This window comes from Emys orbicularis, chromosome 13 (genome assembly GCF_028017835.1).
Source record: "Emys orbicularis isolate rEmyOrb1 chromosome 13, rEmyOrb1.hap1, whole genome shotgun sequence".
Taxonomy (NCBI): Eukaryota; Metazoa; Chordata; order Testudines; family Emydidae; genus Emys; species Emys orbicularis.
The window spans coordinates 27,817,359-28,369,767 of record NC_088695.1 but is presented as its reverse complement, the minus strand read 5'-3'; the positions used below and the strand labels follow the sequence as shown (position 1 = coordinate 28,369,767).

The 552,409-nt window shown below is 46.2% G+C and overlaps 4 protein-coding genes across 5 annotated transcripts; 1 reads left to right on the top strand and 3 right to left on the bottom strand.

Moving 5' to 3' along the window:
• Positions 1-23,604: 23,604 nt before the first annotated feature.
• Positions 23,605-53,715, bottom strand: CFAP52 (cilia and flagella associated protein 52). The gene is made up of 14 exons (XM_065415902.1): positions 53,643-53,715; positions 50,870-51,069; positions 49,524-49,660; positions 47,171-47,299; positions 43,601-43,700; positions 43,140-43,256; positions 33,425-33,525; positions 32,028-32,198; positions 28,785-28,933; positions 27,960-28,105; positions 25,732-25,883; positions 25,168-25,270; positions 24,760-24,871; positions 23,605-23,780 (listed from the first exon to the last, which is right to left on the bottom strand). The coding sequence occupies exons 1-14, from the start codon at positions 53,713-53,715 to the stop codon at positions 23,605-23,607; spliced, it is 1,866 nt and encodes a 621-aa protein (XP_065271974.1).
• Positions 53,716-60,904: 7,189 nt separating this feature from the next.
• Positions 60,905-84,917, bottom strand: LOC135888048 (TBC1 domain family member 24-like). The gene is made up of 7 exons (XM_065415861.1): positions 84,779-84,917; positions 79,426-80,461; positions 77,336-77,494; positions 66,415-66,478; positions 65,305-65,400; positions 62,926-63,208; positions 60,905-61,050 (listed from the first exon to the last, which is right to left on the bottom strand). The coding sequence occupies exons 1-7, from the start codon at positions 84,915-84,917 to the stop codon at positions 60,905-60,907; spliced, it is 1,923 nt and encodes a 640-aa protein (XP_065271933.1).
• Positions 84,918-111,565: 26,648 nt separating this feature from the next.
• On the top strand, positions 111,566-291,147 carry STX8 (syntaxin 8). Of its 2 annotated transcripts, none has more exons than XM_065415726.1 (8): positions 111,566-111,631; positions 117,920-118,019; positions 131,198-131,292; positions 134,578-134,688; positions 154,056-154,180; positions 156,617-156,709; positions 228,325-228,426; positions 290,091-291,147. In XM_065415726.1, the coding sequence occupies exons 1-8, from the start codon at positions 111,615-111,617 to the stop codon at positions 290,156-290,158; spliced, it is 711 nt and encodes a 236-aa protein (XP_065271798.1). In that variant the 5' UTR covers positions 111,566-111,614; the 3' UTR covers positions 290,159-291,147. The 2 variants fall into 2 exon arrangements, with proteins under 2 accessions (XP_065271798.1, XP_065271799.1); XM_065415727.1 differs by lacking the exon at positions 111,566-111,631 and adding an exon at positions 113,190-113,224.
• A 10,993-nt stretch (positions 291,148-302,140) lies between these two features.
• NTN1 (netrin 1) lies at positions 302,141-506,860 on the bottom strand. Its single transcript, XM_065415859.1, is given in 7 exon segments — positions 302,141-302,469; positions 328,788-328,862; positions 378,986-379,039; positions 382,695-382,844; positions 406,639-406,827; positions 505,649-506,764; positions 506,767-506,860. Coding segments are annotated over 7 exon segments (2,007 nt in total).
• Between the last annotated feature and the right edge of the window lie 45,549 nt (positions 506,861-552,409).

The following is a 552,409-nucleotide window of genomic DNA, read 5'->3' as shown; positions in this document are numbered from 1 at the left end:
GCACTGCCCAGCACCCTGAGCCCGAGGTAAACAGCTCGGAAGCTGTTGGAAGCGAGCCAAGCTGGCACTGGCAGAGGCAGCTGGTCTGTGACTGCGGAACTCCCCTCCACAAGAGATGAGGGCAAGCAGACAGCTCTAAAGATAGGACTCTAGGTCAATCTGTTCTCTGTGGGGTCTTACACCATGCTCCTCAGCTCACCTAGTATCTGAGCAGCTTCCAGTCCTACTAACAGCAGTCACATGTTTGTTTTCTCATCCTCTCCCTTGTTTTCATTAGCTCTGTCTGTTTACTCCCAGCAGTCAGAATCTCAGGCCTGTCTTAGCCTACTCCGCACTGGAAAAGTTGCACTAGTCTAGGCTATCGCTACACTTTGTGCTTCTTTCAGCAGTGTGGACTCGGGCAGCCCCCCCACCACGGGTTTCAGTAGCAATGTAGATGCTGGGGCATGGCTTATGTGAGTAGAGTTCAGACAGAGCTGAAGGGTATGGGTATGTACCCAAGTGCATACACTATACAGCTCTCTACTCACCTGAGCCTTGCCTCCCCCCGCAGGGAAAGACTTTGGCAGTGGGGAAAGGCTGAGCCTCCCCATGCCAGAGCCTGTCGCTGGCTGGCACATGTAGCTACACACTGCAGTGTGGATGCAGCCACCTGTTCACTGTGACATCTACCTACACACACCTTACACACCACCAAAAGTAGGTGTAGCGTAGACATAGCACTAGTTACACTGCTGCAGACCAGTTCAGCCCTCGCTTACATCAGCTTGCGTCAGTAAATGATCGTTTGATTTAAGCAGGGGTTACGCTGATTTAAGTATCATTAGGAGTTTAAGTCCATCTAGTTAAACCAGTGCAATTTTCCTAGTAGAGGTAAGGCCTGAAATCCAACAAATAATAATCTCCTGTATTTATGGAGTGGAATCGAAGGACCAAGGCACAGACCATAGATAGATTCCATCCCTCGGTCCCTGTGGAGCAGGGCCCCTGGCTTTTGCCATTTCTGTAAAGCTCTGCTGTAAACGTCTGTACATTCCCGCTGGAACGCATTTGCTTGCTGAGGGCTTTGGGCCAAATTCATCCTGGGTGTAGTTTCATTACCTGCAGTGGTGTTTGCAGCAAGGGCTAGTTTGGCCCTATTGCATTTAAAGGGGCTCTCTCAAGATAAAAATCATCTTTGTGAAAGAATAATCCTACCCATCTCACTGAGAACATGGAGAGGACTCAACCAAGGAGAATGCAGGTTATTTTGCCCATAGTGATGCTAAGGTGGATGGGACAATTTCTATTTTCTTTCTAGTCAGTTTTACTTTTCAGGACTCATTCACCAGAGCGGCTACATGCTGACTTCTACCTGCCTTGGGTACCAGCCTGGCCCCCTGTAGCATCTGCAAGACTAACGGTCTTTGATGTGTTCTGTGACAGTGTGAGGTTCTGCTCCCCTCTTCTCTTCTGCCAACACAGGCTGGTCAGAGACCTTTTGTTGTTAACCACCACACTGTAGCTTATTTACAATGCTCTTCCCCCCCACCTTCACTGTCCCATACACCACATGGTTTGCAGCATCCACAGCTCCTCTGCGAAGGAGTGGAAAGAGGAGAGATCTCTCCACCCAGAAAGCCTTCTTGGTTCTGACTCTGCTACCCTGCTTCTCCCACAACATGTCCTCTGCATCCAGGGGCTAGTTAGCTCTTTAGTGCTCCCCAGCCCATGCTAATCTGCTAATAAGGCACAATCAGGTCCAGGTGGGGGGAATTAATTGGTGTTTAAGTGAGCAGAGTGCAGAACCAGCTCTTGGTTCCTAGCACTCTGTCACAAATTCATCCACACAACACCTCTGTGCAGCAGAGCAGGACATGCAGCAGGGGACCTGAGGCCCAGAGAGACTCAGGCCCCACTTCTCAAAGGGATTTAGCTGCTGAACTCCTCCTGATTTCAATGAGGAGCTGGGCCCAAGTGACTTGCCGAAGGTCCCACAGGCTGAGCAAAGCCAGGAATTGAATCCCAGTGTCCCGAGACCCAGACTAGCCCCTAACCATGAAGCCATCAGGATGGAGGGGGGGGGGGGAATGAATTGAATTTCAGACAACAAAAAATAATGGTGGTTTTATTTGTATTTTTAAAATCATGACAATGTTTCTAGCCATGTGAGAGCCTGGGACCCACTTTCCTTTACACAAACCCCTAAAGCCTTGGTACTAGGTTACTATGACAGCTACAGCATCGCACAGCGGCGATTCACAACCACTGCTCCCAGCTAGCTGTGCCACTTCAGCCTCTAAGGCCAGCACTCACCTATGTAACAAGGGGGTGGGGGTGGGGAATGGAGTGAAATGTACTAGTCCATTTCCTGCAGGTGCCATCAGCGAGACATCAAAAAGAAAGTAAAACACTGGGGGATAAATCCACCTCTTTCCCCAGTGGGAACAGTATTACAGTGGCCCCAGCTGAGATCAGGCCCCCATTGTTGGCACTGTATAGACGCACCATAAGAGAGAGTTCCTGCTCCAGAGAGAGAAAATTACACAAGCTGTGGACCCAGCGCAACAAACCATGCTCCCTTGGAGTCCATAGGACTCCCACGTACAGTGGGCTCGCAGGTTGTGGTGTGTGCAGCTATGTAACTGATAGGAGATTTCGCTATGCTGCACTGTTAGACACAGAGGCATCTCCTCCACTTTGCGTTTCATTTCAGATGCAGAGTTTTCCAGAGGAGTCACACACACTGTGCTCTCTCTCTCTGTATTTGTTCTTCCTTTTCTTGTTGTTTTCCTTAACCTGAAATAAAAGTCATCCAGAGTGAAAGGAGGTTTCTAACCGTCAGAGGAGGGAGGTTCTGGAACAGCCTCCCAAGAGGAGGACTGGTGGCAAACAATCCAGCTGGTTCGAAGACGCAGCTTGATAAGTTTCTGAACAGAATTTTATGATGGTGTTGGCTGCAAAAGCAGGGAACTGGACTCCGTAACCCAGGAAGTCCCTTCCAGTCCTATGGCTCAGTGAAAGGACATGTTCTGCTCTTTGTGGGGGTGGGGGAACCATAATACAGGATAGGGCCCTTTCGAGTCATATTGTCCCATTGTTGTGCACACAGCTTTCTTTCAGGATTCCTGGTGCTCCAAGATGTATTGAAAATCAACATTAACAGTCCAGCCTTGTTAAAGGCCTCTCCTATGGGGATTTGAGGTGAGTAGGGCTCTGAAATGAGATTCCATAGCGGGGGAGCCTGGCACTCTGGGACACAGATAGTAGTTGATGAGTCTTCTACTACAGCCTTGGCTAATAGAGGCTCATGTTTAAGATCCAGAGGTTGCAGGTTCAATCCCCATTGCTCATACAAGGGGTTGCATCACACATGCATTAATGTGAAGTGCTCTGATACACTGGACTGATTCCACAGCCCAGGGTGCATAGCCCCTCCCCCAAGTCTCTGTAGCAGAACCATAGGGGTTCCTCTGCATCTAAGGGGCTTCATATCTGGAGATGACAGACCATGATTTCACACCTGGTGCTAGCCTCTCAGGGAGAGCTGCCCTACTCTCTGACAAGTCCCTGGGCTCTGCCTCCGCGCTAACTCCTTGCCCAGTTGCATATCCATTTTTATTAGCAGTGCAAAGCAAATAAAGACACACCCTGAAAAGTTTGCTTAAACAACAACAACAACAACAAAAAGAAGGCTGAGCCAAAGGGGTAGAAAGTTCACGGGTGCAGTAGAGTAGTGCTTCCTCCCTATTGTGGGAGACACGGGTGACTGAGTAACTTACAAAGGGTGCAAGGTCAGGACCCCCAGGGGGATTCATTACCGAGCTGTCAGCTACCAGCTGCCACTTAGCGGCCTGTCTGTTGGCTCTCGTGCAGGGACGAACCGGCTGACAGCTGATTGCAGAGAGGCACGTGTGAGCATGGATCTGGCTGCGAGTGAAATTCTGGCATGTCTTTGGCAGTGACATTATTCCCCCACTGGTTTATGTGACAGGCCAGTAACACAGTGATGTACAGCAGCCAGCAGCCCATGGTTAAGGGGCTCATGAGGGCTGGAGACATGGGAAGGTTCTTCCTCTCCAAGCAGACAGGACTAATGTATGTCACACTTAACAATGATCTATTGTGTGAGGAGCAAACGCTGCCTCCAGTCATGAAGCAGGCCTGTGGGCACATTGATGTGTTGCTGCAGGAGCCTCTTTTGTAGCTGCCCTCAGATTTTCCCACAGATTTTCTGTGTAAGCAGAGTCGTCCGCATGGCACAAGGGCGGCTGGGAATGGGCGAGATGGCAAAAACACACGGGCCACATCCCTGGGTACTGAATCCTCTCCCCCTGCAAAGGCGAGAGGTGTCTAAAGGCATGGCACAGGGAAGGTCACTCCGTCTGCGATCCATCCCATAATGCAAGAACAAGAGGGCACACAATGAAATTCAATGGCAACAACATCCAGCAGGGTGCAGGGCAATCTTTTTGATTTCATACCAGAAATAATTGACCAGCGGAACCCACTGCCACAGGATATCACTGAGGCAACTGGCTTAGCAGGATTTCAAAGAGGACCAGACATTTATGTGGATCAGAGCAGCGGCCATTGCACTAGTCCCCAGAGGCCTCAACCAGCCAAGGGGAGAGAGAAAACCACACCCCCACACCCTTTTTCCTCTCCGTTGTATACCCCATCTGGGCATAGGATAGGCAGGGAGTTCTTAACCTTTCCACAGCTGCTGCTTTCACCCTGTCATCACCCCCCCCCCCACACACACACACACACTTTTCTTCTTTTTTTTTTTTCCACATCACCCGAACAAGCCTGAATGAGAGGCTGTGTCTGAGGTGCTGAGCAGGGTAGGAAGCCAGTGACCCTGCCCAGCGTGTCCAGCAGCTGGTGAAACCAACCAGGCCCGCGTTCCAGAGGTGTCTGCTTCATTTCTGCAAGGATCCTGCATCGACTGATGGGTCTGTGTGAGGCGAGAGCTTTATACCTGGCGGGGTCCCCTTCTCTCTCCCAGCCCTGATCAGGTACTATGGCTCCCTTTCACCACCCCACCATGGTTCCCATCCTACCACTGCCCGATAGAATCACTTTTCCTGTATATTTCAGACCCCAGGGAGAGCACTCTCCCCTCCCCCGCAAAGTTATGCAACTTTCTCCTACATCTTCAGTCCCACCACGCCTGGGCCCTGAAAAGCATGGTAAGCTTTCACAGACTCCGAGCTGGGGCAGGCTGTGCAGGCCCATGCAGCCCTGCTCTCTGCCAGTGCAGGAGCACGCTGCTCAGTGAATTCTCAGCACCACTGTGCAGTTTAACATTAAACACCACAAGCTCTGGAGCTCCGGTCGCTTCCCTGGGGAGACTGTCCTGCAGCCCAGTGGAGCTCAGCGCTAGGCAGCTGCCCCCTCAGCATCAGCCTGTGCTCCCATTCCTGCCAGCATAGGCCCAGGTCCCATGCCCTGAATAACTCCTCTCCCTGCTTCCCCATCAGGCATCCCTCCTTCCTTTGTGTCTGAGGAGAGCTGGGCCAGATGCTCCCAAGAGGGGCAAAATCGTCCTAAAAATTCAAGTGATCCAGGGTAAGTTCTCAGCCCCAGTCCTGCTTCCCCCAGGCAGCAGGATCTGCCAGGGCTCCTTAACCCTGGGGAGAAGGAGAAGGGCAGGGCCACGTCCCATCCTCCAGACATATGAGGATTAAACGTGGCGGTGGCATTCATGGGCAGGAGTCGGGGTCAGCACACGCTCCTGCAGGAATTTGTCTCCTTCCTCCTGGTCCAGCAACCAGCGGGGTGCTCAGCATGGGAGAAACCCCTCCAATCCAGGCAGGCAGGGGAGGGGAACCTACTGAGATTGCCAGCTCTCTGGGGCAGGGGCTGGCATTGTGTGCTGTGTCTGCACAGCTCCTGGCACCATGGGGCCCTGGGCCGCTCCTGGGGCTGCCTCATGGCAAGAAAGAACACCGATCAGTGGGAAGATACAGCCGCGGGGGAAGGAGACGGCAAAGACCCTGCAGGGGACCTGTTCACACCATAGTCTGTTGGGTTCAGGGATGTCTCCACCTTTCTACACCTCTGAGCAACACAGCTCCACCGATCTACATTTTAAGTGTAGGCCAAGCATGAGGTGTAGCTTTACTGAATGGCGGAGGAATGCGCTGGATGCTGTGTGCCAGTGTGAAGGGCTGTAAAAGGGGACAAAGTGATTGTTACATTTCACAAGTGTGGTATTCTATCAGGGGAGCCGGCTCTGTTTGAGTCCAGGCACACAAACCGGGGGCAAGGAACAGGGCTCAAACACCCTCAGAGAGGCAGGGTCCCCCATCCTCCAGCTCACATGGGGGTAGGGAGAGGGGCACAGACATTCCCTGTGGTCAGGGCCGGCTCTGGCTTTTTGGCTGCCCCAAGCAAAAAAAACGGGGCGGCCAGAACGGCAAAGCAAAAAAAAAAAAAAAAAAAACCTGCGGCGCGGCCGGAGCGCGGATGCAGGGGGACCGGCTTGGGGGGGGGGAAAACGGGCGGGAGAGAGAGAGAGAAGGGGGCTGCCAGGGCTACAGCAGGGGCGCTGCTGCCTGCCGCGAGGGCTCCGCTCCAGGCGGGGAGGGAAGGAAGAGGACTGCCCTGCAGGGCGCTCTGGTTCTCCGCGCCGCCGCCCCCTACAGGGCGACCGGAGCGGAACAAAAATAAAAAACAAACAAACAAACAAAAACCAAAAAAAAAGCGGCCGTGAAGAATGGGCAGAATGCCACCTCGAACTATCTGCCGCCCCAAGCACCAGCTTGCTCAGCTGGTGCCTGGAGCCGGCCCTGCCTGTGGTGCAGGGACCCCAGCTCCCATGGGAGTAGGGAGAGGGGCTCAGACATTCCTGGGGGGCAGGGACCCCAGCTCCCATGGGGGTAGGGAGAGGGGCTCAGACATTCCCTGGGGAGTAGGGACCCCAGCTCCCAGGGGGGTAGGGAGAGGGGCTCAGACATTCCCTGGGGAGTAGGGACCCCAGCTCCCATGGGGGTAGGGAGAGGGGCTCAAGCCCCCCCAACTCCTGGCATACACAGAAGGGAAGAATGTGAGGCTGACATCCAGCCCTGCCCCATTCTCCTCCCCGCTCCTCTGCCAGTCATCCTCATGTCCCCTTCCCAGTGTCCCTCCACCTCTCACCCTCATCAGAGACCCACACCCTTCTCACCTCCTCTACCATTTATCCTCCTCCCCTCGATGCAGCCCCAAGCCCCTCTCACCCCTATTCCCTCCCTCTTCCACCCCCTAAAATGTCCCCTCCTGTCAGAAGTATGTGCACGTCTATTTTTTCTTTACGCATTTTTTACATTCCCCCACAACCCCTCCCCCATCCCCCACCAATTGTAGCAATATGCCTCTCAACTGTTCCCATGTTTTTGCCTCAGGTAGGACTTGAACTGACACCAGCTGGGTGGCTCGGGTACAAAAAGACCTTGGGCTATCCAGCTGTTACAAAAGTTTGGAGGCTACCCATCTTGTTAACTCCTCTGTCTCAGCATGCAGGGGAGGCTCACTGGAGAAGCAACATCTTTTCCAAATAATGTTTTAATCGGATTTCCCCCAAAGGGGCCATGCACTCCGTTGGGGTAGCCCTCAAGCACCGGAGATGCTGGTGCGACAATCTGAGCCCTGGTTTGATCTCTAGTTGTGAGCAAAAAAAAGGTTACTAGAATCTTGCAACTTTAGGAAATGCTGTTTTATTTGGGGAGCTGTATCTCAGGCACCCCTTAATTAAATGGCCCCCAAATTGGAACCCTAACAGTACTCCACAACCTCATGAAGCACATCAAATTTCAAGGCAATCCGGGGAACAGTGTAGATTTTAGAGCACTTAGAAGAGTCAGTCTTTAAACAGAAAGCTGTTCTTAGCCCTAGATATAGAAGAGCTGTCGCCCTGCAATAATATCTTCCAGTTTAAAGACAGGGCTGTGGCTGGAGCAGAGCAGCCTGGGCTCGGCAGGTGTCTTGTACCTGCACTGACCCTCTGTGGCGGGTACCAGAGTGGTTCTACAAGGCCCAATGGGGGTTGCTGAGAGCTGCGAAGGGAGGGGCAGCGTCGGGCAGGAGACTGAGGGAGAGGTGAGCTGAGCTGGGTGGTTAAAACTCAGGAATCGTATCTGAGACATCTGGGCTCTGTTCCTAGTTCTGTCTCACTTGTGTGGCGCCTGGGACAAGTGTCTCAGTTTCCCCATCTGTGAAATGGAGATAAGCCTTCAAGAGTGGGGTGGGGAGGCTTCACTCATTGATCTTTGCAAAGTGCTTTGAGCTCCTTGTGGGTGGAAGGTGCTAATCCAGGGCCATGATGGGCCTGAGCCTGGAAGTGCTCTGGGCACAGATTTTTCCACGGAGGTCAGCAGGACAAAAATAAACAAAGCCCTGTCCCCAAGCTGAGTTTCTCCAGCCTGAAAGGACAGAAGAACCAGAGACTCCAGGAGATCTTCTAAGGACTTTACCAGTTGATTTTACGTGGAAGGCACCCAGACACTATGGTGATGGGCCACAGAGAGGCCTGCACTCCAGAACAGGGCCCGACTAGATATTCTGGCCTGATCTTGGAGGCTGGGCCAGGATCCCTGAGTGCCAAGTAGTCAGACAGCAGCACACCCTACAGCTGTTTTAAAACTGCATGTGGCTCTCTCATCCTGGGAGATGCTTCCTGGGTCTTTTGTGGCCACGAGGGGGAAGCCCAGTGCCCTGGCATATAGGGTGGCACTACAGCATGTGAAGGGCACCAGTCCCACATAAGGACCCGGAGCAGTGAAAGAGAATCCTGCCAAAGCAGCCGCCAAAGTCATCTGATGTGGCTGCACTGCAAGAAAGCAGCTTTCGGGTAAATCCAGTGCCCTCCACTTGTCTCCAGCCAGTCCGCTGGGTCAGGTCACTCTCTGGGCCTTAGCTGTGCCGGGTGGCTTTGCAAAGAAGGCAGAGCACTTTATAAAAACCCAGATGTTCTCTCAGGCAAGATCAACCCAAACCCGGTAATGCAAAAGGGGCAGAGAGAGCGAGAACCGAACGGTACAGATGGAAGGAGCTCTCGGATCCCCCAGAGATGACTCTCCAAACCCTGAAATTCTCTCTCCCAGCAAACCCAGACAAGGAGACTGCCATCAGGTCCAAGTCCCGAGGCCACTCCCCAAATGGGGTCTGGCCAAAAAGCCGCTCCATGCAGGAACATGAAGGAAATATGCCGTCTGGCGCGTTTGAAATAGTACCAACGCAGTCCATAGTTTTCCCTAGCTGCCCAGCTGGGATGCTGCCACTCCAGCTCAGTGACAGGAGGGAGGAGTGGGGGAGGGATGTCATTCGAGGACCCTGTTATTTAAGTGGAGGGGATGCTTTCTACTCAGGTCATCCTCTCTGCTGCTCTCTTGCCCCCTTCTCTTTGGTCCCCACGAAATCCTCACCCAGCAGCCTGGTTCCTGAGGAGCTGTCCAAGTCTCCAGCACTGGGACCTCCACAGCTGCCACCTTGTGCCAGGCTGGGCCTTTTGATACTGACTTTTCCCCAGAGAGACTGACATGAAGGGGCATTTCCCCCCTCCCCAAAGAAATATCTTGTGTTTTGAGATCTATGGATGAAAAGTGCTAGATACGAGCTAGAGGAGAACTATTGATGGGTCCAGTCCTGCGTGCCAGTTAACTCCTGGAGTCAGCAGAGCCGAGGGTGTTCTGTACTACCCAGGCTCCAGCCCATCAGTCAGGAGGGAGGTTTATCTCTGTGATTCATCTCAATGTCGGAGGGGAGCAGCCACGGAGCCGTGCAGCCTCTGCTGTGCCCTGGCTAACGAAGACTCAGCTCTTCCTAAGAGTGGTGCATGTTGGGGCAGGTTTCAGTGGGACTGGGATGGCCCTGGTTAGGAAGGCTGGCAACCCTGAACTGCAAAGTCTGACCCCTGGAGAGCCCATAGAGATCACTCTGCACTGCATGTACTATCAGTAGAAAATAGATCATGGAGGGAGGGGACTGGGAGTCGGGAGACCTGGGTTGAAGTCCCAGCTCTGCCACAGACTTCTTATGTGACCTTGGGCAAGTCACTTAGTCTGTCTGGGCCTCCATTCCCCATCTATGAAATGGGGATAGTAACTCCTACCTCCCAGGAGTGTTGTGAGGAGAAGAATAGTAAATAGCAGGGTGGCGGCGTAACACAGACAGCAGCTGTAAGGGAGAGGCTGGTGGTCACTACACAGCAAATGTCAGGTGGGCCTGGAGCTGAGCCTTGGCCTCTGGGGGAGGCTGGATTCAGATCCCACCTCTGAGACTGTTGCAGTGTGGCCTGCTCTCAGGATCTGATCAGAAGCCTCACCACCTCTGATGCTTTGCTTAAAGCCACAGCTCCTGACCATGATGGTTACATGAGAATCTCAGCTTTCAGTAAGAAAAGAAAAAAATGGTTCTTTTAGCCCACAGGGTTGCCGCGAAAAGCTTGGAAGGTGACCTGACTGCACCTGAAAGGTTCAGAAATCAGAAAGAACCCCACATTTCAAAAAGCTCATGATTTGCAGGGCTGGAGTCATGATTTGGAATGTTTGAGCTGGCAATCCTGACTCATTGCAAATCTGCTCATGTCCCTGGGGCTGGAGAGCCCATCTATCAGTACCCACGCAGCCTAGAAGCTGACGGCTCTTTTCCTGTATAAATGAAACCCCCTTCAGTAAAAGTAAGTACATAAAATACCCATTTTATAAATTAAATTTCCAAAAGCCACTCCAGGACTTCACACCGAAGATACCCATGTCAAGCTAAGCCCCAAGAACCACACAGGACTTCCCACAGCATCTCATACTCTGTCCTAAAGGGTACACAATCTGGCCCGGTCTCATTACATCATAGGAATGATGGGACCTCAAAATCATGTAGAAAACCCTGAGACAAAAGTCTGACTAGGCCAAGTCCCCAAGAACTGGGTGAGGAACATTCACTGAATAGTTTAATTGAAAAATATCACAGCATTTCTCATATAGATTATTTAACAAAGGTAGGTTTTGCCTTAAAGTACTGTCCTCCATTCTTTTTACTTCACTAACCTAACATGGCTAGAAATGTCTTCAAGGACTTTTAGCTTACTTAAATGAAAACAATTTGATTTTTTCGGTTGACACAGCAGCCTCCCACAAGACCTAAAGTATCATATAGCAAAAGTGACAGAAACTGGAAAGTGAAAATGACTAGAAACAGAAACCAAACTTGATGAGCCTCAAATAGTGAAATTGACTAGAACTAGAAAGCAACTAGAATCAGAAAGCAAAACTGAGTAGAACCAGATAATGAAAGAATAGAACTAGAAAGCAAAACTGACTAGACCCAGAGAGTGAAACTTCTTAGAACCAGAAACCAAAATTGATTAGAATGAGAAAGCAAAACAGACTAGACCCCGATAGTGAAACTGACTAGAAGTAGTGTCTCTGCCTAGATGGAACAAAGAACAGAAAATAAACCAACAGCATCAAAAGTACATTTGCTTAACAATGTCAGATTTAACAATCTCCAGAATTATCAGCAACACAGGTCAGGCAATGGTTTGACATACTGTGACGGTCCACGCCCCCAAGGTTGCGAGTGGCGTGGACCATCCGCCACCGTCCGTCGAATAGCCCTTCAGTCCAGGGCGGTATGGCCTAACGGCCAGAGTCTATGACGTCCCCTTTTCCTCATGGAGACGCGGCCTGATGGCCGGAGTCTGTAACACAGCCCTCGGCTACAGGGCAGTACGGCCTAGCGGCCAGAAAGCAACCCTCGGGTGGAGGGTAGCATGGCCTAGCAGCCAGAAAGCAACCCTCGGGTGGAGGGTAGCGTGGCCTAGCAGCCAGAGTCTATGTCATTGGGGTGCAACAGCCCCAGTAGGGGGGCCCCAACCCAGGGCCCTAACAGTAGCGTAGTGCTTTTCCACCAGCTCAGCTGGGGGGTTCCGACCGAAACACGCTGAGTTTCCCCGGGGGGGAGTGGGGGGGGGGGGTGGAGGTACCACTCTGTCATCCTCCCGGGGTCCCTTCCTACCAGGGTCTCCGTTGGGGTCTCCCAGGAGTCGTCGGGTCCTTGGTACTCGGTGGATTCGGTCATCCCCTGGGTCTCCTCCAACCGCCGGGGTGCCGGCGGGCCGTGGACGGCGTCTCTTCCCGGTGCAGCCAACGGCTGTGGCTGGTCCGCCGCATAAGCTTCCCCGGCAGGTCCTTCTCCTACGGGCTCTAGCCCAGAATGAGCTGGTCTCCCTCCCTTTATACTCCTATAGCACTTGGAGCATGCCCAGTCCGCCCAGGGAGGCGGGACATCCGCTGCCAGTCCCTGGGGCTTAACTCCTTCCGGGTTAAGGCGGGGTAGTCTGGCCCCGCCACCCAGTCCCTGGGGCTTAACTCCTTCCGGGCTAAGGCGGGGTAGCCTGGCCCCGCCACACATACTGATAAGATTTTTACCTTTATCTAAGGTCAGATCCATTTTGAGTGTCGGTAAGGTGTGGGCTTCACTCCACAGCTGCACACCTTATGAGCTAAGGGTGATGTGCACAGTCCAGATAAATGGGATTGCTCCTCTATCCAGTAGGAATGGCCATGGTACAAATATTAGATTCATGCTCATATTTAATTCTTCCTTGTCTTATTCAAAATTTAACTTTAAATCCGCAGTTCCCACAAGATATTAAGTTAATTTATATTTTTTTAAAAATCAGAAAGGTAAATTACTCCTTCTTCTGGGTTCCCCGGTATGTCTAACCTTTGCTGTGACTGTCTTTTAAGTCCCAGTCCTGAAAACACTTACTAGTGGGCATAGGCCCAGATTCTCCAAGGAATTTAGGCACCTAACTCCCATTGGTTTCCATGGAAGTTAAGCACATAAATGCCTTGGAGGATCTGGGACACAGTGCTTAGAACCATGAGCAGCCCTATTAAAGACAAGGGGACGGCTCCTAAAGAGTAAGCACTATGCCCTGTAGAAAGAGTTTGAAAGATCCAGCCCTAGATGACAAGAGCTGTGTGGCAGAAACCATCTTTATTTTTGACCCTAGTATAAGATCAAACACACTGCTGCACTTAACAAATAAATGTTACATAATAATAAATGACTAGGCTATTGCATTTTGTCTGGTGAGGACAACTTGTCCTGTATTCACTGAGGGTCCAGGCCTTGGCTGGGAGCTGGCAATTTAGAGTCTGATCCTTTGGAAAGCTGAGTACCGTCAGTGCTCTCTGAATCCAGGATCAAGCCTTTAAAGTCTTAGGCAACCAAATGAATGTGGGCAGACCCTTTTGGAACCCCCTTAGCATCCACAGGATTCCACATGGGCACAATGGTTCACTTGCGTGAATCCAATAACAGGATCACAGCCTTACACCTTTATCATAGGTAATGTCATTGCTTATGACCAGAAACAATCATTTCTCATGGCAGGGTGACTGTCAGAAATTCTTACTATGACAATCTTCCTTTCAATAGGAACTTTATTTGTGATCTTTGCCCTTCCTAAAATAGCTGTGTACTCCGTGCCTTGTTATTTGGATTAAAACGAAGATTTATTACAGCTGCAGCACAAAGCCAGTGTTACAGTTCAGGTTGTGAAAACATTTCCCCTCTCAAAGGCTTAGGTCTTAGGCTGGAAGCAAATTTGTGGGAGAAAGTCTAAGGAAAATGGTTCAGACAATTTCAAGTACAAAGAGGGTGGAAAAATACATTTTTGTATTCTAACAAAATTCTTTGCTCCCATTGTATGAACAGTTGCCATGCTTCTGATACCAAGGTTGGGTGTTGGGTCTGGTGTAAAACCATAGATAGTTGATAGATAGATAGAGGTTTGGGGAGAGAGGGTGTGTGTGTATGGGGATAGACAGATAGATAGATAGATTTGCCTTTTAGCAGGGAAATATACTCTAGGCAATAGATCTGTTATAGGGTGGCCTAGTGAAAATCCATTTTGCTTTAGCCAGATCACAAAGGTTTAAAAAATACACTTCCCCCACACACACACTGGATGTTACTGTATGACAAGGAGCTTTTACTAAGCATCTCCTGTTCTACTGGCGCTGCCTTAGTATATGTGTGTAGCTGAGTGGAAATTCTCTACCAATATGCAATCTCCCAACTGTCTATTGGCACTGTTCATGTGTGGGTAAGAATGATGAGTAGGATTTCTCATTCAACATGCAGGAGAATGTGGAATATGATCAGCAAAGGTGTGTTTGGAATGAGGCTCAGCTCAGAAGGATTTAACCTCTGTGTATCTCTACTTACTTACCTAGCTTCAGGAGTGATGTGCAGATTAGCTAGCTAATCTTTGCACAATGCTTTGAAGGTGCAAGACACTAAGTATGTGGTAAGCATTACTGGTGTGTATGCAAGTGCAATTTAAGCCTCTATCCAACACACTTAAGTCAAAATATCCCTTTTAAATAAGACAAGGAAGAATTAAATATTAGTATGAATCTAATATCTGTATGATGGCTAGGAAATTTCTGGTACTGACCTGCTAAGAAATGAGGGCTAAGAATGTGATTGTATCATTACGGGGTGGGGGGTGGGGGGGAGAGAAAGGGATGGGGGAACTGCCAAAACAATTTTTTTTTAAAGCCCAATTTTTATTATTCAAGAGAGAAAGAGGGAGCTCTACCCTGCACCAGCCTCCTTCCTATTAAACTTCTTCATCCTAATGAAATTATAGATTGCCAGCTCAGTTATTTAGTGCCTGTATTAAAAATGTGTCCGTCCTGCCTTTCTCGGAATAAGTGTCTGTATGAATAGCATAGAGGCAGGTAAAGGCTGCTTGACTAGCGATCTCACATCATGCTGATGAACAGCAATGGATATGCTCCATTGGCTTTGAACAGGAAAGGTCAGCAGATAACTTACTGTTGCCCCTGAGCTGCAGTAACTTATGCACGTTGTTTGCAGCAATTTTGCTTTGTTTTTAATGAATATGTATGGCTCTTGGCTGCACTGCTTCACAGAGCCTGCATCTCCCAGCTTATTTTTGCCCATTATCCCCTCCGAAATAAGAGGCTGTGATCCATGATAGAGATGTTGAGGCAGCAGGGGGCAAAGCGCAGGGCAGGGGAAGCTCTGGTCCATTTACATCAGGAGTGAGAGGGGACGGAGGAATCTTTTAACACCCCCACTTTAAAGACATGATCAACAGTCTCACAAACATGGCATGCATCTGGCCAGGCCTGGTCCTTGTGGGCTTCTATCCATTGGAAAGACTGAAGTGGCAACCAATCTTATGCTTCAGGCATGTCATTCATCTGGATTTTCCACAGTAAAAAGGGGGTTTGCAATGCAAGTTACATTACATTCTATAACAGGAGTACTTGTGGCACCTTAGAGACTAACAAATTTATTAGAGCATAAGCTTTCGTGGGCTACAACCCACTTCTTCGGATGCATATAGACTGACTATATGCATCCGAAGAAGTGGGTTGTAGCCCACGAAAGCTTATGCTCTAATAAATTTGTTAGTCTCTAAGGTGCCACAAGTACTCCTGTTATTTTTGCGGATACAGACTAACACGGCTGCTACTCTGAAACATTACATTCTATGTCTGTTTATATAATCTAGGACCTAAACTTTTTCAGGTGGGCTAGGAATGCACTCGACTGCCCTCTAGTGGACACACTAAATAGGAACACAAGTCAATCATTCACCTGCTGCCATCCAGTATCAGCGGTAATTTGGTATGACGGAACAAACACATTCTATTACATTTCTGTCATTGGCTTGTGATACATAGGCTAGAGCATGCACCAAAGGCTTCGCTGGGCTGTGTAAGCCTAATTACTCATTCCGAGACGCAGAGAGTGCTTTTTAAATCAAGTTCACCGGAGTTGCCGCAGAGAGGAGAGTCGCTGGATTCAAGGAGGGGTTAGGTGCTGCTCTTGGTAGTGGGACTGGGATGTGTTGCCAGGCTGTTCATTTCCCCCCTTTAATAGCATGAACTTTTCCTATGAAAAAGCACCTACTTGGGAGCCATGAGCAACAAATGATTCAAAATAAAAAAGGGGCTCGGGGCTGTAAGTTTGATTCTGAGCCAGCCAGGCCTAGAGCGTGATCAGGGTGTAGATTGCTCTGTGCCCCTCCCTAGTGACTCCTTCTGGCTGACTCAAGGACTAGTATTTCTGGGAACCCTGTCCAGCCCTCCACTGCTGGAGACAGGATGCTGGGAGAGGAGGCTCATGGGGAAATGGGAAGGCTGCTCAAGGCCATAAGAGAGATTGAAGGAATTTTCTCTCTCCTGGGGCTGTCTTTAAACCATGTCTATCTAGAGCAGTTCTATAGCCACCATTATGGCATCACTCAGGACCTCACAAGCTTTAACATTCTCAACCCAGGCAATAGGGCAGTGCTTTTATCCCTATCTTACAGATGGGAAACTGAGGCACAGAGAGGCTAAGTGACTTGCCCATGGTCACAGAATGAGTTTGTGATGGAGCAAGGAATTGAATCCAGGCCTCCCAAATCCTAAACTAGTGCCCTAATCACTGGACAATCCTTCCTTTCTGGGGTCAGACTGAATGGGACTTTAGGCTGAGTTTGCTAGTAGTTTTCATTGGCTAATGCCCAGCACCAGGAAGCAGTCAGATGTTGAATATAGGGAGTCTCCAGGAATTAAAAGATTAACCTTCAATTAAAGATTATGTCATGTGATGAAACCTCCAGGAATACATCCAACAAAATTGGCAACCCTAGATTTAGGCTAGCATTTGAAGCCGATCCACTGCAGTGTCCCTAAAGGAATTCTGCTTTCACATTGTTAACTCTCAGTACGCTGTACTGAACACCAAGGAGAGCCAATCGTTATACTCCTCCAACTAGACAGTCAGAGCTGTTCGGCAGCTGTTCAAAATCAAACAGCGCTGCTGGCCCGATCTTCGTTCACACACATACTGCAGCCTGGGAATCTGGCTTGTGCATTAGAAACAGCTCTACTTTAATTTATTAGTTCACAGCAGTTTCTCTAATGCACCAGGTCTGGGAGTTTTTCATCAGTAAAATGACATTTTGAGCAATGCGTTGAGTGGAACATGGATATCTGGACTGTGCATGAAAAACACTCTTGCCAGAGGGGACAGGCTCATAGTCTAGGCATCAGGTTTGAAATACGCAGACTCCCTGGAGCCCGGCAGGGTTAACTCAACCCTTCATACTGCTGAAGGAGGCAAAGGAGTTCCATGCAACTTGCTGTACTGGAGTCAGGGCTGGATTAACCTTTTCTGGGCCTCCAAGGGGGCAATGGGCCATGGCGCAGGGGGGGCAGTCCCTGGAGCAAAGGGCCGGATGGGGCACTGTTTAGAAACTAGCCTGCCCCGCCCTGCACTGCCAGTGCGCATTCTTTCCCTCAGGGGTGGGCCCAGGCACCCCCCCACAATAGCCCCCCCCCATTGCCCAGCACCCCTCCACCCCCAGCCCTACCACAACTGCACAGCGCCCCACAGACCCCCACTGCTCAGTGCCCCAACACATAGACCTCCCACACTTCTCTATGTCCAGCACCCCAAAACACACAAACCTTCCCCACTCCCCATTGTCCCCTGCCCTCTCACTACCCCGCACCCCCCTCAGAGGCCCCCCAGAGACCTACTCCGCATGCCCTGCCCCCCAGCTGCACTCACCGGCTGCGCTGGGAGGTGACCGTTTCTGCCGGGCTGAGCCAGCAGCATGGCTGGGGCCGGTCGGGGAGTGGGGGAATCACTCTGGCCTCTCGGGAGCAGTGAGATCAGCCAGGTCAGAGCAGGAGCGGGTCCTGCCTGGGCCTGGCTCCCTCAGGACCTACTTGCCTGGTGGGGCCCAGCTGAGCCCCCTGTGCTGCCATCCTCGCCCCCCACTGGCTGAGATCAGCCCGGCTTCTGCACCGGGCCCAGGCAGCTTGGCCCTGGGAAAGCAGACGGGCCCCACAGGTGGCGGGCAGCAGAGGCTGCTTGGAGCTGGAGCTGGGCAGACTCCTGGGATGCGACCCCCAAGAGTCCACCCACCCCCATGGCCAGCAGCCCTGTTCAACCTGTATGGTGGAGCCCAGCTGCTGGGTGATGAGCCCCCTAGAGGTGAGCGGGACCTGCTGGCTGGGAGCCGCTCACACAGCAAGGCCTGGGCGCTGGACTGCCTTGGGCTGTAATGGGCCCCTTCCCAGTGTGGGCCTGGCCCCACTGTAAACTCGGTACTGACTGGAGTCTTTTGAATGAGAAGACTGCAAACAATCTAGGTCCTGTCTACTCTATGGAGACATTAAGTTATCTCCAGCTTCTCCAGGGGTGGTTCGAGATGCAGGGGCCAGGGACCCACTCAGCAATGTACAAACCGGACCCGCAGTTGCAGGCTCTTGCCTCTGCAATCTGCTCCTGTGGGAAATGCCTGTAAGGTGAGCCTGCCCCAGTTACAATGCATGGTAAGATGCATCTCATTGCCTAGGCTTTTCATTAATTGCAGGCTCTCGAATCCCTGTCCTTTAACCCTGGGGCTTCCAGTGTATTTGCTCTTAACTCTGCATCTTCTAACAATTGACAGGTAAAGCCTGTCATCACCTTTCTAGCAAGAGCCATTGAAGCCGCACCAGAGACCAGCCCCCCAGTCACCGCTGGGCAGGCCTGGGAATATCATGGCCTGAGGCATCAGAATAGGGTCCTCCCTTCCTCCCTCTGCTTATGCACAGCTGCCTGCCTCCAGGCCAAGCATGGCTGCGCTGCAGCAGAGGGTGAAGTGTATATTCTGCAAAAGCCCTTTGGGATCAATGGGGCGGCTGTTATTCAGCGCAGACAGGTGCCCCGGGTTGCTGAGGATACGCTGAGAGGAGGCAGCAGCCGGGAAGTACGTTAAACATCCATATTCAGAAGCATTCGTATTAGGGATAGGACAATTCAGTAACAATCACTTGCCTTCTAAAAGCTCTGCTCTAAGAATTTTTTCGGGGCCGGTCTCTGGCCTGCGTTACACAGGAGGTCAGACTACATGATCACAGTGGTTCCTTCTGGCCCTGGAATCTATGAATTCTCTGTAAAGCACGTCTCTGATCCAAGCTCCTTGAATGAACTATACTAGACTTTAAAAACAAGCTTCCCTTCAAAGCTCTCCCAGGCCTGTGCCCCCGCAAGTGAGTATTTATCCTAATTGACAGATGGGGAAACAGAGGCAGAGATTCAGGACAAGGTTCAGCTGGAGTAAATCAGTGACTTGCCCAGTATCACATTGTGTGTCACTGGCAGCGCTGGGAACCCAGGTCTATTGCCTTCTAGGCCAGCACCATAACCTCCAGGACAGTTATTTAACCACAGAGAGAGTCAGACATGACAGGGGACTGTCAGGATGCCACTCTTGGCTTTTCTAGCCATCATTAAAATAATTCACAATCGCCACCTTGGGCCTGAGGTCCCCTTACGCAGTGCAAAGGGGCTGAAACTCACACCCACTGTAAGGCCCCTTCACACTGCCAGCGCAGCGTAAGCGGGGCCTTAGTGTAACTGAGAATCAGGCTCACAGCCCTATGCTATTTCTGCACCACCCAAAACCTTGTTTCCTGCTGATGATAGCAAAAGCAATTACCTTGCTAACCAGAAAGCATGTGTTAACCTGGCAAATAGGAAGTGGTTGTAAGGGAGGGATGGAATATGCATGCAGTGGCAGTTCTGTTCACAGACACCTTTTTGCTTCTCTTGATGTGACTGGGGAAACATTAGCTCCCTTTATCTCAGTGAGTAGAGGGGCACAGAAATGCTACAGCACGTTATGGTAATAGCACATTCATAATGGCTGAATTACAATGGGATTCTTATGTAAGAGTGTTATAGATCTCCATTATTAACAGCAGTGTTCCTCATGACTAGGGCTACGGCTTCACTACAGGGGGGGGTCGATTTAAGATACGCAAATTCAGCTACGCGAATAGCGTAGCTGAATTCGACGTATCGCAGCCGACTTACCCCGCTGTGAGGACGGTGGCAAAATCGACCTCCGCGGCTTCCTGTCGACGGCTCTTACTCCCACCTTCGCTGGTGGAGTAAGAGCGTCGATTCGGGGATCGATTGTCGCGTCATAAATCGATCCCCGAGAGGTCGATTTCTACCCGCCGATTCAGGCGGGTAGTGTAGACCTAGCCTAACCCTAGCGTAATGAATACATTCAGATCATGAAGTACAATCTGCCTGCTGCCAGGCAAATACATAATGGGGGGATTTGTGACTGCAGAGAAGGTTTCCCAAACACAACCTGACTCCTGGTGGAAGAATTGCAATGGGTTTGCTCTGCATGTTGACTGCTCTGAGTTATTCATGTAGGTCAGATCAATTTGTAAAACTCAAGTGGCTCTCCTGGGACAGCTGGACATGATGGTGGGAGGCACGCTGCACTTAGAGCATCATGAGATGTGCTGGGAGGAGCAGAGCTGTGCTGGAGGAAGCAGGGCTGCTGAGTTGTACTGGAGCACAGCTTGAAAACTAGGTGAGTCTGCTAAGGCCTAGGGCCCCATTTTTTCCAAGAACTCAGAGTTCACATAGCTAGTACAATACCAGAGTCTAAATAACTGGACTGGAGCTAGCACCTAGGAACTACAGCATGGAGGGCAGAACCCTGAAGGCTCATCTACAGTCAGAGTCACAAAGGTGTGATGTTGCACCGATGTATTTAAACCAGTGCAGCTGTGTGTATGGCCCCTCTCCATTGGTTTAAAGACGGATTTTTTAACGGGGAAGCTAAGCACTTAGAGGAGAGGAAAGTGATCAGGAACAGTCAGCATGGATTCACCAAGGGCAAGTCATGCCTGACTAACCTAATTGCCCTCTATGAGGAGATAACTGGGTCTGTGGATGAGGGGAAAGCAGTGGATGTGTTATTCCTTGACTTTAGCAAAGCTTTTGATACAGTCTCCCACAGTATTCTTGCCAGCAAGTTAAAGAAGTATGGGCTGGATGAATGGACTATAAGGTGGATAGAAAGCTGGCTAGATCATCGGGCTCAACGGGTAGTGATCAACGGCTCCATGTCTAGTTGGCAGCCGGTTTCAAGCGGAGTGCCCCAAGGGTCGGTCCTGGGGCCGGTTTTGTTCAATATCTTCCTTAATGATCTGGAGGATGGCGTGGACTGCACTCTCAGCAAGTTTGCAGATGACACTAAACTGGGAGGAGTGGTAGATACGCTGGAGGGTAGGGATAGGATACAGAGGGACCTAGACAAATTAGAGGATTGGGCCAAAAGAAACCTGATGAGGTTCAACAAGGACAAGTGCAGGACCTAGGGGTTACAGTGGACGAGAAGCTGGATATGAGTCAAGAGTGTGCCCTTGTTGCCAAGAAGGCTAACGGCATTTTGGGCTGTATAAGTAGGGGCATTGCCAGCAGATCGAGGGATGTGACCATTCCCCTCTATTCGGCATTGGTGAGGCCTCATCTGGAGTACTGTGTCCAGTTTTGGGCCCCACACTACAAGAAGGATGTGGAAAAATTGGAAAGAGTCTAGCGGAGGGCAACAAAAATGATTAGGGGGCTGGAACACATGACTTATGAGGAGAGGCTGAGGGAACTGGGATTGTTTAGTCTGCAGAAGAGAAGAATGAGGGGGGATTTGATAGCTGCTTTCAACTACCTGAAAGGGGGCTCCAAAGAGGATCAATCTAGACTGTTCTCAGTGATACCTGATGACAGAACAAGGAGTAATGGTCTCAAGTTGCAGTGGGGGAGTTTTAGCTTGGATATTAGAAAAAACTTTTTCACTAGGAGGGTGGTGAAGCACTGGAATGGGTTACCTAGGGAGGTGGTGGAATCTCCTTCCTTAGAGGTTTTTAAGGTCAGGCTTGACAAAGCCCTGGCTGGGATGATTTAGTTGGGAATTGGTCCTGCTTTGAGCAGGGGGTTGGACTAGATGACCTCCTGAGGTCCCTTCCAACCCTGATATTCTATGATTCTATGAAGCCAATATCCACACAAAACACTGCTGCACCAGTTTAGTTAAACAGGTGCAGCATCACAATGCAGGTTAGGTGTAGACCGTGCACTGTGCTCCCAGCTTTCAGTTCAGGTAATCACTGGTTAAAGAGACTGGCACTGAGCAGCCTTGCTTTACTTGCATTCTGTAAATAGAAGGAAACAGAATCTAGCAGTTAGAGCACGCCTAGACCCAGACACCTACTTCCTTGGGGTCTAATCTGCACTTCTCCACTGACTCAGCGCATGACCCTAGCCAAGTCACTTCCCCATGCTATACCTCTGTCTCCCGCCTCTGTAAATGGGGCTACCTCATGGGGTGCTGACAGTCAGCTAGTGCTTGGGCAGTGCACGTGCCCTGAGAGCCTGAGGTGCAAGGTAATGTAGGAGTGCAATGCTACAGCTCCATACCCGAGGGCAAATGGACAGCTCCAGGGAGACAAGCCTTTCGCTCCTGGTTTGCTAGCTGAATTCCACCCCGCTGGCATTAGAGGCCTGGGAGCTTCTGATGGATAGTGGGTGGCTCTGGGAAATGAGGCAAATGGGTCTCCCCACAATGCCTATTGGACAGGTGTGCACATGACAAAACGCTCACCCCAAAAGGCCCTAAGCATTCTCCTTACTTACTGACAGACGAGGCCAAACATTTGATAGGCTGAACTGCCATCACCTCTCCAGAGCTGATCCCCATTCGCAGGGCAGCACAGGGAAGCCCTCACTGCTACTGCCCACGCCGTTAATGCCCTGGAGGGAAGGACAGGACCTTCAGGCTCCAGGCCTGCCAGCTCAGCAGTCCATTCACTGGGTTTTGTTTCCATTTGCATGGCAGCAGCACACGTTTCAATTCCTTCCTTTCCAGCTTTTGCCATTCCCGAGGTTTGATACTGTCCTACAAGCCAGGATGAACACTGCTGCCCAGCTGGTAAAACCTGCTAGCGTGGCTATCGCTGCAGAGCATCAAGCCTTAAGTCTGCAGAAATAGAAGAGGCAGGACTCAGCAGCTTAATCCCATCCCACAAGATTCCAGCAAGAGCAGAGAAGACATTTAAGCAGGTGAGTTTCTGTACCAAAAGGAGCTTGTGTTAGAGATTCAAAACCCCAGCATGTGCACGCACACCCACGCTGCCCAGAGACCCTCATCTAACTGTAGCACAAGTGACAACCATTCTAGAAGATATCTGAAAATCAGGCCCCTTTGAGGGGTGTCAAGCTGGGCCCCCGAATAATAAGGCACCCCGAATCCTCATGCACCTTTGAAAATCTTGCTTTAAAATCTTAAATTGAGGAGCTCTGTAAGTTACATTTTGGAGTTGAAGCGGAAAAGGCATTTGCTTAGAACCAGAGGAATTAAAAATGGACACAGAAGAATGCATTTACAGACAAGCGATTCACTGTGAAGGAGACAGACAGACCTAGAAAGGTATTTGGACAGAAGATAGCAACAGAACACAAGCACTAATAGAACTGCCTGGGCCTGACTTTGAGCAGGAAGGAGCCCCCCCCAACTTCAGTGGAGTCAATGGGAGCTGCAAGTGCTCAGCACCTGTGAAAGTCAGGCCCATCAGTCTTATCGGACACCAGAAACGATCTCTGAAGGGCCTGGTTATTTCATACTAGCTAATATAAAAACAACGTCTCCTCTATAGTAGGAATGTTTGCATCGTTTTAAGCGGTGTCAACTGTAAGATCAAAGCTTTCAGAACTGGCATATGCGCCTTGCAGCTTCTGTGCCAGGTATCAGGAGGAGTGTGGGTATTTCCATCGCAGGATAGCACCATCCGCACTCACGCTCACAATATATTTGTTCCCAGGACAGATCCTGAGTCGGGTGATGCTGCCACTGTGACCCATGCCGACGTGAGTCACCTCACCCTCGTTATAGTCCCATACCTTCACCAGGTGATCGTCACCGCCTGCGTGGGACACAAGGGAGGACAGATGGTTACATGGAGCCCTGGGGGCTTCTGAAAGAGCCACTTGCTTTTTGTTCATGGTGAAAAGGCAGAGGAATGTCCTGGCTTTGGGATGGGAAAAGGGTGCAATACAAGGTCCTGAGCATTGTGGTTGCAAAGGACTTTTTTCCCCACTAGAACCAGTGACTCTCTGTGTCTGGGATCAGCACAGTGCTTGGCATGGGCTCCTACGCTGACTGAACCTGATAAGCTATATTCAGAGATACAGCCACCCAGCAAAACTACAAATCTTTAGCGAGAATTTTCTCTCAATGCTGATTTAACAGGTTAACTTAAGGGAGTTGGTCCCAGTACATAAACTGCAACTTTCACCACATGCCTGTCCAATCACATGGCTCCACATACTACTCCAGTGTCAGGCTCAGAGGATGTGTGAGAATGGCTAGGGATGAATGCACCAGTGCTTAATTCAGGTAGCTGTAGAACCAGCGTGGGTCATCCTCCACTTTTAACCCTCCAAAGGTTCTCCCACATTACCAGAGAGATTTCCAGGTTTCTGGAGAATGGATGCTCCTACAAGCCATGAAAGACCAAGGATCAAACTCATCCCTAGTGCAACTCCACTGAATTCAATGGTGTTTCACCACGGCTGAAAATAACTCCATACTTTCTCCATGACAGACTAGTTTTTAAGGACCTGATCCTGGGAAGTGCTGAGTGCCCTCATCTCCGAATGATTTCAGTGGGAGCTGAAGGTGCTCAGCGTGTTGCAGGATCAAGCCCATAGTATTTCCCTTCAGTGATTCCTTTTCTTTTCCTCTTCACATATTAGCAGGATCTCATTTTGTTCTTTCTTGCCCACTTTCCTAACCCCTCTGAGGTCCTTTGCATTATTTTTTTGCCTCTCCTGGTGCTGACTTTTCCTCTGCTTCCCTGGGGGTTCTTTTCCATTGTTCCCCCCCCCCCCCATCCTACTTGCCTGTAACAAAGTAAGTCCCATCTGATGTAATATCCATCCCATTGATGGAGCCAGTCAGGGAGCCTTCCAAATTTCTGATTGCAGAACCATCAAATACTTCCCAGTATCCAATCTAGAAACAAGATCAGAAATGAGAGATCACTTGTACAGCACTGGTGTGAAGATTTCCTTTGCTTCTGGAGGATAGTGTTAACCTGGACAGTGATGAACCTAAATCGTACGTTACTGAAGTGCCCAATTCTCTCCCATATAACAACCGCCTTTCTATCATGGGAAAGCCCACACTGGCTTGATAAAGGCCTGGCATGATCGGATTGGAAGCTGAAATCCCTAACAGTGACAAGACTTGCTGTCCTGCCCCTTGAGGTTCTGAGCTACTTCAAGCTGACTTCCTAAAGTTGTGCTTACCTTTCTGTCTGTTCCACTGGTGATTATCTGGTACTCCTCTGGATGGTAACACACACACTGGAACAAGGTGTTGGCCAGGATCATCTGATTCCTCATAAAACGTCTGAAAAATACCCCCAAAACAGCCTGAGTCAGAGTTTATCAAAACTCATCTCTCTCTTCCTAAGACAGCTTTACCTACTGTGGGTGTGAGGCATCTTCCGCAGGTGACACTCCATCACATACTGGTCTGGGGATAGGGTTTCATGAGGTACAGATAATGTGGAACTCATTTGATCAGGGGAACACCCTCCTACAGGCTATCCATGCTGTCTGTTCTCCCAAGCTGCGCCTCCTTGGCTGCCTCACAAAAGGCTTTATAAAGCAGGGACTGGTATCATAGTAGCAAAATCTTTCATTTCTGGACACCATGCTCAGGGGAACCTTGGCTGCCCAGGGTACCCTGTGTGTGGGGTGGCTCTGCCGAGAGCTTTACAAACACACCCCATACCCCAAAACTGGCAAGGTCAGAGCCATGGCCTAGCTGAGAAGTGCTCTATTGCCGAGGAGGAATAATCTCCTTACACAATATCCCAGATGATGCACGTTCCATCGATGCTGGCTGTGACACACTCCCGGTTGTTCTTCTTAATCTTGATGCAAGACACAGCGGATATGTGCTCCTTCAGAACTTCCTCCAGTTTGCGAGTGTTCTGACCAATTTCCCACACCCTCACCTGCAAACCAGCCACAAACACCTTTGTAATGCATGCTCCTTACTGAGCTAACGTGGAACCAAAAGGGATTCCTGAGCTCAGGGTTTCTCCTGCAGCATTTGATGGCATCTCCAGCACATGGAGCTGAGTGAGATGCTGCATTTCTTGCACTGCTTCCATTTCTCTGGGGATGAGTGAGGGCAGAAATACAGATCCCTGAACTCAGGACCAACTCCTGCTCCCATTGAGGTCTATGGCTAAACTCTGGTCTACTTCATTTTCACAAGGATTTGGCCTTAACAGAATTAAAATGTAGATTTAAAGTCAAGTTCACCACTCATGGAGCCACAACAGAGATTAATTTAGCCTCAAATGTACAGATAAAAGGATGCAGGATCAGGCCCTGTCTTCAGTACAGATTTTCCTTCTAACACAGCTTTGGTCACTCTTGTTGCCAGTCTAGGTTGCAGAGCTATAGATTATAATTATAACCTTGATTTCCGCTGCTTTCAGAACACCAGGCAATATTCCTATTGTGAAAACATACCACTAAAAATAATCTCTTCTATTACAAGTCAGACTATACCTATTCTTTTGACTGCATTTCAATGGGAGAACTGTTCTTCTACCGCGAAACACAGCGACCTCAGCTGTTTGACTCCGCAACTTAGACTGGCAATAAGAGTCCCAAAATACTACCTCCCCCACCTTGTCTCCCTAATATCCTGGGATCAACACGGCTACAAAAACACTGCATCCAATAAGAGTCCCAGGAATTTAGGATGTTACCTACAGCTTGAGGAGCCACATAAACGGGACTTTTTGCCCTGGGCTTTGGAGTTGGGAGAAAGAAAAGGAGGAGGACGAAATGAACCTGCACTGCACAGATCAATCTGAACATGTTAAGTAGGTGAGGACTGGGACTGGATATGACAAAGTGGGGGGTTTTCTTATCTTTTCATGGTTTTCCAATGGTTTGCATGCAGAGGGAGTGGGACTCAGTGTCCCTGGGTGTTACTGGTTTAACGAGGTGAGGGGAGAGGGAGTTTGTTGTTACAGAGGACCGGAGCGGGAACTTGGGACTCCAGCCGATGACCTGGAGGAGGGACACCCCAGCGACTGGTGACCTGATGACCCGGAGGCCCAGCTCAGGAGTCGCAGCCGGTTCTGGCCAGTGGGAGGACAATGGGCTGCGAGGAGAGGACCCCATGACCTAACCAGCCAGTTCCAGCCAGAGGAGGGCGGAGAGGAGAGGAGGCCCAGATGACCCTGTTTACCTGGAAAGAAGACAATGGACAGAGGCAGGGCCTGGGGCCTGTGATAGCAGATGCCCAGCTGGGAAGCAGGGGGGCCCTGGGCTGGAGAAGGGGGGCAGGCAGAGCCCACCTGGATGCAGGGAGACTGGGATATGCAGTGCTGAGGGAGGCCAGGCCTCAGGGTCAGAGAGTTTCCTGTGTTCAACGCTCAATGAACCCTCCTGTTTTACACTGGCTGAGAGTCATTCCGGTCTAGAGAACAGGGTTGCATCATCCCCTTCGGGGGGTGGAGGCCCGGGGGTCCAGAGCGAGTGGACTCCCTGAGGGGGCCCACAGCAGAGACAGATGTGCTAAGGCTCAGAGAGGTGCGGTTCCAGGAGGTGGAGGGGCCAACCCCGAGAGAGAGTGGACCCCCGAGAAGGGCTGTCTCACTGAAAGGGGCACCCCCCACAGACCGCACAGGGCCACGATCTGTGAGTCCGTGACACTGGCAAAGCTGGGTTAGAAGGAAAATCTGTATTCAAGACAGGCTTGCAAACAATGACTGGTGCAGATGAACCAAATATAGATGACAGACAGACTGACAAATGGGATTAAGAGGCATGTTCAGCATTGGAAGGATTTACTACGGCTGGCATGCCAGGAGTAATCAGAAGGTACGGCTCCATGTCACACTATGAGCAAGTGGGAAGATTTACTTACAGCAGACACTAACATTTTGGAACTGAGTCTTGTGCTTAAGTGAGCCAAGCAAAGATGATGCTCAGGTTCTGCCTAGATGGTTACTAGTTAGAATGGCAACAGCACAAGTCAGCCCTGAGAGATTTTAGGCGCATATTACCTGCCCTTCACCTCCTCCACTGATGATCCTTTTACAATCACTTGTTGCAGCGATGGCTGTCACGCCCATGCTATGGGCGTGGTCAATCACATACATGAGTCGGCCGGTCTCTGGTGTGAAGGCACGGATTTTCCCATCATTCCAAGCTGATGCAATATGGAAACAGATCACCCAGAAGGTCACTTCCTTTATATTATTATTATTCTCCTCCCTATGCCCCTCCCCGATCTCCCCCTTCTTTTAAAAAAAAAAAAACTCCTTCACACTGATGTCCCTATTAGCTATCAGCATGTATGTAAAACCCACTGCTGAGTCTATGAACACAGAGCCATAGTCCCAGCCCGCAGGGGAAGACTTCACTCCCTCTAGGTTTCTACCTAGGGAAGAATGTTTTGGTGATGATGGAAGTGAGCACGGTCACTCTCAACAGGGGGACTGCTGTAGCTCCACTGCTACCATGCAGCAGAAGGCAATGGCTAGGGGATATATGTAAAGATGCACCACACCCCTGCCCCACCTCAGCCCCAACCCATGACAGTGTGATGGGAACAACGTGAACCTGGACGCCATAATGTGCCGGAGTTTACACCCTCATGTATGCTCCCCAAATCCTTCCCTCTTCACACACCATTTCCATGGTGCCTGGGGATTGGCAGCTGTGGAGCAGGGTTTACTGGGCTGATCATAAACAGAAACCTTTTGGTCACTGCAATTAGTTGAAACAATTCCAGGCTTTGGTCCTCCCCCATTCTATTAGAGCCTACTTCCTTAAAAGCGGGCAGCAATTTGAGACTGAATCTAAACACGGAGCTTGCCAATCATTACCTGAAATAATGCTCTTGCCGTCCCTCATGAAGTCTATAGCATGGCAGGTCATATTGGGGATCGTGATTCGTAAGAGCTCCTTGTTTTCTGGGGTGTGCCACACTCTGATGTCATTCTTGGAGCAGGTGGCAAACAAGTCAGAGGTTCCCCTAGGGAAGGCAGAGAAGCAGGCTACTGAAGGCCAGTGTTGGGGAACAGTTTCCTTCATTAAATCTCAACTCCCCCTCCATTGCTTCGCTATTTGACGTTACTAATGTTCAACTGTAGCCTTCCCAGTAGGGGACACCACAGTTAAGGCGGAAGGACCATTTTCATTTTTTACTCCTAACTTTCTGACAAGTTCACCTTTTGGGGTGAAACTTTCCAAGCCTGCTCTTACCTCAAAGATGATTTTATGGGAAGTTTAAAGTAAGCCCCACAGTTGAATTTCAAGGGTTTTTGCTTTAAAATAGAATGTATGACTTTTTTTGGCCCCCATATACTAAAAAAAAAGCTGGATGAAACTTCAGATGTTGTGCACAGCCAGCCCTACAAATAGAAAAAACAGTGGGGTTTGTACTGGCATCGTTTTTTGTTAAGTATTCCTTGCACAATACAATCATGTAGTGTCATAGCTACGTATGTTGAGTATCTACAGAATGGTCAAATTTTAGACCCATAGCTTGCATAAAACACACTTTTGCAGCTCTAAAATGCTGCAGCTGGAAGTTTTCCTTTTTCTCCTTCCCAAAAAACCTAAACAAACAAAGAGGAAATGGAAAATTAAACACATGGACCATTGGCAGACGTAAATTGTCACTGAAGTCAATGAAGCTATGACCAATAACACTAGATGAAGATCTGCCTTGTATTACCGCAACACAAATGTTAGATTGTGCATTTGAACACTAAATGTCTGGAAATGAAAAAGTTACATTTCTCTGTCAACAGCAACTTACATTTTGCATACAATACAGTTTCATTAGTTAGGGTGTTAAATGTATACCTCAATAGGCAGCGTGCAGAGAATATTGATACAAGAACTGACAGGTTCATTTCCTGGGTTGCATGTGTGTAAATTTGCAACCCTAAGCTTTACAATAAGTTTGGCTACATAGATACTATAAGAAACGTTAGAATACGAGTGCTTCCAAATTAAGAGGGCTGGATAAAAGAAAGGTTTGTTGATTCCCCAGGACTAACATCAGGTGTCAGTGACAGGCTCCTTGTTGTCAGGATGTATTTCTTACCCCCCCCCCCCCAATGGGCCAGGAACACTGTTGGGAGAATTAGACAAGGCTGCAAAAGTCTGCTGAAATGTATCTCACAATGAGGCACGAGCCTTCACATTTTTAGCTTCACAGAACAAAACCTGCTCAATTTATCTGGAAAGTGAAAATAACGTATAAAGATTTTAGTTGTGTTTAAGAATTTACATATTTTCCTTTCTACCTGATGAGCAGTCAGAAGCCTCATTATATTCCAAAAGAGGGAGAAGTTATATTTGAGAGTCTGCTGGATCTTAATGTTTATAGACGCTGTTGGGGTGGGGAAGGGAACTGCTCTCCATCTCAGTGAGGGCAAGTCACAAGAGTTCTTAGACCCGTGCTGGTGGCAGTCACCCTTGTTTGGGTAGAGAGGGATATCCAGATCACCAAAACAAAGGGGCACATTTCCTGGTGCGCTACGCAGCTGCGTGCTGCTCCAACCCCTGTTCCACCTCTTCCCCATGGCCCCCGCCTCTTCCCATCCCTGCTCTGCCTCAGCCCCGCCTCTTCCCGCTCCTGCTCCACCCCAGCCCAGCCCTTCCCTTGAGGATGGTAAGTGGAGCGACCTGGCCACAGCCCCACCCCACTCCCCTGAAGACTGCAGCGGGGTCGGGCCTGCATTCACCGGCGGTGGTAAGAGCGACCCGGTCCCAGCCCGCTCTGTTCCCCACTGCCCCCAAATCCCAAGGCTGGGAGCTAGGGGAGCAGAGCGGAGCAGGCTGGGGCAGGGTCACTCCTCTTCCTGCCGCCCCGTGAATGCGGGGTCGGGCCCACCCTGCAATCACAGGGTGGCAGGAAATGGAGCGACCCAGCCCCAACCCGCTCCGCTCTGCAGGTGAGTGCTGGGGGGCAGCTTCCCCCCTGTCCCCCAAGCCTGCTCCCCCCCCCCCCCGCGGAGGCCTGGGGCCAGCAAACCCCCCCCCCCCCCAAGGAGGCTGGGGGGGGGGGTGCATAGGGCACCAAAATGGCTAGAGACGGCCCTGGATGTGCAGGTCTGTACACTGGGGTAAAATGAGGGGTTGGAGGGCCTCTTGCATTTCTGTTTTATACGCTATACATTTTGCTGTAACTCAATAGGACTTGGCACTTCATGTCACAACAGTAGCATGCCAAAACTCAAAACCTCCCTCCGGATCAAATGCCACCCTCCATTTGCAGAGCGAGTGACTGAGCTATCACTTTTATGAAATGTCATGATCCTAATATTCACAGCAAAGAGGAATTTTCCTGTCTGTTCATGAGATGAATGTGAACAGAAGGCACATCTGTGAAGTTAGCACCATGCATCATGAGTCCTGAATTTAATATAACATGCCATATTGTTAAACACACAATTACAAGTGATGTTGATACACCCAAAGTCTGTTTTGACAGCAGTGCTAGTCAATATTAGATGACGTTCTAGGCATGAAGTGGATTATAGCCCACGAAAGCTTATGCCTAAATAAATGTGTTAGTCTCTAAGGTGCCACAAGAACTCCTTGTTGTTTTTACTGATACAGACTAACATGGCTACCCCTCTGAAACCTGTTCTAGGCACTGGATCAGAGAGCAGGAATGCAGCCATGTCTGCAAGTATAGACCCTATTCAACTCAGTAAATGCAAGAAACATTGAACGGCACATGAAATTTCAAGTTTCACATTAGTCAGGGCCTGAATAGACCAGGGATTTCAAAGCACTTTCCCCAAGAGTAGGGGTGTTAAGATCAGTGTTACACATTCCAATTTGCATAATTACAGTCTGCCTACTTAAAATTCTCCATGTAGATTCAGTTGGAGAACTTATTTTTCACTTCCTCAAGCTGAACTGCTGCTGACTACCACACCAGATGGGGCTGCATTTCAGTGGTGGTATATGTGGTATATGTAAATCAGTGAGACTTTGGAAACCTTCTGCATAGAAGGTGCTGTACAGATATCTTTGTCAAATCTACAGCTTGCTCCCCCACCCCATCTTTTTCAAGAACAAAAATGCTCCCTTCCAGTCATACTAACGATGGAAAAATGATGTCATGGATGGCTTCGTTATGACAGGTGGTAATGAGCTCCTCTTTAAAGTCATTGTAGTTAAGGCGATAAATCTGGGACTCTTCTGTTCCTACAAAGAACTGGTGACCTTGACCTCTGAGGGTGAGGGAAGTGACGCCACCTTGGACTTGAATTTTCCTGTTAAGACAAAGCAGAAATTTGCACTGATGTGGACCTTGATTTTTCTTGCCTCTCTCTCTCCTCCCCACCCTTGTTTTGTGTTTGGCCTCTGCTGCTTTACCTTCCTGCCACATTAGGTCATGATATCAAGAGGCAGAAACATTGTCAAGTCCAACATGCCATTCTCTGCCATGTTTGTTTGCACTTCATGCGATCCTTGGTGTCTTAGGGATTGTCTACATGGGAAAATAACTGTAATAGCTATGGCAGAATATTTTGCATTAGCTGTCTGTGTGGACCACCTTATTCTGCACTTAACATACACTTTGGAAGTGGATTGAGCTAACGCACACAAAAGCACTCAGTGTAGAATAAGAGCATCCACATGGGGAGTTAGTGCGGAATACCTATTCCACTTTACATTCACATACTAGTTTATTTCACAATAGCTTCCACATGTAGACAATCCCAAATCTGGCAGGGATTGAGAAAACATATATACACACACACACACTCTGTTAGACCAGGGGTCATGTGTAAACACGCCCTTGTTTACTTTCTTATTAGAAGTGCACTTAATTAGCATAACCCCAAGAGTATTCCAGGCAATTCTGAATTCAATGTTTGGGGAATAGTTTAAATCACATATGACTACGTTATCAAAAGTGCACACCTAGATTGCTTGTGGGAACCTGCCCATAGCTCTGTTTTCCATGCACACTGGAATGCTTTGCAAGTACTCAGGCACACAGTTTTGATACACTTGTCTACATAGCTAGTGGCAAAACCCCTGTAGTATCCAGTATCTGCTTACAACCCCTTTTTAAAAGATTTCAAGGGTGCAGACCCCCAGCTGGTGAAATCGACATAATTCGTTGACTTAATGGAGCTATGTCAATTTTGGATCAGTTTAGGATCTGAGACCAAGCCTTTAGAACTAACTGTGGTCATTTAAAATTAACAACGATCATTGGCACAAACTTTTGTAAATGAATCAATAAAAACATGCAGCATGTTTCAATCGGTCACTATTTCATTCTGCAAGATAAATGCTGTCCGTTTTGACAGTGTCTATTTGTGTTTGGAAAACTGATATATTGAGATTTCTCTCTTAATCATTAACTAAAAAACCATCAGCACTGGAAGTTAGTGTGTGCCATTGAAAGTGAACACTACTGCCCTGTTATGTTGCCACTCTGTGGAAACACCACTCACCCTCCTGCTGCTTTGATCTACAAACTCACTTGATTGGTTTGTAGTTTGATCCTTTACAGAGAGCTACAATCCCTCCTCCGGTGCTGACTACTAAATCTCCTGTCTTCAGCAAAAGCAAAGCTGTGACCCCCTATGAGAAAACAGGATTAACAAACTATTGTAGCGAAGCAGAGTCTCTTTACTGGTGCTGCCATGCAGAAGAGCGCAGACAGAGTCTTTGTCATGCTCCCTGTGGTGGTGCTTATGTTGTTCACGCGCTGCTTTATTAGTATTGCTCCACTGCTAAAAAGCAGTCCTTCCAAAATGAAAAGGGAGACAACGTTTATCAGCCACAGGTACATGAACAGCTAGCATACAAACTTTAAAGAAGAGCAAGAAAGTAATGACAGCATTAATCCTATACAAAGGGTCTAGGATTGAGCGTGCACACCCAGGGATAACCATTCTAGCACAGAATACATGCATCCTGCCACGGGTGATTCTTTCATTGGCGTTGAAGAAACACAGGGCTTGTCTACACCATGCAGCTTTTAGCAACAAGGCTGTGTCGACACAGTTTTGTCGCTAAAAGTCAGCGTGTGTGAACGCTCTTTGTTGGCACTTTTGCCGACAAAATACTTCCAGCCCCGAGAGCGGCATTAGCTTTGTTCACACTGCTACTTGCATTGGCAAAACTTTTGTCTTTCGCGGGGGTGGGGGTGGGGGAACAACTTTTTTAAGCCCGTGAAAGATAAAAGTTTTGTCGACAACTTTGCAGTGTAGACATACCCTCAGTGTAACTCAGCCTCGGGTTTTCTGCACAACCTCTCTGTCCCATACCCTACTTCTCACTGCTCCAGAGAACCACTCCCACCTCCCTGTATTGAGGGTGGGATTAACAAGCTCTTCCTATCACTGAGAGCCCTCTGGAAGCAGTCAGCATTTCAATAGAGGGGTCCGACACCTCCTAACACGGGGTAGGACAACAGAAGAACCTACTGCTCTGTCAGAGAAAGGAAGCATTGTCTACTGCAGGGGTCCCCAATGCGGTGCCCGTGGGCGCCATGGCGCCCGCCGGGGCATCAATGTGCGCCCGCATACTGTCCGGCGGATGAGCATCTGCCGAAATGCCACCGACAAGCAGCGTCATCCAGAGGCGTCGCCGCCGAAATGCCGCTGATTTGTCCGCCGGCCACGGTCCTCAGTGGCTCGTCATCCGGCGCCCGCCGGACGAAAAAGGTTGGGGACCACTGGTCTACTGGTCAAAGCACCAGACTGGGAGTCAAGAAATCAGTTCTGTATCCAGCTCTGGCACAGATTTTCCGTATGTCCATAGAGAAGGCAGACCAGCTCTCTGTGCCTCAGTTTTCCTGCTTGTCAAATGCGAGTAATCTGGGCTATGACGCTGAGTCTAAAGATCTCCAAGATCCTCTGAAATAAGGTGCCGTAGAGAGGCAAAATACTAGTACTGGTCCAAATCCTGATGTCCATCCTCAGACACATCCCCCACTGACTTTAGTGAGAGTTTTCACCTCACTAAAGAGGGAGTAAAAAACTGAGTGAAGATGTCAGGATCTGACTCATTATTAAATGAGGTCATTCTTTTGCTGTCAAAAATCTGGACTGTGAGCTAAATTCTATTGCTAAGCAAACAGTGTGCTCCCAGCACGTCAGCTCCATTGTGGGCTGGTGTCTCCCAGCTCCAACGGGACAGTGCCCATACTGCAGTATCTTCAGCTGTTACAATTCCTGGCATTCTCTGACTTACAGGATTCAGTTTAGTTCCCAGAGCCCTCTTTACCTCTCACTCGCTGCTTTTCCTTACGCATGTCTCCGACTGTTGCGTAGAGGGATGTAGTGCATGTGTCAGTTAGGAGCACTTCAACTCAGAGCTCCTATAAGTGGTATTACGGTGGCTGTGTTTTGTGCAACCACGTTTCTGGATGCTTACCGCAGAAACCAGTTAATGCCAATATCCTCCCGTCTCTCTCTGCCTTCTCTCCTTTACAGAGTTTCACTGAATCACTTAGCATAAAGCATGTATCTACCAGTCCTTATGATATTATCAATATTTACAATATTTGGTGTTTTTCCTCAAAGCCCCAGCTCCTGGAGTCATGGGATTATGTGAGAACCTCAACTTTCATTTTAAAAAATTGTACAATTCTAACACTAGCAGTTGTGGAAAAAAAGCATGAAAATGTGAACTCTCAAAGGTCAAAACCCAGAAGGCAAATAAAAAGAACCCAACATTTTTTGAAACTGTCTAATTTTTAAGTCAATTTCATGGTTTTTGAACACATGAGCTTGGCAATATTGTATAATGTATTGTGTCTGAGCCTACAATACTGGTATTCCCAGACCAGCTCCTCTATACACATTAATCAGGCCCAACCCCGGTTAGCTTCCAGGATCAGACACATTCAGGGCAGTATGGCCACAGACAGCAAGTTTACAGGTCCTTTGAGCTGAAACGATCAAGGTTCTATGAGGGTTATGAGGGGAGGCCAAGCCAGAGAGGAAAATAGAAAGGGTATTTGAACTGTTCAGGTCCAGGAGGGGATCTTTAAGAGCATCCAGACAGTATAGACTGAATGATAGTACAATTCATAGAGAAAGTAGGTTGAGTTTGGGAAGACTGCTTTGGTCCACTTGTCCAATTGAGTGGAATCAACTGTATTAATTTTAAAGTCTTGCTTATGTTTCATGGAATAATTTAAAAAAATATTCTCTATAGAGGTACTGCATATGTCAGATTAGCTGTATTACTCATCCGTTCAGAAAATAAACCTATCAAGCATATCTGCATGAAAAAGGGTCTTCGCTTCTATTTACATTTTTCTATTTTTATCCTCTTTGCATTTTTTCTCTTTTTATTTCCATCTGCTCCACTAACTTATCTGTCTCTTGACATCATGATTCTCTGACATCATGAGTAATTGTAGGAAATTATGTCATACACAAAGGCCGTTTTTACCAAGTACAGAAAAACAGTAGGAAGGAAGCCTGTTTTCATTTAACTAGCCTCAGGAAAATGATGAGAACAAAGAAAACAAACACAGAAAATATGATCTAGAAATAGAACTGTTCTAAACAGAATGTTTTTTCAAGTTTTCTATGAGGTGTCAGCAGCTCTTTATGAGTCCTACTATCAGATACCCATCAACTTTGCTTTTGATCTATTGCTTTGCAGTGTCTTTCTATAAAAGTCTTCCCATTTCAAACACCCAATGGGTTTAGGGTTATGGAAGGTGGTGGAATTACAAATCAAATAAACAACGATAGAATTTACATAATTACAGCTCTCAACTACCTGCTAATAAATTTGTGTTTTTATGGCACTCCCAATACTGCTTTAATTTTTCTAGGTATCCTGTTTAATTTCCCTAATTTGGGATTGAAACAGATATCACAAACTGTGAAAATCAAGGGCCTTCAACTGGTCAGAACACATATGGTTAGATGTGTCATCATCAGTCTGATTTCAACCCTGCTTTTGTAAACAAACTTCTTTTCTGTCAAGACTGTTCTTTCAACTACCCCAAGTAAACCGACAGTTTTATAATTTACACTTGTAATTCACAACACCAAGCAATTCACATTAAGGATGCAATTAATACTGTTTTATATCCTGCCTTTTGTAGATGAAACACAGTCTCCTAAGAAACCGCTGTCTTGAAGTTCAGTAATTACAGAGACAAATCTCAAACCAACTCAAGCATGCCTATTTCCCCATAAGGATACTTTCTCCCTTGTCCCATTCTCATCTCTTCCAGGCTTCTTTGCCGCACCGTGAACTCCTGCTCTTCATCTTCAAGTTGTTTAAAGATTTTTTACAATATAAACACTCCAGGAATTTTGAGAAAGGTATTTGCAAGTCACTCATCCCACTTTACACCTGAGCAACCAGCTTGCAATTCCTCGAGCAAATATGAATAAAAATTAATGTAGTGTTTACAGGTCCAGTATTTACTGTCTTTACAGAAAACCCTTTTTTTTAAAAATGCCATAAAGAAAAGCTTGGTTTCAAAAACAAGTTGCCAAGTGAAAGCAATGCACTTTACTATCATGGCTTATAAAACCCAAGCACTTAAATACCAAGAGATGAACAATGAAGGACCTGACTATCCTTACACTGCCTACTTAATAAGTAGTGCAGTTGTAGTCGTGTTGGTCCCAGGATATGAGAGAGACAAGGTGAGTGAGGTAATATCTTTTATTGGACCAACTTCTGTTGGTTAGAGGGACAAGCTTTCCAGACACACAGAGTTCTTCTTCAGGTCTGGGAAAGGTACTCCCAGCGACACAGAAAAATGCCAGGTGGAACAGATTGTTTGGCATAAGTACTTAGCACGCATTATAAGGGACCATTCAAGGTAGAGTAGCGAATTAATCGCCTTCACCAAACAAGGACACTCCACCAGAGAAATAGATCACATCATGGAATGGGCCACTCAAATACCCCAAGAGAACCTGCTTCAATACAGAAATAACACCCCCCTGACTGCAAATACCTAATTGTCACCTACCACCCCACACTGGAACCCATATGGGGTATCATCAAATAACTACAACTTATGCTCAAGGACTCCACTCTGAAATCTTTCCTGAACCCCACTTCTGGCCTTCAAACAATCCCCCAGCCTCTCCAAGCGCATCATCAGAAGCAAGCTCCCCACAGACCAGAACACACCAGCTCAAATCAAAGCAGCACCAGACCCTGCCAGAACAACAAAAGCAAAATCTGCAGACATATCTCCACTGCTACATTGATCAATACCCGCCCACACACACACAACACACTTTTCAAGATCCATGGATCCTACAAATGCCTACCACAACATATGATGTACCTCATCCAGTGCACTAAATGCACCACCAACTATGTGGGTGAAACCAGACAATCACTACGCTCTTGAATGAACTCACACAGGAAAATGATAAAAGTCAAAAACACCCATCACAGACTATAGTTTATATTCTCTCTCCATTGGAGCTCTTTTCTCTGACAGTTTCAAAGCCAGAGAAGCAAGTCTAAAATTAAAATAATAATTTCTTAAACATTTTACTGTTCCTGACCTTGAAATTTTACATGAGCCAGTGAAAAATCTACCTATGGTCCATACTGGGCAGATAGAGGGATATAAAGATAGAGGGATAGAGGGGTATAAAGATACAGATATAAAGATAGAGGGATATAAAGCAATATTTGTAACTTAGCTCATATTTAGAAAAGAAGGCATTTATGTATCATAATTGCAAAGAGTACTTAATTTATTCAAGAGAGAATCTAGCTGTCAGTGAGACTTAACCCTACAAAAGCCAAAGCATGAGGACTTCTCTCACTTTATTTTTTGAGGAGGGGGCTGTTATAAGGTGGTGTCAAGATCAGCTTTACCGGGGAACTCTAACTGCAACCTTTACTATGGAGAAGCAATTGCCTTTTCATTGCAGACCACATGCTTTTAGAGCCAGTCCCAGAACTCTGCTTCTGCAGCTCCAAAAATACAGGCCATTGCTACTTGAGCTAAATGGACTAAGTGTATTGTTCCAGAGAATTCAGGATCAGAACTTGAATCACCACAAGGCAATGCACTGCCTAGCCACCTGTCCGTAACTACTTTTATCATCCTACTAGACACAATACTAAACAACTTTGTCTTTCAGGTACCAAAACGGAGACCTAATAAACCTAAACTGCACATAAAGAATTCAACTGTTACCTCTTGGCACCCAAATTGCAGTCACAAAATATGCAGGTTCTGTGCATGTAACTTCCAATTCTGCACAAGCAAATGCAGAGTTTGCGCATGTAGCAGCTGTACACACCTATTCTGCAGAAGCAGCTCAGGCAGAGTTTGGAAAATTTTCCCCTAATGGCTTCCTCTGCCAGTTTTGCTGTTGGATTTTTGTTACAGTCCTTGCTGCTCACTCATTTTCTCTCTAACCACAAGGTTTGCTTCCCTCAGGGACAGCACGGCCTCAGCACCCAGAGCAGTAGTGCAGATAATACTTTCATCTGCATACCTTCTCTTGCTGCTTGCTGAATTTCAGGGATTCTGACACAACAGAGAAATACATTTACACTTCTGCAAGAGAGATTTAAGGAAGAGCTTGAATTCCTTCGATGTTACACTCTCCATTGGGCATACGCTGAGAAGCAATAAAAAGTCTTTTATAGATATGAATAAAGAGAATCCAAGAACAACTGTTCTAGCCAGAGTGTTCATGTTTAGCATAAATCTCCCATCCGGACTATTTTTTGCACAGGATTGACCTGTTCTGGGGATGAATCAGGGTGTGTAGTAAACCAGGCTGTTGTCTGAAGGACCCCTGCCTCATTTGTTGCAGAATCTGGAAGTCATGTAATGAATGAGGCAGGAAGATAAAGGATGGTTTCATGTTTAAGGCATTTGAATGCTGCCCTGGGGAACTGAATTCTGTTCCTGCGTTTGCCACGGAGTCCCTGTGTGATGCTAGGTAAGTCTTTGAAACCAAACTTTACAGAGGTAGTCACTGATTGTGTGTTCATCATTTTCTGGGTCCTGACTTGAAACCCTGGGGTCTGATTTGCAGAAGTGCTGAACACTTACAGCTGCAATTGAAGTGAGTGATTGCTTTAGCAGTAACTGATAGCAGTAGTAGGTTCTCATCCGCTATATGGACCAGCACTAGAGTGGGATGAGACATGCACTTTGCCAGTGGGTTTCATAGATATTATTTCTGTCACTGGCTCCAAGTCCCAGTCTCTCTCCAGCTCCTAGTCCAGAGGTGGGCAAACTTTTTGGCCTGAGGGCCACATCGGGGTTCTGAAACCGTATGGAGGGCCGGGTAAGGAAGGCTGTGCCTCCCCAAACAGCCTGGCCCCTGCCCCCTCCCACTTCCCGCCCCCTGACTGCCCCCCTCAGAACCCCTGACCCATCCAACCCTCCTGCTCCTTGTCCCCTGACCGCCGCCTCCTGGGACCCCACCCCCATCCAACCCCCCCTGCTCCCTGTCCCCTGATTGCCCCGACCCCTATCTACATCCCCACCCCGACAGGCCCCCCGGGACTCCCACGCCTATCCAACCCCCCCGTTCCCCATCCCCTGACCGCCCCCCCGAACCTCCGCCCCATTCAATCTCCCCCTGCTCCCTGTCCCCTGACTGCCCCCCCCCCCCGGGACCTCTGCCCCTTATCCAACCCCCCCGCTCCCCGCCCCCTTACCATGCCGCTCAGAGCAGTAGGACTGACAGCTGCGCTGCCCGGCTAGAGCCAGCCATGCCGCTGTGCTGCCCGGCAGCAGCTCGCAGTCCCACTGCCCAGAGCGCTGGCGGCACGGCGAGCTGAGGCTGCAGGGGAGGGGGGAAAGCAGGGGAGGGGCCGGGGGCTAGCCTCCCTAGCCAGGAGCTCAAGGGCAGGGCAGGACGGTCCTGTGGGCCAGATGTGGCCCAGGCAGCAGCACCTACAGGGCCTGCACAAGCTGCAGGCAGGGCTTTAAAAAGGGAGAAGAGCAGCTCAGAAGGAGGCAGGCAGTGGAGGGGAGCAGATGGTCGCCCTGAGCGTCGAAGTATTGCCCCAGAGGCACCTTGCCTGCGGCCGCACTACACAGGCCAGAGGAGAACCTACAAAAGAGCACAGTGACTGGGTGTGCAGGTCAGAGACTCAAGAGAAGGGCTTCACCCTGGGACAATCAGTGGGGGCTGGGGTAGGAAGTGGTCCAGGGAGTGCTGTGGACTGATACCCCAAGAGGTTGATTAGAGCCACCCACTGCTGGGCCCTGGACTGGAGCTCGGTGGAGTGGATGGATCTGGGCTCCCCTACCCCACCCAGCAAATAGCACAACACCAGGGGCCTTCACCTAAGATGAGAGGCCTATGGGAGCAGACCGTGATTATTCAAAGGCCCAGCCCCTACTTCCCCAGTGCAGGGGGGGGGGGGGGGCAGAAACCCCTGCCTGACCACTAGGCAGCACTGTGCATGGTGGCACACCGTTTATACTGCCCCAAGTACACTGACAGCACAGAAGAGCCAGGCTCCTGCTCTCAGGTCCAATGTCCAGCCCCACCCCAGCCTGCAGAAACAGGGAGCAGCCATTACATGAAAAGTCCCTGGGAGCCCCTGTTGTCCTGGGCTGGAGCATGCTCAGTTGCTCTGTAGGAATGGTGCATGTGCACTCCAGTCAGCACTGGGAGCTGTGAGAAGCTCAAACATGCTCAGTGAGGAAGGAATCTTCCAAGATTTTAGCTGTTAAGATCTAGCAAGTCTCTACTGAGCATGTGTGAAGTGTGATTTTTCAAAGGCTTATAAATTGGACGAATTTGGGCAGATTTTCATGGGAACAGCAAAAGGCAAATCCCTGATACAAAGGTCACACACCTACCAAATTTCAAGTACCTGCTCCATAGCATGGGGGCGCTAAAGCATTTGAAAAAAAGATCACTAGAATTTTTTAACCTGGGCAAAACAACATAGTTTCCCACAGCTTTGTTCCCGGAAACAGCTGAACCATTTTGGCTGAAATTTTCCAAAAAAAAATTCAATGTGAGGCAGATGAAATGCAGCATGGAAAATTTCAGCCCAAATGGTTAAAGCTTGGCAAATTATAAGTCACTGAAAACAAGGTCTTATGCTGGGAAATGTTGGGCAACCTCTATAGCAGGCAGCACTACTAGCCCTATTACATCATACCCGCCCCCAACAGGGTCCTGCCCCATCCTGGCAACGGAAGTGAGTGGAGAAGATTTAAGCCAGCCTCTGTTCCCATTTCACCATTTACTGATAGACATTTTCTACAGCACTCTTCTCTAGAATAGTTCCTCCCCATTATCCCTGGAGTCTCCTCCCACCACACAGTAATCCGGAGCTGATTTCTGAGGGCAGAGAAAGGTGGTCTTCTACCTCCACTTCCGGGAGGTTGCTAGAAACTGAGTGGATAAAAGAATGTGCTTGTTCTATCTGATGAGGACAAGGGATATAGTCTCTCCTTTTCCCTATTAGGCCAGGGGAGAGGTGTGGGGATGGGGACACCGTGCTTGTGGGAGAGTTATTTTCCTCTCTTTCCCCCAATTTTGCCAGTTAGCAGGACAGGCAGAGTGCTGCTGCTAACATCATATCAGGGGAAGTATGCTGAAGACCCACTCCCACCGAAAATTATTTGGCTGAATTCAGATGTCAAACATTGCCCAACATCCAACCTATTCAGCAATTGTTATGTAATCTGGTTATCCCTACTTCTTAGGTCCTATCCAATATTACTATAGTCCTTGGTTAAAGGAAGTACATGTGAGCTAAGCACAGAGGAGGAAATATCTGCCAAAACTGACTTCTCCTTTCTTTGTGAAATGGAACTCCTTTGGTGCTTGTAATCTGCAATGGCAAAATCAAGAGCATCTGACCTTACTCCGTCTTTATAATTCCTTCATTTTATATTGAAACTGATAAGAGAATCTGCATGATGGCACAAGAGCTATGGATAAAACCCAGCTTCTGGAATACACAGGGAGAGAGCAGATGCTGGGCCAGATGAAGCTGAACAAAGCTGAGCCAGTGAACTCAGTCTTTGGGCTCAGGGTCAACTACACCATTCAAAAGGAACTAATGGCACAGAACTGGGATTAGTTTCTGAATCGGCTTCAGGGAGGTTCTCTTAGAAGGAGGGGAAAGTGCCCCCATGTCAGTTACTAACAAAGAGAGGAGGAGAATGGGAGGCAGGAGAAAAGCTACATGAGAAGTTGGGGTTAGCAAAAGTTACTTAGAAACAACCCCAGAGGGATTCCACTCACCAGGCTGAACTTCTCCTTCACGGGTCCATAGTCACTCATTAGTTTGCTTTTCATATTCAGTTTCAGGATATCACCACTGGAAGTGCCAACATAGAAGTAACTATCATCTTCTGCCATCTGAGGGAAGGTTTAAATAAGGAGATCAAGATCAGGTCATCTATCTATCTAGACATTTATTCCATGCCCATGATTGTGGTGTATGAGTGGCTTTACTTCAGCATATTGTCCAGATTTTATTTGGGATGATGTGGGTAAAGTTTATGTTCAAACACTCACAAAATGTTCCAGAGCTCTGTTGAAAGTTAAGACATTTTCCTAACTAAATCTTGTTAACATTCATAAGCAGAAAAGGGATTCCCAAGAGAAAAATGCTACAGGACACAGCCTGCTACATTATTACAAATAGTCTTGATCACCCATAAGTCTGCTTAGATATATAGTTTCCACAGAAGAATACTTACCATAATACATGTGATTACTCTTTTCAGTGACCCTGTTTGGCATTCTGTTGGCCGGATTTTCCGATTTGGTAGATCTAGTTCCCATACTCGAATAGTCCCACTGTAGCACAAGAACACACATCATAATCAAATTTATATATGCAGGAGTCTCTGAGACCTTCTAATACAGCAGTGTTCAAAAAGGACATTTAGTATGTTCTGTCTGGGATCCCTCATCTTCTTAATATAGAAAGGAAAAAAGTACAATTTTAGAGAGGCAAAAAAGGAACCTGTCCTTTTTATAAGGTAGGTTCTTGGTAACTTCTACTGCACCACTTACACCCATGTTGACTTATCTGGTAGAAGTATAAACTATGCTCTTCGGGAACATGTAACGACCTAGACACCTGCCATTACTCAGAGAGACATGCACTGTGGGGCCCTGATGGCTCAGGTTATTTCTGAGAAGAACAGGAAAGGGACTATCCAGGGCATCCAAGACTATTTTCTAGTACTGTAACTTCACTAGCAACACAGGAGCCACCATATTATTTATTACCCATAAAAAACTACATTAAAAGAACATTCAAGTTGAAAACTCAAACACTCAAAAGTTAGGAAATGCCAGAATGAAAGATGCCCATGAACCTTAATTCAGTCCTTTTGTGCTGATGCATTATGATACGGTCTTTAATTACATGCAAACATACTACTTTTTGCACAGGACTCCTGCATCATTCCTTCTATGGGGAATCATCATTGAGCAAGTCTGTTTCTAGTGGGGTCCCACAGGAATTGGTTCCTGGCCCTACGCTATTTAACATTTTTATCAATGACCTGGAAAAAAACTTAAAATCACCACTGATAAAGTTTGCAGATGACACAAAAATTGGGGCAGTGGTAAATAAAGAAGAGGATAGGTCACTTACACTGAGCAATCTAGATTGCTTGGTAAGCTGGGCACAAACAACCAATGTGTGTTTTAATACGGTTACATGTAAATGTATATGTTACGCTGACAGACCCCAGTCGTCAGCAGGTGGGCTTGAACCTGGGACCTCTGAAGCTTAGTGCATGAGCCTCTACAGCATGAGCTAAAAGCCAACAGCCTGTTAGCTAAGGTCGTAGAGCAGACTCATTTTAACTCGCTAAGTGGCCTCAGTGCCACTAGATCAGTAGTTCTAACTTTTGTATTGGTGACCCCTTTCACATAGGAAGCCTCTGAGTGCGACCCCCCCTTATAAATTAAAAACACTTTTTTATATATTTAACACCACTATAAATGCTGGAGGCGAACGGGGGTTTGGGGTGGAGGCTGGCAGCTCGCGACCCCCCATGTAATAACCTCGCGACCCCCTAAGGGGTCCCGACCCCCAGTTTGAGAACCCCTGCACTAGATGGTACAGAACACCATACCCAGAAGGTGTGTGAGTTACACCTAGGAACAAAGAATGGAGGCCATACCTACAGGGAAGCAGGAACTCTGAAAAAGATTTGGGCAGGGTGGTGGATAATCAGATGAACAGGAGCTCGCGTGGCCAAAAGGGCTATTGTGATCCTGGGATGCATAAACAGGGGACTCTCAAGTAGAAGCAGAGAAGTTATTTTATCTCTGTGTTTGGCACTAGTGCAACCGCTGCTGGAATACTGTCTCCTGTTCTAGTGTCCACAAATCAAAAAGGTTGTTGATAAATTGGAGAGGGTTCAGAGAAGAGCCATGAGAATGATTAAAGGATTAGAAAACATGCTTTATAGTGATAGACTCCAGGAACTCAATCGATTTAGCTTAACAAAGAGAAGGTTAAGGGGCGATAGGATTACAGACTATAAGAATCTACATGGGGAACAAATATTTGACAATGGGCTTTCAAGCTAGTAGAGCACAATTCAATGGCTGGAAATTGAAGCTAGACAAATTCAGACAGGAAATAAAGTGTATATTTTTAATAGGGAAGGTAATTAATTATTGGAACAATTTACCAAGGGTTGTGGTGGATTCTCCATCACTGGCAATTTTAAAATCAAGACTGGATGTTTTTCTAAAAGATATTGCTCTAGGAATTGGGGTGGGGGGAGTTCTATGGCCTGCGTCATATAGTAAGTCAGACCAGATGATCGCAGTGGACCCTTCTGGCCTAGGAGTCTATGAACTATCTTATGATCAGATCATAGGACCACTACATAATTGAACAAAAAATGAGGATGTCAATCAGAACTGTTCTACCACCAAGGCACTGTAACAAGCAGAGAGCACAAGGGCCTACAGATATGTCACAGTGAGCAGTTTGCTTCTCTGTTTCGACCTCCTTGTGGAGAGTACAACCGGAGAGCTGGATGGGGCTGTAGAACCAGAGCTGGAAGTACTTACAATCAGGGCTGGCTCCAGACACCAGCCCAGCAAGCAGGTGCTTGGGGCGGCCCCTGGAAGGGGGCGGCACATCCGGCTCTTCGGTGGCAATTCGGCGGCGGGTCCCTCAGTCCGTGTCAGAGGGAAGGATCGGCCGCCGAATTGCCGCCGAAGAATGAAGCAGCGGCGTTAGAGTTCCCGATCGCGGCTTTTTTTTTTTTTTTTTGCTTTTGCTTGGGGCGGCAGAAACTATGGAGCCGGCCCTGCTTACAATGATAAAACAGCACAGTGCCACTGAAAAGGAATTGCAGCTTTTTCTCACCTCTTCCCTACCCCCCATCCGACCACTATCCTCGAGTCCCTTCATGTCACTCCACTCCTGTACTATCTCCCCCTCATCTCGCACGCTTTGTTCCCTGAGCATTTAGTGCTCACTACATTTTAAAAACCCAACTCTAATTTCTAATTGAAAAACCCATCAGAACCAACAAGATGTGTGGACAGACTGACGAGCAAGTCCGTCATCTCCTCAATCTGCCTTCGTTGGTTATCACTTGCAGTGCTAGGTCTAAATCTAAGCTGAGAGAGCTTCAAGCAGGGACCTTCTCTTTCCTATGTTCTGCCTAGCACACTTGGAGTGCCATTGCCATCATTTTCAGAAGCACCCACAATTCCCATTGATTTCAATGGCAGCTGCAGATCCCCAGCATCTTTAAAAAGCAAGCCATATACAAGTAATAATATATTTAAATGTGGAAATATGACTGTTTTGCATCAAAGAGCTCTCTTATACCGTACGGGGTGATACCCTCACTGGCTGTGATATGCAGTAAAGAAAAAAATCCAGCAATCTCTGAGCTGTCACTGCTCCTGCGTTAACATGCCATTGTTCAGAGCCATTTATCAACTGCTCTTCTCGGGTAAACATTAGGAAGCAAATATTTTACCTGCTGCATGGGGAGTGCTGAATACAAACCCCTGCCATCAGTAACAGAACTGATGCACGCAGTTCCCTGCGCACTGCTTTGAAAACACTCTTTGTGTGGAACAAGCAGAAATGCCTGTAAGGGACAAGCTGATGGATATTCATAGGCCCCTTGACAGTGATAGGAAAAAACGTTAACACTCCACATTGCTTAACTTTCCTTCCATCTAGGTAAACAGTCTTTGTAGAAGGAAATAGCTTTGTGGGTTTCCCCCCCCCCCAACAGTTCTCTACTATCGGCTACACAAGACCTCCTTACTTTCCAGCACTAATGAACGCCTCATCTCTGCAGTTGGAGAACGCCAGGACGGTAGCATTTCCAGCACTACGGGCTGAAGCAGGGCTGCCGCAGATGGCATCTCTCTTAGCTATGCTCCATACAACCACGCTGCAGGGAAAGAAGGGTTTAAAAAAATGTTTCAACTTGTTTAAATCATAAGAAAACGTCACCAATCAATAGAGTGAAGCTATCTTCCCAAACATGTTGCTAGATGAATCCAGGCTTGGGGCCACTTTGCAGAGAAAACGTTCACCCACACTTTTTGTACATAGATATATAGAATCGCAATTCATGTCTCTTGTTCATAAAGCAGCTTAGTGGGTTTGTGCACTAGCCTTTTAACCCCTGTTGGCCAAGATTTTAATCATGTCTTAGGTCATCAGTAGAAACTGATCTGATGGATCTCATCCTGTCCCCATTGTGACAGATAGGACAACTTCCTGCAATATCTTTTGGAGACCATATTGTATTAAGTGTATGAATGGGTTAAGTATCACCGTTGGCCAGGCACTGTATGAACGCCACAGAGGGAGGATTACCACAGTTCCTCCAGGAAGTGAAAACAGAAAACAGCAGGGGAAGATTAAGGCAAATCACTCAGGTTATAACACCTCCAGACAGGTACCACCTCCTGGGGATGCTCGCATATTCTGGTTCAAACTAGATTCTCCAGAGACCAACATACAAAGAAAGGACTTTTGAATAAACAGCCCAACCTTAAACTGACTCAAGATCAGCATTCTGGTTCTAAGACAAATGAACTTGTAATCATGGGGAAAACCCAGTCGTGGGTTTTGAAGGACTAAAACCTGCCAAAGCCTCTAGGTTGGGGTTGAGGTGACCGCTGATAAGCTTTTTAGCATGTGTGTAGTTTCTTTTATTGTTTTAATATGTTTTATCTGTAATGCTTTCACCTTAAGAATAAAGGTAACTGCTAAGAAGGAGCTGTGTTGTAACTTGTAACTGCTGGCCATACACTAGTCAGAGCCCTCAGAGAGCAGGCAAAATGCAGACGCTGGTCTTTTAGGCAGTCTGGCTTGTTGGCGATATGACAGTAAACATCATGGAGATGTGCAGTCTTAAAAACCCTGGTCAGAAGGGAGTGACACATGGGTCTCTGCCTAGGAGTGGTGATGGCTGAAAGCTGGAAACCTTTAAGAGGGTGTCCTCAAGGGACCACAGAGGGGGAAATACAGGTGCAGTTACCCTGAAACTGTGATGCCCACCATAAAGACACCATACCATTTCACATCTTTGGCTTTCGACTGGCCAGGAGTGGAGCAGCAGAGACGATGCAAGTCAGGAATCAGGTACAGTGTCAGAGCCACACAGAACTTGCCTGAAATAGGGCCCAACCACGCAAACACTCAGTAAGCACCAGGGCAGTAGTCCTGATTGAAGTCAACGGGGCTGCTCCTGGTAGTAAGCACTACACACAATAATAAGTGTTTGTAGGATTGGGCCCTACATCTTTCTCATCTGTGCTACAATAGTATTACTTCACTTTCATCTCTTCTCAATTGACTCACAGTTTAAAAATATTATATATTGCCCTGCGTGTATTCAAGTCTTCCTCTGTTATTTGTGTGCTCAGTTTACCATACAGTGTAAACAGCATATTTCAAATAAAAACTAGATGGGCTGTAACACGGCCCAGGGCAGAACTCAATCATGGGGATATCTGCAGAGAGATGCACAGTTTTAGACATACAACTCCCATGAGAAGACCTATGCTTTCAATCCATTGCATAGCTCCGCAGAGAACCTCATCATTAAAGGCATGAATGTTTTTCCCTGCATTTATGACTGGGTGTATAGGCCCCATCCAATGACTGACAAGGATAGAAGCCATGTGCAGAGAAACCCACAGCTGCCAGCCCCTCTCATTGCATGGGAATGTGACTGGCAAATAATTCTGTCATGAGGGACGAGAAGGTGAGTGTGCTCCTGACAGTCTCTTTTGGCCAAATTCAAAGATGAACCTACGCTGATGTAATTTATATCTTCTTCATGTCCATACGTTAAGCCAAACAGATTCCCTAAAACTCAAGCAGTAAGATTCAGAGCTGATGTGTCAGGGGCCTGCATCTAAATGAGTGTGAATTACACTGTATATGAGAGAAGGTGCATAGTATGCCAGCTTCGACTCCCCTCTGCACTGTGGGCTGTGCTGGGAATCAAACTCACAATAGCAGGAGAGGAAGCTGCCAGCAGCATTTTTGCCTTCATTTATTTGGTCCTCAGACACGGGAAGTTTCCTTTTAACCTGGCCCTCTGCTTATGTGACTTCTTTGATGGGGGAGGAGAGAGATTCAAAATTTAATCTTGTTACCTGCCATCATCCTGGCCTCCCAGTGACACCAAGTAAAGTTCATTTGGAGAGAACGCCAGTTTTTCAACTTTCCCCTTGTGAAGTGACAGCCGAGCAAGCAGCTCTCTCTTCTTGTAGTCCCACAAAATTATATCTGCCTGGGGTCCAAAGAACATTAGTTAGAATTTCCTCAGGTTCTTAGGTGCAAAAGGTGCTTCTAAGTTAGGCTTCTTTCCAGCCCAGGACTCCATTTGTATGAATACTCTTCAGATTAGCCACACTAAGGCCATGTCTACACTAGGAGTGCTTTACCAGTATAGGAACAGCGGCATATTATACCAGCAAAGCTGCCCTTTGTACCACGATAGTAAAGCCACCCCCCATGAGCAAAATAAACTATACTGGCAAAAGGGCAGCTTTGCTGGGATAGCTCCACCTATACTAGGTGCTTCTGTCAGCCCAGCTATATTGGGCGGCACTCATCTTTTCATATCCTTGATTGACATCATGATGCTGGTGAAAGTAACTGTGTAGATCTGGTCTAAGAGACATCCCAAAAGTAAAGAAGGACTTCCCAGTTTAAGACTGTGTTTCATTTTAGAGTCAGTGTAACATCAGGGCCAAGAGGACAACAAGGGACAATGTACAAGATTGAGCGGTCCAAACTGGACATTTTAAAATAGTGCAAGGTGCTACTGCCCCTTTCGTACAAGGATATTAGGGTGCCCTACAAAGAGTAATTAATTAATTCATTCATTCATTCATTCATTCCTGTGAAGAAGGCAAAAAAGGGCGAGATTTTCAAAGATCGTGGGTGTCTAAACATGCAGTTATACACCCAGTGGGATTCTCAAAAGCATCTAAGTGACTCTGGAGCCCAAGTCCCATTTTCAAAAGCGATTGATACATTTAGCAGCCTAATGGGACATGGGAACCTAAGTAACTTTTGAAAATGGGACTTAGGCATTTTGGAAAATTTTACCCTAAGTGACTTGCTTACGGTCACATAGCAATTCAGAGGGAGATCTAAGAGTACATGCCTCCCAGTCCCCTGAAATGCTTTTCCTCTTGTAGCAATTTTCCCCTCAAAACAAAAGCTTCAATTATTGTTTAAAAAACAAGAACTCCCACTGCCAAAAGCTCAGCTCTGAATCAGTTAGCCTATACTGATATAGTTAAAAATAACAGGGCCTGCTGCTATAGCCTTTACTCACAGGCTTTGTGCTACTAAGTCAACAGAACTACACGCAAGACTACAGACTACAAGATCTGTCCTCTGAGGAGGAAGATTTCAGTTTGATACTCACCCCGAAGTCATTATTCAATCCCCCAAAGGTTAAAATAATCATTTAAAAAATATTACTCACCTTGAAGCCCATGAAAGTGACCTGTCCAGAAGCAACATAACATCCACTCCGAGACACAGTAACACAGGAGACATTGTTAGTGTGGCCGTGCAGGAAAGCTTGTGTGTTATTGTTCAGGCCTTGAATAATTACAGTACATCCCAGAGGATAGATAAAGTGCTCCCGATCAGGGTGGCAGATCAGACCAAAAGGTATATGCCCTACAACAGAAAGGGAGTAAGAGAGAGAATTCAGAGATTTTAAGGCCAGAAGAGACCATTAGATCATCATATCACAGGCTCTTAAATTACACCCAATTACCCCTGTATTGAGCCCAATAACGTATGTCTGACTAAACACAACTTGCGTTTGGCCAAAGCCTAATTTTCAGAAGAGAGTTATTCTTTAACCTCTAAATCAGGGAAGCATGATCAACGGTCCCACTACTTTCTTATGTGTGGCATGGCTGCCAGAGCTCAGGTTTATAACCTATGAGCACAGTCTCATTCTCATCCCAGAGGGAGGAAGGCTGGCCCAGTGGTTAGGACACTAGGCTTGGACTTGGGAGACTTGGTTCCAATTCCCTGCTCTGTCAGATTTCCTTGTGACCTTGGGCAACTCACTTAGGCTGTCTGTGCCTCAGTTTCCCATCTGCAAAATGGAGATAATAGCACTGCTCTGCCTCACAGGGGAGTTAGTAGGCTAAATACATTAAAGATTGTGGGCTGGTCCACACTAACCCCCCACTTCGAACTAAGATATGCAACTTCAGCTACGTTATTCACGTAGCTGAAGTTGAACCATCTTAGTTTGAACTTACCGCGGGTCCACACGCGGCAGGCAGGCTCCCCGTCGACTCCGCGTACTCCTCTCACGGAGCAGGAGTACCGGCGTTGACGGCGAGCACGTCCGGGATCGATTTATCACGTCTAGACAAGACGCGATAAATCGATCCCAGAAGATCGATTGCTTACCGCCGGACCAGGAGGTAAGTATAGACGTACCCTGTGAGGTGCTCAGATGCTTTGATGAGGGGAGTCAGATAAGTAAAATCAATTGATCGATTCCATCGACCCCTTTGTTCCCTCTCTTCTTCATTTATTCCCTCTCCCACATTCAATTATCACCTCCCTTTTCCTACTCTCACTCCCTTTTAATATTTCCCCATGTTTCTCGCTCCATCACACAAATCCTCTCCTTTGCTCTTCCTTGAAATCCATGGAACCAAAAGTTCAAATCCAGTTCTTGGCCTTATCCATGTTCTTCGTGTGTCTAAGGTAGATACGTGCATTTTGGGGCCGGCAAAGGGATCCCTGAATAGCTATAGTTTGTAAAGGTCCATGAAAGGAGTTCTGGAAATGTAATGTCCCTTCACCAGTATCAAAATGCATCCACCTCTGGGGCACAGAGCTGGGCAGCCTAGAAGATAACAGGCACACTGTGCAACAATGTTGGGAGAGGAGGTTTTGGACAAGAAGCTAGGGCAAACCCCCTTCTCTTATGATAAATGCTTTGGGATTTTAACATCCATGCAGAGCACACACATGGAAGCTTAGTTTTAAAATTCTCATCGGGAGATACACAGTAAAGTGCATGAATTCTGTTGCATCCACCTCAGGCCCATGCAGAACACAGGCAAGGCCAAGAACTAGATTTGAACCTTTGGATCTCAGGATTTCAAAACTAAGGCCATCCCTCTGGAAACCAACATAAATTTCACTGGGATCACACCCTAGTCCAGATGTTATTGTTGATGTAGCATAGCAGGCAGGTGTGCCACTGTACTCAGGGCCGGCTCCAGGCACCAGCTTACCAAGCAGGTGCTTGGGGCGGCCACTTTGGAGAGGGGCGGCACGTCCAGCTGTTCGGCGGCAATTCGGCGGACGGTCCCTCACTCCTGCTCGGAGCGAAGGACCTCCCGCCGAATTGCCGCCGCAGATCGCGATCGCGGCTTTTTGTTTGTTTGTTTGTTTTTGGTTTTGTTTGGCTGCTTGGGGCGGCCAAAACCCTGGAGCCGGCCCTGACTGTACTGACAGGTGCAAGAGATGCACCCCTGCCTTGAGATTACAAAATCGAGACCCAAGACAAAGAGTGATGACAAAGAAAAAACAGGCCAATGTGGGTGACAGAATGAGAGGCTGGGGTGGGTGGGCTTGGTGAGGCCGGGTGGGAAGAGGGTGACTTCATTGCTCTGCAGGCAATTCTGCCAGACAGAGATGTTTTTAGTAAGTTAAAATGAGTGGCAGGGTCCAGAGAGAGGGCCTGGCAGGAGGGGAGCAACGGGGTGTGCATGGGACCCCAAGTTAGCCCTCAAACACACTGGACCCGCAGAGGCAGGTCACCACTCCCCAGGGATGGGGGAGGGGCCTTTTATCAGAGATTGAAATAGATCATGAGATGAGGTCAGGTCCCCCAACCCTGCCCACCACCAAACCCAGCCCTCCCCACTAGATTCCCCCCCCAAACCTCCATCAGGGCCCGCAACCCAGCCCCCAATACAGCCCTCCCCACTAGATCTCCCCAACCCAGCCCCCAATACAGCCCTCCCCACTAGATCTCCCCAACCCAGCCCCCAATACAGCCCTCCCCACTAGATCTCCCCAACCCAGCCCCCTCATACAGCCCTCCACACTAGATCTTCCCCAGCCCCACATCAGGGTCCCACACCCAGCCCCCAATGCAGCCCTCCCCACTAGATCCCTTCAAGCCCCCCAACCCAGCCCCCCACGGAGACGCCCTGGCACCAGGGTCACCCCGCAGCGGCCCGCGGCCGCGGCGCAGCCCGGCGCGATACCGTTGAAGCCGATGACCGCCTGCAGCTCCAGCTCGCACAGCGCGTCACTCTGGGGTCCCGGCTCCCCCGCCATGGCGCTGCCGCCCGCTCCCCTCAGCCAGCGGCTGTGTACACCCGGCGCTATGGAAACCGCGCCTGCGCACCAACCCCCACTCCCTCCCCCGTGCCGAAGGCTGCACATGCGCAGAGCCACAGTCTGGGCCCAGAGGAGAGGAGCAGGGAGGGGATGCAGGAGGGCAAAGGTCATGACCCGAAAGCACCCTGTACGGCTCAGGGCAGAGGTCATGACTCTACAGTGAACCTAATCCCCCATGGACACAACCTGGGCATCTAGGGTGCAGTCCCCAGAGACCAGCAGGCTCCCAGGGCTGCAACCCTGCCTGGAGGGACCAGGCTTCCCCTCCTGCACCCTGGGGTGACCCAGCACCCCCCGAAGATGTGCCCTCCTGGAGGGACCTGGCGTCCCCCAACCCTGCTCTAGGGTGCATCCTGCATGGAGGGACCAGGCATCCCCTCCTGCACTCCAGGGTGACCCAGCATCCCCACCCAAGGGTGTGCCCCCCTGGAGGGACCTGGTGTCCCCCAACCCCACTCCAGGGTGCACCCCATGTGGAGGGACCGGGAATCCCCATGCCAGGATGTGCCCTGCCTGCAGGGGTCCCGGCATCCCCCCCACCCCCTGGGATGCACCCTGCCTGGAGGTGACCCACACGAGGGTGCATCCTGTGTGCAGAATATGCTGGAAGATGCCAGTGATTGATTCCAATGGAACCAGGTCAGGATCAGTCTAAATAGCTAGTTGGCCTAAACACTACAGCACTGGGGAGCTAGACAATCAAATACCTGATTAGGCCTCATAGCAGAGGGCAGTAGGGGACACAGACCAATCAGAATGTTGCAAGTTAGCTCTAGTGCCAGAAGGGATTGAGGAAAAGTGCTCCTGGTTCCGTTGCCTGCTGCCAGTGTTGCTGTGACAGGAGCCAACTTGAGGCTCTGCTGCTCTCTTTGTCTGGTTTTTGGAGATACATGGCAATCAAGCTCTAAATGGAGAAATGTGTACATGCTGCTTATTTTTCTGTATTTTTAGATTTCTTCTGAAAGAGTAATGCTACAATCAAATATTTATATAGCTGCTGCTAACCAATTCACCCATAGTGTCACTCAGGAGTTCTGAAAGTTGCCAGCAGCTTTGCTGATCTGTGTGGTTTAGAGTCAAGAGTATATATTCCTTGGCACTTTTTTCCTCATTGTCAAGCAAAACTAATGTTTGTAAATGAAAATGTCCAGAATTATCCAGTTATGCCCTCATTTTATTTCCCATTTGATCTGGCTCCTATCCCTCTGATACAGTAAGCAGAGACCCTATGTTTAATAGGATTGGCCTACTTTTCAGCAAAGCCACCACTTTTTGCCTCTTCTAAGACAGGACAGCCCAACGTTCTACTTTTTAAGAGTGCTGGTTTACTTGCCCTACTTTCATATGGCAGGTCTACCTGGTACAATGAAAGGAAAGCTTTCTTATGAGGAATCTGTGCAACCCACCTGGGGAATTAGTTTTGTCTTCTAAATCCTTTTGATGTGTGTTTGTTTGTTATAAGGATGGTATCATTTATTTGTATTGTGGAAACACACTGAGGCCTCCACCAGGGATGGGATCCTATTGCTCTAGGCACTGTACAGACATAACAAAAAGACTGCCCCAGACCCAAAGAGCTTACAATCTAAGTAAAAGACAAGAGGCTACAGCTGGCTGTAACAAGCAGATGTCAGAAGCACAAAATAACAGTGAGAGAATTATGATCAGTGTGATAAACAGGGGTCACAGATATGTACCTGCCTCAGATATGGATGATAAGCATGTTCTGCTGTATGTGTGGAAGGGTACCATTTAAAAAGCAAATCAGTGTAGTGTAAATACCTTCGCACTAATGAATCTCATCAATACAGCATTATTGTTGAACTTTTACAGGCACAAAAGTCAGGAAATGCAAAGTTGTTGTTCCCACAGAGACAGTTACTTTCTCACCTGTGTATACAGCATTTTGCATTACGCTGTGTGCTGTCAGATTTATGACTTGACTTAAATGTATAAAGTGACTGAGTTGCAGTTGCTATGGGAATTCTCAATTTGTGTTTAAATTCCCAACCTGAACATCAATTAATGTCAAAGTTTGCCTGAATTTTCTTGTTTATTTTAGATTATAAAAATAAATTTAAAGTATAAAAAGAAAATGGAAAAGAGCCTTCTTGATCAAACTGCCTTTGCAATAAACAGGTGCAGAACTCCGATTCATCACATGTATATATCCGGGGTGCCGCTCATGCATATGTTTAAATGTTGGGGCATTGAAATGAACAAGGGAATATGTGCATATTTCCAGAGCTCTGCATCAGTATATATAATAATGGGACATTAAAATAAATTGATTAGGCTAAATTCATCCCTGATGTAAATCCATGGGATTCTTTGGAGTTACACTGTAGTGAATTTGGCCTATTATACATGTTTGAAATCCTGTTAGATAAAAATAGGTATCCTAAGATGTGTCCATCTTAACGTAGAAGGAACAACTCAGTTGAGTTCAGTCTCCAATGACCCTTTTAATTCTAGGCTTCTCTGTTAAGGCTGTCAGTAAGGGGATTACAGAATGACAGTTGTGCTGGTAGTATATTTGTGATGTGATTATCTGTCCCCTGGAGAATGAAATGAGATCCACCATCTCATTTCACATAGGTCACCAAGAAGCAGCAAAGTTCTGGCTCTGCTGACCTGAGCTGTAGTCAAGTAACAGCACAACAGAGATGAAGGATGATCCAATGGTTAGGGCACTAGCCTAGAACTTGGGAGTGTTGATTTAAATTCCCTGCTGTGCCACATACTTCCACTGTGACATTGGGCAAGTGCCTTAGCCTCTCTGTTCTTCATCTGTACAATGGGGATAATAGCACTGCCCTATCTCACAGAGTTGCAGTGTGGATAAATACATTAAAAGACTGTGACGTGCTCAGATACTATGGTAATGGGGAGCCATATAAGTACCTTAGGTAGATGAAAGATCTTTTATATCCCATTACCAAGCCGTTGAGCCACCCAGCCCTCACTGCTTTATGATTTTTTTCCTTTCATTGTTTTGAATTTTATACAGCAAGAGAATAAAAGTGCAAAGAAGAAAGTAAATAATAAACACATTTTAAAAGTGACAAAGACCACTCTGCAGATCATGGGGACTGAATGTAATAATCACCCTGATAATTTATTGTGATTTACAGCTGAAATCAGCAGATAGCTTGGGTATGCAGCACATACAGTATCACAAAGGTTGACAGGCTTTGCTGTTGCATCAAAGACGGATAATGCAGCCTCAAGTCTCAAGTGTTTTAGGTACTTTGGATGAGACCCAGTTCCCCTTTACAATCAAATACTCTAAATCTTGATCCAGGCAATACACAAAGGCATAGCAAAGATGGACTGCTAAGTAAGAAGAATTTTGAGCTTGGAAGGGGGTCAGGATTTCTATAGAGGCAGCAAACTCAGCCCCGGGAAAGAATGGAGTCTGATGGGAAACCTGATGGGAGACAGGCTGGTCCGGTATGGGGCCTTTGAAAGAGGGAAACACTAGGAAAATCATAGCAGAACTCAAATGTAAAAAAGAGTTTCTCAGCCAGAGGCAAGGCATGAAGTAACACCACTGAACTTTGTGCCTCGCTTTTATAACTGTCAGATCTCATGAGATGACAAAATAGGAAGCTTGTAGGAAAAAGGTGAGCCATAAGAACAGCCATATTGGGTCAGACCAAAGGTCCATCCAGCCCAGTATCCTGTCTACCGACAGTGACCAATGCCAGGTGCCCCAGAGGGAGTGAACCTAACAGGTAATGATCAAGTGATCTCTCTCCTGCCATCCATCTCCACCCTCTGGCAAACAGAGGCTAGGGACACCATTCCTTACCCATCCTGGCTAATAGCCATTTATGGACTTAACCTCCATGAATTTATCTAGTTCTCTTTTAAACCCTATTATAGTCCTAGCCTTCACAACCTACTCAGGTAAGGAGTTCCACAGGTTGACTGTGTGCTGTGTGATGAAGAACGTCCTTTTATTTGTTTTAAACCTGCTGCCCATTAATTTCATTTGGTGGCCCCTAGTTCTTATATTATGGGAATAAGTAAATAACTTTTCCTTATTCACTTTCTCCACACCACTCATGATTTTATATACCTCTATCATATCCCCCCTTAGTCTTCTCTTTTCCAAACTGAAAAGTCCTAGCCTCTCTAATCTCTCCTCATATGGGACCCGTTCCAAACCCCTAATCATTTTAGTTGCCCTTCTCTGAACCTTTTCTAATGCCAGTATATCTTTTTTGAGATGAGGAGACCACATCTGTATGCAGTATTCAAGATGTGGGCATACCATGGATTTATATAAGGGCAATAAGATATTCCCCGTCTTATTCTCTATCCCTTTTTGAATGATTCCTAACATTCTGTTTGCTTTTTTGACTGCCGCTGTACACTGCATGGACATCTTCAGAGAACTATCCACGATGATTCCAAGATCTCTTTCCTGATTAGTTGTAGCTAAATTAGCCCCCATCGTATTGGATGTATAGTTGGGGTTATTTTTTCCAATGTGCATTACTTTACATTTATCCACATTAAATTTCATTTGCCATTTTGTTGCCCAATCACTTAGTTTTGTGAGATCTTTTTGAAGCTCTTCACAGTCTGCTTTGGTCTTAACTATCTTGAGCAGTTTAGTATCATCTGCAAACTTTGCCACCTCACTGTTTACCCCTTTCTCCAGATCATTTATGAATAAGTTAAATAGGCTTGGTCCTAGAACTGACCCTTGGGGAACACCACTAGTTACCCCTCTCCATTCTGAGAATTTACCATTAATTCCTACCCTTTGTTCCCTGTCTTTTAACCAGTTCTCAATCCATGAAAGGATCTTCCCTCTTATCCCATGACAACTTAATTTATGTAAGAGCCTTTGGTGAGGGACCTTGTCAAAGGCTTTCTGGAAATCTAAGTACACTATGTCCACTGGATCCCCCTTTTCCACGTTTGTTGACCCCTTCAAAGAACTCTAATAGATTAGTAAGACATGATTTCCCTTTACAGAAACCATGTTGACTTTTGCCCAACAATTTATGTTCTTCTATGTGTCTGACAATTTTATTCTTTACTATTGTTTCAACTAATTTGCCCGGTACTGACGTTAGACTTACCGGTCTGTAATTGCTGGGATCATCTCTAGAGCCCTTTTTAAATATTGGCGTTACATGAGCTATCTTCCAGTCTTTGAAATATGCGATGGCATCCGCAAAAGGACCTGCTCAGAACATCTACACACATAACTTCGTCTGAAACACTGAAGCCCTGAGTCCATTCTGTTCCTCCAGTTTAAAATCTGTCACGTTCAGCGGAGTCATACTAGCATAAAATTGATGAGAAGGAGTGGAGATTCAAGCCCCATCATATCTTTTATCTTACAAGATGCATTCCGAAGAATAGAGGTAATTGCTAATTATTCACATGGCTGCATAGCTGACTAGTGTGTAAGTTAGCTATTATTCCCTCTTCTTGTCTCATAGCATTTCTGGGACTGCTTCCCTTGGAGGTATTGATTACTTCTGCTCTGAATAGCTGGAGAAAATGAACACAAGAAAAATCAGACTGTAAATGGAAAAATGTATTTGGGCTTTGAATACGTTTTCCTTCTGCAAGCTAAATGGTTTACATGTAGGTTCCAAAACCCATTAAGTGTATTTATCCTACCTGTCAGCATGTATATGTTAATATTTCATCTTTCCTAATGATGGGTCTACTATTATCGTGTTGATAACTATGAGATGTTAGATTAGACTGTTAGATGTGTTAACTATTTAGATTCTTGCAACTACCATCCTAAAGCCTTTTCTCTGAATACACATTTTCATGTGAATATAAACATCACAATGAGGGGGGTTTACAATAAGATATTATGCTGGTCAGCCTTTGATGGCAATAAATGACATAACTGTGGATTTGCATATTTTTAGATGAATTTAGTGTTGTGATTAACAGTCCTGAGAATTGAAGCCCTCTCTTTATCCACAAAACAGGTGCAGTGGCAGGGCGCTTTCTTGGACTGGCCCATTGACATGTTGCAACTCTGATCCTGAAAGCCATACCTCGTGGAGTGGGAAGGTAATTTTGTTCCTATGACAAACCTTTTACTGAAGTGTCGTGATATTATGGAAAACGTTGAGAGGTCTGAAGCCTGTAGAGATGGTAGGCAAAAATATTCCCTCTAGGGAACCTCCTGATCCCCACAGTTCTCCAACCTTTTCATACCAGAGGCCCACTGTGATCTGCTGTTGTCCTGCATTATCTGTCCATTCAAGAAGCAGATCACCTGCCTGCATTCATGTGTAGTGCAAATGCACAACTACGAAGTTATACTTATTCAGGAGTAGAGCCTAGTGGGTATTTGAGGACACCTGCAATTTATCCTGATGGGTTTCATTTTAAGAGATGGTACAGAAAATTAATGGGCACAGCTCTGATGGTAACTATCTGGCAACTTCCATTGCTAACAATGGTAGCTGTACATGAAAGATGCTTGTATAGTGTTATACGAGGACTAACAGGTGTCACTTCTAATAGTGATTGTTGATCCTCAAAGATGATATAGGTTCCGCTCATGGTTATAAGAACCATTTTGGGCTTGGAACCAGGATGGAGATCTTGTAAATTACAGGTCAATCTTCCCAGCAAGATTCATAGCTGGATATCATGAGATCTGTGGTATTTCTACTTCAAAGTGAAGCCAAGAACATAGAGAGATAAGAAAACTGGTAGAATCCAGCCTGCTCCCTCCCCAAAAATTAACTCAGCTTTTTCAAACTTCAGAAAGTTTGGGGTTTGGTTTGATTTGATTTGTGTGTGAAGGTTTTGGACTTTTGTTATTAATGATTATTAAACATTTATAGTATGGCAGTGCCCATAATATAACGCTGCCTTGTGGCACTTTGTTTTCCTCATCCATGGCCATCACAGTACATTATGACAGAGAGGAAAGATATGGAGAATGGCTAACAGCAGTGAGGTTCAGAGCCGCAAGAGAAATCCATGTGTGGACTCCCTCCATTAGAGTCAGGCATTTGTGTGTTATCTGATGGCAACTGGCTCATCACCAGCCATGGTATCCTGTGTAGTGGAGAGGAATCTCTCATTCCTTAATATGGTGCAGGGAGCGGCGATTTCACGGTGATTAGGCATTTCGAAAGCCCCAGGCTTCCAGGAGCTGCACCTGGAAGTTCTCTTGACAGAGAGGAGGGTTGTCAAATGTCTCGCAGTGCTCCGTTCTCCCATAGTAGAGGTCAGCATCAATGTACAGAGCTTGGCCTCCACCACCACCTGCAAAACAAGGTCAGACACTATTGGGGACCTGCTGTCACCAGGTTAATGGGCGAATGGAGAGATCGGCCTGTCTGATAAGAACCCTAACCATACCACTTATCAGTGACGATGCATAACTTTTGATGGTGGGGGGGGGCACAATTTAAAGGTTCTGGGGGGGCACGTGACCACCTCATGCATCGCTTCTGGGCTAAGGAGCAGCAGCAGAACCAGGAGCACCAGGACAGCGGCGAGCAAGGGCCTCAGGGAGGATCTCATGGCAGCTGGGCTCTGCAGGCAGGGGCCCTCTCCACGGGGCCGGCTGGTGCTGGACTCCTTTGGGGGAAAGGCAAAAGCACATCAGGGGTACAGCTGGGAGCTATGCCAGGGGAGCCCGGCTGTGCAGAGGTGGCCTGGCTCAGGGAGCAGGGCAGAGAGAACTGCTGAGCAGCCAGCCAGCACCCCCCGGCTCCGGGCGGCTCCCACCAGCTTCTGATCCGCCGGCTCCTGGCAGGAGGCAGGCAATGGTTTTCAAACTGGGGGGGCACCCCCCCCCCCAGTTTGAAAACCTCTGTGCTAAATGGAAGGCAGAAATCTGGGGGACACACGTGACTCTGCATGGCCTCTCCCCCCCCCTGCCCGCCCCAAAGTCACCTCTACCATTTAAGTCTCAGCTGCTACAGCTTTATTTCTCCTTGACCATTCTGTACAGCTGGAGATGGGAGAGACCTTGGTCTGATATGGTTAGGGTGACCAGACGTCCCAATTTTAGGGGCTTTGTCTTATATAGGCAACAATCCCCCCCCCCCCCCCCCAAAAAAAAAGTGTCCTGATTTTTCACACTTGCTATCTGGTCACCTTTTATATGGTCCACTGCCGTTTATGCTAAACTGGAACTCGTCTCTCTCTCATAAAGTAGCTTCTGTAAGAGTTACCTCATGGGGAAGCTGACAGTACAGGCAGTACATGGGATTGCCTGAGTAGCCCAGTCTAAATTATTAAACTGGGTGGAGACTGGGCAAAACATAATCTTGAATTCACAGACACCAAATTTGGCCTCAGTTTTACTCCTACATCTGATTGCAAGGGCAATGAAACATTAATGCTTCTTAAATTGGAGTGCATGCCGAATGCAGCATTACTTTTGGTGCCCAACATGCTGTAAGGTACAGGCTAGTGTGTCTGTGTACCACTGCCCCCTGGTGGCTGGCCTTCATAGCATAAATGTCTTACTGCTGCTAACAACTCATGGAGATTCTTCTGTAGCTGAAGTGATAGATGCCTGTCTTATGGAGACAGCAAGCCTCATGCATCCTTGGTGTAAGTTTGCTGAAGTCATGTGGAGTTGCATAAGGCACAAGACTCCTGGGTTTAATCCCCAATGCTCTAAGTGTATGATGTAGCTAATGGCGGTGTGGCGCAGTCAGGAATCGTTACAAAGTCACTGATGGAATTTTTACATTCACGTCTTCCTGCTGCTTTACATACAAAATACAAAGGGCTAAACTGCAGCTGGCACTTGTGCGGGGTGTTCCAGACCGTACGCTCACACACAAGTACCAGACACCACTGCAGTCCCTGTGCTTCCCCAAGTGCAGCCACTGCTCCATAGTAGCAGCCAGGAGGGTGCAAATCATGCAAAGAAGGAGGGATCTACTCTGCCCCATGCCACATCAGCCAGTAGTGCTAGCCAGCCATGGAGAGGAGATCAGGCTGCAGCATCCTAAGGGATGGTTAGCATGTACCTTCCCGCTGTGCTCTCAGGAGCAAAGTGGTGCAGCTCCATCCTGTCCCTTCTGAGGGCTGTGTGTAAATTACAGTCTGGCTCACAGTGCTTTGGGGAAGTGGTCTCTCTTGGGAGTGTATGCGGGTATGTAATGGTAGCATAGTTACCGATAATGATTCCTTCCCGAGTCCCGGACATGAACATGGAGGCTGTTTTCGAAGGCAGGAGGAAGTGTCTGATTGCCAGGTATGGGGAGAGGCGACCTTTAGCCCTCTGCAACACGGGCACAGTCAGATGGTTTGAACTGGCTAAGTGGCCACCGGGAGGAGATGTGCTGAGGACAGGGGAGGCGGGAGAAGGAAGGCGCTGGCGTGGGGAGCACGGCACTGCTTTGGTCAGCTCTGGTTTCTTGATGAACACCCACTCGTATCTCTCCATTTCAGGGCGTACCTTTAAAACAAAGGCAACACATGGGCAGCATAGCCTTCCAAATCCTTCTGTTATGGATGATGTCCTGTGGGGTGGTTTGGTTGGCTGCTCAGGTGGATATTAGAGGTAGGTCCATCAGCGGTGGCTGGTCATTAGGGCTTACTAGTGCTAAACTCCACCAATAATGTCACTACGGTGTAGGGTAGTTGTGGTACCACTGGGGGGATCTCCTGGTTGGGCTGGAAGGACTCCAGCTCTGGAGGGAAGTTGGGCAGCTAACAGTTCATGAATACTACATGGTTTTGTCTGATTGTTCTATGGGGTCTTACTGTCTGAATATGAGGTTAATTCAAGAGGAGGCTGACTGCACATAGGCAGGAAAGTGTACTATGACTTCAGATAGTCACTCATTTGCCAACACTTAAGGGATGATGCAAAAGCCATTCCCACTGGTGGTCTTCCTCCCATCCCCTGCTGAGCTCACCAGACCAGTTTGTCAAGGGGACGGGAGTCCGAGTCTGGGAAATTGAGATAAAGGACTTCTGGCTGGATTAAAAGACTCTCTCTAGGGAGGGGAGGCAGTTGCTGCTGAAAAGCTGTTCTCACACACAGAGACCCCCAGTGGAGAGTTGAAGAAGCAATGGCGGTGTTTGTTCTCTGGGGGCCCCTGGCCCCGGCAAAGCTCTGTTCTGGGACTGGGAGCAATTGGGGTGCCGGGAGAGGCCCAGGGAAGCAGTGGGTGACTCCCTCCAGAGCTGGTCCTGTCCCCCACCTTCCCCTGCCTGTGCTCAGATCCTGCTCCCAGCTGGGGGCTCTGCTGTCCTGGCAGTCCAGTTACTCAGCTGTGGCTCTGCCCTGAGCTCCCAGCAGCTGGCTCCCCTCCCTGCTCCCGGGCTGCAGCATCCCTGCGCAGACCCACATTTGAATCTGCTCCCTGATCCCCTCAGCCTGGCCAGGGGAGGGAAAAGGGCCAGAGACGCCAGCAAGGGCCTACTGCTTGGCTCACTGGGCATCAGCTGTTCCTTCTTGTTCCCTACTGGGGGCGCGACTGTAAAGACAGTCCTGCTACCTGGCTGCGGCTGGCTCTGGGCTCCTGGCAGCTCCGGCTCTTACACTCCCTGGCTGCCAGGTGGCCCCTTTCACTCCCAGCTATAGGGCGTCTTCCAGGGTGGGGGCTCAGAGGCAGATCAGCGTGGGAATACTGAGCCTTGGGTGGAGCTACAGCTGGGTAATGGGGCCGTCCTTACAGCAGAGCCCCCAGCGGGAGCAGGAAGGAGTAGTGGACACCTGGCAGGCCAAATGGAAAGCCCTCATGGGCCAGTCTGAGCTTCAGGGTCCCTCGCTGCCTCGGAGCCCTCTGTGGTTGCGTGGTTTGCAGTGGCCTAGCACCGCCACTGTGAAGAAGCTAGACTGTCCTCGGCTCCCATCACAGGGGGCTGGGCTCCGGGAAGATAGACATGCCTGCAGATCTTTTGTTCTCTGATGGTCTCTTTTCTCTCGTTTTGTTTTATTCCTACTGTTAAGATTAAATGACCTGTGTTTTAAGAAGGCTGCTCTGGTGTAAGCAGACTGTCTGGTAACTATATACCCCACAAAGCAAAGCTCCCAAAGGAGGCAGGCACTGAACCCAGGCAGACCTGCTGGGAAAGGCTGATAGCCCAGGGCTGGTCTGAGGCTGCGAGAATTCCGCCCCAGGAGAGGTAAAGGCACGAGGGCTGACACCTGTGGGGATGCAGAGAGACCAGAGAGGGGTCAGAGGTGCTGCTAACACTGTAACTATGACAGAGTACCACTGAGGGTCTCCTGGTTTGGCAGGAGCCTGCTGCAGCTCCAACAGGCTACACTGCACCTTACACTGCAGGGTTTATTGCACTGAGAAGCATGGACTAGAGGGATACTGGAATGGAGAAGAAACTGAGCTGGATGGATCTGACCTGACATAGGGATTTCTGTGTTCCGCTGCATTCTCTTCTATCAGGACTGAGGAGCACTGGCGAATTGTCTCTAGTACCTGCCTGCTGTGCTATCTGAATTCTACAAGGGGTAACAAAAACCTCAAGCAACCTTTAAAATATACAAACCATAAACAAGATACACCAGGAAACAGTCAGACTTACGCTGAAAACAAAGCATTCCCCTGTTCCAAAGAAGCTGGACGTTCCCCCACTCTTTTTCCTTTCATTCCAGTCAGAGGAAAGGAACGCACCACACACCTTGAAGGAGAGAGTAAGAAGAACAGTTTGGAGTTCATGACTCAGTCCAGCAGGAAAAGCATTACGAAGAGTGAATCCTGAAAACGACAGGCTGGCGAGCAGGGGTGGGGGTGGGGGCAAAAGTAGATTTACACACACATTCCTTTGAGTCCCTTGATGTGGGAATTTCGAGAGCAGCAGATCAGAGCTGAGGTCCCCTGTGTGGCTCTTAGGGCAGCATTTTCCCCCAAAGTGCAATTCTACACATAAAGGAAACTAAGGCTATGTCTACACTGTGCGCCTTACAACGGCACAGCAGTACCGCTGCAGCCATGTTGTTGTAAGGGGCAGTAACTTCGTTGATGGGAGTGCAGCTCCCACCCACAAAGTGCTGTCCACACTGGCGATTTTCGTTACTAAAATTTTTGTCATTCGGAGGGGGGGGTTACACCCATGAGCGACAAAAGTTTTAGCGACAAAAGTGCCAGTGTAGACAGAGCCTACGTAAAAATGGTCCCTTCTCACTCACCTGATCTGCCCCATATGTGGATCCAGGGCCACTGCTTTAGTTTTAGTGACTAATATAAATTTTAAATCTTATTAGCCCTGCAGGGCCAGCCCACCTATAGGAGAGGGGGATGGAATCTCTTCCTCCTTGTACACCTTCAGTGGGGTGGGTTACAAGTTCCAATCAGTACTGTCGGTGCAAACCCACAGAAGGCAATGGGACAACCCAGTTATTCCAGTATAACTATCCTGATTCCCGAATAAGTGTGAACACAAGAACAGCGATACTGGGTCAGACCAAAGGCCCACCTAGCCCAGTATCCTGTCTTCCGACAGTGGCCAATCCCAGGTGCACCAGAGGGAATGAACAGAACAGGTAATCAAGTGATCCATCCCTGGTCGCCCATTCCTAGCCTCTGTTTACCAAAGCAGGTGCAGCATATGGCTACCCTCCTATGCATTTCTCCCCAGACCAGTCAGAAGCTGGGACACACTCACAGCGCTCTTCAGTGTTTGGGAAATACTTACTTCCCCCTGGGTCGTTTTTATGAGCAGTACTGTTGGTTCGTAACCTTCACAGCATGAGTAAAACCTGCAAGTGACAACAAAGAAAGTGTATCAGTTTGAGTTTGAAACTGATGAGAGAGAGACATGCTTTGGCAGCTTACTCTAGGGTTACTGGGTAGAGAGCCTAGCAGGTTGGCACATTCCTCGTCACTGGCCTTTGCAAAGCGGGATATAAATATAATACACCCAGCACATGGTTGTGGCCTAACATTTCCTCCTAAGTGCTTCTTTGCCTGACTCCTTCAGGTATTAGAACATGATTGTGACAGGGTCGCTCCTGGCCTCGCAAAAAACACTGCTGGATCCCAGATCAGATGCAAAAGACAAAAGGATTTTACCTGGCTGTCGCTCCCTTCAGGCAGGGCCTCACCTGCAGCTGTCTTACCCAGCAACAACAGACTAGTCACTGGTAGTGAACCGAAGACAACACCATTGCATCAGGCCTACCTGCCCTCCAGGAGGCAGCAGTCTCTAGTCAATTCCTGGCTCCCAGCTCAGCTTCTCTCACAGGGTACATCTGCATTTGAGCTGGGAAGTGACACCCTGGGTAGGTATGTGGGCGGCTAGCCCAAGCTGCCACCCATACTGCTGTGGACACACTGCTATTCTTAGGTGTGGGTACATCTGTGGGAGCTGGGAATCACACTCACAGAGGGAGAGCTGGAGATCTGCTCTCCCACCCAGACAGCCCCCAAATGGGCTCTCCTCTTTTAGCCCCTCCCTTGCCACTGTAGTGGGACAGGGCTTCTTGACTGCACAGCAGCTCGTTAACCCTTTCCAGGCCAGCGTGGGGTTTGTACACCTCATCACAACGTGCTTTCCCATTGGTGGGCAATTTGCAGAATCACTGCTGTTGGCGGTTCATGCAATTGCTCAAACAGGTTAACATTCATAAACTGGTTAATGGAACAGACAAGCAAGGCAGAGGTTGAGGCAGCATCCCGTGCAGAGATTCAGGGTCAGGCTGAACGACACCATAGCTAGTTCTGCACATTGCAGGCCTCAGACAAGCCAATCTAATCCCCACGGCCTGTTGTGTCCCTTCCCTATGATTGCTTATTTTTATCTCCATTTTACCACATTTCCTACCAACCTGTCTCTTGACTTTTCTAATGCTGCTCTCATCTGTTTCCTTGTTTTGGCTATTTTATCCATGATCCATTTGTGCCTTTTTAAATCATTGCAAAGAACCTTGGCTCCTGAATATAATGAAATAAAGACCCATGCGAGGTCTCTTCTGGCCTCCAGATTTGAGTCTGTGAAATTCCCTGTGGTTCCAAGTTTAAAGGGAAGAACAAGGACCCAGTTGTGATGGGAGCTGGTTGAGATCCACCTTGTGTCTTTGAAAAAGAGCAGTCAAAATGCAGCAATTTCCCGGACAGCAGCTGCTCAGAAGGGGTATGACACTAGAGATGGCATCACTAGGAGCAGACAGTCCCACCTGTATCACTGAGGCTCAGGTTGGGAAGGTGAGACACAAAGAGCCAGATCCACAAAGATATTTAGGCACCGAATTCCCCTTGATTTCAGTGGGAGTTAGGCGCCTAAATACTTTCAAGGATCTGGGCCAGAGAGCTCACAGGTACAGGTTAACACGGTTACCATAGCTGTGTAACTGGTGTCACCAGGTGCACCACGGTGGAGTAGAGGGTGAGTGAGTGAGAGAGCTACAGCAGAATGGAGACGGTTAGCAAAGGCTCTGACATCTCCTGGGTCACTTCATTCTGCCGTGGTGCCACACCATAGAGAGAAGATGCCTCATTCCTGTGCCAGTAATGCCATCTGTATCTCTGCATGGTGATATAATTCAGGTGATTACATCTCCTGCTGTAGGACATCAGCTGGTCCCGAGAAGGGTTCAGGGGGAATTTCCCCCTCCTGCACTATCAGCCAGGTGCGTCATAGGGTTTTTCACCTTCTTCTCAAGTATCAGCTATTGGCCATTGCTGGAGGCAGGGTGTTGGATGAGATGGACCTGAGGTGATACAGGAAGTCATCTGTCCCCAGATGTCTAACTGCAGAGATTCCTGATCATTGGCACAGGATTAAACTGATCCCTGGGGTTAGGGGTCAGAAGGAATTTCCTGCTAGGGCAGATTGGCAGGACCATGGGGTTGGGGGATTTCACCTTCTTCTAGAGCACTGAGCCAGAGTCCCTTGTTAGCTCCTAGCCACAGGGGTGTTAGGTATCAGTGGCCCTCTGCCATTCTGCATTTGTTGCTCCATCACATGTATGGGCAGGACTTCCTAGAGAGCCACCATCGCCGTCACATTCACAGGGGCTCACAGAGATGGGGCTACCGACCCTGCAGGGGAGTTAAACAGTCCCTTGTCATTCCACTGTCTGGCCCCTTGATGTGGCAGCAAATTGGATGTGATGTGAAAGTGCTCTGGGTCCCAGCAGTTTGCTTGCTTTCCCAGCAGCGTCGATTATGGTGGCTGTCAGCCCGCAGTTTCCCTGCCATTTGGTTTCCCTCCCCCAGTAACCGGATTTCCCTTCCGAGCCATGTCTGATGCCCTCTCCTCCCCACCTCCGGCTGCCTGTCCTGCTTACGCTGTGGGAAAATAGGAGAGCATTTTATCCTGCACAGCTGCCTGGAGGTGAAGGCTCCTTCCTCTGCAGTGGGGTAGTCAGCAAGAGGGAGCTCGGTCTGTATGTAGAATTGCACCTTTCACCTCAAAGCATTTTACACCCATTCATTGTCACCCCCATTTCTCAGCTGTGGAAACAGCCACAGACTGATTAAGGTCACAAATGGATAGTATCAGAGCCAGGAACAGAGTCCTGGCTTTGGAAGCCCTCACCACAGCATGTAGCTGGCGGAGCAAGGGTTTCAGTTCAGGAGAGGAGAACAAGAGAGCCTCTTTGCCAGCTGGCCTGGAAGGAGAGAGAGACAGAGAGAAGTAAAGCAGCCAAAGGAGGAAGGGAGAGAGCAGCAAGGAAGGAGGGGGTTGCAGAGTACTGACGCGAGCCTCTAGATCAGGAGCCATTTTCATGCACTGCAAGATAAGGTAGCAAGGATCTCTGGTCCTGGAATTGCTGGGCCCAGCACACGTGATGGCACTTTAGATCCGTAAGAGTTACTGATGACCAGGGTTGCATTGATGGATACAGACTTTGAATTGAGGTGTTCTAGCTCCTTCTGTATAGTGTGATTCCAGATGAGTTGCCCCTCCCCCTTTCTCCAAGGCCACGCCCCCATTCTTAGACGGTCCTTCCTTACATTTTTCCCATCACTTCCTCTCTGTGGCTTGCAGCTTGTGTAATTCCCTGTCTGGCTTTTACAGGGGTTTCCATTGCCATCCTGGAGGTGGTGGTGGTATATTGTGGGGGATCAGGCACCCTTGCTTTACACTACTAGCGTTTACAACCCAAGGGCTTTACTCATCCTCAACAGAACCCATGTGATTTAGCTTGTAGGGAAGCACTTGGCCCAGGATCTCTTTGGTTAGGGGTTCAGAGAACCTGTTTCAAACACAGCAAGCCACAGCAACCTGTAAAAGATTGAGGAGAACAATAGCTGCTCTATTGTTATGTTAAACAGCCTGCCTGTGCAAACTCATAAAGGGGGAATGGCAGAAGCAGTTCATCATTTAGCTCCAGCAACTTGTGTGTTGGTGTAGTAACTGAGGAAGTAGCCATATTATGGATATGCTAAAGCCATAAGTTTTGCTCAGCGAAGCAGGTAATTGTTCAGCTAAATCCAGACATAAAATCTCGCCAAGCATCCTTACCTCGATTCCCAGGCTTAGAATGAAAAGACTGAACTGGGTGGTGTGGTTGCAGTGCAAGCTTTGTTTTAACCTGGATGTTTTTCTTAAATGTTATGAGTCTGAGATTCTGTAGTGCTTGTGCCCCTTGAGCGCCCGTTGGGCCAGATTCTGCCCTGTGTTTTCCTCAGGTCTGGAGGCTTTAGGCCACCTAGGGACTGTCGGGATTCCAGCACGTCCCCAGTGTAAGTCAGAGTGGCTGCACTGCAGCACAGGATCTCCATAGCATGAAGCACTACATGAGAGGATCCACAGGTCTGTCTGGAACCTCAGGCCTGCTGGTTCCTGCCATGTCCATGCTGCCACCCAACAGCTCTGGCAAAGTGGGGACTGGCAGCCTGGGAGCCCTACGGGTTCAAGCACCACTGGATGTCCTGTCCAAGCAGGTCCTGACTGATGGAGTTGAACACATTCCCTGATTGGCCCAGGTGCACTATTTAAGGCCTAGGGAAAACACCTGGAGGCTACCTGTCTGTGGTGGATCCATGGCTTGCTGCTGAAAACAGATTCTGTTATGCAATCCAGATACCTTGCCTGGTTCCTGCCCCTGCCCCGATACCTGGCCTCACTCCTGTTCCCCTGCTTCACTCTTGATGCCTCGCCCTGCCTCGATTCCACTAATGCTACTTCATCTGACTCGCTTGGCCTTGACCTGATGCAGCTTGTGGACCTCAACTCTGACCCGATCCTAGAGCATGACACTGGTACGGATTGCTGCTTCTGGCCTTGACCCTCTAGACTGATCTTGGACCATGTTATCAAGTCCCCTCCAACCCAGGCTCTGGCCTTGACCTGCGCCCCCATAGCTGGGGTCCTGACACTACATATACTTCCCTTCCATGCCCCCAGCATGCCCTCCCTGCTGGGATTAGCGAGGGTGGGTGGCAGAGGACCAATTATGTTGGCCCTACAGTGCTCCTGCATCCACTGAAGTCTTCCCCAGCCCCTTGCATGTTATTTGCAGCCTGGGAACAGGCACCGGAGTGGGAGCCAGAACCAACCCATTGCCATCATTCAAGGGCTCATTTAGGAGCACAGTATCAGCTCCATGTCTGTATGCTGACACAGAGAGCCTCCCCTCCCTTTTGATTTGGCTGACTGATCTAAACACTAAAGGAGCAGCGAGCGCGCCGTAGAACATGTTAATTCCATTTAAGCAGGGTTTTGGTGGAGAGCATAAAAATAGCACCTGCTGGAAAGGGAGGGATATAAAATCAGGGCCTGACTCTGATTTTACAGCCATTCTGCTCTGGTGTAACCCCATTCGATCCAGTTTACCCCACGCTAACCAAGATCAGTATAAAAGGCCAGATCCTGCTGAGATCAGTGGCCAAACTCTCCAATGCCAGAGGGCCACAGTTTGCTTTTTGTCTAAACTGTGAAACCTGCATAAATAAATAATTTCACAATCACCCCTAGCTACATGCAGTTAAGAAGAAGCATGGCCTTTTTGTAGCAAACACTTAAGGGAAAGGAAAGAGGAGTAAAAAAGGAGCAGTACGTGCCTTAAGCTACTAGAGGAACCTCGTCAAGGTTGCTAAATATACAATATATTCTACTTTAGCTGTCCTGTGTTGAGAAGCAAGCGTGGCCTGATTGTCTAAGATGAGACAAGGGTTGCTAATGAAAGTGGCATCTCAGTTTTAGCTGAAGCAAATGTTCCAACATGACTGTTTGCCCATCTCATGTAATTATTCTTTGGTTTCTTTTATCCAAAGAAGTCTTTAAATGCCCTTTTATCCAATGCCCCCCACCACCTTCCCCCCCCCGCAAAATCAACAAAAAACAAAACACAAGTCCAGAAGCCCTGCACTTGTGAGCAGCCCGGGCTGGATGTGGTGCCGTAGCCCAGCACTCAGGACTTGGGTTTGATGGGGTCCTCAATCAGGGAGCCCTACAATCTGCTGCAAAACTGGCTCTGAATGCTGTGATCTGGGAAGCAGTGGAAGGTAACCTAAGATGCCTACCCATACTGCAATGTGCTGCGATTGACGCTGTGTAGATGCATGGGGTGGGTGTTTCAAAAGCATTCCACACTGTCCTAACTCCAAGTCAATGGGAGTACTGACGTCAGAAGAGTTAGGTCAGCATGGAATGCTTTTGAAAATCTCACCCATGGCTTCAAATGCAATGTGGGGTGCACCGGTGCAGGCCCTAATGCAATGTGACCTCACACACTCATGGTTGGTTTAGCTAAGTCAGTGTCAGCTCTCCTGGGGCAACTCTTGTGTCTACACAAGCCTCAGAGTGGAGCGGAGGGGGAATCACAGGGTTAGAAGGGACCGTAAGGGTCATCTAGTCTAAGATTATTCTAAGGAAGATGATTATTTTTGGAAGGGGGGCAGTAACTGAAGATCTTTGGAGGAAGAAGGACTGGAAGATGTGGGAGGATATAAAATCATGAGAAAGAAAGGAAGAAAGACTAGGTTAAATGAAGTCAACGTTGTTTGCAAGCACTCAGTAATGACAGGATCAGTAAGTCCTGTGCCTATCTAGCACTTGTAGTGCAGCTACTGCTATTAGCTGGTCCCTTTGGCAATCTCAGTCTGGGCTTGGCTGCCCCAGTGTTTTACATTCTTTTCTGCCCTGGAGGAGGCGCCTCTGGGAACCAGGAACACATAGGAACTGCCTTTTATTATGAAGCATTGTGGGGACAGGAGCTGTGCCCTGTCTGCAAGCTGACATTCCAGCGCTGCTCCCTGCCATGCATTGAAGGCTGCTGCCTTCGCATCCTGTGCTGCAGGCGCCCTCTCTTGTTCTTAGGACACGCTGCAGCTGCACAGGCCAAGGGGTGGGAAAGCAAGTTCTGAGCCTGGCAGAGAAATGTGAGCAGGAGCCAAGAGGGGACAATCAATGCCTGGGCACCGGCTGTCACTGGAGTGAAAGGAGGGGTTGGAAATCCTCATTCACAAGCCCATTACAATTGATGGGAAGAGTCCCAGGGGCTCCACTACCTGTTGGATCGGGGCTGGGGAGCCCATGTAACGCTCAAATATTTGCTAATTTTCAAACTGGAGAGGTGATGGTGAAGTTCACCAATTGCCATTTGCTCTGTGCTGCTTCCATAAGTTGGATCAGAGAGCAGGAGCAATGTCTGACTGCCTGTCTATCTGTCTGTCCAGGCATTTACACCCTGCTCATCACTGTGGTCACTGCATGTCTGGTCCTCTAACACTGCCAGCTAAGGAGGGCTCAGCAGAAGCCACAGCCACATGAAGCAAACAGCAGTTTGGAGTATGAGACTTTACTTCCTCTGCTGGAAGGATGGAGGGGGCAGAACACAGACCGGGGATTGCTGTGCCCAGTACATGCTTGCTCAGGGGAGGAGGAGCAGGACAGGCTTGTTCCCAAGGTTCATACTTAACAAACTCCAAGGGCAAAAGGAGCTTTTATTCCTTATACATGGACTCACAGCTCCAGACACATCCCCTGTTAACATGCCTCAACCTTGACCTAGAGGGACCATCTCTAGAGAGAGAGAACTGAGTTCAGTCTTCATGACCCATTCAGTCCTTGGCCTGTCCCCAGCAAGGATGATAGTGATGGTGGTTTTGTGCTGTGGACACCTGTCCCCAGTGGATTGGACTGAGACCCACCAAACTCATTGCATGTCAGGTAAAACAGCCGTCGAACGGAATATGTGGGTTTAAGATTTAGAAAGGAGGGACTCTACAGAAACCTTTGTCAAGCTATCTATGCCATGGGCCTCAGGGAAGTTCATCCAACAGACCATCTGTCTTAGGAACCTGCTCAGATATTATTTCCTTTCCTTGGCTAAACATATTGGGCCAGATCCTCCACTGCTGTAAATCAGTGTAGTGCCATTAATGTTGACGGGTGTACCTATTGGGTTCCTCCACTGCTAAAGGAACCTCCCCCCAGCCTAAGGGGAGGACCCACAGGACCTAAAACCCAAATGATCACGGGGGACAACTAATGTAAAAACAGGGACAGGAGTGCGATTAAAGGGTCAAAAGAAGGGAACCTGACGGGGACACCGAGCAGAGAACCCCGGACAGCGCCCACTGCTCCTCAAAGGTGTCAAGGGAGCCGGTGGACGCCGCCCAGAGGAACTCCGCCCGGATACATGAACGGACAGAGGATCGGAAACAGGCCCCACAGTCACAGGAACCTCCATCGGCCAACTTCCTCTCCCTGGTTTTATAGATGGCCTGTTTAGCCAGGGCCAAGAGGAAGTTGACCAGAAGGTCCCGTGACTTTGTGGGGCCACAGATAGGGAGTGCATAAATGAGAAGGTGAGGAGAAAAGTGTAACCAAAAACGCAACATAATGTCGGTGAGGAGCCGGTGTAGGGGCTGCAACCTGGCACACTCTAAGTAAACGTGAGCCAGGGTCTCCCTCACGCCGCAGAAAGGACAGGTGTCAGGGACAAGGGTAAACCGCGCCAAGTACACGCCCGTGCTCACGGCCCCATGAAGGAGCCGCCAACTGAAATCCCCGGCGGGCCTCGGGACCAGGGTGGAATAGAGGCTGGCCCACTGGGGCTTCTCACCCTCGACAGGTGGCAGGAGGTCCCGCCACTTCGTATCGGGGCGGGACACGAGGGTGAGGAAGTGAAGAGTGTGGAGCACGAGCGTGTAGAGATGTTTCCTTGGCGCGGTCAGGAAACGAACCGGCTGCAAGTCGTGCAGCCGGCTCACGGAGAAGGGGCGGGGAGGCCGGTTGGGTCCACGGGGCAGGGGCCCGATAAAAAGGTCCGGAGGACCAGGGGTGGAGGGAGGGCGGGGCGTGCCCTCGCGCAGGACGTGGTCGAGGTAAACCCGAGCAGCGGGCGGCAAAGCGGCCTTCACCTCCTGAAGTACGCGCCGGGGAGTACAAGGCCTGGAGAGCCCCATGCGCCGAGCGAGCGTCAGGGGATCCAGCCAGACTCCCCGGTCGTAGTCCAGGAGGTCTCCGACTCTCGTGACTTCAGCCAGGACCAACCTCTGGCACACCGCGGGGGACTCCGCCACCTGCACACGAAGCTGGGGGTTGTGTAGCAGGGGCTCCGTGAGGAGATCTGCCCCCCCGGTGGCCGCCACGGACCTGGTCGCTGAGAACAGTTTCCAGGTCCAGAGGAGGTCCTGGTAGAAGACCGGCAGCCCAGAGAGATCTCGCGGAAGACCTCTCGGATCGAGATAAAAGAGCTGCCGGTCGTATCGGAGCCCTCGGAAGCGCCGCAGAAAGGCGTGCGCCAGTACTCTCCACGCCAGACTACCTGCACCATAAAGGAGCCTCTGCAGGGCCTGGAGGCGGAAGACATGGACCTGAGTGCGAAGGCACTTCAGGCCCTGCCCTCCCTCCCCCAGGGGCAGATGGAGGACCCCCACAGAGACCCAGTGCAGTCCTGGCCAAAAGAACTCCAGAATCGCCCTCCGGAGGTCGGCCAGGAAGCCCGGGGCCGGGACCAGGGTGTTGAGACGGTACCAGAGCATGGACAGGACTAGTTGATTGAGTACCAGTGCCCTCCCGCGAAGGGAGAGGCACCGGAGTAGTCCTGTCCATTTCCGGAGCCGCTCCGTCACCCTGCCCTGTAAACCTTGCCAGTTCTCCGGCGGAGATGGATGCGTGGCAGAAAGGTAAACGCCGAGATAGAGCAGCGGACCCGCGCTCGACCGGATGGCCTGAAGCGCGGGTGGGAGGGAGCTCGCCTGCCACCCGGCCCCTACCACCAGGCCAGAGCTCTTGACCCAGTTGACCCGGGCGGAGGAGGCCGCCGAGTACACGGTCTGGCAAACCTCCACCCGCACCAAGTCGCCCGGGTCCTGGACCACGAGGAGCACATCGTCAGCGTACGCCGACAGGACCAGCCGCAGCTCCGGCTCCCGAAGCACCAACCCCGTCAACCTCCTGCGGAGGAGACAGAGGAAGGGCTCGATCGCCAGAGTGTAAATCTGGCCCGAGAGGGGGCACCCCTGCCGCACTCCCCGCCCGAAGCTGACCGGCTCGGTCAGGGTCCAGTTGAGCCTGACCAGGCAATCTGCGGAAGCGTACAGCACCTGGAGAAAACCCACAAACTGAGGTCCGAAGCCTAACGCTTGCAGAGTGCCCAGGAGATACCCGTGGTCCACCCTGTCGAACGCCTTCTCCTGATCCAGGGACAGGAGGGCGAACGACAGACCATCCCTACACCCAAGTTCCAGAAGATCCCGGACCAGGTAGAGGTTATCAAAGATGCTACGGCCCGGGACGGTGTAGGTCTGGTCTGGGTGGATCACGTCCTCCAGCACGGACCCCAGCCGCAGCGAGATGGCCTTGGCTACGATTTTGTAGTCCGTGCTGAGGAGCGAGACGGGACGCCAATTTCGTAAGTCGCGGAGGTCCCCCTTCTTCGGCAATAAGGCGAGCACGGCTCGCCTGCATGAAAGAGGGAGGACCCCGCTCAGCAAGTTGACGGGTGTAGCGGGGTGGACACCCGCTCCTGCCCTGAAGGGCTTGAAATCAGCCCTGAAAGAGGGCTGCAGCTCTAAAAGCTGGGCTGATTGGGGAAGCGGCCACAGCTGGGCCACACCCCAATCAGGCCACAGCTGTCCTGTATAAAAAGGCTGGGAGCCAGGAGCTCAAAAGTTTCTCTCTGCCTTCAGAGAGAGAGGGGCCTGGCTGCTGGGAAGCTCAGGGTGCCTAGAGTGAGGCAGGGCTGGGGAGCTCCAGGCTGGCAATTCCCCAGGCTGCAGGACCTTGTCCAAGGCCCTATAGAGGCACTGGGTTGCAGAGAGAGGCAGCAGGTCCAGACCCAACCTTGCCTATGATGAGTGGCTGACACTGCAGTCTGCCCCAGGGGGCAAGTTGGTGACTGGCAGTAGCCTACGACTGAGGCAAGGTGGGGATAGGGGGTGGGGGTTCCCTGGGGAGGGGAGAGACTGAGGGGGGTACTGCCAGGGGGCAGCACCCCAGATAAAGGGGCACCGGGGTCCTGGGAGGGACACGGGGCCAGCGGCAAGGCGGATCACTGGCTTGCAGAGGGTGCTCCAAGGCTGGCAGAGCTGATTCCCTGAGACGACCAGCAGGAGGCGCCACAGGGGTGAGTCCGCACTGCTACAAAGGGGCTATGCCTATTTATATCACCTGAGGATCTGGTCCATTATCTCTAATTTTGCAGTTGTCCCTGTACCTTTGCAGACTGTATCCGTTTTCTGAGGTGGAGAATAACAGGACAGGTGGGAATAGGGAGAATCTCTCAGGAATCCAGGACCACACGATGCGCATCTCCTGAGCAGTTACGATGGCGGAGCTGAAATTCAGCATGTCTACTGCCAGGTGGAACAGCTGCCTGTGGGAGGGAGGAAAGATTTCAGAGGCGCAGAGCTACCTTCGCTTTCGGTAGTTCAAGACCATGGGGTGTCTAAAAAATGGCAGACACAGGCACTTATTAAGTTATAACCTAGTCCCCAGTGCTTCAGCTTTTCTTGTGTCATTTAGATTGGAAACTCCCTGTTATTAATAAATTAATATTGCAATAGCTGCTTGGAGCCCTGATCTTGGGCCTTGTTGTGCTAGGTCCTGCAAAGGGGCCGAGGCCGTCTCACCATCTGTTTGTCCAGCACCTACCACAATGGGGTCCTGATCCTGACTGGAGCCCTTGCATGCTGCTGCAATCTTAACGATTAACAGTAATCAACCAAAATGCTCATCAATGTAGCAGCAGATGATTGTGCATGGGGGCTGAGGGCAGCATTGACAGACTTCTGTGGGGTCCCAAGCCAGGCAGAAGGGATGGCTAGGGTGACCAGATGTCCCAGCTTTATAGGGACAGTCCCGATATTTGGGGCTTTGTCTTAAATAGACGCCTATTACCCCCCCACCCCCATCCTGATTTTTCACACTTGTTATCTGGTCACCCTCGGGATGGCACTGGTCACCCTCGGGATGGCACTGGTCACTTGTTATCTGGTCACCCTCGGGATGGCACCCTCGGGATGGTTGGGTATAAGATGCATCAACTGGTCTGTGTGGGTCACCAGCTGGAATAGCAGAGTGCTGCAGGTCAGGCTGAGAAGCCCTGGCAGAGCTGTGTGTGTTTGTCATAGCACATACTAGGCACCAATGTCCTTAGCCCTTCACTGATATTAGTACAGTGCACGCTGGTTAAATAGGAGACACTTTCACAGGAAAGTATCAGAGGGGTAGCCGTGTTAGTCTGAATCTGTAAAAAGCAACAGAGGGTCCAGTGACTTCTGTTAGTCTTAAAGGTGCCACAGGACCCTCTGTTGCTTTTCACAGGAAATGTACTTGATTGGGGACATTTCCCAGGCATGCACATAGTTGGGAGGTGGGGGGGTAACAGAGGGGGCATTGCCAATTTGCCCCCCTCAAACTGCAAGCCTTGGGCACCTGTGGAATTTGCACCTTCCTCCCCCATATGTGGCCCTATTGACCTGACTGAAGCTGCTCCCCCCAAAATAGATGCCAAACTACACCTATGCTCCCAGGGAACTTATTTAAGTGCCATTTTACTTAATAGCTGTGACTGCTGCTTGACGGCTATGGTGGTTCTGTTTAATAGGGACACCATCCGTTGATTTTGTGGTGCTTAGTTACTTCGTGAGTTTCGGATTCATTGTGGTGCTCTGTGTTTGCTTCCTTAAGAGCCATTCTCAGTCTCTCCATAGCTGTGTAACATCACAGGGTGTGTGGCTTGCCTCACAACTGTCTGTTCCTGTCTGCTCCTTCCATGCCAAACACACTCACTGGGCTGCCCCTTGTAGCTGTCCCAGTCAAGCTTAGTTCCTTTCTCAGTGCAGATAGCACTTCTTTCTGACTCCATACTCCAGCCCTCCATTATGGCGGGCTCTGAAAGTCCCCAAACACCAGCATTACTGTTAAAAATGTGGTTTCTGCTCATCAGGTATTCTAATTAACAAGGCCTGCAAGTAAGTGTGTGTGTGTAGGGGGGTCCCAATTCAGCAATTTCTCCTTTATTTAATTTCTTTTCCTTCATCAAAAAAAGAAGGGAACCAGTGAGTACTGCTGTTTTCTGAGTGCCACTCATCCCTCATGCAGTTAGTTACTCCAGGGACAATTTGTCTCTGAGGCAGCTGCACAGATTGCATTGGAGAGAGGAATTAATTTGGCCCAATTTGTATAATTTCTGTTCATTCCCATTCTCTCTCAAGCATTTGTAAGGCCATCTCTCCCCAGGTGGAGTTTGTAGTAGCAGTGGGGAACATCACATGGCTATGTTGGTGAATGAATCAGTCTTACCTGCGCTGCACCACAGTTACACCTTTCTCCGCTAGCGCTTTCCTGTTGGCCATCTGAAGAAGCCAGATTTCCTTGCGGGAGAACAGCCGAATACCAAAGGCTCTCTCCAGGAGCTTGTCAGCCGTCATGTGTTCCCTAATGTTTTGCATGAAAGCCTTCAAATCTCCTTTGACATTGGTCACTTCCAGTTCTCCGGAGGTCATCGAGAGCCTGTGTTGCCTCAGCAAGGCCAGAGCAATCCGGTAGAGGACTTTCTGTCCCTCCAGCAGGTACACATCAAGTACGCGGATAGCGTAATCAAATGGAAGGTCACCAAATATCCACTCCAACCATTCAGAATAGACCTCAAAGACATTCTCAGAGGTGCTGGCTATTAATCTGTGGGCTGCTGGGCAGTGCTTCTTGGCCAGATCCCCAAAAGTCATACAGGAGGCCTGGTGGGCCAGGAAGGACTGGTCTATGTAGCTGGTATGGGAGTCATTACAAGCGACGAGGCGAGAGACATTTTCAAAACATTGAGCTTCATCTTCACTGTAGTGCAGCAGCAGAGCCACAACAGCGGGGAGGATTGGGCTGTAGGTGATGTCGGGGAAGAGGTTGCCAAGGCAGATGAGTATTTTCTTCACGGCGGTTACACCTTCCATAGTCAGGCAGTAAGTGGGCATCCTGCACCCTCCAAGGAATTCAGGCAAGGGGTGGGAGCTCACACTCTGCTTTCCAAACAGCCTGCTTGCAACATCCCTGTAAACCAGAGCGTCGGGGGTCACAAGCCGGCACGGGATGTGCTGGACGATTTGCTGGTAAGTCCGAGCTCTTAATGCATGGTTGGTAGCCCAATGGCCTTCTCTTGCCAGCTTTTTCAGCTCTTTGCTGGTTTGGGTGAGACTCTGACTGTGAGCGCTTGGCTGCTGATCCAACTCGGGCATCTTATCCCAATCCACATACTGTCCACAGCCCATGCAAGAGGATGCATCGATGTCCCAAGTCTCAGCCTCGGAGATGATCAGCACTGGGACTTGAGGAGAATCAGCTGGCCCTATAGAACAAAGACAAGGCGGGTGAGGTAATATCTGTTATTGGACCAGCTTCTGTTGGTGAAAGAGACAAGCTTTCGCGCTTACACAGAGCTCTTCCATAGAACAGACACTTTATTCAACACAATTCATCACCATCTGCCAGAGTGCTTAATTCTGTCTGACAGCTGCGGCTAAGGCTTGAGTCAACCTATTTGTATTTAAATAGCAAGAACATGTTTCTGCCCAAAACAGGAAGTTCTTGTATTGGGTTTGGAGAACTAGAGCAGTTCTCATCATCTTCACCTTTTCACAGGTGCTCTTTTACTGAACCGCCTGAACCAACATAATTGATTAATATCCCACTGAAATAATGGCCTCTTCCTGAATAAACATGATACAGAAAGAACCTGTACCTGGCGCTGGGGGTACCTGGTGCCTTTTTAGCAGCATGGCAGGTACATTAAAAACTTAATTAAAAAAAAAAACTTAAAATATTAAGTCTCAAACTCTGACTTTGAGGCAATTAACAATTTGTGCCACTCAGGGGTAAATCAAACTTGGTGTGTATATGGGATGGACTGGCTGGGCCATAGAACAGGACAATATGCTACAAGTTCAGACCACAGTGGATATACCTCATGCCTGTTGCAGACTCTGTACCACTCAGAGACACTAACAGCTTCCTCTCCAGTTCCCTCTCCCCACTCTCCTCTTCATCTGTCTGGTGAATGGCTGTATTTTTATCTGGTGGGGAATTCTAAAGAATTGTGCCTTGTCGGGCAAAAATGCACTACCAGACAGTTCAGGATGCTTTGAGCTTCTCAAGCAGACTGGACCAGTCCATCCCTTGCTTATGTTACCGGAGATGGATTGAATTAAGGCCGCGTGGCTTCTGGATCCAAATAGCAATGCTGCTGACATAAAGCCAGGCAATAGCAGAGGAGTGCAAACAATAGGCTGTACAGCTTGCTCAAACCAGGCAGGTGACCCCTTCAGAGTTAGGGGCCTGGCTGCTGGTCCCCAAAGAGTCTGTTCTTGGATAATGCGTGAGTAAGTGTGGAAGAAATGTTAATCCTCGTCCTTCTGCAATCTGTCTCTCACCCCACACTCTCCTTCCTGCCTTCTTAGCAGGACTTGCTCAGTTCCACAGAGCAGTGGGAGTCAGCATACAGCTTTGCTGGGGAGATGGGGTGGCAGAGAGGACCCTACCTATCCACCATCTATTCCCCCCAGTGCAGTGGGAGCAGGGCATTGGCAGCCAGAGCCACTGCAATCCTGAGACTGTTGTGGCAGCTGCTGAAGTCGCTGTGGTGTCGCTCATGGTTTGGGAGAGGATTCTGTCCCACCCCATAGCACTTGGCTTCCCTTCCCAGCTCGGGTCTGTGTAATCAGGCTCTGAGCTGGGGGCAGGATTCACCACCAAAGGTGCATGCTTTGGTCCGTGTGCCCCCATCGGAACTCTGGAAAGAGCCTGCTCTAGAGCAGTAGGAGCATTGCACCACAATCAAATATAACAGGCAGCAGGTGCCTCCTGCCAGGGACCTTTTTAGCAGCCAGGAGGCAGGTTACTGGGCCCCATTGATTCCCCAACAATGGCAGCTCAACCACATGCTCTAGAGTTTTCATTTGTCTTGTTATTCTTTATTGTTGACTGAGCGTTGTCAGTGAGCCCGGTGCCATGCGGGGTCATGTACGCCCCTCTGCCAGCATCAATGGAGCTGAGTGAAACCCACTAAAAACCTGCTAGGGGGCCAAACTCGATCGCCTGCTCCCCCTCCCCCTAAATCCCGCAGAAGCCCATGAAAAGTGTCCTCCTGCCTTGTAGGCACCCTGACACCCTGCTACAAATCTCTGAATTATTGGCACCTAGAAGTCACTGTGTCCTACTCTGAGGCTGGAAACTCCTGCCAATCTGCCCCCTGCTTCCAGGCACTTCAGGAGAGACTATGCGGGGGCAGGGGCTGCTGGAAAAGGAGCCCTTCTCTGCCCCTATTCAGGTGTGTCATTGTTTGGTTCACTGTTAACTGCTTACACACAGCAGGCAGCATTTTGTAAACCTGGTGTCTGTTCATGAGTTTGTGTGTGGTTTTTTTTTGTTTTGTTTTGTTTTTTTTTTCCACTGGAGCCAGCCTGAGCCTCAATTTGAACAGATCACCAAGATCTTGGGGGAAACTCCTCATGTTAGAAAGGAAGCCCCTTGTTTCCACCCTCCCTGCTACAGGTCTCAAATCCACATGGGTCTGGCTTTGCACTGGAGTCTGTGTATTAGCCAAAAGAGGGGAAAAGCCACCGTAGGCAGGGAACTCTCTCTGGATCACTCATCTGAGGAGATCCCCACGTGTTCTTTATTTCAGCAAGTTTATACAGTGTCTATCTGTTTATCCTAAGCCTGAGACTGGCTAAGCTCGAGCGCCTCGGAGAAGAACCTTGTGAAGTATTTCCCCTAGAGCTGTAAAGAGAGCTCAACTACAGCCTCTCTGATGGGATGTTAATGGGCTCCAGGTGGATGAATTTCGCTAGAAATTTATTAATTGCAAGGATATAATTGATTAGCAGAACAAATTAATTCTCTACTTACACTGGCTGGGCCCTGCCTTGGCAGGGAAGTCTTTGGGATGGAATATACTGCATTCACCAAGTGTGTTCTGGATGTGCTGCTTTCAGACTGTGTATGTGTATAGCTAGTGTAGAAGGCTACAGCCTCCCACTCCAGTCCAAATTGTACCCACTGTAGGTATTGCTGCTGTACTGATCAATCTCCCATGTAAACAGCCACTCGGACTGAATGGGGGTGTGTGTGTGCACACACATACATACATACATACATACATACACATATAATGAAAGACAGCGGGTTCATAGGTTCAGTGTGTGGGAGAAACACCTATTCTGAAGCAGAGACAAAAATGGAAAAGTCTGATTTTAAAGTCGCTCCAGAGGAAACTCTCTGCCCTGGCCAAATCCACCCGAAGAATTAGCTGGCTTGCTGCCCTCGTGAGTAGTCAGCAATTTCCTTATTAATCTTACATATGTAGCTTGTGAATAATATACCAGGCCAACGGCAGCATTTGCATTTCATAATGCACAAAAATGGTGACACTTGGTACAAACACATGCATGCAGGGGGAACAGCTGTCCCCAAGTATCAAGTCTCCCAGTGCATTCTGGGGGTGGGTTTTTCCGTAGGGATTATATGCATGACTGCTTTGCGCTGATATTGCAGTGTATAGCAAATTTTGCTATAATCCTACTCAAAAGCAGGCACTGGTTGTTTGGGTGGATGATAGATTTTTCTAATGTTTACCTTTCAGGACATCTACAGTAGCACAAGCCAGTATGTAACCAGCATACATGGAGTAATGGCTCCCAGTGAAAATAGGACCCAATCTATGATATAATCTGAGTTTGGTGTCCTTACAACAGAGAGAGTATAACCGAAGGCAGGCAGTAATTTTAGAAGCAGGATATATTCAGCTCACAAGTTTTATTTTGCTCCAATATATCTACATTCAAGGACAAACTAATGGCGGGAAGCTCCAGAAGGACTTTCATGAGACCAGACCCTTCTGGATTACCACTACTTCCCCGTTCTCAGATGGTCAGGAAAATAGATGACTATTTCAGCCCTAATCACTGGCCAGAAACCCTGACGTGCAGTGACAAGAGGAAATTGAAATTTTGGGACCACTAACCAGGCTTCAGTGGGTACAGCATGGGCAGCTGTAGTGCAAGCTTCCCCATCCTATTGCACCCCGTTGTTCCCGGCAATATGCCCCATCCCAGACCTGGGGCAAGGGAGAGTTCAGTCTCCGTGGTCTACTCAACCTTTGGCATCCTTGGGGGCAGTGAGAGCAGATTGTGATAGGCTGTTGTGTTGATTTTGATTAGACGGAGGCCCACCAACTCATTTCACACACGTCACTGAGCAACTGTCAGATAACCAGATTTCTGTCTCTGTCAGTATAGAGCCAAGCCAGGGACCTAGAGGTGCAAAGCCCTGTCTCCTGTTAGCAATCCCTTGAGCCATCCAGTCCCTTGGTTCTCATTTGGGTCAGACTAGTTCACCCATACCTGTTATAAAAGATCTCTGCTTGATTTTAGCCTCCTAGCCGTGAAGCACATTCTTCAAAGCACCAGCATGTCTCTAGAAAGCCAGCATTGCATCGAAACATGGCAGAGCACTAGAGCGGGGTTAGCCGGGCCCAACAGACCTCACACATAATGCAGCACTCGCATGGTTAAAAGAGATCAAATGCATCCTTTTTGTACCAGTTCTCTACCAGCTGCTGTATTTGTCTGTCTAGAAGGACGCGGCTCCCTCTCAGGAGCGGCCTTACCTTGTGTGGCTTCCATATCACCTCCACCTGAGCTCACCAGGGCTGAGTAGGACCTGCTCCTCTTTCCCAGCTGATCCAAAGGGAAATCTTCTGCAGCACCCCTGGGGGAGCCAGGGAGGCCCAGCCCAACCTGTAACATCTCTCCGGGATTATGTGTGAAATTATAACTCACCTAGCAAGCAGCTTCCGCTGGGCTCGTCTCCCACACTGAATTTATTGCACCCGAGTCCTCGTAGGGTTAGCACACCCGCCCCCCGCCAACACTTATTTGATGTAAACAATACAAGGGGTGGAGCTGTTAAAAAGCTCCACCAGCCCCTTCCTAGCCCAGACCTCGTGGCTAGTGACAGGATGGGAGGTAAATCAGCAACAGGGAGAGATAGTGATCGAAACGGCAACAGGATCATTAAACCCAATCATTTTTTCCCCAAGGGTAAACTTTATTTTCTTGTTCTTCAATTTATTCCTTACTTCAGTTTCACAAGAAAATTAGAGCCGTGTGCCAAACAGAGACAAGGTGGCGGGGGCGGGGATTTCTCAATGTGTGTCCTCTAGTGACGATCTGTCCTTGAACTGATGAAACATAAACACAAAAAAATAATTTCCAGCCGCTTCCTGCTGGACTGTTTGGTTCTTGTTGAAGACAGAAATAGAACCATGTGTACAGCAAACGTCAAGTGGCTCACCAGCGGGCTGCAGGATGCAAAGAGGAAAAACAAAATTACAGTCACTTACAGATGTGCCACTTTGTTGAGCTTGTGGAGGAGCTTTTGATCAATAGGACGCATGCTGAAATGCAATTCTGGCTTGAATAACATGAAGGCAATGCTTTGTCAGTAAGTGCACTGGGGCCATTCAGGCCTTGCCTAGACAAGGACAATAGGTGTTATTTAAAATCATGTCAGCTAACCTCATTTGAAACACCACATGGGACATAGCGTGAATGCATGTTTCAGTGGTAGCCGTGTTAGTCTGTATCAGCAAAAAAAAAACAAGGAGTCCTTGTGGCACCTTAGAGACTAACACATTTATTTGGGCATAAGCTTTCGTGGGCTAAAACCCACTTCATCAGATGCATGGAGTGGAAAATACAGTAGCAGGTATAAATACACAGCACATGAAAAGATGGGAGTTGCCTTACCAAGTGGGAGGTTAGTCTAACGAGACAATTCAATTAACAGTAGGATACCAAGGGAGGAAAAATCACTTTTGTAGTGGTAATGAGAGTGGCCATCATGTGCCAGCAATGCCCCTCTGCCATATACATTGGCCAAACCGGACAGTCTCTACACAAAAGAATAAATGGACACAAATCTGACATCAGGAATTATAACATTCAAAAACCAGTAGAAGAACACTTCGATCTCCCTGGTCACTCAATAACAGACCTAAAAGTGGCAATTCTTCAACAAAAAAACTTCAAAAACAGACTCCAATGTGAAACTGCAGAACTGGAATTAATTTGCAAACTGGACACCATCAAATTAGGCCTGAATAAAGACTGGCACTGGATGGGTCATTACAAAACCTAATTTCCCCCATACTAATTTCCCCCTACTGTTACTCACACCTTCTTGTCAACTGTTTCAAATGGGCCACTCTCATTACCACTACAAAAGTGATTTTACCTCCCATGGTATCCTACTGTTAATTGAATTGTCTCGTTAGACTGACCTCCCACTTGATATGGCAACTCCCATCTTTTCATGTGCTGTGTATTTATACCTGCTACTGTATTTTCCACTCCATGCATCTGATGAAGTGGGTTCTAGCCCACGAAAGCTTATGCCCAAATAAATTTGTTAGTATCTAAGGTGCCACAAGGACTCCTCATTTTTTTAGTGTGAATGCAGTTGAACACCTTTAAACCAGATTAGTTGGGGGGGGGGGGTTACCTTGGATTCAGGTTTTGCCCTAGCTGGGTCAAGGCCTCAGAGAAGAACTGCCATAGCATTTCCCTGAGGACCAAATGCTCTGTTGCCCTGCACCTTATACAATCATTTTACCTGTGTAAGATGCGACCATTCTCATTGCACCCATGTGGAGCACCCACTTTGCACTGGTGTGAATGAGCATACTCTCACCACTCCAGGGAACACCAATGTCAGTAAAAGGTGTTCACCCACTTCTGTTGTTGGACAGAAGTTCCTGCACAATGGTTTGGCCTTTGGGCTAAGGATTCTGGTACCAGGGTAATATCTGATATGTCCTCTGCTCTCTCGAGTGTACACAGCCCCTCCCCCCTGCCCCCCAAGAGGGCGGATCTGATGACCTTGCAGGTCTTTTCCCTCTCAGTTCTATACAGTGTAATCTTTATGCTCAATTCTATCCCCTGGAGCAAGGAGGGAATTATTCCTTCCCTGGGGTTGTCCTGGATCAGCACAACAATGCCCCGCCCTTTACTGTGTCCTGTATCCTAAGGCACAATTGTGCTACCCTGACTCATGCTGAGCAGTCGGATGTCCCGATTTTATAGGGACAGTCCCGATTTTTGGGTCTTTTTCTTATATAGGCTCCTATTACCCCCCACCCCCGTCCCGATTTTTCATGTTTGCTGTCTGGTCACCCTAGCAGTCACTGACCACATGCACAGATCCCATGATTTCAATGGGATGAAGGTATTTGCAAAGTAAGTTACTGCTCTGCTTGAGAAAGGGTGCCAGAGTCTGGCCTTTCATGTTGGAAGGTGCCACTCTAACAGCTGTTATATTACAAGCACAAAAGCATAGTAATTCCAGGCACATTTCCAATGCATTATCATTTTCCGGTTTGTTCCAGCTCAAGTTAATACTGATTGATTTATAGAGCCACAAAACGCTTTACAGAATTCCAAACTCTACATATATTCAAAAAAATGTTGTTCAGGTTAAGAGTATAGCTCAACAGTTTAAAGGGGGAAAAAAACTTGACAAGAACATGGGAATGATCAAAAAACAAACATTAGAAACCTAGGAAATTCAGCGTTAAGGTTAAACTTAAAAGCAAGTCACATTTTTGAAAATACAGAAATCCTTCACTCAAGTAACCTTAATTCACTAATGACAGCAACATCTGATCTTTCCTTCTTTGTTCCTTTCGTATTTAATCCTGAATTTGCAGTGTCTTTCTATCTGTCTAATGTATTTAGGTCATGCTCTGATCAGATGTCTTTGTAAGTGTCTTATTTTTGTCTCAAGGACTTCCTCTAAGAGCTTAAAGAAATGCTGTTCAGAATGGCATATGAAGTCCACTCCTCCTCATACATTGCTGGGAGCAGTCTTAGATTGGACCTCTCTATTCTTCATGCCAGCACTTGGTTTCACTCTCATCATTCAGGCTGTGTGCCAAAGACTTTAGGGTTTTCTCTCTTGAGCCTTAATTAATGGAGATATCCTATCTCCTAGAACTGGAAGGGACCTTGAAAGGTCATCGAGTCCAGCCCCCTGCCTTCACTAGCAGGACCAAGTACTGATTTTGCCCCAGATCCCTAAGTGGCCCCCTCAAGGATTGAACTCACAACCCTGGGTTTAGCAGGCCAATGCTCCAACCACTTGAGCTATCCCTCCCCCCCTTAAATCCTTACTTCCAGCCTTTCATAGCAGCAGGCTCCTGAGGATCTGTTTATTTCCTGTACACTTTTCCCTAACTAGTCGTCTTCTTCAACGCTTAGCCGAACGGTCAGACATAGCGATCATTCGCCTTTTGGTCTGTTCCTGTGCAGCCGCGAGGGCTTGATGGCCCAAGAGTCCAACATCGGAACAGACTTCATGAACCCATGTAATAGGGGGTCTGCCTCTGGGCCGCCTCCACCCCTCGGTTGGTGGAATTTTATCCCAGATGTTACAAGCCAGCCGGAGAACAGCATTCGCTGGAATGTCTTGTGGCATTCTCGTAATATGTCCAAAAAGAGCAAGGCGCCATCTGCGGACAATGGCCCCAATAGTCTGTAGACCGGAGCAACCATAAACATCTGCATTACAGATGAAGTCATTCCACTTTATGACCAATAAACGACATTGGCATGTTGTGTGGAAAGCCTCCAGTTTTGCCCAGTCTGAGCAGCGTAGTGTCCATGTTTCGCAGCCATATAACAGTACAGGGAGGATACAGCTCGAATAGATCCTGAACTAGTCTCATTATCCTATATTTCTCTTTATAGATCTGCAGACACCACATGCTCACCTATGGTCAGAGTCTAAGTACATCCGAAGTGTACAATGCTGCTTTTTTTCTAGGTATTTATTGCCCTCTGCTGCCTTGCTCTTGTTTGGCACTATCAGGACTTTTCATCAACCTTCGTCTGCGCCACTGACAACCAGCACGAAGGAGATGGGGGAAAGATTCCCTTCCTTCTTCTAGATGAAACGAAACAGTCCATGCGGAGGTGGGAAATGGAAGCTGATTAGGGACTTGTGAGAAAGGGATCATTGTTTCATGAGTTTTTAATGGAAAAAAATTAAATATGTAGAGGCCCCATTCCCTCCAGATGAGATGTGCAGCTGAACGCAATAAATGTTTCATGGTTACTGCATGTCAGATGTGCACAGAAAAGAATCAAACCTGTCTTCATCCCATTTGCCAAGGAATTCAGACACGTAAAGAGAGCAAAGAGAATGTGGAGGGACAGGCTAGTGGAGCCCAGTGGCTGCCTCGGGACAGGCTATTTTGCTGTCACTGGCACTGAGCATACCAGTGTTTCTCAGCCCAGGGGGAGCAACCCCCAAGTCTGGCATGAGGAGAGTGCCCAGTGGGTTGCAACCCAGGGGTTGAGAAAAAAAATATTGGCAGGATGCTGCGGTCACTGGAACTCAGCTGGAGCTAGGGAGGAGAAGGAAGCAGCCATTTCCTCCCTGCTTCTGCTGCTGCCCTGACCCCGCTCCCTGATTCTGTCCCTAAGCTGCCAACCCCACCGAAGACCCCCCTCGGTTCCAAGGCAGAGGAAGCTGCACTTTTAGAGGCTGTGGAGCAGGATTTACTGCCACCAGGAGCAGCATTGTTCCAAAGCTGAGTGCTGTGAAGATGAGAGAGGGAAAGTAACCCCAACCAGCACCCAGTCCAGAACCAGTACCAGCCTGCTCCCCAAGCAGCCCTACCCACAGAACTCCTTCTAGGATTGCCAGGCGTCCGGTTGTCAACCGGAACACCTGATCGAAAAGGAGGTGCTGACCGGGACGTTAAAAGTCTGGTCGGCGGTGCAGCAGGGCTAAGGCAGGCTCCCTGCCTGTCCTGGATCTGCACTGCTCCCCGGAAGTGGCCGGCATGTCCGTCCCCTAGGCACAGGGGTGACCAGGGAAGCCCTGTGTGTTGCCCCCGGCCCCAGCGCTGGCTCCGCAGCTCCCATTGGCTGCAGTTCCCAGCCACTGGGAGCTGCAGGGGTGGTGCCTGCGGGCGCAAGCAGCATGCACTGTGCAGAGCCGCCTGGCCGCGCCTCTGCCTAGCCACCTCTGGGAGCAGCCTAGAGCCAGGGCAGGCAGGGAGCCTGCCTTAGCCCCGCTGTTCCACCGACCAGGAGCTGCCTGAGGTAAGCGCCGCCTGGCCGGAGCCCGCACCCCGAACCCCCTGCCCCAGGTTGAAATCTACTTCTGCACCCTATCTCCCTCCCAGACCCCGCACCCCCACCCCAACCCCCTACCCCAGCCCTGAGCCCCCTCACAGAGCCCACACTCCACCCCACCCCCTACACCCCAATTCCCTGCACCCCAAACCCCTCATCCCTGGCCCCACCCCAGAGCCCACACCACCAGCTGGAGCTTGCACCCCCCCACACACCCCAAGCCCGTTCCCACAATCCAAATCCCTTGGCCCCAGCCCGGAGCCCCCTTCTGCACCCCAAAACCCTCATCCCCAGCCCCACCCCAGATCCTGCACCCCCAGCTGGAGCCCTCACCCCTGCCCTCACCCCAGCCGCCTGCCCCAGCCCAATGAAAGTGAGTGAGGGTGGGGGAGAGTGAGTAATGGAGAGAGGGGGGCTGGAATGAGTGGAGGCAGGGCCTCAAGGAAGGGGTGGGACAGGGGGTGGGGCAAGGGTGTTTGGTTTTGTGCAATTAGAAAGTTGGCAGCCCTAACTCCTTACCGTACTGCACCCAAACCCCTTCCATTGTGTCTTTGGTGACCTAAATCCCATGAGCCTTTGCAGCTGCAAGACCCATGGGTTCTGGTACTTGTGGGTTGTTGTTTTTTTTTTTTTTTTTTTTTTTTTTTTGCCATGCTGGGCCTTGTGGACGTGGAAAGGCTGAGAACCAAAGTGCGCAGGTTGAGGGTGGGTTTGGTTAGCTTTATAATTCAAGAAGGTTTATAACAAACTAGGGCTGGAAGTGTGTGTGTGGGGCTGGGGAGTGTAAGCCAACTTGGGGTAATAGCCCTGTCCATTGCTTTTCTCATTTAGCATGGCATGAGGCTTGAGAGGTGGGCAGGTAGTTGCTGCTTTCTCTTTCCCCATGTAGACCTATGAGGGGACCAATGAACTGCCAGAATGGCTCAGCCCTGCATTTGGTATCTTGCTCCACTGTCACAGTTTGGGCGACTGCACCTGTATTCCCCTGCTATAGTCCATCAAGGGCACCCTCGCTCAGGCTTCTGGCTCCCCCGGCTGTCACGTGTCTCATGCCCTTCTAACCAGGGTATCTCCAGCCGGCACAGCTCCCCGATTCTACTGCGACCTCCCCAGCAAAGTCAGACTGCCTGAGCAGGCCTGCTTTGCCTTTCTCCTCAGAGGCGGTTAATGGTGCAATTGCCACAGTCGTAAGTTACCATGCAGCACTTCTTCTGCAAGCACATTTATTCTAAAGGTAAATGCACTACAGAGAAAACATACTAAAGACACTAAAAGAATCTACCCACATGCTAAGGAGTCCAGCAGAGACCCCTCCAACTGTCTCCAACATGGGTTCTGGCATGTGAGTACTTCAACCTCCCACCCCTCCGGGGGTCTCTTGGGGTTACAAGTTCATGACAGCCACAACTGAGAACAAGCACCCTCATGAACAGTTCAGTCCTTCCTTTATTCAGTGGGGCGGGAGGAGGAGGGGCTTTGATCAGGCCTTTCCAGAAGCAGCTAATTGGTAGACATGGATCTCACTCCCCAGGTGTAGCTTCAAAAGGCTGGCTTCAGAGGGGAGAATTTGCATTTTCCATTTCACACGTATTGTACCAAACAGTTCTTTTGAAGTTCCCAACATTCCTCCTAAGGTTTACATTAGTCACTCTCCTAGAAAAGATACCTACAATCCTGGGAGAACACAAACAGTTACATTTTTAATACAATGGATCCAAAGTTATTAGGCTTTAGTCAGTAAGGTTTAGCTTAATTCAGTAAAGTTTATTGAGGATACCGCAGGAAATTGCCAGCATGCACCACATGCTTAAGGGAAGGTGCAAGAAGCCCCATAATGGATCATTATCGAATAACCTGCCCATAGGAGAAGCTTCACCTTAAGCACAGTCATTGGGTAGGTAGCTTACATCTATGATCATGCTTTTGTTACCCAAAATGTTATGTGACTGGGTAAATAATGCTTCCTTATTCACTTTCTCCACACCATTCATGATTTTATAGACCTCAACCATATCTCCCCTTAGTTGTCTCTTTTCTAAGTTGAACAGTCCAGCCTTTTTAATCTCTCCTCATATGAAAACTGTTCCATGCCGCTAAGCTTTTTTTGATGCCCTTCTCTATACCTCTTCAAACTCTAATATATCTTTTTTGAGACGGGGTGACCAGATCTGCACCCAGTATTCAAGATGTGGGAGTACCATGGATTTATATAGTGGCATTATGATATTTACTGTCTTATCAGCTCTCCCTTTCCTAATGGTTCCCAACATTCTGCTAGCTTTTTTGATTGTGCTGCACATTGAATGGATGTTTTCAGAGAACTCTCCACAGTGACTGCCCGATCTCTTTCTGGAGTGGTAACAGCTAATTTAGACCTCATCATTTTGTATGTATAGTTGGGATTATGTTTTCCTAGGTGCATTTATCAACATTGAATTTATTCTGCCATTTTGTTGCCCAGTCACCCAGTTTTGTGAGATCATTTTGTAATTCTTAGCAGTCTGCTTTGAGTTCTACAGGCTAATTATGCTTTGTGTAAGAAATTCCTTTCATTAGTTTTATATTTGCTGTCTTCTTGTACTATGAGAGAAATGGTAAACAGAAGTTCCCGCTCTCCTTTCTCCATGCCACTCACTATTTTGTATACCTCTCATGTCCCCTTTTATTCATCTCCTCACTAAACAGTCCCATCTTTGCAATCCCTCACCCCATTCGAGCTTTTTCAGGCCTTTAATTATTGTTGTCACTCACCCCTGAAGCTCCCCCCACCACATTTCTTTTCTGTTGTATAAGAGATGGGGTGACCAGAACTGAGCACAGTATCCCAGGTGAGGGTATCACATCAGTTTCTCTAATCAGCAAGCCAATATTTTCTATCTCCTGTTTTACACCGCTCCGTAAGTGGTTTGCTTTTCTCCCCATTGCTGCACAGTGAGTTCCACCTAAGCCCTATGGATGAATTTCCCCACCAGTGAATATCAAAGTCTGTAGTTAGGGACTTAGAGAATTCAGCTAGTCTTTGGTTTACCTTCCTTGCTGGGAGGTATTGGTGAAGGATTAAGGGTGAAATTCACAGGGATCTAGAGCAAGGCCTGGGCATTCCTTAAGGAGACGGGGGTGAAATTCTGGCCCACTGAAGTCAATGGGAGTATTTGTCTTTGATTTCAGTGGAGCCAGGATTTCGCTGTACATCTTTAGCGGGTGTGAATCCACGTAGCTCCAGGATCTGATCTCATACCCCAAAACAGTGTTGTGCCTCAAAGACCCCAAGGAGCATCTCTCAGGATCAATACCATTCTCTTACTGCGATTTGTTCTGAAGTCACTACAGTTGGTGCAGATCTGCCATTCTCCTCTCCTTGCAGGCTGCCACATTTGGTCCAGGGCCAGAGGTCACCCTAGGTAGGTTTTCTTCTCTCCAGTAGGACTGTAGAGTTTACCTCCGAGTGCACAAGGACATCATTCTGCTGCTCTCACCTCATAAGTTCCGCTTGTCACACTGTCTAGAGTGGATCACAACTGTGAGTGCCTATTTCAGGGCAGACTGTCAGAAAAGGGCAGACATCCCGAACTGGTGGTATGTTCTATAATTAGATTTCAACAAGCCAGTAACAAAATATGAACTCCTGGATCACTGTACCAGTTTTACCATGGAGTCACAGACAATCCCCTTAGACTCTCCTGTCTATCTTGCCACCCAGACAAACTGAATTTTGTGATAAAAGGTCACTTAAACCCCAAATCAGACCACATCAGGTTTCACCTAGTCCCAAGAGACCAGTCACTCACCCCAAATCAATTGGTACTCTGGATCTTACACCAAAGACAATGCTGGCAGCTAATTCTTTAGTAAACTAATGATAGGTTTATTAGGCTAAGAAAAGGAAATGAGTTATTGAGAGGGTAAAACAGGTAAAATATATTAACAGGTGAGTCACAGTTTGTAAGTCCAAGCAGTAGCAATGATGTAATAAACTACCAGTTTTCCAAAAGTCTCTCAGGGCTACCCAGAATAACTCTAGGGATCTCCATCTTCTAGTTTAGTTATTCTGCCCTGTTAGAATCCAAACAATCCAGAGATGATGGATTATTTCTTGAATCCATATTTATAGTGCCTTTACACAGAAAGCAAGCCAACAGTGTCTTTACCCACAAGGGTTTTTCCTTTGATGATGTTGAGTGAGGAATGCACTTTGAGTTTCTGACCTCAGGTCATCACCACAATGACCCATTTGCTTTGGAATTAGCACCTCTTCTGAGAAAGTCCTTCATTAGCTTCCCCAAGGCTTCATCCAGGTCTGGTGAGTTGTTTTGTTAGAGGGGTATTTACAATGTAAATGTTTGCTATTACATTATGACAAGAACATAAGTGAAAACAATGCAAAGAACATCCCATTAGTTTTCATGAAGTCTAAACACCCAATACAGACGCCCCCCGGGTTACGCAAACCCGACTTACGCAAATCTGCACTTACAGAAAAAGTTCCGTAAGCTAGAAATAGGAGTGTTTTTGTTTTGTTTTGGTTTTTTGTGCATAATTGTCAGATATACGTTTCCGATTTATGCAAAATTCGAGTTAGGCAAGGCGTTCTGGAACGGAACGCTTGTGTAAGTCTGTACACTTTTATACATCTAACCACTACTTTGAACTACACAAGTGAATTGACCTGAATACATTCTAGCATGACCTGGTCAACCAGCGTCACACTGGTGATGGAGCCTTCCTCTGTTTATGGAGGAGAATCAATGTCACAGGGAGCTCCATTCACTGCTAGTCCGGCGCTTCCTCCTGGCCGCTCTGAGGATTAGCTCATCAGATCGATGCCCCTTCCCACGGTTGTATACCATCACTCCACCTCTGCCGCTGGTCTGCAATCCCTCTCACTCCAAGAACTGCAGCATCCTCTTCATGACTCAGTCCTCTGGCCAGGTCATTCAGCGTTCCCTCCTTCCAGCGTATATCAAAGTCTTTCCTTCAGCAGTCCCAGGCAGTTTTCCCATTCACTGCTGCAGGTGCCACTCCTTCAGTGGCTGGTAGGGGAACTCAGACCCACTCTCTACTCTGGGTTCCAGTCCAGCAGTTCTGGGTTTTCCTCTCCCAACCCTCACTGCTCCTTCTCTAGATTGCTTCCTACCACTCCTGGCTCTCCCTCCACCCCCCCGTCCTCTGGGAGTAGCAGCTCCAAACCCTCCTCCCAGGGAGTGACTGCTGCCCCTGTCTGTTGCTAGCTTCCTGGCTTTATAGGCCTTGCCTCCTCCTGCCCAGTTGAGCCTGCTTGCAATCAATTCCTTGCTCCCTGGTTCTTCTTCTAAGTGCAGCCTATGGAGTTAACAGGCTGACCTGGCCACCTTAATCCCTTGCAGTCTTGTGTGGGGTGGACACCCCCCATCACAATCACTTTCATTCAGTGGGGTGAGGTGGGGTCAGGTGCAGAGCACACAGCAGGACCTAACCGCAAAGGCATGAGCGCCAAGCAGCAACATTTACTGAGAGATCAACAGAAGTTGCAGGGAGTTTGTAAATATGATGGCAGGAAACATCTCTTTGTCATAACTTGCAGAAATACTGCAATAATAAGCTTGTGTTATGAGGGCAATAAAGCATTGCTATCAATGTCCCCCAGCAGCTTCTGGAGCATCAATCCATATATAAATATCAGGATATATTTGCAGCAATCATACAGGGAAAAAAATGCACCTGGCAGATCTTGCATGATAAATTCCCCACAACATTTTAGGACTTTGTTCTTATTTGACTACAGCGTATTGGAAAGGAATTGGCTCTAAGAGGGCCTGGAGAAACGGCCTTGTTTTACTGTGTAGACTCACTTGGCTTAGCCTATGTATTTCCCCCTAGTAGGCACCCACATCCAAAATATTTACCATGTCAACATTCAGCTATGTCCTGATTTCCTTATAGTCCAGCCCTGCCAGTGCCCTCCATATCCGGTCAAAACGCCCAGGCATTTCAAATCTAGAGGAGCACACCTGGCGGAGCATGGTTATTGGGGAACCTGTGGCCTTGTGAGAGGGGAAATACTGTCAGGGGGTATGCTGTGAGGGCAGAGACAGCAGTGTCAGCCCGGCCCGCAATCCACAAATGGAGCACCAGCTAAGGTAGGTGTGTGTGTGTGTGTGTGTGTGACAGAATAGCTGGAGGGCCATGGTGGGGTGAGGGGACTGTCAGCTGGCAAAGTCAGAAGGTTTGCCAGCTTATGGAGCTGTCACCAAATAGGTGTTGCCCTTCTGCAAATACTGTTTGTGGTACATTATTTAGAGGCCCTACAGGCCTGGATGCCAAAATATGATATTAATGGGGATTATTATCATAAGATCAGGAGCTGAAACAAGTGAAAACATTAACTTGTTGCCTGTGTGATAGGATCAAGGTGAGAGAGGCTGGGTGAAGCCAAGGAGACAGCCCTCAGTGTTCTCAGCCCACTACAACACTCTGAGGAAGACACAATTCCTGCCTCCAAGAAGCTTCAGGAGATAGGGGTCTTCTGTAAACCGACAGACATACATACAATATGGATACATCGTGGTAGGAGTGACCGTGAACTGGAGTTGAGCGCAACAAGATTTTTTCCCACTAGCTCTAACAGTGCTCCTTTGTTGGAGGCTGCACAGGGTGTGTGCATTTCAAAGAGAAACATGAACGTCTAAAGCTGCGATCCAGCATGACCAAGCTGGTAACCTCTGCTCGTCCTTGTGCTCACATGGCCTGCTGGGGTGTGCAGAGGTGCATGGAGAAAACTAGTCAAGTGTAAATGATCTGAGCCAGCATTATAGTTAATAGTAACAATAATAATAAATAACCTTTCCTATCATACCTCTCATCTCAAAGGATGCCACGTCACTTTATAAACATAACCTGTATCTAGAGATGAGGTAGTGATAAGTTTAGTGTCACTGAATGTAGCCACCTCTGGGGTGGAACATGGCAGCTGTTTGACAGTAAAGAGTAATGCCACACAAACAGTTAAGGACCATGGCCTGCACATGGATGCTTACTCTCATGCAGAGTCCTAGCTGGACTTTTCAATCAATTGTAACTTCAGTTGGGTCTTAGGCAGAATGTAGTTACAGGTTTGGCCGGCATGATGGAGTAAACATCTTCTCTTCCAAAACGTCGCATGGGATCGTTAATGAGCACAAGCAGTCAGGTCACTAGTGTTACAGTTCTCCAGAAATAAAGCAGCTCCAGAATGGCGGCACCAGCCTGCAGACAGCATGCCGTTTTCAGGCTCTCTGCACAGGTACAATGGCGGAGAATGGTTTGAAAGGGTCATCCGAGGGAAGGGATCAGAAGGAGACCCCATCGACCGGAAGGCACGGGATGCATTGTCCTCGGGATGGGGGTTCCACGACCACCACTCCCAAGAGGAGGAGACGGGAGGTGGTGGTCGGGGACTCCCTACTAAGGGGGACGGAGTCATCCATCTGCCGCATAGGCGCCAACTTCCCCTCTTTCCGTGGGTGCTCAACCCCCCACTCTGCCCCCGGCCCTGCCCCCACTCCACCCCTTCCACGAGGCCCTGCCCTTGCCCCGCCTCTTCCCACCCCTGCCCCACCCCCCATTCCAACCCCTTCCCCAAAGTCTCCGCCCCCTCCCTGCCCATATTCCAACTCCTTCCCCAAATCCCCCCCCCGCCCCACCTCTTCCTCGCCTCCTCCCCTGAGCGCACCATGTTCCCGCTCATCCCCCTCCCTCCCGGAGCGTGCTAACGCTGCCAAACAGCTGTTTGGCGGCGGCTGGGCGGGAAGCGCTGGGAGGTAGGCGGAGGAGCGGGGACGCGGCGTGCTCAGGGGAGGGGGAGGAGGAGGTGGGGCGGGGGATGAGGGGAGCTTGGCTGCTGGTGGGTGCAGAGCACCCACTAATTTTTCCCTGTGGCTGCACCATCCCCAGAGCACCCACGAAGTCGGCGCCTGTGATCTGCCGTCCAGACCGGGAAACTCGAGAAGTGTGCTGCTTGCCTGGAGCTAGAATTCAGGATGTGACGGACTGTCTGCTGAGAATGATCAAGCCCTCGGACTGCTACCTCGTCCTCCTTTTCCACATGGGCACCAATGATACTGCCAAGAATGCCCTTGAGCGGGTTACTGCAGACTATGTGGCTCTGGGAAGAAGGATAAAGGAGTTTGAGGTGCAAGTTGTGTTCTCATCCATCCTCCCTGTTGAAGGAAAAGGCCCAGGCAGAGACCATCGAATTATGGAGGTAAATGTGTGGTTGCACAGGTGATGTTGGAGGAGGGCTCTGGATTCTTTGACCATGGGATGTTGTTCCAGGAAGAAGGATTGCTAGGAAGAGATGGGATCCACCTAACGAAGAGAGGGAAGAGCATCTTCACAGGCAGGCTTGCTAACCTAGTGAGGAGGGCTTTAAACTAGGCTCACCAGGGGATGGAGACCTAAGCCCTGAGGTAAGTGGGGAAGTGGGATATCGGGAGGAAACACAAGGAGGAGGGTGCAACAGGGGAGGCCTCCTGATTCATACTGAGAAAGTAGGGCAATCGGCTAGTTATCTTAGGTGTCTGTAAACAAACGCAAGAAACCTGGGAAACAAGCAGGAAGAATTGGAAGTCCTGACAAAGTCAAGGAACTATGATGTGATTGGAATAACAGAGACTTGGTGGGGTAACTCACATAACTGGAGCACAGTCATGGATGGGTATAAACTGTTCAGGAAGGACAGGTGGGGGAGAAAAGGTGGAGGAGTTGCACTGTATGTAAGAGAGCAATATGATTGCTCAGAGCTCCAGTATAAAACTGGAGAAAAGCCTGTTGAGAGTCTTTGGGCTAAGTTTAGAGGCGAGAGCAACAAGGGTGCTGTTGTGGTGGGCGTCTGCTATAGACCACAAGACCAGGAGGATGAGGTAGACGAGGTTTTCTTCGGACAACGAACAGAAGTTTCCAGATCACAGGCCTTGGTTCTCATGGGGGCCTTCAATCACCCGGACATCTGCTGGGAGAGCAATACAGCAGTGCACAGACAATCCGGGAAGTTTTTGGAGAGTGTTGGGGACAACTTCCTGGTGCAAATGCTGGAGGAACCAAGTAGGGGCTGTGCTCCTCTTGAACTGCTGCTCACAAACAGGGAAAAATAGGTAGGAGAAGTAGAAGCGGGTGGCAACCTGGGCAGCAGTGACCATGAGATGGTCAAATTCAGGATCCTGACAAAAGGAAGAAAGGAGAGCAGCAGAATACGGACCCTGGACTTCAGAAAAGCAGACTTTGACTCCCTCGGGGAACTGATGGGCAGGATCCCCTGGGAGGCTAATATGAGGGGGAAAGGAGTCCAGGAGAGCTGGCTATATTTTAAAGAAGCCTTATTGAGGGTTCAGGAACAAGCCACCCGAAGTGCAGAAAGAATAGTAAATATGGCAGGCGACCAACTTGGCTTAACAGAGAAATCTTCGGTGAGCTTAAACACAAAAAGAAAGCTTACAAGAACTGGAAACTTGGACAGATGACATGGGAGGAGTATAAAAATATTGCTTGAGCATGCAGGGGTGTAATCAGCAAGGCCAAAGCACAATTGGAGTTGCAGCTAGCAAGGGATGTGAAAGGTAACAAGAAGGGTTTCTACAGGTATGTTAGCAACAAGAAGAAGGTCAGGGGAAGTGTGGGACCCTTACTGAATGGGGGAGGCAACCTAGTGACAGATGTGGAAAAAGCTGAAGTACTCAATGCTTTTTTTGCCTCAGTCTTCACAGACAAAGTCAGCTCCCAGACTGCTGCACTGGGCAGCACAGTATGGGGAGGAGGTGAACAGCCCTCAGTGGCGAAAGAACAGGTTAAGGACTATTTAGAAAAGCTGGACATGCACAAGTCCACAGTATTCTTGCCAGCAAGTTAAAGTCTTGCTTGGATGAATGGATTGGATGAATGGACTATAAGGTGGATAGAAAGCTTGCTCAATGGGTAGTGATCAATGGCTCGATGTCTAGTTAGCAGCCAGTATCAAGCGGAATGCCCCAGGGATTGGTGCTGGGGCCAGTTTTGTTCAACATCTTCATTAATGATCTTGATGATGATGGATTGCACCCTCAGCAAGTTTGCAGATGACACTAAAATGAGGGGAGAGGTAGATATGCTGGAGGGTAGCGATAGGGTCAGGAGTGACCTAGACAAATTGGAGGATTGCAGAAAAGGACCTGGGGATTACAGTGGATGAGAGTCAACAGTGTGCCCTTGTTACCAAGAAGGCTAGCGGTATATTGGGCTGCATTAGTAGGAGCATTGCCAGCAGATCGAGATAAATGATTATTCCCCTCTATTTGGCACTGGAGAGGCCATATCTGGAGTATTGCATCCAGTTTTGGACCCCCACTACAGAAAGGATGTGGACAAATTGGAAAGCGTCCAGAGGAGGGCAACAAAAATGATTAGGGGGCTAGGGCACATGACTTATGAGGAAAGGCTGAGGGAACTGGGCTTATTTAGTTTGCAGAAGAGAAGAGTGAGGGGGGATTTGATAGCAGCCTTTAACTACCTGAAGGGGGGTTCCAAAGAGGATAGAGCTAGGCTGTTCTCAGTGGTGGCAGATGACAGAACAAGGAGCAATGGTCTCAAGTTGCAGTGGGGGAGGTCTAGGTAGGATATTAGGAAAAACGATTTCACTAGGAGGGTGGTGAAGCACTGGAATGGGTTACCTAGGGAGGTGGTGGAATCTCCATCCTTAGAGGTTTTTAAGGCCCAGTTTGACGAAGCCCTGGCTTGGATGATTTAGTTGGGGCTGGTCCTGCTTTGAGCAGGGGGTTGGGACTAGATGACCTCCTGAGGTGTCTTCCAACCCTAATCTTCTATGATTCTGTGCCAGAGCCAGGGGTGAAAGTAACATAAAAGTCTTACCAGTATGGGGCCCGGCTCTAGGCCCCCCAGAAGGGGTAGGGCCTCTGGCAGAAGAGGTGGGGCCACAGGCAAAAGGGACGGGGCCTCGGGCGTAAGGGCGGGGCTGGGGGTCAGCCTGCCCGAGCCAGCTCTTCTGTGCTGCCCAGCTTGCGCTGCCCGGGCTCCGGCAGCGATTTAAAGGGCCCGGGCTCCGGCCGCTGCTGCAGTAGCTGCGGCCGGGAACCCCAAGCCCTTTTAAATCACTGGGCCCCGGGGCAGCTGCCCCTTTTGCCGCCCTCTCTCAGCAGCCCTGGGGGGGCGGGGGGCAAAAGGGGCAGCGACATTAAAGTGCTGCCGCAGCAGCGCTTTAACGTCGGCTGTGTACGGGCCCGTCCCGGCGGCCACTTCTTACCAGTATGCTGTATTGGCCCGTACCGGCCCACTTTCACCTCTGGCCAGAGCGTAGGTCGTCCACTGCTGAAATAGGAATGAAGAAAAATGGTCACTTTTGTGTTACCAGGGCAAACCCCATTTCTACTGACTTCGGTGGAGTAACACCAGATATGAATTTAGCCCCAGGAGTTTAGGTGCTATCTGAGCAGGTCCCTTCCTGGATCTTTTATTAACCTGGCATTTGGGGCCAGTCTAAAAGCACTTGAAAAATAAATGAAATATATTCATTATAAAATACTAGATGTCTTAACTGGTAAAATCTATTTCACTGACTCTGACCAAGCCACTGTAATGACTAGGGGATTTCAGTAGTTCTTTAGTTGCATGTAACTGTTTATATGGAGAATACAGCTTGATTCTTTCAAGGATAAAGGCCTATTTCACAGCTCTGTGAACGCTGGATTCAGAACTTCCTCCAAGACCTTGGAACATTCATTTTCCCACTCAGAGCAGTAAGTCAGTCAGACACTAGGGATTATTAACTCACTGAAGGACACAGCCCGAAAATTTACATAAATATTGAACAATTGCTCGTTTCTTTGCCTCTACCTGTTTCTTTGCTTCTTCCTATATTTGCCCCTTTATAAAGGAACAAAAGAAGGTTTTCTCTATATTATCATAATAGCATTCCGAAGCCCTAAACAGCATCAGGACTCCCCTGGGCAAGGATGCTATACAAACACCTAAGAAGTGACAGTCTCTTCCCACAAGTGCTTACAATCTAATGTAAAGTAGTTTTTGAAGATTACATAGGAGCCATATAAATTTTAAAGCAACAATTAAATGGATACATTTGTTCCACAAACCCTAGCGCCAAGAGGCAGGTGAAAGGTGGCCTTTTACACAGAAGGATCAGTGAGTTTGTTAGGAGTCTTTCCATTATATTAAAAAATAATGAAGTGGAAATAGCTTTATTAAAGAAATAAACATGCCCTGGCAATGTTTGCAACACAAACACCTGCCGCTTCATGCAAGTACCACCCACTCCCATCTGTGGCTGACCGGAAGGTTGTGCCATTTCAGATGTGGGGGAGGAGGCAACTTTAACAGTCATTCCTGGGGCTACTTAGGCACTTGAAAGCTCTAGTTTTTTGGCAGATAACTTAACAATTAGCTGACAGGAGCCCTGTATCTAATTCCTTTATAAAAGAAAGAAAATTAAATAAATATTAGACCCACTCAACTCTAAGAACATATTCTGACATCTTGTGGCAAGTCAGTTAAGGAACACTGGTTAGGTTTAATGACAGGTTTCAGAGTAGCAGCCGTGTTAGTCTGTATAAATCTTAATGTAGATTCTTACTTTATTACTAACTCTGTGGAGAGAGAGACTCCTGGGTTCTATCCCAGCTCTGGGAAGAGAGAGGGGTCTAGTGGAAAAGAGCAGAGAGCAGATACATCTGGGTTCTATATAAGAAAATCAGAATGGCCATATTGGGTAAGACCAATGGTCTATCTAGCCCAGTATCCTGTCTTCCAACAGTGGCCAATGCCAGGTGCCCCAGGGGGAATGAACAGAACAGGTAATCATCAAGTTGCCCTGTTGCCCACTCCCAGCATCTGGCAAACAGAGGCAAGGGACATGCAGAACATGGTGTTGGATCCCTGCCCACCCTGGCTAATAGCCATTGCTGGACCTATCCTCCATGAACTTATCTAGTTCTTATATAGAATCCAGATGTATCTGCTCTCTGCTGTTTCCCACTAGACCCCTCTCTCTTCCCAGAGCTGGGATAGATACAGGGCTCCTGTCAGCTAATTGCTAAGTTATCTGCCAAAAACTAGAGCTTTCAAGTGCTTAAGTAGCCCCAGGAATGACGGTTAAAGTTGCCCCCTCCCCAATCTGAAATGACACAACCTTCTGGCCAGCCACAGACGGGAGTGGGTGGCTTTGCACAGTGTACTTGCATGAAGCAGCAGGTGTTTGTGTTGCAAACATTGCCAGGGCATGTTTATTTCTTTAATAAAGCTGTTTCCATTTCATTATTTTTTAATTTAATGGAAACACTCCTAACAAACTCACTGATCCTTCTGTGTAAAAGGCCACCTTTCACCTGCCTCTTGGCACTAGGGTTTGTGGAACAAATGTATCCATTTAATTCAGGTTTCAGAGTAGCAGCCGTGTTAGTCTGTATCCGCAAAAATAACAGGAGTACTTGTGGCACCTTAGAGACTAACAAATTTATTAGAGCATAAGCTTTCGTGGGCTACAACCCACTTCTTCGGATGCATATAATTTAATTGTTGCTTTAAAATTTATATGGCTCCTATGTAATCTTATTTAAAAAACTATATGTCTGAAGATCCAAGCATTTAAGGCTAAAGATGACTGTGCATCTAAAAATCTATGCAAGGATTTTTTAGAGATGTGATTTTATAATCTTCACCAACTCACTAATGAAATATTTTTAAAGCAAATTTTAAACTAAGGTCCTGTAGACTAACATGTTCTGGGTAAATATTACAGTAATGCACAACTGTTTTTGTCAGTAAATTCAGAAACTGACAGTATATACCTAGGGGTTGGCAAATGCCTGTTAAATGGCTTCATTACCACTTGAATGGTTCTTTAACAGTTTCAATGTTGTGCTAATAGGTCTAGCAGGCTGGAAGGCTTTTTCACTTTTAAGTTACTAGATCCCTTTGGGAGTAAGTCACCAGACTGCAGCAGCCAGCTGTGGGAGCCTGCAGGAAGAGTCAGAACAGGGATAAAAAGAGGCGCGGGGGTGGACACTAAGACCCAGGGGTGTCCCAAATTTTCAGGTGCCCTAGGCAGCCTCCTATGCTGCTGCGTATGCCTAAGGACAGCCCTGGCTAGATGACACAGTGCCCAGTGGGGTTGTCCACTCTAGCCCTTTCACCATTGCTACAACCAAGGAAGCTGACTGAGGACTGGTCTACACTAGGAGTTTATGTCGAATTTAGCACCGTTACATCGAATTAACTCTGCACCCGTCCACACCACGAAGCTATTTAGTTCGACATAGAGGTCTCTTAAATTCGACTTCTGTACTCCTCCCCAACGAGGGGAGTGTGACGGGTTGGATCACAGAAACCCCCTTGGGAGCTGCCACCCAATGTGCAAAGACTACCCCTGCTTCTGTTTTCCCTGCCAGCTCTGGACTCCAGCACCCCGTCTTGCTGAGCCAGACACTCCAGTCTGCTCTAACAAAGACTCAGGGTCTGAATCACTTGTCCCAAAGCTGCAAGTTTACCCAAACAGCTCACAGGAGTGTGCTTGTCTTTAGCACTCAGATGCCCAACTCCCAATGGGGTCTAAACCCAAATAAATCCGTTTTACCCTGCATAAAGCTTATGCAGAGTAAACTCATAAATTGTTCGCCCTCTATAACACTGATAGAGAGATATGCACAGTTGTTTGCTCCCCCAGGTATTAATACATACTCTGAGTAAATTACTAAATAAAAAGTGATTTTATCAAATACAGACAGTAGGATTTAAGTGGTTCCAAGTAGTAACAGACAGAACAAAGTAAGTCACAAGCAAAATAAAATAAAATGCGCAAATCTATGCCTAATCAAACTAAATACAGATAAGTTCCTCACCAGTTCCAGAATGCTCCCTTTTACAGGCTACTCTCCCTTTAGCCTGGGTCCAGCAATCTCTCACAACCCCTGTAGTCTGTCTTTTGTTTCAGTTTCTTTCAAGTATCCTGGGGGGGTGGAGAGGCTCCTTCTTTAGCCAGCTGAAGACAAAATGGAGGGGTCTCCCCCAGGTATAAATAAGCTCTCTCTTGTGGGAGGAGACCCCCCTCCTCCCTCCTATGCAAAGTCCAGCTCCAAGATGGAGTTTTGGAGACACCTGGGCAAGTCACATGCCCCTGCATGACTCAGTCTTTACAGGCCAACGCCATTGTCCACATGGTATCTTGCATGTCTCCAGGAAGACTTCTTATGTGGATTGGAGCATTCCAAGATGCATTGTTCCCCAAGTGTTTCCTGATCCGGTACTTAACCTGGTGAATTCCTTCCTAAAGAAGCTGACCAAATGCCTCCCAAAGCTTACTTAGAAACCAAGCAGGCATACAGCCCATATTCCCAACCCCAGGTAGAAAATGATATACATATGTACAAATAGGATGAATAGACACAGTAGACCATAACCTTCACGGAGACATGCCACCTGGCACAGGCAGCACAAAACACACTCCAGTCATGTCATACATACATCTATAAGCACCCCCTCCCCATAAAGCCTTATGGGGTACACCGTCACAGGGAGTAGCGCTAAATTCGACATGGCCATGTCGAATTAGGCTAGGTGTGGATGGAAATCGACGGTAATAGCTCCGGGAGCTATCCCACAGTGCACCACTCTGTTGATGCTCTGGACAGCAGTCCGAGCTCGGATGCGCTGACCAGCCACACAGGAAAAGCCCCGGGAAAATTTGAATTCCTTTTCCTGTCTGGCCAGTTTGAATCTCATTTCCTGTTTGGACATCGTGGCGAGCTCAGCAGCACTGGCAACGATGCAGAGCTCTCCAGCAGAGATGGCCATGCAATCTCAGAATAGAAAGAGGGCCCCAGCATGGACTGATCGGGAAGTCTTGGATCTGATCGCTGTGTGGGGCGATGAGTCCGTGCTTTCCGAGCTGCGATCGAAAAGACGGAATGCAAAGATCTACGAGAAGATCTCTAAAGCCATGGCAGAGAGAGGATACAGCCGGGATGCAACGCAGTGCCGCGTGAAAATCAAGGAGCTGAGACAAGGCTACCAGAAGACCAAAGAGGCAAACGGACGCTCTGGATCCCAGCCCCAGACATCCCGTTTCTACGAGGCACTGCATTCCATCCTAGGTGCGGCCGCCACCACTACCCCACCACTGACCGTGGACTCTGAGGATGGGATATTGTCGACGGCCGGTTCCTCGGACATGTTAGCGGACGGGGAAGATGAGGAAGGAGATGAGGAGGACGAGGCAGTCGACAGCGCTTACAACGCTGATTTCCCCGACAGCCAGGATCTCTTCATCACCCTTAGATCCCCTACCAACCGTCCCCAGGCGTTAACCCGGACACAGAATCAGGGGAAGGATCAGTCGGTAAGTGTTTTAAACATGTAAACATTTATTTTTAACAGAACAGGAATATTAACAATATTAACAATGGGTTTTTCATGATTACTTTGCCCTAGGCGCTTAACGTTTCAGTCCTTGGCAGTGCAACTACTGAAAAAAAATCTAACAATGTCCGGTTTAGCATGATTGTTTTGCCCTAGGCGCTCTACTGTTTAGTCCCTGCCAGTGCAGCTACAGTAAAATCCGGTCTATATGTCCGGGGATAGAGCAGAAATCCTCCTGGGACATCTCCACGAAGCTCTCCTGGAGGTAATTGGAAAGGCTTTGCATCAGGTTCCTGGGGAGAGCGGCCTTATTGGGTCCTCCGTGGTAGGAAACGTTTCCGTGCCAGGAGACAATCAAGTACTCGGGTATCATCGCCTTGCAGAGCATGGCGGCATACGGCCCTGGTCTTTGCAGGCTTTCCCGAAGCATCCGTTCTTTCTCCGTCTCTGAAATCCTCATCAGAGTGATGTCGCTCATGGTGACCTGCTTTGAATTAGGTAGGGGAATGTTAGTATTGGGACTGCTTGCCTGTTCCTTTACAGAACTGTAACCGGCGGTTTAGAGCCACGCGGTGGAGGCGGGAGAGGAGCAGCATACAGGGATCTTTCCCTGGGACAGCCGCGAGGGAGTGGGACAGGGGCAGAGTTCATGCTTGCCGGATTGCTGGCAGCAGGGACTGGCATTGCTTTGAACGTGAAAGGAGGCCAGTGCTATTATTAAAGTTTTAAGCAGCCACAAGTCTACGGCTTACCATGTCAGCCTGTTACCCAAATTCCGCTGTCCTGTCCCGCTTGTCTGATCTGCACTGCAAGACCCCAGGCACTGAATGCGAAGGCCGAAAATTCGACCCTGTCCTGAGTGCGCATGTGATAGGTGCTGTGCATGGTCTTGTTCACAGAGAAAGACTATGTTCTTTGTTCAACCAAAAATTTATCTTTCTGAGGAATTCACTCCCTTTTTCCCGTCCCACAGCTGCGACTGTCTCCTGAACTACCCTGGCATCACACTCCCAGAGGCTAGCGCAGATTAGGCGTAGGAAGAAGAGGACACGGGAGGACATGTTCTCGGAACTTATGGGCTGCTCCCGAGCCCAGGCAGCCCAGCAGACCCAGTGGAGGGAGAACTTGTCCCAAATGCACCGATCACACATGGAACGGGAGGAGAGGTGGCAGCAGGAAGACCAGCAGGCGACTCAAACGCTGCTTGGACTAATGAGGGAGCAAACGGACACGCTCCGGCGCCTTGTGGATGTTCTGCAGGACCGGAGGCAGGAGGACAGAGCCCCGCTGCAGTCTATCTCTAACCGCCCTCCCCCGCCACAAAGTCCCATACCCCCCTCACCCAAAGTCCCAAGAAGGAGGGGCGGCAGAGTCCGTGAAAACTCTCACTCCACCCCTGCAGACTGCTCAAGTACCAGAAGGCTCTCATTCCCCAAAATTTGATAAGTCCTTTCCTTCCCGCCTCACCCAAGCCCCCGTCCCAGTTTCATCCCCCAGTTTCATGTGTGGTTGCTAATAAAAAATACGTTTCTGTTAATTACTGTTTCCATCATGTTCTTTTAGAGGAGAGTCTGTTTGAAGGGGGGGAAGGGGGTTGGTAATTGGACAGGACAGTCACCTTTACCAGGGTACAGACGCGGGGGCAGGTTCAGCAGCAGGGCACACACACATTGCATTCACTAGTTACCCTGGTCAGTCTGGGAGGTGGTTTTCATGTTCGGGGGGGGGGGGGGGGGAGGCTATGTGACTTTGTGGCGGGGGAGGGCGCTTAAAGATCTTATGCAGCGGTCCTTATCCTGGATCACAGAGCCACGCAGCAGGGGATCTGTAACCGTCCTCCCTCTGCCACAAAGTCACATAGCCCCCACACACAGAGTCCCGAACAGGAGGGGTGGCAGGCTCCGTTGAAACAACCAGTCCACCAGTGCGGAGCCAGTCATTCCTGGAGTTTAGAAGCGTCCTTTGCATCACTACACTACACCCGCTCCCCACCACAGTCTGCGTCCCAGGTTCAACACTTTCCCGTGAAAACAGTAATAAAGAAAACGGTGTTCATTAACAAATTTCAAGTGATTTTATTTTTAAACGTGTGTTGGAAGGGGGGGAACGGGGGGAACGGGGTATGTAACTGGAGAGGATAGTGAACATTTACTGGGTAAAGAAACGGGGACAGGTTCAGCTTCTCTGTAAACAAACTTAATAGTCACAGTTTACCCTGCTCACTCAGGAACCTAGCTTTCAAAGCCTCCCGGATGCACAGCGCGTCCCGCTGGGCTCTTCTAATCGCCCGGCTGTCTGGCTGGGCGTAATCAGCAGCCAGGCTATTTGCCTCAACCTCCCACCCCGCCATAAAGGTCTCCCCCTTGCTCTCACACAGATTGTGGAGCACACAGCAAGCTGCAATAACAATGGGGATATTGGTTTCGCTGAGATCAGAGTGAGTCAGTAAGGTTCTCCATCTCCCCTTGAGACGTCCAAAAGCACACTCCACCACCATTCTGCACTTGCTCAGCCGGTAGTTGAAGAGTTCTTTTTCAGTGTCCAGGGTGCCTGTATAGGGCTTCATGAGCCAGGGCATTAGCGGGTAGGCTGGGTCCCCGAGGATGACTATAGGCATCTCCACATCCCCAAGAGTTATTTTGTGGTCCGGGAAGTAAATTCCTTCCTGCAGCCGTCTAAACAGACCAGAGTTCCTGAAAACACGAGCGTCATGAACCTTGCCCGGCCATCCAACGTTGATGTTTGTAAAACGTCCCCTATGGTCCACCAGTGCTTGCAGCACCACTGAAAAGTAGCCCTTTCAGTTAATGTACTGGCTGGCCTGGTGGTCCGGTCCCAGGAGAGGGATGTGAGTTCCATCTATAGCCCCACCGCAGTTTGGGAATCCCATCGCGGCGAAGCCATCTATGATGACCTCCACGTTTCCCAGGGTCACTACCTTTGAGAGCAGTAGCTCAACGATTGCATTGGCTACTTGCATCACAACAACCCCCACGGTAGATTTGCCCACGCCAAAGTGGTTCGCGACTGACCGGTAGCTGTCCGGCATTGCAAGCTTCCAGAGGGCTATGGCCACTCGCTTCTGGACAGTCAGGGCTGCTCGCATCTGGGTGTCCTTGCGCTTCAGGGCAGGGGACAGCAACTCACAAAGTTCAAGGAAAGTTCCCTTACGCATGCGAAAGTTTCGCAGCCACTGTGATTCATCCCAGACCTGCAGCACTATGCCGTCCCACCAGTCCGTGCTTGTTTCCCGGGCCCAGAATCGCCGTTCCACAACATCAACATGACCCATTGCCACCATGATGTCCTCGGCGCGGGGTCCCGTGCTTTGTGACAGGTCTGTGCCACTCTCAGACTTCAGGTCCTCACCGCGCTGCCGTAGCCTCCTCGCCCGATTTCTCAGCATCTGCCTCTGGGAAAGGTGGATGATAAGGTGCGAGGTGTTGACAACGGCCATAACTGCAGCGATGGTCGCAGCGGGCTCCATGCTCGCAGTGCTGTGGCGTCCGTGCTGTCACTGACCAGAAAAGTGCGCGAACTGATTTCCCGCCGGCGCTTTCAGGGAGGGAGGGCGGGAGTGACGGTTGGATGACGACAGTTACCCAAAAGCACCCTCGACACATTTTTTTCCCCAGAAGGCATTGGCGGCTCGACCCAGAATTCCAATAGGCAGCGGGGACTGCGGGAACTGTGGGATAGCTGCCCACAGTGCACCGCTTCCAGTGTCGACGCTTGCCCCGTTAGTGTGGACTGACAAAGTCGAATTACTGTCCTTAGTGTGGACACACACGTTCGACTTTGTAATATCGATTCCACATATTCGATTTAAGTAAAATCGAACTACTCTCGTAGTGTAGACATACCCTTAGTAAAGCAACAAGGATTGTTAAACTACATTGCACTATTTGGCCAGTAGATGGCGCTGTGTATAAAAATACCTGATTTAAAGGCATCTCAGCCATACCTGGCAGAGCCTTAAGGGATCTTATGCTGAACACAGTTAGCTGGGGTGTATTAGCGAGTCCTGTGTCAGGCAGCCCAGATCTGGGACAGAAGAATGTGACAGCCTAACAGCAGGCCCTAGGCCACCTGCCCCTCCGTGTTTCATGACAGTAAAGAAGGAAAGTAGGCTGCAGGTGCCAGTTGGTAAGCTGCCCCCCTCCCCTCGGCACGTGGTGTTTATAGGGGGCAGGGCCTGCTCCAGGCACCAGCCTGGCAAGCAGGTGCTTGGGGCTGCTGCTCCGGAGAGGGGCGGCACGTCCAGCTATTCGGTGGCAATTCGGCGGACGGTCCCTCACTCCCGCTCGGAGCGAAGGACCTCCCGCCGAATTGCCGCCGCAGATCGCAATCGCGATTTTTTTTTTTTTTTTGGCTGCTTGGGGCGGCCAAAACTCTGGAGCCGGCCCTGATAGGGGGGTACACATGCTACTAGGTTTAACAGGCACCAGGTAGCTGGAGGCAGAAATGTACAGAAGATTCACAGTGCAGTTGTGTGGGTGCAACGAGGTGGCTGCACTGGTATGCCTGATGTGCACCTAACACTGCCCCTTGACTGTGTGACCTGCCCCCCCACCCCCGACCCCGTGAAGCCCCCGCCACCGGGGGGGGTTGTGTGATCTGCCCTCCCAGTGCAGCCCCCGGGGGTGTGTGACCTCCCCCCAGTGCAGCCCCCCCGGGGGGGGGGAGTTGTGTGACCTGCTCCCCCCATCCCAGAAGGAGAGTCCCCCCCCAGCTACAGGGTGCCTGAGGGGCAGGGCTTGTCTGATGACCCCGCCTCTCGGGCAGGACGCGGATGTAGATCGCCCTCCTCCCCTTCCCTTTCTGAGCCTCTGCGCGCGCCGTAGTCAACTGACCTAGCCCGGAAGCGTCCGGAGCCCGGCTCCGAACTCAGCAGCCCCGACCGGCGGCAGAGAGGGGGAGGGCCCCGGCGCAGCGATGGCTCCGGACCCCTGGTGAGCGGGCGGCGCCCGCGCCCCCTCCCTCCCCCCCCCATCCGAGCCTTTGGTGTGCGACCCCTTCAGCCCCCCCCCCCGCCGCGAAGCGGGGCCAAGCCCCCAGCTCAGGGGAGAGACCCCCGCGGGGGCAGCCTCCCATCTGCGCCCCCCCCGACGGGCCCTGCGGGGAGGGACCGGATTTCCTGGGGCGGGGGACCCTTCCCCTCCCAGGCTTGGTGTCCGTGACACTGACCTTGCTCGGCTTTTCAGCCCCCCACCCCCCTCCGCCGGATCTAGCGCCCAGTCCGCGCTGCTTGAATGTTCAGGGCGTTATGGACAGAGCGGGGGGGGGGCGGTATTATTGCAGGGGCCCCGTCGCAGAGCAGGACCCCCTGCGCTAGGTGCTGTACAAACCCAGAACAAATGGGCCCTCCCTGCCCAAAGAGCTGCCTATCCAAGTCAGGGCTGTTTGGTTAGTGCACAGGAAGCGTATGGCTAGTAAGAATTAGGGTCACAGTGAACATTATACCTTTTCACTTAGCCACATTGTGGGCCAGATTTTTAAAAAAACTCATCCTATCGGAGATAGGTTGGGGGCTGAACTCTTTTGAAAACCGGGCCCGCAATGCGCTTAAGGAAAATTGAAGCTAGCTGACCCTCCTAACAACCTCTCCCAAGCATTTGGGTCCACTGTGACATTTACTTAATAGACTTGGATCCCGACTGACACTTCAGTTCATAAGCAAAAGCTTAGTGTAAAATACTGAAACAAATATATGGTCTTAGCATTGTTCAGTTGACTTGGTTGGATGGGTATCGTGTATATTTCTGTGGGTGGTGAAAGGTTAAAAGCAGATATAAAAATGTTTATTATAAATATATGTAATAGAACTTTGGAAGATTAAGTACAAATATTAGTTCCTAATTCCTATACAGCAGTTTCCTCTTTAAACAACTCTACAAAAAAATAAAACCACTCAATACCTTGGTGATGGGTGTGTTACAAATACCTACTTCACTGCTGTGTGATAGGTAGGTAGCTATTATCCCCATTTTACTTTATTACAGGTAAAGCTCACAGCATTTCACTTAGCCTTACTTGCTTATTAGACTGTCAGATAATGGTCTCTCTGTATATGCAATTTCAACCCCCTCAAGGATTGAGCTGAAAACCCTGGGTTTAGCAGGCCAATGCTCAAACCACTGAGCTATCCCTCCCACCAGTGTCTCATGATCATAGCCTTGGAATCTATGAATCTGTTAATGAAAATTAGTAGATTTTTGGCATCATATTTAATATTGTGTGCTTCTTATAATTGTGCTGTAGGTACATGGCTATAACTTAGTTTACTTTTGCTTTTTTGGCACCCAGATTGCATCTGTTTAGTCTCGTCTGTTGGATTAGTCTTAAACTATTGATCAGTTACTTTTTATAAACTGAGTATATTTAGATCAGCATGCAAATATATTGGTATTACTAAACTTTATTATTGAACTTCTAGATATAAGGGAACTGTGATGGGGTTCCTGGGGTGCAGCCTGGTCTCACCAACCTGGGGTATCCCTCTCACGCTGTGATGCTGTTGTTAAGCCACACCAAACCTCTGGCAGGTACTGCACTTACACAGACATCCATAGGCAGAGACACGTGAATGCTTTGCCAGCCACTCAATAACCAGTAATAGAGAGACTCCAGCCAATTCCCCCCAGCTCTCCAGCCTTGCACCCCAAACTGTAGCGTCTTGCCCTGGTCAGAAGCCTGACCAGTGTAAGTTCATTACCGAGTCCACCCATCCATCAATGTGGAGAGGACACACACCAGCCTTTGTAAACTGAGCTGAGATTTCCCAAGCACTTCAACCAAAACACACTGTTTTAGGTAAAATATAAAACAGATTTATTAAGTACAGAAAGATAGATTTTAAGTGAATATAAGTAACTAGCGTACAGATCAAAGTTGGTTACTTAAGAAATAAAAATTATTTCGCAGTCTGAGTCTACAAACTAAACAGGATTTGAATCAAGCAGTGTCTCACCCTGACAGATAGTACAAGCAGGTTACAGATTCTCAGATCCTGGGACTCTTTTTCCAGTCTGGGACCATCCTTCCCCATTCAAAGTCTTTGTCTTCCAGATGTTTGTTGAGGGTGGGGTGGGGTGGGGTGGGGAGAGAGGTCCAGTGATGATGTCACTTCTCCTCTTTTATAGTTTCTTTTAGCTTGCTGGAAAGATCTATGCTTGTCACACGGGGGTCCGCCCCCATTGGTCAAGCAGTCTCCATTGTCTGTGTTCTCTCTGAGAAGTCTTCTGGGATGGCCTCTGGGAAAGTTGGATTCCCTTGAATGGGCCATCACCACATCTGGCTACTCCTTTGTTGTACCTGGAAGGCTGGTTGTGAGTGTTCCCAACTTCACAATGTATTTCAGTAACACACTCATAGCAAAATGTCATAACTTCCCATACAATGATAACATATACAATCCAACAGGATATTTATGTTCAACAGCATTATATTAATTAATGTTCAATAGATCAAGACTTTTAAAATGATACTTCAAAAGGCATACTTTGTACAAAACTTATAATTATATGACAATGGGGAAATATGGGGATTCCAGAGTGCCACTCTCGGGTACAGAGTGTCACAGGTGCGTCTGTGTGCTGTTTTTTTTTTCTTTTTCTTTTCTTTCAAATAAAAGGATTTAAATTGAAACACTCGAAAGATTTAGTTTATGGAAAAATACATTTGTTGACATATTATTCAAACAATTCCTTCAGCTTACAGCTCCTTATGCTCAAAAAGAAGCCTGTGAAGTTCTGCACTACAGAATTTTTATGGCAAAATATTTATTTTATTCTGTTTCTCTTTGTTTCCTGGGGAATCTAGGCAGTTGTACAGTAGAGGGTGTCAGCTTCTTAGGCAGTAGGATATTGAGAGTGATGGACGCACCCTTTCCTCTTTTTACATTTAAAATGAATTATAATGCTTGTCACTTATAGCAACTTTTAGCCATAGATCTCAAAACACATTACAAAAGTGAGAAAACATCACTATCCCCAGTTTATAGATGGGGAAACTGAGGCACAGAGTGTAAGTATCCTGGCCAGTAGAACACAATGAGTGAATGGCAGGGCTCAGGGTAGTCCAATGTCCTATTCACTGGAACCAATTTCTGGCCTTCGTTGTACCACAAAACCTACTGAAGTCAGTGTGGTTGCAAGGGGCGATGGAGGACTGAATTTTGCTTACTTTATTTTAAGGTACTTCTATTTTCTAGCAGCAAAGAGATTTGGTGGAATGGAAGGATGGCCTTGAGGCTAAAGCACAGGACTTTGAGTCTAGTCTTCTCAGTTTTGCCATGGATTTAGCGTGTGACTTTGGGCATATTCCTTCAACCTTGTGCTGCTTTATTTCATAGGTTCATAGAATTCAGGGTAGAAGGGACCAGAGCTGTAACAAGGAATTTTTGCACCCGAGGCAAGGGCCGGCTCCAGGCTCTTCGGCGGCAATTTGGCGGCGGGTCCCTCTCGGAGGGAAGGACCTGCTGCCGAATTGCTGCTGAAGAATGAATGAAGCGGCGGCAGCAATTCGGCGGCAGGTCCAGTAGAGCTGCCGCCGAAGCACCGCCGATTGTGGCTTTTTTTTTCCTCCACCCCACTTGGGTGGTAGAGCTGCGCCCCTCCGCTTTGCGTGCCCGAGGCAAGTGCCTCACTCACCTCACCCTTGTTACGGCACTGGAAGGGACCACTAGGTCATCTAGTCACACCACTTGGGGTATGGTAGGCCATTAAAATTTACCTAGCTACCTCTGTGTTGAGCACAATAATTTGATCCGTATGTACAGTAAGACAAGGGATAGTTCATAGGTGGGAACAGGGGAGGTTTTGAAGCTAAATTCATGAATGTTTTCATAGTACTCAGAGATCCTTGAATGAAAAGTGCAATACATGTGCAAAGTATTAATATTAGTGATGGGCAGGAAAGAAATGCCATATATTATGAATTAGACTTTTGAAGTAAATTAGCTAATTACAGAGTTGCTTTGGGTACTTTCCAGTCATGATTAACCTTTTGAGGCCGGGCCTTCCCTCTTTACTTCTTTTTCAAGTTATGGCATGGAGCCCCCTTCATTTCATTATGCGATAATTGCCACACCTAAGATGCATCTTAGCTTGAAGGAATGAGGATACATATGTAAAAATTCTTAATGATCCCCTTCCCATAACCTTTTTTCGTTTGTTTGCTTGTTTTGTTTTTAAATAGCCCTGACTCAGTGTGTTGCTGTGTTTTCCTCTTCGCTCTTCTGATTTAACATTAATTGGAGTGAGTCACAGTAATAACTAACTTAGCTTATTAGCACTGTGTCATGGCAGGAATCGGTGACTCGTACCATAAGGCTACTGGTCGGTGTATAATTTACTTTGCATTATATTTCTATAACTGTATCTTTGGGCTGTTTATCTGCCTCAACAATGCAAACCAGCACTGTAAATATCAAACAAAATAACTAGCTGGTGGCTATCATTGACTTTCTTCTGTGTCAGCACTGGGTGTCATTAATGATTGGAGGAAAGTGTGAAGGCTTTCTGCACCCGGTGAAACCAGGGTGTCCGCAAAGTTCTACAGTGGGAGCTTCCCCTTATCTTTATAGAAGAAGTCTCCAAGGGTATGTCCTCACTGCAGCTGGGATTGTGCTTCCCTGTGTGGGTAGACAGATATGTGCTAGTGTGCTAAAATCATGTGGCTGTGGCGGAACAGGCAGTAGCTAGGGCGAGCCACTCAAATATGTACCCAGGTGGTTGAGTGTGATTGTACTTGGATGGCTAGCCTGAGCTGCTGCAGCCACAGTACTAATTTTAGTGCACTAGCTGGAGCAGAGCTAGCATGGGTCTGTCTACCGGTCATGGGAAACACGCTCCCAGCCATAGGCTCTGGAGCTCAAGCACCCATGGAAAAAAATAGGGGGTGCTCAGCACCCACCAGCCACAGTGGTTCCGGCCCTGGGGCTAGCTGCTGATCAGCTGTTCTGTGGGCCCCAGAACTGGCTGCTGATCAGCTGTTCGGCTTGCGGGAGGCGGAGAGGAGTGAACGGTAGGCTTGCGGGAGGCAGGGCCGGCTCTAGGATTTTTGCCGCCCAAAGCAAAAACAATTTTGGCTGCGCCCCCCCCCCCCTGTTTTTTAATTACCCCCACTCCTGGCCCCGCCTCAACTCCGCCCCTTCCCCAAATCCCCAGCCCTGCCTCCTCCCCCCAGGCTCTCAAGCCTGGGAGGGAGAGCAGCGGCGCGCGAAATGACTGTTTCACGCGCCGTGGCCGCTCAGGATCTTCCCTTCCCTCCCAGGTTTGAGAGCCTGGGAGGGAGGGGGAGACTCCGAGTGGCCGCGGCGCGGGCGCCACTTCTCCCCCTCCCTCCCAGGCTCTCAAGTCTGGGAGGGAGGGGGAGCAGCGGCGCGCGAGCGGCAGCGGAGGTGAGCTAGGGCGGCCGGGGCACATTTTTAGGGGCGGCATTCTGGCGCCGGCCATGCCGCCCCTAAAAATGTGCCGCCCCAAGCACCAGCTTGTTTTGCTGGTGCCTAGAGCCGGCCCTGGCGGGAGGGGCCTTGGGAAGAGGCAGAGTGGGGGAGGGGCAGAGCAGGGGTGGGAAGAGGCAGAACGAGGGTGGGGGCTTGTGGGAGCAGGAGCAGCAGAGGCAGGGCCTCAGGGTATAACGGGGGAGGAGCACCCACAAGGGGGGGAAAAAAAGTGAGTGCCTGTGCCTGCAGTGTTAGACTTATCCTTAGAAAACATCGATGCTGTATGAGATGTACCTTCTTGATCCATGGCTCACTCAGTGCTTGCACCTATTCCCTCTCTATAAAATTTCCATGTTAATGAAAGAGGCTTCAGTCTGCTTTGTTTTATGTGAATTAGGTGTAGGCCTTATTCTCCTCACAAGCTACCACTGTGGCCCTTGGTTGAACAAAGTTCTCATGTCCCAGTGATTAGCCAACTTCAAATTACTGAATCTGTATAGAACAGCATCCTGACATTGTTCATTTAAATCCCTTGTTGAGACTTTAACATTCACTGATTCAGAGCTTTCGTATCATCACTGTGATGGGTGCATTAGAAATCCCTGGGCAGATAGGTGTTCGGTGTCACTGAAATATGTTGTTTGCTTTTAGTAATTTGATGAACTAACTCTCTGAGGCTTGTGGCAGACTCTCTAGACACTTGATTAACAGAGGAGAGACTAAAACCAAGATCCTTGGCACAGAGATGACTGGGGAGAATTTTCTTAACTGTCTGAAATCTTTCTGTTTATAGGTTGTCGATGTACGATTCCACCTGTCACATTGCGCAAGAGATTGCTGAAAAAATCCAGGAACGTAATCGATGTCAAAGAAATGGTGAAAATTCAACAAAGGTACCATACCTTCATGAAAGATCTAACGTTTGTAAACATCTCTTTTAACTTAGGTTTTGTATTTAATTATAACACACTCTAATACAATGGTAAAGTTGAGAAACACATTCAGGAAACTCCAAATTTAGGTTTCTATGATGGATCCTCTGTTTTTTGTTGTCTTCAAATCAAGACTGGATATCTTTCTGGAAGAGATGTTTTAATGAAACTCACATTATTTGACTTAATGCCGGGATAACTAGGTGAAAGTCTCTTGCCTGGAGATTGGACTAGACCTAATGGTCCCTTCTGACTTCAAAATCTATTAATCTAATGCAACATTTCATGCTCTGGTTAGGCCTCAGCTGGAGTATTGTGTCCAGTTCTGGGCACCGCATTTCAAAAAAGATGTGGAGAAATTGGAAAGGGTCCAGAGAAAAGCAACAAGAATGATTAAAGGTCTTGAGAACATGACCTATGAAGGAAGGCTGAAAGAATTGGGTTTGTTTAGTTTGAAAAAGAGAAGACTGAGAGGGGACATGATAGCAGTTTTCAGGTATTTAAAAGGGTGTCATAACGAGGAGGGAGAAAACTTGTTCACCTTAGCCTCTAAGGATAGAACAAGAAGCAATGGGTTTAAACTGCAGCAAGGGAGGTCTAGGTTGGACATTAGGAAAAAGTTCCTAACTGTCAGGGTGGTTAAACACTGGAATAGATTGCCTAGGGAGGTTGTGGAATCTCCATCTCTGGAGATATTTAAGAGTAGGTTAGATAAATGTCTATCAGGGATGGTCTAGACAGTATTTGGTCCTGCCATGCGGGCAGGGGACTGGACTCGATGACCTCTCGAGGTCCCTTCCAGTCCTTGAATCTATGAATCTATGCCCTGTGTGGTTTTTTTATGCTATGTTGTTAACATACTGTACGTTTACTAAGGTTTACATAAGGAAAACAGGAACAGAGCTTTTGAATAAACTAACTTTTTGAATGTCCTGAAATTCTATGCTTGATTTCTCCAACTTCAGCCTTTTGGTGAATGCTAGTTTTCTTGCACTTAATGCCTCTGGTTTATTTTACAAAAGTAAGAACTGAGAAGTTCTTAGTGGTGCATATCCAATATTTTGAACTGCTCTAGGTTGTCAGTCAAGAGAGATCTACTACACATTAAGAACCCCCCCCCCCCCCCCCCCGCCCTCAACTCTTGGATAAGGGTACCAGAAAAACTGAATAGCACACTTAATAATGCACTTGCCAGCTTCCTGAATTTGAAGTATAGAGCAGATTTTCAGGCTTGGGTTGTTTCTTCCTCATTTGGGGCTATAAACAGCCAAATATGACGTTTCTAGATTCAGTCATTTTTGTGCAAGTCCAAAAATATCAGAAGAGCAGAGTTTGAAATGTTTGACATGAATGAAAAGGAGACTTCAGTGCTTAACCTGTTACTGTTCGATTCTCCACTTTCGCATTAATTCAGGAGGAAAATCGTAGGCTACTCTCTTTGGAGTTAAACTTAAAATCATAGGCCCGATCCTGCAAAGACATATGCACATGCCTAGCTTTACGTACTCTGACTTCCCCCTTGACTCTGTAAAATTGAGCATAGGTATATCTCCATATATTTATTTATTATGCACATCTCATAGAGCTGGAAGGGACCCTGAAAGGTCATCAAGTCCAGCCCCCTGCCTTCACTAGCAGGACCAAGTACTGATTTTTCCCCAGATCCCTAAGTGGCCCCCTTAAGGATTGAACTCACAACCCTGGGTTTAGCAGGCCAATGCTCAAACCACTAAACTATCCCTCCCCACTGAATAAATCTTTACAGGATTGGGCCTTATATTGTTAATGTATTTTGCATGGGTGAAAAATACTGAATTGACTATTCTGGAGACTATTTATCCCCTATCTCCACAACAGGTCCGGAACTGTGGTGTAAACCTGCCTACAAATGTCTTATCTGGGATTTGAGCTACCTCCTCTCATGAGAGACTAGATTAGCCTGTATGCTTGTCCTGACCGTGGCGCCTCTGCAAAGACTGCCAGCAGGGTTGTTAGTTGTACTGGTGTATTTGTTGAGGATGCTTGTTCAGAAACTGACTCCATCAACTAATTTTTTTTGTCCTTCTCATAATCATCAGAAAGCAACAACATCTGGTCACTATTATACTGGGCCAGATACAGACCACTGACCTAGGCTTGGTTTAAACTGAAAAGTTACATTGGCTTAGCTACGTCCATCAGACATATGAAAAAACTGCATCCCGACCAAGTTAGCTATGCTGACAAAACTCTCAGGCCAGGTCTGCACTCCACCCCTTCCCCCAAGGCCCCACCCCTGCCCCACCTCTTTCCGCCTCCTGCTCACTCTAGCCCCTGTCGCTCGCTCACTCTCCCCCACCCTCACTCATTCTCACCAGGCTGCGGCGGGCAGGAGGGGGCATGGGGCGCGGGCTCTGGGAGGGAGTTTGGGTGCGTGAGGGGGGCGTGGGCTCTGGGAGGGAGTTTGGGTGTGGGAGGGGGGCGCGGGCTCTGGGAGGGAGTTTGGGTGCGGGAGTGGGTGGGGGGCGTGGGTTTTGGGAGGGAGTTTGGGTGCGGGAGTGGGTGGGGGGTGCGGTCTCTGGCCAGGTAGTGCTTACCTCAGATGGCTCCCGAAAGCAACTGGCACATTTCTCTGGCAGCGGCTCCTAGGCGGGGGGGAGGGGGAGCAAAGGCAGCTCCCATTGGCTGCAGTTCCTGGCCAATAGGAGCAGCAGAGTTGGCGCTCGGGGCGGGGGTAGCGCGCGCAGACCCCCTGCTCCCCCCCCCCCCCCGGGGGCTGCAGGGACGTGCCGGCCGCTTCCGGGTACCGACACGGAGCCAGGGCAGGTAGGGAGCCTGCCTTAGCCCCGCTGCACTGCTGGACTTTTAGCACTTAAAGTCTCCCAGTTTGGCTTCAGTAGCCTCTGGGAGATAGAGGGAGGGGGAGGAGTTGATCAGTGGGGCCTGCAGATCCCCTGGAATACCCTCGGGGGCCCCCAGGAGTCTGCGGAGCCCAATTTGAGAAAAGCTGGTATAGACTGTCACAATTGACCTAACTCCCTTTGTGTACAGTGCTATGTTGATGGGAGAGCTTCCCCCCTTGACATAGCTACCGCCTCTTGGGGAGGTGGATTAACCACGCTGACAGGAGGAGCGTCTTTGCTTAAGCACTACAGCGGGGCAGTTACATTAGTGCAGCTGCGCCGATGCAGTGTTTTAAGTGTAGACCTGCCCTCGGTATTGATGCAGCTACGTTGATGGAAGAAAGCTATGTTAATGGAAGCAAACGTTATTCAGGAAGGTGGTGTTTCTACATGGACAGAAAAACTCCTTCTGTCAGTGTAGGCTGTGTCTGCACTACAGAGCTGTGCTGGTATCATCTCCGTAGTGTAGATGTAGCCCTAGAGATGAATGGCTTTGCATCCCATCAGTAATATCCCGAGTCATCCACTCCACACGCTATACTGTAAGTTCTAAGCAATCAGATGTGCACTGTGGCTGTTGCAACAGTTGTTGTTTCTACACCCTGAATATGTACTATATGAAAATTACTGTTATCTGTCTGAGCATATAGCCTGCAGTGTGTCACTTTGATTAGACAATGAATTTAGATAAGCTTTAGTTTTTTAACATAAAATTAATTTAGTTATTTTTCATGTTCTGATGCTCCCTTACTAAGCATGTGGTCTTCAGACTCAAAGAGGTGCTAGAAGTGGGGTATGGAGCATCAGTAGTTAAAGCAAAAGGGCTCGTGGTAGAAGAGCAATAGTCTAATTGTGAATTTTGTACGTGGTTTGTATGGCAGTGGGCTTCCAAAGCCTGTAGGCATCTCTTTATAATCTGGGTTTGGAGTAATACAGTAGACTGTCCCTTGGAGTGTCCTGGAAATAGAATGTTAGCGCTTTATAGAAATAAGAGACTTTTACCAAAATAGCTGCTTTTTACAATGTTCTATTATAATTTGAAAACAGAAGAACGGCCATACTGGTCAGACCAATGGTCCATCTAGCCCAGTATCCTGTCTTCTGACAGTGGCCAATATCAGGCGCCCCAGAGGGAGCAAACAGAACAGGTAATCATCAAGTGACCCATCCCCTGTCGCCCATTCCCAAAGCACAGTCACTTGGCCTCCTGGCTGAATGGGGGAGGGGGAGAAACAACCCCCAAACAAAAATCTCTCATGAAATAAGAACAAAGAATCTTAGGCTGCGGCTACACTACAGCTTAAATCAATATAATTTATGTTGCTCTGGGGTGTGAATAAGCCACCCACCAAGCGACATAAGTTACACCGACCTAAGCACTGGTGTGGACAGCACTATGTCCACGGGAGAGTTCTCCCGTCTCTCGCTCTCTGCCGCTCGCTGGGGGTGAATTAACTAAGTCAATGGGAGAGCTCTCTCCTGTTGGCTTAGGCCAGGCCTGCACAACATACGGCCCGCGGGCTGCATGCGGCCCGCGGGGGCTCACTGTGCGGCCCGCGGGGGCTCACTCTCAAGCCTGGGAGGGAGGGGGAGCAGCGGCGCGCGAATCAGCTGTTTTGCGCGCCGCGGCCGCTCGGGGTCTCCCCCTCCCTCCCAGGCTCTCAAACCTGGGAGGGAGGGGGGGAGATCCACAGCGGCCGCGGCGCGCGAAACCGGCCCCCCTGCCCCAAGCGGGACACGGGCAGGGAGCCCTCGCGCGCTGCCGCCCCCCCCCCCCAAGCGGGACACGGGCAGGGAGCCCTCGTGCGCTGCCGCGCCTCCACCCCCCCGCCCCAAGCGGGACACGGAGCCCACGCGCGGCGCCGCACCCCGCAGGCCTCAAGCAGGACAGGGAGCCCTCGCGCGCCGCTGCCCCTCCCCACTGCCCCAAGCGGGACACGGGCACGGAGCCCTCGCCCCGCCCCCAGCAGGGACACGGGGCTCAGCCACCGCCCCCGTCCTGAGCGCTTTTTGCCCCCCCCCCCCCCGGGACTCCTGCCCCATCCACCCCCCCGCGTTCCTTGATGCCCCCCCCGGGACCCCTGCCCCATCCACCCCCTTCCCTGTCCCCTGACTGCCCTCCGCCGCCCCATCCAACTCCTCTCCTGATTCCCTATCCAACCACCCCTTCTCCCTGTCCCCTGACCACCCTTGGAACCCCTGCCCCTGACTGCCTCCCACCGCCCCATCCAACCCCTGCTCCTTCCTGACTGCCCCCTGGGACCCTTGCCCCCATTCAATCCCCCTGTTCCCTGCCATCTGACTGCCCCGACCCCTATCCACCCCCCCACCCCACCCCCTGAACTCCCCTGTCCTCTATCCAACACCCCCTCCCTGCTCCCTTACCGCGCTGCCTGGAGGTGGCTGGCGGCGCTACAGCCACGCCGCTCGGCTGGAGCCGGGCCACGCCGCCACCGTGCAGTGCCTGGAGCACCGGGTCAGGCTGAGCTTGCAGCCCCCCTGCTTCCCGCGAATCAGCTGTTCACGCAGGAAGCCTGGGAGGGCTGAGAAGCAAGCAGCGGCTTCGCGCTCAGGCCCAGGGAGGCGGAGCAGAGGTGAGCTGGGGCGGGGAGCGGTTCCCCTCCGCGCCCCTCCCCCCGGGTTACCTGCTGTGGCGCGGGCGGCTCCCCCCACCCCAGCTCACCTCCGCTCCGGCTCCCTGGGCTTGAGCGCGAAGCCACCGCTTGCTTCTCTGCCCTCCCAGGCTTCCCGCGCGAACAGCTGATTCGCGGGAAGCGGGGGGCGGGATGGGGAGAAGCGGGGCAGAGTGTTCAGAGGCAGAGGCGGAGCGGAGGTGAGCTGGGGCTGGGGAGCGGGGCGGAGAGCTGGAGCACCCATGGGGTTGGCTCCTAAGGCGCCACTTTTGGATAATGTGCTCAGGGGGAGCAGCCGCTCCCTCTGCTCCCCCCCAGCTACGGTCCTGGTCACTTCAACTTACCAGTTGTTAAATTTAGAAGCCCTTTTAGAACCGGTTGTCCCGCGCAGGACAACTGGTTCTAAAAGGGCTTCTAAATTTAACAACTGGTTCCCGCGAACCGGCTCCCGCTCACCACTGGAGACTCCCCTTGCCGCTCTCACCCTAGGAGCCAGAGACCTCCCAGCAGGGCTGGTGAGTACGGCCAGGGAAGGGGGAAGGGTGTGGTGGAGTGAGTGTCTGGGAGATGTGCGGGGGGTGCTGGGCTGTGAGGGTGTGGAGGGCGCTGGGCAGTGGGGGAGGTTTGTGTTTTTTGGGGTGCTAGGCAGTGGGGGCCTGTTGGGGGGTGCTGGGCAGTGAGGGAGATCTGTGTGTGTCAGGGCACTGGGGGTCTGTGTGGGGCATTGTTTAGTTGTGGTGGTGGGGCTGTGGGGAAGGGCACTGGGAGGGAGGGAGGAGAAATCTGTGTGTATTGGGAAACTAGCGAGTGGGGGGTTCTATGTGGGGTGCTGATGTGTATTAAGAGTTACCAGCTGGATTGAGGACTGATAGATCTGGACAGAGTTTATATTGAATGGGCAAATGAAAAAGATCGCAGGGAAAAACAGTAAGGTTAGTTTAGCCGCCTTTGACATTTCGACCAATAAGGACATTAAAATGCATTTGTAATTACATATCTTATTCTTGGCTGATAATCATTTATTGATATTTTTTAGGAAAATTTTCAATTTAAAACACAAACTTTTGTTTTTCTTTTTTTACTTATGATGTCTATCTGAAAACCCATATAAATTGACACAAATTGCAAATTAAAACTTTTTAAATGTATAAGCATTTTACTCACTTGGGCGCATTTGCCTCATGGCACACAAATTTGAACTCTGCTTCAAAAATTTGCACAGAAGAAATTTTTCTTTTACCTTAATTATACTATCTTAGGAGCCCGCTATAACATAGTACCAAGGTTCAATACAAAGTCATATAAAAGTTATACAAAAATGCATAATGCAGAGATTTATCTACAACTGCATTGATTGACTGCTGTGTGCAGTAATATAGTGACCCCTGGACCTACAGGCTTCCAAACACCGTCAGTGCCTTGCTAGTGTGCCATGCGCCGTGAGATATCTCTTCACTTTGTGTGTGACTGTGAGTGTTTCCCTTGTGTGTGAATTTATTCAACAAAATCTTGAGCTTCATAATGGATACCATGAGTGAAAAGAAAAAGAGAAAAATAGAATCAGAGCACAGAGTTTTCAACACTGAATGGACGAATAAATACTTATATACTATTTCCAAAGACAAAATACTGTGCCTCGTGTGTCGCGAAACGTTAGCCGTTCCGAAAGAATACAACCTTCGGTGGCACTTTGAAACTAAGCATCCCAATCTCGCCAAATTGAGCCCAAATGAAAAAATAATTAAAGCAGCCAGTTTAGCGAAAAACCTTAGTAGAGAACAGCAAATTTTCAAGAAAGTGAGCACTGAGAACGATACAGTTACTAAAGTAAGCTTTAAAATTTCTAAGGAAATTGCTGCTGCTGGGAAATGCTTGACAGAAGGCGAGTTATTAAAAAAGTGTATGTTGATTGCTGTATCTGAGTTATGTCCAGAAAAGAGGGGAATATTTGAGAATGTCAGTCTATCACACATGACTGTACGGAGAAGAATAGCTGACATTTCTACCAATTTAAGTGATCAGTTAAAGCAGAGAGTCAGTGAATTCTGCTTTTACTCCCTAGCTATGGATGAAAGCACCGATTTAAAAGACACCGCCCAACTTCTTATTTTTATTAGAGGTATTGATAAAAACTTTGAAATTACTGAAGAACTTGCTGGCATGTGCTCCATGACGGGTCGCACAACCGGAAAAGAAATTTCCAGTGAAGTGATAAAGTGCACGAATGATAAGTCGGGATTAGATTTCACAAACTTGGTGGCCATTTGTACTGATGGTGCTCCAGCTATGTGCCAAAAAAATGTTGGAGCAGTTACTCTTCTTGAAGAATTTATCGGGAGAGAAATAACCAAACATCACTTCATTATGCATCAGCAGGTTTTGTGTAGCAAAGTCTTAAAATTTGAGCATGTAATGTCAGTGGTAGTTTCCATTGTAAACTACATCCGTTCTAGAGGACTAAAACATAGGACATTTCGAGCCTTTCTTGAAGGGGTAGACACCGAGTGCAATGACTTAATCTACCATACAGAAGTGAGATGGTTGAGTCGAGGAAGAGTGCTCCAGCGTTTTGTTGCTTTGAAAGAGGAGGTAGCAAAATTCCTAGAAAATGGGCCAATAAAATTCCCAGAGCTTGAAAATGAGTCCTGGAATCAAGATCTCTTTTTCTTTTGTGATATTAGAGCACACCTGAATGATCTCAACATTCAACTTCAGGGAAAAAATCAACTTATATTTCAAATGTGTGCAGCAGTGAAAGCTTTCAAAATGAAATTGAAACTTTTCAGAAGTCAGCTGTCAAAAGGTGAAATGTGTCACTTTCCCACTTGTGCACAGTGTATCCCTCAGCACAAACACGCCGAGTTAGGAGAAAAATACGCAAAGCACATCATTCTTTTGATTGAAGAATTTGACAGAAGACTTACTTTGTCTAAAGAAGAAGACGTCCAGTTGAAGCTGATTGAAGATCCCTTTTCTGTGGATCCAGAGGAAGTGCCACTAGATTTGCAGTTGGAGGTTATTGAACTTCAGTGTTCAGCAGTTTACCGAAATAAGCACAGAGAAAGCAGCTTGCGGGACTTCTACAAAAGTCTGGACAATGAAGTTGCACTGAAAACGTTCAGCATTTTTGGAAGCACTTACATATGTGAACAAACATTTTCCATCATGAACATGAATAAAAACAAGCAACGTTCTTCTCTGACTGACGACCATTTGGAAGACATTATGAAAATATCCACTTCAAATATGACCCCCAAATGCGACAAGCTTGTTGCCGAAAAGAGATGTAATATTTCTCATTAAATTTGCAAGGTAATTATGAAAAGTACAAATGTTTTCTTTCAACGGAACAGATGTTTTTAATTTTTCCATGATTAATAAAAGAATTTAAAAGAATTTAAAAAATTGTTTGATTTAATTGAAAAATTCTTAATAAAGTATCACACACCCTCCCCCGCAAACCTTAGCTGTTTCGGCGGTGCGGTGCTGGGGAAGGAGGGTTTGTTTCCGCGGGGCTGGGCGGTGCTGGGGGGGGGGGGGGTGTTTCCGCGGGGGCCGGGAGGTTTCGGCCCTCAGCTGTTTTCTTTGGAGTAATATGGCCCTCGCCGCTTTATGAGTTGTGCAGGCCTGGCTTAGGCTCTCTCTGAATTGGTGCAGCTGCGCTGCTGTAAGCTCTCTAGTGTAAGCTGCTGAAGAACTGTTCAGTCACTGCTGGCGCATTCCCCTGGGGCCAGTGCAGCATTGTGCCTGCAGTGCTTTGGCTTCCACCACTTCCCAGTCTTCACAACTTCACTGTTCTCCACCTTCATTTCCATAAACTCTCAGCAATCTTATTCCAGTTCTACCTGAAAGTGGCTCTGGACTGTGACATGTTCCCAAGCCCAAGCAACTAACAGGATAATGTCAGAACAATCCTTGCTGAGTTTTTGTGCAGCTTTTTCCTAAATGAGTTGTTACAATAAATATACCCCTAAGACATGTCAAAACCCCATCTCAGCTGTCACTCATGAGGGACAGATCTCTTTTTAGATACTAATTTATCCCCTTAGCCTGGTGCTCTCATTGAATTGTTTCTCGGTCAATATTAATAATTGTAATGAAATGAATCCCATTTAGTGTTTTCTGTTGTCTCTCTCTCTCCTTTGTTAGTCATTAGCCTGGTTCACATTGGGCTTAGAAGTTCATTACCTGTCGCATCCTTGTGCATTTAGTTTCCATAGTTTTGCGCACAGTTACTCTTTTCTAGCAACAGTGCTAACTGAATTGTGCTAGAGATTTCTTCCTAGATCCATCTTAACATTGTTCTAAACAAGACTGTAGAATTTTCATCCCTGCCCCTTAGAGAAACTACCAGAACCCGGCTAGTTACAACTGTGTTGCAAGGTAGCATGGCTTTTAAATCCAGTGTGGACAGTATTGTTTTGCCACGTTTAAGCCTTGGTAGATCAAGTTATGTCTTAACTGCAAACAGAGCAGAAGAGCTACATGTATGCTTCAGATTGAATTGATAACTAGACCCCAGTGTATTCAAGTGTTTGGAATCACAATTGCCATTAACTGTCCCCTTTGTAGTCAGTCTCAGCAAAGAGGTTCTCAGTTTCTTAATTTGGGAAGGTACTTAAGCATGTGCCTAACTCTAAGAGTGTGCTTTGTCCCATTGAAGTCAGTAAGATTATTCTCATGTTTAGGATTATTCATGTGCTTAAGCACCTTCCTGAATCCTGGTCTAAATGAAGTAGGGAGATTGATTTTTGGCCTCTGTCCCTAGTGGTGGTTCTCTAGGTCAGTGGGTCTCAACCTACTGACCATTGTGGGCCGCATATGAAGCTCTCGGTGTCATATGGGCTTCATCCACAGAATAGATCTTCTACCTGTGTGGCCCTGAGGATGTCAGATGGGCTGCAGCTGTGTGCTGATTGGGCCGTGGGTTGAGAACCATTGCTCTAGGTCCTGGCTGAGGTATATTATTTGCTAGAGACCAAGGTAGGGTGGAGAGGGAAGCATGAGTATGAAGTTCACAGTACTGCCTGCCCTTGTAGCTGTTCTGAACATAGTCTGGCAGGACTCTCAAACAGAACCAAGCAATTGCAAAAAATAAATTTGCTATAATGATCTTTTCCCCAAATTGCAGAAGTGTTTAAATTGTGCAGCCACATTCACTCCCGAAATGCAGGCAAAGCAAAAACTTACTTGTTTAGTTCATCAGTATTTATACAGGCCGAAATTCTCTGACTTGCATCATCTCATTCACTGTGATGTCCGGCTTTAAAAACCAAAACAAAACAAAAACAAAAAACAAAAAAAGGGCGGGGGGGGGGGGGAGGCTGCATCATTGTTGTCTAATGGCTCTCTTGTATTGTAAGCTTTTTAGCCTATGTATTATGAAAACATTACACACTCGATTAAAATGATTCTGTGAAGAAATTTTTCCATGTTTTGTGTTTTAATGGAGTAAAAGGAATTTGCTCTCAGAACAGTTAAAGACAAGTATTGGCAGTGTTTGATTCTACTATACACAAACTTCCAGCAATGAAATATTTGTTATGATAACAAGAACTCACATTGAGAAACACATGGCTGATCACTCATACTTGCTGTGCCTAGTAAATGTTTTCATAGAGATGTCTTTGTATGGTATTTGCTTGGAAGGGAAGCTGTCAACAAGATCCTGGTTTTTATGGTGTTTTGCCCCCAGTGTGACAAAAAACAAAAATGCTGTGTTTATAATTGAATAAAAATGGAGTATAAAAGCTAAGGTTAAAAAAGGCTGTAGGGTGAGGCTTTCACAAATGTTCAAGCATTGGTTAACTCTAGTCATGCTGAAGTCAACAGTCAAACTTCCATTGCTTTCAATGGGAGCCAAGTGAGGCCCACATGGAATCTTACCTTGGGGAGCTTTTTGGTGGGGGGGAAATCCCTCTCGATGGATGGTGCTGATTAATTACCTTGCATTATACTGACACGTAATTCTTCCCCTTTCCTGTACTCTGGCTAGCTAGGCTGGATAAGGCTAATGCAGCGTTTCCCAGAGAGGAAGGTGCAGGAAATGTATCCGTGAAAAGCCTTCTCATTATCACGGATACAACACCTGGCAGGGTTGTGGGGGCTTGCAATTGTGTTTATTGTCCTGAAGGGTCACTCAGCTTTGAAAAGTGGGGGCAATGTTGCTTAAATGACTGCCTGGCTGTTTTTCAGTGGCACAATTTTTATGCAAATCTCTCCTCTGGCTAATCACATGCTCACAGCAGATATGGCTGCCTCAACATCTGACCCACTCTACCATCTTCATATCTGGTAGGGGTACAAGTCTTATAGGGGTTTCAGGCTCCTGAGTCAAATTTTCAGTGAGGCACTTCTGGAAACTCCACCAATCACCTCTGTGCTGATATCAAGTACACTATGTTACAAGAATTACTAGTAATGGGGAAGTGGAGGTTGGACACTTAACTTCCTCTTTTGCCTGACAAAATGCCTCTCAATCTTCCTCAAGGGGAGTAGACAGTCATTCTGGGGCTATCGAGAACACTGGGGCTGGCTACCAAGGGGTAGAAATTGATGTGGCCTAGTTTGCCGTGAATGGGGAATTCAGAGGGAAGTGTCCATTTGAGTGTAGGCATGAGGGGAAAAGCAACCTGTCCTGCTCCCTGTTTACTCCATAATGCATGTATCCCAGCCTTATTTCTGCTTTCTCTTTGCGTGATCACCCATAGTACAATCATTGCCTTGCAAACAAGAGGCACCTTCAATTGCATGCAAGCCTGTAACTTGGGTGATTACCAACTTTGTTTCAATTATGTGCACTTTTCCTATAGTTAGCCGAATCAAAGCGAACAATATTCAGGACAAGCGGAGGAAAAATGTAGACTTTTCTACAGAATAAAGGTAAACAAGGTGAGAGAACTACAAGGTAGCCAGAATATTGGAGTACTGTTATTAGTTTGCTTGGAGGAGAATAATTTTTTTTACTATGTTTACAGTAGAAAAAGATAAATCTAAGAACCTCATGCAAGCAACAGGAATACAAATTATTACAGTCAATAGTCCGGAGAGGCCAGGAGTCAAGGATGAGCAAATATGGTAAACAAGTGTCTGGCGGTAAAACTAAATAGAAATGAAATTACAGGTCTGGAAGTTATAAGAGAACCAGTGGAAGGAATCTCTGAACCTCTGACAGTAACCTTCACTAAAACACAGGAGCCAGGAGATCTCTGCCTACAGAAAAAGGCAGCATCCATATTTCCCTTAAGAAGTAGAATAAAGAATCAGGAAATTAACTGGACAACAGCAAAATATGTGCAAAATGTTCCAGCCCATAGGGGAATTAATTTGTGAGGATTTGAAAGAAAGATCTCATAATTAGCATGAGTACATTAAAAAACTGGTTGCAAAACCAATGTTAACATCTAATTGTTTTATAAAAAATCCCAAACAGCACCGCTTGTGTACAGCTGAGCTTCTGTGTTCTCAGTGCAGGCTTTTCTCGATGTCAGATGGAATCCTGCCATGTGGTGTACAGTGGGGTTTGTGGGGTTCTGCAGTGGATCATTTGAATATGGATGTTTGTATGGCTACGCTGTAATCTGGTAAAAAAAAACCAACAACTTTTTTTCTTTTTTTCCTTCAGCTTAATGTGACAATCCGATCATTGTTGCAGAATCTCAAGGTAAAGATCGACCAGCTGAAGGACTTATTGCTTCGAGCTATATCAACACGTCAGATGTATCCATATAAACAGTATCTCGCTGTTCTTTCTGGTATTGTAGGAGTGGGTGGAAAAACAGGCTCTTTTGAGAAGGAAGCTGCAGTTAGCCACCTCCCTCCCCTAAACTCCAGGAGGCCCCAATTACTAAAATGTTGCCTGCAATCTTGATTTCTATTTCAGGGACCCTGCACTCACTTTTTAATGTTGTAGTGACTGTGCTGGAACATCTCCAGTGTGTGACAGACTGTAACACTGGCAGCTCTGATGCTCTTTGTTTGAGACCTAATTGGCCTGTGTATTTTCTTACACTCCTTGCAATTCAATTTAAAAAGAAGTTGCAGGTTCCGGTCCTCGTGGTGCTATCCCACAGCCATGTATGAAACCAGTGTCCAAATTTGGAGCTCCTGCCACACCCAGGTATGGTGGGAAGTAAGGCTGCTGTGCAGCGGGCATGGCTATCTCCATGAGGGGAGCTCAGCAGCAGTCCTGATCAAGTACAGCGCTGTTAATGTGAAGGAAATGTTTCTCTGCCCTTCTGGATGGAAGAATTGGATAGTCCTAGAAGACATGCTAGGAATGTGTAACTTCTTCCTCATTCACCAGTGCTCTGGATTTCATGTCCTGACCTAGTCTCTCCTCCACACAGCTGGAAAAGCCATGTGTAAGAGGGGCAAGCAGATAGCAGCCCAACAGCATTCGTATGGGTCTGAAAATCTCCTGTACCAGTACAGGTGACCCAAAATGGAGACATATAGCCAAATTCATCCCAGTGTGACTCCATTCACTTTAATGGGGTACAGTAGGGGGTGAATTGGCTCTGTCTTTATATAGTGGGTCACTTGCTTACTTCCATTAAACTGCTACAACCAATTATATATTCACTTTCAAAAATGAGTAGTGATTTTCAGTGCCCAATTTGAGGCATCTTCAGTGGCCTGATGTTCAGAAAGTGCCGAACACCAAGGGTATGTCTACACTACCCGCTGTATTGGCGGGCAGCGATCGATCCAGTGGGGATCAATTTATCTGGTCTAGTCTAGTCTAGACGCGATAAATCGACCCCCGAGCACTCTCCTGTCGACTCCTGTACTACTCACTGCGGTGAAGACACCACGGTAAGTCGATCTAAGTACATCGACTTCAGCTACATTATTCACGTAGCTGAAGTTGCGTAGCTTAGATCGATCCCCCTGCAGTGTAGACCAGGGCCAAGAATCGGAAAACCAGACCCGTTCAAGGTGCCTCAGAGTGGGCACCCAGAATCACTAATCACTTTTGAAAATGTAGGCCCCTTTGTTTAATTAGGATTTTTATTTCTAGCTCTTAGAAACTCTCTTTTTGCTCTAAGGGCAGATGTTAGAATCTTGCTGGGAACAAGTGCATCCCAGCTGGTGACACTCTACCCTACAAGGGAAGGTTTCGGGTTTTTAAATTATTGTATTATCGTGGTGCCTCGGAGTTCTAGTTGAGGACTTGGGATCCCATTGTGCTAGGTGTTGTGCGAACACAGAGCACACAGACCGTGGCAGCCCCAAAGAGCTACTACAATCCAAGTATAAGACAAACAACAACGAATGTGCTCATCTGCCGCAGGATGAGATACGAGTATTGACCCCAGAAGAAGAAAGATTTGAAATTGACAAGTACCTTTAAACTTTCTGGAACATTCTCTTAACATCATACAAAAGTATAGGACATTTTGGAGTCCTACTAAGCTCTTTGCTGCAATATCAGTGAGATTCACAGGTTGGTTGTGCATTGTGTTAAAAATATGTTTTATATTTGTTACCTTTACACATCATTGGCTTCTCCTTGCTCTTCAGTGGGGGGGAGGTGGGAGGTGTTAGTGCCAGATTGTCCTTCTGTACATTTTTCCATTAAAAAAAAAAAAAAATTGGGTACCTCTATGGTGTCCTCTCTGAGTCTCCTCTCTAACCCACATGTGCCTATGGAAGTATATCCAGTGGCCATTTGAAGGCCTCTTACTTGCAAGCTGCCTTATGGTAACATTGAAAGTAAGCCTTTGGTGTGTTGAACCCTTGTATCCACGTTTGAATCGGGGGCGGAGGGTTTGAAATGGTTGTTTAGCCGCAACAAGCCAGTAGCTTTCATTGTAATGATGAACTTTGAGCATGTTGCACTGAATGCAGGGTACAGTTATACTTTCATTTGAGAATATTACCTTGGAACAGATAAATGGCACTGCTATGTAAGAAAGCAAACATAAGTCATTGTGGTTATGCACCTGCTCAAATTACAACTCAAGGAAGAGCGGTAATCACTTTTAAAATGGGCATCACTGAGTTTATTAAAAATAATAAAAATCGAACAAGGGCAGCACTCCAAGAACTCTAGTCATTCAGTGGCTGAGTGAATTGGGTCATTTTCTTCAAAAGCAACAAGCCCTACTTCAGTTGCTACTGGGGAGTGCTAGTGAGATAACTCTGCAAATGGAAAGAAATCCTTTAAATAACCTCTTGGTAACTTGTTGACCACATAGTGAGCTGGGCGAGGGCTTCTCACCTGGTCTGTATCATCACCACGCAAAATAGTTAACATACTAAGAGCCATGCTGAATCCAACAGAGCTATCCAGTTTGCTGGTGGTGATTTTGTAGTAGCACTTAAAATGTGCTGTATACTAGACAGACATATAGGAAGACTCAGTCCTTGTCCTGTCAAGCTTCCAGTCTACATGTCTTACCATCATATGCTAACAAAATTGTAGAAAAAGTCATTTGCTTAGTGATTGTTAAAGACCACTAATAAGCATAATGCCTAAGAATGATGATATGGTTTTTTTTGGAGTTCACTGCTCTTAATTATTACGTTAATTCAATGCAAAAAAAAAAAAAAATTCTTCCCAAATCTCCTCATCAGTTTGTTTTCTGGATCACATTCTCAAGACAAATCAGGATTTCTTCTTTCTTTAAGGTGTTGTAAATCACAGAAATAGGGTTCTGCTAGACGCCTTTCAGTGAAGGGTAGAGGTGTCCCCATGTTGTATATTAGAGTTCAAGGTGTGAAGAAAATGCCATAATAATTTATGCCCTTTGTCTTAAGAGCCATGCAGCCTGAATCTCTGATGAATGAATAATGTTATAAATCTTTGTCAAGTGAAGAAGAGTGGGCTTTTAGGGTTATGTCTACTTTACGCTATTGCTTTTTGAAAATTCTCATTTCCTGACTGGCTTTGATATTGTAGTAATAGGTGACTTCTGAGAGTGACGCTTTTAACACTGGAAATACAAGTTTTAAATATGCTTTTGTTTCTGTGACTGGCCCTTAACCAAATGCCCCTAGAACACAATTGGAGGGAGACAGAAGGCAAAACTTAGTGGATGACCTTCTCACGCGACAGAGACAACTTCAAGCATCCTATAAGAATGATGGCACAGAACCAGATGTGATAAGGTACGATATTGCAATTTTAAAGGAGCAGTGTGATGGTATGTGTTTTGAACGTGTCTCTAAAGACAGCACTCTAAATGCTTCTCTTGATTACATTTTTATTTACATGTAGAAAACTTCATATCTAAAGAAGTAAAACTGAAAACATGTCCCTTTATTATCTACATGGCTACAACTACACTGCATATATTTATTATCTTGTATCAGTTTAATAGTAACCACCTTGGTGTGTAGGGAGGCCAGAGGGAATAAAGGGTTAATTGTCTTTAAGGCGGAGATGGATTCTATTTGTTAAGTCTTTTTCCATCTCTAATTTTGTGATCTAGTTGAGTCTGTGCAGGTCTCTTAAATTAGCAGCATGTACTGGACTTAGCTGAATGAATGGCGATAAGATCAATTACACATTAGGTTTAACCCTCAAACTGTTACCCATATTTTTGCTAGAAGCAGAAGGTGGTGCTGTAAGGAAGCAGATTCCAGCTGTGATGTGCCAGGGGTAAATGGTCCTTAGGATGGTTTAGATGTGATTACAAATCTGTGCAGTAGTTCTTACTGTGGCATACTTGACTGGAGAAGCCCTGTGAATGGAGTGAATAGCTTACCCTGTAGATCCTTATTTGAGAGATAAGGTGGGTGAGACAATATCTTTTATTGGACCAACTTCTGTTGGTGAAAGAGACAAGCTTTCGAGTTTACACAGAGCTCTTCTTTGTCATTCTAGCCATATCTTCTAGCTGACACATTAACTTCAGGATTAACTCTCCTTTATCATTATGCCTTTATACTGAAGAACTGGCTCCTCCTTGAATTATTGTCATCACACCTTATCTCCATTCCTTCACAGCCAGGAGGAACAACAGCCACTTAATAGCTAGTCTGCAAATTTCTTTCTCTATGCTATGCTTTCCTCTACAGCCTCCTCCTTTCTACAGAAAAAGCTACACCTGGAATCTGCTTTTCTCTCTGGTCTTGAAAATGACACAACCCTGTTAGCTGGTGGGGAAGAAACCTAGTATCTTTCTTGGAGCGTGAAATTCAGGATTGCCGCATGAGAAATTGCCCATAAATTGAGCAGTCGAGAGCTGCACAAGATCCATGTTCTGCCCGTCTGTTAGGGAACAGCTCATGAGTAGACTCTAAATGTACAGGTGGCTGTCATAAGAAGTCTTACAATGTAAATGTTTACAAGCATCACACCCAGAACTGGATGCACAGTAAAATACAGGTGGGTTGGCTGTTTCTAGTGGTTTGGAAACTGATGAAACTGAAAAGGCCATTGATAACAGTTTATCGATACCAGCCTTTTTTTGTCTCAGAATGCTACTCTTTGGTACTGAGTGATGCTAATTCTTAAATGTGCCACTGAAGACTTGATAGCTCAAAGCAACCCATAACTCTGTATACCTGTTGTCTCAGAAACTCAGACAAGATGCGTTAGTTTGTCTCAGCATGAGACACACTCTTCAATCAGTTTTTGTTTTTGTTTTTTATTGAAGATAGAGGCGTGTCTGGGGAGTCCCCTTTACTCCCTAGACCAGGGGATTTCAACCTTCCTCTCCTCTCCCCCCCCCCCCCCCCCATTTGCAGACCCTTAAAAATTTTCAAATGGAGGTGCAGATCCCTTTGGAAATTTAAAATAAATTAAAAAAAACACATGGTGAAATGATCACTCCTGTCTCCTTCCTAAAAGAATGAGGGGTAGATCTCACCTATGCTAAGGCTGCCTTTTGCTGTGATTCTGTTTCTTGGCTTTCTCAAGCAGGGCTGGGCTCTGTCAGAATTTAGATGGAATGCCCCCAAGGACTACATAGGCAGCGTTATGATGATTCACTAAGTGATGAACTTTGATCTCCATCAGAACTGACCCAAGTATTAGAGCACTGAATTAGGGGACATTGCACCATTGGGGATTCTGATTCTCAGATGAGATGTAAAATCCATATTCTGACTCCTTTTAGGTCACTAAATTGCAGTGTTTTGGCCTAATTCCAGTATGGTTATTGCATTCATTCTTCCTAAATTTCGGATCTTCTGTCCTTCACAATAGTTTAGAAGAGAAGTAGAGTTGCGTGCTGTTAAACAGTTGCAGAGGTCGCTGCATTTCTTTGGTCAATGACATGATCCTAGAACATAATCTGGATTTCAGTTTAAATTGGTAAAATTCTTTGGAATACTTTGTAATGAAAGGTCTCTTTTATATTGCATTCTGTTTGTTTAAAATGCCCATCACAGCTGTTTGGGCACGTATACCTACAGAATCAATAAAAAGCTAAACAAATGTTAACTGAAAATAAACCTTTTGCATGAGAATATCAATACACTTGTGAGATGAAGATGTGATTTCCTCCACCATCCGGGCTGCAAGGAGTCTCAAACCTCTGACTGCAAGTTGCTGACCTCCTTAAATACACTGAATCCACTGTCTCTGCACATTGTGTCTGTAGAGACAAACTTGCCAATTTGCAGGTTTGGTTTTGTACATACATGTCAAGCCTGACCCAAAAGCTTCCTACTCCTTGTGCTGACTCCTGAGGTTTGCATGCTAGTTTCATGGCATGACAGTACTTCCTCATTTTGAAACCCTGTGTGCTTTGGGGGAATTGCCCTGAAGGTGTGACACCCCCCCCCCCTCTTTTAGGGAAGAGCTGTAATAGCTTGTCTTCATTGAGCACGTGCGTAGAGCCTCTGCAGGACTATTTTTTTAATCCTGCTCCCATCCCACTCCCACCGCCTCCGGCATTGTTAATTTTTATCCCACCCCTGCTGTTCTGGCGGTGGGCCCTGTGGGACCCCAGTCCCACTGCAGGGCTCTCTACATGTGTGTATGTGCTCAAAGGCAGGAGTCATTTTCTGTAGGGATGTAAAAACAGATGTCAGCTTAAAAATCACACTTCCGAATAAATGTATTGTCACCTGCTGCTCTTAAAAATAACCTGTGCTCACTGAAGCTGGAAGATTAGAGACCACCTTCTTCTTGGGCTTGTTTACTTTGTGCATTTGAGAGCCCTTTTTGTTGATAGCACCAGAAACTGGCCATCAGTGAAACTATCTCAGCAGTAGCATTAGGAGCTCATAGTCTCATGCACTGCTCCAAAGGGGCACATTTTGCCCCAACCCCTGGAAGAAGCTTATCAGCAGTAACTCAGCAACAGAGCTGCTGCTGTTCCTGAGCTGAGGGCCAGGAGGATGTATCTGTCCTCTTTCTACAGATGCCAGCATGTGGCTAGGGATCACCAGGAGTCTGGTGGGTGAGTGGGTGTGTCTGTGTCCCCCTTTACTCCCTAGACCAGGGGATTTCAACCTTCCTCTCCCTCTCCCCCCCCCCCCCCATTTGCAGACCCCTAAAAATTTTCAAATGGAGGTGCAGACCCCTTTGGAAATTTAACCTGTGGTCCATGGACCCCTGCCATAGACATCTTAGACTGAAAACTGACTGAACAGAATACAACTAGAAATGTTGTGGGGAGGGATAGCTCAGTGGTTTGAGCATTGGCCTACTAAATCCAGGGTTGTGAGTTCAATCCTTGAGGGGGCCACTTAGGGATCTAGGGCAAAATCAGTACTTGGTCCTGCTAGTGAAGGCAGGGGGCTGGACTCGATGACCTTTCAAGGTCCCATCCAGTTCTAGGAGATAGGATATCTCCATTAATTAAATTAAAAAAATAATTAAAAATTAAAGTTGCACGTGGTCAGCACAGCATTTGACGCAATGTGAAAAAGGGCACTAACCTGTGGGCTTCTCTGGTATTGACAACACTTCCGGGTTTTGACCTGTAGGTGGGGCATTCACATACTTTTGATCAGAAAAACAGAATGCTTTTCTGGGATCTGAAACTTTAGTTTCATAGTCACCTTTTGCGCTTCTCTTGGACATAGTCTGTGGACCCCAGGTTGTAAACCACTGCCTTAGACTTGTATGGGCAGGATAGCAATGGATGCCTGATGGTGAGGGGGCGCTACTAGCCGAAAGCGTTACTAGAGGAACCAGAGTGCGACGTGCCTTTTATTGCACCAGAACCTAGGAATATAGACCTGAGCTGGGCCTGAATGAATTATGGTTTTCAGTTGTTTGGATGTTAGGCCCAAACACAGGCGACTCTTAGCAGTTACAGATCCTCTGCACCACAAGGTGCAGCGTGTCCCAGCTTATCAGTTTTATCTCAAACCACTGCTCTTGGAACCCACACAGCACTTGAGTGCTTATAATAAAATAAAAATGAGTGTATTTAGGGAAGAACAAAGATTTAACTAGAAATGAGAGAAAGTGATGGAAGCAACTGGTTGTAATACAAAATGGAATGATAAAACGTGAACTTGGCCATACGCTTACCAATAGTTACCTTTTCTATCTAATAATTTAGCTTTCTCCCCAAAGTTCAGTCCTTTGCGGAGCTGGCTGGTTTCACAAGAATGAGGATCCAAAAGTCACTGAAAGCCTCCTGATCCTTAAGGGGTTTCCTCAGTGAAGGGATCCAGAGTGTCCTTTCCTATGCTGTTATACTGAAAAAGTCTTTTGTTATATTCGTAGCCCGAGTGATCTCCTTCCTGCTGTAACCGTCTTTTCCACCTCCACATGGTTTTGATCATTTGCAGTTGTCAATGGAAAACCATTGAAGACTGTTCTGGGATGTGGCAAGGTAGACTATTCATAGATTCCAAGGCCAGAAGGGACCATTGTGATCATCTAGTCTGACCTCTTGTATAGCACAGGCCAGACAACTGCCCCCCAAATAATTCCTAGAGCAGAGCTTTTAGAAAAACATTCAGTCGTCATTTAAAAATTCAGTGATGGAGACTCCACCCACATCCCTGAGTCAATTGTTCCAATGGTTAATTACTGTCTCTGTTAAAAATGTACACTTTATTTTCAGTCTGAATTTGTCTAACTTCAACTTCCAGCCATTGCATAGTGTTAGACCTTTCTCTACTAGATTGAAGAGCTCACTATCAAATATTTGTTCCCCATACAGATACTTAGGGTATGTCTATACTACGAAATTAGGTCGAATTTATAGAAGCCGGTTTTATAGAAATCGGTTGTATGCAGCCGATTGTGTGTGTCCCCACATAAAATGCTCTAAGTGCATGAAGTCGGCGGACCGCGTCCACAGTACCGAGGCTAGCGTCGACTTCCGGCGCATTGCACTATGGATAGCTATCCCACAGTTCCCGCAGTCTCCGGCGCCCATTGGAATTATGGGTTGAGATCGCAATGCCCGAATGATGCAAAACAGTGCCGCGGGGGGTTCTGGGTACATTGCGTCAGGCTCCTTCCCCTCCGTCACAGCAACGGCAGACAATAGATTCGTGCCTTTTTACCTGGGTTACCTGTGCAGACAACATACCATGGCAAGCATGGAGCCCGCTCAGCTCAGCTCACCGTCACCATATGTCATCCGGGTGCCGGCAGACGTGGGACAGCATTGCTACACAGCAGGAGCAGCTAACTGCCTTTTGGCGGTAGATGGTGCAGCATGACTGGTAGCCTTCATTGGCGATCTGGGTGCTGGTAGCTGTGGGGCTGGCAGCCGTAGGGCTGCCTTGCACCAGCCCCTTACCTTTTGCCTTTTGGCAGTAGATGGTTTATTACGACTGGTAACCGTCCTCGTCGTACAGCCGTGGCCATCAATCATTGGCACCTGGACAGACATGCTCTGTCCTATCGAACTGTCTTGACGATGATGGCTATCAGTCGTAGTATACTATTTTCTGCCAAGTATTGTCTGCTAAGCACCCAGAAGAGGCCAAGGGCGATCTGGGTGCTGGCAGACATGTGGCTGGCAGACGGGGGGCTACATTGCTACACAGCAGCAACCCCTTGCCTTTTGGCAGTAAATAGTATATTATGACTGGTATCCGTCATCATCATGCTGCCAAGCACCCAGAAAATGCCGAGGGCTATCAGTCATGCTGCACCGTCGTCTTAAGATCTAAAAAATAGATTTGTTCTGTATTCATTTCCTTCCCCCCTCCCTCCGTCAAATCAATGGCCCGCTAAACCCAGGCTTAGGAGTTCAATCTCGAGGGGGCATTCTGTGTGACAGTTGTTTGTATTTCTCCCTGATGCACAGCCACCTTTCTTGATTTTAATTCCCTGTACCTGTACGCCATGTCGTCACTCGCCCCTCCCTCCCTCTCTCCTTCCCCTGGTCCTTCAGATACTAGTTTCGCGCCTTTTTTCAGACCAGATGCCATAGCTAGCACTGGGATCATGGAGCCCGCTCAGATCACCGCGGCAATTATGAGCACTATGAACACCACGCGGATTGTCCTGGAGTATATGCAGAGCCAGGACATGCCAAAGCAAAACCAGGACCAGCCGAGGAGGAGGCGATTGCAGCGCGGCGACGAGAGTGATGAGGAAATGGACATGGACCTAGACCTCTCACAAGGCACAGGCCCCAGCAATGTGGAAATCATGGTGTTCCTGGGGCAGGTTCATGCCGTGGAACGCCGATTCTGGGCCCGGGAAACAAGCACAGACTGGTGGGACCGCATCGTGCTGCAGGTGTGGGACGATTCCCAGTGGCTGCGAAACTTTCGCATGCGTAAGGGCACTTTCATGGAACTTTGTGACTTGCTTTCCCCTGCCCTGAAGCGCCAGAATACCAGGATGAGAGCAGCCCTCACAGTTGAGAAGCGAGTGGTGATAGCCCTGTGGAAGCTTGCAACGCCAGACAGCTACCGGTCAGTCGGGAATCAATTTGGAGTGGGCAAATCTACTGTGGGGGCTGCTGTGATCCAAGTTGCCAGGGCAATGAAAGACCTGGTGATATCAAGGGTAGTGACTCTGGGAAACGTGCAGGCCATAGTGGATGGCTTTGCTGCAATGGGATTCCCAAACTGTGGTGGGGCGATAGACGGAACCCATATCCCTATCTTGGCACCGGAGCACCAAGCCAGCGAGTACATAAACCGCAAGGGGTACTTTTCAATGCTGCTGCAAGCCCTGGTGGATCACAAGGGACGTTTCACCGACATCAACGTGGGCTGGCCGGGAAGGGTACATGATGCTCGCGTCTTCAGGCACTCTGTTCTGTTTCGAAAGCTGGAGGAAGGGACTTTCTTCCCGGACCAGAAAATAACCGTTGGGGATGTTGAAATGCCTATCGTGATCCTTGGGGACCCAGCCTACCCCTTAATGCCATGGCTCATGAAGCCGTACACAGGCAGCCTGGACAGGAGTCAGGACCTGTTCAACTACAGGCTGAGCAAGTGCTGAATGGTGGTGGAATGTGCATTTGGGCGTTTAAAAGCGCGCTGGCGCAGCTTACTGACTCGCTCAGACCTTAGCGAAAAGAATATCCCCATTGTTATTGCTGCTTGCTGTGCGCTCCATAATATCTGTGAGAGTAAGGGGGAGACATTTATGGCGGGGTGGGAGGTTGAGGCAAATCGCCTGGCCGCTGATTACGCGCAGCCAGACACCAGGTCGGTTAGAGCAGCACAGCAGGGCGCGGTGCGCATCAGAGAAGCTTTGAAAACTAGTTTTGTGACTGGCCAGGCTACGGTGTGAAACTTCTGTTTGTTTCTCCTTGATGAACCCTCCACCCCCCCCCACCCGGTTCACTCTACTTCCCTGTAAACCAACCACCCTACCCTCCCCCCTTCAAGCACCACTTGCAGAGGCAATAAAGTCATTGTTACTTCACATTCATGCATTCTTTATTAATTCATCACACAACTAGGGGGATAATTGCAAAGGTAGCCCGGGATGGGTGGGGGAGGAGGGAAGGAAAAGGACACACTGCAGTTTAAAACTTTAAAACTTTAACACTTATTGCTCGGGAAATCATCTAGGGTGGAGTGACTGGGTGGCCGGAGGCCCCCCCACCGTGTTCTTGGGCGTCTGGGTGAGGAGGCAATGGGACTTGGGGAGGAGGGCTGTTGGTTACACAGGGGCTGTAGCGGCGGTCTCTGCTCCTGCTGCCTTTCCTGCAGCTCAACCATACGCAGGAGCATATCAGTTTGATGCTCCAGCAGCCGGAGCATCGACTCTTGCCTTCTGTGTGCAAGCTGACGCCACCTCTCCTCTTCAGCCCGCGATTCAGCACGCAACCTCTCCTCTTCAGCCCGCGATTCAGCACGCCACCTCTCCTCTCGCTCATATTGGGCTTTTCTAAAATCAGTAATTGACTGCCTCCACGCATTCTGCTGTGCTCTGTCAGCGTGGGAGGCAGTCTGTAGTTCAGTAAACATTTCATCACGCGTCCTTCGCTTCCGCTTTCGAATATTCACTAGCCTCTGTGAAGGAGAAACATTTGCAGCAGGTGGAGGAGAAGGGAGAGGTGGTTAAAAAAGATAAATTTTAGAGAACAATGGGTACACTCTTTCACGTTAAATTTTGCTGTTCACATCACACAGCACATGTGCTTTCGTTACAAGGTCGCATTTTTCCTCTTATATTGAGGGCCTGCCGGTCTGGTGTGAGAGATCACTCACGCAGTGCCAGGCCACAGATTTCAGCTTGCAGGCAGCCATGGTAAGACACAGTCTTTTGGCTTTTTTTAACCTTGTTAACATGTGGGGATGGTTTAAAACAGTACTGCTCTCATTAACCATACCAAGCACCCGTTGGGTTGGCCATTTAAAATGGGTTTGCAATGTAAAAGGAGGGGCTGCGGTTTCAGGGTTAACGTGCAGCACAAACCCAACTAATTCCCCTCCCCCACACACCCAATTCTCTGGGATGATCACTTCACCCCTCCCCCCCACCGCGTGGCTAACAGCGGGGAATATTTCTGTTCAGCAGAGCAGGAAGGGGCACCTCTGAATGTCCCCTTAATAAAATTGCCCCATTTCAACCAGGTGACCGTGAATTATATCACTCTCCTGAGGATAACAAAGAGCGATAAGGAATGGATGTTGTCTGCATGCCAGCAAACACCGGGACCATACGCTGCCATGCTTTGTTATGCAATGATTCCAGACTACGTGCTACTGGCCTGGTGTGGTAAAGTGTCCTACCATGGCGGACGGGATAAGGCAGCCCTCCCCAGAAACCTTTTGCAAAGGCTTTGGGAGTACATGAAGGAGAGCTTTCTGGAGATGTCCCTGGAGGATTTCCGCTCCATCCCCATACACGTTAACAGACTTTTCCAGTAGCTGTACTGGCCGCGATTTCCAGGGCAAATTAATCATTAATCATTAAACACGCTTGCTTTTAAACCATGTGTAATATTTACAAAGGTACACTCACCAGAGGTCCCCTGTGTGCCCACAGGGTCTTGGGTGAGTTTGGGGGTTACTGGTTCCAGGTCCAGGGTGATAAACATATCCTGGCTGTTGGGGAAACCGGTTTCTCCGCTTCCTTGCTGCTGTGAGCTATTTACATTATCTTCATCCTCATCTTCCTCGTACCCCGAACCCGCTTCCCTGTGTGTTTCTCCAGTGAGGGACTCGTAGCACACAGTTGGGGTAGTGGTGGCTGCACCCCCTAGAATGGCATGCAGCTCCGTGTAGAAGCGGCATGTTTGCGGCTCAGCCCCGGACCTTCCGTTTGCTTCTCTGGCTTTGTGGTAGGCTTGCCTTAGCTCCTTAATTTTAACGCGGCACTGTTGTGCGTCCCTGTTATGGCCTCTGTCCTTCATGGCCTTGGAGACCTTTTCTAATATCTTGCCATTTCGTTTACTGCTTCGGAGTTCAGCCAGCACTGATTCATCTCCCCATATGGCGAGCATATCCCGTACCTCCCGTTCGGTCCATGCTGGAGCTCTTTTGCGATCCTGGGACTCCATCACGGTTACCTGTGCTGATGAGCTCTGCGTGGTCACCTGTGCTCTCCACGCTGAGCAAACAGGAAATGAAATTCAAACGTTCGCGGGGCTTTTCCTGTCTACCTGGCCAGTGTATCTGAGTTGAGAGCGCTGTCCAGAGCGGTCACAATGAAGCACTGTGGGATAGCTCCCGGAGGCCAATAACGTCGAATTCCGTCCACACTAACCCAATTCCGACCCCCTAAGGCCGATTTTATCGCTAATCCCCTCGTCGGAAGTGGAGTAAAGAAACCGGTTTAAAGGGCCCTTTAAGTCGAAAGAAAGGGCTTCGTCGTGTGAACGTGTCCAGGCTAAATTCGATTTAACGCGGCTAAAGTCGACCTAAACTCGTAGTGTAGACCAGGCCTTAGACACAAGGAGCTCAATCTATTTAGCTTAACAAAGAGATGGTTAAGAGGTGACTTGATTACAGTCTATCACTGTAAGGACTATTTTCTATTACTTTAATCATTCTTGTGGCTCTTCTTTGAACCCCCTCCAATTTATCAACATCCCTCTTGAATGTGGACACCAGAACTGGACCCAGGATTCCAGCAGTGCCAAATACAGAGATAAAATAACATCTCAAATAGGAGTAGAGAGTCCCATGTTTATGCATCCTAGGATTGCATTCGCTCCCCACGTGACGCTGTGCTGAAAAGAGCTCCTATTTGGCTGATTATATAAACTTGCATTACCTGGCCAGCTGAGTAGGGAGGGGTGACAACTCTCTCTTGCTTGAATGGGTTATCACCGAAACACGGTATGCCTGGTGACTATTTTTTACTCCAAGTCCATAAAGATTACTTTAGATATATGTACATTATTCCTTAAATATTATCTGTACATACATCTCACAAAGATTGAATCTTGTCAAGATATGAGCTTTCTATGGATACCTTATGTGTTACTCTGTGGGTAAATATGCCGTAAGAGATGTTTAGTGTAGTGAGTTTGTCAGGTCTGTGGTGAGAATTGTTTGCAAAGAACGGAGCCATGGAGCCTCTGTGTCACAGTTATATAAGCTTGTTTAAAAAGAAATGATTGTTTAGTAGTTAGAAAGAAATATGGTAAAATAAAATAAGAGGAAAACCTTGATGAAAGGGGTCCAGCCATTAATCTTGACTGGGCCAGAATCTGGGCTTCTGCCCTTAACTGCCTCATCTGGCTTTAGATAAAGTCCAATATCCAGCAATGACATCACTTGTTTGTTATAGTGTATAAAAAGATAAGCTTTTAGGGGGTTGTTTGTCAGAGATTTTCCTTACTCTCCCATCATGACGTGGAAGGGGTATCTTCCAAGATCAGATTGTAACTATGCTTATAACTATATTGTTGCTAGTATATAAAGTATATGTTTATATGCTTGTATTTTGGATATAAACAACCACCAAGTGGCCTTTGGACTAATAAAGAAATACTTGTATGGAAAGTGAGTCGTGGTAAACCTTAGTAAAATTATTTCCAAAACAGAGGCACATTGCATCCTACAGTGCTGCAGCCTGCTAAGTTCAATAAGCTATTCCTGTTCTCTCTTGTTCGCTAACATGGTGTTTTGAAACAGTTAAAATTAAATATTGTCAATACTGCATCGATTGCAGATAGTAAAACTGTGGACTTGTGTCTAATCCATTAATTGTGTTATGGACTCAGACTTGTCCAGAGTCTGGATTTTACATTTAGAGCCGAGTTAACTGGAACATGTAAAATCGCAAGTATGCAAAGGTTTCCCTACGGACTGATTATCCGAGAAGACTCCTGTGCATTGCTTGTTCTAGTCGGTACATAAATTAACCTGAGCTGCTGAAATGTGGTCTTTGAAAAATAAGAAAACACTCCACTCATTTAGGACAGTATTTGGTGTGCTGCTGCTGCAGAGGGTAAGGAAATTCTAGAACATATCCCTAGAGCTGCACTGACATCAATGATGCTGATGCACAAAAAAGGAAATAAACAAAATTCCATGTTAATTTCAAGGTCCTTTAGATATTCTGGGTGTGACAGCTATGGCAATTTCCTGCAATATCTTCAGGAGATCTCACTGTATTATGTTTAGGTTCTTTGTGGGCCAGGGATTGTATGTAATTCCACTGGGGAGGCTAATCACAGCTTCTCTGGGAGCTAATAACAGTGGGGTGTGATTAGGAGAATTGTAGCACTACCTGGAGAAGTTGTAGTTCAAACTGGATTCTCCAAAGACGGACAGACAAACTGACTCGGGGCCTGCTTTCTGATCCAGCAAACGGATAGGACCTTCTGTCAAAGGGAGGGCCCTAGTGCTTAGGGAAAGGTTGGAAGGACTGACAGGAGAGCCCAAGGCTGGAGTGGGGGTGACCCTTGGTAAGCTTTTATTGTATGTGTAGGGTTTTTAATTGTTTTTAATAATGCTTTCATTTTAATAGTAAATGTGCTTGCTTACGAAGAGCTTTGTGGTAACTTTTAACTATGGACATATATGCTATATATAGCCTCTGGAGAGACAGTGTTGTGAAGACACTGACTAGGGCATAGTGAGTCTTGCTTGCTGGGGATATCATAGTCCAGGCAGGGAACTGTGAAGCTTGGAAAAACTCAGTCAGGAGAGAGACAGACTCGGGTCTCTGCCTAAAAGAGGGGCCTGCTGAGGAGCCGGTGCCTAGTGTGGGTGCCCTCGAGGGACCATGGAGGGGGAATACAGGCGCAGTTGCCCTGACTGTGACACACATGGTGGTAGTGGTGGGAATACTGCAGTTGGTCTTGGCAATTCTAAAAGAGGCCAGGGGCTGAACATGCCTGGCGATTGAACTTCTCTCTGCTGCCCAGTCAAGTCCATGACATATTGGCAGGTCAGTGGAGAGGAAGCATGTGTTGCTGCTGCTCATGCTGAACGCTTTATGGGGATAGAGGACATCAATTTTCCTTGCTGTTAAACAAACAACTTTATTGGCAGGAGATTCCTTTAGAAGCATTGCTTTGGATTTCTTTTTAAGTGCCCATTTTGGAGTTTAGTAGACCAGATTTCACTTTAAATCTGAAAGTTAGCTTTACCCTCCTCCATAAAAAAGAGCCACACATAAAGTTTTAAGATCTAGCTGGGACACACTTTTCTGATTCTGTACCAGCTTTTTTAATTTAATGCATCTCTGATGTGACAGCTCAAATTTTCAGAAGTCTGTCTTTTTCTTTTTTTTAAACAGCCGTTCCCTTCATTAACCTTCTTGCACCAGTGATCACATATTTATCGTCCCCACGGCATATAATTGTGAAGGTTTTACCAAAATTAATCTCCGTTTATATTTGGTCACCATTCAGTGAGCTTACAGCCTTTGAAAATTGCTGTAATGCTGTTTCACGTTGTGTACTACAGTGGCCTTAATACTCTTAATGTTTATTCTAAGTGACAGCTTGGGCCAGAATGCAGAGCAGGGCATTACATTATTTAGTATAGCATTAGTTTATCTTCCGGTATTGTCAGCTTTAATTAGGATGCAACTAGAATTTTCCAGAGGAGCAGTGGTGCTGTTTACTTGACTCTTTGAGTGGGGTCATCTTTATTGCAGAGAGCTCATTTTCTCTCCATTTAAACATTATCTTTCATTGATTTTCAATGGATACGTGTCTCCACCATGACTTCTCCTTGTAGAGTGATCTATGCAAGTTCCTACACCCACTGTCCATACTAAGCGAGCAGATATCCAGAAGTCATCATCAGACAAGACGCTCCACAACATTTGTACACAGGAAGTGAATACTGTCTGCAGCTGAAAAGCAGGGTGTTTTTAGTAAGGCAGAGTATTTACCCAAGCTGGAGTTTGTCCAAAGCACAGGATTTTTGCCCATGTTCTTGTAAAACGTGCACAAGTTTTTTTTAATGGTCACAAGTGGTCAGGACTGCAGTTATGTATTTTTTAATAAAGAGCAAATCAAAAGAATAATGCTTGAAACACACAGAAAAATAAGTCGAAGAACTGGCTTTTTAGCCCTCAAACTTCTGATTGGGTCTTCAAACTCATTACTACTATTTGTACTCCTTAGCCTCAGAAAAACTGGCAGTAGGAGAGCAATTTTCATGGCAGCTCTAAACCTTTGCTCCATAGTTTCAGTTGGCTTTTAGGTTTCTTTGAATTGGCAGGCATTGAGCAAGCTTTCCTACTCTGGTCTGCTTCTGTGTCTGGACTTGCTGCTGCATTTTTTGCCTTGGGGTTGTTTGTTGGTCCAAGACTCAACAAATGAAATGTGCTGGGTTTGTGATGAGACTAAATGTCCATTGTGATGGGCACTGAGACTAATAAACTCATTTCACTTGTGACCAGACAACATGGTAATATGGTTTCAGATCTGAAAGGCTAGTGCTGGAACGTAGTGCGCTGTCTGGTTTCAGAAGTAGTCCTCTAAATGCGAATAAAGGAGGAGTTGCTTGTCTCCAGTGCAGAGAAGCTGCATCACAGGTGACTATGTCACAGATTCATTTTGTGAATGGATTGCAAAAACAGAGAGAGAAGCCATCGTTATGGCCATTGCCTCAGGTGTGATTTTGCAGATGGCAGTTCCCTCTAAAGAACAATTTTCCTTTTGAAAGGAGGAGGAGTGAGAGTGCTTGTCTCAGAGGAAGGGACTGTAAAGTCCAGACTCCTGGCTTCGGCATTGCTGTGGTCCAAGTCATGGACATGCTTTTAGTTGGTGTTTACCCATTTTACTTGAGATCCTTGGAGAAAGGCTCTGCAGAAGGGCAAATGATGACCTAAAACGGGTCCAGATTTGTTCTTGATGTTAATATACTAGGTTAAACAATGTGATTTCGACTTCCTGGAGCGTGATTATCATGGTGTGTGCTTTAGTGCTTGTCTACTCAGGAAAGTTATACCAGTATGAGTTAAGGTGTGAATTTAAACGACTGTAGTTATACAGGGTAATTCCTGTGAGGAGACTTAGTCCAGTATAAAAGTGCCTTTTTTTGTTTGATTCGGTTTAGCTTCTGTGGCTTTGAATGGTGCTTAAGCTAAGCCAATCTCTTATTCTGTCCACACGGGGAGCTTATTGTGATAACTGTATGTGCATAACTGGTAAAACTTTCCTGTGTAGACGAGCCTGTAGTGGCCAACATTTTGTGTTGTGTGGTAGTGGGAATATTATCTGAGTGGCCTTCCTCCACCCTTCCAGTCATCTGCATTAGAACCTGTTCAGGGTGTTTAGGGAGGGGAAGCTGTTGGATACCCTATGATGACAGGGAGGCCCAGAAAAAAAGATGGAAATGTCCAACTGGGTAATTCCCAGAGTATCTCCCTGTCACTGCAGAGTTATTCCTTATAGCTTAGTTTTGTGAGCCAAGCAATGAGGCTTCCACTACTTCCTTTGAGAGACTGTTTCACAGCCTAATCAATCTCACTGTCAAGAAGTATTACAGGCTAGTCGATCTCAAAAGTGACTTTCACATTGGTATGTCAAATGAAAGATTACTTGTGTGTCACATGCACACGAACCTTGTGACTTGAGACTCCAAGCAACTTGGGGTGTGATAAATTCCATATTGTCATTGCTTGCACTCAAAGGGAAAGGGGGAATGAAGAAGGATGGAGAAATAACTGAAGGCTATCGCCGTTCTTTTGATATGGAAGGGAACTGGCTTGTTTTTTCAAGAGCACATTTACTTCAATTACATCTGTTTTTTCTCAGTTACTTTGCCCACACCGTTTACCATATTCACGCTCTAGTCTGCTCCAGTGAAAGTCAGTGGACTCAGGATTAGGCCATTTATCCTTAGGTCAGTCCGGCGGGCTAGTAGCAGCACAGTGTTCTGTCATGGGGAGTTTTTCAGTTTGAGATGCAGGCTCGTTCTTTGCTCCTGTGCTGGTGGGATCTGGGAAGCATTCAGCCCCTATGACTGAGGCAGCATCTTCTGTATTGGCCCCTTAGTGTCAAGAGCAGTTTTGGAGGTGCCTGATGAGGACCTAGTGGGGTGTAAAAGTACAAATTGGTGGTGGTGTTAGTATATAATCCCAGGCTTGGAGGAGTCTCTTGGGCAATATGGTGTCTTTATACTTTAAATCCTTAAATACTGTTCTGATAACCAGGAACTGCTTGAAATGTGAATTAATTACCTAAACTGGCATGTGGGGTGTATAAATGAGAGCACACACTCAGTGGACCACTGTGCTGCTTACATTCAATAGGAATCTGTGAATCCAAGCTGAGGTGCTCCAGACACTGCAAAGAGCTAGTGTATCTTCAAGGGAATGTTCAATTAATCACGCAGCCAATTGTCATTTGACCCAGGTTTTGTTTATCGTTCAGTCTTGCTGATCATTCTTCTAAAGCTGGTAAGCCTTAATGTGTGGCCTTGGTCTAAAGTAAGCACTGGTTGACTAATCTAAGTTACTTGGGAAGTTTTATAAGAATTGTCAGTGAAACAATGCCTTCGGAAAGATAAGCCTCTACTTGTTAAGCAATGACACAGCCCCCTGATTTTAAACCCCCTCATCTTTTATATTTGGGCGCATTGCTAAGCCTTATAATTAGTTAAATCTGCTCCTATAATCAAAAGCTATCTACACACTCCACTGCTCTGTGACGATTTCAAAGATTTAAGTGATTAACTTGGCGGAGGCAGTGGGTGGCTAATTGGATAAGCTTTAATCTTCACACCACCAAAGCGAAACATGGTAAGATCAGAGGAAGTAGGAAGTTATGCGGTACTGTGTGGGAAGGTAGTTACCAAACATGTCAAAAAGATTATTGTAACAAGCAGACCAGTTGTCTTGGCCAAAACTACAAGAATAAGGTGGATTATTAGAAGAGAGACAGTGCCACAAATTGTTCCAAATTTGCTTGCATTAGCTTTTTAAAATGGCAAATATATTTGGATTCTTGCTTGCTGGGCTGCCAGAGTGGAGAGCTTTACATATTCCTCTCATTTTATTTTGACAATATCAGATTAGAAGTCATTACTTTTTTTTTTTAATTGTGTGTATTCTCACTTTGAACTATCAAGCAGAGTAGTTTTTAAATGTCTTTAGATTCTCAAAAGTGTGATGCTTTCATTTTATTGGGATCTGCAAAGAGGGTAGCAGTGACTGTGAGCTCGATGTGAACTACATGGGGTACTTAGGTTTCATTATTGCATTCTGGAGTTAATCTAGAATTTTTTTCCCCATGGTTTATGTATCCCTGTGAAATAAAACTTGCTTCACAGTCATGTCAATAAATATACATAAGTTTGTATGGAGGCTTAAAAGCTGAAATACAGGGATAATCCAAACCACCAACCATTCTAAACTTGTTTGAAAGCAAGCCAATGATTACAGCCATAAACCAAACTGTTTTCTGCTCTGCAATATGTAAATTCCCAGCATGGTCAGTACAGTTAAGTGAGATATCATAAAATAGAATAAGCACTTCCTACTCCTGGATGAGCATGATTCATTATCTAATCCTGGCAAATTCTTTACTTTCAACAAAAGATAACTTGATAAATATTGAAACTTTTATAAGTGAGAGCAGGTGTTAAGTGTGTTCTCAAGTTTAATTTTGACAGAGGATGTCATATGAAATATATAGTATAGCAGATAAATGTGAAGGAATATGTGTGTATGTGTAGCCTTGATTTTTATATGGAGCTAGGGTGACCAGATGTCCCGATTTTATAGGGACAGTCCCGATTTTTGGGTCTTTTTCTTATATAGGCTCCTATTACCCCCTGTCCCGATTTTTCACATTTGCTGTCTGGTCACCCTATAGGGAGCCGTGACTTCGTGCTGAGAAGGGATGTTAAAATATTTTACAGCAGTGGTGGTTCCATTCTTAGCCAGCAGATGTCTCTAGCTTACTGTAAATCCTCACTGAATGGTTAGACGCCACTCCTGAACTTTGCTGAAATGAATGACCCTTCTGCAATGTTCTGTGGCAAAACCCTTCACCGAGAACATACAACTCATTTTGGTTACTTTCTCTGGTATTTTGCTCTGTTAATTTATTTTGTTTGATTTATAGAAGCCACAAAATCTGTGCAAGCATGCAAGTTTGAACTGTACGTCGTTCATTGCATGAACTGATGCAGATTTTTTTATTTCTAATCCTACCTGAAGTTGTAAAGTGTTCAGATTATTTGAGAAAGAGACACTCGAAAGACCGCCTGAGGTTTTTGGGGTGGGCAGTTGGGTAGAGTAGTATTTTAGAAATGTCCTGACTGTTCCTTCATTTTAGCTTAGTATACTATTGGTGAGGGTGCAGGAAGGATCTCTATGTAGGACCCAGTCCTGCAATCTGTGCACACGTAATTTAAACTGGCAGTTTGGGTGCAGGAGGACTGCAGACTGTATTATATATGTTTTCCATACCAGTCAACCAATATGCAGTTGAAAGTAGGGGATCCAGAAATCTGTTGTCATTGAGTAAATATTTAAGCGGAGAGACTTTTTAATATGTTACTGCTTGAATTTATATAACTTAACCAAAAGGGCACCCTAAAAAATTGTTTTCCATTGTAACCAGGTAAACACCTGTAATGCTATAGCTCAGTAGTTCTCAACCAGGGGTCAAGGGCCCCCTAGGGGGTCATGAGCAGGTTTCAGGGGGTCTGCCAAGCAGGGCCAGCATTACTCACTTGGGCCCAGAGCACAAAGCTGAAGCCCCACTGCATGGGGGCTGAAGCCTGGGCCCCCTGAGCCCCACCAGCCAGGGCTGAAGCCAAAGCCTGAGCAATGTAGCTTTGCAGGGCCCCCTGTGGCATGGAGCTCCGGGCAATTTCCCTGCTTGCTATCCCCTAACGCGGACCCTGGCTTTTATATGCAGAAAACCAGTTATTGTGGCACAGGTGGGCCATGGAGTTTTTATAGCATGTTGGGTGGGCCTCAGAAAGAAAAAGGTTGAGAACCCCTGCTATAGCTAACAGCCTTAAGTCATTCTTTTTCTTTTTTTAATAAAATTGATTACTGTTCTGATTAAGAGTGGGAATGTCTGATTTCTTGTGTCGACGTATGTCAGACCAAAAAATGCAGAGAAGTCATTGTCTGACTTCCTTCTCCACAGTTGCTTTTTTGCAGTGCAGAAAGTTGTCACTTGCCAGACTTCTTCAGAGAACAGGGAATCAGTGCACTTGTTTAATCTATAGCTGTACTAGTGGACTGAGCCATTGTGTTGTTAGGGGTATGCATACAGTACAGTACTATTTGAGTCTTAGAACTCTGCATCTTGATTTAAAAATAAAATATTTATTCTTTACCCTATGGGGAAAAAGGGGAATGAAAATATATATCTATATCTATATATAGCAGTATTTTTTCACTGTGTAACAGTAGTCAAAGTATTATGTTGTCTTATGTGCTTAACATGCAAGCAATGTAGTTAGATGTATATACTACCCGGTGTCCTAGAGAAACATGGTAATAATATCTGCTACAAGATCATAATCTCACTCCCTTTTCTTCAGGCGGTGTAATGTACCTTGTAAGGTATTTTGTCGTAATAGCTCAGAAATTGTTCTCTGGCTAATGTGTTTGGGGTGGAATTGCACACAGTATGGCAAGTGAATGTCTTGCAGCTTCATCATTACAAGCCAGTTGCTTGTGAGACAAATTGTAGAGGAAATAGGTTTTATTTAGAGGAATTATTTTAAACTTAAAAAACCCCAACCATTTTCAGATCTAGCCTAATGACTGGAGGGGTGAAACGAGGTGTGACCAACCCATGGCTTCTGGAAGAGACGGAGGAAACCAGCGGGCTTGGCTTTGGTGAGATCAGACAGCAGCAGCAGAGGATCATACAAGGTATAAGCTTCTCTTTATTTTTATGTAATCTTGGTCAGATGTCAGAGTATTAAAAATCCATTCTAATTTTGATTAGATTCGCTGTGAGATCTCAGAACCTTAGTCTCAGTGGGACAGTCTTTGGTTTCTTGCTCCAAAATCCTGGTGTTCTGTGGCAGAAGACTTTCTTGCATTGGCCTTCCCCTTCAAATACTGCTGCTTTCACATGGTTTACAAGAGTACCCGGTTCTTAAGGTCATTGTGAGCAGTGCGTGACCTGACAGTATCGTCTTAAAGCAGCTCTACAAACTTCTCCTCCTCCACTTGCTCCAACCAGCCAATCTATTTTTACATACATTTTTTCATTGTGGTAAATGGTGAGTAGGTTTTGTCTGGGTGTGACACGTCTGCTAAGTTTCTTTAAAGTCATCCGCAGATTACCCCCTGGGTCTGTTAGGTTATGATGCACATACAAACTACAGCCTACAATATGTACACTAGCAAAGTTGAGTATCGCTGCAGTGGAAGAAGTGTTGTGTTGTAACATCAGCTGTGCAGCAAGTAACTATTGGGTACAGTTTGGTTCGGTCCTGATTCAGCCATGTATTTCAGGACATACCTAACTTTAAGTATGTCACTAGTCTCATTGACTTCCACTAAGGCCCCTGCTAGTAGTATTGACTTCAGTGGAACAATATGCATGCTTAAGGTTAGGCATGCTCTAGTGCTGTGAATCATGGCCTTACTAGATGAGAATTGATTTATAATGACAATATCTGTTTTATTCCTTGAAGCTGGATTTTCAAAGGGCCCTTACGGGTTGAGCACCCAAATCTGACTGGGAACTGGGCACCTCACTCCCAGACTGCATGCATTAGATGGCAAATGACGGACACTATACTCGTAATTGTCTGAACAGCACAGGGTCACAGATTGTATTTGGATAAGTGAGAGGGCAGCAATCATTTGAGCATTCAGCAACGAGGTGGCCTCGCCCACAGCCGGAGGTTCGTCCTGTTCTTCCCAGCCCTAACTGGGGGTCTCTGCTCTGCCCCGCTCACTCACTCCCATGACAGCAGGGCTGCAGATGGCGCCCTGTGCTGCTGCAGGAGCCATTCAGCAGCAGGGTGGCCTCCCCTTGGCCAGGGGCTCATCTTCCGCTGCTGCCTCCTCGCAGTCCTGGCCAAGGGTCTCTGCTCTATTAGCCGAACCTCTGCTTTATCTGAAACCCTTCCTTGTCCCCTAGAATGAGAGAGCCGTGGGGGACAGAGAAGGGGTTCGGATAATAGGGTTTCAGATAGGCGGGAGCATGCTGCAATACTGTATGTAATTCAGTGTTTAACGTTGTTGAGGATGATCAAATGAAATAAATCTCTAGGTAGTCAAGTTTTATTTTAATCGCCACATGAACTGGTGTGTGGAGTTACAGGGCAGAAGAATAGCATCAACTCTATTTTGACTGTTCAGGAGTCCGCTTGAAACACTGCTGACATATGGTGGGTATTAAACTTATCCGAGTGCGTGTGTGCGCATGTACAGGCGGGGGGACACACGGGCTGGAGAGGTTCTTTGTTAGGTGGGATGTTGGGCATGCAGCACTCTAGAAGGCAAACAGACTCTGGGCATACAGAGCAACATTTTGACCTCTGATTCTCTGGCTGCAGCTTAGCAATATCTGGCTCTTCACGCAGCCTCGCCCTACATAGTGTTTCTTGCCTTTCAGCAAGTGGTTAACCACAGCAGTTCTTGCTTGCAGCATCCTTTATAATGCCACGTGTGGACCTCCTGTGTAGTGAGAGCTGCAGAGCACAACTGAGGTGTGTTTTCAGGCTGCATGGGGCTCACAGACTGGACTGAGTGTGTGTGCCACAGGTGGGGATTGGGGAGCCTTGACAGAGCTATGTGGGGAAATTTTAAATTGTGGCTGCCCTCTTTATATCCGGCTCTGTTAATGCTCTTGGTCTCTCTCTTGCACACATGCTATATTCTCTCTCCGCTTTAAAAAACCTATTTGAATTCCTTGGTGCTTGCATCACCTGTTTGTCTTTTAGTCATGTTAAAACCTCCTTGGAAAATCAAAAAGGGTAATGAAGGGCCTATATATGTGTGCCAGAAATTCCAGGGCATTTATGATTGAGTAACAGCTGTATGTTCAGTTTCTGGATTTTTTGGGTCTCGGCTGAATATCCTGACCAGAGCAGACAAATTAATTACCCATCATTCACATTATTTTTATTATCCTAAAATATGCTGCTGCAATAGGAATTCATTGTCATGCTGGTGATGTCTCTCTTTGTTAATGTAGTTTAACTGTCTTTACACACACAGCAGATCTTTGCTCCCTTGCATGTCTTCTGGCATAGTTTCACACTCTGGATTAGCTTGCATCCTTTAAAACCACTGCTGATACGCCATGCTGCATCCTGTAATGTATTTTATTTCCTTGTTTCTGCACAGAGCAAGATGCTGGGCTGGATGCGCTCTCCTCAGTCTTATCAAGGCAAAAACAAATGGGGCAGGAAATCGGGAATGAGCTGGAGGAACAGAATGGTAAGAAAAGCAAAAGTTAATTTAATGAATGGAAAAATCATGTTTTTTCTAGCTTATCAAGTTTATTGTAGGCCCTACAGGAAACGCGCAGTATACTGCTGCTATTCAGTCAGTAGCAAGACAATACTGTGAGGGGTTTTGTATCAATAACTGTTTCATCAGTTGATAAAATAATTGATTTATTTTGTTATGCTACTTTCCTTCTTGTAAACAATGTACAGGATTCAACACTTAATGTATTCAGGGCCATCCATATAGGAAAGAATTAGCTAGTTAGGTTACTTGCAAAGAGATGTGTCTTAGCACGTATGGTTACCAGCAGCATCTTGTGTGACAGTAGCCATGTGTGAATAACTTAACTTTTCGTTGTCTTTTATTTGCTCTTGGATCCCATTAGGGTTCTTCCTCTCTTGGTCTCATTAAAAACTTTTGCCTTTTGTTATTAATTAAATGGGAATGTCTGTGGCCAGTGATTAAAGAACAGACATATTGTGTTTTGGATTTTGAGGATTTCATGAAATCAAAGGTAGGATCAAATTAAGTGAAGTACGGGGATCTGTAAATCTATCTTTTCTTTAGATTCTGATGTCTAACTGGTAAAGCTGATAAGATAAGCCTCTTGGGCCTGGGACCATCTTTTTGTTCTGGGTTTGTACAGCACCTAACACAATGGGAGTCCTGGTCCATGATTGGGACTCCTAGGCACTAGGTAATACAAATAATAAAAAATCTGCTGTTTAAAGATGCTATGTCATCAACTTAATTGTCCAAATGACCTGAACTGAATCCTCTGAGAGCAGATCTTCTGGTTTCGCTCATTCCTAACAATATAGTAATGGCTGAGTTAGAACTTTTGAAAACACTGCCAGTTTTCTCTGGCATGAAGATTTGATCCATGTGGTCTGTCGGGCAGTATTGTATCTAACCACTGAGAAGGCAAAGACCCCTTTACTTGCCAATTAACTATGTACTTCAATCTGCCTCCTCCATGAATCAGTGTTCTTCCCTATATTTTGTCAGATGTGATATTAATTGAACATTTCCTATTAATGTTTAGATAATATAAATCACAATTGGGTAGCCTCCATCCCAGCTCCCTGAGTAGGCTTAATATAGTGTAGCTTTCCCCATGCTTGTCTGACATCCTCTCTCTGACCAAACCAGGGATTTGTATCCATTGTTTTGAATATGTTGCCGTTTACTCATCCTCCATATTAGGAAATAGCCTTATGCAAACAAAGAAATTAGGAAAAGATGCTCAGCATAATTAAGTCCCCTCTGCCCCATGTGGATAAAGAAATTTTCAATTAAATATCTAATTTCATAAGTCTTATTTTAAATTATTAACCTTTTTTTTTTTTTTTTTAAATACAAACCAAAACACATTTATTTTCTGTTTTTACCCTCAAGTAACAGAATCCTCAGGAGAGGCCAGTTTTCCAGTTCTGAGTGAAACATCAGTCTTTGACATCTTGTAATCTGGAGCATGATCTATGTTCTTTTTAAACATGGAGGGGTCTCCAAAATCTTTTGTCTGTGTTTTCTCCTATGCAGCTTTGGGGCTCTGTAGTGTTGGTAAGAGTAAGTGTACCCCATAGCACTTTTTGTGTAAAGCTCTTTCTAAACAATGCAGCCTCAAAACATCTTGTTGAAGTAGGCAGGTTATTTAAACCTATTTTTCAGATTGAGAAATTGAGGCACAGATTGATTTGACTTGTCCTAGCTTCTGGCTAGTAAGAGTAGCGTAGAACCCCAGGAGTTCTGACTTCCAGTCCCTTCCGCTAGCTCAGGGGTGGGCAAACTACAGCCCGGGGGCCACATCCGGCCCTTCGGCCATTTTAATCCGGCCCTTGAGCTCCTGCCGGGAAGTGGGGTCGGGGGCTTGCTCCGCACGGCTCCCGGACGCAGTGGCATGCCCCCCCCCCCCTGCTCCTACGCGTAGGGACAGCCAGGGGGCTCTGCACGCTGCCCCCGCCCCAAGCGCCACTCCCGCAGCTCCCACTGGTCAGCACACGGCCCAGTGGGAGCTACAGGGGCAGCGCCTGTGGACGGGTCAGTGCGCAGAGCCGCCTGGCCGTGCCTCTGCATAGGAGCCGGAGGGGGGGACATACCACTGCTTCCGGGAGCTGCTTGAGGTAAGTGCCAGCCAGAGCCTGCACCCCTGCCCCACTCCCATGCCCCGACCCCCTGCCCCAGTCCTGATGCCCCTCCCGCCCTCCAGACCCCTCAGTCCCACCCTCCTGCACCCCAGAGCCTGCACCCGGAGCCCTCATCCCCCACCTTCACCCCAGCGTGGAGTCCCCTCCCGCACCCTGAACTCCTCATTTCTGGCCCAACCTCAGAGCTCGCACCCCCAGCCAGAGCCCTCACTCTCTCCCGTACCCCAACCCCCAATTTCGTGAGCATTCATGGCCCACCATACAATTTCCATACCCAGATGTGGCCCTCGGGCCAAAAAGTTTGCTCATCCCTGCTCTAGCTACTCGACAACACTGCTTCAAATGCCAGTAAAAATGACAACCATTGCCCAAGAGTTCCAAGTGATAAATGGTGACCATCACCCACTTCTTATTGTTGATCTCTCAGAAGATTTGACCAGATTCCGTGTTTGAAGGGAGAATGCTAAAACTGCCTGTCAGTCTCTGTTCATTATCTTACAATCATCATGATAATACCTGGCATTTATATAGCACACTTCAGCTGTAGATTTCAAAGCGCTTTGCAAAAGTGGGGAAATTGAGGCACTGAGCAAGTGACTTAGCTTCTCTCTGTGAATCAATGGCAAAGCTGAACTCCCATGCTTTATTTTCTACCTTATGCTTCTTCCCATGGCATGGGGCACAGTAGCTGGCCATTCCATTCCACTGGCCCACTGGAAAAGCTGAAATCCTTTGCATGTATTATCCAGTGGCTTCCTTCTCCTTTACCCGTTGTATTTTGGTTACTGTATGTAACTCTCAACAGACTTTTCTCACACACTTTGCCAATATTTGGTCACTATTATACAGTCAAAATGGACAAGCGTAACTGCCCCTGTAATCTCCATTGTATTCCAAATCTTTTCCTTCTTAAGGCTGAGTGGTGATGGCATCATACGTACTTTGGTGAAGCAGGGGAAGTTCATCTTCCTTCAATGCTGAATCAATATTTTTGTATTGGAGTCAAAATTTCCATCAAATGTCTATGGGAAGCTCATTTTCCAGATCACTAAGCTAGTCTGTTTTGGAAGTTCCTGCTTCCTAGAACTAGGCTGAGGTCTGTTCCTCACTTGTAAATGATTTGAATTAAATATTTTGTCATTAAAACTTCAGCTGCCTTATAATTGATCTAACCTCTGACAATCGCACTGGCCTACCTCTCTGAATTTTGTTGGTTAACCATTTCCCAAGCAGCCTAAGTTTGTAGGCAAAACCACTGTTGCTAACTGCTCTCTTCCAGCAGCAGCTCAGACAGTCTGCTCTGCTAAGGTTTGGGCTCTTTCTAGTTCATTAGCAATGGCCTGCAGGTATTTTTTCCTTTAATTTAATGCCCGTTGTGTAGCAATGCAATAAGAGGTGCTCCAGCCCCAGGGAGTACTATAGGCATCCCTGACAATTAGAATAATAGAATATCAGGGTTGGAAGGGACCTCAGGAGGTCATGTAGTCCAACCCCCTGCTCAAAGTAGGACCAATCCCCAACTAAATCCCCAAATGGCCCCCTCAAGGATTGAACTCACAACCCTAGGTTTAGCAGGCCAATGCTCAAACCACTGAGCTATCCCTCCCCCGTTTAAAAAAAAAATACTGATTTTTGCCCCAGATCCCTAAGTGGCCCCCCTCAAGGATTGAACTCACAACCCTGGGTTTAGCAGGCCAATGTGCAAACCACTGAGCTATCCTTCCCCTGAAGCTATTCCTTAATCGTGGTTCGTACATGTAAATGCTATTGTGTTTGCTCGTCTGACCAAAAATGATTAAATGTCATCTTTGGAAAGATGGTCTCTTGCCTAAGTCTGACCAAGCTGCTGAAGATAGTAATGCATCCAGGATTCTTAAGAGTCTTGTGGCATATTGTAATTTGGATCACCTTGGGAGATGGGAAGTGGGGAGAGGAGTAGGGGGACGTGCTAAGTATGTTCTTGCCAAGATTGCACTTAGCAGATCTAGACTTATTCCTTGTATCGGTCACAGGGCCTCTATGATCAGACATCTTGATTTCGTTGGGGCACTCTTGAGTTTTAATGGGATTTCACATCATTCCTTACCCAAGTACTATGGTAATCAGTATTCTAGAAATAGGGTGGCTAAATGTTTGCCAGCTGGACTGTATCCCTAGGATTGCTTTTCTGATCTGCTTGGACATCCAGTGCGTGCATGTTATTTTGTGGGAAGCTGCAGTGGAGAACAAAACAGAAACGGTACCAAGAGAAGTTACTTTTGCTGATGTTCAAAGAATAGACCTAGGACTCTGATCACCTTGGTTATCAGGGGAGGGGTGGGAGATAAATGATGAGGGTTCCCATCATTAGTTCCAACTTTGGCCTGGGAAAATTTTCTTCACGTCCTCTTATATTTGTGATATGGAAGAAGAAAAGCATGGAATAGATCAAGTAAGTAGCCTCTGGCCCTTTTGATGAGGCAATCACAATGCATTAATTTTTGGGGAATGCTTTCAGAAACTCTGAATGCTGTTTGTTTTACCCTCCTAGAGATGTTATTTTTCACTGTGGGATACTCGTATGAGAGTATAGTATTGCAAACATACATTATTTAAAGTGGACAGAGGGTTATCTGTGTTTGCAGCTAGTGTTTTTATTAGTTAGGAGAATCTTCAAAATGCTGTGGATCTCTATATGAATAGCCACTATGTTGTTAACTAAAAAGTTCCAACGGATTTTTTTCTGAAGAATTGATCTGTCTTTGTTATCTTAACTTAACTTAACAGAGAAGACCTTTGCGTAATTGAAAGTTAAGAAATGTTAAGGATCAAATTTCCAAAAAGGAAAAAGCTTGGAAATTCAGAGTTAAGGTTATGTTCTTATAAACATAAAATTTGCCCATGTACCTACAATCTTGTGCACCATCCATGTCACAAAGGGACAAATTCTCTACTAGTGTAAATACATGGGCTTCAGTAGAGCTATGCTAACAGAGAATTTGGCCCAGAATTATGTCTGTAACTACCGCAGTTACTGTCTGCGCTTATCACCTCCCCTTTATCAACAGTAATGGAAAATGTTGTAATTGGAACTTTAACAATGTTGCTGCTGTTGCAAGAACCAGAATAGAATCAAGCTTTATGTCTGTATCATTGCAGAGCCCATCCAGCTAATGGGACTAATCAGTACTAGAATACATGCAGTGAATCCTCAAATGGATGGCTCAGGATTGATGATAGGAAATAGGTTTATTTTTTCCTCGTGGTCACCAGTTCAGATCCAGGTTTATTAGTCAGCAAAGGCTATTATTACCATTTTCAGATGCATATGAAATGGATCAGTCATGGGCTACAAGGTCCCAGTTGATACTAATTAACTGCCAGTCTGACCCTGTGGATTGAATGGGAATTGAGACTGACAAAGACTCTTTGTTGACTCCGCTTGGTAGGACAGCGTGGAGAAAAGTCCCTGCTGCTGCCTCTCCTGTACCCATTCTATAGACAAATAGGATGGCAGTCTTGAGGGTTGTCGATCCAACACTTTCCATTATAATTAAATCCACTCCTTATAACTGAACCAGTCTGCTGTCTCTGAAAGATGTAGGGCTATTTATTGCTGAGACGCTTCACTACAATGGTGATGGATGCTGTTGAAACCCCAAATGTAGATGGAAATGAGCACTTGATTTTTCATCAGTAGGACTTTCAAGGCCTGTAACTAGCCTGGCGCACAATATAGCATGTGGATGTGTCAGAAATGACTCTGTCTAGCACATGATTATTAATGACTAGAATTATAGTAGAGGCCTTATCTGAAATTAGAGCTGTACGTCTACCTAGTAAGAGACGGTCCCTGTTCTAAAGATCTTACAATCTAAATAAGACAAGGGGGAGGGGGGGGGAAGAGAAAGGAACTACTATCTGTGGCACAGAGAGATTAAGAGACTGTCTAAACTCATACAGGAAATTGTGACAGAGGTGGGAATTGAACCCAGACCTCCTGAGTTCCAGTTCTGTATCTTTACCAGAAGCCCATCCTTCCTTTCTGGTACAGCTATTTCCCTCTCACCCAGCAAACATTTGTGTGATGAACTACCTCCCTTTACAGGTTGTTCTCATGGCTATTGTACACAGTAGAACCTCAGAGTTACAAACTGAGCAGTCAACCACACACCTCATTTGCAACCAGAAGTACACAATCAGGCAGCAGCAGAGACCAAAAAAAATAAAAATAAAGCAAATACAATGTAATACTGTGTTAAATGTAAACTATTTAAAAAAGTGGGGGAAGGAGCATTTTTCTTCTGTATAGTAAAGTTTCAAAGCTGTATTAAGTCAGTGTTCAGTTTTAAACTTTTGACAGAACAACCGTAACATTTTGTTCAGAGATACAAACATTTCAGAGTTACGAACAACTTCCATTCCCGAGATGTTCGTAACTCAGCAGTTCTACAGTAATTAGAAAGTGGAATCCTGAAGTGGTTTTACATTTCTGACTATTAAGAGCATTATTTTATAATCAAAACCAATTAGCATTGTATACAGAGAATATGTCTGAGCTCTGAATACTAAAGAATTGTGGTTGGGGGTATTATCTCATTGTTAGCATTAGCTTGATAAATAAGGAATGATTTAAGATATTCTTAACTTTTAAAATGTTAACAATCTTGTTTAAACAATATTTGTTTCCTTCATTTAGGGTCTGATCCTGCAAAACAGAGTTTCTTCTGAAAGGGGTTGAGTTCTCTCAGCTCCCCTTGTCACTGGGATTTGAGGGTGTTCAGGAGCTGCTCAGCACTTTGCAGGATCAGACTTAAAATAATCTCTTGAGAGGCACATGGTTCTAATGTTCAAGTTTAAAATAACCATAACCCATGGAGTGACTGACCTCAGGCAGCAGTTAATTTTTATCTATCCTCCCTGAGCTTACAGTCTGAGAGCAGAATTGCCGTCTGTTTAATTGCGGAATCTTTCTGTATCTTAATGCATATTGTTTAATTAGAACTAACCTGATACTGGGGGAAAAATTAACACCCTGTGTCAGAGAATTTTTTGTCCTGAATCATCTCATTAACAGAATACACAGCCTCAATATAAGAAATGCCAGAATCAAGGTTGCCAGGTCCCCTTGTGCGTATGCATTATGATAGTCTTTAATGACATCGTCACATCTTTTTTTTTTTTTTTTTTTTTTTTTTTTTTTTCCCCCATAGGATCCCTTTTTCATTCAGTGTTCAGGATGGATGGTGCTCACTTAAAGAGCAGCTATTTGTGGTATCTGTTTGTTTTAGCCTCATTGTTAAATGTGTGGCCCCACATATCCGATTGCTTCCAAAACATAAATAAATTTATTTTCAAGGAACGTCTGTGAGGTGAGGAGGTGGTACTATTCCCATTTTACAGAGAAATTAAGATCAGAAGTGTCCACCAATTTTGGCCCAATTTGAGATGCCTGGGACCTGAATTTTTCATGGTGCTTAAATGGTTAGCTGTTATGTTCAAAGCACAGCTCCCATTGACTTCAGCTTGCAGCTGTGGGTGCCCGGTGCTTCAACCAGTCAGACCTATGTTTTCAAGGTGGGGACCAGGGCCGGCTCTGGCTTTTTTGCCGCCCCAGGCAAAAAAGCCCCCCGTCCCCCACCCGCGGGGAACGCGGCAGGGGAGGGTGCCAAGCGCCGCGGGGAGGGCGGCAAGCCCAGTCGCGGCCCCGCTCTCGGGCCGGAGCGCCGCGCCGCCCCCCTCCAGGTGCTGCCCCAAGCACATGCTTGGTGGGCTGGTGCCTGGAGCCGGCCCTGGTGGGGACCCAGTGAATGACGAACACACAATTAGTGACCACCTGTGAAAAGTTTGTTTTAAGTGATGTGCCTAGCAACACACAGGAACTCTGTGGCAGAGGCAGAAGAAGAATCCAGTTCTCCCTGTCACTATGCAACTCTCTTAACCACAAGACCATCCTTTCTTTTCCTGCAGCCCCCCCTCCACTCATATTACGCACACCCACACATACATACACCCCCCTACCTCCACCCCCTCCCCACACAATATGTGGAGTCCATCCTTTTTCTCCTTCAGCATTTGTACTGCTTTATTTAGTGCTTGCAGAAACAGATCATCCAGTTTGTGCTTTGGTAGTTAAGATAAAAGCATTACATTTCTGAAGCTTGACTTGTCTGCTCCATACTAATACATACACACAGGGAATCTGTCTGGCCTCTTGGCAGAGTTAACTTTTTTCCTTGAATAGTTCAGGCTGTAAAATAATTGTTCAACATTTGTCTTCTCAATTATGTGGATTTTTCCATGGTTAGTCAGTCTCTAACTCACCCATCTCATTGTGTGTGGGGGAAGCTGTCTCCCTCCTCCCATCTTAAAGGTGATCAGCAGTGCATAAGAAAGACTGGTTGTGTAACATTGTTTTATTTCCTTAAGATCGATAAAGAAGCCCCAAAAGGTTTCTTAAAAGATTTTCTCCCTTCTTGTTCTTTATACCTTAAGCATCAGGACAGTCAGGTCTTACCTTTGGCTTTGCTGGAGGGCTTATTGGTGGGTCTCAGATGTGAATGGCAAGCTTAATCTGCCATTTAAGAAAAGAGCTTTTTCCCAACTGTTTTTGTTCATGTTTTTGAGTTAATTTTTTTTTAAATGAAACCAACAACCCACCCCCCCGGTTTTTAATAGTGTGAATAAAATAATTGTAGTGCCACTATCCACCTGGTTATCTCTTGAATGCCAGTCTCCTTATGGCTTTTGATGGACTGATCTGGGTTCATCTGGATCAGCTCAGCAGGATGTAACTTTCTTACTCTCTTCCCAGATAAACTTAATTGGTGGTGCTTCCACCCCTTCACTCCTTCCTGCCGGGATCACCGGGGCATCTTGGAAGGAAAATTCTAACCACAGGGTAACCCCGAGCTACCTGCCAGATAGTTGCAGACTCCCAAGGAATAACTTAAACACACACAATATAGTCACAGAGTAATTGTATTGAACAGCAAATAAATATAACAGGGTAATCCAATATTCTCAGGTCACCTGTGCCCTCCCCATGCTGATAGTAGCCATGAATTTCCCCACTAGTGATCTGATATAGCAAGAATAAAATTTTGTGTCCTATTGGTAAGTGTTCTCCGGGGCGCCCTTGATGACCTGAGACAATCTCTTCTGTAGCAGCAATAAACAGTTTAGCTGACCTGGTTCAGCACAGCCCAAAAGACTCACATGGGGGATAAGATGGCAAGTCCCTCCACAGGTTTAATAGACAGTAGGTAATAAAAGCCCTTACCTCCTAGCTCGAGGATGCAATTCAGGGAATGGGGCGGGGTGTCTCCCAAACAATTTATCTGCTTATTTAACTAAAAGATGGTACCCTCACAATTCTGACTGATTCTCAGGTTTACAGCTGAATCCGGACTCCTCAGAGGAGCTGACAATCACAGTTGGCAGCAGGGCTCGGGGAGGGGGGAGGGCGCAAGGTGGAAATTTTGCCTAGGGCGCGAAACATCCTTGCACTGGCCCTGGTTGGCAGGTGTTCTCTTCAGACAGGAATCAGGCTGCTTCTGTTCCCAAGATTTCCCCTCACCATAAAGGGACAGAGGGATTAGGGTGCAGATTATAACAACAGTCCTAAAAACTCCTAACTCCTAATCTCCTACCATAGAACTCAGATACAATCATTGTAGGCAGGCAGCCCTGACCCAGCAAGGGTAGCACTTGCCAAGTGGTAACTGATTTATCTAGGGAGCTGAAGGCCTACCTCAGCTGGACTGGATTGGGAGTTTTCCCTGTAAACTGGGAGTTATCTTGAGCAGGGAAAGGACCAAGTGTAGGGGTATTGCTTCCGGGCACCCAGAGGCCAGTTCTCAGGGGGACCCTGCGTGCACCTTGGGATGTTCAAGCTCACCAAACAGCAAGTCCTACCCTTTCAGTGGCTGGCTCCACACTCTCCCCAGATAACTTCTTTCTTCTCACAGTGCTCCTGGGGAGGGCATCTCATTGAAGACCTTTGTGATAGGCCAGGCTAGCTCTACTTTCCTGAGCATTTTCTTGTTCATCGTTTGACTCTCACCCCACTTTTGCTCAGACACTGCTCCTCCTCTGAGCTGGTCTGTCGCTTGAAATAGTGTCTCTGCTCTCTCCCTCTGGCTTGCCTGGCAAGCTGTGTCTGCCCTTGGCCCCCTAACATCCCAGGGACAGCATGCACCTCCCTGAGTTATTGGCACACAGACACCCAGGTAAGCTCCATGGGGGGATACGTAATGTTCTCCGTTAATTTCACTTCGTAGTTACCATCTCGTGTTCCCTAATGCTACCAACTCCACAGCCAGCCTTAGTCTTCCAGGAAGGGCAGAGGGTCAATGGGCAGACAAGACCTGGATTTCTATTTTGTGGATATATATATTTGTTTTACACACTTCCCCCATCTTTTTATGATGTCTGAAGGTGGTCTGAGGAAGCAGAAAGGCACAAACCCAATCTCTCTTTCTATACAGGCCATATTTAAGGAAATTTCACACCTGAATATGACCAGCAATTGAGTTGTATGTCTCAGCCTTTCATAATCTATATATGCAGCAAAGTAGCAGTAGGACTTAATGGACTCAGGGTGGCTTTTGTGTGAAAAGCTAGGAAATGACTAAAATAACTAGCCTTTTTGATCATCTTCCTCATAGATGCCTTGATCTCAGGCATCCAGCTTATGCTCCTTGGGCGCAGGCTGTCTGGTGTTTCTCTAAGGGCAGGGAAGTGTTCCAGACTGGGTTCCAAATCCTCTCCTATCTGTCCCACTCACTGGATCTGATTGATCCTCCTGTGGATTTCCTTTTGAGTGTCATGCCTCTGAGATGCTCTGATATGGTACGTTAGATGTCATGTCGTCAGTGTTCTTAAATGATTAGTATTTCTTATACAACCCCTTTCAAGGCTCTGTTTAAAAAGACACTGTTACACAAAAAGAACATGACACTTTCTTGGGCCTACTTGCTTAAGATAATTTACAAATGGTAGGGCTATGGAATAAGCTAGGAGAGTTTTTTCCTTATAAAAGTTATATTGCTGTAATGGTGACCCTCAGTCCTCTCTACCGTTTACTTAGGGGACTTGTGCAAATGTGGCTCCATCTGCTGCCTAGAGGATCAGTCCTCATGGCTTACTTACACAAGTCCTGATGGATATTTAATGTTCAGCAATAGGGGAGAGTCAAGACAGGTGGGGACCATGTGCCATTGCATCGTGGCGATTTCATCTAGTGGGCTGTTGGGTGCTTAATACCCATTTAATGGATTTTGCAGATAGCTTGCAGGAGAGTCAAAGCCTAGGTGGTTACAACATAGAGGAAGGAACCCACATCCCTGGTCATTCGATCATCATGAGATGTTACTGGAACCAGTAAGGACATTTTGAAGTCAGTTACCCATTAAGCCGTGAGTCCATTTGTGAACTGTACCTGTTGGATTCTCCTGTATTTCACACTGACCCTATGAAAATAGGCAAAGAACTGCAATAAAGTACTTTATTTTGTAATAGAAAAGGTCTCAGAAATCCTATATCCTGGATTATGAGAAGAGCAGTCACTTTATGCTGCTATGCAAGCTTGTGTTCTGGAATTCATACTGCCTGGAAGTTAGAAGGCCTGGTTGAGAGGTGTTGAACAGTTTTAGGAGTTGTCTTACTGTGTCTTTTCTTTAAATCTTTGGATTATCTTTTTCTGCAAAAAATGAAAACCTGTGCACATCTTGGAATATCAAACAGCCATTTTACCTTTTACCTTTTGGTTCATATGCTTCCCAAAAGAGCTGTGGCCCCGCTGGGGTGTGTGTGTGTGTGTGTGTGTGTGTGTTCAGTGAGTTGCAAGTAAGGAGAGAGCAGTGTTCAAATGGTTGAATTGCAACCTTGCAGGTGAGTGGCCTGTATATTGGGAATGTTAGCAGAAATATTTTAGTGCCTTTTCTGAGCATACGTGGATTCTTCAGTTCATTTTCCCCTTATCTGCATCACAACAAAATCTGAGTCCAGAATGAAAGTGACAGGTTACTTTCAATCTAATGGTGGAATAGGGAGGAGGGGGAGGGAAGGAAGGAGGAAAGAGATCCCTGCTTTCTCAAAGTTCGTCTCCTGTCATCTCCTTAATCACTAATCAGAGTGTGTAGTTTCTCAAGCATGGTATTGCACAATCCTTTAGAGCAAACAGAAGAGCTGACCATTATCATTTTTGCCTTGACTCAAAGCCCCAATGACTATTACTAACGTTAAAAGAACAGGAGTACTTGTGGCACCTTAGAGACTAACAAATTTATTAGAGCATAAGCTTTCGTGGGCTACAACCCACTTCTTCGGATGCATATAGAGTGAAACATATATTGAGGAGATATATATATACACACACATACAGAGAGCATGAACAGGTGGGAGTTGTCTTACCAACTCTGAGAGGCCAATTAAGTAAGAGGAAAAAAAACTTTTGAAGTGATAATCAAGATGGCTCAGTACAGACAGTTTGATAAGAAGCAAGTGTGAAAATACTTACAAGGGGAGATAGATTCAATGTTTGTAATGGCTCAGACATTCCCAGTCTTTATTTAATCCTGTGTTGATTGTGTCTAGTTTGCATATCAATTCCAGCTCAGCAGTCTCTCGTTGGAGTCTGTTTTTGAAGTTTTTCTGTTTTAAGATAGCCACCCGCAGGTCTGTCATAGAATGGCCAGACAGGTTAAAGTGTTCTCCCACTGGTTTTTGAGTATTATGATTCCTGATGTCAGATTTGTGTCCATTAATTCTTTTGCGTAGAGACTGTCCGGTTTGGCCAATGTACATGGCAGAGGGGCATTGCTGGCACATGATGGCATATATCACATTGGTAGATGTGCAGGTGAACGAGCCCCTGATGGTATGGCTGATGTGATTAGGCCCTATGATGATGTCACTTGAATAGATATGTGGACAGAGTTGGCATCGGGCTTTGTTACAAGGATAGGTTCCTGGGTCAGTGTTTTTGTTCAGTGATGTGTGGTTTCTGGTGAGTATTTGCTTTAGGTTGGGGGGTTGTCTGTAAGCGAGGACAGGTCTGTCTCCCAAGATCTGTGAGAGTAAAGGCAACTCCCACCTGTTCATGCTCTCTGTATGTGTGTGTATATATATCTTCTCAATATATGTTTCACTCTATATGCATCCGAAGAAGTGGGTTGTAGCCCACGAAAGCTTATGCTCTAATAAATTTGTTAGTCTCTAAGGTGCCACTAGTACTCCTGTTCTTTTTGCGGCTACAGACTAACACGGCTGCTACTCTGAAACCTATTACTAACGTTGCAGACAAAGTAGATAAGGTGGTAATAAAAAAAAAATCTTCTGTTGGTGGAAGGTACAGACTTTCAAGCTATACAGAGCTCTCTTTAAGGTCTGGGGAAGAAAATCAGAGTGAGCTAAATATAAGCTGGGACAGATTGTTAAATAATGCATGTTGTAGGTGGGCACTTAAAATGAAATGGGCAATTGAGGGTTAGAATGTTTTATAAATAAGGGGTTTGAAGTGGGCAATTAAGGGGAGCGGGCAATGTTGGTGTGTTATAAATTGTTGTAATAAGCCATAAAACCAGCGTCCCTGTTGAGTCCATGGTTTTTCCTGTCTAGCAGAGTTATGTATTTAAGTTCTCAGGCTCTTGAAGGTGTTGGGCTGATTTCCTTTGAGGATGAGTATTGAAAGATCAGATATGGAGTGATCACTATGAAAAGTGTTTGTCCCAAGGTGATATGGTGTTTTTGTTTTTATCATTTTTCTGTGCAAGTTCATTTGAGGACGTAATGATTGGCTGGTTTCACCCACATAGTTGTTGTGGCATTATTAATGTTTTTCTTTTCATTTGTTGAACACTAACATTGTGCTTGGCCACTGTACAAAATATCCAAGAGATACAGTCCCTGTCCCATGGCCTTATAATGTAAATGGATGAACAGTGGGCAACAATTTAGATGCACAAAGCATTGCATGACCAGAAGGTGGATTCTTCACCCAATTTTGCAGCAGTGTTTGACACAGTAGAGCTACAGAGCTCCACTGATAAGCTTTGTGGGACAAGTGTGTTGTGAGGAGGGTTTTCACAGCCTTCCACAGCAGCGTTGGGGGGACGGGGGAGGGGGAAGTTCCAGGGAAGGGCAGCATGAAAGGAGGGTCAGAGAGAAGTGACGCAATGTGAAAGGAGTTCCTGGGGTGGAAGGTGTGTATTGAGGATCGAGGTCAGGGGGAGGTGGAGAGTGGAGCGAGATGTAGGGTACCGCAGAGTTGTGTGGAGCTTGAAATCTACAGGGAAGCATTTAAACTTGATGTAGAAGGTGAGATGGTGTTAGTAGGATTCAGTTAGACGGCTGATATGTTCAGACCGGTTGAGTTAGGAACGTCCCTCCAGACTGACGTTCAGACCGTTCCAGCCCATTTCCATCATTGAGCAATTCCCAAAAGCAGAACTATGGCGGCTATGTCAAAAATTGATCCCCTGTAATGTTTACCAATTGCCAGACAGTTAGAATTCTTCCCTGGTCCCTTCTACAATAAATAAATGTAACATATGGAAGCACTTTAGTAATCAGCGCCTCACTGGACCAGAAAGCTGAACTAAATGACTTCTTGTAATGTTCCAACCAGAGTGAGAAATAAAGCAGGATAAAATTGGATATTCCACTAACATCTTATGTATAAACAGAACTCTTCGCTGTGCAACACTTGAATAGAAGATATAGCTTTCCTGCTTGTTTAAATAGCACTGTAATATAGTAGAGATCTGCTTTCAGAAATAGCCTTGAAAATGGCAGGTAATGCTCAGCTAAACTCAAACACTGAAATGGCACCATGAGTAGCGATTTCTAGATTGAGCATATAAAAAATTAATTGTTGCTAGACATCTGTAGAATTAGAGCAGCACTGGGCACAAGTGTTTGCTTAAACTAGATTGTATATTTCAGTTGTAAACATAATTGAGGTTAATGTGACCAGATTAAAAAGATACCATGTGTTTCTAAAGTGTTGTAAGTTAAGGTTCTAAAGAGACAACACTGGGGTGATTTTAAAACAAATAACCAAATAATTGTATTACGATTCTGATTCATTACCCAGTGTTATGACATGGGGATGGATATGTTTATCAAGTGAAATAAAAGGCAAATTCAGATAACGAAATACCAATTCGTAATTCATCTGGATGGAGTAAATCTATTATGGACTTTGAACTCTTTTGTGATCACTAACATTGTAAATAGATTTTCCTTCCTAAAAAATATCCATAAAGCCCAATGCACTTAGATGCTTCATTGTGATACCTCGTTGCCTGACTTGTAAGCATATATCCTTTGTACTGCCTTAGAGTTACAGATGACTGTGCGGGGGGGGGGGAAAGGACACTACACTCTTTCCAATAATTTCCTTCTGTTGCCACCCCCACCAGTCAGCTCCACTGGGCATGTTAGTGTAGATAATTCTGCTGGTAGCCTCAGGCATTTGAGTATAATGTATGTGTGGTTTTTTTTGTTTTTTGTTTTATACCGCTTAGGTAGTAGTAAATGCTACAGACAGTTTATCAAGGACTAGCATGGTTCTCTGTTATGCCATAGACCAGGGGTCTCAAACTCAAATGATCGCGAGGGCCACATGAGGACTAGTGCATTAGCCCGAGGGCCGCATCACTGACATCCCCCCTCGCTGCCCCTGGCCCTGCCCCCACTCCACCCCTTCCATGAGGCCCCGCCCCTGACCCGTTTCTTCTCCACCTCCTCCTCCAAGCGGTTTTAATAAAATATATACACTCAGTAAAGCCCCCCCACTGCACTGGGCTACACCACCACTCCCCCCCTGCTCTGCCTCTTCCAGGGTGGCAGGTTTGTAGAAATTTTGGTGGTGCCCAGAACCTGCCCCCCCAAACTCCACCCCCACCTGCCTAAGGCTCTGGGAGGGAGTTTGGATGGGGGAGGGGGTCTGGGGTGCAGACTCTGGGATGGAGTTTGGGTGCTGGGTGCAGGCTCCAGGCTGGGGCAGGGGGTGGGGGTGCAGGCTCTGAGATGGAGTTTTGGGATAGGAGGGGGTGCAGGGGTGAGGGCTGTGGGGCTGGGGATGAGGGGTTTGGGAGCATTGGAGAGGCTCGGGGTATTGGAGAGGCTCAAGACTAGGGCAGGGGAAGGGCAGCCTGCCCTGGCCCTAGTGGATGGGGGCACTAGGACCCTGTGGCAGCAAGTGATGCCAGAAGCTGGCAGAGCAGAGTGTGAGCTCTGGGGCAGTGAAGGGGCAGCAAGTGAGGCCGGGGGACACTCGGGGGAGGTGCGTGGGGGTGGCAGGCGGGGCCGGGGGAGAGACCCGGCCCCAAACATTGGGGAGCAGTGCTCGGGGAGCTTAGCTGCCATATATAATAACTCGGGGGTGAGGGGAGTTTGGCGGCGACAGGAAGTAACGGGGGGGGGGGGGGGTTTGCAGGGAGCTTGGCGGGCCGCAGGGAAGAGCTCCGCGGGCCGCGTGTTTGAGACCCCTGCCATAGACAATGGTGATCCCTTGTTCTGGAAGCAGACAAAACTAAATCATGCCCCTCTGCTCACCCCAGCAGAGCATAATCTTGTAGGTAACATTTCAACATGTCATGGTAAAGTAGATGCCCGGTCAGCTCCGATCCACGGCATCTTTGTTCAAGCATCAGGGTGAAAACGAATTCTGAAATATAAGTCCTACAAATATGCAGATTGCAGTGTTCTGAAATAGGCTGTAATGCAGGAATGAAACTAAAGATGACAATAACACAAGGCAGCCAGCTATCATTTATCAAGCCATGTGTTGTTCTGCCATCAACTTTCCCTTCCAGTGCCCGTAAACATGCATTGCCCTCTAAAGCCCTTAAAATGTGCCCTGCACATTGAATCTTTCTTTTCATAAGATCTCTGCCTAGAGTCTGCTGAATTCCAATCATCTACAATACTTTTTGTTGATTACACGGTCTATCCATGATGTTTTCATAATTCTTTTATAACACCGTCATTCGATGGATTGTAGGTTCTTTATTCTCAATTGTTTGAGTGTCACCGCTGTAATTTAACACAAACCAAATGTAAGTTTTTTAAGAGTTGGAATATAAACAGATTTATGTTCCCTCTCATCAAGTGTTTTATTATTCCAGAATGTGTCTTTCACTCTTGCTACTCTGGTGCTGACTTCAGTATCCAATCTTCCATCTTCTGTAATGATGCTTCCTAAGTAGCAATAATTTCTTACTTTGTTGTATGGAGGTGTTGTTCATTGGAATCTTGCATATTTTCACAGAATCCTTGCATGCCACCATAATTTTCTGTCTTGTCGACATTCAACTCTAGGCCATATTCATTTGTAAACTCCACTAACTTCATCAGGCCTTCTGAATCCGCCAACAGCACTTTATCATCTGCATAGCCTTTCTTCATTCCTGTCAAACTTTGCCCATATTTGGCTACGTTTTGAGCCTTTGAAAATCTCACTTGGGATATGCTCAATAGAGACTTTTTAGAGTTTGGCAACTAAATCCTCCAAAGATTTAATCTGTACTGAGTGTGGCCCATCTCAGATCTGCAGAGGCTGAGCAGGTCTTTCCCTGCAGTTGCACCTCCCAAGTGCTAGGGACCACCCTGGTGTTGGGCACTAGAATGAGAGTGCAAGGACATGCATGCTCTCTCTCTCTTCTCTCCCCCCCCCCCCTCCCTCCCCACTGCTTTTAATGCTCCCCCTGCTGGCAACCAGGCAGCAAGGAGGAGAAATAGGTAAGCTGCCTGATTGGAATGCAGGGAGGTGAGGAGCTGGACCGGGGGGAGGGGTGGGACGGAGTAGGAGAGGGGGAGACTGGGATAAAGAGTTAAGGGAGGGCCAATGGGGCACTAGGATGGGCAACCTTCATTCTAACATTCCTTAATTTTTTTAGTCCTTGACTTTACATTAAACAATGCTAAGTTTGTAGTTGCTTTGTATGTAATTTCAAACAGGCTTGTTACCTGCCTTTATTTTTTGACGGTTAAATTTTTCCATGTCTCTCTCTTATCCTGTTTCTATGTAGCAGGGTGTGGGTATCGTGTTACTATAATTGGGATTTTAGCTGGTGTTTATAGATAACGTGGTCTTTTGCCAAAGAAAATCAGCAGTGTGAATTGTACTCTAAAGTGGCTTTCCCAAACTTGATAATTTTAAAAGAATAGAAAATCAGATAGGTGGGGGATATTTTCTTTTGGCTGAGCTGTGACAGTCTCTGCCCCCCTCCCCTCCAAATGTAATAGTTCATATTAAAATAAGTATTCTACACAGTACTGTTTTGGCTTGCTCAGACCTCCAGCCCGCCGTTAGGCGGCAAAGATTGCTTTTAGATGGTCTGAGTTTGAGGCAAAGACGAACACTAGGCACGTTGGGCCAGATTCTCCTCTCACTTACGTTGGTGTAACTGTGGAGTAACTGGGTGCACAATGAGATCAACTGGGTTTCTTCTGCTGGTTTATGGTAGTTTGGTTCATTGTAGTAGGAAGCATATGGTAATGTCTAGCCTTGAATAGAATCTATTTAGCTTATGCACTGTCCTGTTCTTGTGCTAAATTGATGTTCTGATTGTTTATTGAAATGCCCAAGGGATGCTTTATTTTGACATTCATATTGCTAATGCTTTTGTCAGACAAGGTTATTTGCTCTTAAAGGAGAGCAGTGAAGACCTCTCTACGGCCAAGGTCTTATATATAATGTACAGTAGCTCCAGGGACTAAGATTAGTTTTATTTTTGAATGCAGTTTTTGCTCCCTTGCCCCATGCAGCTGGGATTTCTAATAGCGCTTTCTTTTAGTATCAGCTTCTGACTGGAGTAGATGACTTCAAGCTGCATTTCCATTTAGTTCTACAGAGGAGAAGGAGCTTCATCTTGTCATTTCCTACTCTCCGAGCATTCTGCCTGCTGTAAAGAGTGAACAGGGAAGTGGGCTGTGGGATCTCCTTCTTGAACTCTCCCTCCCAGCCTTTTTTGGGGCACTTTGTCATAAGAATAGCTCCAGCCTAGCTTTAGGCAAGCAGCAGTGGCATGAAATTGACGTGATTGTTGGTAATTTCACTGTTGCTGGCAGGATTCTGAAAAGCCAATGAAACTAAAAAGAGTCTTGGTAATTTCACACCTTTGCTGTTTGGCAGAGCTCTAAGCAGCAACATAGGCAGGAGGTGCTTTGCAGGTTCCCCTGTGTGACCCTGAATCAATTTGCACTCCATTCACATTCAGAATTCATCTTCACAATCATTACAGCCAGAAACTTATTTTAAGAGACACCATGGCATTGGTTCTCTCAACACTTGTTAAAGTAGTGAGAAAAGCAACAAAGCAAATTTAGTCACTCTTGGAGTTGAGGGAATATTTTACTGATTATAGATCCTAATCCAGTTCCCCAGATTGATTATGGTGGTAGTCGTAGTGAGACAAGTAAAATTAGTATTTGTTTTCTTTCTGGCACGCAAGATGTTTTTCATTTTTAAAATTAATTTTAAAAAATCTTAAATATACTCTGTATTCCCAGACCAAAAGTACATTAAGATGGAGGTAAGTTTGGGAGGACATGTCAGTAATTTAGGGTAAAAACAAATTACAGGGATAGTGCAGTTTTCTCAGAACCAAGCATTATAAATCCAAGAACTTCAGAGTTAAGGTTAAACTTAACAGAAATCCATCATATTAATGTATGGCAAGTTTCCCTTTTGGCATTCCCTGTTGAGTAGATCTGATGCAGCAGATGGTATTTGAAAAGAAACTTTAAGATTAATGGACATGTTTTGCTTCTGTTCCTCATAATTGAGAGGCTGGCACATAAAACTTCATAAAAACTCAGAGGTATTGCCCTTTCAAAATGCCTACCAATATCAATTGTTCTCATCAGGACTGAGGGCGTAGGCAGCTCTGAGTTAAGATGTCATTTTCAAAATGTCCATGATTGTTCTTAATGGGACTGAGACAACAGACTGACCAACGACAGACAGCAGCCATTTTGAAATAGGGCATTTCTTCGTGAGTTTCTCTGAGGGAGAACACTCTCTTTCAGCAAAGGCTGAAGAATAAACATTCAGTTGTAAAGAATAATGAAAAAAAGACCATTTATCCTAAAAATGTCTTTTCAAAAACGACCCACTGCAGTAGATCTATTCTATTTTTGTCTGCCAACTTTTGTTTTTGTTTTTTTTGTTTGTAGATAGACAACTACCTGAGATGAGATCATTCAGGACAAAAAAAAGTCTTTCTTTTTAGATGCTAAATTTCTTACAGCATACACTCTTTAAAATTTTAACTCATAAACTAATTAACTGATTTACTTGTAAATCCCCAGAAAATTCATTTTGTACTTGCCCAAAATTACACCACTTATTGTTTAAGATATGTCCTCCTTAAAACAGCACTCAATCTCTTTATTAAGTGCAAAACTCAACTTCCCCTTAACTCTGTTAGAGCTGCAACCAGGGCCTCCATAATAAGATAAAATTTAAAAATGTCATGCATGAAGTACTTATGAATTACTCCTGGCTCTACAGCTATGTGTCCTGATGACTTTTACTGACAACATCCACTGGGATGAAGACCTGATTAAATGGTCTCAGTTAGTAGGATAACTCAGGTATTTTGTTGGAATGAAGACATTAGATATTCTCCAGGACTCGGGAACATTTTCAGTCTATTGGAAAGAGAAAATCAGTAGACCTTGTTTGAATAAAGACCATGAGAATTGTTGTGGGATTTGGGGAATTCTATGGCCTGGCTTGTCATCCAAGTCATTAACATTTTCCATGCTCCTAAATTGTGGCTGCCTGACCGTTTATTTTGTGGAGTTAGAAGAAAGATTAAGAAAAACATTTTTATTTCAGAGTTGCTGGGAGTTGTTTGAGAGCATTTTTTTTTTTTTTTTTTTTTTTTTACAAGTCTCCCAGGACAATAAGTTTTAAAGAAGCCTGGTAAAAAACAAACCAATCTTAATAGAGTTGGATGCTATCGACAGAGAATTATAAACAGAGATTGTCATCCCCACCCCCCACCAGTTTATCTGTACTGTATGGCTTGTCCCCACCAAACCCCCCCCCCCCCCCCCATTCAATAAAGAAGAAATTCTTCAGCTATGTCCTGTAAAAACATTTCATATACTGGCCAGCACTATTGACTTTAGCAAGAAATTTGTTTTTGGAAAGGGGGAAAAAAAGGTTTCAAATGGTTCCTGCTAATAGTAATGATAAAAAAAAATAAACTTTAGGCACTGAAAAATGGCAGCCTTGCCATTTCTTTTTAACCTTCCCAACCTTTCTTTTTAACCTGCATTATTGATTACTGCTCTGCTTAAGTTAATATTAGAAATGGGTGTTTGACTTGTGGAGTATATTCTGATGGGGGGCGGGGGGAGGTATGCCTTATGTTTTACATGGCACTTCAGATCAGAAAACATTGACATGACCATTCAGGTTACCACACTGTGGACTTGCTCATAGGTCCCCATCTACACGAGGAAAACTAATCATATTTGGCAGTGGTGGTCTGCTGCTGATCCCCTCTACTCCGCCGGGGGTTGAAAATGGTTTAGCTGCTCGTAGAGATGGGTTCAAGTATCAGGGGGTAGCCGTGTTAGTCTGTATCTACAAAAACAACAAGGAGCCTGGTGGCACCTTAAAGACTAACAGATTTATTTGGGCATGAAGTGAGGTTTTTACCCATGAAAGCTTATGCCCAAATAAATCTGTTAGTCTTTAAGGTGCCACCAGACTCCTTGTTGTTTTTGTAGAGATGGGTTGAAACTGTTTATAAAAATGTTAGTAGGTACCCAGTTCCTCCAAGCCCCTCTCTCGCTCTCTGCAATGGGGTTGAAGGATTTGTTCCTCTGTTCACACTACTGAGACATTTTCAGTGTCCGCTAAAGGGCTGGGAATGAACCTTCTTGCACTCACCATTGTCTGTACCCAGTCACACTCGCACTATAGATGAGGCCATAGAGGAGGCAAATTCAGTGCTAGTTTGCTATTCATGTGCAGTCTAACTTTCATACAGGTTTGGGGGGGCTTAAAGATCTCCCCCAAAGACTGAAATATGGTTGAATGTTAGTTTGCATCTTTCTCCACACCCTAAAAATGAAAAACATCTTTTGCCCTCAGGGAAGGGAAAAGAAGTCTCCAGCTGGAATTCATGATATTTTATTGAGTAAATGAGCAGTGTCGTGGTTGTGTTGCAATCTCACTGGCAACACAAATGGTGTTTTGAGAGGGAACAGCCGTTTCATACACACTTAAACTGTCTTGAGCCACCACCCTCCCCACATGATCCTTCATCTTTTCCCTGGAGGGGGAGAAGCATAGACTAAACGAGTTAAGGAGGAGAGTTAAATCAAAAAGCTGCATTTTGTCCCTTAAAAACAGTGGTTTCCCTTTTCTCTTTGCTTGTTAATACCGCATGAAATAATTCATATTTCATAAGTGTGTTTTGGAACATGAGGTCCCAAACTGGTGCAAACCAGTGGTTCATCTTATCTGCTTTCCTGGGACTGGCAGGAGGAATGTGCAACTGGCAAATTGGGGTGTGTGTGTGTGTGTGTGTGTGTGAGAGAGAGAGAGAGAGAGAAAGGGGGCATAGGGTGCAGAGGAAAGGGTTCATTTCTGACCCCAGTGTTCCACAGCAGTATGAGCACATCCAGTTACTTCAGCGTTGAATAGTATCTTCCGTAGTGTGACTTTTGCTGGATGATGGACACCTTAGATCCCTTAGGTCCCTTTAAAAAATCCAGCCATTATGTCTGATTGGCGTGGGTCTTGGGTGTGTTACGAGGCATGGGACCAACGTTCTGTTGTCTTCAATAGCCCGAGAATCCCACCAACACCATTCCTCTTTTCTAGTGTGAATCATTCCCTTCAGGAATTTAATTCTATTAATCTATGAGCTGGTCTACATCAGAGCTCTCAGGGCTATGAAAAATTGACACCCCTGAGAGATGTAGCTATGCTGACCTAATCTCTGGTGTAGACCGCGCTAGGTCGATGGAAGAATTCTTCCGTGGACCTAGCTACCCCCTCTCGGGGAGTTGGATTAACTATAGGGACATGAGTGTTTACACTGAAGCACTACAGTGGCACCGCTGCAGCATTTTAAGTGTAGACATACTCTACGGCGATTTACTTTAATATTAATCTTTTGGGAGGGTTTATGCAGCATATCCTGCCATGACAAATTATTCCTGGTAGCAGAGTAAGAAAAAATAGGGAAAAGGTTAACACTTTGGGACATATTCTGCACTTACTTAAATTAGCATAAATCCAGAATAACTGTACTGGAACCAAAGGAGTCTTGTGTGACTCATACCAGTTTAAATGAGAACAGAATTCAACCTCTTTTCACTACTGCTTTGAATATATTTGGTTCCCTGGATCCATCTGGAAACTCTGTTGCCTTTTCAGCAGTAGGCCTGTTTCAGCTTCCTTACAACTGGAAAATAAAAAAAAACCAAGGCCCTGATCCAGCAAGGAGCTCCATGCGAGTGGACTTTCATACAAGTCACTGGAGCTCCTTGTGATCTTAGAAGTCTGCCCATGCAGAGTTCATAGCCAATTGATGACTTACATTAGCAATGCTGTGTAACTTCTACTGTAGAAAGTGAGTTAAGTGGAAGGTGCAGGGTTGGTTTCCCTTTGAAGTGCTGATATCAGCTGCCTTCTTAGCCCCACTGTGTTGACTTGGGGCAAAAGAGAAAAAGGGAGCAGATGATGATTACTCTGTCTCTCCCCGTTTTCTCTTTGACGTAGATGTTGGGATCTTCCTCTCCTCTTGAGGTTAGTTCCCTGTGTTGCATTGTTGTAGATGGTGACATCAGGTGCACCTGACCCATCAGAATTTGGCTTTGCAAGATCAGATTCTGAACATGGAGAGCACATGGAACTTCTTGCATGGGATCCTGCATGCCTGCTGTGAGTAAAGGGAGCAGATCTAACTTTCCAGGTTCTCTGCTCACAATGCCCCCAAGTTCTGAGCCAGAGCCGGCTCCAGCTTTTTTGCCACCCCAAGCGGCGAAGCGAAAAAAAAAAAAAAGATAAAAAGTCAATTTTAAAAGATAAAAAGTCAACTTCAGCAGGAGCTCAATCACGCCGCAATTCGGCAGCGGGTCCTTCGTTCCCTATCTTCCTCTTCGGTGGCACTTCGGCGGCAGCTCAAAGAGGAAGAGAGGGACTGAGGGACCCGCCGCCGAAGACCAGGATGTGCCGCCCGTTCCCATTGGCCGCCCCAAGCACCTGCTTCCTTCGTTGTTGCCTGGAGCCGGCCCTGTTCTGAGCATAGTAAGAATAACTCTGTGTCACACACACAAACAAGCCTCTCTGTTCTCTGGAGCTGTCAGTGTATCCTGTCTTCTCTCTTGTGTGTGTACATACCTCAGAAGCTCTGGGGCAGGAGATGGCTGTGCTTTGCTGAGCTGTGCTGCACCCAGCACATTGTCAGCCTTCAGCAGTAAATAGTAATTAGTAGTCACTACAGAGGGAACTTTGAACTCTGAATGGCCAATCTATTCTATAAGAGCTGGTGAGGTAAATTCTTTCCCAAGTCCTCTCCATATGTACAGGAAAGGGAGTCTCTGTGTGTTGAACAGGCAGTAACCTGGAAGTGAGGCCAGCAGATCACAAAGCATTGCATTTTTCCACTTACTCCCAGTGGATGCTGTGTGAGATGATTAATATTTTAGCATCTTTGTTCTTTCTGTTTTACTTTTAACACTGGAGTAGTTTAAATCACTCTGGAAGAAAGGGCCTGACACGTCTCCAGTTACACAAACAAGCAGTGGTGCTAAGGCTAAAAATGAAAGTAATGTTTTGGGAGAGATGAGGGAGACTTTAAATGTCTGTCTTCGCCAAAGGTCACTCTCCAGTTCTTCGATGGGAAACAGGAGTTAAGCTCATAGGTATTGCAAGGACTGGGGCTTAACTTGTTTATCCTAGCATCTGGGTGCTTCCTGTTAACCACATGTATGCCTGAAGATAAAGTGTACTACATCTATTGGACATACACAACACAAGAACCTGAACAGAGACTGTCCTGTCAGTATGACACCTTCTGATGGGCTTTCTCACTACTTATGGAATTGAACTATGACTTGCACAGTCTTAGGCCTCTCAGTAGACAGATTTTAAGAACTAGAAGAACGGGAAAAGGGATGGTTTTCCTTTAAACGACGATGTTGCTTTCTCTTAGGAAAACCAGGATAATTCTTTGGGAAAGCTTTGTTTATGTTCTAGGTTTCATGTAGCTAAAGAAATAAATGAGATAAAATGCAACTGGTGGATCTCCTGCCTTTTACAAGAACAGCAGCTCAAATTGCACAGTAATTGCTAATTCTCATTTTTAGTTTGGGTACGGAAAAATCCGAGCTGATATTCAAGCTGCTGCTTATCCCACACACACCTAAGAAAACCCCTGGTTTTCTGGCTGACATTGTACAGTTGTGATCTGGTGGTCACAGCAAAGGACTGGCCATCGGGATTCCTGGCTTGTCCACTGACTCACAGTGTGACTGTCAGATCACTTAATCTCTCTGTGACTTTGTTCCCCACCTGTGAAATGGGGGCATACTACCTTGCAATGCTGGTGAAGCTTAATTGTTTGTAGAAGTTGCAAAGTAGTCATCTTGCTAAAGGGCTTTGAAATCCTCTGCTACAGAGTGCTCAATGATGCAGCCTGGGTACAAACCCTGGGAAATGGGATTACAGTAAAAATGCTTGGCACTTTAAGGTGCACAAACTATGCTGCTAAAGTCTCCCTGCTGCGGAATTAGTGATCCCTCTTTTGCTCATAGATTTTAAAGCTGGAAGGGAAACATGATGATCACCTAGTCTGATCGCAGCCCCAGAACCTCACCCACTTACTCCTGCAATAGGCCCATAACTTCTGGCTGAGTTACTGAAGTCCTCAAATTTTGATTTAATGGCGTCAAGTTACAGAGAATCCACCATTTTCTCTAGTTCAAACCAGTAAGTGACCCATGCCCCATGCTGCAGAGGTTGGTGCCCTCTCCCCCCAGGGTCTCTGCCAATCTGACCTGGGAGAAAATTCCTTCCCAACCCTGAATATAGTGATCAGTTAGATCCTGAGCATGTGGGTGAGACACCTGGGAAAGAATTCTCTGTAGTAACTCAGAGCCTTTTCCCTCTAGTGTCCCACCTCCAGCCATTGGAGATTGTCAACAGCAGTAGCAGATGGGCTATATGCCGCTACAAGCAATCTCATCATACCATCCCCTCCATAAATTTATCATGATCAATCTTGAAACAAGTTAGGTTTTTTGCTCCAACTACTCCCCTTGGAAGGCTGTTGCCATTAGTGTCTGCACTGCCTATGGCACTTATAAAAACTGGATTTATCTAGGTGAAAATTATTGGTGTCTGAAATTGCCATTTAATTCACAACTGACAACACTGAAAGTGTAAACAGGTCTCTGAAAAAGGACATGTCATCTGGCTTGCCTTATCCTACAGACTAACAAACCTGATTGCCGTGTTTAAACTTAACATAAAAAAAATTCCCTGAACTAATGATTCACTATGAGCAGATGTAATTATCTATGAAAAGGAATGAATCATGTCACTGGGGCAGGTTTTTTTCCCCTTGCAGCTGCCTCCAATTAATACGTCTATCAATTCTGGGATAGTAAAAACATTTTAGTCCTACTGTACAAGTACTGTACCGTCATTCTTATATTCCACTTTGTGGCTGTACTGATTAGCGGAAATCTCCTAGTTGAGCTTTGGCCATAGAAGCTGCCTGTCCTTGGAAACTAAACTTTGGAGAAAATATACTTCAAAGTTGTAGTCCTTTTGAAAATATCCAATATACCATTTACCAAGAGGGATGTTAATGGCTTCTCTTAAAGGCTTTTCCCTAGGTCCTCCTTTGGGACACAGAGAAGTAGGTTAGGCCAGTGATTCTCAAAGCCGATCCGCCGGTTGTTCAGGGAAAGCCCCTGGCGGGCCAGGCCGGTTTGTTTACCTGCCGCGTCCGCAGGTTCGGCCGATCGCGGCTCCCACTGGCCGCGGTTCGCCGCTCCAGGCCAATAGGGGCTGCAGGAAGCGGTGCGGGCCGAGGGACGTGCTGGCCACCACTTCCCGCAGCCCCCATTGGCCTGGAGCGGCGAACCACGGCCAGTGGGAGCCGCGATCGGCCGAACCTGCGGACGCGGCAGGTAAACAAACCGGCCTGGCCTGCCAGGGGCTTTCCCTGAACAAGCGGCGGACCGGCTTTGAGAACCACTGGGTTAGGCAATTTTTCAGCACTTAACAGAAATGATGGAGGAAGCTGAATCTTTAACAAACAGATCTTTTCATCCAGCTGCAGGGTATGTGAGTTAAATAGGTATTAAAGAAAAGTTCTAAGCAGTCTAAATATAAATCACTTTTCTTCTTAGTCATTCAGGTTTCACTTGTTTGGTACCTGGGTTGTTATAATCCAGTTGTCCATATAGTTTTCCAGTCCAATGTGTTTTTTTAATGTGTGAGAACCTTAAGCAAAATCAAAACCTTTTTTGGTGCTTTATACACCATTAAAAGGGCACAAACCTTGTATTTTCCCTGCTCCTCTTCACTTTGGTAACCTAAATGTAAAGATGGTGGTGTACTTTCCTCTCTACCCTTTTCTGTCTCCTCCAAAAAAAAAAAAAAAAAAAATCATATGGTGTGAATTATCTCATCTCTTACTTATAATTAAAAGCAAATAAGATTGAGAAGAATTGTTTAAGAATTGGATGACACATAAAACAGATATGGCCCCAAGGCAGTCATGGTTGGGAAATAGATGCAATAAGAAGTTTGTCATCTTCTGTTTTCCTGGAACTGTTGCTGGCATGTGTATAGTAAACCGTGGGGTCAGCGAGCCCTAAGGGAAACAACACAGTACTTGCAACTATTCCTTTCAGTTTATTTATTGATCAGGAGTTGTTAGAACTGTGAGTTCCTTAGAAAAGTGTAATCACTGGTGAACTGTGGTCTGCTGAAAACTATTTGCATTGCTGAAATGAAGCAAAGCTAATAAAATTTAATGAAAGTTTCACTGTTTCAGAATAACAAACTACCGCAAAGGCACCTGAAAGGAGAAGCATGGCTCAGATTTCAAGGCTCCAGATTTATGTGGACCAAGGCAGACGTTGCAAAGCTGTTGTAGTTGTCATGTGGTCCCGTAAGCTTTGACTTGACAGATGTGTGTGAGACATGGGAGAGGGCTGTGTACATGTGGTCATGGTTTAGGGGTAGGGCACAGAGGAGGTGAGACGCAGATGCCTTGCTTTACGGATATATGGAGAGAGCAGTGCTGCCTTTGTATTCTAGCTTGAACCAACTGACCATATTTTAGCAAGGATGTTTGATGTTGTCATGAGGAGTCTAGCTCATTTGTAGCAGTTACCCCTGCTAGAGAAGAACATACTGCTGCCTAATATAGATTGGTCTCCTGCTGGGTAGCAAGTCGTTCCACTGTAGGCTCACAATAACATTGGCTCTTTACTGCATTATTTGACTGCTAGTGACATATTGATATGAACTCCTGTGAGGAGAGCATTGGCTAAAATGAGGATTAAGGAGGGAAGTAAGCAGATTGCAAGGGTATTAACAATTTGTTCACATTCCGGGGGAGAGGAGGGACGGGACTCTGTCTTCTATGATCTCTGTGTGTTTTTAAAAGGATATTTGCTTTGTGATTATTGCTGCTGAAGAAAGGAAGTACATGAAGTTGCCTTTAGAAAACCAGAAGGGAATAAGAATGGCATTTAGAGAATGAGGCATCTATCAAACATATTGATGTTTGAACACCTATAGTTGTAATTAACAGCAATAACACACAAGGCCACTGTGTTGGAGGCAGGGAAGAGTAGAAATAGGTTCGATCTAGAGTGGCATGGAGTAGTGGGTGGGTAGGTAGGTTGATAGGTGCAGTATAGGTATTTTCTACCTCTGTACAGGGATTGTCATAAACACACAGTAGTTAATTATCAGACTGTCTCACTGATCAAAGCCAGGCAATACAATGTTTTTGTGTGAGCTTAACATAAATGTCTATGAAAGGGTTATATAGTATTTGTTTATGAAAGGGCAAAATCCACACTGAAAATGACTAAGGAGTAGCTATTTTTCCTTTTCCCAGTGAGAGTGTGATAGAAGATGCAGAATGTTTAATATGACCTCAAAAATAACTTTAGTCACAATGTAAGAAAGCCAGACAGTTTCTTGCACCACCTGTATTGCGCTGTGTTCTCTTTGGTATTTTAATAGATAATTAATCTTGATTTTGTTGGATTTAAGTGTTTTATTTTTTGGCACATATGCACAACTTATTATACCATAAATCCCACACATTTCAGCAAATGTCATCCCAATTGTTCCCTACAGCATAGACTACTACTAGTAAAACAGTCAAGGTCAGGAACTTGGATTCTTTAACCACTGGATTCAAGGAAACCAATTTATTCTGTTGGAGCAGAAAGGGGTAATTTCTTTTGGACCTATATCATATTGGCAGTCAATCTAGGAAAGCCATAATTGCCTTAATGCAATAGGTTTTGTGGGTGCATTAATCTGTCTTAATTAAAACTGTTGCACCCCACTGATAGATATGCAGTGAATTTCTAAGCGTACAGTATTTTATGTTCCTTTACAAGCATGAATTATTTGTCGTTCACTCAGTGTTTGACCTGTGTCTTGCATCATAAAATCGATAAAAGTATTCTTTGTACTTGCATCAGTTAAGGGATTTAGAACAGTTTGCCTAGGATTGTATGAAGTGACCTTCATATCGAATGATCCTGAATCGACAAACGGGTTCTTGGTAGCTTTCTTGTGGCTATTTGTGCTGTGAAAGCTAGATAAAAAATTGCATCTTAAAGAATCTTGCAACCTAAACCTTAAATTGGGTGCATGTAGATGTGGGAAGAGCATTCGCAGTGTATCCTGATTTGGAAATGAATGTTGGATGCTTCTTGTTCCTTATCACTTTACTGTGTGTGTAGTAGACAGTGTTGAGTCTTTTTTCCCCAGGTTGTTCAGAAAGATTGTGGATAAGACATCAGAATATATAGTAGAATTTATTAAAACATCTAGTATGCAGGGGATTACTTTCCTACTTGTTAGAAGGAAGGAGGGAAGTCTCTTTAATCCTACTGTCTGTTCAACACCTACATTAGCATTTAGCAAAGAGCAGGACGATTGTTTGACCAGTGTCTCCTTTCACTTTATTCCCAATAAATAGCTTAGGAAAAATTCATCTGCCTCTGTTACCAAAGTTATCCTCTTTCATGATGTTTCCATGATTCCACTGCTTTTTGTTTTCCTTGCCCACTTCACTGCATGCAGTGTTTCTGCCCCGATGGCCGGTGGTCCCTGCAACTAAATAACGGACGTTTGGATAGTGTCTGTAAGGGCTGATCTACTGTGGGAACGTACGTTGGCATAGGTACTTTTCTCAGGAGTGTGAAAAATCCACACCCCTCAGAGAGAGCACTAGGCTGACAGAAGAATTCTTAGCTACCATCTTTCGGGGAGGTGGATTACCTATGCCAATGGGAGAACCCTACCCATTGGCGTAGGCAGTGTCTACACTGAAGTGCTACAGTGCTGTGCCACTCTTGTGGTTTAATTTAGACATACCCTAATTTCATACAATAGTAGGGTCAATAGAAAAACTTCAGTGTGTTTTCATGAGGCATTCTAGGATTTAGCAGTTAGCCATACTTATATGCTGTGGGATCTACTGATTTGCAGCTTTTTGGGATCTACTGATGACAAGTGCTATAGAAAAGCTAGGTATTATTATTTATTTATTGCTATAATAAACTGTATTTTACATCTGTGGGGCGTATCTCAAAATGACTTACGAATGACTGATTAGAATGAAAACAATACGTGTTCCAATTGCTCTTGAATCCCTGTAAGCTTTCAGGCCAGTAACGTATCACACTTCTTTCCTTTTTCCTTTTTCGTAGAACATTTGTTTTGTAGACCTAGTACACTTCCTGCCCCCCCCCCCAAAAAAAACCAAAAAACGCCCCAGCACATCTGTCCAATTTCTTTTGAATATTAACAGTTGATAGACATGCCTGGTTTGATACATATAAATATTTTCATTCAATTTTAATAAAACACCAGAAATAGCATGTTCTGGATGGTGTGTAAAGGCTTGCTTTGTAATACTGTACCACCTTGGTAAAGAGCGACTTGATGATTACACTACTACATAAGGGTTCTCTAAGTAAAATAAGCTCACTGTTGTAATGATTGTTTTGTTTCTGATATTTACATGGCAATGATTTGTAAACCTGTTAAAACTTCCTAAATAAACAGTTTATGAACGCTCCAGTTGGAGTAGCAGAGGGAGAAATATGGTGCAGAAGCAAAGCCAGAAAGAGCTATGATGAGATTTGAAGAGATGTAGAGTCAGTATGGCGGAGAAAGTGGAAGATTGTTCTACATACTCGATGCAGCAGGGGAGGATTTTGACCCCAGCAGTTTGGGGAGGGGCTATGTCTGAAAGGGGGTGCTAGTGCTAGATGGGGGGGAGCTGCAAACTGGGGGAGCTGCAAACAATAAACATGAATCTTTAGAATGTCTCTGGCAAACCCCCACGTTGGGCAGATAGTGCTGGAAAGGTTGATTAAATCCCTTGAATTTTGCACAGCAGATAGAGGTGTAATTTATGGGGCAGGTCAGTCTTTGATTTCAAGATGTCTTATACAGTTCTGAGCAAGTAGTCAGTGCTTAATTAGCAATAATGAGAATGGACCAAACCCTGCGATGAGTGCTCAGCTTTTATTTGAGCAAACTGTCTCCCTGATATCAGCAGTAATTCTAGCTGGGAATAGGCTGCAGGATTACGCCCCACTGGGGATGTGGTGTTGCAGAAAGGGGCTTGAAAGGAGAATGAGGTCCTTCTAGATTTACTAATGGAATAAGTTAATGCCTTTGGCCCAAACCAGTGTCCTTCAGCTTTGATCGCAAGAGATCTCCACTACGGGTGAAGGATAGTCCAGTCGCCAAAGCCCGTTTAATCCAGAGTGGATGTGTGCTGCGGTCACACTGAGGGACTGTGAACACCAACTCCCTTCTCAGCACTACCCCTTTTGGCCACTACTCATCTTGGCTGGATTTGAACTAGTAACCAGAAGCCAAGAACCGTCTGTCCCCAACAATATCCTGACTCTTCCAACTGTTCTTGTCTCAGTGACAGTAGCAGGCAGAGGGAAACTAATGAGAGAGGTCCCAAATACGTCAAAATACTTCACATGTTTCACAAGATGGAAAATGAGCTAGAAATGGCTGTTGAGCCACTTGTCATTTCTAAAAGGGCGGCCGGGCTCCTGGGAAGAGGGTCCCAAATCTGGTCCAGCAAGCCCTGGAGATTGAAGGTCAGAATACATTACTAAATAGTGATTGTATTCAAAGTAGTGGAGAAAAGGGGCTGGATCCTCAGCTGCACCTGAGCTATGTGCTGGGTGTGGGGGTGCATAGGTAGGGGAAGCCATGGGCTGGATTGCTGGCCCAGGATGGCTAGGGCACAGTATGCTTTGGCTACATAGCCATCTGCCCCCTACACTGGGCAGGCCAATGTTGGTGCCTGGTGTAAAGCTGGCTTTGCACCATCTAGGGATTCACACATGCAAGAATAGTCCTCAGCTGGCTTTTAAAACTAGATTTCTGCATCCTTTGCACTGCTCAGGCAGAGCAAAGAGTTGGAGCAGGGCCCTGATCAGGTCTGAGATTTTTAAACCTTTTCTCTTCTGTCTCCTGGGCACTATTTTTATAGTCTCAGGATACGTTGCCCTACCACTCCCCCACCACCACAACTGCTCCAGTGTGTGGGCTACAGCTGCACTTTTTAAGTGGCTGAAAGCAGTCTGCCTCCAGCATCATATCTCCTCATGCAACCGGGGGCTGCTCCCTTTGCCGGCTACCCATTGCTGTGGGCTAGCTGTGAGGTAGCACAGTCCAGCAGGTGTTCTGAGATTTGCCTCTTAGTTATAATTTCCCTATACTAGGTGTTTCATAATATTTGGACCTTCATGCCTTTTATTTGGAAACTCACTACAAGGTTTAATGAAAGCTTTCCCGTTCACCTCTAAGGCAAAACAGGAGGGAGGTGTCTTTGGAGGTGCACGTGCAGCACTGTCCTCTGCTTCTATAGGAAGCTTGTCTTACCCCATATTTGACTTCTCAGCGTTTTACTTCCACTTTAAATCGGTGGAAAGGGGCAGAGGGGGAGTTGGATACAGATTGATTGCACGACTTCAATGAGCGCCTGCATTTTCTAAACAAGCTGCAGCTGTTGAACTCACGGCACCTTGGTCTTCCTCTTATGTTGGCCACTTGAAGGGTAACCCCCCAACCCGAACCCGTTAATATTGGCCTGACAGCCTGGGCCAGGCTCACGGCAGGAACTCGCTAGAAACTATTCATCATTTGTCATTTCTGACACTGGAGGCGAAGCCGTTTCGTTAAAGCAACACGCTTTCCTTGTTTCTTAACAGTTGCTTTACACACTGCACTGGGGACAGCCTGCGAGGAGACTTAATAGAAATAAGCAAAAGTAAATAAGACATTGGTGTGTCTGTTAATCCGATCTTGTTTGCAGGAGGTGAGTTAGTGGTATTGCTTGTTCCATTTAAGTTTGTGCTTGCCCTCATTCGTATAGCACTATAATAGCAAAGGATCTCAGCATTTCACAAGTGCTTATAAGGTCTAATAATGCCAGGTAAGGAAGTATTGATAAGTAATTGATGAGGGACCGAAAATACAGAATGGTGAAGCGACTTGGTCAAGGTCAGATGACAAGTCAGTGGCAGAGCTAGGAGTAGCACCCAGGATTCCCAACTTCCAATACCGTGATCTAACCATTAGACCACACCTCCTCACTGCAAGGAAAGGTAGGCCAGAGAACTAGAGCACCTCGCTGGATGTTATTGTGCTCCTTTTCTTACAAATATACAGCAAAACATTAGTTTCCTGTATGCTGCTGTGCAGACTAGGCTCAAATACTGCATATGGTCAATATGTTGCCATCACAAGATGTGACGGTGGAATCTGCTTGGCGCAACAAGTGGTCAGTGGCGACAGTTGTTAATCACTCTCTCGTCACTGACCCAACCATCTGCCCACCAGGTTTTGATCTGCCAAGGCTCCTGTGGTCATCTCTGAACCGGTTTCGAACACGACAGGGCAACTGTGCGGCCAGTCTCCTTAAATGGGGTTTTTTCTAATGACCTGCGATCCAGTAGCGGTCAGCTTCAGACTGTCGCATATCATTGTCGAGTGCCCACAGACTTATTTCGATAGCAGGCTACCAGCTCTCCACCTGTGATGATGCAGTTAAATGGCTGGGCACATTGAGCATACGTCGGTGATGATGGTGCTGGATTGAAATTGGAATACAGTATTTTCCTGAATTCAGCCTGCCTATTTGAAGGGGCACTGCATGTGTGCATCTGTCATTTTTGCAACTAAAATTGGATTGGTGATCGCTTAGGGCTAGAGCTCCCTCTCAATGCCGACACATGGCAAGTGCATGTGCATGCTTGATTTGTGTGTGCAGTTGCTCACGGTACTGAAAATTGCTTTAATCTGAGGTTGTCCACTTCCTAGGGGCAGGCAGAGGCTTATCTGCTAACGACCTTCTCTTAGCACAGCAAAGCAGACACGGTCCCAGCAGAGGCCTTGCTGGAGCCCTCCAACAGCTGAATGAGCAGTTCTCTCTCTATCTAGTCTGTACATCCGGCTCAGGGATCCAGACTGTGCGGGGAAAGGAAGATGGTGGAGGTGGTTGGCTCACTGAGCATGAGTTGATGTGTAAGGAGAGCGGCTATCAGGACCACGACGGGGCAGTTCTGCTTCTTGCACCACTTAGAAGGACTCCTACAGAATAGGAGAAGATCTGACGTGTGGGTGTGCGGGGCAAGATACCGGCATTGGTAGTGCCAGGACCAGGAACTAGCTCCTATTCTTAGCTTGGGGCCGCTGCTGGGGATACATGGTTTCATGACCCATCTCTGTATTAATCTGGAGAAGCAGCTGGCAGTTCTATTGATTTTTCTTGATGGCCACATTCAACTATTCCATCTCAGATTTGTACCTGCTCCTCGGCTACCGGAATGCTATCTCCTGCAGACTTTAGCTGTATCAGCAGAGGAAGTTGAAGAGCAACTTTCCTCTTGGCTGCAGGAGTGTCCCATCAGACACTGTGCTGGGATGCTATCTGCTGCTGACATCCCAGTAATAGAGCGGAAGGTCCCCTGCCCCTGCTTTCAATCAGGAAGTGGTGCAGAGACTGACTAAAGAGCAAAACACTACCTCAGCTGAAACTTAATCTGTTTTTAGAGGACTTCCTCTCCCCAAAACCAAGTTTACTTTTTTTTAACAATCCTACCCTGAAAAGTCTCTTGGGGGGTGCCTCATTCTTCTTTAAATGTGATGAGGTTTTCCCTCAATGCAGTTCTGGAAGCTCGATAGTTCTCTGAATTGTACATTTTTAGTCCAAAATGCCCTAATGAGTCTCTCCTCTTCAGAATCTCAAATAGCATTCCACAGGGAAAAATTTAAAAAACAACATATGAGCTTTAAACAATTTACTCTGAGAGTAATTGGGTTTATACAACAGTTCATAAACCTTTAGCTGGTAAAAATCAAAGTACCATAATCTGAAAAGCAGATGGAGGAGGGGGGGTTGGGGGGTCAGGGTGAAGGCTTATAGAGTTTTCAAAGACAAATTGTTTAATTCTGTCACGAGCTAGGAAAATAAATAGTCCCGCTGCTAGATCGAAAACAGAAACATGTTAGAAATGAAACTTTAGTAGCTTTAAAGCATTGTTCATTCCACAACAAAGAAATCAAAAGGACCTTAATGGAAATATGTGATCTAGTTTATGAGAAATGAAAGGCGAAAACTTCTAAACCACATTTTACAATTCGGACTGAATTTTAAAGTTTGCTCTCTCCCTCCCCTCCCCCCCTTCCATTGGCTGACATTTTGCACAAGGCATCTGTTTTGTGTGAATCAGTAAGGGCTATGATGTTTGTAGGTCATTTCCTTCTATCAAGAGAGGTGGCAAGACTAGCCATAGTGTCTGACTAAATGGTAAAGCGGTAAATGTGAAATGTGAGACACTATTCTGAAATCCCACTTTTCAGTGCAGCTAAACTGTTTGTAGCAGATTCAAAGCTAGAAGCCATGCTCTGCCTATGTAATGAAGTCTGCATTTGTACCCCATATTAATGCCAATCAGTGGCATTTAGTCAGCCCATCCTCTTGCCAGTGATGGTCTTGCTTTGGCTGGGTTAACAGACTGATGAGATCACCTCTAATTTGTGTATTAAGCTGGTTTGTATCACATTGTTCAAAAAAAACCAAAACAAAACCCCACACAAAGCAACAAAATCCTCTTTATTTTTTCTTATTGGACTTCAAAAGCTTGCATTATAAACAATGAGCTCTGCCCAGTGAAAGCAACATTTTCTTGCTAAAAGCCATTGCCTCAGCCAATAAACAGCAGAAATTAAGAGTTCTCGTGGTATTTGGTTTTCATTTATTATGGCATGCTTTTAGGAACAATAGTTTTGTCCATTTCTCCACTGGGAAAATATTGAAGGTAAAATCTGCTTTTAAATAAGTTGGAACTAAATCTTTTGCCAGTTAAGGGGTTTATTTTCTGTTCTGCATGCATATGCATACCCCCCTTCTCTCCTGCCTCTGCCCCCTTGTCCCAAAAAAGTAAAAGGCAAGAAGGGTCAAGATGTGAACTTCAAATGTGGGGAACTCTGGAAAAGTGAAAAATATATCGTTCCAGTGATTTGCCTTTTGGTAACTGTTCACAGCACATTGGCAGCTCATGTAGGCTGGCATTTTCAAAGGTGCGTGAGGGAGGTGCCTTCCAACCCTGATATTCTATGAAAATCACATTGACTTTCAATGGGAATTGGGTGCCAGATTTCCTTAGGCAGCTTTTAAAACCTCAGCCGTAATAGTGAAGTAGAAGTAAGGGATGGGAATGCCATGCAATAGTAAACAAGTGGTGGAGTCCCCAGCCTTAAAGGAGGACTTAACACTGGAAATCCATCCCGTGTGAAGATGAGAATTACATCTGGGAAGCCATGCTGGACATGTGCCACATTTGTGTACTTAGGGAATTAAAGAAGAGAAGAGAACTTTCTCTCCTTCCTCTTTCCCGAATCAGTCTTCCGCTTGAAAGTTCAATTGTAACTAAAAGCTGCATTCTCTGTCTGACTTAAGACGTGTGCTGTGTTCAGTTTTCACATTGCAAATTGTATCATTCAGTAACTGCTAGACAGTGCACACTTCTGTAGTCTTTCCTACAAAGACCATTCCCAAACGCTTCAGTCAAGGGAGAAGAGCGGTTTTCATTTGAACTTGGAAAATGGATTGAATGTTGATGAGGCAGACCTGTAGGAAAGCAGTACTGGACACTAGCAATGTGTGGCAAGGTGGTTCCTGATGTTTGTTCAGACATTGAAAATACAACAAAAAAGAGAACTAAAGTTGTGACAAATGGGTGTTCAGCATGCTGTTCAAACCTCCTTGAGAAAGAAGTAACACAGAACAGTCGCAAACCTCATTGTGGAAATTCAAAATTTCTGCTGCAACCACCATCAGCTTCATGCTTGGGTGACTGAAAAAGGAGGGTTGATGGACCAACTTTCCAACATGCCATCCCTTTTGGCCAGTGTCCGTTCCCCTCAGACGCCTCTTCTTTCTCCTGCCTTTCTGCAATTCTTTCCTGCTCCTCTGCTCTCTTCTCATTGTATGGCATTATATAAATGATAGCAACGGGCTGCCAGCATTGCTCCAAGTGGAATCACTGGAGAGTAATCTGCTCCCTCCCTCCCTCTTCTCAAAGGGCTGTCTGTCTCCACACCACTCTCCCAGCGTATGTGGTACAGTATTTCGGTTGCAGACTGAATTGATCCGCTGTTCTATTCACATGGAGTCATTGTCTGAGTCTGTTCATTCAGCCCCTTCCCTGCTGATCCTTTTGCTCCTATGTCTGCTGTGGCATTGACGTCCCTTTGAAATGTCAACGGAACGTTGCGAAGTTTATTTTTCTTGATACACCTGATGCATTAGGCAGCAGCAATGTGGTTGATAATTGAAATGTTAGCTAACACTTTCCAGCTTGCAAGTCATGGCAGGTGCACTTCCTATGGCTTTTCTGGCTTTTTCTTTTGCAGAGCACATCTTGTATCATAAGCAGGGAGTACTCTGGGCTCGCGGTACCCAGCATACAATGGTTGGTAAAGTTCTTTCCGCCAATGCAGTTAGACTTAATAGCATCAATTAGAGATAGGGAGAGAGATGTTATTGTGATGAATGTATCTTCACCATATCAGAGAGGTGTAAAGCATGTCTTGTTTCAGCATGTCAAAAATCAGGTGAATAAAAATTTACCACTGCAGCTGGAATAGCCTTTAACAAACATGTATCTTGCTGCCAGCATCTGCTTTTATAGCCCTGAAACCTGATAGGAATCAAACCACAATCCTAATAAAAAGAAGTTCCAAACACAGTCGCCTCAGTTAGCTTTTAAACATATAATTCTGTCTGCTTGTAGATGGGGGAATTATAAAGTACATCAGACATCCTCCCAGAAGGGAGGACACAACACAGACATAGAGCTACCTGAGGTGTAGTAAAATAAAGAAATTAAGAATGCAACACAGCCATTTCTCCTGTGTCTGGCCTCTAGCAATAGACACCCAGGCGTAATCTTACTGCAAACAGATATTGATATTGTGACAATAGTCCAGGCAACTGGTGTGATATCATTTTAAATGTATACTTTTAGAAGAGCTGTAATAAGATACAGGAGATGTCCAATAGCAATAACCAATACATAGATCGTAAAGTGTTACAGGTTGAAGACTGACAAGGGAAGCAATGGGGGAACGCAATGGACGATGAGCGATCAGAGAAATGGTAGAACAGGAAACAACAAAGTGTGATAAAGGAGGAGGGAGGAACAGAGTGGGAAGTGCTTGGATACTACGGTGATGGGTGCTGTACAAGACCCATAGATTGTAAGTAGTCTGCAGTAAACCTGGATCCCTAATACTACATTATGGTGGTCTGTAGTAGTAGTATATACCTAGCTCTTATTGTGTTTTTCATCAGGGTACCAAAGGGAGTTTTCCCAGATCCAGGGCCGGCGCAACCCATTAGGCGACCTAGGCGGTTGCCTGGGGCGCTACAATTTGGGGGGCGGCGACCACGGCGGTATTTCGGCGGCGGGACCTTCCGCTGTCTCTGTGGGGGGGCGGCATTTTGGGGCAGGACCTTCTGCTGCCTAGGGCGGCAGAAAAGCTGGCGGCGCTCCTGCCCAGATCTTACCTTAGTTGGGAGCAAACTTCTGCGCACTTTTCCACATGTGATGAGTCAGTGTTCTTAAATGCCACCCATGGAGAGAGAGAGAAAACTGTCCTGCTAGCAAACTAGCCACATTTTTGTATATTATGCAGCAAAACATTTTTGCAAACCAAATGTCACTGCACAATGTGGCAGTAATACAGCTAATTGAACAAAACCGCTGGTTTACAAATCAGAAGCATGACGAAAACTTTCGCTTTTTGGAGAAAGCTAGAGAAATGGGGAAAGTTATTCAGCCGCCAACTGTGCAAAGGTGAATTAATGCTCGCCACAGATCAATAAGAGAGACTGCCAAGAAGTTAGGGCTAGAAGAATGAAGTAATCTTTAAATCACATGCATACAAGACAATGCAGTGTGTTTTTCACAGGAAGTTAGATTTTTATAATGCACTGGCTCTTAAAATATTAGAATAAACTGAATTAAAGGCTCCGCAGTGTTTGTAAAGAGAGAGTTAACAGTAACCAGAATTAACCAACCTAATTATTCTTGCTTCGATACCTTCTACTGATCAGCCAGCAGTCCCTTCCCTGCCACTAAAGAGCTGAATTAATATACTAAAATGAAACCAGGTATAAAGAGTGCCCTTCTTCCAAAGGAAAGGAAAATTAATGGCAAGGAAAGGAAATTTTTTTAACAGCTAACTTACAAATATAAAACCTGGATAAATAAATGGTGCAATGATCAAAATCTGTTAATTAACACTTATTATATTAGCCAAGACACTTTGATAGTATGCTGTTATCCTGAGGCATTAGTGAGATTATTTTTTCTTTTTTTTTTTTACTACAGTTTTATCCTTCTAAGCCCTTTTTGCTGCTGGTTCCCCTGTGCACTTGATATGCTGATGTCTGATACTTGAAGTTCCATTGACACCAATGTGTTGGAAGTGGTTTTATTCTCCAGAGCTGGTCTATCCACTTACTTTACTAGCCATGAATACACTTAGGGTATGTCTACACTACGAGAGTACTTCGATTTTAGTTAATTCGACTATGTGGAATCGATATTACAAAGTCGAACGTGTGTGTCCACACTAAGGACAGTAATTCGACTTTGTGAGACTTTGTGAGTCCACACTAACGGGGCAAGCGTCGACATTGGAAGCGGTGCACTGTGGGCAGCTATCCCACAGTTCCCGCAGTCCCCGCTGCCCATTGGAATTCTGGGTCGAGCCCCAAATGCCTTCTGGGTAAAAAAATGTGTCGAGGGTGCTTTTGGGCGCCTGTCGTCATCCGTCCGTCACTCACGCCCTCCCTCCCTCCCTCCCTGAAAGCGCCGGCGGGAAATCAGTTCGCGCGCTTTTCTGATTACTGACAGCGCGGACGCCACAGCAGTGCGAGCATGGATCCCGCTGCGACCATCGCTGCAGTTGTGGCAGTTCTCAACGCCTCGCAGCTTCTCCTCCACCTGTACCACAGGCAGCTGCAGATCAATCATGAGAGGAGGCTACGGCACCACCGTGACGGCATGAAGTCGGACACTAGCTCCGACCTCTCTGAGAACATGAGACCCAGCGCCCAGGACATCTCGCTGTCACTGGGTCTTGTTGATACTGTTGAACGGCGATTCTGGGCCCGTGAAACAAGCACGCAATGGTGGGACCGCGTAGTGCTGCAGGTCTGGGATGAATCCCAGTGGCTGCGCAACTTTCGCATGCGGAAGGGGACTTTCCTCGAACTGTGCGAGTTGCTGTCCCCTGCCCTGAAGCGAAAGGACACCCGGATACGGGCAGCCCTGACTGTCCAGAAGCGAGTGGCCATAGCCCTCTGGAAGCTCGCAACGCCAGACAGCTACCGGTCCGTCGCTAACCACTTTGGTGTGGGCAAGTCTACCATGGGGGTTGCTGTTATGCAAGTAGCCAGGGCAATCGTCAAGCTACTGCTATCTAAGGTAGTGACCCTGGGAAACGTGGAGCTCATCATAGATGGCTTTGCCGAGATGGGATTCCCAAACTGCGGTGGGGCTATAGATGGGACTCACATCCCTATCCTGGGACCGGACCACCAGGCCAGCCAGTACATAAACAGAAAGGGATACTTTTCCATGGTGCTGCAAGCACTGGTGGACCATCGGGGACGTTTTACCAATATCAACGTCGGATGGCCGGGCAAGGTTCATGACGCATGGGTGTTCAGGAACTCTGGTCTGTTTAGACGGCTGCAGGAAGGTCTTTACTTCCCGGACCACAAAGTAACTGTTGGGGATGTGGAGATGCCTACAGTCATCCTCGGGGACCCTGCATACCCGCTAATGCCCTGGCTCATGAAGCCCTACACTGGCGCACTGGACTCAGGGAAAGAACTATTCAACTACCGGCTCAGCAAGTGCAGAATGGTGGTGGAGTGTGCTTTTGGCCGTCTCAAGGGGAGATGGAGAAGCCTACTCACTCGCTGTGATCTCAGCGAGACCAATATCCCCATTGTGATAGCTGCTTGCTGTGTGCTCCACAATTTGTGTGAGAGCAAGGGGGAGACCTATATGTCGGGGTGGGAGGTTGAGGCAAATAGCCTGGCTTCTGATTACGTCCAGCCAGACAGCCGGGCGATTAGAAGATCCCAGCGGGACGCGCTGTGCATCAGGGAGGCTTTGAAAGCCAGGTTCCTGACTGAGCAGGGTCTCCAGTGACTGTTTACTTTGTGGACACAGATGCTGAACCTGCCCCAGTTTCTTTACCCAGTGACTGTTGACTATCCTTCCAAGTTACATACCCCCTTCCCCACCTTCCCAGCAAATAAAATCTGTTCCGTTTTTTTAATGAACAAGGTTCTCTTTTTTACTGTTTTCGCGGGAATGTTTTAAACCAGGGACGCAGACTGTGGCGGGGGGCGGGTTTAGTGTTTTGATGCAAATGATGCTTCTAAACTCCGGGAATGACAGGCTCCGCAGTGCTGGATTGGTTGTTTCAACGCAGCCTGCCAGCAGTCATGGGCGGGACTGCATGTATGTGTCGGCCAAGTGACTTTCTGGCAGGGGGCGGAGGGTAACAGATCCCCTGCTGCGTGGCTCTGTGATCCAGGATAAGGACCGCGGCATAAGATCTCTAACTGCCCTCCCCCGCCACAAAGTCACAGATCAACCCCCTCGCACCCCAGAACATGAAAACCGCCTCCCAGACTGACCAGGGTAACTGGTGACTGTACTGTGTATGTGTCCTGATGCTGGACCTGCCCCCGCCTCTGTAGCCTGCTACTGGTGACTGTCCTGTCCAAGTAACAAACCCCTTCCGCCCCCTTCAGACAGAATCCCCTCTAAAAGACACTCTCGGAAACAGTACTTAACAGAAACAGATGTTTTATTATGAACCGCACATGAAAAGGGGGGGGAGGAAACTTGGACGTGGGCTACTGTGAGATGGGTAGGAAAGGACTTTTCAAACTTTGGAACGAGAGCCTTCCATTGCTGCAGCAGTGTGCAGGGGCCGACTGAAAGTTTTAACGGCCCTTGCCGCCCCTCCTTCTTTGGACTTTTGGTGAGGGGGGTGTGGGACTTGGTGGCGGGGGAGGGCGGTTAGAGATAGACAGCAGCAGGGCTCTGTCCTCCTGCCTCCGGTCTTGCAGAACATCCACTAGGCGCCGGAGCGTCTCCGTTTGCTCCCTCATTAGTCCAAGCAGGGTTTGAGTAGCCTGCTGGTCCTCCTGGCGCCACCTCTCCTCCCGTTCCATGACTGCTCTGTGCATTTGTGACAAGTTCTCCCTCCACTGTGTCGTCTGGGCTGCCTGCTCTCGTGAGCAGGCCATAAGTTCATAAAACATGTCTTCACGCGTCTTTCTCTTCCTTCTCCTAATCTGCGCTAGCCTCTGGGAGTGTGATGCCAGGCTGGGTTGGGAGACAGTTGCAGATGTGTCTGTGGGAATGGGAAAAAGGGAGTAAATTCCTGAGACAGATAAATGAATTTGCTAACAAAGAACATAGTCTTTCTCTGTGAACAACACCATGCACTGGACCTTTCACATGCGCACTCAGGACAAGGTCGAATTTTCGGCCCTCGTCTTCTGTGTCTGTGGTCCAGCAGTTGCGATCAGAGAAGCGTTGCAGGACACCTCTACTTCTGCTGCAGGATAACATGGTAAGCCGTAGACTTGTGGCAGCTTAAAAATGTAATAGTAGCACTGGGCTCCTTTCGCACTGAATGCAAGGCCACTCTCTGCTGGCAGCAATCAGGGAAGCATGAGCTCTGCCCCTGTCCCACCACCTCGCGGCTGTCCCCGGGAAAGATCCCTGTATGCTGCCCCTCTGCCGCCTCCACCGCGTGGCTGTAAAGCAGTCCCAATACTAACATTCCCCTCCCTAATTTAAAGCAGGGCGTCATGTGTGATATTACACTCATGAGGATCTCGGAGACCGAGAGGGGAAGGATGCTTCGTGAGACCATGCAGAGGCCAGGGCCGTATGCCGCCATGCTGTGCCGTGCATTGATCCCGGACTACCTGATGGACTCATGGCGTGGGAACGTGTGTTACCACGGGGGACCGAACAAGATCGCCCTGCCTTGGAACCTCGTGCGCATGCTTGAGCGGTACCTCCAGGAGAGCTATGCCGAGCTATCACAGGAGGACTCTCTGTCCATTCCCGGGCACATTGACCGTCTTTTCATTTAAGTGCAGCATACGGGACTACAGAGTGAAGCGTCCAGTGGTGGACTAATCATGAATATCCGGACAGTATTTGATTTTCTATACATAGTTAGGAGTAAATAGTTCACTAAGCCAACTAAATCATGAACAACAAATTACTAATATAGTTAATATTCCTGTTTTGTTATAAATAAAAGTTTCTATGTTTAAATGAGTGAATGAAAAGCCCATTCTTAACAATATAAATATTCCAGTTATGTTAAAATTAAATGTTTAGATGTTTAAAGCACTCACTGCTTGATCCTTCCCCTGATTCGGTGTCCGGGGTAAGGGCTGTGGACGGTTGGTAGGGGATCTCGGTAAGGGTGATGAAGAGCTCCTGGCTGTCGGGGAAATCAGCGGTGCAAGCGCTGTCGACTGCCTCGTCCTCCTCATCTCCTTCCTCATCTTCCCCGTCACCTAACATTTCCGACGAGGAACCGGCCGTGGACAATATCCCATCCTCAGAGTCCACGGTCACTGGTGGGGTAGTGGTGGCGGCCGCACCTAGGATGGAATGCAGTGCCTCGTAGAAGCGGGATGTGTGGGGCTGGGATCCGGAGCGTCGGTTTGCCTCTTTGGTTTTTTGGTAGCCTTGTCTCAGCTCCTTGATTTTCACGCGGCACTGCGTTGCATCCCGGCTGTATCCTCTCTCTGCCATGGCTTTAGAGATCTTCTCGTAGATCTTTGCATTCCTTCTTTTGGAGCGCAGCTCTGAAAGCACGGACTCATCGCCCCACACAGCGATGAGATCCAAGACTTCACGATCAGTCCATGCTGGGGCCCTCTTTCTATTAGATTGCACGGCCATCTCTGCTGGAGAGCTCTGCATCGTTGCCAGTGCTGCTGAGCTCTCCACGCTGTCCAAACAGAAAATGAGATTCAAACTGGCCAGACAGGAAAAGGAATTCAAATTTTCCCGGGGCTTTTCCTGTGTGGCTGGTCAGAGCATCCGAGCTCGAAGTGCTGTCCAGAGCGTCAACAGAGTGGTGCACTGTGGGATAGCTCCCGGAGCTATTACCGTCGATTTCCATCCACACCTAGCCTAATTCGATATTGCCATTTCGAATTTAGCGCTACTCCTCTCGTTTTCGAGGAGTACAGAAGTCGAATTTAAAAGAGCTCTATTTCGAACTAAATAGCTTCGTGGTGTGGACGGGTGCAGGGTTAATTCGATGTAACGGCGCTAAATTCGATATAAACTCCTAGTGTAGACCAGGCCTTAGAAAGGATTTCCAAAGTTTCTTAAAGGAGTTAGGTGTGCAGCTGCTATTGAAATCTGGTGGGGGTTGAGTGCCTAACTCCCTTAGGCATCTAAGAATTCCAGCCTTTTAAAATAAAAGGACAGAGGATACAGGGAAGAAACAACCTGCATTGTTTTGGGTTTTTGTTTGTTTTTCTTGCTGAACTGCACCCGTAATTAATGCTCAGTTGCCATTTCCATGACAAATCCTTTTCTCTGAGATTTATAACTCAGCTGTTTTCTTTTGTCAGGCTAAAGCTATGGAATGCAGGTTGTCAGTCCAGATGGGAAACCTTTGCTTAAATAGAAAGAAAGGAATAAATGTGTTAAAGTTTTTATTTAAGATAGGCGGCCAAAAAGTAGGATCTGAAATCTTGAAATAGGTCTCTCAACTGCTCTTTAACCAGAGAGGTTAAACTTTAAAATCTGAAAACTAGTCCGTATGTTATCCTTGGTGTGGGTGTATATACTGTGTGGATTTCTAGTGCACCTGCCACTGGTGATGCCAAACACTTAACCCTTTTTTCTTTAAAATGGCCAGATTATGTATCTTTAATAAGCAATAACTGCAGGCACAGTAGCTCCTTGTTCTTGTATGTTGCTAAAACTTGTCGATAAACACATAGTCGTGTACTTGATGAATGGGCCTGATACGTTGTGAACGCTTCCATTGTAATGACTTAGAAACATTGTTAGTAGAACAAGTGGGACACCTTTCCTTGCTATTGCTGGCGCCATAGACCTGGGTCAGCAACCTGGCCCCTCTTCTGGTGACACAAAAAGGGACTAAATCTGGCTTAACTGGCATTCTGAGGATTGCTCCCGCAGAGGGGAGATCCCCAGGTGGTGTAGAGCTAGTTTGGTGCTCTGAAGATCTCCAGCTGCCAGTTGGCTCCAGTTTTGGTAGGTGGCATAAAGCCATGTTTTAGCTTTGCCAGACCATAGCATCTGGTGCTTTGTATTAATGGGAATGGCACATACAATGCATCGATGTGTTAAATTATCTGGACCTGATTAAGTTTTTCAAGGGAAAAGGGGAAATGTCCATATATAATACAATATCATATATATTAACATATACTGACAACAGAAGTTGGTCCAGTAAAAGATATTACCTCACCCGTCTTGTCTCTCTCACATCCTGGGACCAGCACACCTACAGCAACACTGCAAACAACACACGAGTAGACATGTATTTGTATCCATACCAACAGAGCATTTATCCCTGGATATTCATCCATTGTCTTCAATAGTTGTTCTAAAATCAAACAGCTCACTTTTAAGTCTTGTTCCACAAGTTAAAATGCTACCTTTTAAAGCTTTACTGTTGCCCTGAGAAATATATGAGAAGTTAGGGATGTCAGCATTTACAGAGTGCTGTAATCAAGCCAGCATTGTAAACCAAAAAAGTGTTTCTCGGGATACAATTGAGAATCCAATACCATGATTTCTTTTAATTGCATCTGGAATCCTCTGTTTGACTTCAGAGATATTGAAAGAAGACCTGAAACATTTTGTTTATTCAACTAGTATTTGTCCTAGTCAGAGAGATGTCCCAACCCCCTTCTGACTTCATTCTTTTCTGTTTCTTGTAAAGTGTTTTATGACCCTATAAATCCTTCAAAAAATCAGTTTTTTAAAAACTGACAAAAATAATTTAAATGTTTACTGTTTTAGCTGCTTTTTCCTCAGTATTAACACAACTCTCATTTTTAAGGTGAAATATCACATGCCCTGAGTCATTAAAAATGTTGACTTTAAGAGCACATGCACATACGCACAGCTAATAGAACCTTATGGGCCCCTATATTCTTATTCACACTCTTCCTTAATAGATCTTTTCTTTTTTGAAAGCTGCTTGAATTCTTGTTTGACTGAGTTATGAGCTCCTGCTGCTGCTTCAATAAAAGTTGGCACACAAATTCGCACCCATGCATTTCAAAGCGATCAAACTGCTAGCTCCTGTACGAAACAGAACTGCAAAATAAGTGGAGTGAGCACTGATAATCTTATCACAGACTGAACAGATTATGTATTTATGTAACTTTTGATAAAGAGGAGGCTTAAAATTTCCTTCCTGGGCTGGAGTTTGTCACACTCTGGAATTCAGAGCTCGTGCATGGAGATTAAGGAAGTGTTTCGCCACAGTCTTCTGAAGTGTCTTGTGGACACTTCACTTAATGGTACTAAAACCTAAGCTGTGTATAGCTCTTGTTTATGAATCATACTGGCCCTCTCAACAAATGTGCTGTGTGGAGGGGGGAAATTCACGGAGGCAGAGAGCAGCCCTATGGGATGCTCCCTCTATGGAGCTGCCTTCAGGATTGAGGGGAAGAGCCACACTAAACAGCATGCTTGGACCCACAGCTGCAGAAAATCCATGGGGGAGAGTGTGGAAAGTTGCCATGGCCATGGGCAGAGGAAAGGGAGAAGGAAGAAATCCTTAGCTACAGCTGGCCAGAATCCAGAGGTTTGGGAGCCCATTATCTGTGGGTGCCTGGCTCTCTCCATGGTTTTTTTTTTTTAACCACTTTCCTGGTGCATCTGTACTTCTACCCATTCTACAGACTTGCAAGGGAGAGTGTGTGAACTCTGGCTCTATTTTTAAAAATTATGCTCTTCTCTCTGGGCTCTTGGAGCTCCTGTCTATAAATGTGTTAAACTGTGCTCTCATCTATTTCTTTCACATAAGTGTCTTTTGTGTCTTATGGTACAGACTTCTGGTTTAAAGTTTCACGGTTTATATAGAAAGGAGGACAAATGCAACTCCTCGAGTTTGGGTTGGTATCAAAGAAATTCTGATGATGCTGTGGGAAATTTGGGTGATGATGTGTGCTAGATCCAGGCCTTTCCTGGTTGGCAAAGGCCACTTTGATGACAAAGGAATGGCTTCCCTTAAGGAAGGACTTCTGAGACATCTGTGCAAGAAGCCATCATGTGACAATTTTGCCTGACCTAATTCCATCCTCCCTTTTGGGGAAGATGGTTGGGAAGGTTGAGTTACAACAGTTCTGGTAGTGTCAGGAATCAGACAGTCAGTATGATTTTCGACCTTGGTATGGGGATGAAATTGTGCTAGGTAAGTTAGTTGTTGAGCTCCTCTCATTGATGGATGCAGATCAAGGATCAGATCCTCAACTGGCATAAGTCAGCATTGACTTCAGTTGAGCTATGACCGTTTACACCAATTGAGGATCTATATCCAGGAATCCAGGTTAATTCTTTTTGATCTATCAGCTATCTTCAATACTGTGAGCAGTTCATACTGTTGGTGAATTGTTTGTGGTCTCTGACAGGGGTTGACAGAGCTTCCTTAAAGTAGCTTCACTTGTTTTTATCTGTGATCCCATAGGGTGGTGCTGGGTAATTGTCCACCCCAAGACACACTCATGGGGAATACTGTAAAATTCTGTCTCTTAGGCCAGTAGGTGTGGGCTGTGGTGGCTCTAGTTCGCTGACACTCAGCCCTAGATCTTCCTTCCATCCAGCCATTTTGTGTGTAGCTGAGCAGATCATTCAATGCCCAGATGAGACTGGACGTTTTGAATGAGGCCGAGCTGTCTGAGGCAGAAAAGGCAGAGATATGATGTTCGTAGGTTGGTGGAAGTAACCTGAACAATTAGCAGAGAATATATCAGTCCCTTTGCGGGAGGGCACCTATCCTCTGTTTTTCAGGTTTTGTTGGACTCTCGTCACCCCTGGATGCAGCAGTTGTCAAAATCATTTTGCCATCTGTGCTTGGCAAAAAGGCATACCAATTTTTTCTGTGGGATGCAGACCGTGCTACCATTGTGTGTGCTTTGTCACCTCAAGATTAGATTACTGCACTGCGGTCTTTGAGGCTAAACCTTCAGATCAGTTGGAAGCGTAAGGGTGAAAGCTGGGCCCCGTTGAAGTTACTGGAAGTTTTACTATTGACTTGGATGTGGCCAGGATTTCATTTCTTTTCTCTTTCAGAGCTAAATCCTGCTCCTTTTGTGTGAGACCCTCATGAGTTCGTTAGAGTATTTATGAATCAGGGGAGACAGAATTCGAACCCACAGTGATAAATTAGTTTATTACCCTATGAGACCAGGGTTGAGCCTGGCCATTGTGGTCACTGCTCCTCGTGCCTTCTAATCTTGGATGCATCATTGAAGAGACTTTGCTGGTCTCTAGGTAGACAGACGTGGTGTCATATTAGCACATGAAATGATAAATGTACTGAAGTGCTGCTAACAGTGCTTCTAGAAACTCTTGAGATTGTTTTTTCTCCTCCCCCTAGATAATTCACCCTGCTTTGTTGAAACTCTGATAACAGCTAAGAATGAAGCATGAAAGCCCTGCCATTGGGCTTACACCAGATGCACAATGAAAATTCCTACTTTTTTAATTTTTAAAAATTAAATGTTTTGCATTACTAAACATGAACTCTGCCTTGGAGAAGGCGGATGGCTATGTCTCTTCCCTTACTGCTGTGAAATCACCCCTTCGATGGCAGTCCAACACTAGCCCTGGGCAACTAGGATAACAGATGGAATCTGAAAATGGTACTGCTCCAGTGATTAAAAAAAGAGAAGCTTAATGAAAAAGGAGCACCACCTCGGAAAGAAACAATAAAGCCAGCATCGGCACATATTCCATTTTCTCTCCTTAAATTTTACATTCTGTGTAATATACTTTTGGTATTCCTAGAACTGTAGAATACCATTGTTCATTTTTTTCCAATCCTTTTAAAAATCTACTTCTAAACCAAGTGCCCTTAATTCTTAATTGTTTAAAAATTCTCATTTGTAGAAACTGTGGTGGCAATTAACAGTGTTTCCGTAACTTATAAAGTACGTTTTAACATGCGCACACAGAATATGGGAGTTCCTACCTAAATTCTGGTCAGTTGGGAATAGTTGTTAATAGTTTTGGACATGTAAGCCCTGCTTTTTTTGGTCAGATTTTCTTTAATTTGGGTAGGAATAACTTTATGAATTATACTCCCATACAGATTGGACATCTCAGGAATTGCAATACTTGAACTGTCTTCTGCTTTCATGTGTTTTAAGTCTTCTGAAGGGCTGCTCAGAAACTGGAAAAACTACTATTTTACTTGAAAGTTCTTGCATGTAAGTGGGGCAATACCGGTTATCTTACAGCAAAACCTATTGACTCTGTAATTTTTCCTTGGGGACAAAACGGTATTAGCCCTGTGATCAATGGCGTAAATCTCTTTGCAATGGAACGAATAGTTTCTTCAGATCTAGGCAAGGTCTGAGAAATTAGACTCCTTGCAGGGTGCTTGGGAAACTTCTACAGCAACTCCCAAGTGGATAGGCCTTTGTCCTCAAGGAAGAAGCCTGCCTCTGAGGGTTATCCATCAACATGCTGCTAAGATCACTCTCTGCTGCTATAAGTCAAAAAGAAAACTTCACAGCTGTGTTTTAATGAGCAGTCGGCTTTTTCTAGTGGTCCTTTCATTAGTGATGTCTCGTTAGGCAGACCAACAGCGTGCAACTTCAGTGTAGATTTTTTTTGCCCACTGTATGGTTACGTATGTCTTGGCTTTTGAGTAAATTCATTATATATCTGTTACAGGAGTATAGTGATAGTGCGCAGACTTGGGAAGATAGTGAGGTAACGTCAAGAAACTTTTATAGCTATTGTGAATTTCCTTCTGATATTGGCACATTTCAGATCATGCTTCCGACTGTGTTAAAGGGGGAACAAAAATGTGAAGTTAGGGCTAGTTCCTTCCTTTTTCTTTATTTTTCATATCCGTTGTTTAAAGTCCTAGTTTATTGAATGAAATTAATGAAAACTCAGACATATATATGCCTGTGCAGGCTCTGCCATAGAGTACATTACAAATACCATAGAGTGCAGGACAACAAGCCAATGGAAAAGGAAGAGAAACTTTTCAGATAGTGACCCTCCTTTACCTGATTAACTGGGGTGAACACAACTATGTAAATGTTCATGGTTAGACTCCAGTGTTTACTACTGGATAAACACTGTACTCACAGAGTTTATGCTTTCCATTTAAACACAATTGTGTGGAAAAATTACTCAATAGCATTGCACCTGAAGTCAGTGATTTGAAGATCTCACTGCATGTTGGGAAGCCTTTTGGTCTAAAAGTCTTTTCCTTTTTTCATAGTGAGAAGAGCTCTTTGGCTTCCACCCTGAGTACATAGAAAAGATATTTACGGAACATAGAAAACATATTTACAAGACAATGGGCCAGATTCTCCTACTGACTTATAACCCATGACACCCCATTGCAATCAGTGTTGTTGCATGGGATCTATGCTAGTGGCAAAAATAGTTCAGTGAGTTTTGTAAACTGGAGTTAATTTGTTATAATTTGTATGACCGCCTTTCTGGTTGCAGGGTCCATGGATTACAGTTAGTTAACTCTGCTAACTGGAGGTCTGTTCTACACACACGCAGCCTTTAAGTCAATAAAAGCAAGGGAAGCAAACTTTTGTTGGGAATGAGGGGGAGAAACAAGTGACCTGGCTTTATATTCAAATGCTTCCAATTATGGGGACTGTTATCTCATCCCAGATAGCTGCAAAAGGAAACTCAAAATACTACTTTGTGTAAATATAGTTATTGCCTGCCTTATATCACTGAGAGTTCTCAACACATCTGGATTGAAAGTAGTTCCAGTAACATTAAAGCGTACTATTTTGGTTGGCACACTGAGATTATGGTATATGCCAATTAGTAATGGCTCTTGGAAACAGGCTGCGTTAAAACTCTCCCTGAACTATTCCCTTGAGAAATTATTCAATTAAGTACAACTAAAATTAATGTTCATGTTTTTTGTTCGAATGAAACAAAATAAGCAGCTGGAAAGGGAATTTTTTGGTGTGTGTTCTAAAATAACAGTTGTAGTTAATAATTGTGTATCCTGGATTCAGTGTTACCGTTTGTTTTCTTGGTACCATTGTTTGATTCTGAATAATCTGATGAACATTTACAGCTGATGGCCTGGGACAGTTTTTCCATTGTCTAGGATGGTTTGCAGATGTATCCATTACCTTCAGACATAGTATTTGGAGATGATATAAAGAAAAGATCCATTTTGCTTGGATGTTTAGCAAAATTTGACTTGGCTATATATCCATCTCTTGTGAACTATTTTGGGTCTAAACGAGTGATAGTGTCTATTTGGCTGTGTTTGTTTAGTACCATGTAACGGGTGTGAGGGATATGGCAGTCCTGGAGATATTCCATCAATACACATAGCAGATAATAAAGTACACTATAGTGGAGCAAATATTTTTCTCTGGTCTCCACAAGTAGGAACAACATATATGTTGTCCTAAAGTACACCAAGCTTACACAGATCCATCACATCAGATCACGGTGGCATCCGGCAGTAGTGCTCACCCTCTTCAGGGTGGGCCTGGGGACCAAACAGTCCAAAGAACAAGGGTCCACAATCAATACTTGGGGAATAGATTGCTCTGCTTTGCTCCACTGCTCTTGTGCCTCTCATGGGGTATGACAGGAGAAGTAACATCCATAATTGCTCCAGTGGGAATTCCCTTTGTATAGAAGAGTCCCTGGAGGGTTCAGGAAGAGTCACAGCCTGCTCCTACTGTTCCCTGCCTGCAACCCTTGGAGCAGTGGGCATATGGAGGAGGGAGGGAATCATTGTACTCTGTCTGCAGCTGATGTGTGGTCCCTGGTTATCTAGGTATCTGGTTGCAATTTAGAGTAGCCCCTGAGCTGGGGCAGAGAATTGGGGTTATCTAGTTGTGAGGGGAAGAGGAGCCAACTTTTACTAGGTGCTTCCCTAGGCAAAGCCAGTCAAGCTCCTGTTTGTAGTCACTGGGACATGGATGGTCATGCCTAATGGTCAGAGCGGGGGGGTCAGAAGCCAGGAATCAAAGCCAGAATCAGAGCCGGAGCTGGGGTCAGGAGTCAGTCCAAAGGTTGAGCTGGAATCAGTGTTGCGTCATGAGAGGGTCAGGATGGGAGTCAGAGTCAGACAGCCATGTCTAGGATCAAGCCGGAGTCGGGAACCAGGGAACAGTGCCAGGGTCAAGCTGGAGTCAGTCACATACAGTAGCAGTAGCAAAGGTCAAACCAGAGTCAGGGAACAATGGCAAAGTCAAACCAGTGAGGAGTTAGGGTTCAGTACAACAACAGATCAGGAGTCCTCTCAGCTGTTCAGACAACTTCCTGTGCCGCCTCCTGGCTTAGGTAGTGTGCCTGGGTTAATTGGTGGGGCTGGATGTCTGCTCCAATCAGGATCTTCACGGGTGGAGACTCTGGTGGGCCAGAGTCCCACTAGCTCTCTTCCCCTCCTAGTTCCAGAGAGCTGTTGGGTGGCAGGGGTGGTCTGGGCACCACTTGGAAATGCCTGGGTTCAAGACCTGCAATTCCTCTCACTGTCCTGCTCTGCCTGGGGTTCCCACACCCAAACAGGGAATGGGTAATGCAGCAGCCAGAGCTACCATCCTCCCTCCCCCAGGATACAGTGGGGGAGCAGCTTAGCAATTACAACAGTGGAGGGACAGCAGGTTCTTGGGGCACACCCTGCTCATGCCAGAGATGCTGGGAAAGCAGTTGGGGAGGTGGCATGTAGCAGGAGAGCGGATTCAAACACTTCAGTTTATGAATCACAGTGTCTGGCCTCAAGGAACATCTTTAGTGCATAAACAAATATACATTTTCTTTTTAACACCGCAACCTTCAAGGGCCATTGATCAAACACCCCCTGTATTAGGAGGGACTCAAAGAACTGTGAGAAAAAGGAGCATTTTAATTGTTTCCTCTGCAAAAGTTAGTAAATATATTCCTTAAACAACAACAACAACCCACCTCTGGAAAATTCAGTTCTCCCTAAAGTGGCCACTGTGCCAAAGTGGAGATCAAATTGGATCAGTAGAGTGTGAAACAGTCCTTTGAGTCCTGCTTCCAGTGCAAAACTTAAGAGCCATAATTATGGAGTCCCTACTGATGCCTCCATAATGATAGTTTTATTAAGCAAGGCAAAGTTGAAATTAATAGAAATACTAATGTGACTTTGAATTTTAAGCTTTGGGGTTAAATTGAGAAAAAGCACCCATTTATACTGAGGCATTGCCCATGGCACGTCGCATCACACACACTTGAGATCCTTGCAAAACTGGGCACTTTAGCTGAATTGAAGATAGATTGAGAAGCTTTGCTCTGAATTTCCTTCCCCTATTTTTCGCCTTTCACTCAGTATTGATGTTACAGTTGGCATATAGTACTTTAGGTTTCTGATGTACTTACGTTAGTTGCAATCTTCATTTCATATCACTGCCATTGAACAATGCTTTCTTTCTTATTAATGTGTAATTGTGAGGTTTTGGATGTGTACAGAATGGCATTCAAAGTGTAATTCATTTTCTTGGCATCTTGTTCTTCTCTTGAGGCCCATGGACCTGGAGAGGGGGAACATACAGATTGGTTGGCTGCCAACCTAGATTCTTGTCTTATTGTTTTTTGGGGTTTTTTTTGCAGAGCATAAAGTATTATGTATTTTAATTTTCAATATATTTTTCTTAAGGCTAACTCCAATGTCCATATAAAATTGCATATTCTATGACTCATGCATTGGGAAGTACTGTAGAGATACATTATGTGTTGATAAATATTATAAAGCGACCAGTAAATTGAATCCACAAAAGCACCATCACACTGGGGAAAAAATCCTTTTTGGAGGAAAAATGTTTGGTCAACATGCTGTTTGTTTAAATTGAAGAATAAATCATTTTGTAAAGATCTTTTTTTGTGTGCGTGCGCCTGTACTGTGTTTCATGTGGCAGTTTCTTCTTGGCTTTACTCAAAGGGCAGAAAGAGCGAGATTCGAGACATAGTTGCCAAAACCAAATGAGGCTTTTACGTGTTTTAAATAAATCAGAAAATCGTTTAGTGTAAAGCCTGGTATGAAAGTGGGAACTCGGGCTGCAGAGGGCCTGTTTTCTGTAGAAATTCACTCTTCCTTGGGACTCCATATGTGGTTAAGGAGAAAGATAACAAACTCCAAGCCTATGGGGAAAGGGCACACCTGAATATGACATGGGCAGAAACTCTGAGTCATGTTGGGATGTAAAGAAACCCAAACCAAACAAATTCCTTTCCTGCTTCAGGGAGCAGGCTGGGGGGAGACATTGTTTCCTGTAGAAGGAAAATGCTGTTTTCTTAAATAGTGCAGTTTTCAGCTCTCCGGCTCACCCACTGTCTCACTTGCACTTGTTTAATGGAGTTCGTACTGTGCCTCTCCCCCTGTCCACACTCCAAGCCCCTCTCTTTCCTGATTAATTCATGAAAAAACCAGGAAGGAAGGGAAATAGTAATAATTACTTTATTTTATAGCACCCAGTAGTGTCCTAAGCACCTGATATGTGCCTCATAGGCTGCATTCATTTGGCTAATGTATGTCATAGTTGCCCAGACTTTGCCCAACTGAGGACTGCAGTGGCAACTTTCCAGGAGCCAGAGGGTTCCACTGAAGTTGCATAAAATAAAGCAAATTGCAGCTGCTTTCATTAGCAATAGGCAGCTGCTGCCTGCAACGACCCCCCACTTGGACCAAACTGGAGTATTGTGTATTGGGATCTGTAATCTCCGCGACTCTCATTTCTTGATTAAAGTGTGTGGCATCCATGCTCATATGTTGCACTTTGACTACTGGCATAGGTTATTGCTGTTAGTCCTTTCAGGACTCAGTACAATATTAATAGGTAAATTTCATGTTTGTAATGAGATTTGCATGATCTAGAACAATGGTTTTCAATCCATGGTCCACGGACCTCTGAGAGTCTGTAGAGCATGTCTAAGATTTCCAAAGAGGTCCACAGACCAGTTGAAATTTTTTAGGGGTCTGCACTTGAAAAAAAGGTTGAAAAACACTGATCTAGAAGTATGTCATGACCCTTCCTTTCTCCAGAGTTGTTCAGCACCCCAGGAGCTAAATGCAGAGAGTGAGCCAGGGTGAGGATTGGTGGGACTGACTTTATTATCAAACAGAGACCAAGAAAAGGAGTTGAGGGTTCTCGAGAGTGAATTGGAGCCGTCAGAAGAGTGGCATTTCCGTCCTGCAGGAAATTCTGAGATTTAGAAATTTCCTTCAAAATCAGGAGAAAAAGTCAATCTCAGAACTTTTCGCTCAATGGAATATACCGAGAGATTTAGATTTGACCTTATGAAACATTTAATTTCAACTGTAATGTTTTCACCATATATTTGTTATGTATAATAATAATAAGTGGAAACACAATGATAAAGTTGACATGAAATGTTTGGGCCTGATAAGAAAAAAAAACTTTCAATAATTTCCTGCAGAAAGTGTGACAAAAGTGATACATTCCCATGAAACCTGCAGTATGGCCACTGGACTGGGACTTGGGAGACTTAGATTCTATACCCAGCTCTGCCACTAGTCTGCAGGATGACCTTGGACAAATCACTTCACCTCTCCATGCCTCAGTTTCCCCATATGTGAAATGGGGAATAATACTGACCTCCTTTGTAAAGCACTTTCAGGTCTACTGATGAATAGAGTTTTATACAAGAGCTAGTTGATATTATTTATTCGTCAAACAGTATTTTCCAATGGACGACTATTCTATCAGAAAATATTCGACCAGCTGTAGAGTGAATGGCAATGTAGTCTACAGGGGAGAGGGAGAAGGGACCATGACGAGGGGTCTGAGAAATCATGGATCTTGGAAATCACAGAGAGGCTTGTTAGAGACACGAATGATGGGATAGGTGACCTTATGGAAGAGCTTATAGAGCGTCTAAAAATTGCAGTCTTTTTTTTTTTTTTTTTTTTTTTTTTTTTAAATCTTACTGCATGCAACAGACTCTTCTAATACCTGGCCTGGGTTCAGTTCAGGGTTTGCTTTTGTGTCTCCCCCAGATCCTGGATGCAAGTGACCAGACGTAGTACTGTGCATATCCATTTCCTTTGGAAATGACTTATGGCCGTGCTAACGTGTGGTATGTCCATCCCAGGGGAAGCACTGAAATTATCCATGCCACGGCTGGAGAGAATGAGAGCCACTCTCTTTTAGAGAAGGCTTGAATGTTTTTCTGAATTAAAGCAAAACTTTCTCTGGTTTACTTAGTTTATGATTTCATTGTACTTTTCTACAAAAGCAAAATCTTTAAGCAAAGGGGGATACAGAGTATTTAATAGTTTCCCTGAAAAGAATATTGTAACCTTTTTTTAAAAAATTCAGCTCAGCACCATTTTTATTCCCTGCCTTCTGCAGTGGTCTTTAGCATAGTTCTATAGATTCCTAGCTGTTAACAAAGCTGATCTAGATTTCATTTTTACTCATTTAAATTGTGTAAATATTTCCTCCTCCCCCCACCCTCTTTCAACTGCCAGGCTGTTATTCCACTGTACTAATTTCAGAAGGTATTTTTCCATGGTGGTGGTCAATTTCATTTTAATAATTTTAGCCATAATTGCACATGCTTGAATGGAAACCAAAATTCAGAGTGTGAGTAGGCTGTGATGCCACTGTCAGTCACACTGCAAATATTTAATTCAAAGACACACAGTAAATACACAGCAATGATGATTTTAAAGACCTTATTTCTCCACCATTAATTTGAAGTTTCAGGATTCTGAAGCCCGGTGATAAAATGTTGTTGTTTGTTGTTGTAAGTAGTAGTAGTAGTAGTAATCCATCGCTGACAGTGATGACAATATTGTCGCAATTCTCATCTATGTCTGTGCATACGACTCTGAAGTCCAAACCCCAATGCACGGAGTCAGCCGCACTGAGGGCATGGGTAGTCCATATCCGTGATGTTTGATGATGCAGATCTATAGCGCCTTTCACGGGCAGCCTGGAGACAATTTCATCGATCCCACTTGAACCTGTTGCATGCTAATCTTGTCAGACCGCCAGCGAGTCCTGTTTTGAACTGTTTGCTCGAGTTCTTTGAGATGGATGCCAGCCCACTGGAGACTGCTTTTCAAGTAATCTTTGAAGCGCTTATATGGATGACCCTGTGACAGGTTGGACCCCCCCTTCCAGGGTGCCACCTGATGTGCTGGGATCCCGCTGAGTCCGCCTGTCCCACCAGCCTGGGTTCCCCTTACTCTGTGCTGCTGTGACAGGCTCTCAAGCCCTCTTCCAGTGCGCTCACACAGGTAGGGACACACCCAGCTGTAGAATCATACAGTGTCTGCAATCAGCTCTCTGTGGGAGGACTCAGCTCGGGGAATTGCCCAGCACTCTGGTGCGCACACCCTCCAGTGTGTAAACCCAAAATGATATTGCCTTGCGCTGTATAGAGATCTATACAGCGTAAGCTCGTGAAATTCGCTCCCTCCCTCAATGTGGAGGAAGATATGCACAGCTTCTCCCCGCTCCCCCTTTATAAATTGCACAAACTGGGTTTTGGAATAAACAAAAACCAAGTTTATTAACTACAAAAGTATATTTTAAGTGATAAGGGATAGTAAACAGATCAAAGCAGGTCACTGAGCAAATAAAATAAAACACACAAACTAAGCTTAATACAATAAGGAATACTGGCTACAAATAATAATTTCGTACCCTAAATGTTGTTTCAAGTGGGTTGCAGAGTTTCTTGAAGGTAAACTGCATCACTTACAGCTTAAATCTTCAGGGATTCCTTTTACAGGCTGACCTTTCTTGCCTGGGCTCAGCCCCTGCCTCCCCCAGATCAGTTCCTTTGTTTCTTCAGGTGTTTTCAGCAGTTTTCCTTCTTGGGCGGGGAGGCTGTGGAGAAGAGCCAAGATTAACTCACTCCCCAGCCTTAAACAGGATTTGCATATGGCGGGAATGCTTTGTTTTCTAATTTGACCCCCACCCCCTTCCCGTGGAAAAGTACCAGCATTTCAAGATGGTATCCTGTACCAGGTGACATGATCACATGACCCTGCAGTGTCAAAGCAGCATCCCAGGAAACTTCTCAAGAAGGAGGGAGATTAGTATCTTCAAAGTCCTATTGTCCTTCCAGGCTGATTGCATACTGTCTGGTGGATGTTCCCCAAGTACACACACAGTTGTAATTGTTGCATAGTCAATATTCCTAACTTCAGATACAGAAATGATACATACAAATTGGATAATCACATTCAGTAACTCATAACCTTTCCAATGATACCTCACATGAGCCATCTTGCACAAAACACATCTGTTTTGCCCTATTCATATCATAACAATATTTCTATGAAGAATATGGGGCATAATGTCACAGACCCTTCTTTCTTTTGCCCTGCCTCAGCTCCTCCCATTCGTTTTGGGAGGCAATAGTCTTCATTCTGATGACATGTCCGGTCTACCTAAGTTGTGCTCTCAGTAACATTTCCTCAATGCTGGTTGTGTTTCCTCTCTCAAGGACCTCAGGGAGCGTGTGTGAAATTGCTTAAGCTGTTTAATGTGCTATCTATAAAGAGTCCATTTCTCAGAACCATACAGGAGAGAGGTTAGGACCACTGCACTGTAGATCTTCAATTTGGTGGAGAGACGAATGTTATGTTGGTTAAAGACTTTTATTTGAAGTCGGACAAGGGCCTGGCTGTCTTTTCTGATTCTGGAGGCAATTTCCTTATCAAGGGAACAGTCACTAGAGATGGTACTGCCCAAATACTTGAACTGGTCCACATTTTTCAGTTGTGTGCTTTCGATGGAGATGGCTGGCACTGGGGCATTGGAATGAGGTGCTGGTTAGAACAAGACTTCTGTCTTGCCAAGACTGGTGGTAAGGACAAAGAGCTGGGATGCTTCAGAAAATCTATCAACAATGACCTAAAGGTTATGTCATGTCTATGGGCCATCAGAGCGCAGTCATCTGTAAAAAGTGCTTTGACAAGCAGGGCCAGCTCCAGGGTTTTGGCCGCCCCAAGCAGCCAAAAAAAAAAGAAAAAAAAAGCCGCGATCGCGATCTGCGGCGGCAATTCGGCGGGAGGTCCTTCGCTCCGAGCAGGAGTGAGGGACCGTCCGCCGAATTGCCGCCGAACAGCTGGACGTGCCGCCCCTCTCCGAAGCTGCCGCCCCAAGCACCCGCTTGGTAAGCAGGTGCCTGGAGCCGGCCCTGTTGACAAGAACTCTCTCCAGTGTGGTCATAGATTATTTGTATGAACCTTCTTGGACAGCCCAGTTTATGTAAAATAACCCATAGACCCTCTGTTGACTTTATCAAAGGCTTTGGTCAAGTAGATGAAAACTGCATACAGGTCCATGTTCTGCTCTAAACATTTTTCCTGGACTTGCCTTACCGCAAAAATCATGTCCGTAGTACTGCAACCTCGTCTGAAACCACATTGCGCTTCAGGTAGATTCTCAGATATGTTCACAATGAGTTTGTTCAGTAGATGTGAACTAGTATTTTCCCTGCTGTACAGAAGAGAGAAATGCCTCTGTAGTTTTTGCTGCTTTTTGTTTTTAAACAGTGATACAATAATAGCATCTTTAAAGTCTTGTGGCATTTCTTCTTCTTCCCAAATGCTACTCAAGATGTTGTGAAACACCTCGATAGTCTTTGGGCCTGCTGCTTTGTACAGTTCTGCTGGAATTCTATCCTTTCCGGATGCCTTGCCAGAGTTCAGTTGCTTGATGGCTTTCATGACATCTTGATGGAGGGAGGTCAAGATCTTCTTTGATGGGTTTTTCGGGTAATACTAAGTAGAAAGTATTTAACAGTTGCTACTCAGGCCAGTTTTTCCATTTTTGAGAGTAAGACTTTGAAAAGGAATGTGCACCATTTATATGGTAGATAGGTGATTCAACTTGTAAAGGATCACTGCAGCCAACGATATTGCTTTGAATTTGCCATGACTGATGCAGCATGACAAAGAGCTAGCTTTTTAATCCTTCTGGTTCATCAAATGCAGTTAAGTTCTAATAATTAGGCCCAGATGGATGGTGCAGTGACGGACTAAAAGTATGACACTTTTTTTAAAACTGAAAAAATGTTTAAGTATGTATGGTGCCTTTATGGCTTCAGCGAGGTATCTTGGGCTAAAGTGAAATCAAACCTAAACACATTTTCCTTGGTATTTTTTTTTTAAATGGTCCCATTATACACTGTCCTCCTTTAAATACCTCTGTCTCACTGAGCAATAGTAGATGGAGCTCATTTTGAGGCTGTCAGTCACTTTACTTTATTTCCCATGAAGGCTGCTTTTTATCAGTACATGGGTCTCCTTCGCTGTCCTCCAGGAGCTGGTCGTGTACTTTCTCCCTCCTCTGCTGGTTCGGGAACGAGTGACCAATAGTGGAGCCTGGCTCTCTTGTAGTGCCACAAAATGCACTATGCCTAGGAATGAAACATTGCTTTTTTCTGAATTGCCTGACACTATTTTATTTTAAAGCAAGGTCAATCTGCCTACTTATCCACACAGACCACCAAGAACTCCTCCTCTTCCCACCCTTCTCTACCCTCCTCACTGTCTTTTCTTTGGTATTAAGAGTTGTTCAGGGTTTTGGCCCTTATTTACAAACACCTATATGGGATTAATTCATGTTACTTGAAGGTAACCTGAATTAATCCCAACCTGTTGCAATCTTCATAATCATGAGATCCATGACAGCTAGAACAGTGGAATTGACAACCTGTAGAGCAGAAGTTATACACACAGAAGGAACTTTTGTGACAATTGTCCCATACAGAGACTATCTTGTATTCACCTTGGTAAATTGGTAAAGCGCTCAGAAAGCATTGTGACACTGTAATGTGAGAAATTAAATCTCTGAATAAAACCTGCCATTACAATTTACAGCCCAGATTTGCAGAGTTTGTCTCCAGAAACATTTTCAAAATTTCCAGAAATCTGAGTCTTTAGGAGTCCACATTTCTCTGCTGCCACCTTCCAAGAAAGGGATCAGAGGCTGGTTGGTGATAGGTGTTCGTATGCTATAGAGTTTCACAGTTAGCTATCTCCACAATTCTTCCTCCAGAAATCTAGCAACTGTGTAGTTACCTGGGTCACCCAGCTCATCATCTGGGGTTTGAAAATGGCTGCAATTCTTGCTTTGGTAGCTGATCATTTTGAATATAGTATCATAGAATATTAGGGTTGGAAGAGACCTCAGGAGGTCATCTAATCCAATCCCCTGCTCAAAGCGTGACCAACACCAACTAAATCATCCCAGCGGGGGCTTTGTCAAGCCAGGCCCTAAAAACCTCTAAGGAAGAAAATTCCACCACCTCCCTAGGGAACCCATTTCAGTGCTTCACCACCCTCCTAGTGAAATAGTGTTTCCTAATATCCAACCTAGACCTCCCGCACTGCAACTTGAGACCATTGCTTCTTGTTCTGTCATCTGCCACCACTTTGAACAGCCTAGCTCCATCGTCTTTGGAACCCCCCTTCAGGTAGTTGAAGGCTGCTATCAAATCCCTCCTCACTCTTCTCTTCTGAAGACTAAATAAGCCCAGTTCCCTCAGCCTCTCCTCGTAAATCATGTATCCCGGACCTCTTATCATTTTCGTTTCCCTCTGCTGGACTCTCTCCAATTTGCCCACATCCTTTCTGTAGTGGGGGGGTCTAAAACTGGACACAATACTCTAGTGCCGAATAGAGGGGAATAATCACTTCCCTCGATCTGCTCTCAGTGCTCCTACTAATACAGCCCAATATGCCGTTGGCCTTCTTGGCAACAAGGGCACACTGCTGACTCATATCCAGGGATATATCAAAGGAATGTCTGTGCATTTTTAAGGGAGGGGTCCAGTTTTATTAAAGGCTGGTCAACCTGCTTGGAAGGCCAGATCACATCATCAGTTTTTAAGCAGAAGTTCACATTGATATAAATGGTACAATACGACCTAATTTCTAACTGATTTAATGCATATTTTGTGTTGTAATATGCTCCCAAACTTCTACCACTTCAGCTGTGCCTGGATTACTGAAACACTTTAAGTGCTAGCTTTATCCAGCACATTTTATCTTCTGTTCTGTGATCCTGCTTTCCTGAAAGAAAAATCTCAACTAATTTGGGTGAGTTGGCAGTTAGCGGGGCATCTTAAAGTGTGGTTTGCAGTGCAGTGTTACAGACACGTCCTTCATGAGGTCAATGGCAACCTTTCAGTGTTCAGCTTGCTTTCCCATTCTGCTGTGTAGGAAAATAGGAAGCTTTCATTCCTTTGGTTGTCTATCAATCTCTGCCAACTTATCTGTGCTCCTGCATTGTAAAAGGATGGTGCGGGGGAGAAACTTGCATTCAAAAGCTAAATGGTGTCTAAAAGGGTGTCATAAGGAGGAGGGAGAAAACTTGTTCACCTTAGCCTCTAAGGATAGAACAAGAAGCAATGGGCTTAAACTGCAGCAAGGGAGGTTTAGGTTAGACATTAGGAAAAAGTTCCTAACTGTCAGGGTGGTTAAACTCTGGAATAAACTGCCTAGGGAGGTTGTGGAATCTCCATCTCTGGAGATATTTAAGAGTAGGTTAGATAAATGTCTATCCGGGATGGTCTAGATAGTATTTGGTCCTGCCATGAGGGCAGGGGACTGGACTCGATGACCTCTCGAGGTCCCTTCCAGTCCTAGAATCTATGAATCTATGAATGTTATGCTGGGCAGAAGGGTGCCATGGATTCTTCTCCCTCTGCACAGTTGGTGGATAATCTGATTCCTGCCAGTAGATGAAGTGTGTGGACTGTCAGTGCTCATCTTGGTTTCTCTGAAATGCAGCAGTCTCTCTCCTACAGCCAAGGGCGGCTCCAGGCACCAGCGCACCAAACGCGTGCCTGGGGCGGCAAGCCGCGGGGGCGGCCTACCGGTCTCCGTGAGGGCGGCAGTCAGGCTGCCTTTGGCGGCGTGCCTGCGGGAGGTCCGCCGGTCCCGCGGTTTCGGCGGCAATTCAGCGGTGGGTACGGCGCACCGCCGAAAGCCGCCTGACTGCCGTGTTTGGGTGGCAAAATACATAGAGCCGCCCCTGCCTACAGCTGGCTCCTGCTGCCTAGAAATTTACAGATATTTTAGCAGTAAAATAGAGAGTTGGAAAATCTATCTTTTAAAGTAAATATACATTGTAGTCAAATCATACTTTATTCTGTTGAGCAATTTCTCTTAATATACATGATGGTCACGCGCTCTTAGGAGCCTGAACTGAACTGCAGTGGAGATGGAGGAGGTGCATTGCCCAAGCAGTGGTGCTTACAGGTTTTATTCCTTTAAAAGGCTGTGGGGCTCGGGGGGAGGGGCACTGCTTGCTACACCTGCTTCAAGAGGTATAACCCACACTCTCGAAGCACAGCTATCAGAGTACGTGTAGGGACACAGACTTCCTTCCTGTTCCCAGAATTGCCCTCAGCAGGGGTGGCTAGGTCTGCCAAGCGTGTTGGTTTCCCCTGCTGCCCTTTGCATCACAGCCTTTGGGGCCAGATTATGTTTGGCCTCCTGAGCAAGTGATTTGGGAGGGGGCTCTTTCTGCTGTCTTTTCCCCCTTCTGCCGCAGCACACCTGTACAAGGGAGGCCTCACTTAGTCCTTAGTACTTATGGTTATTAAGTTCTGCCAGGAATTTCGTGGAGCTCATTATCTTGTTTAAAAATGTATGTCGTGCTAGAAGATTAGGACACTTGTGTGGTATTGTATTGGAATTGAAATGAAATTGGCTCAGCTGAGCTGATTCCATTTATAATTAAAGCAAATGGTGACAGAAATCTTTGGGTGTTCAAAACATTTCACCCAAACTAGATGCAGTCCAGCTCTTTGGGAAAAAAAAGTCTCTCTCTCTCTCATATATATTTTTATGGGGACATGAGTCATTGCTAATATCCTGATTCAGGTAGTGCGGGACGAGAAGGATTTAGAAAGGATCCAAGCATAATACCTTGAGCTTTTAGACAAAAAACACTCCTGGTTGCATTTGTTTCTCCTCATTTAGCTGCAGCCTGTTCGCCAAGATGTTTTTCAAGGAGGATCTGCTCGGTGTTGGCAAAGGAAAGTATCTTATTTCCCAAGCGTGCTTATCGTTCTGTCCTTGACAACGATGGGAAGCTGAATTGTGAAGGGAACTTTCAGCACGCTTTTTTTTTTTTTTTTAATTTAGAGGCAAACATGAGAAAACTCTCCTCTGCAATGCATGCAGCATTGTGCTGGCTTCCTGTGTGCCCCATCACACAAAACAGATACAGCTTTCCAAAAGTTCTGTCATTGCAGCCTTTAGGCTTGAGGAGGGGAAAGAAGGAAAGGGAATTAACATCCTGAGCTAAACCCATGATTCAAACCTTGTGTCTGAATAAGTGGTGGTTGGGAAAACAGTTTGATGAACAGTCAGCAAGATCTTCACTAGTGTAAAAGTCACTCATAGCTAAGGCTACGTTTTAGTTATGGGTATTTTTAGTAAAAGTCATGGACAGGTCATGGGCAGTAAACAAAAATTCACGGCCTGTAACCTGTCCACGACTTGTACTATATACCCCTGACTAAAACTTGGGCTGTGTCTCCACAGATGCTGGGGGGTGTGGGTGGGGGCGCTGGAGGTGCTCGGGGGTGGCCCAGGACCCCCGCTGGTGCGGGGGGGGGAGGGGAGTGGTGGTGTGCAGCCCGGGACCCCCGCTGGTGCTGGGAGTGGGGGGTTGGCAGGGCTGGCAGGTTCCCTACCTGGCTCTGCGTGTCCCTGCAGCTCGTAGGGGGACGGAAGGCCAGGGGGCTCCCTGTGCTGCCCCCACCACGAGCTCCAGCTCCGCAGCTCCCATTGGCCAGGAACCGCAGCCAATGTGAGCTCCGGGGACAGCGCCTGAGAGCATGCACAGCACATGGACCCCCTGGCCCCTCCGCCTAGGAGCTGCAGGGACATGCTGGCTTGTTCCGGGGAGCCCCCCAAGGTAAGCGCCACCCTGCACCTCAACCCCCAGCCCTGAGCCCCCTCCCACACCCAAACTGCCCCACAGCAGCTGGTGCTGCTGGCCCAGGAGTTGCCTGATCTGCTTGGGCAGCCCTGGAGCCAGACGCACCAGCTGCTGCAGAAGTCATGGAAAGTCACGGAATCCGTGAATTCTGTGACCTCCGTGACAGACATGCGGCCTTACTCATACCAAATATAAATACAGTAGAAACCTCAGAGTTATGAACTGACCGGTCAACCACACACCTCATTTGGAACTGAAAGTACACAATCAGGCAGCAGCAGAGACCAAAATAAATAAATAAATAAAAAGCAAATGCAATACAGTGCTGTGTTAAACGTAAATACTAAAAAAAAAAAAAGGAAAGTTTTTAAGAAAAGATTTGACATGGTTAGGAAACTGTTTCTGTGCTTGTTTCATTTATATTAAGATGGTTAAAAGCAGCATTCTTCTTCTGCATAGTAAAGTTTCAAAGCTGTATTAAGTCACTGTTCAGCTGTAAACTTTTGAAAGAACAACCATAATGTTTTGTTCAGAGTTACAAGCACTTCAGAGTTGCAAACAACCTCCATTCCTGAGGTGTTCGTAAACTCTGAAGTTCTACTGTTGTTCTTTAATTCTGCCCCAGATAAGTATACAATATTCCTGCTGGTTTGTATAAAAATGCTACTTTGGCATTGGAGTAATGGGCAGTCTAGATGAGGAGAACAAACCGAGAATGAGGGGAGATGCGAAGAAAGGCAGAAGTAGCTAATGCCTGGCCGTAGAGCTCTGTTAATATAAACATTAACCAGTTTAATAGAGGGAAAGAAATACAAATGTAATATTTTAAGATTCAAAAGTAGTACAGGATCCTTTCCAATTCCGTCACCTAGAGATGACTTGGACCTGATGCTGTGCATTTTTGCCCTAAAAAGGACTGTGGGGGAAGCTTTCTACGTAAAAAAGGCAGAAAGATCCTTAACTCCTATTGACTTCCCATGAGAGCTAAGCATCTCACTGCCACTTGTGCTTATGGAAATCTCTCCCTGTGACTTCATAGCTACTCTGTCAGCTACATACGAAGGAGAAAATCATAAAGTGAACTAAAATCCTGATTTTTTTTTTTCTCATGTAATCCACTGACATGGTCAGGCACAGATTTAATTTCTGTGTTTCCATCCACAATTGCTCCTTGGGATGGAGGAAAAAAGGAAAAAAATAGATATAGTGGAAATATGCGTAAAGAAAGTTTATTTTCTTGCAGCAAAAGCTAGAGAATAATTTGTTGCCCAAGTTTTATTCTTTCATACATCAGTGGAGAGCTATGTCTGGTTCTAGACATATAAAATAGTGTTTTCTAGAAGTCATAAGAACAAGTAATGACATTAACAGTGTCAACTGTGCTTAATTCTGCATTCCTTGCACACCCAAAAACTCTTTTTCAAGTTCATTAGAAGTCTTGGGTTATTAGTGTGTAACCACTTGTGTACGGAGCAGAGAGGAACTTGGGAAATCTCTGGTTTAAAATAGCTTGCCATAATACAGTCAAAGCAATAAAGGTCTCACACTGCATTTGGTAATTGTGCTGTCTACCCCTCAGCCAGTGTGTAAACAGGATATTATATGCATTAAAAAATTAGCAAGATATTAACATATTTCAGTATCACAAATGTAACATAATTCAATTATGTGCTCTTCTTACTTTTGGCTTTTTTTTTTTTTGCTAAGTCAATTAAGTCTTGAAGTTTCATTAGCGCTGAAACTGAGAAATACAATACTAGGATCCTTTTGTGCACAAATGACTTCATAAGTCACCACCTGCCAGTTGGCACTCCAGTGAGCCCAGAACTTTTATGAAAAGATACTGAATTGAATTTATTAAGACCTTGATCAATAGCAGGGAAAGTGCAAGAAGTGTAACCAGAGGAAGATGTGCTGAAACCTTATGCAGTTTCTGGCTGCTGTCCCTCTGCTAATTTGTGCTACTTGATTTCATTCATTTGTCACATGAAACTCATTCCTAACTGCATGGTGGAAATCAGTTGAAATGTAGAGGATTCACACTCCAGAAATAAGTAATGCGTGTTCATTTCTAAACAAAATCTAGAGGTGCCGACCATTAAGAAAATGATCTGAATTTGATTTTTAGTTGGCAGGATGAATTCTGAGGAAATTTTAAATGGTGAAGTGGTCTTCTTTAAGGTCCATGAGGATAGCTTTGTACCGTATGCCTAGATCTTCAAAATTGGGTGTGTGTAAGTTTCAGCACCCTCTTCTGGAAATCTCAACCCAGGCTTTTTACCTCGTTCGGTTTTTAGAGCAAGGATACATCTAGTGAGTGCATGGGACTGGGCAAGGCTTGGCTTGGAATTTCGTTGTCCCTCTGTTAAGTATATACAGGAGAGTCGTCTTCTAGTTAATCAGCGTGTTGTTTTTGTTTTGTTTCTTCCGCCACCAAACAGCTTGGCTATAAGTAGAATTGCCATTTGTACATTGCAGTGTATTGAAACAATGTGAAACTTCCATTTTGTCCTGCTGCAATCACTGCAATGGAAGTAGTGCTTGCAGAAACATTTACAAAAACTGCAATTGTGAGCCTCTTATATAAGAATATATAGGAACAGCCATGCTGGGTCAGACCAGTGGTCCATGTAGTCTAATGGCCTGTCTTCTGACTGGTCAGAGCCAGATGCTTCAGAGGAAATTAAATAGAACAGGGCAATTCTCGAGTGATCCATCCCCTGTTGTCCAGTCCCAGCTTCTGGCAGTCAGAGGTTTAGGGACACACAGAGCATGAAATTGCATCCCTGACAGTCTTGGCTAGTAGCCATTGATGAACCTATCCTCCATGAAATTATCTAATTCTTTTTTGAACCATTTATACTTTTGGCCTTCACAACATCCCCTGGCAACGACTTCCATAGGTTGACTCTGCATTGTGTGAAGAAATACTTACTTATGGTTGTTTTAAACCTGCTGGCTATTTAATTTCATTGCGTGACCCTTGGTTCTTGTGCTATGTGAAGGGATAAATAACACTTCCTTATTCACTTTCTCCACACCATTTGTGATTTTATAGACCTCTATCATATCCCTCTCAGTTGTCTCTTTTCTAATCTGTACAGTCAATCTTTTTAATCTTTTTAATCTCTCCTCATGTGGAGGCTGTTCCATCCCCTAATCATTTTTGTTGCCCTTCTCTCTACCTTTTCAATTCTAATATATTAGGGTTACCATATTTTGAGTGTCCAAAAAGAGGACACTCCACGGGCCCCCGGCCCCGCGCCCACGCCCCAACTCCACCCCTTCCCCAAAGTCCCCGCCCCAACTCCGCCCCCTCCCCTGCTTCCCGCGAACACTTGATTCGCGGGAAGCCTGAAGCAGGCAGCAGGTAAGCTGGGGGGGTGGGGGGAGGAGGCGCGGCCCAGTCTGGGCCCCCCAACCGAGCGGCTCCCTCCGGCGGCCGGCCCCGGCCCCAGCGTCTCCAGCCTGGCTCGGCTCCTGGGGTGCCGGGCCCCGGCCCAGCACCCCCGGCCCCGCACCCCCGGGCCCGGCCCGTCCCCGCACCGCCGGGCCCGGCCCCCGGCCCAGCACCCAGCGGCGCCGGCCCCTCCCTGGCCCCGCACCGCCCAGCCCCGCGCCCCCGGCCCAGCACCCAGCGGCGCCGGCCCCTCCCTATTTTCCCGGACATGTTCGGCTTTTTGGGATTTCCCCCCGGACGGGGATTTGAGGCCCAAAAAGCCGGACATGTCCGGGAAAATCCGGACGTATGGTAACCCTAATATATCTTTTTCGAGGTGGGACAACCAGAATGGCACGCAGTATTCAAGGTGAGGGCATACCTTGGGTGTATATAGTTTATATTCTGATATTTTCTGTTTTATTATCTATCCTTTTCCTAATGGTTCTTAACATTCTCTTTGCTTTTTGACTGCTGCTGTACATTGAGCAGATGTTTTCAGAGAACTCTCCACGATGACTCTGAGATTTTTTTTGAGTGGTAACAGCTAATTTAGACCCCAGCATTTTGTGTATATAGTTGGGATTATGTTTTCCAATGAGCATTACTTTGCACATGTCAACATTGAATTTCATCTGCTATTCTGTTGCCCAGTCACCCAGTTTTCTGAGATTCCTTTGTAACTCTTCACAGAGAGCTTTGGACTTATCTATCTTGTGTAATTTAGTATTGTTTGCAAACATTGCTACCTCACTGTTTATCCCCTTTTCTAGATCATTTATGAATATGTTGAACAGCACAGGTCCCAATACAGACCCCATGGGGACCCCATTATTTACCTCTTTCCACTGTGAAAATGGACTGTTTATTCCTACTCTTTTTGTTTCTTCTCTTTTAACCAGTTACTGATCCATGAGAGGACCTTCCCTCTTATCCCATGACTGCTTACTTTGCTTAAGAGCCTTTGGTGTGGGACTTTGTTAAAGCTTTCTGAAAGTTCAAGTACACTGTATTACATGGATCACCCTTGTCAACGTGCTGTTTTGACACTCTCAAAGAATTCTAATAGATTGGTCAGGCATGATTTACATCGCAAAAGCTGTGTTGACTCTTCCCCAACGTATCATGGTCATCTATATGTATGATGATTCTGTTCTTTTTAGTTTCAACCAATTTGCCTCGTACTGAAATTATGCTTACCGGCCTGTAATGCCAGAACACCTCTGGAGCCTTTTTAAAAATTGGAGTCACATTAGCTATCCTCGAGTCATCTGGTACAGAGACTGCTTTAAGCAACAGATTACATACCACAGTTAGTAGTTCTGCAATTTCATATCTGAGTTCCTTCAGAACTCTTGGGTGATTCCCATTTGGTCTTGGTGACTTATCACTGTTTAATTTATCAACTAGTTCCAATAACTCCTCCATGGACACCTCAATCAGGGATAGTTCCTCAAATTTGTCACCCAAAAAAGAATGGCTCAGTTGTGGGAATCTCCCTCACATCCTCTGCTGTGAGGACTCTGTAAAGTATGCATTTGGCCTTTCTGCAACAGCTTGTCTTCCTTGAGTGCTCCTTTAGGACCCTGATTGTCCAGTGGTCCCACTAAGTGTTTGGCAGGCTTCCTGCTTCTGATATACTTGAAAATATTTTTGCTGTTTAGTTTGTGTCTTTTGCTAGTTGCTCTTCAAATTCTATTTTGGCCTGCCTAATTATATTTGTACACTTGTCTTGCCAGGGTTTATGTTCCTTTCTACTTTCCTCAGTAGGATTTGACTCCCGGTTTCTAAATGATGCCTTTTTACCCAAACCACCAACTTTAGTCTGCTGTTTAACGATGGGGCCATGTTTTTGGTCCTCTTGCTGTTTTTTTTTTTTTTTTATTTGGGGGGTATACATTTAGTTTGTTCGGAAGTGATGCAGAGAGCGTCAGATATTAATTGTTGTGTTTTGCTGCTCCTTTTCCCCAGAGATCATCGATGACCTCACCAATTTGGTAGCAAATACGGATGACAAACTGCGCAGTCAAACCCGGCATGTGAAGATGGTGGACAAAAAGTCAACTTCCTGTGGTAGGAAATGGCTTGTGTTCCTTCTATACTCATGTTAAATTCACAGGAACAATTTTATCCCTGGTGCCAAGAAGGTTGTATGTGCTATGGTTCCCCTCTTGATATTGTTAATTGATGAGATTTCAAATGTGTTATTTAATATAATTAGGCTCCCTTAAAGTATTTGACTAATTACCACAATTTTCTGATTATAAATATAGCACTATACAAAATCAATGCAGTACACATTAAATGGATTAAAAATGGATAACTGATTGATCTCAAAAAGTAACTGTAAATGGCAAATCATCATTCAGTGCTGGGAGGGGACATTTCTAATGGGGTCCCACAGGGATTATATGTTGATCTGGTGCCATTGCTGGTGAAGTTTTCAGTTTACACCCAAATTGGTGGAGTGGTAACTAATGACAGGTCAGTTCTACACAACGATCTGGATCACATCGTAAACTGGGAGCCTCACTTGAACAACATGTATTTTAATACCACTAAACGCAAGGTTGTACGTCTAGGAACCAAGAATCTACATCATATTGATAGGATGGGGAACTGTATTTTGGAAAGCTGTAACTGAGAAAAGCACGTGGAGGTTGTGGCAGAAAATGAACTGAACATGAGCTTGCAATGTCATGCAATGGCTGAGAACAAATGTGATCCTTGGATGAATGTCAAATAGAAGTGGTGATACTACCATTGTGTATGGCATTGTTGAGACCATTACTGGATTACTGTGTTCGTTTGTGATGTCCACAACTTCCAAAAGGGTGTTGACAACCCAGAAAGAGTTCAGAAAAGAAGTATGAGAATGATTTTGAGCTCTAGAAAACCTACCTTATAGTGAGACACTAAAAGAGATCAGTTTATGTGGCTTAACAGTGAGAAGGCTAGGAGGACACTTGATCACAGTCAATAAGTGCCTATATGAAGAAAAGATTTTGTTGTTGTTGATAGAGGGTTCTTTAATCTAGCAGGCAAAGATCCACTGGCTGTACAAATTTAGATCAGATTAAGGCATAATTTTTAATAGAGCGTAATTACCATTGGAACAATTTACCTAAGGACGTGATGAGTTTCATTGGATGTTTTTTTCCTATGAGATGATATGCTCTAGCTCAGTCAGAAGTTATGGGTTTGATACAGAAATCACTTGATGAATTTGTATGGCCTGTGTTATGAAAGTTGTTAAACTAGATGATCATAATGGTCTCTTCTGGCCTTAAATGTATGAATGTGTGAATTCAATTAATCTGCTTGTTTTTAATCTGTTTAAGTGAAGCTCAGAATGCCAACTACAGATTAGTTTGTCGGAGGAGTACTTGTCCACCTAACCCAACAATTACCAGCTGTGGAAAGAATCATAGATATGACTGACATTTTTATTTTGTCATTTTTTTGTATGTTGAAACTCAAAATCTAGGCAGTCTAAACAAAATTAAACTTAAAGTAGTATCTGATATATTTGCTCCTTCCTGCCAATTTCTGTGGTTTTACATTTATTTTCTATACCAGTGGTTTTCAACCTGGGGTCTGCAGACTATGTCTAAGATTTCCAAATGGATTTACACCTCCATTCAAAATTTGTTAGTGGTCCGCAAATGAAAAAAGCTTGAAAATCACTGTTCTATATAACCATGGGAAACTGCCAAATTAAATGACAATTCAGGGGAAGTAGTGAAAATGACTGCTTATGGAATGCTATCAAACAATATCTAGTATGTCTGTCTAATAATTTCTCAGCTCTTAGATATATTTTCCCCCTTTCTGAAAGTTTCTTAATATAAATGTAGTATCCAGACAATGTTGCAAGATAATTAATCCCTCCCCAACAATTAAGGTAGCAACTGTGATACAGGTTTTGAGAGCAAGAGGCTGTAAAACTGGAAAATTAGGAGGATCCACAGACTACCCTCTTACCTGTTGGCATTGGAAAAGAAATTCTGTGGGTGGAGAGGTCTGCCTGCTGCAATATTGCCCTTTTGAATCTACCCCAGTGGGTCTTCCTGCGTTTGCATAATAATTTGTGCATACATAAACAATATACTGGCCTCAGCTAGCTAGTTACTCTTTGACTGTCTGATCATTAGGTTATCTTGTAATAACTATACTGGGCAGTACATACAGTAGAACCTCAGCGTTATAAACACCTCGGGTATGGAGGTTGTTAGAAACTCTGAAATGTTTGTAACTTGGAACAAAACGTTATGGTGGTTCTTTCAGAAGTTTACAACTGAACATTGACTTAATATAGCTTTGAAACTTTACTATGCAGAAGAAAAATGCTGCCTTTTAACTTTCTGTGATTGTTTTATTTAAATTAAGAAAGTTTCCTTACCTTGCAAATCCTTTTTTAAACTCTTCCTTTATTTTTTTAGTAGTTTACGTTTAACACAGTACTATAGTGTATTGGGAGGGGAGGGGTTTGTTTGGTTTTTGGGGTCTCTGCTGTTGCCTGATTGTGTACTTCTGGTGCCAAATGAGGTGTGTGGTTGACCGGTCAGTTTGTAACTCTGGTGTTTGGAACTCTGAGGTTCTACTGTAGTTCTAACATGTTACTGTTAGCATTTCTCACTCATTCTCCCCCACCGCCAATCATGCCCAGCACCAAGAAATTTTAAAGTCAGAAAATGTTTTCAGTGTTGTTGTAGCCGTGTCGGTGCCAAGATATTAGAGAGATAAGGTGGGTGAGGTAATATCTTTTATTGGACCAACTTCTGTTGGTGAGAGAGACACGCTTTCAAGCTTCACAGTGCTCTTCTATGGGTTTGGGAAAAGTACTCATACTAAACAATCTGTTCAACCTTGTGTTTAGCTGTGACCATCTGAGTACTTTCCCCAGAGCCGAAGAAGAGCTCTTACTTCACCCACCGTGTCTCTCTAAAGTCAGAAAAAGCTCGCAAATGAACATTAGCTTTTCTAAAGAACTGGCACCTCACAGGTAACTTTTCAAATCAGTTTTAGCAGTATGAGGCCCAATTCTGATCTCAGTGACATTGGTTTAAATGCAGACTAACCCATTGGTTTTCAGTAGCGTTACTTTGGATTTACCAAAAAATAATTGTGATCTTTGCATGAAAACAGTATCTTTGTTATTCCAACTCCTATCTGTTCCTGTGTGGTGTTCCTCATTTGAAATCATGATGTCTTTTTCTGACAACTGTCCTTGCAGAGGATTCTGACTTCAGCTGAGGAATAATGTAAGAGCATAATATAATGTATTAGTGTGTTTGACATGGCATCAGCAATATCCATATTGTCGAAGAATGTTAGCAACCAATGTAGTAATAAACCAGAGAATCCCTGATGCAATCAGAACTTTAAATGAAGTTCACACACAATCTCAATGTTTCTGTAGCTGTCCTATTTCTGTGAACAGAATTTCAGGTTCCTTAATGGACTTTGTCTCCAATCAAGTGGTGGGATTTATGCGCTAGTCTTGTCTATGCATTGAGAGAGAACTGGTTTTAAATGAAGAGATCTGTTGATGGGGGCTGTTGCAAAGAGCTGCTACTTTCTTTTTACTGTCTCATTGGTCATGTACAATTGAGATAGAAGTATTAGGGTTTTTATTTTATTTGCCTTGAATTTGGGGTTTTATAAACACCTCAAATGGAATTCTCAAAAACGCTCCACGTTGGTCTGAATATAATCCTAGTGAGGTCAGTGGTAAAACTCCCTTTGACTTCAGTGGGGGCAGAATTAGGCCACTGTTGAGTGCTTATGAAAATCCCAGCCTAGATTCCAACAAATTATGGCCTATTGTGCATCCCCTTGGAGGCCTAGTGACCCCCATATTGAAGTCAATGACAAATCTTCCATTGATTTCAGTGGGCTCATGATTGAGCCCTTGGTCAGGGTGCTGTTTCTACTGAAATTGTTGTTGACAATCCTCTATCTTCCACAAGCAGATGATGTTTGTATGCTGCTTGGCTCTGTTTCATTTCCATATAAGTGTATGCCAATGGAGTATAGCTGATGACACTTTCCACTTCCATTAAGGAAGTCTTAGCAGTTGCATTGTCATTCAGCTTTTACCATAATGTTCACATAAACCATTGATCAAGTAAGTAAAAAGCAACATAAGAAATATACTATTGATGCTTAGCAAGTTGGACAGCACAGGAATGGCTTAGTGCAAAATATTTGCTTTTATAATGGAATTATTCCATAAAATTTTGTGGTCAGGTTTTCAAAGGAGAATGTGCTAAATTGCATCACTGTTTCTTTGTATTCAGAACTCAAAAGCAGTTGCAAATCATGATCTTTATACATTTGATTTTGTAGGCACAATAAAGTACATACACAATTTATCATACCAATTTTGGGAAATTTTGGCTCTAAGAAAAAACCCTAAAATATGGCTTTAAAAATATTAAGGGTAAAATTCAAGTTGAGATGCTTCAAAAAAATCTCCAACTGGAGGTTTGAGAACACTAATGGAACAGGTTAATTTTGTATCAAAGACCCTGATGTAAAAATACAGGCACCAAATAATAAGGTCTTATGAATGCTAGCATAGAGGTCTGCTGTTCAGTTTCACATGTATAGATAAAGTTAAACACTGAATTTGGAAGAAAAAAAAAAAAAAAAAAGAATATTTGCATTGATCTAAAAATCTAAAATGGATCCACTGAATAACAAAGCAGAATAATGGTTTGGTTTTTCTGTTCTGTTTTTTTTTTTTTTTTTTTTGGTTCTTTTTTCGGTAGAACTCAAGGTTAGACTCTAGTCCTGACCAAGGTCATAGACAAGTGCCCTAATGGGATGAAGTCTTCTAAACAAAAGATGGGAGGGGATTGGAGTCCATGTGATCCTATACCATTTCTCATTCAGAGGACACTCCTTGGGTGGTCTCCTATAGCAGGCTCTTGGAGTAGGATTAAGAAGAAAAGGCATATTTCTTAAGGAGGCAGCAAGGAATGGGATGGCTTCTTCGCAGTGAAAGAGAGTGCAAAGAGAGGAGCAAGTTTTATATTTCTGACATCATGGTTATATTGTCTCATTCTTAACAGTGGTCTGGGGAGGAGCCTGTCTTCGGCATTGTTACTCAGGACTACTCTGAACTTCCAAGGAAATAAGAAGCAACCATGAATGAATTTACATACTAGTTGTGCCCTTGGCAATCTTTCTACCACTGTAAAATTAGATCTAATCAGAGAAGTGGTGGTCGGTCAGGGTTTGTTTCACTTTTAGATTTTCTCCTATTCCACAAGGTGGCGTTGCAATCTAATAGCCTTTCTCTGGGAACTCATTCGTTGATGGACCCAGTTAGATGTGTATCTAGTGTTCATTTCACTTATCTTTTGATTAAGGTTTCTGAAGAAGTTGAAACTATGACTCTAGCTATTGTAGAGTAAGTTGGGAACAGGCTTCCTTTTTATCTTAACCAATCACCAATTAAATTGAATTTTAATGCAGCGTTTTTGCCAAACTTGCTAGTTTGTTTTTAGTTTTCGGGAGGTTTCAACTATTTTAAAATAGAGTAGCCTGGATTATATAAGGTTTCCTCTAGAAAGTAATGATTCACGCAGACTCTGGCCTTTTCCTGCCAGACTCTACGATCCCTCTGTTCTCAGTAATAGTTATTTTTGCCATGAACTTAATTTGCTTTATAAATTATGGATGACAGTTACTCGGGTTTGTTCCTCTGACGTACATTGTGTGTTTAGATGAGCAAGTCTCCATCAATTTATTTATTTATTTTTAGAGCAGTGGAGAACTTGGTCTAGTGTGACATTAAATCAACCTTTCCTGCACTCTGTTTCTCTGAAAGGTTACACCAATATTCTTCCAGAAAGCTGCATTGGTTCTGAGTCACCTGTCCGTGCTTGAAAGTGATTAGTTTTCTTGGCCTGGCGAGTTGTACTTTCTGTGTGTGTGTTTTTCCTCTTGAGTTTCTTCCATTTTTAAGAAATGCTGTCCGGAAAGGTGTTTCGTGTGAACGACTGAGACAGAATGCTACAAACAAAAGAAGTGTATTGTGTACAAAGTGCAAATTGGATCAGCAGCACTGCTCCCTCAACAGGATGGTGTGGGACAGGGAAATCGAAGCCTCCACTTTCCTGCTGCTTAGCACTAACGTTAAAATCAGTGTATTCCATATAGCAATGCCATGTTAATCATTTCTCATAATCAAGGAATCTGAACTTCCCCTGCAATGTAGCTAAAAGACTGCAGCATTGTATTTGATACAGGGATGGATTAGAAGAACCTAGTTTATGCCATTTTTACACACATGGGCACACGCACAATCAATTACCTATGGCAGTTACTCGGGTTTGTTCCTCTGATGTACAAAATATAACAAAAGGCAAGTAAGCTGCAACACGAATGGAGGTTCGGTTCAAGTTTTAGCTTTCTTGTCTTTTGCTGTACATTGTCTCTATACAGTACATGGTTTCCTTCTTTCCTTCTTGTATTGGAAACATCGTCTGCACCTCAGTAATGCATTCCTTCTCTAATCTGTTTTATGTTACTTTATATGAAAATAGACTCAGGGCCGGCTCCAGGCACCAGGCACCAACCAAGCACATGCTTGGGGCGGCGCCTGGTAAGGGGCGGCCAATCTTGGGGTGGCGGGGGGCGGCGCGGCGCGGCATTCCGCGGGGGGGGGGGCGCTCTGGCGGCGCGGCGCTCGGCGGGGGGGCGGGCTCCGGCGGCGCTCGGCGGGGGGGTTCCGGCGGCGCTCGGCGGCGCGGGGCGTGGCACTCGGGGGGGGGGGGTCCGGCGGCGCAGCGCTCGGCGGTCCGGGGCGCAGCACTCGGGGGGGGGGGGTTTCCGGCAGCGCGGCGCTCGGCGGGGGAGGAGGGGAGGGCGGCGGCGCTTTTTTTTGCTGCTTGGGGCAGCAAAAAAGTTAGAGCCGGCCCTGAATAGACCGTAACCGAACAGTAAAGCATCCACGCACAGGTTTTCCACAGCTTTCTGTAGCAATGCTCACAAACTGTACAGCTCACAATAGAGAGGAAGGATGGTCCACTAGCCTAGGACTTGGGAGACCTGAGTTCAATTCCCTGCTCGGCCACCAACTGCCTGTATGACCTTGTCCCCAAGCCTCACGATACCTCAGTTCCCTATCTTTGAATGCAGACAATAGCACTGCCCTACCTCACAGAGGTGTGTGAGGACGCATACATTAAAGATTATGAGGTACTCAGATACTATGGTAAAGGCAGGCAGGTAAGCATCTGTTTCTGTAGGGTGCACTGTTAGGATGTTCGGACGCTATTCATTTATATTTCAGTAGTGTCTAGAGGCCCCACTTTACGCACACATGATAAAAAGGCAGTCCCTGCCCGAAGGAGCTTACAGTCTAAAATGACAGCAGCAGGTTCATCTAAAAGTGCAGTGCGGAATGGGGAGCTGGAGGTACAGGAGCAGCGACAGGAAAGGTACCTCTTGTAGCAAATTGACATGAATGATTTGTTGCAACATTCACAAAGGAGGAGAGAGAACTGATTCAAGAGTCAGAAACACGTGTTCCAAGGGGTGGAAGAAGAAATAATGAAGGGGATCACTCAGGGGGTCACACCAGAAGAAAAACTAAGGAAAGGGGTTTAGAATTAATTAAGTTTAAAGTCTGGGTTAAAAGTATTTCCAGGTACCACACCTCTCTGGTTGTCCTCCCTGCCAATTTCTGTGGTTTTACCACCACACTTGAAATGCTTTCACAGCAGTAGGAAAGAAGAAAAGACCCATGCATGCATGAGGAGAAACTTATTGGCTACTTGCTGTACAAGTGGAATGTGAAACAGATGACAGGAAAAATGCTGTCAAATGGAGACCATATACTGGGGAGAAAAGGAGAACAACATTTTCTTCTCGAATCTTTTGGATAACTAAAAAAATAAACAAAAACAAATGGGATGGGGTGGATTGTGCTGTTCAGGGCAGAAAAATGTAAGGTAATGAGGCAAGGCACAGATTTCAAAACCCAATACAGTAGAACCTCAGAGTTACGAACACCAGAGTTATGAAGTCAACTACACACCTCATTTGGAACTGGAAGTACACAATCAGGCAGCAGCTGAGGTGGGGGGGGGGGGGAAGCAAATACAGTACAGTACTGTGTTAGACATTAACTGCTTTAGAAAAAATGAAAGGGAAAGCAGCATTTTTCTTCGGCATAGTGACGTTTCAAAGCTGTAGTAAGTCAGTGTTCAGTTATCAACTTTTGAAAGAACCACCATAATTCAGAATTATGAATATTTGAGTTACGAACAACCTCTATTCCCATTACATTTTCTACTATACATTTTCAAATCTATACATTAGCAGCTGCAAAACTGCAAAACTGTAAATCTGTAGTAGGATCTAGGGACACGAGTGGATGGCTCTCAAACCTTTGGCACAAACCTAGGAAGTAGCTGAAGCAAAGAGTTCTGGGTTTATAAATAAACTCATTGAATTCAAGTCAGAGGACAATATTCTAGTGCAGCATCAGTGACTGATGAGACTAAATTTGGAGTAATGTATGAAATTCGTTCAGGTCATCTGATTTAAAAGTATCTGATGGAGAAACAGGTACACTGGATCACAATCAGAATAATTAATTGGAATGGAGAGAACTATGCAGAAACAAAATGTTTAACATACATCAGTATATAAATAAAAAATACAGCGTAATGCATGCAATGCACTATCCTGGGCAGTGACAGGAGCAGTGTGAATGAGTTACTAGATACAGTTTGTAGAACAGTTAGTTATGAATAGAGCTGGTTGGAAAATGGGTTTTCTTCCTGGGTAAAATTTCCTTTTTTTTGGTTGGAAATTCAAATATGGAGATTAGAGCTGTCGACTAATCGCAGTTAACTCACGCGATTAACTCAAAAAAATTAATTGCGATTAATCACTGTTTTAATCACACTGTTAAACAATAGAATACCAATTGAAATTTATTAACCCTTTTGGATGTTTTTTCTACGTTTTCAAATATATTGATTTCAATTACAACACAGAATAAAGTGCTCACGTTATATTATTTTATTACCAATATTTGCACTGTAAAAATGATAAAAGAAATAGTATTTTTCAGTTCACCTCATACAAGTACTGTAGTGCAATCTCTTTATCGTGAAAGCACAACTTACAAATATAGAATTTTTTTGTTACGTAACTGCACTCAAAAACAAAACAATGTAAAACTTCAGAGCCTACGAGTCCACTCAATCCTACTTCTTGTTCAGCCAATCACTAAGAAACAAGTTTGTTTACATTTACGGGAGATAATGCTGCCCACTTGTCACCTGAAAGTGAGAACAGACGTTCGCATGGCACTTCTGTAGCCAGCATTGCAAGGTATTTATGTGCCAGATATACTAAACGTGCATGGAAGCATGTCCTCTGGGAATGGTGGCCAGAGCATGAAGGGACATATGAATCTTTAGCGCATCTGGCACATAAATATCTTGGAACACTGGCTACAACAGTGCCATGTGAACGTCTGTTCTCACTTTCAGGAGATATTGTAACAAGAAGCGGGCAGCATTATCTCCTGCAAATGTAAACAAACTTGTTTGAGCGATTGGCTGACCAAGAAGTAGGACTGAGTGGACTTCGTTTTTTATTTTTGAATGCAGTTATTTTTTGTACATAATTCTACATTTGTACGTTCAACTTGCATGATAGAGATTGCACTACAGTACTTGTATTAAATGAATTGAAAAATACTATTTCTTATATTTTACAGTGCAAATATTTATAATAAAAAATAAATATAAAGTGAGCACTGTACACTTTGTATTCTGTTGTAACTGAAATCAATATATTTGAAAATGTGGAAAACATCCACAAATATTTATACAAATAGTATTCTATTGTTTAATCGTGTGATTAAAAAAATTAATCGTGATTAATCATGCTGTTAATCACAATTAATTTTTTTAATCACTTGACAGCCCTAATGGAAATACTTCAGCTGAAAACCTAAATAATTCACAGGATGACCTAATCTTTAATAGCAAAGCCCCATATTTTAAAGGCATAAAACAATGATGGGGGTCTGGAGAATGGAGTCTCTGGGACTCATCTATAAAGGTATAAATCACACACTCTATAAGAGCTCATAAAAGTTAGGCCCATTTAGTGAGCAACAAGTGGTCAGATTTTTCTGGGGAGGGAGGGTGGAGCACAGTATGCCTATGAGAGTAAAGGGTGGGTGAGGGTGAGGCAATAGACCGAAATCGGTGCAATAAAAGATAGTACTTCATCCACCTTGTCTCTCTAATAGACACCTAGTTAATTACATTTGCATATGCAGCTGTTCAAATAGACTGAACTTCACCAGTGCTTGTTCGCACCTAGCAGATTTAGAGCAGCTGTTGGCAACCCACATACCGCTAGACTGGTACAATCAGCCTAAACTGAGACGCTGAGCACGTACCTCACCCAAGCCGTCCATCATCCCAAAAGGCCAAGTAATTAGTTATATTTGAATATAAAAAGGAAAACTTGGAATTGTCTGAAATATCCAGGGGTAACTGCTTACAGTTTTGTTTCCAAGGGTACATCTCAGGATTAAATCACCAATTTGTGTTTCCAGAAATAATGCTGAAACGTGTTAATTGGTAGGTTATCAGAGTCAGAGACTAACTTGATTGTGCCCATTCTTTCATAGCATGGTTGGTGGCTTTGTGTGTGGGGTTTTTATCATGGCTTCCATGTCATGACTTTGAATTGCTTAAAAAAAAAGTCCTGATTAACTATTTGCACAAAAGTACTTTTTTTAATGTTATGATAGGATTTTGAAACGCTGCTTCAGTCCTTTGCTCCTCAGTCTGCAGTAGACAGGAGAGTCGTGGAGGCCACATTCTCTGTCCCTCAGAGGACTGAGCACCTTGTGTTCTTTTCAAGGTAGATGCCTCCAGCCCTTCTTAGCTGGAAGGTGGTGGTAAGGAACTAGAGGAAGTAATCTTGGAACCACTAGCAGTTATCTTCGAGAACTATTGAAGGGCAGATGAGGTCTCACAGGACTGGAGATGGGTCAGTCCTGGGTCTGGTATTATTCAGTATTTTCATTACTGACTGGGATAATGGAGTGAAGAGTGTGCTTATAAAATTTGTAGATGACATTAACCTGGGAGGGGTTGAAAGCACTTTGGAGGAAAGGATTAGAATTCAAAACAACCGTGACAAATTGGGGAATTGGTCTGAATTGAACAAGATGAAATTCAATAAAGACAAGTGCAAAGTAATTCATGTAGGAAGGAAAAATCAAATGCACAACTACAAAATGGGGAATAACCGGCTATGTGGTAGTACTGCTGAAAATAATCTGGGAGTCATAGTGGATCGAAAATTGAATGAGAGTCAACAATGTGATGCAGTTGTAAAAAAGGCTAATATAATTCTGGGGCTTATTAAGAGGAGTGTTGTGTATATAAGGCATGGGAGGTAATTTTCCCACTCTGCTCAGCACTGGTGAGGCCTCATCTGGAGTACTGTGTCCTATTCTGGGTTCTACTCTTTGGGAAAGATGTGGACAAGTTGGAGAGAGTCCAGAGGAGAGCAACAAAAATGACAAAAGGTTTAGAAAACCTGACCTGTGATAGGAGGTTAAAAAAACTGGGCATGTTTAGTCTTGAGAAAGGAAGATGGGGAGGAGGGGGGGGAGGAAACGTGATAGTCTCTAAATATGCAAAGGGCTGTTCTAAAGAGGACAAGGTAGGAGTCTGTCACTGAAGAAGTAAAGGGCTAAATCTGCAGCAAAGGATATTTAGTTTAGATATTAGGAAAAATAAGGTTTGGACAAACACCTGTCAGGGATGGTCTATGTGTATGTTCTGCCTCAGTGCATGGGGCTGGGCTTCATGATCTCGCAAGATCCCTTCTGCCCCAGCCAGGGCCGGTGCAAGGATGTTTCGTGCCGTAGGTGAAACTTCCACCTTGCACCCCCCCCCGCCCGCTCTGAGGCACCACCCCCCGCGGCAGCTCCCCACCCACCCCCCCAGCCCGGGGAGCTGTGCGGGAGCTCCCCACCCCAGCTCACCTCTGCTCCGCCCCCTCCCCGAGCCCTGCGGCAGCTCCCCACCCCCCCTCCGCCCTGAGGCACCTCCCCCGCGGCAGCGCCCCACCCCAGCTCACCTCTGCTCCGCCCCCTCCCCAAGCCCTGCGGCAGCTCCCCACCCCCCCCACCCTGAGGCACCTCTCCCGCGGCAGCGCCCCACCCCAGCTCACCTCTGCTCCGCCCCCTCCCCAAGCCCTGCGGCAGCTCCCCACCCCCCCCCACCCTGAGGCACCTCTCCCACGGCAGCTCCCCACCCCAGCTCACCTCTGCTCCGCCCCCTCCCCGAGCCCTGCGGCAGCTCCCCACCCCCCCTCCGCCCTGAGGCACCTCCCCCGCGGCAGCGCCCCACCCCAGCTCACCTCTGCTCCGCCCCCTCCCCAAGCCCTGCGGCAGCTCCCCACCCCCCCCACCCTGAGGCACCTCTCCCGCGGCAGCTCCCCACCCCAGCTCACCTCTGCTCCGCCCCCTCCCCGAGCCCTGTGGCAGCTCCCCACTCCGCCCTGAGGCACCTCCCCCGCGGCAGCTCCCGACCCCCCCCCCCCGCCCTGAGGCGCCTCCCCTGTGGCAGCTTTCCCTTCCCCCCCCCCGCCCGGGGAGCTGTGCGGCAGCTCGCCACCTGAGCTCACCTCTGCTCCGCCCCCTCCCCGAGCCCTGTGGCAGCTCCCCACCCCCCCTCTGCCCTGAGGCGCGCCCCCCCCCGCCCGGGGAGCCGTGTGGCAGCTCCCCACCCCAGCTCACCTCTGCTCCGCCCCCTCCCCGAGCCCCGCGGCAGCTCCCCATCCCTCCTCCGGCCTGAGGTGCCCCCCCGCCCGGGGAGTCATGCGGCAGCTCCCCACCCCAGCTCACCTCTGCTCCGCCTCCTCCCCGAGCACGCCGTCGCTTCTCCACTTCTCCCGCCTCCCAGGCTTGCAGCGCAATCAGCTGTTTGGCGCCACAAGCCTGGGAGGGAGAGAAGCAGAGCAGGGCGGCGTGCTCAGGGGAGGAGGCGGAGCAGAGGTGAGCTGGGGCGGGGACTTCTCCTGCGTGCCGCCCCCCCCCCTTACTTGCTGCAGGCGACCCTTCCCGCCCCCCCCCGCCCCAGCTCCTTCCGCCTAAATGCCAACAATGACTGGGGCGGCCGAAGATCCGGCCACTGCGGTCACCGCCGAAGAAAATACCGCCCCCCCAAATGCTAGCGCCCTAGGCGACTGCCTAGGTCGCCTAATAGGTTGCACCGGCTCTGGCCCCAGCATTTCTATGATTCTGTGAAACCCACGTTACACTTTTTTCTTTACAGCCCTTTGTGGCTGATCACTTCAAAAACACCTTCACGCCCTCTTCAGAAAAATGTTTGAAATAATGTTACTCTTTTGATTATTATTTTCCACTTCCTTGGATGGACAGGTTTATATGACATAGGCCATAAAAATGGTAGGCAATGTCTGTATTGTAGTTTGCTGAACACTTGTTCTTGCCCATGAGTTGGCTAGGTTGAAATGCCCTTCACTTGTTCATTAAATGTCTGTTTAAAAATGTGCATGCAGTGTTAGTTAAGAGCATGGATGAGTTTTTATTTTAGGTGGTGAAGGATGTGGGGGGAGATCAGTTTCTTGTCTTTCTCATTATCAAGCAGATGCGACTGCTTAGGGCCTGGTTTATTTACCTAATAAACTGGCTCTTGTATTGTCTAGGAAATGCTTACATTTTTCAGCTAAGAAATCCTAGTAACAGGCAAACAAGGGTCCAGCAGTCAGGTCTGGAGAAACAACAAAATGAAGGTCAGTTAATATCGCTGTTCTTCTCTTTCCCGGTGGCCATGACAGCAGAGGTGGTTTATTTGAAGATCCCAGACTCGGAGTCATTGCTTGCATTGTTAGCCTCCTGAGTATTTTAGGCTGTGCCAACAGTTTAGGATATTAATGTATTCTACAGATCAGTGAATGAAGAATTCCTCTGCACTTCTTTCTTCTTTCAATTTTTTTTTCCGCCTTCTCCATGCACTTTGTTTGCAGTGTCTTTGTCTGGTGGATGTTGCTGGGCATTTCTAATGAGAAAGCAAAGAATTGCTGTGGAGGAGGAGAAGCAGGGGGAGGGTGTGTTTAGCACTTTCAGCATTTTAAGGTGAAGCTTTTACAAGATGGTCAGGTGCATAGGAATTCCTCTGGTTTGGTAATGCAAATATACAGTAAAAAGCTCCCTTTTTGACACGTAGAGCTCCTTGATTTGCTTCCAGCAAGGAGAAAATACTTTTTTTTTTTTCTCTGCAGGATGCTATGTCTCAGTGCTTCTTTAGTATTCACCCCAGCTTCACTACCACAGCCACCTCGCAGCCCACCCTGAGCAGCTGCTAAAAGGGGGCAAAATTAAAGCAATTCCTACTCCTGGTGACTTACTGCCAGGGAATAATTAGGTTCTGTTTGCAAGGAGCGTTATCACAGGGAAGCTCAGAAAATCTTGGGAGGTGGGGGTTCACTGGAATAGATTTATTGAGACTTTTACAGGATTTATAGACCGGCAGCTCAATGGAAGTAAAAACTGGTTTCATGAAGAGACGATTATCTAATAATAATGAAGCGGGTCAGGGAAAGGAATCTGAACAGGTTTTTTAATATATTCTGGTTCCCTAGCAGGAATTGTACTTACACTTAGATATTTTTTTAATATATTCTTTGATCCCTCATGGAAATGTTAATGAGACCAAAACGGCTAAAGAGCTCTCCAGACATTGCCCTGCTTTGGAGAAGGGTGGAATGAAACGCAGACCCTGTGGAGGGCTGCCGACACACAAGAAGTCCCTTTGTTTCCTGTTTTATAAACCAGAGACATGTCTAAAATTGCAGGGAAAATGAGAGCAGGCTGAAGAGGCTGCACAGAAGGCAAGGCATTCTATATTTAAAAGAGAAAAATTGTCAACTGGCTATTAATGCTTTGGTCTGACGGGCAGTGTACTCTGTGTGTGTTTGAAGTCCAGAATGAAGGTACTCTGAAGATGTAAGCGGGATGCTTTTAGGCTGTCTTTCACTTAGACTTAATTAAGAAACTTTCAGGCTTTGTCTCTAGGGGGCCCATTACGTGTGAAGCTCCAGCCCACTCTGAATAGCCGGCTCAGCCTGGAAAGTGTATACATGCACGCTGCTTTTGTGTTGTGTTGCCAAACTGAAGACAGTAGCAAGTGCAATCTTGGCATTGCCAGAGGTCAACCTCTGTTTATAAAAGTGAACCCACATCCCCCAACAGAATGCTAGAGCGATTGTCTGAACGTTCCTTCAGGACCCAAAACTACCCAGCCTTTATAGCCGATGTATATGGGTAAACAAAAAAATTAGTGGGGGGTAGAAGAAGTTTTGTTCCACAGCTTTGTTCATCAGTCTTAATGGTGGGTCGGAGGTTAAACCAAAAAGGGCAAACACTGTTCCTTAAGTAACTAATGCCTGTGTTTTATAGAGGGAGGAATACTAGCCTTCAAATTTCATGGGGTTATTAGTTGAAATGACTTGAATAACTAAGTAATATAGTAATCTTGAACATCACCTAAAAGAATCTAATCTTGCTAACATTAAAGTAAGTGGCTTATTTTAAAGCCTGTGGAATAATAATTTGTGAAACTTTCTCAGCAAGCTGAGAGCAAGTCCCGATAAATATTGAAACTCTTCACATGATTTCCTGTCTTCACATCTCTTGGCTGTAATGGACCAGTACTGACATGGTTTGCATCTTTATTGGAAAATGTCAGTTCTGAAAAACCCAGTTTGACTAACACTGATGAAGAGATGATTATGGAAGGCAATTAGCTCATCTGTAGTAAATCATCCCTCTCAATCTTCTGAGGCACAAATGTGGGCCCTGTCTACAACCACAACCCAAAATGAGGAACAAATTATAGGTTGCTAGGCCAGAAAATGTGAAATGATTGATAATGCATGTCGTGCTGTAAACTTACATGGAGCTTGACAAACATAGGTAGTCGTGTTCCCTTCCTCCAAGATTTGCAATCCACATTACGCAAAGCAAGACCCTGTGTACCAGTGCAGGACAGGGAGATGGGGGTGTTTCTGAAGATGAGCAGCAAGTGGCAGGATTGCTTGAAGAGGTGAATTTCAAATAGGGGTTTGAAGGAGGAAACAAAATGGATGCTTAGTAGACAAGGACCAGTAGGATGGCTTCTGATAGAAGCGGCAGCATAAGAGAAGGTACAAAGCCAGCAATCAGAGAGCAGTTTTGATGCAAAATACTTGAGGAGTGCATAGAGCAGTGCTGCATAATGAGAGATGAGACATGGTGAGGAGAGACTGAGGAGTGATTACATAGGGTGTGGTAGGTGAGAACAAGAAGTTTGAATTTGATTTTGCAAGTAACAGAGATCACCCAGTGGAGGTAGTCAAGAAGTGGTGATGTGGATGGAGATGAAGACTCGCAAACAGTGCTGTTTTGAGTAGATTGTCAGGAGAGAGCTGAGGTTTGATTAGTTCAGCCCCAGGTTGTTATGGAGATTATGTCATTAGCATAGAAAACATTATCTGTAATCTCAGTTTAATTAATTGTTCATAGAATCATAGAATATCAGGGTTGGAAGGGATCTCAGGAGGTCATCTAGTCCAACCCCCTGCTCAAAGCAGGACCAATCCCTAACTAAATCATCCCAGCCAGGGCTTTGTCAAGCCTGACCTTAAAAACCTCTAAGGAAGGAGATTCCACCACCTCCCTAGGTAACCCATTCCAGTGCTTCACCACCCTCCTAGTGAAAAAGTTTTTCCTAATATCCAACCTAAACCTCCCCCACTGCAACTTGAGACCATTGTTCCTTGTTCTGTCATCTGGTACCACTGAGAACAGTCTAGATCCATCCTCTTTGTAACCCCCTTTCAGGTAGTTGAAAGCAGCTATCAAATCCCCCCTCATTCTTCTGTTCTGCAGACTAAACAATCCCAGTTCCCTCAGCCTCTCCTCATAAGTCATGTGCTCCAGCCCCCTAATCCTTTTTGTTGCCCTCCGCTGGACTCTTTCCATTTTTTCCACATCCTTCTTGTAGTGTGGGGCCCAAAAACTGGACACAGTACTCCAGATGAGGCCTCACCAATATCGAATAGAGGGGAATGTTCACATCCCTCGATCTGCTGGCAATGCCCCTACTTATACAGCCCAAAATGCCGTTAGCCTTCTTGGCAACAAGGGCACACTGTCGACTCATATCCAGCTTCTCGTCCACTGTAACCCCTAGGCCCTGATATAGGTTCCTGATATCAAGTATAATTAAATGAGAACACTAAGGTGAATTTAGATTTGAAATGAGAGACAGGTGAGAGGTATGATTATGTCACTTCTACGTGACGATTACCTCTCCTCATCTTTCGCCTCACCCCCACCTATTTGCCTGCCTGCCTGCCTGCAGACACCCCGACGCATTCGCGTAGCAGGGAGTTTGGTTAATTCTTAGATTGACTCTTTGTGATGCCGCATTGCCACGTCTCTCTGTCTCTGTGTCTGCGTGTAAAGGATGAAAGGCAAATCTTCTGTAAAATATCTTGCTTCATCACAAGGGGCACAGACTTTAGCAGCATCTTTTATTCATTCATCTTGCAAGCTCCACAGGATCAGAGAAAACCACCCACTTCATAGATTCCAAAACAACAAGGGACCATTGTGATCATCTAATTTGGCCTCCTGTATAACCCAAGTCATATAGAACTTCCCCAAAACAATTCCTAGAGCAGATCTTTTAGAAAAACATCCAATTTTGATTTAAAAATGGTCAGGTAAGGAGAATCCACTATGAGTGACCTATGGTAAGTTGTTCCAATTTGTTAATTACTATCACTGTTGAAAATGTATGCCTTATTTCCAATCCGTATTTGTCTAGCATCAACTTCCAGCCATTAGATCACATTATACCTTTTCCCTGATAGATTGAAGAGCCCATTATTAAATATTTTTCCCCATGTAGATACTTCTAGACTGTAATTGAGTCACCACGTAATCTTCTCTTTGTTAAGCTAAATAAATTGAGCTCCTTGAGTCTGTCACTATAAGGCAGGTTTTCTAGTCCTTTAATCGTTCTCGTGGCTCTTCTCTGAACCCTCTCCAATTTATCAACATCCTTCTTTAATTGCGCACACCAGGACTGGACACAGGATTCCAGCAGCAGTTGGATCAGTGCCAAATACAGAAGTAAAATAACCTCTCTACTCCTACTTGAGATTCCTCTGTTTATGCATCCAATGATTGCATTAGTTCTTTTGGCCACAGCGTCACACCTGATTGTTCACCATGACCCCCAAATCTTTTTCAGAGTCCCTGCTTACAGGGTAGAGTCCACATTCTGTAAGTATGGCCTCCATTCTTTGTTCCTAGATGTGCAGTTACATTTAGCCGTATTAAAATGCATATTGTTTGCATGCACCTGGCTTACCAAGCAATCCAGGTGGCTCAGTATCCGAGACCTGTGCTCTTCATTATTTACCACTCCGTCCATTTTTTTTGTCATCTGCAAATTTTCAGTGGTGATTTTATTTTTCTTCCACGTCATTGATAAAGGTGTTAAATAGCATAGGGCCAAGAGCCAATCCCTGTGGGACCCCACTGGAAATAGACCTGCTCGATGACGATTCTCCATTTGCAATTACATTTTGAGACCTATCAGTTAGTCAGTTTTTAATCCATTTAATGTGTGCCATGTTAATTTTATATTGTTCTACTTCTTAATCAAAAAGATCAAGGTCAAACTGCCAGGACCGGAGAGACTTCTGGCCCCATCAGTTCTCTGTGAACCGTGAGAATTTATAAATGCCATATGGTTTCCAGCCCATGCAGGTCTCTTTGTGCTGCACCGCTTATAAGCCCGTTATGAATCCAAGCACACAGAACTTTTTTCATTCTGACTCTTAGGACATCTTAATAGTAGACTGCTCTGGAACAATGAGCAAGTGTTGCAGTCCTGCTGAAGTACTTATACTAAGCACCATATCAGAACCACAGTACCTGTAAAGACCATTAGCAGTGAAATTTTCCTTAACATTAAATGCAAAAATTAATTTTAATTCAGCTTCAAAGTGAAAAATCAAGGACTCAAAAGTCAGGAAATTCTAAATTTTGGGTTCTTACAGAAATGTTAACTGTACAATATGATTCATCCTGCATATTTTTGTCAGATCTTTAATTACATAAACTAGCATATTTAAAGAAAAAACATTGCATATGAACATTAACATTTGAATTTGCTGTTGTCTGTGTGCTGAACTTCTCTACCTCTATCTTGCATTAATTTTTTTCTTTTAATAACACCTAATAAATTTCAGCCTTTAAGCAATGTAGAAAATTTTAGTAACACCTGTTGGTGGAAAAAAATAGAATCTAAAATTATTTTTTTTGATTATTATGATACCAAAGATCTAACGGGAAAATTAACTAATTCTATGTTTTTCTGCTTCTTGCTTTCGGATCTTCTCAAGATGAGAGGTGTGTGTATAAGCATTATGTTCAGATAGTTTTTGAGTTTGATTAATTGCAACTAAACATTTATCACCAATATGTATCATTGGAGAAAACCTGAGGTTTGATTATGAAAGAAATAGGACTGAAGTGCAAAGTTGGATGGATTCTCACTCTGTCCCTGCATCCTACCTTTTTGATGTCTGTTGAGAAGTAGCTTGGTCCCCAGGACCTTGGTAAATTTCATCTTACTATTATATTCTTCGTTTTAGTTATGGTTCTTACAGGCTATAATTTCTTCTCTCCTCTCTTGGTTCCACATTTGCTTCTTAAACTCTCTTAGCGCTTGTCTACATGGTGAGTTAGTGTGCACTGCAGCAAACCAGTGTGACTACAGTTCACTAAAAGTTCCTTAAAATGCACTGTAGCAGTGTCCACAGAACAAGTTAGGCTGTGTCTACACTGTGAGCTAGGGATCTGATTCCCAGCTTGCCTAGAAATAATCATGCTAGCTCTTGTGTGAGTTAGCATGCTATAAATAGTAGTGTAGCTGCGGTAGCCTGGGCAGAGGCAGCAAAGACATGGGCTAGCCGCCTCTAGTATGCATCCACTTGGTTCAGGTGCATTTGTACTTGGATCCGATTTTCTTCTCACTTACATTGAGTGCAATCGGGAGTAGCTCCATTTTAGTCCATGGAGTGTAAGTTAAAGGAGAATCAGATAAACAAAAGAAACAGTATTTTTCAATTCTCCTCATACAAGTACTGTAGTGCAGTCTCTTTATCGTGAAAGTAAAACTTACAAATGTAGAATTTTTTTTACATAACTGCACTCAAAAACGAAACAACGTAAACCTTTAGCGCCTACAAGTCCACTCATGCCTACTTCTTGTTCAGCCAAATAAGTTTGTTTACATTTATGGGAGATAATACTGCCTGCTTCTTATTTACAGTGTCACCTGAAAGTGAGAACAAGTGTTCATATGGCACTGTTGTAGCCGGTGTTGCAAGGTATTTACATGCCAGATATGCTAAACATTCGGATGCTACTTCATGCTTGGATTTGTAGGTTGCACTATTTTTTTAACTTTTTTACAGTGCAAATATTTGTAATAAAAATAGTAATATAAAGTGAGCACTCTACACTTTGTATTCTGCATTGTAATTGAAATCAATATACTTGAAAATGTAGAAAAACATCCAAAAATACTTATTATAAAGTTAAATTGGTATTCTGTTATTGTTTAACACTGCCATTAAAACTGCAATTAATAGCAATTAATTTTTTAAATCTCGTGATTAATTTTTTTAATCGTTGGACAGCTCTAGAGCCTATATATCTGCCCTGAGGTCAGGTGGTTAGACCCTTGCTTGTGGATTGGCTGGACTCTTAGGATGTGTAAATAATGACCTCGGGGGACTCATCAGGCTCAGAGACAATTCATCACAGGCAGGCTAAGAGAACTAGAAACCTGAGAACCAAGGGATGAGGGCTACTAGGATGATCAGAGGAACGGAGAACCTGCCTTACAAGAGGAGACTTATGGAAGTTGGCTTGTTTAACCTAACACAATGAAGGCTGAGGAGAGAAATGGTTGCTCTGTATAAATACATCAGAGAGAGAAATGCCATGGAGGGAGAGGAGTCAAGTTAAGGGCCAATGCTGGCGCAAGAACAAAGAGAGATAAAAAGGCCATCAACAAGTTTAGGCTTGAAATTAGATAAGGGTTTCTAGCCATCAGAGGAGTGAAGTTCTGGAACAGCCTTCCAAGAGGAGTAGTGGAGTGGGGAAAAAAACCTAATTGGCTTGAAGACTGAGCGTGATAAGTTTATGGAGGGGATTGTATGGCGTGGTTGCCTCCAGTGGCATGTATCCCATTCGTAACTGCTATTAGCAGATATTGCCAACGTCCAAAGATGGGACACTAGCGCAGGAGGGCTGAGTTACTATAGAGAATTTTCTCCCAGGTGTCTGGCTGCTGGGTCTCACCCACATACTTAGGGTATAACTGATCACAATATTTGGGCTCAGGAAGGAATTTTCCCCCCGGTCAGATTGTTAGAGAGACTGGGTTCTTTTTGCATTCCTCTGCAGCATGGGGCTCGGGCCACTTGCTGGTTTGAACTAGAGTAAATGGTGGATTCTCTGTAACCTGAAGTCTTTAAAACAAGATTTGAGGACATCGGTAACTCAGCCAGAGGTTATGGGCCTGGTGCTGGAGTGGGTGGGTGAGGTACCATGGTCTGTGTTATTCAGGAGATCAGACTAGATGGTCCCTTCTGGCCTTAAAGTCTGAACGTCTATATTTCCATGGAACATAGGGAGCTGTGAGTAATGGAAACTTATTGATAGCTTGATGGGAGATGTGTAGTATCTCAGATAGGTCATCTCCTGCAGGATGTAGCCAACTTTAGTTATCTAGGCTGTTGGCAGTAGGAGCTAATGATCTTTTCATCCATCTTTAGGTGTTTTTATAGCCCTCATTACTATAGTATAGCCGTGTCTCACAATCTTTAATGTAGTTATCCTCACAACCCCCCTGTGTGGTAGGGCAGTGCTGTCACCCCCAGTATATAGATGGGGAACTGAGGCACAGACAGACTGAGGCACAGACAGACTGAGGCTATGTCTTCACTGCAGAGTTTACCTGGGTAGGGCACTTAGGTTAGCTAAGCCCACCTGTGAGCAGCCACACGGCAGGGTCACACTCGAGACATACCCATGTGTCCACTGCAGTAACCTGGTGAAAGGATTTCTGGTGGTATGTTCTAGGGTTGAGCAGCTCTAGGAATTGTTTCATGGTGCATTGTGGGACAGCTTGTCTGTCCAACCCAAGTTCCTGTGCAAAAGTATTCTTAGTCCTTCAGCACAGCAACCTGAAGCACTTCCAGCTCTGCACACACTTCACTTCTGTCTATTCCAGCCTCTGCCAGAGCATGGATCAGCACAGGGTGATGAACTGTTCCTACTTGTGGCTGCACTGTTAATGCAGCAGGATGCAGTGGAAAGCATTTCGGCAGTGGTTTGCAGTCCTCAGAAAGTGGAGGTGGCAGTTCTTGGCGAGGAGATTATGCCGACTAGATGATGACATGGCAGAGTGGAACCAGCTGATGCAGGTTGCTGTCGCTGTGGATTCCCCCTATGCCAGTGGTCCCCAAACTTTTGAGGACCAAAGTATATCTCCCCTTTTACATACTATGTCACGGCAAGGCCACAAATTGATACTTGGGTAGGCCTTTATTTCATCTCTACACGTTTGCCTGGTCAGCAGCAGCTGCATCCATGTTACCAGCCCATAGAGACTATGGAAAGTATTTCATATTTAATTTATTTGAAAAAAAAAATTTGAAGTTTTTTGGACTTGGGAGAGTGGGAAGGTTATTGGACTAGGACATTGGACTAGGACCTGCTACTAGTTAGTCTTAGCAGTATTTCAGTCAGCACTGGAGAACGTTAATCTGCCAGAAATCCCAGATTTGAAGAGAATAACTCTTCAAGTCCTCTGGTAGAAGACCATCTGTGTACGCCAAGGAGATATTTCATTGCCTGGTGACTGATCAGCAAATCAATGTCTGGAAGTGGCTAGTAAGGGGTGGGCATAGAAAGTTTGCCTTGCCCAGGAATCTCCTGTATTCAAAATTTGCAAGCATCATCAGCCAAGATCGGTGAATAATTTACTAGATAACTTGGTGCGCATAAGCAGGATGTTGAACTGGGATGCAAAGCATGCTAACAGATCTGCCTTTTCACACACACCTGCTACCTGGACAGCATGCCAGAAGTGCCAAAAGCCCAGCACCAGAGTACTTTCCCACTTAGTACAGCTGGTAGGATGTAGCTGAACCCATCTTTAATGCTAGTACCAGTACTGACTGTCTGCCTGTGAGAGAGAGGGACACATTAATGTCAGATAAGCATGTAATCCCATTTTTGAAGTAATTTGTTAGCAGTAACCAGTTAAATCCTAGCTAGAATAAATCACTAGTTGCATACTTAAAAGTTTTTCTCCTGTTGGGATCACAACTGAAGCAAAGGCTGCCCCATAGCACATAATATTCTCCATAACAATAATTGCATTGCTCACAAGCTGGTGATACCCTTCCTCTTACGCTGTAATTCCCCCACTAAAAATAACAAAGCTTACCCAGCTTCTCCACTTTCTTTTCATTCCCAGTTGGATTCACAAAGCTTGAATTGTAACAATTCTGCTTAAGCGCTTTGCGGTGACTTCATAGTGAGCAACCAGCTTCTGAATCTTGGCAGATGACAGGAAGACAGTGTGCTTTGTGTCTAGGTTAAGCTGCAGGGACAGGTTTTATAAAATTAACTTGGGCCATTTTCTTCTTCCTAGCTGTGAATGAATTCTGCCTTGGTCGTACTTTATGCTTCTGTAGCATCACACAGAGTAGCCTAGGAACAAATAATAAATAATAGGAAGGAGCAGTTTCCTTTTCTGTCACTGCATCTTGTATGAAGGCAGGAAAGGAGAGAGGTATTAAATTGCCATCTGGGAGTGTTATCTGAAATGTGTATTTTGAAGATCCATGCACAAGATGCATGGCCAGATGTGGCCATGACATCACTGTTATTACCAGCAGCCTGAGCTGTTACAGTGGAGAAGAGATTTTAAAAAATCAGTCATGGGCTATGATTTATGGGCTACAAAGAAAGTCCCCACAGGTAGGTTTAAAATATGCTATGTTGCCATGACATCTGGTGGCTGGTGCCTTAGAATGGGGAACCCAGGAGGTATCTCACAGAACAAGTAAGGGATTTATGGAAAGCTTGAATTCTTCCCAGAGCATTTCCTCAATTGCAGTCAATCCTTTGCTAGGTCTGAGGAAATTTAAGGCCTCAGAAGTTCTGCCTAAGGCTGTAAGTATTGTCAGTGACCACTGGTTGGCCATTCATCTTGGGTAATGAAGTGGAGGGCTTTATTCTGCCAAATGCCATGTCCTGCTCAGCTAGAGCAAGAACTCCCTACCCAGTAGCTTGTTTCTGTTTTTGAGGTGGGTCTCCTGGCTCAGGATGATGCCTGCCAGGTTGCCAACTTTCTAATCACACAAAACAAAACAAAACACCCCTGCCCAGCCCCTTCTCTGAGGCCCTGCCCCCGCTCGCTCCAACCCCCCTCCCCCCCCCATCGCTCACTCTTCCACACCCTCACTCACTTTCACCGGGCTGGGGTTGGGGTGTGGGAGGAGATATGGGCTCTGGGCTGGGGGTGCAGGCTGTGGGATGGGGCCACGTAATGCCCTCAGGAATGAAGAGCAAGCAAAAGGATAGTCAGACCGTCACTCTCCTGGGACTGCCGCACTAGATCGCGAAGTGCCCAATGCAAAGTACATTATGGCCAGGTGGAGCACCGGCATGAGGAAGCGGACTACATGTGTGGATTAAAGTATGGTTTCCCAGGATTCACATTGGAATCACCATACCTGATCCTTGTCTAGCTTCCAGTACTTTCTACTTGCTGTGATGTGAGCTGACTCCAGTACTGGGGAGGAAATCATCCACATGGTTCAAGAGTTTGTTAAAAAGAAATAACCTCTAACCCATGTAGTTGCCTCTAGATCCCGCTCAGCTGGTTTATCCTCTAGATCAATAACCCTAATGTTCTTTCAGGTGGCCCCCACGTATTCCTACCTGCATGATGTGCCCCTGACACCACTTCTCCGTGCTCACATCTTCTTTATTTATACATTTAACATCCCACATCAGAACTCTCTTCCTCCTGTGACTGTCTTATGGAGATTAGTCCTGTACACCAGTTCAGTGACCTGGTTCCCAAGGCCTTATGCTTCTTGCTTATCGGTTTAGTGTATCTTGAAGATCATCTGTCTGCTTATGCACAAGGGTTGTACTTTTTTGAAATCATTTCACTGTTGTCCTCAGGCAGATTGAGAGGGAAGGAGGTTGTCACTGCCCTAGAGGGTAAAGCTAAATTACTGGGATTGAATAAGACTTTGGTAGTGCTGGAATTTCCTTTTAGCAGCTGTATCCAAGTGTGGCAACCTCAGATCCTCTCCTTTCTCCTACGTTTTCGTTCATTTAAAAAAGTCTTTAGTAAAACAGCATCAGGTGACCAAAGAGGGAGTTCAAGCCAGTGCTATCCTGCATATGCCATATTGCTCACGCCTTGTGTTATTCTCTTTCCCTTTTGATTTACACAATTGCACAAAAAGTGGGACGCCCCAAATTCACTAAAGAAGGTAATGTACCAGACGAAAAAAAATGGACTCTTCTAAGCTAAGATAATCCTGTCCCTTAAACAAATAAAACCCCATGACAGAGCTCATTGACTGAAGCTGCTGGGGAGCAGCCTTTCTTAGAGGCTGTATTTCCCAGCAGTCCTCTTCTTGCCTAGAGGGAGTGGCCACAATAGAACATGAGCTTCGTGTTTGTCTTCTACCCCTGGGCATTGACTCTTTCCTATAACTTCCTGTGTAATACGCGGTACAAAGTCAAACACATAAGCTCTTTTCACTAGAGCATCTGACTTCCTTGCCACAACTGTAACTTTTCTCCTGGTCAAATTGAAAGTTGCTCTGTTAGGTTGTATTTATTAAAATGCGCACCCCACTGTAAAACAGCAACTCCTTTCAGAGATAACTGCTTCACTCTGTGTCTTATTCGCAGAGGCCCATCCGACTGTACCCAAAGGGAGTCAGTTGCCTATGTCCCGTGTGTGTGTATTTGGATTTGGTGGTGATAGCATTTTTATTTGGAGAATGATGGAATTTCTTTGAAGAAAATGGCTGTTTTACTGGTGAACTGCTGAGTGTGTGCTTGCTTTGCTGCTGGAGCACTCTCCCTGCAAAATTAAAATGTAGCTCCTCTTTGAAAAGTTAAATGAAAGTCCATTGGAAAAGGGATATTTAATGCTGCCAGAGAAGTTCTTGATTGCAGATTGTCCAGAAACTGGTAATGAATGTGCACTGTCAGGGCCTAGGGATTTGCAGTATGAATTTCCCAGGGTCTAATCATCTCATAAGGCTGCTGAGTGTGACTCCTTCCCCAATAATCTACTTAACTCAGTAATTTACCCCTCCTTTCACATTGCAATGAGAATGAGTCTCCCAGGTTGTTTGCATGACAAGCAGCTCTGAATTGTGCGAGCCTTTGAAGGGGAAGCTGTGAGTTAATTGTAGCAGCTTGAGCTAATGGTTTCCCATGTTCACTGGCAAGTTAAGTGAGGAAGGGGACTTAAAATCATCCTTTATTGTGAGTACTATTATAGGCCACACCATGTGTTTCGAAAGCTAAAATGTTAAAAAATGTTTTGCCTTGCTAAGGATGTTTTCCCTACCAAAATCAGTCTGGGACAGTGGTTCTTAACCTGTGGCCACTTGTGGCCCAATCGGCACACAGCTGCAGCCCATGTGACATCCTCAGGGCCATACAGATACAGTAACTCCTGGCTTAACGTTGTAGTTATGTTCCTGAAAAATGCGACTTTAAGCGAAACGATGTTAAACTAATCCAGTTTCCCCATAAGAATTAATGTAAATAGGGGGGGTTAGGGTCCAGGGAAATTTTTTTCACCAGACGAGACTTTTATACACACACACACACACACACACACACACACACACACACACACACACACACACACACACACACACACACGTATAAGTTTTAAACAATTTAATACTGCACGCAGCAATGATGATTGTGAAGCTTGGTTGAGGTGGTGAAGTCAGAGTGTGGAAGAGGGTGGGATATTTCCCAGGGAATGCCTTACTGCTAAATGATGAACTAGCACTCGGCTGAGCCCTAAGGGTTACCACATTGTTGTTAATGTAGCCTCACACTCTACAAGACAGCAGGAATGGAGGGAGGGGAGACAGCATGGCGGACAGAGAGAGACACCCAGTGTGTGTGTGTGAGAGAGAGAGACGCGCATTGCCCCTTTAAGTATGCTGACCCTACTCTAAGTACACTGCCTTTTAAAGTAGATTAGCAAGTTGAGACAGCAGCAGCTGACAGCAAGCTCCCTCCGTCCTGAGCCCTATAGTGTCCCCCCCACTCTATGGAGATGGGGTAAGCGGGGGGCAAGAGCAGGGGGGAGGGGGACACCCTGACATTAGTTCCCCTCTTCTCCCCCCCCCCCCCCCCCCGCACAGCAAGCAGGAGGCTCCTGGGAGCAGCTCCAAGGCAGAGGGCAGGAGCAGCACATGGCAGTGGGGGGAGGGGCAGCTGAACTGCCGGCAATTGGTAGCCTGCTGGGCGGCTGCAGCACAGGGAGCTGATAGGGGGGCTGCCGGCCCACCCTGGTTCCAAGCCCCCACCAGCTAGCTGCAATGGGCTGCTCTTTCTACAAGCAGTGGACAAAGCAGGCGGCTGCCAAACAACATTATAAGGGATCATTGCGTAACTTTAAACGAGCATGTTCCCTAATTGATCAGCAACGTAACAACGTTAAGTGGGAGGACTTTAAGTGAGGAGTTACTTGTAGTATATATATATTGTGCAGATACGGCCCACATAACCCACAGAGAGCTGCGTATGTGGCCCACAATGGTAAATGTTGAGAACCACTGATCTTGGTGGAAAATTGTCTTGTCTCTTTTTTATAAATTTGGATTTGCAGATAGAATCTGCTGTGCTAATGTCAGCTACTGACTTATGACCAAAGGACGTTAACTGGGAGATGTTTCTTGGCAGTTGATCTTACTAAACATCTCTTCTCAAAGTCTTTAAAACCCCCATAGAGGTTTAAATGACTTCTGTTAGCAAGCAAACTAACTGCCACACCCAAACCTTCATTTTTAAAGAAATTAATGACATCCCATCAAAAGTATTAACTTTTAAACTTTATTAGGTTCACCTCACACCAACCTTCATTGTACTTCAGAAAAAAAAAAAAGAGAGCGAGAGAGAGGAAAACCATCCTTTCCTCCCTATAGTCTTTTGTTTATTTGCCTCCTTCTAAAAACAGGCATTGTGAATAGAATTCCTATTTCAAGATAAAATACATGGTAGGTGGTAACATTTTGTCGACTTCTACCCAGAATTAAAGAGAGAAAAAATGTAATTGGAGCAAAGAGCGAGGACGCTTTGGGTAAATGTGGATTTTATTTAATTAACGTTGATGTTCCATGGCTTGTCTTAAATCAGAGGTTGCCCATTTGAGGGCTGCATCAGCACCTTGCTGCAGTCCCACGGGCTGCACCTAGAAAAAGTAAAATCAGGCAGTCTGCAGCTGCCCTTATCTTTAGTACAGCATGTAGCCTGCACGGACTAAAGGTGCCAGCATGACTGAGCTGGAGCAGGACCTGTTGGACAAACTGCATTCCACTATTAACAAGCTGTCAGAAGCCACATTGTAAAAGCCCATTGGCTCCCTTCAGCCACCTCATCTAAATATCGAGCACCATGTCGTTCTTGACCCAAAGCCCATTGAAAGCGATCTGGTTTTTTACATTGACTTAAAGGGCTTTAGATCTGGCCCCTGAGCCTTGATTCTGAATGTGAATCCAGGTAGGCAGACCCTTGTACCTATGTGAGGCCCAGCTGACATCAGTAGGGCTCCACATGGATGCCTGGATCAGCGCCCCAGAGAGCACGGGATCTTTTCATAGTGCCCCGTCCTTAAAGGTGGATCGATCTTCAGTAATAAAACACACCCTCAGGTGATATAGATTATAACAGAGGAATGATAAATCTGAAGTATAATTTTAAAATGCATCTTTGTATAATCTGATTGAAGACAAGAATTAAAAAACATCATTTTACAGTTTGAGACACACCTTTATAAGAATGCAATGAAGGGGATCTGTTTTTTTCATTTGAAAAGACTTTTAATGTTGGTTTTATATGTGAAACTTCTGCAGACTTGCACCATCTGGCTTGAGTTACTGCTCTGCAGATAGGAGAGTCCTCCTAGATTAGAAGTCATGTAAACAACATTACTTTTTCAATGGTAGCATTCGTGATCTTTTTGACTATTATACAAAGCAAAACATCATATTTGTTCAATTATTTGAAATTTTGATATCCAGCATATTTTTCTTGGGGTGAAGTAGGTCCCCCAGATTCCTTTAAGGTCCCATATTGCAGTCACCACTCTTCTGACCTGAAAAACAACACATTTGAAACTGGTAATGCAGTACATACCGTAATTAACCTGTGGAACTCACTAACACAAGATATTAAAGCAGCGAAGAGGGGCTGCTGTTAAACAGCACAAGGCACTCCCATCACCACCCGCATGATCAGTCTTAAGATCTTGTCTACAATTGCAGCAGTGTGTAGGGTCCAGGTAGCTACACGGTCCAGTGAAAGGCAGGCTATGTCTGGATTCACTGCAGTGTGTAGCTGTATGTGGAAGCGAAAGGATCTGGCAGGGGTGAGGCAGTGGGGATGCCAGAGTCTTTCCCCACTGCCGAAGCCTTTCCCCGCAGCAGGGAAGGACTTTGGCAAGGGGAGCTGCTGGAACTTCTCCCCGCTGCCAGTGTCTTTCACTGTATCGGGGAAAGGCTCTGTTGGGGGGAGGCAGTGTGACACTACACTGCTAAAAACAGCAGTGTAGATGTGAGAGGTACTGCTTGGGTGTGTAGGGTACATACCTAAGAAGTGCCTCACCGTCTACACTGCTATTTATACCTATGCTAGCTGGGTGTGCAGTGTCTGTACACAGTCCCACATGGCATTCTGATAAGTAAGCTGGAGAAATGCGGGCTTGACAGAACTACCATTAAGTGGATACATAATTGGTTAAACAACCGCAAACAAAGAGTAACTATTAATGGAATGATGTCAGATTGGAGGGAGGTCTCAAGAGGAGTTCCACATGGATCTGTTCTGGGTCCAGAGTTGTTTAACATCTTTATTAATGACCTGGATGTAGGTATAGAGAGCATACTGATCAAGTCTGCAGATGATACAAAGCTGGGGGGGGGGGGGTTTGCCAACACTTTGGAGGATAGGGCTAAAATTCAGAGGGATCTTGATTAAATTGGAGAACTGGCCTATAGACAACAAAATTAAATTCAACTAAGACGAATGTAAGGTGCTACACTTAGGAAAGAAAAACCAAATGTACAAATACAGAATGGGGGATAACTGGCTTGGCAGCAGCACTGCTCAGAAGGATCTGGGAGTTGTGGAGGATCACAAGCTCAACATGAGTCAGTAATGCAATGCTGCTGCAAAAAAAGCAAATGCAATTTTAGGTTGCATTCTCAGAGACCTAGCATGCCAGTCAGGCGAGGTGATAGTACCGCTCTACTCGATGCTGGTTAGGCCTCAGCTGGAGTAGTGTCTAATTTTGGTCACCAATGTACAGAAAGGATGTAGAGAAACTGGAAAGGATCCAGAGGTGAATGACAAAGATGATCAAAGGGGTGGAACGCAAACCACACGAGCAAAGGCTGAAGGAACTGCGTATGTTTGGTTTGAAAAAGAGGAGATTAATGGAGGACATAACGGTCTTCAAATACTTGAAAGGCTGCCATAAAAAAGATGGAGAAAAGTTGTTCTCTTTTGCCACAGAGGGCAGGACAAGAGGCAATGGCTTCAAACTACAGCATGGCAGATTTAGATTACATTACAGGAAAAACTTCCTAACTGTAAGAATAGTAGGACAATAGTAGGACAACAGACTGCCTAGGGAGGTTGTGGAAGCTCCTTCACTGGAGGTTTTCAAAAGGAGGCTGGATAGCCATCTGTCTTGGATGGTTTAGACACAAAAAATCCTGCACTTTTGCAGGGGGTTAGACTAGATGACCATTGTGGTCCCTTCTAGCCCTATGGTTCTATGATTCTAAGGGTATGTCTACACTACGAGAGTAGTTCGATTTTACTTAAATCGAATATGTGGAATCGATATTACAAAGTCGAACGTGTGTGTCCACACTAAGGACAGTAATTCGACTTTGTGAGTCCACACTAACGGGGCAAGCGTCGACATTGGAAGCTGTGCACTGTGGGCAGCTATCCCACAGTTCCCGCTGCCCATTGGAGTTCTGGGTCGAGCCCCCAATGCCTTCTGGGGAAAAAAATGTGTCGAGGGTGCTTTTGGGTAACTGTCGTCATCCAACCATCACTCCCGCCCTCCCTGCCTGAAGCGCCGGCGGGAAATCAGTTCGCGCACTTTTCTGGTCAGTGACAGCGCGGACGCCACAGCACTGCAAGCATGGAGCCCGCTGCGACCATCGCTGCAGTTATGGCCGTTGTCAACACCTCGCACCTTATCATCCACCTTTCCCAGAGGCAGATGCTGAGAAATCGGGCGAGGAGGCTACGGCAGCGCGGTGAGGACCTGAAGTCTGAGAGTGGCACAGACCTGTCACAAAGCACGGGACCCCGCGCCGAAGACATCATGGTGGCAATGGGTCATGTTGATGTTGTGGAACGGCGATTCTGGGCCCGGGAAACAAGCACGGACTGGTGGGACCGCATAGTGCTGCAGGCCTGGGATGAATCACAGTGGCTGCGAAACTTTCGCATGCGGAAGGGGACTTTCATGGAACTTTGTGAGTTGCTGTCCCCTGCCCTGAAGCGCAATGACACCCGGATGCGAGCAGCCCTGAGTGTCCAGAAGCGAGTGGCCATAGCCCTCTGGAAGCTTGCAACGCCGGACAGCTACCGGTCAGTTGCGAACCACTTTGGCGTGGGCAAATCTACCGTGGGGGTTGTTGTCATGCAAGTAGCCAACGCAATCGTTGAGCTACTGCTCTCAAAGGTAGTGACCTTGGGAAACGTGCAGGTCATCATAGATGGCTTCGCCGCGATGGGATTCCCAAACTGCGGTGGGGCTATAGATGGAATTCACATCCCTATCCTGGGACCGGACCACCAGGCCAGCCAGTACATTAACTGAAAGGGCTACTTTTCAATGGTGCTGCAAGCACTGGTGGACCATAGGGGACGTTTTACAAACATCAACCTTGTCGGATGGCCGGGCAAGGTTCATGACGCTTGTGTTTTCAGGAACTCTGGTCTGTTTAGACGGCTGCAGGAAGGTATTTACTTCCCGGACCACAAAATAACTCTTGGGGATGTGGAGATGCCTATAGTCGTCCTCTGGGACCCAGCCTACCCGCTAATGCCCTGGCTCATGAAGCCCTATACTGGCGCCCTGGACACTGAAAAAGAACTCTTCAACTACCGGCTGAGCAAGTGCAGAATGGTGGTGGAGTGTGCTTTTGGACGTCTCAAGGGGAGATGGAGAACCTTACTGACTCGCTGTGATCTCAGCGAAACCAATATCCCCATTGTTATTGCAGCTTGCTGTGTGCTCCACAATCTGTGTGAGAGCAAGGGGGAGACCTTTATGGCGGGGTGGGAGGTTGAGGCAAATAGCCTGGCTGCTGATTACGCCCAGCCAGACAGCCGGGCGATTAGAAGAGCCCAGCGGGACGCGCTGTGCATCCGGGAGGCTTTGAAAGCTAGGTTCCTGAGTGAGCAGGGTAACCTGTGACTATTAAGTTTGTTTACAGAGAAGCTGAACCTGCCCCCGTTTCTTTACCCAGTAAATGTTCACTATCCTCTCCAGTTACATACCCCGTTCACCCCGTTCACCCCCCTTCCAACACACGTTTAAAAATAAAATCACTTGAATTTTGTTAATGAACACCGTTTTCTTTATTACTGTTTTCTTGGTAAAGTGTTGAACCTGGGACGCAGACTGTGGTGGGGAGCGGGTGTAGTGTAGTGATGCAAAGGACGCTTCTAAACTCCAGGAATGACAGGCTCCGCACTGGTGGACTGGTTGTTTCAACGGAGCCTGCCACCCCTCCTGTTCGGGACTCTGTGTGTGGGGGCTATGTGACTTTGTGGCAGGGGGAGGACGGTTACAGATCCCCTGCTGCGTGGCTCTGTGATCCAGGATAGGGACCGCTGCATAAGATCTCTAACCGCCCTCCCCCGCCACAAAGTCACATAGCCCCCCCCCCCCCCCCCCCGAACATGAAAACCACCTCCCAGACTGACCAGGGTAACTAGTGACTGCAATGTGTGTGTGCCCTGCTGCTGAACCTGCCCCCGCCTCTGTACCCTGGTAAAGGTGTCCAATTACCAACCCCCTTCCCCCCCTTCAAACAGACTCTCCTCTAAAAGAACATGATGGAAACAGTAATTAACAGAAACGTATTTTTTATTAGCAACTACACATGAAACTGAGGGATGAAACTGGGACGGGGGCTTGGGTGAGGCGGGAAGGAAAGGACTTATCAAATTTTGGGGAATGAGAGCCTTCTGGTACTTGAGCAGTCTGCAGGGGTGGAGTGAGAGTTTTCACGGACTCTGCCGCCCCTCCTTCTTGGGACTTTGGGTGAGGGGGGTATGGGACTTTGTGGCGGGGGAGGGCGGTTAGAGATAGACTGCAGCGGGGCTCTGTCCTCCTGCCTCCGGTCCTGCAGAACATCCACAAGGCGCCGGAGCGTGTCCGTTTGCTCCCTCATTAGTCCAAGCAGCGTTTGAGTCGCCTGCTGGTCTTCCTGCCGCCACCTCTCCTCCCGTTCCATGTGTGATCGGTGCATTTGGGACAAGTTCTCCCTCCACTGGGTCTGCTGGGCTGCCTGGGCTCGGGAGCAGCCCATAAGTTCCGAGAACATGTCCTCCCGTGTCCTCTTCTTCCTACGCCTAATCTGCGCTAGCCTCTGGGAGTGTGATGCCAGGCTAGGTCGGGAGACAGTCGCAGCTGTGGAATGGGAAAAAGGGAGTGAATTCCTCAGAAAGATAAATTTAGTTGTGAACAAATAACATAGTCTTTCTCTGTGAACAAGACCATGCACAGCACCTATCACATGCGCACTCAGGACAAGGTCGAATTTTCGGCCTTCGCATTCAGTGCCTGGGGTCTTGCAGTGCAGATCAGAGAAGCGGGGCAGGACAGCGGAATTTGTGTAGCAGGCCGACATGGTAAGTTGTAGACTTGTGGCTGCTTAAAACTTTAATAATAGCACTGGCCTCCTTTCACGTTCAAAGCAATGCCAGTCCCTGCTGCCAGCAATCCGGCAAGCATGAACTCTGCCCCTGTCCCACCCCCTCGCGGCTGTCCCAGGGAAAGATCCCTGTATGCTGCCCCTCTCCCCCCTCCACCGTGTGGCTCTAAACCGCTGGTTACAGTTCTGTAAAGGAACAGGCAAGCAGTCCCAATACTAACATTCCCCTACCTAATTCAAAGCAGGTCACCATGAGCGACATCACTCTGATGAGGATTTCAGAGACGGAGAAAGAAAGGATGCTTCGGGAAAGCATGCAAAGACCAGGGCCGTATGCCGCCATGCTCTGCAAGGCAATGATCCCGGAGTACTTGCTTGTCTCCTGGCGCGGAAACGTTTCGTACCACAGAGGACCCAATAAGGCCGCTCTCCCCAGGAACCTGATGCAAAGGCTTTCCAATTACCTCCAGGAGAGCTTCGTGGAGATGTCCCAGGAGGATTTCTGCTCTATCCCTGGACATATAGACCGGCTTTTACTGTAGCTGCACTGGCAGGGACTAAACAGTAGAGCGCCTAGGGCAAACCAATCATGCTAAACGGGACATTGTTAGATTTTTTTTCAGTAGTTGCACTGCCAAGGACTGAAACGTGAAGCGTCTAGGGCAAACTAATCATGAAAAACCCATTGTTAATATTGTTAATATTCCTGTTCTGTTAAAAATAAATGTTTACATGTTTAAAACACTTACCGACTGATCCTTCCCCTGATTCTGTGTCCGGGTTAATGCCTGGGGATGGTTGGTAGGGGATCTCTATAAGGGTGATGAAGAGATCCTTGCTGTCGGGGAAATCAGCATTGTAAGCGCTGTCGACTGCCTCGTCCTCCTCATCTCCTTCCTCAGCTTCCCCGTCCGCTAACATCTCCGAGGAACCGGCCGTCGACAATATCCCATCCTCAGAGTCCACGGTCAGTGGTGGGGTAGTGGTGGCGGCCGCACCTAGGATGGAATGCAGTGCCTCGTAGAAACGGGATGTCTGGGGCTGGGATCCGGAGCGTCCATTTGCCTCTTTGGTCTTCTGGTAGCCTTGTCTCAGCTCCTTGATTTTCACGCGGCACTGCGTTGCATCCCGGCTGTATCCTCTCTCTGCCATGGCTTTAGAGATCTTCTCGTAGATCTTTGCATTCCGTCTTTTCGATCGCAGCTCGGAAAGCACGGACTCATCGCCCCACACAGCAATCAGATCCAAGACTTCCCGATCAGTCCATGCTGGGGCCCTCTTTCTATTCTGAGATTGCATGGCCATCTCTGCTGGAGAGCTCTGCATCGTTGCCAGTGCTGCTGAGCTCGCCACGATGTCCAAACAGGAAATGAGATTCAAACTGCCCAGACAGGAAAAGGAATTCAAATTTTCCCGGGGCTTTTCCTGTGTGGCTGGTCAGAGCATCCGAGCTCAGACTGCTGTCCAGAGCGTCAACAGAGTGGTGCACTGTGGGATAGCTCCCGGAGCTATTACCGTCGATTTCCATCCACACCTAGCCTAATTCGATATGGCCAGGTCAAATTTAGCGCTACTCCCCTCGTTGGGGAGGAGTACAGAAGTCGAATTTAAGAGACCTCTATGTCGAACTAAATAGCTTCGTGGTGTGGACGGGTGCAGAGTTAATTCGATGTAACGGTGCTAAATTCGACATAAACTCCTAGTGTAGACCAGGCCTCAGTGTAGACCTTTCCTTAGTATACTGTCTACATAGCACTTCTAATCGTTGCTGGCTCACCAAGTGAGAACCAGGTGATCATCAAATACAGGACATGCGTAGATCTATGCTCCACTCACTGCTGCTCAATCATCAGCTTAACAACCTAGATGTTTTCATCTCTCCTTCATCCCTCCCTACTTGCTGAGGTATGCAGTTTGTAACATCAGCTACTGATGTATGAAAGGAAGAACAATGAATGAATTTCATTTAGTGGGAAAATCTTGCTTTACAGTGCTTTGTCACTGTATTTATTAACCAGTTGGTCTCAAATGTCCTAGTTATAATGAACCAGAAGACCCCACAAGCTGCAGTTCCATAATATTTGGAGATGCATTGTACACCGTAAAGGCTTTGACCTGCTGGGTGGTGATACTTTATCCTTGATCCGGCAAAGCATTTAAGCACGTGTTTAAGTATATGAAGGGTCCGTAGATCTCTATACCTTGCAGGATCGTGCCAATAAAGAATTTATTCCAAACTTCCTGACTCAAACAGTAATATCCAGGAAGGTATTTCATGAATTTTAATGTCACCTTAAAAGGAAACATTCCTAGCTACAAATCCTTAAATGTGTAGACATATTTCTAGACCAAGACAAGGCAGAACCCCAGCGATTCTCTGATATTTGGGGAGTGGAGGAAAACTGGGTGGGATTGTCTAAATAAACATAGGTAATAGGAAAAAACCTCCTCTCTCTTTTGAATTCTCCAGTGGCAGAAGTTAGTTTTGAATGTATTCGTCTTTGGTGAGCTTTTAATGAATTAAGAGTCCAGGTCTGTCGCATCTTGCGCTGGGGTTACGTTCCGCAGTCAGCGCGTAAAGCGAAAATCGCGTATAGTCAAAATTACATTGAGTGTAATGGCGGGCGGAATCGTCCGCACTATAGGTACAGTATTAAAATTGTTATTTTTCTCCTTTTTTTGTTTTTGTTTTTGCCGACCGCATAAAGCTGAAATCGCGCATGTTAAATGACGTGTAAACTGAAACAGATTAAAAAAGTCTATAATAAGCAAATGCTCCAGAGAGACTCTTTAGTGGCAAGGTGATTAATAAGGGACACTCCTGGTAATACCATCAAAACAGTGGTACTGGAAAAGCATGTGGAATGTCCTAAATTCAGGGGAAGCAGTAAAATTCAGACAAATGAGCCACAACGATTTATATGCCTCTTTACTATTTTTCTTCCTGGAGGTGCAAGGGGAATAAACTATGAAAACTACTACAGCACTAGATTCAAGGGAAAATTCAGTATAGTAAGAGAAGCAATTTAATTTCACGTCAAAATATTTTGTACTGATCAATTTTTGTCTTACAATGGGTGCATTCACTATATAGACTTCTTTTTTGTGAAGCTCCATATGTAACTATGGCACTATCTAAGGAGTAACACTATAAAGAGTTCAAAAAGTTGGACATGTTTCAGGGTATGAGAACACGATACAGTATATATGAGGACATGGTTTCAAACCTTATTGCCATATGCAGGTTCTCCCAATTCCCCTTCTGTTTTAACTACCCTTCTCTGTTGGGAACAAAAGTCTCCAGTGGTTCGTGAGTATAGAGGGGGTTACCCCTGTATTAATCTGTAACAAATACCACATTCAGTCCCATGGGTACATCCAGTTCAGCCTTGCATTACTCATGTCACCCAGTCGGCTTTTTTTTCCTGCTCTTTGTTCTTAATGCAATTATTTCTTTATTTCCTTTAAAGACATTTATTTTGCAGCTGCTGTGGCAGCTTATAGTTGTCATGTGTGATGGCAAAGGCAGAGAACTAGAGCTAGGAGCCGATAAACTTAACAAAGTTTAGAAAAGTATTGAGATGAAATAACGTGAGAATTTTCTGTCTTTTTTGTACTTCATTTTTGTAAAATGAGAGCGAACCTCTTGTACTGTACTTGTATAAATTTTACAGTTTTGGCACCGCTCAAGACAGGGCCTTAAAAAAATTAGCCACCCCAACATGGGAGACAAAGCGGTTTTCCAAAACCAAAATAATTATGTGTTGTGCACTAGCATTTAGGAATCAAAGATCAGTGTGTGTGGGCTCTGACAAATGCTTTTTTTTTTTTTTTTTTTTTTTTTTTAGAAGAAACTTCTGTTAACAGTTAGATTACTTCAGGAGTTCAGGAAGGACTGAATTCCCTACTTGGTCTACATGAACAAGGGTTTTTAAATTGCTACTGAACTGCGGTATTTTATCAGCCTTCTATTCTTCAGACTCAGTTACCCATGGACTTTTTAAAAATGATTGTGCAATTTGAACGTAATTGCTCATCACAATTCTGTGTTTATTGGCTGGAGGCTATTTCTGAAATAACCCGGTCTGTTGTTTCCATTGGCACTTTTAGAAGGGTTGTTTCTTATTAACAGCTGTAAGTGGCATTAATAATCAATATTTAGTTGCTGTTTTCCGCAGTATTTAGGTGCTCTGGTTCCTTTGGATTGCCAAAGGGTGATCACGTTTCTAAGAATATTGTTCCTGTTTGAATTATTAATTAAAACATTTTTCTCAACAAAAGTGCCATATTTATATGTCAGCAAATGTACAGATATTAAAGATATGTTTCAGGAAAAGTTGGGGGAAACCTTTTACTTACCCAATTTACTATAGAACACATTTTGAGGTTTCTTAGCAGTGGGTTAATTGTATTTAAATTTCTGAGGATCATGGGGAAAGATGTGTTGCAGTTGTTTCCACCATCATATTTGTGAGATGATAAATATTTCTCCACTTGAGTGTTAACCTTATCAAGGTCCATCTACTGTTTAAGTCTTCCTAAAATAGTTGAGAAAAACATCACCCCAATAGCTCCATGCCTGTGTGAGATTGAGCATGCATTGGAAGGATTATGCATGTTTCTGTTCTACTTGATGCTCATAAAATTTCATATAAAACTACTAAATGCTTAAGGCATGAAACCTAGGAACACTATAGCATTGTCTAGAAAAACCGTATGCAGGTGCTCCTTGACTACTGCAGCAGATGGTTAGAACAGGTTTTGATTTTTTTTTTTTTAAGTATTCTAAAAAAAAAAAATCAAACTTTCCCCTCCTCAGAACACCTTGTATCAGTTATGAAATCGGAATATAAAATACTGCACAAGTAGACTTGTAACTGTTAAGCACTTAAAATAACATTTACTTGCCTTACATCAGCTTATAAAGGAATTGATCTCGATGTATAGTTTATAGAAAAATTTTCTTAAGGAAGGTGTGCTGTGCTAATAGGCTTACATACAACATGCATGTCTCATATTTAGTGAAATTACTAGAAACTGAAGAAATTAAAGCACAGTAGTTTTTACTGAATGAAAATGAAGCTGTCCATGTAAAATACAAAAGGACCTCTATTGTGTGTGGGGAAGTGGGCCCTCAGATTTTCCTAACTATGAAAAGTATGGCATTTGATTTAAAAATACAAAGCCTAACACAATTAAAAGTTAATAAAGATAAGGCGTAGGCTTTGCTACATTCAGTTCAACAGCTGCCGGAGCCGAGTTGGCCTGATCAGTTCATTTCTTTTAGCCTTGCTGAAATGAAAAGTGAGGGAATGGTGTCTGAAATGAATGTTTGGATACTAGAGGGAAAAAATCTTTTAACAAAAAATCACATGACTCGTCTGTTCAAGTCTTATTGGACTGGGAGTGAACACTTGGCAGACAATAATAGAGGATGCACTAGGTCTCCTAACCCATAGGTCAGGTACTAGTATTGGATGAGACATCACCCTTATAAAAACCAGAATGCAAAGACTTCCATGTGTTTGGCACTACCTCCAGGAGCACAAACCAAGGGTCTGCGGCTGCACACACTTAAACACACAAGGCGCATGGGAGTGCTCACGTGAGTTTACTTGCCTACGTCTCAGTAGGACTGAGGCCTGATACTGTAATTGCTGACTACTGGGCATAGTGCTTACTAGCATGAACAGATTCAGTAACGTCAATGGGGATCCTTACCCTAGGGGGCTGCGCAGAGCAGGAAGTGCTTCACCCAGTAGTAAATGCCCGGAGCGATAGGCCTGGAAAGCATTGTGCTTATCATCCTTCTGTCCATGAGATCATATATTAGGAAGAGGGAAACGTGACACAGTATCTATCATCATCAGGTAAATGGTTACCTTTGTTTCCACAGGGTATTTGGTACTGTGGTGGAGTTCACAGGCCCCACAATAAACCAGAGCAAGGCATGGGGCAGTACTGGGCTAGGGTGGCTCGGCCCCTAAGCAACTACAGGGCATGCTCCATGTGGAGGAACAGTTTAAAAGGGTACAGGTAGGGGCCTGGGGCAAAGAAGTTACAGGCTGCACCAGGAAGTGAGGCTGATCCTGGAGCTGTTGGAAGAGTGACTACAATGTTGGTAAGGCCACTCTGGAAGCGGTGACCCATATTATTCCCCCCCCCACACACACCCCAGTTTTGAGTTGGAAACCCACAAGAGCCCCCAAAGAACAGGTCATTGCCCCCCTGGCAGGCTAAACTCATTCTGCTAGGAATGTGACCATGCTCCAAATAGAGGTGCCACAGCCTGGTAGGAAGTGTCCCAGGGGAGTGTAACTTGGGTGGACCGGTGAGTGGTCTGCACACTGCAACACCCCTTTGGGCCCTGAGTCAGGAGCCGGTGGAGTGGGAGGGCCTGCTCCCCCTCCTGCTCCCTCCCCATCATCACAGAACCCAAAGGGGAGAAGAAGGGGGATGCAAAAGGGACTGGGGCTCGCTGTGTACACCCTGGCAGAGCCCCCGCCAGAACAAACAGACAGAAGAGAACTGTAGTGCCATTGCCCGACCAGTAGGCCAGCTGGCTGTTGGATGGACCCGCTGGAGGATACGTAAATGGCTCCCATCACTGTGGCATCTGAGTGTCTGTTAGTCACTTGTGAATTTACCCCCTTAACCTTCTTGTGAGCTAAGAAGCTATTATCTCCATTCTACAGATGGAGAAACTGAGGCACAGAGAGATTGAGTGACTTGTCCCAAATCTCCCCCAGAGTCTGTGGCAGAACCAGATATTGATCCAAGAATAAGTGCCCAGTCCAGTGCCTTAACCAGAAAACTGTCTTTCTTCCTTTAAGGCCCCAGTTCAGGAAGGTACTTACACATGCGTGTTTCTTTAAGCACAGGTCTAGTCTCGCTGAAGTCTGTTAACACTTGTGCTGAGCCTGAATGTGAATATTGTGACCCAGATGAGGATGTATCTTGCAGTCCCCAGCTCCAAAGGAGCCCTTCCCCCATTAGGCCACAGCGTCCTGTTGTTTGTGTGCCAGACTGTCCACGTCGTATATTTTGTTGATACCTCATTTTATAAAATAAACATTGGTAGACAGAGCTACCAGAAAATAACCATTGGTCCTTTATGCAAGTTCTCTGCTGCATGAGAGATACACCAAAGGGGTAAGAGTTCTAGAAAGTATGTGTGCTCTCCTATGAGTTCATCAGGGGGAGAGAAAGGGGTTGGTGGTAAATAAAGCTAATGCCAAGTGCATCATGCGCTGCACAGAACTAGCTGTCTGCAGAAATCTTACTGCATGTGACAGCAGTAGGCAGACAAAAAGAAGTGAGAGTGTGGGCATGTCTAGCTATAAACATGAGCAAAACTAAGCTCAATTATTAACACAGTTTAGTTTACCATAAACTTTTGAAATCCCTGAGGGAGGAAAACAAATAACTTGTCCCATCTGCACTACATCTTGAAGTCAGAGGTGGAAGCCAGAACACATCTCCACTTAGGGTGACCAGATAGCAAGTGTGAAAAATCGGGACAGGGTGTGTGTGTGTGTGGGGGGGGGGTAATTGATGCCTATATAAGAAAAGCCCCAAATATCGGGGCTGTCCCTATAAAATCGGGACATCTGGTCACCCTATCTCCACTCCACCATCTAGTCCTCAACCATAGCCGCACAGCCACTTCTAAAGGAAAAGCTCCTTCTCCCAGAGCCGACATAGTAACATGGGTGATGTTTCAGCTACTCTAGCCTTATATTCAGCACACCAGAAAATGTACGTTTCTGCTGCAGACCACTGGAAATTGCAAAGGGAGGCAACTGAAGGGTGTAACAATCCAACAGTAATACAGGCCTTGAGTGAATTAAGAATGAAAGAAACAGCTACGCAGAAGTGGACGTGTGTAACCGCTTTAGATGTGCTGTATGTAATTAATCCTCCTCCGTGATGTTTGTTTAGACATTATAAACGCATGTCTCTTTCTCCATGCAGTACCCCAAAGAGCATATTCCTTTCTGGTAGGTTTACCTCACACAGATATTCTGGAGCAGTGCTGCGTACTTGTGCATTTGCCATTTTATGGGTCCTGCTAGTAGCTCCATATTTGAGGTTGCCAGAGTCATTCCATTTTTGACTGTATTTTTCACCCATTACCAAAAAAAAAAAAAAAAATTAAAGAAAAATCCACACTCCTTTTGAGCTGGAATTTCTCATGCTTAATCTGTGCACAGGTGATTTATGGTGCTAGTGGGGCTATAACAGAAATGCACAATATTATGAAGTGAATTGAACAGACCATGCTGAAATGTTTATTGCTGTCTTTGAAATGTAACACATTGGGATGATGGTGCCTCTCCAAGAAAGAGTGAGAGCTAAGCAAAGCTTGGCTCTCAGGGTATTTTTAGTATTCCAATAAAAGACCATGCTTTTAAAGGAAATCGCTTATTGCCATCTTGCAATCAAGAATGCACAAGTGTTCCAGGGAGTGCAAGAAATATGCTTCAAGAATGTAAGAACCATAAGGAACTAATCATTAAATATTCTCTTCTCCTTTTCCACTCCCCATCCTCCTCTGATGGAGACACTGGAAGTTTTGTTGTCTGTATGTAAAACTCAGCCATTATGAGTTTAAAAAAGAAATGAAGTGCCTTCAAAGCTTGTCCCATTTTCAAAAGCTCCTATTCCCCCGTGACTTAAGTCCCATTGGCTAGGGATACCATTTTCAAAAGTGCCTGAGAGCCAGGTTTTTAAAGGTATTTAATCTGGCCCTAAGTCCCAGTTTCAAAAGTGACTGAGGTGCTTAAAAGCCTGAACCCAGGTCCAGGGCCGGCTCTAGCGTTTTTGCCGCCCCAAGCAGCAAAAAAACAAAAAAGTTGTGATCGGCGGCAATTCGGGGGCAGGTCCTTCACTCCGAGAGGGAGTGACGGCCCCTCCGCCAAATTGCCACCGGACATGCCGCCCCCCTCTTCATTGGCCGCCCCAGGCACCTGCTTGCTACGCTGGTGCCTGGAGCCGGCCCTGCCCAGTTTTATGCTATTCAGAGCAGTTTTTCATCCCAGATCACTTAGAATAAGTCTGAGCAGAGACTTGAATCTGTATCCCACACCCCTGGCTAGTGCCCTAACCACCAGGAGAGACACAGCACGTGCTCGCGTCCAAAGCCAGACATATCCGCCAGTTTTGTTTTCATGGAAATGTTGGGAAGGTTTTGGGTTGTTCCAGTGCAGAACAAAAACAGATTTGGAAACCTTGAAAGTTGCTACGAAACAGAGTTGTCACTTCTGGCCAACTCTATCATTGTCTATATTTCCTTCTGCTTTCTTCCTTCCCACACACGCCATGTGTAATGACATGGGCATGTTAGCCAGCGCCCTGCTGCTTTGTTCCATGCAATTGAGGTGGTTAGAACCATATTTTTCAATCAAATTGTCTCCATTCAGATGTTCAGACAGGCTTTAAAAAGCCTAGAAGTGCTTGTAACTGCCATCACACGCAGCAGGCATGGCAGCCCAAGCTTGTGTAATTGTCCCCCTTCACCCACACCCGGAACTACCCTGGAAGCTATTGCATAAATTGGCAATAGCAGCATGCCCTGCGTTGCCGCTGCATTCGCTCGTGAAACATGGCAGTGGAAGCCTTGTGAGGTACATTGTCTGACGCCATTTCCCCATCTTTGCTTGCTTTCCCTGTTTTTCTCTGTTACGAAGAGCTTGACTGGCATGCTCAGCACAGTGTGACACACAGAGGAAGACACGCATCTTTCCTCATAGTGCTTACAATGAAAGGTCAAATTCAGGGCTGGTGTCTAAGCGGGTGTAACATACCTCCACCCCCAGAGTCCTCAGCGGGTAAGTGACCCCAATATAGGCCAAGTCAGGATCCCTTAGGCGCCAGCGCTCATCTGCTTACTGATGTGTCACTTATGCCCTTGGTGTTTTTTGGCTCGCTGAGATGGACTGTAAGGGAAGGCCTGCTGGTGTAACTCGCACGCTGAGGGGCCTGGAGACACATCTGCCAACAGTCCTGGTTTAGCTGGGATTGAACACCCATCCCAGGCTCTTGGTGTCCCAGCCAGCGCCCTAGGGTCATTGGCACGTATGCTCCCCACTTGGCTGCCCCGTCTGCTCAGGCAGTTCTAGCCTAGCAGGGAGGGTAACCAATGTTTTTTGGGTTTTTTTTCATACTAGAGGGAGGAGTGGAGTGCCAGCAGTTCCCTGGCCTAGGACCTCCACAGCTGCCTGCTCCACACTCCAGGAAAAGAACTAGCATCTCAGTGGTGCTCCACTCTGTCGCCCTCTTCCCTCCGGGAAAATCGCTTGCAATCCCCCTGCTGGCCTGGGCTCTAGTTATTGTGCTGGAGGGGAGAGGGTAGCAGAGTGAGGAACCTGTCTGTGAGGGTGGCAGGGTCTGAGTTTGGGAGGGTGTGTGGATGTGTGCACACAAGGAAGGGTGTGCCAGAGAGGGTGTGCTGCCCTGGGGCGGCAGGCAGGCAAATTGCTGGAGTGCTGCTTTGCTTACCTCTCTCAGCTCCGCAGTGCCCCTTGCTGGCTGCCTCCCCTTGCAGGAAGCCCCCCCCCCCCCCCCTGAGGATGAGTGGCACCCAACCATGAGGACCTGGTGGGAGGCCTGTCATCATGCCGGTGCAGAGAAGTCCCTTTAGTGTGAGGAGCAGAATGAGGAGCAGTAACGTTTTCACAAGACAGTTTTGCAAGGAAGCAGCTGGAGCAGCGTTGTGCTGAACTTTAGGATTATTTCTGCTTTTTTTTTTTCTTTCTCTTTCCCTCCTAAGAAAATGGTCTAAATTCACCAGATTGTCCACATGACCCTTCAGCGCTTGGGAGCCTCTCGGCCCCCACGCCCCAGCCTACTAAACTAATTGTCCCTGACAAATGTTTCCTATATTGGCAACTGTGGGTGCACAAGAGTCACAGGGAAGGTGACTACCAGAGCGCATGAAAAGGGGTAAAGCTTACTCTTTCTTATCCCCCTCCCCTGTTTTGGTTTTTTCCCCTGACCCACCCCGTCTTCTGGCACCTTGTGAGGTGCAAGTCTGACTGAGCCTACGTTACTGTATCTTAAGCTGTGAGGAGTCTGGAAGAAAGCGTAAACCAGTTCAGACTCCCTTAGCCCTGCCTCTCAGTTTGGTCCAAAGTGTAGATGTTCATAGAGAATCTCTCCTTGTTAGCTCTGTAATCAGCTTTTGTGTTCTGAAGGGGTAAAATACGCCTGAGCAGGGGAGGCCTGTGAACCATTTAGGCACTGTTTTAAGGGGTTAAGAGGGATGTAAGTGGTGTCCAGGCCCTGTGCTAGCTCCTTGTGCAGGGGGTGAATTTCACCTTCAGTGTCGCAGGTACAGAGGAGATTTTCTCTCCTTGTTATCCAGCGTGGATGGTTTAGTTGGGGTTGGGTTTTTTCCTTCTGGTAAAACTTAGTGCAGGCTTGTGAGTTTCTCAAACCTTTACGAGTCCCGTTCCAAAGTATAACGCAGTTATTCAGAAATGCAGCACGTCACTTGACCCGTCTTACATCCAGGTCTCGCTCATGTAAGGGAAAGGCAGCTGCAAGGGGGAAAATTGGAAAATGTGTGTGTTTTTAAAAAAGAAAAAATAAGCCACATCTGAAAATCCAGTAACTGTGTCAGCTGATGACCTTTGGGATTGGAAATAGGTTGATAATAGCAATGTGGGGATGGACAAGGAAAGCCTATGAAGTCACACTACTGAGAACAAAAGGAAAAAGCATTTGAATGTTTCCAGCTTCTCGCTTTATGAGATCTTGGTGACCTTCTATACAAACATCTATCTGATGCTTCCGGTAGAACAGACATCAATAAAAGGCATCAGACAGAGGTGAGAGGATGTTGCCAACTCCACCCAGAAAACAGGTGATGTGTGAAAAACACCCAAACTGACTCTTAGGGGAAACCTGTGTTTTTACATTGTTAGTTTTTAGTATTTGTATTGTGGTACTACCTTGGAGCTCCAATCACAGACCAGGACCCCGCTGTGCGAGGTGCTGGGGAGACACAACAAAAGGATGTCTCCTGCCCCAAAGTTGCTTTCTTGTAGACTGTAATCAACCCGGCATCTCAATAACAGTATAGAAAATTAAACACACAATTGCCTAGTCAGAGCTCTCTGCTGAAATGTGAGAGCAATATTAGGTGGGAATATCAAAAGTGTTTATAAGTGATGTTTATGTTTTTGAATGGTTAGAAAAAGCTTAGACCATCCTTACTAGTAAATCTACACCCAGTATGTCTCTGGGCAGTGATGAATTGTCTAAAACTGTTTTCAGTTGCATTTGTTATGCACTCATATGGAAGTAGGGGTAGTTCAGGTAGCTAATTGCCTGAATATCAATTGTTTTAATGTGCTTCACTGCAGCTGCAGTAATCCAGTAATGGTGGTTTGAAAAACGTAAGTGGAAATGCTTCTTCTGTGATTGTACTATGAACTTATTTATATTGTTTATAAAAAGTGCATAATAGTTCAGGTTAACCAGATCTGGCTCCATGCTCCCTATCCAGCAGACTAGCCTGGAAGTCAGGACTAATAGATTTTATTGCCAGCTCTGTCCCTGTCTACTTCTGTATTTCTTAGGCTTTGTCTACACTGGCACTTCGTCTGCGCAACTTTTGTCATTCAGGGGTGTTAAAAAAACAAAAAACACTGATGAAAAGCGCCGGTGTGAATAGTGCTTTGTCGGCAGAACTCTCCTGCTGACAAAGCCGCTGCCACTCGTAGGGGGTGGACGTTTTTTGTCGACAGGAGAGCTCTCACCTGCCGACAAACAGCTACACTGTGCGCCTTTTAGCAGCACGGCTGTAGCGGCACAGCCGTGTTGCTAAAAGCCTCGTAGTGTAGCTGTAGCCTTAGGCAAATCATTTAGTGTGTCTGTGCTCCAGTTGCCCTATCTGTATAACAAAGATAAGATGCACCCACCCTTCTTTAAAATGTTTGGAGAACCTTCTGTTCATTTTTTACTCTCTCAAATACCTGCCTTCTAATGTAACTGGTTGCTGACTTGGTGTCTACAGCTAAGTCATGCTTACATATTGTTTTAAAGCAATAGACCTCAACCACTCTAGTCATTGCCAACATACCTTAGCCCTGGTCTACTCTAGGGGGGGATCGATCTAAGTTACGCAACTTCAACTACGTGAATAATGTAGCTGAAGTCGACGTACTTAGATTGACTTACCGTGGTGTCTTCACTGCGGTGAGTCAACTGCCGCCGCTCCCCCGTTGACTCCGCGCCTCTCGTGGTGCTGGAGTACAGGAGTCGACAGGAGAGGGCTCGGGGGTCAATTTATCGCATCTATACTAGCTGCAATAAATCGATCCCCGCTGGATCGATCGCTGCCTGCCGATCCGGTGGGTAGTGTAGACATACCCTTAGAAAAGTGTGTACCTTAGAAAAGATAAACCAGAGTGTTTTGTAAGGACAAAAGAGGTATTTGGAAACTATAAAGAGAAAAGCTTCTGGTATTTAGAATGCTATAACTATGCTCAGTGAAGTAATCCTCCTCACGGTTAATTTGAAGTTGGATATTAAAAATCAAATTTTCCTGAAAGAACTTGGAAAGTCTTTGAAATCCCACTTGGAAATAGCTGAGTACACCCTCTGGCATTGATTTGTTTTTAAAAAAGTAGCAACAGATTTAAAAAATAGCTCCAGAAATGAATTGAGATAGAACAATGATAGCTTAGGGGGAACACTTATCTCATTTCCTTTCATTCCGTTGGGGTGTGCATGTGGTTTGGGACCATAAACTCTGGAGATTATTTGATCATGGAGACACTAAACATTTTGGATTTAAACTCACTGCACACTTCTTCTGACTGTGACATATGAATTCCCATCTCATTCTTTCTTTTGCTTTTGCTTCATCCTCACTTTATTTCCTTTGCCAGCAGTCGTCACTTGGTAGTAAATACTAACACATGTTCAGGCTCTAATGGCAAATGATGGTATTAATGGTAATTATAAGACTTTATTGTGACCAAGCATCCACTCTGGTACTACAGCTGACTTCCAATGCTACGTGGCAAAAAGGAAGAGCAGGGGCACCATTTCAGTCATACATTTAACCAGATGGAGTGAAGGATTGTTACAAAGAAACACAAAACCTCACACATTTGCACTCAGATCATTAAAGCTTTTGATAAGATTATCAGTTAATATGGAACTTTATGTGTAACTCCAAATTTGATAACTTGTCATATTTTCATATCGCAGAGAGTGACCTAGCTTTTGCTTTCCTCCAAATGCAAATGTTCTCAGAGCACTCAGCTTCTTTCAGACATACTCATTTTTCTTTAGACCCAATGAAACATATGGCTCTCTCAGCCTTTATTAGCTGTTCCCAAAGTCTGTGCTTGATTTGTTGGAGGATTGCCAATGATTTTGGTGTCAGAGTTGAGAAGTACAATTGTAACATTAAATTTCTCAAGTCATACCCGTTAAAAAGAAGGTCAAAAGCAATAAAGTGTCTAGGTTTCTTTGGGTGGGTGGGGGTGTAGGATAATGTGAAATTGCTGCCTTGTACACAGACATATCACACGGGGGGGGGGGAAAGTTTGGCTGTCACAAAATTAATAAAGAGCAGGCCTCTAGAGGATGTGTTTCAAATGATGCAGGTGTAGCAATCAGGGAGTGTATTTACATACAAGCCAGCTTAATAGTGTGGGATTTATACTAAAGTGGTTCTTAATGCAATACAAATCGAATACCCTGTCTCACATTAAAACAGAAAAATGTTAGACGGAAAGGTTTTATGGCTTTTGGGATGGGGGGGGGAGCGTGGGGTTGTGATTATTTTTTTAGGGAATATGAAGGAAAGATGAATGTGTTAGGTTGTTTGTCATATAAAACTAGTGACTTTGGTGTATAAATTGAATTTATAGCCTTCCAAGTTGGTTCTCTAATGTCTTGAAGATAAAGGGTTTTTAACAGATTTTTTGCCATATACCTGGCAACTCTGAAAAATTCACTTAATTAAAAAGCAGGTAAGGTATTTTTCCTTAAACTGGGACATTAAAAAGAAGTTCACAAAGAAGGCAGCAGTGACACTAAAGTCTCTCCTTGAAACTTCATCTCTTCCCTGCTTTCCCCTCTGTAAAGCAAATACTGTGTTTATAAGTTAACGCTCCATGTCATTTGTGATAGATCTGAGGACTTATTCCTAAACTCTGGGTACACAGTTCTGCAGGGATATAATTTTCTTGGCATGGGTAGCATTACATCCAGATAATGTAATGTTACACCGGGCTCTTTAAAATCATAATCTGATATTTTTATTACTTTTACGTCACTGCATAATGACACAGAAGAGGTACCTTTGATGTCACTGAGAATAGCAATACACCTAAACCAGCAGCAAAGCATCAGAAAACCCTCCAACAAGGCTCCACTCCCAATGGGCAAGGTTCTCCCCACCAACCCTCTTCCCCATAAATGATCACCACAAAAGCAAAAAGAAGGGCCTTGCAGGGCTCCCCAAAGGTCAGCAGACCTGGGCTACTTTAAGTCAAGGCATAAGATAGTTCCACAGCTGAGGGCTTCTCATAGAGAATGCTCTGTAGAGCTGGAGTCCCCTCTACAAGCACCCACATTAACCACAACTGTGGAACCGATGGAGAGTTGCCTCTTATGAAGGCAGGTCCTAAACCATCTAGGGCTTTTTAGGTTGAACTAAGCACCTGAAACTCCATCCAGAAAACCAGCAGGCAGCTAGCACACAGCACTGAACCCTAGTTTCCTGTGTTCTTGATATACAAAAAAACCAAGCCAAAACCCACACAGCTTACAAAATGGGTGGTCCAATTTGGCATCAAGTTCAGTTTCCAGCTGGCTTTACGGTCTAGCCCTTGTAGAGTTCATCACACCATTCCAAGTGACAAAGGCATGGATTGCTTAGTCAAGTTCACATCCAAAGGAGATGTTTCCCACAGCTGCTCTGATGTGGAGAAGAAGAAAAAAGCATTCCTAGTCACAGCAGTGATATGATTCTTTAGCCACAGCTGGGGCTTTATGGGAACCCCCAGACTGTGAATTCAAATGCAAAGTGGTGGACATGAGCCATCAGTAAGAGGGGAAGAGCCTATCCTTGCCATATGCTTTTATTTATTTCTCCCTGATTCTAAAGGTGCCACCAGTGTTCTGTGTGCAGAACACAGATTATGAATATGCTTCAGAACTCAGCAGGTTAAAATGACCATAAAAGGACTTTCACAGTAGAGTTCTCACCCTCCCTCCTTTCTCCCCTCTCAGCTGCATCCAGCGCCCCGTGGTCCCTCTCTCACCATCTTTCTCCAGAGAAGCCTAATAAAACAGATGAACCTCTCAGCACCAAACCTGGATTTGCCAAACCAAGGGGGAGTGGCAAATTCCATGGTTGAAAATCAGACGCTGTGAGATATTTGCAGAGGCCGTGGTATCACCTTGGGGGCTGGAGAAGAGATTTCAGACCTTTGAGGGCCCAAGCCCTTTGGGTTTGCATAGGTCAAAACTAGTCCTTTAAATTTCACCAGGACATCAGTTGCACAGAGCACAAGTGTAGTGTGTTCTCTTGAGTGAAATGCTTTAATACGTCAGTAGCTGCGATCTGCGCTAGTTGCAGTTTCTGGCCAGCCTTAAGGTGCAGCCCCATTTAAAGCACATTACGACAATCTAGCCTCAAAGTGGTAAAGGCCTTGGGAAGCCTCCATCTGAAAGGAGAGGGTGCAACCTTTGTGCTGAGCTCACATGGTAAAAGTTGTTCTTGGGAGGTCCTGCTACCTGGAGGTACAGAATCAGCCGCAATCTAAGATGACCCTCAAGTTGCGAGTCTGAGAAACGAGCAGCAAACGCACTGCCCTCACTATATTCTTCTTTCACATTGTCTTGTTTCCGCTTGCCTGCGAACCGTACGGCATTCTTACCTGTGCTGTGGCTTAGCCAGCTAACCCCCATTCTCTGGTTGGCAGTGGGTAATTCTCTCAACTGCACACAATGGGTGCGGTGAAATGGAGAGGTGGAGCTGGGCATCATATCTGTATTGTAGACACGATAACACCTGTTCCCTCATTAGCTCTCCTGACAGCCCCACGGATGTGGTGAGCAAGAATGGTGACAGGATGGAACTGTGCGCTGAAAATGCAGGAGAGCTGCCCAGGCAGGAGGACAGTTATCCAACACTGTGCCCTGGGACCCCTAAGAAAGCCAGGGGCAGAGCCATTCAAGAGTAACCTATCCACTCCTTCTAGTGTCTGCAGATGTGTCAGCACCAGCGCCTCACTTCAAGAATGTCAAACTGATAAGGGAGTAGGTGGCTCAGGGGACTGGGTCAGATATGCCCAGGCATTCCCGCTGGCGTCACTTGTTTGTATCTGACGCAGCTTGGTAGTGACCTATCCCACTGCCATAGGGTATCTATGTGAAATGAACTGGGGGTCTTGCAGTTCTTAATAGCTATATTCACTCCCATCTAGCTGAGGCAGATTGATGGGGTGGTTGTGGGGAAGCTTCCATTGCTGTTGCCTATACTGTAATCAGGGTCCCAAAGACGTCCCCCCTCTGGATCTAGACTCTAGCAGCAGAGTGAGTTGTGGGGCTTGCATGCAGGGTGAACGAGAAATGTTTTTCAGCTACAAAGCAAATGCCTTTTCATTATAGAAATTAAATGAATTGCTTCTTGCTTGCAAATGATACACTGAAGAGAAATATCCTTAACTTAATGTTATGTTTTCCGACTGTCTATCCAGCATATCCTCAGACTGTTGAAACTTTTGCATGTAGCCAGTAATGTTATATGTCCCCTTTTAGAAGCTTATTACTGTATGTCCTAATTGGTACCATATTAAATGTAAGTAGTCAGTATACAGCAGGTATGGAGTGACTTTTAATGGTAAATCAATAGTCTGATAGAAGCAGACCAGAAATTTTTGACACTTATTCAAGAGGGAGTTGTCAAAACAAGACATATTTATGACAGAGTTCCTGAATGCCTTTTCAAAGGCTCTTGAATTGCTGCCAGACTCTAAACACGCTCAACTTCCCAGGAGCTATATTCAGCACAATAAGTGGATATTTCACAGTAAATATTGGCATGCCAGAAAATGGGCATTAAACGTTGACTTGACAAGCAAGAATTGGGTGCTTGTTATATGGCCGATGTGAAGAGCTGTCTCTTCATCACGTTGTGCTCTTGTGCAGAAAGTTCTACTAAGTTCAGACCATCATTACCGTTAAGAATTAGAAGTATGCTAAAGAAATGGTGAACCTCAGGTGCTCCCATAGCTTCCATTCCAAAAGGCAGCAGGAGTAACAGAGATTCTTGACAAGTGATGGCAAATGCAGGGTATGGCTCTGGTTGGCAGTAGGCATTCGCAGGTGAAACTAGTGTGGTTCATTATCATTTTTAAGGCAGATTGTCTTATTCAGTAAATGACATTGTAAACTGCTCTGTAGCGGGAGGGTAGCGCTAAATCCTGATGATTAGATTATAAATGGGGAAAAGAATTGTATGGTCTCATTCTGCTCTCTAGCAGGTATTTCTTTACCCATCTTTCCAGCATATCTGAAACTCTTGAATGGATGTTGTAAAGTTACATGTACAACCAGTACCTGCAGCCTGGGCCACTTTTCAGCTCAGGACATAAGCTCTCACAAGCTAACCAAAGTGTGTCCAGGAATGGGACTCTTCAGAAGCGGTGTTGAGGTTTCACTCAATGTCTCTCTCACCCTTTGGCATTGGTGCGGGATCAGCAGGGGGCTCTGTACTGCTAAGGGTTTGCTCCTCTGAAAAAGATGGACAGCCCTGATTGCTGCTTGTTAATATCTGATCATAGTCAGGGGTAGAGCTGGTCCAAAATTTATTTTCACAAAACACGTTGAAGTTGTTTCCATATTAAAGTGTTCAAAAAGGACCCATTTTAACATGGCTTTTTTCAGTTTTTAAAAATATTTTGAGTTTTTTATCACACCCATTATTGAAACAGTTATCAAAAATTTTCATTTCAATCAGATCTACATACAAGTAGAATGTTAAAATGTCCTGCTAAATCCCATCTCATGCCTTCTTGAAATTCCTCCTGCAATTTCAGATGGAACAGATATTGGCCTCCTTGCAGATCCTTTTCGTGGTGCTTCTGTGTGTTAAACAGCTGCCTAGTTTCATCCCAGAGGTGGCTGCATTTCAGTGGTGGATGAAGTGACTCCTATGTATTGGTTGTATATCCCTCCAAGCGTGTTAGGTCAAAGACAGTATATCAATGCAAGATTATCCTAATCATAAACCATACCAGAATGAATCACAGTTGCCTCCAGTTTCCCAACCCCCCACTTACTATCTTCATAGCATCTACCAACTGACCCAAGTGCTTTCTGAAGACTTTTTTTTTTTTTTTTTTTTTTTTTTTTGCAGGGGGTGGGGGGATTCTGCACTCCCCTCACCTGGAGGCTGGGAAGAGAGGGGTTAGTGAGCGAACCTTCTCCTGCTCTGGGGTTGTGTGCGGGAAGTGGGTATGTTTCCCAAGGGCGAAGGGGATCTTCACTCCCTAGGGTGGAGTAGTAAGGGGTGGGGAGAAGGACCCAGTGGTTTGGTCACTAATGAAGGAAGGACAGACTGGTGTTTTCTGTAGCTGTGCCCGGCATACTAGCAAAGAGTTATCAGCTCACAGCCCACAGGTTATGGTCTGTTAGTATCTGTGAACCTGCTAGCTCCCCCGATATTCAGCAAATGTATTATTCAACTCACCCTTGCCACTCTTGGATGGGTGAGCATCCTGGTGGATCCAGTTTGTGTGCTGTCCAAAATACAAGTGGAGCTCCTGTTTTGGTGGAGATTCAAAAGCTTAGCCTTATAGCGTAGCATTTCCTTGCTAATGTCTGCGAGATTTAGACAGAGGGCCTGTTGGGAGAGAGCATTCTGGATTCCCTACATCTCCAGGATTGGCTGTCCTTCAGCAGCATCCATATTCCAAATTCGTCGGACTAAGGAACTACAAAAGGGCTGGCCATTCTCCAGTGGTTCATGTTTGCTGATTTGTTCCATTGATTATATGCAGATTACAACTTGCTTTTCTCACCTTCTCCTCTTTGTAAGCTTGTTAAACGAAGGTCTGCATCAACATTTCCCATACTATTCACACATGCATCTGTTGTTTCTTCCATTCTCTGTAAGTCCTGCTTACCTCATCACTGAGTTTGTTCCATGTGAACTTTCTTTGAGATGTTCCTTAGTGATTGGGATGTTTACACTTCACAGTCCTGAAGCAAGAAAAGCCCAACAGGCAGAGAATCTAGAGTGCGTAATTACTGTCAAATCGTGTCAATGAGATTATTTATGAAAGCATGTCACACATTTTGCAATGTAATGGGTACAAAACAACTTTATAAATCCATATCCTTGTAATTGTCTACTCCATATAGGCTTAAAAGTATTTGTTGATGATGCACATCATGTGTGGTCATCTGCTGCTTACTTTTGTGTTTCCAAATGAAACGCCTAACTTTCTGTATACCAGTTTCCTTCAAGGAGCAAAACTTCGTTTTTTATTTTTCACCATGCAGTGCTGCTGCGGCTGTTGTATTTCACTTTCTTTTAAATCTCCTGGTCATTCTCCTATTGCATGTTAGCAACATTTTGATTAATCCTCTACTTTCCTGAAATCCTTCTATAGAATAATTCTGTTGATAAACAGATTTTCTTGGGAGTTGTCACAGAATAGTTATGCCCAATTAATTTTAGTTTGTATCATTACAAATTCACACCTGTATTTTGCAAGAAACCAATCTCAGTTGTCTATTAATTGCTAAAACCTCTGAATTCAGTTACATCAAAACTGCACTGAGGATTTTCACCCTCTAAATCGTTTTCCTACAGCGCAAAAACATATTGGACAGCCAAAGTGTGTCACTATAATCACATGCCTTATTTCTTCCCAATTCCAGCAGCATAGTTCACTCCTAACCATGCCATCGGAGAGAAACACCCCAAAATGTACAGTAAAATTTAAAAATTGAGACACATTTTAACCATGTTTGAACTCAATCATATTCTAAATTCCATCTAATGCCTTTGAAAGTTAATGGCCAAAGTACAAGTTTCCAAGTTAATTGGTTTGGTTAAATGCACCATTCTTTTTCCTTTAATAAAGGAAAAACAAATCTCTCTCTCTACCTATCTATGCTCATGTTTTAGCATCCATCACTGGAATATCTACATTAACGTGCACTAAGGAACTTGGAAAGTGTGCCAGCAGGGTACAGTTGGTGCACGACATCCTAATACACACTAGAGTTTACACTCCTCTAGTGTGGACTAATGCACAGTGTAGACAAGTCCTCAGTGCCTCTACAGAATCGCAGATAACAAACCTCAATCTCTCTCTTCCTTCTTGGGGAGCAAGTTCCCTGATTACGGGCCAGAGCCTCACCTGCTGCAAGTCTGCATAGCTCCAGTGGACTCATCTTGCTAGCTGAGAATCAGCCCTGCAATGTTGTGGGGGAGGGGTGTTTGTGTCTGCTCTCTTCACCTTCCAGAGATGAATTCCATAGGTTAAGTCCAGCTCCCGCTTATGTCTGTCTCCTGCCCTTATGAGATTTGGTTTGTTGGCTCATGGCTTCAGTGATGCACTGCTGTCATGGGAGATGATGGTTATGGAGGGAAAGCTGATCTCTTAGGGTATGTCTACACTACGAAATTAGATCGAATTAATAGAAGCCGGTTTTATAGAAATCTGTTGTATACAGCCGATTGTGTGTGTCCCCACATAAAATGCTCTAAGTGCTCTAGTCGGCGGACCGCGTCCACAGTACCGAGGCTAGCGTCGACTTCCGGAGCATTGCACTATGGGTAGCTATCCCACAGTTCCCGCAGTCTCCGCTGCCCATTGGAATTCTGGGTTGAGATTCCAATGCCCGAATGATGCAAAACAGTGTCGCAGGGGGTTCTGGGTACATGTCGTCAGGCCCCTCCCCCTCCGTCAGAGCAACGGCAGACAATAGATTCGCGCCTTTTTACCTGGGTTACCTGTGCAGACAACATACCACGGCAAGCATGGAGCCCGCTCAGCTCAGCTCACCGTCACCATATGTCATCTGGGTGCCGGCAGACGTGGGACTGCATTGCTACACAGCAGCAGCAGCTAACTGCCTTTTGGCAGTAGACGGTGCAGCATGACTGGTAGCCTTCATTGGCGATCTGGGTGCCGGCAGCCGTGGGGCTGCATTGCACCAGCCCCCTTGCCTTTTGCCTTTTGGCAGTAGATGGTTTATTACGACTGGTAACCGTCCTCGTCGTACAGCAGTGGCTGTCAATCATGGGCACCTGGGCAGACATGCTCAGTCCTATGGAACTGTCTTGATGATGATGATGGTTATCAGTCGTAGTATGCCATTTTCTGCCACGCGCCCTGTTGGCTCATCGCACGTTAGCTGAGTCTTCCCTGAGCAGCAGATCGTGCAATAGGCCTGAAGGCTAACTGCCAAGCGCCCAGTATTTGCTGCCAAGCACCCAGAAAATGCCGAGGGCTATCAGTCATGCTGCACCGTCGTCTTAAGATGTAAAAAATAGATTTGTTCTGTATTCATTTCCTTCACCCCTCCCTCTGTCAAATCAACGGCCTGCTAAACCCAGGCTTTTGAGTTAAATCTCTGGGGGGGGGCATTCTGTGTGACAGTTGTTTGTGTTTCTCCCTGATGCAAAGCCACCTTTCTTGATTTTAATTCCCTGTACCTGTACGCCATGTCGTCACTCGCCCCTCCCTCCCTCCCTCCTTCCCCTGGTCCGTCAGATACTAGTTTCGCGCCTTTTTTCAGACCAGACGCCATAGCTAGCACTGGGATCATGGAGCCCGCTCAGATCACCGCGGCAATTATGAGCACTATGAACACCACGCACATTGTCCTGGAGTATATGCAGAGCCAGGACATGCCAAAGCAAAACCAGGACCAGGCGAGGAGGAGGCGATTGCAGCGCGGCGACGAGAGTGATGAGGAAATGGACATGGACCTAGACCTCTCACAAGGCACAGGCCCCAGCAATGTGGAAATCATGGTGTTCCTGGGGCAGGTTGATGCCGTGGAACGCCGATTCTGGGCCCGGGAAACAAGCACAGACTGGTGGGACCGCATCGTGCTGCAGGTGTGGGACGATTCCCAGTGGCTGCGAAACTTTCGCATGCATAAGGGCACTTTCATGGAACTTTGTGACTTGCTTTCCCCTGCCCTGAAGCGCCAGAATACCAGGATGAGAGCAGCCCTCACAGTTGAGAAGCGAGTGGCGATAGCCCTGTGGAAGCTTGCAACGCCAGACAGCTACCGGTCAGTCGGGAATCAATTTGGAGTGGGCAAATCTACTGTGGGGGCTGCTGTGATCCAAGTTGCCAGGGCAATGAGAGACCTGGTGATATCAAGGGTAGTGACTCTGGGAAACATGCAGGCCATAGTGGATGGCTTTGCTGCAATGGGATTCTCAAACTGTGGTGGGGCGATAGACGGAACCCATATCCCTATCTTGGCACCGGAGCACCAAGCCACCGAGTACATAAACCGCAAGGGGTACTTCTCAATGCTGCTGCAAGCCCTGGTGGATCACAAGGGACGTTTCACCAACATCAACGTGGGCTGGCCGGGAAGGGTACATGATGCTCGCGTCTTCAGGCACTCTGTTCTGTTTCGAAAGCTGGAGGAAGGGACTTTCTTCCCGGACCAGAAAATAACCGTTGGGGATGTTGAAATGCCTATCGTGATCCTTGGGGACCCAGCGTACCCCTTAATGCCATGGCTCATGAAGCCGTACACAGGCAGCCTGGACAGGCCCCCTAGAATGGCATGCAGCTCCGCGTAGAAGCGGCATGTTTGCGGCTCAGCCCCGGACCTTCCGTTTGCTTCTCTGGCTTTGTGATAGGCTTGCCTTAGCTCCTTAATTTTCACGCGGCACTGCTGTGCGTCCCTGTTATGGCCTCTGTCCTTCATGGCCTTGGAGACCTTTTCTAATATTTTGCCATTTCGTTTACTGCTTCGGAGTTCGGCCAGCACTGATTCATCTCCCCATATGGCGAGCAGATCCCGTACCTCCCGTTCTGTCCATGCTGGAGCTCTTTTGCGATCCTGGGACTCCATCACGGTTACCTGTGCTGATGAGCTCTGCATGGTCACCTGTGCTCTCCACGCTCAGCAAACAGGAAATGAAATTCAAACATTCGCGGGGCTTTTCCTGTCTACCTGGCCAGTGCATCTGAGTTGAGAGTGCTGTCCAGAGCGGTCACAATGAAGCACTGTGGGATAGCTCCCAGAGGCCAGTAACGTCGAATTCCGTCCACACTAACCCAATTCTGACCCCCTAAGGCCGATTTTATCGCTAATCCCCTCGTCGGAGGTGGAGTAAAGAAACCGGTTTAAAGGGCCCTTTAAGTCGAAAGAAAGGGCTTCGTCGTGTGAACGTGTCCAGGCTTAATTCAATTTAACGCGGCTAAAGTCGACCTAAACTCGTAGTGTAGACCAGGCCTTAGGTAGTTAGGAGCTAATGCTGTGGGAGGGCTTTGACTATAGCAAGGTTCTCTATTAAATGGGCAGCCAGGGCGATGTGTCAGTGACAACCTGTGTAGCTAAACTGACAGGCTGGAATGTTTTGTGCTGCTGGAGCTTTTTTCAGGGCATGTGGCTCCAGTATTTGATGTGAGTTGTAATAATCAAGGCTGAAGGTCACAAATGGATAGTTCACCAGGGCAGTGGTGAGCCAGGAGGCTGGGGCACCGTTGCATAGTTTGCCATCCTGGCTCTTTGGAGTTTCCAGTAGTGTTGAGAAGGCCCAGAGGGCCCCGACGCTGCAGATCAGCTTACAGTTTGAAGGCAGATGCTCGTGATCATGGGGGATGTTGCACAGGGAGAGAGGATCTGTGAATCACTTCTCTCTTCCTACTGGCTTCTCCTTAGTGCTGCCTGGGTTTAGCTCTCAACAGCTGCTCTTCCTCCAAATGCTGGTGTTGGCTAGTGTTGGGAGAGCTGGGGGGCTTACATGTCATGTACAGAAGAGGTAAGAGTCACGTGTCGCTTGAGTACTCTGCCAGCACTTCAGCCAGTTTTTTCTCACCATGCTGTATGTGACCAACTGGGCTATCAGTTCTTATCACAGGTCATTCGGGGAGGGATGGGGAATGGCAAATAAATTTCGTGAAACAATTCCACTTCAAAATTAGCAGCCGCCATGTAGAAATTGTTGGGAAGGGTTCTGTGTGTGAGTTACTCTGCACGGATCTCTTGCTTTCATTTTCCTCTTCCGTGGTAGTCAGTACCAGGGGTGTGTGTATGGTAACAGGATCGTTAACGAAAAACTCCTCTGGCCCTGTGGCTTATTCCCCCGTGAAATGGCAGTGCTCCGTCACATGGTCATTGGTTGCTGTGTAAATGAACACGAGGGGGAGAAGGTTTCTTGACTTCAGGTACAGATAAGCAGCAGTAGCAGGTGTTTTCAGAGGTGCTTAAGGAAGTTAGGTTCATGCCCCCTTTGAACATCAGTGGGTGTTGTGGGGCCTATGCAGCACCAACCGCTCTTTAAAGAGTCTGTTATCTACCCTGAGATTTATGATTATTCCAGGAGTTTCCCAATTAGAATCAGAGATGATGGCCAAGAACAAGTATTAGGCCAAATTAAACATGTCTGACACTCTACAATAGTTGACTTGTTTATCACTGGGTAAGCATGCTAATATTGGCTTCTCTGGTGTGTTAATTTAACAAACAACTTTATTAGGAAGAGCCAAATGCATGTCTAGTGCTATGAGATATTGACCGGGTCAGACTGGGCAAGTGGTACTAGTTCTAAATTCAGATAAAAAATAAAGTTGGTGGCAACCACATTTAACTGGAAAAAAATATGGCCCACTGGCATAGAAGCCGTTTCTGCACAGAAAACATGACACTATTTATGAAGAGCCATGTCTAATATCCTTTCCAGTTTGGAAAAAGAAGTTTATTTTAATACATCCTTTTTAATTGCTATGAGCTGGACTTGTAAATATTGTAAGTGGTTGAGTAATAGTCATCTGTTAGCAAACCAAATAGAAGGGACATTTTTTCCACTCTTTGAGCCCTAATATGGTTCACCCGACTCTAAAGGGGATACTTTAGTGCGGATGTTTTAAAAAAAAAAGTCTGTTTAATAATTCAAAGATGGTTTAATCTGCGGGGAAGCCAGTGTGTGGTGTTCTGTTGAGTGAAATGCATAGGACATTGTGAAGCTATCCAGGAGGTTTTGCCAGGTGTTCTAATGCTGGGGGACTTGTCATTGTTTAGGAAAGAGAAGGGTTTATTACCAAAACTTGCAATGATCCACTCCATTTGCAAGATGTAAAACTTGTATTTCAGCTAAGAGGGGCAGGTTATCTCCCTTATGTTTTGGAGGTTAGAGAGTACTCCAGCAGAACTAGCTTCATCTAGCAAGATATCACAAAACATGGTCTGGGAAAACCACTGTCCTTTTATCTCCGGCTTTCAGTCAGTCCGTATTGTGAATGAGAAAGAGCTTTGTGAGACTCAAATGCAGAGGGCTTACAAAATTCTAGTCTGTCATTTTCCTAGAGCAATCTTTTTCTTTTTAATATGTGAATAGTTTTGTCCCTCTCCTCCTGCTAAGAGTGAATTTTGTACCTGAACTAGTAAATTGTCATAACATTTTGTAAACCCAGATTGTCAGTAATGTGCAGCATATCGCACAAAGCAGGTTTGCTGCATGGTTTGGCACAGTGCTCTCAGATTTTTTTTTTTTTTTTTTTTAATGTTCATCGCTGTTCATTTTCCTAAGTCAGATTCGTTTTGCACAGGTTTGTTGTGGTTTTTTGCTTTGCAAATAATTTTGCCTTGTTGTAGTAAAACTATTTAGGTCCTGGCAGCAATCTTGCTACGAAATTTTAGCATTCTCATGTCTTAGAGAGAGAGAGAAAAAACTAATTTATGATTCCGTAAATTCTACTAAACTTCATCAGTCCTGCATGTTTTTAACTAACTGAATGGGACTGCTTGGAGTGTGTCATGATAATCTTGTGTATAAAAGTCTCTTCAGGACAGGGCTGAAGTTGTGTGGTGACTTTTTAAATCATTTACCTGTAGAATAGTTGAATTATTCTTAGGGAGACAGAACCAGAGACCAAATATACAGTGTCAGTCTTGATAGGTTTAAGCAAACTACCCTTTCATAAATGATTTTTGTAGTCCGATTTCTATACATATATAACATGTAAAGATCTGGTTTTAGTTAGAATTGAAAACTTTTGGGTAGCCAAGTTTCTAACCCTTATTGTTTAGGGTGATGTAAGGGGACTCAAAAAGTAAGTTTCCTTTTTTTAAAAAAAAAATCCTTCAGATAAGATGAAGAGAGTAACTTAATTTTGCTTTGTCTGTTTCAGGAATGTTGGTGGTGATTGTGTTGTTGCTGATTGCAATTGCTGTGGTTGCCGTCTGGCCAACACACTAACGCAAATGCGGGGACCATCAGAGATGCCACTTAGCAGCGGCAGAGCTGGACAATATCAGAGGCTGCGAACAACTCCACTGCAAACACGTTTTGTGTGTTAAGTAAACTCAGTATTCGAATGAAGACGTTTCTGCACGCAATGCACAGCCAGAGGGCTGTGGCTAGTTTGGAGCATTTGAACTTCAAAAGGACTCTTTTCCTTCCTTGATTTTGTACTTCAGAGGGACACAACTGGAGTAGATGCATCTTTAAGAGATTTACCCTTCAGTGCAACTGACTCTAAGCAAGCAATCTGCCCCTTTTGTTGAGAGATCAGTCATCCTGAGGGTTTAATATACTGTATACTGCTCCTACATAGCTTGTGTGGTATATGTGTGGAGTTCCCCCCTCTTGCTAAATGATGATCTTTTGAACCAAGATTTTGCATCTTATAAAGAAGTGAGTGTTGTAAGGAACTGATTGATGAAGTTGGAGGGTCAGAGAGCAGGCCCAGCTTGAGAATGAAAAGCCTGGTGATGAGGGTAGAACGGAATAGGGGGACTCAGATGTACCTTACAAACATAAGTATGAGGCAATCTTTGGCTGTTGTGAGAGAATTACCAGTGTTGATCTGCACCGATCGAAATGCAAACAGCAGTGGGGCTTTCCAACGTTTAACACAACCGGGTGTAGAACAGTGGAAAGCTCTGCCCAACGTGTGCTCATAATGGGGGAAAGTGTCTTTCTGCTAACTGTACTCTGGGGGAAGTTTACCCCAACTGACTAACTGCAGAAGTCCTGATACAGCGAATAGACTAGGCTCAAGACCAGAGATGCGCACAGCTTTCTTTTAGCATTTTTCCAAAGGAAAATATTACGAGTATTAAAAAAAAATGAAAAAAGAATGTAATGCTCATCGCTGTCCCCAAAATCATTATTTTGTTATGTGCCAATTTAATTGTCAGAACTGATAGAGCAATAATAACACTGAATAAAAGCTGATCCATTTACATGCTGCTTTTTATTGGCATGTTTTTTATTGTTTCCAATAACATCTTAATATTTTAAAGGTCTTTTGTTTGTTTCCTAGAGATTGATATTGAGGAGAGAAAGAAACTGGTTCCTTAGACTTCCAGTTTCATTTGAAATGTCTCTTTTGTACTTTTCAATGTTGTTGTTGTTGTTTTTTCAGCCCCAAGCTGGTGCTCATGTGTCTTACTCCTTAAAAATGGAATATGTGCAATTATAAATATGAATTTAATTCTTGGCACTAGCAATCAAAACCCTGCCTCCCCCAAACCAGTGCAGTGGGTAGCAGCAGAGCAAACCTAGTGTGTAGCGCACTGGGCTGAGATTCAAGAGACCTGGGTCCTAGTCCCAGCTTTGCCACTGGCATGATGTGCAACCTTGCACAAGTCATTTTAATCGCTGCGTGCCTCAGTTTCCCCATCTGTAAAATGGGGATAATGACACTGATCTCCTTTGTAAAGTGCTCTGAGCTCTGTGGATACAAATCACTCTAGAAGAACTAGGTATTATTCTTGTTAAGCTTCCCCAAAACCATCTTCTGTCACTGTGCCTCAACCAGACCTAAGCGTTCAGGCTCCATGAGCCAGTCACACCAGGAGCATATACTGAAACTATGGTGCTAATTGTGGTGGTGGTTTTTGTGGTGCACAGGTAACTCTGGAAGCTGGATGGATCTAGAAGAGTTATTTCAAAATGATATTCATGCCAAATTTTCTTTGTTTCATATAAAATAAAATAAAAAAGGTCAAAATCAAATAAGTTTTGATTGATCCGAAACGAATGTTTTCAGAATTTTGATTTGGGATGAAAAAAATTTCAAACTCTCAATTTTTTTTCATGGGACAGAAAATCTGTTTTCCATCCAGCTCTTCACAGCCTGAGCTATTGCACTCCTTGTTGATGTTTCAGTGTATGGGTAGCCAACGTGGGGAATACAGATGATATGGGAGGCGGGTACACAGGAATAGTTCAGGTGAACAAACCACTAAGTGAGTTTTAACCTGGCGACTACCAAGGGAAGTGGGATAAACACAGCCGTGTATTAGGGAGTGAAAAATACCTTGTCTTCTGTGCAGTAAAACCCAAGGACTCAGCGCACCTCCATCCTGCATTGCTGGGGAAAGGCTCTTCTGAAAAGATCTGACCAGTCAGTTAAGTCAAAATTGTTTAGGCCTCAGGGTCATGCCTGTTTGCTCATTGTCACTTGGAAAGGAGCTCCGTATTCAAACAGCTGGAGGAGAAAGCAAGAGGCCGTTTAACCGCTGCATGTTTTGCAGGAAGTTCTCAATGATCTTATTGCTTGACTTTTTTCCAGTACAAATGGAGCTTTTAAACCCAGCCACTCCAGCTGAAAACAAATAATTGTGGTTCCTGGTGTTGTGTTTAAAATCTGCATTCGAGCAGTTTCTGTGTTAACGAACCTGAAGAACCCGGCTTTTAATTAAAACTGCCATTTACAGGGGGGGATTCAGGTTTTATTTGAAATCCCTGGATACACTGATCAGAATAAATTGTGCTACTGTTCTGTGCAACATTCTGGGTCCATTCTGTAGGGGCTTTTTAAAAGCTGCTTTCTGATTTGTTGTAGTCTTGGGGGACAAAATTTCTGGGGCATAAGGAAGGAGGAGAACCAGTGAGTCTTATTGCTGAAATATTTAACAAAGAGGTCCTTAGATTTGCCCTTTAAATAACATTAAACATGGCATGTGGGTGAGGAGTTTTATTAAAAAAGAGAGAAGTGGATTTGGCAGGGCTTTCATGGTGTATGTGGAAACCTTTTCTGTTTTACTGCTCTTTGGAAGGGAAGACTAAAATAAACAGACTGGTTTCATTGTCTACAAGCGAGTGGAACTGAGGAGTGCAAAGTGTGATCAGTCTGAGTTCAGTGCATTTTCGGTTTATTCTATTTAATGAATTTTATGAGCTGGTTGCTGTGACATCTGGGCACGTGACACAAATTAAAATCAAGCAACAGGTTTAAATTGCCTAGAGTAGACACCAAGGACACCCTCACTCCCTGTACAGAGCCATTCCAGCCCATCATAAGCCAACCACCACCATCCCCAGCAAAGGTCCATATAATCAGACTCATGCTTGATCAGAGAGAGACGCCTTTCATTGTGTGTTCATGTTGAGACTCCCCAACTGCAGTGGGCCTGATGGCCGATGGGAGCTTATCTCACAGCTGGGAACCCTCTGTCTCCAATCTCCCAGGAATGCATTTTAGGGGAGGATGAGCCAAGGCAGCTTAGCTTAGTGGTGCACAGACAGAGGGGTCACCTCTAACAAAGCCAGGACTCAAACTATAGCTAGGACCTTAGAGCTGGAAATCAATGTCTTGAATGTCCCCTAGCGGCAATGGGGAAAACAGTGCAGTTCAATATGCTTATTAATTTGGTTTTAAATACACTCCAAAATACACTCCAACTAGAAATAAGGGTCTTTTTAATAGCCAGGGTAAGTAACCATTGGAACAACTTACCTAGAGATGTGGTGGATTCTCCATCAACTGAAGTTTTTAAATCAAGGCTGGATAGCTTTCTAAAAGAGGTGGTCTAGCTCACCTGGAAATTATGGGCTTGATGCAGAAATTATTAGGTGGTGATCTTAGGCCTGCTATGCAGGAGGCCAGATTAGGTTAACCCGATGGACGCTTCTGGCCTTTAAAAATCTGAGAGTAAAAGAGCCCACCCTGGGGTTGAGGCACCCTGGCATGAATTAATACGGTGTGTAGCCCTGCTCAAGCCTTACCCAGCCTGAAAGGGAAATGAATCCCTGGGCTCTCGTAGCTGGGAAATTCGACATCTGGCAGACGGTCAGCTGTTCCACATGCATCCTGGCCAATAAAGCCTCAATCCCCAGGTGCTCATCCCCAGGGATCTCACCAGGTTTGCAGAGGTAGAGAGTTCTTTCCTTCTGTGCCAGCCTGAAATGTGATAAGCAAAGTGCCCTGTGCTCACTCTGTGTGGTCAAGCCCTTAATATTTACCTTGAAGGGATGAAAACATTCAGCTCAACTAAATGCTTCTTCATAAGAAGGCCGAGCATCTCCCAGGGCCTGGGATTTCTGGATGGAAGCATCCTCGAAGAAGAGATCCTTTGTCCCCTCTCAGAAAAGTCTATTAGACCAGCAGTGTAGCTGCAGCTGCGTCAGTTCCAGGATATTAGAGAGACAAGCTTTCGAGCCACACACCACTCTTCTTTAGGCCAAGAGCTCTGCATGGTTGGAAAGCTTGTCTATCTCTCCCTCACCAACAGAAGTTGGTCCAATAAACGATATTCCCTCACCCACCCTGGTTCTCTATTACACAAGGAGTCCAGCAGGACAGGATGGCGAGATGGGTGACTACAATCAAAGAGGTTATAGGCAGGTCCCTTGGAGGCCCATCCACTCCATAACTAAGTGTTCTGGGTAGGTGTCCATGCCTACACTGATGCAGCTTTCTGCCAGTGCGTTCGCAGAGCTGTGGTTTATTAACCCAGCAGACAAGTTGATAGGTTTGTTTTCCCTTCCCTATTTGACTCATTGGTGCTGCTGTTAAGAGCCAAAGAGTACAGACTGCTGGAGGCTCTCGCTGCTGAAAAGGGAATTTCCATTTCCTGTAGCTAGCTTTGGGTGCAGGTAGCTCTGACATACCATACACCTGTGCAGTTATTGGTAGGGTGCATCAGCGATGTTTTATGTTAATCGTTTTGGTTGATCTGCTAACCCTAGAGGAGTCACTCTCATGGCTCCTGGGTGTGCTGGCGCCACACAACTCTTATGCTGGGAGAGGATTCGTCTGATTTGTCCATCTGCCACTCAGTCACCATTGGAGGTGGGATGATGTGACTTGCTAGTGTGGACCACTGGAACTGCTCTCGCAGAGTCCAATTGCAAAGTAGACAGAATTCCCTTTCTTCTGCCAGTGCCTGATCCTGCATTGCTTGTACTTCCACACTGGAGTCGCAGCTTGCACTAGCTGTGTATGCATAAGGATCTGAAGAGAGATTTCAGATGATGATGTGAACCCATTAACTGCCTGGAACACATTAATGGTATTGGCTAGATTTCTATGGGAAGCGTTTACGTTGCTTTGCCAGTGGACGGCTCCCGTGCTTTGAGCATTTCCTGGTGTTTTGATTGTCGCATTGTTTTCTGTTGAATGAACATGTGCTCTGGAGTCTCAAATGCTTTTCTCTCTCTTCACTGTTTCCAATTTTAATTTCTCTTTGTTAAGAGGATAAAATACCAGAGTGGGCCAAAATGCAAAGTGCAAACTCTCTGATGTTCTGCTGTACAGTAAATCTGCTGTGAACAGCACTTATTTCTGTTGGAGTCTAGTTCCTACGCTCAGAATAAATGAGCCCTTAAAAGCTGTTACACCTTGTTAAATTACCTTTCTTATTGTTTATTTATACAGCGCTCCACTGATGCAGCAGCTGCTGCTGCTGCTCCAGGAAGGGTAATTTCATTAGGCACTGAGCATGTCAGGCCAGAATTCACATCCCAGAGCCAATCGCCAGCCAGGGTTACCCCAAAATTCACATCCCAGAGCCAATCGCCGGCCAGGGTTACCCCAGAGCCTTTTGTAGGGACTTCTTTATACTTTGGGCTGTGAGGAGAAGTGAGAACGCTACTGAGAGGTTCTGGGACTTGTGCTGAGAGCGAGGGACGAAAGGCCAAGACAGGTGCTAAGGCCGCATGTACACCCATCGTTCGTCTGGGAATAGGCTCATTTTCCCCCAGTTCTCAGAGCTGCTGCCGTTTCTCCTTCACAGACAAAAACCTGATAAATCTATTTTCACTTTTTTTAAGCTTCAAGCAAGATTTCCAAAGAGGAGGTGGCAGTGTGTTTGACCCATGTGCCTCTGCCATAAAGATCTGAGATTGCTGATCTCCAAGATGTTTTTGAACTAATAAATTATCATAGACATTAAGGGCTAGAAGAGACGGTTTGGGTCGCTCAGTGTGACCTCTGTGCAATTCACAGGATCTTTGCCCGCACTATTCCCTCTCACAGCATTTGGCTGTCTGGAAGTCTCCCCTCCAAATACCACCCTTTGCTCTGCTTAACTTGTCATGTAATGTTTTAATTCTTGGCTCATTTCTTCCTGAAGAAGGCTGCCTGGTATGAAATCTAGCCACGCTCATGGTCGTGCAGCATCAGTAACCGCTGACATCTTGAGAGCTTTATTGCAACTGATAGGGGGATTTGTAGTTTTCAACACAAGTTGCTCTCAAAACGAGCCTGGGCCGGATTCCTGAAGGATGCATGTTCCTTTGCTGTTCTTACACCTTTTCCTCAGGCTACATTTCTCCATGTCTTCTGATGAGTTTGCCTGGGATCTTACCAGCATGTTCAAAACCCCACCACCTCAGAAACCTAACTTGAAACGCTGTGGGGCCAGCAGAATGGCTGGAGAACATGGAGGGGGAGGAGGTGCAAGGATGGGAGGAATGAGTGGAGGGGAAATAAGACAAGGGAGTAAATCATTATTCATGTCAGGGTTGGCCCTGGCCACGGTTCTGGGCTTTGCTTGGCTTTCTCAGGGTGCTTGCTGCGCAGGCTGTGTCAGCAGGGAAAGTCCTAAGGTGTCCTAGCCCTGCCCCCACCATGGGAAGGGATTTCTTTAATCATCCATCGGTTCCCACGTGCACGGAACTGGATGTGGCTGGGAATGCCTGGGAGCAGAGCGGAGTCGTGCAGGGTGGCTCAGAGACTTGCTAATGGGACACAAGAACCTAAGTCGCCCATTCAAACCCATCCCACCCCATTAGTCAGTCCCATCCCATGGGATACTCAGTGGCCTCTATGTGCTACATTGGATAGGCGGGTTCCTGCTGGGCAGGCGTCTGCGTCACGGAAACCACCACCTCCGGCAATAATTCATACCACTGCTGGCATCCTCAGGGAGGCCATTTAATGCAGCGCCCTTGGGAGTCACTGGCCTGGCCGGGGCTGAGGCATGGTACTGGGGCAGTGGAGGGAGGTTAGCTGTGCTGCTGCTTGTGTTTGTACCAAGGGCCGGAAACCTGGCAACTTTCACCAGCACTAAATCCCCAAATACTGCTGTTTGCTGCCGGCATGGACTGGAGCCAGGCTGCTATTTTACTGTTAGGCTTTTCGCTCCTCCCTCAGCACCCATCCCAGAAGTGTTGATTGCACAGCGTGTTAGGGAACGCCCAAAGGCAAGTCCCGATCCACCAGGCTGATCCCAACTCTGCTAAGAGCTGATGGGGCCTGTATCCCACAGCGTTAGGGCCCCTCTTTCATCGCCACGTAACTAAAGAGACTGGCCTAGGACGAGTACAGTTTACAAGAGTTTATTCAACTGGTTTCTGACTTTAGTTCTACCAAGTGGGTGCTGAACAGTTACAAGCTCCGTCTGGTTCAGTTACAGCCATCTAACAAAACAAAACAAAAAGACAACTTGGAAAAAAAAATAAGAAAATCCACAACTTTTTCACGTCATTAAATATATTCATATATAATAACCATAATATATTAGTATGCATTGTAAAGAAACATTGCCCAAAACAGTATGTAATGGTCATAACTAAACAACATTTACAATTCAAGATATTAACAGAGATAAACAAAAAACACAGGTTTTTCTGCCAGGTCTGTGTAACAGGAGAAAAGGCGGGTGGGTGTATGCGGGGGCAGGGAAGGGACACAGAATGAAACAAACAAACCAACTTTTGTTTAATGCTACTGTCGAGTGATGATTGTTTTGGCATTTCAGCTGCTTTCCAGAATCACTTGGTTGGCACTGCAGCCCTTTTACCCTGTTACAAATTCCACGTTACAGATATTTACTTATTTTTGTGTTATTCAAGTTAGCATAACGTTCCACCGCTGTGTGTGACCCTTAATGATAACTGCTGGTACAGAACTCTCTGAAAGCCCTTCGCCCTCTCCCTGGGCCCCCGGGTTTTTCTCTCGTCCTGGATGACGATTTTGGTTCTTTCCCCTGTAAGACTCAGATGAGGGTTTTTTTCATTTCAGTTGAACGTTCTGACAAGGCGCTCGGTTTCCGGGGGGAGCAGTACAGCGTGACATTTAATTCACATCAGCCACTGGGCTAGCAGGCCTGAACTAATCAGCCACTGATCCGCTTGCTTTTAGGTGGTGGGTATAAATTCCTTGCTGGCTGTGATATGGGGTTGCCTTATTGGCTACCTCCAAATGAAGAGCTGTAGGATTCTTCTGAGGAGCAGCCACCCCTATGGAAGTTGTTACTCAAAGAGTATAATCCGGGCCCTACTAAAGTCCAGGGGGTTTGTCCTTAAAGAGAAGCCAGCAACCTGTAGGAAATACTTATTTCATAAGACACCTCCTGAAAGGTAGATTGTTTTGCTTCGCTTTACCTAGTAGTAATGGAGATTGTATATGTTATACATGCTCAGTATATTCCGTATGAACGTATTTTGCACAGCTAGAGGGATACTTGTTAGGTGTGGGCGGAGCCAAACAAGGCCCTCAGACTTGTTGGCAAGCGCAAAAGTAAAAAAACAAAAACCAAAAAGACAGTATTTCTTACTAGGCTTGCACGGCAGGGGAGGGGGCTTGTTTAAAAAATCTACAATATTACACTTCTGGTTAACAAAATTTGAGCGCTAGTTTGTTTTACATCTCATACTAACTATACAAACAAACTTCTTGGTTTTCTTTTTATTTATTTTCTTTTTACTGTCTGGAGTACCCATGGCTCTTTGCAGCGTTTCAGCCTATAAATATCCTTTGTTGGAGGCGTGAACATTTTCTGCATGTTCTTCCGGGGGTTCTTCCAAAATGTTAAAAGCAATAGCCCAAGGGCTGGGGGTTTAATTTTTTTGTTTTGAAAGCTATCCTAGGTGCCGGGCTCCAGGTTAATAATGCTAGCTCCACAAACGCAAACGTGGACGTGTCTTTTATTGTACGGCTAGCCATCGTGGTGAATGCAGCAAGTCCGCTTGAAAGGCAAAGCTGCTGCCCCGAGGGACCCTGCAGCAGTTCAATGTGCATTTGGGAAACGCGAGTGCAGGAGGAATGTGCCGCATGCCAGCCAAACCTCAGGGACTGGGGCGGGTACCTGTGTTTTGATGTCATACTAAACACAAACTTGGGAACTGGGGTTGTAAAAGGCACCGAAGGGTACCCACCTACCACTGAAACTCCCTTCTCACTCCAGCCACAGGCTACCTTGGAAATCTGTTAGAAAACCTCATTAGCCGGTTGAATGAGCTTTGGGATTATCAATAGAGCATCCTCCTAGCGTTACACAACGGCCTGCCTAGAGCTCGCCTAGAATAGCGGGGTTTTGGGTTTTTTTGCAAACATTCCTTAGCTGTAGATAAGGCTTTACCGCATGTAGTGGCTGGCAGCTGCAGGGTGATGGGATTCAACTGGGTGTGCTGTACCTAGGAATATCCCGCACCACAAGGGCATACAGAACAGCTGTGTGCCATGAAGCACAGACAGATCTCCAAGCCAATGCAGGCTCTCAAGGACTGTACTTTGGCCCAGTCCAATTTAATCAGTTTGGCCAAAATTTTATGCTCTCAAGTACATATTTAGGCACCTGAGGGTGAGATTTTCAAAAGCATGCAAGTGACTTAGGAGCACTAGTCCCATTGACTTCAAAATCGTTTGCCTTTAACACCAGATGCCCTTCTTCTTTCTGGCCGGTGGTCAGTAAAAGGGGATGCGGGACAAATACTTGGTTTTGCCGAACACTCACTGCGGTGGAGCGTTCTGTATATTTTCTCTCCTAATGACTAAATTTGCTTTAGTTAAGCCTTGTAATTCACACCACGGGTCAGACAAGCTCAGAGGAGCTGGTTTCCCCATCCCAGCCATGAATTTCAACTCCCCAAGCCCGCTCTGCGTTTCACTGGGCACCTCTCCATTTTATACCTATTTACATCGCTGCCTTGCTTTAGGGCAGTTTATGTCATTATATAAATATTGTCAATTGCTATAAAACAAGGCAAAACTGCTGGAAAATGTCATAAAATGGATGTTTCCAAGTTTCCTAACAGGAAAAGTATCAGGGAGGTTTTGATTTTTGTACCATGGGCATCGTAGAGATTGAGTCTGAATTGTGCACCCAATTTGCGCCCGTTTTTTGTTGTTGTTTTACAAGCAGTTGCTTGTACAAGTTGTGTGTGAGTGCAAACCTCCTTCGCCCCTTATGAGCCTAATGTGGAAGCTAAGAAAAATCTGCACCGTGGCTTTAACAAAGCAGAAGTGCCACAGGCTCCATGGAGGAGTTAAGCCCCTCAAACGCGAGTCTGAGCTGATCTGCCCCAACCGCTCCACCATAGCAGTGTTATAATGGTGAGGTGCTGAATATCAGCAATGCCTACGGAAGCCAAGAGAGAGCTGAATACAGCCTCTGCCTAGAAGAATTGACCTCTATGGACTACAGAGGTTCTCTCATTTATACTGGCAGATTATTGTTCTGTTTTGGGAAAGATTTGTTTCTACAGTGGCTAAATGGGTAGAGCCTTTTGCATCTAGTCACTTTGGCTAGTGTTTCTCCCGGTGCAGGGCTATGCATCATTTACATCAACTGGGGCTGAAGTAGTACACAGGCCTTTATGCACAGGTGTGAATCTGTGTTTGAAGCATTGCATTATTACCTGCTGCTGTAGCACAAATCCCCAAAAGACACACCTTCAACCTGATGCTGAACAAAAATCTCCACCTCTCATTGTCACTTGCATGAGAAATGAGAAGACAGGTGGCCAGCTGTCTCAGGGACTCATGAGGACTCTCGGGGGCAGGAAGTAATGTGACTGTGTGGGCTTCCCAGCAGTTTGCCCAATGGGGCCTTCATCTTCTGAGTAACATTTAAAGGCCGGGACGGGGGCGGGAGGGTTGGGGAAGGCGCAGTGGATTGTGAAGGGCTAGTTGGGTATGGAAGTGAAGCTACTGCCAGCAAAGAGTTTGGAAAGAAGCCTCCAAGCAAAGCCTGGGCACCAACCTCCCTTAGGTGCTTCTGCAAATCTTATCCTCCTGTCTCCTCCACTCTCTGGATATAACACAGCAATGATTGGCCATTGGCAAATGGGACCTGAATTATTAAACACTAGACTGAGGATTGTCAGCTGGGAGGTGGATCCATGTGTACCGCGACGTGGTTCAGTGCATATCTTGTGCTAACCAGCTGGCATCTAAACAGCATGCAGCTCTCCTTTGAAAATCTGGATTTGAAACCGACAGGAATCGCTGGGCCATGCTTTCAAAGTTAGGTGCATGTGTAACACACCGACTATTGTGTCTTCTTCTAGTGGCTGCTCCACACACAGTGTAAGAGGCACACTGTTGTGTGGGTGCAAGCAGGTACTAATAAGCAAGCACCATCACACGCCCAACTTTGAAAATCTAGCCCTCTCTCTTAGATACTGTACAGCAGGCAATTGATTATTAGAACTATATTTTACTGAAGACCATTCAAGTAACCAGTGTTAATTGATCCTCAAATATGTCCTCAGTGATCAATTTCTAATTAGTTCCCCTACAATAATTGTCTCGTTCAACCTAAGATGAGAAAATGTGATTCCGGGGTAGGGAAGTTAATTTCCAGCATTGCCATTGGTTAGTTTCTTGGCTTTGGAACTAGCAGGCGTTAGCAGTTTTAAGGCAGTTTGGCGTCTGTGATCTCTTCGACACAAAGGGGCGAAATAAGTAAGGGGACCACGGGAACTGGTAACTGAACAAGCCTGGGTGCTGTGGCGATCGAGGCAGCGCAGGCCCCAATCCAGCCTCGTGGCGCAAAGGTTTGTGTGTGTGTGATTTTTTTTTTCTGTACTATGAGGTGCAAACTTGGCAGTCCCACAGAAGTGATTCCCCTACATCCCACCCGCCCGCCCCCCCGACACACACAAACTGCAAAGTGAGTTCCTTCACAAAATCCCTAATCCCAATCCCTATCTGCTCCAGGTTCTACACAAAGCAGCATGCACAGTCTCTCTTTCTCTCGCGCTCCGCTGCCACCTCTTCCTTTAGGCTTTCTTACACTTCCCCTTCTTCTCCCGTTGCTGGAACTTCCTGAGCCTCCGAGCCCATGTGTCCCTCCACTGTATCACCAAGCTGCTCTTGTCCGCTACGATCCCGTTCTGGTCTGGCGAGTCTTCGTCATTGCCCAGCAGCAAGTACTTCTTCATGGGCTTGATTTTCGGGCACTTGCATGCTATGTCCTTGGAGCGGATCCACAGGATCTGGTCTCCACGCCGTATCCGGTTGGTCCCTTGTTTGTACACAGAGATGATGTTGACGGTGAACTTCCACCAGTCACCAGCTTTGTCGGCCTTCAGGATGTGGATCTGCACAGCTGGAAAAAGACAAGAAAAGGAAGCAAGTTGAGGCTTGATTTTAACTCCAGCTAATAAAGCACCTGGGACAAAGACCCTTCACCTCTGGTGACCAGCCTCTGGAAGGAGCAGCCAGAGGTCAAATAGCTTTGTGGTGACCACATGTGAAATGAGCTATTGAATGAAGCTAAATCCCCCTGAACCAAAGTCCATGTTGCAAAAGCCACCACAAGAGTCACTGCTAATTAACTGCAGTGCAAGCCATCTCTAAGCAATGATGCCAACTATTGCCTGGGCCATAAAGAATGCACTCCGGTCATACGCCCTAGGCATGGTCCTAGCATGTCAGGGATGAGGCTTGTTAGTGAGATGCTTGGAGAGAAGTTTTGCCCTGCTGCTCATGAGGTACGTATTCTGAGGCTAAATATAGGGCATCAGGCACCAGGGCCGACAGTTCAGGAGACTTTCTGAGCACAAACATCTGAGACACTAGAATTAACCCCTCCCCCAAAGTACTTCTTGTGGAGCAGTGGGGGTTGCTGCACACACAGCATGTTTGAGGCTGAACCGTAAAAGCAAGGAAGGGAAAAATGCATCTCCTCTTCTCTGCTCAGGCACCCACCTTACCATCACCGCAGCTACTGTACACCACAGAGCATGCACTAGTGCCTTAACACCACCCCCTGGGTCCTTCTGCCCCAGACTGTTCTCCTCCATAATCCATTACTGGTAGGTGTGAATGTCTGGGGCAGTGGTACAAAGGGTGATGGGACCTGGCAGAAAGGTCTGAGCTTTGGGGGTCAGTGGAGGTTTCAGCCAGATGGGATAGGCTCACTCCTATCTGAGAGTGGCAATTAAAGGGGCCTGGTTCAAGGTGGTCATTTGACTCATGGCAGGGAGAGGGGCCACAGGGAGATCCCCACCAGCAGGTCAAGGAGGAGGCAGACATCAGCAACCCAGGTGCAGAACCTCCAGCATCCTAGCAGGGGGTGTCCCACAGAGTCAGGGAGTGCTTGGCCTGGGTATCAGGAAATGGTTCCTGGGATGGGGTGTCGGCCTTGGAAGAGTCTCCCAAGAGAAGGGATGGAAGCCCCAGTGCCTGTGACTAGAAATGGGGCTGACTGGCTGATCTGACAGGCCTTCATCACTCCTCTCTAAGTGGAAGGAAGAAAGCTAGAAATGCGGTGGCTTCTGAATGCTGCCCATGGGAGCCCTGGTTCCAACTAGTGCCCAAGTGCTGGGCACTGTGTATAACACTCAGATACACCACAGGTGCACCCAGGGCACAGGACTTCCATTCAGCCCCTCAGAGCCTTCAGTTTGCTGTCGTAGCTATGGAGGTACCTTAATAGGTGTGGCCCATGGAGACTAACAATGGAACAAGCCAGAGCCCTCTCTGCCTGATGGCTCTGTGACCACTTTACTGCTTGGTTTCCATGGGTGCTGATCTCTCCCAATAAGCCATTTGTTTGTTTACCAAGAGGAGCACAAGTAGGAGCAAGTGTAACAGTCTAGGACCATGGAGAGTTGGCTCCTTAGCTGATGTAAATCCACACAGTTCAAACGGCTTCAGTGGAGCTACGCTTGATTTACTCTAGCTCAGCACCTGGCCGTTATTATTTCTGGTAGAATTATTTGCAGGCCCCTGTTGGCATTTGGTGAAGCCCTGGCCTCCAAGGTAGAAGCCTGTCTGGGCCTGGGATGTGCTCTCCTTTGGACCATCCTGCCTTCAGATAGCTCAGGGTGGAGTTCTGTGCTGTGATTCCCTCCATACGTGCCCTTCTCCATTATTCAAAGCACTGCTGTTCCACCCGGGGGGTGGGGTGAGGGGCACAGACAAGGGCCAGGGGTGCTGAAGATGCACACGGACGAAGTTCAGAGTTATTTGTGGTTCTCGTGGCGAGAGAGACCCATCCAACTTTTCTCTCCGATGTTTCTGGGCATCCTGAACTTTGCACTCCGGGCTCCATGTTCCAAACTCGGCTATGATGGTAACCGTTGCCATGTTTGCCTCACCAAGGGATTTGACGCTCATTATGAACTTTGAAACAATAAATAAAATAAAAAGTAAATTGGGTTGATGTTTGACTGAAGTCATGAAGGTAACCATGGTGACAAAATGCACCCCTTCCGCTTAAAGCAACAGGGAGAGAAGTGGGGGGGGGGGAATAAACCATCCAGAACCCTTATTTTCCTTGGACAGAGCTGGCCAGGACTGTGCAATGAATTTTATTGCAAGATATTCTCAACATTTACTCAGCAAAACTGCTGCTTGTTAACCTGCTCCTAGGGCCCATTGCCTTCTCCTCGGGTGCTGGAGGACTGGGAACACGCAGCAGAGAACAAACACAATTCTCTCACACACCCGCAGCACAGCTAGTTCTAGAATCCTCTACTATTTGAGCAGCTAGAGCGCCTCGAGGTGGCACTAATGCGCTTATCCTCCTTGTACACCTGCCACTAGGTGGCAAGGTGATCTCTCACACCCAAAACCAATACTTGGCAGTGCGAGTTAGGCATGTACATAAAGGAATGGCCATAAAATGGGAGTGGCAAAGGTACCTAGGCGCCTAACTCCCATTGAAATCCATGGGAGTTAGGTGCCTAAATATCTCCCCTAGATTGTGACATTGCAAATCACTGTTTTTCAGATGCTGTCCCCTGTACATGCCACTCCTGGAGCATGGGGAGTTCATCATGTTGGATGATGCGCTACGTGAATCTACATCAAATCTGCTATTGAGTCTGATACCAGAGCTGCTCTGAAGTGGTATGTGGGCCTATTGTGCACAAATCACCAGCATGTATGGAACATACAGCAGGCCGGATGCTCACAGGACAAGATCCGATGTCAGAATGCGCCTCAACACCATGACTTTGCAGCCAGGACTGCTGGGTTGGGCGTGAGAATGGCCCTTGAAAATGGAAGGCCTGTTACATGGCCGTGAGTGAGTGAGCAGTGGGATTTCTGTGGCTGGAGAATTTGGGCTTGGCGGTTATCTTGACTGTCATTCATCACTTGTTTAGGTTTTTGAGGAATATTTTGCCTTTGCCTTGCAGATGAGTGAGATTAGCTCAGGAGAACGTAAAAGTTTGATAGCAGCCTGCAGCTCTGCATTATCTGGACTAGTGGCTCAGTGTCCTAAGACGTCAATGTCTTTCCAGACCTAAACCTGAACTGCATCACAAGTCACGTGAGTATGGGACCTCCATGTGTGTACATCTAGCCATGTCGCCCAACCAAGAGGCACACGGACACCATGGATAGTCTCTGGTTAGAAGAGGCTCTTCACTGGAATAGCAAAGGAGTGCAGCTGGTCAGGAATGTAAAGATGCTGACGGAGCTGGAGGAGACCTGGTCATGGCATGATGGAGGGGGTGGAGGGTGCTGCCACTCAGGACAGAGATGTGGCCACAGCGCTGTGGGGGGGATGCAAGGGAGTGATGTGACCATACCTTTTGGGGGATTAGCTGCAACAGAAGCTGGGCTGGCCCAAGGAAATCAGAGTGGGCCAGCAGAGGGCAGCTTGGGTAACAGCTGGGACAACTGCCCAATCTCCTTGCACAACTGGCCTGTTTTCCGGGAGAGAGTCACAGCCCAGGCTGAGGCAGGTTCTGGTAACAGCACTTGCAAGCAGCCCTTTCTTCCCAAGACTTTGATTTCCCCATTGGGAGGCTATTACAGGATGCGTTTAGCAGCTGAGTTAACTGTCCAGCATCTCCTGTGAACTCAGCCTATTCCCTTTCTGAAGGAAACAGGATCTAGGAAATCTCCCACAGAGATCTCTCTTCACAGGAGAGAGGACACACCTGGGGTTATATTGACCAGCTGCGCAGAGACCAGGTGGCTGGAAGACAGTTTAGACTAGGACGGCCTCCCCATTATTAACGCAGGACTTCAGCCAGTATTAACAGTACAACATCCTCATCCTCCCTCCCTCCCAGCCAGTTTGTTCCAGCTGTTTGGACAACGTGCTTTTGGAAATAGCTGCGTGTTCAGAGCTGGATCCCAGCCTTCGCGACTGCTCAGATTCGGCGGTATGCAAGGGAATTGGTTTGACACATTCTTGCATGGGCCCATCCTACACTGAGCCCAGGCAGCACGATCTAATAAGTGTCCCCCCTTTCTAGCTGCATCCTGGCACCACTGAGCAAACAAGACATTGTCCTTCTGTTCACGTCACTTTCTGCATGGGAGAGAAGTACCGTACCTGGAATGGAGGAGAACAAGCCCTAAATCCCAGGCTGACCCCAGGGTTTCAGCTTCCCTTCTCGGTGGCCCTGGCCTGTTGCATTCGATCTGAGGCAGCGTCTCAGGTGCCATTCAACTGAATTAGAAACTGAATAAGTGGATCCGGCCCTTCCAGAGCAGAACACTAACCCCACTGCCCAAAACATGAATGGATGTTACCAGCTGACTCCACACAAGTCTCCTCATACCGCACCCTCCCAGTCTAACCCTCCATCTTCACAACCCCGCTACTGGTGACAATGGCTGCCCAAGGTGTGCACAGCATGGGATGGGATGTAAGCCTCCACCAAGCTGCAGAAGTTTAAGCTCCCTCCGCTTATAACCTGGGGACTACAGGAGGGGATAGTGCATCTGAGCTCAGCCTGGCTGTGGCAACTCCAAGAGGAACTGGTCCAGGGGAGTTGTAACTACCTTCCTTTTTATGGGACAGGAAAGGAAAAGGTCTCTTACTATGGGGGGAAGGGATCTGTAAAGGGAGTTGAGGAGCAGCTATTGTGCTGTCTTGCAGAACAAACTGCTCCTCCCCTATGATGCTCACTCATGTGCTTGCCAAGAGTGCAGCATTCTGCACCCAACGTACATCAGTCCGGGCTTAAATCAACAAGGTCTGAACATCGGATGGAAGTCATGCTGGGAAAAGGAGCTGGGTGTCTGCCGATTGCCCAGGGACCTGGATTTCCAAGAGCATCGAAAGGTGGTCCCGACGTCCATGAGCAATCTGGGATTGCTGTCTTATTAGCACTTCACTGGCCGGGCTCTGGTTTTGTCCATCTTGTCTGCAGAGGCCGTCTGAGGCCGCAGCACTGATTGGCTGCTGGTGCCAACACCACCAGCCAGCTGGAAATGCTGAAGGCGGAAGGAAAATCAGCTGGGAGTCAGCTCAGAGAAGTGGACTGGAGCTGGAGCCCAAAGTCCCTGGTTTTATTGCACAAGATTCTCTCCTGCCAAGGGGAAGCACATGCTGTTGGTCAGTTACCATCTATTACATTTGTATTAAAAATCAACCAAGCAGGCTGCTTAGCCCTGGGCAGGGATGGGGCAGAGACTCCTTCATGGGGATGGTGCTGAGGAGCAGTGCTGGCAGCTGGATCTCAACTTCCCCAAGGTTGAGGGAAAGGTTCTGGCTTGGTCCACTGTAAAGAGATTGGCTTGAGCCAATGTTTGGCCCTAGATCTGAATCTACACAAAGTCCAAGGGGGCTTGGATCTGGGGTTTGGTGCAGGCTCATCTCTCCTAGCACTGTTCAGTAATGACCCCTATTGCTAATTACAGCCCACCGCTAATGGTCTTGTAAGGACGTGCTATCGAGATCTGCACAAGCAGAGCAATGAGGTAGCGATATAGGGCTCAAGGGCTGCAAACTCCAAAGCCATGAAGTTCAGGTGTTCATAAGTAAGAATTTTGGATGCTTATCTGTTCCTTTGGAAATGTTGGGATGAGGAGGTGGTTCTTGGTTTAGCTGAGCCAGTTCACCAATCTCCGGCTGGGGTGTAGAGAGGCAGAAATGTAGAGATGGGCCAAACCAAATCCCCAGATCCAAACACCCAGACCTGGATCTGGCAGATGATGGGTAGTTTGTCTCATATCAACAAAGCCCAGTGCATGTTTCTGATCAATGTTTTGATTGGCCAAACAGGGCTGTTCCACTCCTGCCCATCTCCCACTTCCTGAGCATACAGGTACAATGCAGTGCTGGTGTGTGCCTGTGTAAAGATGAGATGGTTCTTTTTGGCCTACATTATGTGCAGAATCCGTGATCCAAAGGTTCAGTTCCTAGTCTAAGAGAGTTCAGTGCAGAAATGGTGCTATCCTTTCAGCACCACAACTGACATTTCATAGCCCAAGCGGAGACACGGACAGGTGCCATCCGGGCACTCTCCGCAAGAAAATGGGAATGTCAGCTGACTGTTCCTGGGAAATCTCTCGCTCAGTTTTGGATACTGTCATTTATGGGACACAGGGAGGGGAAAGTGGAATGACGGTGACATCTGTTAAGACATTCAGCAGTGTGCTGCGCTGCTATCTCCCGTCCCTATGGCATCTTTCACACTGAAGGACCCAAAAGCACAGTGCAAACTACGACTTGTATATTGCGGTATCCTTTCACCCACATGCAGTCACCTCCGGGGCGGAACGCAGAGGCTGTTTAACAGTGCCCAATAGCACTACTCCAACATTACACAACGATGACGTTACATCATGATCTGAAGATAGCGGGAACAGGCCTCTTCCTGGTCTTCTTTCGGAGGATCCAAAAACTAGGCCCTGTGATTGACAAGGGCTTTCTTCCAGCTCCCTTGAGTTTACACCTGTGTTCCGATACCTGCAGGATACTAGACTGCGCCTGCCATGATTCAGAAGGTCCAGGATCGATCATAGTTCTTCCATGCTGAAGAGCTGGTTGATCAGAGCTAGGGTTTTGATCTGGCTCAGGCGCTGAGTGGGATGCAGTGCAGGTTATGAAACATCTTCAGCTACACCGGATCATTGCATTATGCACTAGCTTCAGCCCCTTTGTGAGACAGTGTCTGGACCTAGCCAGTAGGGTGCTGGGTACTGGTGTTGGTTCTCATCCACCCTCCAATGGTTCTGGGCTGGACTGGAACCTCCTTATGGAGGAGGCAGGCTGCTCTCCAGAACTTGATGCACTGGGCTGTTTGATGTTTGTCACTCAACCACCTCCTTCTGTTACCACCAGCCCCTTTTATCGTTTGCGTGCCCACTTCTGTGGATGCTGCCTCTGTCCCAGCCCACGTCCATTTCTTTTTGACAGGTGGCCCAAACTGAACACTGTAGTCGGTCACCCTGTCCTGTGCCCAGGGATCCACTCCACTGCCATCTTCGCCCAGATGCTCCGCTACAAGCCATCCACTCAGGCAACTGATTTAATATGTCTCAAGTTGAGCACTGAAATTGTAGCACCAAATGTCTAAAATCACTTCTGAAAACCCTAGGTCATTGTCCCTACTCAGAGCTCACCCAGAGCAATGGAGCCAGAGGTGCATTATAAAGCCCTATCCAACTCCTTTGGTTACCAACTGCCCGATAAGAGTTTTCGGCAGCTATTGTTCACCCAAATAATTCACTGCACATGCTACTTGCTTTGTTATACTTATTTAAAGCACCAGTTCGTGATATAGATACAGACATTTCCAGGTGGAGAAACCCATCCATTCACCTAGTCCCTGTGCCACTTTCACCAGAAGTGAATGCATTTCAAACAGGAGACAAACACCGGCTCTGGGCCCTGAGGTCTGCACAGAAAGTTAGTCTCCGTTGCTGCCATGAACTACCGTAGGGTTGCCAGATTGGTGATGCGTGGTGCAGTCGGAATTTCCATTCATAAAAATGTCAGTGTTGTGGATTCAGTTTCAACCCACAAGGAGGGAAGGAAAACTGCTTTCATTACTCGAGTAATGGAGCATTTTGAGTGGCGCTGTGTTGATGAAAGAGACGAAATCTGGAGGCACCTTCCTTTGGCTTGTTAACATGTTTGTTTCCTTTGAAGAGCTGTCAGTCAAATAAAGCTCATGGCAGCTGTAAGCAGAAAATGGGGGAGGAATGGGCGACCCTGCTGTATGTTGCAAAAAGTTGACACAACATGTCTCTTATTTTTGTCTTTCCTCCGACGAGGGAACGGTTGACTTCCAGGAAAGTGCCTCGCGGGGAAATGATTATGCAGACTTCATGTATTTATTTGCTAATTGTGAGCTGAGAGGAATCAATAAAACCAGAGAGAGGGAGAAAAAAATCCACTGGACGTTACAGCACTGGACAGGAGACAAAATAAAGAGAAATCACTTTATGGGAGATCCAAGCTGGCTCGGCCCAGAGGATGTAGTCATGCTACTTTTTCCGTTTTCCAACCTGCCTTTGTAGTTCAACAACAAAACACTTTTGATTGGATTTTATTTTTTGCCTTCCAACCTCTTGATTTACAATGCAGCCTCTCTATCCGTCTGTCTGTCTAAGATTTACCCTGAGCCAGGTCAATGCTGGAGGGATGCAACCTTCATTATGTAGGTTGAAAAAAGACCTAATCAGCCACCGAAACAAAAATCTCTGACCTGTTTAGATGACAAATGAACATTCAACCTACTGAATTAACACTTGTAGGAGCAACACATCTGCATCAAAAACCTCATACGCAACATGATTTAATGCTAAAAAGTTGGGGGAGGGAGAAAGCTGGTAAGTCCACAAATACCTTAAAAAATTGCAAAATACATATTGTTTTTAAAACGTGCGTCATGAGTGCCAGATGCTTTCATGAAATCCGAGCTCTGACCACATATTTCCCAGACTAGTGTGAAGGTAAGAAAATGTGAAGATGAGCCAGTTTTTTATTTTTTTGGAAACAAGTCTTTCCAAAAAAACTTAAACCTTTGGCCGGCCCTGATCCGCACTGACAGAATGGAGAAAATGAATGCGAAGGAACTGAACAGAGGTGGTTACAGGAAACGTGGTTTGTCTAAAAATACAGGCTGTATATTTTGATGTCAAAGTTCTCTCTTTTTTCTTTTTTTTTTTTAATTAATGAAGTGGAAGGACTGAAGGCTTAGGTGAAAGCTTGGCTGGCACAGCCACTGCTGTTTTCATTGACAGAAAGTTTTATTCTCCAACCTTGCATCTAGAACATGTGGTTTCCCTGGAGCTGAAGGAAAAGGAGTGGCCTTTCAAATATTGTTTCCTCTAACTGGTAGGTGTCTGTGGCCAAACATCTGTCACCCACATCTGGGGTTCCCGAAGGAAGCTCCTTCAGTCAGAAGGGGAGTGAAAACTCACCCCTTTGTCTTTGGTTTTACAGTGGTAGCATGGAGTCACCTTCCCAGTCACCAGGGAGGGCTGAGTTTGGGCAGGACGATCCCCCGATGGCATATGTAGATGGACTTCTGTGCTAGGGTGTGGGGAGAGACTTTCACTGTCTGCCTCTGGAGCAGGTGGTTAGCATGCTAGCTGGGCCCCAGCCACAAAGGTCAGGGGGTCGGTTTTCAAAAGTGCCTACATGACTTAGGAGCATAAGTCTGATTTTCAAAAGTGACAAGAGCCCACTGACTTTCAATGAATCTTTAGCTTTCTAAGGGCCAGATGTTCAAAGGTATTTAGCAGCCTACAGATGTGGATAGGCATCTACTGGGATTTTCAAAAGCACCTAAGCAGGTGAGGTGCCTAATGCCCATGGATTTCATTAGATCAGGTCCCAACCTGCTTTTGGAGCCTAAGTCACTTTGGTGCTTTTGGAAATGTCACCCCAGATCACCAATGCACACCCCTAGTGTAAATGAGCTGCTTTGGTGCAAATTACTCTTTTTAACTGTCTGGAGTAAATCACACTGGGGTAAGCCTTCTTGTACATCAGGGCAGCACATCTGCATTGGCGGTTGCACCAAGGAAATGGCATTGCTTTAGTTACCCCAGTGCATTAAAAACACAGGGCCTAAGACTCAGGGAACAATTCCCTGTTGCCCCGCAACTTGTGTCCTCATTTACCCCCCTGCAAAGCGGGGGGTCAGTGTGGAATGTTAGCAGGCCGGGGTTTAATACCCACTTCCCGCTCATTTGCATGGATGTAAATGATGCCATAAATTGCAGGGTAACATGGCAAGAATAGTCATAAGCAATAATAATAATGTTGCTATTGTTATAAATTGCCATAGACAAGTTGTCACCTAGACAAGGTGCAGGGCAATGGAGAATGAGACACGAATCTTCAGACTCAGATCCTCAAAGGTGCCTAATTCCCACTGAAATCAATCCCATGGGAGTTTTGAGGACCTCGGCTGAAGTCCAGAGAGAGGCGAAGGCCCTGTCTTGGTTAGGAGAAAAGGTGCTTTTCCAAGGAGCGTTCTCGAATATGGTGAGAACCACTGAGGGCACCCACTGCCTCTCACCTGCGCAAGGCCATTAGCTGCGTGTGTTGTAACCCGCATCGAACCCAATGAGACGCTTGTTTCCATAGCTACATGTGCGCTGCGTACCATAACAGATGTGGGTCGGAGGGCAACTGAGGCACCAAACCCACATCTCAGACTGTTCTCCTCAACTCCACCTCACTGGCAACCACCCAGCTCACCACACAGCCTGTCTCCTGAACAGCCTCCCTAGCCTCATGTGATCCTAAGAGCCCCTCAATGCCAGCTGGCCAGGGCAATACAGGAATATCCTGCTCCTGGGCTATACATTCTGGTTCGCCAAAGAATATAATGTGAGGTCTGAAATGAAACGGTCATTAATACCATTGTGAAATGTACAGACAGATACTATGTCAGGTGTTGTGTCTCTGCTGGTACCACGTCCCTGCAGTCTGTGTCAAGGGCAGCACTGACAGGTGGGTTTCTGCTGGACACAAGATGTTTATTCCTGTCTCTGTCGTTCACATGTATATTAAGCATTGTAGGCTAGCACAGTGGAAGCTTCATTTGCATATGAAGTCAGTGTGGGATGGGAAGTTAACAGGGAGCGTGCACACTGGAGAATAAGCTCCAGGGGCTCATCCTGACTCTGGGAACGGACCATGAACTTTGCGTCTACAAGGAGAAGGCCAGGGTGACACTCTTTCTCTTGCACCTGAGAAGCAAACAGTGCATTGATAGTCTGAAAACGCCAGAGGACATTTGGGGTAGGATCAAATGATTTAGTCTGCAGGTTAGCCTGCAAGGGTTAGACTGTAGGAAGCATGTTATAATTTGGTTTTATATGTAACCCTTTTCTTACCATTATCCCTGCTCACCCTCTCTGAAATGGTGATCTGTGATAATGAATTGAAGGCTGGTTTCACTATAACTATATCTCAGTGCTGTGGTATTAAACGAGCAGCGGTGCCTGTGATGACTCTCACATGCTGGTGTATGCACTGGTTCCTTGGGGACAGAAGACCTGCTAGTTCTGTGAATGCTCAGTGGAGAAGAGGCTGGGTGATACAGGGGACCGCCTCAAAGGGGCGCAGGGATGGGGGGTGCACCTACTGTTAGCCTGCAGGGCAAAGCCCAGAGGTGCCTGTTTGGGTGGCTAACAGGCTGGTGGTGTCAGGGAGCTGTCACACCTTGTCTCACTGATTTTTCTCATTGGGCTCCATTGGCTAGGCCTGCAGGTCTTGTCTGAAAATAGCCTAACATCAAACTCTGAACCCAACAAGAGGAAAGTCAGCCCTGTGCATCGCTGCGGGGTGGGGAGATAAAGGGGTGCGACTGCAGTGTGGCCTCTGGGGGCAGCTCCAGTGTTTTCCAGTCACTTGGAACCTCCCAGAGGGCAGAGAAGCCAGTGATAAATGTCATTGCCAGGCGCTGTGGCCTCTCTGCAATGCTGATCCCGCTGCGGGGGCCCATGAGCCCAGCACTCTGGTGTCGGCAGACAGGCCATGCTCCTGTTCCACAGGGCGATTAATGGTGGCAGGGAAGGGGTTTACTCCACTGGCTCCTGAACCGTTCCCCCTGACACAGCTGGACAACCAAGACCTAGGGCACGGCCTTGTCACGCTTCCGATCTCCGTGCTGGGCACCCTTGTGGAGTATGATCTCATCAGAGCCCTTTGGAGTTAATTAACAACTTAACTGCCTCCCACTCTTTCCCCCTGCCTGACCCCACTGGGAACTGGCTTGGCGAAGCACACGGCCAGGGCAGCGCAGCAATGCTCAGAAGAGAGACATGCACACTCGCAGCCCGTTCCTCCTCCCATCGTTGCTCGGAGGCCCAGCCAGCCAGCAGGGAGATTAAATCAGCATTTAGCCAAAGGAAGCTTTGACAAGCCAGCTGGTTAACAGGGCTGGTAACCTCTCCCAGCGGGGAAGAGGGGAACTTCCCGCTGCAAGGCATCACCCCCATTGCATTCACAGTGGTGCTCACACGGCAAGCCACAAAGCCCACCCGATGATCAGAGGCAAAGTGGATTAGTCTGAGCCCTGGCATAAGAAATACATGATGGGCGAAATTGCTGTGATTCGTAATTGAGGCGAGCTGTTGAAGCAACCAGCGGGTGCCCCGTAAGCAGCCATGTGATGCTGCTAAGTTCCAGCAATGTACCCCCTGAGGGGAGAACAAAATCAAATGAGTCACAGCTTTCACAGAACTCTGGCTGCAGCCTGGGCTGATGACACTGGTTTTCAACACGGAATGGCTCCTGTCCAGTTTCTGAATAGAATACCTTGGGAGCGCACAGCTCCAGCGGCCGAGAGGAGAGCAGAGCAGAGCAGGCAGCCCTCTGGCTACCTTCGCCTTCTTGTTTGCTTTGGGCTTTGAAAAATCAGCTAGCCACCTTCTTCTTAACCTCTCCCCTAGCCCTGCATTTGCAAAACTGGCTTTGCTTTCCAGGCTCCCAGCCAGTGGCGCGGGTACCCGGGCAGGCCCACTGCTATCTCAAGCCAGTGAAATGTGCAGGTGTGGTTAATTCCACAGGACAGCGCCTCACTTGGATCAGCAATGGGGTTTCTTTCCTTAGACCAATGGGTCTCAAACTTTTGCATTGGTGACCCCTTTCACATAGCAAGCCTCTGAGTGCGACCCCACAGTCTACATTAAAAAAAAACCTTTTTTTTATATTTAACACTATTATACATGCTGGAGGCGAAGCAGAGTTTGGGGGTGGAGGCTGACAGCTCGCGACCCCCAGGTAATAACCTCGCGACCCCCTGAGGGGTCACGACCCCCGGTTTGAGAACCTATGCGTTAGACCATTTGCTCCATTTATACACTCCTCCCTCAGGCAAAAGGCACATTGGCCTCGATGAGATGTCGGTCTGACTCAGGAACGAGTCAAACCAGAGTAAAGACTTTGTTTGTCTCCAAGGCCTGGTCTACACACACAGTTGCTTGGATTTAACTGAAGATGTGGTGTGAAACTAATTCAATTAAACCAGTGCAGCTTTGTGCGTGGACGCTGTTAACTCGATGGAAACCTGGTTTATAGCTGTTTGGCTTGCCCCTGCAATTAACCAGTTTTGAACTGATACAAGTGTGTCCACACACTGGTTTCAAAGTGAAACCAGTGCAACTTCCAACTGTTGCCGGGCCTTTTGTTGTGGTTAAAGCTCTCAGAGATACAGTCCCAGAGAACGAAATGCTCTGCTTAAACACAGGACAGGTACAGCACAGGCGGCTGCAGGGCCAGCCACCCACCCCTGCACTAAAGCACTGACATGCCTCAGCCAGGATGGTGAGGTACTGTCTCAGAGATGGGAAGATGCTCAGTTGTTATGGGCCATTCTGCCCTAGGTCCCTCTGAAGTTGTGGTGGCATGGACACCTCGTTACTGGGAGCTGACTCGAAACCCACCAAATTTACTTCGGACATACCCCGAGACAGCCACCAGATGGCAATACACTGTTGTGATCTTTAAACAGGGCAACAACTGGCAGCCCCTCCCACCGTAGCGCAGGTTACAGCCTCATGTGACAACGAGGAGGATGTGAGGACCTGATATGTCAATTAAAAAAAATAGATTTTAAAAAAATGTTGGAGGCCATCATCATAAAAGACCAAACGAAAGCAGCACTGTCAACCCCCAGAGTTCAAAACGCTTGAGTCAGGTCCTGAAAATCATGAGGTTGCCTTAAAAAAAATCAGGAAATTTTCAAATATAACCAATTTGGGGTTCTTTTTATTTGCCTTCTGGTTCCTGAGTTTTTAGGGTCCCTGCTTTTAAGCTTTTCTCCTCAGCTATGATACTTAGAAATTTACTTTTTTTTAAACAAAAACAACCCCCCCAAAAATGGAGCTTCTGACATAATCACAGGACTCCAGAACCTAGGGCTTTAAGAAAGGCATCAAATAGCGTGAGAGTTGGCAATACTGTAAAAGGGTAACATTTCCAAAAATGTTCTAGCTTCAATGTTCATCTTTACCTATTATTTTTAACATTATCATTAATCAGGCAGGCTCAACTTACTGCTGGGTGGTGTGTGTGTGAATTTGTTGCAGAGAAGGTCTTGGTATCTTGTGGAAGGAGTCTCCAAAGAACCCCAAATGGCAGGTACTTGATGGAAAATGCCACCATGCAAGCTGGGGTGTCTAGCAGCTCATTTTATTGTGAGTGATAACATATTAAGGAAAATACACTGATTGCACAGGACTACTGAGATGCTTAATCAGCCAACATTTGTAAAACACTCTGAGCGCCTCAGATGGAAGATGCTGGCGAAGGCTAAAGTGTGGCTGGGTTGCATCCTGGAGAATCTCAGATGGGTTTTGCTTTTGCAAGCCCTAACCTAAACCCAGCGGTGGCTCGGGGTCAGGTTCCATGTCACCCAAGCACCCTAAGTTCATGAGGGTTTGACCTGTTTTTATAAGTGACACAGGTACCAGTTTATTCACTAATAAGCCTGTCTATGGGCACCACCCCACCATCCCTGTGGTAGCTGGGCACCCCACAAACACTAATGTATTTACCCTCATTGCACCCCTGTGCTGTAGGGACGTAACATCATCCTTGTTTGATAGCTCAGGAACTGAGCCACAGAGATCATGTGACTTGCCCAAGGTCACATAGGAAGCCAGTCACAAAGCCAGGATTTGAACCTAAATCTAGACAACTTTAGTCCAGCCCCTTATGTGCATCTGTTCAGTTTTCACTAACCAGGGTTGGGGAGTGAAAATTCTGCTGCCATTGAAGTCAATGGCTATTTTGCCACCGATGGCAATAGCAGCAGAAACAAATCCCAGTAATGGCTCTGATCCCGTTCCTAGCTCATCTAAACTCTTCACGTTTAAGGGCAATCCAGTCAGATGGTTCTGGTTCCATCCTGCCTCTCCAGCAGCATTCATACCAGTATTGGAAGACGGCGTTCACACTGCAGCATTGTTTTATTGGTTAGGTTCACCCGTGTCATACCAGTTTAATATCAGAGATTTATGAGGTTTAATCTCTTGCTGTTTGAGAGGGTGTGACCCATCCAGGCCCTTTCCTTTTCGCACGGTCTAATTCATTCTTGCGCCAGTTTTATTACAGTCCTGGAGGAGCAGGTTACCTCAGTGTTCCTCTCCCCCAGAATTTTCCTTTGCCACACAGCGTTCCAGAGCATATGGACACAGTTATGCTGGGGATTTCACAGCAATTCACTCCCGCTCCATGGACTTTCCCCCTGCATTCAGAAATATGGTTTCTCCACACTAATACGGACAGGAGGTCTCTCTTCTGGAGAGAGGCTTTATAAAAAGCAGAGGTATGGGTTATCCCCTCACTCTCACAGTCTGTCCCTAGGGGCCACCTCAGAACGGATCGGTTTAGGTTTCCATGTGGAATACTTTTAAAAAGTTGCCTTTTCAAAACATATTTTGATTTTTCCATGTGCCGCTGCCAAGATGCCTTTCAACAAAGGGGTGACTAACTGAAGTCTCAGTGAAGGAAGGATTTTTCCAAGAAAGGGCAGAGTGAGAAGATGATCTCACCTTTTCGAATAGGATCCCACCATCTCCCCCCACCCGCCAGCCCCTCTTCCAAATGTTGATTGGGAAGGGACTGGTGAGTCAAGGGAGCGGGGGTGGGCCAGCTGCCGGGCAGCACACTGTGCAACGGCAGTCAAGCGACTTTGGAAGGCCGCCCCCCATCCCACTAATTCCCTTCGCTCCCCTGGGTGTGCTAAAGGGATGTGGGTGTTGGGGGGTCATTTCCTGCTACACTCAGAAAGGGGCTGAGCGCTCTGCTCTCAAGGAGTTTGCTGCACAGGGCACAGGGAGGACAGCTTTGGATCTTGCTTTAAGAAGGGGCTTGTGGTTGCCGCTCGTTCCTGGGCAAGCGAAGCTGTTCAAAGCCGAAGGGAACTCGCATGCAAGGCTGGATAGTGTCAGGTGTGGAGCAGCCCCGAGATGTCAGTGGGAGTGGACAGGATCAGGTCCCTCTGGAGAGGCAGGAGGAAGGGCTCACTCCTAGTTTGGTGACACTGTTCACACTGGGGTCCCCATGAAGAGGCTACAAACCTGCTCCCTCTGGCTTCAGTTGTGCAGGATCGGGCCCATGCTGGGGCAAAGGGAACCCTCCCGAGCGAGGTCAGGACTGTGAACAAGAAGTCTCAATGCCCAGGGTTTCTGTGGGTAGATTTATTTTTGCATTTGGAGAGGAAGGGAGGGGGGGTAAGAGAGCGAGGAGGGGGAGGGGGAGGGAGAGAATGTATAATGCACATGTCTGTAAGAATTAAGAGATTAACAGCTCTGGAAATTGAAACCCTCTGTTTATTCACAGGCCAGGTGTGGCGCAGCACAAACATACCGCGGAGCAGTTAATCTTTCCTTCCCTGGCCTCCTAATGACCTCAGCTTTGACCTGGAGGTGCTACCTTCTCTAGAGGTCAATACCCAGTCACTTTCTATGCTGCCCCAGGCCTGTCCTCAGCCCCTCCAAAGCCACCAATTAGCCCAAATCCTATTGTGCTAGGGAATGGAGCCGGGAATCCCTACAAACGCAGCCTGTGGTTTTGCTTTCTCCTTCATGGCTGCTCAGGATTTGGCTTCACTGGGCCTGGTGCCAGAGCCTTCAGGTGAGGAGAGAGCGTCTGGGACTGCCAAAGAGATTGTAATGGAGATTCCGAAGCTGAGCTGGAAATGACAGAATCCTTCCCTCCTCAGAGAGTGGAACAGCCAGAGACTCGAGGGATGGAAACTGGCTATTTAATCCCGTCCATCTCCCTGCCAGTGCCAGACTGGCCTGTCCAGTTCTGTGCTAAGTGGGCCAGGCAATAGGGGGATCCCTTAGGAAACTTATTCCATGGGAAGTTTATATTCAGTCTAAAAGTCTCCGTACTTCCCTAAATTATTCCTCTGCCTCTTTGGACTTCAGACCCTTCTAATAACCTGCAGCTTGTTACTGTGCTTCGGGCTATGCAGATTTAACTTCTTCAGCTTGGCCACATGAAGCTATAACCACTTTGGGTTTCTCTTCTCTGAACTCCCTCCAACTTGCCTATCTCTTTTAGTAAATAGCTGCCCAGAAATGATCACAATTGACCCAATTCTCTTCTCCCTCCCAGTAGTGTAAAACTGGAGTAACTCCACTAAAGCCCATGGTAAGAAAAGAAGCAGGCTAATATTCCAGAGCTGCAGAGAGAAGGGCCTGGGGCTTTGTGATGATGTGTGCCTCTCCATCTGCAACCCCAAAACTAGACTAGCCCTTTTTCTTTTGGCAGCTGCATCACATTGCATATTCTTGCCTAATGTGTCATCCATTTTCAGCTTGAGGCACTCTCACTCTTGCTTCCCTCTAGGTTGCTCCTTCTCACACACTAGGTATGTGTCGTGCTATTTCTCCCAACATGTATTAGCAGCTGGGTTCCAAACTGAATCTCGTAGTGATATTTCTTGCTCAAATCTCTAGAGGCCTTGGCCCAGATCCTCAACGGTATTAGGTACCGAATTCCCATTTTCAATAGGAGTGAGACACCTAAATACCTTTGAGGAGTGGGATCCTTATTCATTGCCCATTGACGCCAGTAACGAGACTCCCACTGACTTTCATAGGCCCTACCTCCCTTTGCGTTATTTTGCTCCCCTCACTGCTCCTTCACAGATTCATAGATCCCAAGGCCAGAAAGGACCATGTGCTCATTTAGTCTGACCTCCTGTACGACGCAGGCCAGAGACCTGCCTCAAAACAATTCCCAGAGCAGAGCTTTTAGACAAACATTCAGTCTAGATTTAAAAATTGTCAGGGAGGGAGAATCCACCACAGCCCTGGGTAAATTGTTCCAGTGGTTAATTACTCTCCCTGTTAAAAATGTACGCCTTATTTCCAGTCTGAATTTGTCTAGCTTCAACTTCCAGCCATTGGCTCATGTTAGATCTTTCTCTGCCCACTGTTGGATTGAAGAGTCCACTGTTAAATAGTTGTTCCCCATATAGGTACTTATAGGCTGTAATCAAATCACCTTAACCTTCTTTTTGTTAAACTAAATAGATGGAGCTCTGTCAATATAAGGCAAGTTTTCTAAGCCGTTAATCAATCATTCTTGTGGATCTTCTCTGAACCCTCTCCAATTTATCAACATCCCTCTTGAATTATGGATACTAGAACTAGACACAATATTCCAGAAACAGTCACAACAGTGCCAAACACAGAAGTAAAAAAATAATCTCTGTAATCCCACTCAAGGTTTCCCTGTTTATGCATTCAAGGATTGCATTAGCTCTTTTGGCCACAGCATTACACTAGGATCTCATGTTCAGCTGCTTATCCACCACAACCCCCAAATCTTTTTCAGAGTCACTGCTTCCCATCCTCTAAGTAGGGCCTACATTCTTTGTTCCTAGATGTATATATTTACATTTAGCTCTAGTAAAATGCATAGTGTTTCCTTGCAGCTAGTTTACTAAACAATCCAGATTGTTCTGTATCACTGATGTGTCCTCTTCATTATTTTCTACTCTCCCAATTTGTGTCATCTACAGACTTTATCAGTGATGATTTTATGTTTTCTTCCACGGCATTGATAAAAATGTTAAATAGCTTAGGGCCAAGAACCGATTCCTGTGGGACCCCACTAGAAACACATAGTTTACAATTACATTCTGAGACATATTGGTTAGCGAGCTTTTCATGTGTACCATGTTAATTTCATATCGTTCTAGTTTTTTTAATCAGAATATCATGTGCTACCAAGTCAAACACCTTACAGAAGTCTATGTATATTACATCAACACTATTACCATTAGCAGCCAAACTTCAGAAATAGATATCAAGTTGACAGCATATATTTTCCATAAACCTGTCTTGACTGGCATTAGTTATATTATCCTCCTTTAATTCTCTATTAATTGAGGCCTCTCACCCGCTTAGTGCTGTCAGTGAATGCTCCAACATATCCAGCATCTCTAGCTGCTTGGGCTCAGCCCCTTGGAGCCGGGGGCACTGTTTAACATAGTTCCTGTTCATCACTGGTTAGGCACCACAGGTAAAAGACACCTACCGACAGGAAAACCAAGGCTTGAAATGCAGGGATCTAAATAAGTGGCTGGCTTTTCAGAGGTGCTGAGCACCCATCACTCCCTCGGGTCAAATACTGATGCCAGGTACCTGATCCAGGTACCCAGTTGTGCTGGTAGAAGGGCAGACTCTCTAGTGATGCTGATGCAGCCAGCAGCATCCTGGACAAATGTAGCTCGAAATTCTCACGGGTGGCCACAGAACTGCTGCTGAGATCTCCATGGGCTTGGAGTCAGGCACCAATGCTCACCCTGGAGTCACATGGGCAGAAACTTTCCTGGGCCAAATTCCCTGGCCAGTTATGGTTGCTTTGTGTGTCTCTCGTAGGGCAAAACAGCTTTAAAGCCAGCTTAACTGGCCAAGGTAGGATTCCTCTTGCATTAGGGACCCCTCCATGGTGTAAGGCTAGCAAAGCAGCTCCAATGCTCCCCCCACTACCCAGCACTTGGGGCCAGGCTGGGGAATCTCAACACCTCTCTGATCCCTGGATTTGGGATTGGCCCTCTGAGACCACAAATAGCTTGAGTAAAGTAGAGCAACCCTGAGGCTGATCTAATTTGCCCGGGTAGCAGCCTGGTGGTCGGACAGCTCTGAATGGGGTAGGCACAAAGGGTGGCTTAAAGAATGGCTCAGTACTTGAATCTGATGGGGGATTGCTTCACATTCTAATGCTGAGCACATCTCAGTTGGACCAGAGTATTTGGTCTAAGTCCAGGCCTATGCTTTTACTAGTATAGCAATGTTGGTTAGGGGGGATGATTTTTTTTTCTACATTACTATCCTGGCAAAAGCTCTAGTGGAGATGCAGTTATACAAGCCTAAAAGGGCTTTTGCTGGTATAGCTTAACTTTTTTGCCAGTATACCCACACCTGCACTAGGAGCGTTTGCTGGTGTAGCTATAGAGGTAGAACTAAACTGGCAAATCTTTGCTAGTGTAGATGTGGCCTAAGCCACTGTGAATAAACAGGAGACAAATGGAGCTGCAGCAAAACAAGTACATTTGACTCCAGGGGCTGGCCTGCAGAGAAGGCTGCACCTCCATTAGAATGGAAACCAGGGGTCTAATTCTCCTTTGCCTTGCACGCTGCATGTCATTCACCCCTGTGGAAATGGGAGTAAAATGCTATCCTGTCAGAATCCTCCGCTCATAAACACCATAGTGCAAGTGTCCCACACCCTCTTTGCACAACTGTGAACGACCACACAAGGTGCAAAGCAGCTGAGAAGTAACCTCTGCCATGCACTTCTTCACTAGGCCAGGAAAATTGGGGGGGGGGGTGTCTCCTCACCAACTTCACCCCCAAACCTAGATACCCCCACAAACCCAAGGCTTCCCAGTGCATTGCTTGCAAAGCCCTGAGCGCAGAAAGTTTAACAACCTCCCAGTTTACCAGCTCGGTCTTGTTTTCTGTGTAATGGGGATTTAGCAAAGTCATTAACTAATTCCACTTAGTAGTAAAGTAAAAAGAATTTTGTTCTACCCCAAGTCTCATTGAGGTTTAAATTGAAGTTGCATCCCTCTTACATGGCTTAGCTCAAAATATTTGTACAGAATATACTTTGCGGGAAACAGCCTATTTAAAAAAAAGCACAAATAGATAAAAATAAATAAATAAAAAGATCCGCTTTGAGTCACTGAATTAAAAAGGAAGATAAAAAGCCCTATTGAGCAGAGCTATCCAGATGATAGCTCCCCGCTTTAGCTCACAGGAGAAGTAACCATGTTCAACCTAATTGGGGCTTTTTAGGACATTCAGAGCTGCTATCATTCCGTAAAGTTGAGGCAAACTGCTTCCTAATTGGCTTCCCGCTGGGGTGTCAGTCAAAAAGTCTTTATTATCACTCCGGGCGCCTTTTCAATCCTTTATTCCCTCCTGGAATGTTTCGGAAGCTGGGCTGCCCTCACCTAATGCATGCTTACAAGGCCCCACCAGCATGAGTGCCGGCTAGCCTATGTGGCTGGGCTCCCTTGCCCCCACCCTCTTCTCCCTGTGCATAGCCAAGGAGTACACATTTTTGATGCCCTTGGATGTTCCTTCATTTGACTTGATACCGTTTGGTACGTTCACTCAAACATCACTGCTTGAAAAAGTAGAGTCCCAAATGTTCTTTAGCCCCAGCTAAGACGATCTACTGACCGTAGGCCTGTTTGGGCATGGGAGAATGGTATGAACTGCATTACAGGTGTGATCCTGGGGGGCCTGAGTGGAGGTGAAGGGACGCTCCACTTCCCAGCAGGGTCTCAGCACGTCTCAGGATCGGAACCCAACCCCCTACACAAACTTCCTTGGAAAGTTTTTGTTCTGGTTTTTTTTAAACAAATGTTGCCACTGGATGGAACAAAAATAAACAAAATATTGCAACTTCCATAGCTCCCTCTTTCTGCCTATGCATCCCTCTAGAATGCTTCATTGCAAGTATAGGTTTTTGTACTGTTCTATACAGGTTTTTATACTGTATTCACAACCGTAGTATCTGACAGGACAGCATCTTAAAGCAATAGCATGAGATTGTTGAAGCCCAAAACTTTAGTTCTTCTTTTAAAAAATGTTTCACAAAACCTAATAGAGATTTTTTTTTTAAATCAATAAAAACAAGAATTTTTGGGGGTGAAACAACCCTAACTGTTGCCATGCTGTAAAATTCCTACATTGCAAGACTGCTAGTGCGTGAGAACCAGGATCTGTAACTGACTGGAAATGATGTTGAAACTAACTTGTGAAATGCAAAAAGTCAACACCCAGCTTCAAAGATGAAAAGTGCTTGTGATTTTTAAAATTATTTCCCTCTAATAATTGAGGGCGCTACTTGTAAGTAATGCTAAGGAAAGACATTTGTGGCTGATTTTAAAATAGGATTTCAAACCCCTGGTGGCTCGTGTATCAGTGGGAGCAGAATTTGGCAGGGTCCTTTTTAATATTCTGTAGTGAATGCATTCCAGCCCTGCCTGTTCATTGTTGCAGAATGGGGATGGTCTTGCAATTAAACTTCAGAACACATTTGCCATGTGGTATAAAGCAAGAATAAACAGGCAGATTTTGCATTCAAACCCTGCGCGGTGGGACTGGCTGGGAAAGTCCTGATTGCTGCTGTTTCAAAGTTTGCCCCCTCTCCCCACCATGTTAGAAAACAAAGATTATAAATTATTCAGGGTTTAATTCTGTAAATGCACGATGGAATTTTATTTCACAGGGAGGGTGGGTGGGAGCTGGGGGGTGGAAGAGGAGGCGGGTATATGTACAAGAACAGGGCCCTCTTCTTACTGCCCCTCTGTGCGCGCTTGATCGCGTGAGTTGACGCGAAGCTGTCAGAATACAAAGCCAAAGCAGAGCATCTCGGAACACAGCAATTTCTGCCACTGCCAGGAATTCCCTTGTATGAAAAAGATGTTGTGAAGGAGTGTTAAATGGAAATTAGTTCTGCGTTTGCAAACACTTCCAGGATGTGCCGTGCGGCTGGTGTGACTACACGTTCGGAACGAGGAGGAGGAGGTGCCATTACCACTGCTGCTGGAAACTTTGATACAGAGAGGATGCCTTTTTTTTTTTTTTTCCAGAGGCCTCCAGCATTCAGCTGAGCTCATCTGGGCTTGCTCCAGGCATCACATTAAAAACTGGCCCTGGATTGACATAGCAACAGTTTGAAATCGACATGCACAGGTATGCTGATCAACCCCAAACATGACATGGGTAGGGTACAGGGCTTGGATGATAATATCTTAGCCCCCAGCAAGGGAGACAATGGGATGGGGATATAATGTGCTACTTGTGAATAGGAGTGGTGGGGATGAAATCAAGACACCCACAGAAATAAAACATGGCCAAACAGTATCTTTTAATTATTTCATTATTCATTAGTTTAAAGAACTGATTTTAAAATATGCCCGGTACATCTCTAGGAGCATGTACAATACTGAACCTAACAGGCAACTATTACAAACAAAAGGTCTTAATATATACCCTAGACCGGCTCCTAAGTGGATGTAGCACTGTTGACATCACTGGAGCAGCGTATGCAATGCATGCATGTGTGCCCTTGAACCAGCTGTGCCCATGGGACAATTCCATTTGGCCCCCAAACACACCTGGAGGACGCCACGTTCTAGACCTACATGGCAGGCTTCGCACAGGGTGGGCTCGTACGCACCATATGGACGAGGTCATGCTGCATGGAGGATGCCATTTTGAATGCCAGTGTAGAACTGCATGCCTGACTAAAAACGTCAGGCCCTGCCCCTGCAATGTGCTGAGTTTCACCAGCTGTGGATCTGAACCCCTTTACACAGTGTATTATACATCAGTCCACTCCCCCACTGCATATAGGCAACAGCCAGTGCTTAGAGATGGACTCTGAAGATCAATATACACAGGAAGCTGATCATTTACACAAAGGCCTCTTTACCTCACTCTGGCAGCATCAAGGGGCTTTAAAGTGGATACAACTGTAATTCACACCCACTTTAAGTCTTCTTTACACTGCCAGGGTGAGGTAAAGGAGCTTCCATGTAAGGGAGAAGGTGGCCCAGGCTCTGCCAGGGCCAGGGCCGGCTCCAGGCACCAGCTTGTCAAGCAGGTGCTTGGGGCGGCCACTCCGGAGAGGGGCGGCACGTCCAGCTATTCGGCAGCAATTCGGCGGACGGTCCCTCACTCCGGCTGGGAGCGAAGAACCTCCCGCCGAATTGCCGCCGCAGATCGCGATTGTGGCTTTTTTTTTTTTTTTTTGGCTGCTTGGGGCGGCCAAAACCCTGGAGCCGACCCTGGCCAGGGCCCAATCCAGTTTCCATTACAGTCAACGGGAAGATTCCCATTGACCTCAACAGAAGTTGGCTCAGGGCCTCATCCTAGTGAAGGAAGTGAATTCAGGAGTCCAGAGTCCTCAACTTCACACAATCTGCTGCCTCCAGTCCCCCCACCCTAATGGGAAAGCCCCATGGAATTAAACAGAAAATGATCACTTTTCTGTAGGATTTTTGGACTATCCTATAAAATCTAATAGAAAATTAGATCCCTAATATGGAATTCTATAGGTGACTTAAAAAAAACCCTATAGAAATGGTCTCAGTCCCTGTAGGCATGTTTGAAGTCATTGCTACAAACTTCAGTTACATTTCTACAGAGCCCCGTTGATTCCATCCTTAACAGATTGCACTGGAATTTTCCATCAATCTGGTTCCTAACACCTAGAATACCCCCAGCTAATTTCAACTGCAATGGCAACACTTGGGAAGCAGGGTTGATCTCCCCGAAAGCCAAGACAGATTCTAACCTCATTTAACTTCAGCTAAGCCCACAGTAAGTCTGTTGACTTCTTTGGAGACCCCTCAGTGAAATGCTACCAGAGTATCTAGGATCAGAATGAGGCCCACTGGGCTCTATAGATGAGACTCAACACTTTGAATTGCAGCTGACACTGGCCCGAGAACTTGTCAAAGATATTGATGATGTAATTAAATCACAGCTCCATTACAAACTTCTTTTTGTAAAGATATCTTCATGACCAAGGATCTAAGCATCAACGTATCATTAAAGGGTATAAGAAACACAAAGGATTGATGTTTGACTCAATACAGAAGTAAAATTCTATGGTCTGTGTTTATAGACTACATGATCTAAGAGTCTCTTCTGTCCTTAAAATCTATGATACTTCTCTCACATACACTGGTGTGAATCAGGAGTAACTCCATAGAAGTCACTGGCAAAACTAGTGTTACAAATGAATCAGACCATTTTGCATAAGTATATCGGTACCATCTGGTATTTAGCTGTGACTATCTTAGTACCTTTCCCAGACCCGAAGAAGAGCTCTGTGCAGCTGGAAAGTTTGTCTTTCTCACCAACAGAAGTTGGTCCAATAAAGCTTGTCCCCCTACTTCTTAGGGGCAGATAGTTTAGCTTAGGAGCTCATTGGGATTATTTTATCTACATTAAATCAAAACAAAAAACGGAAATATGTAACCAATAGCTAACCCTTAGAGACCAGGCTCTCTGCTGGTATTAACTGGCACTGCAGCATTGACTTCAGGGGTCTCTGTACTGCTCAGTCATGTGATGTGACACACCACCACCCCTCTTGCCAAATTATCCAGCTACTCTGCCTGGTAAGTGCCAGAGCATAGGAAGTTAGGGCTCTGGAAGTGGAAAAGTATGGATGATCTTAACCTTGAAGCGGGTCTTTTGATTAGATGTTCCCATCTCATTTGGAAAACTGTAACTTTCCAGACGGAAGAGCTTTTGATTGTGCATGGTCTGACTTTTGGGAGGTGTCCCAATGAATTGGATGCCATCCTCACTTGAACAATCATTAAAATCCTATTGTATAAAACACACAGTATTCTCTTGCTAAGACACAGCAGACCGGTCACTGTGTCTGCAGACATTTCTCTTCCCCTACCCCTTGTTTCAGTCACTCTGAAAATTGCTAAGTGCTAATGATAACCTATAGCATGGAGACCAAACCATGAGCCTTCCGTGCTATGGGGAGAGCTGTGCCTGGTGTAGCTGGATGGGGAAGGGTATATGCACTCAAATGACAAAGAAGCATTGGCCACTAGTTTTCCGAAGCCTAAAACAATTTTAAAAAGTCACTGCCGTCACAGAGTATGCATCACTTGGGCTGAGGCGTGGGCGTGGCCCCAGAGGACTCTAGGGAACAGAGAATGCAGTGTTGGGGCTGGGCAAGGACCCTGGGGGAATTGTGTTCACTGTTCATTGCACATACTTTTAAAGCATCACTGCATGTTTTAGAAGTGTCATTGCACACACATGCATCACTGCGATTTAGAGCGCCTTGTTTAGGGAGGCTGATTTCATCTCTAAACCATAGAAAAATAATGCCTAAAATACAGGTTACAACACACTCAGAGCATGGGGCAGGAATGAACAGAGATTGCACCAGAGCAGAGATGAAGCTGTACGGGAATCCTGACCGCTCTGCTCCTTCCATATGTACGAGTTCTTCCGAGGTGCACCTGGAAATGCACGTGGTCCCTTCCACATACACGCCCCTCTCTTGCACAAGCTGTGACTATGCTGGGCAGAACAGGTCCTGGGTTCAGACATGCTAGAGCTCATCCCTTGCAGTCTCATCTAATATGAATGAGGCCAATTGCATTTTAGGAAAGAGATGTTTTTGTAAAATCCCCCTCATTTTAAAAACGCTGGGAAGGCCAAGAACGCACAACTCACCATAGTCTTTCTTGCAGTATTTCTTCATGTTAATCTTCAGCTTCCCCTTGGACGCCTTGCAGTATGAGTCACAATCTGTAGGGGGGAGAGAAAGCAGGAGGGCAAGAAAAGATTAACAAAACAAATTAGCCTTAAAAATGCATAAAAGGCTGGGGGAGGGGGAAGCGAGAAAAGCTGCAGGCTGCCATGAATAAGCAGCATGCCTGTGATATCCATCTGCCAGGCCCCGATTGGGTCGTCTAGCAGGGGCATTCAGCAAAACCTTCCTTTCTAAAGAAAGCCTTTTACAAAGGAAGCCATCCTCCCTCCTCCCCGCCTGACGAATCCCTTTAGCTGTCTTCGCCGGGCTGCCTCTGCCTTCATGGGAGAGCCCGGGGCCTCCCTTATTGTGCCACCCAGCTCTTTTGAGAGCCACACAAATTCCCCCTGTTCTTAAACTGCAAACTGGAGCCTGATTAAAGCCCACAGAGGCCTCATTGTAACCCCTAACCCAGGCCTGTGGCAGGCTTTGGCATTCATTGCAGAGAGATTCTGGCTGGGGTCACACTCCAACAAAAGAGGTCAGAGAGGAAATTAGCAGCCCATGAAGCATTAGCAAAGCCTTTTGGTGTCCACTCTACTGGAGTGTGCAAATAAAATACCCCAGTAGGAACATTTCATTTCTAATGGGCCCTACTGCTGTGACATGATGATTTTACTCCTCCGAACACCAGCCTGTGTTCCACTGCCACTAATGTGATGGAGCCGGGACTGTTGCTCTGGCAGCGCTGGCAACATAGTGACTGTGTTTGCTGTGCTGGAGCAATTCCATGCATTTCAACCCACTGGATACTGACTTATTCCTGATACATTGGAGGCTCCTCCCTGCTTGGATTTTGGCAGAGCCATCCCAGTTTTGACAGGGCGGTTCTAAGTCTGGCCACGTGGCTGGAGCAGACAACACGTCATGATGCAGCCGTGCTGCAACGTGATGATGTAACAGCAGTACACTGCATTGCCATAAGAACATAAAAACGGCCATACTGGGTCAGACCAAAGGTCCATCTAGCCCAGTATCCTGTCTTCCGACAGTGGCCAATGCCAGGTGCCCCAGAGGGCATGAACAGAACAGGTAATCATCAAACGATCCATCCCCTGTCGCCATGACACTGCACTGTGATGTGCAAATATATTGGCACAAGGTGGCGACAAAGTAACGTCACATGCAACCATGCGATGGCCATGTTGCCATGGCCACACTGCACCTTGGCACTGTAACAATTTTAAATGACTTGGATGTTGGTGCTTCCACCATTGGCCTTAGAGGTTCTGGTGCACATGGCTGCTCTGCTGCAAATGGGCCCGATGGGAGGGGGGGATGTAAAGGGAGTGAGAGTTTGACTCAGGCAGGAGGCCAGGCTGAATCGGGGCAGATATCCACACAAAAATACCCCTTCTGTAACATCTTTCTTACCTCTCTCCCATTTTTAAGCAGTTTTTTGGTAATCCTTAAAAAAATGCAAATGCCACTGAGAGACACCAGAGCTCTGTGACTAAGGGCCGGGGAGGAGGAAATCAGGAAAGGGAAGCAGTGTCAGTGAAGGGCAAGGCTGCCAGGGCACAAGCAGATGAGCCATCTGCCACTGGTCCCAGCAGGGTTTGCCCAGATCCTGCTGATGGGAAGTTGCAGGTGACTTTCTGACACACCTCCCCGAGCTCATGTTCTGACCTGATGCAATTTGCTGCTGGAGATAAGCCTTTGGCTGGAATGTTCTAAACAGAACCGTGCAGTGTCTGCCTGCATCTCCTCCAGCGTTGGACCTGATCTTCTGAAGCTGCTTGTAGCACTATTGCCGCTTACAACCTTGTGACCATTCCACCTCTATTTCCCCTTCATACAGGCCCCTTTAACTCACTCAGTCTCCAGTGACCTTGTAAGGTCAAATCCCCTAATTTGCTCTTCACCGGCACTCCTCAGGCTGGCAACAAACTTTGTCAAATGTCCAGAACAAACACACAGCTTCACAGCTCACCTTCCCTCCTGTAACTCCAGCGTGGTCTGGCTAGGACTCTGCAGCAGCACAACGTGCTCCTCATAGCTGCTCCATCCACCAGCCCCAGCTCCACACAACGTCCTGTTTCCCAAGCATCCCGTTTACAGCCAGGCCAGCTGTACTGCCTCTGGCAAGCTCAGCTACTTTCCCAGCCATGCCCCTCTTTGCAGCATCCTGCTGCCTTTTATATTGGAATCACTAGATTGCTCTCAGGTGGGGCTCCTCTTGCCATCAGGGCTGCCTGAGCTCCAGGCTCTCCAGCCCACACACAAGCCACCCTGTTACACTGCTCTTATTATTTGCATTACTGTAGTGTCTGGAGGCTCCAGCTGAGACCAGGGCCCCATTGTGGTAGGTCTTGTCCAAACCCATAGGGAGAAATGACCCTTGCCTGGAAGACCTCACAATCTAAACAGACCAAGGGTAGAGGGGTAACAGAGGCACAGCGTGGGGAAGTAACTGGGAACTAGGAACACCTTACCCACCACTCTCCTAACCTTGGAGAGGTGCAGAAAGAACGAGAGGTTTCTAAGCCCACTAGAAGCAGCAAGGAGTCCTGTGGCACCTTATAGACTCACAGACGTATAGGAGCATGAGCTTTCGTGGGTGAATACCAGGGCCTTTGTAGCTGCAATAGCTATTTGAAACGGGAGTTACTCTCCAGAATTGCTGGGGAAGTTTGTTCTATTGAACCTGTGCTGACTCTGGTGGGAAGTCAGCACTCCAATGCGTGATGAAAACACAGACCTCTGCATTAGCCAACTGACTTCTGCTGGGACATACCAGGCATGCCTAAGTAGAAAGCATCAATAGTGCCACCCTTACTCCTCAACGTATGTATCCTACTCCATGAGTAGTGCCACGGATTTCAATGGAACAAGTTACTACTCAACAGGAGCAAGAGTATCAAAATCCGGTCCTGTGTTAGGTAGAACCAGTTGGAATGCACCTCCTGTATTGCTAAATATACAAGGTACAGCCAGGAGAAGTGCAGTTGCCCAACACCAAGGGACCAGGAGTCAGGTTTTCAAAGGTATTTAGGCCTCTAAAGATGAAGATAGGCACTTAGTGGGATTTTCAAAATGTTTAGATGCTTAACTTGATGGGAGTTAGGGCGCCTCGGTGCTTTAAAATCTGGGAGAATTCAAATCCCCTGATCCCAGACCCGGCCAATTGTTTTGGTGCCAGGTCACGTTTAAACTCAGAAGCAGATTATTTTCTGGTTCTGGTTGGGATGTGGCCACAGTCTTGCTAAGAGACCAAGATGATAGAAATTCCATAATGGCTAATCTTCCAGACTTCCAGCAGTTAGGGCTAAAATCTTGCAAGATCTCAAAATCTAACTCTGATTCCACCTCCAACCCAACCCCTAGCTCCCAGTCTAATCCTAACCAAATACACACACGGCCTCATCAGCCCATCTCCATTCGCTCCTATTGTTCTCCAGACACTAGTCTCTTGACTGCTATCAACTTTATTCCCATCCCTCAGAAGAGTGCAAATGATGATAAATTGCTTTGTTCTCTCTAAATATGATCTAATCAAAGTCGGGGCCAGAAGCAAAACCTATCATTTGAAACAACACGGTTTTCCATGCCAGAAGCCCTGCTGAGATTCCCTACCATGCTCCCAACCTGCCAAGAACCTTTTAAATGGAAAAGAATAGCCGAGGGCCAACGGATTATAGAAATCATTACGGCTCTTTGTTTTCTTCTTCTAATGTGACCCTGAATGTCAAGCAAGACTTGAAGTTTGTCCAATAAAAGATATTACCTCACCCACCTTGTCTCTCTAAGCAAGACTTGAAACACACTGGAACAGAGAGTGGATATCCCATAAAAGCATTGGCACAAAGCTTTAGCTGGAATCTTTTATAATATCTAGCCCTTTCTTTCACTAACCCTATAGGGCTTGCATTCTGACAATCATTCAACTGCCCGTCCTCAGAGGTTTCCTCTGTAATCCTTAAACCTGTCTGCGTGTCATACCCTCTGCAGGGGTAGAGAAGGGCCAGAACTTGGTTGCAATTCATATAAAGGAGATTTTTTATGGAGGCTGCAGTCACAGACAGATCCCGTGGTTCTCTCTGGCTCTCAGATTGTGCTGACTAATGTCACCATGAAGGGCTACCCTAAGTCCTGGCTTGAACTTTGCAGCCACAGGAGGAACTGCTGATGACCCTGAATTCCCTTTGTTCAGACCACGGGAGATGCACTCTCCTCTTTTTGCAGCAACACTAAATGGCAGGCCAATGTTTGCAATGGGCCAGACAACACCAAACCATCCTTTGAGGGCACAGGCCATGTCCAGGACGGGTTATTTTAATGTTGACAATGCTGAGGACCTGTGAAAGATTCCAGATGATGAACACTGAAAGAAAACTTGTGTGGAAGAGTCTGCAAAGAGAACAAGTCCTAAGGCCCTGACCTAACCAGAACAGACAGGGCTCTGACCAAACGCATCTGGCTAAGCAACATGCAGATCTGAGACAAGCAATCGGATTCATTGAATATGCAGCTAATGGGATTCTAGTCAGGAACAACAGCCAGGACGTTTTCTGGATACTAATGCACTACGATGATGATTATTACCAACGCTTTGCCCTCCTATAGCACATGTCATTCAAAGATCTCTAAGCTTTATAAATACTCACTAATTAGGCTTTGTAATACCCATTTCACAGAAGAGAAAATGATGCACAGAGAGATGATTTATCCAAGGCCATACAGCAAGTTAGTAGCAGAAGAAACTAAAACCCAGGAGTTCTGTCTATCAATCTGCTGCCCTAACTGCAGGTCAACACAGGGAGCAAGTTAACACATCCTGATACTTGTACCAAATGAAATGAATGAAAGGAGCAGCAGGGATGTAACGTTAGTTATAAGCTAGAGCAAAAATGCCCTCTTGGATGAATGGCTAATGGTCGCCCAGCCCAATCTACCCAAGATGGCAGAGGCTGCCTTGTGTCTGCTAGCTGGTGGGGGGACATGACCAGTAGACAGAGTCCCTGATCTGGGTCAAAGCTCACTTTGGGAGTGCAAAAACTCCAGCCAGGACAAGTGTGGTCCACAAGCACCACCTCTACTAGAACCAAACAGGAGATTCGTCACTGGCTGAGCCAGCGGGAGCCGTTCTGAGCATGTCAATACAGGAAGGCTTTCTGTCCATCTCCTATAGCTTGCCCTGTCTTAGCATCAGGTCCAGAAGTACTGCTGCTAGAGAAAGTGGGATTAATCCCAGACCAAGAATCACCCTGGAGTTTGTCTGGAACCATGCATGGAAATGAGCCCACATCTCTTCAGGAGCTTCAGAGAAGTTCGGCAACCTTTTCTCGTGGCTTAAATTCTCTGCACTTCCCAATCACCAGGCTGTTCTCATAGTATTTCCAGTTGGGCTGAGATTAGGAACTCCAAGAAACCTGCCCTTGTGAGGTTTCCAAACCCAGGAGCCTGGGATAAGATTCAGAGAAGTATCCAAACTTGACTGACTCTCCAGACCTTGGCCTGCCAGTATGTACTTCCTAAACGGATATCGCATTGAGTCAGCAATCAGCACATTCGAGCACCCTGGGCTCATTCCTGCTTTTAGGGCAGGGAGTAGCATCAGGGCCGGTGATTCTTAACATGACAGGAAACAGCCTAACGGTGCCCAGCAAGGATTGCTGGTAGCTGTGGTGTGAAAACATCCTCTGTGCTTCAGCAGCTGTGGATATGAAGATACTGTGAGCCTCATGCACCAGGTGGAACCACTTTAGTTCTTAATTAACTATCTAGTTCTATGTTCTGGGCCTGGCACTCCCTGGCTTTCACCACTGTCAATGAAGAGTAATTCTACTGAAGTAAGGGAGAGCTGGATCAGACCTTCCTACTCTGCCCTCTCTTCCTTTTTCCTCCCTCCTCACTTCTCTACTTTCTGGGCCAGTGCCTCAGCTGGTTTAAATTGAAGTCAATGGGCCAATTCCCCAGCTGGTATAAATCAGCATAGCTCTAATGGAATCGGGAGGGCCGGATCCCAACTCATGTAAATCAACGTAGCTCCAGTGAAGTCAATGGGTCACATCCCAGCGGGTGTGAATCCGCAGAGCTCTATTGGTTTCAGTGCTGATTTACATCATCCCTGGCTCTCTCTCTGTCTTTCACCTTCTGAGTTCCCTCCTTTCTCAAACTGCTAGAAAACCCACTGGAGACTGTTTCGGTTGACAAATTAAATCTCTGAAACAAAGCTCAGATTTTGTGCTTGCGAATGAGCTGTGCTGCATACTTAATATTAAAAAGGTCACCTCTTAGCCAAGCCAAATGCACACAGAGAGCGCTGTAGTCTATTACACTAACGTTGCCTAATGATTAAAAAAAGATTCCGCTCGAGTCCATCAAACATAATTTCAACAGCTCAGACTCCGGTGGAAAGATTTACTGTGCTGCTGCTCCCTTGCTGAAAGCTGATCGCCGAGCCAAGCTCCAAGGGTTGCTGGGTGCGGGGGTCGGAAATGGGGAGGAGACACGACTTGCTGACAACTGGAATACACTGAGCACTGCTGCAACACATACAGGCCATTAAAGGGATGTAGGATACTTCCTGCCTCAGTTATTTCTCCCTGTGTTCTTCCTCGCCATACGCCCATTGCCTACTAGGCTGAGTGGGTCTGGTCTGATTGTGAAAGGTGCTGAGTATCTACAGCTCCCACTGGCTTCCATGAGAGATGCGGGTGCTCTCTTGCACACCTCTTGGGTTAACGAGGACCAACCATGGGGTAATCCCCCTCTAGACGAAGGATCCCAGAGACCAAAGGACATGGCTGAAGCATCGAGAGCGGGAGCTGCCTAGCAAATAGGTGAATAATTTTCACCTTAGACATTCTACTCACCCGCTGTCTCCAGACGGAGTGATAGCGACCAGGACGACACAGGGCCTGCTGCGAGAGGGAGGGGAACCTGTAGTGTAGTGTAGGAACTGAGCTGTAAGGGCAACGGGGAAGAGTCAAGTTGCCATTTGTCCCGGTCCCATGGGGAGCAGTTCTGGGCTGGAGGTTTTGCCCTCTGCTCTGCCTCTCAGGGATGGGCTGGAGGATAAAATCAATCTTAGCTATTTCTTAACCATTACAGCTGCCGCCATGTCACTGTTCGGTCATGTTTTGGCGGCCATACTGCTAATGGGTCAGGTGACTTCCTGGAGTGGGTGGAGACTTTCCACCCCAAACAACTCCTTTGTTTTGAGCCTTGCTTCTCTGGCGAGAAAGCTGGGTTCTCCTGTCTCTTCCTGCCTGACAGACATGATCTCTTGCTTGAGAACATAGCGTGCTCTCCCCCTAAACCCAGCCAGCACAAATTGCATCTGGGACCCGCTGACTCACAAGGTTACCCATGCGCTCTCCTGGATTCAAATCTATTTAACAAGGAGAAACTACAGTATAACTCCGCACTTGTCACTAGTCCAGCACCTTCCGTCTGAGGGCTCAAGTGCATTACAAACCTGAATTAACCAAGCCATACAAACTCCTTTCATTGTATCATCCCTGTTCCCCACAGATGGGGAAATCAGGGCACAGAGAGGTTTAAAGAGCCAGTTTTCAAACGTGGACACCTAAATCCATATTCTTGACCCTAAATACCCATTTTAAGCACCTAAATTCTGATTTAAGGGAGTAGATCAGCACTTGGGTGGTGAACAAAGGACATTAAGTGCCTACTTTAGGCATCCAAATTAGGAAATTGAAAATACAGGAAATTTGAGGCAGGACTAAAACCCAAACCTCAAGATTCCCAGCTATATGTTCCTCCCACCAGCCCATGCTTTCCTTTTCGATGGGCTGTAGACCTGCCAATATCAAAGAGAGGGGAAACATCATGAAAAAAAATCTTACCATATATCATGGGAGTGACTGGATGGTTTTCCATGAGAAAACACGAACAGGGAAGGCAGTTACTGAGTCTCAGTGGTAAACTGAGCAAGAGGGAGTTTGGGAAAGATGCAATTGGTACTACTTGTTCTGAGAGCGATCCAAGGTCTTACAGCAGGTGGCAGGAGGCTGTTTTGTGTCCATGTCAGCTTAGTAAAATATGTCAGCAATGCATTTACAGGCTTTATGGCGCTGCCGGTCCCTTTGATCTAGCTAATTCTCTGGCCGTGTGAAGGGCTTTCACGGCTAAACACCTTGTTTGTTTTATTAATTTTTTTTCTCCTGAAAAAAGTCACTTTAGTTTAAAAAACAATGTTTCCCTTCCATCTTTTTAGGGAGTGTTAGTGCTGGTGAGAGCCAGGCATGGTGCAGTCAGGTGCTGGACAACCAGCCACACTCAGCTCTACCAGTGCACCTCCTTCCTGATCTGGGAGAAAGCTGAATGAATAATGGCTTTTTTGGTTCAGGAACTAACCTGAAAAATCCAAAAAATATCACAGATCGATTCAAACTGAAACTGTATTTTTGGAATTTTTTTGCTGAATCAAAAAAAAACCTGAAAAAATTTCATTTAGGTTAACCCAAAACAAATTTTTTTGGTTTTTCATTTTGTTTTGGTTAATTTTTGGGTGGTTTCCTCCCCCCCCCCCTTTTTTTGTTTTCTAAATGAACCACATTTCTAAGAAAAATGCTGTTTGGAACTAAAAAATGGAAATAAAATGTTTTGAAATGGTCAAAATGAAATATTTTGACTTTTCAGAATTGTTTTTTTTTACATTTTTTTCAGGCCAAACTGTTGTCAAATTCAATCCAAATTCACTAATTGTTTCAGTGCTCCTCCAAATGCATTTTTTTCTCCAAATTTAGTATTTGCCAAAAAATTTCTGCCCAGTTCTAGTTGGACCAGTGCAAGGCAGGGACTTCCCGTCATGCCCTGGCTAAGCAGCAACCAGGAAACTTACTTCACTTGTGATTTAAAGATGATCTTCACAACTCTACTAAAACCACCCTGCAGTAGTGGAAACCAAATGCCGTTCAGATATAAAGAGTTAGAAACATTGAAAACCATTTTGAGATTTGTGTGCCTAACCTAAATACTGATGTAACTGCCTAAATATAGATTTAGGTGCTTAACATTAAGCACCCAGATCTGAACATTTGGCCTCAGCACATCAGTGACTGAAACTCACCTCCCCCCGACTCCTGCTGCACAGTCACAAGGTTCAGATGCAGCATGGATTGCCATCTTTCACCTGATACAACTCAGAAAGCCTCCCCTGCCTGAGAAGGCTGCAGTAGTTCTAGTATTAGTGCGTACAGGCTGTCTGTTGGTGTGAGGTGAATCTGGTCCCCGGCCTTGTCCCCACCCCTCCGGTAGTAAGCATTCTTCAAAGTGTTCAAGTTTCTTGTTTTGCGCCTTGAAGGGTATGAAGGCAGGCTGTCACAGAGCAGAGCAGGAATACAGAGTGTTTGGATTTCAAACACTCCCAACTCCGGCACTTCATCCCATTACAAAGATCGGGTTGGCCTGAGAAATTCAGATCTGGGTCCTGCTTTGTATCTCAGACACCCCCAAAGGGTTTTGGATCTGGGGTGTTGGTTTGGGCCTCTCGGTTAAAAAGACAAGACTTCAGGAAAAAACGGGCTTCACTTCCCCCTCCTCTCCATCCCCCTCCTTCACCTTCTCCCCCCATATGCAGCCTGTATGCGCCAATGCTGCTGTATTGTAGATGTGACTAGAAGAATGAATGAGAGGAAGGCTGTATCAAGTAAAAGGCCCCATTTCAACTCGTTATGCACCAGAATGGCTCCTACCCTGTTTATTTAGGGGATTCAGAACCCACCTCTATTGTGCAGGTTTTAAAGAAAGGCTAAATGAGGTTTATAAAGTGCTCTGCAATTAGGGGTTGCCAACTTTCTACTCGCACAAAACCGAACACCCTTACCCCACCCCGCCCCACTCCCTCCTCCGAGGCCCCGCCCCTTCTCCGAGGCCCTGCCCCTGCTCACTCCATTCCTCCCTTCCTCTGTCGCTCACTCTCCCCACCCTCAGTCACTCGCTCATTTTCACCGGGCTGGCTCAGGGGGCTGGGGTGTGGGAGGGGGTGAGGGCTCTAGCTGGGGGTGCGGGTTCCGGGGTGAGGCCAGAAATGAGGAGTTAAGGGTACAGGAGGGGGATCAGGGCTGGGGCAGGGGGTTGGAGCACGGCGGGGGGGTGAAGGCTCCGGCTGGGGTTGCAGACTCTGGGGTGGGGATGGGGATGAAGGGTTTGGAGTGCAGGAGGGTGCTCCGGGCTGTGATCGAGAGGTTTGGAGGGCGAGAAGGGGATCAGGGCTGGGGCAGGGGGTTGGGTTACGGATGTGTGTGCGAGGGCTCTGGCTGGGGGTGCGGGCTCAGGGTTGGGGATGAAGGATTTGGGGTGCAGGAGGCTGGGATCGAGGGGTTCGGAGGGCGGGAGGGGAATCAGGGCTGGGGCAGGAGGTTGGAAGTGGGTCGGGGGAGCAGGCTCCGGGCGGCGCTTACCTCAAGCAGCTCCCGGAAGCAGCGGCATGCCCCCCCTTCCGGCTTCTACGCGGAGACGCGACCAGGCAGTTCTGCACGCTGCCCCGTCCGCAGGCACCGCCCCTGCAGCTCCCATTGACCGCGGTTCCTGGCCAATGGGAGCTATGGAGGTGGCATTTTGGGTGGAGCAGCACGCAGAGCCAACCGGACAGACAACAGCCTGGTCAGCAGTGCTGACCGGAGCCGCCAGGAACCCTTTTTGACCGGGTGTTCCGGTTGAAAGCCAGATACCTGGTCACCCTATCTGCAATGCTAAAGTACCAGGTGAGTGCTACCTATGATTGCTAAGGTTCCCAGCTAAGCATGAAGAGGGGAAAGGCTGGTGTATTTGATTTTTTTGATGTGAAATTCACCGCTGTGCAGGAGGGCCTATGCACCCTGGAAGACCCACTTAAGCCCTATTTGGGGCACTTAAATGAAACTTGAGTGGGGTCTATGCACCCTTGTGCTGTCCCTCTGTGCAGCGGTGAATTTCACCTTAATTCTTGGCTTCTCTTGTGAGATTACCAACAAAGAGGCCTTTCTAGTGACATGGACACATGCAGCCCACTGGAACTGGACTGAGATTCACCAACTTAGTTTGCACAGACCACCAAAGAGTCATCAGATGACACTGACTTTAAGTCACTAGTAACGTGGGCTTTGTTTGAGCCACGGACGTCAAGGTGAAAGGCGCTGTATCCCAGTGCCTGTGCCCTGAGCCACTAAGTCTGCCAAAAGACCTCTCTTTGCCACCCCTTTTCAGATCCTTTCCCATTTCCTTTTTGATTCTCGGGCACATCACACAGTTCTTGGTTCCATGAAACTCACCTACTTTCAGGTTTCATTACAAATGCAGCATTTGCTGAAAGATTCCCCCCATTTCACAAGGACTTTCAGGTAAATATGAGCTGAGATTCTCCCTAGTATTTTATTGTTTTGTGTGGAAACTGTTAAAAATCCAGGTGTAAACCCCACATCTGGAAACAGGGAAACAGTTTACTTTATTCCTCTGTGAGCCAAAACTACAATATTTTGCACAGTTAAGTTTACGATGCTAAAACTAGAGATAAACCTGAAGAAACCCTCCATCCCAATCTTAAATTGGAGGAAATCTCAGATCTAGCTCTGGATCCATATCCTGGCTTTGAAGCCTGCCTCTGCGTCTACAACGGGCTGGACCAAACCCTGGATCTGAACCCATCTGGATCTGGATCCAAACTTGATGGTTTGAGCCCACCTCCCATAATAACTAAGCTATCTAATCTACATGCTGTCTTCATACAAGCTACTCATGTGACATGTAATCCCCTGCCAATGGCCTAGGAATTGATCCTATATTACATTGTACCCTGCCTGTAAAGCCAATCAGTCCTGGAAACTGGACTGCAATGGGGATTTCTCAGCAGGGCCAGAAAATAATATCGTGACCATAGCAGTGCAGGCTGTGTGCATGTGAGTGCATTCCATTAAACGAATGCAACACATTCTGGGGATGGATTGTTTGGTAGGTAAGCCAGCGCTCTCTGTGTTTTGCACATGGGAAAAGCACTGGCCAGCACCACAATGGATCAGCAGAATTTTTCAGCCTGAATTGATTCCTGTCTTTGCAAGGCTGGGCACTTTATTTGACTCATGCTCAGGCTGCGAATCAAGTCTCCAATCCCCTTTATAAGGAGAGCTTTCAAACCAAAGGCCTGCCACAGTGAACATCTTCAGCATGTGGTCAAGGATGCAAAGGAAAGAACCTGGGGTGGGAAGGTGGTGTTTGCAGGATTGGAACTAAGATTGGGGCAGGAGTGAGCGAGTGGACCCCTCTCCATGGTTGCTCATGAAAGCTGAGGCACACATGTGTATTACACAGAGATGGGGGATCAACACAGAACGATGAACTGACGTGAATCTTTGCCCGAAGCGTGAACTAAAAAGAAGTTACATTTGGAGTCGGTGGATGGGTCAAATATGAAAATGACATTTACATAAGCCATGCTGAAGCATCCCAAAGCATTGTACCAACTATAGAGCAGGAATCAAACAGCACACCACTGTAATGCAGCCATCTCTGTGGTACAACTATTTAACAACAGGATGGAAGGTAAAGAATATCCTATTCTGTTGTACCTGGGGCAAAATTCATACCTGACCGTCTACTGAAATCAAAGGAATTAGAGCAGCGAGGAATTTGGCCCTGAACTTTTGGACACTTCTTCAAGATGACCATCCAAACCTTTTGTGCTTTGCCCAGCACTAGAACCACCGCACGCTCCCATCCAAGGAGGACGGTTTTAATATTTCTGCAGTTTTACCACAGCTGATGTTTCCGTAGCAACCATTAGACTAATTCTATAGAGTGCCTGTTGTGCTGCCCAAACATGCTCCCTCCAAACTAGCTGCTACTTTATGTCCTTTGCTGGCCTTACATCCCAGGGTAGGGCAGGGAAGGGGATGCTGCAGGAATTGCCTTTTTATTTGCATACTTAGATATTGGACATGGATGGGGGGGTGTAAAAAATGTACTGTGTATAAAGCACAAATGGCTGATCGCTCTGGCACTGCAGAGTAATTCAATACAAAGCATGGGAGGGTTTATTAGAAGGGTGAGCGACTTGCTGATTACTTTCAGATTTTGCATTGTGTGAATTGCAATGTGAGGCATGGCCATGCAGGGGACATCATCTCTTGGGATTCAGACAGAATTGTGGAGACACGGAAAGGAATATGTATTATTCTGATTATTTATTTTGGCTTGGAACAGATCAGATTATAACATTTCGGAGCGTCCTTCTTTCTTTAACATAAAAGCAACCTAGTGACAGAGAATCCCTTACTGTAGTCACTTTAAGAGCTATGGTTTCCACACTGTTAATTTCTTCTGCATCACCCCACATACTTTATAATATCATTGACAGGGAAATGCTAAGCATTACCATGAAATATGGTTATTTGCAGAGTCAGTTTAAATTAGAGTGGACCCCTGTAGCTGTGATGAATTATGGTAGTTAATACGTGTAATGTGCTTTGAAAATATGAAGTTCTATGTAACTGCAAATTCTAATTCTTAATTATTATGATGATTGCATGAGACTGAGCATACTCAGTCTGTGTGGAATTGCACCCCACTGATATGAACCCCAACTGCACCTCAAAACTCAAAGTTTGGGCAACATTTGCAAGCTCTTGTATTGGGCTGAGCCTGGGAATAAGGTGCCATAATATAATAATACTTAGTATTTTATAGGGCTTTCTATGTGCAAAATGCTGCACAGATATCCATGAAGGTGGGTTAAAGGAAGTGGATAAATATTATTAACCCTATTTTACAGATGGGGAAACTGAGACAGAAAGGTGAAATGACTTACCCAAAGCCACCCGATTCTTCGGTCTACACTGGGCAATTACAGTTAGAACAAAGCACCCTAGCATGATATTAAACACTCAGGCTCTGCTCAGACTAGGAAAAGGAAGTGTTTAGCAAATGTATCAGCTAAAATACTTTTTAACACCACTTAGAATAGGCCAGGAGAATGGTGTTTAGAAGGGGTGATGGTCACACGCCCAAGGACATGACAGTGCTGGTCTATACTGAGTGCTGAGCCATGTTTAACATCTAGTTAGTTACATGTGTTCTAATATGATACAGTTTTCCAGTGCAGACAAAGCCACACAGAACCAGGATTCAGAACTCAGGACTTTCCATGGCCCAACACTGGTCTCGTTCCTCCAGGACACGCTCCCTAACATCTGCCACCTCCTGACTTTGTCATTGGGCCACAGGCATTGCACCAATGCACACTGATTCAAACGTTACAATGTAGCATTGATACAGTGTCACTAGCCCAGTGTTTCTCAAACTGGGGTTCCTGACCCAAAAAGGTGTCGCAAGCTTATTGTAGGGGAGTCGCAGTATTGCCACCCTTACTTCTGCGCTCCCTTCAGACCTGGGCGGCCGGAGAGTGGCAGCTGCTGGCAGGGTGCCCAGCTTTGAAGGCAGCGTCACTGCCAGTGGCAGCGCAGACGCAAGGGTGGTATGGTATGGTATGGAGTGGGGGAAGGGTCATCACAGCCTGAAATATTTTCAAAAAGGGGCCCAGCAAAAAAAGTTTGAGAACCCCTAACCCAACCAGCCACGCCGAGCCCGAGGGTACAGCAGGATTCGTTCACTGTCCTCTGAGTTGCAGCTCCCTCAGACTCAGCCTTGTCTACACTAGCAAGGGTTGTCCAGTAGAGCTATAACGGCAAACTCTCCTAAGACTTATTTTGCAGGTATAGCTGATACCACTTCCTTGAGATAAATTAGCTACACCTGCAAAAGGACTATTTTGCCTGCATAACTGCATCTACAGGGCTTTTGCCAGCACAGCTGTGTCAGTTAAGGGGCAGGGCCGGATTAACCCCTAGGCTAATAAGGCTATGGCCTTAGGCCCTCCTATTTTTAGGCCCTACTGTAGGCCCTCCATTCCATATTGAAGTAACAGCTGAGTGACGGTAGCGGGGCCATCGGAAATCTTCTCATTAGATATTGCTTTGTACAAATTAATCCATCAAGATTGCGAATTCAATTTATGGTGGTTGTAATTTTTTTGGCAATATGTAATTCATACTTAGGCCTTTCCCTCCCATTAGCCTTAGGCCCCTCATAACCTTAATCCGGCCCTGTTAAGAGGGTGATTTTTTCATACTCCTGACATAGCTATGCCAGCAAAACTTTGAAGTGTAGACCAGGCCTAAGGCTACAGGCCAAAGACCTAGGGCACGTCTTCACTACCCGCCGGATCGGCGGGTAGCAATCGGTCTATCAGGGATCGACTTATCGCGTCTAGTGAAGATGCGATAAAATCGATCCCTGATGGCTCTGCCGTCGACTCTGGAAATCCACCGCGGGAAGAGGCGGTAGCGGAGTCGACGGCGGAGCGGCAGCGGTCGACTTGCCGCCGTCCTCACAGCCAGGTAAGTCGACCTAAAATACGCCACTTCAGCTACGCTATTCACGTAGCTGAAGTTGCGTATCTTAGGTCAACCCCCCGCTATAGTGTAGACCTAGCCCTAGTCTACACTTTAAAGTTATGCCACATGAACTACGTTTGTATGCTTAAAGTGGAACCCCCTAGTGTAGATCCAGTTATACTGGTATAAAAGTGCTCATAGCAGTGTAGTTTCTTCAGGGTCAGCAAAGCAAAATAAGCTATACCAGTGCTTTATATCAGTATAACTGCATCTGCTTTAGTGCTTTCAATTCAAAAAAGAAAAAGACAAAAAGCCACAGCCCTCACTGACATAGTTATGCTGGAAACTTTTAGAAGTGCAGACCAAACCTAAGATCTTGTCTATGCAGGAAAAGTATACTGATTTAATAAATCAACTGGATTTACTGACCCAGTCTAACCTGATCTGGACAAAGCTTAACCCGGTTTAGCTGAAGGTCTGCAGCGGGGGTTTGCACTGGTTTAACTAGATTAACTTTGAAATGGATCTAGTTAAACCAATACGCTTGACTAGCATAGATAAGGCCTGGTTCAAAGAGACACTTATGTTACAGCTGGGCTGTTCTGTAGCCGAACAACTCTGCACTGATGAGTGCTGTAGGAAGATAAGGTTCAAAATGACACTCACTCAGGACAGGTTGTGTCATATGCAAACAGGGAGCCAAACTGAGTGAGGTCTGCAGCCCCACAGGCAATTCCAGCAAGGATAACTGCCATTAACCTCACTCTTGGAACAAGAAGGTGCAAATAAGCCCACAGCAATGTCCTTTCTTCTGGCTGAACAAGATTGATTGAAAAACAAATTGGCGCAAATAAAGCATGTAATTAGATTAAAGCCTCTTGCCCGGAGCTGCCGGGTTGGAAACCGAAGCCCAGGTTTTTTGCAGGAGCCAAGGCCCCATTAGTATTCCCATCTCTGCCCCTTTCATCCCCTGCAGCCCGGCGAGAATGCCACGTCCAGAAGGTTCTGTTTGCCACCATGTAGTTATAACCCAGCAAGCAGGATCCTTTTGCACCCTACTGAAGGATGCATATTGGAGTCATCACCGAAAGTCCCTGCCCAGAACCTCTCTCCCCTCCCCTCCCCTGCTCTCCCACGCTTTGATGAGGAAACAATCGCAGCTGGAGCTTCCTCTGGGCAAGAGGAAGGCCTGACGGCTCCAACACCACTAGCTGAAGCCAAGGTGCCCCATTTAGAGCAAACGTTTCGATGGAGCATCCGCCTGACTCTCTTTCAGTGTGTCTTTCAGTCTAGGGCTAATCTGTGTCTGGCTCAGGGGAGTGACACATGGCTCACTCAGCTGTCTGGTTCAGAGGCAGCAGATCCAGAGCTGGGCCTGGAGGCTGAGGCTTCCTTCCTGCAACATTCTAGGTTCACTGGATCAGGCGCTGAGGTTTGCCCCAGTCTATTGTTATTGTTCCAGATGCAGGCAGGCAGAGGGGCCCTGAGACACATATTGTAAAGCGCCAAAGCAGAGGCAACAGGGAGTGATCCTGAATGAATTGCACCTCTGCCCCCACCACTTGCACATGGCAGTGAACGTTACATCGGAATCCCCCGCACTGCATGCTCCCATGGGTGCCTCTTTGCACCTCCAGATTCCACAGCTGAGAATGCCACGGTGCCCCCTGCGGAGAATGATGGGATAGGTTCCTGGGACGCTCAGCTGCCTGGCAGACACAATCTGCCCCGGCATGCCCGGGGTGCTCCAGCTACAGTCAAGCAGCTAACGGGAAAGTCTGAGCACACCAGGACACTAGAAAACAAGCCACCATATGAGCAACTAGGTTTTGCAGTCTTTGTGCCTCCATGTCAATGGGTGGCCACCTGTCACCCCCCCCTTGTAGCCTCAAGTCACTCTGCAGGCAGCCTGCCTCGGTTTCCCCCATCAAGGAGCTTCTTAAATATATGCCACACACAGGCTTTCCATCCAGTACCACTTGTTCCTTGGGGCCTGAGGTTTTATTAACAAAACAGCTCAAAATAAAATTCTCAAATCCCTGCTCAACACCATCCATTTACCCGTCACTCTCAGGCCTTTCCTGCCTGTAGTCTCACTCCCAAGCAAGTTTCAGCAGCCTCTGTAATCCACCCTAATCTCCCTGAACTCCCCCCTCTGCAGCTTCCTGCTGCTCTTTATAGGGGAATCAGCTGCTTCCTGCTCCTTAGCTACAAGATTGGCTGGTCCCAAGCCTCTAGCCCTTAAGGGCAAGCTAGGGTGACCAGATGTCCCGATTTTATAGGGACAGTCCCGATTTTTGGGTCTTTTTCTTATATAGGCTCCTATTACCCTCCACCCCCGTCCCGATTTTTCACATTTGCTGTTTGGTCACCCTAGGGCAAGCCACCCTGTTACACTCCACCAGAGTCTTTACTCACTTGCTTCCTTTTAAATTTGAAACAGCCACAGTCCCTATCTGCAGATCCAAACCACACAGATACTGCAGCCCTGCTCCCCAATATTTCTTTGTACGCACTGTCCCACCATTAACCGGATCAATTACATCCCAGCCAGCCAGGACCCAAGGTGCAGTTGCCATTGGCAACTTCTCTCCAGAGTGAATTAAAGCCCTGAAGCTTTTGGCTTGTTTACTAAGATCCCTATGTCAAACTGCAAGTGCCCAGCCTCCTGCATCCTCACAGGAGAAAAGGATCAAATCCGAATGGTCAAAAATATTATATCATCTGAAGTGTGGGGGGAAATGGATCAGCCTGCAGCAAGTGCCTGGAAAATGCCCCCTATATCCGCGGAAAGATACAAAGCAAATGAATGCAAGTGTCTCTGTTGGGCGAGTCGGAAATCTCACGGGGGCAAGGAGTGACCAGGTGTGAGTCCACCCTTCACTCCATCCAGCAGAGCTCACCTGGTGCAGGGTAGAATGCGTACTGCATCCTATAAAATGGAGCAGTAGTGGGAGTGTTTCACCCTGCGCTTTCATGTCACCATGCTGGATTCAGGCCACTGCTCCTGAGAGTACGTCTACACTGCAGCTGCTGGTGTCATTTCCAACTCAGGTGGATGGACGCATACCAGCTTTGGTTGAACTAGCATGCTAAAAATAGCAATGTAGCTGCAGCAGCACAATCAAGACACCCAAGTACAACCCCTTCAGAGAGCCTAGGCACATACTCAAGTGGCTAGCCAATGCTGCCATGGTTACATGTTATTTTTAGTGCATTAGCTCTATCAAAGCGAATGTATGTATATATACCTGAGCTGCAGCTGCAGGACATACCCTCAGGAGCCAGGCCTCTTGGAGCTCGTACTGCAGCGGTGAGTTGCACTGGTTTAACTTAAGGTGGGATTTTCAACGATTTAGCTAAACCACTGGACAAGGCTGAGGGGCAACGCTTATTTCACTTTAATCCAGGTTTATTTTGATTTATTTTAAAGAACAGGTTTACATTAAGCCAAAATAAGCCGCTCTTTAACCAAAAAAGTATCCAACCAAGGGTTTGCACCAGTTTAAGTAAACTGGTTTAACAAAACCAATTTAACTGAACCGATGCAATTTTGTGTGTAGACAAGGCCTCATATGCACAAACATATGCATGCATGCACAAATGCACGCACACAGGCATGAATGCATGTACAGAGACACAAACACACATGAGCGCACACACACACATACACACACAAACACACTCATGCACATACACAGATATGCACACGTGAACAGATATGCACACAGACATGCATGCAGATACACAAGCACAGAGACATGCATGCAGACGCACACACATAAAAATACAGAGATATGCATGTGCACACACACAGAGACATGCATGCACACACACAAGCACACACAGAGACATGCATCCACACACACATATACGGAGACATGCATGCAGACGCACACACATAAAAATGCAGAGATATGCATGTGCACACACACACACACACACACACACAGACACACACACACACACACACACAGACACACAGACACACACAGACACACACACACACACACACACAGAGTGAGGCTTCACGCCTCGGTTTAATCCTATGAAATTTACAAAACACTTCACTCCAACCCAAACCGCATTTTGTCACCAAGGTAACACAGCCGGGAGCTTTTCCTCTGGAGAGCCATCCACAAGCCAAAAGCCTTTATTCCTATTCCCAGCTTGAAGAGCAATAGCCCCCGAGTTTGTGCCCCAACTGCTGACATACTTCAGAATTCCCTATTACAGCTGCCCTCCAGGATACCAACTCGCAGAAAGCTCTAGTCTGCGTGATTAAATACATTAATAGGAAACCATCTGTCTTCAGTAGCATTGGCCACTCTATAAATTACCAGCCAGCCAGCAACTCCCTGTCAGAACGGCCCATGCACTGTACCAGCGCTGTGAGGCACGGAGCATGTACAGATGAAAAGGCTGTAACCCAGAGGTGGAGTCCGTTGCTCGTTGGAATACAGTGAAAGTTTCTCTTTAGAGGTGAGCTGAACATTTTAATCCATCAGTTGACGTACTTACAATCCAGGATCATTAGCAGCATAGACACACTGGGCAGAATTAGTTACGCAGAGACAGCAGTGTAAATCCAGAGTCACTCTGCTGACATCAACAGAGTGACTCAGATTTATATCAGAGAACCTTAAAGTAGAATTTAGCCCATAGCTTCTAACATAAATTGTTTTAAAACATTTATACTCAGTCCCCTTTCATTCCCCTAAACTGAGGCCTTGTCTGTGGTTGGAAATTGCACTGGTTTATTGGTTTAAAAAACGGTTTAGCTAACCCCATTTAGCAAATCCTAGTGTGGACACACATATGATGGTTTAAAACTAGTTATTGTGGAATGGTTATAGAATTCCTTGTCCTCCACAATTACCAGAGAGGACCGGCATGTGTTGCAGCAGGGAGCCTAAAAATGTCAAAACTTCCTGGTTTGGGAGGTCTCCAGGTGCTGTTTAAAACATGGCTCTTGATATCGGTGTCTACGTGGTGTCAGGAGTGAATCCCTCTCTCGAAAGAAGGAGTTGTGACGCTGGCAGGCCAGGTGCCAGCTTGTGCCAAGGTCCCCATGTCTCAGCCGGACACTAACAGACACACAGCTGGAATTTGTCTGGCCCACTTGGGGGTTATGATAAAATAGGTATTAGAATTATAAGCAAGTGTGTAATGTCTGGACTCTTATTGAATACCTTTGAGTTGCTGCCTGTATTAATCTTACTTGTAATATCTGTGCTCCATATTGTAATGTAACATTTGAGCAGTTGTCTTGTGAGCCTCTGTGACTGTGTGATCGCCATACAGGGGAGGGACATTAATTAGTGTGAAGATTTGCTCTTCTACAGAAATTGTTATGCCCCTCCCAAAACAGGAGACCCATCAATACCAGACAGTCTATGGGTGGATCTTACAACTGGAAATGCTCCACATCTGGATTGAGGAATCGTCAACAAAAGGACTAACAACTCCTATTGTTGTATTGCTCTCCTCCCTGAGAAGATGAGTCATGCAAGTGGACTCCTTCCATCAGCTGATTTTGCAGGTCAGAGCACATGGCAGGACAAGGATAAAAACCCCAAATCAAAGGAACTAAGGATATCTATGCTGCTTGGACTCTGGGGGGCAAAATGTTTCTAGGCATAAGCAAGAGCTCCCCAGCTTTTTAGCCTGAGTTAGCCTTAAAGATCAAATAGAGCTTGCTGATGATAGAAGTCTATATTATCTTTTGAAACCTAAGTCAGTAACTAATTTGTGTGTCTATGTTTGCTTGTTTTAACCTTTTAAATAACTCTTTAATTTCCTTTTCCTATTTAATACATCTTTATATAGTTTATTATAGGACTGGCTATAAGCCAATATACATCTGGGATTAACTGAAGCTGTGCAGATAAAATGGTGTTTCTTACACCAATAACTATCAGTTAGACCCAGATCTCACACTAGCAAAAGTTATAGCAAAAGTCAGAATGCAAGAAACTATAAAGAACAGCAATGTGACTTACATATTAGCAGCAGAGGGGACAATACTGATACAGTAAAGAAAAAAGACAAATGTGAAAGGAGCAATCAGACCAAATTTATAACATACGTAAAGTGCAGATCTAGAGAGTCTGAGACCAAAAAACCTTAATAGGAGGAAAGCTTGGGAAAGCTCTGGAAGATGTGGCAAGACACCAAGCCACAGATGGCAAAAATATCCAGCAAAAGAGACAGAATGTAGTAGATGTTATAAAATGGGACGTTTTGCAATAGCATGCACGTCACCAAGAGTAGTGGAAACAATCCCAGAGGGGGTGTTATCATCAGTTGACTATGAGTCCATACTTCTCAATAGAACAGACAACACCTTGGTACACAACCATTAATCTAAACAGTGAAAACCTTAAATTTAAAATTGATACTGGGGCAGCCATCACTGCAATTCTAAAAAAAAGATTATAACTGCTGCCAGGATGGATATCTGCAAAAACCAAATAAAATGTTATGTGGGACTAGTAACAATACATTGGATGTTTGTGGCCGGTTCCTTGGGAAACTAGAGAAATGATGGAAAATTCTTCATCAAATAATAAATGTAATAAAGGAACTGACAACTCCCCTACTAGAGTTGCCAGCAATGCAAGACTATATGTCATAGAGAAACTGCAGTGCATTAATGGCAAAAAGCAAACTAAACAGGAGATGTAACCACATGTCTTCACAGGGCTAGGAAAGCTGTCAGAGCAGTACAAAATAAATTTGGTCCACAGTCCCACACTGCATTCCTATACTCTTGCTAGGGAAAGTCGAAGAAGAATGAAAGTGAATGGAAGATATGGGAGTTATTTCCCAGATAGAAGAACCCACTCACTGGTGTGTGTGGACTGTAGTAGTACCAAAGCTCAATGGCAAAATCTGAATTTGTGTCAACCTGACACAACTTAATGTAAGTGTGTGCAGAGAAAGACATGCATATTTTGTACTGCCCTGACAGCTTTCCTAGCCCAGTGGACCAGATGATAGGTCAGTTACCAGAAGCCAAAGTCTTCTCAAAGTTAGCTGCTACAGCAGACTTCTGGCAAATCCCACTTGCTAAAGAATCTAGACCATTAACTACATTCATCACCCTGTTGGGAAGGTACTGTTTCACTTGTCTTCCATTTGGCATATCTTCAGCACTAGAACATTTCCAAAAGAGAATCTCTCAGATTGTGTCAGGTTTGCCTGGCATCCTTTGCTAGGCAGATGATGTGTTAGTATTGGTATATCATAGCTATCATAGTCAGCTTCCTCCGGGCCCTGGGGGTGCTCAACCCCCCCACTCCACCCCAAGCCCCATCCCCCCCAACCCCTTCTCCCAAGTCCCCACCTCCACCCCGCCTCTTCCCATCCCCACCCCACCTCTTCCCACCAAGTTCACCCCCTCTCCAGAGCATGCCCCCTCCCCACTCCTCCCCCTCCCCCCCAGCACCTCCTGCATGCCGCAAAACAGCTGACCACAGCAGTTGGGAGGTGCTTGGAGGGAGGGGGAGGAGTTGATTGATGGGGCCACTGACAGGTGAGAGGTGCTGGGGGGAGGGGGAGGGGGAGCTGGCTTCCAGTGGGTGCTAAGCATGTGCTAATTTTTTCCATGGGTACTCCAGCCCTGGAGCACCCATGGAGTCAGAGCCTATGTGGTATATGACAGAGAGAAAAATGAACATGATGAACGACTACATGCAGTTTTGAGATGCTTCCAACAAGCTGGCCTCATTCTGAATGAGAAATGCGAATTTGGAAAGGAGAAGATCAAATTTGTATGACACATAATTAGCAAACGGAATTCAGACAAACTGAAGGCATTACTCACCTTACGCAAACCCAAAGATATTTCTGCTGTAAGAAGATTCCTGGGCATGCCATTTCATTTACCAAATGTAGCTCATCTAACAAAACCCATAAACGATGTCCTTAATGGTCACGATATGTCTATTTAGAGTAGCCAACAACTAAACGTATTTAATAAAATAAAAGAACTACTGACATCTCCACCTGTTTTGGCACAATATTTGGTAAATTATCCAGCAACGGTAGCAGCGGACACATCTTCATATGATTTAAGAGCTCATACGAAAGCAGCCAGAAGGAGACCAGAGACCTGTTTCATTCATAAGAAGAAGCCTCACAAAAACCGAGCAATGGTATGCTCAACTGGAAAAGGAAGCTCTAGCAGTCACTTGGACCTGTGAACTGCTCAATGCATATCTGTTTGGCATGAATTTTAACATAGAAACAGACCACAGGCCCTTAGAGACATTATTGGGTTAAAAACCACTGGCTGACCTTTCCCCTAGGATTCAAAGATTTTGACTATGGCTGATGACGTGATTTTCTTTCAACATTGAGCACATACCAGGGAAAGCACTCACAGAAGCAAACACTCTATCCAGAGCCCCAATTGAGCATCCATCAATGGAAGGAAGGAAGAAAAGCTTTAGAGAAAGATGTCAAAATCTACACTGACCTTGTTCTGCCAGAAATTCCAGCATCTTCCAGCTGACTTCAGCAAATTAGAGATGAACAACTAAAGGATGAGACTTGCCAGAAACAGACTCAACTCTGCCAAAGAATTCGGCTGGGAGTCAACTTCCAACAGATCTACTACCATATTGGCAGGACCAAAATGACCTTCACATGGCCAGTGGCTTACTTCTGAAAGGATGGCACATTCTTATCCTTGCAGTAGTTCAGAAAGTGATGCTCTCCGAAATCCATGAGGGACACCAAGGTATAAACTAGTGCAGTGCACACGCACAAAAATCCATATGGTGGCCCTGTCTGAGTAGGCAAATTCAGATGTTAGTAGAGGGCTGCAACTTACGTAACAAGGGGGGGGAAACTAATAACCAGAACCATTACTTTCTACAGAGCTACCTGGCAGACCTTGGCAGGGGGTAGCCACAGATTTGTTTTTCTGGAAAGGACACACATACATTTCTGTAGTTGACTACTTCTCCAGATACACTGACTTGGCTATACGTACGCAGACATCATTGGCACAGGTCATCCAGAAACAAAAGTCAATCTTTGCAAGACCTAGAGTCCTGAAATCCTAATAGCAGATAATGGGACTCAATTTACTGCTGAAATATTCCTAGCATTTGCTCAGGGCTTTGATTGTGAACATTGTACTCGTGGTCCACATTTCCCCCCCAAGCAACGGGGAGGTTGAGAGAGCAGTACAGACTTTAGAAAGACTTCTAACAAAATCAGTGGACCCATATAAATCACTCCTGGCATATCAGTCAACACTGCTTGAGTCTGGACTATCGCCAGCAGACTAAGGATACCTTTACCTGTGGCACCAATGCAGCTTAAACCTAAGTGGCCTGACCTGTAGGAATTTCAAAAATGGGATGCTGAAATAAAAATTTGGCAGCAACAAAACGTCAATGTTTGGCCCAGAACAAAAGCACTATGTGAACTGAGACCAGGGAACAAAGTTTGGCTCTAAAGCTCCCAGACGTTTGGAGCTGTTCAGAACCAGGCAGAAACTCCCAGGTCCTACCCAGCGGAAACTCCAAAAGGACTTCTTCAGGGGAATTGGGTTCATCTTCAATATTTCCCAACACAATGAAGAGACAATCTGGGACCTGCAGGTACTCTGTCAGGAAGTTCCACAGGGAACTTCATGTGCAAACTTAACAGAAGTGAGAACATGCTCTGGAGAACTGCTCAGACCCCTTCCCTCCATTCAAAGACTCGATCTTTAGAATACTGCTCAGGACTATTTAAATGCAACTGATAAGGGAACAGAGTAGTGTAAATAGTTTTAAGGAATCTGGAGTTTATTTTGAATTGTTTGTATATATATTGGTTTACATTTTAAGTTTTAATCTTTTATTATAAAGAAAGGGAGATGTGAAATGGTTATTGAGTTCCTGGTTCTCCATAGGTACCAGAGAGCACAGGATGTGTTGTAGAGGGGAGCTTAATAAATGTAGGAACTTTCTGGTTAAGGAGTTCTCTAGTTGCTGTTTAAAGCATGGCTCTTTGTTTTTATGTCTTCACACTACACTTATAAAGGTTTAGTAGTGTCTTAACGTTTACCACACAAGCTAAACTGATATATGCTGGGGTTAAATCAGTATAAAACTAAGGCTTCACTTCCCCAAAAGGTGGTTCTTTAAAGCAATATAACTAATGTGCATTAGCAATCCCACTGTATGATCCTAGTGGAGACAAGACTCAGATAGGATTTACCGTGATGTAGCTAGGCAACCTCAACACTATGTTTCACCCCTGGAGGGTTGATCTTGCTGAGCTATAGTGCCTTGTTTCCACAGTGGGAGAGGTAACACACCTGAGCTATCTTGCTGTAAGAGCACACCTTTTTCGGCAGTGATGACATAACCTAAGAGTGCCAACTCAGGGTTGTACACTGGTTTAACTAAACTGGTTAAAAAATGAACTTGAGTTAACCTGGTACGACTTTGTGTGTAGACCAGACCGGTAAAGGGCAAGCACCTTTCTGTGCATGTCATTTTTAATACTCCATTGTGACAATAATACTTACCCATTTGGTAATACCAAATGGAAATAGCACCACTCACCCACTGGCTACTTACCCACCTTTGTAAAGCTCTTTGAGTTCTTTGGATGAAAAAGCAGAGTGTCATCATTAGAACCTCATCCTCATTAGAGCAAGAAACAGTGATGTGTTAGGCATGTGGGCTCCCTACTTCATTTGCATTCAAGTGGGTTGTGATAATATGCCCAGTCTGCTGAGATGGGGCAGGACTGTGCTCAATAAAAGAGACTGCTGCTCAGAGACTGGCAGTTTCTAGCCACCACAGAAATCCCTGTCCATCCATTTTCTATGATCAGAGAGCCTTTACCTAAAGAGGAATATTTCATAACCCTGCACATTGCTCCGTTTTAACTAATCTGTGTGTATGTGTGCACACCTTTTCACCTAATATAATACCCAGCAGACTGCCAAGACGTTACATTTTAGACCTTAATAAACTAAGGCTAATCAGTTAGTTTCTTACTATTTTATGAAGGTTGGTTGTGTGCACAGTGGAAGGGGAATTCTGTGATTTCACCAGATTTGTGGACAATTCCAGTTTGAAATCAGATACCTCCTTAAGCCTTTCCTTACCTGACATATTGTCCAGGAAGAACAAAATAAAGCTGTATATGAGATATTTTGCTTGTCCTTTTAAGTCTGAATTTGCAAGCGGAAAAATATAAAACACGATGGGAAGCTGACCTGTTAAAACAATCCACTTCCCGTGCACAGAAACAAGCACACATCAGAAATATTTCAGACCTGCTAAAGAAATAACACGAATGCCTGGCACTGCTGGGCACTGTTCCCCACTCATTCACATCCTGCACAGCTGCGCTCCTGTTTGGTCCTGTTCCCCTGAGAGGGCTGTGTAAGCACAGGCCTCTCCTGTATAACTTGTGCCAAGCCAATCCTTTGCCACCAGAAAACCCCACAGCATCTCAGGGCAAGGGCAAGATCCACAGGACGTGGCTGTCGCTGCAGCTGTGCATGCTGAGGACAGTTAAGGCAAGATCCTTGGAACACAAGGCAAAGAGCCGGCCTCTGAGTTTGGGATCATGAAGCAGTGAGCCTCAAGGACCTGCCTCTGTAGTGAGGGAGCTGAAAACTCATCCCATAGGCCTGCTGAGCCAGCTGCTTGGCCCCAGCCTGAGAGCATGGGAAGGACCACTCAGAGAGGTCAGCACAAAGACCTGGTGGCATCCTGGAACTGACATGCCTTCTGCTGCTTACCAAATCCATCCCTCTGCTGGTGTAGGTCAGATCTCCTGCAGGCTGCCCTGAGATGTGCCACTGCCCAGTGCAGAATCACTGGTGTGTAAGAACTCCCTGCCCACTCCCAGTCTGTCTCAAAGAATCCTCTTCTCCTGGGGAATTCACCAGGCAGCCTGGAAGGGCACTCTGGGTGGATGCAACGTTGGGGATTGGCGACAGATTTGACAGTTCTGAAATCTTGGCTGAAATGCCATAAGCTGAAGCCAACAAATAGCTCCTGTCCAGTCTTAGATCAGACCTGGAACTACAACCACAGAGGAGAGTCTGGATCTGGAAGTTCCGATTTTAACTTAACCAAAGTTCAAAGGGCTTCAGGTTCAAGGGTCTGGTTTTGGGCCAACTCTGAGAAAAATACCTTGGCTGTTTTTTGACTCTGAGCCCTGCATCACTTTCACACTGCCTTGGTCTTGGTGCTGGAAATCCAAGAGCCCCATGAACTGGGAGCACAGTCTGTAAGTGAAGGAAACATCCACGGTTGCTTTCATTCCACTTAAAAATACGAAGCAAAAACCAAACCTAGCTGAGGACATCTTCAGTGCACACCCCAGAGAGGAAACCTCCTCCTGCCTCCAGCATTTTCTTTCAAGATGCTTCAATCTCTCCATGGGAATGCCATCAAAAATAATAAATTCCTCCCTGGCAACAGAAAAGCTGATCTTGGCTGCCTCTGAGGAGACCGACACAAAGACTCCAACAAGACTCGACTCCCAAGACAAAATAAAAGCCTCCATAGAAGGACTTTTGCTTTGCAAGGGATAAGGGTGGGTGTGGGGAGGGGGAGTGAGGTGCCCTTATAAAGGCCATCCACGCTCACTCCCCCTGCCCTCCAACTCCTACCAAGATGCCCCACTGTTGCAAAGTAGCAGCATCCACCTGCAAAACCAAAGGAGAGCGAAAATAATAAGAACTGGAGGGGGAAAGGCAGACAGCTTTCCTTTGTGTTGGTGGGGGAGTCCCCAGTGACCCCTCACAGCCTTCTAACCTTTGGCACAACCTTTGGCTTCCTCCATTGTAAAGGGATCCCACTGTGAGGTGTTATTGTTTAGAGCAGGAGTCGGGTGTTAAACATGATGAACGCAGCAAAGGAGCCTGGAGTTAAGAATGGTTTCAGAGCGGTAGCTGTGTTAGTCTGTATCAGCAAAATCAACGAGGAGTCCTTGTGGCACCTTAGAGACTAACACATTTATTTGGGCATAAGCTTTCGTGGGCTAGAACCCACTTCATCGGATGCATGGAGTGGAAAAGACAGTAGCAGGTATAAATACACAGCACATGAAAAGATGGGAGTTGCCATACCAAGTGGGAGGTCAGTGCTAACGAGACAATTCAATTAACAGTAGGATACCAAGGGAGGAAAAATCACTTTTGCAGTGGTAATGAGAGTGGCCCATTTCAAACAGTTGACAAGAAGGTGTGAGTAACAGTATGGGGAAATTAGTATGGGGGAAATTAGGTTTTGTACTGACCCATCCAGTCCCAGTCTTTATTCAGGCCTAATTTGATGGTGTCCAGTTTGCAAATTAATTCCAGTTCTGCAGTTTCATGATGGAGTCTGTTTTTGAAGGTTTGTTGTTGAAGAATTGCCATTTTTAGGTCTGTTATTGAGTGATCAGGGAGATCGAAATGTTCTTCTACTGGTTTTTGAATGTTATAATTCCTGATGTCAGATTTGTGTCCATTTATTCTTTTGCGTAGAGACTGTCCGGTTTGGCCAATGTATATGGCAGAGGGGCATTGCTGGCACATGATGGCATATATCTGGATGGGTCATTACAAAACCTAATTTCCATTAGTTGTTTCCCTTAGAATATTAGTTCTAGGTACTAAGTCACCTAGTGGTGGAGTGACACTTCCCTCGTATAATTATGGATTTTATTCAGATTACGGTTGTACCTCCAATGTGCTGCTAGTGCTTTCTAAACAAGGAATTTACAGTCTATGAAAGCACTGTTGGCTCTTGGGACGTATCCACTGGGAAATGGGAAATAGCCACTGGGAATTGCTTGGCATGGGCATTGACAAGAGCTTAGAATCATAGAATATAAGGGTTGGAAGAGACCTCAGGAGGTCATCTAGTCCAATCCCCTGCTCAAAGCAGGACCAACACCAACTAAATCATCCCAGCCAGGGCTTTGTCAAGCCAGGCCTTAAAAACCTCTAAGGATGGAGATTCCACCACCTCCTTAGATAACCCATTCCAGTGCTTCACCACTTAGTATGAGATTAACTGTGACCAGTAGAACGCGCCACCCACTCTGCACACAAACACAAAGAGATGAACACACTATGTGCCTGTTTCATTCACAAGCAAGAGCAATTTTGGGATGAAGAGCAGATATTTAATCATGGTAAAACCAGTCATGTTACTGGGAGGGGAGACCATGGGTCTAGTAGGATTGGGACATTTGGTTTATGTTCACGTTTGATTTATGACATTATCAACCCCTGAAACCTTTTAATAAGCACTTCCTCCAAATCCCCCCCTCTAGGGTATGTCACCATAAGAACTTGGGTGCAGCCAGTAACCCCACTCCCGTCCACACACAAAACCCTCTCACCCACGCTTTGTGGTGCTTTCAACCCAGGCTAGCTGGTTTGGCTGGGGATGTGGAATAGAGCCTGGGTTCTTCTTTCACTTGGGCTGGGAACCCATCCACTTTGCAGTGAAAATGCAGCTTAAATCCCTTGAGTGTTGATAGTCGTCCACTGCCTTCCGACAATTCACCCCGTATGCCCAGAAGGGCAGACAAGATTTCCCACAATTCATGAAGAAAGACGCATACAGAGGCTCTGCTCTGCACAGAAAACCATGGGATATAGTCCCAGAAATCCTGGTGACACACATGGGAGAGTGCAGCACCAGTGAGGACGTGATAGGGCTTTGCCATGCGGCTGCTCACACCCAGGCTAGGCTAGCGGAGGGGCTCAAACCCCGGTGCCGATCACCCTGGTTAACTCTAAAGTGAAGACATACCTTGTGATTCACAGTGACCAGCCCCCCAAAATATCTGAGCCATAAGATGTTTCCTGTGGATACAATTGTGTGTTATTTGTAAGGATTTGGGCATTTTAAATGGTGACATTTCCATACAAATGGGTGGATAGTTGACATGTTTTGAAGAGAATGACAATGCTGTTCTCTAAATTAACACAAAGATGGGCTCACAGGGGTTGATTTCAATTTCTATGAGCCCAAGATAATAACCAACATTCTCTTGTGTCTCTGCTCCTCCTCCTTCCCCTCCACTCCCCCTCCATGAGATCACATTTGCATCGATTCACAGAAATGGAATTGACTTTTTAGGTCAAGCATAGTCCATCCTCCGGCTGGTGCAGGGATGTTCCCTACAGTATGTTCTCCAGAGTTTTTCGTGTCCAGTTTTCAATAACCCTGGCACTTGCATAATCATGTTTCACAACAGCTCTTGCAAATTAAATGTCACAGTTTTACACAACAAAGGGGATGAGTAAGGTCATTGGAAACCTCCAGGAACTGTTGCTCCATTCTGCACCCGGGTCCTGTGGTAAACCTTGGAAACATGCCAAGTCTGCCCACCCTGCACTGTGGAATTTCTCTGGTGTGTTTTTCCAATTCCCTGAGGGTGACTTAGCAGTGCGTCATTGGCCTGGGATGGCATCTTGCACAGAGGCTCTCAGTCCAGGAAGGAACTTGGTATCAGAAGGAGGGGATGTGAGTGTGGCTGTCTGGGGACACAGCAGGAAAGCAGAATTACAGTACACCAGCCAAAGGGCGGTCCTGTAGGGATGAGAAGCCGATTTGTGAAATGCCCCACAATGTTATTAGAGAGGAGCCTCAATCAGAACCCCAGACATTAGTCCTCTCAAACTTGGGGAAGGACTAAATATAGTGCCCATATTTAAAAAAGAGAAGAAAGAGAACCTGGGGAACTACAGACCGGTCAGCCTCACTTCAGTCCACGGCAAAATCATGGAGCAGGTCCTCAAGGAATCCATTTTGAAGCACTTGGCAGAGAAGAAGGTGATCAGGAACAGTCAACATGGATTCACCAAGGGCAAGTTATGCCTGACCAACCTGATTGCCTTCTATGATGAGATAACTGGCTCTGTGGATATGGAAAAAGCGGTGGATGTGATATATCTTGACTTTAGCAAAGCTTTAATACACTATTCTTGCCAGCAAGTAAAAGAAGTACAGATTGGATGAATGGACTATAAGGTGGATAGAAAGATGGCTAGATTGTCAGGCTCAACGGGTAGTGATCAACGGCTCCATGTCTAGCTGGCAGCTGGTATCAAGTGGAGTGCCCCAGGGGTCGGTCCTGGGACCAGTTTTGTTCAACATCTTTATTAATAATCTGGATGATGGGATGAATTGCACCCTCAGCAAGTTCGCAGATGACACTAAGCTGGGGGGAGAGATAGATACGCTGGAGGGTAGGGATAGGGTCCAGAGTGACCTAGACAAATTGGAGGATTGGGCCAAAAGAAATCTGATGAGGTTCAACAAGGACAAGTGCAGAGTCCTGCATTTAGAATGGAAGAATCCCATGCACTGCTACAGGCTGGGGACCAACTGGCTAAACAGCAGTTTTGCAGAAAAGGACCTGGAGATTACAGTGGACGAGAAGCTGGATATGAGTCAGCAGTGTGCCCTTGTAGCCAAGAAGGCCAACGGCATACTGGGCTGTATTAGTAGTAGCATTGCCAGCAGATAAAGGGAAGTGATTATTCCCCTCTATTCGGCACTGGTGATGCCACACCTTGAGTATTGTGTCCAATTTTGGTCCCACCACTGCAGAAGGGATGTGGACAAATTGGAGAGAGTCCAGTGGAGGGCAACAAAAATTATTAGGGGGCAGGGGACATGATTTACTAGGAGAGGCTGATGGAACTGGGCTTATTTAGTCTGCAGAAGAGAAGAGTGAGGGGGGATTTGATAGCAGCCTTCAACTATCTGAAGGGGGGTTCCAAACAGGATGGAGCTAGGCTGTTCTCAGTGGTGGAAGATGACAGAATAAGAAGCAATGGTCTCAAGTTGCAGTTGGAGAGGTCTAGGTTGGATATTAGGAAACACTATTTCACTAGGAGGGTGGTGAAGCACTGGAATGGGTTCCCTAGGGAGGTGGTGGAATCTCCATCCTTAGAGGTTTTTAAGGCCCGGCTTGACAAAGCCCTAGCTGGGATGATTTAGTTGGTGTTGGTCCTGCTTTGAGCAGGGGATTGGACTAGATGACCTCCTGAGGTCTCTTCCAATCCTAATATTCTATGATTCCATGATTCTAAGATTTGGATCTGGCCCCGGACTTTGCAGCTCTGGCCCAACTCTAGTCGTTATTGAGGTGTTGGCCCACTGAAGAGGAGCTCAGAGCTGGGGAAAAGGGTGCTGTAAACACATCTATTCGCACAACATACCAGCCAGTCCAGGTTGCTCACATGGCTTGGGCTCTCCCAGGGGTAAATCATCTGCTCCTTTACCCAGAAATAATTGTTGGTGAGAGAAGGAGGAGCTAAAAGGAGCCAAATCCAGTCTTTCCTCAGCCCAAACTTCCATTGACTTCAATGGGAGAATTTGATCCAAGGTGATAGAAGACAGGGGCTGGCAGGAGCTGACTGCAGCTAATGCAAACACAGGGAGACAAGGCCCGATTCCCAGCCCATGGATAATGTGTAATGCTCTGCCCATGCTCCGACTTTCAGCCAGCGCTGTGTAACCATTTAGCGGCATCATCACTTTAACCAGTTACAGGTCACCTGGCTCAGTTTGTGTCCAACCAGCAGTGTTACTGCCATCCTAGCTGTGTTTGTCACGTTGACTCATCCAGGTCGGTATCAGTGCAAGTCCCACTTGACATTGTCTTAAAAAAACTAGGAAAATGTGGTCTAGATGAAATTACTATAAGGTGATGCACAACTGGTTGAAAGACCAGACGCAAAGAGTAGTGCTCAATGGTTCACTGTCAAACTGTGAGGACATATCTAGTGGGGTCCTGCAGGGGTCAGTTCTGGATCTGGTACTATTCAATATTTTCATTAATAACTTATATATTGGAGTGGAGAATATGCTTATAAAATTTGCAGATGACAACAAGCTGGGTGGGGTTGCAAGCACTTTGGAAGACAGGATCAGAATAGCTGGCAAGGTGACAGTACTGCTGAAAAGGATCGGTGGGTTATAATGGATCACACATTTATTATGAGTCTAGAATGTGATGCAGTTGTGAAAAAGGCTAACATAATTCTGGGGTGTATTAACAGGAGTGTTGTATGTAAGACACGGCAGGTAACTGTCCTGCTCTACTCGGCACTGGTGAGGCCTCAGCTGGAGTAGTGTGTCCACTTCTGGGTGCCACACTTTAGGAGAGATGTGGACAAATTGAAGAGAATCCAGAGGAGAACAACAGAAGGGATAAAGGGTTTAGAAAACGCGACCTGTGAGAAAGGTTAAAACAACTGGGCATGTTTAGTCTTGAGAAAAGAAGACTGGGGGGGGGGGGGGGAACCTGATCACAGTCTTCAAATATATGAAGGACTGTTCTAAAGAGGATGGGGATCAGCTGTTCTCCGTGTCCATGAAGGTTGTACAATGTTGGGCAACTGGGATGAGGACAGTCTAGCCTAGTGGTCAGAGCAGGCATTGGGAACCAAGCTTTGGAACCAGAGACTAAGCTCAAGCTAGAGTCAGTAGTCGTTAGCCAGAGCCACGGGGCAAGCTGGAGATCAGGAACTGGCTATCAGAGCTCAGGGTCAAGCTGGAGTTGATAGAAGCTGGAGCCAAGGGTCAAGCCAGAGGTCAGGAACTGGAGGGAGCAGAGGAGCAGGCAAGGATGGGTGTAAGGCAGGAGCGGCAGAAACAAGGTAAGATAGGAGCAAGGGCAGTGGTGGGCATGAGCATGGCAAAGCCAGTGAGCTGCTGCTGCTGGCTTAAGAGCCAGCCTGCTGGCCCTCCAGTGGGCCGGCCAATCTGGCTGTCTGCTGCAGGCCAGCTGCATTGATGGGGTTGCCTCAAGACAAGCTCTGATGCAGGCCCTGATTCCTGACAGACAAGTAGTAATGGGCTTAATCTGCAGCAAGGGAGAATTAGGTTACGTATTAGGCTTTCTAAGTCTAAGGGTAGCTAAACTCTGGAACAGGCTCCCCAGGGAGGATGTGGAATCCCCATCACTGGAGGTTTTAAAGAACAGATTGGACAAACACCTGTCAGGGATGGTCTAGATTTACTTGCTTCTGCCTCAGTGCTGGGGGCTGTACTTAATGACCTCTCAAGGTCCTTTTCCAGCCCTACATTTGGAGCAGAGTACCCAAAGGGCATGCCCAAGAAATGCCAATGCACTCTGGATGGTGTCCTAGTGCACACAGAGCAGGGAGGAAGAAGGGCCAGCCAAACTAGTTACACAGAGTTAGGGTTTCCTGTCTGAATTGGAATCTGAATCCTTCCCGCATGATCAGACATTGCTGTCTGGACTGCTAGAAAACAGTGTCTTAAAGCGGTTCCTGGAAGATGAGCATGTGCTTCCAGCCAGGGTGGCATACTGCCATGCTTACTGAGTATTAACCACCCGGCATGTGGGCACAAACCACGCTCCAAGCCAACGCCGTCACTAGTTGGTGACAAAGTCCGATAAAGGTTGTACTGTAGAGAGGACTAGTATGCTGATGTCCCTGGAGTTACTGCAGATTTACATTGGTGTAAAAGAGCAGAATCTGGTCCATGGGTTTCCCCAACTAATATCAAGTGAAGTATCCTACCTTCAGCAGCAGCCAATATGTTATACTTCAGAGAAAGGTGGACCCCTCCCATCCTTCCCTTCATGGGCCTGCACCATTGTGTAGGTTGAACAGGAGAGTGTGGGATTGTCTCCTAACCTCTGCAGTGACCAGCTGATTGCCCCTCCCAAACAGTCAGATATGAGTGCCCTTATCTCAGCACATGACTACAGACATTATTACCGGCCCAACGAAGTCTAGCCACCATATTGCCTCAGGGGCTGAACTCCACTGAAGTTAATGGGAGGTTGCCACGGATGTCTCCAGGAGTAAGAGTGGGTCCAATGATTTAGGTAATCGATCAAGAATGGGCCCAAGTTTCAAAGTTTAGATCCAGACCCAGACTATCCCCAAGTCTGGGGTGCTTGGATATCTGTGTTTTGGTTTGGGCCCTAAGTCCTGGAGGGGCTCAGTGGAATTCCATAGACCATCAGCTGCCAAACTGTACTCTGTGTTCCTTGCACCCCTTGCTGATGTTACTTCAGATCAGGAAGGTCCCACAGTGCTGGCCACTTGTTTCCAGATGCTAAACCATACTAGAAGACGCTAGCAAGACATTAAATCCTTTCCTAATGGCACTTTGTTATGCAGGCAATTGCTGCAGTTACTGCCAGGGGAGTTATGTGACCATGAATGGGAGGCTCATGTGTCCATGAATGCGAGTGGAGGTTGCTGTAAGATACGCTCCCCATTAAGCTGTGCTCAACACTATGGAAACCTCCATTTAACTTTCTGCCATAGAGTCTTCCTGGCCACAGGGCATGTACATCTGCGCAGGTGGAGAACACTGTTGGCTTCCTGTGGAAGCCCCCTAATCTCTTTTACCATTCTGGATTGTTTGGGAGCAATGGTGGCTGGTATGTCTCTGCAATGCTGATCTGCAATGGAGAATGGGCAGATGAAATTAACCTCCTCTGACCCTTCACCCAGACTGGAACCTGGCATGTTAGTTATTTGTTGATTTATTTAGTTTAGGTTCAGAAATAGTTTGGTCACTTGATGCTGCTGATGTCTCCCTTTTGCACAGTATTTCTTTCAGGCTTTCTGGTCCTGGCCAGACCCAGAACACCATGAGAAAGGCTGTTTCTCTTGTTTTCCTGGTCCCACTGCAGGCAGGAAGTACCAGCAAAGTCACCAGCAAAGTCAGCTTCAGCTGAAACTTACAGACCCAGGAGGTTCGGAGAAGCAGTGAACGTTTTGCAGGCAGAGGCCAAAAATGCAGTGTAAAGTGGGTTTCTGCTTGGCTAGGGGAATGCTGCCTATGCTTTCCCAAGTATGTCAGAAAGTGATCTGAGCCCCTGGATGAATATGAGGGACCCAGTCCTGTGGTGTGCAGAGCCCCTCTCGAGAAGTGCTAACCCCCCTCAGCTGTCACAGAAGTCAGTGGGAGTTGAAGGTGCTCAGCACCATGCAGTATCGAGCCTTTGGCTCCCATACTCTGCCCGTCCTTGCCAACTGGCAACTCCTGTATCAGAGTCCTGCATTGATCTTTATTTTGGAGTCACTTTAAGGACAAATACAAAACCAGCGATAAGGCTGCTGGGCGGATCAGCTCAGCACACGAGCTGGAAAGAGAGTTTTCCCTCCTGGAGAAATGATGTTTTTAAATGAATGTTTTCTAATATTTCTTATAAAGTTTCTGTTGCCCAGACTGGAGCCAGAGCCTGTGTTTGTGTTTTTTTCCAACTGAGGCTTAGGAATAGGAACAGTCTCGAAAGACTCTCACAGCTTGCAGGGGGTTTGTTTTTTTCCTCCCCTCGAATCTATTTCAAATTGTTCCAACACAGAAAGCAGCTGCCCGCCTCACATCTCAGGAGCTGATTCCGGAAGATATCAATCCTGCCTGCACACTACAGGAACTCCAGCTGGGCCTGATTCAATCTCCATATTGGATCCCCCCCCAAACAGAGGGAACATTTGGATCTGGAGCCTAACTTTGTAGCTGGCTTCTATTTCTCTACCAGCTGCATAGAGCTTTCCATGGCTGATGAGTCTAGGCCAGGATTTAGGAAGACCCTATGGACGTGGCACAGTGTGTGTGGGTCAGCTTGCAGGACAGTCAGAGATCCACAGGGTCTGTCTGTGTTCAGCAGCCTCAGTAAAGAGTGTCTTTTGTATTCACTGCTATAAATCCCAACTCTTCCTTACCGGTAGGAAATCAAAGGGCCAAACCCAAACCCTGGATCTAATCACCTTTTGGGAAAGTTCAGCTCTAGACGTGGAATTTGCTAGATCTATTTCCAGTGGGAAGTCATTCAAGGCTGCATATGACCCCAAATCACCTGTATTTATTTATTTAGGTAAACTTACTAGTTGAAATCATCCACGTAAGATAATTGTTTCCAAGCCAATCTGGGCTAGATTCAGATAACAGAAGAACTGACTGGCAGCTTCGCTCCAGGTTTGTAAAACTTCCCCCACCCCCCATTGTTTTTCTCCTTTACTGTGCCTCTGTCTGGACCTTCCATGTTGCAGATAGGACGGGATGCCAGGAAAGGCTGTGCTCATTTTTGTCCTGGCTAGCAGCAGGCAGCAACCAAAATCCCCCGATATCCTGGCGTGTGCAGTAGACCCTAGAGGGTGACAGAGTGTGGACACGCTTCATACAAGCAATAGAATTTGAGCTGCTTTACCAAACTACTCCAGAACTGTTAGGGACAAACAGAACATTCTGCAACCTCACTGAAGTCAATCTTGAGACTAGCCCAACTGTAACTTAGATCCTCAGGGACTTTAAGGCCAGAAGGGACCATCGTGATCCTCTAGTCTGACCTCTTGCATATTGCAGGCCACACAACCTCACCCATCCACTCCTGTAACAGACTCCTAACCTCTGGCTGGGTTACTGAAGTCCTCGAATCTTGATTTAAAGACTTCAAAGCACAGCGCATTCACCATTTGCTCTAGTTCAAACCAGTAAGTGACCCGTGCCCCATGCTGCAGAGGAAGATGCAAACCCCCAGTGCCTCTCTGCCAGTCTGACCGGGGGGAAATTCCTTAGCAATCTCAAATATGGTGTGTGGGCAAGCCCAACCAGGAAGACACTTGGGAAAGAATACACTGTAGTAACTCAGAGCCGTCCACCCCAGTGTCCCATCGCTGACTGTTGGAAATATTTGCAAATAGCAGTCAGGGATGCGCTGCATGCCCCTGTAGGCAACCTCATCATACCAGTCCCTCCATAAACTTATCAAGCTCAGTCTTGAAGCCAGTTAGGTTTTTTGCCCCCACTGCTCCCCTTGAGAGGCTGTTCCAGGACTTCACTCCTCTGATGGTTAGAAACCTTTGCCTAATTTCAAGCCTATACTTGAAGACTTGATGGCCAGTTTATAACCATTTGTTCTTGTGCCAACACTGGCTGTTAACTTAAATAACTTCTCCCACTCCTTGATATTTATCCCTCGGATGTATTTATAGAGAGCAATCATATCTCCCCTCAGCCTTCATTTGTTAGGCTAAACAAGCCAAGCTCCTTAAGTCTTCTCTCCTTGGAGACACTAATTCAGTTGTTGGCTAGGAAGCCACTTTCTGCCAGTCTTAGCTACAAACCAAGTTAAAGGGAGCATCTTTCCAGGAGCTGGTTTCACAAAACCTCCCCCTAGATTTCTCTCTGGATTTCAAGCTGCACGGCCCTTTGTGGCCGTACCACAGGAGCCCTGGCTACTTCTCCTGGAGCAGCAGCCTGCAGAGACGCTGACTTACAGATTGTCTAGGAAATGCTGCGGATTTCAGCAGGCTGCCTTGGAGGATGTGTGCAGCGGTGGAATCTAAACGGCGCCGAGATCCAGAGCCGTCTGACGCGTTGGCCAGATAATGAAACGGAAGGAATAAAATATGGGAGGTTCAAGCTCCCCAGCTGAAGTGGTGCTTAAAAAGTCCAATAAAAATTGTTATAAAAAGAATTATTATCAGGCGCTCTGGCATACCCAGCCAATCAGATTGCTCAATTTGGCTGAACCTTCCTTGTGCTTTTAAAGAGAGGGCGCCTTGTGCTATGATCAGTTTCTGAAAAGATGGATTGTTCCATTGTAACTGATCCAGGCAGGGGAACGAGGAAATCCTAATTTTAAACAATACAGGAATCCAAATGACACCGCTGAGTCGTTTTTCATAGTTCCCAGATTGTTGGGATTCTTGGTTTGCTCTCCAGTCTGTTTGTAACTCTCTTCTAGCAGTCTGAAAACAAGAATTTCTTTTCCTGCTTTAGCCCTCAATCAACAAAGCACTTAAGCAGGTGCTTAACTTTGTGTTTTGCCTGAATATAGATTTAAAAAAATATATTTTATTAAAGCTCAGAAAAATAACAATAATCCATATACAAGCAGATCACAAAATAAACTGTAGCTAGATCCATCTCTCTGTGCAAGAGGCACATGGCTACAGGCACTGGATAATGACACTGTGGACATCAGTGAAACAATGAGTAATAACAAATGCTCAGCTATATTCCCATGGGACCTTTCATTTCAAAATCCCTCAAACTGTTATACACAAGGATCACTTTGCCTGTCACTGAAATGCAGGCTAAACAGGGCAGCTGTGCGGTGCTTAATTTGTAACAAAAGAGGTGCCGGGGCTCATTTTTTTTACTTTCCTAACTGACATGGGAAGCCCAGAGGTGCCGGGGCTATGCACTCCCAAGCCCGGAGGTGCCAGATTCAGCCCTGGCACAAATTAAGCACTGCAGCTGTGTAACTGTACAGCAATGCTAATAGGGGTGATGAGCACTGATAGAGGGCTTTAAATGTTCAGTGTTTTGAGGCTCTGGGTTCAATTCATCCTGGCTGGTGCACCAATCTGTGCTCCAGGATGATTCTCCTCTACACACACCTTTCAGGAGGCATGGGAGCAGGCGGTCTTGCCACTGGCGCCCTCCCGCAGAACTTACACCAAGAGACCAACTTCTGTTGGTCGAAAACTTGTCTCTTTCACCACAGAAATTGGACCAGTAAAAGATATTACCTCCCTCACCTTGCCACTGTGGAACAACTCAGGGCAGGGTGTGAAAAATACTGTATCCTATCAATGTGGCAAGAGGAATTTTGGGTAGTCAGATACAATTACTCTAGTTGGAATTTGGCCAGGTCATTGCAACTGGCTCTTGACTTTACAAAAAGAGCTATTTCTCTCCGATTTTCTCCTGACTTTGAAATCAGTACTCAGATTGGGGACGCATGTCACCCGCAGACACTCAGCACTGAGTAGTCACCTGAAACACCGGTAGAGAAAAACTGGGTGGGCTGTCTATTGTGTCCCTTTAAATTGGAGTGCTGTCTGACAGAGACTGGCAAAGACAGCCAGAAATATCCACCCCGCCTGGATTCATTGGGGCTGCATGTGTGTCCCCTTTGCATTCACTCCCTGTGAAGATTTGAGAGGTTGAGTTTACTGGCAGGAAGAATGGCCGTGAAGGAGGGAGTGAGCATTTGCAGAAAGCAAATTTTGGGCTCATAAAGATGAATATTCGCAGCAGAGACCCAATCCCAAGAGTTACACTCATCCAATCAGAGGACAAAGAGTCACCAGGTGACCAATCAAAACTACTGAATAACTTGAATTTCTGATACCAAATCTTTGGGCTTTAAGGTGCTTGCTTAATCCCCAGGCTAAGGATCATGTTTAGAGACGAGCTGACGGGTGAGGTGACCGATGAGGAATGTATCGGAACAGACTGCAGGCAATCTGCACACAGAGACCTGGACTGAACCAGTTCCTTGTGCAATGCTCATCATCATCTTCCCATTACACCTCTGGCGGTTAGGGCAGCGATGAAGCTCCTTCACTCCTGTCTGTTTCTAGCAAGTCTTTCAATGGTTTCCCAGCTGTGCCCCAGGTTTTTCAGCTCCGTTTCCACAGCTCTTCTCCAGGTTGTTTTCGGGTGGCTTAATTTTCGCTTGCCTTCAGGTGTCCATCTTATTGCTATTCTGGTGATGGAATCCATTTCCATCTGAAGCACGTGCCTCCTGGTAATGATGGTGCTCATATCTTCTTGGCTGGACTGTGTGAATAGGTCTTGGTTTGAGATTGTTCTGGGCCAAAACATACAGAGGATTTTTCTGAGGCAAGTTATATGGAATGAAAACAAATTGGACATGTCATACTTTCTCATTCCCCAGCATTCTGTACTATAAAAGTACGCAGATCTGATAAATCTTGAGTTTGATTTTGGTGTTGTATTTTGATGATTTCCAGACTGTATTTAAGCTCCTGAAGGTGTTCCTGGCTTTACTGATTCTGTTCCGGATGTCCTGGTTTGTTCCAGCGTCCTGGCTGATGCTGCTGCCCAATTATGTGAATGTTTCAACATTGGTGAGAACATAATCCTCTATCCATACTGGTGATTGTGAGGCAATATTAAAGGTCATGATATCTATCTTATTGCAGTTGATTTTCAGTCCAATTTGCTGGCTGAATGCGTTGAGTCGAGTTGTTTTTTCTTGTATATGGTGTTGGGATGTAATAGGAGAGCGAGATCATCTGTGAAGTCCAGGTCTTCAAGGGATGAGAAGAGTGTCCATTTAATGCCTCTTGGCATGTCTTCTGTTGTACGCTGCATTACCCAGTCGATCGCAATGTTGAAGAGAATTGCAGATATGACACACCCTTGACGTACTCCTTTTTGACTTCAAAACTGAGCTCACTGTGATCAACACTGGATGTAAAGTTGGAATAGAAGCTTTTGATGATGTTGATTGTATGGAGAGGGATTCCATATGCCCACAGAAAGTGCCATAGGCTGGTCCTGTGAATGCTATCAAAAGCCTTCTCAAAGTCTATGAAGTTATGTAGGATTGCTGTTGCCATTCTAATCATTGTTCTATTATGTTTCGTAGAGTGAAGATCTGGTCTGTGCATCCACGCCCTTTCCGAAAACTGGCTTGCTCTTTTCTGAGAACGCTATCAACTGTCTCTGATATATGCTGGACTATGATCTTACACAATATCTTGCTTGGCACAGATAAAAGTGTGATACCAAGCCAGTTATTACAACCACTGAGAATCCCTTTCTTTGGTATCTTCACTATAGCCCCATTGGTCCACTCATCTGGCACTTTTTCCCTTTCCCAGACTGCTGTAAATAGAGGGGCCAGGATAGATGCTGTTAACTGAGGATTTACCTTGAACAATTCTGCATTCCAGTTATCCTTGCTAGGAGCTTTCCCATTTTTTAAGGATTTGAGGGCTTGAATGGTCTTTTCCTTAGTTGGTGTGTCTGTGTTGATACCAAGATCTTCTTCTGCTTCTCGGATGTTTGCTTCCCCTTTATGTGGCTTCCTGTTTAGCAATTCTTTGAAGTGCTCTGTACAGCGCATTTCTTGTTCTTTTTCTGTTGTCAGTAACTGGCCTTGTTTGTCCCTGATGAGAGTGTTTGTTGGTGTCTGTTGTTTACCACTGATAAGCCGTGTTGCCAGATTATCAATATAATGTCGTTTGTCTGCTTTCACAAGGCGTTTGACCTGCTGGTATGCCTTGCTATACCGCTCGTGCTATTTGTCCTTTAGCTTCTGGGATTTTGTGTTTAAAACTTTTTTCTTCGGGGCTCATCTGGTTTCTATGGCATTCCGTGAGTGGGATGTAATCCACTCCTTTCTTCTCTTCTGCCTGTAGCCTAGACAGGCTTCACTGTTCTGTTTATAGATTGTTGTTACTTTGTCCCACTTCTTGTTGATCTCATCTCCAATCCCCTCCTCTTTATCAATGTCTGCAAGTGCCTGAAACCTGTTGTTTAAACACAGAACGAAGGCTTTCTGTATTTCAGGGGACTTTAGCTTGTCAACATAATCACATCTATGGCCCTTGTTTGGTGGACCCACACTTCTCAGTTTTAGCTTGATGGAGGCTGTCACAAGGTGGTGGTCGCTGCCAACATCTGCTCCCCTTCTCACTTTCACATCTGTCAGTGAGCATTGCCATTTGCCATCGATCATCATATGGTCAATCTGGTTCTTATCTCTGACATTTGGAGAACACAATGTCAGCTTGTGAATTTCACAATGTTGAAATAGGGTTCCAACGATGACTAGGTCATTCATATTGAAGAAATCACAAGGCTCTCTCTGTTTTCATTCATGGTGCCACACCAGGTCTTCCCATTGCTCTGTCATTGTTTGTGTTGTCCTTACTGACCTTGGCATTCAGGTCTCCCATGACAATAGTTAGGTCGTGGCGTGGTACTCTCCCTAACTCCGCCTGTAATGTAAGGTAAAATTTGTCCTTTGCTTCTTCCTCGCTGTCATTTGTCGGAGCATAACACTGAATAAGGGTGATATTATTGTATTTCCCTTTCAGTCTGGCTTTCATAAGTCTGCTGCTGATGGATGTCCATTCAAGCAGGGACCGCTCCACCGCTTTCTTCAAAAGGATGGCAACACCCTCATGGTGTTGTCCATCATCCTGTCCAGAATACAGAAAAGTTTCTCTGAAGGCTGTTGTTAATCTCACTGATCCTATCCATCTGCTATCGCTGACACCCAGTATGTGTAAGCTGTAGCGTCTCATCTCTGCTGTGACCTGATCTAGCTTTCCTGTTTCATACATTGTCCGTACATTCCAAAAACCAAGTTTGGTTTTTGTCTTGGTGTTGAGCATTTCAGTCTTCATGCCAATGGCTTCCTTTTGGCTGTCACCACTGGCAGTCACATGGGTCATCACGCACAGTAACGGTCGATCTCTCCACCACTGCTTCCGTAACATATTTTGTTTTTTACGGGACAGAGTTGTTAGCCCTGTGCCTAACCCTCAACCTGGAGGACCAGGGTGTCTGTTTTGTCTGGCCCCTCCCACACGAACCAAATCAGCATGGTTGAACCTGCCAGGAGAAAAAGCCCACACCGACACAGGCTCTGGGGATCATTAGAGCACACAAGCTGCCCCGCCACGACAAGGCACGGACACCAGAGGACAGCAATGCAGCAGCAACAAATTCAACATACTGGTATATAACCCCTTAAGCTTCAGCCTGTCCAGCGCAGGTATGGAGTGTGGCATGTATTTGGGCATAGGTAAAAGTCTGAGAGCCTGCATTCATGTGTGCTGCTTCGTTGCAACTGGGCCACTCCAGCCTCAGAGCAGGAATAGGGCCTGCAGAGGAGCCGACTCACCCCTGCGGCGCCTCCTGCTGGTGACTCTGGGAATTAGCTCTTCCAGCGTCCTGGAGCGCCCTCTGCAGGCCAGTGGTTCGCCTGTCCTCTTCTGGCCCCCGTGTCCCTCCCAGGACCCCGGTGCCCTTATCTGGGGGGCTGCCCTCTGGCAGAACCCCTTTCCACTGGGTTTCCCCTCCCCGGGGAACCCCCACCCACTATCCCTACCTCGCCTCAGGATAAGGCCACTGCCAGTCACCAACTAGCCCCCGCTCCCTGGGGCAGACTGCAGTATAGGCCACTCATCATCAGCAAGGTTGGGTTTGGACCTGCTGCCTTGGACTAGCCCTGGGCTGCCCTCTGCAACCTCCAGTACCCCCTTGGCCTTCTCCTAGGCTGCAGCCTGGGGCTTTCCAGGCTGGAGCTCCCCAGCTCCTCAGCCTTTCCCTAGCCCTGCTTCACTCAGGTACCCTGTCTCAAGCTCCCTGCAGCAAGGTCCTTCTCTCTCGAAGTGCAGAGAGAGACTGTTTGGGCTCCTGGCTCCCAGCCTTCTTATACAGGCCAGCTGTGTCCTGATTGGGGCGTGGCCCAGCTGCAGCCACTTCCCCCAATCAGCCAGGGTTTTACCTTGCCCAGCCCCAGCCCTCTGCAGGGCTTTTCTAACCCCTCCAGGGCCGGAGCAGATGTTCACCCCGCTACAGGGCCTGAATGGGGAGAGCATTGCTAAGCACCTCAGCAGCAAGATGATCATCCTATGGCCAGTGTCATCTCAGACACACCCGTTCTTTGCCCTTCATGCTTTCTGTTAGCCTTTGCTCTTGCTATACACTTACCACAGCTCACTGCAGCAGGCTGAACCTTGCATACTATAACTCATGCCTGGGCATAGCCTCCTCTCACCCTCCACCTTGAGCTAGCTTCTGCACACCACACAAAGACTTGCAGAATCCAGGCCCTTTCATCACCCCAAGCCATCGCTGCATGTGTTCCCAGCAGCCCTGATGGGCGATGCCGGGGACGGTCACGTGAACCAGCTGCAACAAAATACCACACAACCCAACCAGTTTTGTAACATACGTGTTGATCTGTAACAAGTCCCCAATGTCCTGGCTGAAAGTAGCTCACTTTCAGTTTTAGGGCCAGAGTCTGCTCTCATTTACACCAGTGTAAATCCAGAGCTACTCCACTGAAGCCAGGAAGGTAACATCAGTGTAAAGCCCAAGGGAGATCAGAATCAGGCCAACAGATGCTTTGGACACAACTCAGGCAACCGGGTGGGACCTGCCCAGCTGATCTGCTGGCTGCTCAGATGAGCATGTGAAATGAATTGTTGGTGTAAGTCCAGTTCCGAGAGAGCGAGCGAGTGTCCATGGTACCAAATGCACCATGACATTGGGCACTAACTGACGGTCTCTGTAATTCAGGGCAAATACTGGGGACCCGTGCAGACTGAATCACCCTCTCAGCCCCTGAACCCAGGGCACGGCTGTGGTACATTGGTGGGGAAGAGGGGGTAATGGAATATTGGGATGGGACAAGCTTGTATCACTGCTGCCAGTGGCTGGGGAGGACGTGAGCCTCCAGCACTCTCAACTCAGCAGAACGGCCTCCTGAGATCCATGCACAAAGCAACTCGGGGGTTACCCATTAGCCGTATGCACTGACACTGTCACCATCACCATGGTTTATGCCGGCAATCAGTACCATTGCCAGAGCTCTCTTTGGAGAGGCACCCCGGACCAAGCTGGGCAGAGGGGTAGCCATGAGAGTCCACGTCTGCATCTCCTCGGCTACAGAATGTCCATATTCATCGGCATGGCCTTTGAGACACGCACCAGTGTTTTGGTTTGACATTGATCACACTGCAGTGTATTGGGAAGTGCTTGTGAGAGGGCCCCGAGGCATAACATAAAAAACACAGTGTTCCCTGGCCTCGAGACAACATGCTCGTTCCATCTGCGAGTCACCCCACGATAACCAGACCCTGTGAGCATCAAATTTAATATTCCATCTGCCTTGCTCTGACCGGGTCTGAGCCAGACCTTATGCTCAAATTTACCATTGTCTGATGGAGCCGACTCGGTGTTACTACAAACTGCAGCCTGAGGAATCTCCTAATGGACTTGCTGTCAAACCCCCACTGGCATACTGTCAGGATTATCCCCTTCGCTTCCCGTTGACGTACACTTATGTACTCCTCTTAATCTGAGACCTTTTGGGGTCCCCCAGACTAAGAATGGGTTATTGTACATTCCCACACATTTCAAGAACAGCCAAGATGTCCCTCAGCACCTTAATGATATGTATCGCATCCCAAAGGAGTCTTAATTTACAGCACCAGCAAGGGCTTTGGGTTTAGCTCCTTTGGCAATTTGCTTTTCTGTCAAGGGAGAGCAATGGGACAAAATTTCCCTTAGCATTCCAACCAGATTGTCACAAGCATATTTCCAGATTAGCCCTTTAGATCCTGTTCGCCCTGGCACCTGTCACTGCTGTCACTCATTCGCATTCCATGGAAATCATTAGAGGTTTTGGATACACCTGATATTGTGCATTCAGCAGCAAAGCAGTTGTGCTGCCCATGGAAGTTCCTTATGCATTTGGTAGCTTTGGCTGGTGTGTTTTGCCTTGGGATGTATCATTCATTTAGTAGCAGCCCAGCAAGCCTGCTCCACCTATATGCACCTGCAATGATTAGCAGCTCAGCAGGTGTGCTCTGCCCAGTTTTACCTGGATCACTCAACAACACAAGCAGATGCACTCTGCCTGGATGCGTCTAGATGGTTTGGCAGCTATCAGACAGCTGACGCCTTTTAATCTTTACATTTCAACAGATTAAAAATTGTACAACATTTCAAAGGTCCTAGAAAGGGTCATTTTCCTCCAGTATTTCATAGCACACTACTGGGGGCGAAGGGATAATCAGATGCTTTTCGTCTGGACAGCTAAACAAATAAACGACATGGTACATCTTATTCATCTCCTCTCCATTTGTGATGCTCACTTTCTTACCAGTGCTGAATCGGAGGATGGTTATCTGTGATCAGTCCCAAGTTGCTTTCTTTCTCTAAATATAGATTGTCTGAAACCACTGCCACAGTTATCGGTTAAACTTCAAAAACACATTACAAAGAGATATGCCAATGTAAAATACAGCTCTTATCCTTATTCTCAATCCAGTCCATTTTGTCACTGTCAGAAACCTTGGTAAGGCCACGGGAGTTAATTTTTTGCAATATCACCCATTGGTACATGTTTTCCCATAAACTGGTGGCATAGGGTCATTGTTTGGTCATTTACTTATGTCAAGCATTTCTTAACTCTATAGCCTAGTATGGCTAAGCTAAAATCTTACAGGCCTCAGCCTATAGGCCTTGTGTTTCAGTCCTACTTACTTATATACCAAAAACCTAATTATCTCTTCTAACTACTGATCCACCTTATACTTCTATAATCCTATAATGTGTGGTCACTACCCTTGGACTTTGTGTGCTCCTAGAGACTCTACATCTGAAACAAGTCGTAGAGGTGACTTTCACTCTGCTGAGCTTGAAACTGTAGCCCCCAGAGCTGAAACCACGATGGTGTAATACCCCAGTACAAAATTTGCTTTAAATAAAATAAAAGGCTACACATGCATTTCCACTGAGAATAACCAGGTCCCTAGGAAGGAACTATTACCTCTCTTCAGTATCAGTGAGAGGCTTTAGTCAGGGAAGCATGTTTAGTACTGGGGACTTTGCACAAGAATGGGGTGTTTGCAAACTGGAAGAAACTCATAACAAAGTAGCAAAGACAATGAAAAGCTTAGAAAACAAACTTCTGGAGGAACTCTAAGAGTCTGAGAAGATAATTGCTCAGAGGTTCACCATGACAGCCTAAGGACGAAAGGGAGCAATAGTTCTTCCCAGTGAAAGATGATAAGACAAGAGAAAACAAGCTGGAGCTGTAACAAGGAAGGTTTAGATTCGTGGTTGTGAAATGTGTAACAAAGACCCAAACATCCAGCATTTTCAACTTTCAATTCTGCACAACTGCCTCTGTTGCTAATCCTTACCACTGCTTTATTTATTGTTGAAACACCTGAATCTCCTGTCATCACATATACGAATTTGCTAACCTTAAAAGACAACAGCTAACAAACTGACCTAAAGTCAATGCAAGCTCTCAATACCAAACTCAGGTTAAGGGGCATACAGTTTGGGAGGAGTTTGGTTTTGCACGGATTCATACTTCGTACCTGGGCCATGGAGACTGCAGTTCAGTGAACAGTCTTCATGAGGCACAGATGAGAGTTATAGACTCCAGGCCCTCAAATATTTCTTGCCCTGAGCAACAGATTTCCCCTCTTTAATCCGGGCCACCAATCAACCCGACAAGACAAGTTGAAATGCAGGGTTGCTGCTGCTGCTGTGACTGAGTGACACAGGAGGAAGAGAGCAAAGGCTTAAACGCCAGTGCTAAAGAAAACATTGAGAGGCCTTCAACTTTCCATGACACTGCAAACTAAAGCCTTCACCCTTTCGCTTTCCAGGTGTCCCTGTCGTGGAAAGGGTTACTAAGTATGGAGCAATGTGTCTGGCCTGAAAATTCACCGGGTGAAAAGTCCTGCCACCGAACAGTGTGAGGGACTCCGAGTTCAAGTCAAGGTGACATCCATCACTTTTAGTACAAAATCCCTAATTTATGAATCCTCCTATACTGCTGGGACAAAAGTAAACAACCTCTGCTCCCGAAGTCCCACACAGAGACAGTTCTGTTCAAATACTGCAGGAATCTACAAGCCTTTGGACATCATCAGTTACCATGTCCACTTTCCTGGGGGCCTCTTGCTTGCATTGTAATTGCCTGTTGAGACATGTTAGGCCTCCAGGAAACTATATATAAATCTCTGGCAAATCACTTTGTGACACGGGAGCCGGGGTGAGGGGTAGGCATTCTTCTATGACATACGCTGGTATTAATCAGGAGTAACTCCATTGTAGTCAGTGGGATTGCACTGGTGTAAAGCTGGTGTGAGTGAGAGGAGAATCAGCTCTGGGGTCTTCAGCACCGACATCTGCACAGTATAAGAGTATTTGTTTCTCGTGCAAGGAGGAGGAGCGTGGATGGGAAAATAAGAGGGTTCGCATGTCATGAGGTGCCTGGGCTTTCTCAGAAAGACTCGGGTTTATCCTGGATCTGGGACATTGTACTGAGGCTGTCAATCTGGACATTATAACAAATCCACAGCCACCTAAATATTCCATGGTTATCCCACGGCCCCTTGGAACTCCATTGCAACAGAGGGGCTACAAACCAGATGATCCTGCTTTAAAGCTCAGACTCCTACTGTGATTATCCTCCTGCCCTTACTAGTGTTGGGCGTAAGGCAGTGCAGGACAGTGGTGCAAGTGCATGCACATCTATCCACGCCCTCCCGCCCAGGCCACCACATTGCACTGAATCTCTGTCCCAAACCTAGCCCAGCTGGTCTTTGACGATGGAGGGAACCCCTCCCCTACACGCCCTGGCTCAATCAGCTGTAAGGAGGGAACGTGCCATCCTGGCTTGCCCATGCGTTTGGGGCAAGCAAAAGACAATCACTTTTGCCCTGCTGATGAAGAACAATTGAGCTGGGCACTGTGGTGCCATGGAGCCGTTTTTAGCCTCAGTGTCACTACACAAGAGAAGATTTGTAACCATGCAGGTGAAGCTTGGCTTCTAGTCCTCATCTCAGTCTGGCCATGGTGTTTCAGTTCCAGGCCCACTCTGGGCAACCCCAGACTAGAAGGTCATATACACAGGCAAATACATACAAACCCAGTCAATGCAGTCAGAATGTGCCTCTTCTGAAAAGTCTCCCTGCGTTTCTATCTGTGCAGCCACATGATGCAGGGTCCCGGAAGCGCCCACCTGCACAGGCATTTTGGAGCTTCTCTCTGCGAGCACGTCTTGGGCTTTAATTGGTATTACCTATACTGAGATAAACTAACAGAACCAAGGGGGTACTTGTGGAGCGATAACCTCCTATTTCCCCTGCCTTCCTCCCCAAAATGGCTTTCACTCTTGCTTGTCTATCCAGGAAGCCTCCCTCCTCTGCACTGAAAAGGTATTTTCCATCAGTGCACCCATCAGTGGAGTGGATTAAAAAAGAAAGGAAAATAACATACCTGCGGGTTCTTCTGTGCTGCTGGCCGCAGTGGTGGGTGGAGCAACAGGAATCTCTGTGCAGGAGAACGAGACACAGGAAGGGAAGAGAAAGGATTAAAAAAAAAAAGGGGGGGGGGTGGGCATTATTTCAAGTTCCAGATAAGATTGGGCTATGCACACATCCCACTTGCTTTTACTAACTCCATCTGCATGGGAGTTGCTTGCACAATCTTACATGTGTCACAGTGAGAAAGCAAAGGGTTACACTCGAGAGCCAATGGTGCTCTTGCGGGATACAGAACCTGCCCCAGGTTGGCAATTGCTTGTGTTGCCCAGATGGGTGTAATATAGGACTTAGGAGTTCATCTGTTTATTTTTTTTAATAAATAAGAAAAAATGCTTAATTCAAGATATGGCCTGGGGCTAAAGCAGCCAGTTTTAACTGTATTCTAGGCTATGTCAAACAAACGGAAAGAGAGAATGATGCTAATGTTTGCTTCTTCTGCTTAGTTGTTGTGTGGATGCATGTTTCAGGAAGTGATCTTTGCAAATCATTTATTTCCAGTGCAGTAGGCTATGCCATGTGTCATGTATGAACCCTATTGTATCTCCTTGGTGGGACAGACATTTTATCTCACACCTCGAAGGAAATACAAATACCTCTATTGCTAATGAAATGTTCCCTGCTTTAATTTCCTAGTCACAGGATTTTATGTATTTTGATACACATTTGAAGCCCAATAATGCCCTGGATCTGCATGCCCAACTCTAACTGAATACAGCGATGTCAATAGGATGGAGTGCAGGGTATGATCCTAAGTGCAGTGAGATCTATTCTTCCCTCAGTGCACATGGAATGAAAACTTTTGCATATTTAAAGAAAAGTGCTGGGATTTCTGTTCATATGTGAAAATCTCAGTAAGAGAATAGAATATGAGTCAAAATCCTCCATGTGAATCTGAGAGCAGAATTTAGCCTGAGGAAAATAGCATACGTACTAAGGCTTGAAATCTCTCTCTTCATAACTTGTGTGGCTCCCTCTGAAATCAGTATAAACCATACAAATGTATGTGTGTCATATATTTGGCCATAAGTGTATTCCTGTTCGTTACATGGGCTGTGAATTTTATGAAAGATGGAAGTCTACTGGATTTTGAATGCGGAAAATATAGGCAATGGTAAATCAGAGAGTTAAATCAGAAAGTTAAAGACAGATGGAGGAACCTGTTCTAGACAAACTTTACCTGCTCCCTCCCTGTGTCATGAGAAAGATGCTTAGTACAAAAACCATTGCTCTGCATTAAAAATATCTATTATGCTGGTTGACATTTTCTAAGGATGAAACTGCTATTGCTTGAAAAAAATCAGAGATCATTGTGAGCAGAATTTATAAAGGTTTTAACACTTTTGGCTGCATATATTTGGCATATGTATATTTCATTATATATCGGACCTGCAAAATTCTAGTTGTCCTCTTGCCCTGGGGCAAGTAATTTTTACTGATGGGCAAGTAAAATATTCTTTTCTCCCCATGATCATCATTGTAAAGAATGCTCACTGGTTCGTAAATTGTCGTGACAATGTATACATATAGGAACAGGATTTGTAACCAGTCCTCAGTTCTGAAATTATTCAAAATGTACCCCCAAAATGTGTGGGTTCCTTAAAACAATATTTTACAATGAAAAGAATTAAAACCCAGTAATAACGAAAAAAATCTCCTGGGGAACTAATCAGGGAAGTGCTTAAAAGCCTTCAGACACCATCACTTTTTCTGTCAAAGGCAGAGCAGAGTGCCTGCATGTTCTTTAAAATGCCAGCAATATGCAAAGCCAGACATCCAGCCACTAGAGAGCACCTTAGCATTCTAGTAGGCTGATACTCCAGCCACCTGACTGTCTCGCAGGCTGATTCCATGAGTTGGCATGAACATGCTCCTCATTGTGCTCACTTTGATCACATTGAAATTCTGTGTCTGTCTTTATTTAGTTTTAGTGCAATGCAACCCAGGGGAGGTGATGCAAGGAGCAACTTACCCTCTGATTTACCATGGCTGTTAGGGACGGTAGTGATAAACCTTTGCACATATCCATTGCAAAGCACAGTGGGGTGTCAAGATTATGGCATCTTGGGAAACAAGCATCTGCTTTTGGCTCCTGCTGTCCCATTGCAACATGGGGAAAAATGAATCTCAAATGACCAAAACCCACCATGGAATGCATGCTTGATTCAGTAATAAAAGTGGAGAAGGAGTATCTCTCCATACTATGGGCTGGTCTACACTGGGGGGGGGAAATCGATCCAAGATACGCAACTTTTAGCTGAAGTCGAAGCATCTTGGATCGAATTACCTGGGGTCCAGACGGCGCGGGATCGACAGCCGCGGCTCCCCCGTCGACTGCGCTACCGCCGCTCGCTCTGGTGGAGTTCCGGAGTCGACGGTGAGCGCGTTCGGGGATCGATATATCGTGTCTTAACGAGACGCGATATATCGATCCCAGATAAATCGACTGCTACCCGCCGATAAGGCGGGTAGTGAAGACATACCCTTAGAAACAGTCATCATCTCAGGCAGGCCTTGGGAATGGACAATGCTGAAATAGACCCATGGTCTCTGATAAAGACTTGATTCTTTCAACCTTCATCTTCCTTTTTGTCTTAACACCAGGAAGTTAGCATAGGCAAGGAAGGCTGCTGTCTACTGCCCCTCCTGCTTTCTGAGACTACCGTGGTTTTATTGTTTTGTTTTGATTTGAACGGTTAGAATTTTGTCATTTGGTTTCTTTAACACAAGTAGAGAAAGAGACTGAAACAACCATATACACACACGGACGGACAGAGTTATCCAACAACAGCAAAGACAACAGGCAGCACAGCGAATGGTTCAATTGAAGAGATTAGGGGTTAGCATTCGACTGAGACATAGAACACACTATGGCTGGCTGTGCAAATGTGGATCTCCCTAAGGTTGGTTCATAAGGGGGTATAAAAGGGGGGGAACTGGCGTTTTACAAAGGGAAGAAACTTTGGAGGTTGCAGCCTGGTGCTTGTTGCTGTTGTTTTTAAAGTGTATTTTAAATCGGAAGATTAATAAAAACTTTAAAAGAAATAAAAAAGTCAAATGTTCCACATTTCTGGCTGGATCATGTGAGTGTACAGTCCCATTTAACAGTCTGGGTGTGCGTGCTTGTAGAGTGCTCAGCTGCTTTCGATATGCTTTCAGGATGACAGCAACTGTTAATAATGAACCCTGGCAATCTGCTGGTTTCAGTTGAAGGACCTTGACAATACAAGGCAAGGAAAGAAAAACATCATAGCAATTTGCCATAGGAACCAGGATTGTGGTGGCATCTCAAAGGAAATAAACACTCAGGACACCCTTTGCATTAAAGAAGTGTTTGCAAAGCAAAAAATCAAGCCCTTTTTTAAAGTACCCAGCTGTTTGACTAAGTGGGTTTTAAATTGCACTCACATAAACTAACCAGTGTGGCAAATGAGATGCATGTAATCTGTGCATATATCTACGGCATATTTGCACACAGTACATGCAATCTGTCCAACTAGGAGTTCACAAATGTGTTTTCAATTAAACACTGGAAATTGAACATATAAAAACTGGTGTTAGTAACCATTTGACCCATTCGGGTCTCAGTGGCTGAGTTGCTGTTTTTTTTTTTTAAAAGGTTAATTCCACTATGCTACAGACTTCAAAAAGAGTGGTCCACGTACTTATGCAAGGGGCAATGGGAGATCGGCTTTGCTGGTAGCCTTTGGCACATCGATTGCACGTGATGCCAGTCACACCATCTTTACAGGGACATTGACCTGTGGTTTGATTACAGGTTTTGCCAGCTGCACCCACGGGATGGCAATCGCATGCTGTGGGGGGAACACACAACAAAAGGGTCAGAGGTGGGGGAGGGGAAAAATGTACAATGTCATCTAGCAACAATATCAAAGAGCGCCACCTATGGTATGAGACAGTATTATACTAGAGCTGCAGGACTAGGTAGAAGTAGCAGTGATTGCCACAAGGTTTCCACAGCTATCCGTCCAATCTAACGCTACGGCATGTCTGTAGCCAGCAATCCCGTCAACCTGAAACGAAGGTGGCAATTTATAGAGGTGGATTTAAACAGTCACTATGCAAGTCAGAAACCATGACAAGGGGATGAACAAGCCCACAATCCAATTGCTGAGGACATGGCTCAGGCCAAACACGTTTTGAAGGCAAAACACGCACCTAGTTATGTCAAACCAAGTGGATAGTGTTTAGTGGAGGCTTTATCTGCCTCCAGATTATGTAGATCTGAGCAGCCGAGGTAGCACGGGGTCTTTTAGAGCATTGCTGTGATGACATCCACCCTGTGATGTTGCAATTGATTAATTCCAGGAGTTTTTGGGTTGGGAGTGTTGGTCCCATGGCTGGGAGTGCCAGGAGAGGGAGAGGCAGATAAACATGGTGATTCAGGAAACCCACAGTGCCAGCTGGTCACGGCAAAGTCACACAACACATGCTATTGGCCAGTTCATTAAGAGAGGAGAACAAATTCAGGGAGGAGTTTCACACCTGCTGGTTGTAAGGGATTTTAGCTGGAAACCATTCGATTTCAGACAGGCTCTGAATTCATTTCACCTCATGTAAAAACCTACTTTTCTTACTTTCCCTTTCACCCTTTCCCTGCTGAGCAGTGTCCCCTGCAGCTGGTACTGTGGGCGCAGGAAGAAAATGCCCTTGTCTTTTTTTCCCCAGCCTGGGGTACCCGCTTGCTGGCATGTCCTACTCTTCCATTTCAGGTGGATGGAGGTTTGAGTGCAGATGTGAAGGGCGTGAAAGGAGATGCAAAATCTGCACTTGAAATGACACTACGTTAATTTCCCACAATGTCACTTACTGTGCAGCTGTTTGTAAAAAGCATCAGGGACTGTAACCATCACAGTGCTTCATGAATACAGGCGCAGAGGCTCATTAATGTCCCTGTTTTTCATATGCTACACACTTAGGGCCAGATTGTGGCCTGCCCCACCGAGATAGGCAGCGATGAGAAAGATGCGAGGAGCCCTCCTTCCCTCCTCTAGCATTCTCCTGCAGAGTCCAGTCACAATCCCCCTAAGCAGCGCAGACCCTGCTCCCTCTGAGTGTCCCCATTGGTGCTAGCGTCTAGAGGGTTTGGGTGAGGGCAAGGCAACGGCTGGCTGGCCGGCCCTGCTGCCTATGCCCAAAGGCCAGCAGAGCTGAATGGGCATGGGAAGGGGAGTGTGTGGTACAGCTGAATTCCACACAAGGACTCCAGCCTGTTAGCATCAGTTTGAGCATGTAACTCCCACTGGTGCTAATCATGGACTCTTGAGAGGGCCCAGCCAGTAGGTCCTCTTGTGCATCCCCGTTTCCCATTGTGGCAATCTGGATTCCTTCACCCCATCAAGGGGAGACCAGGTCTCTCTGGGACACACTGTGCTCTGATCTGCGCTATGGCCCCCCTTTTGTACAGCCAGTGACCATCCCGTGCATGCAAGCTTCGCACCACGGAACCTCGTGATTCCCACCAGTTTGTCCCGATGCCACTCGACTCACTGAATACATTGCCAAGGCCCCATTTTCTGGGCTTTGTTTGTGCATATTCACTGCAACAACACCTCTGAGACATCTAGACTGTTATCCAGACGTCCCTCCCCATACACATACATGCCGGTCATCTCTTAACCACACGTTACATAGTCAACGCCTCAGCTTTAGTGGCGTCAGTCCCTCCATCCCGCTACATGTTGTTGTTCCTCTCTTACCCCTGCTCTGTTTGGCAGGCTTGCCTGGGATGAGGTACAGAATGGAGCACAGTGTCCCAGAGGAAGGGCTCACACCCTAGTGCATAGAGGGGTCCTGTCCCCCAGAATCCTCCGACAGTGGCAGCCTGGAAATGCTCCCAGCTGCCATGGCAAGTAGAAGGCGGTGGCCACAGACCCCTCACCCCTACACTGGCACCGGAACTGCCCCAGCCTGTCCTGACACCATCAAGGCAAATCTTCTCTGAACTGCCCCTCTCAATTTTAGTAACACGTTGGGGAGACATTTGGGCCCAAAGTTGGGGGGGGGGAGAAGAGTGGGGCACAAAGCTGACTTTATAGACCTTAATTCCTGCTGCCCTCCCACTCTCCTCACAAGATCCCCCTGCCCCTCCCCCAGCACCCTCCCCTCAAATTCCCTCTTGCCCCCCTCTGGCTTCTTTTTTCTTGCTCAAATTCCCCATGCCCTAGCTCTCCTCTGACTTCCCCTCCTCTATCTGGCTCTCTCCTTCCCCCTCAAATTCCTTCCTTTCCCTGCCATCAAACTCCCCCTCCACCACACTCTCTGGCTTCCATATTCTGCCCTGGAGTCTCTCTCCCCCTCTCTAGTTTCCTCCTTCCCCTCCCCCCAGCCTCTTTCTCCCCTCCCCCATCTTTCCCCTTGAAGTTCTGGGAGGGGCAAGTGGGCAGCCTGCAGAAGGGCAGCTGCCTTGTCTCTTCCTCTGCTGCCCAGCTGCGGGCAGAGCCAACAGCCAGAAACTGCTGAGCTGCTCTTCAGCTGTCAAGGGGCGGTTCAGGTTGGAGGGGGGAGTGCAGCAAGATGCACCATTGTCCTCCCTTCCCCCCCCCCGCCCAATGCCTTCTCCCCACTTCCACGTCTACATGGCTGAGAGTTTGGGGGGGGGGGAGAACAGGTGTCCCCCTCTACTTGAAATTTAGGATGGATGAAAATGCCCCTTCCACCTTCCCTCTATTCATGTCCCTGCTCACTTGAAGGACTTGTGGCAGCGTGAGGCAGAGGAGAAAATCTCTCAGGGAGGCAGCTGGGAGGATGGGTAACCTTCCACCCTCCCACTGGCCTCTCGCAGAGCTGGTTGGGAAAAGAGGGAGGGAAGAGAGTTTCCTGCAGAAAATTGACAGAAATTGAAATTTTAACCAAAAAATTTAAAACTGCGAGTTTTTTTCCCCCTGATTTGGGGTGGATTTTTAACTTAAAGTCAACATTTTTTACAGAAAGCAGGCACTTTTGGTGAAACATTTAGTTTGATCAAACCCCAATTTTCCATCAAAAGACAGTTTTGATGGAAAATTTTTGACAGTCCAGACTTAAGATCAAAAGAGACTGTCTCCTCTGGGGAGGGAGCAGTGTGAGGAGGGTTATCAGGAACAAGCTAATCAGAAATCAGGGAAGGGTTAGTAGCAATAAGGTATAGTTTAAAACTGTAAAAGGTTATAAAGGAAAACAATACAAAGGGAATTGGGGAAGGGTTGAAAGAAATACAGAGTAAGGAAAGGGTTAAAGATCAAAGACTAGCCAACAGGGCAGGGTTCAGAACAAAGAGTAGCTAGGCAAGGGTTAAATGCAATAAGGCAAATCAGGCAAGGGTTCTGAGTGGAAGACAAAACGCCTTGTGATGCATGCTGCCTCTCTTCCCCTTTGGGCCCATGTATTGTTCATATAGGGCAGGAGCCCTGCAAGCCCTCCATCCTATGAGTAATCCTTATCCACAGGAATGCCTCCATTGATTGCAATAGGACGGCTTCAGTGAATAAAGATTGCTCATCATGAGTAAGACTCTCAGAATCAGGCCTCAAGGGTAGGGACCTTACAGGAGAGGGGTCTGTCTGTAAAGGCAGGACTTTGTGGGCACCATATAAATAAATAGCAATGCCACCTCCCTCTCCCATGATGGGATACTTTTGCGTATCCTGTCCAAATCTGCTTTTGTCATTTTTACAGCCATATCACATAGTAAATTCATTAGCAAGATAAGGTGCGTGAGGTAAGGTTGTCTCTCTTTCTAACAGAAGTTGGTCCAACAAAAGATATTACCTCACCCATCTTCTCTCTAAAATCCTGGGACCAGCACAGCTACAACAACACTGCATATAATCAACTCATGTCTAACTGGTTGTCTACTCTCACCCCTAGGTCTCCTTCAGCATTAATTATACTTTGCTCTTATAAGCACTTTACAAAGGAAGATCAGTAGAATTACCTTCATTTTGGACGTGAGCACAACACAGGCACAGACAGAGGCAGGGATTTGCCCAAGGTCTCACAGAAGGTCAGTGAGCCTGGAATGGAACCCTGGACTCCTTATGGGCCCTATCAAGTGGCCCCACTGAGTCTCTTCAGCATGGGATCTCAGAGGGGAGAGGAGATTGCTCAATCCAGGATCTGAGAATATGCAGAGTTGTGCAAAGATGTTAATAACTAAGCAGAAAACTAGGTTTCTGGAGGGGTGTGAATCTTTCACTAAACTTAGGCAAAGTTGAAGAGTGACTCTGGGACCTGAGTTCCAAGTGGGCCCATGCTGACAGGTGGAAACCATATAAAACTCTGGGGTTTTTATACTGATCTAGATCAGACAAAGCTTGGTCAGTCTTCACTGCAGAGGATGTTGAGGAAATGCTTATCCCAGTCTACTTTCTGAAGGTAATAAAGTCAGGACACTGTCAGAGGCTTTGGTATCAAAAAACAAGATGTTGAAACAAACTGATAATTTAAACAGTAACAAGTCATCAGGACTGGATGGCGTATGTCCAAGCAGCAGAAGGAATTTAAGAATGAAGTGGCTGAGCTACTAAATAAAAGATGCAATCTCTCATTAAAATCTGATATGGTGGAGGACATGAGAGTACCTGATGCTATCCATATCTTTCAAAAACTCAGCAGAAGTTATGCTGGAAACTCCAGAACGGTTGGTCTAACTTCTGTACTGGTAAACTGCTTAAAACAACTGTTAAAAATAGAATTGTGTGACACCAAGATGAGCATCACATGACAGGGACAAACCAGAGTGGCTTTGATAAAGGAGAACCATACCCCTCCAATCTATTTGAATTCCTTGAGGGAGTCAACAAAATAGTGGGAAAAGGAGAACTAGTCAATATTATTTATTTGGGATTTCAAACCGTCTTTGACAAAGTCCCTCACAAGAGTCTGCTGTTGTTATTATTAATTACCTACTAAGGACACCAAAGAGTCATTGAGTGAGGAATAAAGTTCTGTGATAGTTTAGAAACTGGCTAAGAGACAGAAAACAGTAGGAATGCATGGTCACTTTTCAACATGGAAAGAAATGAGGTGCTTCAGTCTACAAGGTCTTGTGGTGCTTGTATTGTATTTATTAGTGAGCTGGGTGAGAAGGGAGATTGCAAAGTTTGCAGATGACTCAAATTTATTTTGCTCAGTTAAGACTAGAGATGACTGTGAAGAACCTCCAAGAGGCCTAATCACCAAGCTAGGTGAATGGGCAACATAATGGCAGATGAAACTCAATGCGAAAGCAAATGCATTATTGGGAAGAACACAGTGAACTACTCACACATACTGAAGGGTTCTAAATTAAGCATAACCACACAGGGAAAAGATCTAGGAGTCACTGAGGACTGTTCAGTGAAAAACATCTGGCTGATGCATAGTGGAGGTCAGAAAAGCAAACAAAATATTAGGTAGTATTACAAAAGGGACAGTGAATAACAATGAATATAATATCATATAAATCAATGGAACGTCCTACCTGGAACACTGTGTTCATCTCAAAAAAGCAGGAATAGAGGCAGCCAAGCAAATCAATAAAAGGCACAGAAAGGTTTCCACACAAGGAGAGATTGAAAAGATTAGGATTGTTTAGTGAGAAGATGAATAAAACACTATTGAGGAATGCCAAATAATATACAGAACATGGAAGGTCAATCAAAATCCAAGAATAAGGGGGCATTCAATGAAATTAAAAGGCAACATATTTTAAATGATAAAACAAAATGCTTCTTTTGCGCTGCACATAATTAACTTGTGAAACTCACTGCTACAAGACATTATGGCAAAGGCCCAACAGCAGGATTAGATTAAGAACATCTGCAGTTTCACTAGCTAGGATTAAAATATATACTTGGGACATACAAACCTCCTGTTTCAGGACACAAGCCAACTACTAATTGCCTGGAGATTGGAAGAAATTTCCCCCATGGGCATGGGTTATTGCAAAATTGTCTGTTGTGAGGTTTTATATCTTCCTCTGATCCAACACTGGCCACTGCTATAGACATGATTCTGTATTTAGACAGACCACTGGTCTGACTGAGTATAGGCACTGTTTTGTTTTTATGCTTCAGCTGAGATTAGAATGGAGTTTTCAGGCTTTCGAATAAAAAACTCAAAGCAAAACTCAGGGCTGTGAATGAGAGAGTGAGAAAGAAAGAGAGCTACTCCCTTGAAAAGTTTTAGAACTTGTTAGGATCTGTCTGGCTTGTGACAGGTCACCAAGCAGCCATTACAAAAATGCAAATATTTTTCCATCCCTGAATTTTTGTCACAGGTATTCTCAGCCGCTAATCTCCAAACGCATGTGTGTTGAAAGATAACAGGAGGACAAATTTCCAGGATTATCTCTTGTCAAGTGTGACATTTTTGAGAAGGTATCCAGTTCACCCAGGGGTGGGAGACTGAAAGGACTTCACATTTTTTTGAGAATTTGCATCTTCCTGCTTTAAAGGAACTTGTTTCTTTGCAATGTGCTGAGAACAATACAAAGCCCAGTTCATTGGATAAAAGACAACTTAATTTCCTGGTAAGTGTTTGGATTTCTTCATGTTGCACCATATCTGCAATGATAACATCATAGCTTTCAGACCTTCCAGTTTCAGAGGTAAAACCCAGGGTTTCGAGTGACGTGTTCTGTGCTTTGTGGTGAGCAGTAAAATGTTAATATAAATACTGAACTAAGCCCAGAGAAATATCTATTCCTTTGCAGTGGTTAGTGAGTAAGGACCCAATTCAGGAAAGTATCCTCTCTCAGGAAACCACTTAAGCATATGCTTAACTTTACATATGTGCTTAAGTGCCGCTGAAGTCAATTTTTCTAAATGTTTGTTGTGGGAAATTTTGACTTTGTTCTGATTCAGAATCAAAACAAATTTTGAATTGTCAGACTATCCCATGGAACAGAAAGTCTGGTTTCTCATGAGCTTTATCTCGAATGACAGAAGAATTATTGAGTCCAATCCATCTGGTATATCATATTTAGTAACTCACATACCAGTAAAGCCTGATTCTACTAAATTCACCTGGCTTGGGACTGAAGGTCCATGAAACCACTGAGATCTGCATGATTTCCCCCAAAAGCCATAATAAGGCAGATGTTCATCTGAAACTTGACCCCAGCCTCAAAATTCAGCCACCCATTTTCCAGAAGATTCTGAACCTTGGCAAATGATTTGGTGAATTGCTTTTGGCTTTTAGGTTTGCAGTAAAATCCCAGAACAGGAAAGTGTCACATTGTTTGGAGATTCAGAGACATTTCACCCACATCAGACATCCACAGTTTCACTTTGAACATTAGACACACCCAAGATGGTGCAAAGAGATATGATCTATAATACCCTAGCTGGACTCTTGCACCGCCAGGTTGATTCACACTTAGGGAAAGCAGACAACCCTCCCTTAGGGTTTCCAGCAAAGGCAGATTATGTTGTGGAGAGAATTCCATGGAAGCTGGCTGCTCATGGGAATGCACCAATCCGTCACATCCCTTGGCAACCCTGGCCACATCCCTCCCCAACCAGATCTGTTCACTGGGAGGTGACGCTGCAGCAGAAGTCATAGCAGCTTCAGCGTGTTGACTCTGAACACTAATGATGACTATTTAACTACCAACATTGTTAGCTAATTTACTGCTGATCATTTTAGCAGAAGCATTCAGCTACATTACCCCTGCAAATGAATATCTATTTCCTTGAGTTTAGTGCAGTATCGCCTGGGCTCCTCTTTGCATCCCTTAGGAGATCCCGAGGTTTCTGGCCAACAGAAATACTAACTCACTTCCTTATCAGGTAAAATCAAATAGCTCCTTTCCACTTCAAAGCGTACCTGCTACTGTGCTGTGTATCAATGCCCTAATTTCCTGTTTATGGAACTAGAGCTCAGGGCAGCATCGTTAGTGGCCTTATATTTCTCACCTCACAACTCAGTCCTTCTACTGGGCATCTTCTCTGTGACGTGCCACCAGGCAGGTTCCACAAAGCCCCCATGGATCAAGAAGTTTGATTAATTGAGAATAAGGTTTTGAACAACTATAATAAATCGTGTCTTTGGTCACTCATGTTTGGGCTGGCTTTGGAGATGCAAACAATGGGACGATTATTAGGGAGCTTGCAAACAAAGCCCATGCCCAACTGCCTACAAGCGATGATCATCATATTAAAGTCCCCACCCCCAACAACCTGGCAGCAATGATCTCCGTATTACTGACATTTTCAGTAATGAAAAGCTGAAAAAAAATCATTTTGTGCTGCTCTCTACGGCCTGCTCCACAGTTAAAAATTAGATCGACCTAACTACATCACCTAGGCTAGGTCTACACTACCCGCCTGAATCGGCGGGTAGAAATCGATCTCTCGGGGATCGAATTATCGCATCTCGTCGGGACGCGACAATCGATCCCCAAATCGACGCTCTTACTCCACCAGCGGAGGTGGGAGTAAGCGCCGTCGACGGGGAGCCGCGGAGGTCGATTTTGCCGCCGTCCTCACAGCGGGGTAAGTCGGCTCCGATACGTCGAATTCAGCTACGCTGTTCGCGTAGCTGAATTTGCGTATCTTAAATCGACCCCCCCCTGTAGTGAAGACCTGCCCTCGGGCTGGTGAAAAATTTTGCGCCCTGTGTGACATAGTTAGGTTGACCGAACCCCTGGTGTAGATATGGCTAGGTCAACGGAAGAATTTTTCCATCAACCCAGCTACCACCTCTCGGAGACATGGATTACCTAAATAGATGGAAAAAACCCCTTCCGTCGATCTACGGAGCTTGTCTAGATTACTGCTAAAGTCGATGTAACTTACGTCGCTCAGGGGTGTGAAAATACCGCCCCCCCAAGCGACGTAAGTTACACCGACTTAAAGCAGTGTCTACAGCGCACTATGTCAGTGGAAGACGCTCTCCTGCCAACATAGCTTCGGCCTCTCGTTGAGGTGGAATAGTTATAGTGCGTCTTCACCACATGTGCTACACTGTTGCAGCTGTATTGATGCAGTGCGGTAATGAAGACAAGGCCTGTCTTGGTACAGTGGCACAGCTGCAGCAACTTACCTGTACTGCTGTAGTGTAGACATGACCGAAGTGCTTGCATTCTGTTGCTGCTATTATACAGCTGTTACATACACAGCACTTCACTCTCCTTGGCGTATCGATCAAAGTGTACTTGCTAAGCACAGAGGATGAGAAAACTCTGGCAAAAGCACAGGGCAGACTGTGGAGAGCAGGGAGCTCCTGCAATACTGGAGAGAAAGGGAAGCAGGCCTGCAGAAATGTTCCGATCGGACTGACTACTTCAGTCATTTCTAGAGCTTGTTGGGAATTTTCTGACAAAACATTTTTCATGAGAAAATGATGGATTGTTGAAACCGAAACAGTTCACGGACAAGGGTCAGTTTGGACCAATTTTTCAGCTCACAAACATTTTGGCAATAGTTTCAAACTTCTCAAAACATTTTGTTTCAACAAATGCACAACAAAAATTCTGGTTTTCTAGTTTGAAGTTTAAACTAATTATAGTAAAAAAAAAATTAATGGTCAAAAATCAAAATGATGAAAGGTTTCAATTGGCCTGAACCATTTTTGTTTGTTTGCAAATATTTTTGAGGATTTCAACTTTTCATCCTGATTTGGGACAGGAATTTTTTTTTCATTTCTCAGTGTTTCATGGGACAGGAAAACCATTTTTCGCCTAGCTCTACTTTTTCATTCTTCTTTCCCTTTTTCCTAGATATGCATAAAGTGCCAGGTTTTCAAAAGTGACTAATGATTTGGGGTACCCAACTTGAAACCTGAGGGGCAACTGATTTTCAGAGGCAGGTACTCAGCACTTTGGGAAAATCTGGTCTCTTTTATGGTGTTTCAAGTTGGTCCTCCAATATGTCTACACCTACATCACTAGTCATTTCTGAAAATCTGGGCCAGAACATGCCGTTACGTTACAAAATGAAATGTTGTTCTTGATGAAAGAATTAAATATAAAGGCCACAATTTTCAAACCTGGGTGCCGGAAGTTTGGCTCCTAAATCTATTTTTAAGCAGCAAATTAAGAATGGCCTGAGTTTCTGAAGTGCCAAAACCCCACAATGCCTATTGCAGTCTGTTGGATCTGCATGTGACAAGCATGCTTAAAATAAATAAATAAATAAATAAATAAGGTCACTTTTATTTAGAAGCCTAAATACAGATTGGGAGCCCAACTTAAAATATATTTAAATACATATTTTAATTATATATTGTGACAAAGTTCCTCCTCTACTTTGGTGGGTCCTGTGCTTATTGGCAGGTTTGCTTGCCTCAGAGATTCACCAGGTGGGTCAGGAAACAGAGACCTTCCCCTCTGGTAGAAGCCACCGTCCAGGTCAATTCCTCCTGTGTCCAATCAGGAGTTGGGAGGTTTGGGGGGAACCCAGGCCCACCCTCTACTCTGGGTTCCAGCCCAGGGCCCTGTGGACTGCAGCTGTCTAGAGTGCCTCCTGGTACAGCTGCGCAACAGCTACAACTCCCTGGGCTACTTCCCCATGGCCTCCTCCCTTCTTTATCCTCACCACAGGACCTTTCTCCTGGTGTCTGATAATGCTTATACTCCTCAGTCCTCCAGCAATATGCCTTCTCACTCTCAGCTCCTCACATGCACACTACAAACTGAAGTGAGGTCCTTTTTAACTCACGTGCCCTGATTAGCCAGCTTGTCCTAATTGATTCTAGCAGTTTCTTCTTAATTGGCTCCAGGTGTCCTAATTAGCCTGCCTGCCTTAGTTGGTTCCAGCAAGTTCCTGCTTGTTCTGGAACTGCCCCTGTTACCTTACCCAGGGAAAAGGGATCTACTTAATCTGCGACTAATATATCTGCCTTCTAACACTCTCCTGTAGCCATCTGGCCTGACCCTGTCACAATATTTAAAATAGATTTCCCTTCATTTTCATGATTATGGGGGAGATTTTTGAAGGTGCTCAGGGGAATGAGGAGCACAAGGCCCATATAAAGTCAGAGATGTGTGCTCCTAGAGCCCTTAGGCAACATTGAAAATCTCTTCTTACATATATAGGATGAAAGGCTGGTCCTACTGAAGTCAATTGCAAATCTCTCATTGACTGCAGTGGGGCCAGGATTTCCCCCAAAGTTTCCAGTGCAGTCCTTGTTCCTTTTGGAGGTGCTCTGGATGCAGAATATTAGTTTTATGTTAGCGCTGTAATTGTTAGGTCCGGGTTTCTCAATCCTGGCTACCCATCCCTGGTCCTTCATTCCCCCCCAAAATGTCAGGGCTAGCAGCAAAGTAAAGGGTATTTCTAGTCAGCGCAAAGCAGCTTCCTCTGGATTTCTTCTCCACCATGGCTGTGGTCATGTGACTGTTGTTGTGCATCCTGCTGCTTTTATTTTGTTGAATGAAACAAGCTCATTCCTGAAAGCCAAATGCCGATGCTATTACAGAGAGAGCATCTGTGGAAGAGCAGCCTCTCGGCGTTCCAGCAGGCAGGACACTCAAACACATGTGCCTTGCTGCTAGGCTGAGATATGATCAAAAAGCAGGGGGTCTGGGAATACTTCTGATGTAACTGGGCACACTCTGACTTCGGAGATTTCACTAGGGAAGTCAACCGGACATGTCGGAGCAACATTCTGGGAACTGCACCGGAGGTCAGACATTGTTCCAGTGAGATACCGTCTTGTTTATGTCCAGATGTCTTCTCAGCCTTTTTGAAGGGATGTCAAAGGCCCCATCTTATTCCTGGTCCTCCCCTTCCCCTAAGCTCTATCTGTTTTAAATTTGACACCAGGAATGTAAGACAGTCTCAGAAATTTCTGAATGTTCAAGAGAAGATGTCCCAGAAGAAAGGGAGGTGTTGCTGAAGAACACTGTGGAAAGACGGTTTTATATATGGCATGGTCTTCTGAAGCAATACCTTGGTTTAGAAATTAACTCATCACCTTGTACTCCCTCTCCCCCATAAAGAAATAAAACCTCATAGCTCCAGACATGCACAGGGTGAAATCTGACAAAGCCAGAGTTCCAGAAAGAGCCACCTCTGAAGAGTTTCTGAAGAGTTAAAAGGGTTGAAAGAAAATAAAATTATACCAGGATGGAGGCTGGGGAGGAGCAATATGTGAAATCACTGGTTCCCTGGAGCCTTAAGCCATCTGCAGCTGAAGTGATTTCTGGCATTGATGTGACCTCACTGTGATGTTATTAGCAGGTGTATCACCCAAGCATGGACATGCTTTTGTGTGTGTGTGTGTGTGTGTGTAATGAATTACTGGGCCAACTGGGGAGGATCTGGCGTTTAAGGTTCTGCAGCAGCAGGGAACCGGTGCAAGAGGCAGATGCCTTCAGTCTTCAGTGTGCGTGGCAAAGAACATCACCCAGCTCATGTTCCTTCAAGGGGAGATGGCTTTTGCAAAGCCCTGGTCTCTGCCATTCCGCTCGCCCTATATGCATGGTGTTTTCTGAACGTACTGGCTCCAATTCAGAATAGCATTTAACTATGTTGTCCTGAACTGAGGTCAGGGAGAGAAGGAAGTCAGAGAGGAGCAGGAACTGAGAACAAGCACTGACACAAGGACACCTACAGGGTAAGAGATAGGGAGGATTAGTGTTCAGTGAAGAAAGAAAATACTGAAAGCTTTAGCTAAACAAAGATTAAAAATACGAAATGATGTCATGCTGTCTATGGTTCCTAGCAATCCTGGGGAGCAGATCTCAAACACACACCTTTCAACATAGCCACGCACTTGAGTGGAGACGGTGGGTCGCTGTTGGTTGTGAAGAGAAAAGGGCCTCGTGTGGTTTCCAGTATTCGCTTTTGTTCCTTGCTAATGATACAGGTGGATTATATTTCATTAGAACGAGAACACATGCACCAAGGGGAGAACAAGATTGAGGTTTTCTCATGGGGTCCCATCTGGCTTGAAAGTATTAGAAACCTCTAGGTAACTGTGCCGAGCAATAGAAATACTTCACTGTAGCCCTGATTCAGCAAATCATCGCTATTCAGCATAGTACATAAGCATCTGCTTAACTTTAAGCAAGTGCTTAAGTCCCATTAAAGTAAATACACTTAAAGTTATGCATATTAAGTGCTGTATGAACAGGTATGGGCTTTAAGTGTTTTGCTGAATTGGAACCAATATCTCCTCAATTGGTTAAAAATCACTTTAAAGCGCAATCATACTTAGTACTTTCATCTGAGGCTCTCAAAGTGCTTTACTAAAGGGGCATAAAAATGATCATCCCCATTTTACAGACACGGAACCTAAGGTGAAGTGACCTGCCCGAGGCCAAATAGTTAGCCAGTGGCACAACCATCCCAAAGAGAGAGTTCATTTTACAATAGAACTTGCAGCAATGTTTTGGACAATGACTATATAAAATTTATAGGAGTTATATTGTTGTATAAGGAAACCTTCAATGTGATGGTCTGGCACTTCTGTAATTCAGCTCCTTCACCGAATTTGTTTTTCTGATGACAATGTTTATAAATAAAACGATGACCTAGTGGTAGATGTTTGTAACCCTATCAAAAACTAAATAACCTACTTGGTCACATGGATCTGGAATGCCCAGACATAGACACTGCAGTGATGAGGGTGGTATAAACATTTAGCTAGATTAGATAAAGTAAATGCATGCCCTGGAGAATCTCGTAGCTAGGCTTGGCAGAATCCAATTTTTTATTTTTGTATAATTTCAATGGATAATAGCAATGTTTATTTTGAAGCACTTTTAATTTTTTAATCTATTTAAGTTTTCACAGGTATGCAAAATTATGGGGGCAGATAATAATTATACAAGAACAATAGACGCTGAGATTCGAAAAGTTAAAGTTACAACACAAAGTGTCAATATCACATATCAAAATACGCAAAGTAAATATCCTTCAATCAAATGCTAATGAGTTCTCAAGTAGCATTTTTCTTACTTTGCCTATCTGTAAATTTTGATGATTATCGATGGGAATAGTTTTTGTTGGTTGGTATATGTATGGTTCAAATCAATGTTTACTGACATTTACTGATAATGATCTAATCCTTCCAAGCCTCGATGTAGAGCAACGCTAGGGAAGTTTTGGGTCAGTTGAATGTAGTAACAGGAGTTCTTGGGAATCCTCATCAGAAGTTGTCCTGAACAAGCACCAGATCCAAACTCATCCAAACACTGAGGACTGGGCTCATCTTTTGTCTTAATATCAGACTCAGATCCAGCTTCAAGAAGGAAGGGAAAGGAAAAAGGGGGAGCTTTTATAATGAAGGGTGACTCTTTTGGGCCCAATTCTGCTTCGGACACACAGGGTAACTCCCTCCAAAGGAAATGAGATCTCCAGGCATGCATCTAAGGGCAGAATGTGTCCCTCTTCCTCAACCTGCTGAGGCCAAAGCGTGGTGAAAGTTCTGACAATGAAAGGCATCAGAGCTAGAGCTGTGCAGGAAGCACAATTTCTTCAGCATATCTAAGTATTGCCTCTAGGTTCAGTTTCACGATGTAACATTTTGATGTCAGCGACTTGCAATCATAAAAGACAGATGACTAGCGATGGGTGATTTCTTGCCCAATTTTCCAGATGCAAAAAGACTGCAGGTGACACAGAATTATGGAGGTTAGTTAAGAATGGAGAAGACTGTGAGGAACTCCCGAGGGATCTAGCCAAGCTAGGTGAGTAGGCAGCATGCTATCTGATGGAATTCAATGTTGGTTGATGTTATGCACCTTTGAACGAATAATTTGAACCACCATACTTAGTTCTAAATTAATGTAACAACTCTGGGAAAAGACCTGGGCATCAGTGTGAACATCTACATGGAAACCTCTGCTCAGTGTGAAGCTGCGGTCCAAAAAGTAAACAAAATGTTTGGATGAATAAGGAATGGGATGGAGCATAATACAGAAATATTATGATGCCATTATATAAATCAATGGTTAGCTCTCACCTGGGGAACTCTGCTTTGTTCTGGTCACCCCATCTCAGAAAGAAAGCAGAAGGAAAAAAGGAGGCAATTAGAATGATGAGAGTCATAGAAAAAACTCAGATAACAATTGCAAAGACTTGGATTGTTTAATTTAAAGAGGAGATGAATAAGAGCGGACATAAGATATACAAAATACTTAATGGCACACAGAAGATAGGTCCAGCAATTCCATTCACCATTTCTCAAAGTACAAGAACAAGGGGACATTCCATGACATTAGAAGGCGGCAAATTAAAAATCGATAAAAGGAAATTCTTCATCGCACAGTAAACAATTGTCCAGGGAAACTCATTGCCACAATATATCATCGAGGCCAAGAGCTTCTGAGGATTCAAGAAAGGACTAGACATTTATAGGGCTAACAACAGTATCCAGAGTTATAATACTAAGGATTTAAAAAGCAAAACAAACTACTGAATAAAAAAGCAGGCCAAGTGTTCTGGGAGGGGGAAATAAACATTCCTGCTTCAGGGCATCCTCTGAATGAGGATTAGGAGTGACTTTAACTGTGGGCATGTTATTCCACAATTGTCCATTCTGGGTTTCCTTGAACCTTCTTCCAAATCAGCTGGTAATGCCTACTGTTGAAGACAGGGCACTGAATTAGATGGACCTGTGGTGTGTTTCAGTCTGTCACTCCTGATGTTCCTGTGATTTGATAAGCATAAGATACCTATCCAGTCACTTGTGTGCATTTCCTTACTGACCCTGCGATTTGAGCCTTCTTCTGAGGTTTAACCAGCACTAAGCACCCAGTTGGGAGGAAAGGAGGTAAATCTGACTCTAAAACATGAGACAGTTGGGAACAGAGCTTAGGAACACAGGTGTTCCCATCAGATCATTGGTCCATCACATCTCGCATCCTACTTCTGGCAGTGGCAAATGTCTTTGTAGAGGAAAGCAAGAAAAAAACATGGGTGATGCTCCCTTTAAGTTGTGAAACAAAAGCATTGTACAGATAGCCCATGCAAAAGAGTGGTGCAGGATCAGAACAGAATCTTAACACTTAGCACAACCTTCAACAAAGTCTCTGCTGTGTCTTGTTTTCTCTTCTCTTTCCTTTAATTTATTTGCCTTGTTATCTGTTTCATACTCACCCTCTCCCTCGTTTCATATTTTCAGTCATTTTATAACAACAACAACAACAACAACAAAGGAGCTCAGTATCATTATCCCCATTTTACAGATGGGGAAACTGAGGCACAAAGACTTGCGCAAGCTTACTCAGAAGACCAGTGACAAAGCCAGGAATGGTCCCAATGGGCAAAACTCCCATTGATGTTCTGAGGAAAGGGCCAAAGTGAAACAGCAGAGCTAGCTCTGGGCATTTGGCGGGGCTATGGGGCCCTCTTCCGACCAGGCTGCTTAGAGCCCGGGAGTGTCAAAGATGCTGCCCCTTTAATGTCTGAAAGGCCCCTTAGGTGGTGTTAGTGCCTGCACTCTATTTCCTGATACCGAGTAGGAGTTAGGATGGAATCACCCTGTTATTTAACCAAATGACAGCACAAGGCTTTCCTTAAAGCAAGCATGTTTAGTTGCCATTAGGTGGTTCCCTCTTGATCTCAAGGACCCCACAGTCCCCATCTTCATGAAGCTGGCTCTGAGCAAAGTTACTGGGATCCAGGCCTGGTGATTATCTCAGCAATAAATAACATGCTGGAGAACAAGTTTCAAGTGGCCTCTTTCACTTCACCTGCAGTGTCTGCCAGTGCATCCATTAGCAGGTGTATTACCATTAGCAGCATGCGTGTGTGCAACCTGGAGAAATCGTCACATGCACAGATACCAAACTGTGTGTGCAGATACAAAACTGGGGGCTCTGCACACACACACAGGTGGGAGTGCACACAGCAATCACGGAAACTACATGACAGTTGGCCCAATCTGTCTCCAAAAGGGAAACTTCCATATTGTGCCTGGATGAGTGAAAGGCAGTAAATTCAGGAAGGATAGGGTCAAACTTTTTACGCAGGGTGGGTAATAATCCTTCAGTGAAGATTTACAATTCTGCTGAGACTCTGTGTTGATACTGAGCTGAAATTGCAAGTTGGAGGGGGAAGATTCGTTTTCTTAATGAAATTTTTAATCTTGCATTAGGCGATCTAGCTGTTTCTCCTACCTATGCCAAATCTCACCCCTCTGCAATAGGTTTACATTGGCAACTTCAGCACAAGTGCATTCATGGTTCATATCACTTGTCGTCTTTTCATCAAAAGCATGTAAATCCTTTCCCCTCAAAGTGCAGAACTGTTTTATGGAAATGCTATAAAACCCTACAGGTTCTCTGTTTCAATATAATTACATTAGGACCGATAGTCTGGCAAATATCAGGACTGAATTTAATCAAAAGAGCTAATGGAATCTACTCTACTTATAATAGCTTATGACGGAATGGGTTTACATAGGCTGGAGATGTGGAATTTCACTTGCAACATCATTGAGAGGTAAGGGTGGGTCGGGGGGAAGTAAATCAAAGTAAGCATGGAGCTTTATTTCGGAGGAAAGACCAATTTTGATTCCATGGTTTAGGGCTTGATCCTGCTTCCACTGAAGTCAGGGAGAGGCTGGGACACAAATGTTTTAAAAAGATATTTGTATAGGTTTTTGCCCAACTGTTTTTCACACACAGTGTCAAGCATATTGGGATAAGCTGAAGAGATGCAGAAAGGAACCCCAGTTCCTAGTTCAGTTGCTAGAATATAGGAGCATCATATTCATTTAGGGTTGATCCAAAGCTCACTGGAATCAACAGAAAGACTCCTATTCATTTCAATGGGCTTTGGATCAGCCAAGAGATACCGGGCTCACTCATGCAATCTGACCTCTAAACCTGAAAGACATGAAGGCCCCTTCCTGACCCACTTGCTTCTCTCATTTTGTCTGACCACCCACCATCAGAAGTAATAGGGCTGCTCCTTTTGCTTCCAGGCTCTGCCCTGGAGAGCCTGGCATAATCCCAACACTGCCACTTCATGCAATATCCCTTCTCAATCTGGCTCCAGTTCCCTTGCATGTGGTTTGCAGCCAAATTGCAATGTCTGGCTGAGCAGGCTGCCAGTCTAGTAAAAAAGTTTTCCATGTGCCTTCATGCCATGTGCTGGCTCTTGCATGGGTCTGGGAAGCAGCCTCTGCATCCATTGAAATCTTTCTTTGTAAGAAGATAACAGGAAGGAAGCAAATGTACAGTAAATCAACATGAGCATAAGAGCGTAACTCTTTAACAGGACACTGTCAGGTTAAAAGTCATCCTTTCAAGCCCCAAACAAACACACGTTTCCTTACCTGCGTTTCCAAGCCCACAGTGGATCATTAAAACTGAAATATTTTTTTAAAAAGAATGCATTTTCATTATGCCCTTTGTTCACTGCCCCCTCTCCCCCTTTAACAAAAGCGTCACTTAGTCTGGACAGGAGAACTACCTGGGTCATTTTTACTTCCTGTTTACAGCTCATTCACAATTTGATCTTCATACACTTGCCCAATGTGCAACGCTGGGAACCAAAACACAACAAGGGACCTATTTATGGGTTTTTTTAAAAAATGTTTTAATTGAATTTTTTTTTAAAAAATCCACCCTGCAGACATTTCTAAAAACTCTTTGGTAAAACCCATTTTGTAAAAACCCATTTCTGAGGAAACCAACTGGGTATATGAAAGTGTCCCTTTAGAGAACACAATTTTGTTCATCCAGCATTCTCTTTTACCTTGCCATTAGATATAAAATAAATCAAGAAATGCAATCCTGTTATAGTATGGAGTGAAAGATGAATAACACACGTATGAGGAAAAGCAATTTAGCTAAATGTGTCTGTTAGGTTGAATTAATGAAGTTGAATTATTACATACAAACATATCCAACAGATCCTTTATCGAACACGTGTTATAAGTTCACACCAGGCAAAATATGCTTGCAAGAATGATTAAGTATGCTGCATGCTGGCTTGACAGTTCTCTATCAATTTTAATTTCACAAGACACTGGTATTTTATTAAATGTGTTAAACGTAAAATGTGAATGGAGCATTGCAATGGTTGAAAGAATCAAGTCTTATAGAGAAACATGAGTCATTTGTAAGGCTGATGGCAAATGCAATAGAGTGGTTAATTTCTTAATTTTAAATGCATTCAGTCCACATGAGATTCTGGGGGAGCCAAGCCCATCAACAGATGGTTTGGTGAGATGATAAATTAATATTGTTATCAATGGAGAAATGGCTGAAATCGTTAGATGATAGCTCTTTTTAACAATTATTTTACCATTTTAAAAAATTATTTTATAATAGAGCCAAAGTTCATAAAGAACAACAGTGGAAAACGAAAAGCCTCTGTATTGTAAAGAGCTCAGGAATACGATGGTTCAAAGGAATTCCCCTTTCTGCAGGAAACTTCATTTCATCTGCGTTTGTATAGGACAATAGATTATACCAACAATAAACCATTCCAACTACTGTGAAATTGTGCTGAATAGCTGGAGAGTCAGGGGCTTCTCAATCGTTAGCATATTTATTACGTACCTTTGTATCTATTAGCTCCAATAGCCGGGGTTTTGTTATAAACTATAGAGGGTGGGGGAAAGTACTCAAATTTGTTGATCTCTAATGCAAGAGCAGGAGCTATTCAGGAACAAGCCACATCAAGATAAATTCATTGCAAAGTGAATTTAGTAGAATTAATTAGGATTGCAAAGTGTTTTACAAAGGTGGGTAAGCATTATTCTCATGGGGAGACTGACACATAGAGGGGTTAAGTCACTGTCCAAACAGACACCAAGTCACTGGCAGAACTAGAACTAGGATCTCCTTAAGCTTAACTATGGGCTTTAACCACAAGACCATACTGCCTCAATCAGGTGGAACTTCATTTTTATGCCAAGAGATAGCACCTGGTGTATGTACCACCATGGGGGTGCTGCATGGGACTTGTGCTGTCTCTTTTTACAGGGATGAATTGCACCTTTTGTGCCTGTGGAAGATGCTGGCTTGACAGGCATGGAGAATAGGTACATCAGTGGCAATGGAAAACTGCTCCATCAGTGAGCTTCAGGGAGGGGGACACCTCTGGGGGATAAAAAGATAAGTCCGTTTTCATGGCCATTCTATCCTATGCCCAACCAAATATTTGTTGTGAGAAGGAATAGTCAGCAGTAAAGAACCACCCACCCGTTCCCCTAGAACACTGATATCAGAGTATCAACAGCAGTCAGCACAACCCAGCACAGGGACTCTGACCATTGCTGAAAGGCATAATGGAGGCAGCCTATTGATTTGGGCCAAATTTAAGGGACTCCAGAGCTTGGAGGATGGGGAGGGGGAGGAGCATTGGTGTAAACTGCCATTTGGCTGACTGTAGTGAAGTGATCCTGAGCTGATGCTACATCAAAAGTCTTTCCTTCCACACAGCTGGGCTCACAAGAGCAGCCCATTCCCTGCATAATGGAATCCAATCCTGCTATCACCAAAGTTGATGGCAAAATGTCCATTGACTTCACTGGAAGCAGCATTGGATTTAGACCCTGAACATTGTGACAGCTGGATTTGGTGCACTGGGGAAACCCCCTTAGATAAGAAGGGTGCATTCTGCTACCATCACATGCAGCCAGGAGACTTGGCCCTGGTAAAGCCAAGCCAAAATAGTTCCTTTCCACTCGCTAAAGCTTTAGTGCTTTGGACTGAATATTGGGCATAATATCTACCATGGGGGAAAGCAGCTAAGACACTTAGGAACCTACGTTCCACTGGGATTTAGGTACTTTGGAAAATTTTATCCGGTTTCTTCCAGAGGCAATAAAATAAGTTTTATGTTCCACCTGAAAAAAAAAGAACAAGTTAAAAAGGCAACAATCCCGGCTTCCAGAGACAAACTTGCATTCCTTTGAGATCCAGTAACTGACAAAAAATGACAAGCCTGTGTTGAAAATAAAAGTAAATTAGACATGGAGTTTGCAGCGGCGCTAGCATTAGCGGATACCAATGGAATGCTCCCAAGAGTAAACAAACAGGAGCAGAATCATCGTTGTGACATAATTAGAAGCATGTGAGCAAATCACTGGGTATTTCAGGAGTAAGGCCATGTCACCAGCTAGTACCAGGCAATCATAGTGTAAACACCAAATTCGCAGGACTTGACTGCTGCCTATTGCAGGGTATTAAATGACTGTCAGGTTTTCCTTAGTAAGCAGGGAGGTGTCGCCCCAAACACCACTCTTTTGGTAAAAATCCCATAGCCAGCTGCTCCAGCGTACCAGGGGTTAAAGAGAATTATGTCTATTTCAGGTAAATTAGAGGGAGGATTGGAGTAGCTGAAAGTGACCAGGCCAGGCTGATGGGTCAAGATCTGAATCCTACTAGAAGCAGGTATTTAGGGTGTATGGAAGAATGAGGGGTGAAGAGAGTGTGACACAGAGGCCCACTGGTGGTTCACTGTTCTGTGTTAGCAACTCTTGTTAGGACTGATACACTCACTGCACCTAACACACTGTTGTCATGATATATACTTAAAGTGGCATGTAATACATCACTGGAAAACTAATAACTCACTGATTATTAATATTACTTCGTGATGTATGTATGGGGTGTGTACGAGGAATTATGAATATGGGCTAGAATTATGTTCTTAAAATGTATTTGGCAAGCAATGCATAAGCCCAGTCTGCCCTAGACAAAGAGATGTGTGTTTGGTAGTCTAACCAGCCTGGTCATCAGGCAGAGACAATGAAAGTACATTTTACATAAAAGGTAAACAAAGCCATCAACCTAACAAAAAGGTCTGTTTTCCATAGAAAATTTGGAGTTTTAATTGAAAAAATGAAAACCCAAGACTTTTCAGCCAAAACTTGCCATTTTGGGCCAAAAATTTTCAGTTTTCAGTCACCGTTTTTCAATTTTTTCCATGAGAAGACAAAATTTTCCTGTGGAAAAGGAATCCATTTTCCAGCCAGCCCTACGAACTACCTATTGTCAGTTGGGTATCTTTGTTTTCTGAACAGGGCATCTCAGGCATGTAATTCATCTTCCTCCCACCAGCTTGGCCGAGAGTTGAAACCAGGCCTGATTTTCATGGTCTGATCCTTCCTTACCCTGTATACCCACAATTTAGAAAAGGCTGAGCAGGACTTGGGGTGCTGAGGACTCCAACCCAACGATAGTGAGAGGTTAATGTGCAGCCACCACCTACACCTGGCTAGTACAAGGCACGCAGCCTAGAAAGTAGACAGCATTGCTAAGCACCTCATGTACAGGGTCAGAATCCCACCTAAGCCCATGTATCCTCAGACATGCCCATTCTCCACCCACTCCCTGCCTCCTTTGACCATGAACTCTTAAGGGAGCACCTCCCAAAGACTAACTGTTGCTCACTGTAACCTAAGTCACCGCCCCCCCCCCATCGCCTCTGCTCATACGTACACAAAAGGACAGCTGCCTTCGCATTCTGCAGCAGGTGCCTGTCTCAATATCGCCAAATAAAAATGGTTTGAAAAATCAATTAAAGGGCATTTGAGCAAGCCCAGATCGAATGACGACACAATGTCTGTGGAATTCCAGAGTACTAGAATTTAGGGGCTAACCCAACAGATCCTCCTATGCTCTCAAGGAACCCTTAGAGTTCTGGCTCGAGCCCAAATCACCTATGGCAGTTTCATTTCCAACGAAGGGGAAAATTAAAACATCACATCAGAAAAATTAAATGATTATTGCCTGGTCCGCTGAGCTGTAATAGATCCCCCTGCCTCCCTTTTTATTATTATTTTGTCCAGAGGAACAAAGCTGTTGGTACATGGATTAAATATTCTCTTTTCCTTTCTCTCCCTAATGCTTGCGACCTATGTTGTGTGTACAGCAGATATATGGATTCGTAAGAGATATGACCTTTGTCCTCCCTGATGCTAAGCCTGTTGAATGGAGCCCACTGTTTGCTGGTATGCACACCTGTGAGAAGGTGTGGGAGGCGGGGGACCAGAGCTTTGGTTTTTAATGTCAGAGATCCCTTTGCTGATCTGAATAACCGTAGCAATCCGTGAACACCTTTGTTTTTCTTCTCCTTTGGCTGCGTTTTCTTTTCCATTTCATTGTTTGTTTTTGCTTGCCTGGTCACACGTGTTGTGAATAGCCGCTCAAACCCACTGAATATGTGAGTGTATATGTGTCTCTCTCTTAAGCTATGACAGGTGCAATAAAAGACCTTTTTTCCCCCAATGAGTGAGATTTGAGCGTGTCACCCATTTGTCAGAAACAGCCTCTAAATCTGCACAAGTCAAATTTGTGTCCATGCACATCAGGTAGTTGTGGCTTTGTACCATCTAAATGGCAGGCGCAGCTTGGTGTTTGGTTAAGATCGCTTTAAAAATATGATCCAAAACATCTTCTTGAAATAGACATTGCAAAATCTTTCATCCTCAGAGCAGAGATGCTTTTAAAAGCTACCTTCAAACTCTCTTTCTAAATAGCCAGGGCTTGGCAGGTCTGGTGAGTATGGCTGTGGGGAATAAGGTGAGGTGGAGAAAAAGGTGTGAGGGGGTGAAGGAAGAGGTATTTTTGTGGTTTGGCCTTTGAGAAGGTAGAGTGGGAATAGACTAACAACAGAAACAGCTATGGAGATAAGACAGGAAGGGAAGGGTTGGGGGGAACAGTCTGTTCAGTATCCCAGACATCACCTTAGGCATTCCTTCCCTGCATACCTTTGCATGCTTTCCTGTGGGTGATCGGCTTGGTCATGTCCCGGTAGTAGCCCTCTTTGCAGTAGTGGCAATGGCGGCCCGCCGTGTTGTGCCGGCAGTTAAGGCAGACCCCTCCACTCTTGCGGCCTGAAAGCTTGTAGAGCTCCATGTTAAAGCGGCATCTCCGGGCATGAAGGTTGCAGTTACAAGCTGCAGGAAAGGAGACAAAAAGCAGAAAAGTTGCCACTTGTGGTACATGAGTCTCATGAACCAATGCAGAGCTATATCTCAGCCCCTTGATTCCTAATGACAGACTCAACCCCTGATCATGGGGAAACTGGATCTCAGTATGCCATGGACCAAATGTAGACTACTGGCCATTACCACAGAGGCTAAGGAGGGGGAGGAAGCTGGACATTAGCAGGTCAATCTGGTTTCTATGAACAAGAATCAATCTGAAACTCCGTACAAATATGCAAAGGGACCAGATTTTTCTTTCAGACACTGGAAAACAAGTCAGTGGTGTTGCTCCAGACTTACACAGCCTAGATTGTAAGCCCTTTGGGGCTGGGAGTGACGTTAACCATATGTTTATACAGCAGCTTGAACAATGGGACCCAGCCTGGTTGGCCCTCAATGCAACGTGCATGTTAAATTTAAAAAGACGGTAATTTGTTACATTCATGATCTTGCCCTTGCACCTGAGACTGGGAGTGGAAGTGCCAAAATACCATGGGAAGGGTTGCTTTCCCAGCCTTAAGGGTAGCAAGCCACTGAAGAAACCAGCTCCTGAGGGTATGTCTACCCTGCAATTAAAATCCCGCGGCTGGTTGGTGCCAGCTGCCTCAGGCTTATGGGGCTCAGGCTACGGGGCTGTTTAATTGCAGCGTAGGTGTTTGGGACAAGCTGTGACCCTCTCACCTTGCAGGGTCCTAGATCCCGGGCTCCAGAACAATCCTGAACATCTGCACCACAATGAAACAGCCCCTCAGCCCAAGCCACGTGAGCCTGAGTCAGCTGGCACGGGCCAGCTACAGGTTTTTAACTGCAGTGTAAACATACCCTGAGAGATTTCCAACTGAGTATTGGAGACTCCTGGGGCATGGAGAGTTTGGGGAAGCACATCAGCTTCAGAGGGGTTATCCCATCCTTCTGAGGTTACACCCTCACAACGGGATAACAGCGCAGGAAGTGGAACCCCTTGACCCTCCCCTCTTATAGTCAGCCAGAAGGAAGAGCCTGGATCAAAATGTGCTTGAATTTTGGATGCAGATTTGAGCTTTGGGGGCGAGGCCCGTGTCTAGTTAAAATGGTGGTGCCTGCCTTTGATAGGCTTCTGCCATTTGCAGTCAGAAACATTTGTGACTGTCAGCTTCACTGGAGTAACATTTGAGCGCCATGCAAACTGTTATCATCTACCCTCTGATTTGCTCTTGAAGCGACACTGCATTAACTAGTGTTAAATACAGAACATCCTGCAGCCGGACAGACATCTCCTGAGCCTGTGGAATCCAGTTCACCAGTATGTAATTGTTCAGCACATTCCTAAGACATGCCTCCCCTCTCCCCAGTCTCTACCCCACTTTTAAAGTGTCAGAGGCAAACTCTCCTTTCCCACCACACACACTTGCTGTACAGTTCGGAGATGCTCAGTTTGTGTGCATTCTAAGGATCTGAAATAGTTCTATCAAACCTTCCCCTTTAACATTTCTAGAAAGGTTTGGATTCTGTAGTCTCACCATTCACTGTGTGTCTAGATCACCATTACAATGCAACCTCCCGCTCCTTCACACCAGCCGTTCTCAGCCTGCTGCAGGGATTGGGCCAACCTGACATTGTTAGTTAAATACCAAGCAGTCCTCTCTGTTGAGTAGTTACGCCATGATTGAACCTGCCAGGAGATGCCAGATCTTTCTGCCATATGCAACCTAATGTCAACATGGTGGCTATTTTTAACAAGGGCCAGTACAAAAGAAAACTAAGAAGAGAACATCAAAAGCTCAGCCCCTCCCCTGCCATTCCCCAGAGCTGTCAAGAGGCAGTTGCAAGAACTGTGTGCTTTGCAGAGTATTTTATAGCTTGTTTTCTTTTCCCTTTGCTTTTATTTGCCCTACAGCGTTGAACAATGCAGCAAAGCAATGCAAACCCACATCTGGGCCTCTCCGTTCTGCGAAGGGAAGGTGTCAGAGCTCTCGTCACCTTCCTTTAGAACAGAGACATCTTAATCCCATTCCTTCCTGTTTACCTCATGCTCCTTGCCCAAGACAAAGACCTGTGGTATTTGCTTAATTATCAAATTTCAGCCTAAAAAATTACAGTGCGGTTCCATTTTATTTTTTCTGAGCAGTTACTGTTCTGCTCCTGACTTGCAACCAACCTATCCCTATTGGGGAGCAAAATACCCTATCTGCCTAGAACAGCAGGGCAGAAAAGGCTTTCTGTGTTTTTGTTCTGTATTTTGTTTCATTATCTGATGCTGTGAGGCCTGCTGGGGCTTGAACTAGCCCCCTCCAATCCCAAAGCAGCAGCTCTGCCCCGTGAAATAAAAAACTTTCTTAACACCAGGAGCAGCACTGAGATTATCTTTCAGGATATTCCCGGCCACTGGAATCCATTAACACCAACCGGCTATGAGACTTCAAGCCAAACACTCAGACTATCTCCTTAGCCGGGCTCACCTGCTATATGTGCCCTGCTAGGAAGACAACGACCTGTTGGCATGGGGGGGATTTCTGATGGTAGGATTTTGCCTGCACAACAGATACATTCATAGAATCATAGAATCATAGAATATCAGGGTTGGAAGGGACCTCAGGAGGTCATCTAGTCCAACCCCCTGCTCAAAGCAGGACCAATTCCCAACTAAATCATCCCAGCCAGGGCTTTGTCAAGCCGGGCCTTAAAAACCTTCACAAGTAGTACAAGTGCAACTAACGAGGCTCTCATCTAGAACAAAAATAGGATCCAGGCATTCAGCATGTTCTGGATTTTATTTTTCTTGCAATTTTTTTCTTTATACAGCTGAAACTACAGTAAGAGGACTTGGGGTGGGGGGTGAAGGTGTTACACTTTTTGTGAGGGGAAAGCACTGAAGTGTTTTGTTGCCAATGTCTCCAAGCCCCAGGCCCACTCCCCTGTGCTCTGCCATAGCCAGCCTTTCAGGCCCATCATAGCCCCCTCTCCTAATGCAGGGGCAGGTGAATCTCCGCTCTCACTGAAAAGAAAAACTTTCTAGCCCTTTTCCCTGCAAAGGACCTTGGAAGCAGAAACCAACAGCGGAGGCTGAAAGAAGCAAGCAGCTCAGGCTCCCCGTCAGCAGCAGGAGACTAAGGGGCTTAAAGATTCGCATGGCACATACACACTCACTGCTCATAGAATGTTTGGAGGTACCTCAGCGAACCCCTGGAGGGGACTCCATAGCCCTGCACAGCAGTGGGGAGGAACCGTTGCTGTTGGGGGGCCAGTTCTGCATTTTACCTTCCTCTCTCTCATGGCTCTTTCTCATGTGCGCCATTCTGCAAACCCTGCTCACTTCCGTCTGCCTGGCCTCAGCCTTACCTTCGATGAAAGCACCTTAGTGCCAGCCAGCCTACCCTTCCCAGGAGATTCCCCTCCCCCGCCCACACACTGCTCACACTATTGTTAGCTCCCTCAACATACCAAATGGTCCCCTCCCTCCACCCACACACCAATAGCTTCCACAAGCTTTGTTTCTGGTTCTCTCACCCTCTCCGCCTCCTTTATCTCCTCCCCTTCTCTTCTTGCTTCCCTCCTCTGTATGTTCAAACTGCCAAAGGATCTTCATTCCCCACCGCTCCATTTCTTGTACACAACACACCCCTGCACTTAGAGCAAACTTCAGCATTGTTTGGGCGGGGGAGGAGGCTGCACCAGGATTCACGTCTCCATCTATGTCCAGCTCAGATACAAAACGTGGGAACAAAGAACCTTCTTCCCTCCCCCACCCGCCACCCTTCCTTTCTGAGCCCGGAGAAGAGGGGGAACCATGAACCATAACATTTAATTTTCCTGCCTCCTTATCCTTGCTGTGGAATGATTCCTATGGAGTGTCAGGCAGTGCCAGCTCTGTGGGCTTTTTGTTGGGCCTGCAGCTCCATAATCGTCATCCTATTGCATACTGCTGCAGACACACACACACACACACACACACACACACACACACTTGTGCCCATTTATTCCTTCCCCTTCCGATGCACCTGTTTGCAGAAACCATGGCCTGTTAATCAGGCCGGCCATTGGAAGTGCGGCTAATACGGGCTCTAATTTCATGAGAAGACCGGATTTATTAGAAACTATTGTCTTCCATCCTATTCCTGAATGCCCAGTCACTGAATACTCTGGCACTATGTTCAGCTGGCCACCGGCCAGGACTAACTGGCAATTACAGTAGTTAGCCTGCTGTGCTTTATGATGCCTGTTGGGAAAGGTTTGATCTGACCGAAAAGTAGCCATGCCATTTCCCTCTTACAATAGCATGCAGGGAGGGTGGAATAATGGTGGCACATTGAATAAAGATAAATGTGAAGGAACTGAGGCCTAGATGGGCCTTTTGCAAGAGCCATGTTGGGGGACATGGCTACACCAGAGCAGTCCCCTGACACATCACTAAAAGCATGGTTCATCTTTAAGTGTAGATGAGACTGGATCCATGCTTCAGCCTTGAGCAGAGCAGAGCTGGAAGGATTTGAAGATGGTTGGCTCCCATCTATACCTTGGTCATGAGCTAATTCAGGGAGTTTGTCATATCAGAACTGGGTCTCCCAACGCTAGTTTATACATCATATATTTTCATAAATTTTATGTCCAAAAGGAACCATGAGATCATCAGGCTACAACACAGGCTAGAGAATTTCACCGTTTCCCCTGTGTTGAGCCGAATAACTTGTGTGTGACTAAAGCATATTTTCCTGAAAGGCCTCCGGTCGGCATGTCAAGACATCCACCACTTTCCTTAGGAGTTTGTTCCAATGGTTAATCACCCTTTTGTATCTTATTTTTCATTTGTCTTTGCCTAGCTTTAACCTCCAGCCATTGGTTCTTATTATACCTTTCTGTGCTAGATTAAAGAGCTCTTTATTACCTGCTCTTTTCTCTGTGAAGGTATTTGTACAAAGTAACCAAGTCACCTCTCGATCTTCCTTTTCATGAGCTGTGCCCTAAAAGGCTACCAAATCTTTCTCATGTTATCTCCCAAACTACATAATTTCTTCCTTTTGTCAATAGGAATAATAATAATTGTCAATATGATCAGCAAATGCCTAGCAGACACCCAAACCTACAGGTTAAGTACAGAACAGAAGAACACTGTCATTTGCTGAGATCTCTAGAATGCCATTGGGTGTCTCACCGTGCAGTGATACTTGCAGCGACTGTTTGTCTCCAACGTTGCCCGGGACCTGAATTGCCCTATGTTGGCTAATTTTATTCTGCAAACATGCAAATATTTCCATCATGTTCCTCTAGAAAGGGCCTTTACCTGGAGAACCAGGCTTAAGTGTAAACTAGTTAGTACCAGCTAAATGCAGATAGTACAAAAAACAGAGAAAGCCAAACCTCAGAAGAGTCAGAGGTTTGGTTTAGGGCTGGTTGAAAAATTTCAAATGAAACATTACTGAAAAATGACTTTTTGTCAAAAGTTTCCACAGCACAAAATAAGTTTTGGTGGAATTTTCCATCAGGAAAACCGAAACGTTTCATTTTGGGTCAGATTCATATTAATCTCTGCATTTACATGAGCTGCCGCAGTGCCTCATGGGAGTTGTAGTTCCAGTCCTTCATGCTCCCATTTGCTCCTAAGGGCCCAGCTTCCCAGGGGGGTGGCATCCCTCATGGCGCACCACAGCCTCTCCATTTTTCAATCAGCACTACTTTAGCTAAGCTTCCAAAAGTCTGGTTGTTCATCAAAGCCAGCTGGGCTTGCAAAATTCAGCTGGAAATCTTCAGTTCAGTCAGGAACACAGAACTGCCTGTGACACAATAGAAGCAAACCGCTTTTAAAAGCTTTTTCGAACCTTGCATAAAGTTCAGATTGTGTTGTAGGTGAAGAGACAGGCTGTGGTTTTAGATGAAAATTTGGGTCAGATTTTATTTTATCTAAGTTCTACCATCCCTTGGAAGAACACGCATAAATAGGCAGTGCATTGGCTAATGTCGGGTGGCCTGGTCCCTGAGGAAAGGGGGATCTGGGAGAGTTTCTTCGGTTCCTGCAGACCAGCTAGTCCCATCAGGCACATGTGGTTTCATTTGACATATCAGTTTGAGGTTTTAGGTGCAGAAAGACACAAAACCAGAAGCAAATGCAGAGGTCCTGAAACTCAAGCAGGCCAAAGCCAGCAGGCTTTGCACGGCACTTCCCCTCCCCAGACTGGCAGGAGCTGGGTGTTTTCACTGTGCACTGACACTCCCCTTCTCTTGCTTTCTGGGCCAGCAAGGCTTGAGTGTGCAGTGGAGGCAGCCTGCCCACTCGGTAGCAAGCTTGCCACCTTCATAAGGGCAAGCTCATTGTGTTACGACATTGCCTCTTCACCCCGTGACGCAAACAAAGGTGCGCTGGTCTGTCCCTGGTGCTGCTAGCCCTCCCTGTGCAGGGACCCCACCCTGGAGGAATTGAAAGGCTTCCTCAAAGCAGGCAAGGACCCAGCAATGACCTCCTTAGTTGACATCTCCATAGGTCTGCCAGTGACACCAGCCTCACCCAGCCCTTGTAACCGAAGTAAACTCCCTGTAACCCAGTGCTTTGGGGAATGGGGCTGGGATGTGTGGCAACACCCTCACCCCCAGTGCAGACATTACAAGGAAGTTCAGAAAGTCATCCCTCTGTGGAAGATCCCTCACTACATCACACTGAAATAATAATCAACAGCAACCAGCAATCTATTCCTACTTGCTGTGCTGGCTGACGCGCCTCTGCCTAGTATAGCGGTTACACAGGCCACAGGGATAAGCCAGAGCTATCCCCACTGCTGGATATTTGTCATCAACCATAGACTCTCGCAGCCTAAACCGAATGTAAATGCTTGCCTGGGACAATTTATTTGCATGTGCTGCACATATGAGTAAGGGAGAGGGGATGAAACAGATTTGGTTTGCCTGAGCTAAGCCACTATGGGGAAAAAATACACCAGCATATTGGGGCTGTGAAAGGGAGACCTGCTGGCAGCATGGACAGTCAGAGTGCAGGAGTGCAGTAAAGTCCACGTGATAGAATGGAGACACTACATAATAAACAGCTATGCTTTGGCAGAGTCCACGAAATCTTCGCTATGAACACGGGCTGCAGAATAAAGGAAGAATGGGCACTGTTTATGGACAAATAATGACTCATTAATGTCAAGTCACAATGGAATTTCCCATTACTGCATTGTCTGAGGCTGTGCCAGAGAAATTTGGCGTGCTTATCACCCTAGCATGCCTGCATCACACCACGCTGAGGGTAGGTCTACAGGGCAATCGGGAGGTGTGACTGCAGCCTGTGCAGACAGACCCGAGCTAGCTTAGGTGTTAGGCATGTTGCTTAATGCACGACTGGCAGGTGTTTGGATACTGACAAGCACAGCATAAGAACCTATTGAGAACAGAATAAATTAGTGCACAGAGTGATTGGATTAGCAGCTGACGAGTCGTGCTCACTCAAGCTGTAGCCTGAAGCCCCTGAAGAGCCAGCCAAAGCACCACCACACTTGAGTGAAGGGATTCTGTGTGGGGACGGGGACTCAAGTTTGGCCAGGGGCAACACTTGCATTATAACTCGAGTTAACTCTGCAGCGCAGCCAAGCCCACAGATCGTAATAACAGTAACAAACAGGCACCTCTCTGGGGCTCAGTGTTGCCCCATCTGGAACACAGAGACACTAATACTTACGGGAGCTGGGTGACTAGCGCAAAGCAGTCTGCAAAACAGTCACTGCAATGAAAAGTGGAATGTGCTTCCTCTCTGCTTGCTCTCCTTACAAGACTGTTTTCCAAACAGCTTAGCTTACTGGCAGGGAGTTCAGAGAAACAATGAGGCTTGGTCTACACTTGAAAGTCAATCAGCACAATTACCTTGGCCAGGGGTGTGAAATGACACACCGCTGACTGATGTAGCTATGCCAACAAGACCCCCAGTGTAGACCCAGCTAGGTCAATGGAAGAGGGCTTCTGTTGACATAACTAACTGTCCTTTGGGGACGTGGTGTTCCCAGGCCAACAGAAAAACCCCTTTGATCTGTGTAAGCTGCGTCTACACTACGGGACTAATACCACCATAGCTACGCAGGAAGGGCCTCCGTAGTGCAGACATACCCAGAATTTTTAAGCAAATATTAGAAAACATTCACAGAGCTTTGGAGTGGGAAGTATTCACCCTCCAAAATCTGACTGGAAGAGTTCCCCACATCCAATCTGAGGATAAGAACAAATCAATGACAGCTGGGTGCCAATCACCACCAACCACCACAGTTCAACGTTTCGATAGCAAGAACTCCCAACAGACAATTTGTCAAAAATCTACAGGCCAAGGACTATTCGCTGCAATTACCTGGCAGATCATTTGAACAACAAACAGTTAGAGAAAAGCCTAACCTGCTTGTGAGCAATTTGCAAAAAGAGAAAGGGACAAACCTCATCAAATCAGTTATTCTGAGGATTATTTTCTCAGCTCTAATATTTACCACCTTTGTAAAGAGCTGCAAGATCATAGAATCATAGAATATCAGGGTTGGAAGGGACCTCAGGAGGTCATCTAGTCAAATCTCCTGCTCAAAGCAGGACCAACGCCAACTAAATCATCCCAGCCAGGGCTTTGTCAAGCCGGCCCTTAAAAACCTCTAAGGATGGAGGTTTTTGATACCACAACAGACCTTTGGATGCTGATCAATAGTCACTGCAAACATAGGAAAACCATTCCGTTTCAATCATTCCAGCACCCTGAGTGGCATACGAACCAGGTTGGATAATAAAAGAACTGACTCGAAACACTGCCTATAATGGGAATCTGTGGTTTGAAAAATGTAGGTTAACTTTAAAAAAATGCATCATTTTCATAACTGCCTTTGCACGGCTTAGTTCCCGACAGGACTGGAGTGCTAATATCAAGAGATATTCCCAGTCTGTCCACATGGTATTTCCGGCCTGGCAGGAAGCACCAAGAATCTCACGAGAGAGCTTGTTCCTGTGAGACTTACAGCCCCACTCTGCAGACCCAAAATGTTCAGATAAAAATCCAAACTCTGAACTTTTCAGGTCTGCCCATCACCAGCTGACGGGTGGCAAGTAGCTCTTTCAAGCCAATGGGATTCTAAGGTGTCATATATTCCTAACTTTTATTCTATGAGACACTTCCAATCATATAGAATGGCTCCTGTGGTTCATTATATTAAATATCAAATAATAACAATATCTATTTCCAATTACAGTGGATCAGAGTCCTCAAGACCTTACCCTTTGGATCCCATGCATTGTACTGAAATATTACTGGATTCATTCACTCAAAGCCATTTTCTGCACAGAGAAAAACAGTCTGCAAAGCAGCTATCTGCCCTTTGGAAGTTGCCGGTCCATTTGCATCACATCAAGATTTTGTCCAATATTTGATTGTTATTACCAATGTCTATGAGCTAGCTCTGATGAAAGCTACCTAATTGACAGCCCTGGAGAGTGATGTTTTCTATTAACTCACATTAAAAGCAGGGCATGGTTTTGCAAATCATAGTGCATGCACAGCAGTAGTGTGCAGAACATAGTGCGTAAGTCTGTGCAAGTTAAAGACACTCATGCACCTCAACGCTGAGCTAGCGGGACCACCTCTGCGGGATGAGAAAGGAGTTCAGTCATTGGGCTCAATGCTCAGATTAATAGCAAAGAGGGAAGCTGCTAATGGTGATTATGTGATGTGGACACTTGTTCACAAAGAACGGGACTGAAAGCACCAAACATTTATCCCCTCCTGACTCTCAAACGGCTACCAGACATGGACAGTGTTCAATTCACCAACCTGGGCTGCAATTGAACTGTCAGTCTAGAGGGAACACTTTGTTTCTTGTCAAAATTCTCTCTTTTTCTTTAGCTGGGTTCCTTGCTGCATTGCCCCCACAGCTCATGTGTCTTTGTAGAGGTTTGCAGACCAGCACAGGCCTAGAATCAACCTGAATTATTTCTTGTGAAAGGAATGAACAATGTATTTCAATCCAAGTGATGATACTAAAGCAACACTGGTTTTTTATTTTTAGCACCCTGCACAAATCAAGATGTGTGATTCTTGAAACGATTTGAAAAGCATTGTTTATATCCAGTAGTTCAGACTTCAAGCCTAAGGCAAGAGTTAATGCAAGGTTATCAGAGAAAGTACACAGCCATTGGCCCCTGAACTTCCGGCTCAAGCTAAACTCTTAGGTGTTTGTTAAGTGTTTATTTAGAGTCCAATTGGAATCCACTTGGGAGCAATTTGTCCACTTAAAAACTGCTTGCCCCTGTAGTTACACTCTTATCTGGTGCAGATCTCAGCAGCAGCCTTCCCATAGCCACAGGGAGAGAAACAGTGTTTTGGAGTAGTCGAACCTTCTTCAGCTAACTGCTTCCTACAAACACTATTTGCTATTATTACCAGGCACTTATGTAGTGTTGCGAATTTGCATGATGCTTTACAGGAAGCAGAGGAAGCCAAGTTCCCAGCCCCAAAGAGTTTGCGATGTTATTCAACCCCTAACATTTTTTGCACTAGTGTCTTTGAGCTGCTCCGGTAAGAGTTTAAGGAATGAGCCTAAGCCACGAAATACAGGTCTGGGTTTGAAAACCCCACAATTGAGGTGTGTTCTGACCCATGGTTCTGGTTCAGACCCACCTCTAAGATGAAAAGGCCAAGCCCTGAAACTGGATTTATGGAATCAGTACAGCTGCTGCAAAGTGCGCCACTGGCACAGAGGTGTTACAAAAGCCATTGTTATGCACTTTGCTCTCCTTCCCCAGTAGGAGTATTTTACCTGACCAAAACCATCGTTCATCTGGAGTCTCAGGTGAAAGGGCAGATCAATAAGTAGAGTGTTAGAGGCATTGAGAGAACACTGACTTATCAAACACGGCAAAACTAGTAAATTCAGAGTTAAGGTTCCAAGAAACTTGAAAGCACACTATAGTTTTAATTAAAATGCCCAAGACAATAAAGTAGCAAAAAGACAGAAAACTATACATTAAAGTGAGCATCCCAGAAAAACCAAGAATGGAGATTCACAGGTAAGGAACTAAAAACTATCTTAACACTGCTCCTATAGTTTCCCTGAGAAAATCAGAAACTTGAACTACTTCAGCATCCATAACAAACAATTTAATATTAATGGTGACCAAAATCTAGAAATTCTTACTCTAACTGAATAATCTATTCTCCTGCATGCATAACTGCTTCACTGTGTGACCTGGAGCTATTAATGTGCCTCAAAAAATGTCCCACACTGAACCACTCCGGAAGCTTATTTCATTTTACATTGCAGGTCAATAGAGCAGCTATGGTGACTGATGCTCTACAAACGCAACAGACAAGCTTTCAGTATGAAACCTGAAGCCAAACAAAACTCCTCTGGTATCAGGTTTTGTTACAAATGCAGAACTCATTATCTGCTGAGTATCCTGGGACTTTCAAGAGAGTCTTGGTCCATTTGTGGTTTCACACTAAAACCAGGTGAAAATCAGCAGCTTCTGAGTTTCACCTGGAGGTCTGAGGTCTGTCTGAAATCAGAAGCAGCATGTCTTTGGGGGGGCTACGGAAAGGCCGAGGAGTTACAAGCACCTGAGTTCTAAGAACTGCTGAGCCACTGACTTGCTCTGTGAACCTGGACGAGTCATCCTGGCATGGAAACATTTTCAGCAAGGTTGGGTTTGACAACATTTTGTTCTTACAAACTTAAATCTGAGGCCTACATTGATGTGGCTTTGCCCCTTTGAAGTATTTCCTGCTCTTAGACCCCGTGGGCCCATTTGCACCAATTTCAGACTGACTCCAGTGGAGTTACTCCTGGTTTACACCAGTGTAACTGAGAGCAGAATTAGGTCCAACAATCAAGAATTAAGAGTGCTGAATATTCTTCTCTTTTCCTAGATAAGAGGGGCCAGGTATTCAGCTGTGGTAAGTGGGTGCTTTTTCATTGACTTCATTGGAGCTGCACCCATGTAGATCAGTGGAACACCTTGCCCTATGCAACATCAATATTCTCAAAAGGGATGCTCTGCCTAGGTTAAAATATCTGACATGGTGCCTGTTAAACTCTGCGGAAAAGACCCCTCTAAATACAGCTGGGTTGAGCAGCTGCATTAAATAAGAGGATGATAGCCCCGTCGGAGAGGGAATCAAGGAGGAGCAGCTTTGCCTCACTTATATTGTCCCTCAATAGATAAATCCCGCAATCTGGCTGGGCGGAGGTCCCTCCTGTCTGTGCCGAGATGGCCATTCAATCGCCAGGATTGACTTTTCCCACAGCCAGCTCAGGAAACTCACATCTTTCCCCTTCTTGGTCTCCTGCTTTGTGCAAGAGAAACGGAACACAGTGCAAGCCCTTGGGGAGCATTTATCGATCCCTCCTCCCCTTTCCGATGATTTACAGACCTTGGCTCGGCCACTTGATGTGCCAGACACAGTAACACAGGCTTAACAGATTACAGCTCTTGGGAGGATGCGTTTTGGTTTCCCTCAGAGGCCAGGCTGGCTCAGGGCAATGGCTGGCAGATCAGCCTGCTCATCCAACAGAGCAAATCGAGTGTTTGTGCTGCCACAAGGGAGCAAGGCTGAAGAGACTCCATCTCCTGTTACAAGGGGGAATTTGGAGTTTGTTTCATGACGGGATAAGCAACATTCAGCAGCTGTGCTCAGTTGCTGTTTTTCCAGCAAAGGGAAAGTTTCCCCTAAAGCTTCCAGCACTGACTATAGTCTGAAAAAGAGGGCCAGCCACCTGATCTGCTATGGTACCTCCTATACTCTTACCTTCACCGGCCCTACGCTCCAGATAAGGAGGACTATATACCACTCCAACCACCAGCCAAAAGGGGCTGCACAAGAGCAAGGAGAAGTGCTGTCATCTACCCCCACCTCCAGATGGTTTAGGCACTTCTAACCCTGTCAAGAGACCAGAACGGGGACCCAGGTCGTTGTGAGGGCTTTAGTTGCTTGGGCTGACCCAAATACCCCCTTTTATTTTAATTTAAATCATAAAATGTTTTCCAAAATATGAGAAACCTCCAAAGGGAATAAAGTCTCCTAGATTGATTAATGGTTTGTTGTGCGAATAAAAGTTAATGTCAGGGTCTGGTGATCAAAAATGGGCTTCTGGCCTTCATACAGATGTTCTCTAATCAGCAATGAGGTTCTCTAATCAATTTGAGCTGGTCATTCACTGCTGCTGAATGCATCACTCCCTTGCAGCAGAAAATGCACTGCTTTAAGGGTTAGATCTTGCACCCGTTGAAGTCAGTGGGGGTTTTGCCACTGACTTCAATGACTGCAAGATCAGGTCCTAAGACAGGAAAAAGAGTGTCTTCAATGGGACAGGGACTTCTCCTTTGCCAGAGAGGGAATAAGAAATGTTCAGCATCTCAGACTCTGCCCCGTCAAAACACCAGGAACAAATCTGGCACCACAGTAATTCCCAGGCATCTCAAGCTGTTAGTATTCCTAGAAGAAACTCCATTTCTCTCTGTATTGTCAATACTGTTTGTCACTGAGGAATCTCTAGTAATGTAAGAGACAGTAAAACATCTTGGCACCAGAGTACAGCATACGGCAGCATAGCAAGGAGCTGTTTCAGATTATGCTAGCCAGATCTTGGATTTTACTAGCAAACCACTCTATTGATCCAGATGTGTATTAAGAAAATGGCATTCCAGTAAGCCCAGGAATAAATATTAACGCATCTCCTTGCCATTACCTTGATGAAATGTGTTAGGCTGGTGAGAAATGATACCTCATTCAATCAACTAGGCAGTGCCTAGATAGCATGGTGATTGGCACTGTGTAAACATCTAGCGCAGACAGAGACACACACAAGGGAGGGTAGTTGTGTTGTAATAACAATGACAAGCCAAACGCTGACATATTTAGGTACATATAAAATGATGGGGTCTAAATTAGCTGTTACCACTCAAGAAAGAGATCTTGGAGTCGTCCTGGATAGTTCTCTGAAAACATCCACTCAATGTGCAGTGGAGGTCAAAAAAGCGAACAGAATGTTGGGAATCATTAAGAAAGGAATAGAAAATAAGTCAGAAAATATCAGAATGCTTCTATATAAATCCATGGTACACCCACATCTTGAATACTGTGTGCAGATCTGGTCGCCCCATCTCAAAAAAGATATATTGGAATTGGAACGAGTACAGAAAAGGGCAACAAAAACAATTAGGGGTATGGAACGGCCAAAGGCACCAACTCTGTGGGTGCTCCAGGGCTGGAGCACTCACGGGGAAAAATTGGTGGGTGCAGCCAAGCTCCCCGCCCCAGCTCACCTCTGCCTCCTCCCCTGAGCGCGCGGCATCCCCGCTTCTCCCCCTTGCTCCCAGCGCTTGCCGCCGTGTAACAGCTGTTTCTTAGTTCCTTGGACCACATCAGGAAAGTGACCCCTATGCAGATCGCACACACCCCTCAGCAAGGAGCAGCTAGCTCCTCATTCTGAAATGCCACCCTTACACTACTGAACGGAAACACATTTGCCCATTGTTTTCTGCATAGGGGCACTGCAATAGAGTTAATTCGTGTATGCCATCCCTGCAGGAGCCCTGCAACCTTCTCCGCTCTTGCTTCTCAGTAAAACAAGACCATTCCCATCACTCTACCCCCCTCCGTCCTATCACCCCCCACACCTCCAGCAGACTGGCAGCCTCATCCATTGTGAATGGTAAAATTCTGTCCCCCCAGACTAATTAGTGCAGCTTCATGTAGTGTAGTAGATCAGCCTGTAAATCTGGGAGTCAGGACTCCTGGGTTCTAGTCCTGGCTCTGCTACTTACTAGCAAAGCCATCCCACTTCTGTGCCTTGGTTTCCCCCTTCCATGACATGGGTGTGATATTTCTGTACCATACCTCATGGGACTATTATGAAGCTTTTTTGATATTTGTAAAGAATGCTGAGCTCTTCAGATCAAAGTGGCACACAGGATTATATTTAGAGACAAACAAGCAGATGGTTTCCTATCAGTCAAAACTGTCTCTTTTTGCAAGAAGAAAATTGAGGCAACAACGGAAAATGTTCTGTTTTCTCACAACCCCCTGAAAAAGGTAACATCGGAGTCAAACTGGGCTGGGTGAACATTCAAAACTAACTGGGATTGGGAAAGCCTTAATTTGAATGGATTTGTAGTTCTGCATCAGAGTTTTCCAAAACTGAGATAATTTTGTAAAAATGTGTTGCTTTGTCACCTATTTGAAAATATTTATGAACTGCAGACCCAGCGATCTATCAGGTAAAGCATTATGGACTCGTTAAACAGCCTTGAGTGTTGATTACAACAAATCATCCAAAGTAAATCAATACCCCATTGAAGGTGCGGGCAGAACAGCAGCACTTTCACTAGCAACTCTGTCGCTATGAAACTACCCCTCCACTGCATGTACCCAGTGAGGGGTTGTGCTGCAGCCAGAAGGGATCCCCCTGCTTACGGTCACAAGACAGAAGAGTTACATCTGAAATCTGCTACAGGAAGGAGCGAACTTCCCAGGCAATGTACCATGCAACCAGCTTTACTGCCAGTAGTGTTAACAAGGCTGGTCAGAGAAAGCTAGACACCGCCCCCCCCCCCCATCTGGAATAGTGGGGGCTACATGCAAAGGGCCTGTGATCTACCCTTCTTTGCTTCCTTTCTTCTTCCCTGTTGTTTGCTCTGCTCACAAAGCCATTAACCCTGGATCCCTCATGTCAGGCCCGGGCTGTGCTTTCAAAACATCGAACAGGTGTGAAGAGCTTGTTACAGTTGTATTTGTTCAGCTATATTCCTGCCCCTTAAGGACTGTTGACATAGTGCTCCTTTGTGACCAGAGGCTAGCTAAACCCACAATCAACACTGCAGAGGTATGTCCAGGGATTTTATCAATAAGATCTAAGAAAGGAGGAAAACTGCAGCTTATATGACTGACACCTCGCTCAGTGTTATCACTGACTTGGACATGAAAGTGTTTGAAGGTGTCAGGACAAGCTATTTTCTCTCCCTAGTCCCCACAGCTGTTTTGATGTTTCATGTCTGTTCAGTACACCCATAACAGAGGAGAAAACAAGCAGGCATTACACAAAATAGAAGAGCGATTGTAGCTTTGGGGTTTTGTCTCCTGCAAGTCCCCGTGCATTTTATGCTGGAGATTGGGTTTATCAAGAGTAGACAAGTTTAGCCAGTGTAATCAGACCAAAGCTACTATTCTCTGCAACAGATGCTCCCTCTGGGCAAAATCTTGGACTGCTGTCTCAGCTTGATCAGGTCTAGATGGGGAATTTCAGGGAAGGTAACTTACAAGGTTGAGGAGTCAATGGATAATTCCTTTGCAGAAGATAATTCCTTTGTTGTCTCACTGGTATGCATGGGAGCTACGTGTACTGTTCAGTGATGCAGAAAACCAAGGCCCTGACCACTTGTGAACATTAAAGATCAGATAACATCTTCCACAGAAGCAAGGTTAACCCAACTGTCCTGCATAAATCCCGGTGGGCTATTGTATTTTGTCTCCCAAAATTCCTCTGCAATTGCCACTGGATATTATTTTTCACTTCCTGTCCCAAACTGCTGAGCAGTGACACTTTGCACTGTCTAAAAGCTCTTATGTTTCACTCCAGAAGTGGCTTCAGTCCAGTGATGAATGAAGTACTATTATTTATATTGCAGTAGTGCCTATCTATCTTAGGTACTTCTGTGTCCTGCATTACCATAGTATCTGTGCCCCTCATAATGTATTTGTCCTCACAACACTTCTTTGAGCGAGGACAGTGCTATTATCCCCATTTCACAGGCAGGGAAGTGGAGGCACAGAGAAACTAAGCGATTTGCCAAGGTCACACAGGAAGTCTGATGGAACAGGGAACTGAATGTGGGTCTCTCACATTCCAAGCTAGTGCTTGAACCACTGAAGTACCCTTTCTCCTAGGAGCCACAGTCATAGACCAGGATTCTGTTGTGCTGGACTCTGTACAAAAACATCTATAAAAAGGTCACCCTTGCCCCCAAAAGCTTACAATCCAAGTATAAGACAAGAGATGGATACAGACGGTCAGGGGAAGCACAAGGGAATAGTGAGGAGATACTGGTCAGGAGGGCAGGCAGCGGATGCCAGCAACGGCTCCCCCTGAACTAGCATTGAAAGCCATTTAGCTGCCAGTGTAGATGGTCTTTTCAACTTGTGACGGGTTGGATCACAGAAACCCCCTTGGGAGCTGCCACCCGATGTGCAAAGCCTACCCCTGCTTCTGTTTTCCCTGCCAGCTCAGGACTCCAGCACCCTGTCTTGCTGAGCCAGACACTCCCGTCTGGCTCCAACACAGACCGAGGGTCTGAATCACTTGTCCCAAAGCTGCAAGTTTACCTGAAAACAGCTCACAGAAGTGTGCTTGTCTTTAGCACTCAGATGCCCAACTCCCAATGGGGTCTAAACCCAAATAAATCCGTTTTACCCTGCATAAAGGTTATGCAGGGCAAACTCATAAATTGTTCGCCCTCTATAACACTGATAGAGAGATATGCACAGTTGTTTGCTCCCCCAGGTATTAATACATACTCTGAGTAAATTACTAAATAAAAAGTGATTTTATTAAATACAGATAGTAGGCTTTAAGTGGTTCCAAGTAGTAACAGACAGAACAAAGTAAGTCACCAAGTAAAATAAAATAAAATGCGCAAATCTATGTCTAATCAAACTAAATACAGATAATCTTGCCCTCAGAGATGCTTCAGTAAGTTTTTCTCAGACTGGACACCTTCCAGGCCTGGGCACAATTCTTTCCCCTGGTACAGCTCTTGTTCCAGCTCAGGTGATAGCTAGGGGATTCTTCATGATGGCTCCTCTCTCCCTCTCTGTTCTCTTCCACCCCTTTATATATCTTTTGCATAAGGCAGGAACCCTTTGTCCCTCTGGGTTTCCACCCCACCCCCCTCACTGGAAAAGCACCAGGTTAAAGATGGATTCCAGTTCAGGTGACATGATCACATGTCACTGCAAGACTTCATTGCCCACTTGCCAGCACACACATATACAGGAAGACTAACAGCTAAACACAGCCATCTGCAGACAATGGTCCTTGTTAATGGGAGTCATCAAGATTCCAAACCATCATTAATGGCCCACACTTTACATAATTACAATAGGCCCTCAGAGTTATATTTCATATTTCTAGTTTTAGATACTCTGTTACAGAATGTGCGACTGAGACTTGTTGGGATGAGCCCTCTGTCCCCACTTCTGTAACAGCTTTGCCACGTCTAAGGAACTGACCTCTTGGGACCACTAAGGACCCAGTCCTGCGAGGGGTGGGGCATCAACCCTGCGCTCAGCTCTTCAGAGCATCAGACTCTAAACCTTGGGGAAACCATCTCCAGCACTAGGCCGGGGAGCCAAAGATGACTCATGGCCAGTAGGCACTCTCAGCAATGCGTCATTGTTCTAGTGTAGACTGACCCAAACCAAGGGACACCCACTGAAATATACTGATGCTTTTGCAACCTCAGCACCTTTCTGAAGGCTTCCAAAAAGAGAGCACCCAGTAAGGGTCGCCTGTCCCTTCCCCAGGAGTGTCTGGTATTAAACAGCACAGCTCTCCCACTGAACAACGGCACACTTGTCAAGCTCTCATCTCTGGATTCTGAGGTAGGACAGGAATGAGGTAGGCAGACATTTGGATGCACCCGAGGCAGGCCCAGCAGCCAACAACTGGAGCTATAGCTAGCCAGAGACAGTCACTGTTCTGACTGTAGTGGCTACAGCCCCAGGCTAAGAATGTTACTGAAAACTGGAGGCAATGCAAATATTAGAAAAGCCCAAAAGCTTTTAAGAGCTGCTTTGGGCAAATTTTTACACGTAGAAGCCAAACACAAGAATTCAACATTCATGCGTCATTTTCTTTATTTCTTCTGATATTTTACATTTTTTTGGCAAAGAATGATCAAGGATGGGAATTTCCCCATCCCAAATAGAGAGAACCTGCTCATCCCACCTCACCCACCACATCCCTCAGTCTATCTCCCTCATCTTTGCCTCTCTTCCCCCTCAGATACGGGATTAATGTGGGCTACATTGTGAAAATGAGGAACACAAAGACAATCATTTTGCTGAGAGCTCTGACTGATGCTGGCTACATTTCCTTAGCATCAGTTGTATACTGCAGCGGGGTGATCACCCGCTCCAGCCCTGAAGGGGTTGGAAAAGCCCTGCAGAGGGCTGGGGCTGGGTAAAAAGGAGCAAAACCCCGGCTGATTGGGGAAGTGGCTGCAGCTGGGGCCACGCCCCAAACTGAGCCACTCAGCCTGATAAGAAGGCCAGGGCAGCCAGAGGCTGGAGAGTCTCCCTTTGACAGGAGAGAGAGAGACAGGCCTGGCTGCAGGGAGCTCACCTGGGGACCTAGAGTGAGGCAGGGCTGGGGAAAGACCTTGAGGGCTGGGAAGCCCCAGGCCAGCAACTCCCCAGGCTGCAGGGCCTGGTCCTAGGCCCAAATAGGTATTGGGGTTGCACAGGGCAGCCAGAGGGTGGGTAAAGGCAGCCAGTCCAAACCCCTTGTTACTGGTGCTGATTGGCTGATACACTGCAGTCTGCCCCAGGGCGTGGGGGCTAGAGGGTGACTGGCAGGAGCCATGACTGAGGCAACCTTGGGATAAGGGGTGGGGGTTCCCCTGGGTGGGGAGACCCAGAGAGAAAGAGTGGGGTACTGCCAGGGGGCAGCACCTAAGCTGAGGGCACCGGGGTCTGGGAGGGACATGGGGGCCAAGGACAGGTGGATCACTGGCCCGCAGAGGGCGCTCCAGAGGCTGGTGAGCTAATTCCCTGGATGACCAGCAGGAGGTGCCGCAGGGGTGAGTCCATGCCTGATAAAATATACACTATGTCACCTCCCAGTTTTTATGCTGTCAGATCTGCAGTTAGATAGAGGCAAATTTGTGTCAGAAGAAAAGGGTGGTTGCAAAGCACCAGGCAGTAGTAGTAAGGGAGATCTGAGAAATATCCTACTAATAGCAATGTATCAGATCCACACCTGCCAGAATCCTAGCTGACATCTCACAATGTCACCTTCTCCTGGGAGCTGCTGTGGGGCTGGGTTCCTCCCCAACCCTCCATCCCACTACCCCATGGGCATTAGGCCAGTATGGAGCCTCGACAGCTTCTCTGCATGCCTGGCAGGGGAGAGGGGACTGAAAGCAGCGGCAGCACCAGTGCTCCAAGAAGGTGCCTGGGGCGGCAAGCCGTGGGGGGCGCCCTGCCAGTCCCTGTGAGGGCGGCAGTCAGGCAGCCTTCGGTGGTGTGCCTGCGGGAGGTCCGCCGGTCCTGGGGATTTGGCGGCGAGTACGCCGAAGCCACGGGACCAGCGGACCTCCCACACGCATGCTGCTGAATCGGCGGGACCGGGGACCTCCCGCAGGCATACCGCCAAAGGCAGCCTGCCTACCGTGCTTGGGGCGGCAAAAAAGCTAGAGCCGCCCCGACTGAAACGGAAGGGGCACTCCCAACAGCCCACCAGAAAGGACTCCCACTGCCCCCCAAACTGTCCCCCTGGCTCCTACTGTCCCCCCTCAACTCCAAGGCCTCCATTACCCCCCAAGCTTCCAGCCTCCCATTGCCCCCCAACAAACCCCAGGTTCCCATTGTCCCCCCAGTAGGGTTGCCGGCGTCCGTTCAGGTCGAAAAGGGACCCTGGCAGCTCCGGTCAGCACAGCTGACTGGGGCGTTAAAAGTCTGGTTGGCGGCACTGGCAGGCTCCCTACCTGGCTCTGCACAGCTCCCAGAAGCAGCGAAATGTCCCTCTGGCTCAGAGGTGGCCAGGGAGGCTCCGTGCGCTGCCCCCACCCCTTGCACCAGCTCCACAGCTCCATTTGCCAGGAACTGCAGACAATGGGCGTTGTGGGGGCAGTCCCTGCACCAGCGGAGGCAGTGTGCACCTCGCGGAGCCGCCTGGCTGCCCCTATGCCTAGGAGCCAAGGGACATGTCACCGCGTCTGGGGAGCCCCCTGAGGTAAGTGCTGCCCAGAGCCTGTACCCCGCACCTCCTCCCACACCCCAACCTCCTGCCCCAGCCTGGAGTCCCCTTCTGCACACAAACTCCCTCCTGAAGCCCACACCCTTTCCTGCACCCCAACTTCCTGCGCCAACCTTAAGCCCCCTCCAGCACCCAAACTCCTTCCCAGAACCCTCCCCCACTTCTGCACCCCAACCTCCTGGCCTAGCCCTGAGCCCCCTCCTGCACCCAAACTCCCTCCTGGAACCTGCAACCCACACCTCCTCCCACATCCCAACCCCTTCCCCCAGCCTTGAGCCCCCTCCCCCACACACCTCAATCCCCTACCCCATCCGGGAGCCCCTTCCTGCACCCAAACTCCCTCCCGGAGCCCACACCCTCTCCTGCACACCAACTCCCTCCCTCACCCCCTCCAGCACCCCAACCCCCTGCCCCGGCCCCCCTCCTGCACTCTGAATCCTTCATTTCTGGCCCTACTCAGCACCCCCAGCTGGATCCCTCACACCCTCCTGCACCCCCAACCCCTGTCCCAGCCCGGTGAAAATGAGCAAGGGGGGGGGGGAATGGAGTGAGAGGGAGGTGGGGCAAGTGTGTTTGGTTTTGTGCGATTAGAAAGTTGGCAACCCTACTAAGCTCCCAAGCTCCTATCCTCAACACTCCCCTAGCTTACCAGGCTCCTGCTGCTCTCAAAAGGCCCCCCCGGTCCCCATTGTCATCTCCCTCCAACAAATCCCTAGGCCCCAACCTCCCACAGCAGCCCCCCCCCCCGAGGTGCTCACTGATTCCCTCCACTACAAACAGCCCCCCAGGCTCTCCCATCCATTCAAGGCTAACACTGCCCAGAAGGGAGATCTTGCCTTTTTGCTTCTAACCCAGGGACAGCCTATAATGGCCAGCTGCAGCTATGACAGGGATCACAGCATCGCAGACAGGTATTTTTGGTTCACTACACAGCATTGCGAACCCTCGTGATCTTATCACAAGTCTTGTTTTGTCAAAGCCCTAGCTGCTGGAGTCATGTGATCACGTGAGAATCTGTTTTCCTTTTTAAAATAAATACATTTCTTAGCCCCTTGGTTGCAGAGAGAAGCTTGACAAGGTGACTCCAGTGTAACCAAAGAGCTCTGAAATTGAGCTGAGCGAATAATTTATTTTGGTGGCTGAACTGCAAAATCTGGGGGGGAAACTGGGGTTATTTTGAACCAAAATGAAAAACTGAAAAAATCTGTTTGGGTCAAATGAAACAAACAATTGAAATGGCTCCATTTTGGAAATGTTGAAATGAACCATTTTCAGAAAATGTTCTTTGTTTTTTGTTTGGTGGAAACTATTTGCTAAATCTGACCCAAACTTGTGAATAGTTTTGGTTGCCCCTGCAATTTTTTGGAGAATTTACCATTTGCAGGAAAATGTTTCCCCAGCTCTCTTCAGAAAACAGAAGGCAAATAGAAAGACCTCAAAATGTTGGTTCCTCCCCTCCAATCTCATTTTTAAGCCAATCTCATGAATTTTGACTCATACTGTCCTCTGTTTTAGGAATAGGAAAAGCAGAAGAGAAAAATCCCCTTTGTACTTTAAGTTCTTCAACCTCTACTAGGGTGACCAGACAGCAAATGTGAAAAATCAGGACAGAGGATGGGGAGTAATAGAAGCCTATATAAGAAAAAGCCCCAAATGTCAGGACTGTCCCTATAAAATCGGAACATCTGGTCACCCTAACCTCTATCTCAGTGGAGATTCTCCCTGCGAGACCAGAAAACAAGCCAAAGTTTAGGCCATGCCTTAGATCTGGGACAATCCCCTATAGCTTTGAAGCTTCAGACCTGTGGGTTGCACCTGCTTGTGTAGGGAAAAGAAGCTGTTACAAGTTTCCCAACTCCATTCTAAACTAAGAATATTTTCTGCTAGTAACAGCTGTCATTGGGTGCTGGTTGGAGTTTATGGGGAGCTCATGTTTCAGAGATGGGGAGATGTTGCTGGGGGGGAAGGGACCTGGGTTACTGATGTTCTGGGGAGATGATTTTGCAGAGGACTGTCTTAGGTTTGGAGGAGTGGGGCCAGAGGAGGATTTGCACAATTTTAAACAAGGCCGTTAATTCTCTAAAGTACCTATATCCAGGCAGATTCAGCAGGAAAGAGCTTGCAGTAAAAAAGGTAACCACAATGCTGTTACTCCAAGTGCACGAGAACTCGAAAGCCTCTTTTCTTCGCTTTCATTTTAGCAAAGAATTAAGAATTGCACATGGCTGTGGCATTTCCGTGGATCTATTTGCATGCTTTGTGGCATTATCTGGGTGAAGATATATGCGTGCCAGAGCCCTCCAACGCCTCAAGAATCTGTAAGAGTCCAGCAGAGCTGAGCCTTCTGCAAGGTCCCATGTGCCTGCCTGGAGTACCTCTGGTCATGTTTATAACCCAGCCTCTCTGTCAAAAACGAGTGCTGGGGAGTGGAACTGAAGAATGACAAAGGCGGGCAAGGAAAGGAGCTAGGCTAGGCCACGCAATGGTGTTGACAAGCTGTGGAATGAGGGGAGCTGGGAGAGAAAGAATGAAGCGATTTGTGCCGCTCAGCCAGCCTCTCTCCAGCTCCCCACTGGGGAGGGCTCAGCCACTGGATTCCCAAGAGTCTACAAGGCAGATTTTTATCAGACCCATTTAATTAGCTTATCACAGGCAATTAGCTTCATTGCTTAGACTCCCCCTAGAGCAGTTTACAGATCTGGAATGTGTCAAAGCCATTGACTTAGACTTGTGTTTCTCAAGCCAAGAAACTAGACATCCTGGAAACAGAAATCCTCTAAACCGCCACCAGGGGAGAGGCAGACGGTGATGTCTCATGGCAGGGTACAGTGGGTCTTCTGCCTTGGGCTGGCACAAGGAGTCTTGGGTTGCTTCAAGAGCTGATCCGTTTCCATCATGGAGTGGCTGGCAAATGGGCACTTTGCAGGCTCCTCAGAGCTAGCCGCTTATTTCAAGCCGCCATCTGGGAGAGATCACATGCAGGGAGGGCGGCTGCTGTGGGCACATGGCGATGAGAAAGGCCCGGTCACAGATAGGGTCCCCTCAAATCCTAAAGCCATTCACATTTCTATATAAGCCACAAACACTCAGATACAGTAAAAATGGTCTTTGGTCTTACTGAGCTTTTGGGGCCTTCTGTGGGTGCCAACAACGAATTGAATGCTCCATTACCTTGCGCCTTCTCTACTCTTATACTTTATACTTTTACAGAGTGGTGTAAAAAGCTATCACTGGTGTGAGTGAAACACCAGAATTCTGATCTGGATCATTCTACACTCACCCCCAAGCACAAGGGTGAATGGCCTGGGAATCTATGAAACAAGAAGAGCATGTCCTTTTTGTTTCCTTTTATCTTTTTTTTAAAATACTCCACTCCCCTGCAGTTCAATCCACTGTGTTACCTACCGTGGTGTAAGAGCAAACATCTCTTCGGGAGACCTCCTCTCTGCTTCGGCTTTGTTCATGAATTCAGCCTGGTACAGAATTTTGCCCAGGTTTTGCAGAGAGGAGATTGCATTTCCACTAGTTACCGGAAGATACTGGGAGTGAAGACTCCTGTGCTTTAGTCTGGGCTCTTACGCTGACTCTTGGATGCTTCCCTGAGCCACACCTTGGGTCCTTTCACGGTTCATTTTCCGGTGCATCTGCCCTCGCAAACTTTTAAAATTAATGTTTCATACAGAATTCTTTTTTGCTTGATGGATGCAGTGGGAAAATCTTTCCCAAACAGGAGAGAGGATTTTTCCCCCCTGGTGGATGTTTTTAATAATAATCATCTGCAAAAGGCTTATTCCTTTCTGACCTCAAAACAACTCCTGGGTAGTGCATTCCACCCAGGCCACAAAACCAGTCTGAATTACTCCACATGGGCAGTTAAGAAGTTTTCCATAACAACGCACAATTAACAAAGCCCAAGATCCTGTGAGATGCCGAACTACCTCTTACTGTCATTGACTTTGATGGGAATGGTAGACGCTCAGCACCTCTCAGGATAACACCCAGAGTGCCTTGTGCCGGCTGTGTTTTCATCGACCTATCAGTTATGGCAGAGCTGCTCCAGACAGAGTGCAGCCTCCTTAATTCTCAGGCATTTCCTTCCATCCTCCACGTGTGAAGAAGCCTGTAGCCTGTAAGGACAACCTTGATTGTCCTGGGCCGCTTTGCACAACATCACTTAAAGATGTTGTGTCAACCAGTGTTTCCGATGCGTGTGACTGGCTCTTGTTTTAAGGAGGGCGTCTCGAGCAGAGTAAACATGCATTCTGAACATTCCACCACACTCAGCCTTCCCACAGGGCGGGCGATCGAGGTAGTGAGCCATGGTGGACAGCTGGGAGGTGACAGACCATGCCTCAGTATCGGGGCTTGGGCCTTCTCCCCTGGCTGCTAGTGCTCATTTCCTCACATGGCTGAAGGCCTGTCAGCATCACACCCTGAGGACATGTGAGGCATGCTCAGAAAAGCAGCCGAGATACACACTAGTGCAGCCATTGAAACACATTTCTAAGATCCTGCCAACCTGGCTTTTTCCAGTGTGGCTGGGCACTACTAAATACCATTACCCCTGGGCAAGCAACTCTTCCTGTGCCCTGTACTGCACGGGTACGGACTGTTGCAAAGTAAGACACATTAAGCAGGACCAAAAAATCATAATTACATGCACAAATCAACTGTTTCTCACAACAGCCAGTCATGCATCTTACTTGTCCTTTATGTGTGCCAATGCCTGGCTTGGGTGGATGTGCAATCCTAGTATTAGTGCATGCAAACTAGCCATTCCAATGCACATCTGGCTTCTTGAGAATCAGACCCTGTGTGACTGGTTCAAGGTCACAGACGTATGTAACATAGTTAGGAAGAGAACCCAGGCCCCCTGACTTGCTGTCCTCTGCTTTAACTATTAGACCACCCTTTCTTTCATACGTGACAGCTGAAAAATTTAAGGGATTGTCCAAACTGGAAAATTACATAGTGTTAGGCCTTGTCTTCACTGCAGAGTTCACTCAAGTTATAACTCAAGTGTTGCTCCTAACTCGAGTCCCATGCATGTACAAAAGTCCTTAACTTCATTGTGGTGGTGTTTTTAACTCAAGTTGGCTGACTTGAGAGGGGGCATGGGCTAAAACTCAAGTGAGTACAACTCATCAGCTGCTAACATGACCACCCTATAGTTTGGCTATATGATGAGTGGCACTCAAGTGCAGATAGTCCTCCAATGCCTTCCCACAATTTCCCCCCCCCCCTCCCGCCCAGGAGCCCAAAAAGGATAGATAAGTTCTCCCACAATTCACAGGGAAAGAACTCTTAGTACCAGCCCTAAGAACCAGGGGATGTGCCCCTAGAAGTTCTAGCAACACATAAGAGTGAGTACAGCACCAGTGTGAACCCAGCAACTTGTGTGACCAGTCTCGCTTGAGCTAGGCCAACTCAGGTGGAGTAACTCAAGTGTTGATAACTCTGCAGTGAAGATAGATCGTTAGTTACCGTGACTCCTCGAGGTCATGTTGTAAAGGCACATTACACATACAGTGCAGCTGTGCCGCTGCAGTGCATCTGGTGAAGACACTCTATGCCGATGGGAGAGAGGTCTCCCATCGGCATTATAAAACCACTTCTGTGAGTGGCAGTAGCTATGTCGGCGGGAGAAGCTCTCTCACCGACATAGCACTGTCCACAGCGGCACTTCTGTCAGTGTAAATTAAGTTGCTTGGGGAGAGGTGGTTTAGAATCATAGAACTGGAAGCGACCTCGAGAGGTCATCTAGTCCTGTCCCCTGCACGCAAGGCAGGACTAAGTTTAGTAACACCCCTGAGTGACATAAATTCTGCTGACATAACCTGTAGTGTAGCCATAGGCTAACACTAAGTGAAATGTGAAGTAGCATTCAATGTAGACAGAGACTACCGTGTTTAACACCATGGCAGTAGTGGAGCGCATCCAAATGCTGTGCTAGGAGAGAGCAACAGAGGGTCCTGTGGCACCTTTGAGACTAACTTCTGTTAGTCTCAAAGGTGCCACAGGACCCTCTGTTGCTTTTTACAGATTCAGACTAACACGGCTACCCCTCTGACACTTGCTAGGAGAGAGATGCTCAAAGAGCCAGCCTGGAGCTCAGTGCTCAGGGCCATGCATAGCAATTAGGTGTGCAGAAACCACTCTTGCCTCTGTCCTTTGTTAATGGCTCAGAACTCACATTTGTAAGCAGTAAATCTTAATGGCTTCTCATTACCTGCAAATAGAGCCCTAATAATCCTCTTCTAAACAATCGCCCTCTTACAAACAATGCTGCTTAGCCAGTAGTGGCAGTTAATGGTGGGGAAGTGGGTCGGAAGTCCCCTGTTGAAGACTCGGGGCATGTCTACACTGCGGGTGCTACAGCAACATAGCTATGACATTATAGCACTGTAGCATAGATGCTTCCTACAGAGACTGAGGGGGGGTTCTGTAGCTGAAGCATTTTTCCATTGACCTAGCTGTGTCTACAACGGGAGTTAGGGCAAAAATAGCTATCATGCTCAGGGGGGTGAATCTGAGTACTGTTGCTATGTCTATTTCAATGTTACGTGCAGACCAGGACTTAGCATGTCTTAGGGTACGTCTACACTGGCAAGTTTCTGCGCCACAAGTTATACCACTTTTATTAAAATGCTGGAATTAAACCAATGTTGCATCTCCACACTGTGCTCCTTGTGATGCGGAAGAGCATCCACGTTAGCAGCTCTTGCAAAGATCGCTATCCCATTGTGGTAGCTATCCCACTGTGCAACTGGCCACAGGGTACTTTGGGAAGGGTTTGCAATGCCTCATGGGGGCAGGCACAGTGTCACATGATGCAGGTTTCCCAATCCCAGTGTTCCATGGGTATCCTACTCCATTGCCAGCTGCTTTTCAACTGAAGAGGGGGAGAGTGTGTGTGTTTGTGTATGGAGGGGGGGAGAGAGACAGTGTGTTTTGGGGGACAGGGAGTGTGTCAGCATGCTGTCTTGTAAGTTCAGACAGCGGCAGGAAGCAACCAGTCCTGAGCCAGGGGGAAAACCGGACATCAGCCCCCGCCGCCCTCCCTGGGCCCTCTGCGCGCGCACACACACACACACACACACACACACACACCCTGCCTCTGTGTTCAACAGCACCCACATTAATGGTTTGCTTTGTATCCCAGAGCAGATCAGCATAGCACGCAAGGGCTGTCAGAAACGGTGCTTTGAAATGGGAGGGGCGCATGTCTCCAGGGCAGCCGAGTTCAAAACAGTGAGCAGAGCGGTCACTTGAGGCATTATGGGAAAGCTCCAGAGGCCAATCACAGCGCAGAAAGCAATCAAGTGTCTACACTGGCAATAGAGTGCTGGAGCCTCTGTGCAAATAGCCTTACGACTCTCATTGAGGTGGTTTTTTTTCAGCGCTGCAACTGAGGAGTTTCTGCGCACAACGTGACTTGGCAGTGTGCACACGTCTGCAGTTTGAGCGCAAAAAGCTGCTTTACTGCGCAGAAACTTGCCAGTGTAGACAAGCTCTTAGGGCTCATCTATACACAGACTGAAGCCAAACCAATGAAATCAGTTTACATTCACACCTTTTGTTATTTCAGTGCAAGCTTGTGTGCACACTGATTTCAGATTAAGAGGATCAGTTCAATTTAACTTGTCTGTTTAAAAAAAAAAAAAAAGAAAAAGAAAAACACACCTCTCCCCCTTGCACTGATCAGAGGTGCTTTAGTTGGGAGGATCCAGTTGGAAATAGTTTTCTCTGATGATTTCAAAAGCAGGAGAGAGCTTTCCCCATTTCAGAGCGAAGCTTAGCTGCAGGTTAAGAGCTTTCCACTTGCAGAAGGCGCATTAGAGCCAATTCTAACTTGAGTGACCTGGCTTGGTATTAAAACAATAAGCCAAGTTTGCTCTCTTGGTAGAGATGAGATTTTGCCTCTTTGCTTGTGCCTGATTTAGGAAGCTGCAGGGTCATGGATCTGCTCCAGCTGAAGGGTTCTGCCATTGACTTCGGTGACTGTCAGTCTGACACATAACATGACAATCATAAACCATTATGGGCCAAATTCAGCCCTGATTTAAGCTGTTGCAGTTCCACTGACTTCAACAGAGTTAGAAGTGTTTACGCAAGGCCTGAGTTTTGCCCTTGGGTAGTTTCAGCCAGAACATCCCCTTAGCACCTCAGACACATCATGAGCTCTCATCTTGCCCAAACCTGTATTGCTTCATCCTGAGAATTTTATCCTTGGTTTATAATCCTTATTGGAGTAAATATGTCACTATTGCTCTGGTTTCCCCCTCCTCTACCAACCCAGATGTTATAGTCAGGGTGATATTCCAATGAATACCATAGGGCGAGTCTTCAGCTAAACTCTGTAGTCTGTAAACAGCATTTAAACCACTGTTTCCTAATGTAATAACATTCCTCTAGGCCCTTAACATTCCTGACATCAGCCTGAATGCAATGCACTGGAGCAGTGCTTCCGTTACAAACATCTGGGTTCCTAGGAAATGCAGTGCTTTGCTACCCACTCTGCGCTCTCTATTAACACTTATTACATTATATTTGTTTCCTGCTGCGAGGATCATGCTTCAGCTTAAGGTTACTTGCAGGGCTGTGGTGAACTTTGTGCCAGAGATCCAAACTATGGCAAACAAGCCCTTGCCAGTTTATGGTTCAGTGATGGGCAAACCACAAACACTTCAGAGGTCTGGGTTTAGAAAACAAAGCTCAGAAAGGAGGCAAGAGAAAGTGACATACAGGGGGGATCAAAATGTATCTGACTCCAGACTAGGGTAGATGCTTTTCTGCTCTGAGGAGCCTCCATTGTCAGAAGCATCAGCATTCAGATTATACTCTTCTTATTCAAGCCTCTTTGGGCTGATGTGTCCTCATGAGAGCACATTTCCCAGAGCGATTCCTAGTGCTTTGTGGTATTTTCTGGTTCAAAATCATTACAATAAACATAGCAGCAAGGACTTTGCATTTGAGTTTCTAGCCCTAGCTGATTTATTTGGGCATAAGCCTTTGTGGGTAAAAACCCCACTTCTTCAGATGCATGGAGTGAAAATTACAGATACAGGCATAAATATACTGGCACATGAAGAGAAGGGAGTTACCTTACAAGTGGAGAACCAGTGTTGACAAGGCCAATTCAGTCAGGGTGAATGTGATCCACTCCCAATAATTAATGAGGAGGTGTCAATACCGAGAGAGGGAAAATTGTCAACATAGTGACAACTGTAAAGTCGTGGTTAGCTGCAGATTTGTTACACCAGTGTCAAGCGTTGGATTGTAACGGGTGTGAATCCTTAATGCTGCATGACAAGCTTTGTTTCACTAGTAGCCTATGTAATGATCTGCCCAGAGTATATGTGTAACCAGTACCCTCTACTGAGTGGCGTCAACCTCTCAGCTGTGTGTCATGTCCTCTATACTGCTAACAGCCAAAGGAGAAGTGATGGCAATTTAATGAAACAGCAGAATCCCATGAAATTTCCAGAGCAAAGCAGTTCTGACAAGTTCAGCTGATCAGACCTTTTGAGGTCACCAGCCTTCAGGGTGCAGATAGTGTGTTAGCAAAGCTTGTTTTCCAGTTAATAGCAAGGCTATCATCCTCAGTCCTACAAAATGTGTTTATTAAAGGCAGTATCTGGCAGGGTGGACATGCAGAAGGAAATGTGAATGGGAGAGTGGCCATTTGTGTTGACAAAATATTGTTGCAATAATAATGCTGTGCGTTTCTATGGTGTTTTCCCACTACAGATCTCAACGCGCTTGACAAACATTCATGAATTGGGCCTCAGAAGTCCCCTCTGATTAGGTATTACAATCTCTAGTTTACTGAGGGAGAAGCTGAGGCATAGGGAGTTTCAATGATGCTCAGAAATTCACACAAGTCAGTGACAGAGACAGAAAAAGAGCCCAGATCTCCTGATTCTCTGGCCTTAACTCTACATTTCAACTTCAATCTCTCTGGGGCAGGAAGCATCTTTTTGTGTCTGGGTTTACACAGTGCCTAGCCTAATGGGGTCCTAGTCCATGACTGAGTCTTTTAGGTGCTACCACAGTAGCAATAATAAATATGCTTATTGAAGTCAATGGGAAAGCTCCCATTTACTTTAATGGATGCAGACTCAGGAAATAAAATAGATCTGGCCTAGGAATTATTCTGGGGAAGTTCTATGGCCTGTGTTATAGAGGAGATGAAATCAGATAATCACAATGGTCCCTTCTGGCCTAAATCTATGAAAAATAAACACTGTACTGCTACTGTGATCTAAATGGGCTTTGTTGTCTCATAGAATCATAGAACTGGAAGGGACCTCAAGAGGTCATCTAGTCCAGGCCCCTGCACTCAAGGCCGGACTAAGTATTATCTAGACCATCCCTGGCAGGTGTTTGTCTAACCTGCTCTTAAAAATCCCCAATGATGGAGATTCCACAACCTCCCTAGGCAACTTATTCCAGTGCTTAACCACCCCAACAGTTAGGAAGTTTTTCCTAATGTCCAATCTAAACCTGCCTTGCTGCAATTTAAGCCCATTGCTTCTTGTCTTATCCTCAGAGGTTAAGAAGAACAATTTTTCTCCCTCCTCCTTGTAACAACCTTTTATGTACTTGAAAATTATCATGTCCTCTCTGTCTTCTCTTCTCCAGACTAAACAAACCCAACTTTTTCAATCTTCCCTCATAGGTCACGTTTTCTAGACCTTTAATCATTTTTGTTGCTCTTCTCTGGACTTTCTTCAATTTGCCCACATCTTTCCTGAAATGTGGCGTCCAGAACTGGACACAATACTCCAGTTGAGGCCTAATCAGTGTGGAGTAGAGTGGAAGAATTACTTCTCATGTCTTACTTACAACACTCCTGCTAATACATCCCAGAATTATGTTCACTTTTTTTGCAACAGTGTTACACTGTTAAACTTATATTTAGCTTGTGATCCACTAACCCCCAGATCCCTTTCTGCAGTACTCTTGTCTAGGCAGTCATTCTCCATTTTGTATGTGTGCAACTGATTGTTCCTTCCTAAGCGGGGTACTTTACATTTGTCCTTATTGAATTTCATCCTATTTACTTCAGACCATTTCTCCAGTTTGTCCAGATGATTTTGAATTTTAATCCTATCCTTCAAAGCACTTGCAACCCCTCCCAGCTTGGTATCGTCTGCAAACTTTATAAGTGTACTCTCCATACCATTATCTAAATCATTGATGAAGATGTTGACCAGAACCAGACCGAGAACTGATCCCTGCGGGACACCACTTGTTATGCCCTTCAAGCATGACTGTGAACCATTGATAACTACTCTCTGGGAACGGTTTTCCAACCAGTTTTGCATTCACCTTATGGTAGCTTTATTTAGGTTGCATTTCCCTAGTTTGTTTATGAGAAGGTCATGCGAGACAGTATCAAAAGCTTTACTAAAGTCAAGATATACAGGCAGTCCTCGACTTTACGACATTCGACTTACAAGGAACCGCACTTACAACGTTTCTGAATTGACATCCTGATTCAACTTACAACAATTGGTTTAGACTTTACGACACTCGGTCCCGCAATAGAGTGTATTGTGGTTCCGAGTTAAGATGTTTTGACTTACGACGTGATTTTCAGGGACCAATTGTGTCGTAAGTCTGAGGACTGCCTGTACCATGTCTACCATTTCCCCACTATTCACAAGTCTTGTTACCCTGTCAAAGAAAGCTATCAGGTTGGTTTGACATGATTTATTCTTGATAAGTCCATGCTGACTATTACTTATCACCTTATTATCTTCTAGATGTTTGCAAATTGATTGCTTAATTATTTGCTCCATTATCTTTCCAGACACAGAAGTTAAGCTGACTGGTCTGTAATTTCCCCGGGTTGTCCTTATTTCCCTTTTTAAACATTGGCACTATATTTGCCCTTTTCCAGTCTTCTGGAATCTCTCACATCTTCCATGACTTTTCAAAGATAATCGCTAATGGCTCAGATATCTCCTCAGTCAGCTCTTTGAGTATTCTAGGATGCATTTCATCAGGCCCTGGTGACTTGAAGACATCTAACTTGTCTAAATAATTTTTAATTTGTTATTTTCATGTGGAATTTAACAGAAAATGATAACCTTACTGAAGGCATTTTTGAATCAGCCTATGGAATTTACTAGAAAATTATACCCCTGTTCCAGGGGAAAATGCCTAGAAAGGAATTTATTCTCTATTACAGTTTATAGGTTTTTAGAATAATTCCTATAGAACCTTCATCTCTTGACTTTGATGGCCCTGATCCTCAAAGGTATTGATTTAATGGGAGTTAGATACTTAAATACCTTTGAGGATCTGGGCCTATGGGACTCAACTCGGGGCCTGCTACTACAAGCTGCTATTCCTGTGTGTGACTGTGGCTATGTCTTCGTGACAATTGGAGGTGTGCTTGCAGCTCGGGCTGGCATATCTGCATTAGCTTTAATCAAGCTAGCATGGCTAAAAATAGCAGTAATTCCTTTCTCCCCTTCCAACAGAGGGGGGAATAGAGTCTCCCACATCTCAGGTGAGAGCTTTAACCACTGGGATAAAAGTGATAAGGTGGGCACCACTTGCTCCTCTGGCAAGATTTTAAATGGGACCTAATCCAATAGGTAGCCTCTGAGCATGCCTACCAGATTGGGCCCCGCAGGGAAGATAGACATTCATCCCCCTATCTTCCCTTGGTTCAAGTTTGGGGTTTAGCACCTAAGTACCTTTACTGATCAGGTCCTCAGGGCCGGCTCTGGCTTTTTTGCCACCCTAGGCAAAAAAGCCACCCGCCACCCCCCCCCCCCCGTCCCACCCCAGCGCGGCAGGGGAGGGTGCCGAGCCCGGCCGCGGGCCCGCAATCCCCGGCGGCCAGAGCGCCGGGGGGAGGGCGGCGAGCCCTCGGCGGCCAGAGCGCCGGGAGCAGGGCGGAGAGCCTGGCCGGGGGCTCTCCGCTCTCCCTGGCGGCCAGAGCACCGGGAGGACGGCGGCGAGCCCGGCCGGGGGCTCTCCGCTCTCCCCGACCGGCCGGAGCGCCGGGGGGAGGGCGGCGAGCCCGGCCGGGGCCCCGCTCTCCCCGACCGGCCGGAGCGCCGGGGGGAGGGCGGCGAGCCCGGCCGGGGCCCCGCTCTCCCCGACCGGCCGGAGCGCCGGGGGGAGGGCGGCGAGCCCGGCCGGGGCCCCGCTCTCCCCGACCGGCCGGAGCGCCGGGGGGAGGGCGGCGAGCCCGGCCGGGGCCCCGCTCTCCCCGACCGGCCGGAGCGCCGGGGGGAGGGCGGCGAGCCCGGCCGGGGCCCCGCTCTCCCCGACCGGCCGGAGCGCCCCGCCGCGCCGCCCCCCTCCAGGCGCCGCCCCAAGCACATGCTTGGTGGGCTGGTGCCTGGAGCCGGCCCTGCAGGTCCTCACCCTTTCTGTGCCTTAGTTTCTTACCTGTACAGGGAGGATAATAGCACTGCCCTGCCTCATGGGAGTGTTGTGAGGATAAATCCATTAAAGATAGTGCTAGACTCAAGAAGATCAATTTATCTAGCTTAACGAAGAGAAGGTTATGGGTTGGCTGGATCACAGTCTATAAGTATCTATACTGGGAATATTTAATAATGGGCTCTTTTCGCCAGCAGAGACAGGTATAACATGATCCACTGTGTAGAAGCTGAAGCTAGACAAATTCAGATTGGAAAAAAAGTGCAAATGTTTAACAGTAAGGATAAGTAACCATTGAACAGTTTACCAAGGGCCCAACCCTGGCCATATTTAAATCAAGACTGGATGTTTTTCTAGAAGATCGGCTCTAGGAATTCTTTTGGGGGAAGCTCTGTGGCCTATGTTACATAGTAGGCCAGACCACATGATCACAGTGGTCCCTTTTGGCCTTGGAACCTACAAATCTATAGAATTGTGAGGTGCTCAGATACTCATGGTAATGGGGACCATATGAGAACATAGGATGGATGGATTCAAACATTTGTATAAAAACACAGGTATTATTCTCTAGTGAAACCTAACCAACTCCCATGCTGAATTGAATCAATTCAGCATGGGAATCAATTGAATCAATTCACCTGTCATTTATACCAGAGAGAGAAAAAGTACTACACTGGTGCTGAGCTATAAACACACATTGGGGACACTTATAACATCACAGTGACTGAGACTTTGAACTTCATCCAGCTTGGGACCCCTGGGGATGCCAGACACCTGCACAGATTTAATCGCAATTCTCCTGTCACATATCTTGATATGTTTGAAGGGCACACCACAAATGATGACAAAGTAGTGAAAATCACAAGTAAACTGTTCCTTTGCCCAGGTCCCGCTGAACCTGAATCCAAGCCCGTTGGCCTTGAATCTCTTCCTATATTTATTTCTTGCAAGATTTTCTCTTCCTTTCTTTGTTAAGAAACAAGGGGGTGCTGTTTTTAAAATCAGAGTTTGGTTTCAAGACAGGTCTACACCTGGAAGAGCCTCTGTGACCTTCTGTGGCTAAATGACTTCCCGAGTTTCCCTGGCCTGTGATTCCAAACCCTTTCTCTAATTAAACAGTCAAATCCTATTCGCCAAGCCTCCTAGCTCCTACCCTGTATCCCTGGCTATATGCAGAATCTTCTCCCAGAATCTTAGCCGACATTTGTAACCCTCTGGCTCTAGCAGACTTATAGATGACCGTGTGTGTGGCCTATTTTAACTTTGGCTCTCCTGTGTTTGCCTCTGCAGATTGCAACTGGCCATGAAATGTCTGTAATACTTCTGAGTAAACCACACTGCAAGAAAAAGTGAACTGAATTGTATTGCATTCAGCTCCTTTTAGTTGGTTGGGCTCAGCCAGCCAAGGTAACTCAGCCAGTTACATACAGTTTGCTTCATAGAGTGTTAGAAGGAAAAAGTATAAAAGACTTTTCATATCAGCCTCCAGGACGAGTGCAAGATTGTTCTAGTAATCAGCAACAAGTTTTCTAGTGTTCTGTCCGATCTACTTTTAAATGCACCAAGAGATGAGGCTTCCACCCCTTCCCTTCAGCAACAGTTCCACAACCTAACAGAACTCACTATTAGAAAGTGCTTCCTAACGTCCAGTCTAGCTTATCCCACGTTTTAATTTCATTCCCCACCATTACTTGTAAGTTACTTAAACCCCTCAAACACCTATCATAAATTCCAGTGGTGATTCCAATGGATCTTTAGTGGCCACAAATGGCCAGGACCCCTGTTCTAAATCTCACCTGGAAGACATCACCCCCAGCTTCCTGCTGGTGCACTGAGCCCAGATCCATGAAGGGACTTAGGCATTGCAATGCTGACCGTCGCGGTGCCTAACTTTTAGGTGCCTAGTAAAATCACAGGAACTAAACTGTGAACCACAAAGGCTGAGTCAGGCACTTAGGCTGCCTGTACAATAAATGGGGAGAGAGCGGCGCTTTTAGAACGTGATCTACAAAAGCCAGCATGCTAGGCGGAGAGCCACCTCCACCAGCCAACGGGAGATGCCAATGATGGGGGGAGGGGTACTAAGCCCTGCCCCTCTCACAGAGACAAGTGCTTAAGTCTGGGCACCTCTTTCTGTTTGGCAATCCGCAAATGGGAACCTGTTTCCTGGAGCCAGGCAGCTTAGGCACCTAAGCAGCTTCCTGAAGGAATGAGTTAGGGGCTGGCCTCACGCCACACAAGACCAGCGGTGGTAGTGGTACCCACCTTATAACTTTTAGCCCAGTGGTTAGAGCACTCACCTGGGATGTGAAAGACTCAGATTCAATTCCCCCCTCTGCTTGAGGGAGAGAGAGGATTTGAGCAGAGATCTCCCACCTCTCCAGGGAGTGCTCTCACCAGTGAACTCTGCTATATTCTGATGTGGGGCTCCCTCCCTCAGTCTCTCCTCTTGAAACTCTTCCACTATGAATAAATAATGAAAGAGTGGTTGGAGCAGGGGGTCTAGACCAAGGGTCTCCTTCCTCGCAACTGGATGCTCTAGCCAATGGACTACAGAGTCCGTCTTGCTCGCTCTCTTTCTCTCTCCGAGAAATAATGTGGGCAGCGGCACCACCACCTTCAGCGGCCAGATTCTGAATGGGACGCAATCCAGTAGGCGGCCTCTGAGCACACCTCCTGGATTGGGCCCCACACACAACTTGGACGGGCGAACACCTGTCTTCCCCTGGTTTGTGGCTCACTCTGGGGCTTAGGCAGGAGATAGGCGTCCGGACGACAGAGGCAGCAATGTGCCTGCCCAGAGCCAGGAACACAGGTGCCGAGGAACTTTTACCGTGAAGACTTGGGCACTGAACGAGTTTAGGCACCTGCAGGGTTTGTCAGGAGTTTTAGGGGTGGTAGTGAAGCCTAAAAGTGGGGCTTAGGCCCCCAAGCCCAAGACTTCGGTGCCAACATCTGGGGTTTAGGTGCCTAAGTCCCCATGTGCATTGGAGCTTTGGTCCAGCACTAATTCAATCAGTAAGACAATGTGTGTCAGCTTTTTAAAACAAACTGTGTCTTCAGGAACTGTCCAAAGAACTGTCAATGGGTGACATATGTGAACGGTGAGCTGTGCTTATTAGTTAGCTCAGCCAGTGTATTACCTTTGTGTCTTCTATCTTGTAGGCTATTCTGTTCTGTGCAGGTTCTTATACTGAGCATTCATCATGGCCCCCAGCACCACAGCCTCACACCTCCCCGTGAGGTAGAGAAACAAAACACACTAAGAGCTGGATTTTCAAAGGTATTTAGACACGTAAAGATGCAGATAGGTGCCTTGTGGGATTTGCAAAAGCTCCAAAGCAGCTCAATGTCTAACTCTAATTGAAGCATATGGGAGTCAGGTGCATAACTTATTTCAGCATTTTAAATAATCCCACTAGGCAACTATCTGCATCGTTAGGCCCCTAAATACTTTTGAAACGCTGGGTGTAAATGACTTTCCCAAGGCCACACAGGAGGTCTGTGGCAGAGCAAGGAACTGAAGGCAAGTTTTTGAGGCTGGCACCCTAACCCCTGGACTAACCACCTGTGGGCTAGTGTGTCGATGAAATCGCCCCTCCCGCAGCAAGGCAGAGCGTTGCACCAGAGTTCACACAGTCCTGCTGGGGTGTATGTGTTTTCTCCTTAGTCCTGGCAAGGTCAGCTGGTCCTGGTGCCCAAGGGGTCTGGAAATCCCCACAGTTCTTAAGTCTCTGGTAGGGTTCCAGGCAGGGCCCTTAAGCCAGCCAGGCGGGATCAGAACTTAGTGACTCTGGCCATGTCCCAAGCTCCTTCTTACCTTCAGGGCTTAATTTGTAATGAGAGGTGCCAGGGCTCAAGCAATTTTTTTACTTTCCTAACTGATGCAGCAAACCAGGGATGCCAGGGCTATGAACTGCCAAGCCCAGAGGTGCTGGGACACAGCCCTGGCAAACCTTGGCACAAAGTAAGCCCTGCCTACCTCCCCTGGTTTCCATAGCTTTTCATCCTGTAGAACCAGTTGTCTTGTCTCAGGGTGTTATCCCTGCGCAGCTCTCAGCAGCCTGCTGGCAGGAGTTCTCTTCTCCAGCCAACTCACTCCCCTGGCAGCCACCCTGCCCCTTTGCTTCCCAGTTCTTTTATTCTCCCAGCTACTGTGAGGCTTCCAATCAGCACTAGCCAGCAGTACCTGTATTAACCCTTTGGTTGCTGAGTCAGCATGGGGGTATATACACCCCTTGACACCATCCCATTGAGATCTACACTCCCTTACAAAGGAAAGTTTCACTGTGGTATCTGACCACACTGCAGTAAGGTGGGACTTAAGCTAACTTCTCGCTAGCCATCAGGATAACAGGTCCAGTTTAGCTGCATTTTAGGCAGAGATGGAACCGAAATGGAAACCCACATCCAAACTTCTTGGGCCTGATTCTTATCTCACTTAAACGTAAATCAGGAGTTAACTCCACTGGAATCAATGGAATTACACTGGTGAAAATACAGTCTGAGTGAGCTCTGAATCTCTGGCTTCAATGGGTCAAATCGGTCCCAGCCTGAAATCCAGCTCAAAATCCAAACTTTCCCAAATGCTGAGGGGCTGTGAACTCTGTGTGAAGACTTGGTCTGATTATGGACAAATATTTGAGCTGCCAAGTTGGATCTGACTCTGAATTTGGGAGTTTGAGCCAGGCCCTTCATTGATCTCAGTTTGGGCCAGTCGTTACCCATACCGGTCACAGCCAAAACAGCAACGAGACAGGGAGGTCTCTTGTCACCTGATTGAGAGCAAGAGGCCAGATCCTCAGCTGCTGTACTTGGATTGGAGCTGCAGCTGCTGGCTCTAGGAGTGTAATGTAAACTGTACTGCTCTAGTTTTTCCTTCTCACTCACCTTCCACTGCCTCCTCCAAAAACTGACTGTTCGCTTCACCTCTCTCACTCATGGCTATTTGGGCCAAAATGAACAAGACCTCACAGTGGAAGCAGCTATGAGCTATGTCTGTGCATAGTTCTGCTTAAGTGAAAACAACTATGCTGTGCCAGTTTAAATACAATTACCCTTTTCTTACTTATAGAATGTGGTAACCTTCTTTCAGCAAATTCACTTAATTCCCAGCCCAGTGTACTACGAAGCCCTTAGATTTCTTGGTGACAATGGCAGAGACTCTCAGAGGATAGCAGAGCTGCTACAGTCAGTCTTGCTAGTTTCGTGTTAAGTGCTGGATGTTTGCTAAGTGCCCTGGGTCATCAGTAAGTACCTAGGGCCTGCTCCTTTGCCCACTCTCTGTTTTGAATCACTGCATGGTTTCTCTTACTTGGGACCCACTCAATGCACAGGTTTCATGCCAGTCTGCCAGGTTGTTTGACTGCGCTGTTTGCCAGAAGCTGGGAATGGGTGACAGAGGATGGATCACTTGATGATTACCTGTTCTGTTCGTTCCCTCTGGGGCACCTGGCATTGGCCACTGTCGGTAGTCAGGATACTGGGCTGGATGGACCTTTGGTCTGACCCAGTATGGCCACTCTTATGTTCTTAGGCGCTGCCTTTATGCCAGCTCACCAGGACCACCTGGCATCCTCTCTGGCCACATTCCTGAACCATTATGGAAAGCTCCCTGATTTTGTTTTCTCCTGTGAGGCTGGGATCTTGGTTTTTCACAAGGCAGAGCAGGGTAAGGGCTTGCCTACGCTTGAAATGCTACAGCGACACAGGAGCTGCACTGCTGTAGCACTTCAGTGTAGACACTACCTATGCCAATGGGAGCAGAGGGGTTCTCCAGTTGGCGTAGGTATTACACCTCCCTGAGAAGTGGTAGCTAGGTCGACAGAAGAATTCTTCTATTGATCTAGTGCTGTCTGCACTGGGAGTTAGGTCGGCTTAACTCTCAGGGGTGTGGATTTTTTACACCCCTGAGCAACGCAGCTGGGTCGACCAAACTTTTTAGGGTAGACCAGGCCTAAGATTTCAGCCTTGGCCCTTGTGATGGGGTGAACAAACCCCACAGTGGAGAGGAAGGGGTTAAGGAGCTGCTTTGGGCCCAGGCACAGGCTGGAGAAGGAACTTGCAAAGGGGAGCAGAGTAGCTCAGCAGCAGGCAGACAATGGAGGTGCGCTGCCCTGCACTAGTTCCTGAGAAGGAGCACCACAGGGATGTTGCCTGAGGCCTTGTTATAAAGACCTGACCAAGCCTGCAGAGGAGGGATTTGTGACTCTCTGTATTTAGTTTAGTTCTTTACTTTACCCTGGGAGAAGAGAGGGGATGGGTAGGAAGCAATGCAGGGAGGCAGCGCATAGCATCCCAAGGTGCAGGGTGCTTGCTAGTGGGACCTGGATTGGAGCCTGGTGCAGAGTGTGGGCTGGGCTCCCCTACCGCCCCCTAAAGAAGAACAACGACAGAAGTCTATCCCTCACCCGGGAACCTAGCTGGGGAAGACCCTGTAGGTACAAGGGTTTGGACCACAAGACCCCGACGTCAGGGGAAAGCCCTGAATCCATTGCCAAATTCTGAACACTTCTCCATTATCGGACCCTTTATCACACTTTCAAGACTTGAAAGTGTGACTTGGCTTTAGGGCTAAGTCACTGAAAGGCCAGACCACCATGGGGCAGAGCTGTAGGAAAAAAAGGGGGACGCCCAGGAGGAAGACAACCTGCCACACATTAGATGGCAGTGGATGTCCCCCCTCCCAGCCCCTCACAATAACACTGTAACAGAGTCCATATCCACAGGCCATAGACAGGGGCTCCAAATGGAGCCCGGGGTGACTCCTGAAGAAAGCGAAGTATAACAGGCTTAAGAGCAATGGGAGAGCTTCCCATCACCAGCTCCGGGGGTGGTGGGTGGGCACAGGTGGTTGCATGAGATCCGAGGGAGAAGAGCAACAGAAGTGGATCTCACTCTCCCACTGGATGGTAGGTAAGTGCCTGCCCAGCCAGTTCATTAAGATGGCTGTTGTTTTGGAAAGGTGTCATTAGCCAGTGGTTTTCCAAGAACCTCAGAACCCTGGCAAGACCCAAGCCGCAGTTTATTAGGTTAACAAAATAACCTTGTGGTACAGACAAGATCTCTAATTCCTCAAAGAAACCTTCTTGGGGCAACTCCTGTCCTTACCAAGGGGACTCGTCCCAGTTAAAGAGCTGTCCCATTCCCTCTCCTCCCCCAGCCCTGATGGAGTTCCACTGTCTATCCATGGAAACCCTTGTGCTATCCCTATAGACTCAGACGTGGCTGTTCTCCTCAACAGTCCAAGAGACAGCGAGTGCCTCAGCTCCTACAGGCACTTATCCACTACAAACGCAGGCTGCAGCCAAGAGCAACCTTGCAAATGCCCAACTCTGTCTCCCTAGGAGGTATTCAGCCTGAAGCAGCAGCGGGAGTCTCCGGGGACAGGCCCTGCTGGAAATGTCATTAGCATGTGTCACCTCTCCCTGCCTGGAAGGATTAATCAGTGTGAGAAGCTCAGCTTTAACAAGCCCTTCCTGGTGTGTAATTGGGGGATATTTTAAAAGGCCTGACCGAAACAGATTTTCCAATAAAATTTATAGAGCATGAAAATGGCTTCAAGCTGGTGCCGTTGGCATTAAAGTTCAGAGGTTACTGGCCTTTCACATGTCAAGGCATAACCTCCTCCTCTGAGAAGAAGAAAACAAGCAAACAAAGAACCCCACGGCCAGATGAGTTAAGTCACCTCTGCAACCAGGAATGAATGAATCACTTTTGTCTGTGAATGACGAAAGGTGCAAACATGTCCTTTCCAGAAATCTCTGCGTAGTGCTGTTACTACGCAGGCTGTATCGCAGGAGCACCTGGAGACCTCAGCCAAGATCAGGGCCCCATTGTGCCAGGTTCTGCACATACAGAGGGCAGGAAATAGTCCCTGGCCTACCGAGTTTATACTCTAGATAGATGAGACAGACTGGGAGCTGGACTGAAACCCACCAACCTTCATCCACTACCTGCTTTTGGGTACCATCCCTTGAGGCATCCAGTCACCACTTGAGCATAATATTTATGATTTTCTGGGAGCACCGTTTTTTATGGCAAACACAAGGTGTGTTTTCATCCTTCACAAAGCCGTCTATGGACACCCTGCTGGTTCCCTCTGCCCAACTGCCCCCTCCATGCTAGAGATCAGAGCAGGCCTGAGGCTGGACATGGGAACTCTGTGTGTGGAAGGCTTTCAGGATTGGGACCATCGTGTGCAATAGCCGGCCTGCTGTGAGAGTTCATGGTTCCCCTGTGGGGTTAAGGGGAGAGAACAGACTACATCTTCTCTCCAGTGCCCAAGTTCAGGTTGTCAGGACCCACAATTCCTTTGGGTTGTGGCAGGTACTCTTCCTCCCTTTCAAAGAAATGTATTAATCGTAATAGTCTATAAATCCTTTGCTGCCTTTGTGGAGGGCAGGCACAAGTGCCAATTCTCAGAGGATCTCCATCGTTCTGTATATATCTGCAGTCCTCAGAGATTCAAACTCTGAATCCTGCAGTTCATACAGACTCTCTCGGGGGGACAGACTAACCCTGTTCAAACCACAGGTAAAGTAATAATCATGGAATCATAGAAATGTAGGGCTGGAAGGGGCCTCAAGAGGTCATCTGGTCTATCCCCCTGCAGTGCGGCAGGATTAAGTACACTTACACCATCACTGACAGGTGTTTGTCTAACCCGTTCTTAAAAACCTCCAGTGATGGGGATTCCACAACCTCCTCAGGTAACCGGTTCCAATGCGTAACTACCCTGACAGTTACAGTAGAACTTCAGGGCTTGGCTACACTGGCGCTTTACAGTGCTGCAACTTTCTCACTCAGGGGTGTGAAAAAACACCACCCTGAGCGCAGCAAGTTACAGTGCTGTAAAACGCCAGTGTAAACAGTGCCCCAGCGCTGGGAACCGTGCTCCCAGCGCTGTAAGCTAATCCCCTCGTGGAGGTGGAGTACCTGCAGCGCTGGGAGAGCTCTCTCCCAGCGCTGGCACGCGACCACACTCGCACTTCAAAGCGCTGCTGCTCCTGTGGCAGCGCTTTGAAGTTTCGGGTGTAGCCACGGCATTAGAGTTATGAACACCTCGGGAATGGAGGTTGTTCGTAACTCTGAACAAAATGTTATGGTTGTTGTCTCAAAAATTAGCAACTGAACATTGACTTAATACAGCTTTGAAACTTTACTATGCAGAAGAAAAATGCTGCTCTCCCTTTATTTTTTTAGTAGTTTACGTTTAACACAGTATTGTACTGTATTTGCCTTTTTTTTTTTTTTTTGTCTTTGCTGCTGCCTGATTGCGTACTTCCGGTTCCAAACGAGGTGTGTGGTTGACTGGTCAGTTCGTAACTCTGGTTTTCTTAACGCTGAGATTCTACTGTAGCAAGTTTTATCTAACCTGTTTCTTGCTGCAAACTAAGTCATTTGCTTTTTGTTCTACCCTGCTGGACATAGAAAACTCTTGCAATTCAGACCTGTAACTTCTTTGCCTCTTATTTGTTTAACAACTTATTTTTCCTATTTGATTTTTAATGCTTTGGATAATAATAATTACATATCAGAGGGGTAGCCGTGTTAGTCTGGTTCTGTAAAAAGCGACAAAGAGTCCTGTGGCACCTTATAGACTAACTAGCATAAGCTTATGCTCCAATACGTCTGTTAGTCTATAAGGTGCCACAGGACTCTTTGTCAATAATTACATAGAATACCAGCTTCTTTGGCATTACTTAAAAATAATGAGAAGCAAACCAAGCAGACCAATTCCAATTATTACTGTCCCTGAGGAACACGCAAAGTTCTAGTGAGCTATTTTCAAACTTTAACAGAAGCCATTTGAATTCTGTTCTTAGCAGGATCATTTAGCACACACACGCTCGCCCCCTTTCCCCCCCCCCCCCCAATCAACCCAACAATGCTCAGCTGATGTTCTTTAGATAAAAGTTAAGTTACTTTTTTTCCCCACTGTTAGGCCAGAATTTTGGGATTCATGTTTTCCTTATTAGTGTCCTTCGGGGTAGCCCACATGGAGCCAACAAATACAAACAAGACTGTTAGGGGGATAGCCACTGAACTGGAATGCCTGGATGAGAACTAATTTCTGTAATACTCTGAATCTATTAAACTCCATTTTGTTGGAGCACTTCTAAGCAGTCCTGGCTGTGAAGAGTTGTTTTTCTGCTCTCATTTACACTAGTGTAAATCTGGATTAGAACTGGTCAGATTAACGGTTGAGAATGATATTCACTATGAGTTTAGATCTTTCTTTTACTGAATTGCTAAAATGCGTCTATTTGCTGTTCAAAATTATACAGTTTGTGCAAACAAATTTCAGACTCTGCATCATTCTCAGTCTGCTTGCTTCAAGGATTCACTATTGGTGGTGTGTGTGAGTCATCATCTAAGTCACATGGTATTCCTGCTCCTCCCTGACTGGATGTCTGAGGGGGAGAGATTTGGGTTCTCTCTGCTCCTTTTCAGGTGAAACAAAGGGAGTCAAAACCTCTGCTGCACATACTTCTGGTTGGGGGAGCAGGTGTAAATACAGTGGAGTCAACTCCTACCCCTCCCTCAGAGAGGGGGTGTTGGGATGGGCAGGGGAGCAGCCAAAGGATTTCAATCCCTGTTGCCTGGTCCTTTAGGAAGCCCCTAGGAACCACAGACCATCTGGTGCAGTTTAGAATAGTCTCCAGGCTCCCCTAAACTGCTCTGGGGCCAGAGCAGATTCTCCGGGAGCCATGACTCGTTCCCTGACAGTCTCCCCCTCTGCTGTGCCCAGCATGAAATAGACACAAGAGAGAATCTCTCCCTGAAACTTCTTAAAAAGGGGAACTAACTTATAGGGAATAATAAATAATGACTAACTAATGCTCTGGTTCACTCTAACTGCCTTTATTGTATTGCACCTGAATACAGAGAAGAGAGACCTACAGAGAAGAGCGACCCCCAAACATCTGTGCCAAGAAAACCCACTGCCACAAATGTTTCAAACAGAAAGCAACAAGATGCTCCTAAATGTAGCCACTGGAGACACTGCGCCTGGTCAGATCATGAGTGTGGGGCCATGAAATTAAGTCCTGTTTCCTGCCAGCAGGCCTGAGCGTCACACCGAGATGATCAAAAAATCCAATTTTATTTCTGCAAAAAAAATTCAAATGAAACAACTTTGAATTTTTTTGTGGGAAAATTTTGAATTTCCAGTGAAAAATGTGTAAATGAACTACACCTCTACCCCGATATAACGCTGTCCTCGGGAACCAAAAAATCTTACCGCGTTATAGGTGAAACCGTGTTATATCAAACTTGCCAGAGTGTGCAGCCCCCCCCCCCCCCCGCCCCGGAGCACTACTTTACTGCGTTATATCCGAATTCGTGTTATATCGGGTCACGTTATATCGGGGTAGAGGTGTAGTAAAAAAACACGTGTTCCATTTCAAATGGAAATTGTCATTTAGTTTTGGTTTTCGAAAACCAAACCAAACCTTTAATTAAAAGCAAAACAAAAAGATTTCTGTGTTTTTAATTTTTTCCAGCAAAAAATTAAAAAAATTCATCAGAATCAAACAGTTTTCACAACATGTTTTCAATAAATAAAAAACAAACATTTGAAAATTGTTGAGCAGCACCCTCATTACAGGCACAGCCCTAGTCCAACTGGAATGCCCGTGAACACTCTGCAGTGCTCCACCAGCTCTGGCGTGGAGTAACTCCAATAAAGCATCCATTCATTCAGGTGTTGCGATTTTTGGGTGCCCACTTGAGACACACAGGATTTGACTTTCAGAGGTGCTGAATGCCCCCAACTCTATTTGACATCAACAGGAGCTGTGGTTGCCCAGCACATCTGGAAATCAAGCCCCTGATGTCTCCACTGGATACTGAAGTGCCCAAAATTAGTAGCTCCTGTGGAACATTTTGGCCACAATCTTGTGGTTGTATATGATTATTTGTATTCCCATAGCACCTAGGAGCCCTAGTCATGGATTAGGACCCCACTGTGCTAGGTGCTGTACAAACACCAAAGAAAACAATGGTCAATTACAATTACAAACTGTAAAATGGGGATAATAACATTAACTCGTCTTTGCAATCCAGGGATAAAAAGTGATACAAAAGTGCTAAGTATTATTAGTATTTTATCATTTCTGCTTTCTACTATTTTCTCCTTTCTTCTTCCCTGTTTAGCAGAGGGCAGAAAGGACTCCTGAAGCTTGGGGGTTAATTTTTTAATCCTCGCAATATTTATTAAAGAGTTAAAATGGGGAAAGGAAGCGGCCAATCGCGTGCAGGGACTGAAATGAAAAGATCCCGGATCCCCAGTGGGACAGGAAAGCGTCTAAGGGGAGGCACACGCAGCTACACATTGTTTCTCGATTCAAACATGGTATGGTGCACAAAAGGGGGCGAATAATATCACTCTCCCATGCCTTGCTGGTGATAATAATAAATAAAAAAGATGCCAGCAAGAAACATGATTCGGGATTAACAGCTCCCATGTCCCACCTGCTGGCTCGGGGTATTCTTCCATTTAATAGGCCTCCAGCTTCCTCCAACCCCACGCACTCCAGGAGAGGGTCTATCCCTTTCCGGGCCGCCATTCACATGCTCTGGGATCAAAATGCCTTAGGAAAAATTCCCGGGGAGCTGATTGTGTGAATAAAAGGACAATCTGTCAACGACTCCACTTGAGCACAAACGCTTGGGAAATGGAGATGGGGGGAGCTCGGATTTCCTAGGAGGTGGGGGCCGGGGGGGAGGGAGCAGCACAATAAGTTCCAGTTAATGCCTCAACTGACCAGCGTGTGCTGGTCCCAGGAAGTGCATGCGGCTCAATGACTTCCCATGGACTCCTCCTAATCTGCCATTATGTCGCCTCTTTAAGACGGCTTTCCTCTGAGCGTGGGTCCCCCCTTGGCCGCTTTGCTCTGAGGAACGAGGCAGGGATGGATTGCCGGCCCCTTCCCCAACACCAAGATGTGCTGACAATGGTCAATTTTCTACTGACTTGTCAATTACACTGACAATATTCTGAGCACAAAGCAAGGCAGTTGACTGATTGGCATGACGGCTGCTACCATGAATAGGCGAACCTCAGGGAGCTTGAGGGCCCAGTGAGTTCCTGAGCTCGTCTGGGAGACTTTTCAGTGATTTAACACTTGTTTTTTTCTCCACAAGGTGAATAAGTTAAAAAAAATACAGAGCTTTTTGAACTGGTGTGCAGCCTGGGCCCGCTGGGCGAGATGGTGCTGGAGGAGCCGGCAGAGTGTTAACAGCACTGCCCCAGGAATGTTACAATTCCACCCTGGGCTCCCTGGTAGCAATTTTACTGCAGTCCTGAAAAAGGTGCAACTGGCATCTCCCCACTTTCCACCCCTCCTACCTGCACCCTGGAAGGCACCATGCAGAGCACAGGACTGGGATCCAAGCTCCTGGCAGCCCTAAGAGAGTCCTATGGGGAATCCTTACTACTCTGCTGCATGGTCACTTTAAGGGGAGGCAAAATCTACCCCTATTTTGGAGACAGAAGTATCCCCCCCAAGGACAGGCTGGTCAGAGGGGGTGCTCTATATACAGAGGACCTAATTCCCATGTACACAAAGGCCATTTTACACCACTCTGGCCAGGTAAAGGGGCCTCAGAGTGAGCATGAATTACAGAGTAACTGAGAATCAAGCCTATGGTGTATTGACTGGTTGTTTTGTCCTTGGAAAGTTCTGCTCTTCCTCTTCTCGCTGTCCCTTTGCTCACACGCTCTCTGTAGCTGGCTTTCGTTCTGCCTCCACTCTCTCATCCATTTTCACTACAGGTGTTGTCAAAACCTTTCTCTCTCTACTCCTTTCCCCACAAACTGCCCCAATCCAAGCACAAACCCTCTACAACTGGAGCCTGAGAATCACACCATGTTTCAATGGGTCAGAAATGAGCCAACCCCAATTTGCCTGGCCAACATTCATACAGTACTTCCTACGGTATGCCTGGTGCACTGCAGACATGGGGCCTGTCCTCAGGAGGCGCCAAGAGCCTTTAATTATCTTTGAAATCAGGAGGGCTGGACGGACACACCAGCCTATTTCCCAAAGCACCACAGGGAAAGATTTGGATGGGTTCTCATTTAATCCAGGCAGATTCACTCACCCTTCGAGGTGGGATCTTCCTTTAGAAACACCAAGGGAAATGGAGGGCCCAGGATTTCAAGCCACATGGAGAAAAATGCTCCATTTAGATTTCCAGAGTGAACCTTTCTGTCTTCCCCCTGCAGCCACTGTTCTCTCTCCACCTCCTCCCCTCATCCTGCCCCATTGCCCCCTCTACTCCACGAACTTTTACAATGTGAACCATAACCTGAAATGACCTGCAATGCAGAGACCCCCAATTTCATCCTTACTCGCTTTGCCATGAGCAGCCTCCAAATCCCAAACATCATAGGATTGCAACATGCTGCTTTGACAGTCTCTTGTTCTTTTTTTTTTTTCCTGTCCAGTTTTGTTACCCTTATTACACACACAGGTCCATGAGATTGTCACTTGAAGCACAGCTCTGGGTGAGCGTGGTAGGGGGGCACATAAACTGCACCACTCCAGGAGACATGACAAAGACTGGGGTCTGTGGAGTGCAGAGTAGATGCATGAGTGCAGGTGTGAGACCCTTGTCCAGAACCTGTAAACCCAGGGTCACTAATCAGTGTGGACGCTCAAGCATGGGCTTAGAAATACCAGGTCTATGGGCTTGAGTCCTATAGACCCTGGACTTACACTGCTGTGTAAATATACCCAAGACACACACCTGAGTCACAATTCCACCCAAGCTTGTTCTGGAGGTGGGGTTACAGTGGTGATGGTAATTTACTGCTGGCCTATACCAGCAATATCCTGTTCATCTTTAACAACAATCCCTCGCCCCCACATAGACCCTATTGCTTAGTCTTTCTGGTTTTCAGGGACAGAGAAGCCATCTTTATCTGCACTGCAAACCATCTACAACTAATAAATAATAAATGAGGGAGGATGACAATTTGATCAAGTACCTTAAAGCAGCAAAGGCTCAGTTTAGCAGCTTGCCAATTTGGTGGCAGATATCTGTCTATTTTAGGAGTTGATAGGATGCCACTCGATACTAGCTAAGAGACAGTTATTGCGGTATTATCTAGTTACAATGAGAGCTGTGCAAATAACAGATTTTTCAGTTCACTGGCAATTCCAAAACATTGCGGGGGGAAATCATTTCAGGTTGACTCAAAAACGAAATTTTTGGTGATCCACAAAGTTGGGGAAAAAATCATTTCGATGTTGTGCTTTTTTAAAAAGGGTTTATCTAAAAATAGCTAAAATTGAAGGAAATTTTGAAATGAAGCATTGTTTCAAATAGAAAAATCAAAATATCTCATTTTGAAAATGTCAGAACAAACATTTTGCTTTTTTCTGAATTTGTGTTTGTTAGTTTGTTAATCGCAAACTAGTACTTCCTCACCAATTTCTAAACATCTAACAAAAACTGTTACCCCAGAGCCATTCAGAGTTTAGCTGTGCAGTCCTAAAATTAGGATGTCCCACTGGATAGGCTTGTAATAGTCTCACGCACCTACTCAAGGCACCTACCCAGGAATTCTCTGATTTCCCTGCGTCGGCTACACCATTTGCAGGTTCTAGTGCTGGAGGGAGCGCAGCCTCCTGGGCAAGTGAGCAGGGAGTGGGCAGAGCCCCCCACAACGTGCCAGCCATCACAGCTAGGCCAGGACATGGGGGGGAGGGGGAGTAATTGGCACCAGCTATAGGACTAGCATAGATCATTTCCCATCCAGCCCCAGAGAAAGGGGAGAACTGAGGACCAGACTGTAACTCAATCTGAGTCACAATCTGGTTGTTGATATGCTCATGGGGTGGCACAACTGTGCTCTGCCCTTACTCAGAGCTTGTAGCAAAGCCACAGTTTAGCTCAGAACAGGACAGGAGGAAATGAGGCAATGTTTTTTTCCAGCAGATATCACCGTGATTGGCATGTTAAGGGCCTCGATAAAACAGGGAAAAGAGAAATATGGGCCTGATTCTCTTCTCATTTACACCTATTTTACATCACTGTGACTCCACTGTCTAGAATAGATTTACTCCTCTTTTGCACCAGTGTGAGTGACAAGAGAATCAGGCCCTCAGAGTCTTTTGTTTGTAGAGCTGTCCTGGGACTGTCTGCTGGAGTGTTCCTCACAGTTTGTATGATATTTGCACCTGGGGGGAGAGTTGAGTGCATCTGTCCAGAAGAAAATCAGAACCCCCCCTTGGGCCATTTTGAGAACCAAATCTTTCATCAAACTGTTTTCCCTCCCTTCCCATACCACCCCCACTGCAGCCCCCATTTTCCATTCAGATCAGGATTTGCAGTGGGATTTCAAATTACTTTGAAACACTCTGGTTCCTGAGCTAGTTTTAAAGCACCCTGCTGAGAGCTGACCAGGCAATCTGGTATGACACAACATGTTACTGAGTGTGACTCTCAAATTCAGTCCCGTGCCACTGAGTCCAGCAGTGTTTGGGAGTGCTGCTGTTCAAGGAGCACTTTGTATCATCCTGTAGCAGTGACTTCTCTGGCCAGCTCAGGAGTAGCCCTGACAGCAGGTTCAGAATTAAGCCCCATCCAGTCTTCATCAGCCAGATAGTCAGTTGCACAAAGTGCTGGGACAGTAGGAAGAGGAAAAGAGGGGAAAAAACAGTGTTGGGGGATGATGGGGGGACTGAGATCTGGCTGAGCCTCTGTGGAAAATAAAATAAACACTCTGTGGAGTCTCCCAGCCACTTTGGAAACTTCCATAGGGAATCTGAAATGGAGCGTTCTGCCCTTTAAATTAAATGCAGTGGACACTGTTCAGACAACATCCCTTTATTCAGCCATGACGTGGTGTGCATCAAGGCACACGCTCTGAATATAAAATACAGGTAATTTTGAGTGTAGGGCTAGGATTGCTCTGTGTGTGGAGAAACATAACACTTTCTATCTTCTGGCCCAATCCTGCTCCCATGGAAGTCAATGGCATAGCTTCAATGGCCCAAGCATCATAATCTGCTCCGTGTATCTTTACTCAGCACTGAGTGCACTGTTGGCACTCCATAAATCAATAATAAGTAGTGTTATTATATTATTTTAAATCAAAGCCTGGTAAGAAACCTAACCCTTTAATAGCCCCGAGGGACTCTGCTATTTGTGCATAATGTGCCTGGTTTGTGCAACATGTTGTGCAACTGTCAGGTGTTTTAATGAAAAATAATTTACATGCCACAGCTGTAACCAGATCCCTGGATAATCCCCCGACAGGTTATATAATGATACACTACTTTTCACAACTTGGAAGCAGGGTTTGACTCATACCACAATGCGTAGCTAAGATCCCAGAGGAAAATGAAAAGGACGTATAAAGGGTCTCTGGATTCCAGGAGCTCAGCTTTGTCGATCACAAAGGCAACAGCTGTATAACAATCATTAGGAAAAGATCAAGTGTTCCCGAGTGCATAGAGTAAAATTCCTATGTGTCCTAAAGACGTGTGTCATGGGATGAGCTGGCCCTTTAAGATGGGTTCAAGGCCCAGCTCTGGCCCTGTTCCTAGTTTAGCCCAGAACAAAGGTATTCTGGGACTTGTAGTCCAGACAGACCATTGGCGTTGTAGGCTGGGTATGCTTGGAAAGCTGGCAGGGATATAGCTGAGCTCCTTTTTCCCTAGTAAGAGAGAAACTGGAGAAAGGTGAGACATCTGGTTGGCCTCTCTACCTGAAAGGAACAGGACCTGCTGTTGGGTCTTCCTAGGCCAAGAGAGTGGAGAGAGGTCTAGAAGGGCAACCAAAGGGTGTTTTGAGCTAGGAAGAATAAAACTGGGGGGAACCTTAAGAGAGCAAGAGCAGCTTATAGGTGTGCCCACGGGCTGTGGGAGAAGCCCAGTGGCAATGGACTGACCGGGGGTGGGGCACTGAAGGCTGAGGGTTTGCAGCTTGTGTTGGACTTTTTATTTTGCTGGACTTTTGAAGGGGAAGCATTGGGGGATTTGACCAGAGGGATAAGCTACCCGACCATTGAGGGGAAAATGAGGCAGAGACTGTGCTGCCAGGAAGAAAAGTCCCTGCTATGGTCTCACACACAGCGATGCTGGTAAAAGACTGGCCTCTTCTCCTTCACCCTAGTCATAAGTCATGTCTCAGGACTACAAAAGGTTAATATCCCTGTGAGATGACAGAGGTTGGTGTTCACTGACTCCAGCGGATACTGCTACAACCTCCCCTTCGAAAAGACAAACCAATCAATCAATAAAACATAATAACAACTGGAAACAACCGCCAAAAACTAATACAGCCCGTTAATGAAACATAATGGAGATGTCTAGCATGGAGGAAGGCAGCGGGAGGACCTGAATCCCACTGGCAATCAACGGGATTATTCTACCTTTTATTGGGCATCGGTTTAATAACCCCCATTTCTGACTCTCTGGCTTTTGATCATGCAGCCACTTCTGGTTCTCAAAACAGTTCAGACTGAGGCAGCCAGTTCAGACGCTAAGATGGATCCACCCCTTGGAGTTCAGGTTTGCAGCTCTCTGATGTTTGTCATTTTCACTGATTGGGTGGGCGGATGCTGCTTCTGTCAGTCCACAAGCGCTGTCTAGCATTCCTCAAGAAGCAGTCAGAGTCCACCTTGGCTTTTATTAGATGTTTAAGGACCAATGGGACATGATGGCATATGTCCTAGCTAGGATGGTATAGCCGTTACCTTAGTAGGTTTCCAACAACTTTCTGATTGGAATCCAACATTTTCTCTCACTTGCAGTGGGGTAACGGTTCAGCATTCCTGCCACAGTATTTCTTCTGTTGTGGTTTCCTGGCATGTAACTCTTGTGTAAGTATTTCAGGTAGAATGTTTTTAACTGTAGAAATGTGTTAGATGTTGACACCAAGGGGCTTTTTCTTCTTCCCATACCTTTCTGAACTGGTGATTCTAATAAAACATGGAGAGGCCTGTTCTGACCTAACAATGTGTCCTGAGCTGACCATGCCAAGTATGGACCCCTCCAAGCCCCCAGGCCCTTTTTTCATAGATTCATTTTAAAGCCAGAAGAGACCTTTCTGATGATCTAGTCTGACCTCCTGCATAACACAGTCCAGAGAACCTCACCCAATAATTTCTACATCAAGCCCATCTTGCTGGGCTACAATATGCCTTTTAAAAAGTTATCGAGTCTTGATTTAAAGTCTTCATGTGGTGGAGAATTCATCTTGTCCCTAGCTAAGTTATACCAATGGTTAATTTCCCTCACTGTTAAAATTTGCACTTTATTTCTCTTCTAAATTTGTCTAGCTTCAACTTACAACCATTGGGGCTCTTTCTCCTAGATTAAAGAGCCATCTACTATATTTTGCACCTAACTCTTTCCTATTGAATGTGAACAAAATAGGCTTGAAGTGATGACCACATGAACAGATATGTCAAAGAGAATTGCCAAAACAAGTCACTTGTGAACTATGGAGCTGTTATCTGTTGTTGATGCCTCTCGAATGCCATGGTGAGTGAGGACACGATTTAAATATATTTTTGCATCACTACCCAAAGTGTTGTGCAAAAGCTCAGTTTAAACACAGCTCTGAGCAGTAGTACGCTACTAAGAGGTAATTTTCCCATTTAGTTCAAATAGATCTGCACCCAACTTATACCAATGACAGCTGGGAATCTCCTGTGGTTTCAGTGGCTCTTTTGTGTTCTATCGCCTATATTTATTGCAGATTTCACACTGAGATCTTCAATGGTAGCATTCACACATGGCCAGAATAGGATATCTCAGGCTGTTCTTAAACTGCTCACTACCTAGATACGTACTACGGATTATGCTTAGACCTTCTAAGTTTATGTTGGTGCAATATTATGACACAATATCCTTTGCACAGAATCTATCCTGTGTAGCAATTTGATCTCAATAGTCCCGAAAATATTTTATATTTGGAAATGTCTGGGATTTCCTGTTATCCATCTACCATTATTTCTTCAAATTCATGTAAGGTTGTGTTGTGTTGTGGTTTCTCATTTTAATTCTTCATATTTTGTTTTGAAAACAGGCAGTTCTTGAGTCATAATTACTTCAGTCTCCTGCTGCTCTGCTCAATGGCTTTTGTAATATGGCTTCTATAAACTGATGGGGTAAAATCCTGGCCTCATTGAAATCAATGGCAAAACTCTCTTGACTTCAATAAGGCCAGGATTTCACCCTTGGTCTGTTTCTACCACAACCGATTTCTGCCCATAAACATCCATAAAACTGCTCACTGGAATAATGGCCTGCATTTCTTCTTCCATCTGAACATAATTGTGGTGTGTTTCAGTCAGTGGTTTGGAAGCACATGACTACAAGCCATCATCTTCAAGAAGGAGGCCTCCAATCCATGTCAGCTTGTATGTATTGAGATCATAGGTTCTTTGTTAATCTCAAAATATTTCAGTACCAGTCTTGTAATATTCTGTGACAACATTTTACTTTCCAAGATCTTATTTCTTGCAAATTATCCTAAAACTGTATTGCCTATATTGCCCTCAGGCAGTATTCTGGGTGCCACTTTCAAAACAAATGAAGGGTAAATTTGCTTAAATATGTTAACATGCCCATGAATCCCCTCAAGCCTCCTTGTTCTGGGATCTTACCATTTGTACAATTGTCCCATTTCTTCTGCTGAGACAAACTCTTTGTGTCACTAAGTATGTGTCCTACATAACTAATCTAATTTAGCCTGGTTGGGTATTTGTTCCCATTTGATTTAAGTTTCTTTGCTTTGATATGCTTCTGGACATTGCACAGTTTATCACTGTGTTGTTAAATATTTGCATCCAGCATAGTATTAACAATTATCTCCAGTCGTCCAGATCTGGAACGTGATGATTTGATATACCATGGGTGCTGAGGCAATCCCAAAGGGAAGCTGCTTAACCCTGTATCTACCAAAACCAGAGTTAAAGGGTCAGGGTTTTGCACTTTCTGTTTCCAGTTAAACCTGCTAAAACCTTTGGCTTGCACCCAAAACTTCATTTGAATGTGAAACTGGAAACGGAACTCAAGTGTGCAAACCTAATGCAAACCTGAAGAACATGAAGCCCTTTGAGTGAAATTGATGAGCTTCTTATAGAGACAAGCCTGAGCCAAGGGATTCAGATCTACTTCTACACATCCCCGAAGCTTGGAAGTATTTAGGTTTTGTGGTCCTTCTTAGGGCGCATCTCTTGACTCCAATTGTGCCCACTTGCCTTTGAAAGTTCTAAGCCAAGTGACTCCCCATGGCAAGATACTCCCTCATTCCAGCTCTCCTAGCTTTTCTATTCTAATAAGAACCCTATTTTCAAGGTTCTGCATTTCATCTCATTTATAAAATTAATGCTAGGCGGAATACTTGGCTCAGCCTAAGGATTGTGAGCTATAAATCTGCACAATTCCCCCGTTTACGCCCCCACTGAGCTGCTGTCACTTTTCCCATTTTAAGTTGAAAAACAAATCATGACATTTCCCAGATGCAGATGCATTTGCCTCTTTGCTCTGCTCCTTTCCAGAGTTCTTCGTCCTCTCTCTCTTTTTAATAAAGAGATTTTGCAGGCGCTTTATCTGAATGGAAATGCATAGCCTTGAATGGAAAGGAAGGAAGGAAGGAAATCATGGCTTGTGGCACTGCAGCCACGCTATTAAATTAATCTGCTGAGTAGTGGGCCTGGAAGTCGCATCCTGCTTCAGGAGAACTATAAAGGGAACAAGTTTTCATTGTCCCACTGCAGAGAGAGGCAGAGATGTTTAGGAGGGTGGCCAGGTGCTTGCAAGCTAGTAGCTACATCAAGAAGCAAAGCAAGCTGACTAGCACTGGTGTGAACATGGCAGAGCCTGCTGACTTGCCCCAGAAATAGTGGGAAAAGGTAGGACAATTATAGAGGAAGCTGAGCTCTCAGGAGTTTTCTGCCAATGAAGTGTGTTGGACATAGTAGAAGGAAGGCTGGTCTTGTGGTTAAGGTATCGGACTGGTGTTCAAGTGTTCAGAGTTCAATTGCTGCTTCTGCTACAGACTCACTGTATAACCTCAGGCAAGTCTTAATGCCCAGTTCTCCATTGTCCTGCAACTTATGTAGTTGGTGTCAAATTTCACCAGCTCAGAATGGCAGTCTTACACACCCTTTGCTCTGATGTAAATGATACAAAGGTGCAGGGCAACTGAGAATGAGGCCCTTAGTCTCTGTGGCCATCTCGTCACTTGGGAAATGGTGTCTTTTTAACATGAGTTAGTTAACCTGTGTTAAAATTGTAGTGTAGACAAGGCAGCTGTAATTTTAACATGTGTTATCCAGTCCAGGTAAGGGGGAGCCCAGCTATGCGTCTGTGCAGTGCCTAGGACAATGGGGCTCCCATCTCATTTGAGGCCTCCAGGTGCTATCATAAACCTAACAGCAATAAAATGGCCAAGTTCTAGAGAGATGTGCATGTATTGCTCCTCTGCTTGGCCAAATGCTCTGTCAGCCAACTCTGTGGGGGTGGGGGAGCTCCAGCATCCCAGGCCATAAGGCAGCTGTGTGATAGTTATAGCTTGTTGTCTGCTTGGTGCCAGAAGTTGGTCTGTCTCTTAATACAATTGTCAAAAAGGGGGAGGGTGTCTTATTTATTTATCTGGTGCCAAAAGACTCCTGTTTGGATTGAACGGCGATATGAGATGACTGCGGCTCATCGTGACATTGCTTTATGAGCTGATGACATTTTTACGAACTACGAAAGTCTCCAGACAATTCTACGTGTTGATGCATCGGAGATGCCAAGATCTTCCCAAGCAAATGAACTTTCTCCGTGTACTTTTTTAATAGCTGGAGACTTTGGAATGTGGTTTCTCTTTTCCACCGTACACTGGAGTCCTCTACGCTCCTCCTGCCCAGCCCAGAGATGGAATTCAACCATCTCCCTTCTCTGTAATCTCTTTATCTTTCATCTCTGTCCCTCCCTGCAGTGTCTTCACTCTCATGCTCCAGACAAGGAGTACTGAAAGGGACTCCTTTGGAAGCCTTCTAACTGACCAGTTACTCTTTCCTGGTGCCCACTGCCCTGTCTGTGATTATGGCTCCTACTCACCCAGAGAGAGGCTGGGAAGTGACTGCTTTCAGCATCACAGAAACCTATGGGGCTTTGCTGGTTTGCATTTGCTGAATCCAGAGCTTTTGAGATCCGACTTCAGGAGAACGGATTATTAAAACACCTGTAGCCTAGCATATAGAAACAGCCGAGGAGCTGTTCACTCGTATCAAGGAACTAACTGAATAGGGAAGGAGGCCAATAGATGGTGAAGTGAAAGTGAATTTAGGGTTTTATCCTAATCCCTGCCTGCAGACACTACAAAATTAAGGAACCATTTATACAAATCACAGGATTGGTAAACTCCCGGGACTGGCAAAACATCAATGATACAGGTCAGGATTGGGACCCATGGCAGAGCCATGTCAGGGGCTGGAATGGACAGTGGGGGCCACGGGTGATGCAAGTCAGGATTTCGTCCATTTTTTGAGGGGTGCAAGTTCAGAACAGTAGCGGGGTTGCTGCAGGTGAGATCTGAGGTCTACTTTGGAGCTGTGTGTACTATCATAAGGATAAATCCTACCTCTCTAACATTTCAGAGGATATAAATAATCCAGACTTTTCAAAGAGTTTGATAAAGTTCTCCACAAAAATCTATTAAGGAAACTTCATAGCCACAGGGTAAGAGGCAAAGTCCCTTTGTAGATTAACATTTGATTCAGAGAGCAGAAACAAAGGGTAGGACTAAATGGCCAATGCTTGGCATGCAGAGAGGTTAATAGTAGGCTATCCAGGCCTCAGTAATAACTAATAATAATACGTAGCACTTTTCTCTGTTTTCAAAGCACGTCGCAAACATGAATTAGCTAATTAGTCAGTAATTTACTAATTAACTAGCACAGGGACCAGTGGCACTCAATATGATTAATGATCTGGAGAGGGGCTAGATAGCTTGAGGCAACATTTGTTGATGAAACAATAATATTTAGTGCGAACGAGAGCAGGGAGGATGGAGAGGAGCTTGAGGATCTAACAAAGCGAGGTGACTGGACAGCATGAGAAAAGAGATGTTCTGATGTAGACACGTTTAGGATATTATTTAATAACCTCACAGTCCCAGCAAATAGAAGGGGAACAAACACTGTACACCTACTCTTTCAGAGCTGCTGTCCCATTCTCACCTTACGAATAATGGGTAAAAGTTTCAGAAGTATCTTAGTCAATTGGGGTTAGATTTTTAAAAGTCTGTAAGTGCCTCCTGTGGATCTTTCACTGCCTCTTACGTCATCAACTCCCCTAGCTGGCCAGGAATCCCCAGGAAATACCCTGCACTTGAACCTTAGTTTTAATACCACATGATACAGAGCTAGGGAACCCAGTTCTCATCTCACATCCACGGGTGTAAATCAGGAGTCAGAATTACACTAGCGCACAATCAGTGTAATGAGAGGAGAATCAGGCCCAGGGTTTCTAGTGGCTCACATAGTGGAATGGGAGCTGCCACTCTTTGGGGGCAAGTCCCACCCCCTACTCCATGCCTCAGTTTCCCCATCTGTAAAATAGGAATATTATGTATGACACGTGCAGTAAGACTTCATGCTTTAATATCTCTAAAGCCATGTTGCATTGTTAATCATGGATTTGGGTTAGAAAATCACAGGAATCAGGTCAAAGGCATTTCCCCAAAAGGTAGCCCCCCCTTTTCTCTCAGAAAGTACCTGACAACTTCTGTGGAATGTGTTAGTCCTGGGAACACCACCACCCAACTGTGCGGTGCAGGTTTTTTGAAAGGACATAATGATGCCAGAGATTCTGTATTTCTATCAATATAAATTCATGGCTTGGAAAAAACCTGCACTTCACTTCCTGCCCTAAACTATCACATGGCATTGCTTTGTGTTATTACACAGCTGCCATGTTCCACCCCACAGGTGGCTGCATTCCAGTGGAGGAGGTTAAATTATTCTTGTCTAAAGTTTGTGTATCAATTTGTCGAGTCTGTAGAGCCCTTTTGAATTCTCTGGATGAAAGTTGCAATATAATTAAAAACTGTAAATATATACCGTAGTATATTACATATATATTATAATATAAACAAACAAAATATATTCCTATCAACGCAATGTTATTAAAATGCTTAACCATATTGATTCTTTCTCACAAGTGCAGGGTTGAGCTAAACATCAAATTAGCATCTGGAAGGAACTTTCCCTGAGAGGGAAATTAGCAGGGGTTTAGGGAGATTTTCTCTGCCCTCTAGGGCATTGAGCAGAGGTCAGCTGTCAGGCTCATGTAGGCATCCCTTATGGAAAATTCCTATCGAATGTAAGCTTACTGTAGACTTTTGAAAACTTCCTATGCAATCAAATATCTGTCTGTCTGTCTAGACTCTGTGGTATCTGAGCACTTCACAAATTCATTAATGTGTACACAAAGTATAATGGAAAATTTAAATCTCTGCCACAGAATTCTATTGGACGGCTGTAAAAACCTACAGAAAGGGTCTGATTTTAGAGTGATTTCTATAGAACTCTATTGGTTTCATTCCTATTCAGGTCTATGGGATCTTTTCCCTAAGGGGAATCCCCATGGCCGATTTGACAGAACATGATTCTACTCATCTTCTCTTTCTGCAGCTACCCAAAGGAATGACCTCAAGAGCACAGAGCATGTAATGATACAGGTATCACCCTGCTAATGGCTCTGGGACAATCTATCCTTATTGGGACCTGAACCATCACAGAGGTATCTGGATAAGCTTTTTCTCGACTGTCCGCTGGGCACTGAGAATTTCAAATCTGGCCTGCCATTGGCCAAATGGCAGCAGACTGAATTAATTGTTTGCTGGTGGGTAGCAAAAGTTTTAAACTGCAAACACTTGATTCTGCAGCGAAAGAAAGAAAGAAAGAAAGAAAGAAAGAAAGAAAGAAAGAAAGAAAGAAAGAAAGAAAGAAAGAAAGAAAGAAAGAAAGAAAGAAAGTTCTCCCATGCAGAACACTGTTCCAAGGTCAATAGAGAAAAACCCTGTGGCCTGAATACCCAATCCGGGGAGAATTTGGAGCCTGGCAGGAACCCTTGAGGGTTGGGTGTCTGTGTTGTCACACTTGTAGCCAGGTTACCATGGCTCATCCATCGTGCATCCACACCCTGGGGGTCCGCTTCTCTCCCTCATTCAATGGGGCTCTGCTCTTCCAGCATTGAGGAGGACAGTTGATTTGCAGAAGAAAAGAGAGTCCTTAGTGGTGCTGTCATGTCATCACCCCAGGGTTCACAATGGATTGTGGGTGCCGTGCATAATAGAGCTGGCTGCCTCTGTCCGCGCTGTGCTGGACCGTTCTCATGGCTCGGATTCCCAGGAGACACAAATCCCATTCTCATGCTCTGCAGATGGATGCTGAGCAGAGAAGAGAGTGGAGTGTGTGCTGGAGGGAGAAGGGGGGTCTGTTCTTGAGGATTTCTCCTCCTCGTTCTCACCTTTTCCTGGGGTGCCCACTGAAAACCATCTGAAGTAGTCAAGGTAAAATGATATTCGTAACAGAACAATTCCAAACTGATTGCTCTCTCGACTTGCCCCTAGATGGCTAACACCTAGGTTACTTCTCAGGATTCCCTGCCACATTCTCTTTGTGTCCTAAAAAACTGTGGGCGACATCCTCAGCCACTGTAAATCGGCACGGACTTCAATAGAGTTACACTGATTTAAATTCACTAGATATATGTCCAGTTTGATAAACCACTGACCCCAACCCACAAAGGATACAAACAAGGGAGGTGAGGTTACCCTTCCTCTCTTCAAACCTGGCTAGAGGATTGAGACAAGAAGTGATGGAAGAAACAGATCAGGGAATTTGGTAATGACATTCATACTGCATCTGAGCTGCATGCGCCGGGAATCTGAATTCATTGCTGGCCCCTCTATGTCCCCTCCATCCCCGCCCTTGGAGCCAGCCTCTTGCTTGGCTGTTCTGATGGGGCTTCTCTCCATGTAATCTTGTTGGGACTGCGTTTGGGATTCTAGGTCTGTTGCTGGTGGGGGAGGGGAGTTGGGTGCTTTGGACTTTGCTCCCCTTCCTACCTCCCAGGGAAGAAAACTGAAATAAAAGGTCCATTTCTTTAGAAAGCAGAACTGACTATGTTTCCATGCAGCTTTCCCATCCTCCCCGTCCGCTTTGAGTAATCTCACTTCTGGGCCTGAATTCATTCAGACATTGTGAGGGATTAGCTGACCTTTCTTTCAGCGCTGGGTAAGCTTGTGATGTTAAAGCTTCCCAAAAATTAAACTCTCAGGAGAATGTTTCAGAGGCTGGAAAGCCTGGAAGCTTGTTCATTTTGTACCAACTGTTTCCCCATTGTCTGTTTCCGGGGCAGTAACAGTCAATCATTCACAGAAGATGTATTGTCCATTTCTGCTGGAAAATGGAGAGTTCTACCAACGGGCCTATCAAATGTTAGAAAACCAGTTAACGACGGTATTGCCAACCCCAAGTGTTAAAGTGACTTGGAGTGGCTAGAGGCATTCTATATGCGCAGTCAGAGCCAAATCCTGAGCATAAAGTGGTTTGACTTAGTGCAAAATGTCACAAGCTCGCAAAGAGCTCGCTCTCTATATTGGCATAGCATGATCTCCAGCCATGTCACCAGGATGGGCAAAAGCATCCCAGCACACAGTGCTCTCAAACTCCCCATGGACGCGTGATGGGGTGCATGCCCAGACCCCACCTGGCATCACCCGTAGGGCCACCCAGGGGATTCGCACAATTGAGCCAGATCTGGGAACTTCACAACACGATGCCTAGTGCGATGCCATCAACCAAGTCAGGCTGACACAACGGGCCTTAGATTATGCATGTTAGATGATGATAAAGTGTTAAAAAAATCACAAGTTAACCTTCCCCCCCAAAATCAGAAGATTGGCTTACCTATCAAGGGATTTTTAAAAAATATATAAAATGTAGGTTGTCTTTATTTGCCACCTGGTTTTTTAACATCTAAGAAGTCACATTTTCAAGCTTTTCTCCACACCAATGAGGGCTAGAAACTTACTATTTTTTAAAAAAATGTTGAGATTCTCATGTGATCCCATGACTCCAGGAGCTGGGGCTTTAGGAACACCGGTGGCAGGGCATACATAAAAAGGGCCAAAAATTACCCTGGTGTAGCTTCACTGATTTCACTGGACTTCCATAAGTGCTGAATTTGGCCCAATGAGTCCAGCTGGAGGAATCTGCTAATCATAGAATCATAGAATCATAGAATATCAGGGTTGGAAGGGACCTCAGGAGGTCATCTAGTCCAACCCCCTGCTCAAAGCAGGACCAATTCCCAACTAAATCATCCCAGCCAGGGCTTTGTCAAGCCGGGCCTTAAAAACCTCCAAGGAAGGAGACTCCACCACCTCCCTAGGTAACGCATTCCAGTGCTTCACCACCCTCCTAGTGAAATAGTGTTTCCTAATATCCAACCTAGACCTCCCCCACTGCAACTTGAGACCATTGCTCCTTGTTCTGTCATCTGCCACCATTGAGAACAGCCGAGTTCCATCCTCTTTGGAACCCCCCTTCAGGTAGTTGTAGGCTGCTATCAAATCCCCCCTCATTCTTCTCTTCTGGAGACTAAACAATCCCAGTTCCCTCAGCATCTCCTCATAAGTCATGCGCTCCAGACCCCTAATCATTTTTGTTGCCCTCCGCTGGACTTTTTCCAATTTTTCCACATCCTTCTTGTAGTGTGGGGCCCAAAACTGGACACAGTACTCCAGATGAGGCCTCACCAATGTCAAATAAAGGGGAACGATCACGTCCCTCGATCTGCTGGCAATGCCCCTACTTATACAGCCCAAAATGCCGTTAGCCTTCTTGGCAACAAGAGCACACTGTTGACTCATATCCAGCTTCTCGTCCACTGTGACCCCTAGGTCCTTTTCTGCAGAACTGCTACCTAGCCATTCGGTCCCTAGTCTGTAGCTGTGCATGGGATTCTTCCGTCCTAAGTGCAGGACTCTGCACTTGTCCTTGTTGAACCTCATCAGGTTTCTTTTGGCCCAATCCTCTAATTTGTCTAGGTCCCTCTGTATCCGATCCCTACCCTCTAGTGTATCTACCACGCCTCCTAGTTTAGTATCATCAGCAAACTTGCTGAGAGTGCAGTCCACTCCATTCTCCAGATCATTAATAAAGATATTAAACAAAACCGGCCCCAGGACCGACCCTTGGGGCACTCCGCTTGAAACTGGCTGCCAACTAGACATGGAGCCATTGATCACTACCCGTTGAGCCCGACGATCTAGCCAGCTTTCTATCCACCTTACAGTCCATTCATCCAGCCCATACTTCTTTAACTTGGCAGCAAGAATACTGTGGGAGACCGTATCAAAAGCTTTGCTAAAGTCAAGGAATAACACATCCACTGCTTTCCCCTCATCCACAGAGCCAGTTATCTCCTCATAGAAGGCAATTAGGTTAGTCAGGCACGACTTCCCCTTGGTGAATCCATGCTGACTGTTCCTGATCACTTTCCTCTCCTCTAAGTGTTTCATAATTGATTCCTTGAGGACCTGCTCCATGATTTTTCCAGGGACTGAGGTGAGGCTGACTGGCCTGTAGTTCCCCAGATCCTCCTTCTTCCCTTTTTTAAAGATGGGCACTACATTAGCCTTTTTCCAGTCATCCGGGACCTCCCCCGATCACCATGAGTTTTCAAAAATAATGGCTAATGGCTCTGCAATCTCATCCGCCAACTCCTTTAGCACCCTCGGATGCAGCGCATCCGGCCCCATGGACTTGTGCACGTCCAGTTTTTCTAAATAGTCCCGAACCACTTCTTTCTCCACAGAGGGCTGGTCACCTTCTCCCCATATTGTGCTGCCCAGTGCAGCAGTCTGGGAGCTGACCTTGTTTGTGAAGACAGAGGCAAAAAAATCATTGAGTACATTAGCTTTTTCCACATCCTCAGTCACTAGGTTGCCTCCCTCATTCAGTAAGGGTCCCACACTTTCCTTTACTTTCTTCTTGTTGCTAACATACCTGAAGAAACCCTTCTTGTTACTCTTAAAATCTCTTGCTAGCTGCAACTCCAAGTGTGATTTGGCCTTCCTGATTTCACTCCTGCATGCCTGAGCAATATTTTTATACTCCTCCCTGGTCGCCCGTGATACACCATCTGTCCCAGCATGCACATGGGGCCCTCTTCTTTATTGCTTGACCAGAAGCTCACAAGCACTCCTGGAACAGGACCAACAATATGGGATACACCTAGGAATGACATGACAATATGCAAAGAAACTGATTGGCTGATACTTTGTGACTTCATGGCTGGAAGTCCCACTTCCAACTCTAAGAGGTGGTATTTCTGGAACTGACACAGGTTTCCACAGGTTTGGGCTTCTTCTGATGCACGTGTACTGCGTGTGTGCATGCTTGTAGCACACCTGTGTGTGTCTCTGCAGCTGTATGGGCACGAGTCTCCTGTCGTTTGCAGCAGTGTAACTCCACTGAGTTCAGTGTCATCACTCCCTGAGGGCAGGGCCCTGGCCGCATTATGTGTGCAGCCAAATAGCAAGACAGCTTGCTTCACAATTTCATCTCAAAGCCACATCAAAAACACCAGCTAAAGTCAATTCCCCATCCCCTTTTCTGAAATAGTTGAGCCTCTCAGACTTACATCAGACATGACCTTTCTAAGGAACCAAGGCACCCGAAGGTACGGGACTATATTTTGGATCAACGGCGCATTTCTTGGCAGATAGACAACTCAGATCTGCATCCCCTCATCTCTCTGGATCAGCTCTTGCATGCTCCTCAGAACAACCCCATGAACCTAAAGATCCTTCTGTCTTACAACAGGATACATTGTGGTCACGGGGTGTTTTAACTCACAGCTTTACCACTGGGGCTTCTGGAGCTCCCTGTGGTGCTCAACAACAAACAGCTATCTTATTATGAACTGCCCTCTTTAGTATCTTGATAGTGGATGGATGTACTTGACATCTCTAATGATGCTGCCATGACAACGGCTACATCACTTACACATCTAATTCATTGTTTGTACCATCAGACGCTAATGCCAGAAGAAGACTCCCTGATTTTCACTGGTGTCAGTAAGAGGAGAATCAGGCCCTACATATACATACAGCTATTAGACATTTAAACACGTGTGCTATCATCTTCTCTCCTGAAGAACCATCTCCTGAAAGTGGGTTTACAGGAATGGTACCACACTGTACTGGTGGGTCGGTCCTGCCAGACACACGCTTCCTAAATGCATCTGCCTTTACTGAGCCTTACTTGATCCATGTTTATGACTTCATAGACTATCTGAAATCTAATTATATTTACTATGAGGAAAAATAGCCAGTTCATCTATGTCTGTGCAGTGCCTAGCACAATAGGGCCCTGATCTCAGCTGGTGCCTCTAGGCATTATAGGAATACAAATAATAAATAATAACTGAATAGTAGCAATAAGGACCTGACCTAGATCCTATTGAAGTCACTGGAAATACGTAGTCAGATATAAGGTAGAAGCCCCTTCAGTCTTCTCATCCCTCTTGGTTTCTCTGTACATCTAATCTGACCCAAAATGTTTCCCATGCCAAATTTTTTTTTTAATTCCAAGTGATCTGATGAACATTGGAGCCAAAGAACAATATGTTTTTTGGTTTTAGTTTGTTTAAAATTTCCAGGAAATTTATCAGTAATTTAAATGTTAAAAGAGTTGAAAATTGGTGCAAAAAATTAACAGTTTTCTGGGTAAATATCGGGGTTAATATTGGGGGACAGGAGGACAATCTGTACTGCCAAGGTTACCTAGCTGCCATCTCTCCTTCTGGAGGGACGAGCCAGGTCCAGGGAGTTCCTGCACTTCCAAAATTCAGGTGAAAATTTATAAAAACCGAATAATGGCCTTTGTAGAACCTGGGAAATTTTCAATAAAAATCAATAGAAACTGAAAATGAAGAACTTTTAACAATGCTGTAATCTCTATAAAAGCAGCCACATTAGAAAAGGCTAGACCTTGAAATGGTCAAGTTAAATGTGGCTACTATATAGGATCTGTGAATTGGGGAAGAGGAACTAACGTCTAGTTTAAATTGTCCATCTAAATGGATAGTCTCTTTCCGAACTGGCTAGTTTTACAGACCTCATATCCTTACATGGCTGTTCTTTCTTTAGAGCCTTAACTCCCCACCCATCACCTCCAGTATTTGAACTATTTGGGATTAGATAATACTTGTAGTTGAAGTATGAGTCTGATGTTAAAATCAGGGTAAAAATGAACACATCTATAACTGCATGGAGGGAAAAGTTACAAGTAATTTGAACAACCATAAGTACAATTTGAGGTAGATTTGAATACAGCACGTTAGACACAGGAGCTGGTTTGTTTATCCACTAGGCTGCAGTCTTTGATTAGTCTCTGTTGGAACTTATTTACTCTTTCACAGAACACAAGAGCCAGGGGTCGCCCAATAAAATCAATAGGCAGCAGGTTTAAAACAAACTAAGCAAGTATTTCTTCAAACAACGCACAGTCAACCTGTGGAACTCCTTGCCAGGGGATGTTTTGAAGGCCAAAAGTATAACTGGGTTCAAAAGAATAGATAAACTGGCTATTAGCCAAGATGGTCAGGAACACAACCTCATGCTCTGTGTATCTCTAAAAGCTCTGACTGCCAGAAGTCGGGACTGGACGACAGTGGATGGCTCACTCGATAACTGCCCTGTTCTGTTCATTCCTTCTGAACCATCTGGCACTGGCCATTGTCAGAAGACAGGATACTGGGCTAGATGGACCATTAGTCTGACCCAATATGGCCATTCTTATATTCTTATCTTTGATAAGCATTACAGGTTCTTCTGCTGAGCCTTTCAAAAATGGCCTCTGGATTCCTTCACCAGCTGGAACTCCTACAAGTACTTGGTGTGTCTAAATGGTGAGTGAAAGTTTGTACTAAATTGCTAGCTCGTGAAGGAACTGTGGGCTAGAGGTTGATCTCAGCTACAGTGGTATAAATCTGGACCCACCACCCTGAAATTAGCTGGAGTGACTCTGGATTGTCACCATTATGAACAGGTTTTGATCTGGCTCTGGATCTCTTTATATGTTTGCACAGTGCTGAGTGTGCGGTTGGCATTAAATCAATAATGTTAATTTGCCCATGAGAAGCCGGATATAATTAGCCTTCAGTGCTGTATAATTACACTGAAAATTACAGGAAAAAAGGTGAACCTATGGGCTATGGTATTGAAACTGGAACTAGAATTTGCCCTTAGATACGTATACTCATAACTGAAGGCCCCCAAAGCATGTTTCCTGATTCATGACTTATCCTGCAGAAGTGCAACTCTGAATGAAAATCTTGTTCCAATTAATGCATATTTTCCTGCAATAAAAAAACAAGAAGCCAAAAAAGGAATGTTTGCGTCTCCTTTTCTACATGTTTGCTCTACATTTCCCCCCGTTAATAGGGAACCTATGAATATGGCTTTCCTGCATGTGAAGCTGCAGTGATTATATCTGCAGAATCACACAAAGAATACAATCCGAATGCTTAATATTGTCAGGGCAATGAGAGCCCAGAGCCCCGTGAGCCAGCTCCTTTATAGCTAGCAACTCTTCTCAAGTCCTCACTGTGAGTCTCTCTGTTCTTTTGCTCTTTCCCACACTTTAGCAGGGCAGTGCACTCCTGACTGGTGACCTCTGCATTATTTTAACTAGCAAATATCTATGTATCAGTGTATACACATCCTTTTTCCAGTTAGCCGACGCTGTCCAAACACAATGTAACTAACAAGGGATCTTTCACCAGCAATGAACGTGCGGTTATTCTGCTTCTCAGACCCAGGCGAGAGGGAAGATTTTAGAATACACTGGAAATCCACTAAACTGTGGCCTTGACTGCATTTTGTTTTTTAAGGAAACAGAGTTATACTGCTCCGGCATGACCAGCCCCACGCTGCAGTTCTCTCATTAACAATCCTGCAAGCCTGTTTCTAATCCCAGGGCTTGCTGTGCATGCATGAAGACCCCACTAGCTAACAATTGTGAAGAAAGCTGCTGGTCTAGCACAGGAACAGTTTCAACACTTACACAAGGCCAATGACCTCACATTTCAGCACATTTTTCTTCCAACTATCCCAAACATGATCAGTTCAGGCTGGCTCAATCTCACTTAGCCTTTCCTTCAGAAGCATTTCAGAGACTATGGGCCTGAGCCGTCTCCTACTGAAGTCGATGGAAACTTTGCCACTGATCTCATTAGGAGCAGAATCAAACCCTCTGGGCCTGATTTTCACAGGTGCTGGGCACCCACAACTGCAGTTGAAGCCAGTGGAAGCTGTGAGTGCTCAGGGCCTCTGGACATCAAGCTCTATGTTAGCTAAAAGAGAAAAAACAATGTGTTTTCTTCCTTCCTTCCTTCCTTTCTTCCTTTCTTTCTTTCTTTCTTTCTTTCTTTCTTTCTTTCTTTCTTTCTTTCTTTCTTTCTTTCTTTCCCTGGGCAGTCTGCACAAGGCTCAGCTGACCTACACGTACTGTACTTCCTATGTCTGTAGAAGTGCTGCATCTCCAGGCCCCACTGACTCTGACTTTATGCTGCTTTGCAACTTTCACCCCAAGCTACTGTGCTGTGTTAAATTTTACATTTCCCAGCTTGTCTGGAGCAGGTAGTGAAATATCTGAAAGAGTCTGAATAACGGTTAGAGTACAGTTATTTTGTAAGCTGTTTAAAAAAATGTGGTGTGATCTATGGAAACTCCTTTAAAAATGGCCGAGTGCCATGCTAAAGTCTCCTTCATTGAAAATGTTAATTCGCTGACACAGTGCATGTAAAAGCTGTAACTTTACAACAAGGTTAGAAGCATGTAAATTTATCACAATCATTGATATTGACTCAGAAACATCTGGTAAAGTTCTCCCCATCATGGAAACTCCATCTGCCCTAAAGCATCAGGGGAAAATACCAAATAACATAAATCTAAAATAAATGTTCAGTCTAAAGCCGGATTGCTCAAGGACAATCTGAAATTTACCAAACTCGGACTCCTATGGACCAGCTGTTACTGAGTATTCACACCAGCAATAGCAGGAAACTTACTGCCTACATGCAAAGAATTACATGGTCTCCTCAGTTCTTTTCATGAATACTCAACAGATACTAAATGACTCTCCAATCAAGGCTCCATTCAAGCGAGTCCAGAATTGGATCCCAAGTATCTGTATTAGACAATCTAATGTAACGCCTACGGGATGTGGGATGTCTTGCTGCCACTAATCAACATGCCGACCTTTTCAACCATGACTTGGGTCAAGCTGGTTGTACTATTCTTTGCAAATAAATTAACCACAAATTTACTCCCACTGTAAGTCTCTTTAGCACTGCCTTGGTGGTGCAAAAGAGCCTTAGTGGAAATAAGAATCCGGCCCAGTGCAAACTCCAAATCCAGGTCTCAGTCTTTGCTATAATGACACTATAATGTATTATTTTACATACATTAAACTCATCCATATTGGTTAAACTCTCTGTTATAAAATTATACTAATTCTGCATTTAGCCTTCTTTGGTTAGCAAATAATTCACGTGCCAGTCCTGATTCTCTTTGAATGGATTCAATATCTATAAAGATTTACTACGTAATTTGGATGAATCATTTTTGGTTTATGGGCTGTTCACAATTTGTTCACTTCAGCTATTCTCTAGTCATTATTTGTCGTGTGTCATAGGTCACCCAAGTCACATGGTATTGTTTTTGCTTCTTGATCGGCTGATCAAATTTTTTTAAACAGGAGACCAACAAAGCACAAACAAAGCACTTTTGGGCCCAGATGTTTGGATGAATCATTAGTGATGAAAATTTCTGATCTCATAAACATTTTTGTGACCATCTGGTGATTGTCCAAATACTTGTGAAATACAAATAACATGAAGTAAAGTTATAACTGGGTATTATATTTATGGTTTTTAAATTTTCAACTATTTAATTAGCTCTAATTATTTTTAATCTGATTATTAAGCAGCCATGTTTTTTTTCAATGACTGCTGCTCACTTGGGAGAAATCTTGTTGCCACTAAACTCTTTGGCTAGAATATTGGTGGAAAGTGAACTTAAAAGCGGCACAAACTCAGCTGAAGTCAATTTGCTTTAAAATTCTAATGAACAGTTGTAGATTATTTAAAGATACAATTCACCAAGCTCTGCTTATCACAGTCATTTTCACAACAGAATAAGGCCCTGATGCTACATTATTGAAGACAACAGAGGCTCCATGTGACTGTAGAGTTCCTCCAGCACATAGCTCATAGCAGGATTAAAGCCTACCTCTCATGAGCACAACGCCATGTCTAGAGGTGGATGCATCCAGTTGGAAAGAACACACCTGAATAATAACCCATTGCTAATGACATTTAGCTCTTTGCAGTTTCAAAGCACTCTACAAGTATGAACTAAATCGTTGTCCTAGCAGCTCTGTGAGAACAGGAAGTATTAGCCCCACTTTGCAGGTAGGACAGCTGAAGTCCAGAGAAGGTCACACTTGAGTGTCTGAAGTTTGGCCCCTAAATCCATGCTAAGAAAAAGTGGCCAGCTTTTCAGAAGTGCTCTATGCCCACAATGTCTACTGAAGTGCGTAAGAGTTTCAGCGCCTCTAAAAAGCAACCCAGAACTGACTTGCCCAGGGCTACAAAATGATTAGAGCTGTATGAAAGTATTTTGGCAAATAGTAAATTTGCCCCAAAAATGCATTTTTAGGGGCACGGAAACGGTTTGCAAATTTGGGTTGAATCTGGCGAAAAGTTTCAGCCCAAAAGAAAAAATGGGGAAAAAAATCAGAAATGTTGAAACAATTTGTTTCGACATTTTTGAAATAAATCGTTTCGACATTACATTTTAAATTGACTTTTTTCAAAATGATGTTTAAAAGGTTTCGTTCGACCCCAAATGAAATTGTTCTGGTTTCACATTTCAGCGAATAAAACAGAAAAAATTCAGTTTCAGCTTGAATCAAACTTAAACTGAAATTTTTTTTATTTGCTCAGTCCTAAAAATGAGCAAAGCTGGAGCAAAGTTGACATTAGAACCCAGGAAGTCCTGATTCCAGTCCTGTGATCATGGCATTGCTGCATCATACTGCATCCTAAAATCACACTCCAACAGGCAATTGGCCAGATCCTCAGCCAGTATAAATTTGTGTAGCTCCGTTGAAGTCAAAAGGGCTATGCCGATATGCCAGCCAAAGATCTGGACCAATACTTTTAAGGTTTTGTCAATTGTTGTATCCAATTTTTCTCTTACATGTTCTGGAATGGAAAGTGCTGAAATAGCCCAAGAACTGGTTGTTCTCACACCACTACTGGCTCAGACCAGATGCAGAAGAGCCTGGAATCCAGCAAGAAAGCATGCTGTAGCCCAGTTTCTCAGACTCAAAAGCTTACAGCATCCAAATTCTGAGGTGCTTATCCAAACCCAGCTCTGAACCTTGTGACATTTCACTAACCCCAATTACAACTCCAGCGCAGAAGCCTTTGTGAAGGAAAAACACTAGATTCCAGAATGACTGCTGAAGTATTAGCTGAGTTACAAAAACAAACAAACAAAACCCCATATAAGGCCATTTCATTTATCCTCCTTTGTCCAGTTTTGCTTCAGTGTGAAAGTCGCTCTTTAAACTTCAGCAGTTGGGTTACAACTGGCTGGGTCTCTGCTCCAAAGCGTCGCGCCGAGAGCTTTCCAATGGAATGTTTGCACAGTTCAATTTATTTCAAAATATTCAGCAGTTTCCCTCCCTCCTACCCTTGGATGACTCTCTGCCCAGGATCGGAGGGTGTAAAGTAAAGGGCCTGGGATCCTGGTCTACAGAGCCATTGTGTGCAAACACAAGCTGCTGTTTGTATTTGTCTTCACACTGTCAGAACTCAATTGTGCAAAGTGCAATGCCTGCTGCCAGTCTGCCTTCAATATCCGCTCATCTCTCCCTGCCTGCCAGAGACCCTCTCCACCTCCCTCCACCCCACCCCCCCCAACCCTTTTCACTGTGAAGCAAAGTGATTTATTTCACGAGACTTTTGGTAATCATATTACAATCTCAAACATTAACCAGAACCAACTTCCTACTGCAGAGGGGGGAAAAGACAGAAGAAACAGCCTGGCTCAGGATAGCCAGAAATACAAGAGGAAGACAAAAATCAGAGCAGCTGCCTCGCTGGTTCTCATGTCAGCATCCGATTATGCCAATAAACAATAGCCTCTTGCCAAAGGTTTGAAAGCAAGGAAGCTGGGTTTGGCAGGGTCTGAGGCTGACGCTCAACAGGTTAATCAACTAATTTCACAGGATGTTTGTGGTGCAAGATTAGACTTCGTTTTTAAAAGCAGCTCTTTTCCCTCCACTATAATCGTTTCCTTGCATTCCTCCACCTCTAATCACTGACTATTGCATATATAGTGTAGCTATACCTCTGTAAAATCCACCACAGTGAACTGGCTTCTGAAACAAGCTCACCTGCTCAGGTACCTTCTGACTTTCATTTATTATTTATATGACAGTAGCTGCTAAAGAATCCAACTGAGATCAGGGCCCCATTATGCCAGGTGCTGCACAAACACAGACTAAGAGACAGTCCCTGACCTTCCATGCAAGAAAGGGGAGCTAAGACAGAGAGAGATTATGGGTACTTCTACACTGAAAAAAAAACAACCCGTGGCAGTGAGTCTCCGAGCCTGGGTCAACTGACTTGGGCTTGCAGGGCTCGTGCAATGGGCTAAAAATAGCAGTGTAGACGTCCCCGCAGGGGTGAGGTCTCAGAGCAGGAGTGGGAACAGCTACACTGCTATTTTTAGCCCCGTAGCGCAAGCCTGAGTCAGCTGACCCAGGCTTTGAGAGTCAGCGTGGAGGATTTTATTTTTTTTAGCAGTATAAACATACCGTAAGTGTCTTGCACCAGGTCACACTCAGGGTCTGTGGCCTCACAGGGAACTGGATCCAAACCTCCTGATTCCCAGTCTATTTCCTGAATCACAGTGCTTTCTTCCACCCCTGACCTGGATGAGCTGCTGCCCATGACCCCTGAGACTCCCGCTTTCAGCTTGGACTACGGTACCACTCAGGATATTCACACACAGAGGCCTTATCTTCACTAACATTGCACTAGCATCTGTATGGAATCCCATAGTGGACAAGACCATGGTGAATCTGGCTGCTACCTGGCGGGGCATTTTGCTAAATGTGTGTGGCTCCTAGCTGGAAGACTTTGTGGCCTCCTCCATTTTTCTTTAAAAAAGTTTATGGCAGCTGGGGAGATGGGTCAGGAAGGGTGGATGGATGGAAGACTGGGTGTGGGGAATGACAGAGGAAGGGTTTGCAGATGTTTGTTGAGTTAGTGTGTGGCCTGCTCTATCCACCTCTGGATTTTCAGGGAAGACCAGTGAGTTTCATGCTGACCAGCTATCTAAGGAAGACCCTGTAAATTTAATGCTCCTCTTGTCCAGGGGTTCTTCCATGACATGAAATGCAACAAAGCATACCTGACCTGATTCCAAACAGGAGCGTATCTTATGTGGTAATTATCATAATTGCAATTTGAGCAGGGTGTTTCTTAACTGGTTCTTTTTTACTTTTGCTATTCTTAAACTCTCTTTGTCTATCAAGACATGGGAGACAAACAAAAAAAAGTTAAATAGCTCGGGGAGGGGGGAATGAGAGAGTGATGCACACAGAGAGCGAGAGAGAGAGCAGCAAACACTGCCTATAAACAAATGCCAAACGGGATGGTGAGGGAGAGCCCAGCACTCCTAGGGAATTAGAATAACTATCAGAAATTATACAGCTACACTGGCAAGCTTTGCTATACGAACAGAGAGCCACACAAGGGCAGAGCCCTGTTGAAAATAGAGCATCAGGTCAACTTGGACTCTAAAGAGCTGGATTTAGTTCCTGGCTCTGCCACAGGCTTCCTCTGTGATCTTTGGCAAGGCACTTAACCTCTCTGTACCTCAGTTTCCCCATCTATAAAATGAGGATAATAATGTTTCCCAACAATTGTCTGTCTTGTTCATTTTAATTGTAATTCTGTGTTGAGGCCTCTAAGCACTACTATGGCATTAATTATTAATTTATTATTATTACATTTAAATAATTGAATGCCCATACAATAATAATTCTTTTAAATTAACTGCACCAGCAAGCTGTGCACACTCCTAAACTGCATAACTCCACAAACCTATTTTGTTTGCCCTCCATCAGCTCACCCTCTTCCTATTGTTTGTCGCCCTCCACCTCATGTCTTTTGTTAGACTCATCACATCTATAATATAAGGGACAAAAAGATTTAAGGGATCCAGTTGATCATAGGTGGATCACAGAGGGAGAGGGGAACTTGGGGCTTTGGATAGGGTAACTAGCACCTTGAATTTCACCCAGAAGATGATTGGCAGCCAGTTCAGATTGCAGAGTATAAGGGTAACATTCTCTTGCTGGTTCACCTTGCTCAGAAGGCAGCTGTGCTAGCTTTCATGACAAGCTGCAGGTAGATCCTGATAAAACTGTCCACCTTAGAACTGTCTAGCAGCAGCATAGATGCATGTGGCGAGGCCTGTATCTGAGAGGAATGAGTGCAACATCATGGGCAATCAAAGATGAAAAGAGAGGCGTTTCTCTCATTGATGCACTCTGGAAACCTAGGGGCAGAGATGTTAGATCCTGAGACTGAAAACCACTGTGACAATAGATGGGCTGATGTCCTCAGTGGAGGGAGCCATCACAGACTCAAAATATGTCCACTTCTCTGTCAGCGTCACCCCTGCCTTACCCATGTTGGTCTTGCACCAGCTGGCTTTCCCCCAGGCGCCTACCTCTGCCAGACATCAGGAGAGCAAGGCAAGGGATACACCTAGGACTGATGGAAAGGCAAGACAGAAATCAAGGCAGTGCAACCCCCGCCACCTCTCAGCCTCCCCCAGCCATTTCACATAAATGAGGAACAGGGATGACAAGCCTGGGCCCTATGGAGCTCCACAGCTGAGGGTTCAGAAAGGAAAGCAGCCACTCATCATTCCCTCTGGGACCTCTCTGACAGAAACGAGCAAAACCTTCTGAAAGCTTGTTCCTTCTGCCCCTAACTGGTGCCACAGTCACCTCATGGTCAGTGGTCCCCACGTTCACTGAAGGATCTAGCAGTATTAGCAAGGATGTCTGACATCTGTTTACTGCCTGAGATCATCATCTAGAGAGGCTAATCTTGGTGTCGTAGGTGTTTTTACTGCCATGTAGATGTACCCAACAAGGTGGCAACCTGAGCTGATCAGATACCCTCTCAGTCCCACCCGGGACAATTCCACTGGGCAGGTGAAAGAAGAACTCTTACCGTCCACTGCATCAATTGTTCTACCCAGTACTTGACTTCAAAGTTAAAATAAATAGGTGGCATTTAAGGGAACTTGCCCTCTGAATGGACAGACAGCAGAAAGGTAAAGATGGAATTTATTAAGAAAATTGGGAAACTAGACGCGTGTGTGTGTTGTGTGTGCGTGTGTGTGTGTTTAAAATAATTACAAAAAAATGCCATCACCAAAGAAAAGCTCTTGTGAATGGCCAGCTCCACACAGACTAACATTAGGTCTATTGGCAACAAAGGAACAGTGATTTGACACCCTTCCATCAATCAAGAATGGTCCCGGGCTAAAGAAATCAATCCCCTGGTGATACAGCAGGATGGACTCAGTGAGCCAAGGGAGATTCCTTCCAACACAAGTGATGGTTCTATGACCAAGGGATTATAAAAAGCTCAGCACCATCCCACCCTCTCCACGCCCCAAGGAGGTTTTCAGCCATTTGGCTACTGCACAGTGATTGATTCGTGCTGGACCTGTCCCAGTCTCTAGTGGACAGCTGCAATGTGAATAGCTTATCTGTCCTAGGTGTTAATATAGTAGCAATCGCCGTAGTACTGAGGTGCTGACATATAGGTCTTGGCACATTGGTGACATTGTAAATTGCTTCCTAGCCACACAAAAAAGTGACTTGGAGATCTTCTCCTCTCCTTCAGCATTACCCACTCCCGTCAGCTCGGACCCATCCTGTTGCCACTGCCATGATTAGACCCCCTGCCTTTGGAATGCCATCCCTGCGTTCTCTGCTGCCCTTGAGCTGCTCCATCCCCCTGACTCGCTCAGCTCCAGTCTCTTCTCCATGGGCAACAACTTTCCCCTCTGCCCCAGCCCAGGGCATCCAAACCACAGCCCTGGCTTGCACCTGGCATCCTCCTCTTTCACTGCTTCTCCTGAGCCACTGGAGGAGATCTAGGGACCGTGCAGAATGCCTGCACTGCAAATCCAACCACTCCTCTTCCAGCACTGCCCCCTTCCTAGCAAAGCAGCTCTACTCCTCCTCTCTCAGTGAATCCAATGCTTACAGCCCCATGGCCTGATTGTCAGCTCTAGCTCCTTCCTCCAGCCATCTCTCTTGGTCCCCTCCCTCTCTCAGTTCCGCCATGTTTCGCCCTTCACTTTTCTCCCAACTCTCCCTGCACCTCCTTCCAACATCCTCTCCTCCTCCTCCCCCCCCCAGCCACATACATTCAGATCTCTCCTCTCTCAGCCTTTTGTCCCAACACCTTGCTCCTATCCTGTCCCAACTACTAACCTTACTTGATCCTATGCTCCACCTCCCTCACCCCGAATCTTCCCTTCCCTCTGGATCCTTCACCACTCTATATAAGCATGTCCTAGTCTCACGCTTTTCCTGTTGCTAAGAGAAAACACAGAACTCTGAACCCAACACTTGGCAGGTCACAAGGAGATTTCCAGCCATTTCATTTTAAAATGTATTGATCTGTAATTCTGAGGTCTGTGCATAGATTCTGTTGATGAGTCGTGAATCTTAGACTTGTTTAAAGCTTTGCAGTTCACCTCCAAAGACTGGTTTAATTTTCATTTCTTGGGGATTGTTAATGTTTGTGAAATGATTGAGTGGTCTCGTAAAAGATCATTTTCTTCTTGCATAATTGTTAAACCTAGCAGGGCCACATTCTGCTCTCATTAAAGTCAATGGCAAAACTCATTCTATCCAATAGGAATAGGGCTGGGCCCAAAATAGATATTTTGAATAATCAGTCAGTATGAACTATGATATGCACAAATAGTCTTAACTGGTCAAAAATAAATGCAGATTGAAATTACTCATTCAGCACCTGATAGTGCTGGCTTTTTATATATATGGCCCGTTGATAACAAGGTGATAAGTGCTCTAGAAGTACCATCAGGTACATTGGGTAGACTTTTCAGCTATGCTTTTGTCCACATCTGTCACTTTCATTGGAGAGACATGTGCAAAGATAGTGACCAGAGAACAATCAGGAAAGTGAACAACTACCATCACCTTACAAAATGTTAGGTTCATTATCAGAGTCCAGATGCATTGCAGGTAGGGGACACTGCATAGTGTGATAAACCTATGAAATTTTGAAACAGCTTGTTTCTTAACTTCCCTGTGCATGTCTTCTTCCTATGTCTAATTCCCATCTGGGGACAGCAACTGTCAAGTCCTGCTAACACGTCTGCATGTGAGCAACTGGGGGTGATCTTTTCTGGCTATGATACAGATTTAGACAAATCAACCTCTTCACTTCTCAGTGCATGAGGCAACCAAACAAGGGGTGACAGTCTGATTTCTCATCCCATCTCCCTTGCGCAGATAAAAAAGAATCAATTTACTGTTAAAACAAGACAAACAAACCCCATTTACTCAATCACGTACCCATGCTCCAGTTTGATGATTCAACCTCTAGCCTACAGATGGGCTTGTAGGCTTCACCAGGTAGCCCTTAAAGGTGAAGATATTGGCTGGTGAGTCAGTGAGTCAATAAGCGCTAGGGGTGTGTGTGTGTATGAGCTCATGTTCTTCCTACTCTACCAGGGGAACATTGCAGCTTTTGTCCTGGGGAAGGGAAAGAGCATCTCACAGGCTTGCATGAAACTTCTTCCCCAGTGAGTTCACATCCCAAGAGGAATGTGCCAGCTCACCTTTCTGCCCACGCATCTCATCAGCGCACTGCCCTACCTCACAGGGGACTAAGGACGAGGCCCAAGACTTTTTCTTACAGCTCATCGGATCACCTGTCCCTTAGCTCTGGAAATTACTCAGCTGTAGATTTCATGCCTAGTGGGGTAGAAGCAGAGATACTTGACTCACACAAAACTTAGATCATCTCCAATAAAATCTATATGTCAGAGACATCCATTGCTCAGTGAGTTCCTGATAGTTTTGGATATTTATTGAAGTTGGCCTGAAAACTACATGAGTGTACAGCAGTCCCTGAGACCTCTCTTTTCTGCTCTATTTTTCCATTTGGGTGTAAGAGAAGTCTAAAACATCCTGGATACAGCTGGCAAAATTTGTCCTCAGCTACAAATCCCCTTAAGGTCAACAGGAGTGGCAGGATTCAAACTAACTTTGGGCCCAATCATTGCCCTGTGTTGATGGGTGCAAGGATTAAGGGGATGTAAGGGCCTGGCACTGGCTACCCACATGAGAAACACCTATGGGCCCTCCCTGTGTAGGCAGGCAGGAGAGGGCAGGGAGTGGGCAGTGCCTTTGTTCTGCCACCTCGAAGTACTAGCCAGCTGGGGCGTCAAGCAGCATGCAACTCACCAGATACAATTGCAATTCACTACCTCTGTGGAGCAGTGGAGAAACTGACACGGACACTGTGATTCCCTGCACTGCTCCAGACACAGCTGAACAACACACTGCCGCTTGCTCAGGGCCAATCGTATGGTCACAATCTGGCCCTGAAGATGCCTCTTTGGCTTATGTTATGCAGGTCAGGATCAAATAGATCCCTTCTGGTCTTAAATTCCATCAATCTACTGACTGCTTTAGCGAGGCCATCTGCTTTTAATGGGGGAGTGAGCTATTCCATCAGCCTCAATCACTGTGTCAAGCACAGGTGAATCGACTTAATTTTTAACATTCCAGTATAAGCAATATCCCTGAAAAAAGTTTGAAAGTGAAAGTCCTATCCCTTCAGTGGTGTCCTTACCCGTTTAAGGCAGAGTGATTTTCCATGCTTTCCTAGAAAAGTTTGACATTAAACTTAGCTCTTTTTGTATTTTGGTGTTCGCTCACTGGCCTCTCCAGTGATGCCTTCCAAGCTCTGAGAACACTGTTTGTAAGTTAACAGAGACTATCAGTAGAGAGGGGGCTGAGCCACAAATTTCAGATCTGGATCCAAAGCTTTCCCAAAGTAGAGAGCCAGAGTTCGGCTCCAGAGTTTTGGTTCAGGTTCTTTGGCCCGCAGAGAGAACCAAAAATGCTGCTTTTTATGGGTAGGCTCTAATGAAACCACAGTTTGTGAGCTGCTTCTGGGTTACACTGTCTCTTAGGATATTCTGTGATTATCAGGGATCCTCCTTTGTAAAAACTTCTGGAGTTTAGGGTTTTATCTTGACTGATTTCTCACTTACACCAGGGCTGCTAGGCCTTGCATTCTGGGTGCCAGTTCCAATACAGCCCATGAGTTTGTCAGGTTTCCTCCTCCCACCACAGGCTATAGCCTAAGAACAGATGTATCCAAGTCTAGGCAATAGGAAAGAGAATCAATGAGTTGGGATTTGCCAGAGCCATGGTTGTATGCTCAGTGGTTTCTCCTGGTTGGAACAGAGCTGAGACAGCAATGAGGAACCCTCCGTGGCCACCCCCAGAACAACCCCAAGAATACACTGGTGCATGACCTGGGAGTGAAGCTGAAAAGCTATTCGTGTGAAGGGAGGAGAGGATGGGTGAAAAGGGACATGGTCAGCGGACAGCTGGATGCACCCTCCAATGGCGTGCCAGCTGGGAAGCAGCCCAGGTAAAAAGATCTAAGCCAAATGTTGCCCTCAGCCACATCCACACAACCCAGGTAAAAATAGAACATAAGAACGGCCCTACTAGGTCAGACCAAAGGTCCATCTAGCCCAGTATCCTGTCTTCCGACAGTGGCCAGTGCCAGGTGCCCCAGAGGGAATGAACAGAACAGGTAATCATCAAGTGATCTATCCCCTGTCGCTCATTCCCAGCTTCTGGCAAACAGAGGTTAGGGACACCATTCCTGCCCATCCTGGCTAATAGCCATTGATGGACCTATCCTCCATGAATTTATCTAGTTCTTTTTTGAACCCTCTTATTGTCTTGGCCTTCACAACATCCTCTGGCAAGGAGTTCCACAGGTTGACTGTGCGCTGTGTGAAGAAATACTTCCTTTTATTTGTTTTAAACCTGCTGCCTATTAATTTCATTTGGTGACCCCTAGTTCTTGTGTTATGAGAAGTAGTAAACAACACTTCCTTATCTACTTTCTCTATACCAGTCATGATTTTATAGACCTCAATCATATCTCCCCTTACCCGTCTCTTTTCCAAGCTGAAAAGTCCCAGTCTTATTAATCTCTCCTTATATGGAAGCCATTCCATACCCCTAATCATTTTTGTTGCCCTTTTCTGAACCTTTTCCAATTCCAATATATCTTTTTTGAGATCTGCACACAGTATTTAAGATGTAAGCGTACCATGGATTTATATAGAGGCAACATGATATTTTCTGTCCTATTATCTATCCCTTTCTTAATTATTCCCAGTATTCTGTTCGCTTTTATGACTGCCGCTGCACATTGAGTGGATGTTTTCAGAGAACTATCCACAATGGGATTGTGTAAGTGTAAATGGAGGCCCAATTTCAGCCTCTATATTTAAAATGTCTCCTGGTCTGTTGTGACATTTTTCTATGGAAGACTACACCCAGACCCTGTGAGGTGCCGAGCATTTATACTGAGGTTTAATAACATGGGGGGGTGGGGTGGAAAGTTCAGGAGCCTTATGTCAGAGTGCTATAACAGAGAGGCCTATAAAAGAGGGACAGTGTGCTGTACTAGACACAGATTCTGCTTGTCACATGTCAGTGGTGGATTTTTCAGAGGAAAAGGTAACGCCCTGATGTTGAACGATTTATGCACTATTACAGTATGTTCTTTCCGGACTGTGGCTGAGGCTTGGGGATTGCTAACCCTTATCATTTTCTCCTACATAATACGGCTTAGCATTTCTAAACCTACCTAGAAAGGGAAAGATGTTTTAATGAGTTTAATAAATATGCATAAAATTAATCTTAAAATTGATTAATATGCATACCATAAATTCTCTCTGATCTGTCAGTTCTTTGCGGCAATGAACTTACTCTTTATGTTAAAGAACCAAATAATTTTTGTCATCATTTTAATGATTCTTAGTAACAACAGTTTATAAGCATTTCCTGTCCTGATCTTCGTCTAAGGTGTGGCAGCCTGAGAGGTGTCGGCTTTGGGAGATTGGGTGTATTTTTGTTGGCGTACACTCCACTGAAGGCAGAAATGAGGCCGCATCAGTAATTGCTTCCTAGACAACATCCCAGTATACAATATTGCATTTTGGAGTGTCCCTATGCCCTGCCTGGGGCCATTCCACATTTATTTCTGCAATTCAATAGCACCAGAAAGGCTAAGCTGGCCACACATTTTCACAAAAAACCTTACAGACACCGGAGAAGATTTCACACCATTTCAACGGTCCTGATGTAAGGCTTGTGCTTCCCCACTTCAATAATCCTTGCTGGGTACCAGAACTGGCAAAGAGGGGGCTAGTTCCCAGCCGGGAATTCTTGCTTCCCACATGTGGCCATAAAGAGAAAGTGTTAGTGTTAGGGAAAATAATATACCCAGCAACCTCGGTATAATTGGGAAACCAGTCAAGAGATAAGAGCCTAAACTCCAGATGCTTTTTTCAAAGCGGGATCACTGATAATCACCGAAGATCGGATTTTGCTCAGTCCTCTCACAGGCTGAACTTCCCTTGTAGCCAATGGGAGTTTGTGTCAGTAAGAACAGAATAAGGATGTCATGCTTTGGCCCAGAGAGAGGAGGGCAGAGATTAGCAGTGGACAAGCTAAAGGGAAGGCAAACCTCCAAGGCTGGTTTTGTTTTAGCCTAACTGTGCTGGTTTTGTTTGTGTAAAAACCTTTTTGTTGAAAATCAGTTTAACTTTAAGCTTCCCGAGAATAAAAGGCTGTGAGAAAGCTCTCCCAATGCAAGACTCACTTGTGAGACTACAATTAGCAACTCTAGCATCTTATAGGCCCATACTTCTATGGATACTGCTTCCCATCTGGTCCTTCATAACAATACCATCCATACCTATTATACCATTCTGCCTCGTGTGGCAGAATGAACCTGCTTTAGGCTGTCCCGATCCTAAGGGTGTTGAGAACTTGGAAGTTGATCGAAACTATGGGTGCTCAGTAATGCTTGGGATCAAACCCTTCTTCTGCAGCAAATTCTCCTACATGGACTTGATTCTGAAGTACAATTCCTGTAGACCATCCCAGCCAGAGGCTTTGCTCTTACTCCATGTAGCTCATTTGACTGCATCACTGACCACACTTGCCATTTTTCTCCTGAAAAAACTCATATTGAACACATAGGTATAGTAATAATAAATAGCACTTTTCACCCACGCTCCACAGCACTGTACAAGAGAGGGCATTGTATTGCCCTCACCCCATCACAGATGGGTAAACTGGGGCACAGAAAGGGGGAAGAGGTTGATTTCCAGAGGTGATGAGCACCCACAATTCCTACAGAAGGCAATAAGTTCTGTGGGCTTTCATCACCTCTGAAAAGCAGGCCCTATGCAACTAGCCCTGTCTTTGTTTTATGGCAGTTGTATATAAATGCTGTTATTTCAAGCACCACACTGATGTGTTGCTCTCAGACAGGATAAGAACATCTGCAAAGACAGCTTGAAAATCCTGCTTCAAGGGTCTGTGGTTAGTGAAGTGCATGTGTCTCCACTCATCACAGGAAAAAACAGCTGCTTCAAAGCTTCCACCTGCCATCAGCATGTGATAGCCACCAATGCCCAGGCTGCAGTACTGCTTCTGACTTCCTGGAGATTTGCATGGCCATTTCTTCACCGCTTCTTTCTCATTTCTCCTCCATGGGGTACTGAGCTGAAGAATGAGTGTAACAGACCCTGCCCCCAACCAAATGATTATCTGTGCGGCTGTTTGACGACAGCATCCAAACCCCTTCATGACAAGTACCAGCTCTGGCTTCTGCTCCAATCCATGTGTCTGAAACATTAGCCTCTGTATTAATAATCCCTAGCTTTTATACAGAGAGCTTATCATCAGTAGATCTCAAAGTGCTTTGCAAAGGAGATCAGTATCATAAGCCCCATTTTACATAGGGGAAACCGAGGCACTGGGAGATGGAGTGACTTGCCTAATGTCACCCAGCAGGCTAGTGGCAGGCACAACTGGCACCCAGAGTCCCAGTCCAGTGCTCTAGACACCAGCCCACACTGCCTCTAAGATTGAATGAGGGTAAAACTCAGGTAAAGGTAAGAAAACATGAGGTGAAGGGTAAGGAAATACAACACTTTGGATGTTCGGTCTTTGCCCACTACGATTTGAGAACATTGTCTACACTAATATAAAAATACCAAATTCAAGCCCATATATAGATGCTGGCACACTTAGATCACAGCACCACAGAATCCACTGGCTCAGAAGGGGCTCCAGAGCTATGCAAATCCCCCTCAGATTTGCTTCCCATGAATTTCAGCATGAAATCCTGGAGCCACCTATCTCACTGACTGAGTCTCTCTTCACTCTGTGAGCCAGATCCTCAGCTGGTGTCAACTGCTGTAGCTCCACTGAAGTCAAAGGAACTATGCTCAGATACGCCAGCTGAGGATCTGGCTCCTTGTCTTCAGTGCTGAGGAAAGCATGGTCTGTCTTCTGCTCGTACTGGGAGATATGAATAGACTCAGTATTAACTGTAACTGTATTAGGGCATGTCAAATGTGCCCAGATACCACCATGATGGGCTCCCTATGTGCATGTAGTAAATAAATATAGTTGCAGTGGACCTGGTCCCCAGAGCCTCATGAGCCTCAAGTTCAGAAAAAATTAGGCACGTTAGTGGTTTCACTGAGACAGAAGAATTTTATCCTGAGCTGTTTGTTCCATTGCAGAACTGTCCTCTGAGTTATTATAAAGTTTAGTCGAATGTTTAACCTTTATTTTCCAATCCCTGCTTCTTCTCTCCTCATTGATTAATGAGAATATTTTTCATGCAGCAGGTTTTCTATAAATAATCACTAGAATCAGGCATTTAAATTGGCAAGTTGATAAATAACTAAACGTGTTATAATCCCCAAAGTACTGGTCCTCATTGCCAGGCAGGCATCTGCATGCATTTTCCAGGCCAGCATGGGCTGCGGGGTTGGTCCAATGGCCTATGGAATAGCACCATGGGTTGCCACAGGCCTGACTCGGACTCAATTGCCAGTCTCAGCGTCCCACTCCTTGACCCACAGGGGCTGGGAGAGATGGTCTTCTGCTGCTCAACTGCATCCCCTCAGGCTGATTGAAGAGAAATGTTGATGGGAAGAATGCAGTGCTTCATTTGTGCCAGGGCTTGCCAGGGCTGAGCCCCGCACCTCTAGGCTTGGCAGTTCACAGCCCTGCCACCTCTGGGCCTGGCGGTTCACAGCCCTGGCACCTCTGGGCCTGGTAGTTCACAGCCTCGGCACCTCTGGGCTTGGCAGTTCACAGCCCCGGCACCTCTGGGCCTGACAATTCACAGCCCCAGCACCTCTGGGCCTGGCAGTTCACAGCCCTGGCACCTCTGGGCCTGGTAGTTCACAGCCCCGGCACCTCTGGGCTTGGCAGTTCACAGCCCCGGCACCTCTGGGCTTGGCAGTTCACAGCCCCGGCACCTCTGGGCTTGCTGCATCAGTTATGAATGCTTGAGGCCCGGCACCTCTTTCATTACATATTAGGCACTGGAATAATGAGGACTGTGACATGAAGCTTTGAGGGCAGGAAGATTAAAGCTGGTTAAAATGAAGGGTACCCCAGGGTTTAATAAAGCACCCGGGGAACTCCTTGGGGAAAAATACAACAGACCTCAAATGCTTGTGTAGAATTACAGCCAGATCCTCAGCGGGTGTCAATCAATGGAGCTCTGTTGAAGTCAATGGGGCTAGGCTGAGTGACACGAGCTAAGGATCTGTCTCAGAATAGTTTTTCTACTCCGTTTGCCCTGAAAACTTTTTCCCAGCAGCAACAACTGAAATACTAAAGTCCAGCCCCAGATTCACTGGAGAGGAAGCTGTTCATTGGTAGGATTTTGCATTGACAGTTTTACAAGAGTTTATCAGTCACCCCTCACCCAGTAAGCCTGAGCTGTAGTTTCCCTTTAACTGAGGAACATCGTTACCAGCGGACTGTTCTCACATCTAACTGTAGGATACAACTCAGGCATGGGAAGGCTACTGTGGCAAACAAGGCTATCTCCGGCCTAATGCAACGAGAGACTTAATGTGCATCTTGTGCCAGCTCCTGTAGCTGAAAAAACAATATGTTTCCCTTTTCACACTGTGATTGCAGTTGTTATTGTTAAACATTTTCTAGGAGAACAAAAATATAGAGCCAAAATCTGAAAGGCACAGGGCACCTGCAAGTGCCATTGACGTCAGAGAGATGTGCAGGTGCTTACTTCATCTCACGCCCTGGCCCCATAGATTAAGCCAATGGTATGGGAACAAATTACAGAGGTCATGTTCAAGTGCTCGCTCAATACAATGCAGTATATATTTATCTAATCGTGTTTCCCATATCCAAGGCAACCGTGAGGGAATTTTATTCATGTTAATGGGAGTTTTAAAAGTGTTTTACAGCAGTTCTTATCTCTAACACTAAAAAATTTAATGAAAAGTTACAGAGCAAACTAGTGGCTCTAATTTACTGATGCTACTAAATCTGTTAAAAGTACATGCAAGATTCCCTGGCCTCTTTCGAAAGCGTTACCATGGTCTAGCAAATATTTGAGCTCAGAAGCCATTTCACTGGTGGATTCTTTCACTAGCCCCTTCCCGCTATAAAGGACTTGGGTGCTTTATAAACAAGAGTTTGGGCTGGCATGCAATTGGCTTGGGTTGGCCAGAAGCTGACAGGAATGGAACAGATCAAATAGTGCAATTTGCAGTGTTGTTGTAGCTGTGTTGGTCCCAGGATATTAGAGAGACAAGGTGGGTGAGGGAATATCTTTTATTGGACCAACTTCTGGTGGTGAAAGAGACAAACTTTCACGCTACACAGAGCTATTCTTCAATGCAGAGCAGATGATACCTGAAGAAACAAGGTTGAGAGGGGAGAGCAACACAGAAATATTATGTAACTAACTACTAGCACCTTGGTATGCCCTCTGCAATAGTCAACAAACCACGAGTCCAAGTCTGTACTGAGGCAGGACTGTGTTGCTTGAATCACTTTAAAACACTGTTAAAAAATATCCTATTTGAATTCACCAGGTTGTACATTTAACTAAACTAACGACAATAATATATCTCCAAGCCATGTCCTTTCTCACTCACCCTCCTCTTCCTGGAGTATGTTACCGTCTCACTTCCACGCCACATCCATCCTTTAAGCCCTGATTCTGCAAAGAGGTCCACATGCGTAGATCAGGTCTGGAGGGAGTTCCACTGATGTTTGATGGGACTCCAAAAGGGTGAAAGGGTTTAGGTGTGTGGATCCCTTTGCAGAATTGGATCCTTAGATGATAAGCTCTTTGGGCCCAAGACCTGTCTTTTCCATTTGAAGATTCTAATACACTGGTGGGCCCCATGAAATAATAAATAAGAATTAGAACTGGTCAGGAAAAATGTTTTTTCCCCCCAGGGAATATTTTGACTTTTCATCAAAAAGCCAAAAGCCTGAAATTTTTTTTTCCAGTTAAACAATACCAAAAATGGAAACATTTGAGGCTTCTCAACTGAATTTTTTTTAGTTTTTGGCCAAAAAAAATTTGTTTTTCAGGTTTTCTGATGAAAAATTGAAAATTTTCAAGGAAAGCAGATACTTTCTGTGAAAATTTTCATTTAGTTGAGAACCCAATTCTCTATCAAAGGAGACAAAAATGTTCCAGTGGAAGATGTCTGACCAGTCCAGTAATAACAAAACTGACTTCAGGCTAATTCAGGTTTCAATACGGGCGGCATGGCTGGGAACCTGGCATTCTGAACACTGCTGCTGTGAGGGATTTCACCTTCTCCACCTACTGAAGAAGATTTCAGAGTGAAGCAGGAAGTATCACTCTACTTCTGCTGACTTTTTCACCTTTTGTTCCCAACCTCTGTCTGCCTAAGCGCGGGTTTGTTACCCTTCAATGCATGTTGCAATTCCCATCTTTGCTCTCTGGATTTTGATCATGAGCCTGCTGCTGAGAATGGGATGAGGATTGCTGGGAAGTCGGTGGTGGTTGAATAGGTTTATTATGATTGTTATCTATGGGTGATTATTCCAGGCTGTACGGTCTTGGCAGGGCAGTTTGTTTGTTTTGTTGTGTTTGGTAGGGGATTTTATTTAGAACTGGTGTATTCTAATACATACAGTACCTAGGGCGCTCTACAAACTGAAATACATAATCCCACTTTGAAATGTTGGTTTATAGCAGTTTTACCCTTCCAAAGCACTTGCTTCCTGATAAGTGTAGGGCATTTGTTGGAAAAGATGAACTGGTGTGTAACTCAGAAATCTGAGGTCTAAGATCTGCTCTACACTACAGAGTTAGGTTCGTGCAAGGCAGCTTATGTCGACCTAACTATGGAAGTGTCTACAGCTAAATTTTGCTCCTGCCAATGTAACTGCCCCACGACGCCAACTTAATAACTCCACCTCCACGAGTGACGCAAAGTCAAGGTCAATGTAGTTAGGTTGACACAGTGTCAGTGTAGACACTTTGTTGATTATGTCGACTGTTACTGGAGCCATTCCACATTGACCCACCCTGACAGTACAATCGATACAAGCGCTCCTGGTGAGGAGCTTCCGACACAAGGAGCAAAGTGAAGACATGCACAAACAATGTAATTACTGCAGCAGCTGTATGCTGACGTATGTTAGGTTGACTTAATTTTGTAGTGTAAACATGGCCTAAAAGAGAAAGTGGTGTTTTCTGAAGAATCCTCCAGTAGAATTATAAAACAAATTTAAGCCCAATACACAGTAGTTTCTGGCATGAACTCCATGAGCTTCATCAGAATTACACACTCATTTCCTCTTTCTCACAAGCTAATTTGGAACAAGAAAAGAAGGTGAGTGTCATATTGACTCCAGGAATGGCTGAATGTGCTAGGGCAGAGGTTCTCAAATTGTGGTCCATGGACCACCAGTGGTCCACAAGCTCCATTCAGGTGGTCTGCGGATAGTTCCTTCTAAGGTGTGCACCTGGGCTGCCACACACGAGAGAATGAAGGGCCACCCACCTAATTAGTGGAGCTGCGCAGGCGTGACTCCACTAATTAGGTGCCTGGACCCTGGAGAAGATGCACATGTCAGGTGAGGCGGTGGCCTTGGGGGGAACAGGGGGTTGGTGGGAGGGGGCAGTGGGCTGAGAAGAAGGAGTGGGGGGAATTTGGGACATGCAGGGCTGCGGCGGCCAGAGAAAGAGGCGACTTTCCCCAGCTCCAGGGCTGCGGCTGCCGGGGAGAGACAGCCCTCCTTCCCAGCCTCAGCTCTGTGATGGCGTGGCGGGGGAGAGACCCCCCCTCCTTCCCAGCCCCAGCTCGGGGGCTGCCGTGGTAGGGGAGAGAGGGAGAAACCCCCCCTCCTTCCCAGCCCCAGCTCAGGGGCTGCCATGGCGGGGGAGAGAGGGCACATCCATTGCATTAGAAAGGTAAGACTACTCATACGTTGTTATGTTCTTATATTAAAATATGAGTTGTGTGCTTTTATTTGTAGAACAAACAAAAAATTTTAATTATTATCATTGTTTTTTTATATAGTGCTTTTATCCAAAGCGTTTTACAATAGTAAGCTAATGGTACAAATAACATTTGGAAATATCATTAAGCGGTCTGACAAGACCCTCACCAATTTTCAAGTAGTCCACACAAAAAAACGTTTGAGAACCACTGTGCTAGGGAATTTCCAGGAAGTACTACCAGTTCAAATGTATTGGGCCCTCTTACTCAGGCAAACGGATCTTACTCACACAGGTAATCCCACTGCAGTCAATGGAACTACTCCTGTGAGTAAGGACTTGTGCAAGTTGTAAGATTGGGCTATATTTTAAGTGTTGTCTATAGTGGTGAAGCACATAATTGGGAGTCAGGATTGAATCAAGGGCTTGGCTCTGTGTCATCTTGTCTGTGTGTCATCCTGAGCAATGTTGTGGCCGTGTCAGTCCCAGGATATTAGAGAGACAAGGTGGGGGACGTAATATATTTTATTGGACCAGTTTCTGTTGGTGAGAGAGACACGCTTTTGAGCTTACACAGAGCTCTTCTACAGGTCTGGGAAACTTAGGGCTTGTCTACACGATGGCACTGTGATGCTTCAATGTGGACACTACTTACACCAACACAGAATGGAGAGGGATTCTCCCATCAGTGTAGGTATTTCACCTCCCCAAGAGGCGGTAGCTATGTCAACGGGAGAAGCTCTACATGGTCAGTATAATTACATTGCTCAGGGGTGTGGCTTTTCACACCCTTGAATGACACAGTTATACCAATATAGGTCTGTAGTGTAGACCTGCCCTAATTTTCCAGTGTAGACCAGGCTTAAGTGTAGACAAGCACTTACTCGGAGTGTCACAGTTAAATACAAGATGGAACAGATTGTTTAGCATAAGCAGTTATCACATATTTCAATAAATTTGTTAGTCTCTAAGGTGCCACAAGTACTCCTGTTCTTTTCACATATTTCAAGGAACCATTCAAGGTGAAGTGGCCCATTATCACCTCTCCAGTCATAAGGAGGAAAGGAAGAGGGTTGTTAGTGGGGTTATAGATTATTGTAACAATGTCTAGCAAAGATATGAATTTAAGCTCCTAGATTCATCATTTAAAATTGTTGGGCAGGTTTCCTCTGAGAATGAGGATACTGGATTTATGGCTTATTATAACCCTCTAACAAACTCCCCAGCTCCCTATGACTGAAGGGGTGTTAATGGGCCACTTCACCTTGAAAGGTCCCTTGAAATATGTGTTAACTACTTATGCTAAACAATCAATCTGTTCCACCTTGTAGTTGGCTGTGACACTCTGAGCAAGGCTATGTCTACACTGCATTTTGTGGTTAAAACTTCTGCCGCACAGAGGTGTGAAAAAACACCTCCTCTGAACGACAAAAGTTTTAACCATGAAAAGCACCGGGGTGGACAGTACTTCGTCGGAGCCGTGCTCCCATTGATGAAGCTACTGCCCCTCATTGGGAGTGGTTTTATTGTGTCGTCAGGAGAGCTCTCTCCTGGCGACAAAGAGCAGCTACACTGTGTACCTTACCACAGCGTGGCTGTAGCAGCACAGTTGCGCCGTTGTAAGGTGTGCAGTGTAGACATAGCCTACGTTTCCCAGACTTTACAAAGAACTCTGTGTAGCTCAAAAGCTTTTCTCTCTCACCAACAGGAGTTGGTCCAGTAGAAGATATTACCTCACCCACCCTGTCTCTCATCTTGAGCAAGTCATTTTATATCCCAGTGACTATTTACCGATCTCTAAAATAAGGACAATAGCACTCTTCTACCTTACAGTGGTGTGATCTTAATTAGGAGTGAAATTTACGCTAGGGAGCAGAAAGAACAGGAGTACTTGTGGCACCTTAGAGACTAACAAATTTATTTGAGCATAAGCTTTTGTGGGCTACAGCCCACTTCATCAGATGCATAGCGAGCAGATTATTCTGTAATTATCTTCTACAGGGTTTCTTGCACCTTACCCTGAAGCATTTAATACTGGCCACTTTCAAAGATAGGATATTGGACTAGATCAGGGGTCGGCAACCTTTCAGAAGTGGTGTGCCGAGTCTTCATTTATTCACTCTAATTTAAGGTTTCGCGTGCCAGTAATACATTTTAACGTTTTTAGAAGGTCTCTTTCTATAAGTCGATAATATATAACTAAACTATTGTTGTATGTAAACTAAATAAGGTTTTTAAAATGTTTAAGAAGCTTCATTTAAAATTAAATTAAAATACAGAGCCCCCCAGACCAGTGGCCAGGACCCAGGCAGTGTGAGTGCCACTGAAAATCAGCTCGTGTGCTGCTTTCGGCACGCATGCCATAGGTTGCCTACCCCTGGACTAGATGAACCAATGCTCTGATACGGCAATTCCTATGTTCCTAACAAATGCTTGTAAAAATGCTTTGAGAATCTTTGATTAAAGAGCTGTATGCATGGAAAGTGGTTAGTTTTGGGGATGTTTCTTATGGGTAAGAAAGCTATTTGGGATTCATGTAACTATAAATTAGACCCATAGAGCAATGTAATGTAGTGATTGTATATTGTACAACAGACATAGAAAGAAATTATCATGATGACAGGGAAGAAAATCAAATCAAGTGGACTTTTTGAAGTGTAAACATATAAGACTATTAAGGATGTGATCTTGAGTTAATCCCAAGACATACATTCACTTAATAAAAAACATAGCTCATCTTAAGGGGGAAAAATAGGTACCAGCTGTGGTGAGAAAGGCTGGCATTCCCCAAGAAGGAGAGATGATTTTCACTGCCTTTCCAACAGCCACACTGGGAATACACATTTTAAAGCACCTTTTTCTGTGTCTTCTTTTATCTTCGGCCTTAGGCCGGAGAGAAGTTTCGGTGATTGCTTTTAAGAAGTAAAATACTCAGAGAGACCAAAGAAAAGAAACTGGCTTATTGAAATGGCAGCTCTGGCATGACAAAGGCAGTGCAGCATGGCGGAAAGGGGCTCTCTTTAGCTTGTGGCAAGCCTGGTATATTGTTCATGTGAATAGCTGGAGGATCCTGGTCACTAGGTGTTAATGGGAATCCCAGCAGTGGCTCTGCTCCAGATGTTATAGGCTAACTGAGATAAATGACAGCTCTATACTGTTTACATATTTAAACAGCACTTACTAGCTTCACACTAGGGACTTGGAGATGCTATTTCCCACGGAGACCCACTGGCTAATCATGTTGCACCTGTTAACTCCTTCGTTGCTGCTAGTCTTTAATCTAGCCGGTTATTTCGATGCTGGTCATTACTCTTGTTAAAAATGAAAGTTATTCAGAACTCCATAGAGTTTGGGGTTTCACACCCAGGGGCGGCTCTATGTTTTTTGCCACCCCAAGCACGGCAGTCAGGCAGCCTTCGGCAGCATGCCCGCGGGCAGTCCGGTGCTCACGCGGATTCAACGGCGTTTCTGCGGGTGATCTGCCGGTCCCGCGCCTTCGCCGTACCCGCCACCAAATTGCCGCCGAAGCCGCGGGACCGGCGGACCTCCTGCAGGCATGCCGCCGAAGGCGGCGTGACTGCCGCCCTCATGGTGACCGGCACGCTGCCCCCCGCAGCTTGCCGCCCCAGGCACACGCTTGCTGCGCTGGTGCCTGGAGCCGCCCCTGTTCACACCATGCACAGAGCACAAAACCAAAGAAATCTAATTTCACAATAAGAGGAGGAGCTAGACCATGCTTCCCTGTAGCCCTCAGATTTTTAAGGCCAAAAGAGACCATTGTGATCATCTAGTCTGACCTCCTGTATAACACGGGCCAGAGAAATTCTACAAAATAATTCCAGAGCAGATCTGTTAGAAAAAAATCCCCTCTTGATTTAAAAACTGTCAGTGATGAAGACTCCACTACAACCATTGGTAAATTGTTCCAATGGTTAATTACACTCAGCGTTAAATATTTACACCTTATGTCCAGTCTGAATTGTCTAGCTTCAGCTTCCAGCCACTGGCTCACGTTAGACCTTTCTCTGCTAGACTGAAGATCCCGTTATTAAATATTTGTTCCCCATGTAGATACTTATAGACTGCAATCAAGTCACCCCTTGGCTGTCTCTTTAAGTGACATAGATTGAGCTCCTTGAGTCTATCACTATAAGGCATGTTTTCTAATCCTTTAATCATTCACATGGCTCTTTTCTGAACTCTCCCCAATTTATCAGTATCCTCCTTAAATTGTGGGCACCAGAACTTGACACAATATTCCAGCAGTGGTCACATCAGTGCCAAATATAGAGATGAAATAACCTCTCCCATTTGAGATTCCCCTCTTTATGCATCCCAGGATCGCAGTAGTTCTTTGGACCACAATATCATATTGGGAGCTCATGCTCAGCTGATTATCCACCATGACTCCCAAATCTTTTTCACAGTCCCTGCTTCCCAAGATAGGATCCCCCATCCTGTAAGTATGCCTGACATCCTTTGTTCATAGTGGTATACATTTATATTTAGCCATATTAAAATGCATATTGCTTGCTTGCGCCCAGTTTACTAAGCAATCCAGATTGCTCTGAATCAGTGACATGTCTTCATCATTATTTACCATGCCCACCGTTCGTGTGTCATCTGTAAACTTTATCAGTGATGATTTAATGTTTTCTTCCAGATCATTGATAAAAATGTGAAATAGTGTAAGGCCAAGAACTGATCTCTGTGGGACCCCACTGGAAACACACCCGTTCAATGACAATTCCCCATTTACAATTACATTTTGAGACCTATTAGTTAGTCAGTTTTTAATACACATGATGTCTATTGTATTAATTTGATATCATTCTAGTTTTTTAAAGACATAGGGCCAGATTTGCCAGCATGCTCTGGCTGCTATGTGCTGTGCCATTGACAGAAAACAGCCATCAACCCAGTTTAACTGGTCAGAAAAGGTATTGTGAAAGTGGGACAAAGCAGTCAGAGTGTATAGGTGAATCTGGGCTCTGCTCCCTTTGGCCACTTCTATACCCTGGCAATTCCATGGACTACACTGGAGCTACTCCAGATTTACACTGATGTGAGTGGGATCAGAATCAGGCCCTCGGGGATTGGTTTTACCACCTCCTTTGAAGACTTGGGATTTGGTGTCCTCAAACAGGTTAATGCCAATAAGCCACTTTTTACACCAGGGTAGAAATTGTAAGCATAAAAACCAAGGACTTTGTGTAATGAGCACGCTCAGGGTAAAGAGACAAACCTTTCCCTTTGTAGTCATTCTTCTCCTGTGTATTTAATCTTCCTTGTATTCCTGTGACCCAGGATTCAATTAACTTACACAGTGCGAATTAAACACTAATATTATTCTGCATCAAAGCTATTCCAATATACTCTACAGAATTATCTTCAGCAGCAAAGCATTTGAGTCCTGCAGCTGAGAGAACAGTCAAATAAAGAGCACTCTCATACAGCTCTGTTTGTGTCATTATTACCATTGTATCACAGGTACACACTACCAATAGACAAACTGAACTACAGGGCACTAAAGAGCTCATTTCACACAGCCGTCTTTGCTGTGGGGTTTAAATTACAGCTGTGTTATGCAAATCCGTGGTTTCGGTTGCAGAACTAGTTTTCATAAACTATAGCCCAGCCACAGACTTGGGAAGATCTCGGAGCATTTGTCTTGTGTGATTTATTTTTAATAATAATTGTCAGCAAAAAATTCAATGCTGAAGTGGCACATAGGAAGTTCCAAATTTCATAGGAAGTTTATTAAAACCCCAGTCACTCATTTATGAAATATAGCTTCTTGTCTTCAGTCTGTGAAAACCAATGGTGCCTAAAAATTCACAGGGATCGTCAATACCCCTTCCACAAGCCTCAACTCATCCGGAATAGAATATCCATTAAAAGAAAGATCAGTACTACCACTCTTTCAGATTACACACACGTGTGTATAGATTACATATACCTACATACACACATTGGACTAGATCCTCATATGGTGTAAATCGGCACAGTTCAATGGACTTTAACAGAACTCTGCTGAGTTACCCCAGTCGAAGATCTAATGCATGGCTGAATGCAAGATTTCCTGCATTCTGCTGTCACCAACCCTGAAATCTTATATTTTTCTCTTTCATGCTGTTTAGGATTATTTCTGGAAGAAATTCCAAGTTTCACTAAAGAGAATAATCTAGCTTTCCTACATCCATGAGTATTTTTTTTTATTGTATACACACATACATCGGTAACTGCTCCACAACTAAGACTGTGTTGTGATTTCCATTTAAAACTGGACTAAACTCTTCTTTTTCTATCTATCTATCTATCTATCTATCTATCTATCTATCTATCTATCTATCTATCTATCTATCTAATCTAGTAGATTGATAGCAGAAGAGAGAGAACATATGTATGTTGGCAGAGTAGAATTCTACTAAAATGTAGAATTTACATGTATATGGAGCTAAGCTTTAGTAAAGGTTTTGCAAAGCACATATGTCTGCATTTTGTATTAATCTTGAAGTATCTTAGCTGTATTAATTTGCTAAAGGAAGAAGACTTAGTGAGCCAAATAACCCTGTGCATTGCCAGTATTTTTCTTTGTTATTATTCTTGGTGTTCAAGAGGAAGACACAGAAATTAAATACTCTTCAAAGTCACATCTGATTATGATTTAAGCAAAGGAAAAACAAACTGTTCGGAGATGCTGCACAATGTTATTCTTATCGCTGGAGCGGAATATTCTGGATGACAGGGCAAGTGATATATACTTTCTTTGTAAATAATGTGATTAAATATTCACAAATGATAGAGGCACTCAGAAAAAGTTTCCCTCCAAGGGCTAGATTCTGTTTACGGTGGTGTAACCCCAGAGGAATGCCATCAATGTCAATGGAGTCACAGTGGTGGAAAACCGGTGTAAGGAGGATCAGAGACTTATGTATCATCAACGGCTAGAATTTGCCGCATAAATAAATAATACAGCATTAAGGCACTTTTAATAAAAGAGGTCCTCAGCTAGTGTAAATCAGCATAGCTCCACTGACTTCAGCAGAGATACTCCGATTTACACCGGCTGACAATCTACCCAAGATATGCAAGTGCTAAAACACATGTGATGCTGCTGAAGCATTTTATAAGTGAGTATTGTTATATGTTAACTAGGCTTGGAATGTGGCTCAGATGACAAGTAAAAATGAGTTATAGCTGAGTCTCAGTTTAATCTCTGGTGGGCAAGTTTTCATACCGCAGCATTACCAGTGTGTGACATGACTTTAAGTCTCTGGCTAGAAGACCCCAAAGACTAGAATGGTAGAACTGGCTGGGGATTTTTCATAGGAAAATGCTGATTCATCACAACTGAAACTTTTCATGGAAATGTATGAGAGAAAGAGATCCACCACAGAAAAGCCATGGCCCAGGAGCTAGGGCACTCACTTGGGTCTCTCACATTTTAGGTGAGTGTCCAAACCACGGGGCTATTTTGGGGTGGGTCTCACTCACTCTTGCTCTCTCTGATTTTTTGCACAAATATTTTGAAAGGACTAGTTTTTGCTTCAGTGCAGAACAAAAACAAATGCTGAAACCTATCTTTTTTTTTTTCTTTCTGGCCAGCCCTGTAGAACAGGGTTGCTAACAGGGTCAACTTTAAGATGTATTAATAGGGTGTGGGGTACGGGAGCATGACTGGGGGGTTGTAGGTTAGATTAGAAGTTTACTGACAATGCTGGGAGTGAGGGGCAAAAGTGAAAATTCCTGCAGGTTAGAATTTAGGTGAATGGGCAAAGCTGGGGGAAGGTGCCCTCAGGACAAGAATGGGAGGGGGTTTGCTGCGGGACAGGATTCAGGTGCATTGGCAGAGATGTGGGGGACTCAGGACAAGGGAGTGCTGCAGATCAGCATTGGCAGAGCTGGAGGCAGGAGCCTCAGGATCAGACTATAAGGGGGTGCTGGAGATCATGAATAAGGTGCATGCCAAAGCTGTGTGGGAGCCCAAGAATGGGACAGCAGGGCATGCTACAGGCCAGGAGAGAGGTACTTCAGCAAGAGCTGTGCAAGTCATGGGCTAGGAGAGGAGGGGTTCCTCTGAGTGGTGTTTGATGAGCTATCTGTGCCCACCTTATCCTTGCCAATTTCTCACTCACTTGTCTTCTTGAATGTCAAAATCACCTTTTAAAGGGAAAGGGAAAGGGAAAGCTGGGATGGGTGAAGCCTTCCTAACTGCTCCAGGAATATCTGCCCCTTGTCTGAGAACATGCATCTACACACCACCAACCACACAGCCTCCTCCTGCCTGTCATTTTCAGGAATGACCCACGCCGGAATATTGCAGCACTGCCTGTAAATACGCTAAGAATCTTTCTTGAATGATAACCTAGATTATTGGAATTGTTTACAGCCAAGAGGATCTATATTTCTTGCCTCAGACCTGGTGAAATAAATCATCCCTCAAGCACACTGCTGTTTCTCATTTCAGCCTTGGTCCTCATTCAAGTCCCTCATTAGAGACCCACAGTATTATTGGCTTGGCCAGTGTTTCTGCCTGAGACAGAAATGACACAAACACATCAACTCCACACAAACCCTCCTTTGCTCTCTCCTATTCATGGATCAATTGAAGGCACTTCACAGGGCTGGGACAACATCTTCAGAGGGAGGTGCTGCTTTAATTGATTTCATATAAAGTCAGCTGGAGAAAACACCACCTACTGTGTTCTCAGAAGGAGACTCATTGCCAGAGCTCTGTCAGTTCTTTGGAGCTATAAAGCCACTGAAACGTTTCTGATGCACAGCTTTATGAGCTGGAGGCTTCTGAGCGAGACTATAACAGTCTGCCTTAAAAGCCGCCTGGATGGCCCATAACCGAGGAATTATTTACATTTAGGCAGGACTAGAAAGTGACCCTGCCCTTCTGGAGCTGTCATTAGCTAAATATTTACTAACAATCCCAACCTCGCGCACGTCTGAATGCAATTCATTTCAGTCAGGCATGTCCGTGTATAGTCTGAACTAACCGATGCAATTGCTCCCAAGGCTCAAACTCCTCTGCACCGCAACTTATGGTGAGGCACCTGTGTACCGTGGGTTGGGGCCTTAGTCTGTGCCCAGTAGATGTGTCACTAGGAGGCTTATTCCCAACCCAGAGCGCATGAGACATGACCTGTCCCGGCTGCAGCGGGTTATGTGATCGTGGTGAGACGGGACAAGGCGCCTTTCTGCCGGGGCTTTCCCCAGCCATCTCTGACCCAACAACGTCAGCGTGCGGGGCACTAAGCCCGACTCCACTGGAGCCTTCCTCTCGGCCAGCTAACACCTGCTAGCAGCTTGGGGGGCCGACGCCGAGCCCTCTGATCTGCCTTCCTGCCTCCCCGAGCCCCCGGGGCACCGGGCATGGGAGCGGAGGGGATCAACGTTCACCCAGGGCTTGGCCAGGGTCGGCGGAGCGTCTCCTCCTAGATCTCAGGGCTGGAAGGGAGGCTCCATGCGAGGCTGGCTCTCCCGCCCGCTTGCGAGCCTCCCCTAGACCAGGGGCCCGCGCCATGCGTCCCGTGCTCTCCGGGGTCCCTTCGGCCAAGCACACCCGCCTCCCCACGCACCCGGGCCCCTTAGCCCCGGCGCTGCCGGGCCGGGGCCGGGGGCTTGACTTACCCACGCACTCGTTGGCCTCCCGGGCCGTAGCCCGCTGCCAGGGCCGGTCGTAGTGGAAGGGCTTGCAGCGGTCGCACTCGGGCCCGGCCGTGTTGTGCTTGCAGTCGCAGACCAGGTTGTCGTCGCGGTCGCGGACGCAGCGTGACGCGTGGCCGTTGCACTTGCAGCGGCCGCCCACCTGCAGGTCGGAGACGGCGTAGAAGTAGGAGTCGCGGGCCAGCTCGGAGTCGTCCTCGTTCTCGTCGCCGAAGGTGTGGAGGCGGCTGAAGGCCACCTTGATGTCGGTGGCCGTAACCCAGTCCTGCAGCACGGGCGAGTTGTCGAAGTCGTGGGCCGAGGGGCGGCCGTCCAGGGTGCTGAAGGCGATGAGGCCGCCGGCCAGCGGCCGCATGTCGGTGTGGGAGTCGGTGCAGATGGCCTCCTGCTCGTTCTGCTTGGTGATGGCGGCGCGGCTGGGCTTGGCGTACATCTTGCGGCACTGGGCCGAGTAGAACTGGAAGGGCACCCAGCTGCGGCCATAGTCCATGGACTTGTAGATGGCCATGGACTCGGGGCGCGGCGAGCAGAACTGCAGGCTCACGTAGGTCACCTCGAACTTCTTGCCCAGCGAGAGGGTGAGCGTGACGTTGTGCGGGTGCTGCACGAAGTTCTCCGACTGCCAGCACGTCAGGTTGTGCGGGTTGTTGAGGTCGGTGAGGAAGGCGGGCGGGTGGGCCCGCCGCGGTTCCGAGGCGTTGCAGAGGTGGCAGGTCCGCACGCGCTCCTCGCCCTTCTCGCTCACCACGCAGTAGCGGGCCGGCGGCCTGCCGCAGGTGCTGGACACCTTCACCTCCTTACCGAAGGCGGAGTTGACGAAGTCCGGGATGCACCGCCGCGGGTGGCCGTTCTCGTCGTAGCACGGGTCCGGCTGCGCCGTCTGCACCGCGAACATGCTCATGCCGTAGCCGCCGCGCGCGCCGCCCGCCAGGCACCACAGCGACACCAGCGTGACCAGAACCCGCCAGCACTTCCCGGGCATCCTGCGGGCGCCTCCTCCGGGGAGCCTGGGGGCAAACACAGAGAGAGAGAAGCGGGGAGGTGAAGCCGCCGTCACAAACCCAATTGCTCCGCTACCGGGCCGGGAAGGGGAGGCTGCAGCCCGGCAGATGGGGCGCCGAGCGCAGCCCGGCCCGCTCTGCAGGGGACCGGCTCTACAAGCCGGGCGCTTCCCATCCAGCGGGATCGCTGCCCAGGCAGCGAACGGGAAGAGCCTCCCGTGCCAGGGCACTGCCCAGGAAACCCAGACTGCAGCCCGGCGGGAAGCTGGCGGGTTGGAAGGAGAACTTTGCGCCTGGAGGCAGAGAAACCCTGGCTGGATCAGAAGCGCAAAGCGACCCTGGCCTCCCCTCCCAAGCTAACCCCCGCCGCTAAGGCTGGTGGCTTTAACCCCCCTGCAGCTGTAGCCATCAGAGACCAACAGGTGGGACGCTACCTTCTTCGCTCGTTTGGTTTTCCTCCTGAGGCGCAAGAGTAAAGTTTCTGGAGCTCCCGGGGAAGGTGGCACGCACAGCCCGTCTTCAAGCTCTCAGCCGAGCGCTCCTGGCTTGCGGAGTGGAAGCGCTGGATGCTAAACGGTGTGTGGTTCAAAGAGCCCAGAGCATTCCCATCCTCAGACCAAAAAAAAAACAACAACACCCAAAACACCCTAGTGGCGGGGCTCTGTCCTTCCCTGCCTCCCTCTCCGCGCCTTGCAGAGAGCCTGAATGACGTTCCCAGCTTCTGCTGAGTTTGAGGTCATCTTAAAGGAGTGACATTCCGCTCACACAAGGAACAGAACAACGACATCCACTGGTAGTTTATCAATAGGATGGGGAGGGGGGGAACCCAGGCAAAGCATCTAATTCAGAGAGATGGGAGAGGAGCGCGTGGGGGAGGGGGGGGGGACGGAGCAGACAGAAGGAATCGGTGCGAGCAGGCTCTTCACATCGGCTGTTTGAAAGCAAAGTTTTATAGCGGAGCAAAGACGAACTTTAGGCAAAGGAAGAGCGGAGCCGAGGCAGGGGGAGGGGTTTGACGTTCCCACCCACTGCAATGGCAGCAGGATCGGGCCCTGCTTTCTTCCTTTGACAGTGGCAAGGACCTTCCTCGTGCTCTCCCTTGTGGAAGTGCTGGTGTGTTTGGGGGTGCCCTCAGGCACAAACTCTGCTCTCGGTTACTCTATCGGCTCCGCAGGGGGTTGTACTGGGGGTCCTGAGGGGACCTGGCCGTAAGCCTTTAGCTCCTCATTAGGTCCTTATTGTTATTTACCTCTCTGCACTCTGTCCGCAGGGCGAAGGGTTTGTGTCACGCCAGGCACGGGGTGTAAACAAAAAGTCAGAGCAGAGCTTTCTGCAAGTCTGTTCGGGAAGCGATTGGGAAGGAGCAGCTGCGCCTGTTCAGAGGGAGCCGGGGAAACAACGTGTAAATAAACAAGCAAGTGCTGGGAGGGGGACTGTGCTGGTGTCTGAGGTTGTGAAAAGCCTTGGCACGCTGCTGAGTCCGTGGGAAGAGGAGTCTACAGAAGCTATAGCGGAATCGGTACCTATCGGCTTCAGTGAACACAGGATCGGGCCCTTTCCACCCAGGGTTCAGTCTCGCTCTTCGGGCTCAGGCAGAACTTCCATCAGCTGCTCTGACCTCTCCCTGGGCGTTTTGCCCCAGGAAGGAGTGCAGGATCGGGCCCTTACCATATAGCTGTGCTCTCAAGGACAATCTTATGCAAGGACCTACGGGGCACTCGGTGATTATACTGGGCGAGCCGGCACGAATTGGTCACTTTTAAGGTAGAGAACAGAGGCAAATCTGCCCCGCTGGGAGTAGTCAGAGAGTCTGGGAGATGACAGGGACCCTAAGGTCTTGGCTACACTAGCGCTGTAAGATAGGATCCATCCAGGTTTATAGCGCTGGAAATATCCGCAGGCACTAGCAGAGCCCCTGAGCCCCTCTGAGGCCTGGGCAGTAGGGTCTTGGCAGCCTCACTGGTTCCCGTCTCAGGTATATTCTCCGGGGAGCCCATGGTCCGGGTGAAATAAAAAACACCTGCTAGGAAATTGTAGGGGGGGGGGACTTTTTAAACTGCGTAAAAGAAGTTCCCAGCGCCTGTTGGGGGGATTGGGTCCTGGCAAGACAGGGCCTCTCGGCCTCCTACCGGGAAGATGCCAGAGAGGGGCGCAGATTTCAACCCGGAGGCTGCTTTCTGAAACCCGGCTAATCACTTTATCGGCCCACACACACACACATACACCCAGAATCAGAGAGCTTCTTCCACCCCCATCGCTTTACACACACACACACACACACACACACACACACACACACACACACACACACACACACACACACACACACACAGTACCCAGGCGCGCTGTATAAAGTTCAGCGTATTTGTGCCGTTAGTCAGGGCACTTTCCATGGTGGAGGTCACTTCGCTGAAGGTGACGAGGATTCACTTATGACCAGGGCCGCCCCAGTTATGAGGGCCCCTGCAGACTGGCTTATTGTATTGGTAGCGCAACGCCTGCTCCTGCACCCCTCGCTCACCCCCAAACTCCTCTGGACTCCAATTCCCCCTGCGCCGGGTGTTTTGGCGAATTGTTACCTCGCTTCAGAACAGCTACGAGCGCTAATGATGCTGCATTAGCAAATGCAAGAGCTCCCGTCGGGCATGGGAGGGGAAAGGTCCAAATCAAGCACTTGTTTGCATCCCGGGGATGAATCACAGCGTGTTTGGGCTTCAGTGAGACACCTGGAAATGCTTCTTGGAACGTTCATTTCCACCGACAAGTCACACCCTGCGGGGCGCGTGGAATGAGCTCCCTGCTCTGCCCTGCCTTCCCGGGCCCGGCTGTCTGTAAAACACAGCCGAGCTCACCCCGTCACCCCGTAGCCCTTTCTTCCAGCTGAGGCTGCATCTCATGCTCGCTCTCAAGTGTGCAAATGAAAGGAAGCCCCCAGACTCCGCATCTGATTCCTTATCACCTGTGCTCTGGCTTTGGTAGTTCCTCACTAATTAAACACACCGGATTACATTACAATGTAGATTATACAATAGAGGTGTCCTTATAATTAACAAATGATCATTAATAACGAACAAATAATCATAGTTCATAGTTTCATCCTGAAAGAGTGAAACATATCTATATTCTGAATGAGCCTATGAACGTGTTATTAATACACTAATATTGATATGGTGTGTGTATTGTGAACAGCGTTTCACTCTTCCTTACTGAATCTCCCAGCTCCTGGGGCACCGATTACAGGTAAAGAAAAAGCCACCAATAACTTAAGAACAAAGAGAAGAATGAATCAAAATGAGATCAAGGGACAGGCCCGGGTGACTTTCTATGGAATACCAAGATTTTGGATGTGATCCTTCCATCCAGGATCACAGAAGATAACTTGGGGGTGGGGGGCTGGACTGCTTGAGTTGTCGCTAAACAGTGCACACTAGTCTGTCCTCAGCTCACAGCGCGGGACCCCGGCAGGTAGAAGTTATTTTGTCGGTTAAAAGCGCGGCTGCCCCTTTAAAATCTTTCAAACCAAACTCTTTCTAAAAGGCACGCGTGTGTCATTTTCACGTAGGCTGTTCTCGTGGGTTGAATTCCCTCCGGTCTCAGTCCCACTTGGGGCCGCATCAGAAAACGAATTCGTCTCCCCCGTCCCGTTTCTCTGCCAGGCGGATCTACTAACTCCGGAAAGACAAGGGGACTTGTTCAAAGTTGGCGTGGGCCGAGCTGTTCTCGCGTGTTCCCCGCGGCTCTCGCTAGTTCATACACACTAGTTGCGTTTGACTCCATGGGGGTGTTCACCCTTAACGGGTTATTACCTCTCCCTCGCTCTAAACCCAAGATGTCATTCCCGTGTGTTTGGGAACAAGCCCATTCTCCGGGAGCATGCCAATGCTCCGATCCGGGGCGGCTGCTGGGTTTCTGCTCTAAAGCGTGTAGACAAGGATCAGACGCCTTTCGGGGGGGAGGATCAGACATGATTTTGTGTAGAGGCTCACTGACAAACCCAGCACATTCCCCACACCTTGCCACAGGCCAATAAACAGGTGAGATATCGCTAGACCTAAACGCTGCCAGGTACCAGGAGAGTCAGATCCAAAGCCACTGAGTCCATGGCAGCCTCCCCTCTGTGGGGCTCTGAGCATCCCCGGGAGATGGCTCCCTGCTGGATAGGTGCAGGGGTGGGGGGTGTCCGCAGGGCGGGTGCTGAGCCGAGCGCTCTAGCCGGGTGGGCTTGGCTGTGCACCGCCAGGCTGCCCTCAGTGGGTGCGGGGCTGGCTTAGACCCCCCCCCCCATTCCCAACCCCAGCGCCCTGCCCGGTTTGCTATCCCCCACCCCAGCTGCGTTCCGCCGAGCCCCTTGATTAAAAGGGCAGTTCTATTTTTCCAACGGAGGTGCCCTTTCTGCGCGGGCTCCCTATGCATTTGTCACTCAATCGCCTGGGCTCTGGCGCTCCGCGAGCTGCCCCTTGTTTCTGCAAACCGCCGCGGTGACAGGCATTGCTCGGGGGATGGGGAGCGAGGCGAATAGCCGCCCCCTCCCCCCGCCCCTCTCCCCCTTTGAATTCCTTGCCACCGAGCTGAATAAAAGGGGTTGTTGTAAATTGAATTAGGGCCTGATTAATCTGCTCCCGCTCCTGCTCAGCCCAGCGGGGTGGCTTTGGCAGTGCAACCGCTCTCCCTGCAGGGCAGCCGGGCTCCGGCAGCCTGAGCGCAGCTTCCCTCCGGCCCCCAGCCCTCTCCCCCTTGACAGCCCTGCTGCTGGATGGATGTGTTAACTCTTCGCCGTGAAACAACCCGAAAGCCTCCCCCCGGGCGCTCTTACAGCTCCATCTCCCCGGGCAGCGCCGGGGCAGGATTACAGGAGCCTCATTAAAAGCCACGTTAACCCAGGACGCGGAATCGCCCCGGGAGTTACAGAGATTTGCCTGTCACACCCCCCACCCCAGCTCCGCGCACACACACCAAGGCAGGGGTACAAGCCCCATTCCCGGAGCCCCCCCCCAAAGCCATGGCTCTACGGAGAGGCTCCCCCTTTATATGGAGCACATTTCAGGGAGGGGGCCAGCGGCAGGGTCCCTGGGGGGCTGGCTCAGGGAGAGGGGCTGGGGTGCGGGTGTGGGGTTACACTGTCCTCTCTGCAACCACCCCTTTGTTCAAAGCATTTTCCAAAGCAACCGGAGGGTGGGGATGGCTCCAGATCGGACGCATCCTGACTTCTCCGGGAGACCCGCCGGAGGCTCCCTGCTCTCTGGGTTTCTCCCCCCCTCCCCCGAAAAGGAGCTTGTTTTAAACTTCTGTTTTTAAGCGTAGGGAAGTTTGGGGCTCCCCTGCCCCGAAAGATCCGGTCTGACGGATCCTTTTCTAGTCCGTGAAACTGACACCCAGGCCAACTGCGTGGTCTCGGCTCGGGGGAGGAGGGGCTGGGCGGTGGGTTTGATGTTAAAATTATAGGTTGCGCAGCGTGGAAGCTGCGGGGTTGCTTAGTTTTATTTTCTTAGCCCCGGTCCAATGACACCTTCACACTCAGCCAAAAGCCGAGCTAGAATTTAAAATACAAAATAGACCCCCGCACACCCATCCCCTCCTATTGTCTTTGATTGATTTCCCAAGTCAGTAGATACTCCGGTTTCAAAAGTTTCGTTTGAGACTTTCAAAAGTCTCCGGTCGGGCTAATGTTAAGGGGTCCCGATGCAGTGAAAAGCGTGGCTAGGCACGGGGAGATATTACATGCGTAATCGTGTGTATGCAGCATATTACATATAACTTTACACGTGTATGAGTTTTATATATGTGAGTACCAGAAAGTGCATTTACAAAAACCAGGCCTCTTTCTCCCTCTTTACCATCGAAGTAATTTTTAAAAAATCATACGAAATGTTACACAATTACCCCGGGACCACCGTCTAATTTAACGGTTCGGAACACTCTGCAATCAGTGTAAGCCAGGATGAGTAACAAGAAGTATGTCCTAGCTAGGTCAGATGGAGGTGCAAAGGGTTTTTCAATTGAGGGGCTTTGCAGACGTCAATCTGAGCGTGGAGATCGTAGACGCTTTAATAAAAGCCGGCCATTGGAAGCTGCATTTATTGATGAATCCGAGTTGTCCTGGATTTATTTATGTCTATTTTTTCATGCTTGGTCGGCAACCACCGTGTAAATGTCAAAGTTTCTAGCCGCTTGTTCGCATCGCTTTACGTCGCTGTGGCTTTATCGATTTGATCCTGTACAAATCGCTTTCTCTGGAATAAAATCTTATTCTCAGATTTAAAGGTGTAGAGACGACACAAACAAAACAGCGGCAAATTTAAAATAGTTAGTGTACATGCGAGGCCCTGAGACACCTCAGGTTTAAACCAGTTCGCTTGACGGGCCTTTTTATAACTGGAGAGATTTGAAAACGAATGTGGAGAAGCTGTGGCTGTTTACGAGATTCCTGGGCTTTGTTCTCATGCTCGCTGTGAATGTTGACAGTACTAGTTGGTTTTGCTTTCCAGGGAATTTTTTAAAAGATGTTTTTGCTGAAGTTTAGCAAATGCAAAATATTGTAATCTATCCTGTCTGCAATAACTATAATGCCCATTAAGATTAATCGGGGGGAAAATCACTTGCCATCTATGGAAACAATGGGCCCTGAGTTGCAAGCTGAAGTCCCATTGCCGGATCTCAAGTGAGTTGTGCCTGAGGGCCCGAGCCTTCAAATCCTTACCCAAGTGAATAGTCCTTGCTCATGCCATGGATTGCACAGAGAGAGAGAGAGAGGAAGACTCCTCCGGTAGCTTTTCAGCTGGCTACGGGTTTGCCGGATCGGGACCTTCAGGATGCGACTCTATTTAATTAGCATCTTTTTGTATATATAAAAAAAGCGACACACCCGGGGGCCCGATCCGGCAGTTCACCTAGGACCGCGCGGGAAAGCGCCGCTCAGGTTGGCACTTTCCGATGCAAAATTCCTCCTGGTAACACGAGTGAGCGTTAGGGTGGGCGCTGGAGCCGGACCCCGGGCGGGGGCTGGGGAAAGTGAGTGCGGGGCGGGCTACCCTCAAGACCCCTCCCGTTAGCTCTGGGGGGAAGGGGGTGTCAGGTACAGCTACCCCGCCTCGCTCATCGCTGGAGTCAGCACAAAAGGGCCCCTGTTTAGTTGGCCACTTGTCCAACAGCGGCCGACTGTAGCTCACACCCGTTCCCTTTTGATCAGCCCCGTCGCGGGTATCGGAGCGGACCCAGAGGCAGATGCACCCACGCGCGGTTTGGGATAGCCACGCAGAGATCCTCCCAGAGAGGTTAGAAAGCCCAGATATTTGTGCTTAGGAAAGGAAAGGGGTAAAGTGACTGGGGTGAGTGTGTGTGTTTTTGTGTGGGGGGGGGGAGGGGTTAGTGGTACTAAAGGAAGGAGAGACAGCGAGATTTCATTTGTTAGACAGCAGCAACAAGTTTTCTTTTTTAACGCCCTCCCGTGTAAAGTTAGACCTCAGCGCTCCGGATTCATTCAGTACAAAAATCCATAACAACTGGATTCAGTGACACCCAAGTGCCGAAGTCTGGCAGTACAAGGACGTCAGGATCCAGCCCTTGGTTCCACAATTAATGCAGCACCTTTTAGTGGCATTTCTCTAATTCAGTTAAATAAGTGGCAGGAGCATTTAAAAGAATTGTATTGGTATCGGAGTGAAATCTGGAGAGTGGCGTATCAGCAGGGACGGCGGATTCTAACTTCTACCTCCTCAGTAGCAAACGCTGTAAATGGGAAACCTTTGCATAACACGTTCCTATTCATTATACTACAGCTAGTCTTTTAAATACACAGCGAGTGATTTCTTAGGCCAGACAACTCACAGCAAATATTTCTTCAGTTGCCTTCAACTCTAGCATATGTTTCTAGCTAATCTACTCCAGATCACGTTGCTGTTGTTTTTAAAATGGTTGGTTATGAACCTGATCAATGACACAAACCATTTGACACGAAGGATTAACACTCTCCTTTTGCCTCCTTCAAACCAAACCTGCAGGAATTCATGGCCAACCTGATATCCATGAACAAGGCAGGACAAGGTACAGTATCAGAGGGGTAGCCCTGTTAGTCTGTATCAGCAAAAACAGCCAGGAGTTCTTGTGGCACTTTAGAGACTAATAAATTTATGTGGCCATAAGCTTTTGTGGGCTATAACCCACTTTATCGGATGCATGGATGCCCACTGTATTTTTCACTCCATGCACCCGATGAAGTGGGTTTTAGCCCACGAAAGCTTATGTCCAAATAAATTTGTTAGTCTCTAAGGTGCCACAAGGTACAGTATGTCACACTCTGAAGAGACCTATTTCTCTCCTGCTACTGAATATTCCTCTTGAATAAGATGGCAAAGCACATGACTTGACCGCCTGTATCTCTGCCCTGGTTTCCAGAGGGAAGGCCAGTTCGTTATTTAAATATAGCCTGACAAAGGCTTTGGGGCAACTTTGTGCTGGTAAAACAATGGGAGGTGAATGGAAAGGAGCAGAATGTGGGAATGTCAGGACGTGTTGATGTGTGCTTGCATGCTTGTTTTTCCCCCTCCCCTCCATGAAAAGGGTCTGATTTTCACATCATCTGGATACTTTTAGCTCTCCACAGCAATGGGATGAACTGGGCTGACCTTCCTGGAGGTTTGCTTAGGGACAGAACAATGTTTGTCTTGTCCAAACACTATGAATTACTCAGTGCTCCATGACCAGCCCCACAATCAACTGATACAAATAACATGCACAATTAGGGGAGCCCTTTTAGAAGAGGGAAAACAATATATAATAATAAAGTGCCGTGAAAGGGAGAGGCAGGCTTAATCCAGCCGCTATGGCTGGGCTGAGAATGGGGTGTCTGTGTTTATAGCAGTGTACACAGACAAGTGAGTTTGTGAGTACCTGCTAATACATGCTTTATGGCTGGAGTTTTCAAAGGAGTTGGGTGGCCAAATCCCTATTAATTTCATCAGCTCTTTGGACATCCAAGACATATGTGGGAGTCTCTTGTTCAGACAAAAAATATTGGGTGAAATCTTGGCCCCACTGAAGTCAATGGCAAAACGTTCACTGACATCAATAGAGCCAAGATTTCACTCAAAATGGAGTGACAGATTATTTTCATCAGATGGCCTAATAACCCACCACTGGTGGAGGAAGCAGATCCACCTCTGGGTTATGGAGGGTCACCAGTGAGGAGCAAGGATAAATAATGTATCCAGATCTAACTCACCGTACACTTTGTTTACATGGCACCATTTTGACCTTTTCTTCTTAGTGGGCTGGGAATAGAGCTGGGTGAAGTTTTTTTGCTGAATAGCAAATGTGCTGAAAAATGCATTCTGGGGGCACTGAAGCTATTCATGAATTTGGGCCAAACTCAGCAAATAGTTCTGGCTAAAACCCCTCCCTGACAACAACAATTTTTGAAATATCAAAATGATTCATTTTGAAAAAGAAATCAAAATGAATTTCAGAATGAAGTGTTGACTCAAAATGATATTTTCAGAATGGAAAGTGTCATTTTGATCCCACATTTCATTTCACAATAACATTTCAAATCGACAGTCAAAATGTTTTATTTCGATCCACTCACCCCTATTTTTTTTTGTTGGTTTTTCATTTCAATCAGAAAAAAAAAAAAAAAAAAAAAAACAGGGCAAAAATCAGTTTGGGTTCAAAATGAACAGATTTTTTTGTTTCACCTTCTGAACCAAAAAATCAATTATTTGCTTAGCTCATTTGGGAACAATCTGAGTTTTTAGTTGCAGCATCTGGTGCCCCAACAAGGAGGAATAATATGGGAAACAGGATGCTTTGAAGTGTCTGAATATATAAATGACATTTTGGTTGTTTTTTCCTTCCTGTGGGATTTTTAAAAAATTAAATAGCTCCCAGGATTCAAGGAAGGCTTTTGACTCTCCAGTGGTGGTCAGAAGTGACAAAACAACAAGGCAGAAAATGTTTAGATAAGGTTATTTTACAGCTATAGACTTATATACACTGGGCAGCGATTCATGGTTAACCAAAGGCACCCAAAACAGTACTTCCTAGATGCATAGATTAATACATTTTAAGGCCAGAAGGGACCACTGTGGTCATCTAGTCTGACCTCCAGCGTCACACAGGCCATAGATAATTCCAGAATAATTCCTTTTGAACCAGACTATATCTTTAACAAAAACCAAAACCCAGTCTTGATTTAAAATCTCCAGTGACAGAGAATGCACCATGACCATTGGCACACTGTTCCAATGGTTAATGACCCTCCCTTATGCATATGCAGTGGTGACAGCCACCTGATAAACTGCGTCTACCATTCACCTGTGACTCCTTCCTCTTCACTCTGCCTAGGAATCCAGGGCTTCTCGAACATTTTCAGTGGGTACCACATCCTAAAGGAGATTGCCTGATAGACACTTTCCCCCGCATTCACCATCACACAACAGCCCTGTTGCAACTACAAAAATGACTTTCATGGAAATGTCTTATCAAGAAAGGATTTAATGTATTTTTATTTTCTTTTAATGTCATTTAGAGTCTGGAAACAACCATGTGTTTGTCCATGTATCCATTTTAGGATTTTATATCGCAGTTCATCACAGTATCTGAGGCCCAGATTTTAAAGGTATTTAGACACCTAACTCTCATTCAGTGGGAGCCAGATATCTAAATAGCTTTGAGGATCTGGGCCCCAGAGACTAGGGTGGGATCCACCAGAGTATTTAGGATCCTAAACCTCAGACTTAAGTGCCTAATTCCCAGTTTGGGCCCCATTGTTACCCGCAGAATTCCTGCTGAACCCTGCAGGTGCCTAAACTCATACAGCAGCCAAGTTTTTCAGAGTAAAAATTCCCTCTGCACCTAGGATTCTGCCCCTGGACCTGTGCACTGCTGCCTCCCTGTGGTTGTCTGGGCACCTATCTCCCATCCAACCCCTAGAGCAATTCACAAACGGGGGAAAGATAGGAGTTCATCTGCTTAAGTTGCGTGCAGGGCCTGACCCTGTAGGCATGGAGAGAAGCTGCTTACTAGATTGGGTCCCATTCAAAATCCAGGAGGAGTTGCTCACCTTATAATTTTCAGCCCAGTGGTTAGAGCACTCACCTGGGATGTGGGAGACCAAAGTTCAGTTCTCCCCTCTATGCTCAAGAGAAAGGGTGCTCCACCATTGGTCTATGGGATATACTACTGTGGGCTCCCTCACTCTCTTCTGTTGAAGTCATTGCACTGAGGATAAATAATGAAAAACTGAAGCAGGGAGGCTGGCCGTGGGGTCTCCCATCTCCCAGGTGGGTCCCATAACCACTGGATTACCCATTATGTCTCCCTCGGGCCCAGTGACTATTTTAATATTTATCCACAGTGGAATAGTAATTGGCGAGTGTGTCTGAGGTCAGACCCCTGCTCCAGCCACTCTTTCATTATGCATCCACTGTGCAACAGCTTCAACATGAGAGACTGAGGAAGCCCCACATCGCAAAATCCTGCAGCTCAGTCAGTGGCTAGAGCATGCTTGAAGGAGACCCTTGTTCAAAGTCTCTCTCCCCCTCTGACAGAAAGGGAGGAATTCAACCTGGATCTCACACACTGAGAGGAGTGCTTGAACTACTGGGCTAAAAGTTATAAGATGGGCACCGACACCACTACCACCATCTCCTCCATTTGGTGTGGAGCGAGGCAGGCACCTAACTTATGCCACACAAAGTCAGCTTCTCCCAAATGTGCAATGTCCTATCCAAACCCAGAATGGACTGTGTAGTAAGTCAGAGTGGCCTCCCTCCAAGCCTGACAGTGAGGGACCAGTACACACCCTTGGTGGGTGGAACCAAACCAGCCCCGCCCCTGCCAGAAGTGCATGGGCGGGACAGGAAGTATAAAGAGAGGTCCCCACAGCTCAGTTGGGGCCAAGCCAGGGGAGGAGGCAGACTCTCAAGCCCTCTGAAGGACTCCAGACTAGGCCCCGAGCCGTCCCATACCCTGCCACCGGATGAGAGGAGTTACTGGGACGGCCATCAACCATCTGCCCAGAAACCACTGAGGATGTGTGGCTCATGGCCTGCAGTAGGAAGTAGCCTAGGAGAACCAGATGTTAGTCAGGTTTGTGCTGTTGCAGTACAAATCAGTGTGTTTCGATGGGATCCACTCGCCACTATTAGGACCCTGGGCTGGGACCCCCTGCCGCCAGCCCTGCCCCTGGGTTGGCTGCCTACTCACCCTAGGCTGGAAGACCTGTGCCTTGTCTGTGGCCTGCCCCAGCCAGGAGGCTGTGGGCCCCTAGACTGTGATTGCTGTCTGCTCCAGCCTGAAGGCTGACGCTAAAGACTGCTTGCTGCTCTGCCCCGCCCAGAGGGTCAGAGCCCCAGATTAGTACTTGCTGTCTGCCCTAGCCAAGAGGCCTTTGGCTAAAGACTGCTCCTGGCTCTGCCCCGCTCAGAGGGATCAGAGCTATAGATGGGGAATTGCTGTCTGCCCCTGCCAAGAGGCTTGGGCTCGAGACTGCTTGGCCCCACCCAGAGGGCCAGAGCCTCTAAAGCGCCAATTGGCTGTTGTTTGCTGTCTGATGCGATAAGGCAGAGTGGCCTACCTCCAAGCCTGACAGTGAGGGACCACTACAGACTACATTACATTTGCACATCTGGTAATACTCATCCACCCAATATGGGCTAATATCTCATGAAATGCTGGGGTTAGAAATGGGTCCTTGATTTTACAGATGAGCCGGGACTGCCCCTTTCTAACGGAATACAGCACTTGTTTCTAGCTCTGGAGATCATGAAATAGCAGCTCGCAAGGGCTGGGAATTTCAAAACAGCTTAAAGGATTTGTACACTTAGTTCCCATTAATTTAAATGGGGACTAGGGGGGAGGGATAGCTCAGTGGTTTGAGTATTAGCTTGTTAAACCCAGGGTTGTGAGTTGAATCTTCAGTGGGCCACTTATGGATCTGGGGCAAAAATCAGTACTTGGTCCTGCTAGTGAAGGCAGGGGGCTGGACTCAATGACCTTTCAGGGTCCCTTCCAGTTCTATGAGATAGGTATATCTCCATATATTTAAATCTCTTGGGTGGCTTTGCAAATGTCAGACTAAACCTGCAACATTACTGTGTATTGGAAATAGAGCTGTTTACAAATTTAAAAGTTTCAACAAAAATAAGGAGGGGAGGAATTTAATGAACTGATAATTTCTTCCATTTTTTTGCCAGCTCTGTTATCGGTCAGAAATTTCTGAACATTTCAAAATTTTGATGAGAAAAATTTGCTGTGGATTTTTGGGGGAAATTTTATTTTTATTTATTTATTTTGCAAACACCTTTACTTTTATTAAAAAGCTACTTTGAAGACTTAGTGATTTTATTTGAATTTTTAGCACAAAGGCGGCCTGGCTCTAGAAAGGAAAGTTATTAATTTTAGGCCACAGTTTAACAAGGTAGGAAAATAAAAGATATAAAAGACTGCAAAGTGACTGTGGGGGAGACTTATGAGTCAACATAGACCTCTCATCTTAGATATGTTTCTTAAAATGAAGACACAGAGAATATCAAAGAGGGTAATACCACAGATAAGGTAGCAAACACTACAGGCTGAGAAGGCTTTTAGTGAGTTGATTATGGAGAAGATGAGGTCAGCAACACATGAGGAAGGAATGGATAAATTTGGGAATTTTGTGGAGACAAATATATTGGAAAGTGCTAAACAAATGGTGAGTGAATCAAAAGGGAAAGTCTTTATTCAAAAAGAAACTTGGTGGTGAAGCGAAAAAGTACAAGAAGTGATTAAACTTTTTTCTCTTATCTTTTAACTCTGGCAAAGGAGTAGGAGCAAAGGACCTAGGGGACTACAAGGCAGTGAAGAAATTGGCCTGGAATGTAGTTGAGAAAGCAAAGGTCTTTGAAGAACTTTATGCTAGACTTGGAAGAAAGAAAGGGGAAAAAGATGCATATAGACTGGTGACAGCATAGGACAGAAGTACTAAATATATAAAGGAACTAAAGTTCATCAAAGATGAAACTGGTATTGTGTTGACTGATGAGTCGCATAAAAGATCAATGGAAAAGGTATTCTGAACAGCTTTTAAATGAAGAAAACCCAGGAGAGCAATGCAACTGCAAAGTGATGAATTTAGATCTAGTGGAGCCTATCACAACAGATAAAGTGGCAAACGCTGTGAAAGAACATGAAAAATAATAAGGTCCTAAGCTCAGATGGAATCCCTATATAGGCATGGAAAAAGCTTGGAATAGAAGGCATCCATCTCCTGAGATCCCTGTTCAATTCAATCATGAGAGGGGAAAAAGATACCAAACATGTGGAGGAAAAGTATCTTGGAGCAGATATACAAGGGAAAAGGTGATGCTGTTGGCAGTGGTACAAATTATAGAAATATAAAGCTGATGAGTCATGCAATGAAATTGTGGAAGAGAGTCATCAATAAGAGACCAAGAAGGAAGTAGATATTAGTGCAAATCAATATGGCTTCATGCCAGGAAAGAAAGTTGGCAATAGATGCTGTTTTTGTGCTGAGGCAGCTAGTAGAAAAAAATTAGAGAGAAAAGGAAAAATATTCACATGGTGTTGGTTGAGCTGGAAAAGGCCTTTGACTGAGTTTCTAGAGAACTCCTCTGGTGGGGTCTGAGGGAGAAAATGGTACCAGAACTTTATGTGTGGCTCTTTCAAACCATGTATATAGTCAGAACCTCTAGTGGTGAAACAGATAAACTATTGGTAAAAGGTCAGAGTGCATCAGAGATCAGCACCAAGCCCTTTCTTGTTTATCCTTGTCCTGAATACCCACACAAGGAACATATGGGAGGAGGCACCTTGGTACATGCTGTTAGCAGATGCTGTCATTCTATGCAGTGAAGGAAAATATAGTCTAGAAGAGGATCTTGATAAATGGAGAAATGTGTTGGAAAGACATGGGCTTAAAATACGCAAAGGGAAAACAGAGTATTATGGTATGTAATTTCAGTATTGTGAACACTGAAGAATTATCCTTGAAACTAGATGGGCAAACAATACCAAAAACGCAGCTTCAGGTATCTGGGTTCCAGAATCCAGGAATATGGAGGATGAAATTAGAGCTGGGATAAAAAATTCCTGGCTCAAATGGAGAGAGATAAGTGGTGTGCTACATGACAGGAAGATACCAGTAAGATTAAAAGGGAAAGTCTACAAAACGGGGGTCTGTTCAGTTTTAATGTATGGCACTGAGTGCTGGGCAACAAAGAAGAAATGTGAGCAAAGGATCTGTTCCACAGAAACGCAACAATTGAGAAGGATAAGTGGTGCAAGCAAGAAAGACCATGCGAGGAATGTATGTATTAGAGACATGCTCAAAGTAACACCCACAACTGAAAAAATGAGAGAGTAAAGGCTCAGATGGATCAGTCATGTAAAGCTCAGTCCTGACAACTAAGTGGATAAGAAAGTCCAATAGACAGAAGGAAAGTCCAATTCTGAAGGAAAAAGACAAGAGAGGCCGTCCCCAGAAGAAGTGGTGGGATGTCATAAAGGCAGATACGTTAGCATGTGGTGCCATAGAGGATACGGCATTGAACAGAGGGAGGGAGAGGGCTCGCAGAGTGGACCCCATTTGATGGGACTAACTCAAGGAAGAAGAATTTAACAAAGTAGATAAGCACTTGGCTGACTTTTAGCACGTCAGTCCCGCTCACTCCAATGGGACTATTCACACGCTTAAAATTAATAAGTGCTAAATACTTTGCTGAATTGGAACCATAGTAACCAAATCATATTATCATCATTTTAATTGCCTCAGCATTTTGAAAATAATCTTCCTGTAAAACATGGAAATCCATGACACTGTGGCATGATTTTCTCTTTTCCCCAGTCTAAGTCCCACCCTAAAAAGCAGCTAACCTGCAAAAACATATTTCCAACCACACATCAGCCTGCCCTGCTGCTACAGTTGTAGACAGATGTTAAAGTGGCCAGGTCATACGTGAGCAGCAGGCTGATGAGCCAGTTGAGATGGTACAGGAAGGGTGCCAGCTCATGAGAGTTCTCATGTTGAAAGCCCATTGTGTAAGGAGTTATGGTTTATTTGCTGCTATCAACTTCTTAGTGAAAAGGTGCATTCCCATGTGGCAGTATGTTTGTCTCCCCTTGGACTGGTCTGTGCAGAGAGTTATGACCTGTTTGCTTATTTGGCACCTGTACTGCTTGCACTGGAATCAATGAGAGCTTTACCATTGATTTCAATGAGGATCTAGTCTGTGATGCTGGACCTGATCTCCATGCTCTCCATCAATGCCTAAGATCCAGATCCTGCAGAAACTTATGCACATTAGTTTTACACACTGTGAGTAGTGCTATTTATATTAATGGGACTACTCCCAGTGCAAAACATTGAGCACATGTGCAAGTCTCTTCAGGATCGATGCCTGAGTCAAGGATGCAGAATCAGGCCCACAGTGATAGGCAGTGTTTAGTTTTGTATGGTTCTCAAGCTGCTTCCTTACCCAGTTTGAAATCAGGATTCTCCACCCTCATGGTGCACTGCTTTTCTTTTATACTTACATGAACAAGATGTGTGCAGAATGCCTGGTGTGTATGTATAGTTTTTGGGTAACACTATACTTAGGCTTGGAAGGATTCGATTTTTATCTGTAAATGTCGATCAATTTCACCATGCACATACACTGATGAAAAAATATTTCCATCCATAATAATTGAAATTTACAGATAGGCAAAGTAAGAAAAGTGCTGCTTGAGAATTGATTAGGGTTTGATTTAAGGCCATTTAAATTGTGTATTTTGATGTATGATGTTGACAAATTAGTGTTTTAACAGTTATAAAACTTTAACGTTTTGAATCTCAACATCTACTGTCATCAAATAAGAATGGTAAAACCCATAATTTTGCACTATGAAAATTAAATTGATAAACATTTTAAAAATGCTTAAAAGTGAACATAGACATGATCTGTCAAAGTTATATAAAAAAATATCGAATTCTGTCCTCCCTGACTTTACTATATAGATTGAGGAGCGGTGGCCGAGTTGTTAAGGCTCTCGACTACAGTTGTGGGTTGGACGATCTCACACTTAAAGGCTTCCTCCAGTTCATCCTGCTGCAAAACAAGTGCCTGATCCATTGTGACGCTGGCCAAATCTCTCCCTTGTGTGTCGAGGGCTATGGAAACTGATGCACCTGCATCAGCCTCATGAACCATCTGTAGCTTAGATCAAACTCTGACTTTGATACAAGCTGGGCATTTATAGGCCCTAGTTCAGCAAAGTAGTTAAGCACACGCTTAAAGTTAGGTATGTGTTTAAACACCTTGCTGAATGGGGCCATAATTATCCCCAAATGGAGTGCAATTAATTGCTCTTCTTATATGCTAAGTTTCACTAATTGAGTATTTGATACTCACCTTGTAGAACCTTTCTCAGATGCATTTCTCTAATCCACACACTTTATGATCCTTCAACAAAAAAAAAGGGGGGGGCAATCTCTAAACACTTCTCAGTAAAGTTTTACTAGCAGAGGTGCCATAGCAGTGAGGGCTCATACTTCTAGGATTTTGTTATTTTTACAAAATATACTGTACTATGCTTACAAGGGCCTTATGGTGGGTGGCCATAAACCACACTGAACAATTGTCAAAATAAATGGAAAAAGTAGATCTGGTGATGCATTAGTCTTGATTTTTTATGTATTTGCTAACTTACTTGGTAATTCAAAATAGTCAGTAATTTGTAACGGTCTTGTTGTCATTAATGTGAATTAGTAAGAGTCTCATATTATATATTCTTGGGAGCATTCACTTCTTGAGCGCCTCTGGCTGCTGCATGCAGTATTACAGGCCTTTTCCTGCTCCTGGCTACCCCGTAGGTTATCAGCCTCGCTTGACAGGAGTGGCTCAGCCCTTCAGCCAGGTCATACAATCAAAGTGAATTTGCAACAAACCTATCTGCCCTCACTAGGGTCTTCAGCCCCAGCTCTTGGCCCTTTAAATTCAGCCCTTCACTTGGGCTTCCAAACAAGACTTGTGCACTTCTCTGGGCCAAGTCCTATATCTTTACCCATTCCTTCTAGATTTTAAGATATCTGGGGGAGGAACTGGCTTGATATTGGAGTACAGTACCGCACAGAGGACATTGATCAGATTGGAGAGATGATAAATAGGAATAACAATTCCTTACATAGCTAAAACTCCCATTTCATTGACTATTTTGAATGAGTAAGGCTGGGCAGGACTGGGCCCTTTAATAGAGTGGGTGCACACACACTGCAGAGAAAATGCCCAGATTTAACTCACAAGGAGAGAAATCTCCAGCCATGTATGTTGCTTGGGGCATGATGTGTACACTAGCCAGGTTTTTTTTTTAAATGATCTAGAGATTATCACAATGGTCCCTTCTGGGTTTATAATCTATGAATCTAGAACACCAATTCAGTATCCAAAGTAATGAGTTTAAATGGCAAAAACAAAACTGCAGTCTCTGTAGAGATACCCTTAGGCATACAAAGACTCCAGAGCCAATGAATAATTGAAATTTGCTAGGGCTTCAGTGTCACTCCCTAATCTTAAATTATAGAATGATAGAAACGTAGGGCACGAAGGGACCTTGAGAGATCATCTTGTCCAGTGCCCTGTGCTGAGGACAGAACTGAATAAACTTAGACCATGCCTGACAGGTGTTTGTCCAACCTCTTGTTAAAAACCCCCAATGATGGGGGATTCCACAATCTCCCTTGGAAGCCTGTTCCAGAGCTTAATTATCCTTATTGTTAGAAAGTTTTTTCCTAATATCTACCCTACATCTCCCTTGCTGCAGATTAAGCTCTTTACTTTTTAACACTAACCTAACCAGTGGACATGGAGAACAATTGATCACCTTCCTTTTTAGAACAGCCCCCTTAGCATATTTGAAGACTGTTATCAGGTCCCGCCTCAGTCTTCTTTTCTCAAGGCTAAACATGACCAGTTATTTTAACCTTTCCTCACAGGTCAGGTTTTCTAAACCTTTTATCATTTCTGTTGCTCTCCTCTGGACTCTCTCCAATTTGTCCACATCTTTCCTAAAGTGTGATGCCCAAAACTGGACACAGTACTCCAGCTGAGGCCTCACCAGTGCCAAACAGAGAGGGACAATTACTTCACGTGTCTTATGTACAGCACTTCGGTTAATAGACCCCAGTATATTAGAGTTTTTTGCAACTGTATCATATTGTTGGCTCTTATTTAATTTGTGATATACTATAACCTCCTGATCCTTTTCAGCAGTACTACCACCTACCCAGTTATTCCCCATTTTGTAGTTGTGCCTTTGATTTTTCCATCTTAAGTGTAGTACTTTGCACTTGTTTTTACTGAATTTCATTTTTATTGCTTTCAGACCAATTTTCCAATTTGTCAACGTCTTTTTGATTCTAATCCTGTCCCCCAAAGAGCTTGCAGCCCCTCCCAGCTTGGTCTGATCTGCACATTTTATAAGCAATACTCTCCACTCGATTATCCAAGTCATTCAAGAAAATGTTGAATAATAGCAGACCCAGGGCAGACCCTTGCAGGACCCCACAAGATACGCCCTCACAGTTTGATAGTGAACCATTGAACAAGTTTTTTTCAGCCAGCTGTGTACTCACTTTATAATAATTTCATCTAGACCAGTGGTTCTCAAACTTTTGTATTGGTGACCCCTTTCACACAGCAAGCCTCTGAGTGTGACCCCCACCCCCATAAATTTAAAACACCTTTTTTATATTTAGAACTATTATAAATGCTGGAGGCAAAGCGGGGCTTGGGGTGGAGGCTGACAGCTTGTGATCCCCCTGAGGGGTCACGACTCCCAGTTTGAGAACCCCTGATCTAGACCACATTCCCTAGTTTGCTTATGAGAATGTCATATGAGACTGTGTCATAAGCCTTACTAAAATCAAAACATAGCACATCTACTGCTTTCCCCTATTCACTAGGCCCGTAACCTTGTAAAAGAAAGAAATTAGATTGGTTTGGCATGATTTGTTCTTGACACATCCATACTGGCTATTGCTTATTACCCTATTATCCTCTAAGTGCTTACTTAGATTATTTAATTATTGATTATTTAATAGTTAAATAATCTTATTGATTATTTAATAGTTTTTTTCCAGTATCTTTCTAGGTATTAAAGTTACGCTGACTGGTCTATAATTCCTGAGGTCCTCTTTGTTCTCCTTTTTGTAGTCAGGTACTATGTTTGCCCTTCTCCAGTCCTCTAGGACCTTACCATGAGTTCTCAAAGACAACTACTAATAGTTTCAAGATTTCTTTGCTTAGTTCCTTAAGAACCCTAGGGTTAATATCATCAGACCCTGCCGACTTGAATACATCTAACTTATCTAAACTCTTTAACCTATTCTGGTTTGTGTTCCTTCCCCTGTATTGTTAATATTGTGTTGAGTATCTGGTCACCATTAACCTTTCCCCCCCCTATCAAAATAGGAATTAAACACCTCAACTTTCTCAATGTCATCCATGATTAGTTCTTCTTCCCCATTAAGTAGTGGACTTACACTAGCCTTCATTGCCTTTTATATCCCTTGCTACTTGTAACTCATTTTGCTCCTTAGCTTTTCTGCTTTTGTAGCCATATGCTTGAACTATTTTTTTTTGTACTCATGCTTAGTAATTTATCTATGTTTTCACTTTTTGTAGGACTTTTTTGATTTTCAGGTCATTAAAAAGTTCTTGATGTAAGCATATTGGCCTCTTAGGGTCTGTCTACACCACGATTAAAAACCAGTGGCTGGCCCATGCCAGCTGATGCAGGCTTATAGGGTTCAGGCTAAGGGGCTGTTTAATTGTGGTGCCCCTTAGCCAGAGATCTGCAAGCCAGACTCAGCTGGTATGGGCTGCTGCAGGTGTCTAACTGCAGTGGAGACATACCCTTACTGTTCTTTCTTTCCTTTGCACTGGGATAGCTTTCCATTATGCCTTAAATATTGTCTCTTTGAGAAATTGCCAGTTCGCCGCAGCTGCTTTTTCCCTTCGATTTTCTTCCCATGGGACCTTACCTACCAGTTCTCTGAGGCTGTTAAAGTCTGCCAACATGAATACATCTAATTATCTAAGTAGTCCTTCACCTGTTCTTTTATGTGCTTTCCTGAAAGAAAAAGGAATAATGGGGAAAAGACGTCCTACATAACCCAGCGATATTGGCTCTGTAACTGGGGAATTAAATAAGAGTTGTTGCTGTTCTGACTGCATATGGTTATGTTCTAATCTCAGTCATCAAGCCATGATCAAAAAGAAAAAGGAATGGATGAATCTCAGATGGGAAATGCCTATTATCACCATCCTCATTATAATCAAGGATAATATATAACTACATGCAACATGTCTCTGAGCCTGGTGACATACATGGCAGCATTTTAAATGGACATTAAACCTTTTGAGGATATATCAGCTTATGGTTATTAACCGTTATTTATTAATTAATATAATGTCAAATTAACCTTGCGCTGAAATATCTTTCAAAGGGTTTAATGTCAAATTAAATCACTAATCAGCAAGACAGACAGCAGGTAGCAACATATTATCACTGATTACTAAGATAAAATATTTCCCCCAGCTGAGATTCATAAATTTCTTTTTCTTTGCAATCAATTTGTTATAAAAAGGTATAGAAGAAGGAGAAACCGCAGCAGCAGCAGTATAGGACACTATAAAAGCAGAATCTGTTGTGCTTTTGGGCTGGTATATTCACATAGAAACTGTAAGATGCCTCACTACAATTACAAGACCCCTTTTGCCCCCACGTTTCCTCTCCCCTTTAAGGCAGCGGGATCCCCCCTCCCCCTTAGGGAGCAGGCCCTGGACACAGGAAGCGTCAGGCAAGGCGCTACGCTACCATATGGCTGTGCAGCCCACCAGGAGGGAAGTTGCTTGCCTGAAAAGCCGTCGGCTTCGGGGCTCGCATAGAGGGTTGGGGGCCAAGCCTGTCACGGGGGCCATGTGTCCCGCTGACTGCGGGGAGGAGCGGACGGGGCTGCCGGTCGCTGGGAGGGAAGGTGGGTTAGTGGAGGGGGATTAACAGCGACTCTCCTTGCTCCGCATGGAGCCCGCAACCCGGGGAATGGCCCTAGGAAGCGACCCCGGAGCTCACAGCGGCTCAGCCGGCTGGGTTTGAAGCCCCGGCTGCACGCAGCGCTCCCGCCGCCCTGGCTCGCTGGCCGGCCTGGGCTGAACGCGGGGGCCCCGGAGCGCGGCGCCCTGGCTCGGCTGGAGGCGGACACCTACTGCGGGCGCAGCCGGAGCTCCGAGCAGCCTCCTGCCCGGGGCAAGCTGGCACTGTTCGCTCGGGAAAGACTCGCGATCCCTGATGCGCTCGGGGCCTTTCGAGCCCGCGCCGCTGCTTTGCAATCTTGGTCCGCATTGCAGGGCACCCCCCGACTGCACTGGGGCGCGCGGGCCCGGGGGGTTATATGGAGAAGGAGCCGGCGCCTGCAGCTCTAGTGTTAATGTCCTGCACAGATTTCTCCCTGACGTGAAGAAACCATCCGCTGCCAATATCTAGGGGGAAAGGGGCCAGTGCCTTGAAACCCGCCCAGCAAACAAACGGCTACGAATATTTGCTTAAAACCCCCAATACTGGGGTTGGATTGCTATGGAACAACATAACCACACGATGCAAACGAATCCGATGGGATCTTAATTTGTGCGGGTTTAAATTATGAGCTGCTAATGCAGGGACGAGGGTTTCGGGGTTTCGTGGAGTAACTTTCAGAGAGAAAAACATATCAAATGAATTTACAGAGAGAGAGAGAGAAAGAGAGAGAGAGAGAGATCTAATTGATTAGCTTTCAGAGGATATACCATTACAAATACATTGATATATTTATATTCAGAAAGGAAAATTCAGATAGATAGATAGATTAGATAATTCTGAATGATATAGAAGGCTGAGTTTCCATCGGTGGATCTATTTAATGTTTTCTTTAATTCGTTAAAGGTTCTGAGGACACGGCATATCCTCTAAGCAAAAAGTGTTTGTAGAATAGATTATAAGGGAAGAATTTACTACGTAAGAAAAGTGTGTGTCATGTCATAGCAGCGTTTTCTTTTGAACGGAGGGAATTCTTTTAGCCTTTTTCTTTCTTTTCTCCGTGCGCGAAGCAGGAATTGATAAAACGGCCCTATTTGATAACTGGGGCTGGATCTAGGCAAAAACTCTCCCCATTTTTTTTTTAAAGTTGTGCAAACTGTAACGCAGAGCCTGTGAGGCCATGGTGCGTGCTCTCCGATGGGTTCCTTCCCTCCTTTCTCGTGACTCTCGGGAAAGAAATAGCTAATAGTGCACTTAAAATCCCGTATTTTTCCCCCAGGTTCTCCTTCAAACACTTGTTGCTCTTGTCTGCACAGAGATATGGTGACTGAGGAAAACCCGTAGCATTTTTTCCAGTTGTGCCCGCTCCCCCTCCCCCCCCAAAAAGTTCGCATCATTCAGCTGCCTTGCAAAAATTCCTCTGTGGGGAGGGAAAAAATGGGTGCTAGCATAAGATAGCTCTACGGGTTCATTTTATCAATGAATATTCCTGCAGCTTGCTCTTTGGTAACCCCCCTTGCTCATATCTACAAGAAAGAGGCTGTGAAAGAATCTCTCTTGTCTAGATCAAACTGGGCTTTTTTTGGGGGGGGGGGGGAGGTTTGCAAACTGAAAACTCTCACTTCGAGCTAAATTTCACCGTTGCCTCTCAGCCTTTCAATACCTTTCCCTAAAGGTACCGGTTCAACCCTCTCCGTAATTAGATCCAACGTGAAACCAATTGATCTCGCTCCAGTCGATTTCTTCCCTCTAACGGGAGCTGCTGCCTATTCGGTCAGTTTCAGGGCTAAATATGATTCCCCACAGGAGCCTGTACACGGGGTTATATAACCCCTCCACCCCACCCACACAGACACACAAAGTATTAAAAAGAATCCTAAAAATCTGAACATTCTAAAGCGGCTTGTAGGGGAGTTCTGCCTCCGAGGAAACTCCCCTGAAGTTAACGGGATCTGATCCTGCTCCCAGTAAAGCCAATGAGGAGTTTTGCCAGGCTATGAAGTGCAGAAAACGACGGCCCTGCCTAGAGATATGGAATGGCAAAGTTTAATCGGTCTCAGAGTTGAAGGGCAAATGAATATGTTCTACTGCTCTGATACTGTGATCATTTTGTGGGGCTCAATTTTAGATCCCGCTCCTTCCACCTCGGATTTGAGGCCATGGTGAGTTCGAGGTGAAAGGATTGGGGGGGGGGGTGAGGGGAGAAAAAAGGAGGAACTCGAGGTAATGTATTTAAATCGCAACTTTTAATAAAATCTACACTATTTTAGAAGTCAAATAACTTTCGATGTTTGCATTCTTTACAGCTTTTTTCTTCTATTTTTAGCAATAAACTATTATTTTCACATCGGTCTGCAAACTATTTATTTTTATTTTTTAGGGGAGGAGAACATGATAAAATCTTCCCCTCCAAAAAAAAATATTTTAAAGCTTTTTTTCTCCCCCAAGTAATTGTAAGTTTTATGGAAATCCAAAGAAGACCCCAGTTTGAAATAATCAGGAGCGATTTATTCCTATAGAGTGACAGTTCTTTTGAACAGTAACCGAATGGCATTTTCTGTCTTTCTGAAAGCTTTTCTTCCAGATTTTGTTCAGATTAGGCTAGGGAGATGAATGCAGGCATTATCCAGCCCAGTAGCTATTCTGAAATGCCAAATTAATTACCAAGGGCTGAATCAAGGCGATGGAGACTGGAAAGAGGGGCGGCGAGGTGGGGGGAACAGTTTTAGGTGTGAAAATATCTGTGTAATATTTTAAATCCAGATCATAGATTAAAAACGCGGAAATTCTGACTGGTGTGATAGCGGGCAAAGGGTAGGAGTTCTGTTTGGTTCGGCATGGCTGGGGAATTCTCTGAAACCCAGGCCCCTCCAGCCACTTGGTGACTTGCTTTAAATTATTGTTTCCTGTCGCTCAGAAATCAACACACTTTTATAAAGCAGCGATGACCTTTCAGATTTCAGGTGGAAAATGATGTCAGAGGGAAATAAAATCTGCTTGTACTAATAACTAAGTGAACACGATTAGCAGTGGAGTGGGGGTGAGGAGGGGAGCTCCCCTTAGGAGTTTGATAAATTGTTTTTGGCAACAAAAAGAAAGGAAAAAAGAGTTGAAATAAAGGGGGTAAAGACACCAAACTTCAAACTCAAGGACACTGAATCTCATGACCCAGATATTCACCATGCTTTGCTTTTATGTCCTCCAGGGCCAGGAGGAGTTTATGTCTGAATTTCCAAACCCGTAGTTTGTTTTGTCTCCTTTCTCACAATAGTAAACAAGTCCCCACGAAAAGACACGGGGCTTTTTCTGCCTAAACGATACAAACAATTATCTAGACCCCAGCCTGCATGTAAAACGATAGAGCGGACACACAGATACACACGCACAAAGTTTAGCCCTCAGGAAATTCAAACACGAGAAAGCAGAACGAGAAGCAGCAGCAATGTCATCCTATTATACATCAAATAAAAGGCACTGGATCTCCTCCAGGCAGAGTGCAGCCGGCTCTTACCTTCTGAGAGACAGCCCAGTGCTGGAGGAAGTATTAGTGTATTCCGCTATTTAGGTCTCACAATCAGAGAATGATCAAGAGTTTGGGGAGCACGTCCCCTTTAAGATGCTCTTCCAAAATAGCCCACCACGTGGTGTCTAGCCGACTCTCCTCCTTGCAAAGCAGTCCTCTACCTGCAGAGAAGCCCCCAGAGCTGCAAAGGAGACATAGTGAGCTAAGGAGTGGGAACAAGGCTCTGAATGGGCAGGCTGTGTAGCTGAAATTTGTACCATGTCTGCTGTGGCATCTTGCCTTCGGCTGGGCCATTGGGGAGGGAGACTGTTAGGGATTTCATGCTTCTGTGAGCTCCAAAGGGCTAAATCAGGGAACCCTCGCACATCCAAAAAATGATCAACCAGTTGATTCTCTTGGGCCAGTTTTGTTTTCAATGAAAAGATAAAGGAGGAGGGAGGGGGAGTGTGCGTGTGTGGTGGGGTGTTGTTCCAAAAACTTCCCAGCACACAAACATACCTGGCATGGTTTGCATTGCCCAGTGCCGAAGGTTACAAAAATACCACAGAGAACGGGTGGAAGAATAGAATGCATGATTTAAAACTCTCCTCACAGGGACCAGGAATGCTGAGTGCTTTCAACTTAGCAAGTGCCGGAAAAGGCTGGAAACTTAGATTGGGGGGGATGGGGGGACAAGGACAGAAAAATAACTCTGTGTGTGTGTGTGTGAATTATACTCCTTAGAAGTTGCACAAGTAGCAAATTTGCAGGAATGTGTTGACATTTTCATTTGCAATTAGCAAACAGGGAAGGTTTGGTACATAAGGTGTTTAAAAGCTCTACACCCCACTAGGAATCTGAAGAGGGATATAACAGGGAATATTAGAAAAGGAATTCTGGCTAGCAGAAATTTTCTCTGCTGTATTCATACCCCATGTCTGTGTTGTTACTAATATAAATATATTTCAGCTCCCAGTTACATTTTATTATTAGTAGCAGTATTATAGCACTGCCTAGAAGCCCGGATTGATCAGGGCCCCGTTTTGCTGGGTGCTGAGAGGACTGAAAACTTGGAAAGCACCTGGACCAGATGGGGTGCATGGATTCTGGCTGAAATGCCTAACAACTCACCATGACTGTTTACTTGAACAACTTAATAAAATGTTTGAAGAATGGGTGCCCAAGATGGATGGTGTCAGGGAGAATCATCCTCATACAAAAAAAGAAAGAAGGCCGCAGTGATCCTGTGAATTATAGACCGATCACGTATTCACCAGCTATGTGGAAAGTTCTACCAGCAATTCTGGCAAAGAAGATCCAGATAGTGCTAGCTCACAATGGAATACTGCCTCCTAAGCAAAAAGTCTGCATAGTAAACATGAGAAGGATGAAAGACTGACTCAGGCTGAACACAAGGATCACAGAAGATGCAAAACAAAAAAATAAAAATGTAGAGATGATGTGGCTAGACTACCAAAAAGCATAGGACAGCATCTCACTTTTGTGGATTGTTGTAACATTGAAATGCACAAGGTTGATCAAAAAATCATTTCCTTTCTGCAGCAATCTATGGTTAACTGGAACACATGACTCTAACTGGAAGGGATTCTCATTGATGAGGTCCAAATTAAAAGCGGAATCTTTCAAGGGGATTTCTTATCATCAATGTTCTGATGCTGCCACTGACATCCATGCTCTGTGAGATAAACTGTGGTTATCATATCAGCAAAGAGCAACCAGTTAACCATTTGCTATACATGGATGATCTGAACATATATGTATGGTTACAAAAGGAGATGCAGAGATAGATGAGGTGTAGAAAAGTTTGGTGAAGATAGAAGGCCTAATTATGTGTTGGTGTCTGTAAAGAGGGGTAAATTGATACCATCAGATGGCATATAAGTTAGCGAAGATACTATCCAAGATATCTCTGAGCATGGCCCCTCCAAATACCTTGGAATCAGGGAACTATTGGAGTTACTACATAAGGAAGTCAAAGAAGAAGTGAGGAAAGAATATTACAGATGAATAAGAACTACTCTAAGGACAAAACTCAATGCAAAGAATTTCATCCAAGCCATAAATATGTGTGTGATACCAGTAGAGTGGTACACTGCCAGAATGATCAAGTGGAATCAAGAGGAGAAAAAAAAATTGATATGCAAACAAAAAAGCTCCTGGCGATGCATAGAGCAACAAATATCAAACCAGATGTGGATGGAATGTGCATCTGATGATGTGATGGAGGAAAAGGTTTTCTAGCTATGGAGGAAGCAATTGACAATGAAGATTACAACATCAAAATGAACAAGGAGTCAGTCAGAGTAAAAGATCATCTGGCCGCGATAACAAGCAATGGCCAAGTATGCATCCCAGACCAAGAAAGCATACAAGAAAGGAGAAAGCATGATTATGTTTGAAACAAAATTGACCGATAGAACTGCTCCCTGAACTGCAGAATGTGTTCTGGAAAGGAAGAGATGGTGGAACATGTGTTCAGCACCTGCAGGAGCCTGGCTGGGGGAGAATATATAAACAGACACAGTGAGGTCGCCAAGTGTTTGCATTGGAGCCTCTATGGCAAGTACAGATTTAAATGAACCATGCAGTATTAAGACCACCAAATTGAAAGCGCTCTAGAGAACGAAGAGGCTAAGATTTTATGGGATCTGGCAATTGTCACAGACCAAATGGTGCAGGCAAAGAGGCCAGACATAGATGTTGTAGAAAAGAAGACAAACCAGCCCCTGTTAATTAATATTGCCATACCAGCAGACAGAAATATAAAAAAGAAACAAGAAGAGAACAAGAAGTGTGAAGAACTCTGCCACGGAGTGGAACGATTATGGAAAACTAGAACAAAGACACCTCCAGTGATCATGGGAGCACTTGCAGTGATCCCTAAGGGCATGAATGAGCAGTTCAAGCATATGTTAGGAGTGCAAGACATAATGATCAGTGACCTCCAGAGGACAGCGCTGTTATGCACTGCGAGAATTTTAAGGAAAGTCAAAGGAAAATGAGTGCATCTGAGCACTTAAAATACAGGAATTCTGCAGAGCGTTTAACAAAATTTCTGATTACCCAAACCTACTGTGTTGGTTTGAGGTCAGGACTTATCATTGACTCATAGGGATGAATTTTAGACAGTAGCTTTCCCATTTTTATGCTTAAAGATCATGCATGCTGTGAAGGCTGTGTTTAAAAAAAACCCCAAATATCCCCATGATGTACTGCTGAGTGATAATAATAATAATAATAATTAATAATAATAATTAATGGCAATGGCTAGAAGCCACAGTCAGGGGTCAGGGCCCCATTTTGCTGGATGGCGCGCAAGAGAAGCTGAGCTGGTTATTGGTTAAAATCAAGATTCCTGGAGTCTGTTTCTGACCGTTGCTTAATTATTTATTATTGTATTGTGGTAGCCCCTAGGAACCCCAGACACGATCCAGGATCCCATTGGGTAGGTTCTGTACAAACACAGAACAAAAGGTAAGTCCTGTAATTGACCCCTCCTGCATCAAAGCCAGAAAGAGACTGGGTGTAACAGGGAGGAAATCTCAAGGCTTTGCTCACGGGGGCTTCTCCGCAATTGTTCCATGGTGGCAGTGGTTCCCAAACTGGGGTTCGTGAACCCCTGGGGGTTCATGAAATGTTAGAGGGGGTTCTCAGGAAAAAATTCCCTAATGGCGGACAGAGCTGTCGCTAGGGACCCCGGGCAGCGTGGGGCCAGCAGCCCAGAGCCCTGGAGACTTCCAAGAGCTAAGCAGATCAAAGCAAGCATAATCTATCACACTAAGGAGATTTAAACTTCAAGACTCCTTATAAGAAATGGAAAGGGAGGTGGATATTTTTTGCTGTTTTTAAAATTAAATAGGCAGTTAGTATTGTTTTTAAAATTATTATGAAGAACAAGTTTAAGCTTTGTTGTAACGTGCATTGTTTGCCTGGACTGCTCAAGACCTGAATGCTTGTGTAGGAGGAACTCTTTGAGTTGGCTTCTTAAATACCTTCATGCTGTTTCACATCTGATGCTCCTTGATGAAACATAGGAGCCTTGTCTTATAACAGGCTTATTCGAAGTGATACAAGCTACGAAAGTGAGATCTTGGAAGAGTGTTGCCATTTTCATAATGTAATAAAAATACTGTAATGATAAATAGTAATTAATAATAAATAGTGTGTAATAAGCATGTCATACAAACAAATTTTATATTTCCAAGATCACTGCTTTCATAATTTATACTCAGGTAAAGGAGAAAGTCCCTGGAAATATTCATTTTTAGGAGGGGGTTCGCGAGACTTGACATTTTAGTGAAAGGGGTTCACAGATTGTTAAAGTTTGGGAACCACTGCATGGTGGAGAGGTGGGATTTGCTTTGCATTACAGGCCACAGTGCTGGCCCCTGACCCCTCTGAATCTGGATGGATGCCAGGGACAGACATGCAGCGGCTGTCCAAGTAGTTTTGACATCTAGCTGACAAAACGATTTGGGGCTGAAATAGTTGAAATGACAAATAATTCCAAAATTAGAGACATCCTGCTGATGGAGAAGGATTTAATCCTGAATTAGGCACTGTTAGTTATTCTAGTGAATTGAAGTAGCTGTTGAGGATTCAGTCCTTCTCTCCCACACAATCCACACACCTTGATGTCAGTGCAGTAAACAGGAATGGCATTACGGGGGAGGAGGGGAAGCTTTCCTGCATGAGCCACATTATAAAATCCTGGCTTTAGCTGTGATGGTGCCAGCCATCTGGCTGGCTCTCTAAATGCCTTGCAGACAATGCATATGGCAAATGATGGTCCCAATTCTGCTTGGGATGAAACCAATGGCAAAACTCCCGTTGACTACATTGGGAGCAGGACTGGGACATACTGCTAAATTGTGCAGATCTTGCATGAATCAAATAAGCACAAGCAAATAGTCTCTAAATTGAAAAGCCGGGTGAATTACACTCTGTGACCTCAGCCGCCGGTCAAGACCCTCCGTGCAAATTAGGTATGGCTGGTATTGAACTATAAATACTAGAAGCCTCAGGATCTGCCCTGGGATGAACCTGAGACCTTTTGAAAATTTTCATGAGAAACAGGATGGGGGCACAGGAGAGAGAGCAAACATAAGCTCTCACAAGAACAGTGATAGCTCAGTGGTTAGGGCGCTCAGCTGCATTATGGGAGACCCAGCTTCAAGTCCCTCCTACAAAAAAATCCAACAGGCATTCCCTTATGGGGTGGGTCTTTCTCCATCAATGCCATCCCAGTCTAATACCTTTCTCCAAAAGGTTTGGGTTGTGACAAATAGGCATTTTCCAATGAAAAAATGTTTTGTGGAAAAATCCCCGATCACCTTTACTTCTGAGGCTGCTAAATGATTCCCAGAATGCTTCACATCCTCTGAGATTTGTAGACAGATTCAGGCATTGTATAGAACTAAAAAATGGTGCCACCCACGTCTAGCACAGAGTAAGAAATATTCCGGTACAAACCCTTATAGATGGAAATATGGAGACTCTGTGATGCTAAAATTGTTGAACCCAGTGATTCATGAGGGTGGGTATCTCCAGAAACAATGGACTAATATGGATGTGCAGAGATGTGTGATACCAAAAAATCAATGAAATGCTGATCAGCCTGAAGAATACAATGGTGTTCCGTCCCATGAACTTATCACCAATGTATCATCATGTACCTTTGACATTATATGGCATTTGTAACAGCTGAAGGATTTTTTTCAGAAATATACATATGCTCTTTGGACTTGCTTCAGTAGCATCTGCACTCTGACAAATGCTACATGAGCTGTGTAAGGCAATTCCAGAGTAAAGCTACTTTCACAACAATATACTTGGATGTCGAGCAACTCAGGGATGACTTAATGCAACTTTAAGAAGGTACCACACATGCTAAAACTTTTGGGGGCTCAATGTGAAACATGGCAATTCAATGTGCAGTCCACCTATTCAGAACACACCAGCACAGCTGAAGAAATACAACCAAAATCTGATTTATGGAGAGCCATTGTGGAAACACCTGTCCCAGATGGAATGGATAAGCTAAGTTAGTTCCTGAGTTTATGTGATACTATTCCAATTTCACAGAACACTGACACAAATGTCGCACCCGTAAGAAAATGTTTAAAGAAAAGTACATGGAAGAAGTGGGATGATGAAAACTGTTTTCAATTGCTTTGAGCAGAATATTGTAGAAAGTCCAGCCCCGGGGGAAGGGGGGGGGAGGGGAGAGGGACTCAAGCCTGAAAGCAAAATAATACTTATTCTGGGTCTGACCCAAAACCTATTGAACTCAATGGAAAGACTCCTATTGACCTCACTGGGCTTTGGATCAGCCCCTTAAGGATGCAAGTGGGTATGGACTGAGTGGTATATTTGCCTGGATAGTTAATAATGGTACAGAAACTACAGCACTGTTTGCCTTATGATACAGCAGGAAGTTAGTCAGTACAGGACACATTCTTAACCCAGTGTTTAGAAGAAGGATCCTCTTGTGATTAAGGCATTAGCCTGAAACTCAGGAGAGCTGGGTTTTAGTCCCAGCTTTGCTATAGATTTCCTGTGTGACTTTGGGCAAGTCACTTCATATCCAATTTTCAAAAGTGCCTATGGATACTTTTACACAGCCCGCAGCAGCGAGCCGCTGAACCAGGGTCGACAGACTCGGGCTTGCGCTACCATGCTAAAAATAGCTGTGGCAGCTCAGGCTGGAGCTTGGGCTTTGAAGCCTAGGGAGGGACGGTGGGCTTCAGAGCCCGAGCTCCAGCCAGAGTCAGCTTACAAGTGTTGTCTACACCAGTGGCGGATTAACACATGGTCCCCAGCCAATTTGGGGGCCCCCACAGAAGCGCTGGAACCTGGGTAGAAGTGTGTGTGTGGGGGGGCACCAGCACCGGAACTGTGGCCCCGCCTCTGCTTCTCCTTTTTCCCTGAGGCCCCGCCCCTTGATCTTCCTCTTCCCCCCAGGCCTGGCCCCTGGCCAGGCAAGAAGCTTGAGCTGGGCCATGGTAAGAGACGCCAGGGAGCCCAGGCTGCTGTGGGAAGCCCTGGACCCTCCCCCTGCCCTGGGAGGGGGGCTGGGCGGCCCAAGAGCAGTGCCTGGCTCATGCCTTCCCCCCCAGGGTGCCCCACCCAGGGCAGGTGGAGGGTCCAGTCTCCCCACAGCAGCCTGGGTTCCCTGGGCAGCTGTGGCTCTTACCACAGCCCAGCCGTGGCTACCGGCCTGGCCAGGGAGTGGGGTCTCAGAGGGGAGAGGAGGAGCAGGGGGCAGGGTCCTGTGGCAAAGGAGGTGTGTGGGGCCCAAAAGTTCTTTGTGCCCTGGGCCCCAGTAGATCTTAATCCGCCTCTGGTCTTCACAGCTACTTTTAGCGCAGTAATTCAAGCCTTGTGAGCCCAAGACTGTCAGCCTGTGCAGACACACCCTTAGGCATTAAGGTGGCTAAGTATCATTGGAAATCAGTGAAACCAGGGCTATCTTTTTAAAGGTATTTAGGTGCCTGAAGATGCAGACAGGTGCCTAGTGGAATTTTCAAAAGTGCCTAGGTCCCAAACTCCCATTGATTTCAGGGATGTTGTGAGGATAAATACATCAATGCATGCTCAAGCACTATGCTGAAAGGCACCATAGAAAAGTCTATAAATAAATACATTCATAGATCACACAGACTAGGCCTTTGGTTCATGCTGATTAATGCAGAGCAGCTGGTTAATAAAATACCAGTTATCCATGATCAGATCCAGGATGAGGCCCCTGAGTTTGCATATGTTAGCTGAAACCTGGCTGGCTGCCTCTGCTGGGCTGGTTTTGCCACAGTTGACTCCAGCTGGATATTGGACATGGTGTGAAATGAAGGGGGATTGATATTTGTGGATTTGGCTGCCTTGTTAGCATCCAACCCAAAATACAGGAAGTCTCCTACCCCAAAACTGGGCGAATTTTGGGATGGAGCCAAGATTGGGTGGTGTTAATGAACCCATCAGTATAATATCCCTAGAGGAGCTGTTCAAGTTCTTCACTGAGGTGGCACTGGAGTCCTCAAGGTTATCAGTGGTGGGTAACTTTAATATCCATGCTGAGGATAATTCTTCAGAGGCAGCTCAGGATTTCATGGCCACCAAGATGACTATGAGACTATCACAGAGGGTTACTGGCTCAACTCATACAGCTAGAGCTTTGGTCTGATATTTGGGTTGGAATTCATAGAACCAGAGAAATGTAGGGCTGGAAGGAACCTCAAGGGGTCATCTAGTCCAGCCACCTGCCCTGAGGCAGACCCAAGTAAATCTAGACCAACCCTGACAGGTGTTTGTCCAATCTGTTCTTAAAAACCTCCAATGAAGGGGACTCCGCAACCTCCCTTGGAAGCCTGTTACAGAGCTTAGCTACCCCGAGGCCTGGTCTACACTGGTGGGGGGGGATCGATCTAAGATACGCAACTTCAGTTACGTGAATAACGTAGCTGAAGTCGATGTACTTAGATCGACTTACTGTGGTGTCTTCACTGCGGTGAGTCGACTGCTGCTGCTCCCCCGTCGACTCTGCTTGCGCCTCTCGCGGCGGTGGAGTACAGGAGTCGATGGGAGAGCGCTCGGGGATGGATAAATCCCCGAGAGCAGCATGGATAAATCGACCCCCCGCTGGATCGATCGCTGCCTGCCAATCCGGCGGGTAGTGTAGACATACCCTTAGAATTAGAAAGCTTTTCCTAATATGTAAACTAAATCTCCCTTGCTGCAGATTAAGCCCATTACTTCTTGTCCTGCCTTCAGTGCACATGGAGAACAACTCATCACTGTCCTCTTTATAACAGCCCTTAACATATCTGAAGACAGTGATGAGGTCCCCTTTCAGTCTTCTTTTCTCCAGACTAAACATGCCCCGTTTTTTTAAACTATTCCTCATAGGTCAGGTTTCCTAAACCTTTTATCACTTTTGTTGCTCTCTGTGATTGGGGGTGTACCTGGCCCTTTGTAGCCAGTTGCTGGAGGCCCTGCTGTCCTACCACACCCTGCCCCAGAAAGGAGCAGTAAAGGTGGGTCCTCCAAGCATGCCTAGAAAGCAGTCAATCAGAGCCCAGCAGACTCAGATAAAAGGAATTAAGGGGGCTGAGCAGGTCAGTTCCTGGCTGGGACCAGAGCGGTGAGGAAGCGGGCTCTGCTCTGGCCAGAGGAGCTCAATGGGCTGATTTACTGGCCCTGGGAATGAGAGGACCTGACAACTGTAACCCCCAGGTAATGGGTTAAAGGAAACAGGCAATGTGGGAAAAGGTCCAGGGAATAGTAGCTGTTAACTGGAGGCAGTGGTACATGGCTGCTGTTTACAGGGTCCCTGGGTTGGGACCTGGAGTAGTGGGTGGGCCTGCGTTCCCCCACTGGCCACTAGTGAAGTGGCCTAAGCCTCAAGAAGGGGACAAGTTTCCTTTACACACCCATGTGAGGGGCTGGATTTAAAGAAGCTAAGGAGGAGCAGAAGAGAGAAGTACCCACAGGAAGGAAGGGCCAAGTCCGGCTTGAGCCTGGGATTAGAAGACTTGTTTTGTGTTCCTTTGGACTTGAATACCACAGAATGGTTTCATCCATTGTTGTCTGTGTGACTTAGCTGGAGGGCTGAGCCACTGAAGACGTGCCTAGTGAGGTTGACAACCTACAGGGGGCAGCGGAAGAAAAAAGATTGCAGTACCACACCCAGCCGACAGGAGACACTCACAAGAGTGGCCTTTTCAGCAGTACTCACACTTAGCCACTTATTCCCCACTTTGTAGTTGTGCATTTCATTTTTCTTTGCAAACTGTTGTACTTTGCACATGTCTTTGTTGAATTTCGTCTTGTTGATTTCAGAACAATTCTCCAATTTGTCAAGGTCATTTTGAATCCTGTCTGTCCCAAGTGCTTGCAACCCCTCCCAGCTTTGTGTCATCTATACATTTTATAAGCATAAATTGCCACTCCATCATCCCAGTCATTAATGAAAAATTGAATAGTACTGGACCAGCACTGATCCCTGTGGGATCCCACTACATACGCCTTCCCAGTTTGGCAGCAAACTACTGATACCTATTCTTTGAGCATGGTCTTTCAACCAGCTGTGCACCCATCTTATCAGGGCCAGACTAACCTTTTGTGAGCCTGGGGCCAAACATATTTGTGGGCCCCCCTGGGGGAAATGGGGCATGGACCAGGGAGGGTGGGAGTGGTCAGTCCCCAGAGCAAGGATCAGCCAGGGGCAATGGGGCACAGCACAGTGGGGCAGCCCCACTCCCCCCAGCCCAGTGTGAGGGCACTGTTTACAAACCTTGGGGGCAGGCCTGCATTGCGTGCCACACTGATCCCCCCCCCAGAGACCCCTATGCCCAGCACCCCCCTGCTGAAACACCTCCCTCCCAAACCCACTATGTCCAGTGCCCCCCTGGACCCACAATGCCCAGTGCCCTCCTGCCTAGAGACTCCCCACAGATGCCCCCACCACAACTGCACAGAGCCCTGCACACCACCACTGCCCACCCAGCGCCCCCACAGCCCTCCCAGTGCCTCCCCCTTCCCACAGACTTCCCCTTCTTCAGTAGTCTGGGACCTCACCCATCCTCCATGAGTTCTAATTATTGCCCCTTGTTACTCAACACAATTAATATTATTTGGTCCCCATTAACCTTTTTAGTGAAGACTGAAGCAAAACAGGCATTAAACACTGCAACTTTCTTATGTCATCAGTTATTAGCTCTCCTTCCCTGCTAAGTAGAGATCCTGCACTTTCCTTCATCTTTCTCTTGCTCCTAATGTATTTAAAGAACCTCGTCTTATTGCGTTTTATATCCCTTGCTTGGTGTAATTAATTTTATACATTAGCCTTTCTGCTTTTGTCCATACATGCTTGTGCCACTCATTTGTACTCCTCCTTAGCAATTTGGCCATGTTTCTACTGTTTGTAGGATTCCTTTTTACTTTCAGGTCATTAAAGAGCTCCTGATGGAGCCATTTTGGCCTCTTACTAGTCTTCCTGTCTTTCCTTTGCATTGGGATAGTTGGTAGTTCTGCATTTAATATTGTCTCCTTGAGAAACTGCCCGCTCTTCTGAACGCCTTTATCCCTTTGATTTTCTTCCCATGGGACCTTACCTGCCAGGTCTCTGAGTTAGTCTGGTTTTTTAAGTTCATTGTCCTTATTCTACTCCTCATTCCTTCCTTTCCTTAGAATCATGAAATCTATCATCTCATGATCACTTTAACCCAGATTGCCTTCCAGCTTCAGATGCACAACTAATTCCTCCCTGTAGGTGAGAATCCACTCTAAAATGGCTATTCCAGGGGTCGGCAACGTTTGGCACGCGGCTCGCCAGGGTAAGCACCCTGGCGGGCCGGGCCAGTTTATTTACCTGCTGACGTGGCAGGTTCGGCCGATCGCGGCCTCCACTGGCTGCGGTTCGCCGTCCCGGGCCAATGGGGGCGGCGGGAAGCCGCGGCCAGCACATCCTTCGCCCGCGCCGCTTCCCGCCGCCCCTATTGGCCCGGGATGGCAAACCACGGCCAGTGGGGGTCACAATCGGCCGAACCTGCCGCGTCAGCAGGTAAATAAACTGGCCCGGCCCGCCAGGGTGCTTACCCTGGCGAGCCGCATGCCAAACATTGCCGACCCCTGGCCTATTCCAATGGTTACTTCTTCCACTTTATGAAACAGTTAGTCCCCAATTCCAATAACTTACTGGTCATTTCTGGTTTTGCCATGTTACTTTTTTAAAGTCCCCCATTATTACCAAGTCTTGTGTTTTGGATACTTCTGTTATTTATTCTAGAAATGCCTCATCCACCTCCTGTTCCTGATTTGGTGGTCTATAGTCGACCCCTGCCATGACATCACCCCCATTTCCCCCCCTTTTATCTTTGCCTAGAGAGGTCTGCCTCTCACCACCTTCTGGACCTCAGAATGAGTGTATATATTCTTGATGTATAATGCAACTCCTCCTCCCCTTTTATCCTGCCTGTCCTTCCTGAACCAGTAATACCCCTTTATTACAATATTCCAGGTGACATGTATCCCACCAAGTTTCTGTGATGCAAATTAAGTCATATTTTAGCATATGTACTAACACTTCGAGTTCTTCCTGTTCATTCTCCATACTCCTTCTATTGGTGTATAGACATCTACGATGCTGAGCAGATTCCTCCACTGATTTCCCTCTTGTTGCTCCTGTGACCCTATTTTAATTTTCCAGGTCACCCACAACATTTGTACTCCTTCACACAGCACACAGTCAACTTGTGGAACTCCTTACCTGAGGAGGTTGTGAAGGCTAGGACTATAACAGCATTTAAAAGAGAACTGGATAAATTCATGGAGGTTAAGTCCATTAATGGCTATTAGCCACGATGGGTAAGGAATGGTGTCCCTAGACTCTGTTTGTCAGAGGGTGGATGGAGATGGATGGCAGGAGAGAGATCACTTGATCATTACCTGTTAGGTTCACTCCCTCTGGGGCACCTGGCACTGGCCACTGTCGGTAGACAGGATACTGGGCTAGATGGACCTTTGGTCTGACCCAGTACGGCCGTTCTTATGTTCTTATGTTATTAACATCTAGTCCTTTTTTTGTGCTTACCTATGGGCTTTTGTCAGCTGCCTCCTCTGAATCTAGTTTAAAGTCCTGCTCACTAGGTTGGTGAATTGGTGTCCACAGATGCTCTTTCCTTCTTGGTAAGGTGGACCCCCTTTCTTTCCAGCAGTCCTCCTTCCTGGAACAGCATCCCAGGATCAAGGAAGCCAAAGCCCTCCTATCAAAACCATCTGTGCAGCCATGCATTCATCTCCAGAACGTGCATGTCCCTGCCTGGGCCCTAACACTGAACTGGAAAGATGGACGAGGACACAACTTGTATCCCAGACTCCTTCACCTTTGCTCCCAGAGCCCTGTAGTCACTGCTGATCTGCTCAGGGTCAGACCTGGCAATCTCATTAGTGCCCATGTGGATGAGTAGCATGGGCTCATGGTCAGAGGGACAGATGGGTCTCGGCAACCTTTGCATAATATCTCGTATGCGGACTCCAGGCAGGTGGCACACCTCCCAGGATATCAGGTCAGGTTGGCAGATGGATGCCTTTGTCCCCCTCAGAAGGCAGTTCCCAGCACCTTAGTCCTACTCCTTTTGGGTGTTGTGGTCATGAGCCTCCCAGCCTTGGGGGCAGATGGCTCGTCCTTCTCAGCCATTGGGATCTGTTCCTCACCAGTACAGCATACTGGTTCTTGGCCACAATGGATGGGGGGCCTGGGTGTGGGGTGAAGCACTATCTACTGCATGAGTTGGCCAGCAGCCAGTCTCCTCCCCATAGAGCAGCTGGTTCTCCTTCCTACTCTGGTGCACTGTAGTCATCTATAGTTGGCTAGCATCCTCTATCCCAGACATGTGTGTCCTGTCAAAGTCCTTGTGCTCCCAGTTGTTACACAGACAAGCCACCTCTTTCTGCAGCTCTCTTACCTGCTTCTTGAGGGATTCCACCAACAGACACCTTTCACAGTGGGTGGTTCCCCCACCTGGCTTTTGTTGGCAGGGACATGCAGGATGCATTCCCAGCAAGTCAAGACCAGGGCCTGGGTGGAAGCCTCCAGAGTCAGGCTGCGTGTCTGACGCAGACCCCCATGTGTGCAGGCAGAGGAAGAGCTAGCAGTGGTGTTGATGACACCATTTTCCTCTCATTGTGGGCTCTTCCTTGTAGAGTACCTGCAAGTTAAGGAAAGGAAATAAATAAATAAAACAAACCCCTCCCTCCTTGTCTTCCTTTAATGGTCAACTCAGATGGCTTATTTACTTTTCTCAGTTGCCTTTGTCTCACCAGCCATGTGTCTGGTGTGGGGCAAATCATTCTCTCCTGTGATTCGAGGTTGAGGTACACCAGTCCTATCAGGGTGATGGTCCATCTTCAGAGATTGATGCAACCGGAGCATTTGCAGAGGGCTGGACAGGAAAAATATGTATTGTGCTTCCAACAAGCCACTGTATATATGTGTTGGCATAACTTTATAACTATGTTTTGTCCTTCACTATTGATGAAATGGGCACTAGGTGACCCCCTTCCCTGGCTTGTCCCTCACAGATGTCTACAATTCATGGATGACCCATGACAAACAGAGAAGAGGGTAAGACAGTCAGCAGGCCAGTGGTAGAACTCTTGGGCTTATTCTAACCAACTCTGTCATAAGTATTCCTTGAAATCTTTAATGCTGTGACCCTGCAGGAAGCAAAGCAAAGTTTCTTTGCCTCCAGCAGAGTGTCTGCTAAGTCTCAATCAGCAGATTTGGTTCAAGTAGTGGCTTGAGCTGTCTTAATTCACTGGCTCTTACAAGCCTCTCCTGTTGTGAAGAAATTTCACATTACTCAGTGGGTAAAACACAGAGGATTTGGAATGAACTGGCTGCTTCTGTGGATGCAGGGTAATATCTTGAGGGGACAAAGGCTAAGTCTTCTCTGCTTTGAGTTTAGGCTGAAGTTACTCGATGAAGCCAGATTGTGCCCCCTTGCTTTGTGCTGAATAGTACCATATTCACTCCCCGGAGCACCACTAGGAATAGAAATGTTGTCATGGCTGTTTAAGTTTCAATGAAAACATCTTTAGTTTAAATATTCCCCTGCAGTTAGCAACAGTGACCTGGACACAACAGCCTAGTTCTAGTATCATATTAGCAAACGAGAGCCAACATGAAACTAACCAGTCTAATTTCAATGTCCAAGCCAGGTAAACATTTAACAAAATAAGCAAGGAGCGTCAATGATCAGAACGCTAAAATAAACAAAATAAAATCTTATAATTTCCATAAGGCCACGTTTGCAGCTCTGACCTTTATCTTGCCAGCATCTCTGTAAATTACAAAATATCAGTGTGATGGGGTCTGTGCCCTACAAAGGTGACAAAAGGGTTAATTTGGGCCTATGAGGCCAATTATGCTACCTGGCTGCAGCTGGAGGGTGGGTGGGCCAGGCTTTTAATGAAAGATGAGGCCCACCTGGGGACGGAGCTGGGTGCTGGCTACAAAGAAGGGAAGTGCAGATTAGTAGGAGGCTGCAGGGGAAGAACTGCAGTCCCTTTCTGAGTAATAGAGAATCATTTGTAGGACTCTGATGTCTATTTTTAATATGAATCTTGCTAAAGGCTCAGAGCTGAAGCCCTGATCTTCTGGGCTTGGTTTTTTCTCAGAATAGACAATGAAAAGGGATTTGATCTACTTATGCTGGTGCAAAGTAAAGATTCCACCTGAGCAAGACTGAGAGGGAGGGAGCATGGCTTAGATTCAGCATTAGAACCAGAGTTAGCCTTCTCGCAGATCAAACGGCACCCTGATCGATCTCTAGATAGGTCTGAAGACAGTCTGGCTGGCTGTTCAGTCTGTGTCCCTTATTGGTCATCTTCTAATGCCACTGGAGCTTTTGGTGACCTTGTGATCACTAACCGTGTAGTGGCATTCCGTGGTAAATGCACCACAAGGAGGCTATGCCCTTTTGGGGCTTGCCTTGAGGATGACAGGACTAGAGATTGGACTGGTGGCAGGCTGGAGGAAGGCTTTATTTGCCCTAAGAGCAGTGGTGTTGAAAGCTGGATCTACAGAGCACTTGGTTATAGACTGTCTGTGTGGAAACCAGCACAGAACAACATCACAGGAAATATCCTCATTGTTTCCCTGCCCTGTAATAATTCGTGTTGGACAACTGCTATACAAGCAATGCTTGCGAATGGCTGTCTGAATTCTGAATTGCTGTTTGATTGGACCATATTCCTGCTCGTGGTTATTCGCTCTTTGTGAGCAGTTCAGGCAAACACAAGCCCAGTACTGCAGAACAGAGTACCCCTCGCTGCCAATAAACAAGAGAATCCATGTGCCACCAAAGGTATTTGCTATTGCTGTTTCCTGTCCTCAGAATCCAAGGATTGAGGGTGCCAGAGTGTCTCAGTCTGAGACAGCTCTGCTAGGTATGAATCAAGGGACTTTGGGGGTGGAGGGCAATGGGGGGCAAACCTGTCCTTCCACTTGCCAGACTGAACCTATATTGTGGCTATATAGAACTCCAACCTCAAATGTGGTCAGCCTAGCACCAAACAGACATAGCTCTAGCTTGCACAGTGTTGAGATGAGAAGAGGTGTTTTAGGGGGCAGTTAGAAATATAGCGGGCAGCCCTGAAGCGTGGTGCATGGTACAGCTGGCTACGTCTGGAGCTTTGCAGAGCTGGGGGAAATTTTCTGAATTTTGACACTTTGACAAAATTTGAATTTAAAAAGAAAAAAAAAAAAGAGCCCTGGGGAAATGTTAGGTGACTTTGTTTCCATTTCTCACCCAGTTGGAGAGCTGATCAGTTTTTTAATTTAAAAAAATTGTCAAAATTTCAGACTTAGGCAAAGCTCGGAAACTTTTTTTCACAATTCCACTCCCCCATCCCATTTTTTTAATGTCTGACCAACTCGAGTGCTTAGGCTTTACAGGCTTTAAACTGAGCAGCTGGGTTGAGCTGATAGCACTCGTGACATGGAAATGCCCCTTGCCATATAATTGATTGTTTATATTGCTTTACAATGGTTAGTGGGACCTCAGGGGCTTCTCACAACTTGTAACCTTGGCTGTTCCTTTGGCATTGGGTAAACAAATCTGCCATTTCCACATTACTGGGGTGAGCAGTTTTGCGGTTGGTTCTGTTGTGTTTGATTGTTATGGAGAATCACAAGCTGAGGGTGAATCTGCTTGGCTCAGAGGACATTGATTCAGGCCAGACTCAGAAGGATTTGACCAGACCACTGGGACTAGCAGCTCTGTTCTTGCAAGGAGTGTGGTGTGGTCAGTAATGATCACAAGTGGTCAGGGCTTCGGTTTAATAAGTTCCGGCACCCTCTAACTCCCATGTTAGAGCATTGCTGACCCTAAGCATCACCTACTGAGTGACCAGTACTACTCCCTTCAGATTCCTAGGAGGTCTTCCAAGCATGGGTTAGGCTGAGCCCTGCTTAGTTTGTGAAGTCTAATGGTACAACTTGTCAGGGTTGTATAGAGGGTGTCACGTAGGTAGTACAAAGGTATTAATCTTAGCGTATGCGCAACGTGGTTCAGATGACACGTGACCAAGATTCATCACTGAATTTGGTCCATTGATAGGATCATTAGCTTCCCCGGCCGGGTACTGACTGGGAGCGCAACGTGAACGCTGATCCGAGCCCCTCATGGTATCACATGTCAGGGTGCTATAGATGCAGGGGATAAGTGGAAAATAGATATAGCTTAAATAGAAAAAGTGGAATAAAATCATGCCAAAGCTTTGCAGACATTACTGCCCATGCATTAAACAGAGCAAATGGAGCCATCCTGGTTGCTGGATGCTGTGAGTTGATCTCTTTAAACAGCAGGAATGGAGTACCATGCCGACTCCTAGGAGCAAAGGTAATATTATAATAATAATGCAGATTGATGACTAAGACTTTCCCTCCTACCACCTACAGATCAAAAGGCCCCGAACACCTGTCAAGCTTAAGCCGCTGGCAGTGGCAAGAAATGCTCTGGTTTTGTTTGATGTCCCTGTAACCTGCACAGACTCATTAGGCACACACTCACCCTGTTCTTCGGCCCGACACATGTTTCCACTGTCTGATCAAATCTGGAGGCCTGGGCTGAGAGCAGAGGTGTCCCGCTCGTGTTCTCTTCCTGTTTTTGTGCTGGCTCCGGGCTGGCTCAGCACACCAACCTCTTTCTCTTTGGAAGCTGGCCCCGTTGTCTCTGATAAGGCAGTGGAACAATCCAATTAGGCTGACTGCAATGCTACTACTCTTGAGCCATGGTGGACTTTCCTCCTGTCCTTTTAATATACCTTTAGGAAGCAAGGCTGCCCACACTCAAGGCCTGCTCACATTCCCATTGAAGTCAATGCCATGACTCCTATTGACTTGGTGAGAGCAGGAGCTAGACCCTCTGTCTACTGTGATAGGATATGTCTAAATGAAGGAACAGGACAGTGGGAAACCTGTTTTTCATTAGCCTTACCCAGAATTCTCTTTTTGCTTATTTACGTATTTATTAAGCGAAGATGAAATGGACTTGGAGTGGATATAACCTTTTTTGAAAGAGGAACACACATCCAGGAGGATGGAGTGGAGTGTAACTCATTCACACCAGCTGGGTTGCTTGTGGAAGGGCGATAACAATATCCAGTTGGGGAGACCTCCTGTATTTCCTGTTCCGAGGAGATAGACCGATCAAGTTGGGTGTGAAAAGTCACTAGGCTGTATTGGCTGCAAAGAGCTCCCTACCACTGGTCCTGGAAATGGCACTGTACGAACAAAGCCTTATCTAAGGGCTGTCTCATAACTTCCTCTCTTTATCAGTTTCATTAATTCTTATTGTTGTCCAAGCCTGGCTAATCAGTGCCCATCAATAGGGTAAGCAAGAGGGGATGGATGCATCTGCTCTGAGCAAGCAGAGTGAACAAAGCTCTGTGTTTGCCCTGGCGGTGTGCTCAGTGCAGTGCAATAATGGCCTGCATCATTCTTGGTTACAGCCGATAACCCCGAGTGAGCTCCCCCTTGCCCAAACACAGCAGGTTGTCAATGCCCGGCACGTTTCGGTGGGTACCACCCAATCTGATCCATCTTCTTTGCAACAACAAAGTCATTTTGAGATGGTTTGTTTGTCAATCCAAATTCCAAGCTTTTTGCTGCGGCTAAGTCACACGCCTACCTTCCCACCCCTGTCCTCTCCCCACTATGTACACACAGTTCCTGCTGGCAGAAATGGTTTGAGCTCAATGTGATTCCAACTGAGCTAGCAGCAAGCGAGCTGCGGTGAGCTGAAGATACTGCTGAAAGCCCTTGCTGGGAGACAGCAATGGTAAGATGCTGGACTGTGATTCAGGAGGCCTGGGATCTATTCCTACACTGCTAGTCGGTGTTCCTGTGTTCTATGGCAGAAGCCACTTGAGACAGCAACAGTGTATATATGTAGGTAGTTAGGCCTGGTAGGCTTGCATATAGTTAGAATTCACACTTGTTTAGATGTCTGTGTGGTTTCCCCGTATCCTTAACCTTGTGTGGAGAGCGAAGGCTTCAGCCAGGGACTTTGGCCAAGTCACTTTACCTCTCTGCCTCAATTTCCTCATCTGTAAAGCGGGGATGATACCTGCCTTTTTAAAGCTCTTTGAGGGCTACGGATGCAAAGCACAGTGCCACTGTTTATCACAGGGAGCGAGAACCAGGCTCCATAGAGTTACTGTACATGGTTCCATAGTAACATAAGGATAGGAGGAGGCAATGCGTCTTTCATGTCTGCCATGGTCTGAGAACTCAAGAGACAGACATGACCTGCTGCCTGAGCCAGAGGCAAAGTATTGCAGTGACTGCTGCCAACCGGGCTGGGTTAGTGGTTGGTTACTTAAAAACAAAACTATGGGAAAGGAGGAGGCTTATTCAGATATTCAGGGTGGTTTTTTAACCGTTCCTTCCATGCTAGAGACAAGCAAAAAACACTCCCCTGTCAACACACAACCAACCCAGCCTCCGTTTTCAGTCCAGATAGAAAACAGCACAATCATCCTAAATTCGCTCCCCACCCCCATGGCAGAGTATGGCTCCTAGTTCTGAACACAGAATTCACTAATGCCCCCTTAATAGACTAAACTCCACGTAGTGAACTCATTGACTATCAATTCAGTGCATCAGTGCTGCTAGATTCTATCCCAGCAATAGGAAACCCATTCCACAAGTTCCCTGCCCCCTCTGTGAAATAACCCTTCTTTAATGTAGGGAATAAATACAAACCCCTTTCTAATTCTGGCCTGTGAGCCAACCTCAGATAGACCAGCAGGCTTAATTTTATACTAATCCTTAGCTCATTTAAACACTAGGGGCCAGATTTTTAAAAGGCACTTAAAGATGCAAATAGGTGCTTAGTGGGATTTTCAACAGCACTTAGGAGCCTAGTTCCCCCTAGTCCCCATCTGCATTTTTAGCTACTTCGATAATTTTGAAAATCTGGCCTTAGTGTAAATGAGACTCAGATCCTGAGGGTGAAATTCACTCCTGGGCAGGGAACCTGCACTAACACTATGAACCATTTATATCAGGCTTAAGAGGGACTCAAACAGTGCATAGCCCTTGTACTGCCCCCTCGGCACAGGGGTGAGTTTCACTTGTAATCATCTTCTCTGAAA

What these genes read in the sequence shown, in the direction of transcription:
- CFAP52 (XM_065415902.1), bottom strand. Translation starts at nt 53,715, where the DNA reads ATGGCGGGGGAGCCGGGACCCCAGAGTGACGCGCTGTGCGAGCTGGAG. An exon ending in TGAAGGAGAAGTTCAGCCTG is followed by an intron (nt 33,526 to 43,139) that starts GTGAGTGGAATC and finishes GTTTTCTCATAG; the next exon opens with GGGGTCACAGCTTTGCTTTT. An exon ending in TGGGACTTACTTTGTTACAG is followed by an intron (nt 23,781 to 24,759) that starts GCAAGTAGGATG and finishes TGTCCCACGCAG; the next exon opens with GCGGTGACGATCACCTGGTG.
- LOC135888048 (XM_065415861.1), bottom strand. Translation starts at nt 84,917, where the DNA reads ATGTTACAGGTTGGGCTGGGCCTCCCTGGCTCCCCCAGGGGTGCTGCA. An exon ending in TGATATGGAAGCCACACAAG is followed by an intron (nt 80,462 to 84,778) that starts GTAAGGCCGCTC and finishes TTTGTTCTATAG; the next exon opens with GGCCAGCTGATTCTCCTCAA. An exon ending in GTAACTGTGGTGCAGCGCAG is followed by an intron (nt 77,495 to 79,425) that starts GTAAGACTGATT and finishes TCCCTCCCACAG; the next exon opens with GCAGCTGTTCCACCTGGCAG.
- STX8 (XM_065415726.1), top strand. An exon ending in GCTATATCAACACGTCAGAT is followed by an intron (nt 131,293 to 134,577) that starts GTATCCATATAA and finishes AAATGCCCCTAG; the next exon opens with AACACAATTGGAGGGAGACA. An exon ending in CAAAAAGTCAACTTCCTGTG is followed by an intron (nt 228,427 to 290,090) that starts GTAGGAAATGGC and finishes TGTCTGTTTCAG; the next exon opens with GAATGTTGGTGGTGATTGTG.